This window comes from Strix uralensis, chromosome 4, assembly GCF_047716275.1.
Source record: "Strix uralensis isolate ZFMK-TIS-50842 chromosome 4, bStrUra1, whole genome shotgun sequence".
Taxonomy (NCBI): Eukaryota; Metazoa; Chordata; class Aves; order Strigiformes; family Strigidae; genus Strix; species Strix uralensis.
In genome coordinates, this window is record NC_133975.1 from 117736496 (window position 1) to 118313211 (window position 576716).

The window sequence follows — 576716 nt, forward strand, 5'->3', positions numbered from 1 at the left end:
AACCCTGAACAGTGGCTGGAATGTAGGCATGAAATGATCCTGCAACATTCACTTGACATAGCGACAGAAGGTTTTAACAGATCGTCATCTTGTCTCTCACTGCAGCTCTGGTGTTCAGCTCTGGGAGTGACTTGGGAAATTTGTCCTAGTGATGCTCTTGTCAGTGTTACCTCCTCCTTGCCTAGCTTCCATTTGCCTGGTATTTATTTCTTCATGTTTCAGTGCGATGAAGATGAATTGCGTTAAGATGTGACTCATCAAAGCTAATGCAGGTTCTTAGCAGGCCCATCTCAATGCATAATCAAACCAAGGCTCAGCACTGATTTCTACTGTTGTCCTTGGCTTTGTCCACCATGTGTTTTCCAGTTTGGATTGTTTTATGAGCAAGACAGTTGCTTTACAACTTAATAACATGGACATACCATGACAGGGAGCTGTCAGGCCTTTTTAAGTATTATTAAAATCTTGCCTCAAGGAATATTTTAAATCAGATCATATTATAATCAGCACGGACTTTGTGTTTGTGTACTAACTTCATATGCTCTTGTAATAGTTTATCTGAAAATACTTTTCTTAACTCTTGTGTTTCACTCTAGAAGTCGCTTTATCTACACAAATTCTTCCTGACCTCACACCTTTTCATAGATTTTCATGACCCGGCAATAGGTTTTAGTAACTCTCAGAACTGTGTGATATGTTGTTCTCCCACAGAAATCATTTCATCAGGTGGAGGCGGGAGGATGGTTGCTGTAATAATTCTGAATTCTTAAAGAATGGAAGTCTAGGAGGTACTGTTGTGACAGCTTAGTCTAACATCCTACATAGCACTGGTCACACATAGCACTGGTTGAAAAACTTTCTTGGATGGTTCCTGAGCCAAAGAATATCTTTTAGCACAACTGTCTCATTAATCTTGATTTAAAGATTAAAGGTGATGAGAAAACCTGCCCTGAGGCAAGATATTTCAATATTTAATTGCTTTCAAAATTTGTATCTTATTTCTGCTTTGCATTTGTCAATGTAGCTACACGTTCTGCCATGAATCTGATACCTTTTTTGTCTTCTCATTTAGGATGCTTTCACTATCAGAAGTCTTTTCCCTATATGCATACCTATAATCTCACTGAAGCTCTCTATTACCCTTCTCCTTGTTAAACTCAGTATTCCTCATCTTTCAGTGCTGGCAGTAGCACAGGCTTTCCAGGCTTTGGGGCTTCTTTTCTGGAGCCTTTTAAACTACCAACTTTTAAAAAATCTGGCAACCAAGACACATTAGCAGAACTATTTCTTGTATATTTTAAATCTGTACTCTGTTCTTTTAAAAATGCTATTTCTAATGGTGTGAGGAACTCTCAAAGAGATTTACCAGTGGAGTTTTTGTCTGTTTGTGTTTTGTTTTTGTTTTTGTTTTTGTTTTTTTTTAACTGTGTGGAATTGGTCTAGGGAAAAAGATCTAAGCAATTGTGGAGGACTGTTTTCCTTTTTAATAACCAAAAAACAGGCCTGTGCGTAGCACATGGTCAGCTATGGTAAGTTTTTGGCATTCTGCATATGACAACAACAATTCATCTTTTGCAGAGAAAGAAAATGCAATTAGAGAGGATTTAAACAACAACAGTTTGTACCTCAGAGGTCAGTGCTTTTCATAGTTGTAAAAGATTGCCCTTCTAGTGTAAGGTTTTACACCTTCTCCAAGCACATAGGAGCCTCTGTCAGGTGGACTGAACCTGATTTGGGATGAAAGCCCTTACTGTGTTTGAGGGAGTAAATGTTTAAGCAATTGCAGGAGCTGCTGTTATTTCAGTGCTGTGACGAGGAGACAACAGCATCCAAAGTGCTCTCAGGCCTGTAGTGGAGCTTACAGGCCAATATAAACATATGTTTATGGTTATGTTTTTAATGCCAAAGAGAACAAGGTATTTTAGAAAAAATAATACCTATGCAAAATTCTTTTGGAAGCAAAGCAATAAAGTTTTTATTGCAAGAGGAAACACAGGTGCTGGCTATGGTGTTGATCTTGCCTAGGTAGTGTATTAAATAAGAACCTTGTCCCATGCCTCCCTGAGTTTTGCTGAAGTATGTTAATTGTCTTGTGATAAAATCACATTTTTTTGGCAATGAAAGCAAGCGGGTAGTCTTTGATATCTTCGTAATTGCTGGAAAAAGGGGAAGTGAGGGAGTGCGTGGAACCCCTGGATTGCAGTCCAGGTTGCTTCCCAGCCATCAGAGATGCAGAAGGCATTTGTTCTGCTCTTGCAGAGGCAGCTATTCACTACGGTTTTTAATTTTTCTTTTTCATGCTGCTGGTTATGTCCTTAAATAAAAAATCCCTCTGCCCCAGGCCCATAATCTCCACTTTCTGTAGCGGCATATTATTAAGTTATATAAGAGAGGGTACAGTCTTGTTGAATTATAATTGCCAAATATGGAACTTTGGCCCCATTGTTATCTTCCTTGTTATCATACCAGATGTATTAAAGTCCATGGAGAGGTCTTAAACTCAGTGGGATTGTTAATTTCCCTACAACAACCTTTTAATGCCCAGAACTTTATCCTCAGAGTGTGATGCTAAATGATAGTATAAGGAATTTGGGCAGGGAAACCTACCCTCAATTAAATTGGAAGGGGACATGGCACATGAAAGAAGAGGCCCTTGAAGTATGACACTGAGTTCCTTATACTTCATCTGACAGAATCTGAGTCTGTTGATCTAAAACTCACCCTTTTCCATACACTGTGGAGGATGACAGATGTTCAGAGGGACCTAGCATGATTAGCGTTTTTGCTCTGGGAGGCAGGAGAAGATGTTATGATTTACTTATATTGTTGATTCAGTGTGCTTTGTTCAGAAGTTTGTAGCAAATGCTGCCGTTGCTTTTCTAAACTAATGCCTGAATTCTACCTGATTTTTTTTTTCCCCAGTAGCAGTGGTTTATTTTGGCTGAGTCTGAAGGGTTTCACACCTCAGCTCCAAGGCTGTGCCTCCAGATCATATTGTTACCAGTGGGATTACTTTTTTCACTGTCATTCATCTGTACTTCAGACAGTCATCTAGGACAGGCCTTGTACTTAAAAAAGCTCTGACTTGTTATTTTCTATAATGATGCCAAGGCAGAGAACTTTATGGGGGCAGTAGAAATATAAATATCTTACCAATACAGGGCAGTTAGGTCTTTTGGTTCCATAGTAATTGTCTGAGGAGCAACTTGAATTTCAAGTAGGTTTTGTATTTCATTGTGAATATTTCACATACTTCTAAGAGACAGCCAGAATCCATAAAGGTCATGTACTATTGTTGATTCTGTGTCATTTGTCACAAAACAGCCAGCTGCTAAGATCCCCCTATGACCAACATTACCTGGCAGCTCAGATAGTTTTGGGAGGGCCATGTAAGAAGCAGAGGAGGATCAAGACGGAGATGACACTGATGTTGGCAGAGTGTCAAAAGGCCTGTTCGGAGACATCACTGTTGTCTCTGTTCTCCACAGCACAGGTCCACAGCTCATATAAAGTTAACCATTGCATGATAGGAAAACTCTTGTGCCACAAATCTGCAGCCCGAATACCCCCTACTCTATCAACTTTAATTGTCTGTTAATCCGAAACCTCCAGTTTCCTTTGTCTCCCGTGAAAATTTACTTTTTTTCTCTGCTGGAGAGATTTTAAGTCTGAAGCAATAGAAAGAAAAAAATTATCATCATCGTCAACAACTTATGAACAAATGAAAACACTCAAAAAATGATGGCAAAATAAAAATAAACTGAAACAAATCCAGTAAACTATGCTTAAGGAAGAATATACCGCCAAAAATGCTCTCGACACATTATAATTCCTGTATCTGTTACAATAAGAAGATGCTCTTTACCTTGGAGGCAACATAAATGCAGTGTGTTAATACACAGGCTGCCAAGGCTAACGCTGCTTTTATTTAAATATTGTCCTGAAGACAACATACAGCCACTGTACATTAACGGCATGTAAATCATTGCTGTGCTATAGCTGCCTCAACCTATTTCTTCTTCCTCTTTTCTAACATTGTCAAAGTTTTGTTTCATTTCTCCCCTTCCCTTGAATAAATGCTGTTTTCAGTGCACAGCTCCAAGCTGCCTCTTTATTGCCAGTTCCAGGCCTATGGTACCTGGAGTTAATCGCCCTTCAGCTACATATTGTTAACTGTGATGTGTCTGCTACCTATAAAGGAGGAAAAGGCTTCTTTTTATACTAGAAAATAAGATATATTCTACAGAATTGCTGGGGTGGAGGGAAGCCTTTGTTGAAAGAAGGAGACTACAGCTATTTTTTATTAGTATTATAAAGAAATCCGTACTCCATTGAGAGCACATGCTGCAATGCTAGGGAATGTAACTTTTCCTGTGCTATCAAGACATTATTTTCAGCTTGTTTAATGAACTCAATTTCATTTTTATCTGTACTTTGTATGTAGATAAAGAAACAAATAAAGGAATAAAAATAGATTTCTCCAGCAACATTTTTTGGGGAGGGGGAAAAATGATATAGCAGTCTCGACCACAGATATCTTGGTCACATTGTCAGGATGGACAGCTCAGTCTGTCATTCATTGCCCATGGCGGTGAATTGGGACACGAGTTGTTGATATGACAGTAAACAGAGAATTACATTTTTTTACACTGTATGGAAAACATAGATGTATTCTTGTTCTCTGTGCCTCTGAACAGGAGAACAATGCTGATAGGAGCCCACTACTTTAAGTCGTTGTTGGCTATTCACAGCATTGACAATAGAAGGCAGTTGTGAACTGGCAAAAAAAAAAAGAAAAAATCCTACTGGAAATGACAGTAAACCATTTGGCATACGCTGAACAGAAATCAGGCTGGTTTTATTCAAACGGTGGCTGAATTCTTAAGCAGCTATCAGATTTGTTTTGGGGCTTGGAGTGATTGTGGGGTGTCCCATTCTCTTTCCCTTCAGCCTGATTTCAGTTCTTTAGATACAAGAGTAGTAAATTGAAAACTCCCAGTTATATTTAAAAAAATAATGATTGCTTAGTATTATGTTTCAAGCAGACAGAAACTCCTGACAAAGGCTCTGCCTCTGCACAGGGAATGGATGTCTAGAGATATGTGTGGGGAGGTTGTTTGTTTTTTAGTTCTTTGTTCCAAGTAAACACCTGAGGGTCTTTCTACAGGGGCATGTAACTTCTAGGTATGGAGAGAGGTGATGTTCTACTCCAGTTTGTAAAATGAGTGCAGGTTTTCTGTGTATAGAGTGGCAAAAATGAGTTTTCAAAAGTCCTGGTGTGTGGCTATTTAGAAATACTCATACAGAAATTTAAAAACCCTGGTATATTCAGCTTCCACTCTGTTTCTGTGGACTGTATAGGAGGGTGCTCTGCCTCCTCATTTAAGCCTTAATTTCTTTAAGCTGCTATCCCTTATTTATTTATTTATATTCCCATTAGCTTTTTGAGTATTGCTCCTCTGACCTCTAGCTGTCCAGTATAGAAAACTTGTGGGTAGCTCGGGCGTGTTGGAGCAAGCAATATATTAATGTGGTTGCTGGGTGCAGCAAGGCTCAGCACGACTGAGCATTTATCTGGGTTTCTGTTGCTGTAATTCCACAAGTCCTGTAATATTCCCTGGGCTTTGGAGATGAGGAAGAAAACTCTGAAGGCTACAGCAAGGAAAATTCCCCTTCTGTTTTTAGAGATGGAGGGAAGGCAGGAATGGGGGAAGAACCAGATCTTGTAACCCTTTGGCTATAGCTCCCTAGAGAAATGTCTCAGGAGATGTGGGACACGTATTTGTCATTCAGTAGACTGGAGTGGTTGGAAGTAGCATCCAGTCTGATATCAAGGAGTGTGCGCAGCTAACTGCAACATGGCATGGAGATTTACCACTGTCAGAGAAATGTGGTTTGGTGTGGTGTTGGTGTCCAAGTCTCCCTCCCTACTTAGTAATTTTTATGTTGCATGTAGATATAACTTAAGGAAAGCGTGAAATTTTACAAGGGACTTAATTTTGTTACTGGAGGGATTTTTCAGCTGGGAGTCATGAGGCAGATGTGTGGTGAGAGTTCCCTTCCCTTAGTGACAATAGGTCTTTTTTCTCCCCCATCTGAATTCCTGAGACTTGTTGAGTTCTGGCTTGTTGAGTTTATCACCCTGTCCTGGTGCAACCACACTTGTCCAAACCTCGGAGCTATGTTTGGTTCTAGACACTTTGGTTCCATGGCAATAGAGGAACAGCTGTGCCGACTTTTGTGCAGTAGAAAACCTGTGCATGCTGTGGAGGAGGCTAAGATGGGAGGCCAGGGATGCATTTTCTCAGAGAGTGAGTCAAAGCAAGCTGAAGTATTTGCTGGTGTTGTTAAGTGTGCTGAGTGTCCCTCTGCTTACGGAATATGGGAGAGATCCCTGTGTTCCTCTGCCTGCACTGCTAGTACATATCTTCCCAGCAGTGATTTACTGAAAACTGAGAGACAGTTAGTAAAATTGATGGAGTTTTGCAATTGTTAAAAATCTGGTAAAAGAAAAAGGAACTTCTAGTGATATCTGTGTATAAGCAAAGTAATGTAACATTAAACAAAGTAAAGCTACTGTCTGTTAAAGCTGTGCTGCAAAGCCTGCCCCTGCAATACAGTTGTGTTGCTCAACGTCTGGTCTGTATTATCCAGAGAGCTCCCAGAAAACACTGTGTCCTCAGAGAATGAAACACATGTACATTTTACTTTCCTGCACATCTGACAAGAAACTCTGACTTTTTAGCCTGCTCTTTGGGGGTGCAGAAGTTCTTCTACTGTTCATTTGCAAAGGACAAGCAGTACTCTCTATCACTTTTGAAGTTTTTAACCACCCGTTCCTGAGTCACTGGAGGGTAGCAAAGCTGTTCATGATGTACTTGATATGTTACACCATTACTCCTAATAGTGCTGGGAAGCCTTCAGGGGTTGACTATGCTGTACTGTCATACTAAGGGTTAAACAAATTGTGAGATTTGGAGTCAGGGAGGAGTGTCCTCCTTGAGGATGAGATTGACAGATGTATTGCATATTTCTTTTGCTTACTGTGACATGATCCTTCGCATATTGATCCTATAAAAACTATAGTGAAATTTGTCTAAGTAGGGTTTTCTCTGTGATGGGCCAGTGAGATTCATGTTTTCAGTGTTCATTAGTATTATCATCACAGTTGTGATGCGACTTCAGACAATTTTTGTACTTCTGCAACTACAATGGGAAAAATTTGGAAATCTTGACAGTTGTTGCAGGACATGGAAGCTCATTATTGTGCTGCTGTTCTCCTAACCTGAGGTTCTTGAGCCTCACTACAGTGCTAGAAAGAGAAAGAACAGGCTAGAGAAAATATATTCCCACATAGAGACAGAGTAGAAGTGTCTTAAATACTTTGAGGGTTGGTATAATTTTGGACCTGGGGAGCTGATGAGAGAGGTTTCAATACAGAGATACAGATTATTTTCCTTGACTGGAAAAAACAAATTCTGAACAGTACTGCAAATATTTATTTGAACAAAATGGTGTATGAGATGTGGAAAAGGATTCTGAGGAACTTTTTCCAGTGATTACTTCTAGATATCAGCTTATCATTCATTGTGCAGGTAGTATGGGATTTGAGAGACTTGAGGTAGTTCTACAACTCCTTGTAACTGGTATACATGTTAAATAACTGTTGGTGATATCCGCCCCCCAAGTTTGAATCAAAGCCAAATGCTCTCGTGCTGTTGGGAGCAGCAGTTAGACAGGCAAATTAGGAAGTCACTGTCTGACTTTAAGAAGATTAATTTATTACTTCTTGTTTTACAATAACAATTAGTAGACATGGACAGACATGATGAAAAAAGTTTTGCAAAAAAGCAATCAAAGGACTTTTTCTTTGGGGGAGAGGTGTTGTGGTATAAGCCCAGCTGGCAACCAAGGAAATAAAGGAACGAAATAAAATAACATTTTCAATGGAATTTTTTCCAGTGCAGTCTGTTTTATTAATAATGTTTCATGTTCAATACATTTGTGAATACTCTTGTAAACTTGCAGCTGGTGATGTTACTTTGCTCTGCGTTACTTGCAGGGAGAAAAGGAGTGAGAGAGTAAGCATCTTTGAAAATGAAATCCCATCTTTTATTCAAATATCTTTTGAAAATCAGGACACAGGTAACAATGGCTATATTCAATTACTAGTTTCATAAATTTGGGAATAATCCAAATTGATTAGAAATTTTAACTGCCTGCTTGACTTCTTCACAATTGCATTATTGACATTAACTAGAATTTACCAGTTCTTGTCAGACCTTGGAGCAGCTCCTATAATGAATATAGCTGGAGATAACAGTGAAAAGTTATAATACTTTGAAGGCTGTTCAGCAGGGTTTTGTTCTTTTGTTTGGTGGGGGCTGGAGGGAGCTAGTGCATGTTTGGTTTTTATTTTTTTAATGCACTCTAATTGTGGCATGGTATTAAGACAGTACATCTTTAAGTTTTCATATGAAAGTATGAGCTTTGGTATGACAGAATATCAAAGTGAAAATTAATGTCCGCCACTTGTATATTGCCTAGACGTTACTTTAGAGAGAAAACAACAGGAGCGAGACGAAGCCATACATATGTTAAATTCACATCAGTAATAAAGATTAAGTAGAAGTTAATAGCATCCCAGTCATGCTTGTGGAGGTAATCTCCTTTCTGAAAATTCAAAATTAGATTTGGAGGATCGAAGCAAACAGGGGGTGAGACTTTGGCGTAATATTTTAATCAAATTGTCATGAATGAGTGGATACAATTAAGAATTCTGTCAGTCACAGTGCTGAGCCCCTTTTGTTAGTCAGCTGTTGTGAGGGATGCACTAGGGCATCGTGGGTAGAGATTAAACTTGACCTTTCCCAGGATCTTCATTTTTGACCCTCTGGCTAGGCTTTGCTTGTCAGATGGCTATTTATTTATTTATTTATTTGTTTAAAAGAGAGGGTAGCAGGGATTGGGGACAGACAAAGATGTTCTCTCTGTGTGGTGGTTTTTTTTTTTTTTTTTCCTCTTTTCCTAAATACAGCAGACAAGGCTCAATAACAGCTCTCCATCAGCTGCAAAGTGCCCATCTAAACCTCTTTCCTTCATTACTTCTCTGATGTGTACTGTATGTCATTCCTTGGACAAATTTACAGCTGAAGAACCTGTGCCAAAGGCAATACAACTTAACGTGCAGGGAAATGTTTTCTATTCAATAAGTTGTGCTCTAACACTGCTACAGCAGAGTTGTTTTGCTTTTCAAGTCCTTTAGATAACTTGGACTTCTTTCTAGAAATTTTAACTGTATTTCTCAGGGGGGTTTCTAGGACTGTTTCTGGACAATCTTCTGTTACTGAGAAATTTTGTTCTGTGCACAGTCCTCTTGAGATTATGACAAATTTAACACTGAGATTAAAAATGAAATACTTTTTCTTTTGAGTTAAACCTGATGATACATAATCTATTTGTTGTTTATCTAAAAATGTTCTAAAGTATGGAACTTTGTGCACTGATTCACAATGGAAGTATATTTTATTATTGTTAGAGTTTCTGTGAATTCATATTCTGCAGGACCAGAGTAATAGGTGTTTGTCTAGTAGCCTGTTATAACCATTTGTATTATGGAATGTTTTGTGGCTCCAACTGAGATCAGACTCTGCTGCATTAGTCATTTTATGCATACCATCTGAGACAGTTTCTCTCTTCTCTGCTTTGGAATCTGTGCAACTGTAAGTCCTTAGCTATGGAACTACCAACCCTGAAGCTTGCCTGAGAAGAGATTATTTTAAACAAACAAGCAAACAAAACCCCCAATCTTGAATCAATGAAAATGTATATCCAGAATTCACACTGATGAACACTACTGTTGTTGAAAACCTCTATTGAAAAAGTGTCTTGGAAAAGATAAAATAAGTGATTCAAAAGGCTGATTTCATGTCTCTTCCCAGTGGCTTTACCAGTGTCCAAGCATTGAAATAGTGTGTATCTGTTGTTGGAAAAACTGGGGGAAAAGAAAATAAAAATCATGTTATTTCAACACCATAAATGGCTCCCTGAGGCATTAAAGTACATAAACACAACTACAAGAAATGCAAATATTAGAACCAGGGCTCACCACTCATTTATAAATGAAGATAAATCAGTTGTATGCAATAAACCGAGATTAACTTGATGCCTGAAGCGTATTCTATATTAGAGGTTTCCACATGCTCACACATAGGTAGCTTGTCTTTTTTCTTTTATTTTCTTCTTTTTTATTAAATAAAACTAAATTTATTATTTTAAGCTGATCCCAGATTATTCTTTTATTTTATCTCTCTTTTTTCTTTTCCTTCTCTGCCTTTTTATACAGAGTGTTTGGTAAATAGAAAGAAGTGCTTTCGACATTGGGTGACAGTATGTAATCTACATTCACGCTGTTTGTTTTACCTTTTGTTACAGAAAGAATAAAGTCTGGGCAACTTGTGCTAGTACATCAGTTTCTTTGCACTTCTCTGTACTGTAGGACCTAATTATATTTTAACACTGCATTTACTCCATTTTCCTGGAGAATTATTTCAAATAAACTGACAGACCTATTGTGTTGTGACATCATAGTAACTCTTTTTTTGTTGTTGTTGTTTCAAGTTTTTGTTTGTGGCTTTATTTTTTTTTTTAAAGAAACGGAGAAAACAAGTCCTTCTGTGAATTCAGCAATAGCACAAGAAATTACATTAACAACATTTAAGCAAAGTGTTGAAAACATACTGAAATAAACGCTAGTGCACTTCAGGGGTTGAAAGGAATATGCATCAAAATGCTTGGCATTTAATTTTTTTTTTTCTTCGGGAATTTAGCCAGTGAAATATAGCTGCCAGTGTCTCAGGCCTGCGTGTGTTCTTCTGCAATATGCTCTCGATCAATCAGATTTGCATAACTAAACTGTCGGCAAGCCCGCTCGGCTGCCCAGGTGCAGGGCCATTTGCATATAGAACAGTGAGGAGGTCCCAAGAGTCACTTCAGACTCCAGTGACTGCTGAGCCCGCAGTCCACACCGCACTGGAAATGAAATTGGAATGACAAAAAAATGGTTGTGCTAGTCTGCAAGGGTGAAATATGCACTTGTGTTTCAAAGGTTATGTAGAGATCACAAGACAGCATTCAGGCACGAGAATATGCACAAGCCTACAGGAAATCAAATGCTGTTGTGTGTATTTTGTTTCCCTTCCCCCAACCACAATAATACATATTTATTTGTTTTTATATATATGTGTGTAGATATATATATATAAAAAAATATTTATTTTTTCCTTTAAAGTTGTGTATCACAATTTCACATGTTCTTCAATCCTCAGGTATGGAGAGTCAAGGAGTGCGGGTGTGTTTTAACTATGTATTTCTTTCCAATTAAATCTCCTGGGGGACAAAATATAAATACATGAGACCTTTCCCTCGAGTTATTTCTCTCTGAAATGTGGATCCACTTTTTCAACATGTTTGCCTAGAAGTCTATCTCCTGATTCTTGGACTATTTATTACTCAATTAGAAGAGATAAATGGTGAATAATTACCACAAAGTATCGATACAGCTGGAAATAGAGTAAGAAAAAATGGATTACAATACTGATTACTAAAAGCTCTTTATCTGAGGCTTGCCATAGGTATAGTCATCCCCATTTTACAGGCAGGAAACTGAAATGCAGAGTGCTGAAGTGATTTTCCTCTAGGAAAACAGTGATCCATTGGCACTCTGGAAGAAACAGAAAGATTTAGTGGCACTGTGAGAGATCTAGTACAAGATTCTCTGCTGTAAGCATTAAGAAAGGTGGCCTCCTCTTCCCCTACTATGTCTTGCTAAGCAAAGGATACTACTCTTAGCTCACTTGATTAGGCTGTAGTGTCAGATGCTGTTTTCCCAAGGCAGTTTTTGGGGTGCAGTATGTGGCATGTGGGGCTGGAGCCAACTGCACCTCCTCCTTTCAGCAGAATGTGTCCCAGCCCTGACAAGGAAGAAATACTGCAGATTTGGCCCCCGCTGAAATGCACTGATTTGGTGGGGGAGGGCAGGAGACAAGGTGTCCCTCCTGGTTTGAATGTCAGTTGTTGTCAAGTTGGCATCCTGAGCTGTTTCCATGACAACAGCTTTTTGTGCTGGGGGACGAGGTCATGCACCTGTGATCTCAATGAAAAGGACAATGAGAGAATGTACATTATTTAAAGCTTTTATCTTCCAGTACATGTTTGAGTATAACCTTGAAATTGGGTGAATAAAGGGCAAAGTATATTTCTATGCATAGGAGTGAGCAAACTAAATTGGTTAGGAAGAGGTGTGAGGAAGGCTGTGGGCATTTTACAGCATGGACACTTCTCTAACTTTTCATGGATGGGTCAGGCTGTCTCATCAACTTTCCATCCTGTCAGAAAAAGATTCTCTGGAGTGAAAGGAGTCCATCATTCTTGTGAGACTGAAAAGAAAGGGGAGGAATAGGTAAATGGTTCAGCAACTGGCTTTCAGTTGGTATTTCCCTAAAAGATGCTTGGATTTAGTTGGTCATTGTGGTTGTGCTTTGCATGCCCACCACAGGTACTGTTGTGTGAGGCTCTGGTTGAACACTGAATGAAAAACTTATCGTTGACCCAAAGAGCATTCAGTCAGTGATTATGTATTACTCTCCACCTTGCTTTGTTAAGAATGCCTAAATACCTCCAAAGCTTCAATTAAGGCTTCAGTTAGCTGGGACCTGCTAGAAATAAATATAAATTATCTTCTACAAAAAATAAGCTGGTTACTCCCTACATTTTCCAAAATCAAAAGGAAATCCTGTTAGACAAAAATTAAAACCAGCCAGAGATAGTTGGTTTTTTTGGTAACAGCTTCTTATTCTCTCATTGTTCTTGGTGTTGTCAATTTACTAACATCAAAGCAGGATTGAGTTGGCTATAATTTTCTTCCTTTCAGAAATACTGGAAAACATTGTTGAAATATTTTGTCTCATGAGGAAAGAAGTCTACGGGTAGCTCAGTGTGTCTAAAAAAACCCCCAGAAAGACAATTCTGTAAAAGAATACTTAATAAAATCAAATGAACTAACACAAGAAAATGAAAACCTCAGCTGACTCAAATGCAAACACGAATTGTATTATTACCATTCATAAAATGTCTTTGTATTTTTGTATGTGTGTATGATCTATATAGGTAAATACACACACTGACATTTTTACTTTAAATACTTGTATTTTTTTGGCTGTGAGAGTCATCTCCTGCACAGCATATTGAAAGACAATCCATAGACCACCCCAGTAAAGCAGGACGTGCAATGAGAACAATTGAACAAATTTATCTTTGGCTATAAGTCATAAACTTCAGAGATGATTTGGATTAGAATTTTCACAGCTCATATACATCAACTATTTTTTTAAAATCAGAGCATTCAGAGTGGGTTTCAAATTTCTGCTATTTATGGAAATGAAAGGAACTGCACCAAGGGAGAAGAAATAAAACATCACAAAATGAGAAGACTCATTAGGACAGTAGATAGTCTGAGGAATGACTACAGTTGTTAGAAAAGACCATAAAAGTTAGGTGGTGGAAACAGGGATGACTCCAGCTCAGGTGTATATTTTCTTCCTTGTGCTCTTGGAATGCAAGTGATCCATAAACTGCTGTCCCAACGGATAACAGAGATTTCCTGCAATTACTTCTTCTTGCACTGACCGCCTCTTGCCCAATAAGGAATTGCTAGAATCCATGGGAGGTCAGGAGCAGTATGGTGAGGCTGACACAAGAAAAACAGATCTATACAGATGTATACAGCATTACACTGATCCCCTGTCACCAGGGCTACAAGGTGTGTCCTAGAAGGCACACCAACCTCTACCATGCTAAAAGAGTGTCTCCTCAGTGCTTGCACCAGCACAGGAATGGTTCCAGGCTTTGATAGTTACACATCTATACTATCCTTCTCTCCTGTCCTGATATGCAAGAGGAGACACTCACTGGCTCCCTCCCTTCCACCTCGGCATAGGTCAGCTGCTGTGCTTTGTGCCACTGGGCTCGGAGATAGCTGAGCAGGGGAAGTAACATGTGGTCTCTGTTGCTGGTGATGTATGAGGGAGAGAGAGATCACTGTCACAGTGTATCTGCTATTTTCAATTTAATTAGTAGTCAGAACTTCATTTGTCAACTTAATCATTGCAGGCAGACACCGCAGAGATGGGAAGTGGGGGGAAAAAAATTCAGGAAAACAAACAGAAGAAGGCCCATTTGTGGCTCTGGGCATATTTTATTTGTTTCTCAGCTCAGTTTATTTCAATATTTCATATATGCCAAAGTTTAGATTAAAAAAAATGATGAATGTATGTAATCTTGTCATTAAAAGTATTGGTTGCAGAGGAACTGGTTTCCTCAAGTTCTTTCAGTAAAATTGTGGTGTAGCCTGCAAAACTACTCAGCTTCTCCATATCTCCAGTTTCTTCATGTGTTAAGTAAATAAACATTTATTGTTGCTTTATCTGAGGGAAACAATAGATTTTGTCATTTGGATACTGCTAGCTATGGCCGAACTGAATTAAATTTTGCACAAAATGAGGATACAATCCATTTTGTTCATACAACCCACTAATTGTATTTGCCTACCTTTGGGCAATGCCAAATTTTGAAAGAAAGAGGAAAAGTGGGGAGGGTTTATGCCTCGACTGGACTCTTCTGTGACCAGGATTGATGTGGCAGAGCTTTAATGTGCATAAGTAGTGCTTTCCTTACTCTCTCAGGTGTTTTGAGCTTTCTTTTAAAACCCATTCAGTTTCAGCAAGCAATAGGAAAACCCCATAAAATGGGTCAAGTTTCTGTTCTCTCACTTCAGTTATCTGCTATCACCTGTTGAAAGGCTGTGATCAGAACACAGAGCCTGGAGCAGAAGCTCCTCAGTTAAAATGGCGAACAGGTGCCACAGCAGCTGGCAAGCACACCCAGAAGAGGTTGTTGCATGCTTGGGCTTGCAGTGGTAGTGTGCTGTGTGTGGGATGTTGTGTGTGAACGTCAGTCCTCAGTGACAACAGTGGCACAAAGGATAGGCTCAGGCCTGAGTCACTGGTCACTGCCCCTCTGTTCGTGTCAGCTGCCTCTGCCTCAGCCATGGGAGGGGACAAAATGTCTGCCAGTCCCATTCATGCTCCCCCCAGCTGCCCTGCTGCACCCTGTAGGGGAAATGAAGAGACTGCAGGCCTTGTCCCTCACACTGGTGGCAAGGCAGGAGGTCGTGGCATTACTGTTAAATTAAAACTTTCCTCTAGGTGTCTTCAGAGGAGTTGAATGACTTGTTCTGGCCTCCTCTCATGCAGTGTGATCGTAAGGAAACTCCTGCTGCAGTGTAAAGGTCCTCCTCCTTATTCCTGTTGTCTTGTAACAATCCTCCTTATTCCTGTTGTCTTGTAACAATAATAGTTTAAACTCCCGTAAGTCTATTATCATACTTTTCTCTATTATCTTACTTTTCAAAGTGGATTAACAGTAATATGCTGTTACTTTGAGGAAAACTTTAATGGTAGGTGGCAGTTCCTTACAGGAAGGCAAGGGTTTTTGTACTTACCAGTTTTTAGCTTGCAGCTTGTGTTCGAAAGCTGCTAGTGGCACAGGGACTCTTCAGTCTGGCCCACGGCATGCAGCCCGTCCTCAGGACCCCCGCTACTTCTGTAACATCTGATCCTGCCTGCACTGAACCGAGGACAGGCTGCCATCCTTTGCTGGCCTCTGGGCCAGACCTGACTTACATGGCATATCTGCTGCACTTCCTTACATTTCTGCCCAGAAGTATCTTTAGCAAGGAAAAGAGTAGAAAAGTTTGGGGAGAGGTGGGGAATGGGTAAGGGTCAAGGTCAGTGGGAGCCACTGGATTCTGGGAGGGAGCTGTGGTGTAGCAGGTCCTTTAATGCAGTAAGAAGAGCAGGAGGATCGACATGTAGTTTGGGCTGCAGTCTTGCCCATGACTGAAGTGCCACAGGAAATGGCCCTGTGCAAATTCGCGTCAGAGATGCTGAGTAATGGAAAGTCCTTGAGGAGAAGAAGAGATGGGAAGTCTTACACCCCTGGAATCCTGCTGTCATCTTCTATCACAATGCTATTGCATCTTGGGAGATTTTTGCTGTCATGTACTTGGGTGGAGTTGCTCTTCATCCCATGCACCGGTAGCGAATAGTGGTAGTGGTGACATCAGACCGATGCTCAGAGGTCCCAGTAGACCCTATGGAGTATATAACCTGAATAGATTGCACAGACTCAAAGGCTGGGGAAGAAGTGGTGAGTGTCATGAAGTGATGTGACCAAAGTAATCAGAAAGGCAGGTGGCGGAGTTGGGACTGGAGCTCCTTTCCTGTGCTTTCTTGCCTCAGTGGTAAAACTGCTGTAAAATCCCTACTGTGGCTGCCACCCTCCCAGACAGTGTGTCGTCTCCCTTGTCATCAGCTGCTGAACTCTGGCCTCAAAGGACAAGATTTATCATGTGTTTATGAGGATTTGCTTTGTGAAAACACAATGATCCATGTATTAATTCAGGTCTTACGAAACATGTAAGCCAATGATTTCTGTTTGGACTGTTCTTTTTTCCATAAATGTATAGCTTGTAACTTTTTTTTTTTTTTGGTAGGTATTTTTAGAACTGAATTTTTATTTTGTGAATATCTGTCAAAAATGAATATAAGAGGGGATGCAACCATTGTCAGAGCACATTCTTAAAGGGTGTGTAAATGTGGCCTACTAACCAGATGGGTTGGAAGACCAAACTGCCTGGCTTCTGCTACGGTGTGATCGGTCACGAGCCACTCCAGCTCCCTCTGTGCCTCACCTCACCCTTCCCTTTGTCCACCTCAAATACGTCTCTTTGGCAATGTTTTCTTCACCCTGTATGGTAAGCACAGCACCCAGCCTTGCGTGGCCTGAATCATAGTTACATGCCAAAGAGCTGCTGTAACATAAATAATATGTAAAGTATCACATATGTATTATAATTCATTTAGTAACATGGCCTCTTATGCAGGATTCTTGGAACTTTTAGGTGATATTGTCTTGGTTTCTCAATTTAGCTTTACTGTCATTTGTAAAACTTCTATGAAGCTTCTTTGTTTTGAATATTTCTAATGTGCCTGAAGTATTTTGGTACATGGTATTTAAATACAATAGGAATAATTTTAAAAAGCAGAATAACGATGCTGACAATGTCACTCTCGCTCCCTCTCCTTCAGTTAGTCTTCTAGTCAGTTTTGTAAGAATTTTCTGCTTTTATATCTAAAACAAACCTGCTATTGCAGAAAGCTGTTGGTCAGAACTAATGAAAATGAACCTTAGTCCTGCTTTAATAGTCTCCCACTATGAATCCTTTGTATCTCAAAGGAGCCCTTTGTTAGGACATCTCACAGCTTTTGAAAGAGCAATGAATTTGTATGTCATTTGCAACAGCCTGCTGAATTAAGTGGTTATGATCCCCATTTTGCTGATGAGCAAACTGAGGGACAGAGAGAAGTGACTCGCCTGGGGCTATGTGGTAAATCAGGATTTGAACACACCTGACTTCTGGCTTCAGCCACTTATAGTATTTTCTTTCTTTATTTTTGGTCTTATTTCCCTAACATTTTTATGCTTTCACAAGTCTCTTTGCTTCAAAATTGGTGTAAATAGAACAATCACTCTCATTAGTACTGTCTATTTAAGATTTACTTTTCTTCTTTTTTTATACATATCTTTATGTAGATATACATATATTTTTATATATACACATATATACTCTGTCTCCATATATGATTATATGTAAAGATCCACATTCTAAATGTGGGAGCAACAATGAGAGTGTAGGGACTGAGCCCAAGCTGTTGTTTGCACTAACTTTGCTCATTAGTTAGATGTTGTGGCTCCAGGAAAAGGTGCCTGTTTACTTGGCATGTTCCAGTAATCTAATTGGAAAAGTGGAATTACCACTTAAAAGATGTGCAAGAATGATGGGGAGAGAAGATCTTTAAGTCATGAAGCTAAAATGAACTGAAGTTATATGCTGGAAAGTGCTGCCGTTGCTGCTGTGGAGAGAAGCTTTACTTGAAATTACAAAATGAAAATTACCGATCAATGCAGCCAGAATGGAATGATTGATATTTCAATTGCACTTCTAGAAAATGTAACATAGCATAAAGATACACTATTTACCTTCTTTTCAATTCCAAGTTTTTGCACATTATAATAACATATATAAGTGCATAAATGGGCATTTCCAGACGGTGCAGTTGGGAGCAGAGATGAAAAGAGCTGCAGTATATATTAAACTTCAGGCAAAGCTCAGCTGCAGTAGCATTTTCTTCTAGGAAAATGGTGACAAGAGTGGTCTCCCATGGCTGAAGTTGTGTTTTCCTTCTCCAGGGGAGGCTGTAGAACATAAGGGTCAGGCAAGAACTGCACCTGCTGTTGTCTGCACAGACTCTGTTCCCTCTGCAATGACAGGATGAGGAATGACTGCTCAGAGTGCAGGACTCATTAATGACTTTTATATCCCTTTTCTATCCCAGTTCCTGGGAACTACCTAAAAGTTCACAACTTAGTTCTTCTACCATGAAGAACCTTTATTCATCTGCCCTTGTATCTCTGGATATGTTAATGCAATCCCCGGAAGTAGAATTCCTGCAAATGATGTTCTCCAGCAGTGACTTAAGAGAAGAATTTGTGCTCCACACCTTTTTGGTGGATAAAGTACGGAGTTAGCATCATAGAGATGAAGTCTCGCTTCATTTTGCTTTATGCATGAAATAAGAATGTTTTAGCATTTACACACAGTAAATAAATAGATCACCATTCTAAAGCTTGGCCCGGATCTCCATTCTCAGATTGTGTTCCTGTTAATTATTTATGATTTCCAGCTATGGCTAAGCCACTAAACACATGCTTAAGAAATGGGGAATACTTATTTTCTTACAAATATTCAGCACAAAACTGCACAAAGCTTAAAGAATCCATATGAGTCAAAAATTTATTTTGGCCTTTGGAAAAGCCTTGTTTGTGCAGTGTCTACACCGCTGGCTATATTTGACCTGCTCCTACTTCAAGGGAAGAAGCTTACTGTGAGAATGTGCAAAAATGTGATTTTGAAACTGCCTATTCAGTTTTTCAATTGCTAAAGGTATCTATACAGACAGGTTAAAGCATTATATAAATATTCTTATTTTCAGGAATGTTTAGTTCATTGTATTTCTGTAATCAAAAGAAAAGGTCAAGTCCTGTGTGTGGTTATAGAAAAGTGATAGTACAATTCTGTTTTCTGCTAGAGACTTCTAACAAATTTACACTGCTGTAGTATAATATGGAATTTGGCCCTTTAATACCGTTATGTCCTATTCATTACCCTTCCGAGAAACTCTAATTTTCTATGACATCATAAGTGGTTGCTATGGATATGATTGCTGTGACACAAACATGGTTAGTGATTAGGACATCAGATGAAAAAATGTTATGTGAAGATGAACTCTTCAGGAGCTGCAGTCTGTTTTCATGCAAATGTCCCTAGTATAAAGCGGAGGACGAGGAATGCAGAAAATAGAATAAATAACTAGAATTGCCTCTAAATGAAATGTTTTACCAAGTTTTCCCTGAAGCATCAGCAGCTCTTTAAACATGCTGGTGATGGCCCATCACAAAGCCAGATGTTACCATTTATCAAGTAAAGTAAAGAGCCCCTCCTGCTTCCACAAATATGAACTGAATATGAAATCAAATAGGAAACTGCTGCACTAACACTGGAGAAGATATAATGTAACTTTCAAGCTATCGACAGGCTTGAGAGTAAAAGAAGTGTCTGACAGGAAAGAGTAAGTGTCGGCAGCATTACTTGATTCATCTTTCAAAGGCAAAATTGTAGTCATATGTATAGACTTAAATCACTTGATGGATGTCCTACAGGTTATGATTTCCTTCTCCTCTCTCTGTCATCTTCTCCTCCCATTCCATACGCAGGTCAAGTGCTTCTTAGAGAAAGGACCCATTGTGAAATCTCTGGGCAAGCTTCCTAAAGTCCGGACTAGCAAAATGGGCGTATAGGACACATGGAGAGCAGTTGTAAACAATGGTTACAGTCTTAAACCTGGTGAAAAAAAGGTTGCTCTACATTTAGCTGGGCACAGTTGAGCCAGTCCTGGATGACAGTGATGTGTTAGGAAAGGCTAATGCTGTCAGTCTCTCCACCCCGTTCACCAACAGCATTGATCCTCATGGTTTGCAAAATGATATAAAACATCCAAATTCTGCTTGACTCCAACACTGGCTTATATGGTCAGGCAACATCAGTATAAAAGTATTTTTTTCTCATGGTGTTTTACCTAGAAATTTGTCACTTCCACTCAGATGGGGACCTGGGTATGTAGGACATAGTAGTGATTTTAATGGTGGATTGGTGTAACTCACTGGCTTGGGATTAAATGCAGAATCATTCAAAGACTTCAGATCTTCAAAAAAGGCATGCACAAAATGGCAGAAGCCCAGTGGTGTTGTAGCTGTAATAGTCCTTCAAAATACCTCCAAACAGGTTTGGAGGGAGAGGTGTAGGAAAACTGTTAAAGTTGGAAAAAATAGATATACTTTCATGAAAATAGATATACTTTCATGAATGTAAGTGCTTCTACAGATCTGAAGGTTAAGCAGCAAACTTCAAAATACATATTGAGTGTAATTGTTTGTCTAACTTAATTAGGTTAATTCCGATTAGACAATTTAAAGAAGGGCAGCTGGGACCTGTGGAGCACTAGGAGATATTAGCAAGAGAGAGGTGATGGGATCGTTGGCTGAATGGATTTTTTAATATTTTAATGTGTCAAGTTTTGAGGAATTAGTTGGAATGGCATACAAGAAAAATTATAAAATGTCAGAAAATGACTATTGCTACCAAGCTCATGATTTTTAGCACTGTATTGGGTTATATTTTAAGTTTCCAAGCTCTTCATTTTAGAAGTAATTTTTAGGTTGCCTTTACATACAAAGTCTGAGAGATCAGTGTCTGAAAAGCTGTACTGTGAAAACTGTTCTCTCACTGGAAGTTACTGTTTCTGTCCTTTGTATGTTGTGTTTCAGTGTTCACTCTGGTGCATAGTGATGAAGTGTACTACATCCTGGGTTGAATAAAGGTTAGTTCTGTTGTGCAATGTTGACTCTGGTGGCTACGGAGACACATTTGCATTTCTGGCCGTGCTGTGGTGTGAGCTGGTTCCTTTCAGCATTTGGCTTAATACTTACACATGGACTATCGAGGTCATTTTTGTAACTACACTGTACAGCTGGTTTGTGCTAGGTCAAGTTATGCTGGTGGATAAACTGCTGAAGGGCGTGAAATCAGTTCCCAGTTTACACCTGCAACACAAAAGCGTAGTCAGTGTCAGTCTGTGCTTCTTTTTAGGCAGAGGCCATTCTGTCCCAGTGCTGCCACTAGCAGTACTTTCTCCCCCAGAAAGAGGACTGAGGCAATGTCCACCCCATCTGTAGTGGCTCCAAGAGGTCCCATGTGCAATCTCTGCCTCTCACAGCTTCCCCTCACTTTGGTGCCTGTTGTACAATTTGAGCCCAATATGTTTCAGGAGGGTGGTTGTGGAAGTGGGGGAGGGGGTCGCTAAATTATGGTTGCTGTGGGAACCATAACTTTGAATTTCTTGACATCTGTCCAATGACAATCTCAACATTAACGTTGCATTAACATAGTTTTTTTGCATTTAATTAAAAAAGATGATGGCCTGGAATCTGTTAAGGAATTTAAAGCCAACATTTAAACTGTTTGCTGGGATCAGAGATGTCAGAGCCTGTGCTCTGGAAGTCCTCCTGTGCACTCACTAAACTGTCTGACAATGTACAATAGCCACAGAGATGAGAAGTGAAAGCAAAATGTTTGTAAAACCATTGTTTGCTTGTCTACTTCTGGTGGCTTTGCCCATCTTTCCTGTCTGAAGGAAACTGCTCTGGCTGAGTTTAAAATAACTTGGAAGCTAAATAATTGCTTCCAATTCCTCCATACGCCATCCCCAGTGCTGGCCACTGACTCACTTGTGTCTGCAGGCTGAGTTTTCTGGGGGCTTGTTTCTCTAGCCTATGCTGTTGTCCTGCAGGTTCTTAAGAGATGATGGCAGAAGCTCTTTACATGTATCAAGAGAGAGGCACAAGGCAGTAGTAAATGGCTGACTACAGTATTCATCCTGATATCTGGACTCTTAAAAGTGTGTTTGGGTTTCCCACATAATATTCCAGTGCGGTTGCTAATTGGTTTTGATTTTGAGGTTTATGCAAAAAAGTGTTTACTACTGATAGGTGTTTCACCTCGAAAGGTTTGGAGGCACTGAGCTTTAGAACTCTCTTTTGTAACCTCATGTTATTTCAATAAGTTCAGCTATCAGACAAATAGACATATGGACTATGCTAAAGTTAGGTGCTGTAGATAGAAGAAAGATGTTCATATGGCACCCGTGTTATTTAGCCTTCTCTCATAACAGAATACCATACTGTTAAAAATTGTCTATTTTTATGTAATTCTTCCACTTATATTGAGATAAAAAAATTATTAGTCTAAGGTTGGCTCACATCATCAGAGCTTCTAAATGTTGGCAACTTCCCTACAGTCTGTTGCAGGCAATAACTGCCAGGGAAGTTGCTTGAACACAAGCAAAAAATAGGTCTTCCTGCTGAGCCACCAGCCCAGCAATGTAAGAAAGAATTTAATACCATGGCCTTAAGAAAGTTTCCATGTTCTTCACAGACAGTCGTGCCTTCGGTAAGGTGACGGAGGGAGAACATAAAATCCCAGAGTTACTGCAAGCCTCGAAAAAGTTGTGAAAGAAGACTTGGCAGTTAGTAGCTTTATGTAAAAGATTTTTGCATATAAATTGCATATGCATATGACATTTTAGCTCCAACTTTACATGTGTTTTGGAGGTTGGATGCAATCTTGTCCCTGCCTGTCTGTTTGCTTTTGCCATAGCTGCATCAATATCAATCCTGTTGGTTTTTCCCTCTGGCTTTTTTTCTTAATTTCCTTCTCTTCCAGTTTTGATTTAAAAACTAGTTGGTTCCTTTTATCCTAGAAAAAAAAATATTTAGACATCTCTTTTCTATTTTTTTAATGAGTTATTGTATTTAAAGCATGCATATTTCTTTTCTGTCTTTTGGGGTAGACTCTCCAGTATTCATCTGGTGACAAGAAATGGCTAGAGAGCTGATAAGATGAAGAGATATTCCTTTACTGGGGACCTTTTCTCTTCTTTAAAGGGAAAGAAACATTCTTTAAGTATTGTTGCTATCATATCTCCCCCTGCATCCCACCCACAAAGGTATCATTAGATAAACACAGGCTTTGCCTTACCAAGTGGCTGCACACTGTATTTAAGAAATATCACTATTCTGAGCTCAGAGTTGGATGGACTGTTTAAAATGACTGTTTGTAAATTAGCTGCTCTTTTTGTTTTCAAATTGTCAGTGAACAGCCTAGCTCATTTCCCTCTATTTTTGTCTCTATTAATATCCTCCTGGTGACCACACTTCATTATTTGGGTTTCTCGTAAACTGTTCTGAAAAACAGAATCAGGCTTTGGCTCATCTTTGTACGCCCTGTTTGTAAGATGCAGCGACATGGGGTAGCTGCCCCTCACTGCCTGCATGACTGATATGGTTGTAGGCAGGGATGTCTGAGCAACCTATAGGTCTTCATCCTCATGAAACATAATCAGAGTTAAGAAATTTTAACACTCAGCCCTAGCAGAAATTGAAGTTTCCCCCAATATTAGCTAATGAAATGAGCAATCCCCTTTCCCCTTCAGTTCTAGCAAGTGACTCATTTCAGGTAAGCCAAAGTGACTTACCTTATTATTATAGTGGGAGGGAGGATCAAGGCACTCTAGGATATGGTAGTACATCACCTACATCTGTAGTGGAGGGGAGCTTTTATGTCAGAAGTAGTCTATCAACAAGTGATTTGCAGAACTGCATCTCACTGCAAAAGTACTTTCCCTGTAATATTTTTTGATCATTTGAAACTATGTTTGGATTTCTAGTTTTTGGGGTTTTTTTCCTACTAAAATTTCCCACACTACTGATTTGTTGCAGCTGTTTTAATGAACCAAAGTTCAGAGAGTGTTGAAGAGCTAGGGATTATCTTTAAAGCCTCATCCTTTCCAGCACCAAAAAAGTTTCCCTCAAAGTTTTTAAGTCAAATAGCTGCTTTCTCACAATCATTCTCATTAATTTCCTGAGGTGGACACATGATGTAATTAATACCTTGAACCTGTGGTCCAAAATAAATTAAATTGACAACTCAGTGGTTCAAGTTAGCACAACATTTAATTTGATTCCTAAGCATATAACAGTTGCTTCCAGTTGAATAAGAGAATGTAGCTGAACATGGGTTGTAATGATGCATCAAAAGCTATGACATCCCTACTCTAATCATTTAGAAACAGCAGAAGAATTTTAAAAACTGAATTACTACCTGAACTTCAAAAGAGACCATGTATTTCTATTAATATAAAGAACAATTGCGGGCTGTTAGCCGTTAAGTTATTTGAATTTGAAATTCATCAAAAAGGTGGTGGGGGAGGAATATATCTGCACTCTAATGTGGATAAAGGATCTTCTGTGTGAGGTAAAATTACTTCTGAAATAAGAGAAGTTTAAATAAACTCTAAAGAAGACATGCGACTTTCTCTTCAGAGTGCCTTCCTTCTAGCCTCAGCCCAAAGTCTCAGCTTCTTTCCAACCAGATCCTGAACACCCCTGAGACTAAAATTTCTGTTTCTATAGACTAGGTCCATTCCTGACTATGAATTTTCTGAAATTCCCCAACCTTTAAAAAAAAATTCATTCCTGTACACTGTTCTGATTTTTTTTTTTTTTTTTAAATAAAAATGCTGACTCCATTAGAAGTGCAGAGTACAAGTTTTTCCTTAACATAGGAATTGTTTTGTGGAAAGAGGAGGATGCCATATATGGGGGCTCTGTTCCTCATCACCACAAACCTCCAGCCTGACTCTTTTCACAGATCTCATCTCCCTGCTGTGAAACAGGGGGCTGAAGTTCTTTTTTCTGTAAATAGATATGCTCACAATACAGTACAGTACTATAGCAGAGCTTTCTGGCATCACCTTTTTACCTCTTTTTAGCAGGTGAAAGCTTGTTCAAAATGTGAAGAAGAACCAGTGCTCTGTACTGGAATTTCTTATGTAGTTTTGCTTTCACAGAGTTATAACAAGCAATGGATAAATTTGCTTTGTATATCAATGCCAGTAAGCAGAGCTGGTATTTCAGAGCAACTGATGTCCCTGGGACCTGGGTGGTGATGTTGGGCTAAAAGGATAATTTACTACATGTAATTTGACAACTATTTAAGGGGTAAAATGAGCAAGTTTTAGCATGACTATACACTAGCTTTGTCTTACTAATTACTTTTTGACTGAAAGCTGTTTTTTCAAGGCCCCTAGATCTGCTATGCACAGCAAAGGAAAGCAATAAGGAAAGAAAGCTTGATATTCTGCATATGAGATACAGACTATGTAAATCCAGCCTTCTGATTCTGAGATTAGCTAAGCATGCTCCTGATATTGCCACACATTCAGGATAAAATACAACAAAATGGAGCAGGTAATCGGGAGGCAGTTTGAATAAGACCACTCCTGTTCTGTGTGGGAGACATAATGAAGTTAGCAGTGGTGTCACAAGCAGGATATTCTGAAACAAAATTAATTCAATTTATTTTATAGGCCTTTTCTCTGTACTTTTCAAGCCCTGAGAGATCAAAGGTTTGTTCGCACTTTAATTCTCTGTAAGACCAGCTTGGGATGGGGGAAAAGCTTCCATTAAAGAATAGAGGTATAGGTAGATGGGACATGGTTTAGAAGGAGGGGAAAAAAAAAGCAAACCAACCAACCAAAATTCAAATCAGCTTTGTTTCATTCATTTAGATATCTTCCAGACTGGCAGCTTTGGATGCAGGATGAGATTTGTATAGTGAAACTATGGTCACTAGACTGTAGAAGGAAAACATCAAAATTTATTTCATGTCTGACACAGGACAAGTATCAAGCCAAAATCTTTTATTATACAGAACTAAATCTGAAGTTGCATGTGAAAGGGAAAAGGAAATAGAGAAAGAAGCTTAAAGAAATAAAGAGGAAGTGGGGGGAAAAGGCAGTACTAAAACTGCAGTCTTAGCCTTCTAAACCCTTTTGCTTCTCTGATTGATACTTTTCAATTATACCTTCCCATTTCACTGACATTTGAAATGCTATTTTTTTTCTAGCGATAACTTCAAATGCTTAAGTTCCAACAGCACCAGTAACCCTGTTTAGCTGTAGTAGTAAATTGGTTCCTTGTACAACATAATGGCAGTGACAGCCTTTTGCTAGGGAAATGAGTTCTCCAATGGGACATGCCTATGATAAGACGTCCGGTTTTGAAATTGTATTTCTCTGTATCAGAATTAAATCTGGACTTTATATTTCTTTGCTGCCACTGCTCTGTAGCTGGTCCCTATACAGTACGACCAAAGACTGACAAGTAATGCTTACACAGGAACCCTTTCACTTAAATTGGATTTGTCCTTTTATGTTTCCTCCTATTATTAGCTATTAAAATCTCTCAAACCCTTTTTTAAACAGTGATAGGGTTTGGCAAACCTGAAACTCACTGACTCTGAGGAGGAGAAAAAAGAATTCTAGCATTAAGAGCAGTAATTTCCTTCCCTAGGTAAAATTAACTCGCATTTAGTAAAATACAGTATTGATTCCCTGTGTTATATGGTAAGATACACAGAGTATCTTCATTGTGTTGAGAAAGGTCAGGATTTGAATGTATTATATTGGCACAGCTAAAGGCCTTTTAAAAAGGATACCAAAGAAAATACAAATCGGTGCCACTCCTGGGTACCTTTAGAAAATCCAAGCCTGCTTTCTTCTTGCTGTCATATTGTATTTCTTAGAGCCTTTAATGGTTAAAACAAAAGTAATGTGCCTCCTGTGCTGTTTGATTTGCATTGGTGCCTGACAGTACCATAAGTGTGTGCATTTTGTTAGTGTATTATTACTACATTCTGTAATGGAACAGCACAATGGAGGTCACTAGGAGATCATCAGTATATGTAATTTCATTTTAAACTTAGGTTTACATTATCACTTAAATAACAAAATAATAATCAGTCTGTGGGAAAGGGGAGTTCTTTTTCCATTTCTTGCAGTAAAAAATTAACTCAATGTGATCCCTATATTGGTCTTCTCACTGCTGATACCAATGCCATGTTATTTTTCTTCAAGGAAATGTTCCTGGCAAATTTAGGAGAGAAACTGCTTGGAACTCTAGAGATCTTCAGAAAGAAAAAAGTAGTTTACATTTCAGCAATGGCCTCTGACCCGTTTCTGATTGCATTTAAGCGTGGAATGTATTTACAGTAGAAACTACAGACAAGAATGCTTTCTGACCAAGAGGGGTCTTGAAATATACTTTCTTGAAAAGGCTACTGGACTTGTACATATACAGACTATCTATGTAGCATTTATTTACAATTTAAGAACGCTGCAATTTTTTGCCTTCAGTTGGCATCAGGGATCTCTAACAGTGGACAAGATGATATTTTTTCTTGCTGTGGTAGTGATTCCATTGCACCCATTAAATGATTAGAATTTATTTTATTAAATTTTTAATTTTTTGTGTAATGAGGATTTGGCCCTTTAATTGCTAATCTTTTTACTTTTTAAAACATTGACAAGAATATAACTTTTACAGCCTCTGTCTGTGTTTTCTAAATGTCATTAATAATCAGAAATGTTGAATACAGAAGGGCAAGTTAAATCCTGTCATTGAAACAGCAAACAGCTTTAGTCAAATGTATTGGCACAGGATTAAAAATGCATCAAGCATGTATTTGTCTTCTCAATGGGAAGCCCTTATTAATAGTTTGAAGAGTAGAAAGCTTAGCCTTATACAACAAGCACTGTAGTAGATTTTTTTTTAAAATATATTTTAATGTGTGAAATTGCAGGATGCCAAGGTTGCCATTAGAGCTTCTCTCTCGTTCCAGTAATTTTCCCACTTAGATTCATTCTTTCCTTTCACAAAAAAGCACTTCATAGTGGTCACAGCAGAAATGCAGTGATACCGAGTAGAGTGCAGTACTCTTGCAAGGTTAATTACTACACCACTGTCAAAATATTGGACATAACTGCAAGGACATGAATCGGCTCACTTCTCTGAGAAATCTCTCCCTTTTTCTTTTTCTCTTGTGTGCAGGTCTTTTCTAAGGAAGTGTATATGCTTTATTCAGAATTTTCGCAGAAATGTGGAGTTATAGACAGGCTATTTTAGAGAAACACACTTTTTTCACTCTGACCCCAGCACAACACAGTATCACGAACCCATAAAAAAAAAATTGGATTCTCAATAGACCTCTGGACATGACTCCTACCTTAGGGGTCCTTTTGAAAATAAAACAGGTGAATTTTCTGTATTCAAAATTTTGTTTTGGCTTCTGACTCTAGAAATTTAAAAGCAAGTGTTTGTCTTCAACACTGTCATCCTTCCCTATTCAGCCAAGACATGTGAGAAGTTTGGGGAACTTGAAAAATGGCTTCTTTGTGTTTGGGAGTAAACCATATCTAATTAAATTTTAAAATGAAATTAAGGGAAACCACCAAATCTATGTGTGGCCTGGCAGATGCCACAGTTTGTGTTTTGGCAGGTTGGAGCCCTCTGAAGACCTTACCGGAAACCTACAAAAGAGAATAAAAGCCATTTTGCTACCTCAATCACAAATTTGATCAAACTGCTGTGATGGAGACTGTGTATGAATCTCTCCTTGGCTTACAGTTTCTAGCAGGTTCTCAGGAACGCTTCTTCTACAGATGATGACAGAATAGCCAAAGCAAAATCTGACCGGATATGCTCTGGACCACAGTATCCTATTCCGATCCAGCCCATTGATGCCCCTCAACTGGGTTAAATAACAGTCTTGTTAGGAGGTCAAGATTAGTTCACTCTTATATTTCACCCAGATGTCCCTGGGTTTTCATTTCTGCTTTTTGACAGCCAGCTGCTGTCACTTGACCATATTGTTGTAGTCCTTTTGCTGATGCTTCCTGGATGAGTGTACTCTTTTCTCTAGTTGTCAAGTCCAACACAGCCCGCTACCACCACTTGACATAACCGGCATGGAAGTTTTCCCATGAAGAGCCCAGACCTAGGAAAAAGGATCCTGCACTACCATCCTCCACCAAACAAACCTCTTTGCTCCAGGCGTTGCATGTTTGATCAGGCAATATGAAAATTTTGTATGGGCTATCAGGTCTTCAAAGGCTCCTTTGTATGTTTGCTGAAAAGGAAAGATGATGTGACCCACTAAGGTGTGTCCAGAGTTTATTTTGAACTCCTCATGCAGCTGGAATGAGAAATGGACTGAATAAACAGAAATGAAACTGGAGAGAAAACTGAAATAATAAATGTGCAAAATGTCTTGTGCTCTGCTCTGCTTTCATATGACACACATTTTATTATTTACTCTTCTCAAATTATTTTAAAAATGTGCTTATCACATTATACTGTGAGCAAGAACAAATCACTTTAAGTTAACAATGTAAATAAAAACAATTAGCAAGCTGACCACATGTCTGCTCATAATCTCAAGTGAATTTACAAGCTGCCATTAAAAAAACCCCAAACCAAACCAAAAAATACCCACAACCCAAACCTTCAATCCATTATAACTCGTGATCTTATAAAAACCTAATGAATCTTTTAGCCTGCTTGGAGGCCCTTCAGACAAGTGGAACTACGAGCAATCTCTTCACTGGTGATTCTAATTTGGCAGACAACTGACCTTTAACTCTGGGGGCTTTTACCTTGTGCCCTTTAGCAGAACTTAGCAGTTAGAAAAGTGAGAAGTGTGGTTTTTTTGAATAGTCAGTCTTTAAAGACCCTGGTGAGTTAAAAGTAACACATAAATTACACCCCAAATGAGCATGGCATCCCACTTGTCCCATTCTCTCTGGGATTTAAGTTTTAAAATTCTTCACAGTTTTGCTGTCCCCATAAAATAAGCATTATCTATCACCTTCCTGTTAGTAATGGAGAAACTGAGGCATGGAAACTAAGTCATGTGCCAGTGTCCAGGGCCTGATTTTGTATTTAAACCTGTCTTACCTATCTTAATTGGCAGCTCAGTTTTTGAATAACTGGCTTTCTGAGTCTCTTCCAGTTGTGTACACATGGCATTTTGTTGGTTGAAGCTTATTGTCAACTGGCTTTTTTTCCCTGTAAAAAAATCAATACAATTTGAATTTTTCTACCCAGACTGAATCCTTGGTAAATTGTTGTGGATGGTTATTGATTTCTTATATCTGTGAGATTTTTTTTTAAATAGCATTAAGGTAAACAGAAGTCTTATTGTGTTCATTTTACAGGATAACACTTATCTAGACAAAAGAACACACAAGCCACGGCTTACCTATAGGAAAGATGCAGCAAATCACTTCCAATAACACAAAATAAGAAGAACAAAACCTTTCCGTTGCTGAGCAGAATGGGAAGATTGCTTTCTTGTCACTAATTTTGATTGAATTGAGTGTGTGCTTTTGGAACTGGTTCACTGATACAGCAAGAAGCATAATTTAACTATTCCTTACACTTTCATGCCCACAGAAAACACAGTAAAGGGAGAAAGGGTCTTAAATGAGGATTATGAGTCTTACCTTCCCCCACTGAGTCTGGTGAGGGAAAGGAAGCTTATCTATCTTTTAGATATCAGGTTGATTCTTCCTGCTTGCTCTAGATTGTCTCCAAAATATAAAGGAGACTCTCTCCTGCTTCACTTTGAAGGCAAGTGAAGCAGCCATTTCTGAGTTTATGAAGTCTCCACCCATCTGAAAAAACACAAGTATTTCTAATGATCATGGAGGCTTCCATCCTTTGAGATCAAAATCTTTCAAGAAGGCATTGCAAGATGCAGCTGCAGTGAGCCTGAACCTGACTCTCACCCTCTTTTAACCTTTGATTGGAAATCCAAATCAGACTCCAGCCTGAGTTGGATAAGGTTTCAGATCAGTTTATTTTCACATACTGTGGTAGCATGGTAAAATAGACAAGGCAAAAATTGACATGAGCTGCAATTCCACAGCGAGACATGTAATAATAATAATAACGTTGACAAAGTAGAATGAAGGGAAAGACAATGAATTCCAGCAGATTAATGAATGGCTAATGTGGACTTCTTCGGACAAAGAACAGTTCTAGGGAACATGTGATCCCAGAACTGACTTGAATGTTGTGAACACTGATGCGCAGTGACAAAAAATTATGGACTCCAACATTTCACTTTCAAAAATGCCGATGTTTAGCTTTTTTAAAGTATGACTGATTTAGGGTCATGTCATACACCAGAGTTATTGTGGGGAAAAGTGGAGTTAATTATTGCTGAATGGGATGCCAAATAAAAATAGTAATCCAGAGAAGGATGTTTTGAAATGTTTGGTGTCTCTATTTTTTTGTCTGTTCTTTTTTTTTTTTTAGCTTTCATTCTTTTCTGGTTCCCTGTGGAGCGTTCAGTTCCTAGGGTGGCCTGAGGAGAGATCAGTGATGCTGTGCTTTGTAGTCTATTACAGCACAGCTGTTCATCAATTAGAATGGAGAAAATAATCCTGCTGTTTTAGAATAGTATGATGTGCCTTCTATGTTATCAGGCAAAATGCAAACTGGATACATGAAACCCACGCAGTGAGGCTGCCAGTGTCAGGGGGAACCTCTGACTCAAAAAAGTTCTCCTTTATTTTTCTCCTTTTCTCTGCTAGTTTAAAACTATAATTACAAACTTGAGCACCCACTCTACCTTATGACAGGAAGGAGCAACCATAGTTGCCCTGCAGGAGCCAGTAGAGCTATTAGTGAATCAGAGTTCAAGAATAAAGCTAAGAAATCTGAACCAGTGCTATGCTAATGCAGAGTGTGTCAGTTTGTATACTGCTTTTTTTCTTTTTTTTTTTTTTTTTTCCTCCTTTTCCATCAGGCCTTCTTTTCTTGTAATAGCAGAGGAATGTGTGCTGAAAAGCAGATAGTTAGTGCCACTTTGCCACCATATGCCTTTCTATTTGGAAATTTGCATAAACAGCAAAACATTAAAACAGGATTTATAACCCCCCTCAAAACCAGAAAATATATGCAGAAGTTTCAAAAGGAAGCCATGGGAGTTAAGTTAAAAAGCCCCAACCCTAAATTCTCTTAATTGGAAATGGTGTGTTTTATTTATATTCATAACATATACCTACTATGCAGACTGTGTAGTGTATAGAGTATTGTTTTTATGGGGGTTAAGTAGACCTGCTCATGTGCAATGTTCTGTATTTCTGTTGTAGTTCTTAATGTGTGGAGCAGACACCCAAAGCAGCAACTGCATTAAACACCTGAGAGGCAGAGAGAGAGAGATGGACTGTAGTTAAAGCAGAATCAATCTTCTCTGCTCTTCCACAAACACATTGGCATGTGCTTCAGTCCTGGTTGCGTTTGCACTTGGTCCTTCATGGAAACAAAAAAAATATACTCTGAGATCCAGTAAATCAGTTGGGATCTCAAGGCTTAACGGAGTGATGGAGCTTAAAAATTTCTTTTAAATGTTGTGGTTTTCCACGCTGATCCATGCTTCTGCAGAGCAGATGTGGCCCCAGGTATTACAAAGAGTCTGCTTCACTCCTGAATGAGTGGTGCAGCATGTCTGGCTCAAGGTATTGTCCAACTGCTTTGGAAACCCACTGAGAGCAGTAGCTCCTGGCAGGGGAGCGCTCTGGGGCTGCAAGTAGCAGTAACTGTTGAGGTTCTGCATAGCCCTATGGTTGCTCCTGCCTGCCTTATTTCCTCCTTTCTCTTCATGCTACAGTAGTTATCAGCAGGCCTGGCTCTGCTCTCCAGCCTGTACCCTTCCCTTCCTGTCTAGATACTGACTGAAGTAAGTAAGAACAGCATGGACAAATTAATTAGGGAAGGGGGCCATCTCTGCTTGTCACAAGTGGTTCACAGCTGCAGGATACGCTCCATTCAGTAGATTTTGACCTGGATTTAAGACCCCCACCTCCAGTGCCTGCCTTTAGATTCTGTAAGTGAAAGTGGCCTTCTGCCTGTGGAGAGTGCAAACGGGGAGAGGTGATTTCAGCTCAAGAGCAAGTTTCACTATTTCTGAATTTTACCTAGAAACAAAGTGGAAGATTTTACTGTTTATACCTAAAATAATTTTATTAAGTGGTCTGAACGATTGTTCTGCCTTAACAGTAACCTGAGAAGTGTTTGGAAGTAGGCTTGTGGTGGTCTTCAGTCTTTTAATGGGAAGGTCTCAGAATAGGGCTTTCATCAGAGAATATTCACTTGCCCAAATGCAGATTAAGGGATGTCTTTCTGGCCAGTTTCCCCTCTCTGGGCACTCTAAATTGCTTTGCAAACCTTTATCATCTTGCACTCTTCAGCCTGTGTCAAAGTATCTGAATTTTTCCTTTTCTTCCCCATCAAATTCACATTTTGACTCACCATTTTATTGTTCTCGCTTGTGTAATTAAACCTGTGTATGCATTTATGGTTTTTGTTGTTCCCCTCTTTCTTCCCAATACTCCTGCTGTTGCATCTTTCACAAACATTTGTTTTCATTTTTCCCTCTAGTAAGAGAACACACTCTTTAAAAGCAAGGACACTGGAACAGAAATTGTGCTTTATTCATTTACTTTGACAATTATAATGTAGTAAGTTATTCATTATTCATAATGCCTCATGTACTACTCACTATTGCTGTATAGCTGATAAAAGTAAGGAAGTTGTAATGTGAGACATTAAGTGATATGAGATCTTACTACAGCATTGCTTCTGCTCAGTCTTGGATCAGAAGTAGTTGAAAGGCAACCATTTTGAGTGCAAATTAAAATGCATGTAGATTAATAATGGTCAATGGTAATAATAACAATTAGAGTTGAATGATTAGTCCATGCCAAGTAATTGTCAAACTCTTTCTTTTTTTTTTTCTTTGCCTTTTTATGTTGGGGTCTGTGAACAGAATCCCAAATCCTCGGATGCATTTGTTACCTGCACATGTATACAGGTTTTGTTTAGGTGTAATAATTGTCTTGCAAACTTTTTGTAAACCGCTACTTGAAGAGACATGCACTTCATATATACCAGGTTTTGTGTAATCTATACAAATTTTCAATACTGTAGCTAGATCTTTGGTTTCATCCATCCAAATCTCTGGTGTCCTCACACAGGACAAAGGGTGCTCAGCTGGGCACCATATGCAAATACAGCTCTTCATTTCCAGCCCATGCTTGATATTGAGACAATAAAAAGCCAGTGAAGGATTTTTCAACCACCTCTTGATGTAGTTGGGGCCTGGACTGTATATACAGTAGTTTTACTTATCCTCCCTTCTGAGATGGCTCTTGTGCCACTAACAGTAGTGAGTGATGTATGATGAAAAGGGGTGGAAACGACCACGTATGTACTTAGAGAAAAAGTTAAGTTACACTAATTGTGCTGTGTGTGATATGTGGTAAGGATTTGTTGATTCATTTCATTCACCTTCAGCATCTACAGCATAGTGTGGTGTGGCTTTTTTTATTAGTTTGTTTTTATTTTTGTTACATCTATGCTACTTCCCTAAACTAGTCCTCCTTTTATAATAAGGAAGAAAAACTTTGGGCGAAGATTTCATCTGACCCGTCAGTTCAGGGCTAGTGGTCACTTCCTTTGAAGTGCTCACTGCTTTCCACTGGCCACCAGTAGAACTCAGGGTGCCTGGCTCAAAATAGCATGTTAAACTTAGGGATACCTTTTTTATCCACTCGGCAATGCCCAGATAGATGCCATCAGTATGGGCATAAATCAGTCCATGACCATGGGGGTAACAAACATATTGTGCTAATTTATGCAGTTGTTTGTGAAGTTAGGGCAAGCTGCTCAGTAATTTGTGTTCAAAACTGACCTACTGAACACAAAGTGCCAGTTTGGGAAGTGAATGCACAGTTCCCTACTGGCATGAAATGCAACTCTTTGCACAGAGACAGCAAAAGACCCAGGAACTGTTTAAAGCTCAGGTAAATGCTCAGAGCAGTGCTCAGTAGTATAAACTTGTTTTGGGTTTTGGATGCTGCCCTTCTATCTCTTCCATGACTTATCCTTTTCAGAGCAGTTGATCTGCAAATATAGAATATCATTTCAGAGTTGGAATGTTTTTAGATGCCCAAAATCAGACTTCAGACCACTAAAAGGAATAGGTTTTTTCTGTTTTGTTTTGAGGTTTTTTTGGTCATTATGCCATGCCTAATCAAGTGTCGCCTAGTATTTCTCTAGGATTTTAATCATGGATAGCAGAGGTACAAAAGCATGGCCTTTGTTTATAGTTGTGGCTGTTGTTTGAAGTCATTATGCATTTCCTAGGTTATCCCTAATGGCAGAAGAGGCAAATGATGTATGAGTCAGTTTATGAGTCAAGATGAGGTATCCATTTGTATACCCTGTGTTATAAGATGCAGCTCCTTAGTACAGTAGTATTCAGTAGTTGAGCTGCTTCGTTGTAGTATCACTTTTGCATAGGTCATCATTGTGTTTAAATTGTGCCCCAACCCACAATGTCTTCATAACAGAAACCTTTCAATGACCTAACAGAAATATCTGCGTAGAATTAATTTCCCCATATGCACTGCAAATATGGGACAGCACTGGCTGTGTTTTACGGGAGAAGCAATGGTGGTTCCTTGATTTCAGTTGCCACTGTGACTCTATGCATCACTGATGCGTGGAAACTCTACTTCTGGGCTATTCACTGTGAAACTGCCCAGCAGTTTGAGTGTATGTTCATGCTGATGAAAACACACTTTATTGCTGGTAGTGCTTTTCCAGAAGGCTTTTCCTAAAATTTCCACTTGTTTTCTTTTAAATTCTCAAGTTCTGACTCTTCTCCTTACAGAATTGTGATGTGGAGAGGGTAGATTATTGATCAACAGAAAGAATAAGTGCAGAAAGCCCCCTCCTCTTTCTCTTTTAGAGTGGGGGGTGTGTAATATGCAAAAAATCTGTTTATCTTCAAACTACTGCCTTAACAAGTAAAGGAAATGAATGTGTTTTTCCCTAGACTGTCACTGTATTTGTTATACTAAAGTTTATGAAGAAGAGAGAGGTTTAATTCACAAGTGAAATTAATTTGACAGTCTTCCACTAATTCTAACTCAATGTCTGTCAAAGTTGCAATATAGCAACAGTTCAGCATGACTGGCATTAACTGCTCAGAAGAACCCCTGGATTGGAATAGCACATTGATTGAACTTTGGCATTAAGACACACATCTGAGCAGGATGTGAGAAAAGGGACAACACTGGCCCTTACACATGCCACTGCTCCAGTTTTTTTCAGTAAAAATTTTTTCCCAGTTAAAAAAACCCAAAGTTTTATAAAAGTAAAATAAAAATGTAGTCCAGGCAAAAGTTCATACACATCTGGGCTTTATGGAAGCTAATTATTAAATACACTAACTTATATTGGATAAATTAAACCTATCAAGGAAACATAGGTTACTGAAAATTTATCAGACAAAACTTACCAAAAGATCCAGAATTCTTCAGTTTAAAGGTAGGCTTTAAAAAACACTGCAGACCCTGGGAAATCTATGGACAGCGATCTCTGAAACCAAGGATGACTTCTCATAAATATTTCATGAGTGGAACCCAGCATTTAGAAATGCAAAAGACTGTTGTGTTGCTAGAGAGAATGAACATTTGTAACACCTCTGTAAAGGGCACTGTTGAAATCGTTTTGTTCATAGGTAAGACAAACACTTAAAGTACTTAAATTTCATTGATCTTATGCTTAAAGTTGAGCTTATGCTTAAGCACCTTCTGCAAGCAAGGTGAAGAGCCTGACCACAAGCTCTTTAAATTCAAGGGGAATTAAACCACTCACAGAGATCCAGAAAAATAGCTACCATATTTTTACTCGTATAACATGTACCTCAGTTCATTTGCATCCTCTTAAATGTCCTGAGGCTAGAAAATAAATTCTCAGGCAATATAGACATACTTGGAGACTACTGAGGATGGGACCTGGAGAAGAGATCTGTGGATCTGAGGTAAATGTCCCCTTGCAACATCCATGTACTTTTGCTGTTGTGAAATGAGTTTTCTTAACAGATAACCTGTGGTTTAGATGTTTAAAGATATGGTACGTTAATTAAACAAAGTTTGGGAAGGAAAAAAGGAAAAAAAAAGGTTGAAGATGTGTGTAAGTTTGGAAAAATACATTATTTATTTGTGACTGTGGGAGACCTTAGCTATGTTTTTCATGTCAGTGTGGAAGCATTTTGATCGAAAGCCCAGTGTAACAGAGATAAAGAACTCGCACTACAGATACTTTTTGAAATGGAAATAAAACATGCAGTATTTGTAGCCTGGTAATGTTAAAAAAAAATATGTAAGATTAAAACAAACAAGACAAAGTGTGTTTTTTCAGTAGATAGATATATACATATATACTTAATTTAATGCAGCAGGTTTGGTTGGTCTATTTCTCCTCCCCCCGTCCCCCTTTTTAAAAGCATATAAATTCCAACCATGTTTTGTGTGAAGGGTCTCAGTGCATACTGACATTGTGAGTGTCAGCTCCAGATCACTTTAATCAGAGAGTGGATATGCATGATAAAACGGATAAGGGACTTTAATCAAAAAATCCGCTGGTCTGGAAACGTGACGCACTCCGCCAAACACACTTCATCCCACTTTTCTTGTGCCACTGCCAAGATTTTTATTTCATGAATATGCATTGGACATGATATTACATTAAAATGTGACATTGTTGTGTAGTGGTAGGGATTTAGAATTAGAATAAATAAATAAATAAATAGACTTCTGTAAAGTTTTTGTAATTGAACATTAGTATCATGTTGTGATTTTACATATATTTATTCACCTATCACCCTTTTCCTTTTTTTCCCAAATTCATTTTTGAATTAAATATTGAATTCATCCCTTTCTACTTAATAAGACAAACAATAGTAGCAGATAGATGCTTTATTTAACTTTTACTTATAATCATAATGTATATGTTTCTCAACAAGAATTGTATTTTTGCATACAAAATACATGTCTGTGGCTCTGTGGCTGGGGGCATTTTTGCTTCTACAGCCTGGAATAACTCTATAGCACAGAGCCCACTTCAAAGTCCTTTATTCTCTATGCAAAGGCTGCCTCTGATTTTCACAGGATTTGGGTCATGTACCTAACAAACTGAGAAACCCTTTGTTTCCCCCTGTTTTTGTTATGTTACATTGTTTCTTGGAAATTGGTGAGGATTATAAAACTGATGTATGGAAATTTGCATCATTAAGCCTGTACTAGTCTCAATTTTAGATTTGTATAATTTCATGTACTTGGGCCAATCAGCTTTTAGTCACAACATGTAAGCATTTCTACAGCTGTCTCTTTGTAACTCCCCACACCATGATTCCTGAGAACTGATGTCTCAGACAATATACCTTGAAACACACATCCTAGCATGTGGTGAAGCATTCATCAGATTAAAGATGAACGTGTTTGCTGTCTTACAGTTTCTGTGCCACAAATACATACAGGGTGGTACTTGAGGAAAACAAATTTGTCTAAATGCAATGGTTTGTATTTGAAAAAAAAATATGGGCCAGGTCTAAGTGGGTAGAAAACTATTGTCTTCAATGAAGCTGTGCAGAATTGCACAAAAGATTTACCCTTAAGCAGGCAAATATATGTTACTACTAAAATACCTATGAGTGGCTTTGTGGCATATCTAAGGTAGATAATGACTAGGTATGAATCACAGAACAGAGTTTGTGTTCCTTCTTTTCCCCTGACCTAGATGATTTTGGTTAAATGAGAGAGTGATATTGCCCTCCTTTCACTTGTGATTTGAAATCTGTAAATGAGAAAGTGTTGAACAGTTAGGGAGGCTTTTTTTTTAAGCTGAGGATAAGAATGGACATTCTTTATTTGCTAGCTGAGGACTGTTGTGTATCAGTTGTTCAGTGAGGACCTCTTCTTGTAATGGATGCTTTCTGAGACTAATTTTAATTAAACCTAAACAAACAAATACGATAATTACCTGACTAATGATCTGAAGCACCAATATTTCATTACCTGTGTTATTCAAATGTAGTACAGAGGCTGCATAGAGCTTGCTTGCTTTGTGTAGAATCCAATGGGGTTTTTAAATAATAACCGCACTGAGAGCACAGTCTCACCCAGCCCTTAGCTATGCTCCAAACTTTTGAAAGAGAGAAAAGAGTAGTAACTGTTGGCTGAGCTGTCACTGACAAGGGCAAACAATATTGAAGATAAAAATGCAGAGCTCTTTAAACTACTTCTACACTAAAGTTATGGTCATTTTAAATAGAATTTCCTTTATGAGGCTCAATTTCTCCAGAATTTATACCTGCTATATATATCTTCTGCTAGTGAAAGTGGTGAAAGCTTGACATTCAGTCCCAGATACTAATCAAAAAAGGAAATATGCAAGAAGTTAAGATGTTTTCAGAAATTTTACAGGCACTTAGCATTAGATTTTAGTCCCACCACAGAACTCTGTGAGCTGGCCTGCAGGTACCAGGGAATTAATCACTGTCCCTTTCTACAATGTTCATGTGATAGTGTTGTGAGGACCGAGAAGGATGGCAGTAGTCCCCACCATTTTTCCCATTTTTTGTCAATTTGGGGTAACAAGTGTTTTGTGGAACCAGCTGGCCTCAAACCTAGTCTTGGCACTTTCCCTCTGTTGATCTTGCAAAATTGCCATGGGCAGTATGGTACAAGTTCTTCTGCAGGACTTTACTGCAGTACTCACGTTGTTCTCTGCCACTAGCAAAAGAGCTCCTGTGTATGAGCAGCACTTAGTGCACTTCATATCTTCTTCAGAACTGGACAATCAAACTCTTCCCGAAGAGGCTTATGCCTTCATCCTACTGTCTGAGTGCAGAAGGCTCCATTTAAATGAAAAGATTTCCGGTGCTCTTACAGCTTCAGAGAGGATACTGAGACCTTACTGACAATACTTTTCCTCTCATAATTGATCAACAGTAGGATCTTGTAGCTTTTATGTCTGTCCTTTTCTCTTTCAAATGATGTCTTTCTGAAAACATTTTATACAATGCACAGCTTTGTATGGTTGTAATCATTGACAGAGGAACTCTGCTTATAGTACAGGCACAAACTAGGTTTACTGCAGGTCCTATGATTTCTGAGCTTATACGAACAGAGTTCTACACAGGAAATACCTTTTAAAAGTCTAATTCAAACTCTTTTCAATACTTTTGTCCAGCTCCTAGCATCTACTGCACCCTCAGATAGTAAAACACCATGGTAAAAACAAGTTAAACCCTATAACTTCTCTAGACTGCCCACCTCATGTATATACCATGTGTTATAGCGTAACCAGGCAGCTAGGGATGTGGATGAAGTCCTAGCACAGCAGAGCAGGAGGTGCACACTTCTGTATAGATTTCAAAAAGAAAATCACCGTAATGGAAACAATCAAATAGTCAAACTGTTACTAGATTAGAAACATCTAGTTGAAAGGACAGTGACTTCAATGGAACAACATTCATGGTCTGGAATTCCTGTAGATTATGGACATGTACTTGTAGAAGAGCTTTTAGTGGTTGATAGAGATATCTGCAAAGACAGACATCAGTCAGAACTGCCTAATGTAGAATGAAACATCCCCAAAGGAAATTACCATTACAAAAACTATTATTTAATATTAAAGGTAATTGTAACACAAGGGCATGACTCATAGCCTTGTGTTACAATTACCTTAATATTAAATGATAGTTTTCTGAATGGTAATGAGGGGAAGGTAAACCTGACACTCTGTCCTTAACCCTTGCTACTGTGCCTGAGTATTAATATGACTAAGAGATGTCTGTACAGTCTGTCATTTACTCATGTCACCCATTAGTCATGATGGAGTGTGGAAGGTAGACTTACAATACCAGCTTTTACAATTAATTGGAGAATGCTCACGTTGTGGTCTGTTATAGAGGATAACTGACCTTTACAACCATCAGAGTACAGAGCTGATGCATTGTATTGATAATGAGCACGTTAGTATGTTAGACCATGACAGACTTATAAAGATTCACAGCCTTAACTTTCTGCACTTCATGCTGTCTTCCTAATATTCTTCCTTCAGAGTTTTTTTTCAGAATGGAGTTGCTGCACAGTTCCAGCTGATATCAAAAATGTGTACACGGAAAAATGCAAGCACATTTTATGCCCTGATCACGTGTAAAACCTTTTAACGTCAGGTTTTCTGTTCTGCAGAGCATGCCTGCATAGTTCCCAACACAGAATTGGGGCCTTAGTTTAGACGTAGTCTTAGCATCATTTCAACATGACTTTTATGTTCCTGCTTATCTGTATATCGTATTGCTACTGATACTGCATGGATAGCTCTGTTTCCTGCAGTCCTATATCTGGTCCCTGGATAGAATTAACCAGTTAAAATAAGGTAGAGTGTATGACTTAAGAAAAATAATAAGAAAATTATGAAATGCTTAGTCAGAATGAATCATTTTGCATTTCGTTATGCCATGTTGGGTCATCTTAATGGTTACATCATGTCATGTTTCATAATGTCACCACCCATGACAGATAGTATGTGACATATCAGGACAACTGCATGCAGTTTATAACAAAAAAAAAAAAAAAAGTTTTAAATTAAAAACATATACTGTTTTCTTATCTATTTCTAGCTGTGATTTCAGCTAGAGAACTCCTATTGTGAATTCATGTTATTAATTAGCAGGTTGGGATATCTGCAAAAAGCAGATAATTCTGAGATACCAGCACACAGTGAATGAAAACAGATATATCAGGATGAACTCAGCTCTAAGAATTGGTTCTACATTTGAAGACAAGTTTAAATCAGGAAACAGAACTGAGTATACCATCCTGCTCTGTGATGGACCCTGTTAGGGTATAGTACTACTGCTTTAATTTTTTCCCTTGGAAATATGGGAAGAGGGATTTTGTCCTCCCCATTTGAAAAATCAGACTAGAGCATATGGTTTTACCTATAATCATGTAGGTTGCTCTCTAACACAATACAAAGGGGATTCCACAGGGTAGGAGAGAACTTCACCAAGAAGTCCAAATTTCAGTTCGAATCTACTAGAGATGGGAAAATCCTTGTGACTTCAGCTCAGCTTCAGTGACTTCAGAAGGAAAACAATGCAGCAACAGGATATCTTTCCCTTTGTTGTTAATACTAGCAGATGTAGGTGAAAACAGAAAAGTGTATTTGTTTGCCTGTTAAACTTGAAGTGAGATAATTTTAACTCAAAGTCACACAGTGCAAGAGATCCAGGAGACAAATATTGGTGTGTCAAGTCACAATGTTCTGCCAGGTCCCCCTGAGGTGCACTGGTGTGAGGAAGGACTCATTTTCTCTAGTAGGCAAACTCTGCCAGTCCAAAGCTAGCATTTTCCAGGAGATGCAGTAGCCCTTTCTCCTGAACAAACACTGTTCCATATCAGGAAGGAGCCCTGCCCTGTTTGTTATGCTGCACATGGTTACACATGGGCCCATGTAATGGGAAAATGCAGTAACATCATCCTATGTCTGCACAGCAGCCGGAGCAGTGATGAGATATATGGTAACAGCTCAGGTCAAAGCTTCATATTTTTTAAAGTCCTTAAATATATATTCACATGATAAGGAGCCGTCTGTATGGCAATGATCCAAGCTCTAAAAACCCCGTAAATACATATTTACGTGACAGATTTACATGATTTGCTCTGGAGATCTTGCACAATTTTCAGGCGAGGTCTTCCATATCCTACATAACACTGCAGAGAAATGGTATTTCCACCACAGACAGGGTTCATCCTTCAGGCCAACAAAAGAAGCTTTGGCTGTTCTAGGTCAAGGCAGACTCCAGTGTGGACAGCCTTGGTGGGATCTCTGGTAATTTACTAGCAGCTGGTGAGGATAGAGAAACTAAACAGAAGACCTCTGAGGGCTGAATATAGTTTTAGCAGACCATTTCTGCCCACAGAAATGTTTCTGGTTTTAAAATGGACTGGTGGTGGAATTCATGAGTTATTTTACTATCTCAAGGCATACCAGCACTCACAAGCTGGATGTAAGGACCTCACAGCTTCACTAGTGATACACCTAGATTAAGCTGCTTCTGAGTTAAATGTTAATATGTTAATATGGTTGTACTACGTACAGAAACTGTGTTAATGTAACAGGGCTCACCCAAACAATGGCTCTGCACAGAAATGAATTAAAAATTGCAAGTGAAAATTTGTTTTGTTGTGCTTTTTGTAGAGACACCGAAGCTGAATATTACTTACCTGTTAAAGAATCCAGCTGTATATCTGACATCTCTATTATATATTGTAAAAAATGAGAAAGGAACATCCCTTATTTATTCCTTATTTAATCTTTCCTCAGCCCTTCAGTGGCTTCAGGGCTTAGAGTAGAATTGATGATATATATATTAGACACACCAGAAAGATGCATTTCTGAGCTGGAGGCAGAAGTCAGGTTTCCTCAATGTATGGGTTAGCAGTTACTGTGTCGACACATCAGTAGGGATAATCACACCAGACCAGCAAAGTACTTCAGGATCTGCTTACCTTTGAGCATGTAGGCAGACTAATTGACTTAACTGAGATTACATACAGGCTTAAAGTTAGTCATATGCTTTGCTGGATTTGTCATTAATCCCATGGCCTGAAATCTACAGAAACTTTCTAGTGAACCTGAAGGCCACTGAACTGAGCTTCCTTGAAAGGCCTCTTCTGCAGCAAGGAAACAGTTGTTTGTTGTTTGGTTTTTTGTTTGGGTTTTGTTTGTTTGTTTGTGTTTTTTTTGTGTGTGTGTTTTTTTTTTTTTTTTAATAAAAGCTCCTGAGGGGCTGGAAAGCTTGACAGAGGAACAACTGACCCTTGCTTTTAACTGACACTGACTAATCCCATACTGAGACTTCTTCTTGTTCAGAGTATCCACCAGCTAGTCCCAGGTGGCTTCTTGAATCTTACTCGGCATCTAATTTAAGGCACGTCTTTGTTAATGAAATTATTGCCAGTGGTTTACTGTGAATGCTACTTATTCAGAAGCTGAAATGTACACTGTTGCATTTTGATACCAGTTAACATCTGAAAGAAGGTAGTGCACTGTTAGTATAAGGTTTGCAATTTTATTGCTGAAGTATTATTTCTAATGGATAGCAAAAAACTAGGGTAAGGAAACACTTTAAAAAAAGAAATATTTTCCTTCTTGGACATCACTGTGGACTTGAAATTTTTTATTATTATTATTATTATTATTTAGGATTAAAAGCAGTTTCAGGCATTCCACCTGCTCAAGTACAATGCCAACTTTTGTGGCATAATCATCACATCTTATTTATAGAGAAGAAACAACAAAACTATTTCTTCCATGTTACATATTTCTGAGGAATTTATTACATATAGTTATTTTCCTCTTTGAATATTTTACATTGTCATCTCATTCATGACCCAGAAAACATCTCGCATTTCACTTTGAATAAAAAAAAAGAAAAAACGAATGAAACAGTTACTTCAAAACTTTTATGGTTGTGGAAGTTGTGACAGCATTTCTCCTAGAGGGAACAAACAAAAAGTTTAGTTTTAGTTCAGCATTACTTCTACATCCCTTAATATATTATTATTCTGACCCTACCATTTTAATGTATTATTCTGAGTTTTTCCTGACATACCCACAGTACACCAGCATTATATAAAAGAAATTCAAGTTTTGGGATCCACACAAATATAAGAGAATGGGGCCATGAGATACTTAAAACTACAGCTCTTTTGAGGGACCACAGGATCGCAGATGAGGTGAAGATCACAGCTGACTCACATAAAAAAGTTTAATTTGTTTCAGCAATATGAAGTGCATTGCTCCTAATTATGAATGTTGTAATTTGTTCTGAAGAACAAGTCTGAAACCTTCAGCTCTTCATCCTTTACCAGAATGCTGAAATAGTGTAATTGGTCCCAACATTCATGTTTATCTCACTTTGTTAATTCACCTGTCACAACTTTCAGGATATCTACTTCTTCCTTTACAGAACTTTTCTGATGAGGAGAAGAATCTCCAGAAATCTCCATGGTGTGAAAATCAAACGAATCTTGACGAATGTCTGGTGTTTGTTTACGATAAGGTCTGTGGCAATATAAATGGAACAAGGAACACACCTTCTGTCCTATAAAAATTTGTGCTGTTTCTTCTTAGGTCCACAGCATTCAAAGGGTCCTTATTTTCCCTTTTCCCTTTTTTTCCTTTCATGGTGATACAATTTACCAGTTCACCCAATTCTGGAGAGTTTTACAGATAATTTACTCTTAATTGTGAAGGTATAATTAGAGCAATTGCTTGGAGGATGCTTGAAGTGCTAGATGTGCTTAACTATCTTTTTTTTTCAGTAGAGGAAAGAAGACGCCTGTGTTTTTCCTCTTTGTTTGGTGGATGGAATAGAGAACCCAGCATGCAAGGGATTGTGGGTAACTTCTCAGTTGATACTACATTGAAAATGATACTGAACAAGATGCATATTTTGAGTTTTATAGCACTGTCATGCAAGATTATGTGAAGAATTAAAAAATATAGACCAGCGTGTTAAGAAGTCAGTAGTTACACTTAGAAGTCCCGTTTTTCTTTCTAGCCTGACACACAGCAAATATCTCAGTGATGGTGTTCTGCTTTATCTGCTATCTCGCAATGTTCTTCTTGCTGGCATTCCCATTTAGTCAAGTGATTCCTTTTTGCGTTCTACCTGTTGGTATCCAAGCAACTGGGGAAGTGCCAAAGCACATCCTGGTATGTGTGCAGTCTGCTACTTCATTTGTATTATTCACTGAGCTTTACTAAGAAAAAAATAAAAATCACCTAACTGCAAATTAAGAGCTTCTACTTATTTTAGAACAATCCTTCTGTGGCAATTTGGGAAACCATTGAGATAGATTCAAGCCAGTAAGTGTGATGCAGATTCTATATAGCTCTATGTTTAACTCAATCAGTCTAAGATTTCTCATTTTTAGTTAATAATAACAACCCACCATCATTCCCCCATTTCATTTGTACATCTGCTCAGTGAGACATAGTATCTGGTATTTTCCCCACATGTGGTGTTCTGGCCATCTCTTCTGCATGTCTCATGGGAGGTTCTCTGCGTAACAGTACCAGTCAGTGAGCGGGTTTGGGTGATGAAGTTTTCAGTTGACTGCAATTACCACACTGGAAATGCTGGTGTAATTGTAAAACAACTGTGGGTGACCTGTCTGACCCCTGAGAAATTTTATTTGAATTTGGTATTGAGTCATTTGCAACAGCACTAGTGCAAAGCCAGTATGGATATGGTGAAAAAAATTTATTTAAGTAGCTGTTGTCTCTTTGAAGTCAATAGTATCTGTTTGGCTTTGCTTGTTCACTCCTTGCAGTTCATGGGAGTGCAACTATCTCATAGAGATTACACTGACTGGGAATGATAATAATTTCATCAACACAGAGAAGGTCTGACTGAATGAAGATTTAAGGGTTTTTTTTTGTTTTTGTTTGAAAGGAGATATAGGGCTATATAAAAGGTAAAGTATCCAGCCATCAACCCTAGTGCCACTCTGGCACTTCCTGACATGCTCCTGAGTGTAATTTTATTAAATCATATAGACAGGCAAGAGCATGACCCTTAGCACGATGCCATCTTGTGACTCGACTCTAACACCGGCACAGAGAACAGGGCTTAACTGGGGTGCTGCAGGGAGGCTGCAACTCACTCCACGGCTCCAACAAGGGCAGCCACGTTAAGCGTGAAGCCATGGGAGCCTTGGGGTGGTGGGAGGAGTGCTGGGGGTCTCCAGCCACTCATTGCCTTTGCCTGCTCATTCCTGCCCACCTGTGTGACAAGGAGAGGGGATGCATAAGCTCCTGCAGTGCTGGCAACTAGCACAATATATATTTGTCGTCTGGTGTGAGTGAGCAGAAGGATTCACTGTAAAGTCGAATGAGGCTGTGTGATCTTTGATGCCTGCCAGTGTGAACATTTAAAAGACCTTTAAGTTATAGCACCACTCCAGGCAGCAAACAATATGGAAACATTAGTGACCACTCTCATGAGGGGCTGGTGGAAGGAAAGGTTTGTCCTTCTGTGGTACCACAGAAAACTTCTCCTCTTAGCTAGCTTGCTCATTTATAACTGGGGTTGGAAAGTGCAAACCAAAATGAAACCTGCATTAAAAGAATTTTGTGGGCTGTACAAATCATAAGGGTAACTACTTCACAAAATACTGTCAACTGAGGCATATATTTAAAAGGTTAGATAAAATATCTCCTAGCCATTTTTTTCCAGTTCTTTTTATAGTCCACTGCAAAACAACAATAGATAAAAAGGCTGTATATAATGCATGTATATTTTGTTGTTTTTTTGTGTTTTTTTTTTTTTTTTTACCTTTCCCAAAGGAGTCTCTGTGCTTCCCACACTAATTGTAGGTTTTTCTGAAAATGCAGCATGAATCATTTATAAATAAAGAGACTTTAAAATCCCTAAAAGACTCCCTGAGGTATTCAGTATTTCAGCATAAAATAACTGTTAAATGGAGTTATTCTGAATTAGCTTTTACTGGAAAGTGGTGAAAATAAAGTTTTCTTTTCACTGTGAATGTGCAATAATTCTTTTACACAGCTACCCAGGGTAATTGACAAGCGATTTTCATAATTCAGGTTTTAGCAAAGAAATCATCTGAAGTGGCTAACATTAAATGAACAGAGCTGCTATTAAAACATAGCTTTCAAGAAAAACTGCATGAGATGTTAGAACCAGGGGCTCTGTGTTGAGACCTTAAAACATAATTCGTGCTATAAAATAAAAACACAGACGTTCAAGCTCTATAACAAATTCATACATACACCCTCCTCACACATGCATGCACACACATACACACACTTAAAAATAATAAAGAAGGATTCTTCATCTTTTTCTTAAAATCCTGTGATTATTTTAGTGCATAGATAACCCTAGAAAGACAAGGCACTCAGAAAAGGTAACTGATTTGCATGACTCCTTTGGACTTCATAACCTTGACTGTCCAGACCCACTGTACAATCAGAGGTCACATTTGATCTCTCTGTGTAAAATTATGCAGAGGAAGCTTCCTCAACACTTTGTAGTTGATTGACAAATTGGTCTGTCACTCAAATGCTCCTTCAACTTATCGTGAACAGTAAAGAAAATTATCTGTTCTGTGCATATGTGAGAAAAAGCCTGGTCATTAACCTCTAGTCTGCTGAAGCTGTGGAACATATAATGCTTCAAGGAATACGTATTCTATATGAAAAGTATGCAAAAGATACAGGTGTGTATATATATATTTACATGTATATATATTTGGGTGTGTGTAACATATATGTCCATAGTAGAGCAGTGTTTCATATGTATATATTTCATATGTACATAATACATCAGTTTCTACAGAAAACTTTAGACACTGTTTTTCATAAGTTTTGTACGTGCATGGTAGCTGTAGATAGGTAAACACTTCTGAGATGCTTCCTACAAGTATTTGGTATAGTGTGCTTCGTAATCTAAGATGCCTGTGACTATTATCCCTCAGATATTCTGTCTACACTGTAGCTCTCAGATGCTAGGTTATTTACAAACACTGCTGCATCACAAGTGCAAGGATTTAAAAGCAACTGGCTATAAAGGTAGGGCCTAATTCACTTCAAGTGTTAAGCAGAGGCAACTTGGATAGATTTAGTGGAGCTGTGCCTGTTTATCATCTCAGCAGCAAATTCAGTTTTACATACCATGGAATACTTATCTCGCATACAGTTGCTTCAGCTTGGGCAAATTTTTGCAAGTCATGCATATGTATGTGTCTCTTTTGTACCCCTTGCTAACTACTAGTAGTGTACTTTTATTTATCTATCATCTGATCTAGGTGAAAAAAAATAATTTCTCTAGGTATTTGTCTCTAAATGTTTTACGTGTAGCTGAACCTCAACTATGATACCTACATAAAAATCTGAAGTTACAAGATGATGACACTTGTGTGCCTTGTTTGTTGGTCTTTTTTTTTTTTTCTTCCCACCATACGTCCTGCATACTGGTACCAGAGAGCAGTCCTGAAGCAAACTCTCTCATTTCAAACTTTGTGAAAGTTCTCATCACAGCCCCAGCTTGTCAGCTTCTGACCCACCTCTGACAGTTTGGTAACACTCTAGGTCAAACCTGGAGAGAATGTGTCTCTGCTTTCTTGACAGGATCAGAGAGATTTTGGGTAAGGTATTTGCTTCAAATCTAGGTTGTTAAGTGACATAGACTTAAAAAAACCAAAAGCAATTCATCTCAACATAATTTTTTTCCAATATAAAACTTTTTACTTTTACTATTTGAAATTTTTTCTTTGCCAGTGGCTGAGTAGCTTGAAGTCTTTGAAACACTGAGCTTTCTATAAAATCCAAATAATTCTCTGTAAATCAAAGTACTTGGCATGCTTGCTGCAAAGCCTGAAGCTTTTTTTTTTTTTTTAAGGTAATCTCTAGAAAGTAGTTTGTACTCATGTTTTCACAGTGATTAAATATGCAAAGTAATTTTCATGATTATCACCCCGTTCTGAACCAAATCAGATGCGGCTATGCTTCTCTTTGTACAAAGCCAGTTATTGGATCAGATTCCAAAACAAATCCCCTGAATTTGGCGGATCATCATTTTAAAAGGGGGCTTGTTAAGGTAATGATTAAATTAAACCACCCCTTTAAGAATATTTAGATCTGGTCCGCCAAGCGGAACGGTCTAATGGTTTTTAAATTAGAAGCTGCGAATGCTAGTGAATTTCTTTTGTGGGTCAAGTGGGTATTAACAAATGCTAAGACTGTTCTCTCTTTTGTCATCACCTTGAAATCTGCAAAGAAAAGCAAAGAGTGGGAAAGACACAAGGAGAGAAGCACTGTTAGTATTTAACATCAGTGCTTTTTAACCAAGGGCAGCCTCAGATTTACAAGGTTGGGTAGGAGAAGGTATGAGATGATGTTGCTAGTAATCTCTTTATACCTCGCTCAAGAGAGAGACTGAAGCTTGAATCTTCAAGGAAGTGGGGAACCCAAGTGCATTCAATTCTGGCAGTCTTAAGCTATTGCAGAGGTATAATAGCCTGCTAACCACAGAAGCGTGGATAACAACCCATACCTGTGGCTTCCAGATTTCTTAACCCTGTCAATTTTAAATGCGCTTTTTAGCCTCAGATGCTGCTGGGAGTTTGTGGCTGAGAGAGAGAGTTGTTTGCTTGTGTGGAGAGGATGGCTGGGTTCTTTCCAATACCAAAGACTTCAGCAAATCTTTCAGATACCCTAGGCAAACTCTGTTTGTCACTAGTATTTTTTCATCCCACATTACTAGCTGATACTGGAGTTCTGTGAATATTGGATTTATGGGGCATAACAATCTCCCTGGTGGGAGGAAATCCACATTAAAATATAAATCTGTCAAGTCAGGTCAAGTCACAGCTAACAAAATACCAATGCTATTCTTCTGTGCTTAGTCCCTGTTCCTTTTCAGTCATACAAAAGTTTCCAAAAATAGCACCTCTTGGGCCAAATTTTTCCTATACTGAGATGGTTTAAAAGAAAAATATTGGGGGGCAAAGGGGGCAGAGGTGGAATTTGAGCTACTCTGGGGAAAGTGGGAAGAGAAATAGCTTTCTGTTTATTCAAACAAAATCCTTGTGACTATTTTGTTTATGAATAGCCTTCTAGGCAAAGCGGGTAGTAGTAGAAAGCTGGCTTAGGCTACCGAGACAGCTGTAGCTGGTGAGGTGCACTTCTGCAGGTGAAAAAGTCAGTTTTCAGTTGACTGAATTACGACCCTTTAGAAATTGCATGCTTTGGACATGTGGTTCAGTACAGTTTGTGTAGGGCTTTTTGCTAAGCTTGTAAGATGTGCACTCAAGGAGAGACATGCTCTGTGCATGTGTGTGTATGTGTGAGGGATGGAGAGAGGGTAGGCTAACTTTGCTGTGAAATGAATGATTTTCTGACCTGACAAAGTGGTTAGGGAAGGTGGCTTACTGTGCTGAGTCCTGGGTTCATTCTTTGAAAAGCAAGTAAGCGAAGTGATCAGGTAAAGACTGATTGGTATGATGTAGGATTTTCAGAAAGAAATATCACTCTGATTAATTTTAACATACCGGTTTCACTCTGTTATCTACATCCATCTTACCAAATGGCAAAAGTTCCAGTGAGGTGTTGATAAGTTTTGAGCTATGAAAAAAAATAATTAGGGGAATGTTACTGTTTAACATCTGAGACTTAAAAAAAATCATAATTCAGGCTTGTTGAACAACCTTAACTCTGCTCCCTGTGCATAGACATGCTGATATATTTTCTGATTCACAGTGATGGCTTTAAATATCAGTTTGCATTCTTGGGAACTGTGGACAGTTCTATATCACCTTCCATACACTGTGCAGTAGTTTGCAATAAAGCAAACCAAATGTTTTGAAGCATAACACACTGAAGATGATGCTGAAGGACTAGGAAGCAATTATGATATGTTCTACTGGTTAATTCTCCTCATCTGGAAAGCTATTGTTGATGACGGCCAGATTTCTCTGAAAAAAACCCCCAACGTTCCAAATAAATAGCACTAGAAATAATTAACACTACACAAAAACTGAAGATGTAAAGACTGTAGTTTAGAAAGGAACAAAGAGAAGATTATGATAGATATACACGAAGTATGGTTGCATCTGTTAAGTTGGGCTCTCCTCTTTATCCTTTTAAATAATAGAGGAGCCAGTAAGGCTGATCTGATTCTATTCTGCATGTGAGATTGTATAATACGTAATAAGCCCTTGGTTCACGTTGCCACATGTAATTATTCTGGTCAAGAAACCATTACAGTGCAAAATATTAAATGGAAATTTAAGTTGTTAATAATATTAAATTTCACATACATTTTTTTGGAAGTGAAAAAGTTCTTTCCCTCTCATTTAAAAAGCTTTTTTACTATACTTTCAAAATTGGACTAGGAATAATATTCTTCATAACAATAGAAAGGTTGCCGTGTGTTGGAAGTCTAATCTAACAACATAGTGACCAGGTTATAATGAAATTCCTTCACAAGGAGGCCCAACTCATAATTAATGCAAGATCACAGCAGGCTTTTTTGTCCCTTTCTTGAAAGCACAGGGAATTGATGATTTTATAGTCTGTTTGGACTCTTCCCTTATTCCAACTATATTTTTCCTAAAATGAAAGTTTTATCAAAATTATCTCTCAAAGTGTTTGGTGAATAAAACCCTGAAGCAGTTCTGCTTTGTACAAGATCATCATAGGCTCAGTTAGTTTGAGAGAGAATCTGCAGTGAAGTTCATTTTCAGACAACATTTTTTCCAATGTCCATGCCCACCTTGATCCCCTCTCCTTTTTAACTTGCAGTTTATTGTAGAGACTATCTGCGAGCAATCAGTAAGCCTGGATCCTCATTCCTGCCTTCACCAAACTAAAGGTGTGATTGAATCTTGGATTTTGGTTGGGGCTGACAGTTTAAAATGAACTCATCTGTAGGTCCCTATTTTCTAAGGACAGAGAAGACAGTGTATTTCTTTACCATGACTTGCAAGCTCCCTGGGAAAAGGACTTTGTGTTCTGTCAGATGGAACAGAGTATTTTCAACAGCACAGCTTTAGAAGAGCATGCAAGTATTATCTGTTTCTAGCAAAAGAAAATGAGAATGAATAAGGCATATAGGTCTAAAATACCTTCATCTTCTCTCCAGTGTTCTGGCCTTAAACCTGAGAACCACCCATTCTAGAAGTATACACTGTAAAAGTTCTGCCTCAAAACACCTTTCAGAGCCTGTGGTTTTGAATATGTTGCTGCTGCTTCATGGCAGACATATCCAAAGGGCAACACTTGTTCCCAAAACTGCAGGCATGAAATCTGTGGCCACAATTATTTGCAGGCTGAAACCACTAGCATAAAGATGGAAACCAGGTTGTGAGTCTGTTTTAAATTCACCTTCATTATATCTTAAACAGATTTCCATAATAAAATGAAAATTCCATGATAGCACAAAGAAATTGAAACCCCATGTAAGAATTTTTGGTTTATACTGCATTTTGAACCTTTGTTTGAGGTTTGAATGTGAATATTTTTAGGCCACTGATATCTCACCTGGCATCTAACTTTCTCTGCTGAGCTGTAAGGTCAAAACTCTGCTTTTGGGTTATCTGCAGAGGGGATCTTGACTGCACATTGTGCTCTTGATCCCTGCATAAACCAGTCATTGATGTCAGTATGAGTTTCATGTGCAGATTAGAGCTGTGTAAGCTCTTCACAACAAAATCTGAAGTTATGCAAAAGCCTCTAGTAGTTTGGGGTTTGAACGTGGAAATAAACCCAGAAGAGTTTTATGCTGAATTTTTCTGACTAACAAACATTTCAAAGAAAAACCCAAACTTGTTTCTCAGGATTTTTTAATTTTTATTTTATTTATTTTTTTTTTTAAATTCTCAGTGCCAAGGTTTTGCCCTTTGGTTTCATTTGGTCTCACGGAAGGCAAGTGGATTAAAAAAATCTTGGTTGGTCAGAAGCAGTGCTTGTACTTTTGAATTTCACCAGCAAACCTTACATGTGCAGTAGATAGAACCTGCATGTTTTGGATCCAAATTCTGAACCTCAGGAAATGGGGGAATTAGAACAAGGAATGACATGGAACAAATGATCAATTTGAGTCATGGATTGCAAGCATCCTCCACTCTCATCATAACTGGCTGGAGTCAGATATTTATTTGTCCTGGTCAATCCCTGCTCACAGCAGAACCTGGGGAATATAAAGCATATGATTATAAATTGCAAGCTGGTCTAAGAACTGAAACTGGTAGGAGTTGCATTGCTGAGTCAAAGTCATAAACCTAAAGGTACAGATTTGTTGTGACAGATGAAAAAAGGAGATTTTCCCCTGGAATCTTTGCAAATTAGGGACTCTTTTTGTACAACATTTTTAGTGACTCCTGAGATGTTTAAATTTTGCTTAAAGTGACAAATGCCTGATGTCTGTGGGTGAATTCTCTGAACAGAGAAGGCAAGACTACACATTATGGACTCCTATCAAGGGAGCTGTTCTTCCCTATCACTAAAATAATGTGACCTAATTAAAAATAGTAAAGATATATTTACCTACTCAGACAGAAATGGCTACCTTTAGAATATTTCTAGTCTATTAGTAAATAATGTACATTTTAAAAAGATTTATAAATATGTATTCAACCAAAGCAGTCATTCTGGTCTCTTAGATAATTAATATGCATTGGAGAACTTTCCATTAAAGACTTCTGCCTCTCTTCTTTTCACTTTAGAAAGCAAAGATGTTAAATGCAAAAAAATAATATTAAAAAAAAAATCAACTCACTGAATAATGATAGGCTTGGGACAAAAACCATAAAAAAACAGGACACCGAAACTTCATTAAAACTTAAGGCTGGAGAACTTGTTCTGTGAAGCTGATTTTCTTTTTTCTTCTTCTTCTCCTTGACAGCTAGAATTAAAGGACAAAGTGTCAGCTTAATTTTAAACTTCCTGGCTTTGGTCCATTTGTGTTGCAGCCTTAATCAGGAAGAAATAGTTCTGTTAAGGGTCATATTATTTTTGGCCGATGGGAGGGATGTTCAAGGTGAACAAAAAGTCACAAATCTTCAGGCAGGGTGTTACCAGAAATGAGCTGGGGACCACATCTGTCCCCTCAGAAAAGTTATTGGCATAGGGGTGCTGCCATTGCATAGAGCCAGGGCTGGTCTAAGAGCTGCCATCAGTGCCACCTGAGCTTCTCTGGGGCAACTTGTCTTTGTTTGCCACTAGCCAACTCCTAACTCTCAGTCTGGGCCCAAAATATCGGCCTTGTTTTTCTCAGCTGTGAGCCAGCATTTTCTTAGGCTGTGATCTTAGAGAACAAAAGGAGCAAAGAAGCTGTGATGCTAAATGGCACTTTCCAGTTATTCCACAAATGAATGTTTAGTGACCATGTTTCTTGACAAAGGTGGTGTTTTAAAGTTTGGCATGTTATTTTGAAGAGATATTTCTCAAATGCTTCACTTGAAATATAAATATTTGTGCTTATGTTAAAGAAGAAGTTATAAAAGTAAATAATACAGTAAAAAGAGATTTGGTTTGAGTTACAAATACTAGCATATGTCTTACTTTTCTGTCCTGGATCAGATCTATCCAATTTATTGAGTAAATTATGGGGAGATTTGGAACAACGATAAGTCCATCACAACCAAGTAGAGGTTTATAAAATCTGTAGGATTCTTAGATAAAGTGTTTTAGTGTTTGATAACAAACTGAAGCTAATAGTGAATGATTCACAAACATCTTTCTACCACAGCGCATATTTTACAGTCCTCTGAAATCATTAGACAGGATCCCACTGATTTCAGCAGATTTTGCACCATGTTCTTACTAAATCATAAGATTCACTCAGAATTTACTCTGCATGTTGAAAAAGAGATGCCTTTTTTATTTCCCTGGGCACAGAAAAATAATATGATTTTATTCTGTTATACTACTGAGAGAGTGATATACACACACTGAAAGATGGATTCTGATCTCTTAAAGTAGCATTAAGCCAGGGTGTCTTTCACATTTTCATACTGATATGTGGGGATGTACTTTCTGCTTCATATGAAATGTTACCATGATGGCACTGAAATTTAGAATGAATAGAATTCCTGCTCTACCAGGGTCCTTATGAAAACAAGACTGTTTATCTTGTGAGGCTGTCCTGGTGAACCAAGGCTTAAATACAAGAAATAATTGCTCTTCAGTTTTAAAAGAGCATTGTGTCTCTGAGCTTTGCATTTTTTGTAAAATCCAGTGTAAGAAGAACCAGTAATAGGGAGGTAAGCTTCCATAGCATTATATCAGAGAACAAATGCACACAGCTATTTAATAAAGGGCAAGGACGTTCATTTGACTTTTTAGTTTGTTTTATTATAGGGATGCCATTCATGCTTCTATAATTAAACTTGTTTCAGCGCCTCCATTATAAACTCTTTTTTTTCTTCTGAAGTAAATGCTGGCATGCTCCATCTGTTTCAGTGTCCTGGAGTGCCTTGGTTTTGGCTTTGTTTGGGTTTTTTTGTTGTTGCTTTTTTTTTTTTGTGTGTTTTCTTTTTTGGGGGGGGTGGTGGTGTAGGGTTTTTTTTGTTTTTTTGGGTTTTTTTAGGGGCGGTGGTTGATTTTTTTTTTTTCTTCATTTTGGAAAGGTTTAGGCTTAAGCCTAAGAAAGAAAACTATGTAAACTGCTTGCTACCTCCAAAACTCTGCCTGGTCCTGAGGAATTTTAGATGAATCTCTGGAGGTGTCACCATACATTGTTCTTCTCATTCTTGTAATGGAAAGTCTGGATTTCTAATAGGATCCTGGGTTTGGAGTTATAAAACCCAGCATCTATTTTTAGTTCTGCTAGAGATTGTCTTGCTGCTCTTCAGCACTGTTGAGCTCAGCAGCTGTTTCTTCAGCAACTTCCTTCTGTGTCTTGATGCTGTGACTCATGAAGTCTGGTGATACTTGCTGAGGGGACTGAAGAAGTCCCTGATGCCATAGCAGAGAAAGCTGAATGGGCAGTGTGCCTTCTCCACAAGCACTATAGTTCCCACTCTGTGCGAGTCTCCATAAAACAGAGGCAATAGCTGAAGAATAGACGTTTTGCCTGGTAAGGACAGTAAGCAGGTGGGAACAGTAACCTCTTTGGCACTTGCCATAAATCACCAGAGCTTGTCAGGCAGTGTCCTCAATATCTCAGCCTGTAAAATACTGTTTTGCACATTTCTTTTTGTCTGTCCTCCTTCCCTAGATGTCTCTTCAATTTAAGGAAGGAACTGGAAGTATGTGCACACATGTGTGAATGAGTGGAGAAGGGTTATCTTTAGCTTCCTTGTATTTATTACTGAGGTAAAAGTCAAGCTCGGAGGGACTACATCTGTTCTACAAGTGGTTTACCTGACCCACAAATGTTTAGCATGGACGTCTGTCCCTAAAGCTTTTCAGGTATGTAAACCTTATTGTTAAAAACATAAACACTTTTGAGCTCCTTGCACCAAGCCTGAAAAGTAGTCCTTGGACCACACCAATATATTTTCTTTGTGTCACTCCCCTGAGTCTTTAAGGCTCAGATGCCTGGTATACAGATGCAGGCAGGCACTCCATGTGCATTGGGAAGGATTGATATGCAGACAGTGCCTATTCAAACATGTACACCCACCTGAGGTCCATGTCCAGGAGTCACATCGTATTGTTACATTACTGTGTTCAGTGGTTTGCATTTCACATTTTTAAAATGAGAGAAGAGCAAGGAATAAGAAGTGCAGAGACCAATGTTTCGTTTGTGTGGTTCCCAGAGATTTTACCTATTCAAACAGGTTTAAAAAAAGAAGTCTCACTACTTCAGAGTCATCCTAATGTGTCATTTTATCATAAAACCAGGATCCTTTTGAGAAACTTTTCTTGCATTCAGTGGTTTGGAGCAATGACAATATACAGTATTCCTGTGCAGATAATTATTAGTGGCAAACTGGAATAGATAATTTAACCACAAAACTGATTGCAACTTCTGCTGCAGAAAAACAAAACAAAACAAAATTAACCTTTCATATAGCAGTTATCATTTTTAGATACAATTTGCATTATTGTAGTTTAGATACGATTAAGATTACAGATTATTTTACTTGCATTGAGTAAGCACACTGTTCCACTGCCAGTCTAGGCTAGTTTTCTCTCTATCTTGTTTTTCAGCATTTCATCAGATGCTATTTTTATAGATTTCCCTTTTCAGTAAAAGTCCTTGCTTTCACTAATATAACATTAATTTGTGATTGATCTTTTCTGAGGTGGAGAAATAAGGTCGAAGCATATATTGGCATCCTGATGGCTTGAGATGGTCACTGCCAGCTCTTGATCAGCAGCCAACTTTTCAATTAGGAGGTGAGAGTGAGTGATCTGTGCTGGCTTTACCATTTATCTCATCTCTAAGGAGCGACACATTTTGCCTTTCTGAAAACAGCTCCGAAGACTCTGCAGTTCAAGTGCATTTTGATCAGTGGCTGATCTCCGCCTCGCATCTGAAAAGTTCACTGGGGTTCTCAGCACCATTCAAAATGCTTGGAGGTGAAGGTATGAAACATAGAAAATGATCAGAGCGGTAATGATGATAATACCAGAAAAAGATAGACTGGTGAAGCAGCTAAGATATTATAATCCAAAAAAATGTTATGGGTAATTTTCTTCTCATAACCTGAGGACAAAAACTTTATTACTCTTTAAACTTCAATATTGCACCAATTAAATTCCAGCTTAAGAACTAAGGTTTCCAGTCCACTTTTCATTTGAAAATGTATCTCCTACTCTTGTTCCCAGACGTCCCATAAGAACAACTTTTTTTTCTTCCTTTTTTCATCTTCATATTTCCTATAATTAAAAAGCATGAAGGAATATTAAGTTACAGAAACTTTGCCAATGTGCTTTCAGTTTTGCAAAAGCACATACTTAAAATAATACTATTTTCTCATACAAGAAATAATATATATTGAAAAAGAATGGAAAGAAACTTCAAGCTCTTTTCTTTTTTCCTGCTGCATTTAACTTTTCTACCTCACAGCTCAGATTGCTTTTTTTAATCAAAGCAGTAATGGAAGAACAGTCCTTACACTCAAATGCAATCACATTTAATCATATTTAATATCCTTATTTCTCAGCTGATCAGACTTTAAAAATTTGATTGCTCTAGTTTGATTTAAAACTTAAGGTAAGTCAAACCCAATAAAAAAGTGTATTTTTGTTGTTAGTGTGTTCCAATTGCGTGGTTTCTTAAGGAGCTTGAACTTTCGGCTGTCGTATTGCAGAACAGAGATTTCTGAGCATCCTCTCAATGGAAATAAGCAGAGATTAAAATGATATATTTTTAGCCAAAGATACTACATTTTTTCATAAGAAAAAATGAATTGATTTGATGATACATTTATTTTTGTCCTACAAGAGAGCCTCTGATTCAGTGTGAATATATTGTGTTATTACATTGTCCTCTTCTATTGTCTTCCCTGAACTTGTTTCACAGCAACATTCAGTGGGACGAGATTGAGTTCTTTTACTCCGTGATAAACCCAAAATAATTCCAGTTGACACTGAAGTCTCTCACCTTTGTCTGCAGTCTTCATTTTCAGGCTGTAAACAAAAGACTGTAGCTGAAGCGATGATTCTCATCAAGTCTTTTAACTACATTAAAGTCCATTATATTTGCTGCAATTACAGCAGTTAAGTTCCAGAAGATAATCTAACACACAAAATGCTTGCTTCCTACTTGTATTAATGTAAAGGTAAACTGTGTATGCAACACGTCAGACTTTATTTTGATGAACAGTACCTGGTTTCCTTTATTCTCAAATTGGATTATGCACTTCATATGGGAGCACACTAGATGAAATACCCATCATGACCACCAGTCATGATGGTGAAACACTCCCAAAGACTATATGCTTTAAGAACAAAACTTTAGAGACCCCTTGCCCTGTAGTGAGTGTAGATAAACACTCTCTTGAAATCTCCCAAGTGCTTATGACACTTGTAGTCTTACTTCCATGAGAATTAACAGAACAATTATGCTTTCATATAGACTGAGACTGCAGAATATGTTAAAATTTGATTCTCCCAGTCCAGCAACATGCATAAAATTTGCTAAACCACAGAACTGAATTAAACTAATGAAATGTTCTATTCCTTGTTAATTTGAAGCACGTGTTCCGGGTGGGTGAGAAGAAACAGAGCAGGAAAGGGTAGGCTTGTGCCAAAAATCAGGGTCAAGTCACTATGGAGTTTTAGCACAATCTCAGAGATTGATCTTTGGATTTCTGGAGCTGTTAGACCATGATGGTTTGACATGCATATGTAAACTGTAGGAAAGTTCCTTCTGAGACACAGCTTACCAGCAATGAGAGGTAATAAAAAAAGTCTGCATGTTGTCAATATTGGCATTGTGGGTCAGAATTTTATATGGAAAGACTATAATTTCATTAATTTAGCAGGAAGGTGAATGTATAAAATGATGGACACTGCTTGGGAATCTGGTATGCCTCAGAGTTAAGCTTTGTAATTTCAAGATCACATTAACATAGTTTTATGGTTGCTTTCTTCAGTGCAGATATTACCTTCTGTGAAACTAATTATACATGCAAAAATAAAAAAAAACAGCAAAAAAGAGAGAGTGTAACTCTTCTTGGAAGGGAATACCCTCCTTATAATGTATTCCTGGTTAGTGTTGGTGTATCTCTACCCAGACATGCCACAGCACCTGTGAGACAAGGTGGAAAGTGTAAAATGCAAGACAGGCAAAGCGCATTGTGAGCCTGCAATGTGACTTTCCTGTACTGACTTTCATTAAGTAAGTCCCTTGTGTTCATAGCTTGGCCATTTGTGGGGCATTACAAATAGTGTAATTTTTTAAAAAAATACTAGTACATAACCTTATGTTTTGATTATGTTCCAGTTGGCTACCAGTACTCTGCCTTACATTGTTCAGCTTGTTGTTTCACTCTGTGTTTGAGTTCATTTTAATAGACAAAATTATTGTGGGGGGCTGCTGCATAGTTACTATATGCCACTCAAGAGGTGGATGAGTTTTGAAGGTAATGTGAAATTATTCTCTCATAGCTTGCAATGTAGTTTGGGACAGAAGGCACTGCACTGATATAAGATGATGATTTAAGGTTTGGCAGACGTTGAGTAACAGTTACCATGCATTTTTCCTCTAAATTCTCCTAATTCAACTTAATAGGCAAATCATGTTTTCTCTCTGCTTTCCTGATCATCCTCCATTAACCTGCAGTCTTTGATAAATATGCATTGCCTCATAATGTTGCATAAACATTTTTTAGATGGCAAATAGAGAGTAAACAAAACCCAAGTTAAAATGATATTAAGGACTTTGATGGCTTATTAATCATTTATACAAAGCTTATTAATCAAATGGATACTTTAAAACAAAATGCTTTCTTCCAAAATCAGAGAATAGAGGCAATGCTGGCCTTATCTCTCTTAGGAGGTGAAGGCTGGCAGGAGCCAGTTCTCCATCATCTCTAATTCACTTTTAAAAGTTCAGGCTCCAGGAATGGGAGTACATCCTTGTACTAACTCACTGTCTCTGTCTACATGTGAGTCCTTGATTCAAGGGCTTTGCGTGCTCATGGTGAAAAGGTCACCAAACACAAAAGCCTGTCTGTCTCCTCCATCACACTTTTCTTCCCCTTTCCCTGGCCCTTCATTTACTGCTAACTTTGTCTATCTCTGTTACATCTCTTCAGAGCCTGGTGAATAAATGAATAGTGTTAACTTTGCTTTTAAGTCCAAGAAACAATTGATTTGAAAAACACAAAGAACCTCCCCACCCTGACATTAGCTCTCCTCTGCTAGAAGTTGCAGCACCCCAAGTGAAAGCATAGTAACACAAATGGCTGGTTCAGTACTCAGGACAGTTGAGAAAGTGCCAGGTTGGGACATGAAAATGAGCACTGGAGGCTGGGGAGAAAATGCTGACTGCAGGACTAGTCATGATGGAGAAGACAACTTCTATCCCAGCTGAATGGAAATCTATGGTGAAAGGTGGAAATAAGCAGCCAGGAGTGTAAGGAGAGTAAAACTGGTAGACCTTCTGCAATTAATCGTAATAGGTAAACTGCCTACTTTTTTTTGAAGTGATACTTGACAGGCTGGTTATTGTTTTATTTCTGAGCTTCTGCAGCTACAAGCTCTGGTTCAGTATTGCTGTGCAGCTGGGCCACAGTCATAAAGGAACTGGGTCCCTCAAGATATGGAATCACAGTGTAATTTTTCTGATCTCCTAAATCAGAGGTGTAGCAAGAAATAGGTGCTCTTACTCAAGTTGTTCTGATTAATGTATTCTTCAAGTTATGGGGGAAATTCCAAGTCATTTGAAGTCAATAGCAAATTTATGTTGACTTTGTAAGGGCCAAGATTTTACCTGTAATTTAAGGGAAAGCATCTTCTGGCATGTGCTAAACTTGTCATGTTGAAGCATAATTTCTTCCTAAGTGTTTAACTTGCCTAGCTGAACAAGAGTTAAAGGATATACAGCCTGGTCCACATGTAAACATATTAGCTGGACCATGTTAAAATTCACCCTTTAATTCCTAGTCTAGACAAAGTCACACACTATAAGAGGGAAGAAGCTGTCTACAATCTGGGTGATTAATGGACTGAAAGCAGATGTGAGATATAAAAGAGTTTGTAAGCCTCTCTACTACCTGGAGGTAAAGTTTGGCTGTCACAGGCAAGAGAAAAGGGATAAATTTCAAAGGAAGCTGAAACTGCAGCCAAAATGCATTAAATGATTACACGGCCAGGACTTACTTTGATCACACCTCAAAAGTAAAACAAACACAAGCATGAAGAACAAAGGTTTTTTTCTCCCCAAAATAGCTCAAAAGAATGAATTCATTAAAGAAAAACAAGCACTCCAGGGCAATGGTACCAAACATGACTTGGTGTTTTAAGTCCTTCATCCCCATTGTAAGGGTGAATGTGACTCCTCTTAGGGCACTGGTATAACCCTGCAGTTTCACTTGATCCCCAGGGAGAGAAGGGAGTTGCTGTGAACCTTTGCATACATGTAATCTATCTGGAAGCCTGTGTGGCCTAGCTAGTGCACTTTGTACAGTCTGGTGTGCATGTAACTAACACAGAAGTCATCAAATAACATGAGATCAGTACCAATGGAATAAAGAACCAATGTACCAAGGCAGAAAGTGAAATAATACCAATTTACATGGAGAAACATGAATCACAGAGCTGCAGAACCCAGTGTCATCATCTCCATTTTAAAGACAGAAAACTAGAGAAGGGAGATATGAAATGGTTTCTTCCACTCATCCAGTCCATGAAAGGTAAAAATCCTAGATCTCTGTTTCAATCTACTGCTGTCTTATAAACACCTACTAGAAAAGAAAGAGGGAAAGTATATTCATATTCTAGTTTGGACTCAAAAGAGCAGGCAGCATGATGAACAAAGTTTATTCTTTGTGGTTGGAGTTTAATCAAGATAAATTTACAATTTAGGAAAGCAAAATAGCTTGTCTGCTTGTTCAGGTAGTTTAATTCCTAAGACAGGAGAATGGCCCATCCAGAAACCAAGTCAGATTTTAACATCACTTCAGTTTTAAAATCTTGCTCTCCATACTTTATTATAGGAAGCAGTCAAGCTCCCTGCGTATATATATTTCAGAACAGATGTTTTTGTTCAAGCCCACATCTGATAATATTTGACACTTTACACTTCCAAACCTTTGCAGGTATTAAGTAACTTTATACTGTAATTGTGAGACACGCAAAAGACTACAATCACATTTCTCTGCCCCACTTTTCCTGAGTATGGAAGAAAAAATCCATGTAAAACTCAAAGAAAGGCAGCATCACTGTGTTTTCTTACAGCCTGCATACAAAGGACTGAGCACTTGAATTTGCAGTGTCTTGTATCTTGGGTAGTTTTACCCACCTGTAGACTGAAGAAAAGCCTACCAAGACAGAAGGTGGGATCTCCAGGTTGCTTTGTTCTTCTCTCTGGAGTCTCTACATTATTTGGTGCATCACACACAGTCTCAGAGCCTCAATTTACCCATGTTCAGAAAGGTGGGGTAACATATTTGCTCTTTCTAAAAGTATGAGAGCTAAGGCTGTAAAGTTTGTTTTAAAATGACCAGTATTACTTAAGGCTGATTTATAATTTATAGTAGGTACTCTCATGTGATTGTGTAGGGACAGAGGTTCTCTAAAATCTCAGTAAGAAAAAGTATAAACAAGTTCATCTTATGCCAGTGATTTCCTGGAAAGCTACGCTGGTTAAGATTTTTATTTATTTATTTATTTGTAATATTGTTAGTAAAATCTCTAACAAAATAAAAACACACCAGTAAAAAAATTTCTATCTGGATATTTTAACTGTGTACACACTAGGAGGTTTTTTTCTGGCATGCTAGAACCAGGAAAACTTTTCTGGTGCAGACTAGGTCTACAAACACATTTTAAGTAATTCCACCAGCTGTAAGTGTACCTAATTTGAAAAAGATTGCTCTGATAATATGTTAACAAATAAACATAAATCAAACTGAACCTGGAAAAAAGCCAAACACTTTATTCTTTTTTTTTTTTTTTACTTAAAAGAAAAATTCTAGTCTTAAAAGTATCAGTAGAGAATGGTTTCAATAAGCAATACAAGCATTACTGGCCTTTTTAAATTTTCATTTTTATGTTTTATGTCTTATTTTACACTTTTTAAAAAGGAAAAATACCATATTATTATTGTCACACTTTTATTTGTACCTTCTTCAAGCTACTTTGATGGTAATAAGTAATATGACAGCCTCAGTTCCTCTATCAAGGGAAAGGGTGAAGCCTTCATTTACTTCTAGTGTAATAGATTAAACTGGAGGATCCATTTTAGTCAGGGAAGAGTGGATGTTGGTGAAGTTATGAGCTTACTGCACCTTTTAAAATGAAATATTTAAACAAGTGGAACCTTACGTGGTTGATGCATTAAGCTGACATAGGATGTAAATCAAACAACACCTAAATGTCCTTTAACAAAGTCAATTATATTATATAAGCATAACAGAGATGAAACTCCTTTATCCTGTGCATCTGCCAGTTTCTTCTACTGAGATAAAAACCTTTCCACAGATGCAGAATATCATTTATAACTGCTCAGTATTGTGCTATAAACTTAAAAGAAATTAAACACAAATGTATTCTTTATTAATGTTATTGAAAAATGGTGTTCCATAATCTAAACATCTACTGGAAACATCTACTCAGTTCCTGAAATCATCTCTATTAGATTATGCAGATACCATCTATGAAAATACTTCTAAACTTAATCTGTCAAGACTTCAAAGAGTCTATAAGCAAATACTTAGATTTGCATTAGATTTTTGACTTTGAAATCCATTATTGTAAGTTCCTTGCTGACTTTGATGTGCTGCCTTTACACCTCCTCTCTGAGAAAGGAGGTGTAAAGGCAGCACATTAGTTTATAGATGTTCACAGACTGTTTTTCGGATAAGGCCATTTAAATCTCTTTTGAAGGTCAATCCCAGCTCTTATCATTCAAGAAGTAATAATAACAGAGAGAGTCTGCCTAGAGTAAGGACTGCTTTAAAACACAAAATAGCAGGGGTGGAATGAACTTACTTAACTCTTGACCTAGCACAATATCAGCATTCTAGTGTTTTGCTGTGACAATGCCCTGCTAAGGCATAGTGTGAAATTTCAATATAGGTGTATGGAATTAAATGATTAAGGAGAACAAGAGGTTGCAGCTGTTTACAGCTGTCTTCATTTCTTCTTTGATTTCTCTGATTTCTTTCTTTTTGTTTGTTGCAATTAATGATGTATTGATGAACCATTAAAATACTGCTTGAAACACACAGTAAGATACCCCATGTTCAAACAAAGGACAAGGATTTCCTTTATGCATATGCCAACATTTTTAAACCTGGCTGGCTAAAGTTGGACTTTGAAAATAATCTGGAAGCAACTTTCTTGCTTTTCCTTGGCCTGATTGTTTTCTTTGCTAGATCCCTCTACTTACTATGGAAGTAAGCCCGTTTTGGATGTTTTCTGCCCTTCTGGTATGAATGTAAGTTCACTATAAGTCTTAAAATGAATTTTGAACCCTTTTTGCAATATTATCGTTTTACTTCTTATTGTTGTTTTCCCCTGATTAAGAAAAATGAGAAATATCTATTTTTCTTATTTTAAGAAACAGTCTTATCAAAAGTTTATTTCTAGTCACTTTGTCTAGGTTCATTTTGATTTCAGTGATTATTTGTCATATGTAGCAGTCTTATAAGGACAAAAGATTTTGGAAGCTGTTGCCTCCAAATAAGGGACCTTATTCTCAGAGGATGGAGTCTTTCTTTTGAATGCAAAGTCTGGCAAAGAAAGCAGTAGAAAACACAGAAAAGACTGAAATGATTAAATATGGTAGTGAACAACATTTAGCAGTTTTTCTTTTTTTTTTTTCTTTTGTGGGTTTTGGATGAAGTTTGGTAGTGATCATGGTGTTACATGTTCTGCTAGTTGAGTGCTGACAACTTTAACTTTGCAATAACTAGATTATTTGCATGTGATTTATGAGTAGGAAGAGTTAGTTTTGAAACTGACCTTGCCCAGATGCATTTTTGTGTGGTTTCAGCAGCATTTTCTGTACTGCTAATGAACGAGTAGAGCGGAGTTACAAAACGTCAATGCAGTGCAGTCATTTTGTAGGAAGCCTCGTCTCTGTTATTCTAATGAGACAGAAAAGTTGTGCTCTGAACAACACAGTGCTATCATAAGTACTGCTATGATAAGCCATCCAATAAGTAACAAAAGTGACCAATATCAGAGAAATTTGCAGGGGAATATGCAAATCTGCAGGGGTCCAAACCACACCTATAAAAAGCACAGGGCCAGACTGATTTCAGAAATTTTATGTTGGTATGTTTGCTGTTGTGTTTTGAGATGCTGTGCATGCTTCTGTGTAAGCTTTCCTGTGGTCAGGAAAATACATATTGTGCTTCACAAGGTTTTTGGAGAACGTAACTTTAGAATGGGCTGTTTTATTTGCAAAGTGATCTTCTTGCCCAAATTATTTGCAAAATTTCACAAAGTTTTGTAAGAAAATTGGTCATTTTAAAGCTTATATTTAAATGATGGATAACAGTGAGAAAAGTCAGATATGTCATTCATCAACCCACTTAAATGCAAGCAGCACCAAAAAGTGCTGTTTCATCATATTACATTTGTGCTGCAATCCCTTATGTGTTTTTGCACATAAACAGTTCCCCAGCTTGGCTTCTGTTGATTTTAGGTGCTTATCAAGTCCACATTTTGAATGATTTTTGTGCTTCTCCCCAGATCAGCAGAGGCATGAAAGATTTGTCACCCACTTTTCTGTAGATGGGAAGTGATGCATAGAGATGAAATGATTTTGTGTTTCACAGACACTCTGTCAGAGCAAGTACTTGGGATCACCATTCCTAAGGCCTAGGTAAGTTTGGATCATTGCAGTAGCCTTTCTTTCTGGGTCTAGAACTTACTTCATGACTTTTGCAGGAGGAGGAGGAAAATTCACATGTATGAGCCATTCTTCAGCATGTAGTTGTAAGGACTGTTGAAAAACTTAACACCAGTTATGGATTGTGTTGAAAGAATTTTCTGTAGAGGTACTGCTCTGGTGACTTTTTTGTCAGTACAATAAGTGTATTGCTCTGACTGCTCTAACTTCACAGGCAGGTTGGACCATTTGTGCCACAATCTGTACTGTGGAAGACTGGAGGAAAGCAACAGCTTGTGGGTAGAAAGGCTACTAAGCCCTCTGCACACCGGGAAACGGTTTTTTATCCTGAACTTTCCAATCTGGCCTAGAAATAAAAGCAATCCTAATGTAGGTCAGGAGGAAAAGAAGGAGTTTAGGCCTCTTACCCTAAGCTTACATACTGTAGTAGGGATCATTTGCGTCACTGATGTCAAACACTAGATTTAGATAGTTAAAACTTTAACTGCTGTAGCAATGATGAGGAATATCCAGGATCTACTTAGATAAGTGTAAGCTTATATTTCTTAAATGCAAATTAAAAGAATTCCTCAAATTCTTAAGACACTGGCTGAATCTGCCTCAGAAACTTCAGTGTATATATACACATATATGTATGGATCAAAGTAAAACTTCTTTTACAAATACTTTTCTAAAGATTCATGATTTTAAGACCCCGGGGTTATTTCTTTAAAACCTTCACATGTATCATATCCCTTCCTTTCTTAGTTAAAAAAACCCCAACAACCAAACAACAAAAACCCCACAATAAACCCCAAAACCACACACCAGGATCATTGCAGAGGATCTCAAATTCCATTTGTCTATGATGTAGTTCTGTTTGGGGTCCAGTTTTCCCCTTTTCCTGCTGACCTGACAACAGCAATGTATTTCCTGTCTGCCTGAAGATCACTGGAGAAGTGCCAGTCATAATCTTCCCCTTATTGATTCTGGTCAGCAGCTATTGACAGTTTTAAAAAGATTATGTTTTAATTGGGGATCAGATAGATGGCATTTTAAGGTATTTAATTTCACTTTGTAACTCACTATAGATTATCTGAGTGGTTCCACAACTCAAGGAGGATAAAGATGAATGTGTTGTCCTTTTCTTTGGGTGACCCTGAGTGCAAATGTAGCTGAGGCTAAAGTGACTGAAAATCTTTTTCTATCACTGGGCTGAAAAGGTTGAATGTGAATTCATTAGTGTTATCTTTGTTTAAGGCACAGTATCTACACCTCACCAAGCTCACATCTTAGGTGGTTGCACTTGTTCTCATGTGGTTTAAGAAAAGAATAGACTGGTGAGGTAAATGATGAAAAATCAAGACAAAGAGAATTCACATTGTCTTGAAACTTGTATGTTGACTTACAGCTCTACAAAGTGGGTGTCTAGAAATACCATCAAAAAGATTGGATGGAGGTCCCTAATTTGATGGTGAGTTTTTCTTGCAAAGGAGGTTCAAGGCAGTGCTGGAAAAACAGGTTCCTAAAACTGTTTTCTGCACATTAAAAGGGAATGAAGATACTCTTTTACAATGAAAAGCAATTCAAGAGGCAAGCAATCAAAACCAAATACTGAATTCTGAGACCTACACACCCCCATGTATCTCAACCTGAACAGACAAAGTCCAGTCTTTCATTCCACTTTCAGTACTCAAATTGTCTGGTCAACTGTCTGAAGGTGCCTTCAAGAAATCTAGATCCATCTTACCAGGAGATACTTAATAACACCTACTGATGAAGTTCAGAGCCTAGTGTCTTGTGTATGCCAGATGCACCAAGGATTATAATTTCAGATTTACTGGGACATAAATTGGAGGACATTTCTCGGAGAGATGCCTTTTTTTTTTCTGTCTAGACTTGATTTGAGGACTCTGAAAAATGGATCAGATTTTCTGACATCCATCTAAGTATTGCAGAGAAATTCATCATCTTACATGTGACAGATCTGATGTGTCTCAAAGGTACCACCTTCACTACACAATAATACCTAGGACATTACTGATGATTCTATATATGAATATTGCAGTATTAGTTAAGATAAAAGGTTGAAAGACCCTCTGTTGCTTAATTTCATCATCCAAGAACACGGTAACTGCTGTACATAGCAAACTAGAGCCCACTGAAGAATTGTAAAAGAAAGTTTGTTCTGCATAATGGTTGTGAGACACATTTGTATGCAGGTGACCAACTATTGCATAGAGTTAGTATTCCTGATACATCAGTGCATAAAAAGAAGACCCAGTTTGTGTGATAGGAGGAGGATCTTAAAGATCCCTCTTACAGTGTGAGGTGAATAATTGGAATATAGAGATGAACGTCTGAAATATTTGCTTCCTTGATATTGTTTATATATTTTCAAAATATGTTTAATAGGTGACATACACTCTTTGTGCTTCCTCAACTCACTTATTCCAAGGGACCATATACAAGTCATTAAGTCTCTTCACTGTGTCCCAGACCTTGCAAGTCAACAGAATCCCTTGAGTTGTTTGTGGAAAGAAATAAAGTGCAATATGGATACCTAAAAGAGGCCAAGTGAATAGTAGATGGAAAGTATCTATTCCTTCCTCTGACTATATAGAACCACCTCAGTTCTAGACATCTATAATCGTGAGATGCATCCCAACTTCTTCTATTTGAGGGTGCCTACCATACTTAGACTTTGGCTACAGCAATACAATTCTCTCTGCAATTTTTCTACATGCCCTGCCACCTTTCACCCTATTGCTGTTGCAGAGCCTTAGGACCCTACAGTCAGGAACGTATTCCTCCTCACATGTGAGACAGGGCAGCACAGTTATCCCTATAGCACACTGCTGGAGACTTGAAGCATGGAGTGATAAGCAGTATGTCCAAGCTTATAGTGGAAGTCAGCAGGACAGCAGGGAGTTGAGAGGCAGGATTGCATCCTGACAAGAAAATAATTTATTTTCCTCAGTACAAGTCAAATTATATAGTAAATGTAAGGGAAATCGGAATGAGGCTGACTTCTGTGGACTTTGCAGAAGTGATGAGCCTTTAGAGGAAGTTAAAAATATGGTGTCCTTTACTCTGGGCTCTGGTGCTGGCAGAGTATCAGGTCCTTGTTTTCCTTGTTGTCTCAAGGAGCTGGTTGAATCAGCATGACTTTAGAAAGCCTTACAGAAATATGGCAAAAATAGTATCAGTCCTGTGGCCTCCTGAATGACTCCCTACTCCTGTTTTATTCCATTTTTTTTACATACAAAATTTCCCTCTTCTTGCTGGAACAATAGTCAATTATCTTTCAGAAGGTCTGTGGGCTCTCAGATCAGAAACAGAACACTATTTTGGTCAAAGATGGAAGAGATGAGCCTGGAGGAGCAGGACAAAAATATGAAGCAAGATAATGGATCACTGGGAACTGACTGAGAGATGTAATCAGAAACAGTGAGCTGATGTGAGAGAGGGTGCAGGCCATCTATTTGGCAGCAGTGTTCAGATGGCCTACAGGAGGGTGACAGATATCAGGGAGGGAGAGGGAGGTTGCAGTAATCAAGGGGAGAGATGAATGCACTGCAGAAATTAAACTATCCACTAAGGACAGCCTCTCAGAAATACCAAGAAATCTAGTGTGCAGCAACTACTTTTGTACAGAGGATTTAATTGAAATAACCTCCAAGCCCATGTTGAGAAGGCAGTTTTAATTGGCTCTGCCAAACTTAAATGTTGAGCAGCAATTTGTATTTCATGCACTAACTCTCATATGGGCCAAGAACCAAAGAAAACAGGCTTTCCTGTGGCTAGGGATGAAGATGGTGCTTTTTCTCTTTACATCACATATTATATATCCCAGAGCTATTTCCCTAAATTTGAAAAGAATTTATTTGTGGCTGAGGTCAGACTGAAAGACTCCAGGGAAACAGCATCAAACTATCCCCATAAATTTTATTCTCAGAAAGTGAGTGACTCCATTCCAGGATGGTTTGGCTGGTACTTTTATTGTTGTCAATCCATAAGAACAATTATAAATATCATAATCAAGTGACTGAATTTTAGTCATTGCCCACGGGTTCTGTTCTTACAAAATGGCTCCGAGGAGGAATAACTTTGCTCCATCCTGAACCACTTCTTTGACCTGGGCTGAATTCAGGACAGTCCTTTTCATCTCCACATGGAAGTCAACATTTTGGTCTTTCCCAGCCTCAGTCCCAGCCTGGGTTATATTCATTTACTTTTAGTGGTCAGCAAGCTCAATGAAAATCTATGCTCAGCTGCTCCCTGCTGTTTAATGGGCTGATTCAACATCAGAGAGGAAGAGGTCTCATGCATTTTCCTCAATTTTATCCTTCTTGCTCCTGATTCACTCATTCAACTATGGTAGTGATAGGAACTGTGGGACTCCACATATATAGATGCAATCCCAGCAGACACTGATATTTGAAGCACTGTGTTCTATAGACCTGCTTTGAGCAAGGTTAGTCAACTCAGCGCTTAAAAAGCTGGCAGCCATCTGGAGCCCAGCCTACGCCAGAGTTCAAAATTGTTTCCTTCACTGTTGGTAGCAACAATGGGGAGGGGGGTGCTGGGTTGAAAGCTTTCTTAGAAGCAGAGTTGAAGAGGAGAATTCACTGCAGGCTCAAGTCACAAGGTAACCCCAGATCCTAGAGGTTCATGGACACTGTGCCCTGTAATACAACCTCTGCTTAGAGGCATCATTAAACTCCTGATAATTAGCAAGTCATTAGGTTTTGACTACACTTAAAGGTTAAAAGGAGAATCTTTGGTGATGGGTACTTTGTAATTTTCTTTCTATTGTGTTCTTATGTATTCTCTTTGTGCTAAGTGATTCTGGTGCCCACCTCTTACCCACAAGCTGAAATCAGCTCATATTGAAACTTCTTTGAAAACAACCCAAAAGTTATGTCAGCTTTTCGTAAATTGAGGACACATTTAAAAAATGGTGGGGTTGGAAAAGTTTAACACCAGTGGCTCTTTAATTTTTGATCAGAGCCTTGGAGATGTGTGTTTGATAGCAAGCTACAGAGCTGTGCTATAGCACTGCAACACAGCACTGCAAAACTACAAGATGAATATCTAAGCCTTGATGAGATAATGTGGGGCATGTCATTTCCTGTAGTCAATATTTCCTGTAATGACTCCTCCAATACGATCTTGCTCGATTAAGTGTTGTTTAATGACTTCTATCATGTCCATCTTTCTATCCACACACTACTGGACTTGCTGCATTTGGAACAAATCTTAAACAATATAATTCAGGCTCAAGACAAAGAGTGTCATCCATAGTATACCCAAGGAATTAAGCTAATATTCCTAGGACACTTCTTGTAACAGCTAAAGAGCTGTAGCAGTATAACTATAAAACTAGAAATTATGTGTAACATGTTTTACACTTTGGGGATAATATTCTCATATAGTGAACTCTGTAAAGCACATGCAGGATCTTTTGTCTGTTGCTGACTTTTAAAGCGAGGAAAATTCAGTAACAATTGTCCTTCAGAGTGTTGAATGTCTTTCAGTTCATTCCATGCTTATAGGACAAAGTGAGGATTAAAAATAAAAATTTGAAAAAAAAAAAAGAAAGAGAATGCTACTATGCCATGTAGTGGAATGAGTCGAGTGGAGGATTATGAGGGATGGTCTGTATGGCAGCAGGCTTTCTAGACCTGCTGTGTGAACAGAGGGGCAAATCACAATTTGTCTGTAACTCTTTTGAACTGCCTTTCCTGATATAGTCTACAGACTCCCTGAAAGCTTTGGCATTTGTGGAAGCAGCTCTGTGTCCCATCTACTTGGCAGCCTGTCACAGCTCAGAGGACATCTGAGGGCTACTGAGCATCAGAAGGATGCTCTTACTTCCCAGGAGTTCTTTGCTTCTGCAATACCTAGAGGGTGTCAGAGTTGCCCTGGATGGCCGCGTGAAAGCTTGACCCTACCCATGGTTACCAGCAGACCTTGGTAGCAAAACATGCTAAGAGTGGTGTGCCTACAGCTTATCAAATTAGAGAGAAAATATTCCTCTCAGACCCTTGTGAAGGATCTGTATTTTCATTCACCCTGACTAGACCTGGGATTTTTACATGGAATTGTGTGAAGCTGCAATTAAAATCAGAAGCTAAATGCTTGGCTTACTTTTCAGATTTTTACTCAGTAATAGAATATTTTACCTGCAGATAGCAGCAAACTCCTATGCATTGCAGAATGAGATCTTTGCCATGGGGAAGTACCTATTTACTTTTTAATAAAATAAAAAAAGAAAAGCAGTATTTCTCCACCTAATTGATGAATCATGGCACATTTACTTTGTTAGCAGGTTTTGTTAGACCATATGATATCCCACAACGTGACACAGTGGCATGCACTCGCTGCAATGGCTGCTTCTACTATACTATGTACAGGTAAAAATGAGGAGGAGGAAAGGGCATAAGTCTTGTGACTCACACTTTAACCAAGTCTGAGATAAGAGAAGAGTTTACAAAAAAAGTACTTTCCTATTTGTCAGGGAGTATAAATTGACATCTTAAATTGATACAGAAAAAAAAAATTTGAAATGGGGACCATCTGCAGGTTTCGTCCCTTAGGTATCGATAGAGAATAGTATCTACAATCCAAGATGCTATTGTAGCAAGCGGCTATAGAGGGGGCTGAGTGGTCTTGTACAGTAACCCCCCCCCAAAGTACAGATATCTTTAGCTTTGCTTGCTGTATTGTTGCTTTTGATCACATTTTAATTTTTGTTTTACATTCTTAATTTCATTTTTCTGACAGAAATTGCATTGTTAATATTATACAAAGTGGACATGTTCATGCATATTATGTATTTACTTTGATCTGACTTACTTGATACTGAAAGTTTTCTGAACCCTTGAAGAAATTTAATGTAAAATGAGGGTGAAGGAACAGACTGAAACTGTGTAGCCATGCAATACTTTGGTCCCTGAGGCCTGGGCTCTCCAATATGATAGATACATTTACAGTACAGATTTTTGCTTTTTGTTTCCTCACCTCCAACTGCCTAATAACAATTGCCTTGGATAGTCATGGTGAATAGTGTTTTATAGCACAGTATAGTATTCTCATTCTTATTGGCTGCCAATATTTACAGAATCACAGAATCATCTAGGTTGGAAGGGACCTTGAAGATCATCCAGTCCAACCATTAACCTAACACTGACAGTTCCCAACTACACCATATCCCTCAGCGCTATGTCGACCCGACTCTTAAACACCTCCAGGGATGGGGACTCCACCACCTCCCTGGGCAGCCCATTCCAATGCCTAACAACCCATTTTGTAAAGAAATGCTTCCTAATATCTAGTCTAAATTTAGATTCCAGTCACTCCAGAAAATATATAAGCAGGTGCTGCACAAAGGCATTCCTTCACTCTCTGACATGAGCTTGAATTAGGAAAAGCTGGATGATAGCAGAAATCCCTTCATCTTCTCTGGTGACGGTTCTTTTTAACATTAGAGACATAGGGTAGAGTGATACATTTTCAGAGGGCAGTTCACAGGCACACACTGGAGTTTGGGCATCCAGTTTTAGCCTCCACACAGGAAAAAGGAATTTTCAAAGCTGAAGGTGGGCACGGCTCTGACTCTAAGATTGTGCTGCAAGTCTTGAGTGCTCAAGGGCTCTGGCAGGCAGCAAGTCAAGGAAAGCTTCAGCACAGCTGCGCCATTGAATGAGGTTGGTTTTCAGTAACAATTCTGCTCCCCTTTTTATACTATAGGTGCAGTTTGTATACGAGTCAGAAATGAGAGTTCAGTTTGAGACAGAACTTCATGAGTTTACACATCTCTACTATTTTCTCTTCCTGCTTTTTGGAGCTGTGTATATTAGAAAATCCTGTAGTGAGAAAAGTTACTGAATAAAAGATTTTTCATGTTTGCATTTCCTATGTCCTGCTTTTTATAAATTTAAGAGCTTGCCATTGCATTAAGAAATTATCTTGGGGCACAGATCTTCCGTTGGTAAATTCTCATAGCTCCAGTAAAGTCAGTGGGGCCGAGAACCTGCCTGACTTTGCAATCAAGCAATCAAGTAAGCATTTCCTGTTGTGGATAATCTATTCGGTAAATATGGAGGGTTTTACCTTACCAGAAGTAGTTTCATCCTTTCCCTTTGAATTTTTGTACTTAATACTATATGGCTAATCAATAAATTACTTGATCAGCTGCCCACCCACACAGACATGTCCTTAATGCTTTCTATAAGTTTGTAACAACCCCTTGGCACCAGATGTGGAAGTTCTGGGAACCATCTTAACTGAAAGGACTGAAAATGCAGCCTTAATGATAAATGTACTGCTTCTAAGTGAAATGAACTTGGACCAGTGCACATTGTCAGGTCATGCTTTAAATTCTAGCATTGACAAAGGTGCCTTTTTGGCAAATTTTCTCATTTCATCAATTGTTAATATTTGAAGCCTTCTTTTCAGAGCTGCTGGTCTTGATATCTAGGAATCCTTCTCTGAAGAGTACTTTTTCTTGTTTTTAAAGTAGATTATTACATCTGTTCCTAGTCAGCAGACAGTCTGGACTTGCAGCCAGAGCATGGCTAGAAGAGATGCTCTCAGCCTATATTACTTTGATATGTTGTTGAAAGATTATGTCCCCTGATAGGATAATTTTTATTTTTTCTAACAACTTCCCTTGTTTTTTACCTCAGATACCTTCTTGCGTATATTTTTTTTAATATTATGTTCCCTTCTGTGTCTAAAAATGAGAAGCTTAATATAAATCTCTCTTATACTTTCCACCAGTCTTTTGCAGGTTTTTGGTAATCTGTCTGTCCTTCACTATCATTTTCCTGAAGACCAGACCCTACTGTAAAAAGCTATTGGTCTCATTCATCCATTCATTAAAACCCCCAAACAGAGGGGGGTTTTCCCACAAGAAAAAACCCACAGCAAGCAACCAACAAAAAAGAAAAAAAAAATTGCAGTAGATAATGTCACAGCAGACTTCTACACACAAATATAGCTCTGATTTTGAAATATTTTTTGGAACAGATTTTGTCTCTTTTTGGAGACCTATTTATTTTGTTACCTCATTTATGCTTCTGCAAGCTATTTAAGCCTGGTTTCTTTATACGTTTCTTCTTTCATTTTCAGGGCCTTGCACAGCTTCTCTCCAATCCATACCTACTCCTTTCCCTGTTTCTTACAGCCCCGCTAAGCTGTCCTGGTAGTCACTCGCACTATGAGCAAGCAAATAGTTGACACAATGTCTCCTCTTGCTGTGAGAGTCCAACAACTTCATTGTTGGATCAAGCTTATTGCCTGGTCCACCACTGAGTCTAAACTGTAAACAGCTGTGGATCTTTGAAGTCATTAACAGATTCCTCTTGAGTGGTGCATAAGCCTGAATTCACTAGGGAAATAGAGTTGGCAACGTGCCTAATGGTGATACTTGCAAGTTTTAGAATGGGGGATCTGAAAATGGGCCAGCAACCCTGTTAAGCTTAATTTCATTATTTATTTTCTTCTTAATGCTGTGTATTTCCTGGTTCATTGAGTGCTGCTGGAAAACTGAAGAATCCCAGGTTTTACCCATCACAAGTTACAATCTGCAATGAGACTGTAGGAAGGGTGCTAGCCACAGTGACCCTACCTGAGCAAGGTGTTTTCCTCCTGTTAACTCCTCGGAGATCAATGGCTGTGGGATGCAGGGGGGTGACTCTCTTTTTACAGTGATACTAGTGTTGCCAGAATTGAACTGAAGAATGGTAATTGTTTTGATTTTATACTGTTAGCAGAGGTAAGGTGCAAATGGTTTTGTTTCATTGGAGATGTTGAGCTGTCAGTAGCATGAACTCAAGACCGCTTGAAATTTTTGCAGGAAAGGGAGATGTGATGAACAGACAGATGGTGGAGCAAGAGGTGACTCAGTAATCTGGAATCACCAGTGTGCCCTGGATGAGGCCTTGCAGAGACAAAGACATGGATCTCTTCTATTAGTTTGCAAAGCATCCTGACTGCTGACCTGAAATACCACCCTTGAATAGAGCATGCCCACAAAACATGTCACAGTTGATGAATTGACATTTCTTGTAACCAAAACTTCATCAGAAAATTCCCAACAAGCCTGAGAGTTAGTGACTGTGAATCTTACCCTGGGTTCTTTAAAGAACATATCTGGGATTTAATTTGCTGGAATTTAGAGAGGGAATTTATCCATTAAATGACTCAATGTATAGCCTTACCCTGCAGGATTAATGGTCACAATGGATTTGGTTTTTGGCTGCCTCTGTGTTAAATTCCCTGTTGAGGGGATAAGTATGCCCACTTTCACTGTTGAACAGTGCCACTTTTATCAGAAAGGGGTTTACATCATTGCCCAGAATACATCATAAGCAATATAATTCAATTATTTATTAAAAAACCCCCACAAAACCAAAGCAACACAAACTATGGTCTCTATTTTCTTTCCTTGCTTTTCATTCTTCTGCCTTTCATTCTTTCCTTCTTCCTGAACCTTGTTACACAATGAAAAAAAACCATGAAAATATTATCAATGCACTGTGTTTTTAAATTTATGGACCTCTAAACACCCTTTCATGAGGTCAAGATATCAAAACCCAAGAGATAATCATGTGGTAGCTGCAATAGTTTAATGACTAGTAGTAGTAGTTTTTTCCATTAATATATTCCTGTCTCCTCCTGATCTGCCTGCGTGTTTAATTCCAACATTCCTTGCATCTGTCTTAAATTATCATGTTTAAAGGGCTAAAGAGTATTTCAATAAAATGCTGCACTGAAACTGAAGGACCTGTCCTAGAGCTCTTACAGGTACAGTGCAATGTTGATATACAGTTTAGATAATATCATTGCCCTTCTGAGGTTTTATTTTTTTAAACAAAGTTGGAAATTCAGGCAAGCTTTGTGCACTCTGTAGAAGGACTATCAAATAGTTAATGAAATTTAAAAGTATATCCAATATTTGCATGTTTTTCAGTTTTTAGAGCTCCTCCAAACACACGAGTATTAAGTATTTTATTTTTTTTATTTTTGTGAAGTGATCTTCAAGCATATTACTTATAAGGTGAAGAAAGTTTAGAGGCAGCTTGGGATGATGCATTTTGGATTTGAGTAAGGCTCAGTTAGAAAACCTAAAGAACATGAGATCTGTTCCTGGATCTCTGATTTGCTAAAACCTAATGTAGTTGCATTCTAGGGTCAGGATGATCTGCTTTGAGTCATCCTTTTTCCAAGGAAGCATCTATCTTTACCCATTCTTCCCTTCTGTTCTTTCTGAAAGTCTTTTATTCTTCAGGCTTTTGAATCTTTGGTTTCCCACAGCAAGAAGCCTCAGAGGCCTATGCTGGGGCATTTCCAAAGCAGATGCCTGTCGAGCAAGGAATTGCAGCAGAGAGTGTCTCTTTGCTTCTCTCAGCTACTGAAGAAGAAAGAGGTGAGGGTCCTCAAGAGTGGTTTTAGTTTTGTGTGTTGGGCAGTGACCCATCCTGCAGGGTGTAGAGCCCAAACATAACACATAGGAGGAGATCATGGAGATTGTTAGCAAACCAATAGACTTTTTCTTCCTCAAACTGGGCAACGGCAGTTTGATTTGTTCCAGCTGTGGCAAAAGCACCCAGTGGTTTCAATGGTATAGTGATCAACCCTTTGAGATGGTTATTTCAAACACAATGCTTGTGGCATTGTATTAGTATTGGAGTTTTTTATTGTGGTAATATCAGGAGCTCTGTGTAAGGAACACAGAGGCATTGTCTGAACTTCAGTAGTCTGAGACACTGGCTTTTCCTTTTCTTGCTCAGGGAAACTTTTGAGGGTGGATTTCTGGCTTGCTCTCTCTTCAGAATAAAGCACCTCTGTATTTCTCCAAAGTAAAATAGGGACAGAGCTGCTTGCACAGGGAAATAAAATAGTATTCTCTGCACTTTTTCCTTGGGAGTATGCAAAAATCCCATGTGCATTTTTTTATGAATTGGACCCTTCTGTTTTATAGCTGGTAGTATTCATGCTTATTACAATGCCATATTATGGCCTTAGACACTTTTTATGTTCCTATAACATAGCACCCTAGAGAAAGATGCTTCACTAAGCAAGAACCAGTAAACTTGCTACAGAATCAGCGGAATACTTTTCACAAAAGTGCATAAACTTCTGTTCTTAAACATTGTCATCCTTCACCTTAACAAGCACAGAGAAAGGTTCCACTGGTTTCTATGCCTTGTTAGGTCTATCATCTTTTTAATTAATAGTGTTTTTACGAAGCCGTCTGAACTGTGTCATTTCCATTATCAGAAAACCATTGCCATTAATGAATAATTTTCATTTCTGATCCTTGATATCATGCTAGTTGATCTCCTGTTTCCATGCCGCCGAATGATAGCATCGTTTTCTGCCCACGATCAAATTTAATTTGGACTCTGATTATATTATGCTGTTGCGACTGAAGTGTCAATTTTTGTCAGGCAATTAGGAGCTATAACCTGTGAAGTTAAGTTTGATAGGCATTGTAATTGGATTGTTACAGTAATAGCTTGGAACATTCCCTTTTTTTCTTGCTTCTTTGATTCTTGATGCATACTTTAGTTGTGAGAACAAAGGCATTTTGTTATTATGCAACCATAGGATCTTCAAGACAACAAGATGGAGTTCAGGTTTTTCCACTTTCCCCAGATGGACTTAATTTGGATTTAGTTTTAACCATAAATTATGTCAGGATTTTAAAAGAATTGGGGGGGGGGGGGGGGTGTGTGTGTTAAGGAAACCTTGAAAAAGAACTATGGAACCAGAGCTGCTAGGATTATAATAGGGAGGTAATATTTAAATTAAAAGGTTAAAAGACAAAAAAAAAATCCTCAGATTGGAAATGTGTCAGATTACCCAGGCTACCCTCACTCCTTTTAGTGGCCTGTGAGGTTTATGTACTTTGCAAGTACTTAGGACTATAATTTAAGGTCACACTGTAGCCCAAATTTTCTATTAATGTAGATCAGGGCAGTTGTATTCGGTTAAATTAGTAGATAAGTTCGCCCTGTGGAAAATAATCACAACACAATAGCTAATACATAATGGAGAGCACTTTATTTTTTTTTTTTTTTTATTGGATCCTTACTGTAAGACGAAGTTATCTGCTTTTACTTTTTTTCCCCTTCCCCCCGCCCCCTCTGCAGACACAGTAGTTCACAGCCTGGCTATTTGTCAAAAGAGTTTTGTTCTGAATGTCTTTAGGGTGTGCTCAGCCCCTCCCCTAGCTTCATCTCCTGATCGTTTCTAATGAAAGGCGCAGTGAAGAGACCTTTTAAAAAGGACAGTGGAGAGAAGATAGTTTTTCCAGAGCTCATTTGATTGGACACTTTTCGTAAGTGCTGCTATGTGACAAGCAAATGGTGGAGGAAAACAAAGAAGCTCCAGCTGCTATGATATGTAAGGGAAAATCTCACCCGCCACAAGGTTTATCTGGAGAAAACTGAAAATCAGTACCAGAGCTGTTAGGTAAATGGTAAAGAGAAAATAAACCTTTAAAATCGACTATAGGAGGTTTTCAAAAGTTTCATATGCTGGGTATGGGATAGTTGTACCCTCAGAGTTAGCAAATACTGACCAGGATTCCTTCCTTCTCATCCAGCAGGCATGATACCCACCCGCTTCCTACCATGCCGTGTCAGCCCTTCCTCACTTGTTACATCCTGAGAGACACACTTCTTCTGATAAATTTGTGATACCCAGTCATTTCATCATGTGGCTGACTGGGTCTGCTCCTTCCTACTTCAGGCATATGTTCACTTTTCTGGCATCCTCAGCATGTGGTCAGTGCTTGGTTGAGGAGTAATCTGGTGAGTTTGCAGCATTCTTCATTAACGACCATTTGTGCCTAGCGGATCTGTCCCCTGCTCACCTCCCAACAGCACTCCTCCTCCTTCTGCCTCTTCCCAAACCTACACTAGAGACTTTCTGTCAAGCCTAATGGATTAAGTATTCACATCCCATTGCTTCAGTTGTGTGCTCCCTCAGCAGCTCTGTTCCATCTTGTAATTCCACTTCTCTGCGGTGTAAACTCACTAAGTTTATTTAGAGTTCATACTTCTGTAGTGTTCTGCAAGATTTGACCATGTCCAGTTCTGTTTCCGCAGTTTCTGCAGGGCTTAGATGGATCATGTGTCCTTATGGCTGCCCTCTCCTCTGAGCCTACTTGGGACACCAGGATATGGAGGCACCAGGAAACTCTGGAAAGCAGCAGTTACCAGACTCTGTCATCCAGTGGGGCCCTACTAGTGGGACCATTTCATTTTGTTCATTGTTTGTACTAATGCTAACATTTGCATAACTGCTAAAATCTGGACTGATTTTATTTTTTTTTTTTCAGAACAGAATGACTCTTTTTCTTCTATGTTTTCTTTTCTCTTTACTTGTTGTCTTGTTCTATGAAAGCTATTTCCAATGAATGTTTTCACTTATATTTTCTTGCTAGTCTTATTTATTTGAATATATGGAGTTTAAATAAGGGGGCTAAGCTTCCTGACATTGCCCCCTTTAGTCTCCTGGTATTGAAAACTAATACTGAGAACCTGAAAGGATGCATCAGGACTGTTACTGAGGGAGTGGATTGCTGATGTGACAGAAACAGCTGCATATGAAAAGGTGATATATGGAATGGAAAGTAAGTTAGATGAATTTGAAGGTATTTGTAATCTATTCTTCAGCTGCATCAGAAGAGATGTCCTGAAATATGATAGAAGATAGTGGAGAGAGGTTGAAGGGTGAATGAAAGCTTTTGTTTCCAAAGGTAATAATAATAACTTATCTCCCTGTTTTTTTATTGCTGTACCTTCCTTTTTCTTTTGTTTTTTCTTCCTCCCTGGGACATAAGGATGGGCTGCAGTTATACCTGAAAAAGGAGTGAAAGTCACATACATTTTTCTGTACATATGTTCTGTTTGCAAAAAGACAGGCTGATTAAAAAGAGCAATACTAAGACAAATAGGCATGTAAAAATCCATCCCAGGCAGTAGATGTATGCAACTTTCTGGAATCTAATGGTGACAAGAGTGTGTATTAAATTTCTGCTTTTCAGTTGATCTGATACAGGTGTAGCAATTACCACAGACCGATGTCATTAATTGTAATGTTCTGTAGGAGTAATCAATGAACTCTGTTTTCTGAAAACAGTTTCACCTTTGTGCTATTAGTACTATAATGAAGAGGGTGCAGCATATACTTACATAAGGAACTTAGACTCTATTAGCACCTGTGCTGAACAGTAAAGCTGCTGATACTTTGCATGCAAATTGTAGTCATCATCTGAGAAGAAGCAGAGTTCATAGGTTCAATATTCTCTCACTTTCAGTATCCTATGTCAGCTATGTCTTAACCAGCTGGGGGCAGAATTACATTCTGGAAATTAGTGAGAAAAAAGGTTAAAATTGAAAATCTACTGTTTCTGCATCTAGCCTCACCATTTATATGTTATAAGACAACATGAAAAATCCTAACAAGTATAAATGATGTCTGATTTCACATTATATTTTTAAAGTGTCAGTGCTCAAGTAGGTTTACATTTGACAGGTGATTTAAATACTTCAGTACATTTCTATAGCCATAAGAAAAAGTCTTTATCAGGATAAAAACTTGATGAAAATATTAATTTTTGTACTAATGCAAGACACATTAGTATTCTTTTTGACATGAAGATATATGAGGCACTATATTCATCTTCATAATTTTTCTAAATATTTCATTGTTTGAGGATATTTAAATGACTGGTCATTTATTTTGTTTTTACTATATTTATCTTCTGTACTGATTCTTGAATGCTATACTCTGAGTACATACATGATTATGATTGATACAGTCTTACCATAATGCTGAGATAGACATATCTATATTTCTGTAACTCTTCTAATGAGTTTATTTTTCGTAAAAAATGGTGGGTTTTTTCCTCATACCAAAACAACGCTTTAAGTGCCTACAGCAAGTATATGGCATCAGACATCTCACAAGCTCCGCCACCTTTTCCCTCACTTCTGTCTCAAAAGAAATTGCGGTCTCTATGTTCAGTTTTTGAACACTGTGAAACTGTTCTCTGTGTAATCCTACATGAAATAATATGAAGATGGGCCTGTTGTGAACACTGTGACACAGAAAGGAGGCATAGAAAAATGACAGATGTAGATTGGTAGAGTAAAACAGTATGTTGAGTTAATGAAACAAAACGGAGAAAATCACACAGAGGAAAAAAAATATAGCACTTCTATGGACAACAAGTATTTTGCATCCCTGTCTCACTTTGGCAGTAGGTCCATGATAGCTTTCCTATGGGATGATGCCATGACTGTTTCACATGTTAGATCATTTTCATCCCCAGCTGTGAAGACTAACCAGGTTAAAAAGATGGGAGAAAATTCACCCTCAAGAGTATAATGACATATAAAGATACTGAAATAAGACAGTCAGTACAATAATTAAACTAGATTAAAAGTCTGACTAGATTGAGATGCAGCTTCTTCCAGGTTCTTTGTTTATGAGCATGGACTACCCTATCTTCATGTGAGGTCTTCCGAAACATGAGAATCTGGGCTTTTGCTTTAGATCAGTGAAGATAAGAATGATCACAGAATTTGGATTGTCTTCAAACTTTCTCAAAATTCAGCAATTTTCAAATATATTTGAAAATTCATGAATTTAGGTTTGGGCTTATATTTAGTTAAAGGTGTATCTCTTTACATCTATGAGAAACATAAAATGGAGAAGAATACTTCAAAGATATAATGATCAGTTGTCTCAAACGATTTTCTCTCCTTGAGATTTTCAAATCAAAAATAGACAACAGCACTATGACTGAACCACAGGATTTCTTAACGTGAATGTAGATTGGCTTTACCATATGAGGAAGATTGTCCTGTCAAGATGTTACTCTAGGGAATAAACAAAGGATTATCACTCTGGGCTCTGATTTTCAAGATTGCTCTCAACATTGACCTGACTCTGCCTTAGGGTATGTTGAAGTACATGATCATGAGCACTTCTGGATAGTTCATTATCCACCAGCTACTATCACTGCAATCAGCTGAAAACAAAAAGTCAAAAAATATGGGGTGCATTAGTAATCAAATAAATGGAATATCACAGAAATCATTAATTTTTATTATAGTTGTGGTCATGTGCTTCCTAAAGGCCTGTGCTTTGAGTCAGGAGCAAAGGCAGAGTTTACCTGCACTGACCCAGGAGATGATGATCTGAAGCAGGCCTCTGTAAGTCCAGCAAATTGTCCATTTATTTCTCCGTGCAAGGAAACTGAGCCTATGAAATCTAAAGCAGCCAACCTGTTCTGCAGCTCAGGCATTAGAAATAGTAATCTCACACCAAGTTTTCACTTCTATAACTTTCTCTGTTTTCCGTTAGAGGAAACTAGGGCAGTGATTTAGGTCTTTCTCTCTTATCTCATCAGCTGTCTTCATGAAACCAGTAGGAATATAATTTTTGGAGATTTTTAGCCCTCAAGTTCAAATTGGCTAATGGTTCAGTCTTTTGTTGAAGGGAAAGTAAAGGGGAGAGAAAAGAAAGATGGAGAGACAGACAAAACAGTTACATAAAGCTTATTTCCATAGGAAGCCAAGTAAAACTGTCTTTATCTGTAGGAATTGTAAGGCCTAGTTATGTAACTCTTCAGCTTATTTGAAGAGGTGATTAACTGTTCCTAATTAAGCATTCAGCTACAGTCCCATTATAATGCTTTTTTCCCCTCTCCAGCAGCTCAATAATAAATAAAAAAATTTAAAATGTTAAACCCCCCACCAACAAATGCATAAAAATCCCTGTGCATTCACATTTTTAGGGTTAAGACTTACTGACAGCTAGAGTACTTTATGAAAATTGTGATTAAATTGAGTAAATACTTTTTAAGATTAAAAGACTTGAAATAGCTTATTTCAAAAATATTTGCAACGTCTATTGTTCCTTTTTATCCATCACTCTGTCCAGCAATATCACATAACACCACAGAGCTTGAAACATAAGTAGATTTCAATACTGACTGTGCAAGAGTCAGTTTTAGGGGGACGAACAGTAAAATGTTTAAGAAATATCTCTATTTGAAAAAATTGACTGATTTCTCTACCTGTGAAGATGGCAAGGAAGGAAAAAAAGCCCCAGAAAACAAAATACTTTCATCACCAAGCTCTGAATTGCACCGGAGTGTTTCTGAAGTCTCTTTTTAAAGCTCCCACTTCTCTTTAAAATTCCCTACAGAAAGCCATTTTCCAGACAGAAACCAGAGGAATTAGAGGGCAGCGATTTTCTGATGAGGTGGAAGAGCTGGGGAGGGAACCCAGATCTGTGTGTCCTTCTCACTTGGCTGCTTTTGTTGGCAGCAGCTAAGGAAGCTGAACTACCCGTGTGATTCTCTGCAGACTGCATGCTCTGTGATAGCCAAAACTCATGAATGTTCTTACTTTGCACTGTTTCATTGTGCCTTGTAAAAGCTGTGGTGAGTGGGTACCTCATTAATACTAAGGGATCCTGGGTTTTGTTTTGCAGCAGTTATCAGCTGTGACTTCCATCTAGGTAAGATGCCGATTTCCATGTGGTGCTGTGCTGCCGTGATTTATTAACTTTCATCCAGTCTTGCCTTAGTAATGGGAAAATTAAGCCCTTATGTGTTCTTACATGATATTTTCTTCTGTTCACATTATGCCTTCTGCACTATCTCAATTTAATTTGCCTTGACTTATATTAAGGTTTTCTTCCAAAAGCCCTTTCCTATAGACCAAAGGAATGAATTCAGTGTGAGGAAGGCTAGACATCATCTTTTCACTCAGAGAAATAGATCACAGAAAAGGAAGCCTTTAAAATGCTACTATCCATCTCTTTACCTGATTAGTATATAAAGAACATAGCACAAGAGTAAGGGCTGAAGAGTTAATCTCTTACATTAATCTCCCCCATTACATTATATTAAGTAATCTCTTCCTCAAATGACTATACAATGCAGTACTACTAGTAAAATAAGTTTCACATCGGGATTTTATAAGTATCATAGCCCTTGAATAATTTTCTTTATTTAACTCCATGACAAAATTACATCCCAAATACTATACAGACATCTGCTCTAAAACTTCCTCAAACTGGTGGGATTAGCGACTCTCTTTACAGCCAAAACATTCAACAAAAAGATTCCTCAGTTTTCCCTCATCATGCACAATTATGAGTTTTGACTTCAAATACTTATACTTGTAATTATAGTATTCTGAAAAGATGTCCTAAATATATATGTTTCCCAGCTTGACTGTGACTTCAAGCAAATTCTCTTGTCTGAGGTGCTTGGTAAAGTAAAACTGAATTAGTGAGAGTACAATAAAGCAAGTTACAGTGTTTAGGTACAATAACCAAAAATAAAGTCAATTTAATCTTCCAAAGTAGGACAGCTTTTCAGTGTATTCGTCACTATGGAGATTTAACAGTTGATTCCAACTTGCATTTTAATAGCAAACTTACATAATTGTGAGTCCTGATGTGGTACTGCTGAGTGTATTCAGGTTGGAATTACTAGTTAGACAGAGCCTGCTTAGCCTTGTAGTTAAAACATGCTAATAGTTTACACATGTGCATGACAATTGTTAATAACTGTCTTGATAATCACCTTTGGATTTCTCTTTCCTTCCAAACTCAATGCTATCTAAAAGAGAAAATCAGTATTAGTGGTCAAGGCTGGGGATTAAAAATCAATATTCTTGGGGTTTATTTTTTTATTATTTAGCTAGTTTTGCCAATGAGGATGAACAGATATTTTTGCAACATATATTTTAAATAGACAATTTTAATTTCTTTATTTGTTTCCCTATTTATTTGTTGGTAGACAATTAATTTTCCTGGATGTGTTTAAAGATATTCATGAGGAAAAAAATTCTCAGAAATATTTAAGAGATTGCTGAGTGTTCAAAACTGGGAAAGTGTGCAGGACATTTTTTGTTTTTACTTAAAAATTATTTGGTTTTTGCAGTATTTTTTGCACGTCCTCTTCATTCTTACATGCTTGCTTTGTAACCAATTCTATTTGTTACATAACTTGAGGCAAATGGTTTGTGCCTTAGTTTCTCCAGTTGGGGAGTGGCTGAGAAAAATCATCTACTTCCCACGGTGTTGGGAGGCTTAATTAAGTGTTTATAAAGTACTTTAAGAATTTTGCATGAAATGCATTACGGATGTGTAATGTAACATTATTATTAATGTATATTGCAAATTATTTTTTATCTCTGGCAATTTTCCATTACTTTGGAAAATGAGTCTAATCTAAAATATTGGCCAAATAGACAGAATTGCTGCAATTCCTTTAGTAAAAGTTCAATGATGGAGTCATGTTGACTTTTATCTTCAACAATCTTCCCTTAGAGTCTCCCAAAGACACAGAACTTGAGCCGTGCTTCTAATTGTTGGCTTCAGGCTAAAACTTTTGATCACTTTATTTCTGCTACTTTCTGTTAAACTCACTGAATTAAAAGGCTTGATAACATTTTATACTGTCTAATTCTTTATTTTGGGGAATATGAAAGATGAATTTGACCTTCTGAATTTTTAGTCTAAACTTTGGTAACAGAGAGCATCCTTATTCTTGTTTTCATTCATATTAATACTGCATCTATCTCTTTTGCCCTGTAAAAAGCTATTAATATTGTTCTATTAACCTCTTTCTAAGTAATAATGACCTTTCCCCTGAAAATGCAATTATTGAACTTTTTTCCCATAATAAATCTCATTTATTAGAAAGTTTGGCCTTGTGCACTTTGTTCTCTGCCATTTCCTTACAAAAACCATGCTTTATTTTCAAATAAGTACATTATTTTTATTCAGAAAAATACTGTATAATGCATGCACTTGGTCATAATTTGAGAGGAGGTGATGGCTGTTTGGTTCAACTTTGTCTCTGCCTCTAGAAAGAAAAAGGCTGTAGTGCCAGTGCTCTACGTTGCTTGACTGTGGTCTGGCTGTTTGCAGCTGTAGTAACCTCTATTTTGCAAAGAATTGCCAACCAGGTCAGTTTAGCTCTTGCTAATGTCCAGTCCAAATGGTATCTGCTTGGTTAGACAGAGGTCCTATTCCCTTTCTGCAGTGAGTGGTGATTTTTGAGGTGTTGCCTGACAAGCTTTCTCTATTTTGCGTTTAGCTCCTGAGAGGAGGAAGGAGCAGAAATGCTAGGCACCTCCTGTTGTGTGTGGCAATGCAAACTTCTGGGGAGGTAGGGGAAAAGCTCTTTCTGCTTTCCTGCTCTTTGAGCTGCTGGTTTTGTCAAGGGAGATGATGAAGAAACCTTCCTGGATTCTAAGAAATACAAAAGTAATTAAAGCATTTGTAACCTCTCCACATCCTTGATGAAGCAGTGGCTATAGCAGAGGCACTATAGCAGCCTCATGAGCTGGGAGATGGGGAGAGGAAGCAGATTGAGGTCAGCACAGTTGAAGAGGAGGTGGTCAGAGACCTGCTACACCACTTGGATGCACACAAATCTGTGGGACTGGATGGGTTACACCCAAGGGTGCTGAAAGAGTTGGCAGATGTGCTCGCCAAGCCGCTTTCCATGATTTACCTGAAATCATGGCTAACTGGGGAAGTCCCATTGGACTGGAGGGTGGCAAATGTGACACCCATCTACAAGAAAGGCAGAAAGGACGATCCAGGAAACTATAGACCTGTCAATCTGACCTCGGTGCCAGGGAAGGTCATGGAGCAGGTCATCCTGAGTGCCATTAAAAGTCATATAATGGACAAACAGGGGATCAGGCCCAGTCAGTATGGGTTTATGAAAGGCAGGTCCTGCCTGACAAACCTGATCTGCTTCTATGACAAGATGACCCGCCTATTGGATGAGGGAAAAGCTGTGGATATTGTCTACCTGGATATTCAAAAAGCATTTGACACAGTTCCCCATAGAATTCTCATAGAAAAACTGACTGCTCAGGGCCTGGATGAGTGAAAGGTCTGCTGGGTCAAGCACTGGCTGGATGGACGGTCCCAGAGAGTGGTGGTCAATGGAGCTAAATCCAGCTGCCAGCCAGTCACAAGTGGTGTTCCTCAGGGCTTGGTGTTGGGACCATTTCTGTTCAACATCTTTATTGATGATCTTGATAAGGACATAGAGTGTATCATCAGTAAGTTCACAGATGACATCAAGTTAAGCGGGAATGTCGATCTGCATGAGGATAGGGAGGCTCTACAGAGAGACTTGGATAGATTGGATCAGTGGGCCAACATTAACGGGATGAGCTTCAACAAGGCCAAGTGCCAGGTCCTGCACTTGGGCCAAAACAACCCCATGCATTGCTACAGGCTTGGGGAGGTGTGGCTGGAGAGCTGTGTGGAAGAGAAGGATCTGGGGGTTCTAACTGACAAACAGCTGAACGTGAGCCGGCAGTGTGCCCAGGTGGCCAAGAAAGCCAACGGCATCCTGGCTTGTATTAGAAATAGTGTGACCAGCAGAATTAGGGAGGTGATAGTCCCCCTGTACTCTGCACTGGTGAGGCCACACCTTGAGTATTGTGTCCAGTTTTGGGCACCTCAATACAAGAGCGATATCGAGGTGCTGGAGCGAGTGCAGAGGAGGGCAACGAGGCTCGTGAAGGGCCTGGAGAACAAACCCTGTGAGGAGCGATTGAAGGAGCTGGGACTGTTCAGTTTGAGGAAGAGAAGGCTGAGGGGAGACCTCATCACTCTCTACAACTACCTGAAAGGACATTGTAGAGAGGTTGGTGCTGGTCTCTTCTCACAGGTGATTAGTGACAGAACAAGGGGGAACGGCTTTAAACTGCAACAGGGGAGGTTTAGACTGGACATTAGGAAAAAATTTTTCACAGAAAGAGTGGTCAGACAGTGGAATAGGCTGCCCAGGGAGGTGGTGGAATCACCATCCCTGGATGTTTTTAAGGGTCGTTTGGATGAGATGTTGGGGGATATGGTGTAGGGGAGAACTTTGTAGAGTAGGGCTGATGGTTGGACTTGATGATCCCAAGGGTCTTTTCCAACCTGAATGATTCTATGATTCTATGATTTATCTTCACTCCAGTTAAACAATGCTAAAAAGCTGTGTAGAAGAGCAGCATTATTGTCCTGGTTCTACTCCATTCCCCACCCTCCTCTTGTTGGAGGAGTTTCCAGTTGCTTGAGATCAGAGAAAGAAGAAATGTTGTGGCAACTCCCTTTCCCTGGGCATTTTCTTTTCTAATTATAAAGAATCCTGAAAGAAGAAATGAGAAAATCCACATAGCTTTCCATTCCTATGTAGATAGGAAAAACATCTATAACCACATGTAGGGGAATAATAGTTTTGTGGTTATCGGTCTAAGCTGGAAAAGGGAAGAAGTGGAATCAAAGCCCTGGCGTGTCTGATTTTTTTTTGTTGTTGTAAGCACAGGCAAAAATATGATATTTTTTTTTGTTTTACTGGACTCATCCGATTAGAAAAAAAATTTCTTAAACATGCACTGAAATAAAGGCAGAAGTTACAGATGTTACATTAGAAATTAGAAAGTGAGGCTCAGCTTTTTGAGGGTTCCCAAGAATGACGGAAAATGGGTGTCAAATTTGTAACATGGACAGAAAGACTGTCCTTCAATGTATTCTCCCCATCCATCTCCCAGATTAATCAGACATGCTACCAGGAATGTTAACACTAATGATTTCAAGCAATAGAAAAAGGACTTTGTACCACGTAGGTAGGTAGATGTGAGCTATAACATATACACAATTTTAAGATGAATTATTTTTTTAAACGTTGTTTTTCTAACATTTGTTTGAACTGTACTCTTCAGAAAACTGCATCTTCTTTACATTTCCTGGCTCTGTGACTCATCAAAATGAGCTGTGTTAGTCACATCAAATGATGTGTTTCATAGAATAAGACAGGAAAAGCAGCGCACTGAGTCATCGTCATAGGGAGGGTGGCTGCCAAGCCACTATCAGACAACACAGGGAAAAGCAAGCATGTTAAATGACTGGGGTCACAGAAACACAGCCCAGTGACAGGAAATCACTTACAATCAGGTGAATGTGAGCCTCCTCATCTTTTTAGTCTGTTTTTAAGGAAGTGAGACATGTGCTATCATGATGTTTACCTGTCTGTCAACGTCTGTCCCCCAGTAACTTTGTAAGCCATTTGCTACTCTCAAATTTTCCAAAGTGATAGAGGTTTCAGAAATATGAAGGTCTTAATGCATTTCCTAAAAGTTGTTGCTTTTACCAAGCAGGGACATGTCTTTAGCACCCTCCTGAGAGAAGGGCTGCAATGCTGGCTCAGCTTCACCTGCTCCATGTGCCCTGCTGAGCTGGTCATCACCAAACCTGCACTGGCTGGCCTGGCAGTACTTGTATGGCTCAGCACAGCACATTCTGCTCCTTGCTCTGCAGTCACAGAAGGTTTTGGGGGTGTTATACAGTTGGGTTATCTTTATGAATTTGGGAGAGGAAGTGGAAGAATGAGGTGGCAGCGGAGACTTTATATGTGTGTCACATAAAATGTGTGTCACTTTACAGGTGTGACACAAGACCTGGTGATAGTGCACACTAACAGAAAAAGGTGTGAAATAGGGAATTGCAATATAAAGCCACTGGAACCCAGGATTCACTTCATGGTGTAATTTCTTTATAAAACTAGACTCTGTTAGGTATATTTTGGGAGATTTTTTCCTAGAGAAAATGTTTCAGTTCTGTCTAGGTTCAACAAGTTACTGTAGTTTAACTTATAACCTAATTCTGAGTGCTGAGGTTATGCTCTTTGCTAGAGACACTACAATTTCTGCTTCAGCTCCCTTAGGAATGAAGGTTGATGCAACTCTGCTATCTGTCTGCTGTGCCCAAAGTCAATTAAAAACAAGGCCCAGTTTTGACAAACTTGATTGAGGAGTGGAGGTCCCTATTTAAATTTCTGTAAGTTTAATGAAAATTAGTAAGCGGCTAGAAAAAATAGTTTGTGCTAATTATCCCTCAGCAAGCCAATTAGTAGACATGTACTGGCTAGCCAAAGAGCCTGCTTGTGATTCCTGACTAACTATAGCAAGAATTAACTTTTGCTTGCCTGGGGGATTACACAGGATGGGAAAAGTAGAGGGCTGATAGATGAACTGGGGTTATTCTGACAGGTGAAGTGAAGGATATAGGATAAATATTTGTAAGATGTTGGGGTTTCATTTGTCTTACTTCTGATGAAACAACCTGATTGTTTTTTCAAAGCTTTGACAATATTTTTCATGAAGACTTTAAAATCTGTAAACGGGAAGAATGATGACAAAAATTATCACAACACACAATTGTTTCCTTCCCCCTCACCCCGCCCCCAACTGATTAATCTTTAACATTTGTTAACTGTCCATAATCTCTAGATTATTTTTTAGGCTTATGATTTTCACAGAAGATTACCCTGTTTCTTATTAGGAAAGCAACATATATGCTTCACTTGCTTCTTCTTAATTATTTTTATGTTTTAGCAAACTCATGAACAACAAGCTAAAATCTGGCAATTCCATTATTTTAGCATGTTGAGGTGGATTTGATTTTCTTCTCATTACTGCACATTTGCACATCTCTTCAACAGGGCTGAGGAGAAACAAAGGCACAGGAGCACATAAACACCATAAAAATCTGGACTCAAAAAATACAGAAATGTGAGTTGCTGTGCCGAAGAACCACTTTTGGCATATGAGTCAGTTACCAAATCAAACTGATATTTCTCTTTTTTTCCCCAGTAACTAATTTATTTGGTAGTGATTTTTCTATACTCTTCTTTGCTTTTCATACTGTTGCTGAGACAGACTGGAATTATCATCTGCAGAGTTTGCCACATCAGTTTACATTGGCGTACTGTGTTTTTTTGCTTAATGTCATCTATTATTATAATCTGTCATAATATAGCATCCCATTCATTACACAGCTCATATTTCTAAATTTCATCTGTGACAAAGATTTGCCAAATTGTTTCCTTAATATAGGAATTTGGGGGGGGATACTTTCACTGGGGTTTTGCTACCGGACTTCTGTATTCATAGAGAAATATCCACATTTCATATTTTTGAGGTTAGCACTTATAAATATGAGCAGGTTTATCTTTCATTCTAATAGCACAGAGGATGGGAGGGACAGGTGTTATATTGCAAAGGTCCACAGGAAATGGGTATCTGCAGATCCAGTTTGCAGGCACTGCTCTTTAACTGGTTTCTGTTCTAGGATGTACAGAACAGGATCCAGTAGCAGCTTCTACCTCCCTACACAGAGGTCTGATATTTAGAGATACAAGGACAGGTCTGTGACTACTCTACTTACTTTGCAGACTGGCTTATCTTGCCTGAAGGGTGAAGCATACCCTGGAAGCCTTGATGAGAAATGATAGCTTTCACCTCCTCTGATGAATGTAAGAGTAAATAATGAGTACAAAAGCCCTAAAAATTCTACAGAAGCATATGAGAGGGGCAAAAGTAATGAGCACTGAGCCACATAGTCCCTGAAGGAAGGACCTCCCCATGTTGCTTTTTTTTAGTGAGCTCAGAGAAGGATTGCAAGGACTCTGACTGTCTGAGTGTGAAGGTGGTGTGGTGAGAAGACAACACTGGTGTCCATAACATACTTTGTTTTGAGCATAGTTCAAAGGTGCTTTTTCACTAACTTAACTGGGGGCAGTCAGGCACCCTGAAGTTGTGAGGGAGAAAACACTAGTATCCTATCCTTTATCTTATACTAATATGCAGCTATCATAATTCACTTATTTCTAAAAATTATTGAAACTTTAAAACACACAGAACAAAAAATACAAAACTCCTGTGACTCTCAGTCTTGTTACTTTTTTTGCTTTTAATTTTATGGCAAAGAAGAAGAGACCATTAATTCACACTTCATGAATGTTTGGAGTCAACAATGCCGTGATTGGGTTTTGTTCTTGCCTTTTCTACAGATACTGCCTTGTGTTGGTGGGATTAGCAAGACAGTGTTCAGAACAGTGGTGTTCTCTGAAACACTTTCATTTGGTACAGCTGGCTGCTTTTTCTCATGGGCCTAATTTCATTTGAGCTTTTGGTTGTGTTTGGTTTTAGAAAGTCAGCCTGTGACTCTAGGAAAGATCTGATTTTCAGTAATTTTCAAGAGAGCAGGCTTAATCAGGTTTGATATTGCCCCATTCTGACACACACATATGTGCACACACATCTGCATCATTGATTTCAAAATGCTTCCCGAACCGTTCACTGTGTCTGCAAACCCTACTCATGGTGTCCCCTCTGGATTTTGGTATCAAATTCATATAAAAAGAAGTTACAATGATACCAAGTGTTTCCCTGACAACTCTTGTTTTAAGTGTATGTGCAGTTGCTACAGTAATGTCATTTGGTAACTGCTCTGGAGGGTAACTCCTCCTTCCCACAAATTTCCCTCTGTAATATACTATTGAGCAAGTCCACACAAAACTGGCTGTGATCATCCACCTTAAATATAGTTATTTTATTTCCAGCAGGACAGGTCTGCAACCCTTCTTTCATATGGTACATCCTGGCATGCTTCTTGCCCTTGGAAAGATTATTTCAATACCTGTGAATGTGTGTAGTACGACAGACCTTCTTAGACTTGCTCCTGTCTGTACTGAAAACTGAGCTCTGAATATTTCTCTGGGAACCTTAAACATGGAGAGTCAGAACAGTGAACAGAGAATGTCTTCCTGCCCCTGAACGAAAAAAAGGAGTTGACTGAGGCAGAGCCACTGTGACAGGCTGAGAATCAGCTCTACATGGCTCAGAAGTGAGAGAGAAATGAAACCAAAGCCTTCTCCAGCATATTTTATCCTAACTCTTTTCTCCCTTTTCAGTACCAAACTATATTCTCTTAATCTGGGAATGTGATTTATTTGTGAAATATCTAGTGGGTGGCAGAGGTGGGGAGCAAAGCTGCACAAAGCTCCCCAGAGCTGCTGACCGAGGTAAATAGTGTGTCATAACACATTTATCAAATGATAATGGAAACTGTATAAAACATATAGGAGAGGGAGGGGGAAACCCCATTCACCTCTGGGAAGTTGCTGAATATTTCAGCCAGTTTATAAAAGTATGTGTACATGTGTTTGGAAGGGGGGAGGTTTTCCTAGCTTCACCTCTGCGAATAAATCATTGGTCTGGTATGTCTGAGCAGACAAGTGAAATGGATGAGCACATTATGGATCAAGGAGGTGGTATTCCTGCCTTGGTTAGTTTGAGAGAGACCACCCAAGCACTGTGGGACTAAGATGAGACAACTTATAGTTGTAAGTTGTGACTGTAGAGTTCTGAAAGGCTCAGGCTGCAGCCTCTGACATGGTAGGAAGGTGGGGAATAAAATAAAATTGATGGTATTTCTCAAACAGCAGGCATGACTAGTCATTTATCTGAACTGGCTTTGTTGCTAGTATTTTTTTTGCCTTTGACTAGATTGCCAGCATTGATAAAATGAAAAAAAAGTAAACCCAGCAAAGGTGTAATAGTTATGCCTATTTTGCAAATAAATTTATATTTAGGTGCAATTGAAAAGAGGAAAAAGATATTCATGATTTATGTACATTTTTCACTGTTTGCTGCTAGTGACTTTCAGAATACAGAAACCAAAGTCTGATGATCTCATTGACATTGAGAAGATTCTTGCATCAAAACTGGTCTATTGAAGTCAGTGATAATTACTGATGGAAAGAGGTACCCATTCCACATGAATAAGGCTTGCAGAACACGGATGAGTGTTACCAAAAGATACCAAGTTAAAAGAAGCCTGACAGAGACAGTATCCTTATAAATATATCTATAGTTACAACTTTAGAATTCTTGCAAGGGAGAAGGAGATCTGAGTTTTGGAATTATCATCTTTCACAGAGAAACCTCTTAGAGTGCAACTGATCACCTTTTTTATATTTATACATGGCAATAGTGATTGAAGGCTTATCAGTTTACATATAGTAATGAATTAGATTAATTCCAGGCTGTAAGGAAAGTCAGTAGGAATTAAAAGGCAAAATATGAAAGGTGTCTCTGTAGAAAAATTTCCTCTTTTTAAAGAAAAAGACCAGTCTTGACATTTTTCTATTATATTATAAGATTTTATAATTTTTAAAAATCTTAATTGAAGGAGTGTTGGAACTTTGTATTTACCAAAATTTGTTTTCTCTTATAGTAGACAATCTTAAACTATTTTAAAATGATTTAAAAACTGTTCCTGCAAAAATGCATGTTTTAAAGGAGATGCTGTGTTTTCCATCCATGGAATGATTTTCTTCTTTGCTTGATCACCTGTAACAGCAATCCAACAGCATTCACATTCAGATGTGGGACCCACTGTGCTAGGTCAGCCATTGATATAGGTTGAGGATTGGGCCAGAAGTTGTAACATGAAGCCTTGGAGCAGCTCACCTTTAACACTAGTCAGGGGATACTGTGACTGCAGCAGGGTGATGCTGGCAGTTTGCAGACACTCTGCCTCCCATAACCAATGTCCCAGTGGGGTGTCAGCTATGTTCCTGGCAATGGGATCTTTGGGGTGACAGAGGAGGCTGAGATGCTGAGCACATGTCATCACCAAAGTTCCTGTATCATATTTCTCAGGAATGGAGATGTTAACTCCCCATGTTCAGGCCAGATTTCAGCTTCAGCATTCATATTGTGCTTACCTAAATCTCCCCTGAAGTTTTGATTCGATACAGTATTGTTCATTTGGTGCCTTAAATGGTGCATCATTGCTGGCCGCACTGTTGAACATCTGCTCTGCTTCAGAAGTTGCTGAGTTTTGCCTGTGAGAGAAGAGATCCTTTTTTTTTTTTTTTTTTTTTTTTAGTTTTAAGGGGAACTAACGAACTAACTCAACTGGAGCTCCAACTCTCCCTGGGCAGGGGCTGAACAATTGGTGTTTGTGCTGGAGAACAAGGCTGCAAGAGACTGGAAAGAATCCTTCTCCGCCCAAGGGCTTAAGGTGCCCGAACAACTGATCTACAGCTTGTACTATAAACTGTGGGCTGTAGTCACAGCTGTGATCTCTGCATGAGATTTGCAGCCCATGGATCTGCCCCTGCTGTGTTCCCAGCCTGCTTAAAGCAATTCGCTACATTCCCAGCATGTCCCTGCAGAAAGTGTTGCACATCAGGCCAGGGGCCATCCGGAGGCTGCTCCATGGCCTTATCAATTCATGTAGACTGCCCACAGCCTAGCCACAAGTGGAAAGGCTCTTCCTTGTCTCAAATCCATTCTTGGAGGTAAGTGTTGTGTTATATAGGACTCTAGGTGCTCAGCTACTGTAGTAATTAGTGCTCTAGCTATTAGTAAAGAGCTAAATAAATGCCAGATATTGTTGAAGTACAAGGAAAATTTCTTATGTATAAGAACATTATACAGGTGTTTATAACTACTGGAACTATATGAATGTTACCATAAGATTTCTACTGCTGATATCTGTACATTAGGGCTAATTATGCCCATTCCTTTAGAAGTTTAGCAGTGTAGCAACAGTACAATGTGAGAGAGGACAGCAAAGAGAGCTGCCCTGAATGGGAGCCTGCAAAGCAGCTAGGTGGAGAGGAGTAGGGAGGAGTGCAGAGCTGAGGAGGATCTGTGATTCTGTAATCCTCTTAGCCTTTCTGTTCCTTCATGTAGAGGTTTCTCCAGCAAGGAGTCCTACATAGAGGAGCCTTCTTGCTATATCTGCTGGTGCACTTTCTTTGTGCTTCCTCAGCTCTCTATGTCGTAAGGCAACCTCAGTGCATGAAATGCATGCCTGATAATTCTATAGTTAAATTAATATGTAAGAAATGTAGAGTTAAAAAGGAGCAGAAAAGACTGATCTGTTGTTGAAAGTGCTGTCTAATGCACATCGTTGAAAGGATTCTTGTACGCAGAGAAGAAGATGGGTTTCCTTGACATAAAGAATAGGCCTCAATCCTGTAATTAATTTGGCAGGTGCTTAATTCCCAAAGTGTGAGATATCCTATGAAAATCAATGCACATAGTGAAACAAAGGATTGGGAAGGGAGAAGGAAGGGATTAAAGATGTTGAGAGAAAGGCAAGAGGGGCTCTCTGAACAAACGGGACTGAAAGAGGGATTGAAGGAGGAGAGGAAAGGCGACTGGCAAATGAGACTAGGAAAACAATTCAGATTTGAAGTTGAATCAGCATTTGGTGACATGAATGTGACACTAATGGAAAGGATTTGGGAGTAGAATAGATATAAGCTAATAGATTTGTTCTCTTCAAAACATTCTGTATGCAGGTAATAACATGTAGACTTTGTTTATAATAACTTAAATTGACATCTTTTGGTTTCAAAGAGAATTCACGGTCAGAAACAAGGAATGCCACACTAACCTGTTTTTCTTCTTCCTCTTTTCTTCCTTCTCAAAATTTATTTCTGGAAGTCATTAAAATTCAGATCCCATCATTTGTAACAAATGATGTGAAGTGTTAGGTACAGTACTTGGAGTATATGTTTGTTAAAATGAAGGAAGAGACTCTTCCAACACTTTGGGATTTTATGAATGATTTACATCTGGTGCTAAAGTTCATAAATGAAACGTGGGAGAACCAGATGCTTCATTTCTTGACTGCATCGTGTCTGCACATACTGATGGTGAATTGAAAACAGGAATGTCTCATAAATCAAGAAAATCTATTTTTGTACTCTTGATTTCTATTCTGAACATCCATGTAACACCCAAACAAATGTGGTAAAATTGGTTCCTTGAGAAACCCTTTATGTTTAGTAACAGTGTGGACATGTTAATAAAAAAAAAAAAAAAGAGAAAAGAGAAAAAAAGAAGAAACCAATCTTCAGAATAAAAAATGCTCAGAATAAGCAACTGTTCTTGCAGATCAGCATTGAAGGCAGTTTAACAAGAGAAAGACTGAATGGAACTGCTAGGCAAATTCTGGCAGCTGTACAGAGAGCTGAAGTGTATAATAAAGTGACATTTCAACAACTTTTGGCATTGGGGGGGAAAGAAATTAAAAGCCAAATTCTTCCTTTGGTTACTGACATGATAACTGAAGGCAGAATCTAGCCCACCATTTGAATGAGGAGATTGAGGGTCATGAGCATACATTTGCAAAGAGCTGAGTTAAATTCAGATTTTGCTTCATTTTTCATCAATGCTTTGGAATGATGCTCTTTGCCTACTCTTCATTCTTGCTGACATCTCCTATTGGCCTAAGAACTTCAAGCAATGCTTGTCATTATGTTCAGTAGTCACTAACACTTTTGTAAACAGGTTTTTAAAATATCAGTTATTGAATTATAATGAAAGAACAAGCACAAGTCTATCTGTCTACAGGTTTGGGTCTTTTAATAGAACTAATAGATTTAAGTTATCCTCTCTCACCCTTCCCACTTCCTCGATTTCATAGTATGTGTTTATCCACACATTTTAAATTATTATATTACAATTCCAAAACTACCTGTGAGAAATGGCAGGGTAGTAATAATAAGTTTGGATGAAAAAGTACACAGAAGGGTCACCAAGTACTGGCTGATGTGTGGTAGCTGCCCATGTGTGTCCCCTTAGCCTCCAGCAAATGCATGGTAATTGGAGTGGGTGGGCTTAGCCCACCATAGAGGTGTGTGAGGCTGACTTGACTCACCTTGCATTTGCTGTGGGGGAACAGTGTGCATCTTGGCAGTTCTTGCAGCTCAGCAGAAACTTGTTACCTTGTGGTATCTTGTTTGTGTATCTAAGCCCTGGATGTGCATGCCTTGCTAGTTCTTTTAACAATTGAAAACAAATGTTTATTTAAATTTATTTACACATCCTACACACAGATTGAGTGTAGGTGTGCTGGCAGAAGGGAGACTTTAGGAGGGATTTCATAAAGGTGAAGGAAATGGCTTAGCAGCTAGGTTTCAAGGAGGTATCCCAAATGCAAGGAGCAACATAAGACTGTGGAGGCATTTGTAATAGTATCAAGGTAGGCACTGTTGGCAGAGCAGCGGGAGTTTGTGAGGTAGGGGAGCTGACCTCACTTTCAAAGGTAGGTAGGCAGGCAGATTGTATAAACACACCATTAGCTTATGTATCTGCTACACTGCTGTTTCTCTTGTGGACGCCAGTGGAAGTCTTGCCTTTTATTTCAATTAGAACAAGATCAAGCTTTTCTAGGGGAAATGTTCCTCCATTACATGCTGGGCATTGCACCCACTTTCAGACTGAGGTGGGGTTACTAAAAGTGATAGAATTGCTCTGTACTCCTCTTACTTTACTGCTCAAAATATGTCCCTAACTAATACAATTTGCTATATGTCATAAAACACAAAGGAAATCACTTTTCATGCCAAATATCAGAAAAGCACTCTCTTTTCTCAACTGCAGAAGTAACAGAAATGATGTGTTCATTTTAAATTCCATTCATGTAGACCCTAATAAAAGCTATTATAAAATACAATTGTGTGGAGACAAAAAGAGAGATAATATCACTATAGCTCAATATAAAATTTAAGTAATTAAGACATGAAAACTATTACACAATTTACTATGAATGCAATGTGAATAATAAAATGTTTAACCATTTCACTTCCAGTTTTATTTTTTTTAATAGTGTCTTTTGAAAATATTTGAGGTTGAAATATTGCTAAAGATCTAAATTCCATATTACTTCAGAAAATGAGTAGGACTAAAAAGTAAGCTAGCTGGGTTTTCCAGCTAAGTCTTGTATATATTTTTAGATGTTGATGTAAATATGGCACTCTGCCACATAATGGATTCTACATGAAAAATGTCAGTTTCAGGTGATTTTGATGGTGGTTGTAAATAAAACAGGACACACTGAGTGAACTGTGGAAGTATTTCAGCAGTGCAAGCTAAGCAGCTGCATAATAGTTATGAAATTGTGTAGACAGACTGATGGATCCCAAGATTAAAACAAAAGCATCCATAAAGGTACTGGAAAGAAAAGTATTTTTAAACAGGAGCTGGTTAAGCTCTGTATTTTTCTTTCACATGATTCAGCACTCTGTCCTCCTCTCTGATGGGCTTCAGCAACCCTATTGGTAAATGGTTGAGAGAAAAGCTCAGTCTAGTCTTTCTCTAGTCGAGTGAATATCATAATTCAGTATCTTTAATAGACACATTATTTTCTTGTGCACTGACATACGCATGACAGTCACAGGCATGTACTGGCATTGCCTGGTAACACTTAGCAACATCTGCTTTATGATCCAGCCCTATTTTCTTTTACTTCATTCCAATCTGATTGTGTACATTTGTTTTCTAGCTCAAATTTGTGGCAAACAATTTGCTTCAGACTGTGTCCTGGCTCTCCATGGAACAGCATTCTCCTGAGCTGCAGGAACTGATGATAGCTCGTGTTGGTGGTTCAGTAGGTGGCACTCTTCCCCTTAGATCAGTCCGAGCCAGTGTCCCAGGTGTTACACTATGCATGAAGCAGTAGTTCTGCAGGAAGCTAGAGAAGAGACCCACAGCTTGCACTGCTGGGGTGTCAAGGACTAGTATTTGCCAGTGTCAGAGTTGGAGTACATCCTCCACTGGATGCAGTTTGCATGGTTTGGGGACCGTCCTTGGCTTGTCTGCCCCAGCGGTGTCCTCCACACCTCCCCCGTGCAGAGGACAGAAGCAGGGCCTATGGTGTGGACCATCTTTCACCTCTGGGCAACATTTGCCCTCAGGATACAATTTTGCCCAAAGACCTGCATAGGGAATGAAAACAAAGCTTAGATGTCAGTAAGACACAACTCTGATGTCCAGCATGTTGTTTAGGCTGACACTTTCAAAAAAATCTTAGTGCTCTTGCTTGCTAAATTTGAGGAGAGCTTGTGTGCTAGGCCTTCAGAAGCTGATGATCTGCAGTTTCATTTAAGGTAATTTTGTAGTTCTCAGGCCTCCATCATCCAGACCTCAATTGTCTCAAACTGGGTGCCTTTGTTTATAAAGTGTTAATATTCACTTCACTGTGCCTTAATTTCTTGGCTCTAAAATGGAACTGTTAAGACTCATGTATTGTGGCTTCCGGGCATGTGGTAAGGCATGAAAATGTTTGTGATGTGCTTGGCAAAAAAAAAATGGACTTGAGCATTGTGCTTATATTCATTGTTATGATGAAGAATCTCTTTATGAAGTCCATCTCCTAGACCTTTGGGTTCTCTGTCTTTTCTTGCTGGAATGCCTTGTTTCAAACTGGGCTGAATCATCCCTGAAGCTTCAGACAATTATAAATAGTAAGGAGCAAATATACATACGTACACATGTGTGTAAGTAAGTATGTTTTTGTGTGAGTGTATATATATACACACATATATATAGTGTGCATATATACTATATTATGGTCATATACAAAAAAAAAAAAAAAAAGCTATAAGTAGACCAGATTGGAGAGGCAAAGTCATCACAATCTGTAAGTGAATCAATGATAAAAGGCAGTCCTATGTGATTTTTATTTTCTTTGATTTAGTTTTGTACATCATGGTTTCTTCTTAAAATTGCTAAAAACTTTTACTAATAACATTTTATAAATCATTTAGCTATTTACATGCTTTAAGATCAATCTTTAAAACAACTGAGAAGCAGATGTTACCCAGGTCAAAGCTTAGTACAGATTTTATGGAGAGGAAGAGTTGCAGGTTTATGGTTCCTTACTCTCCTCAGTAACTCATCCCATACATACTTTAATATTTGAGATATAAATTATTCATGAATAGTTTTTAGCAATCAGTGAATTAGCCACTTGCAATTAAAAAAATTGACCTCCTCTTCTTGCATTTAATATGACTAAAGTCAGTGTCATTGCTGTGTGATTGAGTCTCATCTATTTTTATCTGCTGTAGGAGATGTTTTGATCCAAAATTGACAAAACCACCCTAGAAACTTGAAAAAAAAAGAAAAGGTAAGTCATATGTATATATAAAATGTATATGTGATAAGACCAGGACTCGGCCCATTGTGTGAACTACCTTATTTCCACACTGCCTGCCATAGTTAAGAAAAAAACCTGACTCTTCACCCATGGCCAACTTTTTAGAGAATGCCACACAGAAAGAGAATGCAAGCTATCCAAAAGAAGAGCAATCCTTTTGCAAAACTACCAGGAATGTCTAGAAAGTCAGATCATACTGACTGAACATTCTGACACCTCTTTTTGGAAAAGTAATGTCATTTTACAGTAGATGACTCCTCTGTCCCATTACCAAATAGAGCCTGAATGGAACGGTTTGCTTTTAGCATTTGTCACAGAGTCTCTCAAAATAGACAGGGCAGGTACTCAAAATGAGATTTATTCTAATCAAAATTGTTTAGCACTCCAACAAACATCAGTAAACTACAGGTTCAGGTGTCTGTCAAACGGAACTCGTACTACACAGCTGACTTAAGCTTTAGGGATGATGACCCAAAATGCACAACAACTCACCTGATAACGTGAGGGCTCTCAACCTCTAGGACGTACCTTGGGCAGCATCCTAATCCAAGGGGATAGTCCCTGACTGCAGATCTGCTGCTCTGAGGAGGACTGGCTTAATTTGCCCTCCAACAGGACTCGGTTTATATTATAGATGAATCTGACCTGTGATCATATATGGTCAGCGGTCTAGAAACTTCTCTTGACTGAGAAGTCATTTCATTGGCTGAGGGCCTTGTCTGTCGACTGAAGGGCCTTGCCTTTTGTAACCCTCAAGCAAGGTGTGTACGTGACCATAGTCACCACGTGTCTGGGCGGCTCAACAACCAAATTGTGGCTTCTAGTTTTCATAGAATCATAGAATATAAGTTTGGAAGGGACCTCGAGGATCACCTGGTCCAATCTTTCTTGGCAAAAACATGGTCTACACTAGATGGCCCAGCACCATGTCCTAAAGCATTTTAACTCCTTCCTTTCAGTGGTTGAGAAGTTTTGGTCTTTATCAGAGTGGGTGCACCTGCCACACACAGCATTTGACTTAAAAAGAAATGAAAAATACTCTTTGAAGATGTTTATAAGACTTTAACAATGGATCCTGCCAAATATCATGTTCTTCATTTTGCCAAGACTGCTTTGCTTCACTGCCTCGTGTTTTTTTTTCATCAGGCCCAAACTGCTGACAGAATGTCACTCTGATAGGAAAAGACATCATTTGGAACAGTTATTAATATAAAAAAAGACCATGTTAGAAAAGGGTTAGCCATCTAAATGGCCAGGTTCAACAAGACACAATTAAGGTTGCATTATCTCTCTCCCTGGAACTCACAGGTGTGAATTTATGAAGCTTAGAAGCCTCATAATTTAGCCTTATGCATACCTTTTTTCACTTGTTCATTCAAATAGTTATCACTTTTTTTTTTTTTTTTTTAAAGCAGCTATGAAATCTTTATCTACCATAGCTTTGATTTCTTCCTATCTTCATAGCTAATACAGAGTAAATACCTATTTATTCATATATATCACATTGTGGAAAAGATGTTAGTTACAAAAGGCTCTGTTACCTTCTGTATTAGATATGGGTGGGAGATCACACCACACAGTAGTGGATAGAGATGAGGAGTGTGCACTGAGTGAGACATCGAAGGCATTGTTTAGAGGGATAAAAGAACAGAAGGAGAATTTGGAGTAACAAAACCTGATGAGGACAAGATTTCATAGAGAAAGGATGGCCAGTTTTGTGAAAAGCTCTTGAGATGTTCCAGGGAGATGTAAGAAGATTCACACCCTGAAATTTGACTAGGAGAAAAATAGAAAAACCTTTAAGAGAGATTTCAGTGGAGTACAGACTGAAAATCTGCTTGAATAGGTTCAAGAAGTAGGCTACAAGAAATTAATTCAGCAGGAAATTGTAGATGATGTAGACAGATAGAAATTCAATAAGCTTGGCAAGAGAGGGAAAAGCAGGCTGGATCCTAATGGCAGAAGTATATAGGACTAAGCATGGGCATAATAAAGGTAAAAGAGACTTCTGGCCATATACTTCATCATAATTACCATAAATCAGTGCAAGGGATTTTATTAAGAGCTGATTATGCTCCCGTCAAAAGTTCTCATCTTGGGACTCATTTATGCTCTGGCTTCTCCTTTAAAATTTCTCTTCTGGAAATTCTGTAACAAAATTTATCTTCATTTCCTATTTAGGTTATTAAATAAGACAATTTAAAAGTTTGATCTTGCTGCTGGATAAAATAAAATTTTATTTTCCATCTACGCTAATGAATTCTTAAAATGAAAGGAAAATATTTTGTTAATTTCTATTATTTTTTGCTAGGCCTGTAGAGACAAAACTTTTTCCCCTACTCATCATTTTAAAATGGTAAGTAATATGGAATTTAATGTATTTAGAAGATAAAATGAAATTCAAATAAACAACAGCATAAAACATTCATCTCGTTATTCTCAAGCATACATGTCTCGGTTATTAAAAATAGACCATTTCTATTAATATTCTTGTAACCATCCTTTGCCTACTCTTGCCCTGTTGTGCTGCAATGGGAATATATATGATGGTAATCACTGGGTGATTCTGAGAACCTTACTGGGGAGGAAAAATGCACTTTGGGGCAGCAACATTCTAGCTAGCTCCACCTGGACAGCTTGCCCACTTCCAAGCCTGACAAAGTGCCATATTATGTTTTCTGTGTCCAGTTAGCTTAAAATTTGAATCTAGGAGCTTATGCCTTTTGTTTATAAGATAGTGGGCCAGCAATCAAGACAAGAATTCACATTATGCATTCCACAATGTGCTGTGTCAGTGTTAAGAGTCCTGAGCTGGTGCATCCTCTAATTATCTTGGGTTCGTGCAAAAGTCAGTCACAGAAGTGAAACTTGTGCAGACAACCCACTCCTCACTTACTTTGCTCAATCTTATAAATGACACTAACTATCAGCTTTGCTTCCAGAGGTTTTCCAGACCTCTGCTGTTTCTTTTTGGTCTGCCTGTCTTTGTCTGTTATTTTTCTCTAAGTTGACATATTCAAAGCAGAGCCGAAGAATGCAAAGATTATCCACTTCCAAAATCTTCTCTCCATGGACAGACCCATATAGCATCTGCTGATGAATGACAGCTTATTGTTCATTCTCATTACAGTAACATGTAAATCTACTGACTGTGACTAGGGAATCTGGGAGCTTGTTTGCCCTATAAACTTTCTCAAGTGCCTGCTGGAGGCACAGTGTTTCCCCAATCACCGTGCTTCACTAGCAATCTCTGAAAATGCAAAACAAACAAATAATCCTAATGCATGTAGCACATAACAGGCAGGAAGGATATGTTTTAATGTAAATTGAGTTAAAAGTTCTCAGGCTGAATTGCCTGAAGTGGTTAGGAGTTAGCTGATGGTGTGTAATAGCTGCTCAGTCTTTTTCTTGCCTCTTGGTGCAGACAGCATTGATTGACTGGGCTGATTATAGCCCTGCACGTCAAAAAGGTGCAAGTTGTTCTTAACACTAGAAAATCGGCTCTTGCATGAACAGGCTTAATGCATGATAAGCTATATGGTGTAGACATAAATTTTGTGTGCTTGAAATTGAAGTGAACTTTGCTTGTATGACATATCCATGTAGATATGGCCAATAGCTGTTAGAGTCTGTTGCAGCTCATATTTATTGCTTGTAGTTAAAGTAAAAATCAGTACCATGCGATTTTATTCAATTCAGGGGAAAAAACTAATTGTTCTTCTGCCAAAGTTTAAGTGCTACATTTTTTCATTAGAATTTAACAAATGTTCATCTTAAAATAGACTGACAATGGGTCAAACTGTTCCACTTTATCTGTTACGAACTTAAAATTTATCAAAGCTAGTACTCTCTCTTCCCAGAGCAATTTGGATTTTCACTCCTGGATTTAACTATCAAATTCTCATTTAAAACTACTGTTTAGTAGCCACAACATCCTAAAATATTTGAAAAAGATCACTGCAACAGTTTTCCACTTTCACCTGCCACGTACATGTTATGTATATGCTTTGGGGCATTATTATTGTTTATATGTGTTTATCTCTAATGCAGGAGAAATGTAGTCTTTTTAGGGAATATTCTTGAGGAAGATAGCTGCTACCTTGTCCAAGATCTGATATCCCTTTTTATCTTGTTCATCAGTGACCATTCCATGAATGCTTGTGAATCAAAGTCAGTTTGGAGTGTAAGCTAAATCTTCCTTCTCCCTTTAGATTTGTATTCCACTTAATCACTTGCAGGCCCTCATCTTGAACAGGGACTCTTCTTGCTGTCGTAATAAAACTAATGGTAATACTTGAGGAGGTAGGTGAGATCCAGTATGAGAAAGGGTATCTTAATCTTGCCCTCTCGTGGTAAAGTATATTAAATCCAGGATTTAAAAAGTAGACTAAGCATTGATGGGATTAAACATATTACATATCTTTAAGGAAGACACATTTATTCTTTAGTATTTAGTGCTAAGTCCCATGTTGAACTAAATCCAGAAATGAGATGTAGATTCTGGCATACCTAAAGATGTCGAACTGGAACTCTTGGTTCTTGCTTTGATGTGGCAATATTCTTTTAGTGCCTGAATAACATCTTGGGTAGAGGTGAAAATGTAACACAGAGCCTTTTAATTTCATTGTTTTATTTATAACAATTATTTAAGTCAAATTAGAAGTAAATGGCTACTAATCTTTGTGTGTATGTGTATGCCTGCCCAACACTTCCTAAATGCCACTAGGAAATTAGAGTAATTTTGATATTAAAATGATTACTACCACTTTTGTAATAAACTGATGCGACTTTAGAAGTCTGTCCCTGATATCTTTCATGATTTAGACATCACACAAGCTATAATTGTGCTATTAAAGGAAAGAGAGCTAATCTTTTTGCATTTGAAGTAAGCCCTTATCATCAGACCCGACAAAGCCAGACAGATCAAAAAAGAGTAAAAAAGAGCATTTAAGGAAATTAGTACAAGTGTCAGTTAAAAGGTAAAAATTAATGCACTTATTATTGAAATACAGTTGAAACCTACGTTCTTTTCATTTCTTTGATATTGCTAAAGCATAAAACATTCAATTAACTTTCCATTGTGTTTGGGGGGTAGTGGGGAAAGGCAAAGAGTTGTCAGTGAAGTGTTAGGTGTGTAGGTGGTGTGTGCAAGGCAAAAATTATTAGATATGAGCAGAGGCTATAGCAAAGGCTTTTACTCTGCAGTTGACAAAGCCAGTCAACTCCTTTAGTGTGTTCCAGGACAATGTTCTTCATGTACACTCTTTTTCCTAAAGATACAGTACTGAGTCTCTGAGAAGGTAGCATGCGTTCCTTTCATCCTCACCAGGGAGTATTTCTTTCCCTGATTATTATTATCTACATCATTGAAACCTGCATGGTTGTGCACGTCTTTCCTAATAAAAAATGAATACAGATAAATTGATAATATTTTGGACCATTGAATAATAGTACTTTACAACATAAGTGAAACAGATACATTTAATTCGTACTTACCCTCAGCCATAAATATGAATTCCTATGGCTGTATTCTTTTATTCTTTGAAAGCTGTTAATAAGAGTGTTGATTTGTAAAAACTGATTTAGGATGTTTCAAAATATATCCTTGATTTACAACTGTTATATGTTGGCAACACCAAAGCTGCAAATAATTTGTAGTAATGCAGTAGTTTTTCCCATCCTTTGTGCTGTTTAAAGGGAAAGCAGTTTCTTTTTTTTTTCCTTTCTTTTTTTTAATGAGAGCACTGTAATGATGTAAAATGTATAGAGGGAAAATTTTAAAAATCATACAAAACAGGAATCCCTCTGAACCCATTCAGCTGGCTTGTTAACAAAACCTTTCTAATATATTGATGAAGATGTTTTCTCTCTAATTTCACCATCCCTACATTTTATTTGAATTTCAGTAATATCAAGACGATGCGTAATGTTCAAATGCGTTAATTAAAAGAAGTATTTGCTAATTGGCATAAAATATCTGTGTGATTATTTTTCCATATATTTACGATTTTGCAATAAGAGAACAGCTGCTAAATATTTTCTTACATGCTGATTCCACTTAATCAACATTCTTCTTAATGGAGGCGACAAAAGTTAGAAATTGTGGTTTACAAATGTGTTCCATGAAAACATCAGCATGATGACAAAGTCATGCCCTTTGGGGTACAAATGAGCAGGTTTACCGCAAAACACTTCTGTATAGATAGGAGATAAATCTTAGTTTAAAAATCCTTTGCAATATTGAGCACCTTCTAAGCCAAATGTGTACTAGCACTTAAAGAAAATATTACCAGTTTTAACACTCAAACTCACTCGATGTTTTGATTATTATTCCTATTAATATGCACATGATAGAAGTTAATGCCGTACTGACAGATTTAATGCTTTGTAAATGTGCTGAATTAAACTAGAAAGGTAAAAGCAGCCATTACCCTAAGACCTAAAAGAGAGACACTAATCAGCTGGCTTTTTTCCTATCCTTTTTACAGATGGCTGGGAATACAGGTTTTATTTAAAATGCAAGGCTGGAAAAAGCTTAGCCACAGGAAAAAGAAAAGGTCTTGACCCTTAAATATTGATTTCATTCTATTGATTACAAGAGATGGGGGTGGAGAGACTTTTTAAAAATGTACTCCTAAAAAACTCACAAACCAGATTTAGGTAAAAATCAGCCTGAGTTTTGTTATTTACAGGACTAAAGAGTTACAGAATAAAAAGCAAAGTGGAGGGAGATCAGGGCACACACAGACTTCAGAGCTGATGTTCAGGCCTCATTGACTCAGAAGACAAAAGCCCTCGCCTTCCCTGGCAGGAGTGCTCTGTCAGTAGACTGTGCTGTCCGTGGAAGCTGGGATATCCAGCAAGGTCAGGATCTACATTTGATGATAAATTCCCTACTACGGGCAAAGGGGCACATTGCCAAAACTTTCTTTCTCTTCAGCCATGATGAACAGTAGAGCAAGAAGAAAAAGAGCTCCCCCCTCACCCCCGCTACTGATAAGCCAAGAGAAAAGGTAACAAACAAGGTTATAACCTTGCATCTTGAACTGAGCTTTGGGCATGAAGTGGAAAACTGGAAGGTTCAGGGACAAACAGAAAGATTATTTAGCATGATAATATCCAAGAGAGGCTTTATTAAAAGGCCCTCAAAATCCTAGGGCAAGCAACCCTATGTAGTACAGCTTCTCCAAGAAGCATTAAATCTACATGGATCCTGAAGTGCCTGATTTACTTGAGTAAAAGGCTCTGTAATTCGCATTGTCAAAGAACTGAAGCAATTCTGTAGACTAGTGGGAGGAAGAACTGCTCCCTTAAAATGTTCCAAAGCCACAAAGAATTTGCTATAGATACGTTGACAAATGGAAACATAAAATAAACACAGAAAAACTTGTAATCCAAGGCAGTAATATATATTTTAACCTAAACCACTGCTATACTCTCAGCATGTCTACCTAGCTTTTCCACACTGCATAGCCCAGGCTGCTGACAGGACTTTCCCCATTCTTTTGCCAAGAAAGCACTAAATGTGCTAGATTTTTTCTTTGCATAAGTTTCTTATAGACTTGTGGAATTCTGCAGATTGACTCTCTTAAAGACATTTAAATTATACAATATTTGTTGAAGGGCTTCCAATCACTAACTTCTGATTTGCAAAATGGGCAGAAGTTCTAGGACCCAGTCTGGAGAGCTGCTGTTTTCCTCTGCTGCATATATTTCCATTATCTTTCACGATGCTTCTTTCCAGGTATGTTCTCCTCATTGCACAAGCAAACCTTCTGTTCACTGACATCACTGTTACATGTCTCTTCGATCTCTCCAGAGGAGGCCACAAGGTCTGTAGAGTCAGAAAAGTAAGGGTCAAATACTCTATTCAGGTGATAGAGAGGTAAAAATTATGCATATAAAGTATGTTTGAGTTTTAGCAGTCTGTAGTAACTTTTAGAAGTAATCATGAATCTGGACAGTCAGTATATTGAGGATACAACCACACAGGAGCTAGGCATGAGTGATCTGGGACAGCATGGTGCTTTGCATGGGAAGATTAAGTCCTGCTAAAAATATAGAGTAAATTAGTCTCTATAAGGTAACATGGTGTAACATAACTGTATTGCTGTCAGTGACCAACTGTCTTGGATATCTCCACATGGAATTTCAACATACTATATAGAAAAATACCCTAAACTGTCATGCTAGGTAGTCTGTTCTCGTTATGGTGTGCCTTCTACCATTGCTCTTTATTTTGGCTGTCTAAAGACAACTGTGGGTAGTATGTTCTCAAATAAGTATTTAGTTAAGAACAGTCCCTGGATTTTAAAAGCCGCATTTCTTTCCAAATTATTTTCTTCTAGAGTTTTTATTAGATGCTGTATCATCAGCTAATTCTGCAATCAGTGATCCACTTCACAGTGCAGCTTTAGTGCTAACAAATATGCAAAAAAAATCTTGGTAGAGAATCAAAGAAGAAATCAAATTATTTACAGATTTTTTTTTTTTACCTCTGCTTACCTCTGCCATCAAAAGAAATCTATGAAGTTTTAAAAGACTGATAATTTCCTTTGTATAACAATTCAGAATTATGACTTTTTTTGTGTATGCCTACTAAGTTAGAACATCCAGGACAGTTGATTTCATCAATAATAAACTCCCTTTGCAGCAGTTAGTGACAAAAAATGTTTCTCAAGGGAAGTAAATATTTATTTACATATTTATAAACTTTCTCAGTGCTTTTTATGAAACTCCTCAGCAGCTCATGCAAAATAAAGTGGTGTATTAGAAAATGCACTATATAATAACAAATATTACTCTTTTTCTCTGTTTTACCTGCCTTTTGAAGAACACAGATGAGAAAAGTGTAAAAGTCATAATGGAAATTGGGGAGCTCCAGAACTCTTTTGGGCTTTACTTGTTGAGTTTTGGCTGTCATTGTCTTATCCACATGCAGCCTGGTCTCTGCAGGTTACCCGGGAATCACATTTGCTTCAGGTGCAAACCATCCCAGTCTGAAGCTGGGAAGAAACTCTCCTGTCATCAGGTCAGACTGGTTGGGCTGAGGGGCTGGGTCTACCAAATGCAGTCTGTGAAGGGGCACCTCGGGTCTGAGGGACCTGGGCTCTGCTGCCCCTCTGCCCCACAGCTCCCATCTGTCTGGGATGACATGGCTTCCTCGCTTCAGAAGGGTGTCACAAAGATAAAACACATTGAAGACAGCAAGGTACTTAGACACTGCAGCTTTGGAGGGGAACATGGGATCATTTAAGCACCTTAGGAACAGAAATCGATTAATACAGACACAACTTTGCTTTGTTTGACGTAAATGTAGAAGGGGAAAAACGCCTTATCCTTCAAAACAGAAAGGAATATAAGGTAAAAAAATGAAAGGCTGCTACAATGGCAGCAAAGGCTAGCACAGCATTATTGTAACACCAATGATCAAGAATTAGAGGAGGCCCTAAGACTAGTTGTATATTGCAAACAAGTCTGGAGTTGTTAATGAAACCTTTTAATCTTCAGAGACAATTTATGACCTTCTTGCTGCTGGGTGCCCAGCCACCCTCTCCTGACAATCTCCCCTGAAGCTTGGCCATGGCCATGGCTGTCTCCTCGCAACTGTGTGGCACCACGTGTGGGTAGCAGAGCTGTGTCTCAGATCTGATGGCAGTGGGCCCCTCCACCCCTGTCAGCACTGCAGATCACCCCATGTCTTCCTGCTGCCCATGGGGCTGGCTCCTGTGCAGGAGGGAAGTCAGGGCACATGCCCCAGCTTGCCATGTTGTGGTATGGAGGAGGTGGTACGGACCCTTTCTCCACAAACTATCTGGAAACCCCACATGGCTCAACTGGTGTTTCAGAGCAACCCCCATTCCCTCCCAAAGTGTAAACCTTTTTTCTTAGCTTGTTGATGTTCAGAAGGAGAGGGAGTGGCTCAACAAGGGTGTGGGCCCTCTCCTCAGGGGCTCTGGTAATCTGCTGGGAGCAGCCTGGCCGTTCACAGCTGCCATGTTGTGGTGCAGGCAGCCTGTCAAACCTCCACTGCTGCCTGCAGGTTTTGCCTGCCACTGCCCAGTCCTCTGTGACCTGCCCCTTCCCCTTTTCATTTATTTATTTTTTTAATCAGTTGAGGTTGAGGTAGCACTCCGTACTCTGGATATGCACAAGTTTCCACACCTTTGCCTCAAAAAAGTCCCAGCACAGTCATCTGGGCTTCTTTGAGTAAACCCTGGAAGATACAAACTGCATTTAAAAATCAGTAGTGTAAATTGATGTCTGCAAAAGTGTTGTATAAATCTATACCCAATAAAAACAATAAAAAGCTATTAGTTTAGCCATCTAGCCTCCCTTACTGATTTGCCACCATTATGTTAATAATGATGAGTGGAGTGGCAAGAAAAATGGAGCCATTTTCCTATTGAAATGCACTGAAGGAGTTGATGCTTCTGTAGGAATGGAAAGAAAGATGGTGACTTTTTCCTGGGAAAAAATGTGCAGGGAGGGAAGCTGGTATTTACTGTATAAATATATTCTTCTAGTGAGGCTCATTATTTTCTTTCAGTAGGCAGGGAAAGAAGTTCTGTTTGGAGGGAAGACCAGTTCATTGGATATGTTTTTCACCTGCAAAAAGGGGTGGGGTGGCTGCTTTAATGTCAACTCAGATTCTCGCATTTAGGTTAAAAAAAAAAAAGACTTATAACAAAGGAATATCAACTCAATATAAAGTTAATATTAAGTAATCTATTTTTTTTTTTTTAAGAGTTAGAAATGAAGGAAAAGAAAGAAAAGAGAAACTGAAGGGAAACTCATGTTTGGAAAGTTATTTCACAGGAAAGGCAAAACGAGGTGCGTTGAGGTTAAGTTCTGCAAAAGGACTGGGTGTTTCTGAGCTCTTTTCCTTTCCAAGTGCCTTCAGTGTTGTGCACTAAAACCACAAAAGAAGAGGTACATCTCACATTATGATTTTCTTAGACAGTTCTCTGCTAAAAAAAAAAAAAGTCCGCTAGCAGTGGTCCTAGTCTTGCAGTGGCAATAGGATGTCTGTGCCTTTTGTTTGTATTGTTGTTTGAGGATACCGGCCTAAGATTTCATAAATTAGGCTCGGGCCTCTCATGCCACTTACCTGCTAGGGCTAGAAGTTCAGGTTCCAGATATCCATGTGATTACAGGTTGCAGCTAGATCTGTGTAAAGCAGACACTTGCATGCGTCATATATCCTGAAATCATTGTGCTCTACCCATGTACAAGAATTGTGTTTTCTTGTGTCTTGTTACAATTTCAGGATTACAGAATGTATATTTTAAATATTTAAGTGTCACCCAGAGGCTGCTCTATGTTTTCTGCTCACCCATCCTGCCCAGCCTTACAGACACACTAATTTATGTCCTGATCCATGCTCTGGGAATTAGTGTCATGGCACTGAATAAGATTGTAAAGAAGTAAAATTTTTTTTTTTTTTTTAACCTCTGTATGTTGAAGGTACTTATCTTGTTGCATGAATATGGATGATAGTTTCCTATGAATATGGAAAAGACTGGGGAGGGATGGGTCAGTGTTTAACTGCTCTTAACCTTTCCACCAAGTTGACCTCACCACAATATGATGCATAGGAGGGGTCAGGCTTAGCTGATTTTCTGCAGAATGCCATTAGTAATTTTTTGCCACATATGTTTGCCCTAAAGCCTTGTTTGCCACCTATATAATTATTAGAAGACTCTTATAATTGTATTTGAAATTCTAAGTTGACACTTATGTCACAGTACCATGGCACAGTATTATGTTTAATTTCTCTTTTGTTCATCTCATTTAATGTACTGAAGAATTATACTCAAAAGAAGATCCCACACACTTCTTTTCCTTACCATTACCAGCTATGTGTTCCTCCCCTACCTCCCAGAACCATCAATTTAATTAAAAAAAGAAAAGAAGAAAAAAAGCATGTATAGGTTTGCATGCTCAAAATATAAAGTGGGTAAACACCTCATTTCGTATGTTGTTTTCTGAAACTGAAGTAATAGAACATTTGTATTTCCCTGATAGGTAGAACTAATAACTCAGTAGTATTACAGGGTGATGATTCTAAATTAATTGTGACTTTGACATAATGCACAGTCTGAGCTGTTTGGCCCAAATTATGTTCACTTGATCCTTGTACAGAGCAAGCTTTCTTTCAATTAGCTTCCTCCTCCACCCTGGCAGACTTGCTTGGGTGTCTCCTGCAGTATTTTGTTTCATCCCAGAACCCATGGGTGAGGCTCCTTAGTATAAAGACTCATGAGAAGGTGTTAAATAGCAGGTGACACCCAGGCTGCATGTTCATTCTTAATGGGCCTACGTTGGAAAGGAAACTCCTGGTGCAGCCATGAAGTGGTCATCTATGAATGGTTATAATAGGGTTGCACTGTGTGGAAATGGGATAGGATGATCATTTGGGCTCCTCAGGTGATATTGTTGTTCAGTATCTGTATGGTTGTACACGATCTCTTGTGAAATCTTGGAAATTCATAGCAGTGTTCAGTGCCAATGGAGAGTGTAATCAAAATTACTTTCAGATTAGACTGTAGAGTGGAAAACATATTTGGATTTAATGCAGGAGATATGTTGCAGTAGTTTTTTGGTTTTGTGTTGGGTTTTCTTATTTTATCATTTATTTTCAAGTTTTTTAGTGGGTTTTAGAAGCAGAGGAATGTAATACAAAGTCACAAAGAGTAAGCACTATTCAGCTACTATAAAAGGAGTGGAAATGAACCTTTTCTTATTAGTCACTTTCTACTTAGCCACATCTTTTGGAACAGCTGAAAACTTTCATCCACCTGCTGCAGATTACTATCTGAATTAACTGTTCCGGTTTGAAGCAGTTTTACTGTGGCAGCAATCCTGGTTTACCACTGTTCTTCATCTGTCGTTCTCTAACTATTTAAGTTTTGCAACAAATTTGTCCACCAGTAGATATTTTACACTCTTTTTAGTGATTGAAAACTGATGTACCAGGAACGTAAGCTAGTTTTCCAGAGAAGATGAGTAAGCACAGAAAGGTCTGATTGGTTTATTGGGCTCATGTGGTTAAGGTGTGCCAATTTCTGAAGCCAAGAGCAATGCAAAGGAGTGGTTAGCGACAGATGTGTCTCTCTCTGCTTTCTAGCCTAATAGATGAGGTTTTCAGTCGTGTTAAGTAGCAGAATTTTACAGAAGTCTGGACTGCAACTGAAATTTACAGACTGAGATCCACACTAGGATTTTGTTTGCCTGTGAACAACTATAAATACAGTGGACATAAGTGGATACTTTCCTGTAGTAGTGTCTTTGAAGTCAAGCCCACATGTTTGAACAGTTGGCTTTTTGCAGGTTAAGCAGAAGTCCAGTTATATTATACTTTTATTACTTAGCATTGCAGTAGTAGCAAGGTACTTAGCTCAGTATTTTTATTTTTGTTTATGCTATGCACTTCTAAGATAATTCAATTAAGATAATTTTGTCATTGTGTTAATTGCTGTGGATACATATTGCATAATACAGAATATTTTCTCAGTAAATTAGCTCCATGCTGTTGTGACTATCCTCTCACTTAAAGGTTATCAGTTACTACATGGTATGCAGAGTAGACATATCCATAGATGCTATCATGCAGAGTTTATAGTTTAAAGATGCAAAGCAGGTGAAGAGTAGGAAAAGAGAGAGTTTCCCATGATCTAAAATCAGTCAGGGATGATGTGCACAGCCTGCAGGATCTAGTCACTGCTCCATCCATATTGCTGTCCCTTTGGAAGAGCAGTCTAGCATAGATTAAGATACTTACACTCGCACAAAAGGGGTTTTGTAGTTTGGTTTTTTTCTTATTATTATTGTAAAGTAAATGTCAGCTATTCCATCTGCCCCTCAACATAACCGTCATTAATTAGCTGATTTCTTTTAGGCGTTGCAGCAGAGGTGGATTTTTAAGCATAGATTTCAAAGAAGCAAGGACAATCGCCTGACAGCTCAGTTCAGGGAGGGCACTCCGTGTGTGAGGGGCAGGGTGGAGCTGTGTGTGAGAGAAGCTGACAAACAGCAGAGAAGATTGTTATTGTTGGTGGATTAGAAGAAAGTGTGTGTGTGTATGTGTGTGTGAAAGAAAGAGAAATGCAATTAGAGACAAGAACAGACAAATAAAGAAGGGTGGAGTTTTGAAGAGCCTTGAAGCTGAGGACAAGAAGCATGAACTTGCTGTTGTGAAACCAGGAGGGATTGAAAGGGGGATGAGTGATGTGGTCAGAGCAGACAAGGAATATAACCCTCGAGTGGGGAAAAAAAAAAAAAATTAATGATGCGCTATCTCTTGATAAGCTCAGAAAGCACAAATTGGCAGAACAACCTCTGCTTCCAAACCTTTCAGAAGCTGAACAATTTTTGAGGAAGAAAAGAGAAGAGAGATGGCATCCAAAATAGCACATTTAAAAAAAAAAAAAATCTGAGCAAGGGCATTTGCAGTGCTAAAGCAGAATGTTAATTGAAATCCTACTGTGCCAACAGGAACATTGGAAAGAGACCAGTCAGGATTAGACTAATTAAGATGTCTTTAAAAGAAAGCGGAAAAAAAAAATCTACTGAAAAACTGAACAGGTTGGATTGTCTTAAAGAGGAATTTACCAAATACACAGAGAATTCTTAAAGAATTTGTAAAGTGTGTCCATCTTGCAAAACATGAATTGAAGTAGACTGGAATGTTGACACAGATAAAGAAAAGTTTCCTTCTAAGTATCTTTGGGAGCTGATGTCTGGGAATGTGTTGGGAATAGTAGCTCTTTGTCCCCTACACTTTTATTTTCAGGACAGATGCTAATGGCTGCTTTAAGGAAGTTGGTGGCTTCTGTATAACCTGTTGTAGTGGGTTTCTCTGACATAAAATACTTAAGAATTGGCACCCCTTTTCCTTGTCTTCACTCACTCCCATTCAGCTTTGCATGCCTGGCTGTGGAAAGGAGGTTCGTACTTGAGCTGGTGAATGGAATTTCTTCTTTTATTGAGGTGAGGATATTGTCTAAGGTGACCTTGTCACAACTGTGGTAGAGAGGAGATATCCTTCTTTCTGAGCTTTCACTACACAGTGCTCTTGGGCAGCACAAAAGGGCTTATGTGTCACTAGAACATGAGCAGTAAAGACGGATGTAGTGTTTCAACTTGCCTTTGTTAGGACTAGTGCAATGTGGGACACACAAATATGAGTCTGAGATCATTGGCAGAAGCAGTGTTTGCCAGGCAGCTTCCTCAACTGGAGCTGATGACCCACATCCAAGTCTCCTACAGCCCTTGGGAAGATAACCATTGCTCCTGACATTACAGAACAGTAATGGCATTTGACAGAAGAAACCATGAATATTTTAATCCTTTAAAAGGAGTAAGGAGTATGCCTAGTGTTGAGTCAAGCTGTTTGAATTATTCAGTGTGAATAAGTGAGCCAATTTATTGGACCTTTTCCTTGTTCACAGATCACTCACAACCTCATCCTTCTTTCCATGACCAGAGTTGCTTTTCTCAAGTGTTCTGCAAATAGTTTATACAAATGTCAGCCAATGGAACTTGTGATCTCTTTTCTTCAACCATTATTAGCTGTTAGCCTTGCATAATTTTCCAAATTATTGCTTTTCTGTGGTTGGATGGCAGGACTTTTTAAGTGGGAAAAAATGAAATAGTGAATCTTGAATAAATGTAGTTCTGTGCAAATATTGTTTCATACAAAATTTCAAATATGTTTATTTGTGCTAAAAGGAGCTGTTATCTATATAATCATAAGAACAAATAAGCTCTTAGCTGACAGGTGGATTTTAATGGGGCTTGAATTGTGTAATAGCCCAACAGGAGCCTTCTCAGGAGTGAGGGTCTCATGTTGGCCAGATCCACTTGTGCTTAACCCTGAAAATCTCAGCTATTCAGAAAAGCACGACATCTAATGTACACTTACTGTGTTCAGCAATAGTTTTAAAACCTGGTTGCGTATTTTTTTGTATTTTATTGGAGCTGAACAATTACAAATTTGATGAAGAGTGAATATGAAAGGTATTAATATGGTTAAATCAAAGAGAGTGCTAAGGAACGTTTCAGAGGCTTGATTTTATACTGTTCAACTTGCTTGAATTTTGCACTGGTGTATTTATTTATTTACGAAAGCCATGGTCTTTCTACAAAAGTACTCTCTGTAATGACATTCCAGGGAGGTCTGCAGCTTGTCTCACATTGGTACATTTATGAAGTCAACCCAAACAAGTAAGCCTGTCAGTGTAAAATCTACACATTGATATAGTACCTTTCTTAACATCTGATATGCAACTACACACAATTGTAAAGCCAGAATCTTTCTAGAAAATAGCACAGACAGTAAATCCCATTCTAAGCCATTTATCTAAGCAAAATGGAGTGTACAAGGTACTAAACTAGCCTGACAACCTGTATTTAGTGTAATGATTTATTTGCTCTTTGGCAAGCTCTAACCATTTACTATTAACTATTGCAGAGGAAAGGTAAGGTTATTATTACCTCATAAAGTAAATAGTGATACTTAACAAAACAGAACATCTGCCCCCCTTATTAAAATATTTTGACAGATTTAAACTGGTTAACATTTAATCTCATTTGTTAATTATGGGAAGCAATAGTATGTGTTCTGAAGACACAAAAATAAATATTTTTGTGATTAGGAAACTTGTTACACTCCAACAATAATTTTTTTCTCAGGGTTCTTTTCTTAATCTGAAAATAATGTAGACATTACTTTGGCATTCTTGTAAATACTGAGGCTACTTGGAACTAAGCCTACTAGTTTTAGATGGCTTAAAAACCCAACCCTTATTTAGCTTACTGGCATATAAAAAAGGGAAATATAAAAACAATTTTCTGTGCTTAGCAAAACAGGTTGATATATAGGAATCTAAGGGGCTAGGCCACAGTGTTTACCTGTTTTGAGAATATAATCTGAGTGCTTCACTACTGGATATTTAAAGACTTTTTTTAAGAGAGAGCCTGAAAATGTCCTATTTGTATGTTGTGAGAGCTGAGGACAGAAACTGAAAAACTAGCCCAGTAAAAGAAAATAATAAGTTTTCAGCCAGATCTGTTATTTGATCCAGTCCACTACACTGCCACATGACCACAAGTGGGTTACCCCAAGAGCAGAGGCAGGAGCAGGCAGACAAGAATAGCCAGACCTTCTTGGGCTGTGACTCTGTGGATTCACACTCGATTGAAATGACTCTGTAACTGTGGCTTGAGGTGGGGATTCCAGAAACTTGAGTTAGCCTGTGATTTTGTAACTTAAGATGCTGTACTATTTTGGCAAGTAACTCACTGCTCTACACTTGTTCTGCCTTTCTTCCCCCACGCTAAATGTTTTTCTTGTCTATGTAAAAAATTTTTTAGCGGTAGGGTTTTTTCTCTTACTATGTTTGCACAGTATCCAGAACAGTGAGGTCTGTTTCTCAGCTAAAGGCTATCAGTGGAAAACTCAGACTCAAAAAATTTGTATGTGACTTTTTGTAAGTGGAACTAGTCTGCTTTGCACCAGCTTCATTGTTACATGTGGTAGAATGTCCGAAATCTCTATGATCATCAACTTTGTTTTATATAGTACTTTTTCTACAATATGTCAAAAGCATTTTAAAGAACAATAGCTACTGAGTTGAATAATCAATTATAGATAATAATACAGTACAGTACAGATAGCACAAAGTGTATAATTATAGTATTTGATTTGGTTCTGTTAGAAGTCAGTGGCAATTTAATGTTCACATCATCAGTGGAAGCAGGAAGCCCACTGTAGATAAATGCTCAGTGTAGAGTTAGTTGTGAATTCTGTATCAGCTATTCACGAATGTCCCATAAAATTTCAGCTTAAGCTGGATCTTTCTGTGTGGAGTTGTGCCTCAAAGATGATCTAGAGCAGTTTAAGGTAATATTAGTTTATCCTTTTTCAATTTAAGTATTGACTTTCTGGCCTCTCTATGGGCTCTATCTATATTTAAAATGTCATCTAAGGTCTGTTGTTACAATCTGGAGTATAATTTATTCAGTGGACTTCACCAGTTCTTTTATACAAATATTCACAAGCAAATTGCAATTTTCTCAACATTTATTCCATTCTTTGAGACTCATCAAAGTAGCTTTTCCTGAGCAGTCCTCCCCACCCTTTTCTTTTAACCTGAAACTTACAACTAATCCCTCATACAGAGAAATGTAGAATATATAGCTTAGTTGTGACTAGTGATGTGATTTTCATGTCCTTGTTTGTACTTCAGCTGGATAAGTTGAAGACTTTTAATCTGCTTTCTGCTGCAAGGATTTTGGAAAGTGTGGTTTTTAAATTGTATCTCAGTGAATTGTACAACATAGAAGCTGAAGATTCACTGCCTCTGAACATTTGAGCTAATAAATCTTGATTGCATGACTACTGTGAGAAGTCTAGCAAGTGTTTACATTTAAATGAGTATTCATAAGATTTTATTCATTATTCTCTCCATACAATTAATGAGCTTTCAGAGTATCATGTGAGATCCTGTCCTTTCTGTTCTGTGTGTTCTTTTTGCTGTTCTGTTTTTTTTGTCTATTTTTGTTTTACATGTATATCTTTTGTAGTCTATCTTGATTCTGCTCACATGTCCAACATCTCTGTGACCTCTGACAAGATCTTGTGACTAAAAGCAGCAGGACCAATAATCATGGACAGGACTGGACCCAGAAATTGTACATATTCCATGCAATTTGTGTCAATCTCCAGATTAGTCTTCCAAGTCACGATCTCATCTTTGACTGAATGAGGGTTTGAGTATTTCCTTCTTTGTTTTAGCCTGAAGAAGTTGTGACACTCAGGACCCCAAGAGATAATTTTCTAAAATATAAGACTTGATCCTTTTAATTATTTCTGTTTATTCCACATACAGATTTGTTGTTTTTCTTCTGCTAGACCTAGCATAAGCATAGAAGTATATATATTCTGTGAACCTGTTTTCTTATTTGCTTTCATTTTGTGGTTTCTTCACTTCTGAATAAGTTCAAGCTGCTTTCTCTGTGCATGGATTTTTGAAACTGCTTTAAACATCTGCCAAATACATATCGCCTCTACATAAAGTGTGTATATGAGCTCTTATAATGAAGATTTAAGAGAGAGGTAGGTTAAGAACTTACGCTCTGTCAGCCATGTGGGAAGTGGTGGAAGAAGAGAAGCTGGCCACTTAGTACAGCACGTAAAAATGTGTAGCAGTTACTATCTGCATTGTAAGCTTAAGATCTAGCCCTACGGATAACAAAAACTTCAAAATATTAACCCTTCCAATTCTCTTAGGCTGTTACTCAATCTTTTCTTCCATTTTCTTTTATTTTTTAAAAAAAAATTTCCTCCCACACTTTGGTTTTTACAAAAAAATAGACATTCCCATCCTAAGTAATTACCACCCTTCTTTTACAGCCTTACAGCTCCATAAGATGAGCTATTGTGCTAAATAATTAGCACATGCCATTCAGAATATTATAAGAATTATATGCAACATCAAGCAGGAACTATACACTGACACATGACCATATTTTCCATGAAGCTGCACTAAACAGAAATTAGGTATTAGCAACAGGTGCATTTAAAACAAGTTATTAATTGTTAAGAGGAAAAAAAAAGAAAGAGAACAGTGTCATATTCAACCATTAACAGAGTAAAGCATTTTAAAGTTTGCAATGATTTGAACCACGACCTCTTTGAACATATCCTTTGTTCATTTGCATACACAAACATTAATCCTGTGCTTGAACACAAAAATGCATTTACATAAAAACTACATTGTGATTTATAATTTATTAAGTAATTGTGGCTGAGATGTTATTGGAAACAAAGAAAACAACTATGTTTAAATGCCAGGCTCTAAGGGAATATAATATATAGCAACTTTTTAGTAAGAAAGAGGAGATTGTTTCCTTCTAGGATGTCACTAATTAATACAGATTTTCTTTTTGATATATTTATTTTTTCATGAAATTTTGTGCTCTGAGATGAGCTATACTACAATATATTGGAGACCCTGGAGATTATATTCTCTGTTTAAATAGTGGGTAAAAGATTAACACACAATATATCCTTACATTGCCCAGCTAACATGTCCCTATTAGAAGATTTCTGCAGGATGTACCCTACTTATGGATCCCAGTTGAAGATGGGCATTAAGCCATGCAGATTGGAGTAATTTTGGCATTTGAAAACTGAGAACTCAATGCACTGAGTGAAGCTAAGGTGATTGGAAAGGTCTCTGGTGAATTCAGGCAGCAGATGAGCAGTGAGATTTTACATTTCAGTTTTGGGATGAGATGCCTAAAGCACAAGTTTGATGGCATTGGAAATAGTAGTAGGGATTTTTTAATCAAATTAGGCCCTTTGTGTGTGTCCAGATCCTCTAGCCATTCCTGCCTGTACAGAGCATAAGACTTGGCTAAGGTAGTTTCAGCTTCATCCCGGGATCTCTGGAACATCCTTGTAGCAGAAATCCACCTCCTAGTTTCCCTTGGCATTCCAAGCATAAGTTGTTACTGGTTGGTGAGGAATGGCTTCAAAATGTCTCAGGGAAAGACTCTAGGCCTTATTTACTTTGAACTTATTCCTTGTGTTCTTCTTCCTCCTTAGCAGCCTCCAGTCTCAACTTTTGTCTAATGCTGGGTTATTTCTTAGAATCTCTCTTGCTTTTCCGGTAGGTTTGGCATTTGTTCAACCTGTATTTGAATTGACTGTATTTGAATTGTCCTGCAGTCTGAAAGACATACAGTCCATTGGGAACACAGGAGGGAGAGACCTGGAACCAGCTTTGTGTTCAGAGCCACTTCAAAGTTTTTCGGTTCTGTAGGCAAAACTTAGAGGAATACAGTCCCAGCTGGGCTTTTTCTTTTGTCAGGAGGAGTAACAGTAAGAGGTAGAGCTGGGGAGGAGAACTTGGGACAGTCATTCTTGCTGCTGCTGGAGGGGAGAGCTCATCTCAGCAGCAGCCTTTTCTCTTTCCCTGCACTAGTGGTCCTGACCTTGGACACATTTTGAGCCGGTCCTCAGAGGTAACTGGCCTGGATTCCAGGGATCTGGCTAAAACAAAAAAAGGCAGATGCAAGTCTCAATCAGTATCTTTTGTGCTCAGAACTGATTCTTGCAGTCACTTGTAAAGACAAACTTGACCTCAGGGCTGAAATGGTCTTTAGAGGATCTATGATCAAAATATTTAGGGAGCTGCTGAACTCTGAAGAGGTCTTTGTTGAGCATGTAGTTGTATTAAAGGCTTAGTAAATGACCAAACAGAAGAATTTCCAGTGGTACCTTAAGACGTAGCAGTGACCAAAGAAAGCCCCTGCCCTGAATAAATCACTATGTGAAGCAGATGGCAAATAAAGAATATTTCAACCCAAATGGCTAAATTTGACAAGATTTTATAACTAGCTTTGTATGATGTCTTACCCTAAATCACCAACCTCATCTCTAATTGTGGCTATAGGTGGTCTCTGAACTTGGTACTTTATGCATGTCACAGGCTGTGGATTAAGGCAAGATTTGCATCCTCAGCAGCAAACTGCAGGCGTGTAAGTTCTGTGGTGGATCAATATATCTTCTAATAAAGAATATTCTCAAATATTCTTTAAATTATCCTGCTGAGCTATTAAGCTAGAAATGTTTAAATAGTTCTAGGTGTTTGGTGAAGTGAATATTACTTTATAGTTTTCTTCTGATAACACTTTTCTAGGCCTTCCAGAAAGCTGAAATTTGATTGATTATTAAAAGTTCATTTTGGGCATATATTCTCCTTAAATATCTTTGGGGGCTGTGAGGAAACTGTGTAGAAGGCACATGAAACTGAATTATAATTCGTGGTTTGCTGCTCTTACAACATCTCAAGCCCATGAAGTTTGAGATGGATTTATTGATACTTTGAAAAATATGTAAAAATAAATAATCGGCTGCCACTCTCCATATATGTGCTCTGTTTTCTTTAACATTCTTATGTCAGATTCTATAAACTCCAGTGCGAGTCTCTGTATGCTATGTACAGCTTGGCAGCTTTAATGACACACAGTAAGACTTTTGGCAAAAAATGTTTTGAAAGACTTGATATAACAAATTCGTTGGATTTTTTGGAATAAAGTGGTTCAAGGTGGCAAATTCCATGGAAAACATGTTTTCCAGAGGGTTAGGCAAGCAGCTGCAGGCCAGCCTGCTTCTGCTCTGTATAAAACTCCATGTTGAAAACATCTTTCAGTAGTAGGAAGTTAATACAGTAAATCAATTTACTCTGTCTACATATACAGTTATGGTCTTTCACAGCAGTATTTTTTAATGAATTTTTAATATAGAATTACTATTTTCTGGTTTTATTTTCCTCCCCCTCTCCTTGTCTTTAAGCTCAGAAAGGACAATGTTTATCTCTATAATAGAAAACTGGGATTCTGACCATGGTTATGCTTGTGCGAAATTCCATAAATGACAGAAAAGCTTTTCTGGACCATTGGTTTTGTGCTTGAAATCAGAGCTGGACTTGTTAGTCACACAATAAGGATGTTGAAGAAGCCAGGTATATTGAAAATAATCACATTTACAGCTGACTCTTGGCTATGCTTGTTCTTGCTGTGGGGATCTGTGCTAAAGGACTATAGTTTGAAAATTTGAGTGAAAGTTTTTGCTTGTGATTTACATTTATAAGATCAGTTTTTCTCACATACATGTTTACGAATTCCTTTTTAAGTCACAACAGAGAATCCCATTGTGAAATCTATCTTTAATGTTGCATTAATATTAATTATGCTTAGTGTCTGGAAAAAAAATTTGAGTGGGCATACCTTCTAGAACAATCTTTGCATTGTTTGTGACAGCTGAAAGCATAAAAATACTTTTAAAGATGTTAGTCCTTAACTGCAACAGTAGGTCCTGGTGCTGTAATATAACATTAATAATTAAAAGTAAAAATAACAATATAAAATTTTTAAATTCATGTCTGAAATTATGACAAAATTTATGTAAGAGGTTGTCTACCTGACATAGCTACCTGACCTGATATTCAAACAATTCTTTTTATTCTTCCAATGTTCCTTCTATTAAATGAAGTTGGTGGTCTTCAGCATCTTGTTCTGAACATAACTGAGCTGGCTGAAGAGATTACCACCTCTGCCTTTTCTCCATCTCTTTGCCATAGCTCCTGCAACAGAAGTTATCACTACTTCAGTGCATTGCATAAATTTTTTTGTGTATTCCTCCATAATCTACATTAGTCAAATCAGCTGTGTTTGAAAAGCCGTGCTCCCTATCATTTTGACAGGAGAGGAATTAGAGGGCAGCTACACGTGCAGTTACGCTGGCAAATCTGAGGGAGTGCTAATCTCTCTTTATCTCAGCTGCACTGCAATGCAGCCATAACTGTAAAATTGCTAGGCTAGATAGTATTGCCAAGTCCAAGTATTGGCAAAAATCAGGAGTTTGACTCAAAATGAGACTTAAAAAAGCAATACATTTGAAATTCTTTTTATTTGCCTTTTGCTTTTTGGAAAAGGCAGAGTTCCCATCTCTTAACTTTCCTTAGTGATTCTGAGCACTACGAATTAGTTCTGTTTTAAAATAAGCTGAGATGCAACACTCAATGATTGGATTCCAGCCACTCTGGGTCAGACAAAAACATCACCAAAGTCTGAGAGCTGACATTAAATCATTCAGGTGCGCAGCATAAGAGGACAAAGCATTCAAAGTGAAATTCTGAGGTTGCTCTGTCCTGTTAAAAGATCTAGAAAGACCTTATGAGCTCCTAAAATTGCCATTTCTTTGGGAAGAAGGTCTTTCCACAGGAGTCATTATAGAATGAGGACTTCTGAGGACGTCTTTGCAAGCCAGATGGTACCAAAGACAGAAAGAGCCCAGTGAGGGAAACGGTGGAGTATGCAGTGCGATGACGGTTTAGCAGATTATAGTACAGCCTCAAACTGCTTAAGTGGTGCCTCTAAAGTGATCTAGATTAGACTATGGTACAGAAGCAATATACTTCAAATTATCCAGATTCCTTCTGGGCTCCGATTTCCTCAATCTCGGTGCTGGCTCAGCAGAGTTTTTGTGTAGTACTTTAGCAGAATGAGAAAAAAAAAGTAGAAGGGATGAGAGAAAAGCAGCTGTGCTGAAATACTCTTAAATTTTGAGGTTGTTCATCTCTTTTTTTTTTTTTTTTTTAAGGCCAGCATCTCTTTATATATGCATATATAGTTACACTCATGTTCTGAGAGATATGTATGACATAGGCCATCCTGAGGGACGTATTTTCCTCTTAGGAAATTACTCTCCTTCAGAGAAAGAAAAGAAAGCATGGACAGAGGCAGGGAACAGGTAGTTAAAGGCAACAGTGAAACACATTGTGCTAAATTTGTGATTCTTCTCAGAGTTCCAGCAAAACCCATTCTCATATCATGTTCTGCAGCCAAACTGCATCTCACACAAATATGTTTGGCTTTGTTTGTAAACTGCCCTGCTCCAGTGCACTAAGTTAGGGCTGACAATCAAAACCAAGGGAAGTCTTCCTAACCAGGAACTCGTTCACTTCTCTTCTCAAAGGTCAGACTAGCTTTTCTGGGACCATGCTGTTTGAGGAATGAGAATCAATTTAAATTTGATATATTTGGAAAGAACATGTGCCTCTGTAGGCTAGATACACCACAGACCACCTACTTGGATCTTTTGCTAGTAGCTTGCAGCTGCATAGTCCCACTTTTGGCCTGGTATGAAGGGAAGAGGTAAACAAAGATGGGTCAAATTTTAGAAGAAACTGAATTCATGGAGGTACCTGAAATTTAAATGTGTGGGTCTCAGACAAAATTAAGCTAGGGAAAACATTACAACTTCAGCATTTTTAAGAGCTTTGGTGACTGCTGTGTTACTGGGCATACACGGAAGAAGTATTTTTCTCTGTGATTATATGGATTTTGTTTTGCAAAGTTTATATCTGGAATGTAAAAATCTAATGTAAAGGTGCAGGTCCTTAAGTATGGCTGAGTTCTTTTATTCATATACAGTGCAATTTATAACAACCACATTTAAATTCTTACCTTGGACTATGATCTGCAGGAATAAAAAAATCAGAATTAGGAGTTAGAGCTACATTTGTGCCTGGATAATACAGAACAACTGGTGTTACAATTGTGGTAGAGATATTCCTAGCTATGGAAGCTCCTGAAACCAGTGACCAGTATCACAATTCAGACTTTATTTTCACTTATTACTTCTGTCTTTAATGTGGCTGATGGATTTGGTAGTTGGAGAGACCAAGCCAACGTGGAATGATAATGACTACATACATTTGCAGTGCAAACAGGTGAAAACGAAGAGCTTAGCCAAGAGGCAATACCTGCTATTCTGCTAAGATTTACCTAATTATCATTAAGCTTGTAGTGACCATATAAGTTATAATATTTAAACACAGTGCTTTTGATCAGCAGCCTCTTTTAAAGAGCTCTTTAGGAAAAGCAACAATTCCGTGTAACTTGAACTGTATTATTTTTGTTGTTAAATACATATTTTTTGTTTGTGTTACACAGCTCCTGTGAGAATCCTCATAGAAACTGGTGTTCAGAGGTGCTGAGTAGGTGTTTGAAGTGTCAAGCTACCTATGGATATGGCCATCTCATTTTAACTAAAAATTAAAGGTAAGAAAGTCTGTTATATTATGAATGTCATTATGCATTAATGAAAATTTTGGTTCCATGTTTAATATGTGTTGGACAGCTGAAAGTAGATCTTTATAGAGCAACATTTCTTCTCAACTTGAAACTTTGTAGTGGCAGAGGCAAATTTTACATTGTAATTATAAACCTCTGAAAGCAAAGTTTGTAAGGGAAATGTTGACAGACTTTATTTTCATGTCACCAACAGAAACTATATAATACATGCATTTAATTGGATAGTTAATAAATATTGCCTTTTTTTCAAGAGATTCTGAGAGTCATATAAGCAGTGAAGTGACTTTGAACAAGAAAAGATGCAGAGGATGAATAGAGAGTTTTTATTATCCACTGAAAATACAGAGAACGAAGAGAGAAGGCATTAATAATTCTGTTTGTGTATGTGATATATAAACATGATAAGCAGAATGAATGCGATAATAAATATATATTTACTGATACACATTCTTTTCTCTGAAGTGTTAGTCAATATGTAATGAGAGGGTTGGTGCATTTTGTAATAAATTCATTGCTGAAGTTAATTGTGTTGTATTTATAGCCCATAGAGGTGGTTCTCATTTTAGATCAGGACTTTCCTTGTTAATGTACTAATAACCACAGGTTCCAAGAGGCTAAACTGAGACAAATACAGAAGAATTCAAAACAAAACATGCAGGGGGTTCTACATAAAAATCACTGAATGGAACAGACAAACTCCTTAAGATAGAAGAGGCACACACATGTAGGAGGGAGGGATTGTACTTTCAGCTATTTTTACTTTGCTTTATCCTTCTTTACTTCAGAATAGTATATTCTGGGCATTCTGAATTTGCATTTATGTATGTATTATATATTATTAGATCCTGATCCATGGTCCATTTGAATTTCAGGTGAGACAGAAATTGCAAAAGAATGTATTTTCTCTTTGCTAAGAAGAAACATATTTCAGTGTTGGAATTAGTTGGTAATTGGAAGTTAAATGCACTCTCATGAACTTGAGGTATGTCTGTTCTGTGTGTCGTGTTTTAAATTTAATGTCTTCCCCAAATATATTAAAATGGAACTTAGAAACACATATGACCTTGCTTGCAGAACTGACTCTGCCTTGGGCTTCTGCTTTGATTGCCTCTCACAATATGTTTCTTGCTCCATTCTGAAGAAATACAATGGATATTGCCCGACTGGCAGAATTCCAGTAGCTGCATATGTGCTGGGCAGCCTTCTTCTGTCATCCAGAGTACAGTTTTGCTTGTGGTCTGTGGGGAAATATTGCAATAAACTGATACAGTCTCATGGCTGAATTCCTATCATGTTACTCATTTTATTCAGGCAGAATGCCAGTTTACTTGAGTGGGAATTATGCCTGAGTGGGAACTGAGTATAAGGACTTTAAGGTTTTGTGCTTGGAGAGTAGAACAAGGCATTAAGCCATAGAGAAATACTTTGCTGTTCATTAATGGAAGCTTTTTTATTTTATTTTTTCAGTGAAATTCCTCCACTATTCAAAAGGGAATGTAAGCAAATGAGTAATTTTTTCATTTTTAATGATAATTTACATGAATTATGATGGAAAGGAAGATCTCTCAGAGAATGACAGAAAAAAGCCTGAATTGGAGAAAATCCCACTAACAATGTTGATATTGTCTTGAAAAAATTTCCTTTCCTTGAGCAATCTCAATTTTAAATTTATCCCTGTGAGGAAACCCACATATCTAAATTACACGCTGTTTAATTCTGTTTTATGCAAGCATAGTATGGTTTAGACTTTTTAATTTAAATATTTCAAAGAACCAATTTATGGCAGAGGTGTTACTTTCCTTCTTAAGTACATATTATGCATTTTTTATTACAATTTTGCTACAGCCAAATGTCTTAAAAGCCTGATTCACAAACCACTTCACTGCTCTTCAAGAATGAAAAACAAAGAGTATACACTCAGAACGTGACTTACCTTTTAAAATGTTGTAAAGCCTTAGAAATTAGAGTAATTTAGACCTGGCTCTTATTTTTAGGTTTCAGAGTATTTTGGCATTTAGTTTATTTGGTTTTATGACTATCATTTGATGTAGCTGTGGTTATTTAAAAATACTGTCTCCATGACAGCCTTGTAAATGAACCTTTTGACTCATACACATTCTCTTTCTTTTAAAAATAAATCTTATTCACAGAAAAAGCTTACAAGTGAAAATATGTACAATTTCTTTTACTGTGGGAATACCATGTGGCTTAATCCATGGCTACTGTTGAGTAAAAGTGATTCTGACACTGTGTTTCCATGTGATTCAGGGAGAAAATTGATCCATTAAGTGATGGCCCCTAAAACTGATGCACCTTAGGAAATAGAAATGCTTTTGTAGAAGAACTGAGAAGGTTCAGAGAAACAACTCAAACTTGGCTGGTAACAGAAAGAGGGTGGTTTGCTATTAGTGACTGAGCACTCACAGTTAGTTTTCCTAGAAAAAATTGGTCGTGCTGGATGGGACTGGCTTGAATCCTGAACTTCAGCTAAGCAGCTCTTTTTTAGATTTGTTACCCAGGATGCCAGGCTGAGTATTTCTAAGTCTCTCTGGTCCAATATCCTATCTCTAACGGGCAGCAGCTGCATCAGTGAAGGTTATAAGGAACTCCAGACAGCAGTGTAATCCAAAATTTGTTAGGCCTTGTGTAGACAGAAACATAAACTTTGTGTTTAGAGAACAGGAAACCTAAATTGAACTTTTCCTTCAGGACATGCTAAACTAGTTGTGAGCTTGTCTCTGCCAACATGTATAATCTGCTAATTGGCTTCACGTTAACTGAGGCATACTAGCATTATGCTTTAGAAAAGGCCTTCCAGTTGATTCATATCCAGCAGTCTGATGAGGTATACTGATTGTTTTAATTGAATACCGAATATTTTATCTGATATTAAGTATATTTCTATCAATGTACATTTATAATTAACTTATTTTAATCCTGTCAAACTGTTTTCAGGGGAAAGAGTTGGGATTTTGTTCTGACATTGAGTTGCAGTTATCAGTTTAAAATTTGTTTTTGTTTAATTACACTGATTATTTTTTTGCTATTGTGTTATGACAGAGAAATTTGAAACTGTGGAGTCAGAATCACAGAATCACAGAATCGTCTAGGTTGGAAAAGACCTTGAAGATCATCTAGTCCAATCATTAACCTAACACAGACTATTCTCAACTACACCATATCCCTAAAGGCTATGTCAACCCGACTCTTAAACACCTCCAGGGATGGGGACTCCACCACTGCCCTGGGCAGCCCATTCCAACACCCAACAACCCGTTCTGTAAAGAAATACTTCCTAATATCCAGTCTAAACCTTCCCTGGCGCAACTTGAGGCCATTCGTTCTTGTCCTATCACTTATTACTTGGTTAAAGAGACTCATCCTCATCTCTCTGCAACCTCCTTTCAGGTAGTTGTAGAGGGCGATGAGGTCTCCCCTCAGCCTCTTCTTCTCCACACTAAACAACCCCAGTTCCCTCAGCCATTCCTCGTACGACATGTGCTCCAGAGTCAGAGAAAAAACCCCAAAGAAATCTAATTTCTAAGAGAAAAATATTTATAGGGGGTGTATAGGGAAACTTGCTCTTTGGGCAACTCAGTTGCTTTTTTAGTTAGCATGATCTGTTCACCTCTTCTCTTAAAATGTATATACAATCATCCTTGATAGTTGTTTACCTAACCATCAAGATAGTGCTTTGCCTAGGCAACTTCGTTCATTTTTAAGTATTATACATAGAAAGATTTTTAATATCTTGCAAACTTTATTTTTTCTGTGAATTAACAGGTTTCTTTTGTCCTCAGTGGATAAAAAGCAATCTTGCTTACTATTTTTTTTTTTTTTTTTTTTTATGTACAAGAAGGTTTTCATCATTCTCCTTCTTAATTTTTCTCAATTCTAAACATATTCAGTCCCTTCAGATTTTCTTTACAGTAGATGTTTTTCTAAACACACTGGTTTTGACACTTCTGCAGATTTGGTCTACATCTTGGTTAGAATGCCCCAAATGGACACAGTTTATGCTGAGGACACTCCATTCCTAGTTGAGAAGAAAACTCTCTCTTCCTGTTCAGATATTCCTGTTAAGAATTCCAGGATGACATTGACATTTCTTGCAGTACCAGCACTGGTTCATTCTCAGCCTGAGATCTACTATAATCCCCTAAACACTGCATGCAGTACTAGTATAGCCAATTATTGCTCACTGTAGATTTCTGCATGGTTTTTTTTATCCCTGTATGAAGCAGTTCACACTCTTCTCTCTCTGTGTTCAGAACATTCTTCTAATTTACTGAGGTTGTTTTGAATTCTAAGGTCTTGCCATTCCTCCCAGATTTTATAAATTTATTCTTTATTGTATCATCCAAGCTGCTAATGAAAATTTTTAATATTGCTGGATTTGGAAAAAGCTCCTCAGGGACAGCATCCCAAGTATTGAATTGATAGCCTTTTATTCGGTTGTTTCCTTTTCTGTAGTAATTTATTTAGATCATATTTCCATTGGATTTTAGCCACTAATTCTTCAAGCTTTCTGGATTCTTCTTTTGTGAATTCCATTCTTCTACCAATACTGTTTTTCCCTTGTTTTTCAAATGACAGTCTTTTCACAGTAATATTCAAATGACTTTACACATTCAGATTTTCAGTCAGACCAAACTAATCAGAATAAAATCTGAAATAGTCTTCTTGTTAGTTACCATCTCCATCTAAATCTAGAGTTTTTGGTGTTGTGTTTCAAGGAAACGTTGGACAGCTTGTGACCTGCAGCATTGCGAATCCAGTGAATTATATCCTTGTTGCCATTTGGTCCTGGGCTCTTCTCTTTGCTAACTGTTCAAAAAATGTTTCATCTGCCTCTTCCAGATTTAGTGGTCAGAATTAATAATACTGGGCTACTCTGCTGTGCTATTAAATGACTTAATCAGTTTCCTACATTATCAGTCTATCAACTCTCACCAAGCCTAAACTATCATTGTAATCTCTTCCACTCCATGTCTAAATGACTGGTGTGGCTGCCTGTGTTGTACACAAGAAGCCAATGAAAAGATGGCCAGAGCACTTTTTTATATGCTGTCCTTCCCATATAAGGGAAAATCTCACCTATTTTGTATTGCTACATTTGCCATTTACTGTTTTAAAAGTGAAGACAGGTGGGAAGAACCCTGGGGAAGAATCTTGAGAAGCATATGTATTTGATTCTGAAGGGCAGGTGCAGGCAAGCATCTCTCTGGTATGAAATAAGAATGAGGTTCCAGAAATAGTAAACAGATGGTGTGGCTTGAGATCTGCAAGACACTGGGCCATTTTCTCACTGTTGAGACACTGTCCTTCTTTAGGATGGTGTAGCTGACAGCCTCCACAATGAAGTCTTAAAAGCATAGTTAAAGAAATGATATTAGAATGAGCAAACTGATGTAAATCGAGCCCTGGCTTTGGGTGATATTAAAGACACATTTTCAAATCATTGTACTATCATATTGCTGTAGTAAAATGAAAAGAATATTGAAAAGATTGCACTGACTAAAGTTGCTGAATATGGGTTCCAACAAGATAAATTTTCCTCAAAATAATCCAACATTAGACTCTTGGGAGCAAAAAAAAAAAACCCACTCTAAATCCCAAAACACAACCTCACCACCAGAACTATCCAATCTATTTCCCTTCAAGGGTTTGCAAGCAAACAGCGTTATGTTTGTGCTTGAACAATTGCAAGTGAAGTAAGTTATAAACATGCTCTGAACAAAAGTGGACTTGAAAAATTTATTTTCATTGGCCATACAAAAAAAACCCAGACAAGCAAGGTAATTTTTTACTTTAACCTGACTGAACTTCTTTTACTTTATTATACAGAATCACAGAATCATCTAGGTTGGAAGGGACCTTGAAGATCATCCAGTCCAACCATTAACCTATCACTGACAGTTCCCAACTACACCATATCCCTCAGCGCTATGTCAACCCGACTCTTAAACACCTCCAGGGATGGGGACTCCACCACTGCCCTGGGCAGCCCATTCCAACGCCTAACAACCCGTTCTGTAAAGAAATGCTTCCTAATATCTAGTCTAAACCTTCCCTGGCGCAACTTGAGGCCATTCCCTCTTGTCCTATCACTTATTACTTGGTTAAAGAGGCTCATCCCCAGTTCTCTGCAACCTCCTATCAGGTAGTTGTAGAGGGCGATGAGGTCTCCCCTCAGCCTCCTCTTCTCCAGACTAAACAACCCCAGTTCCCTCAGCCATTCCTCGTACGACATGTGCTCCAGAGTCTGCACCAGCTTCGTTGCCCTTCTTTGGACACGCTCGAGTAATTCAATGTCCTTTTTGTAGTGAGGGGCCCAAAACTGAACACAGTAATCGAGGTGTGGCCTCACCAGTGCCGAGTACAGGGGTAAGATCCCTTCCCTGTCCCTGCTGGCCACGCTATTTCTGATACAGGCCAGGATGCCATTGGCCTTCTTGGCCACCTGGGCACACTGCTGGCTCATGTTCAGCCGGCTGTCAGTCAACACCCCCAGGTCCCTCTCTGACTGGCAGCTCTCCAGCCAGTCCTCCCCAAGCCTGTAGCGCTGCTGGGGGTTGTTGTGGTCGAAGTGCAGCACCCGGCATTTGGCCTTACTGAAACTCCTACAGTTGGCCTTAGCCCATCGCTCCAGCATGTCCAGATCTCTCTGCAGAGCCTCCCTACCCTCGAGCCGATCAACACTCCCAAGCAACTTGGTGTCATCTGCAAACTTACTGACGGTGCACTCGATCCCCTCGTCTAGATCATCAATAAAGATGTTAAACAGGAGTGGCCCCAGAACCGAGCCCCGGGGAACACCACTCGTGACCGGCCGCCAACTGGATTTAACTCCGTTCACCACAACTCTTTGGGCCCGGCCATCCAGCCAGTTTTTTACCCAGCAAAGAGTGCCATCATCTAAGCCTCGAGCAGCCAGTTTTGCCAGGAAAATGCTGTGGGAAACGGTGTCAAAGGCCTTACTAACGTCAAGGTAGACAACATCCACAGCCTTTCCCTCACCCAATAAGCAGGTCGCCCTGTCATAGAAGTAGATCAGGTTTGTCAACCAGGACCTGCCTTTCATAAACCCATGCTGACTGGGCCTGATCATCTGGTTGTCCCGCACGTGTTGTGTGATGGTACTCAGGATGAGCTGCTCCATCAGCTTCCTGGGCACCGAAGTCAAGCTGACAGGCCTGTAATTTCCCGGATCATCCTTCCGACCCTTCTTATATATGGGCGTCACATTGGCTGATTTCCAGTCTGTCAGGACCTCCTCGGTCAGCCAGGGCTGCTGGTAAATGATGGAAAGTGGCTTGGCGAGCACCCCAGCCAGCTCCTTCAGCACCCTCGGGTGTATCCCATCTGGTCCCATAGACTTGTGTACGTCTATGTGATGCAGTAGGTCACTGACTATCTCCTCCTGGAATGGGGGGGGTTGTTCTCCCAGTCTCTGTCTTCTGGCTGAGGAGGCTGGATTCCCTCAATACAGCTAGTCTTGCTATTAAAGACTGAGGCAAAGAAGGCATTAAGCACCTCAGCCTTTTCCTCATCACTTGTTGCCATGTTTCCTCCTGCGTCTAGCAGGGGATGGAGGCTCTCCCTGGCCTTTCTTTTGCTGTTGACATACTTATAGAAACATTTCTTGTTGTTCTTGATTGCTGAAGCCAGATTAATTTCCAGCTGGGCTTTAGACCTCGTGATTTCCACCCTGCATAGCGTCACAGCATCTTTGTAATCACTGTGAGTGGCTAGCCCCTTCTTCCAAAGGCTGTAATCTCTCCCTTTCTCCCTGAGTTGCAGCCAAAGTTCTCTGTTTATCCAGGGTGGTCTTCTCTGTCGCTGGCTTCTCTTACAGCACCTGGGGACTGCCTGCTCCTGAGCCATTAACACTTCCTTCTTAAATAGTGCCCAGTCTTCCTGGACCCCTATGCCCTTCAGGACTCTCTCTGTCTGATGTCTATGACCGATACCTTGCTGTATCTTTTTGAAATCTTTAAATTAATGTTTACCTAAGTAGTCTTGTAAGTTTAATATTTTACTGTAACTGTTGTAATAGGAATCTTGACCATTTACTTAATATTAAGAAACTACTGCTTAAATGGTTCTATTATTAAAAATAAATGCATATTTTCAGTAGTTTAGATATCGATTGTCTTCATAGAACAAGTGCATCTTCTTGTACTCCTCACCATTGTTATTTAGTAACAATGTTACTTTGAATCAAACTGGAAAAAAGAATTCCCTAAACTTCTTCCTATTAAAGAATAATGTTAATTGGTTAGTGTATATAGAAGAAGGTTATATGGCCCATTGACTTTATATAGATTGAAATGCTAAGCAGGGCTAAGTAGAATCATCAGTAGGGAATAGAGGGTAAGCGCTCATCAGTTTTATGTTCTCTTTCCTATTTACTGCTTACCCCTTACAGTGTTTTACAATTAGATAAACAAAAGTTTTTTTGGGTGCTTCATAAATAACGTATTTTTGCTTTTGTTGGCTAGCCTGCGAGGTCAGTTGTGAGAGAAATAATGCCTACAAATATGCCTAGGGGCAAACAAAGGAAAGGTATTTGCTAAGAAGAATCACCTGAGAGCTTCCAGGCTAAGAAAGGGTGTTACTATTCAAGACCTTTTCTGACTCTGAGACAGCCATTTCAATGGCAAAAGGATTATAGACATTTGTAATGGAGACAGTATCTCAGGATGTTTGCTAAATGTGTCAGTTCCACTAGAGGAAAATGATGCAAAAATAGAGGCTAAGATCAAGTGACAACAACTATCTCTTGCTTTAATGTAGATAAAGAAGTCTGATTTACTGAAGAGTACAACACGAAAAATGGAGGGCGTGTGTGGTGTGTTACTATGCTTAAAGGAGCTAAGGAGTTACTTCAGTTAATGAGTTATTGATTGCCCACAGAGTAGCATATTAAAAAAAAAAAAAAGAAAACCCAACTTTTCTTTTGCAGTTCGTATAGTTTGGAGTACCCACGTGATGAGTTACCAGAACTCAGCTGGTGGATGATAATATTTGGAACCGTGGTAACTCAGCCTTGTATGCTTTCACACAAGTTTCCACTAGAGTTATTTCTTCTTTACTTGAGCAGAAAATCAGAATTAAGCTTTCTTATCTGTACTTGAAAGACACTAATGATAGTCTAGGGACTGATTCTTGTTCAGATTAAGGTTTTCTCTCACCTTCAGAAGGATAATGAAGCTTTCAGCTGAATATAAATATAACTCATCTAGTCTGGAGTGTGGTTATCTGAGTACAGGACTTTGTCTGTTGACTGTGTCCTACTGCATACATTTTGCAAGACATTCTTAGGCTTCCTAACAATGTCCTACTGAGACCTTCTTTGCAGCGTGTGGGGTCTGAGATTGGCATTTTTTCTGTTATTGTCCCCAGATAAAAAAAAGTTGTAATTAAAGAGCCTCAACTTTTAGGAAATGTCTTTATATGCTTCTTAAAAATAAGGCCTAGTCCTGGTCTCAGTGAAAGTCAATGGTGAAATTATAAAGGCAGATGAAAATGGATTCTAAAATTTTTTATCCTGTTAAAATAGAAAGCCATCCTTTGAAATCCCTCTTATCCTGACATCAGAAAAAAAGCTTCTAATGTTGATTTGTGAGAGCTGGGGAGAATGCAGCAATTCTATCTACCCTACATTCATAGATAGATTTTCTCATTCTGCAGTCAGTCCCCCAAGAAGATGGGTTTCATTCAAGCCTAATACGAAGAAGCTTTCTCACAAAGAGCTGGCATTGGAAGTTGTGAAGGACCTGACACATTATAGCCATTTGCTGTCTCTAAAATGAAAGATACAACTGAATTCAACCAATACTTGCCTTTTTCCTGCAATCACTAGAGAGCGATTGTGTGGTACACACACAGCTGGTACTAATGGCGGATTCCTTTCTCAGTACTCTGTTGGGAATCTAGCGTAGATGAATCCCCTGGAATTATGTGATTTGCTGGTGCAGCATTTTCCTTGCATCTAAGGAAACATTTCCTGAACATGCAAGCACAGATTGAGGGGTGCTGAAAGTTAAAAGAAGTCATGATCAAAGAAGAAGCACTGGCAAATGGAAGTAACTTTCCTAAAATTAGTCTTCTTATTTTAATCTCTGCTTATATTTTTTTTTCTTCTGTCTCTGTCCCTGAAGAAAGACTTCCATCCTTCTTGGAACTCTCCAGAGCCATGTTCAGAAATCAGCCACTGCCTTCCCTAACATTTCCTGCGTGTTTTTCCTCTATTCCTAACTTAAGAAGCTGGTGTTGTGGTTTTGGGCTCTCACTGGAGTATTAAAGTGTACAAAGATAAAGAATCAAGAGAAGAGGTAATTGATGTTCTTGATAAACTCCTATTCTCTTTACTATCAGTGAGAAATGATTTTTTTTTATTATTATACTGTATGTCAAATATATAACATGTCATACCTTGGTGTATAATTGTTGTTTAATTGGTGTTTTATTCCTTTCATTGAAAATGATGTCAGGAATAGAATGTCAATATTCCTCTTGTAATTGACAGCTCATTTCTGTCATGTATTAAGGAGGATTAAAACATCAATTTAATGATGATAGTGTGACATTTTAGATATTTGACCCAAGCTTCAAATGATAGAACAACTCGTGGGCGGAGGAACTCTATTCCTCTTATAGAAATGATGTTAATTAGTTGTAATATTTACATGAGAAGAGGAATGAGAGAGAGGGGGAATTTGCCCTGTCAAAATGTTTGCTATTTAATATCAGTGTTTGGCAATCGGTTATTAAAAAGGCTCAAATACAGAAAAGTTTGAAATAGTGGGAATATATAGATAACCTATGTAACAGTTGGAACCTGGAAATTCTTAGATTTTGTCCACCAATCCTCTGTTGAATCTTCTGTTCTTCCATGTGGCAAAGTTCACAGCTTTTAACCTCTGCTTTCTTCTCAGATGGAGGAGGTTAAGGTAGGCAAGACAAAACACTGCATTCTCTTATGTCCGCACTAGGGATTTAATGATTTATTTCCATGCAAAGCACTCATGGAGGGGGAGCAAACCACCATTTGCGTAGTTGAACCTTCTTGTCCAAGAAGCTAATTTTCTATAAATCATACTCTTTTTCAACTTATCTCTCAAAATGTTTGGCTAGGATTTTTTGGCTTTGAAATGGCTGAAGATAACCAGTGAAGCACTTCCTGATTAGTTTTAGTGCTTGACCAGTATGAAGGTAGATATAGATGAGGCATCATGACAGAGAAAAGGTCATAGTAGACTTCTCATAGAAGACAGAGTAAATCTGTGTTGGAATCTTCTGATGGGTCTGTCCAGCTGTCTGAGAATCACAGCCAAAATACAGCTGCTGCTGTTCATGCAAAGTCCAACGTGATGGAAAGCTGGAGCTAATATACTGATTTCCATTTGCTGTATTTGGAAAACCTGGTAAAACTTCAAAAGACTGAAATTTCTGTCCTGTGTTGTAATGGTTTCTCAGTTCTCTTTTGTCACTTAAACTGCTTGAATTCCAAATATTTCACAAGAGCTTGCTAATGATATTCAGGTGCACCCTGTACTGTCAATATTTTATCTGCCTCTGTATGTGAACTCTTCCTCACTGCCCAGATCTTATATTCTCCCCCTTTCCTTACTCTTCTACCAAAGTTTCATAACCACCTTTATGCCTTTTCCCAGATGGCCTCCTCTGCATGATACTATCTCACTAGGTTCATCCTTGCACATTAAAACCTCTCTTAAGGATATGTTTTTTTGTGCTGCATACATGGAAACTAAATGACCTAGGTATCAACTGCCTATTGTTTTTCCATCTCTTCATCTTCTGTAGTCATCTGGTTTTGAATGAGGAGCATCTTGGAAAAAGGACTACCACTGACAGGGTATTAGAAAAGTAACTGCCCTCTCACAGGTACTGTTATAAACCAGCAGTCAATAACTAATGATAACAGAAAGAATAATTATCTGTTATGTACCTGCCTGATTCTTCAAGTATGTAGTGAGGTAAACTGTCCTTGCTTATGCAAACTGCTCTACAGATCTAAACAGAAAAGAGGAGCTGTGTAGAACGCCATTTTCTCTTAACACGTGATATGCCAACAGCCTGATCCAGAGCTCGCTGGAAACGTTAGGAGACTTTGTGTTGACATAAATTAATTCTACTTTAGACATGAATAAACAAAACATGAAGGGCATTCAAAATTCTGCCTTGATAATTGTTATTGATAAAACCAATCTGATTGCCTATCAGAACCTGAGTCGTAAACAAATGTAAACCATAGGTATGTATTTTTTGGAATCAGACTCCAATGTTCCGGTTACTTGTGACTTGAATCCTTAATTGCAGGCCAGCACTCCACTGAATTATGTGTGTTTCAAGAACCTGTTCCAAAGAGTTTATTGTCACTGCAGGCAGTTTTTCTGTTACCTAAAACCTAGGTTGTAAAGGTTTTGAGGTTCAAACAAGCAAGCACTGAAGTCTCATGACTGTGTATGGTCACCATACACAGGTGGTCAGACTAGCTCCCTGCAGAGATCCTGCTGGTCTCATACTCTTAAGAATCATTCTCTGCTGTATTGCAAATGACACCTTTGTAAGAGTTACAATTTTTCCCCTCATAGAACTTACATTCTGAAGAAAGCTTGTCAAAACATAGTTGTAATTATGTAGCACAATATTTTGTAGATTTAAAGATGTTTTAAAACATTATATTTCTAAAGCTTCCAGATTTGAAACTACACAAAAGTGTAACTACGTTGCTTTTGTCATTTCAGTTCTCAAGGCAATTGTTTAACCTGTTTAGTTTCACACCACCATTTACCCTTTGTTTCTGCTCATGGTGCTAATTCTCAATGAACTCTCGTATTTTAGTAAAGTGTTGTCAGTATAGATATAACTTTGTGAACTCCACTAATAATGTATAGACTAAATCATCCCAGAGTTTAAGAATTACTCCCGTTACGTATCTTGCCTTTTCCGTATGCATACTGAAAACCAACAGTGACTAGATAATAGGAGGCAAAAATGACTAAAAAGAAGAGAGACATATCTCTAGTCTAAACAAAACAGTGTATTTTTAATTGAAATAACATTCAGTAGAACTAAACATCAAAACATTTAACTTTTTCAAAGTTTTCAACATTAAAGAATTAAGATGAAACACAATTAGGAAACAGAAATCTGCAACATTGTAGAGGATGGTCACTTTTTGTATGTCATGTGGCTTTAAAAACAAGTCAGATAAATGATGATGCCATTAAAACTGAACTAATTAAAGAAAGCTTCTTTTAAGAACTCATTAACTGCAACCTCATTTGCATAATGATGCATATTAATTAAGTTTTAATGAATCTGAATTTGCACCAAGCCTATTCATGTTGGCTTTGAAACAAATTGAACAAATTAGTTAAAAGCTTTTTGGAATCTACTTTTCACACCAAACAGGATATGAATGCAATCATCTCCACAAAAAAGAAATATTTTTCTTTTAATTTAATTCAAAGGTATGCAGACCCATCTATTAATTATTTTTAAATGCAATAATTTCCACCTTTTCTTTGCAAAATCAACAGTATTACTCATTCTTGAGCGGCATATATTATAAATGTATGTTGTGGGATAAAATCATTACAGCCAATTTATTGAAAATAAGGTGGAAACATTTGACTTCAGGGTGCATTTAGTTTACTTAATACATGGATTTCAATTTTGTTGGTAACCTTTAGGCATTTTGGCTGTCTGCAGAACAACCACTGAAACTGTATTTTTTGTGTTGCTATCAATTTTTCAAGATATATGTAAAATGCTAAATTGCTCTTATAATACCCATTTCCTAATGTAAGATTTCACAGCATCATAAGTCTTATGAGTATTACAGGAGGAAAATAATTTCTAAGCTTTTAAAACTGCATCTTCTTGCTTTGGTGTTGTTGGATCTTAATTTTTTTTTTTCATACACACAGGCATACACACTCAAGAAGCAGAATCCAATTTTAACAAGTTTGCTTTCAGCTCATAATAAAAACAAGAATTACAGCAGAAACACTATTGATTTCCTTATACTCCGTTGTGTCTTCATCAAGAATGAAGAGATTTATGTAATTACTGCTCCATCTTTTGTTGTTAGAAAGCACTTTTTTGTAAGTCAGCAGATACAAAGACTGGAATGCTTTTATTGTTGAGATTAAAAGATCATTTTTTCTCCTTCCGTTAAACTGTTTTTCTGTGATAGGTTCTTCAGGGAGGTTGACAATTAGGAAGATACTATACACTGAAACCCCACAGTTTTTATCATCGTTTTTCCAGCATTTTATCTTGTCACCTTCTTTTCTTATTAAAGAAACAACCAAAATACATTGACCCCCCCAAACCAAACTCCTCTCTTTAATTCTCTTTTGTTTCATTGTCCGTGGTGGCATCCACTGACACTAAGCTGATATCAATGCAGATTTCCTGCAGCAAAGTACTGTGAATCCTTTTATACTTACTGGTATAAAATAGTAAGATGTTGTATTATCGCCTGCTAATGTTTTTACTTTTTGGTTTTCCTTCCCCTGCCATCAACAGCTTATCTTTCCCATTCATTAATAAAGTTAAACTTGAACATTTGATATTTGACAGATTTGAGGACTATGTTTTAGAATTGTATTTCCAGTGGTGCAAATATCTCCTGAGTGTCCATTCCCTTAGTGGAAATTAGCTGTACTGTAAAAGACAATGAAACTACTGCTAACATTTTAAGGAGTTGCATTACTGGGTTATAGAGGCAAAAAAATGCCTGGTCATATTGTGGATATTTGCCTCATAGTTAGTGAAGTAACTGTGTGGAAAACTTCGGAGTGGAAAAGGAAATATGAGTTAGATCATGACTGTGAAAATGGGAGAGGGTCAGCTTGATTTTCTTCATATTTATTATAAGAATTACTACAACATAACCCCCCTTTTCCCATAGATTTCCATTTGAGAATCACATTGTCTTAAATTGCGTATCATTGTCCAGGGTAAGAATGTCACCAAGGCTAAGGGAATTGTAGACTTGTCTGTGATTTTGAGGGCAATGGTTATATTCTACAGTCACTTTAAAAGAAGACATTTCCCCATTTTTAACCTTTTTTTATTCCTGTACTTTTATAGTGTACTGTAACTTGAAAACAAAATGAAGCTATTAAATATTTTAAGTACCATCTGATTTCCAAATAGGTATAAATTTTTATGAGATCACAACCTGGAATAAAGAAAAAGAATTGCTATAAGTTATAGAGTCATAATTCTTTTGAATTTTAGGATCCTGGATTAACCAGTGAACATTAACACCATTATAATAACCTATAATTAAAAAAATAATAAAGGCAGTTGGGACCTTCCATTATGGTCTCTATTTAAGTAGACAGATATCATTACAGATAATAGTTCCATATTCGCCAGATATGCAGTCACCCTAACCTATAGGCTGTTACTGTAACCTGTCATGTAACCCATTGCTTTGTATGTTACACTTGAATATTCATGTTTCTGGGCTTAAAGATATTAAGCTTCTTGGAGACATAAAGCACAATTTCCAAGGGATGTTTGCTTTTGTTCAAAATTACTTTTAATCTTATTTATCTGATTGCAGGAGGCTTTTCCTTTGGGAAGTGTTTTGTGGGGTTTTTTTTAAAAATACAAATTTATGTGCAGAGCTGGTTTCTTTGGGGGAAATTTTGACAGAAAGTGTCTTCCTTGGGGGAGGTCAAGAGTCATTGGTATTAAACTAGACAAGCTGGTAGTGCAGTGTTAATGGAAATGGAAAGCAGATGTTTGGTAATTAGGGGAGATGTGAATGACAAGGCTTGAGAGGTACGGTACATGCGCTAGCTGGCACAAAGCAGCTGTTGTTACTGGTTTCACTGTCAGAAATGTACACAAGTCAGACCATCCCCTGCGAGTTTGCCATAGCAGTGACAATTAGAAAAAATTGTATTTGATTAAAATAAGTAATATATCATACAAAGTAATTTTTGTAACATTTAGAAATGGCCTAGGTTAAATCCCACGAAAATAAACTAGATGTAAGCAAAGCTTGCTGAATTGACAGTTCTTAAAAGTAGCGAAAGTTAAGATGGATATTGACAATTGATTCTAAGGCTTTCTAGCCTGACAGAAAAGAAAATTATCTGAGCTTCTACAGGGTAGAAAAAAAAATTTGACATGTGAAAATTAAGAAAGACATTAATTTTTCTAATTTTATTTTTAGCAGAGAATATTCTTATTTTATTTTCCTGGTGGTAATAGATTTATTTAACAGAATTCTCATTCATCTTTCATTCATTTTCTATTAACAGAACTTTTGTTCATCTTTTTAATGTGAATTATTTACTATAAATTGTATGGAACAAATTTTTTATTGTTTTACTGTCAGAAAGCAATTCAGTTGAGATGGACTAGCATAAACTGTGTAATAATATATTTGAATTGGCTGATCCTAAGTAGCTGTTCCCTGTTAATTCAAATGAGAATTATACCTCCAGTTTACATTAGATATCTCCAAAAACTTCTGTGGTAGGTGCTGTGTAAATACAAAAAATCATGGTCTCTCCCTGTTTTTACTCATCTCTTATACCATTTGAGAGCATGAGAAATAAAACCTAAGGAAGAGTGTACTTTTTTACCACTGTTGCTTCAGTAATGCATCAAAATGAGTTGGAAAAATGTTCAGTTTGTATGGGGTTCAGTGTGTTTATGCCTGGATGGAGGGCTGTTACCTTAGTCATCAAAAAAGGCTGGGCTCATCTCTAGTTTAACACAGTTTATATTCTTCCTCCATTTGAAGTCCATGGTGTTGCAAGCTGTATTAAAGGATTAAAAAGGTTCCAGCCTTTCAGACATTAAGCTGTTCTCCATTCAGCCCATCAGTGGTGGCTGCCCTAAATAAAGGAAGATTCCTTCTTGTTCATTAGTGTTGAGAGTGAAAGTTGAACTTTCCTCCTGGCAATGTTTTCCCTTTATCACTAAAACAAGCTATAATTTTCAAAGCTAAATTCTGGAGATATTAATTTCCAAAGTCCACATATGCTTAAAATATTGGTTTCTAGAACACTTTGGGGAACACTGAATGTGAAAGATGGTGCAATATAATGCACAACTCTTTATTCATAAATGCTATCTCAAGATTTCATTTGATGATTTCCTTTGTGTTAAAGAAATGTAATGGGCCAAAAATATTAGAGATGATTTCTTGATGCATTGTTGTTAACTTGGTACTTGCATAAGAGATATCTGAATTAGATCTCTCTGTATACTTGCAATTAAATTTAATTATGTCTGAGTATGTGTCTTAATTCATCTATCCATTTATGAATGAAAACTTCTTCCTATCCATAGTAAAGGCTATTAAAAGTATTAGCTTTCATAAATGTGATTTAAAGATTTTAGAGCACTTTTTTATTTGCCTGAGAAAATAATTCCCTCTCCCTGACACATATAGACATGCACCCACATGCACACATACTTTCCATGTAGTAATTTTACCATTTTATTTCAGAGAGCTCCTGGGAAATAACAATAAAAAAAAATCTATGTGAAGAAACAATCTTTTTTCTTTGAGGAAAGGCTCATTTCTGAAGTTTGTTATAACATAAAAGTTTAAGTGACACTAAAATATGTTCCCTGAGTGGAAAATAATCACTTTTCTTTGGACATGTCAAAGAGCATAATATATTTGCAATTGTAGACATTCAAATTCTGATAGAAATTGCAACCTCTACTTTTAAATTACTTAATTCCTTATTTTAGTTTTTCACCTTCTTCTGCTATATTATTTTATATTATCATGTAGGGGCAAATTCTGCCTTTAGATGTTCCCCTGTAGCTTCCATTAACTTGAATGATGTTCTGTACCCTGACAAATTTCGGCTAATGCTATGTAACGTTTTTCCTCTTATATGTTCACCAAAAAGCAAAGTTTAAAAAAAAGGAAAAAAAAAAGTGATTGCAATACAACTGAGTGAAAAACATATAGTTTTAGGCTTGTGGATCATAAGTAAAAGATCAAATGGTTGGTGACTACTTTATCACTGTTCAGTCAATGGCAATTTTGCCTGAGAAAGCCTTTACTATTGGACTTTATATAGCTGCCTTTAATGCATTTGTGCTTTGTTAAGCCAACTGAACAATAGAATCATAGAGATTACATCTAGAAGGGATGTTAGATCATCTAATCTTCCAGTGTGTCCTATAATCCCTTTTTAAATATATCTACAGATGGTGTTTTAACACCTTTTCTTAGTGGTGGTTTAACTGTTGGATTGTTCTTACTGCTGACTGAGCTTATTTCCTTTTAATTTTGAGGTGTTTACTTAAAGAATTATTGGTCAATTTGAAATTAATCTTAAATAATAATGAAATTAAAGTTAGAATATGGCAAATTGGAGCCAAATCCTCCCTCTCTAGTCATGAGAGCAGAAAGCCTGAGATCAGATCTTCATGTAGTGTAAACTGCAGTAGTTGCACTGCATGTGATGAAGCTGTTGTGTGATGAAAGAACTGGAGAAACTGGTTCCATAAAAGCAGCACAGCTGCTGACATCTGGGTTCACAAAGACAGAGCTTGGAGAGCCTGTGCTCTGCTGCAGGACAAAAGACAGGGATTACATAAGAGAGTGTCAGGAAGGTGGGTCCATGATTATGCTTGTCCTGCCTAGAGTGTTATGGATGCTGCTTACAGGTGCTACTGTAGCCAGTAGCTTTTCGTATCAGCTGGCCTCCTCCTCTAGCTTGGGTTAGGAAGAAGGCAACTCAGTTCTTTAATTGTCTAGAAAAATCCTCTGTGACCAAGGTTAATTACTGTTTTGAAGATGTACAGGGTATTTTCTTTTGGCATCAGTGTATAATGTAGTTTTTTGTTATTTATGTTAATGTGAAAATGGGCCATGACACGGCAATTAAAACTGTTTTTTCACCACTGACATTGGTAATTCTTAATAATCTCTCAAATTAGTGTGGATATTTTCTACCTTGATTTCTCCAAGGTTTTTGATATGGTTCTCCACAGCCTCCTCCTAGAAAAACTGATATGTTAAGGTCTGGACAAGGGGTCTGTGCAGTGGATGAGGAACTGGCTGACAGATCACACCCAGAGGGTGGTGGGAAATATCTCTTTTTCAAACAAGTGGGCTCCCCCAGGGATAGATACTGGGCCTAACACTGCTTAATATCTTCATATCTGGATGATGGGATCAAGCATACCCTGATGAAGTTTTCTGCTGATACCAAACTGAGTGGGGAAGTGGACACTTCAGAAAGGAGAGCCACCCTGCAGGAAGACCTGGATAGGCTGGAAGAGTGGATTAACAAGGACCTTATGAAGTTCAGCAAGGACAAATGTAAGGTTTTGCACCTGGGAAGACATAATCCAGGAGTGCAGCACAGGCTGGGATCCACCCAGCTGGGGAACAGCTCTGTGGAAAGGGACCTGGGGGTTGTGGTGTACAACAAGCTTAATACGAGTGAACAGTGTGCTGCTGCGACAGAGAAAGACAACAGGATGCTGGGCTGCATCAACAAAGGCATCATCACAAGAAAGAAAGAAGTCATTATCCCACTCAAGGTTTGTCAGGCCACACCTAGAATACTGTGCTCAGTTTTGGTCCCCGCTATACAAAAAAGAGGTGGACAGGCTGGAGAGGCTCCAGAGAGGAGCCACCAAGATGATCAAAGCACTGGGAAGCCTGCCATGTGAGGAAAGGCTGAGAGAACTGGGTTTGTTCAGCCTTGAGAAGGCTTAGGGGAGTACTTATCACCATGTTCCAGTAATTAAAGGGTGGCTACAAAGAAGACAGAGACTCCCTTCTTACAAGGAGTCACATGAAAAAGACAAGGGGTAATGGGTACCAGTTACTCCTGGGGAGATTCTGGTTGGACACAAGAGGAAAATTTTTCACGATGAGAATAATCAGCCATTGGAATAATCTTCTTAGGGAAGTGGTGGATTCCTCAACATTGGACACTTTTAAGATTCATCTGGACAGGGTGCTGGGCCACCTTGTCTAGATCGTGCTTTTGCCAAGACAGGTTGGACCAGATAATCCTGATGTCCATTCCAACCTGGCATTCTACGGTTCTGTGAAATTAAAGAAGTGCTCAGACTGTGCAGTTAGCTTCTGTATATGACATTATTTCATTACATCTGTTTAATACAAAAATAACTGGGACTTACTCAGAAATACAGTTGACATCATTTCTAGAGGAGGGCCAAAACCAGGGGAATTTATAGCTTCTGTTTTTAGGTCAGTATTATTGTTCTGTAACTAAATGTTCAGTTGGTGCAAAATGAGTGTCAAAGTCACTGGCTGAAGAGCCATTCTTTTTCTTCTTACCTTTATACTATAAACCCAGACTTTGGGTTTACCTTTGAACATTGGAGACATGGATTAGGATCTTAGTGCTGCGGTTTGGAGAGAAGAAAGTTATGAATATGGTTCACAGTGAGAGAGGTGCCAGGAGTCCCTCCACCACACATTGAATAGGTTGACAAAAAATCCTGAAATTAATTATGGGATGTTTTGTTTGAAGGATTTGGATGGAAAGGGGTAAGAGGGCTAAGTAGAATATATGGAGTGACAGGTGCATTACTTTTGAGAGCTTGACTCTGCCCCTGCTTGTATTTGGTGAGTTGGAAAAAGGCCAAAATGAATATACTGAATTTTGAAAACAGTCACTCTGGTCAACTATAATAAGCGATAAATTACTTTCAGTACATTATCTGCATAGCAATGTTCTTTTAATTGTTGCTATGAATTCATTCTATCTACTTTTAACAGTATGTCGATTCAGCTTTTATTGGAACCAAACATACATACATTTTTTGTATTTTGTCTTAGTGTTTTTCTACCCAGTGGGAAACAGAAAAAAACCCTAATGTATTTAAAATGTGATATGTAGAAAGGAAAACATAAAGAAATTATTCTGAGTTGGCTCCTATTGCCATATAAATATAGTATAGTTACTTGAATTCTATAAGAATTAAAATCAGATCTTTTAAAATGCATGCAAATTCTTGCAGAATATATATGAAAAAGTCACTATAACTGTAGAGGCACTTCTGCTCCCTTGATAAATGGGACTTCTAGACCACACTTTATTGAGTCTCTGATTTTTAATAATTTGAATCCTGCAAGATTTAATTCTGCATAATTCTGGCTGAAATCAGCTTTTGATTGAGTTGTAATGGCTGTGTTATTGTAAATATCTCTGCATGCTAATGTTGTGCTGGAATTCAATAATATTTAGATGAAATTTCTAGCCTAAAGCAGTGTGGAAGCTGGATTTAGAAAGCCTGAAAGTTTGTGTCAAAAAGTCATTTATTTTTGGGAACCCATAACATGCAGGGTAATAAATGGTCATCCCAAGTTCCAATTTAAATATATACAGTAGAATAGAAAACAGTTGATACAGTGTATTTTTTACACCCTTGAGCTGCTGGACTGAATAGTATTGATTTAGCAGGGTTTTGTAGCCTTAAATGATTTTGTACTGTAATCATCCACAGTGAGGATAGTCAGTGACACCAGATGAGCAGGAATAAATCATGCTATCAGAATAGGCAGCCCATAGCATACTGTGCTGTACTCTGATGCTATAGCAAAAATAACCTGTCGCTAAAAGAACTTATTCCACATGTGGCTTTTCAGTCACATTTTTTGCTTCTCAGACTGGGAAACACTGCATACATGCAAGGTAAATTTCTGTAGTTCTAGTTTGTATTAATATGTTTTCTTTCTGTGTAATGATGGAAAGCCTGAGCATTTAGTGGGGGCCAAAAAGGTAGAAATTAGATTAAAACAGCAAGTTTAAAAAAAAAAAAAATCTGAACCACAATTATTGAACATTTAAAAAATATTTGTAAGGGGGACAAGAAAGAAGCCTGGAAAATTGGTCAAAAAAAAGAAAAAAGAATGGAGATATAACACGAAATTCAAGAAAACAAGCATATTTCACTCTTATCTGTTTGCACACAGATTAATTAGCACACATACCTGCTTTCGAGCATTGTGTCCCATTATGAACCATGGGGCTCCAGAGGGGCCCAGTTCCCTGGCTGAAAGACAATGGTCCCTCTCTGTAAACTGAGCATGAGGAATAATGATTTTCTACCACAGCCCTAAGTTTTGAGAGTAATAAATATGATGCATGCTGCGTATATAAGAACATTGTGAAATGTCAATATTAATACAAGTAGTGAGTTTACTTAGACTTACAAAGAATATCAACAATCAGATATGTAGGAGTAAAGTATCCTTACAGGTGAAATCCTGGACTGTTGACATTAGTGACAAAGCTCCCACTGATTTCCTCAGAGTCAGATTTTTGTCCCCTATATTCCACTTAGTGTTCTTTAAAGAACAAAATATTCCAATTTAAATGGTTGTGTATCTTAGATTTTTTACAAAAAAAAGTACAGATGTCCTGACACATTTTTGTTGAGTGCTATAGTTCATCATTTCAATTAGGACCATATTTTTTTGTCATCAGTCCTTTCAGAATATATATTGCATATGTCTCAGCACATTCTTGTCTAAGAAGGATTTTGTGGTTTTAACACCTCTCAGCTGTGTTGGTTAGTTCAGATTTTAGGCTCCTCAGTCGAATACAATGCATACACATATATGTCACTGCTTGGCTTGTTACTCAGCAGAGCAGTTCACAACTACTATAAAAAAGAAGTAATTCTCTAAACATAACTTCAGGTTCAGATACACAACCTGATTCAGCAGCAATATTCATACTATCATACCATCAAAGGTGGGCAAAACTTGGACATTTGAGATGCCCTGACATACCCACACATCTTCAAGTTAGATGCTTTGGCTACTGCTGGCTGTATAGCTGCAGCAGTATGCAACTTGGCATGGTCTCTTAAAATCTGCCTTGCAGACCTTCAGGCCATTAGAAGTATTGAGGCTTGGCTAGGTAAAGTAGATCTGTATGAAAGACTGTCAGAACAGTCTGCAGTCCAGATCTGCCCTTCAAATAACATCTGACTTCAGTCCAGGCTTCTCTACTGGATGGAAGACATCTTCTGTGTATAGCTAGTTAAAAGGCAGGGCCTTATGAACTACCAAGTCAGTTGATACTGTTGCCTTAATATTTTGATTGATTTGATTGAAAAGCATAGGAAGAGATGAAATGCAAATGTATCTTCCTTGTAATGGGTACAAATATCTCAGATTAAAACTGTAATTAATATTGCAAAGCATGCCTCATTAAAAAAATGGAACAATTTACCTCTGCATCTAAATACAGGAACAGCAATCAGGAGACAGAGTCTGCTTCTGCAGTGGATCTCAATGGCAGAGAAGAAAAGTCACTTTTATTTGTGTAGTGGTCCTTGCATAGAAAAAAAGAAATTATGCTCAGAACTTCTGTGGACAATGCTTATTTACAAAGATTATCCTCCTTTCCCTGTTTTCCATCCCCTCCTCTTCTCCCTGTAAAACCTGAGGTGAAATGAAATTTAATCACCAGCTTTGGTTGTTGGTTGAGGGTGTTCTGAGCCAGCCAGTATCTAATTTCCTTCTTTTTTGTCTGAAAGCAAAAGGTGAGACTCTTTACAAGACTTATTCTATTTCTCTTATTCCCTCTATCTGTTAGTCAGCCCTTGCTGATTATTTTTGCTGTATCAAGCTACAGTATATTAAAAGTGCTCTCCTCTCAAATGAAATGTCTTACAATTTAAATCTCTCACTAGGAGTGTCAGCATTGCCATGGGACATCTCCATCCTCCCAAAGCAAACAAAATTGACACAGTTGATTTGGTGTATAAATGTCTGCAGCTTTATTAAATATGCATTAAAGTGCAACAGCCATAAATTACATGCACTCAGCCCACTCAGAACATAATGTGTACAGCTAAATAACTTTCTGACTGTACAACCTAAGCAATAAGGCCAGCCTAAAGACTGACTGGAAGCTGAAAGTCGGTTCCCTAAAGTGTCTGCTATTGGAGTATCATTTTATCATGCTGTTAAGCACCTCACCTCTCCTGTGTGGTGTATATATGAGTAGAGGAGGGATGGGAAGGGGAAAGTGAGATTTCTGTATTACTTTAAATTATCCATTTCATTTACTTGTATGTGCATTCCTTGACATGGAAGGGTGGGCAGTTTGGTTCTTGGATCTTTCTGTTTGCTGTATAGAAGGAAAACCCTCTCAAATAAGGAAATATTTGTTGCTGATTATAATAATACTAATTTATATCTTGTATTTGTATGGCAATTTAATCAGTTTAATATCTTTCAAAAGCTGGATATATACAGGGATCACTCCTTTCTTTTAAAAATGTCCCATTTTCCTGTGATATAATACAATATAAATTGTATGCACTTCTGCACCAGAGTGGATTCAATGAAAGAATGAATTCTCAGGGTTAAACAAAAGGGATACCTTATTAGAAAAGACTGAATGTAATTACTTGCATTCCTGACATACCCATTACACAGTGAAGTGTCATGACTTTCTGATGACTGCATGTACCCTAGTCCTTTTTCAAATTTGATCTGAAAGCTGGCTTTAATGGTCTTTGTGCCTCCCAATATCATGATTTTGCAAAGAGGATACAAATTATACTGATAACATTAACCATCACGCTTTGTAGTACTTGGGTTTTTCTGAACTTTCTTCTGATAACTGACCAGTGTCAGCCCAGCTTACATGCTGTTAGCTCTCAATATAATAGAAGCATCAGTTGGCCATGAAGTGAACTATACATTGCAGTCTTCCCATTATCACTCTAGGTTTTGGTGGTTTGTTGTTTTGGTTTTGCTTTGGTGTTTGTTGGTTGGGTCTTTTGTTTTATTGTTTTGGTTTTTTTTTTTTTTTTTTTTTTTTTTTTAAACCCCACTCTATTGAGCAGAGAGAAAATTTATTTGTCTCTTTCTGCTTATTCTGACTAAAGTCCCTTCAACTGTCCTTGGTCAATGCCATTTTTAAAAGAAATACTCCTTTGTAAAGAGAAACTAACTTATATTATGAAAAGCCAGATAGCAAGATACTAACTTTCTGACAGAATCTGTAATTTGTGTTTATTTTATTTCCTGTTGATTTATTGCCATAAATCTCTTGGCTCTCTCCCAAACATCTCTTGGCAACAGAGTCAACCAAATTAATTTTGTACAAGAAAAGATCTACTATAGTAACTTAAAGTCTGTCTTCATCATCTTGCTAATGATCTCTTGTGTGCTGCTCTATACTTGGTTTATTTTCCCTTCCTTGATAAATGTGAAAGGAAAATCTCGGGGTACATGTTATAACTATGACGATGTTTCTCCCTTTAGAGAGAACCTTTAATCTCCTGTGAACTGTCATGTTGGAAAGGATCCTTCCCAAAGAATTTTTATTCTTTATCCTCTATAGATGGGTTCCTCACTATTCTATTTCTGTTTCATAGCTGATCCTTGTTTAGCATTTACAATTTCCCAATGTACGTTGCAGAATATAATTTGTTTCTTGTGACTATTACTAGCTGAATTTAGAGAACTGTTGTGTTCTGAAGTGTGAGTTAATCCTGAAGCTTTAACTATATTTCCTCAGTAGTTTATGTTTGACTTACTGACACTTAAAGATTTGCCTGCTTATTTTTTTTTTTTTTTTAAATCACAAATCAAAAGAAGTGGTCCCCATTCAGACACCAAGTAATAAGTTTTAGCCTTCTGCCTAGTTCTTCTGGCCACTTCTAAAATGAAGGAAACAGCATACATCTCGCACGTCATGCTGGAAATATAGATAGGCTACAGGTTATTTTGAGCTCATGTTGGTTGCTGAATGAATAACCTTACTTCAGACCAAGTCCTTACCACCTACTCAGTGATAATAACTATACTGTTGTAAAATCTTTGTTTGACTTCATCAATGAGATGTCATTTTAGGCATCTCTGCATTATTCTTTACATGGTGTATCAGGCTACCATCTCTGTATCTGTTTTTCCAGACTTAATGAAGCAGAGCTTTATCTTCATCAAACATAATTGATAATAAGTGGGTTTTTTGAATTTTCTGTTACTCCACTAGCACAGATGTTCTCTGCATAGAGGTTGGCAAATTTACCAAAAAAATCCAAAGGCAAGAAAAATATTCTCCGTAGCTTATGACTATTTTCAAATCCTTTTATTGCCAGCATTCTGCTTTACAACTGTTCAGTTCACAAGAGTCTATCTAACTAACCGAAGAATACACCCAAAAGAGGATGGATATTCTCAAAGAGGTGACCCAAGAGATGATCTGCAACCATGATAATTAAAGCTAATCCTGAAATGTGGATCACTAAACTCTTTATAAAAGATATGCTCTGCTGAAGGCCTTGCAGTGGTAGAAAATCTAACACAATGTTTAAGTAATGGACTTTTTCTGAAAAAATGGTGGTTTATGGGTGGTTGTAAGATGTTCTCAAGCCCAATCTAGTGCCTTTTACCAGAAGTCAGACAGTGATACACTAAATATATTCAAATAAGATGTAAAGAATTTGTGACAGACTCTCCACATTTAGACCTCTGCATATAAGTGTTCATATGATAGCCATTACAGTCAGCAGTGACTTGATGTGGCAGGTGCACCCACCCGATGTTTACAAGCCTTCTCAGCTGCTGAAGTGTAGCAGCTATTACTCGCCTTTTTCCATACCCTTGTTCTCGCGGCTTCACGGTAGTTGGGGCCTTTCGCCAATAGGAGCCGCTATTGACCACAGAGCAGATTCATCCTGGGTATAAATGGAGTCGCTTGGTGGAGCCATTTTGCGCTAGTCCCCCCTAGAGCAGCACGCTGTGGTTGAGGACTCTCCCCTTGGGTCAGGACGCTGCCCAAGGAAACTCCTTGAGGTTACTTGGGTCAGGATGCTGCCCTGAGAAATTCCTCGAGATTGAGAGTCCTCACTTGTTAGGTGAGTGATAGAGCATTTTGGGTTGTTGTTAAACCCTAGGAAAGTGGTGTTTTGTTCTCCTCCCACGAGTGTTTGAACCTGCTGTTGAATGGTTGCGGAGGGCTAGTTAATTGTGTTGATAATAAATTTTTTATTTTTGGTTGTTCTTTGTTTATTTGAGAGCCTCTGTAACACCTGACATTAGAAAGTCTATCAAGACATTGACATCCCTTGGGACCAATAAGGCTGGCAGTCTTTTTTTGTTTTGTTGTTGTTTTCAGTGTGTGGCTTGTCATGGGAAGAGGAACATTATTTGACTAAAAGCTGTATCTCCTATATGAACAACTGACTTGACCTTTATATTCTTCCTTGAAAAGTTTTTATCAGGTGACCTCTTCTGAGTTCTGTAACCTTCTGACCAGCCAACCCCTGTTGTCCGAAAAGCCTTGAGAGAGAGGACAAAGGCCATTCTTTGTGTGAAAGAATATATAATGCATGTTGTATCAAATTTTCGAAAATAAAGCACAGCTGCTACACTATTGTTAGGGTTGTCTCCTGGAAATACAAAACTTTTTTTCCCTTCTTTAGTCTTGTAATAATAGCATTAAAACTTACATAATATTTTGCAGACAATCTGTGTGCCCAAACACAGCAGAGTTGAATTATTGTCCTCTTTAAAGAGATAACAAACTAGTTTCATGTATGATGTAGGAGAAAAATAATTCAGGAGGAAGAAATACATGCTGCTATATTCAGGCTATTTAGATAAAGTCTGAATATGATTTGGGGGCCAGGAAAAAGAAAACTAGCTTAGTCCTACATATTGTAAGCTGTTAGTCTGACTGTACCTAGAATGAAAGTAAAGTGTAAAATTTTATAGTTAAGTATTTCAGTTTTGTAAGTGGGATGTACATGAACTACACCCTGCGGAGCGTAGCTGTATACCTAATACCACTTTTAGCATGGTTGTTGATAACGTGGAAGTGAGCAAATCATTCAAACTGGTGAAATTTTCAGAGAATGGCAGGTTACTGATGAAATATGTTTTAGATGGAAAAATAGACAGTTGTAAAAATTAAGTACAGGTTCCTTTTCTATAGCCAAAGGTACTGTTGTGTATCTAGGAACAAGAAGTGTAAGAAAAAATTTTGTGAGAAAGAACTCCAGAAATCTTTTATTGGTGAATATTCAGATGTGTTCATGTTCTTAATGCAGTACCGTGGTCTAACAGGTTAATAGCATCTGTAGGGGCCAATATAGAAGAATTTTTTAGAGAAAAGGGAATAGTTTCATTATATATTTGATACAGAAGGAATAGCTCCTGGAATAATGTGTCCATTCCTGGTGTTCATGATTACAAAGAATACTGAAATATGGAAAGCTTGAGGTAAAAACACTGATTAAAGTAAAGTTTAACTTGTTCACACTATTTTAGGTATTTGTTTGGGGAACATGACAGGAATTTTTGATCTTTCAGGTAGAACTAGAACAAAAACTCTAATTGTTGATAGCTGAAGCTGGACAGAAGACTACAAGGAATTGGATACTCTTCAGCAGCGATAGTAATCACCAAATAATTTTCACTATGAAAGATAATAAATCAAGAGGGAATATTTTTGTCTAAATATGATCTGTGAATCTAGATCAGCAGATAAGTAAAATATTATGGAATATTAAAAATGTATTACTAGAAAAAAAATTTTTGTAAATTGGAAATAATCTGAAGCAAAGGCAATAACCAAAACCAATATCATAGAGTAGCCTTTGAAGCTGATTATTTTCTTTTCTTGGAAGTATTAAACTACAGCCTACAATGCCAAAACAAGTCACATATTGCTACTGAAATACTGAAGCCTATTATAGTGAACACATTGTAGTTTCTTTTTGCATAGACCTTCCACGGCATTGACTTATCAAAAGAGTAAAATACACATAGGGCTCATCAACATCTCGTGTGCTTAATTTCCATGGTATTGGTCTCAAAATACCTGGATAAATGGATGAGTAAAAACTTACTGTGAATAATAAGTATAACTATTTGAAAGGACACAGACAAAGTGAGCAACAAAATTGTTAGATTTGTTTTGACTTTGATAAGGTTCCTGGATCTTAAGTAAGAAGTACCAGATTGTTGAAATCACTTACACTTAACTTCCACAGTTAGGTGTCACAGCACCTAAACTCCTTCACGTTCTTTTCCCGAATCCTATGGAAGCTGATGGAATTTAACAATTTCTTACAATTATTCATCCCTCTAGTTCCTTGCTGAATTAGTGCAAATGCTTTAAAAGCCCAACGGATTTTGGAAGGTTTTTTTCTGATGTGGCATTTTAAATTAAGGATTCATTTTGCCACAACAGATTCTCAGTTTTGAATCCTTTCTCAGCTTGGTTCTCTTAGTCCTTCACATACATTCACTGACTGCTATACTTTTCTGCTTAACAGGGATTAATACAAGTTGGTTTTCTTTTGATCAAAGGCAGTTGGACATTTTTCTGTGCTATTTTTGGGGAAGTGAGTCCTTGGGCTGCATCTCTACAAATAAGATTTCCCATGAAAAAGAATGTTGCCCATTTTTCACTAAGGCTTCCATGTTTGTATTCTTTAAAAACATAATTTAATGTTTGTGTGTTATCTTATGGAATGTGTAATGTTTAGCATCTTGTTTCCACAAAACCCCTGTGGAGACAATAATAAGATATAAAGTTGCAATTCCATGTATTATATGGGATCGATTAGACTAGCTAGGAATACATATCTGCATTTAAAGCAGCTCAACCTCATTTTTAGTGCCCTTGATAATAAAATTTCCATCTATCTTTGGCATTTTTCATCAATTGATTTCAGTGTACTCGATCATTTAGGGTATCATGTTCAAAAGCGTACTAAGAAAATTAGTATCAAAATTATAAAATCCCTGTAGCACAGGGTATTATGAATACTTCTGAAGTTCATGTCAAGGGGATCCTCAGCTGATAGCACAAGTCAAGACCATGAACATACTGCCTCAAAGTCAACTTCTTCACCTATGCAGGAAACAAACTACTGTTGCATTCTGCCTTTATAATATTTTCTCCTCTGTTTGCTCCTTATAGTACTCTTTCCCTCTTTCCAGATTTTTGTGGGTTTGTTTGTACTTCAGTTAGATTCTTGGTTAGAGATCTGAAAGCAGTAGGGACTTGAAATGTAACTGTCCAGAAAATCATAATTCAGTTTTTGGTCAGAAAAAAACAGGACTCTGGAAGAGAGAGAATACATCTATCAGGATTTATTCCCTTGGTTTTTGCTACTCTGAGTAATATTGGAGGAAATGTTCAAAATGTTTGTAATTGGTAATAAGAACAAACAAAAGCATGAGAATATTTTGAGTACTGATTTTCTGAGACACTTGCCTGAGAAAACCAGATACAAGGCCTGATGGTCTGGATCAGAGACGAACCTTCTGCTCCCAGGTCTGTTGCTTATGCGCTAACTGCAAGAGAGTCAAGACTTTGATGTATAGAACATACATTTCTGCCTGCATACCCTTAAAGGACCAAGAATATTCTGTTGATACATTTTCATATGAACTAGAGATACCCATGGAATGGATTGTGAATGAATTCAAAATATCAGTGGACCAGTAAATAATAACAACAACAACAACAATAATAAAAACATATGCACACAAACAACTTAAATTGTACTTTTAATCTAGGCTTCCACAATTTTTATTTCTTATGTCTCAAGGAAGTTTTTTTTAATGCTAAGGCATAAACAAACTGTCAAATAAGTCTGGTAGCAAATACTTTTGCTCTGTTGTTTGCACTTTTTGAAGATGTGCAGCAAGTACACTTTCTTCGTGAGAGAGAATGGGGGATGCTTCTGAGGGAAATTTCAGTCATGCTTATAAAATGAGTGTAATGTGAGTAAGTTAAAAACATGTTGTTGCAGACTAGTAAAAATTTCAGCCAGAACTGGCCCAGGTTTCAGATGAAGTACTAGACTAATCTTGTCTGATTATGCCTTTTAAAAGTTGAAAAGAGGTAATCTGAGTTGGTACACAATGACTGCAAACAGTGTGCCTGCTTGGCATTTGTAATTCACATTGAGCCTGGAATGACCACAGAACATTAAATGTGATAGACATTGGTTGGACTAGATGATCTTCAAGGTCTTTTCTAACATAGATGATTCTGTGAAAACAAACTGTAATTTCTGTGCATAACTGTGATTTTTTTTTTTTTTTTTTTTTTTTTTTAACAAGCCTGCTGTGGAGTCAAGAGTCTGATTAATATCTGGCATTTTTATGGTGTGTCTTATTCTAGCTACTAGTCTTTTGGACATTCTAAGTGTTTTGGTCCTCGTTGCTGTGGTTTCATAAGAAATACAAAGAACCTGCAGGTTTAAAAATAATGTAGAATATTGTAGAATAATGTAGAAAAATAATGTAGAATACATTCTTAGCTTGACAGAATGCAGTAAGAAAAGGCTATTCCTTAACTTGTTGGGGTTTGGTTTGTGGGTTTTTTTTTCTTTTATTGATAACTTTGCTGTAGTTTTTGCATTTTTTTCTGTTTTGGTCAAAATAAGAATCAGGGTCAGTTAATATAAAAGACAGATACAGGGCTGATTTAGCATGGTGTGTATAGCTCTAAAATGGATCTGAAGATGTGTAGATTCTTTCCTGATCATATTGTCACCTGACAGAGTGATACCATGTCATTAAGTTTGGGAAGTTTGGATATTTCATCAATAAAAAATGGCCAGGTATATTTGATTTTATAAAGTGCTTTTTGTGTTACTGGTGTAGTGCTACACAGATATACAAATTGTTATTACTATGATGTGATGTTTAGCATTAGGCTCGTGTTAACATCTTCTTGAAACAAATCCTACGTTTGCCTCAGAATATCTCTCAAGTAGATATTTTGCTTTCTTTTGATTTTCTAGGTACAAGTTGTTGCTGTTTTGTTTTTAATAACTTTGATAAATTATTAAAAATAATAAATTTGTTGGTATCTATGCAAATCATGAGATCAAATTAACAGTGGCAAAAGAAATTATCTTCACTGTGGAAATAGTTTGGAAGTTTCACATACACGAGTTTGCACAATATTTTATTATTTGGAACTTGATTAATGGTCAGATATTAGCAAATAAAACATTCCCCTTTATGGAGAAAATAGTGGAAAATAAATGTTTTATCTGAATGAAATCTTTCCTTTGCACCTACCTTTGTAATATAAATGACACATCAGTTCCAATTTGTGACAAACAACTAAGCTAATCTGGCACAAATATTCAAAAGGTTTTACAGAGCACAGCCTAGAAAATAACATAATTGTCTAAAGTATTACAATTGCAAGGGTAGACTTCAGGTCAGACCATGTGTTTTACAGGAAGACAGTCTTTTTAATTAGCTGCATAGTACACAAAATATGCCATAAAGTTATCTGATCGTTTTACAAGATTGAACAGATACATTTTCACTGGGTAGGTGCTAAAGTGTTTGGTTTCCAATAGTACCATAGAATACTGTTTGAACAAGAAGTTACAGGCATTAGTAACTTATCTGCCACATATAACTGAATCTAGAGCTATTGGTCCAACAGAGAATTACAACAATCTTCGTACTGACTAAACAAATGGAGACATTTGAGTAGCTTGTATAAGGTTGCCCTGGAAAATCAGAATTTTCACTGTAACATGTAGCCTGGAACCATCTGATGGAAGATGAAAATACAGTCTAATAGCCAGGTGAAAATATTTTCTAAGAATTAAGAAGTAAGAATTTAAAAGTCACATACCAGGTAAGAAATGTACTGATGTAGCAATCATTTACTCATTCCTATAGACAATTTTTGCCCTCTCCTAGTAAAGGGCTGAGTTTAATTTATAGAACAGTACTTATTCCCAACCTGCTCATGTAGTGATGTCAGATTGAAATCTCTTGTGCACCTTGTTCTGCTATAGAGAGTATTATGATAAACAAAACATATATTTCTAATTAGAGTCAGTAAAACAAAATGTTCAACCTCTCCCTATATTATTGAATGGCATGTAATTGTTTTTAAAATACTGAGCTTAATCCAGTATTTTAACATGATCTGGGGTTTAATCAAAATCATAATTACAGCATATTTTATGGTAATGTCTCATTTATTCCACATTTGAAAAACAGTAGGATAGTATAGGAGTAAAGGCTACACGACTGCTTCTATCTCTGCCACAGCTTCCCTGTGTCCGGGGAAAGATGTTACTCCTCTGCACCTTATTTTACAGATCTGTGAAATGTGAATAATTATACCCTTCCTTAACAGTTGCTTTGAGTTCTGTCAGTGTGCCACATATTATCATCTACTTCTATTCCGTGATGCTATTCATTATAACTTGGAATGATTAAGAAAACTATTAGGCTATAATTAAGAAAGCTGTATCTGAGCATGCAGAGGTCCAAGGGAAGGCTGATGCAGATAACTAAAGGTATTGTATGTGTTTTTCTAAAGATTTCTAAAGATCATGCTGAAAGTCTCTCCTGAGGCTGAACAAGCTCTGAGAAGATTCCTAGATGGCTCTGCTTTGACTAGAGCAGATAGATGGCTTTGACAGTTATTGAGGGTAATAGCTTGCCTGGCTACTGAAGTAGTTTTTTCCAACCCAGCAACATTACCTGTCTTGCCCAATTTAAGCTGGAGCCTCCTGTTTCTCATTGATAAGTATGTCTGATGTAAGAGACTGAAGATGTGCATGTTAGGTATGTTTTATATGGAGGTATTTAGCAAGCTGTGCCCAACCATTCTTTCAGTGAAAGTTGGTTTTTTCCTCATGTGTGTACTGGGAGAGGTCCACCTACTGTAACATGATCATATATGGAGGGTTGGTTCATAATCATACCATAATATGATTAATCATGTATAGAATATATTGATCATATATGGAAGACATAAGGCGTAATCATATATTGAAGGACAGTTCATCTCTGAACTTCACAGTTGACATATTGTGAACAGCTATCAAACCAGCTGGGCTTTGTTTCTGAGGAGTGGATGAAGTTTTAGCACTGTTATCTGTGCTCTGGTTCTATCCTGTGATCTGCTTTGTTTTAAAGACAGCTGATAGATCCCACAGTGTCAGTGCTGATGTGAATCTCCTTCCCCTGGCCGTAAGGACACCATCCATCAGTGCCATCAAAGCTATCATCCTGCTTCATGTTTGTGAGGGAGCTGTGTGAAGTGTTTACACCTCACAGTTTGCCAGTAAATGACAATAGACATCAGTTTGTATCTATCTCATGAGTTTGAAACTTTCATGAAGATGAATGGAGTGTGTCACATCAAATAAGCTCAGTGCCCTCCACCACTGTATCAGGATCCTTTCAGAGCTCCCCCTTTGTGGAGTGCATTTCACCCATACTAAACATAGCTATTCAAATAACATAGCTATTTCAGTTGAAGCATTCATTGTTAAGAGAACATATTGGTACCATTTACTGCAGGCTGGTGTGCTTTTTATGGATATTTGTAAATTTAATCAAGTGGATTATTAGTAGTTATGTATTCTTTTATATTCCTGTGACTGCAAAGCTCACATTGGTTACCTCTTCAAAAAAATATAAAAGGCTGTATTGAGTTCATTTTCTTCAGCATGTATGATTTCACACATTTTTCTGTCAATGTCACCTGAGCAGATTTGGGTCAATTTTGTTTTACTTTGCTGTATTGGAAGTTTAAATAATGGGGATTGGTTGGAATATATCTACACACACTGAAACCTTTAATACTTTTTTTTAAAACCCTTGACTTCGGTGTAGCTTCAGTTGACCTCTGGTGTAATACAGAGCACCATTTTAGGATGAGGGAAGCAATGTGTGAACAGAAATAATGGTTAAAAAGTAAACACTGTTTTTGACTGACTTGCCTTTTCTACATAAATGTGCACATAGGAAACCTAGGACTATACATGCTGTTTCTAGCCCCATGATCTGTTAAGGCTTTCTGGAACCAGTTTTCAACAAATCCTTATTTTTAAAGCAAAAAAACTAAGGAAGTAAGCAGTGAGTCCTACACTGAAAACTGAAAATCATTTGACTGCTAGTGTAAACTGAACAAAAGTGTTTTCCTCAAGTATTATGGAAAGCTTGCTAGCAACTTCCTTTCATTCAGACTCTATCACCCTTTTTCATAATGGATTCTGAGAATATTTTAAGCACAGATTATATCTGCACATTTTCTATTTCCTTCTGCGGTATATCTTTTCTTCCTCAAAGTACAGCTAAAATCTTGCCCTTCTGGCTCTGCTAACCCTTGTTTTGTCTCACACTTGAAATTATATTACAAATTCTATGTGGCAGGGCCCATTCCTTCTTATGGTAGTCTGAAATGCCTAGTAGAATGTCATGTACTGTAAAGTTAATGGTTAAAGATTTTTAAAAAACTCTTTTGGTTCTACACAATTCTGTGGATGGCTGTGATCCTGATATGCATGGTTTAAATGAATGGGCTGTGTGACACATATTCTTATTTTAACTGATCCCCAAAGTGAGCTTTTAGGCCAGTAAAGCAAGCTGAAAAATAGTAGGAATGTAAAGATGTATTTTTAATATAAGTAGCAAGGAGAGTTTGAAATTATGCGTGATACTTTGCCATGACCAAAGAAGTCTATAGCAGAGTGAGGAACAGACCTCAACTTCTCTAGATTTCAACCCAGTGGTACAAACACCAAGGAACAAACTTTAATGTCTTGTACCTCATTCACTGCTTCTGCGTTTTGTACAAAGGAGCAGAGAGCAGTCTGAGCAGTTTCACTTTTCGAATCCTATGATCTTCTAAATAAGACTCTTCTCCATATTACTTTTATTGCTGTTTTACTGAAAGACAGGATTTTGTATAACATTTTTCATGTCTTTAAATGAGAGAAAACAAAGAAAGAAAACTGCCGTCACAAAAAATTAAGCTAGTGTTCATAGGTTTATCAGCAGTGTCAAGATTTCTTGGTTCAGCTTCTGGCTTTCTGTGGAAATGTGGTTTGGTAACTGCGGAGAGCACAGCCAAACACATAGATTTGAAATGCAGCTTGGCTAAGTGTGTGCAACTTGGGTCTGCTCTGTTAAAAACCTGGGGTTTGATTCCTGCTGCACCACAAATGACAGCTCCTGAGTTAATCCATCTGCAAAATATGGCAAATGATACTTGTCTCTTTCTTAATGAGGCCTTGCTGCATAATAAGGGTTATGTAGTGCACAGAATTACTAACGTCAGATGAAGAGCTGCAACTAGAACTTGTGGCTCACTGCCCATCATATTTTGCTAGGCCAAAGGGTGCTTTACAGATGTAATTTGCTTGTATGCTCTGGAGTTGTATACGAGTTTTTGCAAGGCTTGGAGTATAATGGATGTGATTAGCATTTTGGGAGTGCTGTGGATCTCCGGGCATGCCTAATGCAGTTAGGAGCTCAGTGTGCTGGGAACAAAATCTCAGAGGAGTCGGCATGTCAGGAACTGTGGGGCTCAAGTACTTAGTGCAGATTTAGTTCATTCATGGGAATGACTGACTCCTGCTGAAAATGTAGGGAGGATAGAGAAGAGGTAACTCTGAGGCAGAAAGAGAAAGTGTGGATGATTGTAGACTGAAGTATTAATGTTTGGCAAAATTAAAAGTAGAATGCTATAATTAAAGTTGATGGACATCTACTGAAATGGCTTATCCTGAGGCTTTTTATGTGGCTTCTTTGTAGGCAAAATGTCCATGGATGCCAATGGGATTTTCTTCTGTATAAGGAATGCTGGAATACATTGTAGTTAGTAAGGCATGTTTTGCATCAGGGATTGTTGAGCTGGGCAAGTATAACTTGTAAGGTCACTTGTAAGTAGTACAGGTCCCTGTAAGCAGATCCCTGGTTGATGTTAATTGTCAGAATTTTGTTGAAGCTGATGGAGATACAATGCACATTCCAGCTGAGGAACTATGCTGTGAGAGAGAGATTCAGGCTGAACTCTGCTAACTGAAGTGGAAAGAAAGTGGAGGCATCTTCTCCTTATGTCTCCTTTGCATTACCTCTTCTTGGTTTCCTGACATTGATGGTCTGAAAAAACCTGACTGAAGCTGGATCACTTATCTGTGGAGAGGGCAGGATAAGACTCATTTATACCTGCTCACATTTGTCTTCATGAATCAGCAAGTAACTCCCTAGCCCTTTCTGAAGTAGTATGGTTAAGGGGCATTTAATAGTGAGCATTCAATGTAATTAAATATTTGCAAGTATGTTGCACATATTTTGTTTTCACTGAAGTTATCAGTAAAGCCCCACATTCCATAAGGTATTAATGCAGTATGGCAGGGATAAGTATATCATAGAGGGAGGAGGAAAGCTAAAGTACTGTCATATGTAAGCTATTAGTGTAATTATATTTTTTAAGTGGTGCCTTAAATTGGTTACTTGAACTGCATTTCCAGTTTGTGTAGAAGAAACAGTAGAAAATAATTTATATGAAGGCTTCAACCTTTTGTTTAAGTCAACAGCACATAAAACATTTTAAGTTTGCTTTTTTATTGTTGAAGTCCCATAATCTATGAGGCACACTTGGTCATGAAGTAGCTTGTTATTAAAATATAATATCATGTTCATCTGTGATTATTATTTTAATTCAGTGCTCAGTTGACTTACACAAAGCTGCCTGAACTCTTTCAGTAACCACTCTCCATTTGCCTACATTACATTTAATTTATACCAAGATGATAAAAAATTTGATTTATTTTACAACAGATCAGTAATTGTGCTCTACAAATAAGTCCGTAATGATAATCAACAGCATTTTCAACATAATTTAATTTGTCTTCTCCCGAGAGGTAGTTAAATGCAGTAATAATAACACTACTGTTATGGACTCTGCTGCAGTTAATCATGGCCTGAATATGCAGACAGCCCCAATATTGTATTGACAGAAATTAAATTAACCATCAGCTTGGGCAATCAGTGGCTGTACAGCTATTAAAAGTAATAAAGGCAACAAACCCCAACCATAGCCAATTACATTTTGACATATAAACGAAAAAAAACAGATGCTTTTGATTTAAAATTTTTATTTCATTGGAAGTAAAGAAGACATATCTTTTCATATACATTATTTCCCATGCCTTAATTAACCAATAATACACATCACAGCCTAAGAATCATACTGACATAATGTAATATCACAGGTATATTTTGAGTGCCTCCTAATCCAAACATTTCATTTTCTCCATATACAGTGGCTTGGTATAACATGTTGTTGCAAAAGCTATGTATCAAAATGCATAGACAAGACAAGGTGCAACCAATATTGAAAAACAGTTTCAAAAGATTAAAAAAAGGTATGGGGTTGAGTGTTGCATGCTTTTCTTAAATCCTGCTGAGGTGAGAAGCAAAACTCTCAAATTTTCTAAAAAGGTTAATGACTTGCATTGTGTTTTGGAGGGGAGAAAGGAAGAAAGAGTTATTATTTTCACTATGTAGGTGGTTCACACTTCATAAATTTTTTTTCTTATGTAAAATGAATCATCCATAACTTGGTCGAAGTTACTTTTATGTTGTGTTCACTTTAATATCTATTTTGTGTAGGAAAAATCACACATGTAAATGTATTCAAAAGTGGCTAGTTACATAAATATTAAACTACAAAGTAAAGTTCAAATACTTATATGCACTTGTATATAGAATATTAAATTATAAAATTTATGTATATTTAAGAAGAAATAGAGTAGTTCACACCTAAAGTTTATGGATATTTTATCAGGGAGCAATGTTTTTACTTTAACAAATCAGAGAAGTTAATGGGTAACAAAATCTGAGCATACAGGTTTGTTTAATTTACCTTGTAGCAGTTTCTATAGGTTTACAGCTTGAAAAGTATGTATTTAAGTTTATTGTGATTTATATCTTATGATAAAAACAACATCTCAGGGTGCAAGTGAAATAAAATAGTATAATATGACATTATTCTTAATCAGAATCAAACCCTGCACATATAAGAAGAGTATTTTGAGAATTACAGAAGTATCTGTCACTTCAGACAATGTTTCATAATCTTACATAACAGTTACCTGGTGTACTTTCTGAAGATTTTGAAAAACTTGCCATTTGTACAGTGATGTCATGACTTGACTTTTCAGACTGATGACTAAAGTCACTGTGTTGTAGAAGGATGAAGCTTTATAGATCAGAAATGAATTGGTTACCTAACCCCATAGCAATCTGTAACAAGCTTAGTCCAGATCCACTGAAAAATGTAAAGACCTGCTTAATTTGACACACACACATACTGAATTTATATGATTTTTCCAGTTCCTGAGCACTTTGCTGGATAGGGCCTTAGCCAGGAGACAAGAATAATACTTCACCTCTAAAACCTTTTTGCTTCTTAGACTTATTAAATTCAATATAGTACAGTTACATAGAAAAGGAGAATAATCCTGCAGGAACTACGAGATAAAATTCTGTGGCTTGCGTTATGCAGGTCAAGCTAGGAGCTCAAGGGTTTTAGGAATTCCCTTCTGGCCATAAAACCCATGAATTGAAGTTCTTGAAAATAAGTTTGCCCAAGGCAAAAGCAGATTTTAGAGCAGCCCTGTACAATTAGAGAGACACAGAAGATGTTTTCATTTTTAAAAAATCAAATTGTCTGTGAGCAGCAGAACATACAAGGCCAGGTTTCTTAAGGTGCTTGTTGGGTGTACCAGGCCCTAATGAAGCCCCAGGTACCCCCTTGCAATACCCCTGCAGACTTCAGGTAACCAGTGTGGCAAACTCGCTGTGTGCACGTGCTGGCTGACTGGCTACTGCCAAGAGGAATATGTAATAGCCAAGTTCTCCCTGCTATTCCTAGATGGGATGTCATGAGGGACTTCCTTTCTTCAGCCACTGATTTTCACAAAACATTTAGGAATTTAATTATCTTCAAAAGCTCTACTCATTCAAATGTAGCTGCAGTTGGCTAGTGGTTTGGAAAGGTGCAAAGAGAGACTGACAGGCACGTGAGAGGGATTTCTCTCATTCCATAAGGAAGCAGGCCAAAATTCAATCCTCTCCAGCCATTTTGAAGACAGTCATTCTGTAGTATATGTGACAGATCACAGTGTTATAAAGGCCTTATTTGAGCTCTTGTGCAGTCACCTTTGTAGACAGCATATTCTTGTCTAGCGATAATAAATTTCTTCAAAGATAATATTTTGGTATACCATTTTGGTATATATTCCATGTGTCATGTCCACTTACCTCTAAGTATGAATGCAATAATATGCTGTCACATGTTAATGTAGGGTTGGGTTTCGGTATGCAATGGCAAAATTCAGACTTCCTTAAGTTGTACAGCATTGAAAAACTTCTTTTCTAGTTATGTATCTGGGCTTTAATTTTCTTAGATTTTATAACTTTATTTTCTGAAGAACAACTGTTTTGTAAATAGTACATGAGGGCCACTATCTATTATGACACTTCTTATGAGGAAAGACAGATATATCACTCATGGCTGTTTCAGTGATGAGTTATCTCTCCCCTCTGTAGCCATGAAGATACATGTCATAACAGAGATCAACTATCATTGTAATGTAATTTTTCTCTATACAGCGTGTGTTGTAAGTGGTGTTGATTGCTGACAGAAACTCAGAGGGTGGGAGATATGATTCCTGGTACTCACAGGGCAGGAAATACAACTTAGTGAATATTATATTTGATGCATATTTGCTTCCATCCTATAACTTTCTTCCAGGTTGACTGCAAGTTTCCATAAAGCAATACACTGCATTAAAATGCAATCTGGAAATCCTGTTCCCTCAGACACTAATATATGTTCTCGTATATTTGTTCAGAAGAGCAAGATACAAAACATGGAAATAAGCAGCAGGTTGCAACTGTATTACCTGTAAGTTGCTTCAACAAGATAGGAGTCCTGTTATAATTATGAAGGTCTATGGGAAAATAAAACCCAATCTTAAAATGGAGCACCAAATGAAAAGGTTACTTTTTGCCTACTTCTGCATTAAATTAAACATTAAAGAATTTCAGCCATTACTGTCCCTAAGTTTATAGACAGGGACCAACTTACCTTAAACAAGACAAATCTAGAAAATCTGTGTTTGATACCAGCCACAGCAGCAAATCAATTGTTATTTCTTTCTTCTGGCTCTTAAACCATAGTGATCTAGGCCACCAGAAATATTTTGATAAATAAACAGCAACCAAGAAAACTAAGCCAAAACCATAACTAAACTAAGCCTAGACCAACAAGAATAATTTTTGAAATGACTATGTTTGTATGATTACTATATACATATGTAACATTGCTGTGTTATTAATCATGTTAGAATTAAAAATATTTACTTAAGAGCAATCAAGAGTATACATGTACAGAGAACAGAGAACATAGAGGTTGGTATGGAATGAAATTTATTGCAAGGTAATTGTGAATCAGAACAGAAAACTGCTTAAATGATCTGAAACTTTCACTGAAAAGGCAAACTTATTTCTTCATGTTCCCTCTTTCCTTATTTTTTTCTAATAACTAAGTTATAAATGTTATTTGATTTTGTGACAATGACCCCCAATGAATGTAACTTCAGTGAAAGGAAGAATTTGGCTTTTTGTTAGAAAGGTCTTTAAATGTTCCTATTTTGTAGTTTTAAGATTTTTTTTTTTTTAAAAACAAATTCTTTCTTTTATTCCTCCCATCCTTTCTGGAGTTGAGAAGTATTGACCACATATTTGGATTGTCTGCACTTTTGAACTTTGTCTTATCACAATTCAGTGACATCTCAGCAAGGTACACTCCAGGAGGAGATCTTGCATATCCTGGAAAATTGTAGACTGGAAGAAGCAGTTGCTTCAGGATGTATAGCTTGTTCATGTTGCTATTTCTGTTTAACAATTTATTTTGATCTAACATTAATGAAAGCATGCCCAGACTAGTACATAAAGAAACTCAAAGTCTGTGGACAGAAACTGGTATTGGTATTTCACACTGTACCCTCTCAAATAGATAGGACATAAAACCACATGAGTGGATCTGTAGTGTTGGAGATATCAGTCAATAACTTGGGGATCAATTAACTGTCCACTTTCAGTAAATACAGAATCTTATCATACTTTCCGTAGTAGTGAGACAGGTGCCACAACTGCAGTTTCTGTTATCTAGACTGCATGTTTGAGATATCCAGTTATTTGCATTATTACTAACCTCTACATGAACACGGCTACCTTGTTGCTCACAGGAGATGCCATGGGAATGGGAGCTGGAATTTGAGTGGCTCTGGAGCTGCAAGCTGGCTGCACAAATATATGCATAACTTAATCAGTGGGAAGAAACAGTTCCATTATAAGCAACAGCTGAACACTAAGCATCACCCTTCTTATGCTGGTATTGTCTAGAAACCAGAATGGCAACAGATCAAAACAGAAACCCATAACTTAAAAATCCAAGGTGATATTTTGATAGTGCTTGTTTTAAGAATGCAAGCACATACCTGCTTGATTTTAAGCATGTTGGGTGTTTTTAAGCATGTTGCATGTGTGGATGTTGTTCATTCCCGAAAAGTGCTAAAGGATATATTTCCTTAATATTCTTTTATGGCCAAGTAGTTGCTGGACTGAAACATCTAATACAGGAGTCTGATCCCTTCTCCTGTTTAAATTTTACCAGAATTGCAAAATTGTGTAATTTGACTCAAATGGCACAAACAGTAGACTTGTAATGCAAACTATGTAATCTCCTTGTAAAGAGGGATGAGAGATTAAAATCAAAAATATCAAAGGTAAGATATTCACTATAAGCTCTTAATTAGGGTTTCTGAGTATGAGATTTCACTGGGGAAAAGAAGCAATGCAGAAAATACCACCTCAAACTACTTCATCACCCTTCTTGAAACATTTTTAAAACAGTACATGGGCATATTATAAACTTCTGCTTTATCATTTTCCCTCTCACTCTGGCTTTGCCTTCTATTCCATTGCAGTATTTCCTTTCTGTCCATGACATCATCTTAACCCTCACTAGGGGAAGGGGGAAAGAGAGAGAAAGGAAAAAAAAAAACCACCCAACAAAAAAAAAAACCAACCCCTTCCTTGGCAACAGAAATACCTTTAAGTGTAACATAATTACCATCTCTCTGCCCTTTCTCCCCCCTCTGGGACAATTCAGCAAACCCTACAACATACACTTAAATCTTCAACTTCTCAGAGACACTACACGCAGATGGGAAAGATTTGATTAAAATTACAGTGCTTTAGGTTCAACTTCACCTATTAAGAAAAAAAAAGGATCTGGTGCTGGACTTTTTTCCCTGAGAAATAACTAGGCCACAGTAATTACAGACAGGGCCCTGCTGTGCACCATGAATAGGATCCCTGGGGTGGTATTTTCCTGTTACCTGTCTGTGTAGGGCTGTTGACATCAACATGAATGATAACTATGCCAGGTTTCCTTTTTTTTTTTTTTGTTTTACTTTTTTTATTATTATTCTTTTTATGCCTTAGAAAAAGAAGGGGAGGAGAAAGAAAAGAAAATAAGTTATAAGTGTTGTGATTTACATTTTTTGTGTCAAGGATGCTTTTATGTACTTTTCTATACATCTGTGTGATTATTTTCTTAAATTATTTTTCTTGAAATTGAATTTTGGCCTTCAAGCAATGAAGAGACCAACACAAGGCAAGTAATAGGCACAGAACATTACACACTGTGGAAGTTTAAATATTAGCACTTTTCCTAGTATCCAAATTAGTAGGAGCTTTCATTTTTGAGCACTGACCCACTTTAAGACAATTGACTCATACAACTAGATACTGTCCACTAAATTAATTTTATTTGCATTTCAAGTCATATTAGACATTAAAAGCTATATTTTTTTAATTGTTGATAAAAGTCCTGAACTACCCAGCAAAAGCTTTACTCTGTATTATGTTGCAGTGGTGAAATGGAGACTAGAGTTGTAGCTGATGGCACAGCCCAGGAATTGAACAGAATCAGTGGAAACTGTATTGGAAGAGAATATCTAAATAAGAAAGGTAAGGTAACAGCAATAATCAATATTGTCAGTATGTTAGGATGGGGCTAAAGAAGTGTAGGGGAAGGTTAGATTGAGCTCTGACCATAACTGGAATTGCATGTAGGTATAGGAGGCTCATATGGAATTTAGAAGTAGAGGTATGTCTGGAAGTCTTCCAAAAATGGCAAAAGCTTAAGGAGGAGAAGGAAGAATAGCAGCAGGAGCTGGAATGGAATACATGTAATGTTTGTTGGAAGAAGCAGACAAAAGGCAACAAGGAAAAAGTCCTTCCCTTCTCTCTTATTACTCTGTGCTTGTGAAAGAAATATAAAGCACCAAACTGACCAGCAGAGAGTCTTGCCAAGCTCACATGAAGCTCAGACTCAACTAATAATGGAAAGCTGAGGCACCTTTTACATCATATGCTTAATTTACCTTCTAGAAGATGGCCTTCATGGTTTGGCAGTCTGAGGAAAAGGCAAGATAAGTGAATCTTTGTTCTACTGACTCTTGACTGATATTTGCCTTGAAAGTGTCTACTGCTAGCTGTTGTAAGTAAATGCATCCCTGAAGGAGCCTGTCTCAAAATCAGTTGTTAGAGTCAGTACAGGTAGCTCAGGATAATCTAGGAGACGTAACCTGTTCCCTGACAAAAAAGTCCTCATCCTGTCCCAAGAGGATCCTGCAGCAGAGACATTCAGGACTAATACAGCAACAAAGTTATTGGCTTTTGTAGATACCAAGCAAAAAAAGAGGTTTTAGGTGGGATTTTTGCTCTGAAAACTCTCTGAGAATGCTAATTGGCAACTGGTTCATGTTAGAATACCTGATAAACTTGAGAAGGAAGTTAACATCATGAATTGGTTGGAGGTGAGAGATATCAAGAGATGGGAGTCTGGATATGTTGCTTAGATGAATGGGATACAAAAAGAATCTCAGCAAGACTTAGAGTTTCACTGTGAGGGCATAGACAGGGGGCCCCGAGCTGAAGAGGATTCTGACTTTATGGGCCTGAGTGGCAGACAGGCTGTGGATATTGCCCACAGTGATTGAGAAGAATGGGAGAAACTCTTGTCCATGAGTTGACTAATTTACATCTCCAAAGAGATGTGTGAGAGAGAGGCTTAGATTTTACTTTGGTCAGAGATAGGCTACTAAGGGAAATAGGAATGCATAAGATACCTGAGATCTTAGAGCTCAGCTATGAAGGGATGCTGTTGGCTGGCTGCAAAAATGCAGTGCTATAAATGCAGAGATTCAGTTGCTTTCTTTCTGTTTGCCATAGCCGTGATAAAGATGTGTTTTGCTATTCCAACAACAAGCTAAAACAAAGAGAAGGTGACAGGATTGCTATGGGAGTTGGAGTATCAGGAGATAGAGAATGAAACTTCATGGTGTTTTTTAGAGGTGTTGTGTGAGTCTCTTTAGTGCCTTCCAGGAACACCACTTCAAGGGCGGGTTGAAGAGAAGGAAGGAGTATTTGGATGAGGCTTAGTTCCCTGTATAAATGGAGATTAATGTATATGACATTTTCTCTCTAATTATTGAAAGGGAGGGGGCTGAGAGAGCCATGCTTGGAAGTCTTGTGGGAGGGAGCTCACCTCCAGACATGTTGAGGTGCCCCTGCTTTCTCACTTCGAGCCATTGTTAATCTAACCTGCGTAGTGCTGCGTTATGTTTATGAGTCACATTCTCCATTAGGTGTCTTTTTTCCATTCCCTTTATACTTTCATAGGGTCTTCTGTTACTCATTTTATTTTCTATTTATTGTCATGGGCTTCCATTCCTCTGTAGTACCTTTTTGCCATTTTCTGTCACTCATGAGATTGTTCAACTCCCTTCTCCAATTTCTTGTTTGCCACAATGGCTATTCCTATTGCCGTCTTTGGCAACTGAATGTTGCATTGGGCTCTAAAGTCCCAAGATGGACTTAAACACTGTAAAGTCAGAACAGAGCCCTTTTCTGCCTTTTTGTTAGCTGAGAGAGTGGCTTCTGCTCTTTGAGGCAATTGGCAGATGCAAGGAAACACTTCTTCAGGGCAGGACTACTCCCCTCCCTCACTCTTCTCAGCTCCCCCACCTCTGTCCGTCCCTCCTTCCTTAGTTTCATAGCAGCAATTCAATGTGCCTGGCAGTGAAAAAACGGCTTCTGCAGATCTTAGATATCCTTCTTATTTATTTATTTATTTCACACCTCCTGGCCAAATATGAAATGTAACCCTTCATGTTATAGCCTGCCCTCCTCACTGGTGAAAACTATCTTGGCTCACAATACACCTCCTTTGACAAAAAGTCCTCAGTACAGTTAAGATACCTTTCATCTGCTCACCTTCTCTAGTGGTTTTTGCAAGGAATTTGCTTACCAAGGCTGTTTTTTCCCAAGCACTCTCACAGTTCTAATGATAATAGGTTTGTGTGTACTGTAGAGTGATGCTGACCTGATCCAGTCATATTTAGTTCCCATTAATCACAGCCTTTTACTCAAAACAGTATTGCTCTGATCTAAAACAATTAAGCTAGTGATGTTTAGACAAAGAGATTAATATAGCTCAGAAAAGCATAACCTTTGTCCATAGAAATGTCTTAAGAAAATGGTTTTATTCAGTGGCCTGAATTTGTAGAAAGGTGTGTTTTGGATGTAGACATCTAATTGTACATACTAAATCAACAGGAAAATAAGCTTGTGCAGGCAGACAAGTTTCAGCTGCATACGTGGAGATATAAAGACAAAATGAGATCAGTTTAGAGTTGATGCTTGAGAGTATACCGGGAATTAAGGATAGCACCCACAAAATGAACAGATAAATAGACTAACAGGTAAAGCAGAAAAAATAATCTTTGCTTGTATTTAAAAATAGGCTTTCTTCTTCATGCGTCATGCAGACTAAAAAAAACCCCAAACCTTTCTTTGATTTCTCAAGTTATAATAAAGACACTTATTCTCTTTTTTTATTTGTAATTTTTTAAGTTGCATAACAGCCTCATTATGAACAAATTCCTGAGCTGTCTCTATCTCTAGGATACCATTTTTAGTTCAGGGAACAGATGAACCAGGTGAATTTATTATATTTATGCCGTAATGTACTTGTGATGCCCGACAACAACTGATACTATATCAGCTATCAATTTGTAATTAATTAGAATTTAAGTAATATTGGAAGTAATTAGCTATAAATTAGATATCAATTCACTAAATATTAGATCTACGTTAAAACTCAGCTCAAAGAGAAAAAGTGCTCAGAGTAAGACCTGGTTTCAATGGACCTTCATACAGTGTTAGGTCATTATCATTTGAATTGATCCTTAATATTCCAGAAATTCACTTTAAAGTCAAGCACCTCTGCCCCTAGGACCTAAAGTGATCAACAGGCACAAAACTGGAAAGGCCACCATGCACCAGTACCTGAGCCCCTGGAAAGGGGAAGAACTGGAAGAAATTAGATGATCATGAGAAATTTCAGGAAATTAAACCTACTCCAGGCTGCAGGGAAAGACAGAAAATTCCTGGTATCCCTACCAATTTGAGTTATTCAAGAAAGCTGTATCAATCAGGCATCTATAAATGAAAACTAACCTTAGATATATATTGTCCAGTGTACTTGTCTCCTGTCGTAGACAGTCTGTGCTGATTCAGAATAAGGCAGTTCTCTCCTGCTGCTGAGCACTTGTGCATTTACCAGAAACAAGTATTTCCCGACCAACTGAAGCCCTGAAGTATGGGTTTTGGTATTATTGCTTGTCTGAATGCAGAATTTGTAGTAAATTAATAGAAATCCTTTATGGATCATGCAGCTATACCAGTTGAAACAAAAGTCACCTAACTGCATTCTTCTCTGCATCCCTACTGGGATTTAAGATGTGATCCACGCGCTTTGCTTGGCAATGGTTGTTTCCACTTGAAATCTTCAAGCAGGTGACTCAGAAAATTTTCCCCCATTGCGAGGGGTATGAGATGGGCCTGAACATCCCTGCCCAGCTCCCCTGAGGACTCCCCCACTCTGCCCACAGCCCAGGACCCCGTTTTAGCCGCCTGGGGCCAACAGTCCCTGCCCCAGCGATGCCACAGCAGGGCCGGTCTCCAGCTCCCAACAGCAGCATCCTGTTCTGGCTATGGGTCCCACCAAGCCGCTTGCAGGCCCACATCCCAACCCAACCTCATTCTGTCCCCAGGGAGATGCCCAATGCCATCGATGTGCTCCCCAGCTGCCTTGCTCCTGGCTGGGGCGTTGGAATGGGCCCCTCAACTCCAGGCTCCCTGACCTGAGGGATCAGTGGGTCCATGCTCTACCTCCCACACCCCCCATTTTTGAGGCACTTGCTGTCTTCAAAGAAGCCATGAAATACACAATCAGTATTTTTTTCTGCTGGTCAGATACCACTGAGGGTTTTGCTTGATCTGTCCCCTTGTGATGTGTAAGGGGATATTCCTTATTTCAGGGTTGCTGTGGCTCACATGGAAGACATTCAGAAACTGTTTTCATCTTTCCCACATCAATAGACTGTGGCTGCAGTGGATGAGTGCCCCCATGATCAAAGGCAGGGTGGAAGGATGGCATTATAAGACTTGAAACTGGGCCCTATCCCCAGGTTTCCTCCCACTTCATTTAAGTCCCTCAGTCACTTCTAGCATCATTAGAAACCAACAACCTGAAAGTCTAGGCACTTTCTATTCTGCTCTCTGGTACCACCACATCCAGAAAAAACATGTTCTTCCTGCCTCTTCTCAGGATAAAAAAGATGTTCTGCTCTACCTAGCAGCAGACCCGGTAGCTGCATACTTCCTCTCCAACCTTTTGACATCTTCCCACTGCTCACTCACTAACCTTGGAAAGAAATGCCAACTGAAGGAGGTTAAATGCTTGTAACCTATGATTTATGGTTACATCTACAATATAAGGAGCAAATGTGCATAGTTTCATACATATCAACAAATACCTTGTGCTGCGATGGTTGCATGCCTTGGAAAGCCTCCTCCTAGATTAGTTTTTGGCAGATTTCTGCTCTAAGGGCTGTTCTTTCCCCATAGTCCCTATCAAAAAGACTATCTGCCGTGGAGGACCCATCAGTCCACTCTCGGCCAGCCTGAGCCTGTGGCAGGTCTGGTTAAGTACCTGTCATCTGAATTATATGAACTGTTTAAAGAGCAACTTAGTGAGGAGAGAAAAAAAAAAACCTCAGGCAGTCTTTGCATTTGTCCAATCTGTATATCACATTGTCTTTTTTTGCTGTAATTCTGTGACTTAATGGGAGCTATCTCATTATCATTGCATCTTTTGGGTTCACTGAGCACTGTGCTGTATTCCTCACAAAGTGCTGATCAGTTAGTCTTACAAGTAATTCTCTTTGCTATGCTACAGGTGCTTGATAGAGGTGCTCTTCACCACCAGGGCTAAGTGATACACAGTCTGGCCAATAGCAATCCTTTGCTTTACAAATGAAAATGTGGATTTTTGCAGATCAGAGGTATTTATTGTATCAGCACTGAGAGTGAAGAGTCCTATGAATCCCCACATTTTTTGCAAATGAGGTATAACCTGGTAAATTCGGATCTGATTTGTGTCTATATAATGAGTTTAACTCAAGGGAAAACTAAGTGTATTTGAACCTGGTGCTTCATGACTTTCAGTACTAAGAACTTATGCAGCTGGATTCAGTATAAAAATAGTATGAATCTATTTTACATTAAATGTAGAAGTTTTTGCACAACTTTATGCAAAATAACTTTATTATACTACAGTTCTGTGCAGTTTACTCTGTAATAGTTCTTTCAGGTAGGAGCTTAAAATTGGAGGTCATGTTTGCTCCTCATGAATATTAAATATCCCAGGATTATATTAATAATCATACAGATTCATAGTATGCCCTTGAGCAGAGCTACCTTTCCATCAGTACTGGGTAGTTCTGCACCCCTGCGCAATCAAATGATTGTCTATAAGTTGAGAAAATGCTTTGAAAACAGTCAAATTAGAGGCATGATATAAATGTGCAAGAGTACATCTGAACACTGGAAAATCCACAGCAAAAACACTTGCACAGCATAAATCTCTTGGATTCTGTGAATCCTCTCTTCCCACTGTCTGTATGCGGAGGAGTTCTGTATGCTTGCACACATCCCTACTCGTGAACAGGATATGGAGGTAAACAGCACAATTCCTATCTTCTCTCCCATTCCCAGGAAGCATTTTCTGTGGCCTCTGGGGTTAGATCATAGGGAAAAATCCCAGGATTAAAAACTGTAATTGTACTGGGATATTTTCCCTTTCCTTGATCTGCAAGGAGTTTGGATTTCATTCTGGGGTTGCTTTCCATAGAAGATGGGCTGACAAGGAACCCTGTTCATTCAGTCTATAAACTTTTCCACTAGAAATTTTTTTTTGTTGTAACAGATTTTGACCTGGGAGCTGGCTGAACTTCTGACTTTATATGCAAGTATATAGAGATGACACTGTACTGAAAGGAAAATGGGTTCCCCTTGTTCTATCCTACAGGCATTCCTAAAAAAGAGGGGTGTGACCCCTGTTGCATCTCTTGTTCTTTAAACGTCTTTTCTGTTGTCATTCTTGCTCCTCTTCTTGTCTTAGTGCACTTTAAGGAGAGAGACCTGAGTCACAAGAATTGGGTCTGGACTGGCTCTAGAGCCATGGTCTGAGGAATTCTGAGGGTACTTTTAAATGCAAGTCAAAAACCTCTTCTGGCTCAAATTAAAGCTATTTCTTTACCTTTGTTAGTGAACAGGATAGTAGGGCAAAATGCAGAATTGTTTTCAGTGCAGCAGGAACAAAAAATCCTTTTTTTGTTGCAGAAGGATTTATTTGTAAATTCTGTAGAGACCTATACTATAGTGTTTGGCACTGGTCTATACAGGCTCCAGGCTCCATCTAAGAATGTATCTTAGATGTATTTGTAACTATATCTTAGGTGGCATCTTCTTCAAGTCTCTGCATCTCAGAAAATTTTGTAAAACTGACCTAAAAGCATCTTCTATGATGTATGCATATATTTCTCTCAACCCCTCTCTGCCAACTGAATGTAGTAGTTGCAACATACTAGCATGCATTTTGTTTGTATACAGTCAGCTGCCTATGAACATATATATACACAGAAAGTATTTGATAGCTTTGCGACCTTGAGATATGAGCCATTCATCATTGACTAGCCTAAGAATACACATCCTGGTATGTTTTATTCATAACCCTATATGTGTGTGTAAATATACACATATATGCAAGTAAATATTCATTTTGTACATATTACACATTATAATGAGTGTGACTTATAATTTGAAAAATGAAAGCCAGTGGGAAAAATCCTTACAAGTGACTACTGTTTTCTCCTTTGATACCTTTCCAAATTGATGTTTCCATCTCGTTGTTTTTGTATTTGTTTTTAACTTTAAAAGATTTTAAAATGGGGTATTATTTAACAAAGAAGGAAACTTTACCACTTTCTCATGTAAAGCTAATGTGACAATAAAACTGTCAACAAGGAGGCAAGATCAGTCTCACAAAAATCTTGAAACCTCTAAGTGGAATTTGCATAAAATAGTTCTGGTATTATTATTCACTGTTCTTTCAGTGACAGATATGTCAAGGCCTTAAAACCTAAAAGAACAATTATGCTATTGTATCTCTCGGAGGATTCAAGGGGTGTGTCTTTGGTGAAAAAGTGCTATTAGAGCTTTGAAAAGCAGTAAAAAGACAGCCCAAGGGGCTCTTTAGCTAGTCATTTTAAAAAGAATGCCTGGGCTTTAAGTGTCTTAAAGTACATTTATTCAACTCTTACTTTGTGCTTTAAAAAAACTGCTAATAATTAATGGCTGTAACATTTTTTTTAACATTTGCATTAGCTATAAATAAAAACTCTTGATAAAACCTTTATTGATTAACTTAAACTGTGATTCTCTCCTGAATGCTTCTGTATTTCTGTCAAGCATATTGCAAAGAATTATATATAAGCTTTTTGGTTAAGCTAATATTGAGGAAATCATTGAACAATTATAGACCAAAACAGGAACTAATCAGTAAATCCATTACTTGAACAAGCTAGCTTAACATAACATGTCTGACATTAAAAATGAGGGATTGATAAGTAATGTATCATTACAGCTGGATGTGCTATAAAAGTCAGCAATCCAAATGTAATTTTTTTATTAAGCTTGTTCATGATTTTAGCTTTAGACTTGTTGGAGTTTTGGGAAAAATATGTATTTTGAAGTTCTCACTGGAGAACAAGTTGGAACAAGCCTGTAAAGTACAAAATCACCAAGCAAAAAAAGAAGATGTAAAATAAGTATAAAAAATGGATTGAACTCAAGAATATGGAGCAGAGAGACATAAAAAAGAATTTAGGGAAAATCAAGACCTGAATTAGCAAACTTTAATTGTTGCTGACACTAGCCAGCTAATAAAGGTTCTTTAGAGTAAGAACAAAAATGGCATGAAATTAATTTATTTCATACCCTTCACTGTAGAACAGTGTAATTATGAACTTGGCAGCCAGGTGCTAGATTGGCCAGAGACCAGGTTAATATACAGTATTTGATTATAAAATGATTCATCATAAATATGACAGGTCTATCTCTTTGTTATCAGGATTGTCATATATCAATATAAAGTAAATGAGGAAAAAGTGCTGGCCTTAGCCAGCTATTTTTGTTATAAAAGCATACATTGCTATTACATATAAAGTACACTGAGGTGATATTCAGTCCCCACAGTAATAGACCCTTTACAGCTACTCGAGATACATAGAAACTCTTAGGGCAGTCTGTTTAAAACCGAGAAAACAGGAGAAATTATTATACTTTAAATTTTACAACTGACAGAACTTCCATTAAAATTCTTATAAATAACATTGCAAGTCAGTAAATTAGTCTTAATATTCTTTAGATATTCTATATACTAAGTATAGAAAATACCATAAAAGCCAGAGTAATGCTAGCTATTTGGAAAAATTAAGCTGTAAAGTTCTTAATGGTGACTAATCTAACAGAGTGTGAGTGGTTGGGAAGTCTGAGGTATATATAAAGTTATGTCCATATAATTTCAATTTTGTACCTATTCTAATTAAACTCAGTATGAATCTTGCAGGATGTAACATCCACTTATGCGGGATGCAGCTTTTGCACTATGCAGTTCATTTTGCATTTACATTGCTGGAAGTTTTGTCATCTTACAGACATGTAAAATCAGGGCTTTTGTTTTGTGGTTTTGGCCAGATGTTTGCTGTGTGCGTGCAAATGTGTATTTGTGCATAGATAAATAAGCAGAGCTATGCTTCTATATTAGAACTTAATTTATTGCAACATTCTGATGCTGGCGCTTGGGCCAACATGCATTTTATCACACTATTAGGTGATTTAGGATTCTGCAAAAATATATTCTGCAAGTGTGGATGGATAGCACTTTATAAACATAAGACTGAACCATACCTCTTATCTGTCCTTGAATTTTAGGATTGTCATTGACTTTGAATGAAAAATTCTCCCTAGCTTTCCTCAATGTACAGTAGTGTTGTCTTTTAAAGATTAGGATTTATAAAGCAGAACATAATTGTCAGATTTTAAAATACAGTTAGGCTTTCTTTCCAGCTGCATTCTTTGTTAAAAGCTGCTTAAATTCCCATATATTTAATGATGTCTTTTTAATGACTTTTCCTGATTTAAACCCTTTCTCCATAATTTAATTTTTCTTCTCCTTTTCTTTTTGTCCCCAGCTAATGTAAGAGCATTCTGACAGGACCATATTTAATTAAGGAAACAGGCCAAATTCTGCCCTCAGTTAAAACCCATTCAGCTTCAAAGTTGATGGACAATGTGGAGATGGAGGCTGAGGTGGCATTTGTCCTAGCTGATATATTCTGTAAAGCATCAGGCAACGAGCTCAGTAAGAATGGGGCAGTGGTCAAGCACAGACCTTGCTCCGCAAATCCTAAGTGGACAGACAGGAGGGGAAGCGCTTGCAGTTTTTCAATACTTTAGGCAAAAGTAGTCTCACAATCTTCATTCCTGCCCCAGTGTTCTTACCAGCCTTTGCTGCACTTTTTCATGTAGGCATTTCATCTGTATGAATGTACTGACAAGGTATTTAAAAGAAAAATAGGGCAGTGGCCTTGCTATTTGGCTGAAAAGGGTAGCAAGGAAGAGACCGTTATTAGTCTGACAGAGAAATAGGGAGTCAGCTGTCAAAGCTGGAATTGCTGCCAGGGTGGTGGGAAGGAGGTGCAATAAGGGCCAACTTGAATAAATAAGCAGAGCAAAGCTCTGAAATGGGGGGAAGGAGCTTAAATGTCATAATCAGGGGATTGATGATTTCAAGGTGTGGGAAAGGTACATCGGGTCAGACTGAAAGGCAAGGCAGATGTTCCTTAGTTGTAGAGGATTGTACAGAGAAGAAGGTGATATGAATAGGTGGGAGGCTAGAAAGGAAGAGCTGTAGTGAAGGAGGTAATTAGGGTAAAAGCAGAAGATAAAGGCTTGAACAAGAGTTTTAGAGATATGGTCAGAAAGAAACATTTGACTATTAAAGACACAATTCAGGGAGAAATGGCAGAATTTGGATAGACCCTGCTTATAGGGTAAAAAAATGAGAAGAAAGAAACCAAAGAACCTATCAAAGCTGTGGGCCCGACCAAGAGAAAAGTTTGTGGTTTTATTATACACAGTGAATCATGTCAGCATGAGAGGCACTCACAGTAGCATTTCTGAAATGTGACAGTGCTAATGGGTTGCAGCCGTGTGACTCAGAGAAGTTAGCCCATTTTTTTTCTGAAAGAGGATGGGCTTACCTAGATGACAGAAATATTTATTATTTCCGATACCATCCTTGCTCCCACAAAATTGTTTAGGAATAGCTCTTTTGGGCATAGCATTTCTGTTTTCTAGAAGTCTTCCTTTCTCTAAAAGTCTCTAGAAGTCAACATACATCTTTTGGATAGGTATGTGTAAGCACAGAATTATACCCTGTATGTGTCAGTAGGTTTGTTTACTTCATCATTAGTATGTTTGCCATTTGGTATAACCTTTTGTGTTAGAAATAGAAGTATGTATGCCAGATGCTTCTCTCAGCCCCTGAATGTCCAGTTCTTTTGAACATGGGAGGAAAACTCCAAGAAGAAATAATTAATCTGTTCAGATTACTATGGAAAGTGTATTAAATATTTAAGGTTGTGTGTCAGCTTACTAGTTTTGGAGCTTTGGTGACAGAGACTATTATTTACTGTATATCATGAACAACACCAAGTACCAGAGGGCCCTGACCTGCTAGTCCTCCAGGAGCTGCTGCAATAAATAATAGTAGTTGAGGAACAGTCTGTCACTCTAACACATTGCTGTTACTGTTGTAGTTTAAAGTGAATGGAAGGATCATCTTGACAGTACCTACTTGTTCTGGTTTTTGGTGGTTGATATTGTCCTTATTAAAGTAAATTCCATAAAAGATACTGTGTCAAGATCTGACCCTGGCAGTTGCTGAAAATCCCAAACTTCTAATGAATGCAGGTGTGCTCCAGGTGGTCGGCATCCGTCATGATCAGCCCTTATTCAAATACATTCATACACACATACACATATGCCCCTACAGTAAATTGGGCACAACACTTGATCATCCATGGAAACCAACAGTAATACCTGAACTCTGTGATAATACCATCATTCTAAAGAGGGTCAATGGCTAAATAATACTAAACAGAAGCTAAGAACATTGTGTCACACTAAATGTTGTGCTGTGCGTTTCTATACAATCTTCTGCTCTGTCCTTTGTGGACCAGGTTGGCCCCCTGTTGCATTTCTTGGACTTGCTATGCCTCTGTTCAGATATTCTTTCCAGAATTTGACAGTGCAAGCCTCATGTTTGATAGGAGTGGGAGCTGGAGCTGCTCTCTACCATGCAGCTGAGAGCACTTCTCTTCCTCCCACCAAAATGAAAGAAGAAAACAGTGCTTACCTGCTTATGGGGTCAGATGTGGGTCTAAGGGGAGGTTGTACTGCATTATCAGTGCCTCAGGAGAACACTGGAGTTGGTCCTGTCTCCCAAAAAGGCCAAAGGAGAGGTGAGGAGTTAACAATGAAATGAGAACTGACCCCCAAATTTACCTTCTCCAAATCCAACTGAGTCCTTGCCCAAGAGGTTAGTAGCATATCTTAAGTTGGTGGTATCTTAACACTTTCTGGGTGTCAATATTTTGAATAATTCGGATGGTGTCACCTATCATTAATCTATGCCTCCTCTGCCAGTCAGGATTCTGACATTGTCTGTGGGTGGGTAATAAAGGATCCAGTACCTGAAAAGTTTCATTGTACTCCCTGCTGTTTCAGATCTGAAGAAGGGCTTGCATGCCTGAAAGCTCGACTGTTCTTTTCTAACTATGTAAATTGGCTTAACAAATTCTATTACCTTTCTGTGCTAACCCTGCCCCTAGTCTATTGCTCATTGCACTGTGCTTTTTCCTCAATTACCCTTAAATACAACCCCTTCCTCTTCAGTTTTCTACTTTTTTCCTGTCTTCCTATTTTTCCTTCTATCATCCCTTTTCATATATTTATTTCACATATCTGCTGCCCTGTTTCATTTTAAAAGCCAGAACATAAAACACAAGTTTAAAAATTACACTTTCCGACTATGCTGGGTATACTGTCTTGGCCCGAGTCGCCTTTCACACCTATAAGGCTTTGTCTTTTTCATTCCATTAATCTTTGCTTTTGAAGGCTTCAGCATTCTCTTAATAGCAGCCTGTTTCTATGGATAGCAGCATTGCAGGACAGACTGAAAAAAAGCTAGTTAGAGTAAGATTTGTCTTGACAAAAATGTCAGTCAGAAGAAGTTTGATCTGACAGTATTTTCATCTCAAGATTTGGAGGAAGAAGTACTTCGAAAATTTTCAGAGGAGACCAGAAAATCATTCAGGAAGATAAATATTGAAGTTTATTTGATTTCCCGCCCGCCCCCCCCCCCCCCCCCCCCAGTCATTGAGAGAACATGCCATTACTAACAAAGGAATTCACAGAAATTATCCAGTCCAGAGTGACTTGTCTATTATAATGTTCCAATGCACTGTGCAAATACTTAACTAAAAACATTTTTCAGATGGAATGAAGGAGTATGCAACTGTTTTCATAGTTGGGACCGTTCTGTAACTATGAAAAGATCCATAAAAAATGAAAAATTAGAAGTTTATATTTTAAAATATTTGAAATTGCAGAAAAGCACATTCCAGGAATCTAACCACATTGTTGTCTTTAAACACATTGTCTCTTCTCTCCTGAGCTTCTGGGACAGCAAAGTGAGAGATATATTTTATTATTTTCTCTGAGGGATGGAATTTCTCTCTGTTTCTTACTGGCAATGTTTGTAAGTCTGTGACTTGCTATGTGGCTTTGGAGATGGTGTAAGTAGATTGCAGCTCATCCCAGCTGTTCTGTAAAACTGCAGTATTGATTTTGAGGAATTTTCTTCCCCTTCTTTAGGTGACTGTGCATCCTGCATGTCTCCTGGAGGGTTAGTGTTTGGAAGAACTTGTTTGCAATGCATCAGCTTACATGGTCACTTGAAGTCTTGGTTTCCCTACCTCCTGTGGTTGCAGTGACATCTCTTATTCAAGAACCAGGAAGATGGAGAATCAAGAGCAGGAGCTTACCAAAAGAGTCTTGAGAACAGCCTCTGCAGGTCAGTGTTAGACATATTATTTTAGTGAGGTCTTAATTTCCTGAGAGAGAAATTGATTGAAGAACTAGAAGAGAGTAGGACAAGTTATTTTGTTAACATTTTTGGTGTAGTCACTGAAGAATGACAGCTTTCTGAGAAGACTGTAGGTAGAATGAGCAATTATTACTCTCTCTCTAGTGAGGAATGGGAACAAGGAAAAGAAAGCAGGTATTTGAGTTTACCTATAAAGATACAAAGAAATGGCAAAGAGGGAACTTTAGTTGTAACACATTACATTTTCCTGTTTTCTCCTCAGACTCTGTCTTGCATTATGTTTTGAAGAATGGATAAAGAGGACTTAGAAAGGTAACTTTTATCTATCTTTCATCAAAGTTTACACTCCCACTAGTAATTCAGACATAGTTTTACATACAAGTCAATTGCAAATATTGTGACATTTTCAATACATCCTTGAAAACCTTCCTGATTATTCTGTTTCCCGTCTCAAAATTGTTCTTACCTCCCCAAGACATCACAGAGAAGTTAATGTAGAAATGACCTGTTGAAAGGTTTCTAAGGAGCTGTCAAATCAGGCACATAACTGAAGGCAAATTTTAACTATTACTGTAGCCTAGCACTTCCCCATCATCCTGCAAATATCTTTCAATGAGTGTACTGAAAAAGAGGTATTCAAACCAACTTGTTGCATTAAACAATACTACAGCAAAAACAGTATTATAAAATTTCATGTGACCTTTTGAGGAAAGTGTTAATTTCATGGGGAGTTCTAGGAAAAAGTGCCAATTTCATGCAAATTCAGGGGGAAAAGATAGATTGAAAGGTTTTACTTGGGAAGTATAAAAGCTGTAATGACTGTAAAAGATATACAAGCCTAATAATCATGAAAGCAACACTCTTTTACTAGTGTATATTAATCACCTCATATCATGCTGGTAAAATGCAGAAACATGATGTTTTACTCCATGTATGATGAAATGCAGCTTTACATTAATTTCCAAACAGGTCTAAAAATGGATTCTTAAATCACTGTCTTTTGGAGTTCTCTGTGGGCTCAAATAGTTCTGCCTGCTTGTTATAGCCTGGAAGTATCAAGGTCATCCTGAGTTTAGGTGTCTAGCCCATGTGAATAAACAAGTGTGGTTGATTATTTGAACAGACTATACAACGCTGAGCCTTCTGTTATTGCTCCTTCTTTTTTTAAGCTTTGAGGTTTATGGGGGCATGGATAGAGCACACTGCATGAAAGCAGCACATTCAGCCAGCGGTGGGAACAGTTTACTGTTGAATTTGAAATGAACATAAAATAAAAGACAAGAAAAATAAGAATAAATTTTGGGATTATTTAGATTTTCAGTGATTTACTTATCTGATACAATGTAATTGGTGAGAGAGGTGAAAAATGTAACGTGTCCTTCAGAAGGACAGAAACTGTGGAGTCTGGATGTGTCGGTTCCCCAAATTTCATTCAATCTTTCTCTGGAAGTCTTGTCTGCTTCCAGTGGAGAATACTAATAGCTAGACTGAAACTATCAAAAGAATGTAGATAGCTTAATATAATTTTCACAAGGCAGGTAGTGATAGCTGGTCACATGTGGTATGAGATTTTTGCCACCCTTAGTACTTTAACAACTGAGATTGACTCTGGAGCAGTGGTCATCTTTCAGGTAGATTTAGGTAACTTGGTCCAGATTTGGGAAAGCTGCAAAACTGCTCTGTGGTGTCAGCACCAAACTATAGAAATCTGTAAAGCTAGTCTTATTCATGGTGTTTGTCACCTTGAGATGCAATTGCATGAAAATGAATGATATGGCATGTTTTTTAGCTATGATGAACTAAAAACTGAAACATGTTTTCATAGATTTATACTCAAAAATAGTAGAATTACTGAATGAAAGATGTTTACCATATCTGATCTGGTATCTTTGTTCCTTTGAAATTTTCTGTTAAAGCTCCCTCATCTACATTTTCTGATTATTAATCTCTCTAACTGTGTTATAAGTTGCCTAAAATAGCCACAAGCTAAGAGAATCTTCATGGTACTCCAACAGTTTCTCTGCAGAGTCACAAAAAAAAGAAATATATGTCAAAGTCAAAATGTGTGACCTCAACTATCCCCAAAGTGGTTTGAAAAGCACTTCCAGAAGAATGAGGAGATGGCCTGTAACCTGAGTATAGTGTAGAAAGAAATTGTATAGTGTCCCTCATACAAAATGCTTAATAGAGAGATGACTCTTTATGGAGTTGTAACTTTAAAAGGCAGTTTTATTGACTTATAGAATACCTGTAAGTCCAGCAAAAGATTAAACATTATCTCAGAGAAGTCCACTATAGTTTAGCAAGAGATCAAAGAGTTCCATTAACAGTGCAGTAGGAGGTAAAATATATATATAGCAAAGGTTTATGTAGCTCTGATGAGGCTTCCCTAGGGAACTGGAAGAGACTCAGTAGGTGAGAAGGAGATAGAGGGGGGAGATGGGTGGGCAATTATTGCCAGTCTAGAAGGAGGAGGCAGAACAAATTATTCTAATGGTAATTTTTAGGAATATATCTCGAATGCACAAGCTGATAGCAATAATTGAATGTGATAAAATCATAGACAGTGAACTTTCTTTTAGCACAAACATGTCAAGACAAAAATATCAAGTCACATAAAGACCCTCCAACCCCCTTCCTGACATGGTTCAACATTAGTCATGGTTGGCAAACTTACCCTGAACTTACTGGAACAAAATTTTTTAAACAGTCACAATGGAAAAATGGTGAAAACTGTCTCCTATTTTTCCACTAGTTGTTGTTGGGAGGACTTCTGGAGGTGAATCTTTTTTGTAACTATTTAATGAAAAAGAAGTAAAGAGATAATATTATCACAGTTCTAAAATCCTGGAAATAGTGGAGAATCTAGGTAAAGGGTCTAGCTGAGGCCATAGATCTACACCAAGAACTAGCATGCTAAAACTATGGAAATAATTAAAAAGGCATACTTTTTGGCTTTCATGATTGTTGTTAGTTAAATCTTAAAACACTTCAGAATAGAGCACAGAATATGGTCATTCTCCTCATCTGAACATGAAAGAAAATCAAGAGGGCTGAGCTGCCTAAGAGACTCACCTTGAGTTACACTGAACTTTTGATGGTGCTTGAAAAAGCGTTCTTGCCTTCTTGCTCAAATCTTAGAGCTGGCCTGCCCTCTCTACACACAGCATGCTGTGTACCTTCCTCCAGCATCCCAGAACAAATGGTTTCTGCGCCCAGAACTGAGGCTGCCTGTGGATTTGTACATAAAAGATAGCAGTTGAAGAGCATGATTCTGACCTGATCCCTCAGCTGTGACAAAACTGTTATGAAAAAAAAATACCAGGGAGGGCCCGAAGAGTAACTATTTTAACAAAAAACAACTCCTTTAAAATCTGGGAGTAACAGGTGAGGTCACCAGCCAGGGAGCAAGGACAACCAGGGCCCTGTAAGGGTTTTATAGTCATCTGGGTAATCACATATATACTGTTTGATACAGTGAAACTGGTAGCTACTGGTTACTGCAGACATGACCAAACTGATAGTACTATTACAGCTGATGGGAAGCCAACTCACATCATTGGTACAGGTCAGTGCTGATGAGATCTGGTTAAAGGCAGTGAAAAGGGTGAACACCATCAACCGCATTTAGCTCACAGTAGAAGGGAGTGAACTACACCTACAACACAAGAAGAAAAACATATTTCCATTTAAATCTGCTATTGACATTTTTTCAATGCTCACAATATTATACTGCATGATATTAATTGGCTCAGGATCTATAATTGGTTTCTGAGGGTTTAAAAAGTACATTTTATGGGAAATAATGCTACTTCTGCCTCCTTCTCCCACCTCTCAAAAAAAAAAAAAAAAAAATATCCCTGTAGCTTTCTTTATGCTCTTATGAAGATCTAGAGGGTATAACTTCATATACATTGAGTTTTGTTTATTAGAAAGAATTAGATCCTTTGGCAAATGAATCATCTACCATGCCACATCTTTTCTTCCTTAAGCACATAGAGCCTTAGGCCTTGCATCAAATTGTACAGTACACAATTTTTGAAGTTGAACCAATTTTATTTCTAGTTCACAAATTATTTGATTGAGCCAAGTGCAGTCATGAGGTGGAAAAGTGGTGATAGATGACTATGATAAATGCACTTTAAAGAAAAAGTGCCCCAAGAAAGCTGTGCAGATGTATTCAGCTGCATAATATCAGATTTCCATGAAAAGGGTAGCCATTGATATGCTAGAACTCCAACTAATGGAATGATAATTAGTGCAAGCTACTCGCATCCTGTGCAAAGTCAACTTTCCCTTGTCACATATAAGGACGCAGTAGTATTTTAGTAAAGCTAGATGCTTTGCTACTTTTATTTCCAAATGGACTTTAAATTAAACCCTTTCTCAGACAATAATTGGAGAATGGAATTGACTACTACAGCTGTATTTGGAATTGTGCTTGCTATATATGTAGCTTATGAGATGCTGAAATTAAGTTTTGGTGTGTGATGGCGCGCGTTATTCAAGGACCTTGGGCTGTTACGTGAGCAGCTAGTACCATGGACTGCAGGTGCAACTGCTGTTTCTGTCTGAATTAGCTGTATCAAAGTATCTTGGGTACTTCACACTGAAGTAACTTTTCCATATGCAATCTGGATGTACCCAATGAATAATGAAAGCACTGAGTGAAAGTAAAGAAAACAAGTGAAGTTGATAATTCATCCTGGAAAATTTTTTTTCAGTCATAGGATTTTGGTGTTAGATTTTGGCCCAAGAATTGTCCCTGAAATCTGAGACACTTTTGGTTCTCCAAAAAGCAGAAAGAAAACTGATTAGTTTAGAGTGAGGATATTGTCTCCCACACTACAGCTGCTCTTCTCTGCAGTAGATGTGTGGATGGCTGCATCCCCACTCAGGGCAAGAAATTCTGAACTGCTTGAAGCACTGCTACAATGAGCATTCATTTCTAGAACATCAAAGCAGACCTGGTCGGTCATATGCCTGGAAACATGACATATTTTTTTATGGATATGCACTTAGGTCTTAGCTGTGCTGCTGCTGACTGTAGTCACACTAAAGAATGTATGGGCTACAGTACCAAGGCTGAGAGCCAAAGAGTAGTGGCAATGGATTCAGCAGAGGTCCACGTATAGCTGCCACTTGAGAAATGGGTCCTATTTGTCAATAAAATAGGAAGAATACAAATGAAATCTAGAAAATTGGGTTCTTTAAGTTTGGTGTAATGCCACTGAAAGCAGTGGAGCTTCTCTGATTTATAGACGATGAGCATCTCAACTCTAATATTTTATTATTGCATTTTAGTGGATAATTGAATATGAGAAAACTGTGCACATTGTATAGATTATTTTGTAACAGCAAAACAGGATTTTGCCAAACTTTAAATGAGAAGTCATTCTTAGTGTGTAAATTCCATTATTGTCAGTGGGTGAATGTGTAAAGCATGACTGAATCAATCCCATAGTTTATTTTAAACTGTTCAGTATTAGTTATCAAAGCATTTTCTGTAGTTCACTACCCTGCTCAAATAGCAGGATTTGCAGCAATATTGCTTGGTAAGAAAGGGTTAAGAAGTGAAAGATAAAGAGCTTCAAGTGTCATTGTTTTAGTACCAGTAATGTTATGTCTCTGATACAGCACATAAAGAAGAGAAGAAATGCTGACAAGAAAAAAATACCACACTTTAGGAAACTTTCCTGAGTCTAAGGAAGGTACTTTTAAATTTGTGCCAGTTACAGTAATTAGTAAACTTGTTCTTAATAGTGTTGTTAAAATGTAATTTTTTCACACTTTCTCTGACTTTGACACTGCTGCTTTTTAAACTTCATTTTGCACTTTGTTCCATTGTTCTTTAATCTGCTGCACTTTGCATTTAGTATCACTGAAATTTCGCACTTACTATGTCAATAACATCTGGCAAAATTGCCACCTATTAAGAGTAAGTGTTCTTTTTTCTCCTGTGAGAAATGTGATGGTGTATTATATTGGTTTCCCTTGAGAGGCTAAGGAGACAATTTTAAAGCAGATAAATGCATTAAAGAAATAACCTGAACTACAAAAGAAGGTTAACGAAAGTCAGAAACTTTTTACTTTTTTTTTTTTCCACCCTTTTTTCCTTTGATAAAAGCATCCTGTGCATGCGGGGAGTGAAAAAATAGTTCAGTTATGCAATCTTTTGCACATTTGGATGTACGTTACATTTCATAATGCTGCTGCAGGACACGTTATGTTCTCATAGGCTTTTATCTACATCAGTATTTTTCTGCCCATGTTGGATATGTGTCAGTCTAATGATGTATTGTAGCAAGTGTGCTGGTAAGTTGAGCACTGTCAGATCATTGTGAAAACATGGGAGTGATTTTCCAGAGTTGCTGTAGACAGGAGTAGGCCTGGCTTTGAATTCTCCACCTCTGTGGTCAAGCGCCGTTCCAGTCCACTTGTGCATGGAGCAAGCACCAGGCTTCTTCTCACAGCAGAAATATTGTCATGAAGGAAGATGGGGTGGGTTGGAGTGAAGTCATCACCCTAGATTCCTCTGTCCTTACCAGCCCAGCTAGAAAACTTTCTGACCTTTTGCCATCACCCATAGCTGGAAGATTGACCCACCTTGGGCACAGTGTCTTCAATAGTACCTTCCTGAGTTAGGACATGCACATGCATGCCTCCATATAGTCTGGCCTTTAAAGTGTATAACATTTTCCGGAACTATATAAATATCTTGAGTATGCCTGTGATTCTTATATATACATTGCTAGTAAATGAAACTGAATTTACAGAATGAAGAACAGCCCAAGCGACAGACTTTTCCTTTGCCATGGATAAAATCTGGGTGAATCTGAGCTGCCACCCATGCCATACACATGCTGAAATGATGCTGAGCTTCAAATAGTTGTGCACAAAGCAAGGAAGGAAAAGCATAGAAGGAAATTCTGTAGCACTGTTTACACTATAGGGTCAATTTTCATAATACTGCCTCCCGTGTCATTGCAGGAATGTGAGCTGGGAAGGGGTACGGGAAATACAGTGTGTTCCAGAGACTGTCAGAGACATAGGAAATCTTTCCTTTGAGTTTAGCAGAGCTTTGGCCTGAGCCTGCATTATAAATGCAAACTATATGGCCTGATTGAAAAAACAGGAGGGATGGGAATATAATAAACTGAGACACAGGGAAGTGAGATATTGGTACTTTGGCAGATGGTGGAAGGGCATTCCATGTCTTTAAATCCTCATGTCAGGACTCAGTGTTGAAAACACAGTGATATCTGGCTTTGCATGAGGGATGTGAATTTTGTATCCAGCTACATGCACAGCTCCAGTTAGCATAATGAGAACTGTGCATATATTGAATCACAGAGAGAGTAGACTTGAGCAGAAAAAGATCTGTCCCCATGGAAAAGCAACTTAACAATTAGACTAAAGAAATGGATTGTTCTAAAATTGGTACACTTGATCTTTATTCAGCATATGGTTAAAGAATAAATAGATACATTCTTCATCTTCTCTGTACAGATACATGTATGAGACTTAAACATAAATGGCTTGAATTTGTATGTTTGAATTCAAAAGAAATTTTGCTTGAGTAAAGCAACATAGGGATGAGTTCAATGCCTTAGTGACTTTGATATATAAGATTATTATAGAATACATCTCATCTGAAATAATTTGAACTAACAATATTACAGATTTGCTATATAGCTATAGTACAATGCATCTTGTTATGGTTTTCAATTTGCATGTAATATTTATAATGGCATTTATTAGCTTGTTTCAGTATAAATCTACCCAGGTGATCTGTTACTGCTTAAACTTTGAATGTATGTCTTGAAGGACACAGAAATAGCAAAATAAAGCATGCTTGAACATTTTCACTGTTTTCTTTCTTCCATGTATACAATAAGGCTCAGATATTTGCATCTGAATTGATCCTGTATTATAATATGGAGTTTACATACCACTGGTTACAAATAATGAGGTGGTGAAGAACAGCAATTGTATTTCTCCTCCCAGATTTTCCCTTTTCTTAAATTTCTCTTCTTGACTCTTTATTGGCTGCAATTTAAAAATCTTTTTCCTGACATGAATGCATTTTCTTCTGACAAAGTGACTCTTCTGACACTTTTTATTTTAAAATAATTTTATATCAAAAAAATTACTCTCAACAATACACAAATAATACTAATGAGCACAAACATGAATCAAATGCTCCTGTGTTGTCCAGTGTTATCCAGTGTGATACTGCAGGGCTCATCATTAGCCTTCCTTCCAAAATTAAGTCACCTCTCATTTCTTAATTTAGAAAAGATGACTTGTTTCCTTATTCTGAAAATCCACCAAGAATTTACAGTAGTGGCTCATTAGCTTCCAGCTGGAGACAGAACTGGAGACTCAAGCAAGTTCTTCAGGTGGCTGCATGACTAAATTGGCCCAAATCAGTTATTTTTCTGTTTAAAGACATGTTGTGGTAGATTACATGCAGCTAGCTCACGTGAGCCTTGTTCACACTTTGTAATGCTGTTCTTGGTAGGTAGTTCCCATGATTTCCTGGGGAGGATTCAGAGAGTAAGTCAAGGTTTGGCAACTTTTCAAAGTTGAGGTGCCAGATGGTATTTTTCTTTCCCAAATTAGAAGTTAAGCGTGCTGTTAGAAACTCAGCAAGAGCTGGGAGATACTGCCTTTCACAGAAGCAAGATGCTGCCAATCACCTTATTGGAGGTATCATCTCTCTGCACAAAGCCGTAGTTTCTCAGCTCCTGTTGAGCATGGAAGGTGGGGGAGCCTCTGCCTCTCACAGGTGCCCCTCTAAAGATGCGCTTTGTCTCCCAGCTCCTGAGCCTGTGTGATCCCTGCTGTGTGCTGTTACGAGACTGCCTGTGGACCACCCTGGCCATCCAAGCTGAAGACTGGTGATCCCTAGAAAAAGGATTTTGTGAATAGAGCAGAGATGCCATAATCTAACTCTAGTCAGGGGAATCAGTTTGGATTGTCACAGTGGTATCCCTGTCTGATAATTGTTTCTCTGTGTGCTCTCTATTTTCATTGTTCCTGTGTTCTTTTTGAGGTTGTTTGCTTTTTCCTCCAAATTCAGATTTAAATAGGTGACTAAAAGGTCAGGCCCTCAGCCTATAGGGTGTATCTTTAAGCAGTTACATTCACAGAAGGTGCTTCAGGGAAAACACATTTGTTGTAGGTAGGCAAGTGATTTAGCTGCCAGCACCCATTTTCTGCCACCTGAAAGTTGGCAAAGAGGATAGTCTACTTCTCTGTTCAGCTGCAGTCTGTCAGCTGAAAGCTGCTGCATTTTGCATTTCTGAGTCCCTTTCATATCACCAGAGGTCATGATCCCTTGTCTGGGAATCACTGAACTTGTTCATGAGGGCGATCTTGCAAACTGGCAAGCACTGAATCTCCATAGAGATACCTCATGGCATAAGGTCGTTTAAATCTCCTACTTTGTGAACTAACAGGAGCAAGAAATGTTAGAAAAATGACACCTTTTATAACCTGTGAAGTTAGAGATTGTGTTGCACTGCTAACCAGTGCCTCCACTGAGTGAAAGGGAAACACAAACATGCTAAAAAGAGAGTGAGACTGTCTGAAGCAAGTAAGCACAGATCCATAAAGGTGATCTGGCCTATCCTTCAGACCAAAAGGAGGCTCAGTGCTCCTCGGCTGTTTGAATGAGGTGGGTGTAGCCAAGCTGTGGCTCCTGAGAGGAGTCTCAGTAAGAGCTTACATGGCCCCAGTGACAGAGTCCTCTCATGCGACTAGTAGGAGTCCTGCTGGGTTATCTAAATTCATGGTGGCAGGAAGAGCTTCAGAGGACAACATCACTGGACTGCTTTGACAGCCGGGTACCTGTCAGGTAGCAGAGTGGCTCACTGGTTTCTCGGGCATTTCTCATGAGTGTGGACATCAGCAGATTCAGATCGGACTAGAGGTTGGGACGTGTTGGAGGACTGTCATCAGAGGTCCAGAATCTCATGGCTACTACCAACCGACAGCTCATCTCCTACCATATCAGAAAAAAAAGAGTGCAGAAACCTATGTTGATGCTTTCGCCATCAGCCTACCAACTTAACACTTTAAAACAAAAAGGAATGCAAACCAGCTTGACATTTAGCGAGATTGCTCTGATACAACAAATATGTTTCAAGCCTGAAGACAGGTGTATTACTACTAAGAAGGATTTTGTTATGAATGTTCTCATTACAGTGTGTCATGGATAACTAACAGCATACAGTTTGTGCCTTGAGGTTCAGCTTTGCTGTTGTTACATTGTTGTCACATGTTTTTATGTTAATCTTTTAGATTAAATGGTAAATATAGAAGTCTTTATTTAATTAACAAAGAAGTAGTCATTAAGAGATGGTGATTGAAATACAATGGTGAGAAATGTTGTGTAGCCTCTTAAATATGAAATTACTGCATAAAAGTGAACACATCCAATACAGTAAGTGATGGAATAAAACCAGTAAAGAGCAAAAACAATCCTGAAACCTGCCCCAGCTCTCTGTTCAGTAAGTAAATGTTCAGAATTTACTTAAGCTTTTTTACCCATTCTTCATGATATAGGTAATGTATATTCTAAGTTCTGCATGTGAATATTCACATGCATAATGTTAAGTATTTAGTCTCTCATTGGTTTCAAAAGGACACAGCTTAAAGTTTGCTGCTGACTATAAATCTCTCACTGTAGTTTTTATCTGAAGTAATGGACTCTTTTCCTGTGTTTATCTATCTTCCTTCTAATAAATGACTCAATTGAGGGATGCATTTTAGTCCTGGAATTTTGTTGTAACCTGTTTTCTGATCAGATCTGACTGTAATAATAATAGTAAAAATAACAGCAACAATAATAATCATCATCATTATCATCATTTTTATTATTACTAAAATGATTTCAGTAGACTACTAACAGTAACCTGGAAAAATGTAGCATATGCATGACAGTGCCAGCCAGCAAGGAAGAAGAGAACCTGCCTACGGAGCCAAAAGAGCGAACTGCAACCCACCACTCTACTTATTAGACAGCTAGGAAACGTCTTCTCTGTCCTTATAGCAGGTAGGAAGATATGAAGTGTGGTAATTATCTGTCCCTTATCTTATCAATAATTAATACTTTTCACTTGCATTCTGTTCACTTTTTTCTAGTCACTACACCTTGTTCATCACTATAATCTCTGCTTGTCTTGTTCTGTGCATTTCCACAGCTGTCGTGTTTGTTTTCTTGTACTCTTCTTGGACAGAAAGGCACACAGAAAATTTTGGGTTATTTTTTATAATCTGTAGTTCTCTACATATATATTGTGCTAAATGTTTTGAAAGAAAGCAAGATCATGGTCATTATCATGGTTTTGGGGGGGATGATTTTCTCTGCCTTACTCTGTCACCAGCATGTCAGCTGCAAGTAAAAAACAGTAAGTGCTTGGAGCGTGAGTCCATATTGCTTTGCAGGTGTTTAGGTTATATTGGTATTTTTCTTTTAATAGTCCTTTGACATATCAATTGTCTTATGCATTGCAGCTTCTTTGCACTATGCAGGCATGTGCACTCTTACTGTAAATGCCCAGCAGGGCATTTAACTGCGCATCTTATTTGCCTCATCCTCAGAAGTAATTTTGCTGAGGATCTCTAACTTTATCCTGACTGTGACGGCAGGACCGGGCCTGACAGAGCTCGGATTTTCTCTACCTTTCCATCACAGACAGAAGCTGTTGAGGAACCTATATGACCGGTGTAACTTAGCATAGCTTGGCAACAGCTCAGCGCTGCAGTCAGACAGCCTGTTCTGGCTGCAGATGGTACTCTGATTTCTCCCTGCTTAAGCATCCCCTCAGCTCACACCCAGGCTCCTTCTGAAAGTTACAGCCTCCTCGGGTCTACTGGCATGAGTCAGAGAACGGCTTTCTAGTCCAAAGCAGTCAAACTGATGCAGGTTAAGGAAATAGTTTTTATTGAATTGGGTTAGGGAGCAACTAGGTGAGCAGGCAGTGGCAGCTGTGAGGGAGCAGATAAGGGGTGAGCAGGTGAGGAGGTTTCATCTGCAGTGGGAAGAGGGTGCCTGAGTGCCATGTAAGTGGTGTCAGAACCCCTGCCAGTCTTCTGGGATGAGAAAGAGGAGAGATTTTCTGTGTCCTCCCTTCCTTTTTCCTGAACCAAGTTTAGCTTTCATATAGAAGTGTACCAAACGCAGTGCTAAAACGTATTTATTTATTAATTTAAGGAGTGGAACAGCTCTTACCCTGGTCATGTGCTAGTCACAGATCAAGTATAGGGGGAAGGATAAACTAATTTCTCTCACTAGCTGTGTCTGAGTTCTGTTTTTTTATACTAGGTTAATTGGTTAGATCTTCTTTTTCATTTTCCTCCAGCTGGTTAATACCTAAGGCCTATACATGTTACAGATAATTCGCAAACACTCCATTTTGAGCAGCGATCAGCTCCAAGCTCACATGAAAGCTATACATAGTTCTGGTCAGAACTTCAGCAGTAACAGCTTTAGGAAAACAAATTATTATAGGAAGTGATTGATGTACTGACTAAATAGGTTGCAGCCTTCCCCTGCAGTAGGTGGTGCTCACTGCTTAAATAAAATTAAGTAGTGACACTGATGGGCATACCAGTTTTTTGTTGAGTCCTAAAACCAAGGATGGACAATTTGTGATGAAAAAAAAAAAAATCTAAGAGAGAGCAGAGGCTTGTTTCATAGAGTGCATTCTATCTACCTAACCTTTCCTCTTGCAGTTTTGCTTAAAAATACTTTTTCTAAAACTCCTCTGTATGCCCTCTTGTTGCAGGGACACCTGGTATACTTTATTGCAGAGGTGGCTGCTTTTCAGTGGTTTACAAAATAATCCATGCATTTCAGTACACTTTAGGAAGGTCTCAGAAGCCAGAAATGTTAAATTTTTATGTAAGCAGTGATATTTTTGGTGAGAAAAATTGACTAATAATTTATATAAACACTAACTTCACCTGTTCAATTGCTGTCTCTAGAGCTTCAGAACAAAGTAAAATCAATGAGAATTTGGCCTAAATGCTTTTGAAAACTTCTATAGCTGTCTGTATGTGTTTTAGGCACCAAAAATACCTTCAAAGATGTGTTCTTCAGTCCAGTGTCACTTGTATGGCTCTGTGGAGCTTTAATTTGTTCACAGATCCAACTACCTGCACATACCTCTTCCCAGACACGATGCTGACAGGTGTCCTGCTTGCAGGCTTAACCAACATTGCTGCTGCAGGTGTCCTCATGCGCTGAAGTCTGTACCTTTTCCTCTCCGGCTTTCCCTGTTTCAGCACCAGCTTTCTGGTTTCCTGAGCAAGCCTGGGGCTTTCAGCGGAAGAGCAAGGACATTGCAGATAAGGGGTATGTGCAGGCTCAAGTGTGATGATGAGAAGACTTTTCCAGTCCTAGGTCTTGAACAGAAGTGGTCATAGAAACTAAATGGAGTCCCACATGTTCCTTAGTACTAAAATTTTGGAGTTCGTACTGGAATTTTGGATCCAGGCCATCCTAGAATTTTTAGGAGAGTTTGGATCAAGATCTGAATTTTGTGACTTATTTCTATAATGGTCTTGAACTGGATGCCAAATTTGTGAGGTCTGCCCTGTCTAAGTACTTGGATATTGGCCAGACGCTTGGCTATTATTGCCTTAAGAACTAAAATAATTTTCTCAATAGTGAAAACCTCTGTTTTGAGACTTCTTTCAAAACAGCTGGTCTGGTTACCACAATAGAATAAAAATGGGAATTGCATAAAGAATGCATCTTAGAAATTTTGTGGTTTGATTTACTATTTATAGATTTGCAGGTCATTACTGATGTTCCATAATAATACTTCACCTGGTTATAATACATATTCATTCCTTCATGTTTCTAAAGCCCTTTGAGAACCTAGTAAAGAGCTGCTAGAGAAGTGCAAAGTGTTATTAAATGAGTTTAAAATTCCAGCTGTTTTCTCCGCAATAGATTTTGCCTAAAGTAAGAATGAATATTAAAGAAAAAATAGAACTTTTTCTAAAGTGGATCTTTGCTGACAGCCCGATAAAAGTACATTTCTTGGCATGTTGTCCATCTCTTTTTCTTGAAGATACTTAAATTTAGTGTGGTTTAGTTATTACTTCATTGCTTTAATAATAAAAGTTAACTGAGGCTGACACTTGTCTCACAGGGTAAATCTCCACTCCAGTAAAAATGAAGTAAACCTCTCCTTTCCAGTCAGAAGAATATTCTTCTGTAATGTTTTTTTCATAAATATTGGTATAGTGTTTAATAATGTCTTCTGCATAGAAATCATGCCTCTCTTGAGTAATATGTTGGTCTAAGAGCCTCAGAGATATAAAAATAAAATCCTTAGCTCATTACCTTAAACCTGGCATTTTCTAGATGCAGTGTTCTGCATGGCTTCATTTTGTTTTCTTTGAAACCGTTTCTGTTACTATAGAACCTGTTGAAACACAGGCTGTTAGCGTGCTAATGTAAATGGTAAAAAGAAGATGAATTTGTGCTGTTTTCTTAGGATACAGCCAAGATTATTTTTTTAATTTGAAAAAAAATTATGATGATGTAAAGGTCCATGAGTTAAACTGCAACCCTTTCTGTAACAAGGAAAAAAATCCACCTAAAAATATGTGTAAGATGTGTTTTAGACTGCAACAATGAACTCTTTCAAAACAATGCTGTCACTGTTTCAGTACTTTGAAGTGACACTGTGATTTTCAAGTATTAATAAACATCCAGGGGGAGCTAGGGAGTAGCAATTTTGCTTTTTCTAATGGTATATAAGGACATATGAATACAGAGAAAAGTAGTATAAATGACTAATTCTTATTTTGGGGTTGGGGTTTTTTTACTAGGAACTTTTGATGAGAAACTGGTCAGCCATTCTGAGAGTGGTGGAAAGCCTGTCAAGGTCACTGCCAAGGACAAGAGAGTCAATTAGTATGCAGATCAGAGCCAAGGAGTTCAAAGGTATTGTTCCAATTCAATCACATTAGCCAGGCCAGTAATGAACAAACGGCATGACCTTAATCAGGGAGCCTGAACCACTCACTGAAGGGAAGTATGTGTGTCTGTGTATGTATTTGGGGGGGACAGGAGGAGGGGTTAGGGTGGCAAAAAGGATGTGGTTTCTTTTGTTGTTGTTGTGTGTGGCTTGGGCTTTTTTTTTTTTTTTTTTTTTTTTTTTTAAAGGGACAGCAAGCCCAGTCTGCTTAATTATCCACCAGTAATGGAAACTTATTTCCCTGTGTTATGAAGTACAAAATTGCTTTTATTTTTGGGTGATAACTGAAACAGGCTCAAATGGACAGGTGGCTAGAATATTTTAATAAAATGCATTCAGTGATATGCTAAAGGGTATGCAGGAGGAGGGAGATAACCTTATGTAAAACACCAATCCAAATTTTGTAATTACAGTTTCTCTCACACTGTGCTAATTTTCTTAAAGTCTATACGCAAGGAAAATTCTCGGTGATTTTTTCCCTTAGACATAACATAAAGTAATCCACACTTTAGTTAATAATGGAAAGAATATTTATTTAGAACAAAAAAATATTTTTTTAACACTTTCAGTCTGACAAATATTGTACCATACATAATTATATTTTAGATATCTAAATTGCCAAGTTGTTTCATACGCTCAGCACAATACACACTGAACGTTTCAGTGTACTTGATGTAGTACGGTCAAAAAGCAGCATTCTGTGTTATAGTCACCTTAACAAATGCCCACTCTATTATAAACTCACAAAATCTCTCTCTGCTATTTTTCATGTATACGTATACACGTTCAAATACTTTTACAGAAATGTGTACATGCTGATGACAAAATAATAAAATGACAGGACATATCTGTAGTCATTTATATATTGTAATGTCTGCATGTTTCTCTAAAGTGGTTTTTGAATGCATACTTAGGACTCCATTGAAATTTCTATGTAAATCAGGACTATGCTTCCTTTTTTCTAAACTAACGATTGAATTTGGTAGCCAAATATATTAAAATAACACTTCAAAAGGTATCATTTTTCTGTGTTTGAATAATGGAAATTGTAAACACATACTTTGTGCATGTGGAAAGATTAAAAAAAAAACCCCACAAGAAATCAATATTAACTGTTGAAAATGTGAATGATGCTTAAATTATATTCACATGGTTTACCTACAAGTTATTGTTCTGTGTTTATGTATACAATAACTTATAAGTTTCCTGTACCTCTCTGGGTAACATTTGTTCAACAATTACTTCAACTGGAGCAGATTATCAAAGAAAACTGCAGGCTTCATTGGGGAAACTGCAGAAATCACTTCGTTTCTTTATAAATGAATCATGATAGGCAACTAAGATTTTAGGAATCAAGTGGGGGTTGGTTTTTTTCTTCACTCTCTTCCTCTCTCTTTACTGGGGAGGTAGTTCATCATATCTCACTAAAACGGAAGATGCATAACAGAAAAGAAACTATTCTAGGCTATGAAGCACCCTAGGGGTTCATGAATGTTGGGGGAGGAACACTGATTATACAATGCAATAACATATTGAGACACTATTTCAGTTTTACACTTGGTATCAAGTAAATACAGGATATCTCACCCATGAAGGGTGATTATCTTTCATGAAGGGAGGAAATGAGTTATTAAGGTCTTTCTCAGGAGCAAAACAAGGATAAGAATCTTTATTAATGTAAGAAACAATCTGGGTGGTTTTTTTTTTTTTTTTTTTTCCTACAGTAATATACTTCCTTTTTAGCAAAGATCTGGGGTTTTTTGTCTTTAAATTATCTATATCTCAGAATGGAACACATATCAGTTTTAGCTGACACCACTGCACTGCTTGAGAATATTGTTATAAAACATGTGCTCATTGCCATTTTTATCTAGATCACAATTAATAACATTTTTAAGCATGCAATGTCTATCTAGTCCCATAAAAACACTTGTAAAGTATTTGATATTTTATTCAAGGATATTAAAAGATTGTTTAAAAATAAACATATACCAGCAGAGCAGAATTTTCACACAATTATTCAGATAGTCAATAGGTCTTCTTTGATCATATTATTATGATGCTTCTGCTGGATTTCAGTCTAAGACAGCCGTATTTTTTCCTGTCTCTCTCTCTCTCTCTCTGTGTCTCTCTCTCTCTTTTTTCCCCCCTAAACAAGGTCATAGATTTTTTAAAATGAGGACTAGAAGTTCCAAGTACAAGATTAAGTAAGTTCTAACAGTGTTATAAAAGTAAGTGCTTTTTTCTATAATAAAAGGTGTTTAAAAGGTTCGCTACAGCTTTAAACAGAATTACAATTTACTTCTTTCAAGTGTCCAGGCCATAAATTCTTCTCAATTCCCTCTCTCTCTCCTTGTCGGAATTAATGAGATCAGATTTGATCAGGGCAGTGATGTGTTCAGAGCCAAATCACACAACAGCGCGCGTGCGGTAATGGAATTTGCATCTAATGCATACATAAATCAAACATCTTTCTGGACATTTTCATATGCATAATGTCATTTCATCCAGTTCTCTCTGTGCAGAGGGGGAGATTTTTCTCTCTGAGAGAATGACTTTCTTTAATGCTTTCATTTTATTTTCGCTGACTACAATCCCCGAGAATGCGCTCGGTCGGAGAATCTTTCGGGGCGCGGTTGACAGTTCCTTTTCCAAGAGGGGTCCTTCACATTTATCATGCCTCTTCCTCGGGGGCTTTGTTATGCAAATGTGGCTGAAATTGATAATTCCAAAGTGCTTCATTTCGGTTCCTTGGCGGTTGGAGATGGTAGATAAAAAGAAACTGACAAGACACACTGATTGCCCTCAATGCTTGTAACTCTCTTGCTAACAAGGCTCGATATTGTTAAAAATTCCTATTGTTATCAGGGTGGCAGTTCCATTATGCAGGCCTTGCAAATTTCTCATTTGAATATTAACCCTTTAACCACCCTGCTCCCCTCCCCCCAGCCCCAGATCAGTTGTCATTGAATGGGTCAGAACACAAAACAGTAAATTATTGCCCTATTATTAGTGCAAAGTGTGTGGTGGGGTTTTTGGTGTTTTGTTGTTGTTGTTGTTGTTGTTTTTTTGTTTGGTTTTTTTTTTTTTCTTTTTTTTTTTTAAAACTACCTCTATTAATATTTTTTCAATGAGAATTTTTTACCTTAAAAAAATGTTTTAACAAAACAGGCCTAGCAGAGACAGACAGAACTGGGTTGTTTCAAGTTAGGGTTGGGAGAATATTTACATGGAAATATCTGTTTGCAGAAGCCAAATTCAGTAGCTCCTGGAGAGTGGAGAAGTTTCATTATTTTTAACTTGTATGTACTCGCACTTTATGTTCTAACTTAGATAGGCCTCAGGGAGGGGATAGCGTGTCTTTATATACCACAGTTACACGAGATTTTTAGCTGTCTGTCCTACTGGCTGCAACATCCCTGTCTCAGGCTAGCCAGCAACTCACTTCCAGCCTATAAACAGGTAACTAGAATAAAGGAGTAGAGAAAAAGAACTTTAAAACTGCAGGGATTTCTGGAGCTGTGGTTTTTTAACCTTGAAGGACACGTGCCTATAACTTTACTTCCACAGTTAGGCACTTCCTATATTGACAGATTTCACTTGTATACTTATAAAATACTGTTAATAAGTGAAAGGTAAAATACTGATTCAGGGACCTGATGATGCAGCTGCTGTGGTTCACAGGAGCTTTGCCAGTATCTTTCAGTGACCACTGCATCAGGCCCTGGAAATGACATACAGCTGGGCAATGGCAAGTTCAAGCTAAGGATTAGATCATACTGCAGAAGACCATGACTGGTTGCTAACTGATTTATTCATTGATTAATGAAATTACGATGTCTGGAATTTCAAAATATCCCTCTAACATACCCCCATGTGTGTGTGTCTGTAGAAGGTGAATTCTTTCCCACCAAGCACATGCCTTCAGGCTCATATTACAATTATACGTTAATTTTAGTTTGTCATTTTTCTGGGGACACCTGACATGGTTCCAGTTAAAGTAAATCTTGGTGTGACAAAGGCAAGTACTGCAGATGCTAGAGAGAAGTGGAGAAGGGAGGAATTGGTGCTGTAGAATGAAGCATAGTTCACTGCTAGCACCAGACAGATGCAACAATATAATATTTCTCTACAGTTACGAAGAAGATGCATCTCAACTAGCGCATGTCAAAGGAACGTCAAAGTTTTCCACTTTCTTAGTTCTGAAGTCTTGCAGAGCTGTGTCTGCCAAATTATAGTAAATAAAAAAGACACTTGCAGAACAGTAACCTCTTTTATATTGGACCGAGGATACATCTTCCTCCCTCTATTAAAAAGAAAAAGAAAAAAAGAAAAAAAAAAACCCTCTCATGTTATTGTAGGAACTCTTAGGAAGCTCATACTTTTTTCTTTCATGTATATGTGTGATGGCATATTAAATCCATGGCAGGAAACTGTGATAATGCCCACTGTAGAGCTATGTGAGTTACAACAGCTAAGTTTCCCATGTCGGTGCTTTTTCTTTCAATTATCTGAAAACACCCTGTTAATTTTTAATGTGTTCATACCCTCGTTCTGTTACCAAAACTGCTACCTTTCCCCCCCGTCTTACTTCAGAAATAGATTTCACTAAACCTGGCTGCTGTAAACTCATTATATGATTCTATCATTTATTCTGTCCATTAGACGAACCAGTGTTAGTGCTTTTCCCCCCACTTGAGTCTGTCAAGTACTGTTATTTATGCTCAATAGTATTAATATCTCTGGTTGTATTATGGTTGTGCACTCAAAATCGCTAATACAATCTAAACTTGGCAATAGTGACTGCATCAGCTATCAATAATCAGAAAGTCTTATGCAACTTTTAAGGATTAATAAGAGTCAATAATTACATAAATATAATTAATGACTTCTGCTTGCTATAAAGAGTCATCAGTACTGCTGATGACTTTAAAAAGATCCCCCTTTTCAGAATCAGAGAGAGTGCCTATATTATGAACAAGAGAATTAAAGATTTGACAGTACGATTTTGAATGTTTCTTATTTTCAGTTACCCGTGGCAATGACTCTGTTGTAACCTGGCTATATAATGTTATCTGCTGTCTTTAGGTAGAAGAGGGCTTAAAAGTTGATTTTTCTTTCACTGCTTGATTTCCGTGAGTTAATTTCACCAACAAAAGGATTTTCTGTTTTTCGGTAACAAGAAAACCTGTTAGGTAATTTGTGACCATAGAATTAGAGCAATACAGCTAAACTAATATATATGCAATGGCTTCATTATGCATAAGAGCAGGCACTCTTTACTTTGCAGCCCAAAACACACAAAGCACCCATTAGAATGAAGAGGCCTGTGATGTCTCTTCATGTGCAGAGTGTAAAGGTACATGAATGTCCTTGCTTGTTGGCATTTAATTTACCAGTTGCCTCTGTAGTGGAGCCTTGGCAGATTCAGCTTGAATCTGAAAGACAGGCTGTCATACTGAGAGTCTGCTGCCTACTGCTGAAATTGAGAGGCTTGGCAGATATGCAAACAGTAACTGGGTTTGAGTTGTTTTGATTACAAGTTAAACAGAAAGTCATTGGCAGGGCCAATATAAATCTGCTGAGATTTTTTGGCAAAATCTGTGGAGGTATTTCTATAGATTCTGCAGAATTCTGTAGCACCTTGATTTCACATCAAAGAGTGTCCACCTCTGAACCCATTCTGCGGATAAATGTGTCAGAAACGTGAGTGAACATGTTCAAGTCACTGAGAGCTTCCAGATTCAGAAATATAAAGCACATTAACAACATGCTATACCACACCACCTTTGTACAGTTGTTAAATTCTGGAAGCTAATGTTTCATTCAAGTTCAGGTGGATTTTTAGAGGAGTAAGGCGAGTAAGAAACAGCTGAAACAGGAGGACAAAATAAATTTTAATGAAAGTTCCAGGTGAATAAATGAAAAAAAGGGTTGGGAAAGGTCCCGAACTCAGCTGTTTGTTGAAATGCAGAGATATTTCACCAACACATTTTTTTATAACATTAATTGAGATTTTCTGAAGTTGCTCCCTTCCTGCATGCAGTGCTCTGATAGTGGTTTGGGTTGGTACAATTCAGTCTGCAACTGGCTATTTTCTCCCCTTCTTCAATAACTTCACCTGAAACATCATATTTGACCAAACATCCAGACCTGATAAAATCCAAATGCTCATCCCAAATTTATTTCCTTACAGAGTTCATTTGTCTTCCTGCCTAATCTTCAATTCTGAATTGATAAAATAACCCAAACTGACATTGTATAAGCAAAAAAAGGAGTCTGTACACTTCAATTATGTGCGCTTCTACAATGCAACCTCTGCTTGATTCCAACTTAGTGTTTTGAACACTAACACATCCTTTACTAAAATTGCCTTGCAATTTTAAGGCAAAACCATGTTAATGAGGGAGGGAGGGAAAAGAATACATATAATTGTCGCTCCTATTGTTTCTGTCTGACTGGCTGTAGACAGATTTCTGCAAGGCTGGCTAGCAACAATACATTGATTTACAGAGGCAAGAATATCTCCACAATTGCAAGGGCTAAGACACCTTTATTTGAAAACTGAGAATCTGCAAAATGTGACAAAGTTCTTGGAAAGAACCCAAATGTATGGAATATTTTTTTCATCTTTTTCTGCACTTGTATCTGCTACTTTGCCTATTACAGCTTTCCATGCAGGAAAAAAAAAAAAAAAAACCAAACCAAAACCAAACCAAAAAACAACCCACCCCTGAATTTGCACAAATTGTTGTATAGCTCATGCTAAATTTTACAAGAACCTAATTTGGACAAATTGATTATAATATAAACATTGTTATCTAAATGCTCTTTATTTCCAGATCTGGCAAACTAAAAAAGCACATTGTTTTCCTGAGAGAAGTAAAGGTTTGTTTCCTTTGGAAATTACTTCACTGATTTTCTCTTTCTCATATTGAACATCCCTTTCCCTTGAGCAAATGGAATAAAAGAGTTTATATGAATGGTCCATATTGCACTCTGGATAACGGATAACAATAACATTTTAGGAATTTCATTTTCAGATCCAGGTTGAAAAGATACACTGGCTTTCTGCCTCCTTTTGCTGCCTTTCACTGTTCTATATACTTCTCTTCAAAAAAGTGAATTTAGGAACCTTTAAACAGCATGATCCCCCAATACTGCAACCCGATGCAAATTTTTAGAGAATGCTTACAAATGTCAAATCTCTCTGAAAGTGATATACTTTATTACTGCTCTTTCTTATAATACAAACATTTCAGTGCAGCTCGGATCTTATTTTTCAAAATACACAGGATTTTGATATATGGACAACAGGAGAATATGTATTTTAGATATAATGCCATAAGTGCTTAAAAGTTATTTCTGAGCTGATTTAACATGGAAAATCTCCAGGTAGATTAATTTTATAGGCTGCTTTTATGGGTGTAACATTTCAAGATGAGAAAGCCATGCTTCTGAAATTTAGTTTCAGAAGATTTCATTGGCACCTCCATCTCCATCTTTTATTACCTTAAAGTTGAAATTTAATCTCATTTTTTTTCCTGATTTTTACTTAATTCCTGACTGAAATGGCTGGAGCTGTATTTTTGTGCTCAGGTTCTGTTGCTTCTATTGCTGTCTCATTATTTACATTTCCAAGTTAAAAAATTCATTACAATAGAGGTACTTAAATAGCTGTGCTTAGAAATTACAAGACTTGTGATGTTTAAGATTTTTACTGGGACAGGCAGCTATAGAGGGAGGTTAAGCAGATGTCCCTCAAAAGCCTCTTTCCAAATGGCTGAGTTAATTCACAGTGGTAAGAGCAAGCTGCTCCGAAACCAGTTGCTCTATTGTGGTGAAGGCAGAGCTTGAAACTGCAGTCCCTGCACAGGCAAAACTTCCAACAGAAACACGACTTTTTAAAGAAACACCTATTTCTAACACTGCCAACAGGGGCTGTGTTGTAGTAAAAGGCAAATGTGGGCTATATAGAAGAAGCATGTTTAGTAATGTTTCTGTATGACTCTTAATGTGGATTCAGCACACGCTTCATAGATGTGTATAGCAGATATCTATGAATAACACACATTTGCGTATTATGTAGTTTTGTATTTCTGAAACATACTCCAGAATGCATCGCAACTCCATATGAAAAGTGGCTTTTATGCATGTGTTAAGAATGCTTTATAAATCTCAATATCTTAGCCATTTGGTTGGTAGTTGTTGTCATTTTTTTCTATGACTGTACTGCAGAGATAGTCTGTATTCTGGCCTGATGGCCTGCAAAATTGCTGAAAAGGAGGAATGTGGTTTTTAAATTTCAGGAGTGCAGGTGAAGGGAGAGAAAAAGGAAGCATTTTCAATCAAAAAATGTGTGTGTGGGGGCTGTCTTTGTGAGCGTGTGTGGGTGCATGTTTGGAAATCCACAAACTAACTCAGGCTATGGTCTCAGTTTTTATGACTGAATTAAATACCTTAAAAAATTGATCTCACACAATAAATGCTGAGAAACTCTCAACTATTGTGGTGCCTGCTGTAATAAAGAAATTCTCTGGGAGAGAATGACAGAGATACAAAACACTAAAGAGTGATGATTTCCTCACTACCAATACGATTGCATAATTTAGGTGTGCATAAGTTCCCAATGATTTATAGCACTTGAAACTTACAAAAAATGATTACATTTGATGTTTCCTCAGAAAATACAAAAAACCTGGTGCTTATTCACAGAGTGGATAAAAGAATCAGGAACTAAATTCAGATTATAGCAGCTGTCTTGTAGACACTTTTGTATACCTTTTATATAAATGTTTTTCTGCAAATTTTCCTTGAAGACATATTTCATTAGCCACACTTGCATGTACTATTTGTTAATTCGGAAGAAAAAATCCTTTTAGTTTTTCTTCTCTTGCCCTCCTCACTGTTAGCCTACTAGTGGAAGTGGCATTTTATTGATTAGACATTTAATAACAATATTCTTCTATATTTGCACACATATTTAACTGTTTGCATGGTAACTGGTGTAAAGGTCCCTAAGAATGGTACAGCTGAAAGGGGAGAATGAAGAAATGTATTGGCTATGACAAGAAGAAGTAATTGCTTTTCCTCAAAGGATCAGATGTAGTGTAGTTGTTTGAAAAACAATCTAAACATTTTGTTCACCATTGATTTTAAAAGCATTAAAATTAGTTTTTATGCAGCTATACTCATTAAGCTTTTATGTATACTGTGTAGGGTGAATAGTTAAGAAGCAATAAAGCATTCTGCAGTAAAATATACTTTGCCAGTTGTCAGAAGAAATAAAATACATAGATCCAGAATGTTTGTTTCCTGTAGAATATTGTGATATTTGCCATGTTAATTACAATCCAAATAAAGCTATTTTATTTGTGTATCTTAAACAGCCATGTAGCTGTAGATGACTAATACAACTGTTATTGAAAGTGTTGTGTTTGGATGTTGTGTGTTCATGCTGATGAGAAACAATCATCAGCCACACATAGCCCAACAATTCTTGCATTTTAAAACTTGATCTCCTCTTAGAAATTAGTGTTCCAAAATCTTACTGTAATTTTTAACTTCGATAAGTAGAATGAAAGTGCCATTCTGCAATTTTCTTCTGTACTCCCTTTAGTTTCTCATGTTAATATCTGCATTCATACACAAACTAGTTTCTCTAATTTCACTGAAGTAGTTAATGGTTTATTAAAAACAAATTCTGAAGTACAGCAGCAGACTAGCCCAAGGAAAGGAAACTTATTTGGTTATTACTTATAAGAGCATAACCTTTTATTTTGCATCTAAAAAATGAAGAGAGGGCTATGTGTACAGTACAACAACATGCCATCAGAAAGAATAATGCATATAAAACCAAGTTTCTGTTATTGTGTTCAGGTGTGTTTGTGAATAAAAAATGGAATTTTGAAAAGTCAATTAAAATGCATTTAAATTCTTTAACACCAGAATTCTTTAATGTAAAAAATTTTGCTAGACAGTTTGTCAGTATTGCTGTAAGCACTGTGCTGTGATCATAACTAGTTTCCTCCACCTATGACTGTTAGATGGCTCAGAAATGCATTACAGCTTCTTGTTCCAGAAGAGGAGACTACTCTTGAAAATGTGGAAGTACTTATAAAGTAAATAAACTTTAATTAAATATCATTGTCTAGCATTAATCTTTATAGCTCTGTTCCCTATGGAAATAAAAATGGATATTCAATTTGTTTTGATTATGCATGAATTTTAACAGAAGCATTATTATTTGTATATTGCTGTGTTCTTCAAGATAGAGGCATATTTGTGTTGGCATAAGCCATTAAGAAGAAGGTTCCTCATTAATGTGAAATAAGAGTGACTCATTTCTGTTGTATATAAATAGATTGACGTTTAGAAAAATTGAGTATTATTTTTAAGAATAAACAACAATTCATATGTGGCTGGTGTAACTTTCAGTCTGAAATCCCAGTTATTTTTGGAGTTAAAGTTATTTATGAAGTCAAATACAAAGTGTTTCCACTGTTAAATAGGTATTATTTTTGGTACTCGCTGATTTGAAGGATCTTTGGTCCCACAAGATATACTCTTACCCTAAAACAGGGTCTTCATAGGGGGTCTGTATGTACATGCACAAGAGGGATCAGGGGCACATACTTAAATCCCGTTTTCATAATATCGTGGAAACAGACTCCAGTGAACAAGATATCTTCACCCTCATGGAACTTCACTCAGCTTTACCGGCTTCACATAGGAGAATTTTGTGACAACCAGGTCAGGAAGTCCACCAAAATCTATCTCAGTGCTAGGGCACAATGCCAGGGTGCACCCCACTTCATCAGACTCTTGCAGCACTCATTGACAGATCCTCTGCTTTTGGCAATGGGAAATTGTTTCACTTGGTAAAAATACAGCCTCTAGTGCTGAGCTAATGGTGTCCCCTATGCTAATTATTGTTGAGGGAAAAACAAATAGGAAACGGGTGGTCTTTCCAACTCAGTGTTGAAGAACAGTTTATGCTCTGGCCTCTAGCAGTGTAGTGAGGAAGGCATTTTTAATGATGAACAAGCAGGTAGACCATAATTTCTATAATAATGAAGTTCTGCATGGCATAGTTTGAGGATGCTTGTCCTCAGTGCAGTACTCTTGTTTTTTTTTGTAGCTGTACTGTAAGACACACTTTGCCACTACACTATGGCTACACATTTGCAGGAGATGTCAGAGAGTGTTTAAATGATGTGTAATGGCGTGTTGCTCTTTCATCACCTTGGGAAGTGGCTCTCCCCTGTGACAGTCATTATATGCTTAGTGCTGAACCTTAGAAAACACACTTAATCCTGTCTGTTGTGCCCACACAGCTAGGCCAATGCATACATTCAGCACAGAAGCATTATCCCTATGTATAACACGACATTTAGTGCTGAAGCCTGAACAAGCCACACCAATACAGACCCTGGGAAACATCCATGGCAGAGGCAGAGCTGTGAGCAGCTCCATCAGGGTAGAGAATAGACCCAGGAGCAGAGTTCTCTGAACCCTAGCAGAGACCCTAACAATTCCTCTCACAGCCTGGTTTTCTACTCTGCAAACAATGTGGAGGGAGAGGAATAAACAAGAGAAGTGAAACAACAGGTAAAATGAAGGACACAGAAGAATGTGGGATTTTAAGGAGAAAACAGAAGCAGCATTCCTCTCATTCTTTCACATACAATTTCCATTATGGTTATAGGAAAAGAATAGGGGCTGCAAGACACAATGTTTTTGGATGGCTCTTCATGCCCTCACACCACATATGAACAGGATCCCAGACTTCATATACAGACAACAGAAAGGTGCAGGTTTTTAGTGCCAGTGTTTTGAAATGTACTTCAGAAGCTTTAATGACTGCGTAGGAATCTTTGACGCTGCCAGAAGTTAGACAATAGTCTAAGTAGTGTCTTACTGGGTAGGCATTCAGTGACTACATTCCCTAGATAGTCCCTCCCTTTCTTTCACTTAATGCAAGGTAGAAAGCTGGTGTTGGGGATGTTGGCTATGCAGTGACTAGGTTGGGAGTGCCACAGTCACAAGGCACAAGTGTGCTCTCCACAGGTGTGGGAAGAACTTCAAGAACTATTTTCAGAAGCTGGGGAGACCAAATCTAAAATTTCATCTGCATAACCCAGGCTATAATGCTTTCCTGGATTAATTCTTGCCTCAGATCTAACAGATGTGGTTGGATAAGATATGTATCATCTCTTTCAACTACCCAATCATACTTTTACTAGTTGTAGTGGGGACAATCCACCTTAAACCTCACTGAGCTGTTTCAATGCTGTTAAAACTGTGCATCCAATTTATAGCTTTAGTCTTTCGCTATTGATATTTGCAATAATTTTTTTTTTCTGCTAGATGAAGATTCCCCTAGTATTAAGTTCCTATTATCTCCAGAGACATGCCTAAACCATAATCAAGTTATCTCTTGCATTTCTCTAAACTGAATAAATAGAGTTATTTATGTCTTTCACTCTAAGTCCTGTTCTTCAATCCCTTAGTTGCTCCAAAGTCTTTCCTGCTTCAAAGTCTTTCCAACCCTTCTGGGACTAGTCCCACTGCTATTAAAAACACATGTAACTTTTCTACTTCTACTCTGTATTCCCTTGTTTATTCGTCTAAGGACCAAGCTAGTCCTTTTAGCTTCAGTGTCACACATTAAGCTCATAAGCAGCAGATGAAAGGGATTAATGGATCTAGGAGTCAAATTTTAAAAGTTTACACCAGAATGAATGCTATTATAAAAGCCTTTAATGAGAATGAATCTGTGCAAATAACACTGACGGCACTTCTTCAGCATTTGTTTTACAGTAGAGATGGTTGCACATTAAATGTCTTTTGGCAAGGGACTTAAGGATTCTACTGGGAGCAATATAACATCTACCTTTTGGTACTCTATTCCTTGAGAGATCATATTGTTTCCTACTTGAATAAGTCTATCAAAACCTGCCCTTGTTCTGAAAATGCGTTATTTTGTTAACACTCATTTTCAATCTTTCTAAACTTGACAGTAAAATATATGTCAATGGGCTTGTTCAATGTGGTATGAACACAGACAAGATGATAGTTAGTCGTGGCTGGAAAAAAAAAAGTACAAACAGAAGTTGAGAGTTGCACTGAAAATGTTCTGATCTGAAACTCAAAATGTTAATTATTTGACATAATTTCTTCTCTAAATTATAACCAACTGGTTCTATTACAGATGCTACTTCCCAGTGTAAGTGAAACTCTCTGAGGAGTAGTGATAACCCAGTGAAAGTATATGGAGGACCGGGTGAAAGAAACAGTCAAGAGGATGTGGTGAGAGGAAATGATGAAAGGCCATAATAACATAGCAGGAAACAGCAGAACATGTGGCAAACATACTGAGGACTGCATGCATTTTATGTGTCAAATTACCTCCAAAGAGGTTCTTTGGAATTTAAAGCATAGTAAGAAAGTATATTGCAAAGCTCACAGGACCTAATTATGTTGGACAAATTAGTCTGCAAGACCTTCATAATCTGTCTAAAGATGTGGGTGTAGCAGTAAGTTAACGAGCAGGTTATTATGACTGAGTGTCTGAAATTCCAGTTGTGCCACATGTAAAAGAGCTTATGTGCAATAAACAGAAAACTGCTGGAGGTTTTAATGCTTACCTGAAACAGCATAGTGACATAAGGGAGATAAGACAAGAGGAAAGAGATCACAGTGGTTCATTTGGGCAAAATGGGCTCCAACGTCTTTGAAGCATTACAGAGCTATAGTTTAAGAAAGAATAATCTGCAAATTCTGTATTATCATAATCAAATACATTTTCCATGGCTTAGATGAGTCATCTACTTCCTCTAAATACCTCAAGATATCTAAAAGACCACAGCAGAACTAAGAGCAGTTAAAATAGACATCATACCTGCAATGGTTGCCTTCAGTTGGGAACCAACTGGCAGCAGAAGTGGATGATAAGCAAAAGCAATGGCTTGTGTTTTGTGAGAAACTTCAGATGGATGGGCATAAAAGCATAAACGAGACAGATTTAGCAGGGACCCTCACAACACTGTTTGTCTTCTTGATGTCAAGAAAAGCTGAAGAGAAGTAAAAGCTATAGTATGGTTAATAAGGTTATTTCATGCAGTAGCAGACAAACCTCTGTGGGATGATGGTTGCTTTACAGAGGCAGAGTCAAAGGTCTGCAGCCATCATGCAGAGCCTGGCATGGACTCAACGCTGCCTGAATCACAAGTTTGTACTTGCTGTTTTAAGCAATAATTGTAAAAGTGGTGAAGTGGGTAACAGGTACACTTTGCTGTCCTTCAGTGGCTGATCCCTGTTGATAGTGGTAGATTACCACCAATGTTTATTTCTCAGCTAGTTCAAGTAGTAGGACCCTGTGTAATCCAACCACTCTGAGAAGGCATGCTGGGGAGTGGTTACATTAGTTTTTCAATGTTTATTTAGCCCAAGCTAGCTTAAAGCAGACATTGTTCTGCTTTTCCCACTTAAGCATGACAGGGTATTGTATTGCAAGGGAATACCAAAAATCTGTCTCATGGTACTATATACATGTACATGGGTGAGGGAAGCAGGGAGATGAGGGAATTGTAAAAAAATTCAGAATAAGTATTTTACAGGTTATATGTTAGGAAATCTGATTTTTATCTCAAGCTGAAAAAGTGTTAATAGCAAACTTTGAATCATTAGGCCTTAGACTAGCACTCAAGCCAATCTTCTGCATGGAACTTTTAGTGTGTTTGAAGCTATCTTTGATTGTAAAGACAGTGAAAGATAGTTGAAAATTTCTGTTCTCATTGTGTCTATCTTTTTCTTGTTTTCCACTACCTATTTTTACTGTTTCCTTTAGTTCATGCATCTGGAGACGTGACTGAAATGTGGTCCTTCAATAACTCCAAATAATTTTTATCTGCTGGGTCAAGATGTTTAGCCAGCTTGATCTAAGACATAAATAGTTTGTAATTCAGCCTGACACACTGTTACATCTCCAGAAAACTCAGATGGCATACTCTTTGAAGAAAAAGTTTCAAAAAATACAGAGACTAATCCCCAGCATTAGGCCCTGTCTGGCTGGAAGCATGGTAGTGAATACAGTCCCTTTTATAATTAAGACAATTTCCTCTTGAACAACAAATTATAGGTTTGTGTGAAGCAGTGCTGTCCAAAGAAGAGGATATATCTTGAGAGGTGGACTTAGTAATTTTTTTTACCTATAATTTTTCTTTGTTTTAAATATACAGTCGGTCATAATTGTCTTAGAAACAATTTGTATGGTGTGTAACAACATTCCACTGGTTCAGAAGAATGAGAACAAAATGTTCTTTGTTCAAACAAACAAAGTGTTAATCCTAGTTCTAGCTATTGATCCTCCTCAGTGATAGCACTTTGGTCCATCGCCACAGAACTGGGGAGGCATAATTTTAAACTTTTTAATCTGTTTCTAAAATTAATGTTTATAGGGAGCATACTTGCACTCAAAATGTAAACAGGGAATTTACCAGAGTGTCAATGTAACTGTACACCATTCACCTGTAGTTACAGGTATCAGCCTTTCTGTTGTGAGGCCTTCTACTGAAGAGAGATTTGTTGTAAGATAGACAGCAAGTAATTTTGCGTTGTCATATTATCTCAAAAATTCTAAAATGTGTCTAAAATATTTGGACATTTTTATCATGTGGGAACACACGAATGTATATATATCAAGTTGCTTGTCTTTCATTTCTTAAAGTGTCATTTGATTGGGTGACAATCTAGAAAGATATTACGTGTTGAATTTTTTTAATGTTAAAATAAAAATTACAAATAGCGTGGGATGTAAAAAGATGCATTTAATGATTTTTGTGAAGCTCTACACAGCAGGATTTCCAATAAGTCTGATAGTAAGAATGTACTAACAGACATGCACTTCAAGCAATTGCACAAGAAAGTTAGTAAATAAAAATGGAAGCTGGTTTTATGACTGAATATTGAAAATGATGCTCTCTTGTGTAGAGAGCACTAGTGCATGTGAAACCCTATGTGCTTTTTACATAATATGCCTCTCTAGTTAACATATAACATAAAGTGTCACAGATCTTTTAGAGCTTGATTCACTATGAAAGAAACACAGCCATCTGTAGTGTGAAAGTTTATGACTCAATTGTCCACACCTTACAAAGTGATTCAGCAAAGACATATCTGGGCCGTGGAAACTTTTCCTTCCCTTATTCCATTAGTTCTTGCTTTGAAAGAATAAAAAGATCTTTGAGATGCAGTGTGCATTTTAACTCTCGCATAGTAAGACAGTGTGCAGATTTAAGCATGTGTTTTTAATTATTGTTATTATTTTTGCTTCACAAGGCCATTTCCTGCTTCTGAGTCATATTTTGAATTTTCAAAAGTAGATTAATAAAATGTGAAAAATGGCAAGTCATTTTTAAAGTGATGGGCATCTGAATAGATTAGATTAGACAGAAATCTGGACAGAACGTTGGAGAAATGTTGTTAGACAAAATGGGACTTCTGCAATTACTTCTAGTCCAGTTGTGACCCATTTTGTAGAGGTTATGCAGTGCTATTTTTTAGCTTTCTTTTTCTTACAAATGCAAAATCACTATGTAGAGGCTCTGTTAGTATCCCATCCTTATCTCCTCATACAAACTGTGAAATAGTGTCCAAAATCATTAAGTTTGGTACTGTGGATAACATTCCCTTTCTTTTGTTCTCTCTCTCCCTCTGTATATATAAAATACATAACTTCCCTTTGATGATAGGCCAGCCTAACTCAGCTTTACTTCGTGTTTGTTGCAGGCAAACAGCATTCATGTGGACAGGTCCAGTGGACCAGCTGATACATAGTAACTGCAAGGACTTTTCTATTTGCCCTCTTTACTTAGTGTTCTCACTAAGCTGAGCTGTGTGAAGAGTTCCTTTTAGGACTCCCCGCACTTTTTCCTTCTTCCTATTTCTTTTTTGATTGGGGTGGATCCACACCTGACATTGTGAGCATCTGAGCTTCAGTAACTTTAAGTCCCACTTCAAGTATTACTGAGTTCTAACACTTCCTGACAGATTGGGGCAACCCTGTTATATACCCTCTGGAGAACTGGTAAATCTTTTTGCCCTTCATGATAGCTGCCAAGTAGAAGGAGCTGAATGCACATCTAGCCTCACTTTGGAAATCACCTTGCTTCAGGAACATGCTATTTCTCTCATTTGATATTAAATCTTTGCCAGAATCCAACAGTTTCAGATGAGCCAATTTTCTGAGATAGAAGAGCAAGAAAAAGTCAAAGGTATCCCTCTTTTTTCTTGGTTGTTTTTAATCTTGGCATTCTGTTCATGGAGAGATCTTTGTTGCCAACATGTCTGCTGCTTCTCCATCTCTCACCCTTCAGGTTTCTTAAAATAGCTAAGAACACAGAGTTTCTAAGCCCGAAAAACACACTTACTGGGAAAAAGGGTCTGTATGAAGTTAAAAAATATATATTTATACTGTAAGCCCTGAAGCCTGGCTTTCTGCCCACGTTTGGGCATCTGTGCTGTCTCTGGATACCTCAACTGACACATGCATGCCGATCCAAAGAGGAAGAAATAAAGGGCACTGCTGGTTCAGTGCTGAGCCTGTGAACACAGTGCAGTATCTTTGAGAGGTGGGTTTTGCCACCATTAGTCTGTCCATTATCACAGGCCTCTGGAGGGTAGGGCTCAGTCTTTATTATCTGAAATTAAAACTTCTTTCATAATACATGCTGCCACTTCAAGCAGAATTCATTCATTCTTTTCATTCTCTCACTGTAGATAGTTGGAGTATGTTTTGAGGTGAGCGCATCTTGAAGTGCTAATCGAAAGGAAGGCATGTAGGGAATGTCAAAAGACAGATTTGATGTGTTAAGTTATCATCTAAGTTCAGGTATCTAGAGTTAGTACTGCACTCATGGAAATAGAAACAAAGTTTTGGAAAGGAGCATAGCAATTCCTCAGGTCCAGGGACTGAAAGCAAATTCTCCTCTGAATGAAGGGGATGGGTTTTGAGAAGGAAAAATTCAAACTGGAAGAAAGAATGCTGCCATACAAATGAAGAGGAAAAATAGGAGGAGAAACTCTTGATACATATGATAAGCTTCAGAAAAGCATAGGGATTTTGGAGGGTTGAAGGAAGAGTAACTGAATTCAGGATCCAAGATGCATGCTGTTTCATTACTCTGAAGAACTTCTGTCTTCTCCTTTGAAATTTTCATAGATTTCACAAAGGCTTTTATTTATGGTCAACAGAGATGAATATTCAGCAAGAAGAAAAGATAAGATCTTTCCAGATGGAGGAGTATGACTAACCCTCTTTAATGCTCTAACAGACAGTCCTGAAGCCCCCAACAGCAAATGACACTGTGACAAAAAGATTTCTAATAGTACTGCTTGCCCTTGGCCCATCTCTTACTACTTGGAAACACTTGGCGACCGAGGCTTTTGGACTTCACAGGGTTTATGCAACACAGAACTGTAAAAACATAAAGACTGTCAGCTCCAGAGATATTTTTATCCTCTCTGCAGGATTCAAGGATATGCAAAGAGAAGTTAGCAGATTTATGGTACTGAGTTAGGAACCAGTTCTGCACTGGCTGAAGGCTTGTTGAACTTGTACAATGCAGAGGGTACAGGCTGGGTGGGTTGTGCCATCTGCTTAGAAAGAAAAGGCAAGGGAGAATTTCAACAGCTGTTTGTTGAGTCAGATACTCATTCTTGATTGTTTGTGCCACAGTGGCAGATTACTGCCAAAGAAATGCATCCCCTGTTGCTTAATAGACCTGACCTGGATGTTATAAAGTTACACCTGCTGGAAACAAGCCTTATGATGTACTGCTCATAAAATGCCAGTGATTCTACTAGAGAAATGTCCTGAAATCAGCATGTTGAGTTCATCCTTGTTTCTCTTTGTAGCTAGTAGCAATATAGCAGGAGGCAGCAGGGATATATCCCAGCTGATTCTACAGGGTGATTAGGGCCTGAGCATGATTCTTCATATTATACTCAGGTTTTCCCCAAATATGCTCAGTTTTGTTGGGTATGACATACTGCATGTGAGTCACTCATATTCTGCATGAGTCATATGTTGAAGTGTGAAAGCAGTGCTGTATTTCTGCCGTTGTTATCCGATGCTCAGCTGCTGCCATACGACATAGCTCAAGCCAACAGAGCTCACCTTCACAGTTTGAGCCAGGTCTCACCAGCTGCTTGAGCCCTTTAAATATGATCCAAGGTATTGCCCAACATATAGATAATGTGAATGCCATATGTGTTTGGGTTCGAGCTTTGAGTTAGGAGTCTGTGGATTAGAACCTCTATGCATTCTTCTGAAAGTATTGTAAAGTGCCCAGAAAACCTGTAGGCATCTTTAAAATTTATTTAAAAAAGGAAAATGATTGAAGTAGTCTTTTATAATACACACATCTGTAGCACTAGCTAGCTAAAGTGTATTTGTCTTCCTCATATACCTGACATTGTAAGACTACAACACTGTTGTGTGTTTGGTGGATTGCTTAAAGATCAGGTGAATCAAGAATGGCTCACACCTTCAAAGTTTGAGGAACTCTGGTGCAGTCATAGCGTGGAGGTCATTGTGGATTAACTGAGGTGTTTTTTTTTTCACTGATGAAAAAATACACCTTCAGTTTATAGGTGAGTTTCAAGAAGTTGCAGAATTGATTTTGGCTGCAGCCATCAAGCTGTTCCCTGCTGTGGCTGTGGTCATTACATAGACCCTTAGTTATTTGTGACATAGATATTTTGTTCCAGTTAGTTGGTAATTAATGCTTTTGGATTAAATATTTTTAACAAAGAATACAAAGCAGAGTAGAGTTATATTATACCTGTCATTTGAAAGTGTCCAGTGATCCTCCAACATTGTATGATTCATGGAGCTGAAAAATGATTTGCCTAAAAAATTATTAGTGCTCATTCTGCCTGCAGAACCCCTTAATTCCCATTACACTTGTCAGCATATTATGACTGGGAGCTGTCAACTTCTAATGACTAAAATTTCATTTTTCTGTCTTTTCATGCTGTGTTTGAGAACTATAGGTTGGGAATAATTCCCTAGCTAAATTTCTTCAAATGGTAAACTCAACTGATTCTCTCTCTCTCTCTCTTGCTGTTTCTTTCTAAATTTGTGTTTACATTAGTGCCTTTCTCTTTGCTTGTGTTTCTCTAAGAAAAAAAAAAATGTTTTTCTTCCCAGAACCACTGTCCATTTTAAAGAACATAATCTGAGTTGACAGCAGACAGATTTGATGCAAAAATATTTTTTTACCCACTGATTTGATCAAAACATGGATTATTTAAAAGAAGGAGGAGGAAGAGGCAAGGTTAGTAGGGAACAAAATGCATAAAAACTCTTATCATTTCATGTGGTTAAATAACCTTGACACTGTAAAATATTTTTGCCATCCTCCTTGAAACAGGAATTTGTCGACACAGTGTTCAATAATAGAGATACAGGACTAATGTTAACATACTGCAAATATTGCACCAAATAGTATCTATTGATCCACCTGTTATTATGCTTGTTACTGAAATGCTGTATGTAAAGCAAAGGAAACCAGTTTCCAATTTAAGTCATTAATAGATTGGTTTTGAAATTTATGTTACACATGTCCAACAAATCAAGAATAAAAGCATGTGAAAGGCTGTGTAGTCTGTATTGAATTACTCATTCTTTCCACAGTAAAAGCCTTTAGCTAGAGATTGACCAAAGAATTTAAAATATCTCATTATATATATGTCATTGTTCAAAGTGTCCCTAAATGGGATTAAACAATAGTCACTCAAGAGTTTCCTGCAATGTCTACTCCCTCCCTCGCCCCCCTTCCCCTCTTCACCTTGACTTAAATTAAGGCTAATGATATGTTTTCAGTGTAAGGTAAAAGAAGGATTTTCCTTGAATGACTTTCCAGCATTTTCAAATCTAATTCATTATAAGTACTTCTATAAAATGATTACTTATTTCATCTCATTGTCTTACAGGATTTAATTCTAAAACACACGTTTGATATGGACTTGACCATGTTATAAACTGAAACCAACTGAAGTAGTATTGGCCTACAAATTTCTGTTTGTGCTCAGAATTAAAAATAATGCTAGTATTATTTTTCAAAGAATAATAGATTTTTTTAAACTACTGTTTTTCACCTTGTGTGTACTAGTTGTCTTGGTTGCTGATTCTTCAATAAAAGGTAGAAGATAGCCTCATGGGTTGAAGGTGAGAGGGAAGAAAGGGGACAGCAGAAGGAACAGTGAAGAGAGGTTATTTTTGAATAAATGGCTACTTTTGAGTACCAACTCAATGACACTATAAATTTTTAAACAAAAGCCCTATTTCAAAAAGCATTCCCCTTTCCTAATCCTACCTAAAAATTTTTCTGCAACCATAGGCATAGTAACACTAAATATCTTTATAAGAAGGGAAGAAGCAAATAGTTTTGCTTTCTCACCAAAAAAAAAAAAAAAAAAAAATCGGGATAATTAAGGTAGCGAACATATTGCGCTGCTATATTGGTTCAGTCACCTGATCTGTCTCTCCGATCACTATTTGCACGATATACATGGTTTTGACGGGCTTGTGATAGACTGCTGTCTGAAATTCTTTAATCTGGGTCTCCTGTTTGGCAGTGCAGCAGACTTTGCTATTTTGGGTTTTTGAAACGGAGCCATACTCTGGGAGGATAAGAGATAGCTGTGACTCTGTACTGACTCATCAGTATGAAGGAAAGCCAGGTACACTTAAAACCAACAATTGTCCTGTTTGTGCTGCCACTTGTGCAGATGTGCAGCAGAAGTAACCCCACTGAAATCTGTGGCATTACACCTGCGTGCATGACTGGACAGATCCGAGAAGCAGGCCCAAATAGTTTCAGTTTAAGGAGTTTCAGTTTAAGGATACTATAAGAATAAAATAAGCATTAAAGCCTGCAGGAGGTATATGGGGAAATATGACCTTTCTGACGCTGTTTCAGGAGGTGAAACTTCTGAAGTCCCATTCTGAGGACAGTCTGTGTTGTTGTATCAAGGAATGGCTTTATCACAGGAAGGTAGATGCTGCTAAGTCTGTCTTTGGCCTGTGTAGAAGGACAGAAACTCATTACTCACAAGTCAAGTCTCTCTATGATAAGAAGAAAAACTTTGCCCTCTGCTCCTCGATCACAAAAGATAGCAAGGAAGACTGAGTTTTATTAAATGCAAAAAAAAAAAAAATCAAATTAAAAATCTTCTGATTTTGTACAAGGAATAAGTATGTGAAGAACAGTTAAAATACAGAATACAACCACTTAATCTTACTCAAATCCCCATTTTACTGTAGTTGTTTGCATTCTGACTTTGAGTCAAGTTGAATGTGAATTTCTTCTTAGTGACCCTGGTTATACAGGTTGTGTATAACTCTCCAGAGATCAGATAGGACTGAAGTATGGGAGTGAAAAAAAGGGAAGAACTCAGGGCAGAAGTGCCTTGAACCCATGGTCTTTCTAGCTGGGTCTGTAGACATTTCCTCAAAACCTTTTTTCATATGTGACTTAAGAATGAAAACTGACTAGCTGGCTTTCTATGCCTGGGTTTGAAGAGGTGTATTGCTGAAGGTAGGTAACATTTAGGAAGTGGGAGCTGTCAGTTCCCTATTGCTTTCATTTTCAGGGACTTACCAGGTCTTCCCTCTGTACTGCATGTTTTTTCCATCCAGAGCATTGCAAGAGTGTTTTAAAACCTTAACTTAGATAGGATTTTTTTTAGGAGATGAATAAATACACAGCTAAAAGGGCAAGTGGAGTCTGCAAAGTTTATATGAACATGCTGTGAATAAGAAAGATCTCTAAATCAGTCTGTACATGAAAATCAACTAAATACTGTTTTCTTTACTTTGGTTTGAGTCTGTTAGTTGTGGTTATCTCCTGCTTGTGTGCACAAGGTGTATAAAGTTGTATAAAGAACCTCACTTCTTTTAAGGGGCAGGATACAACTGAAATCCTTGGGGCAGATCCTTTTCTTCAGCACTTACACTGGATCTGTCTCTGATGTTCAGCTGAGGGTGCAACATCTTGAACATTGTTTTGAGGGCAAAATCCATTTCTGACGTTACCCATTCCTGCTCTGTAGTTTGCTGTATTCTAGGTTGAACAAGACCAATTGTGAAGATGCCGTTTGAAGTGACTCTTTGGCATAGCCTGTCTTTAATCCATGTCTGCCACCAAAGAAAAGAACATATTGTCAGGGCCTGCTTCTTGCTCACATCAGAGGAGCCTGTAAGCAATCAAAGTAAGCTTTCTTCCCCCCTCTCTCTCTTAAATAGAAAAACAGAAAACTTGTTGCAGGATTTTTCTGACTGTTGTTACCAAACAAGAATGAAAGTCTTCCAAAGGCCGTTCCTATAAGAGTGGGTTATTCAATACTCCTTTACTCCTATAGACTCTATGGGATTTCCCTTGCAAGTTATGAAAAAAGGTATTAGATCCCAAACCATCTTACACAGATTGGTATCAAAACAAAAACAGTGGAAAAAAAGAAACCCACACAGATTTTATTCTGTATATCCCCCAAATCAACTGTGAATAAAATTGCTGATTTTGTTTTGTAGGAGACACAGTTTGCTAGCTGTGAATGTGCAGGGCAACTGCCTCGTGTTTCTGAAAATGCCTGCAAAAATGGAAAGATTCACAGAGTTTGCAGTGAATGTTTCTCAAAATTTGCATGAGAGTGTGTAATTTGCATGTCGTTAATCGTTATTTTCCTTCTTAAAATATTTCAGTCGAGTAACAGCAATGATAGTATGACGTAGATTAGTTTTACATATTTGTTTACATTTAGTATTTATATTGCAGTCAAGCATAGCAGCTCTCCTCAGGGACTGATCTCTATTCACTGCCTCCAGTGCAAATTGCTGAGTGCTTTTGTCCTGATCTTGTTCTCATTGCAGAGCTACTCTCATGCTTGTGGGTCTCTGCTGGATGGGAGCACAGATGATCAGTGTCTTGTAGCTTCAGGTCTGGGACTCCTTACCTTAAAGACTTTATAGGAGCTGGTCCTCAAAGGCTGCAGTGCAGCAAAGATTTACATGTGTTCTGAACAACCCCTCTGAGTTCAAGCTAATCTTTGCAGGATTAAGATCCTGAAATTTAAGTGACTAACTCATGCAGTATGAATGGCAAATAATCTATATAACCAGTCTGTGAACAACCTAAAGGCTCTTGCTCCTAGCCTGTGAATGAAGTAACAAACACAGAAGACTGGCTTCAGTTCACAAAGAAAGATTCACTAACCATAAACAAAATGGGGGCAAGAGAGGACAGAGTGGTGATGAGGGCAAGGAGAGACAAATTGTTAGTAAATAGTTTAATTTGCTCAAATATTTCTTTGCTGTGAGGGTGTAAATTAACTGCATGGCATTCAAAGTTATAGAAAGGCTGTGCTACAGAAGAAAATGTCCGCATGTGAGCTCCAAGGGCAGTAAGCAAATCTGTGAAGGAATCATAGGCCTAAGGCAAAGTTTATAGGAGTTTAATTCCAGGTAGATAATAGTGTACAAATTCCTCAGGACCAAAGATGACTTAAAGGAAGATGTTATGCAGGAGGACACTGTAGAAAACAACCCATCAGCTGCTACCCCACGTGACAGCCCCAGAGGCAGCTCCAGAGCCATTAACACAACTGCCTGGGGAGTTTGACAAGGAAAAAGATTCTGACACTGGAATAATATCTGCCAGCACTTGGCATCTGTGTCCCGTGACGGCCAACCATTCTCCATGGGTACTGACTACACTGCTGGAAAAAGGAGGAAAAGGAGAGTAGTAGCAGAGAATTATCGTTTCTCATATGAACTGGTAATTTTCACAGAAATTTAGAATTAGAATTGGGACTTGGAAATGCAAACCATTTTGGCTATGTATATTTGCAATTTTTCTTTACAGAAAAAAGTGTCAAAAATATGTATTTGAAAAATATTCTGGGAACATATGTTTATATAGGTATAACATAGTGAGTGACGATAATAATTGGAATGATATTTTTGCAGGTTCTAGTCTTTGCAGAGCATACGTTTCCTGACCCTGTGCTAGCGCTAGCTGCTAATTCCTAGGGTGAAAACTATTCTTATTTAAGCAAAGTGTTTAGTTTTCATGCACATTTTTCCTATTTGCAGTCAGATCAATAATCTGAACATCAAACAAAATGTAGTAGTAAGTAAGAACTAAATCTGGCAGTTCCTATGCAGACATCACTGGTATTTGGGAAACAGGCAGGACTAGAAGTAATTTCCATTTTGAGAAGTGGTTTTTCAGCTGAGATGCTGCAAACAGCTGAAGTTTGGACACTGCCCAATATTCTCTAATGCTTCCCTTACAGGGGATACCACAAACCCATTGGAAATCTGATCACCTGGCAGTTTAAAAATTGCAAACTTTGATTTTAAGTACGTTGGCTATTTGAAATCTTGGTCCAGCACTTAATTCCAATGTCTAATTTTTTCTGGATAGTTTTTCTACTGCTACTGAATCAGGCCCTATGAACTCCCTGAGGGATATGACTGGGTGCTTGTACCCATGGTTTCTGATGCCGGAGTGAAAGACTGGTCTACAGACTTTTGGTTGAGCATGTACTTTCATAAGCTTGTTCTGTTAATATTGTTTATGAAAAACAGCAAAAATGCCTGCATATGCCCTTTAAGCCAATCTGCAGTTTTTATCTGAACTCACATGTGAATGCCTCTGCAGCAGCAACATTTGTCCAGCTCTCATCATCCCAGCAGGATATGGCCTGAAGAAAAAGAACGTGCAGTATTCATCCTCGCTTGAGCCAGTGTCCTCTTCACACCTTATGTTTTGAAAATGACCCCCCCTGCACTCCCAAACCATTTGTCTAATTTGTTGCTCTTGTGATGCTGAAAGATCTCTCAGCTCGTCGTGGCTGCAATTATCGTTATGGCTGAACCACCGGTACTGGAAGTAAGAGTTTGGCCCTTGAGAATAGAAGGCTATAGCCTCTAGCATGTTGTTCCAGTCCACTGGCGTCTTAACTAGACAGCGTTAGTTTTAGCATAAAATCCATATTCCTAACCTTATGGAGGAGTGAGGCAGGTTCTGTTTTCTTTTTCCTTTTACCGAAAACATCAAGCAGCCCGACACAAAGTTCATGAGATTAAAGAATGTTTTTCTGTCGGGTTTTTGCTTCTGCATCTGTGTCATTTACCTGTACCCTGAGAAGGGTGTGGTTCACTCTGTAACAGCAAGAGGTAGTGACAGAATAACCCTATCCTGAGAATAAACTGAATAATTTATTATTTAAATGACATTTTCTGAGATAAAACGATGAATCCACTACAGCCCCCTTCTGAGTTTTAAGCATTGTTTCTTCGAAGGCATAAATTTGCTTTGCAAAGGTTTCTTGATCTACTGTAGACGGTATGCCTACTTATGCTACATGGTGACAAAACCTAAAGAGGGAGTCAGATGTGTGCTCTACAGTACTTGAGAATTTAAGTTAAATCTGTAATTTTTCCCCCTGCATTTCCTCAGAGAAATTAGCTATTCTATTCACTGCATAAATTTTCAGGTTTTGCTAGCACGACACTCAGGGTGTTGAATTTTTTATGACAAAAATGCTGTAATAATTGTTGAACAGATGTAAGTGTTGGAGAGTGGGCTCTGGCAGACCTCATGAAACCTCTATTAGCAATTTAACCCTGTCATTACTTGAATGAAATGGAAGTAGAAAAGGACAGAGTTTTGAACTGTTTCTTTCAGACATGCACAAGGGGGTAAATGACCTTTAATTAGACATATTCCTAATGAAAGCAGAGATAAAAAAAATAACTTAATGAGCACTAACTCCATACTACAGCACTATTAGGACTTTTGACTGTGATGTGTGGAGCTAAGAATAATTCTGGATGGAGATACCCCAGTCCAGTGATCTGTGCTGTCTGAAATGTTCATCCTCCAAATTTAGGTCAGTCTCTGTAATATGCCTCCCCTTCACTGCAGCTGAATTAGCAAATGATGACAAGACAAAAACTTTATGTCCAAGAAACTGGAGAAGCTTTAGATTTTCCACACCTGCCATATTAAATAAATGGCTTTGAAGCTTACAAGGCAACATTTAGAAGTTACACACCCCGCGCCCCCCCCCGCCCCCCCCCCCCAAAAAAAAAAAAAAAGGCAGCATTTTTGGAAACACCCTTGATTCACTGCCTAAAAAGAGAGTTGTCATTAGGGATTGACCAGGAACTCTGTTACAGATTCTTCTGAATCAAAGAAGGGAATTAAAAGAAAATGGCAGCCCATCATCAGCACAGTCACAGAGCAGGGCTTGTGGCTACTCCAGAGTAACTGAGGGAACCGCCTGTGGTACCTATCCTACAGCTAAGTGATGTCAAAAGAAGGTGTTTTTCTGTAGCTTTGTATGTGAAGCAGAAGTCTAGTGTATTTGTGTGTAGAAACACAGACTCACAGACACACAGTCATACAGGCATCCACATAAACATACTCATTCCTAAAAATATGCGTGCAATTGAAGCTAGTATTGGTAAAGAAGTCTTATGTTGAAATAACAACTTATATGTGTAGAAGATGGTAACCAGTAAACTATTGCTTATGGAGTCCTAAGACCAAATTGTCTGTGTGCTTGGTGGGTAGAGCCAGACATACAACTGCACCACACATGGATAATATAAAAGTATAGGATTGTTTTGAGATATATATGCATGTATTCTGAATTTTTCAAGTTAGTGGATAGGTCTGGTATGGTGAATCCCACTTTGTTATAGTAATTCCAGTTAGGAAAGGAATTTATAAAAAGAAATAGTATCTTAAGATCTAGAACAGAGGTCAAGATACAGAAGCCTATCCTGAGTGATGTTATTTATCTCAGGAATTAAGTTACTTTTCTTGTTTTTGACTAAAGTATACAAAAGGCTAAAACTGGGTTTTTGTGTGTGTGTTAACATATATAAAATCTATGTGTGTGCCTGCTCCATCTGCTTTCGTTTTACATGCCCCTGTGGTGCTTAGTGAGGCATGGGGAACTTTAGTGCAGTGGCTCAGAAGTTTTGTGGATAAAAACAGGCAAATTATATTCTGTCTCTAATTTATGGCACACACAATAGCACGCATCTATAGGGCAAGTTACTAAAAAAATAAAAAATACATAAATTTGTCCAAATCTGTATATGTATTAGATGTGCTAACTGCGCGTTGCTGGAATGGTAATGTTTTCAAAGGCTGGAAAGATATTTGAACACCTGTCTATTTCTTTATACACTTTTACACAACCAGTTATGTTAGTGAGTATAAACAGGAGTACTTCTGGTGCATCTCTATTTTCAGGAACATACTCAAACATTTGTAGGTGTACTGCTTCAGAGACATACTTTCACAACCCTTCCCTGTGTGCAGCTTATTTGCAACCTGGCATTTTCTCTGCTTCTTTTTATTGTTCTTTCCTATGCTGTGTTCTCAGACCAGTATAAGTACAACAATCTTAAACAGAAAGCAATGTCCAGTAGAAGTGCAGCAGAGAGCAAGATAATAGTCTAGAGAAAATGTTACTAGTGGATTTGAGTGTTTTCAACTTGCCTATTACCTATATAGATATAGCAACTCAAAAAGTTTGGTTTGAATGATTTATTGGAGAGATATTGTTCTCATCCCCAGAACACAGCATTTTTAGTTACAGATTCATTTCAGATTTAATGAAAGAATTGCTGTACTTTGCAAGGTGTTCAGAGTTGAAAAGGGGACTGTCTGTAGCTAATGTCATATTGTCATAATTTATGAAAGAACGCATGCAAAACTTGCTTCACAGTTGAATTCCCCCTCGCTCAAAACAAAATCCAACCCCCAAAATGTGACTTCTGACATTGCAAGATATCTCACGGCTTTTGGAAATTTGGATGGTCAGATCTTCTTAGAAAAGGCTCATTTGGTTTGTTATCAATTTGTCAGTCAGTACTGAAATCTGGTCTTACTTCTGAAATCTGATCTTATTTCTCAAGCTTTGAAGAAGCTCTTTATCTCACCCAGACTCCTAGAGAGACCCTTTGCACATATTACAGCTATTTACATAATTTGTTTAAACAGGAAGAATACTTAGGAAAGATATTTGAAGAGATGTCTAAAGCTGTCTAGCTTAAAAGAAGTTGGATACCCAAAGAAGGGACTTGCAAGTTTGAATTAATTCTTCTAAATGTGCATTCTACTTCGTCTGATTTCCTGGCCCAGACATAGTTTAGCAACCTGGTGGAAGTGCATTGGGCATTGAGCTAAAAGTACACCATGTCACTTACACGTACATTCCAGTTTTGCAAAAAAAAAAAAAAAAAAAAAGATGTCTTCAGTAATTGTCATGTAAAAATGGCAGCAGGGAGTATTGCCCTTTAGAGGCCTTTATATTTTGTTTTTTTTTAGCTTAGTACCACACTAGAAGAGTTAGCAGGAGTTAACTTTACAGATATATTTTAATTATTCTTGTCAATAATGAGACATATAAAGAATGTACATTAATAGGAAAGAGCTAAAAAAACAATTTGGTAATTATTATCTGTAACATGGTTATCCTAAGAACACAGCTAGAAACTGAAAACTAGAAGGAAGCTGGTGAGCAAATGTACTTGACACTGTGGCAAAGGCTGTATAAAAATACTGGAGGACAGATGCTGCTGTATGAGCTTATGATGTGAGCAGATGAAGAATGACTTGGTTTTGCTCAAACCAACACTACCTTGCAGGTGCAAAGCCAAAGCTCCACCCCATGCATCCTAAAGAGGCTTCCAGGTCATTTCTGTTCCCTTAAGTATGGTACCGCTCTTGGACACCTGGATACCAAAGCAGCTTGTTTGTGCTGGGTTGGTACTCTGGAAATGAACCTTCAGTTAACAGCAGTGTGAAGTGATGGGCATCATACTCTCTGTAAGGAAGGGTGTAGGAATGTGCTACAAGAATAGGGAACGATTTATGAACTGGAGACTTTTTGCCAGTGACACTGAAACCTGAATGCTCATTAAGCAGGTGAGAGAACTGCAGCTATGGGTTGACCATCAAGCACTCTCAGTACCAAAATCCAATACCTTATGTGCTCACAAGCTGGGAACCAAAGTGAAGCAGCCCTTTTCCTTTTCTAAAAAGCCTGTATGCCCCTTTCTCGAGGATTGAAGGAAGGGAAATATAGCATAATATGTTCCTGAGACCAGGTCATTACCAAGCTGTAGATTAGAAATTGTAAAACTAAGAGTCCTAAGGAAATGGCACTTAAGTTAATGAAAACTAGAAGACTCTTGTCATAAGTCAGAGAATTAATCTACAGAAAAAGTTCAAACTTCATTTTAATCATGTCATCTGCTTATAAGGTTTGACTGAGTGGTTAATGCAGAAAAAGAATATATTCCCAGAATTTCAGCTGTAATTCAGTCCAGCCTAACTGGAAAGTGATCTACATGTTGAAAAAGTTTAGTTACTGATTTTCAGTGTTTATCTTTGCCCTACAGGAACCAAATCAATGTGGGATTCTCAAATGTAAAAACCAAGGGGAAAAAGAAAAGAAGTTAAAAACAAAGTCCAGGCCTCAAAGAACATTGCCAGTGAAGTCATACACATGATTGAAGCATGGCATGGGAAAAATCCCAAGATCAAGCCCTTTTTCCTGAGACTTTTGGCTCAGTACTCAGGTATGAGGTCTATTGTCAAACACAGAATGTGCACTGTTGTTTGTACTAGTATGGTCAAAGAAAAGGGCATGTAAGTAAAATTCATGGAATTTTGGTTTGGGAGTCTAGGCTTTACCTCTTTCTTATTCTCAGCTGTGGTGAGTTTACCATTTCTTATTTGCCATAATATGATGGCTTGGTTAATTATGATCTTAAACTTTGTTTGTTCTTCTATCACCATTGCTTCTCACCAGTCATGCACTGACTTTTTCCTTGGACAAAATGCCTCAGTTGGTATGGGCTCAAGGGCGAAAAATGAGCTAATTTTTCTTCAGTGTGTGTGAATCATGCCTTGCCTAAGCTCAGTGTAAACTGGGGTCAGTTGTACTATGTGTAAAGCTCTCTTTATACCGTTGGAGCGTGTCTGCATTAGAAGTTTATGTTGCTGTAGTTACAACAGCGTAACTTCACCAGTGCAGGAGTCAGTGTAATTAACGCTGGGGGCACAACAGTGCTATTGGCTTTATTCATAATGAAGACTAAAGATGGAGCTTTCAAAAGTGCTGAAGTGACTTACAAGCGTGACTTTTGTTGTATCGCAGGTCATGGATTCATTAATCACTCTTAAACCATGTCTACACAAGGAGATTTTATCCCCAGCAGCCAGAGTACTGTAGTCATATGGCTATATTCGTAGTACAGAAGTAGATTCATGGTTTCAGATAAGAAACTCAATCAGAAGTTATTTTTATGGGACTTGTCTAAATAACATATGCATCCATACTGCAGCAGTTGCACCTCTTGAATTGAAAGAGCACAAGCCTCCATGTGAACAAGCACCAGGAGATTCTGATAATTCTGCACCTTAACATTGTTGTTCCTTTTGCTATATAGTCAGGGGTTTAGATCTGGTCACATTTTGTTGGTGATTTTTTCAGAGAGATGAGGGAAGAATCTGTAAACCACTGGTGTCTGAAAGAAGAAAATCTGAAATCACATAGCTTACTGGTTTCCTCTACAGACTAACATGCAGTTGGTCAACTCTGTCCTCATCAGCAAATGTCACTTGAGTTACAGGGAATCCATATTAGGTTTCAAGGAAAGGGAGAGTTTTTGCAAGAAGACCATTTTATTTCTACAGACTGCTGTATTTCTGCTAGCAGTGCTAGAAAAGCAAGATTATGGGGGGGTGGGGGTGTGTGTTTAATACAAAAAGTAGGTTTGCTGATATAACTGTTATTTGCACTGTTTATATTCAAATGTCCTTTAAAAAAAAAGCATCATCAAAATTTACGGATAGTAAGAGTGTGCAAATGAGAACACTTACCTTCTTTTTATAGACTAAAATCAAATTATTCCTCACATTTTTCTCAGTTACAGAATATTAGATTGTGGTGTCTGTAAGTAACTTGCTTTTTTGAGAAAGGTATATTCCAAAACCAAAATCGAATACCACATCAAGACTTTTTAACGTTTTTAAAAATTCTCAGCAATTATTACTTTTCCTACTGTATCAACCTAGTATCGTTCCTAAACCTACCTATGGCAGTGGAGAATAGCTCACATCACAACCAGATTCTTAATTAATTACCTTGTAGCCTGCTATCTTAAAAATACAGGTCGAAAAATAGGATGTTAACCTTTTAATTTTTTTTTAACCTAATAAAATAACCAACTTGTTTTGTGACCTGTAATTCTGAGTCTGATTGAGTTTTCAATATACTGTAATTCACAGATTTTCTCCCCTCTAGCACTAGGTTTGTATCTGTCACATGGTTTTCAGTGTTCCTAATGAGCTGTTAACAAGCTGTCAATTACCTATGCAAATGAGGCAAGCAGAAATGGAGGGGTTGCTATACCTAGAGTTAAAGTGTGCTACCTCAGATTGTTACAAAATAAATCATTTCAGTTTTAATAGCTGTCTGTGCCCATGTGGCTTGTGTCATGTAGGCACTTTTTCATTATATTATTTACCCAGCAATAAAATGCTGCAGGGGACTTTGGGGGTGATTAAAAAGTTGAGGGGGGGGGGAACTTGCACAGGCAACTTCATTCTTTCTTGGTTTGCACCTTCTGCTTTTCTTGGGTCCAGGCTACAAGCTACAAGCTGTCGTGTGCCCTTAGTCCTGTTGAAATCAATGATAATTCAGGAGTTTAGGCCTGATCCTGCCAGAATATTTAATGAACATCCTTGTTGAGGTATATAATGGAGCCTCATGTGTATATAAAGTTAAAGAGAAGAACTAGGAGTTGAAATCTTGAATTTTGGAGAGAAGGGTAGATTTTATATATGTATTCTAAGCCTCCTAAGCTTTCTACAGAAAGGCCTGACAGGAGAAATCTTGCACTTTTATTTGTGTTATCCTATAAGGAATTCTTTCCCTCTTGCTAAAGTCAATGGAATTTTGCCTTTAAATTCTCTTTCCCTTTGCTTTAGCTTGCAATTGATGCTTACTGTAAAACATTTTGTGATACTTTGTATAAAGGATGTTATATAAAATGAAATTGCATTGTATTTATGACCAGCACTATAATAACGGTCTATCAGTGTTCCCATTATAAGCCCCTATTGTTGAGGGCTTTAAAACTCACCCATAAAAATTCACTGAGGACTGAAGCATGGTCTGCAAAAGATAAACAAATCCCTTTGGCCATTTTTGAGTTAGAATAAGTGAAATCAAGAAGGGAAATTAGACTCTTAGAAGTTTCGTCTCATTTTGGTGCATGTATGTATATATATATATATGTACACATTTTAAAAGATGGGTCAGAAGCGTTGTTTCCATTATTTAAGAAAGTGCCTAGAAAAAAGCACCTGGAAAAGTTAATGGATTGCATTGTTTTGCTCCAGCCCCTATCTAATCAAGGATGCTTGTTAAATTTTCTGGCAGGATCAGGTTTAAACTCCTGAACTGTCATTAATTTCAACAGGGTAGGGACACCTGACAGCTGGTAAACCCGAACCCAAGAAGAACAGAAGGTGCAAACCAGGAAAGAATGAAGTTTTGTGAGTTCCCTTCCTCCCTCAACTTTTTAATCACTCCAGAGTCCCCTGCAGCATTTTATTGCTAGGTAAATTTGCACACTCAGCTAACTGAGCTGAAAGGTCATTGACATATGTACTTTTCTTCTGTCCTTATGTCCATTATGTTTAAGGTTCAGGGACCTGAAACTGTGCACACTGAAGCCAGGAAGCCTGGGGTGAAGCAGAGAGAAGTGTTCTGGTAGGAGGCCAGAAGGAGAGGAATTTGAGAGATATAATGACATGAAAACCAGTAAATAGAAATTAATTAAATAAAAATCAAGAATGCCTTTTCAGATGGGAGAGACCCCAGAGAAACAGTCTGTGGGGGAATTCATAGGCTAAATCTTTCACTGATCAATCCTGATGGAAGCTTTCTGGTCAAAATGTCAGTGGTAACTTTATTTTCTGCTGGTATGTACAATAATCCTTTTGTTCCATCTGCAAACACTAGGGGGTAAATTTTTAGCGTGATGCTTAGGGATTTAGCTGTAGGACTCCCATTAACGATAATGGGAATCATGTAGCTTGAGCACTCTGCATCGTGCTGAATGTTTACCCCTCAGTTCAGAGCACTCTCTCGTTGAATTTTTAATTATATTTACAGATAAATTCCATAACCAAATATCATCAGCTCTCAAGCAGATTGTTTTATTAAAAGGTGCAGATTTCCAACTTCATTTTGAGCTGCAACCTACAGTGATTGGTTTAGCAGCTGAGTAATTTTTTTTAAGTGTCTATTTAATAATGCTTGATTTGTCAGCTTCAGAACATTTGGGAGACAATAAATATTAGAAAGCATCCCACCCTGCATGTGTGTGCCAGAGAAATACAAAATGTGAATATTCTACCTTGTAGTGAGCTTTCAAAAGGTGTGTCATGATACAGCTTCTCTACAAGCTCTTTCTGGGAAATACTACTTCTTCATAAATCTATAGTTAAAATCAGTAGTAGTATACAAATATTTAGCACTAACATGACATAGGTGGTATAGTTTTATTTGCATTTGTGAAGATAAATGAAAGGAGTCAAAAAGTTAGGAGATTTGCCCAAGGCCAAAGGGGTTAATGTAGAAGAGGATATCAGGATTCAAGAGTCCAGTGATTCTGTGTTTTATAGCCTATACTTGCACCAAAATCTATCAGTATAAGCAGATACAGAAGAGATGGTACGCATACTGTCTGCTTAGCTCCTCCCTGAGGCACACTTCCACTTGCTTTTGAAGCTCTTAATTCTTGAAGAAGCTACAACCAGCTCTGTTGAAGTGACCTGTGAAATATGAATGATTCTGCTGGTTTAGTTCATGTTTGTTTTAAGACATGGGTGAGGTTAATCCCTCTTTCCAGGTGTCTTGTAAAGGAGACTTAAAGGCTGCTCAGTTAGTCATGGAGGGCTGTGGTGTAGCTGTTTTTCTGGTGCAGCTGTTCTAGGGGCCCCCATGCCAGTCTTCAACTGCTGTCAGCAGAGGTGTTATGAATAAGAGCACAAATTGTAACATGTTTTTAGTGCCACTCATGACTCGTACTTTTCACACATCACTTGGCTTGCACCAGAGGACTGGACTGACACAGAGAAATCCTGAGATCAATAAAGCACAAAGGCATTTTGACTGGGCCTGTTGTCCCCTCCAGTTTCTTCCCATATGATGATTAGTTGTCCCCGGTTGAAACAGCTGTTTCAAAGTGTGTGCCCATAAAATATTGCCTGTATAGGAGGTTGCCTTTGAAGATTTTTTGGTACTCTGTAAATGGACCCAAGAAATCTATAAATGTAAAGTTTCTGCGTCGGTCAATACAAAAGAACTGCCCTTATGTGAAAGTGCATTCCTTGGCTCCTTCAGGAATTGTGATGTTTTCTATGAAGGGGATAACTGCCTTTGAGCAACTGACTTGAGAGCAGAGACCCTCCCAGGGTATGTTTATACTTAATCCATTCACTTCATACTGCAACCACCAGAGTTCAGATAAAACACATACTGCTTCCTCTCCCTTTCCAGTAACCTACAAGTACCTGAAGCAGTGATGCAGTGCCTCCACGTGCTCCCGAAGTTCGGATTTGCAGTCCCACAGTTCCCTCCCCACTGGAACAGGACTGGTGGAGCATCTATTTGACTTTGGTAGAACACAACTGAACACCCATCTCCATTCATGGCAGCAGTCTTGAATCAGGATTGATTCCCTCTCGAGGTCAGTGGAAATCCCCATTATAGTTGATAGCTTGAGATCAAACCAGAATATCCTTTGGAAAAAAATGAATAGTGATCAGTCTCTCTTCCCAGTGCTGGTGATTGACAGTACAAGACAATGGGAGAACCTCCACAATATTTTCCCCAAGAAGACTTATTTTTTGTATGTTAATCTTATATCTGAATATATACCCTAATCCTAGTATTCATATCTTTGCCCTCGGTAATCATCAACCCATCTCTAATGTTTCTTTTGTTCAGAAAAGGTAAACTCTTCTCACTTTTCAGTAGTAGATTGCACAAAGGGAACTTTATGGTATATATTACACTCACAAAGCAGTTTTCTCCATCTTGCAATCACTTTAAGAAAAAAAAAAAAAAGAACTTTCTTCTTATCTCATCTTCCTTCCTGCATGAATGTCTGAGATAATCAATGAAGTTCCTGTGTAGAGAATAAATTGAGCTCGAATGGCTCCTTTTAAACTGTACAATCAAAGAAAGAGGAGGTTTTTGCTGATGATTTTGATATTCAGTTTAACTTTCTTCACCAGGCTGTCAGCTCAGTGAAAGTGAGGTCAATCTGACCACACTCTTCCTAAAGGATCCTCTTCTGTACCGTCTACTTGAGTATACATCTGACAAATCAATGGCAGAATCGAGAGGTATGTACTTTGCCCAGAAACCTGGGGGCTGATTGTCCTTTGCCGTGCATTTTACATAGCTGTTTAGGTGAGTGCAGCATGGGCATAAGACAGTGCCTGATAACAATAGTAATGTTTAACATCTGCATCCCAGTGACGTAAATGCCTGCCTGAAGGTGCAGGACAACAGAGATGTAGACCTCTGTCCTACAGTGTGAAGAGATTCAGATCATGGCAAGTGTGTGGGGATGTGGACAGTCACACTCACACACACACGTGCACACACACACAGAGAAAGTGTTTTTGTGAAAGGGTGGTCAGTGAGTGACAATTTTAAACTAAGATTCTGGGGTCGCTGATTCAGGAATCTGAGCTTTTTTACAGGACAGATATCGGGAGACAAAACACTAAGCAAAATATAGGAACCTACAGGACCAAAAAACCTGCCCTTCCTTCTTTCAGTGTAATTTTGTGTTTCTTGGCCAGGAACACTTGCTGCAAACTCTGGGGAGGGGCTGTCATGCTCCTGTGAAGTTATAGCATGGTGGGGCTGCTGCAGAAGAGCAACACAAGTGTAATGAATGTGACTAAAAACCCCCCAAACATTCTTTTGCTAAATTATCCAGATCCAGCCAAATTTCTCGGGAGTGAACAACAGTTGTGTGAAACGATTCAGATCTGTCTCTAGGGTTACTGCCCTCAGACATTTACCAGTATGGGACTTTCTGGCTCAAGACAAGAAGGGACGTGTAGAGAAGGAACAAAACTCAAAGGTAGATCTGGAATGCTGGAAAAATGGTTAGCTTGAGAGAGTTCCTTAAAATTCACACCTAGTGTCGCTGAATCTGTGCCTTGCGCTTGGGCCTGAGAGGTTTCACTGGTGAATCAGATTCATCTGTTCACAGACAAACCCTCATCCCTCATCCTCCCTCTTTCCTCACACAAGTTCTCTTCTGAGCTTTTCTGCATCCTGATGTGAAATGAAGTGGTATGTATGAGAATAAGGGTATTACATCCTGGGTAATATCCATTATGTTGCTTTCTATTAGCTCTCAATTCTTGGGAGTGCATTACTGCATTATTTCTTTTGTGCCAACGCTATTCCATCAAGGCCAGTGCTGGCTTACTCAGTTGTATCAATGATTTTTTCTAAGGCAGCCTAGACAATATGTTGTAATATATATTATACTATGTGATTTTTAAATCAGCCTTGCAAATGTACTCTAAAAATTTTGCAGCTCTTCAGACAAATCCTATTGTCCATCATTTCTAATGATGATTGCTGATTAGCAGAAAACAAATAAAGAGGTGATTTTTATGCACATAAAAAAGATCAGCTCAGTGAACACAATTCTTTAGCAAGATTAGGAATGAGAACTTTGCTTTGACCCACATTGTACAAAGCTTTTCAGTTGTCTTGTAAAAGAGGAAACAAAATACATTAAATAATTTTGGAATTGTATATGTTACAATACAAAAATGTCAAAAAGTTAAACGTGAATTGAAACATATTTTCACTTACTCTGAATTACAATTGTATTCAGATAATTTTTTCAGCTGAATAAATAAAGTTTATTCCTTCAATTTTAAGAGCATTAAAATAATGCTACTTTTCTGTTTTGTGAACGCAATTTTAGACAGCTAAGTTCATATCTCTATCCTAGAAATGTTACAATATTTTAAAGTAATGTTGATATTTAGAAACATTTTAAATTTTTTTTAAAAAAACCCAGTTTCTTACCATGCTTATGTTTCTCCCAGGAAAAGTCATTGCTTCAGTGCTTTTAAAATTCCTTTGTATCCCATATTAGCATTGAATGATGCTAATGTAGAATTGTTTTTCTTAACAATGTATATTGTATAGTCAAACTTTCTATGAGTGGTGAATGATATTCATTAACCTAAAAAGTCTTAAACCAAATACGAGGAACAGCCTCTTCCAGACCGTGTATGTAGCTGATCTGTCACTTACAAGCAGAGAGGGCAAGGCTGTTGTGTCACTCAGCACAACTTGGAGAGGAGTGTAGCACTCTCAGTTCCGCTTGTGCTGTTTACAGCTGCCTGGGGGTTGCTCTCGTTTGTGCTATATAACCTGGAGTGTATATTGTGGTATCTGGGCAAAGCTGTAGCACATTATACGTTCCTACAGAGAAAAGTGCTGCCAGCACCCCGCGGGGCAGGAGTGCTCTGTCCCAGCTGAGGTTGCCTTCTCTGGGTTGCCTTATGCCTGCTCGGTGCACATAGGCAGTGCAAGGGGCAGGTGTAGGAGAGGCGATGATTTTGAGTGGCCATGTTAAATGTGGCTGAATGGAGGATATGTAGGACACAGGCATGATTCCTTGTTGCCGGTCATGCTCCACCCCTCAAGCTTGAATGGGTGAAGTTTAGGAAGCTCCCTGCGGTCAAAGCATCCTGACCTCTTGCTATGACCACTCGGCCAGCCCAGGTTTTTTTTTGTTTGTGTTGGGGACACCTTTCTACTCAAAGGCAGTGTTCACCTGCCTTCTCACACTAAATTTTCACAACGTTTCATTGTATACTGGCCAAAATGATGTTTCATGTTTATTTGAGAGATGAAGCCTAAGAATAGAAGTGTATGCAAGATAGAAGAGATGGGTGGAAGGAGAGAGGACTGATGCTGGTAGGGATAGTGAAGAGCAGGAGGGATGTTTATCAGAAAAAACAAGCTGAAAGGCATGTAAATCCAGTTAACAGCTTGAAAACAGGTAGCCACATTAAAGGAAGTGGGAATAAAGTCAATTAGTGGCAGGAGACATTAGTTGGGGGGTGTCAGCTGGTGAACAGTGATTAATTTGATATAGTCTAATCACAAAGTTTGGCTATTTGATTACCAAATTGAGATCCAAACACTGCTCCTTCCAGGGCAATCACTTCAGAAAAGAGGGTAGCTGGAATTGTCATGAGATCTGATCCATTCCTTAATTGAAATTCATTTTAAATGGCTGTAATGCATGTGGTGTAAAACCCAAGAAGCAAATAGTTGCTGAGACATGGTGTGAAACATGGCTGTTCAGGGAAGCTGAGGATGCATGAACAGGGACTGGGGTTTGAGCTAACCTGTGAATGTGCACATGGAGGTTCATACGCTTGTGCACCAAGAGCGAGCCTGTAGAGACACTTCCCTGTCTGCTGTGCTCTTACTCTCTTACTCTCTATTGACAGTCACTCCTGTTTGGATGAAATGGGTCAAGAATGCCAGGAATCAGCTCATTTCTGTGACTAGCCGGTGGAGATGAACATATGAAGGTTATATGTACCTTGTACACCTTCATAAGAGTCCAGGCAACCTCTCTAGCGCTGTTTACTATCTAGCATTAACAGGAATGGATGGTTAGGGGAAAAGCTGAGGAAACAGGAGACATATAAAGTGATTTTTTTTTTTTCTGACAATCAATGGTTTAGCAATTTCCTGAATCAGAGGTTATATCCAGACTTAAGAATGTATCCTCCACAAATCTGTCTAATCTTTTGAATTTTATTAGCATTTTGGGCCTCTTATAATCATCTTGCAACAGAAAATTTGCACAATTAATTGCTTTGTGGAAAAAATGGCTTCCTCTGTTGTAAATGTGGTGCTTACTCATTTCATCGGGTGCCCCTTCCTTCTGATGCTGTGGGAAGAGCAGTAATCAATGGCTGCGTGCTTCCACTGGGCCGTTTGTGACTTCACACATCTCTGTCAAGTCCTCCTCAATTATCTATCTTGCTCACTAAAAAATGTGAATTTCTTACATATCCTTTGTCCTCAACCATGCTGTCCTTCCCTCTAACTTTTCTAGCTCTTTTTCATGTTTGATGACTGGATATAGGCATATTGTTTGAGGTTTTCCTCCCTCTGCCTCATTTGCCCATCACGTCATTGTTGGTATATATGCTGCAGGAAGAGGAAGGGTGTCCAGTGGAAAAGGGCTTCTCCAGCAATTTTGCCATCTTATTCCTGAAAGTACTTTGGCCATTTTGGAGCTTAACTCAAGGCCAGACACAGCAAGAGCTCTGCCAATGTCATAGGCAGCATTTCTAGTATCTGTGATCTCTTAAGTGGAACGGGATACTGCAGTGTGTATCTCCTTTAAAGGACCTATTTGATCTTACACTGTGTTTGTAATCATACAGGTCATGATTCAGCATGAAGTTACCCATCTGTGTGCAGAGAAACAGCCTCAGTGAGATTCTTTGAGTTAGGCATGTGCTTAACTATGCAAAATAGTTTTAAACCACTGATGTGAAAGGGGGACATGGGACCAGAGAGATACGAAAGTTTCATTCCTGCTTGCTAGCACATATCATAAGTGAGGACAATTCTGATCTTATGCTTTAGAGAAACAGAAAATCACTCCCCAAATGCCACCATGTATAAGGGAGCTGCTCCAATTTGCACTAGAGCTGAAATGTAATCTAAGTTCTTTTTCTTTGCAGGTAGGGATGACTATCAGCTGGGAACAAAAGAAGAAGTGAAAAAACTATCCTAGGCAATTTTTGCAAAGAATTTATTTTTTTCGTTGGTCTGGGGACCATCAGGATTGGACCTTAGCACCAGCAACCTCTAGCAGACTGCAATGGCACTGCCTTTAATACACTTCCGCCCCTGTGTGTTATACAGCCGTAATACTGAACACACAAGGCAGACAGCTGCCCTGAGGCATTCTCCGTAAAAACTTTCATATCACAATGGAACTGAACATACCATTATAACACCATGTCTCCTCTTCACGGTAAGAATTGTTCTGAAAACCAAGCAATGTCATGGAAATGTTATAATAGACATATCCAGAATATATGGGTGAGTTAGTCGTCCCCAGTGATATATTTAAGCTTTTCCTTCTATTATACATAGAGCAGGTTAAATATAATTAACACTGGTCAAAGGGTCCTTTTACTTTACATACTTTATGAATGTATTACCTCAATTATCAGGAAGGAAGAAGGGAAAGTGTATTTCTTAATATCTGCTGGTACAAACTCCTCTAAGTCATTTCCACTGCAACACTCATTTTTGCTCTCCGAGAAGCATGAATATTTTCTCTCTCCCTAAATCCCATAATTGTTTTATTGCTACATTAAAAAATGTAAATAATCATTCCCCTCCCTATAATAAATTAGACGCAACCTGTCTAGCTCTGAAAATGAACATTTCAATATCTTCAGACACACAATGACATCATATCAATATTTAAAATCATTTTATGCATGTATTCCAGGTTGTCCAACTTCATTAAGGGCATTCATCAGCCCTCCGGCTACAGTGTATTCCCATCGGAGTTGTAGGCCTCAGGCCCTACCAAACAGAAATTTAAACTAACTTGCCTTTTTAATTCATATTATTCTCAAATATTCTCTTTTTTACCCCCTGCCATGACTAAGGCGTTTAGACCTCTCTATGATTTTGTGCACATCAACATTTAGCAGACAGAATCCCCATTTTTGTGACAGAATTTGAGTACATGAAAATAGTAGTCTTTCCCCTTTAATTTCCCTTCTATTTCCCCATCTGTCCCTATTTTCTGGGTGCAATAATAACTGTGCTTCTTTTAATGTTGTATGCTAAGTTAATAATTTGAGCTATAGGTTGATAGGGATATGGGGTTGGGTTTTTATGTTTAAAAATTTACAAACATTTCAAACATATTAAGTTTCATTCTTTTTCTCTGTCTTTCTCTTTCCAAAATAATAAAAAAGCCCCTCTTGATCTATTTTTCATACAGCTGAGGATGCGCAGCATGAATACATATCCCTGCTAGTGGCATCAAACACTGTTATATTAGTATAAAACTTCTCTCCCCCACAAACAAAACAGTCTTTCCATTCTTCTGGTCTATGGGATAACTGCAGAATTGCTTTCCAAGATTTTTAATGACCCTCCGAATTCTCGTGTAGAACTTACACATACTACACAGCACAGGAAAGAAAATTGTGATATCAAAAAACTGTCTTTGCTACTGACCAGACGGTGTAGATTTGGCTGAAGCCTCTGATTTATCCTCCCAGATTTCTGTGGAAAGAGTTTAAATATCCATCATTTGTTACAAAAAAGGATGGAAGCAAGTGGAAGTAACCAAGTTAATATGCATCTGGGAATGGAACAAGCCTGGGAGAGAAATTGGTGACTGAAAACGTAAAAGTTGGTGTAATCTGTGTCAGTCTTATCAGCTCTTCTGTCTAAAATGTTCTGACCATGTCATAATCATGTACATGGTCAAAGACCTGACAAGTGTACACTGATGGGTTATGACTCATTTGACTCCAAAAAGGAAAGGTGAAAGAAGGAGGAATTAAAAGAAGAGAAAAACCCCAGTAACTGCAGGGCCAGCTTTTGGATCTTTTTTCCATAAGTATCATTTTTTTAAACAACTATACTGCTCTCAATTTCCTTCTGTTCTCTGCATCTCTCTTCCCTCTCCCTCCCCGCTTTGTTTCAGTGTTCCTGCAGCCTCTTTTTTCCTTATGTCACTCCAACCCTCTCCTTTTTTTCATTTTGTTCCTCAGGCTTTCACAGCCTTCTGGATTGAAGACCTCTCTTAGTTATGACACACAATGCAGTCTGTCAAAGTAAGGCAAGTTCAACCTGCCTGGTTACCTGGGGTTCCTTTTGTGGTGATACAACTAATCACCATCTATGTTTTATCCTTCTAGAAAGAAGCAGGTGCTGTCTCTTCTGTTGAGGACCTGGATACCATTCCCATCCAGCAAAGCTCTGAGGCTCAGTTGCTCAAAGACATAGAAATCCACAAAAAGATTCAGCCTCGTAAGGCCAAAGTTTGCTGTCTGAAAATGCTATTTAGCTCAAGGCAAGTGGAAGTGAGTTGAGGGTTTCCATAAAACTGTACCTTACCACAGCTAAGAAGCGACTTGATATACTCCCACTGCAGCCCAGAAAGCTCCAAAGTGATTTATTTTTTTGAAAACGTAATTATTATCAGACTCCTTTAAAAGTACTCAGGAAAATGTCTCACTCTCCAGCTGTGAGGTGCTCTGAGTCCTTTTCTCTCCTGTCCCAGTGGAGATTATTGTGGTGGAGTCTACTGTTCCAGGCATGCCCAGATATCTTCACTTACAGTTTTCATCTTGAGGGCAATCCTAGAGAAGAGTACTGCTGGTGACAGCCACCCAGTCAGTGAAGACAGTCTGGAGTCCTCTTGTTTTCTCTCTGCAATCACCTGCCAACCTGATTATGGAAGAGCTGGAGCTGTTGGAAGAGTTTGTGTCCTTTGAAACTACTGGCAGGTACTCTGCAATAAATGAGTTGGCTTTCTTCCTGGAGATCATGTTGTGGTGTGGCCCTTTCTCTACAGACTCCAGGGCAGACTGCCCTTGGAGCCAAAACCTATTCTCCCAACATACTGCAAGGACAAGCTAATCCCAACATTTCAATTGCCAGCCAGGCCCTATTCACGGATGTAAAAAAAAAAAAAAAAGAGCTAGAAAAGATAAGATGTTTGAGACAGGGAATGCCCCTGACTGTTTAAGTAGATCACTGAGAAGGGTGACGGTAGCGGTTGTGAAAGGGCAATCAAGATTAGATCCCTCAACACCATTGCAGTAAGTTATATAAATAAGAATAATAACAACAGGAGAAGAGAAAGGGAATGGGACATGTGAAATGATCACACTAAGGAACAGAATGTGAGAAGAGGACTTTGAAAACAGAGCTGCGAAGGAAAAGAATCACCATCACAGGGGATGAAGAGAGAGACAACAGATAAAGAGGAAGAGATGTAGGGAAAGGGCAAGCAGACAGGCAAAGAATAGAGAGGAGGAGACACAGAAATACAAAGTAATTGAAAGAAGTAGAATATTAGAAAAACTTAAACTGTAAAAGTCTGAAACTGAAGCTAAGTGAGAATAAAGAGGCTGGAAAATAAAAAATAATAATAAAAAAAAAGCGGCCCAGTGAAAAAATACATGTAGAAAATATAATTAAAATGAAAAAAACCAAACCAAACCAAACCAACCAAACAAACAAACAAAAAAAACCCACAGAAAAAAGAAGAGAAAATGATTCTATGAAATGGAGAGAGAATGTGAGTGAAAAACTAGGGGCAGTTTTCTATTTTGTAAAGTACTGGAAAGCTGCCCATAAAAAGGGCTTTATAAAAACTTGTCATTATTGTTGGTTATTTATTGCTCCTTTCTAATCAGGCAAGTTACACTGATGTAGCTATGTCCAGGCCCTGGAAGAGGATGGTGCCACTTTTGATACTAGTTTAGATAAAGAGGTCTATGTTTATGTTTGCAGACAGACTCTTATTTTCCTCTGTGGCTGTGGCATCCTCGTAACTGAGACCTGTGTAGTCCAAATGAAAGGAGTTTGTTGGACTAATGAAACAATGTTTTCCTCTGGGTCTTGGGCTCCACGTCCACTTCCTGCCAGGACCGTTATGTCTCACACATGTCATATGTGTACGTGTTGTTGACAAATCTATCCTCTGTGAGGTCATGGGCATCATGGGGAGTAGCATTTCAGGTCAGGCTTGAGGTACATTGGGACAGCAGGGCGCATGGGAGAGGTTGCAGAGTGCCAGACTGTGCTGTGCCTGGCTACGGCCAAGGCTTTTTGCTCTCTCATTTTCATGAACACATAATTCATTCATAAATTTTTAAAGGGGAAAGAATCATTGTTTAATGAACTTTTGTGAAGAAAACGGAGCAAGGGAGAAAAGAAACATTGTGAATTCCTTACTCCCTAGACTTATGACCTGCATAACTCCAGTCATTGTGTTATTTAGACAGCCTTCCTATTTAGCCGACATTAAATTTATATGCTCCCACATGGTTGAGTTGCTACTTTTTTTTTATCCATGCAGCTGGGATTCTCTGAGGGAACATGATGGGTCAGGGGGAGGAGGGGAGGCGAGGACAGCCATCTCCAAAATGCGATGGATGTGCCTTTCCGGCTCTACGCTGGTTGCACTCAGGCAGGTACAAGCTGACGGGAATCGGCAGCGGCAGCCATGCGAACGAGGTCAGAGTTGGTTCCTCTGTGGCTTTTTTATTCTTCTGAGCACTCTGAAAATGTGGGTCTGCATGTTAAAACTGCCCTATGAGGCAGCTCTGACATGTGGGGCTGCCTGGCACAAACACAGCACATAATAACACAAAGTATTTGGCAGCGTTACAGGGCTAATCTTTACGTAACTGTTCCCGAACAACTTCTCTAGTGCACTGAGCTCAAACAAGCTTTCCATCAGCCTTCGGCTGCATGCAGATTGTCTTGTATCACCTGCTTCTCTGCTGAGCAAATACTGGCTGTGGTCATGGCAAGGAAAAACTTCTTTTGCATTCATAACTGACTCTAAATTGCCTCCTTGTTTTCCAAAGCTATTCATGAACTATAGGCGTGTTTGTCAAGAATGTCCCCTTTTATAGAATTTTTCCTCTTAAGCACAGATGTATGCAGGAAATTATGTGGTGGATTGTTTTTAGGAGAGCAGTGGGAAAACAGGGTCTGATTTTTCAATGGTTGCTCCACTGCTGACTGAAGTCATAGGAGGAGGGATGTCTTTTATAGTTAAGACACTGGTGTGGGACTTTGGGGACCTGAGATTGGAATAATAATAATGTTTTACTCCTTCTACCCTTTGCACTCTTGTCAGATTTCAATGTAAGCTCTTTATGATTATCTCCTATGGTTTTGTTGCCTGGTTCGATGGGACCTGGTCTCCATTAAGGCTTTTGTGCTGCAGACAGCAACACCAGGGCACATACTGACAATAACAAAATCAGGGTAAGAAACTAAATACTAGAGCTTGCCAAGCACCTTTGATCAGTGCTGGTAATGGCTCTCCTGTTCTCGCACAAAGACGATCAGGTGCAAACCTTTTCTTTGGCAGGCTGAAGATGAGTGTTTCTAGTTGTCTCCTCTGACCTCAGGTACCACCATGCACCCAATGCCACCTCCATACCCACAATGCTCCTTGATTTGGGTGCTCTTTTCACTCAGCATTGCGTAGCCACAACACATGTGCTGCTGCACAGCAAAACCATGTGGCAAATATATAAGTATGTACATTTCTGAATGCTGGAAGACAGCCCTAATTTTGTTGGCAGCAAAGCTGACTCTCCTTCTTTCCTCGGAGCAGGGCCCACAGCATTCCTCAGTCCCACAGACATAAACTCTCCCTGGATTTCTCCCGGCGCAGCAGCGGGCTGCCAGCCTGTGTGTTCGCCCTCGGCAGCTGCTCCGGGAGGGGCAACGCCTCTGCCTCGATGCTCAGGGAGGCTGAGCTCCTGGCGTCGGGCTCATCTCACTGCCTCCGACATGGCGTAGGTCAAACCAGGGAGCCTCTCCTGGTTTTTGGTTTAATCTTAGCTCATGAGGAAACATTGCATACCGGGAGGGAGGCAAAGCAAAGGGAGATTGCCAGACCCAAATGTTCCATAGTTGCGAATATGGTTTCTAAATACTGAGCTTTAAAAATAATTTGGTTTGTGTGGGGAGGGGTGAGAAGGGAGAGATTTTTCTATTTGCCTGCTGGGATTTGGAGTCTATAGCTTCCTGGGGACGCATTTCCAAGTTTTTATCATCAGCTATAGGGGCTAGAAAACACACTCTCATGTTAAATGAAAGCTGAAATTCCCCCTAGTCCTACACACAGAAGATGTGGAGCTTTAACCCTGACTAAATCACAACAAAATCTTTAGAATCGGCCCTTGCAAGATGTCTCTCACCAAAGAAAGAAAAATCCATAGGAAAAAAGTTGTTAAGCAGTCCTGGGCAAGTGCAACTGTTAAGGGAGCAGCCACTCAGATACAACCAGGAAGGAGGGGAGGCATTTTCTGTGATGTGAAGGAAGTTCATGTAGCCAAAGGTGAAGAGATAGGGTCACCATGGTCTATTCCCAAGACCACCCTATCGCTCCAGCAGTGTATTGATTTGTGGATCTCTGCAAAGCATACAGACCAGGTCAGAGATGTCCCTACAATTCTTTTTAATCCTTTGAAGATATGGATTTTTTCTTCTCTTGCCTACTTTTGTCTCCATCTTCCTTTCACTTTCAGCGGGTATCAGGGCAGGAGTTTGTTAGTGTTATTATTTTAATTATTCTCCTCTTTTTGTTTTACATAGGGTTCAATTTTTAAATCATTCATGAGTTTGCCTACAATGATAGAATGCTTTTTGATTTTCTTCCAAAAAGAAGTGTGTGTTAAAAAAAAAAAAGAAACTGAAGTGCTCCAGTAATTTTAAATTGTTTTGCGTAGTGCGTGCCCAGAACTCTGATCCTTTCCAAATGCAATGCCTATGCCTCACTTTTTTTTTTTTTTTTTTTTGAAGACCACTTCATTTTGGAAGTGAATAGGGTGTGCTGGGCATGGACACTGCAGACCAATTTAGATTTCCTAGATTGCTTCAATAATCTGAAGAGTACTCCAGTCATTTTTAACTATTCTCCACCACATGCCTGCAAACTCATTCATTTTTTAACTGAAGTGACTATATTTAGGATAAACTCCACTGTTCTTTTGAAATTGTTCCATTCTGCATATCCATAGACTTCAAATTCCAATACAGAAACTTAATACAACATTTTACTGTAAGAATGTGTTAACACTTCATGCCATAACGTTATTGGTCAACATTTTTATACAGTGCTCCTTATTGTCTGAGGCAGGGCCACATAACCACTGCCAGTTTGCCAGTTTGCTGGGACTGTCATAGTTAGGCAAGCCAATGTTTATGGTTTTGTTTTTTTTCCCTTAGTGTTTCTCCTCTATTCAGACCTGAGATTCAATTTCTTTTGTAGCTTTTTAATCCGCAGATCAAAACACTTTTGCAGATAGTTAAAACACCCAGTACCTTTATGGCACACATATTTTATTTTTAGTTTTGGTAGGGAGTGAAGTGCATCACTAAAGATCTGACACAGCATCAGCAGCAGAGTCAGGAAATAGTAAAACACAAGGAATTTTAATCCTTTTCCTCCTTCCTGTAGGACACACTGCACTTATACAGGATACAGCACTTCCTGGTACTTATACTGTTGTATCTAGACTGTTACTTGTTGTTGTTCTTCAGGGAGTACTTCTATTTCAAACACCACCCAGAAGAGAAAGCTCATGAGCTGTCCTGTGAGGATTTCCTGCCCTAATTCCCTCCCATGCCTTTACCTTGCATATAAAAAAAAGTTATTCTTAATTCATATTTCTATAAAACAGTGTCTGCATTTCTAAGAAATATGAGCATCTTGTTCCAGGGAGGCTCTATGCTGCCTTAACTAATTAAAGCTTAACAGTAGGGCAGTGTCATGCTATACTTTGCAGCCCACCTGATGTCTTATTCAATCGTGATCTAGCATTAAAATTATTGGAAGGTGGCAGAGTTTGCATTGATCTGCTGCTGGCATAACTTTTTGCTAAATGAGTGCCCATCTTTCACAAGAAGCATTAAGAGGGCACAGAGGACACATAGACGTGCTCCGGATTATGACCTCTGTGGCAGTCCTGTGCTGCTTCTGGGGAAACAGCTGCCCTAAGCCTGGTTTTGCAGTCTCTTTCCTGCAGGGAGAGGCTTTGGTGATGCTTTAGCTTCATCTGTTGCTGAGACACTATAGCTAAAACCATGCTTTTTTTTTGTCTTACTATATTTTTTTAAGGAGGTGCAGAGTACTAGGTATTTGTAGCCTTAAAGGCCAAATACTTGTGGTACAAATTAAGGACTTTTGGGGATTGCTATGGCATGACCCTAAGAACAAGTCAGAAGTAAGACTCAGGTTTCAGAATATGTCCTAAGTCAGTTTGAACCTGTTTTGCCATATGCTCCAGCTGAATTTTGCAGTTCTCGACTGTTACTGAGAATTTGCATGAGAGAAATGGTCTGTTAGAATATGAATAATTGATGGACAGAGAAAAGTATTGTAAACATAAAAATGCCGTTACCACTTAACTACTTAATTAACTAAACTTAAGTACTGATGCGGTCTGCATAGGAAACTCATGTTTTCAGGAGTCTTGCAGTCATAGGGTTAGTTCTTCTGTACTAGATACTTTTTTTTTCTTGCTTTACAAGATTTCTTTCTAAATTTAGTGTTTCAAGGAAAGAAGGAGCTCTAGGGGCAAGACAGATGGAGAATCCAGAACTTGAACTTGTGTGGTATTAGGATTTCAGCCAATGAGGGCTATTTCCTCTGCGTGGCTGTCTCTGCCTTTTTGGGAAGACTATGCCTTTTGCAGGTAACACCTTTTGAATGAAGCGTTAACTTGGTCCTAGACACTTTCGAAAACTAAAGGTCTCACAGCTGAAAGGGGTATCTTAATCAACTTCTGACTGGATGATTACATTCTTCCTACTTACATACCCTGAAATTTCAGTTGGATACAATCTTTTTCCTCACTTATTTATCTGTTAAGTGCTTGCTCTGTTTCACTTCTGATGGAGCTGATTTTCGGGAGTAACTTTCATTGTCTACACAGAGCTTTGTGCTCTTTTAGGAAGAAATTCTTTAATCTATATATATAAAAGATATGTTGTTGCTGGTTTGCTGTGATATTGTGTCGTGTATAAGAGAGGCAGAAGAATGGTTTCATATAGTTCAATTAATTTTGAAGAGGAAATCAAGAACATTTTTCTTTCTCAAATAATGCTTGTAAAGTTACATTCTGGGTAACACTTAGTCAATTCCTTATATAAATATTAAGATAATGTTATTGTTAAATTATATTTATTACCCTTCTACTTTTAAGATCAAAGACACCATTTCAGAAAGGAAAACACGATATTGTTCCCTTATGCTTAGCTTTGCAGAACTTAATTTTCTTTTAATTTGCCTTTTTTAAAAAAAAACCACCTAATGTAACTCCATGGATATCAGTGAAGTACTATATTTAACTTCAGAGTAAATGAAGCATAGTTATAGGCCAGAGTTTCCTTCAGAAAGTTATATGTGAAGGTAGCATTTGCTAATAAAGTGATGTATTATCATTCATCCTTGCACCTGTCCAGTTACCCATAGATCCATCCAAGCATAAGATATAGTGTAGGAGGATTCCATTCTGCAAGATTAAATCTTCAGTTAAATGAACCTAAAGTGGCTTAGGGTGTGTCTGCAAGCTACCCCATTGAGAATAAGTTAAAGAAAAAGGAGGGAGGAGGGAATAAGCATGTCTTCATAAGACGATGTCTACAACCTAGAGACAACTCTGTGTATTTCACACTGATTTCCTTGTACTTCGAAGCAGTTGATATATTTCTGAATATAATATATAAAATAAGAATAATCTCAGTCTACTCAATACGAATACATGTAAATCTCAAGTGCAAAATAAGAATCCTTGTCCTTTCTGCTAGTCCTGTTCATATCCCCTACAGTATCAGTAGATTCAAACTTATAAGGGGTCAGGTAGCAACCTTGATACAAACAGAGGACACAGTCTTCCAGTTATTCAAGACTACGCAGAAAGATAGAAGAACTACAGGGAATTAATCAGCTTTAACCCCCCAAATGATGCCTGCTTTTAAAATGTCCCTTCTTTTATCAAAATAGCACCTCCAATTTAATTTTTTTCCCGTGCATGTTCTCTATCTGTAATTGTCTCTCTGCCAGTTACAGGGTATTGGAACTAAATGAGAAAAAACCACTGGATTCTGTGCAGACTTTGAGATGTTTTCCATGGGGGAATGGTTTAAATGATAGTGGTTCCGACATGGAGTTTTCCATTGTCTCCTTCACTGGAGATATACCACCTTGACTGGACAAGATCCTGAGCAGCCTCCTCTAGTTGACTCTACTTTGACCATGGACACAGACTGGATGATCTCCAGAGGTCCTCGTCAACCTCAACCATCCCGAGATTCAGTGACTGTCAGTGGTGAGAGTGACAAAACTAAATGGTAACATGGAAAGTCTTTCCTTGCTTTCATTTTGACAGGCTCTGTAACAGTTTGCAGAGGTTTCCCAACCAGTGAGTTCAGCCACTACCGAAGTGCTGGGAGATATAAGGTGACTGTGTCTGAGTGACAGTCTCATAAAGAGTAGCGGACTCATGAGGTGGGAGGGAGACAGGATGGCCACAGAACAAATGCCAGAGACATAGGAAGCAAGAATAGGGACACAAGGTGGAACCAAAAGCCCAATTTGGGGAAAGGGAGCTGGATGCAGGAAGGTGTTACACATTGCCAATTTTCTGAAGCAAGTCTTGAATACAGAAAATTTGGGAGTCATTGGTCCATGATACACAGGCTTTGTTGGCTGAGCTGTACCAGAGGAAAAATATATATTGGCAAAAGGAGTCTTTTTTCTTCAACTACCTTTTTGAGTGACATAAGCCATGCCAGCAGAGGGATTCTTGCATCTATACAGAGGGTGTTGCTGGCGTATCTATATCAATTAAGGGTGTGATTTTTTTCATGCTTGTGACTGAAACAGCTTTGTCAACAACACTTTATAATTTAGACCTGGCTTGAGAGCTGTCCTGGCTCTCAAGCAATTGCAGAATGTTGGGGATTTTAGAATGAACTCCTTTATTGTTGGCAAAGAAATAAAATCACACAAATGCAGCATAGTCATTTTGAATAGATTTTTTTTATTGTTATTCACAACACATGCAGAATTTCTTTTTGTTTGGAAAGGTGGTGACTGAAGAAGCAAAAATAGCACCCTCATAGCAGCTGTGCAGCTTCATGGCAGGGCATCCACTGAAATATAGGCTTTCTTCGTAATCAATAGTCGAAAGGTTCCTGTTATGACCATATCCTAGCTAGAAAGGGCTTGTGATATAGCTAGACTGTCAGACACTTCCACTGAAGGTTAAGTTTACACTGGCACAAAAAGCTGATAAACTGATACAGCTTCCTGAACAAGATAAGTATAGGGCAAAAGTACTCTTTTGTAGATAAAATGGCATACACGTCAGGGGAGTTGCTGCTATAGTAGTGCTGGTTAGGAGAGGAAAGTGTGGTTTGGTTGCTCTTTGTCTTTTTTTTTTTTTTTATTCTTCACAATCTTAATCAACATAGCAATGCCAGCAAAACTCAACTGCTGGTTTATTTCTCTGTGTAATTTATTCCACCCCGAAAAAAACCAGCTGTTTTTGTGCAAGTCTTCTCTTTTGTTCTTACCAGAGAGCCCTGTATTTGGTCAGAACAACAGCTTTAACGTGGCCAAAGTGGTAACTTCAGGTACAGTGACATAACACTCTTTTAAGGGGATGGTTTCCCCAGAGAACAATCCTGAAATCCTGCTGATACTGAGAGGAAACAACCTACTTTCCTCCCTCCTTCTCATGCTAGTTCTGGAGTGTGTTTGATACTCCAGCAAGCTACTTCAGCTCACTATACAGGCAGAAAGTGAACGCAGCAAATAATAATGCACCGTTTTCTGCCAGCTTAGTGAACTAAATTGATTAGTATAGAGATCAGATGAATACCAGTGTTTCTGCAAAGCAAGAAACAGTAGCATACATCTGAGAGCAAGGGATATGAGTGGAAACATAATTTTTTTATCAGCATTAGATTGATTTAACTGTCTTGCAAAACTTCCTAATGCTGGCTTAAATCTGGATCACAACATGAGAATCCAGTGCAAGAATGTCCATCCACACTGAAATGTGCATTTGTTTAGCTGATTCTGAATATTAGAGCTCTTAGGCTTGTCTGCACTTGAAAGTATTTCTTAGTGTGGCTAGACTGGCACTCTCCCATCCCTCTGAAGAGATGCAGTTTATGAGCGTCACTTGCTGAGGCAGCTCAAACCCAATTCCAGGAAAAGGACTTCCTTTTGATATCAGCATTACCAAGTCTGACTTAGGCTCCTTGTTACCACAGCCATTTTGATCAGAAAATGCATTTTTTTTCAGGCTTGTAATCAACAGAAATGGTTATCACACTGGTAAAACAGCGAAATGGAGACCAAGTTAAAAGCAGTGTACTTAGAGTTCTTCTGCTGGATAAGAAAATAAGCGTTTTCTTGATCACACACAAAAGGGACTGTTGTCTTTAAGATGGTGTGCTTAGCATTTAGTAGTGGACGATACAGCAGTTTCTGTTAAAGCAGCAGTTGCAGAAAGTGACACTTCTTTTCCATGCCAGGTATTTTCTTTCTGTAAAGCTATTAGCTTCATTTTTTTCTGTAAACTGATAGACTGTCACCCTTCAGATCAGTGAATACTTAGGGATTTTTTAATTGCGTGCATTACTTTGCTGTTACCTTGTGTGTTATGTATGCAAAATCAACCCTCCTTAAATTTTTAATTGGAGAAAGAAATGTGTTTGGCTAGAAGTCCAAGTGGGGGTAAAAAAAAACCTGAACAAAAACCAGTTCGGAGAGTGAATGTTGGAAGGTTGTTTTTTTTGTGATTCACAGAAAGCTCTTTAGTTGGAAGTATTCAGACAGCTGCCCCATGGCAGGGCAATATTTGTGAATGCTGAAAGTTGCACAGATATTAATACGAATCACTGCACATCTGCAAATTTCTCCCTAAAAATACACAGTCCATTGCTTATTATTAGTTGCTATGTAATATTCATGCATCTGAAATCATCCAGCATGGGAGGAGAAATAATTCCCTGGGTTTGATCAATTTCTCTCTAACAGCAGTGACTAAATTTAGTGGATACTGTGCCTGTCATGGAGCGGAGGTTGGAGTATTTCTTACCTTTACCTGAGGAGCTCTTTCAACAGTACTTTGTGTGTCATAAATACTGTGTGCTTAGCACCAGAATAGGAATGACTAGCGAAAAGCTGAAGCAAACAACCCACAAGCTGAAATGGTTGGGTGAACTATTCAACAAATACCTCTGACAAATAAAAGCAAAATCCATTCACAAATTATTTGTTAATCGAAACGAGCTGAATCCTTAACCGGTATAATTTGTAGCTAACAGTTTGTGAAGCTCTAATGGGCAAACAAACACTTGAAAGAAGTGAAATACCATGGCTGATTTTAATTAGATTTTTTTTTACTATTAACGCACCCAGAGATATTAATTTGCTTCTCATTATGAGTGAATTAACTGAAAAAATATCAGGCCATGAAACAATACATATATATATACATTTTGAATTACAAACATGGGAACAGCCACAGTGAACAGGAACTTCTATTTGTTGTCTAGATACTTCAAAACCTAACAGCCCCATTAGCTGATACAGCAGAGATGTATGGTTCCCAGGCACTCACAGCACTTCCCAAAGTCACTCAGAGGTATTTGTGACCACATTTCTCAAAGCTCTTTTTCCCTATCAGAGCTGGCAGATTGTCACTGAGTCATCTACCAGGCCAAAACCACCTGCTACCCGTCCCTTCTGCCATGCACAGCCTAAACCAGCAGTTTCTGGGCTGTGGTCATTGCCCAGTGGTTTTGCACAAGGGTATAGTGAGAAGTCTGAAGAGGCTGGTTTAAGATTATCAACTTACTACATCTGTGTGGTTACTCTGATGGCTAGAAGGTTGAGTTTACGAGTTTGGGAAACACTAGATAGAGACTTATTTCTCAACCTTCCTGAAATGTGAGGAGTGCTATCTCAACCTCTTAGTATGTGTATACATTTAAATGCTTGTATTGGGACTCTTAGATATGCTAAAAGAGACAAGAATGCCCTTAATAATATTGACTATAGGTACCATTTAAAGAAATATTTATGTGGTTGTCTGGCAACTGAGATCTTTAGAAGTATAATTACCTCTTGGCTGTGAAAGGAGAACTTTTTTTCAGGTTGGGATGTTAGGATCAGAACATGCTCTTTCAAGTTTTATTGAATAGTATGTGATTCACTATTTTCCAGTCTTTAAGATTTGCCCTGAACCACTATTGAAATAGAAACCAAAATGGAGTAAGGTTCATTATAACCTATAAAAATTTTATTTTTCACAGTCTCTTCAGTTTCATTTAATCTGTGTTTGCCTGCTCAGTGTATATACCCCCACTGTCTTTCTCAGACATGGATGCAAACTGCAGATAAGAGTATGCACACTTTTTTTTTTTCTTCTTATGCTGCTGTGAAGTTACAGTCGCAATATAAAGATGACAAGAAGTTCAAGACAAGATAAAGGACCCCAGTGTGATTGGACACTGAGAGGTGCACCAGACTTCCTCCTTTTGCTTGGCACTTCTCTTTTTATTCTTTGATTAAAGTCTTTTTCCTTTACTTACATCCTCCATTAAGATGTCTCAGTGTCATTTAGGGTGTTAATTGAGAGGAGGTTTAAGCTCATCAAGGCGATTATAAGTGATAGTTAAAAATTTCTATATATGGCCTATGCTGGAATCAGCACAGTAGGATGCCATTTTTCTTTTATCTAACTGACATTGGTAATAATAGATGAAATTATTACTAAATCGCAGCTGCAGAGATGATATCATGATTTTTTTGTGTAATCTTTGATGAAAAATTAATTTTTGAGAGGGATAATTTAAAATGATTTAAATAGTATTATACTGAAGTCCTTACTGGTAATTAACACCAATCTTGTCAGAAGTGAATCCACTTTTGCAGCTGTTTCTAAAGATACCTACAGTATTTGTAACTTTTCTGGGAATGAAATTATAGTGTTTGGACTTTATTTTTACTGCATAAGGGCCATTAAGAGAAAAGGATGCTAATAGAGAAGGCTTTGTTCTCCAACAGGGCCAAATTCTATTTTGCATTTGTAGTGTTTCTCTATGTGTGCATTTAATTAGCTATGCTCAGCATGTAAGCAGAGCTTAGTATATGCAAAGTAGACTTTACATGGTATTTATATGTATGTGTTCACATGCCAGTGTACACACAGATATGTATATCTTTATGGGTTAGCTATATACGTATACACAACTTTATTTGCGAGGGCTTTAATTGGTTGAACAGATGGCTGATCAGAAATGCTTCTTCATCTTCATCAGTGACTCGTTTTCCTTTCTTTGCATCGACTTTCATCACAGTGGCAAAAAAGTGCTCTAACGAGAAACAGCTGAAAATAGATTTTTCTTTGGTACTTTCATCATGCTTTAAATGACAGAAGTGGATTTTTTTGTCCTATATATAAAGACCTGCAGGAGAATGTTAAAAAAGGAAATATAGTGAAATCTAAATAGAAAAATTTGAATGAGAATATAGGAGAGCCTCAGATTATTCCTCTTATCTTCATATTTTACTTTCTTCTTTTTTAAAGTACATGCTGATTTTTGACAAGATATATAGTCGTGGTTATTCACGCCAGCTACAGTACCTGCCAATCAGTTTTTCTTTTCCTCGAGTTTGGTGCAGAAAGGGGGAGGGAGGGACAGGAGTTGAAAGATGACACAATGGCTTAGAGGACTGTTACTTTAGGTATTCATTAAAATAGGAGTTACATGTCCAGCTTCTGCTGTTTCTGCAATTTTATTATATTCAAATCAAAGTCTGGCTCCTGTAGGCTTTATAAAGGAAACAATGTGCCTTATAAACAGAGTGCAGGGTTCATGTAGGAGTGATTCACTTACAAGCAGATTCATGGCATAAGTTTATGTATAGATATGTGAATAATCTATCACATTTTTAATTTGAAAGAATAAGTTATCCAATATTTTCTTTTGCCAGCCTTGAAGTCTTTTGTGAATAGTTGCCTTTACTGTCTGCATTCCTGTGGATACATAGCTGTTATTGTATCAGCTTTGCAGATTGGTAAACTGAGGAATGCTTTGACTGAGGGAACTGAGAAAATCATGCAGCTGGCTGGGAGTCAAAAGCGAAAGTAGAACTTGGGGATTCTGGTGTCCTCTCTCTTTTCTCCAGCAGCAGACCAAAACCACTGGAAAAGTATGGTTTGCAATGAAAAAATTACTCTGCATTTTTAGATCTGTTTGAACCGAAAATGGAAGAAAGACCGCGTGGTTTCAGTGTAATAACCTGATTTTTTTCCATGTAAAACCTAGTTTTCATGGGCTTTCTCCTCATAAACTGAGTCAAGAATCTGCCCTCATGCTCAGTGCAGCCGTGGAAGGACCATGGTCCTTGACAAGTGTGTTGGGGGCCTAGAGGAACATTTCTACTGCAAGATGTGGTGAAGCCTGGGGCAGCAAGGAGAAAGTTTTTCAGCAAAGAGGGAATAGCAATGGAAGAAGACTGAAGTTCTTCAGTACTGCTGGGATGGGTCAATCCAATGCAGATACTTTAGATATGAAAGCGAGAAATGTGTAAACAAGAAATTTCTGGAGGTTAAGGATGTGTGGGGAGCAGTAAATATCTCACAAGCATGAGATGCAGGAACAGGTAACTTCTAAATTCTATTATTAAAATAATTTCTGAGAGAGAGAGACTGGGATTCAGATATAAGTATACATGACCACCATCTGGCTCTTTAGTTCAGTTCCTCGGACTGGGACAGTGTGGAGATATAGAAGATATTATTAGGACTGTCACTTCACAGCTTTGATGTGGTTGGTCATGTGCTTAAAACAGCATCCAAAAGTTGTACTTGAATTTTCTTTCCCCCCCAGAAAAATTTTTGCAAGATGAGGATGATATCTGTGTGCTGGAAGGGGAAAGAAAAGATGTTGGGAATAAGAATGGCAGCTTCAGATTTTCTGAGCATTTCTTTTCAGATTGTGACCCCTTGTTTGCAGGCTTTGAAACCCTGATAGAAAGGGTGTGGGTTTAGGAGGAGGTAATCCTGGCTCAGGAGGTCCAGCAGATGGTGTTGGCAAATGGCACTGTGGGCTCCTGCAGCGTGGTGCAACACTCTGGAGGTGGGTAGGGGAGCAACGAGGTTGTGGGAAGCAGCTGGTGGCAAATACACTCAAGACGGCTCCAGTGAGCAACCACAAAATAGCTTGGTAGGGTGGAGAAGGAGCAGAGTACAGCTCAGAGTAAATGAACCAGTGCTGCGTTTATGTCCCTCTTCAGGAGGATGTGTGAAAGGTGAAGGTCGGTAGCTGACAGAGAGGGTAATGCATTGCTGTCTTTTTTACCATTATGCTCTGCAGGGTAAGCCCTTCTTAATGCAAGTCTAAGGTCTTAGAACCCAGAAAGGTTGCCATTAAAAAAAATCTGTCTTCATGTTTGAAGGCTTTCAGTTCTCTTTCATAATGGCATAAATCCATAGGCTTTCCACCCTGATGAACCAAGGATAAGTAAGAGGTGGTCAGAGAACTGAACTACCTTCCTTCTCGCCCTCTCTCTTTCCCTCTCACTCTTTTAATGTTAAAGATAATAAAAATAATTCAGAAAATTTGTATCCATCACTTCTTTCTCCAGAGAGAGTAGTTGCTTGGAAAAAGTAGCAGGCAATTCTTCCTAATCTGTTGATGCTGGTATGAGATCAGGTAGAGAGGTTTTTAGGTGGTACTTGGGGATAAAACAATAGCATGAAACTAAACCAGGCAAGACACATACACTTGTATTCTGATTTGTTCAAAACACTAGGAGAGGTAAGAATAAGGGATCTGCAGCATTTACACATCAGGTAACACCAGCCAGGAGCTAGAATATTACAGGCATGAGTTTATGCAAAACAGCTTCACACAGCTTTGCCAATGCATGTCCATCCAGAGCTGCAGTATTTTTCACAGCTGAAGACCTTTATCTGCAAAGCCTTAAAAAAATTATTAACTTAGTTTTTTATATATTACAAAAGGATTTTCTATGACAGTGAAAACAAGAATGTCACTAGTGTCCTGCATTTCTCAAAGGCTCATGATATCTCTGGATATTATTTACCTTGCCTCCCTATCTCATCATGATTGTCTTTTACTTCATATGTGCATCATCTTAAGTAATGGCCATGAAGTAAATGACTATTAGGTATTCAGGCCAGAAGGCTTCAGGCTCCTGGCTGCAGATATGGGGAAGATAGACAAAAAGCACTCTTGGTTGGCTGAATAGGACATTCTCATTGCAGTCCTTGAACTAGGGCCCATGCCAAACATTCTATGCCATTGCTTCCAAGATGGACAGATGGGGACCTTTTAAAATAAGACAGGATGCTCCTTCCTTGCCAATGTCTAAGCATGTTGCCTCCATACCTGTTCCAGGTGTTGATGTAAAGGAGCAAGGTGACTCTCTTGCACATCATGCATAACATGCTTGGCTAAACAGAATTGAATATGAATTGTCACATCTTTTGCTATTGCAAATCAGTGCCATAATTCTTCAGTCCATCCCTAATTAGAAAGAAGGACTGTTAGTTAAAAAACTTAAAACTGAACTTCTTGAGATCATATCTCTATACGTTAGGTAGTAGATTTGGGTTTTTTTTAAGAGTGTTTTAAATATAAACAAGGAAAAAGTGAATGTGAGTTTAGATTATATTTTTGTTACTTTGTTAAATGTAAAAAGGCTTGACAGTCGTGGGTTGTTTTTTTTTTCCCCTCTCTGTTACTTTTTTTTCCTGTTATATATCCAAATCCATTTACTATGATCTATGCCTGAAATGCTGGTGAAATGATGACATCATAACAGTCAAAAAGATAGAGAGAGGAATGAATCAAGGAAAGTAAAGGTGTTTTAGTGATAATTCATGTTACTTTTTATATTTTTCTTTTGTTAACACCACTGAGCTGTGCTGCAGTATAACCTTTTGGAGAGGGTAAGTTTAAAATCTTTCTTCTTTCCCCATCCTCTTCAACCATGCTGATAAGTATTTTTAAATCACTAATCAGTTCAGTGATTAAAATACAGGAAAACCAAAACTAACATTTAAAAATATCTCAGAGGAAAAATAACCCCAAAACCTAACTCAAGTAACAAGAATAAAATAAGCCTTTTGACATTCTTCATTCATCATGAAGTGTGAGCTATATAAAACTAACTCCTGGTAAATTATTTGCTGGTCACCTTTAAAAAAGCTTCTAAGATGATAATGCGTCCCTTGAAATGAAGAGACAGATTTTCTATTCTTTATATGAGGCATGCTTATACTTTAAAAACATTTTTCTATTGGATTTAATGAATGATAAAGGTATTTCAGTGTTACATGATGTTCAGAGTTCCTCACAGTATTTTCTAATAATCTTAACTACACACACACAAAAGTGCAAAAAAACCCTTGAAAATGCTTTGGCAGACTTCACATGTTAATCACTGCAGAATGGTTTCAAATTAATCAACAGAGTGCAATTGTTCCTATATAAGTACCTCGCTCTGAGATGTAAGTGAAATAGAAATTTGGTGTAGTAGCTTGAAAGACAATGATTAATATTTACATTTATCAGCTGAAAAGCCCCAAAATGTTATAAAAAGGTAACTTTACAAAGTAGAGTACTTGTTTCCCTGCAAATAGGCAGCACTTAGCCATCTAACGTCAGTCTCTCTCTTTCTCTCTCCTTCCTTTCTTACCAGAACAATTGTGATGCTGACTGTAATGCCAAATTCATGTAAGTTTTTCTTCTTGTTATGCCATTAAGATGACTCATTTGCAGTTAGACTATATCGCTTCCTCCTTTTTAAATATATTTTGTTATTTCACAGTTGTACTTTACTTTTTAACATACATTTACTTGATTTGTATATTTTTTAACTCCAGACATAGTGCTAAAAACCTTATTTATTCTAAGCTGTTCATGAAGAGAATTTAAATGCATCACAGGATAGGTAGATGTACCCGAACATTCACCACCAAATACACTCCAAAATATTGTTGTTCATAGTTCCCTTCTACATATTCAAGAGGTATTTGATCCAAATGTATAACAAATATGAAAACATATAAAAGCTTTGAATTTTCTATGAGGAAAAGAAAATACAGAAAAATAGTATGATATTGTACTATACTTAGGGGCACTGGTTAAGGGTATTTATGCTGGAGAAAATAGTAAAATGCACAGAGTATGTCTAGTTTCTTGGAATTTTATGTTTAGTACTTCTTCAGTATGGAAATCATGAAAAATTACTTGAAAATGGCTGTCAAGTGTTTGATCATAGCAGTATAGAATTCTCAAGAAGAAAGAAGAAAAAAAATCCAAGTAAAGTTTTGAGAAGGTTTGAATATCAAGTAACAGACTGGGCTGCTGTCTTCATGCTTCTGGTGCGTTTTTAACTAGGCTACCTTGTGTTCTTTTCTTTCCTTTCCAAACCCAGTATTTAGAAGTCCCATATGGCAATAGATATTGCTGGAATAGAATGCATACTGTTCTGGAATCAATTTGATCTGATTTAACTTTCTATATTTTAAAAGGCAGCTGAAATATTTTGCCTTTCTCTACATTTTCTTTTGACCTGGTCCTTATCCCCTCTCCATCCTTCTCTCATGTGCAGCCTTCCATATGGGTGTTTATGTAAGATACAGAACTTTCTTTTTCAATTCTGTACAGATGTAGAAGGGGGTGGGGGTGTGTGAGGGGAAGAGGATAGTATAGGAGTTCTTCTGCCCAGTGGCATATATGCTTAGATATCAGACAGAGGGAGATTGAAGGTGACATATTCTACATGTGATACTACCAGACCAGATACATTAGGTATGTGCTCTTTATTAATGGGACAAAGATGGGAAAGAATGTGAATAGAAAAAACAGAATTTTACTTGGAACATGATGCCAGAAGCATTATTTAACTTTTGAAGAATGAAGTTGATGTTTAAACTTAATTTTCCCTCGTGATCTGGACTGATGACTCTGCCTTTTACTGGCAGACCCTTATCGTAGTAGTTAACTCATGCTCAAGGTCAATAAAAAATCTGAACGGGGATACTGTTAGGGAATAATCCAAAAACGTGCTTGTTTTACTTCATATCCTGCTTAGCAGAGACTCTACTGCTCGTGACTGACAGGTCTTTTCAACCATCAGAGATTTTGTGTCAATAGGTCAATAGATTTAATATCCTGGGGATATCCCCTTCAGATTGCTGATCGGCACCTTACAACAGCCAAAGGCCTGACCTCGGACCATTTGCAGATTTAAGCTGAACCAATTGGATGTCAAACTAGGACTTTGGGAGCCTAATCAGTACAAGGTGCATAGTCTGGTAGTACAGCCATGATCTGAACTGGGCAGACCCTGGGTTCACCAGGACCTTTTCCTTCTGTAATAAAATTACAGAGAAAAGAAATCATATATTCTCAAGCTGTTCTTTGCTGGGCAAAGGTGTTTACAAATCTGGACTAATATCTACAGCTGTATAAAAGCTACATAAATTTGGAAAACTAATTGTTGGTGGGAAAATGCTTACTTGTTTCTTAATGTGTTTTTAATAGTGTTTTTGATTAGTATTACACATACACCATGTGTATACTCTCTTCTTATACCTGTTGACATACAGAAAGTAAATGTAACATTATTAATGACTAATGAAACACAGAAGATTTCATCAGATATCTAAAATTTCCAATCCTATGCATAGTTATTTCAAAATATTTAAAAGATAATTATACCTTTCAGCTTTCTTGAGGAATCTCTAGTCTAGCCAGATTTCTACTGGAATCAAAGCACAAGTACAGACCTTTCTCAGATTTAACTTCCCCCCCCCCCCCCCCCCCCCCGGGTGGTTTTTGGTTTTCTGGTTTCTTATTATAAGCAAGATGATAGTGATTTTAAGGTCCAGAGACATTGCATTCTCACAAGTTTTAGGAAAAGAAGTGCAAAACCCAAGAAGGGATACCCTATTGAGAAAGATACATCTTTGTAAGCTAAAGTGCATTATCAGTCAACAGAGAGTACACATGGGGTAGAGATGTACCAGTTACAGTAAAGTCTTCAGACTCAGCTTGAACCCCATTAGATACAGATAATACAGTCATGAGTGAGGAAGCCATAAGCTTCATGAGTTGTATATCTCATTGTTTCCTTCCCTGAGTCCAAAGGAAGGTCTTGTGCAGGGTCACCAGAAGCTCAAGGATGTGTCACTGACAGCTTGAGGGGAATTGGAGTTGTTAGCATGAGTAGCACTGTCACAGGAGGATGTTTTTTCTCTGTTCCCAATGGATCTCCAGAGCTTCCATACACTAATTAATGATGGAGGCTGCTGTTGTGGGAAAATAATATAAAGGCCCAGATTTTCTGCTGCAGGCAAGGAGCAAGGAGTGCTAATTGGGAGGGAGGTGTGAGCAAAGATGCCACCTTGCACTGACTGATCATTAGCCAGCTTTTGTCCCTTGCCATGAGTTAGAGCAATCTGAGGGTGGCTGTAAATTATGTGGACTGCTAGTGGCACCAAACGACCATTATGTTAGCTAGGCCTTGCTGGTGTGTGAGATATACTTGCTAGAGTCTATATATTATCTGACAGGAAGCAGAAATGGAGAACATCATACTTTGATTTTGAGAATGGGCTAAGGACTAGTTTGCACAAGTGGGAGGAAGCATTAGGTCAAAACCGAAGCCGTTTATTGGGATTTCTGCATTAACGTAAGTCTTCAAATTGCTCAAGTGTTTAGAAAAAAGGCTCTTTGCAGAAGGTATTGATGAACAGAAAAGGCTCTCTGTCTGAATATATAGCACTGCTTTAACTTCTGCTACTGCCTGAGTGTAGTGGGTACTGCATCTGCTGAACATCCCATGCAGTGCATTAGGTTGTGGCTCCATAGCAAAATGAAACTTCTCAGATGCTCTGCTGTAGAAAATATCTTCTGAGTATCTATACAGTGTCCCTTTGACAAGCTCCTTTATGCCTTGGTCTTCTTTCCCTGCAGTTGTCTCACAGAGGTGACAGGATTTGACCAATATATGTGACCAATCTCTGTAGGTCAAGGATGACATGAAGAGGGAAAAGGCCAGTCAGATATGTAAGTCTTACTCTGAGTAGGGTTTATGAGATCTAGCAGAAACGTGAGCTGTCCTGTCAGCTTTGCATCTGATTTTTTTCTAATCATCTTCTATCACAGAGAGTCAGTGAAGAGACAGTCATTACTGTTCCTGTACGTTATGGTACTTTGGCACTAGGCCATTCTGTGCATACATGCCAAGATGCTTTTATAAAACCATTAAAAAAAGTAGTACTAATTAGATGTTTAGAGGACTAGAAATCCTGAAGGTTAAAATACCAGTGAAGCAGTTATGACCACAAGTGTGTGTTACATAAGTAAGCCCATAAAAGGCTTTCTTCACTCGTGAAAGCAAACGTTATGAACCCTACATTTCTTTTATACTAGAACAGCTCAGACCATTAAATATTTTTATATGTATGCTACTATTCCATGCATTTGTTTTCATTTATTATCTTTTTTTGCAGTCATATTTAAAGGCCCCACTATCATACCTGCTACTTCAAACAAAAATACTGTCTCTACCTCAAATTGTTTGTAACCTCTTAACCTTTCAGTCTACAAACACATTCCAAGGCATATTTTAAGATAGCAGATAAATACTACCAGTGATGTAGCAGAGAATTAATGTAAGCATGATGTGAAAAGTTTTTTATTTAAAATTAAGTTGTTTGTTTTCATGTAACAGTTTCCATATCCTGCAAACTTTGAAGTACACTAGGCTACTTAACTGGGCAAAAAAGGTAACCAAGGAGGGAAAGCCTACCATGTCATGAATGGCTTGAAGAAGGTGGAGATGGAAGAAACATTCAAAGAAGAGGAAGTAGGGGGCAATCAGTGAAAGGACTGGGGAACAATTTAAAAACAAAAAGATGACAGCTGCTTTTACTTTTTCACAAAATTGTGACTGGGTGCTAGAGAATATTGTGGAGGCCAATAGGAAAAATGGCTTCAAAAAAAAGATTAGACAAAGTCATGTATGTCAAACACAAAGTTACTGTGTCCTCCTTTTGGGATTATTAGACATGATGACTTCATTTAACTACCTAAAAGGAATCTGTAAGTTGCCAAATGCTGGAAGCAGGGAGGGTATATTTAGGGAACAACTATTCTATTACGTTTGTTCCCTAAACATCTGACACTATCAACAGTCAAAGACAGTATACATGGACCTTCGATCTGATCCAGTTTAGCAGCATACACAAGACACTGTTCCCTATGTTCAGCTGTGGCTGACAGCTGGTGTGAATAGTGGTGATAAGCTTTAGTCCTTTTTTTTCACTCTGGATACATTTTAGAGACTCTAGTCCAAAGATGAAGAGTGGTCTAAGAACAGAAGCACTAGCCCTTCATTACAACTATGACATACAGCAAACACTCCTGCAACATGACATGAGGTTTCAGTCATGGAGCTGTGCCATCCATTCTCCTCTCCACTTTAAATTGTGGCTGTATCCATCCCTACCTTCTCTGGTTCATAGTAAATATGACTTCCTTCTAAAACATGAAAATCAATCGAGGAACTTGGACAAAGCCTTTCCTTGCAACAACATTTGGCCACCCTCTGTATTAGCCCAGTCTTACACCTTTGTGCAGAATTAATAGGTCCAACAGGTCCAAGACTGGTAGTAGCAGTTCACAGCTTGCTTGGAACATAATCATTATACCTTATTGACTAGTTTGTGCTTTGTTTTCAGAAGGTGATGAAAAGAGAGACTGTTTTTCCAGCTGAGTGCAGAGTACAGCTGAGAAATAAAGGTGAGCATATTTCTGTTACATGTCCTGATTTGCCTCTATGTTGTTTGATATTCTGACCCTGCTGTTCTGTTTCCCAAATAATTTGAGACTCCCCTAAACAGCTGCAGAAGGTGTAACAATCACTGGGGAAAAAAAAAAGATCTAAATATCTGAAATGCAGGGATGTGGTGGTTCAGCCTCGCTGTATTTGCACTTACACACTAGCAAGTCTGTGTGGACACAGACACAGACACACATACAAGCACAGCAATGACAGGGGGAAAGGAGAGAAAATTACACAATTATGAGACTAATGAAAAACAAGACAATGGGGTTGTGGTATTGTACCTACAATGGTGTTTGATTCAGAGACTCCTTGCCTTAAATGATATATATTATCAAAGTTATCCTGTGTGGATCTCTATTTTTGTTCCCTGAATTTTGTAATCCTCTTTCAGCTTGATACCTTGTTTTCCTTAGCTGCAGGGTATAATATAATAAAACGGGTATGCATCCACCTGCAAGTTGCACTTAAGCTGATGTATGCACTGTGTGTACATATACATAATATTTTTAGATAATATATAAATGTGGTACATATATAAGCACATACATATATGCATACACAAATTAATACTTTGATGTATTTAGCATTTTCAACTAATTATACCTTGCAGTCTCATGTTAATTCCCGTTTGAAACATTTGGCACTATTCCTCCTAATTCATTTATATTAATGAGGGGAGGATCCTCTGAGCAATAATCAGTTAAAAATCATGACTAGCTTTGTTAATAAATACCAGATTGGTACATGATACTGTATTGGCTTGTCCTTAATTAGGAAGCATTGGATGGAGTACCAAGAGGGAAATACTCATAAATTTTTCCTTTAAAGTCTAACTGCTCTCTTTCTGGTATTTGCATCTTTGAAACAGAGAGAAAAATGATAACTTTGAAATTTTTTAATTTTCCTGCACTTAAAACAGCTTATCTTTAATTAAGATATACATTTGATATAGAAGTTTTTCCAACCAAGTCCATGTAGGAAAAGAAAAATCAAGAGAAACATAAGCAAGTTTGCTAAGTATTAAGTAATTGAAATACTTAATTTAAATATTAGAAAACTAGAAGTTTTATGAACCATTTGGGGAGGCTGGATGGCTCAGGGAACTAGTAATGAACTAGTGAAGTCTTAATTTCTAGGTGATTGATTGCAGTTGCATCTAGGAAAGGCTAGAAAGTCATTCCCGTAAGCCTGTGTGCAGCAGTGACTGGGCCCTGCTCCTTTAAGCCAGCTCATACTCTCAGCCAAGAGTCCAGGAGTCAGTGGGCATCACAACAGAATTGAAAGATGTTAGCAAGGACAGGCATGCAATATCTTTGGATCCTGAATGGTCTGGAAGGGTAATGGGTAAGTTGCTCATATAGTCATTGACTTTTTCCTGAGTTTTTCAATCTCAGAATCCTTTAAAGTGGCAACTTTTTCTGGCATCACTTACAGTGATTTTTTTCCCCTCATGTCTTCTAAATACTTAACATCACTGTAGGCTTGCCAATGTGCGCTCCACTGGGGCTTGTTTATGCCAAATACCTCCAGCATATGTATGCTTATTTTATCAGTAATCAGTAGTATGAGTTACTCATGCAGGAAAAACTTAATTAACGATGCTTAGTTTTTGAGATCTACTGAACAACAGAATGGCGGGGACTGATGGCCCTGTTTTATACCAAGGTAAAAGTGGAAGTCATCACCTATTCTTATCGAGATCTTTGGAACAGGTTAGTGCTTTGAAGGCTGAATCATGGATGTGCTGATCAGGTGTGCAGCAACACTGAACTCTGCTCCTGCCAGAACAGTGCTGCTAGAGAGTATATGCCAATATAAGCCTGGTTTGTGTTGGTCATATGGACTTGAAGGTGACCTAACAGGGAACCATACAAATGTTGCTTATATGTTCATTTTATCTGAAACTCTTTTTCAGACCTTCTGTAGCATACCCTTGCAGTCCTTCTTTCTTCCACCCATTCTTTTGTATCTGTACTTTCAGAAGAGAAGTCTTTGCACTATGACATTGATGGGAATGGTAAAAATGGGAGGGTTAGCTGTGGGGAGGCACATGACACAGTGCTTAGTCTAGTTAAGCACTTCTGATCTGGAAAGCAAGAGACCAGCCTGAAGCACTGCTGTCAGTTTGTGAAGTTGTGACTCCATTTTCCGCTCCAACGTTTGTTTGTCCAGTCTGTTCATCCTGGAAGCAGCTTGGTAGAGAAACTGCTTCTTACGGTATATGTATACAGCTCCTGGCACAGTGAACTGGACCTCCTTTTGGACCTCAAGGAATTGTTAAAGAACAAAGAGTCCTGCAATGTCAACAAGAGAAGAAGAAAATCAAGAGACAGGGTGTGGAGAGGGGTACTGTGAGAGACAGGACCACGGGACCATCCCATGTGAGTGTGAGGAGTGACTTTCCAGGGCAAACAAGGGGCAAGCCCATTGAGAGGAGTGGGGTGGTGACAATGTTTTCTGATGTAGGTATGCTTAATGGGGATGGACCAAGCCCTTGGTTGGTGGCATGGGAATGTAGGCCCTGGGCACTGTGGGAACAAGTGGAGGGCTGTCATGAGAAGGCAGAATAGAGATACAGTAAAAGTGGATATGTTCTGATAAACTGGTTTCCAGACATTTCCCTGTATCAAAGTTTCTTAGAATATCTCTTAGTCCCCATTACACCTTCTCCTTTTATATCTTTTCAACCCCTACTGTCTTTACTCACCCTTTACTCACCCTTCTTCAGGACTTCATATCTCCTGAATCAATAGCTTTGAAAAGCCCCTGTGTTTAGGATCAGAGAGACCTGAGGGGACTATTAATGAAAGCAGAGGAACCTCTTATGGACTGGGTTTGTCTCCTGATCTAACCAAGTCTGACCTCCTGTTGAGCTCCCCTTTCTCTCGTGCTGAGACATGACATCAGTTTTCTCTTGGGTGGTGAAGCGAGGCTGGGACCAAAGTGCCAAGGGACGAGGGAAAAGAGGGATTCCTGGGGCTGGACAATGTGGGGTGGATGTCCCACTGAGCACTTTCCAGTCTGAGTGTCGTGTCACCTGAATCATCAACAGTGATTATGACTGAAGAAATAAACATCAGTACACTGCCAATTTCAAACTCTGTTTAGCAATCCTGAGGAGAAAGTCTCACTCTTTGTCAAATAAGAGTGAGAAAAAAATAATAATCGGGAAATTAATTAATTTTGACTATCTTTTAATTGCTCATAACAAATGATAAAATATTTCTAAAATAATAACCTGAAAACTGTTGAAAAAAATCACTTCACAGAGTCCTTTTAAATTTACCAGTGACAGAATGATTGCAAATGTATATCAAACAGCTGCTTTCAGATGCAGGTAAGCTGCTATTGAAAAAAGATTTAATCCTAACTGTTTATGCCTGCTTTTGATGATAGTGCAGTTGAGTATTGTGTTATTTAATAATGCATTCAAGCACCTGTTTAGAGAAGGTATATTCCACTACGGTCCAAAATGAAAACAACCCCATTACTTGTTGGGGTTTCATTCATAATTCTTGTATCATGCTCTGATTAGAGTATACATTAAACCTCAGATGAGCATTACCTAAGGCACATTGAGTTAAATGCACTGTATAAACTAGGCACAAACCACAAAGCTACCTTTAACTTGCACAAAACAGCAAGTAGAAATTGATTAAAATATGCATTCTACTAATATAACGGCTGGTCTCAGTATAAAAATTAATTAATGCTAATAGAACACAATCAAAACTGCTTTTAGAAATCTTCTTAGAACATTAACTAAAATGTTCATCTTTTTAATGCATTTGACTGAACCTCTGAGACTAAAAGCTTTGCTTCCTCCATGCAAATGTGAAAAAAAATCACAGCCTGAATTTTCAAGTGGTTATTTTATAGCAACCTCCCCCAGCCATTTGCTTTTGGATTTCTTGTTAACCTGAGCCTGGTCCCAGGCCATGTGTGAGGTTGTACTATTAGCTACTACAGATTAAGGTGGCAGCCCTGGGAATCGAGGCCAATAACATATGCAGATTGAGCCACAGAGCAGAGAAGGAGATAACTAAATGAAAAAGGGGGAAAGGGTATTGTGTTTAAAGAGGCAGCTCAGCGATATTCCAGGCTTTCGGCTCACAGTTATTCTGAGCACAATGTATGAATATTTGTCAAAAAAACCTCCAGGGCACTCTCTTCCTCACAGTCCTGGTTTGTTTGTTTGGTTTTTACATTTGGGCAAGACATTTCATTTTACTGCGATGAATTTTCCTTAGCTGTTTTCATTTCCAAAATATAAAACTTTAAAGAGACACTTCTGTGGGCACAGCAAGGGTCTAGTCCTCTTGCTCCCATGGGATCTTGTGAGGGGTGCCTTGGACTTGCCTTGGACTTTGAGCCTCCAAAGCAAGAATTCCCTTTGGATGGATGAGTGGCTAAGCCACTATCCATCATATTTGAGAAGTTGTGCCATCCCATTAAGTTCCCACTGACTCGAAAAAGGGAAACATAACCCCCGTTTTTAAAAAGGAAAAAAAGGAAGATCCAGGGAACTACAGGCCAGTCAGTCTCACCTCTGTGCCTGACAAGATCAAGGAGCATATGCTTCTGGAAACTATGCTAGGGCACATGGAAAATAAAGAGGTGATTTGTGACAGTCAACATGGCTTCACTAAGGGCAAATCATGCCTGGCAAATTTGGTGGCCTTCTACGACAGGGTTACAGCGTTGGTGGGTAAGGGAAGAGCAACTGACATCATCTACCTGGACTTCTGCAAGGCATTTGACACTGTCCCACATGACATTCTTGTCTCTAAATTGGAGAGACATGGATATGATGGATGAACCACTCAGTGGATAAGGAATTGGCTGGATGGTCACACTCAAAGGATTGTGGTAATGGCTAGTTGTCCAAGTGGAGACCAGTGATGAATGATGTTCCTCAGGGGTCAGTACTGGGACTAGCACTGTTTAACATCTTTGTTGGCAACATGGACAGTGGGATTGAGTGCACCCTCAGCAGTTTCTCTGATGACACCAAGCTATGTGGTGCAGTCGACACTCTGGAGCAAAGGGATGGCATCCAGAGGGACCTTGACAGGCTTGAGAGGTGGGCCTGTGTAAACGTCATGAAGTTCAACAAGGCCAAGTGCAAGGTCCTGCATGTGGGTCGAGGCCATCCCAAGCACAGATACAGGCTGAGCAATGAATGGATTGAGAGCAGCCCTCAGGAGAAGGACTTGGTGGTATTAGTGAATGGAAAACTGACTCTGAGCCAGCAGTGTGTGCTCACAGCCCAGAAAGCCAACCATATTCTGGGCTACATCAAGAGAAGTGTGGCCAGCAGGTCAAGGGAGGTGATTCTCTCCTACTCTGCTCTTGTGAGACCGCACCTGGAATGCTGTGTCCAGCTCTGGGGCCCCCAGCGTAAGAAAGACATGGACCTGCTTGAGCGTGTCCCAAGGAGGGCCACAAAGATGATCTGGGTCTGGAGCACCTCTCCTATGAGGACAGGCTGAAAGAGTTGGGGTTGTTCAGCCCGGAGCAGAGAAGGCTCTGAGGAGACCTTATAGCAGCCTTCCAGTACTTAAAGGGGGCCTGCAGGAAAGATGGGGAGGGACTCTTTATCAGGGAGTGTAGTGATAGGATGAGGGGTAACAATTTTAAACTGAAAGAGGGTAGATTTGGATTAGATATTAGGAGGAAATTCTTCACTGTGAGTGCGGTGAGACACCGGAACAGGTTGTCCAGAGAAGCTGTGACTGCCCCCTCCCTGGCAGTGTTTCAGGCCAGGTTGGACGGGGCTTTGAGCAACCTGGTCTAGTGGAAGGTGTCCCTGCCCATGGGAGGGGGTTTGGAACTGGATGATCTTTAAGGTCCTTTCCAACCCAAATCATTCTGTGTTTCGATGATAGTGTCATATCTGTTAGTATCATTGGTTAATATCTCCAAGAAAAAGATTTCAATCTGGGGAATGAGTTTTTAAATAATATAAGTGCTTTTGATACACGTATTTTATATATATACAGACACAATGGCACACACCTATGTATACATATATATATATATTTAAAAATTTCTCATTATTCACAGGTACTGAGTTATTCCCTTTCTTCTTCTCACTATTTGTCCCCTCTCCTTCCTATTCCATCTGAATTTTCTTTTCCATTTTTCTTCTGTTTCTCAGAATCCACATCAACCCTTTCTGAATTTCAGATTTTTTAAATTTTTTTTTTCATTTCCTGAGATACCTCTGCATCTTTCTAAAAATCCAGAGAGGCTTAAAACCAAAAATGGCTGGCCTCAGAGATGTGCTACCAAAACCTACAGAGACAGCAAGAGTTTACGCTGAAAACCTGGACCTTATCTGTCAAGAGCTCAAACAAGTGTTCTCAGAAACCTGGCACCTTGACATACATGGTTTTTCACACTTCCAGCACCCATCATATATTTTCCCATTTATGTTTTTAGCATTGTGTGGTGATGCAATTTGATGGCATCATTTAGAAAAACAGTCTTTCTTTGAATGATAGAAGCAAAAGCAAACTCCCCACTTTGTTGAAGTGCTCAGCAGTCCTGGAAAACAGAAACACTGGATTCAGTTTCCAGGTCCTGCATGAGTTGGAGATAGTTGCTTGTACTCCTCATGTGTCAGCTTCCTCTCTTCAGAGGAAAAGACCACAACTTGTTTCTCCTTTGCTCCTTCTCAGTTTTGTGGAACTAGTTTTGATTAAGCTCCTTATTTCCCTGAGGAAACAGGGAAGTTTATCCAGAAGAAACCACCTCCTGTCTTCAACACCTGCTCCCCTCTGCTTGTGTGCTAGTATGGTCAGCTTCACAATGGCTAATTTGCCATTTTCTCAGCTTTGCTTTGGGTACATATTTCATTGCCCTGTACTTCCTTTACAGGTACAGCGTATTGCCTTTGTTCTCTTCTAGGATTACAGTGACCTGGGCCATCTCAGCCATGAATATCTGTCACTGCTGTCAGAGAGATCCAAAGTGCTGTTCCTCCACGGAGAGATACTCTCAAGGCAATCCCCGATGCTGTCTGTTCCATGCTTTTTTCCTGTCCTTATACATTTTAATAACCAAAACATTAACATACAGAAACATTTTATCATAAGCCAGGTGAGAGCTAACTAGACCTTTCTTTTTATTTGCATTTGTTCTAAGTTTCAAAGACAATTTAACGGTGCAAAATCTGAACAGATGACTTAAGGAGACATTATTAATGGAAATATTAAACAATTAAAATCAAACCTTTAATGTAATTGAACAAAATGTTCATTCACCGTGCCAAATGGAGTGAGTAGTTATAGGTTTTGAGAGGACAGATGGATGTGTGGTAAGCCATCTAACTTCCTGGGTAGCTAGACATATCAGCAAGCTACCTAGAAAGACACGCATAACTGGACCTGTGGGATACTCAGAGCTAAATGATCCTAAAAGGAAGACAGCTTTCTTTCAAAGGTATTTATTGCCACACATTAGAGAAATTGTTAATCATTAAAGAATTATCTATAAGAAGAAAATACAATATATGGTTACATACTTTACAGTTTCTCTCTGGGGATGATGAATTATTGGTAGTCCTGAGAAAGGCTCTTTCCTTTTCGCTATTACAAAGTAGACAAAGTTGTAGGTGATGAATGCAGCTAAAAGATTGGTGAAATTGCACTGTGAAGGGGGTGATCAGCAAGTCTTCTTGCTTTGGCTTGAACCTATTTGAGAACTGGTAAGAGCCTCACTGGCTATTCCAACTGCATTAAGCAAGATTGCTAAGTACTTCAACTTAAGGAAAAACTCACTGCTTTAAAAGAAGTGCTTAGCACAGCACTGGTCCGATGGAGCAAATGTGATACAGGGAATCCTTGCACAATTTGATTTTATTTGAAAGTTTTCTTTGGTCATATCATAGTAAATTACATAAAATCTAACGTAAGAGTGGATATACTGGGAAAAATCATAGGTCCATCAAATCTAGTCTACTGTCTTTTAAAAATAGCTTGTAATGGATATTTAGAGAGAGAATTTCAGAAGAAAGCAAATATAGATGCTACCTAATATAGTCTCCCAGTTTCTGGCAATACATTGTGCAAGGAGATTCTGAGCTGAATGGGACATCTCATGTCTCTTGAGAGACTTTTCTTTCATGGTTTCCAACTGTTCTCTGAGAGTATTTTTACTTTTAGCATCCAAAACATATTCTGGCAAGGAGTTCCACAGTTACATCAAAAGATACTTCCCTTGGTTTGTTTTAAATCTGATAGTTGATATTTCATTTCAGACTGGCAATCTAAATTACTTTGTCATCTTCTTTTTAACTTATAATAGCTAGTATAGGAACTATCATTAGTTATCTTTACTCTGGACTTTTTTCCTTTGTACAGACTCGCATTTTATTTTACTTGCCATTTCACCACCCAGCTACTCAGCATTGTATTCTTCTCATTTAAACTTAACTCTCCGAATACCAGATACCTAGTCTAAGCTAAATCTGCCCTATTACAGGCATCTAAGAGAAACAGAATGAATCATTAGGTGGCAACATCTTTGCTTTATTCATTGCTTATAGCATCTCCATTAATTCATTTCTCCATAAGCCTGCTAATTCTGTTGTGGGTGGTTTTTTTTTTTTAATACTTCCTACCAATTTGCCCAGTAGAGAAATTAGACTTACTGCTTTACAGATTGCTGGATCTCCCTCCCCACTCCAAAATGCTTTAACAAATTTGTATCATATTTCCCACCTCCATTCCTTTGGTACTGAGACCAATTTAAACACTAGGTTACACACCACAGTGAGTAGTTTGGCAATTTCATATTTGAGTTCCTTTAGAGCTCTTGCATGAATACCATCTGGTCCTGATGATTTGTCACTATTCATTTTATCGATTTGTTCTTAAACCTCTTCTACTGACACATCAATTTAAGACAGTTCCTCAGATTTGTCCCCCCATAAAGAATAGTTCCAGTGTGGAAACCTCCCTAAGCTTCTCTGCAGTGAACACTGATGCAAAGAATTCATTTAGCTTTTCTGACATGGCCTTATCTTCCTTGAGTGTTCTTCTTACACCTGTAGGCCTGATTGACTCCCTGGCAGGTTTCCTGCTTCTGATGTATTTGAAAAAAAAAAAAAAAATTATTTTTATGCCTTTAGCAAGTTATTCTTCAGAATTTTGTATCTCCTACATTCTTTTGGTTTTGTGTTTAGGCTGCTACAGTTTATATTCTTTTCTGTTTTCCTTTGTCAGAAAACATAGCATGAGACACAACAAAAAAAGAAGTAAACAAGTAGGTTATTGGGGACAGGGTAAGAGAGACAAAGTAACAAAAGCACAAGACTGTTAGCTATTCTTAAACAATCAAGAACACCACCAAATGTCATTGCTTGCTTGATCTCATCCAGATACTGTGAAAAAAGAGGAATTCTACTAAAGAGTTAGAATGATTACTAGCCAATATTTGACAGGTTCTTTAAGGATCTTGGGAAAAAAAAATGTTCGTTTCTAATTTAAATATTTTTATCTGATTTGAGAAAAGTTGCGTGATATTTCTAATATCCACCATTCTGTGGAAAAGCTACATCAAAGAGCAGTAACATTTTTTGGCTTCATTTTAACAGAAAATTAAGTGATTTCAGACCAAGAGCTATTATAATGAGCTTCATAATTGTATTAGTAGCAAACTTTTATTGGTTGGCTTCAAATGTTTTCATCCAGCTTTCAGTTCAAATTTACAGTTCCATTTGTATCTCTTTCAGTTCATTGTCATCCTAGATTTTCAAGAAGGCTTCATTAATGTCAGCATCTCTTTGTCTTATCTTTCTCTCTCTTTATGTATTTTATTTGGAGAAACAGAAAATAGCTGAGTGTAAGTGAAATTTTCTCCTCTGTATCCGAATTCCATCAACTGAGCAATAACATACATAAGGGGAAGGACTTCTGCACATAATGCGGTTTTATATTTGCTAATGCAGTGACGTAAAGATTGCAGAAATAGTGAAAAAAAGATATATAAAGGAAGAGGGAAGGTTGAGACACAGCTAACCATGGGTTCCCTACTGATAGATCTTGTTTGCAGTAAATATTTAGGAGCAGACTAGAAATTTGGAGGAGGAAGCGAAAACAAGGAAAAGAAGTAGCTGAAAATAGATGTTTTCCAGCAATTTTGTTCATGCTGCTCACAGAGCTCATTATGAATCCAGGCCAAGGAGAAAGACCCAGGACAAAACAGCAGGGTGCAAAGATAAATCTTTCCCTCATTTTCCTTTACTCAGTGTAGAAAAAATAAAATCAAATAGTCTGAACCATAAACCTGTGAGAGGTGGCCCATGTCATCAACACCAACTATGAAGCAACACAAAAATAAAACTATTTGAGAATTTTGTAAGGAGAAACTCTTTCCTCCACATATTTTCTCCTCCGTGAAGCCCCTTCACACCATGCCCAGTGGCCAGAGTTTTGTCATCTAGAAGATATTTGTGTGAGGCATCAAGGGACTTAAATTTACGTCATGTCTTTAGCTTGAAATTTGCCACATTAGCATTCCTGATGAGAGACAGAAGAATGTTTTTACTTTCTCTTTGCACCTCGGAAGGGCAAAGAGCAATCAAGGCAGCTATTATGGTGCACTATGAACATAGGAGCATCAAAAGTCTTGTGTGGCTGGTTTTCCACTAGTTATTTCTCCAGCAGAGCTTTTAATGGACAGAATTTGTTGTTTGCAGTTATCTGCCATGTTTAAAACTTGAAAGAAGAATAAATCATTCTCTTTTTTTTTTTTTTCCCCTTTACCAGTCCAGCCATAAATAACAATCACAGAAATCTTAATTCTTGTAATAACTTTGCTCATGTAAATTGCTTGATTTTCCTGCTTTCTTTAATTGATTTTAATAGGCCTAATTATGTCAAGAAAGTGTTCTCACTTGTGAAATAGTTTTCAGGATTAGATTTTTGGATAATGCCAGGTAGAAACACCCCATTTTGGACATAAAACTGAGGCAAGACAGAATCACAATTAAGGGTGTAATTATTGTTAACAGACAAGTGCAAAAATGTTTTATTTCTTCTTTCTGTGCATAGCAAAATTTTACTGTGTAAAAGTATTAAAACTGGACTAACATCAGTTCTTTGCTGATTGTGTCTTTCTGAACTCAGAGGAAGTGGTGGTTGCTTCTCTCTTTAAGGAATTTGCCATTTCAAAGTAGTTGCAAGTACATGTAACTGTCATCTCAGAAAACAACAAAAGGAAATATTCACTGTAGACTGACTGTCCTGGGAGGACATAATTTGGTGAAAATATTGCTTCTTTCTAACAAATTAATGAGAATAAAAATGAAAGCTAAAGACACTTTTTATTTACCTATGTTTTCCCAGTTTTTCTTTGAAAAACATGAAACTTCCTGGCATAGGAAGCAAATACCTTTGCATTATAGTGCAGAAAGAGGCACAGATGGTGGAGTGAGGTGCCAGCTAAGGTGACACTCTATCTCACACGACCTGGTCGTGGCCACACAGCTGTGCAGAACTCTCCATCCAGAAGGATCTAGGTCTGAGAAAGACTAAGCAGGATATTAGTATTTTTTCATGATAAGAACAAAAATAGGAGAATTAGTCAGAATTTTCTTCCTATACTGCTTTTAAATTACAAAATTGCACATTCACAGTTAGTGTTCAGATGTTTGAAATACATGTAGATGCTTCTGTACTCACCCGGAATTGTGCGTGTTCTCTGATATGACAAAACAGACCTTTTTCAGTTTAGTACTTGCAGTGTATTTAAGCAATTAAACACTAGATTTCATGTCAACAAACTTTTTGTTTTCATTTTATTAATTTATTTTGCTTGAGAAAGTAAATAATCTGTTGGAAAAACAGAGAATGTAGGTATGTTGTTGCTCTTAGTCCTGTGCTGTCTAAAGCTGTAGAGAACACCTTATTTTTAATTTTATTGCATATGATTCCATATAACAGAGCATTACTAGTGCTGCAGTGTACAACATCTCAGTGGATCATGAGTATACTTTATGTCTCATAGTGAGGGGTAAAAAAGGTTGTGGATTCTGTACCATAATATATTTTGCTTTGAATCTTCATCTCAGACACAATGGAGTGTTTGTGAATACTGTGTATGGTAACATTATAGAGAGTTTGATGAGTTAGACATCTAACTTGACATTCTACAGTGAGCTGTTTTGCGTGTTTACCACCAAGTTATATTAATTTAATGATTCTACAATTACATAAAGAGATTATCAGACCACTTGAAAATCACCTACTAGCATTCTCATTCATATTAGCTTAACATTCTCAATTACAGGGATATATGTCTGATGATTCACTTTACTGCAAAACTTAATCTGGATTTTTTGTTAATCTCCATTGTGTCAGTGTTTAACACCAAATGTAAATAAATGTCTTGGAAATTGATTGTCAGAAATAAAAAATAATGTTAATCAGACTATTTAATAGAATCATTTTTATGTACTAAAGTTTGTTATTTGATTGTTGCAAGCTAGCCTACTTTCAGTAGGCACAGCAACATCTGGTTGACTTTCTGAGAAGGGATGAATACATTTCTCTGAGTTGGTAGGTAACAGTGGTAGTGACAGAGACATCAGGTCCAGACAGTGATCATCTCATTGCAGAGGACTATATGCAAGCACTTTCTAACAGAAGAAAGTAAGTTGCACCGCATTTACAGAACGTTATCTTAGCTGATTTATCAGCTTTCGCTCAGGACAAGCTTTTCATCTGCCCTCATCTATGAAGCCAAGTTACTGTAATGGAGGCCACCAGCAGGCTAAGAAGGGAAGGAATTTAAAAGTTTGGGAGAAATGCATGTCAAAATCTGTTTAAGACAATATGAAAAACTGCTCACGTACATACAAATAGGTGAAAATTCTTTTTCAGCTTTATTTACCTGAGAATGAATTTCAGTTTGAAGAGGCCTTTATGTCGTTTCAGGCAAAGCACCTAAGATATAAGCAATTTTCAACAAGAGTACTACACATTTGTCTTTATAACAATTTGTATGTAACAGCTTTTATGCAAATGACACTAAAGTGGCACCTTTTTTCTAAATTGGACATTTTTATGGTTATAATTTTCTTCTGTAATAACAGCAAAAAAATGGCTGTCCCAGTGGAGTTGAGCATTTCATCTCTAGAGCTGTTTTATGAAGTTGGAATGACAAGTTTCTTTCATTTGCGCAAAGAATGACAAAAAAAGTATTTTTTGTCATTCTTGTCTGACTTGGTTGAGGCAGTTACACTTGGAAGCAGCACTAGTCCCCTGACACCAACCTCTTCTCTGCCAGCAAGAATGGTATCATAAAGTCATAATAAAACTTAAAGTAACTAAAAAATATTGCATTCTCTGTTTCTGCTCTTTGAAGGACATAAATTACTTTGTTAGTTTAAGTAGTTGCTGCTTTGGTTTGGTCTTTGGCATTGATTCCCACTTGTTCTCCAGATGTCAGACAGGTGACTTTTAAAGACCATGGTCTTGGATTTAATTAATTATGATACAAGAGAATTTATGTATTTCATGCAAACATCCCAAGGCATTAGTATAATAAAGCAAGTAAAGTAGGCAGGTTCTTGTTGCTTAATTGACTATGCAGTTCTGCAACAGTGATGTGAGAAATTCTGGGTCTTTAACAATGATTAAACTCTATCCTAGTTACCAATTAATTAGTGATCTGTAACCAGGAAACTTTGTGATGGATGATTTTACCCCATGAAGTGATAAATTGGCAGACTTTAATTGAGGTGTACAATAAGGTTACCAAAGACAAAGTTGAAGCCTGATACTTCATCTCATAAAATATAATTAACTGTATTATTTAATAAAAAGCACACAAATTTTTATTTTAATGTGAACAGTCAATAAATGCTAAAACCCCTTGTGTTTTTCTCTCTAAACAATGTATATAATATCTATATGCTTTCTCTATATAAACTAGTTAAATTTGAAGTCTTGTTTTAACCATTCTTCTGATAGTGCTGATTTTAATTTCTGCTACTCAAACATTACTAGTAGTGCTCCTTAGCACTCTGCACATTGGCTTAGGAAGGCACATACGCATCTGAGTGCAGCACTTCTTCCAGAGAAACTGTGTAGCTGGCTCAGCCTGGGTCCACAAACCATGCTTCACCATACAAAAACCTAGGGCCACATGGGAAAATAATTGTTCAGCTGCACCTTGAATCCCCCAAGCCCAAGCTACACTGTTCCTGCTGCTATCCCCAGCAAAGACCATGCAGGATTCTAGCACCGCATAGAGCATAGAAACCTAGTTACATTCCTTGTCTTGAACACAAACAAAACAGGGTACTTAGTCAAGATGGTATATTTCAGCCATTAGACATCAACACTACATTTTGAGGAACAGAGTTGTCCACTGCCTAGCTCATCCTCCTACACGAATGGGAGAAAATCCCAATACAGGAGAAGAAAGGCCTAGAAAAGCCCTCTGTTTTTCTTTAGCTTGGTCTAAAGACAGGGGAGGTATCCTCACAGACAGAGGATGCTTTAGGGGTAATGGAAGAGCAGCTGTCATTTTCTGAGACAAAATGTAGCCATCCTTTGGAGATGGGAGATCAAAGTTCAGTCTTCCTGTATCCCAATCAAAACAACGTGCTGCTTCTATCTTGCTGTATTTGGCACCTGAAACTTTGATTTTAAAGCTGCTGTGGTTGCTAATCCATTTGTCCTAAAAAGCCAAGACATAGATTTTGATCCTTGCTTCAAAGGGCCAAGCAACTACACAGTTGGTGTTTTCGTTTAGCTTTTTTTGGGTCTGGACATGTAGCATGGATAACTTGCTTCACTTTCATTGCAGCAGGTAGAGTAATATTTGAAACAAATCTTACGTAGTTTGCGATCCATAAGTCACTTGGTACTTGGGGCACGTCATAGAGCTAACCTTAATTATTGTATTAATGAGCTGAAAGGTCAAATCCAGCACTTCTTTTTTTTTAGAATGCTTATAGCCTGAAATGGTTTGCATTAGAAATATACGGTGTTCTCTCTCTGCTCAACAATTTCTGTCTTTGAAGTTCCTGTGTTTTGCACTGTACCTTCCATTTCAGCTATACAATATCTATACATATAATTACTCAACTGTCAGAGTCAAGAGTGACTTAAAACATCTTAGAATTCCAGCCAAGGCAAAGCTTCAAAGCAATTAAAACAATAACTGTGTATGCAAAAGGAATTTACTGAGAATAATAACTGGGGGGAGGAGTTGATTACATTAACAAGTATATTAGAATGTTAACCCTGAAATTTTCCTTCTAAATCCCCAGAAAAACTTTGTCCAGAATCATTAACATTCCCATAGAGAGATACTGGCAACCTCCATCTTCCTATCCCAGGAAAAGGAAACAAAGCATTGGAGATACAGCTGAGTAGGTGAAGTGCTTTGTATGTTTGGGGCACTCTCACAGAAATCATATCTTGTCTTTAATCAGTTGGATTACTTAATTTCTCAGTACGCCATCTAATTTATAAATATCTGCCTATGAAGAAGCACTTCTGGTATTATGGGTGTGTGTGTGTGTGTTAATGCATTATTTACATTTTAGAAGCACAGATGTCTTTTTCTCAGCATAATATTAATTAATAAATACTTTGTGCATTTAATAGCGTCTTTCATCTGAAGACCTCAAAGCATGTCTAGACTTTCACAAGTTGGCAAACTGAGGCAGATAACTACTAGGCTACATTTTCAAGGTCACTCTGCATGTTCCTGGTGGAACTAGCAATGGATACCCTTGTGCGTTGACTATGAATCCTGAAACCAAACCCCCTGGCCCATTGCACTGTGTGAGCAACTCTATGTACACTAATAGATTATTAATGTTCTGACAATCTAATGGTTTACTTAGTTTGACGTACCTTTAGGGCTTTATAATTAAGGAAATGTGTGCTAACATTAGTATTAAAAATACTTTTTTTGTCAAATATTCAGTGGGATCAACTTAACAAATTCTCACCTTGCTGTCCCTGAAAATTAGTGATGAAAACAATTCATCCAGGATATTGAATGAAAGGGCTGATTACACAAAAAAAAAAAAATTACTTTTTTTAAACTATTCTAAATAAAATGATAAAAAGATTTTGAACACAACATCATCACTCAATAAGCAGGTCTAAAAAGAACTCAAGTTTTAAAAAAGAAAATATTTTGTTTTATTTTGAAAGTCCTAATCACCTCAGGCCTAATTAGCATTTGAACCACGGCCTCTTTGCACTTTTCTGGCAACATAAAGGGACCTGGATGTGTGGATATATGTTAATATGCTCTTCCGTAATGGTCTAAAGAAATTTAGTCTGGGAAAAATATGTTGCTTCAATGTTACCTTCTATATTTCTTATTACTTTAACTCAGTAGGAAAGATAAAGTAATATGAGTTCTTCTGATAATGTTTTTAGTTTCATGCACTGTATTTATGTCTGACTAAAAGGCTTTTTGGTGCAACCTCTGCTAACCATAGTGATCACTGCATCATGAATAATCAAATGAGATTAGCCAACTGTGTCCAGGTCCAATTGTCCTATTATAGTCTACAGAAAAAGAATCCTTTGGTTTTAGACTACTTTATAGTCTACTACCATAATCCCTGCTAGCCTATCACCAGAAAACCCCTTGAATTCTGGGGGGTTTTGCTTAAAAAATCGAATGTTCTTTATCCATTCTTGTTTATCTGCTGTCTATCTGTAGTATGCATGACAGTTCACTATCCCTGTCATCCTGGTGTGTTTTGTGCTTCGTTAATTATGAAAATCACATGGTGATTACAAAGCCTTCATGTGCAAATCAGAAAACATGATGCACACAGTTACACATAGCCATTTACTGTGCTCGTCAGTCACTGCAGGATCTCAGAAAGAAGGCTCACAATTCACCTCACAACAATATTTCTATATTTTCTATAGCAAGGTAATAGACTGAGGAAGGGCACAGATCCCCATCTCTCTTACCTTGGTGAAAATTAGGAACAGCTTTTCTGAGATCAACACAGTTGCTCTGAATAAGCAACAGAGATCAGAATCTGGCTCAGGAACTTTGCATATTCGCTATTAAATTTGGAAAAGGGAACCCCTGTCTGTCTCAATTTCTCAAGTGCTATCTGTCTGTTACCAGGCACACGCACATTAATTGTGTGTTTTAAAACTTTGTTTGGTTGAACCTGTCATCCTAGGCTAAAATTGTGTGACCTAACTTGTAGTAGCTTTTGCAGTGAAGGTATCATTTACTGTTGAGTATATTTTACTGTGCTGTTATAGATCTTTTCACTCAACCAGCTGTCTAACATGTTGAATAGTCTTTCATCTTGTCAAACACTTCCATTCCCCTTTCTACAGCTTTCTCAGCCAACATGTACACACCTAATCAATCTAATGCCACTGTCTCCAGACTTTAAAACCAAAAAGCACTGCCCAAACTACTTTTTTAAAGAGACAGTCATCCTTTTCCAGTAAATTCATCATCAAGAGGACTGATAAATTGTTAAATGAGAAGAAACACTTTTCCAAAACTGTTACTCTAGGTCCAGCCTTAGAGCTCCAGTTCATTCGCTGAATCTGTCATTCAATAAAGGCTGTTGGGGACTTCCCTTCACACTGATCGTGTATATGTTAATGTAATTTAATTTAATAAACATCTTACCCGTGGAACTGAGCTTAAATCCTCTTGCTTTTGCTTACATATACTTTTTTTTTTTTTTTTTTCCATTTTTAGTCAAACAAGATTAGTCTGCCTCAATCTGTTCAATGCCATTTTTCTTTTTTTTTTTTCACTTATCCTTCATCAATGGGAACTCCATTAGTAGATTGATATTTACATCATACAGGAGGCAGGTGTAAAAAAAAAACATTGGCATTGCTTTCAGGTGGCCCCTGCTATGTGGTATAATATATACCTTACATGGTATGGAGTATTCATTAGGGCTGCTTTTATTTTTATTACTTTTATTTTTATTAGATATATTACCTCCTGAGACTGTATGAAGTGAACCATGTCACTGGGTTAGATTACTACTCAGTTAATAGCAGTTCTGAAATCAGTCAGTTGGGAATAGACTATGTTGCAAGAACTCTAAAATGTGTGTATGTGCAGAGGGGGACAGTGTAGCTCTCTGAAGGGGAAGGTTTTCCTTCTGTTGCTGGATTCTTCGGTGGAACATTTTTCAATTGCATGCTCATTTCTATGTATGCTTTTAGTTAAAACAGATAACAACACCTGAAACAAACACTTTTATAGCCAGCAGGTATGCATGAAATAGAGAGACCTGAACAAACAGGTAGAGGTGGGTGCTTTGTATTTTCAGTCAGGTTTTGAATTACTAAGGATGGAGGAAGGTAAAGACACTTCAACCTTTAAGCCCCTTTGACATTCACAAAGTGCTAAAAGTCAGCTGGGGTCTCAGCTCTGACAAATTTGCATCTCTTTGAATATGACGCTTGAAAAGCCAAGCCGCTAGATTAAATTTTGCCATGGAGAAAATGAGAAAGGCTTCCATCTCCCAGGTCTACTGGGAGGATCTTTATGGTTGATTTACTTTTTTAAAATAAATGTTTCTTTATGTGTTTTCTCTAGTTTGTGTCCAGCCTTCGTCTATCATGCATGCTGTAACTTCTGCCAGTTATATCAACCCACAGTAAGTCAACCTGGGCAGAGTACAAGGTGAAAGAATATTTCAATCTAAACTGCATATCCCTTCTGTGTTTTCTGATTAAAATTTGCAAGCAAACCTTGGAATAAACCATACCTGACATGACTTCTAAAATAATTTACGCAGTTTATAAACCAGGGCTAAATCCTACAAACCCTCCTTATGCCATTTGTATGCAGAAGTGCTGCAGGTTTGCAGGAGTGGGCCCAGCTATGTAGCTGAAACCTTAGTATAGAGAACAGCAGGCAGAATAATGATTATAGTGAACCTATAAAAATAATAAACTGATTGCCCATTGAACAAAACTACTAAACTATGAATTATCTAATGAGCTGCTGCTGTGGTTCAGGCTGACTTATCCTACATTAAGTCAACAATGACACCACTGACTCCTGTGGACTTGCTGCAAGGGAGGGTGAGGGTAGGATTTGGCACTGGTTTAGGTGTGGAATTGTTTCAGTTAATGATGACTAAAAGGGTGTATGTAGAGGCAACTGTTTCAAGGTTTATAGAAGCTCATAATATGAACTCTATTTATTTGCTAAGTATTTATGGCAACTCCCGAATTTATAACCATCTCAGGAAAAAAACTTCTCACAGATGTTGAATGTAAACATTGTTTTAATGTTCATTGAAGAAATCCCAAGTACACTGCTGTTGTCCTTACATTATTAAAGAAGGCTAGTGCTTGAAAACATACCAGATTTTACAGCAAAACTTAATACCCTTCCCTTGTATCTACATTTGTTACTACAGGAGACTCATTATTTTTGGAATTTCTAAAGCAGAGTAAACATTTTTTTGTGAGCCAGGAAAAGAATCCCTCAATGCTTTACTGTACTCTCTGTTTCGTCAGTGTATGTGAAATGTGTATATAACAGAGATCATACCCAGATCCAGTAGGAGATGTTGTATGTGAAGTTTTTTTTTCCTCTACACAAAAATTGTTTGCAAGTTTTGTGCACAGCATAAGTTATGAAAAATCACATATAGCTAGTTTTTCCTTTTTTTATTTTTATTTTCCTTGCTGGGTTCTTATAATTTTCTGGCAGATCACATTACATTAGAATGAAATGTGATCTGTAGTTAGGACTTAGCGATGCATCCTGCAGTTTTAACTCAGTCACTTGGGTTCCGATTTAGCCCAACATGTGTCTCTTGAAATAACTCAAGAAAGCAGATTGATGATATCCTTAGCAGAGGAATAACAGCGTTGGAGACTGCCAGTACTAAACAATCCAGTTATTAAATATATCTAAGCATCTGAAGAAGTCATCTAACTTTCTGGAGAAAAAAAGGAAAAATATCTAGGAACCCAGCAAAGCTCCTGTTGATGATGATGGGAACAATAAGATGTACAGAACACTTTTTAAAGGACTTGAATATGTGTCCCATTACCGCAAACTGATCCCAAGCATCTTAAACTCAGAATCTTACTGTCACGTCAGGGTCTCATTCAGGTCTGTTTGTTTCAGTTGACACTGTGGCACTTCAGTTGCAGACAGAGAAGTATTCTTTCGTTAGAGGAGGAAGTAACTCCTTTCCAGCAACTAAATGGTTTATAGCTTTTATATAAGCTTTGATTATCCACCCACATTTTCTCACACGTTTCAGTGTCCATTACTTTTGGTAGCTGTGTTTTCCCCTCTCAAATCTAGCTGCTCTCTCAGTGGTCTCAGGCCAGCTCCCACCCGTTCTTACTCTGCTGCTCTGTACTTCGAACCTGCCTGTTTCTTCATGTCATTCCCTGCTTCTGGAGACTGCACCTAAATGTGGCATTGTTATTTCTTGTTGGAGACTGCTATCACCTCCAGAATTGTAGCACGTGAATAGCAGTGGGACCTGTCAAGTGCACCCTTTCTGAAGGAAAAAGAATGTCAGTTCCACCCAGGCGTGCACCTCCACAGAGCAGGAACATTTGGGTGTGCAGCAAACTCCTTTACCCAGGCCCAAACCAGCTATCGTGGGATGGTGACTAAACACAGCCTAGCAGATTCAACACAGCCTAGATATTTTGTTCTGAATTATGCCCCTAACTCCTGGAAAGACACTTCCCAGCTAGGATAATGACTTGGAGGCCTTTTTTTAGAGAAAGAAAAAAGTAAGTGATCTGGGAGCCTCTTAGAAAAGCACTTCAATACCTCATTTGAATAGAGCCTTGTGCTATGTATTGGAGCTTCTAGGACAACTCCCTTACAAATGGATCATTACAGCGGTAAAAGCCAGTTTATTATTTAACCAATTCAGGCTGAGTAGAGACTGGTGAGTATTAGCACTTTCATTGATTGTAAGTAAGAGTCTAGTAATTAATGATCAGAGTTTTCAGCAACAGTCTTGAGGAGAGAGTGCAATGTGCCCAAATAGGTATGACTGAGGAGGTGTTAACTGAATTCAGAATGAGCCTGAAGACAAGGGCAATGAAAAGCAGGACATTCCCATAACTCATTGCCAATATTTTGTCCACACATCACAAGTACTATTAAACAGCGAGTGGATTAAACTAGGCCCTTTTGATCTGGATTGACACAGTAGTTTTCAGCCTTTATATGCTGCCAGTGGATCCCAGAATACTTTACAGAGAAAGGCAGTTGCCTCAAAAGCCTCCTGGGAATTGCTGTGAGTCATCATAAGTCATACTAAGGGGGTGAAAACATGTCTCTGATAGCCAAAGTCTGAAGGAAATACAGAGATATGACTGGAAAAGGACACATTTGCCTCTGCTCTGGCATGGAGCTCTGGGCAGAAATGGTCAGACTGCCGTTGTGCTAATACCACTGCATGTATATAGATATACACAGTGGAAAAGTGTGGCTTGGAAACATCTCTTTAATATACTTTGCTTTGAGGGGATCTGCTAAATTCTACAGCTTCAGGATTTACTGTGGCCACATTTTCATGCTTACAACAGTAGGCATATTTCTTTATTTTAATGAAACCAGAGATGGTTGAAAATTCACATGACTCCAGGACTTCAACATTTAGGAAATCCACCTTTTTCATGCAAAATTATATTTTGAAGGGACACTCACATTTTGGATGCATTTCATTCACGCTGTGACAGTTATACAGCTGTCTTTCCTTATCCAAGACCCCCTAAGTAAATAATGAATAAAATAATAAATATGTAATCCAATTAAACAACACAACAAAAATCCCCCCCTGGTCATTTTTGTGCTTGAGTTCTTAACTATGTTATATATTTTCTGTATTTGTCCTTCAAATGGCATGATCTTCAGAGTACTAGCTTAATTTCTGATTCATTCAGTGGAGAGTACATGGTCAGCATATAGCAAAAGAACACATAATAAGACACAGATTTGTGATAGATGTATCACACATCATGTGCACTTCTTAAATAGCTATAAATCTGAGTGCGTATATGGTTGTTCACACATTTAAAATCATACATGTAAACAAATGAGGACAGACACATGCACATGCTATTTTCATAACCCCCATAAAAACCTTACTATTAGCATGACATCTTAAATCCAAATAGACAAGTTTATGTTCTTTTCTGCCCCTTTCTTTCTCTTTCTCACTCCCTCTCTCTGCCTCTCCCCCTCTCTCACTTTACCTTCCCAACGGCACTATTTTATTTCAGAAGAAAACTTATGAAAATTGTTGAAACACACACTACAAAGCATTTGCTTTTTTTTTTTCCCCTCTCCTTTTTTTTTTTTTTATTTCAGCAGATAGCCCCAAAAAAAGGCAGGAATGTCAAAGGCTTCGAGTCCCCCCTTTGACATTCACGCAGTGCTGAGAGTCAGCCGGGGTCTCAGCTCTGACAAATTTGCATCTCTTTGAATGTGACGCTTGAAAAAAGCCGGAGCTGCTAGATTAAATTTTTTTTTTTTCCGTCGAGAAAATGAGAAAAGCCTCTATCTCTCCGCCGAGTCTACTGGGAAGATCTTTATTCTGATTCTTGTTAGAATTGTTTATCACCCTGACAGACCAGACTCGGACGAGATAAAGGCGCTGCTCCATCACGGGGCCTGACAGTGGTAGGACATGCAGAGAAATGAAAGGAGCAGGGGAAAATATTATTAATAGATGCCGACTTGATTTGCCTCTATGGCACGTCAAGGAAGGAAGGGAGGGGGGAGCCTCGGCTTGATTGCAAGCCTATGAAGTTCTGTCCAAAAAAGAAGCTATTTTTCATTAAGTGATAGAAGGGCTTTTTTCATGTTCTTTCCTGAGGAGCTGATAACTTATGCAGTTTATTCTAACCCTGCTGATTTCTGTCAGGGAAAGAAAACTCCTGAAAGATGGCTCCAGCTCGTCCTTTTCAGAGAAGGAGGCTGTCTTGTCAAAAATGGGAGCAAAGCATTAAAGCCCTGGCCTTGACTTCCGCAAGGTCCCTTGTATCTGATTGGGTGTGCATGTGACGGTGAGCATGGGGGGGTCAGGGAAGGAAGGCATTATGTACCCACTGTGGTCCTCCGAGGGAAAAAAAAAACAAAAATATATGTGCAGAGCAGAGCACGCACCACATACATGGAGGCTTTGTGCATTTGAGCATACATGCAGAAACATTCGTTCTGCTGCCTAATTACTCTGCAGTTAGCAAAGATTTGTCCAATATGAGCATGTGCTGAATTTGATACTGGAGGCTGGGTGTAAAGTTAGAGCAACCTCATTCAAAATGAACATTAAAAATAACCAGCTCCCTGCTACCTCCTGTATGTCAGGTCTCCCATTAAAACATGACCGTCAATACCAGCTCAGGGACCCCTGCAGTGATGCTGACTCTGCTATGACTGTCTTGTGTCTTGGTACAAAATGGCCTCTACATGGTCATTATTTCTCTTAGGTTAGATTTTTTGGATGGGGTAAGTAAGAGTGAGAAATAATGTTTGTGCAAATCATGGCCATGTTACTGTTATTCTTGGATCCTTCACATTTGCGTCTCTGACTATTTGGGGTATTCACTGCAATCTCAGTGTTGCATGAACACAGTTCCTTGTTTGTAATTACCTTATTCTTCTCCAGAAAGGATTGTTTGATTGCTATCCTAACTGAATTTTGAATTCTATATAAATTAACTACTGGAGAAATGCTTGCCTCAGGGCAATAGAGTAGGTCTGTTTCTGTGAACCTGCTCTTCAAGATGGTTTCCTGCTGGATCCATCCTACAATGTGTTGAGCATCTCGAGAGAAGCTATGAATGCTGCTGAGCTCTCTCTGCTTTCAGTAGGATGGGAGTGCTTAGCAGCTCAGGGGAATTACTCAGCACTTTGCTGGTAGGAAGAATGGCTTTTTTTCTGGAAAGCTCATGAACAGTCTGAGAGCTAGGCCGTCCACTTTCTCTTCCTTCTTCAGATTTTTCCTAAAGAGTTCTTCTTTCTAGCAAGACTAATAAATGCTTATAAAATCCTAGATCTTTTCAATTCAGGTTGCAATAAAAGAGGAATTACTGATGTGGTATGTAAAAAGTGAAGAAAGTTAAATACCACTAGGTACCATGTCCCCACAGTGATATATCCATAGAATTTTAGCTTAGGTTAAGCTATTGCCCAGTTTGGGGTTAGGAAAGATTTTTACTGTTTGGGTGATCTTAACCTCTCCTGAAAGCTACTTTTGATACACTGTAGCTTTTCTATTAAAGAGCCTAAGCCTGCCATAAACATCAGGCAGCCTGATATAACTTGTAGGAGGATTATGGACTGCTGCATAGTTATCTGTATGCTGATACGAAACTGGGTTTGAAAACTCAGTTATCCAGCCATCTATTCCTTACTACATTGTGTGAGAATCCTCATGCAAATCAATTGATTTAAAACTAAGGACATTTTAAACTTCTTCTGAATGGTAGTCTAGTTATTGTGGCATAATAGCAATAATTAACTGTAAGGGTGTTGGAAAGCTGGACAAGGGACATAGAGGGAGAGCACAGACTTTGCTCAGAAGATCTCATGGTAATGAAGTAGAGGGCATCTGCGAGCTGGGAAGGGGAAAGCAGCTCTTGTAGGCTGATGTTCTGACATGCAAAGACACTGAAAACCCTCAGCTCATGTCCTTTCTACATATTCTATGTTGTTTATTTACTGGACTGATGCCTGTGAATTCCCAAGAATCTTGTGCATGGTGATTTGTTTTGACTTCAGAGGCTACACAGACATTTTGAGAAATCCAATACTGGCTCTGTATCAGGAGTCTTCTGATAAAATATAATGACCAATTGCAATAGATATCTCTACTGATAGTGAAATGCTAGAAGTATTGTGTGAGTTCAGGATGATGTTATATTTGGTTCTGTACAAAGCAAAAGACAATCTACACACATCAGACAGGATGGGAGAAAAGAAGATGAGTACCTTTTTATAGCTCAGAATCTGAAGTCTAGTAATACTGAGCAGCCCAAGATCACAGAGAAAGTCTGTGGAAGTGTTAAATGCTTGAACTGAGATCTTTAGTCCTAGTTCAGTTTCTTAACCACAGCACAGCCCTTCTTCAGCCCAGTTCAGAGTGGCCCAAGTCTGTTTTGGCTGAGCCACGCTCACCATATCATGTTCCATTGTAATATAGACATGCAAAGCAATTTAGAAAGGCCCCCTTTTTTATGACTACAACTAATTTAACCAAATTCTGTGAGAAAGTATCATGACATAGGTAGGGATTTGCCTCCTTTTTTTAACTACAATTGTTTACATTGCCCCAGTGACAAAGAGGGATATTGTTACTGAAATTTTTAGAAAGGAAGTTGAGTTATGCATCCCCAAAGTCCTCCATTTGCATAGTTTTAGAAAGTGGATATATCTGGCAGGCGTTCTCTTTATTCAGCCATGGGTTTGGCACATGCCAGAGTACAGAGGCTGAGTGAGCATCATGCAGCAATTTAAACTGAGAAAACAGATGTGGTTTTGCATTTTGGTATGTGTGGAGTCTCAGGCTTCCATGGAAATCTCTTTGGGTAATCAGCGCAGTTCACATGTTGATACCTTACAGTTATGCTACAAAGGAAATATTTTTCTAAATCTTTCTTTTTTTTTTTTTTTTTTTAATTTGGTTATGCTGCTCCAAATTAACTCAGCCTTGTGCATAATTATGATTGAATCTATGAGGATTCATTTTATTTCACACAATCATCCAGAAGTTTGGGTCCTTCTATGCATTATCCAGATCCTTGGATCTACAAAATGGGAAGGAAAGAGGGTGACATCACAAGATTTTTTGGTAATAATTCAATTTGAGCAGACTGCAAAAGCCAGAAGAAAGAATTTTTCTTCTGGTATTTCAGCACTTCTAATTCTGAGTGGAAGCCTACACAATGTGCAAAAACTAATGAAACAGTGAGATAGCTAAGCATGTTGAACACAGCAAAAAATATGTGCTTAGAAATCAGTTCAAATATAAACTAAAGAACTGGTGATTGGAGTGCAAATTTAACATAAGGCATTTAAGACCTGGTCCCATATCATTGGCAGAATTCCCTTGATTTAAAGGCATGTCAGTTCAGGTCAATAAAAGGCAATTACTTTTTTGTATGATGATAAGTATGAAACCCTGAATAATGTCTGGAATGTGTTTACTGCTGATTTTTGTCTAAATTAGGTGGGGAAAATAATAATTTTTGCATTTTTATACAATCTCTTACTAGATCTTGTTAAGTGTGATGGTTTCCAGTTGTTAAAGTAGGAAGTTAGGACGATTAAGTCATGATTTCTGTGTAATTAATGAAAACACGCATTTGTACGTTATGATAGTTATTAGTTTGCTAGGTTTTTTACAAGGTTGTTTGGAAATAGTATTACTAACATGTTCATAGCACTAAATTTTCAACTGAAAAAAGCAATTGTAGATCATTTCAGGGCAATCTGCAAACAAGGCTTAAAAAGTAAGAAGGAAAGTAGCTGTAAAGTTACTAAAGTTTACTGTCCAAGTAAAATGCATCCAACCACACCGACTGTCCAGAGTGACTGCTATTGTGAATGTTTCTTTTTTAGTTCCTACTTTAATCAGTCTAATTTGTTCTCCCACAGAAAGTTTTGTGTATATGGTTCTAATTTATAAATGTGGCCCTAAAGGAATTAATTAAGATTGTATTTTTAATATCACCTGTTACTAGAAGGGTGTTAATACTTCATAACCATTTATCTACAAATCTGACCTTTTTTGTCTTCTGAAAAGGTCTGCAATCAGACCTTTGCAAAAAATGGTGTCAGCGAAAATGCTTTAGCAGATTATTTTGTTTATTTTTGACATTTGGAAAGCAGATTTCAGTAGATGTAACAAATATAACTCTCCATCACATCTGGCTACTTCAATTCTGGTGAGGGCCAGGTTTAACAATGCCAGTTCAGGGAAATGTATGTGCAGGTCCATCTATTTCTGCAGAGCCTACAAGAAAGTGCTTCTGGGATGTCCCAGTCACTGACAGGATCTTGTATAAAGGCTTCATTCATCTGTTCTATTTCAAGAACTCATTGAAACTTGATTTAAAGTTTGTTTCTCCCCTCATATCAAAGTATGAAGAGGTCATTCATTTGCTTCCAAAAAGAAATATATTAGGGTAGCTGAAGTAGCTTCTTACCAATAGCCACAATATGCACCCTCCCACTCCAAAAATGGTATGAACAGAAGAACTGTAAAAAAAAAATTCTTAAAACCATTTTTCAGTATCCAAGTAACTCAATTTCTTAAGTCATCAACTTCAAGTGAGGAAAGAAATATGTGTGCTCTTTTTGTGGGGAGCAAAAGAGTAGGGGAAAGCTGTCTTCTGATTTTTGTTCATATTCAGGGAACAGCCTGGCTTAATAATTTAAAGGTAGGAAGTTAATTTATGCATCCCTGAAATCCTTCTTTTGTGCAGTTTTAGAAAATGCATACATGTGACAGGATACCTCATTGTTCTCAGGATGTGTTATCATGTATATGTGGAGTAGCTTTAGTGCGATATGAAATGCAAATTTGCCTCACTTTGTTCTTGCCACTTTTATGAATATTAAAAATATGGATAAAATAATTGTGAACACTTTTGGAAAAGGTCTTTAGCTCCTAATTTCAGTGCTATAAAGTTTTTATATTGGTGCAGTAGAAAAAAAAATGAAAATTTTACCAGCCTATATTGGCATGAATGTAAGGAATTTAATTGAAAATTTGCATTTTGAGTGCATTCTGAGTGTAACTTTATGATGGCATGAAACCCTAGTGCCAATAAATAGCACAACAGCCTCTGAGGTCAAAACAATATAGTTCATTCATGTTAAGTCAAACAAAACATAGTCATTTAGGTGATTTTTAGACCAGCACTAACCTCCTTTAGCACCAAGTTTGTAATAGAGAGGGGGTTAAAGAAGAGGTTATCCTAGACAAATAAGGCAGTTAGCAACACATGAGGTACCACCAGTGCCATCATTCTGAGTGCTATATGACCACATCCCTCATAACACAGTCCATCTTGATCCTCCCTGCTAAGTGGATTGACTTGGTGAGAAACCTTTATGTAACACAGTTTCTGCTCCCACTAGCAGGTTCCTAGTTGCAAGGCCACCACTGTGTGCCTCGTTTAACATTGTTGAATGCTACCTTTGTAAGCTATTCCTAATTATAGATATACGCTGAGTAATGCTCCAGAAATTGAATCTATGTTAAATCAACAAAATAGACTTGTTTAAATTATTGTGGGAGACCAAAAGGCCAAGTCATTGTTTTTGCATATGATTCTTTAATGTAAAAATGAAAAACCAGAGACTTTGCTTCCCCAGCATTCATTGATGTTATACCTGTGCATTAAGTGCAGACTCAAATATTTCATATTGCAAGACAAAGAATTATGGTGTAAGTACTAGAACAGACTATTGCTCTGCAAGACTATGGAACTGGTCCTTTAATAGCGGTGTAGCTGGGAAGCTGTAGGCACAGAATCATTGGTCTTATTTGTTTAGATTATTCAAATGATAGCTTGAGAAATATTCACAGCTTGGGCTGTGATTCTTCTCTACTTTAGTTCTTCTGAAAGCTGGACCTGTTTCAGGAATTAAGCATCTTTTCCTCCATGCAGCTTTTAGACTGCAGTTATAAAGCTCTTCATCAGCATGTAGTGACTTTGCTAATTTCTCTGACAAAAGCCTGATAATCTGCACTAATGGCTTTGGCTGACTCATATGTTTGGTTCCCAACTGACTTTGACTGACACACTGAGGAATATTAGTAATATGGAAATGAAGGTTGATCATGGAAGGAGACGGACAAGCATGTTGGGTGAAATCCTGCATATCTTTACTTCCATTAGAGTTTGGACTCTGAGGTTGGACTGCTTTTATATTACTTTCCCTTTTCTTCTAACATAAATTTTCAGGTCCTAGACTGTGATCCCTGCAGTTAGAAGCTCCTCTCTAGACAGGCAACTCTTTGGATTATGCCTTCTCAGATGTAATGTTTCCCTTGAGTATGAATAAACTCTTATCCCTAAAGAAGAAGGTGTGAAAAATATGAAAAAAATCTTAATTTTCCTTTGAAAATCATTCACATCCAGTACCTGGAATTATAACCACTTGGCTAGTTACCCACTTCATGAGCAAGGGCAGGGCCATTTCCAGCTTGGACTGGGTTTTTTCTTTGGATTTTGGGGTAGTGCTCTCTGGGGTAGTTCAGTTCTGAGCTTCTTTTCCGTCGTAAACACTTGAAAAATCTTGTGCAACCAGAATATCACATCCACACTGACATCAAATCCTGTGCAAAGCAACCATTTTTGATAACAGTAACAACTGCATGTGAACTGCACACCACCTTCTTTTCCATATATCAATATCAGAATACAAATCCTGAGACATAAAGATGGTGGTAAGTTCCATACAGAAGAAATTGCAAATAGTGTAAACCTTTAGGGCTCAAGTGCCCAAGACTAGGATAGGATTAAATGAACAGTGGTGTAAGATGCATCTACACATAAATTCAGAAAGGTAAGCATTGGTTGAATCTAGGCCTAGCACATCAACTGTCCTTGAGCAAAAGGGTTGGAGGTTGAGTGATAGGCTTTACTACTAATCTAGACAACCTTTAATATTAAATTTAACAAAAATAAAACTTAAATATAAAATTAAAAAATAAATTCAAAGTAAAAATTCATCATTTCAAAGTTTGAAAACAAGGTGTTTGATGTTCATGGGCATTTAGAAACGGTTTACAGGAAAAAGGGGCACACATGCAAGTCGGCAAAGGTTTTGTTTTAGTCAAGAGGATTTTACCTGTGCAAAAGTTAAAACTTCTGCTTAAGTACTTTGCTTGAATTAGGCAAATGTATCCCTTCTGTTTCTCAGCAGGATCTCCACAGACACAAGGAGGGAGGCTGGTTTTGCTTTGTAGAGATGGCACAATATAAAACCTTTTTCATAGCCAGGAGAAATGAGTATTAACGTACCTGAATGGAGCTTTTGAAGTTTTGCGTGACAGAGGCCTCCAAAGTATGCACATTTGGTTATTCCAAATCAACACTTAGAAAAGTCACCATGTGAAATATTTATTCCTGTTTTAAACCCAATTTCTTTCCTGGAGAAATCTATATGGTCTTTCACATACATGAGATTCAGGCAGGTGTTTAAGCTTGACTCTAGTTTATTGGCAGGTGATTTTGAGGAACAGTACACTTAATAAAGAAAGAAAACATTAAAGAATTCCCACCTGGAAATACCAACTTATCTTAATAAGATAGCTTTACATAAAAATCTGAAGCCTTTTGAGATTAATGAGGCCCGTTTACTTTCCATTTCAATTTGAGCTCCCTCTACTATGAGTCAAGGGCTCATGAATCAAAAGGCTGAGAACTGCAGTATGGAGAACTGAAAAAGAAATTGATCAAAAAGTAAAAAGCCAGTTATTGAGTTGGATTTGAAGTCTGTCTATCTCGCTGTATTTGCCAGGGGTTGATCAGAAAGACTGGAAGACAACTGTTCTTTTTAATTTAAAAAAAAAATGGAGAAGGAAAGAAAAGCTCTCTGTATCTCTGTGGCTCCAGGGACAATTACACATATACACAGAAGTATAAAATATGTGTGATGTTACATATCGGTTTGCATTGGTGCAGTTGTATTGTATAGACTGAGACATAAACCTGTCAATTCAGGTTTTATTGCTAGGAGTGCCAGATGTACTGCCCAGGAGCTCAAACACACCAGTCTGTGCCACCAGCCCAAGAGGCCACATCAGGGCTTTCCTCTGCTGCTTTCACAGTTTTCGCACTTGATAGACTCATGTTCCCACACTGTAAGTGCCATGGCCTCCCTCTGTGAGTTTTTTGCTTTTGATAAAGGTGGTATTGTGTATAACAACATTCATGTTTCTTAAAGAGTTCCTGTATTGGCTGTAAGAAACTCCTTAGGTGCTGACCTAAAACAGATGCCGTGAGCACTCTTTTTTCCTACCCTTTAAATGTTTTAATGGTTTGTGTATTTTAATTTTACCAGTCACTTAGCCTTCTCATTACATCCTGCTTCTCTCTCAGCTGCCTACAGGGGAGGCATGGAGAGATAACCTTTCCCTTTCTCTCTTTACAAAGGCAAATTAAAAGAAAAGCATAGGAAAATTTACATGCCATGGTGTGATTGTGGTCACTGCTCTGCTTTGTCAGGACCTGTCAGCTCTGTTTCAAACGTCATACAAGAGCATTGTGCTTGGGCTGCCTGCCTCCTCTTTGGGGAGTTGCAGTGATCCCTGGTTCCTTGGGTGTCACCACTGAAATGGCCATGAACAAGGCTGACAGCACAACCTGGGACCCAGAAAGGTGCCTGAATGTGTAAAGAACTCAAGATGAAAATAAAGAGAAGAAAGATTCATCTTCACTATCTTTCAAAAGACAGTTACAGGAAAGAGATCAAATTAGATTGCAACAAGCCTGGAAAGCTGAAAGGCCTGTAGCCTAGATTCCTGACACCATTAAATATTACCCTGTGTTTTCACAGTTTTTATCACCTCTGCGCAATGTTTCCATTCAAACATGGAAAATACAATGAAATAAAAAACACATGGTGGGATTTTAAAAAGCATTCCTGTTTTTTTTTGTGGCTCTCAGCTAAAAGTTACATTGACAACTGGCTGATAAAGTTTGATGTGCCATAGCTCAGACTTTTTGAGTCATGGAAACTCCACAGGAGTTATCCTCCCATCAGAAAAGTGTATTACACCTATTAGAGAAAAGGAGAACAAAACAAAGCCCGTAGACACACTCAAATCTGCCAGGCCATGAGAATTTTGTTTCCCCTCAATGACACTTCACTGCGACTGTGGGCAGCAGATTGTGTTTGGATTGTCAGGGAAACAGTCGGGCCATTATTGTTGTTGTTTAATTTTTGGTGGTTGAGGGTTTTTTTCTCCCTTCTAGCCAAAGTATTAAAAAAAAAAAAAAGAGGGGAAAAAAAAAAAGAAGTTGATTTCTTCAACAAGCAGCTGCAATGACAGATGGCTGATGAATGCACTACCAGCAGTTCCAATGGAACTCGACTCCGTGGGAGTCGGGGCACCGCGCACCTTCCAAAGGGCGCCACGGTAGTCGCTTGGGAAGGGGAGTGAGAGTCGGAATTTCTAACCATGGTGAAAATGTACTGAAGGAAGAGAACATGATGACAAGGGGTGAGAAAAGGAAGGGAGTGATTGAGATCCATCCAGCTGAGTCTTTATCCCCAAGGATGAATTAAGATGAAATAGGGGCCCGGAGCCATAAAAACTTCAGGAGTACTTTAAAAATAATGACTCCTCTGCTAAAACATATCATTTTAGCCACCCACTTGCCATTAGGATTTGTTGATCTTTCTTCCCTAGCCCCCAGATGGACTCCTTCTCTCTTTATTCTTTCTATATGCTTTTTCCCTCTCTTTCCCGTTCCTCCTTTTCCCATAGCTATCTCTTCCTAGCCTCATGAGTGTGTGCGATTGTGAAGGAAATAGCCAGGCTGTTTCTCTTTCAAAGCTGCTTCCTGATGCCTGTCAGATGTCCCCCATGAGTCTTCCTTAGCACCCCAGGGTCTGGCAATCCCTGATCGGCCCTACGAGAGAATCTGCTGCATAGTGTTCTCCCTTGTAGTGCTCAGACTTAAAAAAAAATTATTTGCCCTGGGCAGTTATCATTTCTTTGTCCAAAGGTGCCCCACTGAAATGGGTAGTCAGCAAAATTTATGACCTTCTATTGGGAGCCCTGGGCCAGGTGTGGGAATTTATCCTCTTACTGCCTGTGAGTTTTAGTTCACCATGGAGGCAGAAACATAACAAGGAAGGAACACAAGCCCCACTTTCTGAAAGGAGTCTGGAAGCAAACATAAGTAGGCAAGCAGAATGTCATAACCTGCAAGACCCCCATCCTGTCATGGTCCCCAAGATAGTGCAGCTCCCCCTTTCTTCACCTCCCTGTGTGAAGAATGAGGTAAAAAGAAAAGAACTGGTGGCAGCTGGAAAAGCAGTAGGGGTTTCAACAGGGCAGTGAGTAAACAAGGAACAAAACTCCTTGAGCAGTAAATGTACTGTGTAAACATAAACAATAGCAACAAGAAAGACACATATTCCAAATCTGTCTCCAGTGAGAATCAATTATGTTATAGCCAATGAATCAGGGGAGGGGGCTGGTGAGAGAGAATGGGGACCTATTATTATTTTCAAGTCAAGTCAACCAGCCAAGTCTGCAAACAAAAGCATTTTCTGTCTTTTTCTCTCTGTCTTGTTGATGGCCTCCCCTTGTCTCTCTTCCTTGGCATATTTCCTGCAGTTCCCCCACCCAGCAGTAGTTATATACATCTGAATAACACTGCAGTTCAAACACCAAAAGAATTGTTTTCCTATGGTTTCTAAATGTCTTTTCTATTTCCTTGTATTCATAATCCTGGCATAAGCAATGCTTATCAAGGGGTGTTCTACATCAGAAAACTCAAGCGTGAGACTGTCTACGTGTGTGTGTGTGTGTGTGTGTTTGTGTGTGCTCACACGTACATGAATACATGTGACCAAGGAGACAAGAAAATACTGCTGCAGATCATTAATGAGATAATGATAGGTACTTCTTTTATACCCGTGGTTGTAAAAAGAAAGGATAGGTTTTATTCCTGTATCTGCACATCACTAACTAGTGCTAACACACACACACAGCGGTTTTTTTCTGTATCCCCAAAATCACAAAGCGGGAAAAGGAAAGGGGAGGAGGAGAAAGAGACAATTGTTGAAAATGATTGTCTCTTAGGGTGTTCTCTAATAATGAGAAAGGAGCCCCACTTTGAACTCTTGATTCTTTGCCAGAGAACAAAAACCTTAAAGCATTTTTCTACCTTTAATTGTATTACTCTTCTAGTAATCAATAAAGATAAAAAAGGATCATTCTATGTACAATATGAAATCACACAGAGTCTGACTATGTGGAGATAGATTCCACTTATCTGTCTCTAGGGGTAGCTTCTCTTGTAGTAGAAAACTCGATTTTTATTTGGATTTTAAAAATGTTTCAAATTATCCAGTCAATGTTACATGCATATTAAAAGATTTATTACCAAATATTCTCATCTTGATGTACTGGATCTATGCACCCAATTCCCACTAATGTTAATGGAACTGCATCTGTAAATCCCTGCACATCAAAGCAAGACGGTATCTATAAGTATTGCAAATACATAGGTAGCTGGATAAATAGCATGAAGATTAACCACCTCTGGCATTACTGTTTTTTCCTTCTTTGTGCAAACATTGGTCTCATCTTTCTAAGGACTCAAGATGCGACTTAAGAAACTAAAGGCATCTGGGCCAATATCCCCCACACTTCAGCGTGGGCATTGAAGGGAGATACCTGCTGAGCAGCAGCACCCACTCTAATTGAAGGGGAGAGGGAGAGGGGCGCCTCCACAGGGTGACTCAGATTTAGGTGGGTTGAATCATCCCTGGAGGTGCCTGTTCCTCTCCACTGACTATTAACTGGGGGCGTATAAAGAGCCATTAATTTAAGTACCTGAAGGGAGATAGGTTACATCAGGCCTTAAAGTATTAAACTTCCATTCCTATATCCTCTGGCATGGGGTGATTTGAAGGTTCCTGCTCAGGCAATAGGCTGCTCACCCCATCCTGGGGTGCCTATTAGCCCTTCATGTTAAAGGTGGGAAGAGAGATGGAGAAAGGGTAACCATCCCATCTCTCTCACTCACACTGATATGAAAAAAACACATTTGTACATCAAAGCCAAGATTTTCAAACATGGGTTCCTAGAGTTTAAACCTTGAATCCCTAGGTGAAATACATAAAAAGCAGCTTGTATTTAACTGCTCCAGAACTGGAGTTTGGGTTAATTATTTAACCTTAGGCATCCATGTTTTCTAATGTTTGAATCATGTTTTAAAATTAAGAGAAACCCAGAGTAGTATTATTAATATTATTATTATTAATAGCTCTATTAATTAAAATACCTACATATATGCCAATATAATCTGTAATTAAATTAAATTAAATATACTAACAACAAAGTTATATAAACAGCACATACTGTGTTAGAATTCAAAGCAAACAAATACATGTTTTAAAGTGAAAAAAGGGTGAGGTAGAAAAAGTAATTACTGTGGAGCCAATAGCTGTATTAATTGTTAGAATAAGCTGCTATAAAATCACAAGGAGTGCATACTATACTGAACGATGGGTGGGACGATTAGAGCACAGACAGGATAATTAATAATACCTATTCTGAAACTTCCATTTCTTATCCCTAGATGTGCAAGTGACTTACAAAGGAAGCATCATTATCCCCATTAGGCAGAGGAAGGAGGAAGAGGCATAGAGTAATGAAGTACAGTGGCCAGAGTCACCCAAGGGTATGGCTACACAAACAAGTTACCGCAAGTTAAATTAGAGTATAGATTAACAGAGTCAGCTGCTCTGCTCTAACTTCCTATTTGCTTGTTCTTAACCTGCAGTAAATGAAACCCATCTTACCTCAGGTCTAATGAGAGAACTAAGACTCCTCTCTGGCTGCAGGAGGAAAAAAGCAAGGACCTGGTATCGTAAAGCCATGCTGGCTAACTTGCTCTATTGCCACCTCCATCAAAAACCTGGCTAGACTGTATTTGTGAGATGGCAGCAATCATTTTGTGAGGCTCTGCTAGCATTGGGATGAGTGTGGTATATAAATGGAAAGGGTTGTCGGGAAAGGAACGATATGGGGGGTGAGATACATCGTGCAGTTCAGTGCAGAAAAGTCAAAATCTGGTGCAGATCTGCGATGTCACAGTAGGGTTCCAGGAAAAGCAGGTGGTGTGGGAACGCAGCTCCCCATTAGGACAGGGCTCAGAGAGAAGGGGATCAGTCATAGCCAGAGCCTGCATTATTTAAGGCTTTAAAATCTGAAAGGGCCAACTTAAAATCAATCTGCCACTTCGGAGGCAGGCAGTGTGAAGAATGCAGCGTGGTGTAATGCGTTCCTGCTGGCTCACAGGGCTGAGCACACGTGCTGCCACACTCAGAACGAGCAGCGAGCAGCGCTGAGCAGCCTGGCTCTAAGCTCTGCTAAGAGGATATTACAATAATTGAGTTTTCTGGTAACAAGGTCTGCGTTGCTATATTTGTGATAGGCATGGGATAAACTAAGCGCGCAGCCGGTGCGTGCAGCATAACTGGAGGAGGGGGGGAAAAGAGCCTCTTTGACACCAGAACTGGAAACCTGGCTTCAACTTAAGCAATGGCAAAACTCCATTAACTTTGGTTTGAGCCTGTGCTTGCCAGGTACTTTTCCAGGAGCACTGTGGCCTAACACAGTACCAACATGCACCCAGCTCATGACCTCTGAAACACAATTCAAAGTGTAGGGGAACATAATAGAAATAATTCCAACTAGTACCATCACCCAACACCCGCTTTTACCAGCTCGGAGAAGAAATGTCTCCAGCTGCATGAGGATATCCCTCTCCTCCTCTAGGACTGAAATAGAAATCACGATGCTGATGGCATGGGATTATAATTTCACTAAGGTATTCAATCTTCATTTTATTTTTCATCTGTTTTGGCCTGTCCCAAATTTACTGCATGTCTCACATTGTAAAATCTGTGAGAAGATCTGGCATAGACTGTGTTTTCCCATGTGTATTTTCCTGCTGATCGTTTGCATTCTGAAAACCCTCTTCAACTAAAATCCAAAATCCTTTGTCCAATCACAGATAATAACATGAAGTCTGAGTCAGAAAAATCTTTAATTTTCACAGTGCTTTCCTGTGAGTCTCACATTCCTCCAGGTTCTGAATCGGGCAAATGCCTAAACATTCACTTGGCAGTGGACACTGGCTGTTCCTGGCTCATTTGATCTCTCTGACCCACCTCACTTTCAGCTGTTTTCTGGTTGAGGCTTCATGCAGTAAGTGCATTTAGAGAAATCTGAAGGGCTGTGGATGTACAGAGGAAAGGTATTCTGGGGCTATTCTGGGGGAATGCTATCCTGACAGAGCTGGGTAGGCAGTTCCTCTACCCTGCCAGCACAATGGCCTCCTGGACTTTCTGCCTGGGCAGTCAGTGGGAGGGCCAGGCACTTCCAGAGCCAGGTCAGCATGTTGGAGACCTGCTATGCTCTTTGCCAGTGCCTGCTGTGCTCCCAGGAAGCCCTGGCAGCCCTAATCTTACATCAGGGTTCTCAGCTAACAGATTAACATTAGGTCACAGAAATCGGAAACCCAGATATCTCTTGAGGCTTAAACTAGGTCTCACAGGCTTTAGTCTTGCTAATCTTAGGTGGTAGTGAGCTAGGGATTTGAATATCAAAAATTGAGAGTTAGACAGGATTTAGGTATGTGAGTCCTCTCTGGATTGAGCCCTTCGTCTAACCTTTTTGGCTAACATAATTTACAGCTCAAGAATAGACATCTTGAAATTCTGTGGTCTGCCATGTCAGCCACAAATTAGAAATGGAAAATACATGAAAAGAAATGGGTATATTATATATATAAACTTGTGTGTATATGTGTGTGTTTGTGCACCCTGAGCAAAATGAATGATTTTTGCACAAGTAGAAATGCATTTTTTAAAAATGAATGTATGATGCTCTATGTGAAGTCTACAGTCATAACAGGAAATCATGCAATTTCTGCAGAAAGATTTTATTTAAAAAAGCAGAGTGCATCTCATTGACCTACATTCAGCTTCCCCAGCATACACTGTACCTGCAGAACTTTTCTGCAGAGATACATTGTAGATACAGATCAAAGGGAAATGCTGGTGTCAGAATTGTCTAAATGTCCCTTTTTGGGCCTGAAAACCTAGATCATTGCCATGCATTTGCACTGACTTTGTAACTTTAATCAACCTGTAAACTGTTCCTTGGACTGCTGTCTTTAAAAGCCAGGTAGACTGTTCGTGGAGATAATGAATGTCTGTATCTATAGAGCAGACAAATGAAGCTCTCTGTTGCCTCAGAATGAAAATATCTATTTTTTAAAGAGCTATCTAAGATGCATTGCAGTATATAACAGTAGCAAAATAAAGTTAGCATCTGTTAAAAGAACTATAATCCACAACCAGCTAGATTCATCCTGTTCAACATATACCCTAATTGTTTTGCAGAACATTTGGTCCCCTTTTTAAAAAAGGCCATGGGATGTTAAACATTGCCTGTCAGAGGTGCTGGGTTTTAGTGCATGCACATCTGTCTACTGTGACTTAGACTGAGACCTGTCAACTCATTTCTCACAAGACCACTGTAATAGGCCTGGATTCACAAATGTGTGTGGGTGTGTATGGAGAGCAGTAGCGTGAGAGAAGGGGGCTGCAAGGTGTAACACTGACTGCTGTAGTGCTGAACTTTCAGGCACCATACTTCCTGGTGAGGGTCACACAGGGACATGATCCAGCTCTCTTACGCCGTGCCTAACTGGGTATTAAAGAAATGAAGTTGACAAAGGAAGTATGCAAAGAGGGGAAGAGCCTACATTACCCTTTAGAAAATACAAAGCATGTAAAATACAAGGTATCTACAGACCCACTTGGTGTCTCTCTCCCTGTTGTGCAATCAGGTAGTTGAAGACTGTAGCCTTTTCAAGTGCGAACACTTATAAACAGATAATCCCTGTAAGATTGCCTTTACTGCTAGACAACTTCATTAATATTGGGGGGGTGGTGTTTCCAATTATGACATCCTAAAAATACTAAAAAACCAAATAAACACATAAAATATAATTTCTAGATAAAATTTCTATTAATACAAAATTTTCACTGAGATGGAATATATTTTTTCTGTTTTCAAGATTTTTTTTTTTAATTTTTAAAAAAATAACATGTTATGTGAAAAAGGAAGTTGCAAAATATCTTCCTCCTCCAAAAGTAGATACTTCAGCCTTTATAGAAAATGGTTTAATACATGAAATATTTAGGGGAAGTATATGTCACATCAAAGTATAATTGAGAAATGACTGTATCACAAAATAGTACCATTTCCAATGAACTGTAATTGTTACCAAGTCTCCAAACTTGTAAGGCCCTGGAATGCAAATCCGAACTGATTTGAAAGCATCCTAGAATTTACTCTTAGAACAAATTCTGTTGCTTCAGTGTTGCGTTCCTGTCCTGCTGGCTTTGACAGTCACCAAGGTCTTTCATTAACCCTTAACCCTTCCCCAGAATCTCTTTACTTTTATTATTTACATAATCTCTTTACTTTTTTTAAAGAGTAGGAATTATTTTGTGCTATTTGTGCTTTTAAAAATTTACATGAAAGAAATATCATTAATACTTCTCATTCTACACCGGCTACTACAAATTCCTCCATCTTACCCTTAAATATCTTCTCAAGACAGCTTGCATTTCTCCTGTCTTCCTGGTGGCTAGTCACAAAAGAGATTTTAATCTCGTGAATTCAGCTTTTGAACCTAATCATCAACCTCTTTCTTGAAGATACACTGACAAGTAGGAAACTTCTGCCAGAGCACATGATACCTTTCATGGGATTCTCCTTGGGTCATGCTGGCTACAGATTATAACTGGTTTACACTTTTATGACCTTTGCACAGTCATTTGTTGATCGTTACCCAATATAAAGACTAGCTCATAGGATCTGTACTACCTCATCCAAAGGTAAACCAATTAACAAGTTGGTTGTCCATGTTGATAATGCAGCATGTAGGAACAACACAGACACATCGAGGTGTACCAAGGAATGTAAATTTTCTTTGGTGTGCATAAAGGAAATGCTCCATCATCATTTAAATCCATGTTCTTCAGTTGTATTGAATCAACCTAAAATCAGGTACTGAAGATTTATTTTATGTTAAAAAGGGAGTGGGAAGGATGAAGTTCCAGAAAATAGGGGAATGAGAGGAGAACAGAAGTACTAGCAGCTTTATTTGGGAAGTAACTAAGACAGAAAAACTGGGTAAGAGAACTAGGAAAGGATTTTTCAAAAAGAGAGTCAAGTCAGGAAGGGAAGATTGCATCTGGAAAAAGATCTAAAGGCACCTAGAGAATACATTCATTAGCTTGTAAGACCATCCTTAAGCATTCAATAACATGGCAAAGAGAAATTAGGCTATAAGAAATTAGAGATTGTTTTAAAAATGGCTCAAACTGCATTAATATCAGGTAAAATGGTCCAACTAAGAGTCTAAGATTCTTATCTGTTGAAAAGGAGTGGATCTTTGTCTGTAGAGTTCAGTCCTCCCCTATGTCTCTAATATATTGATGCCTGTTGTCCATAGATTGTGCTGCGGTAACTTCTAGTTTTTTAAGGGTTCATGGAATTCTGAGAGGAATGAGGCAGCATGTTTTTGGATTCATTGTTTCTGCACTGGCTTGTGAGTCAAAAATCCATTGTGGTTTTGGGCCATATTCCCTCTGCTAAGTATTGACAAGGCCATGGGTAATGTTCTTGTAAGTAAAGTATGATTGAGTGTTAATAAAGGTGGCAATATTCTGACCTATTCAGTTGGTAGTTTGGGATAAACTGTGGTAAATTCATTCAAACTACAAATTCCATTACTTGTAATTAAGATTTTTGAATAGGGTCATAATGTAAGGAATTATTTATGGATAACACCTTAAAAGTTTAAATTCTCATGGATTGGAGGACAGAACATCTGCATGTCTCCCTGTCCCAGAACAGCGTGTGTATTATTCAGGAAATGCTAGAAAGTCTTTGTGTTATAAATTAACAAAGAGTTGCCTTTTGAGGAGCAGCATCTCTATTTTTTTTTAAGGTTGTCAACTAATCCCAACCACCTCAATTCTCTTCAGAGAATTATTCTGAAAAAAGAAAATTTAGAAATATTCTGAAAAAGAAAAAAAAAATATTTTTCAGAAATTGTTTAATACTTGCCTTGTGAAAAATGCTCTCCATAAACAACCTTCAGCTTGGACACCCAGTACTGAGGCACCTGAATATCAGCCACACTAAAAATCTTGCTCTTGGGCACTGTCTAGTTAAAGGAAAATGGCCTTTCCAAAACTGGTTGAAGTCAATGGAATATACACAGTGATTTCAAAGGACCTTGGTCCACATGGAGGAGGAGAATTTGGCTGCCAGGAGTCAAATTTCCTTGTTTTGGTGTATTTGGCAAGTGATAAAGTTTGAGAATTAGAGCACTGTCAATATGTGCTATAAAACCACATGTCCTTTAAGAGGATAATGCTCCACTAGACCTTTTGCCACAAATTACTCTATATAATTGGACCTAAGATCACAAAGAGTGCACATTTACAAGATAAATTGAAAATTAATGAACAAATAATATAGTAATTACCAAATCCTTATTATTTGAAGAATATACACACTATGGGGTCTATTTCTTCCTCGATGAGCATGTGTAACCCCCATTAATTTTAATGGGAGTTAAGCGTGCACATCAAGGGAAGAATTAACTCATGATTTTAAAACTGACTACTAAGATTAAGACCTGCACTTTTGGCTTTGAGTTGAAAATGTGGCATATCTTTTGATATTTATCTCTTTTTAATTGTGTATTTGTAGCTGAAGCAATTTGCAAATCATTGTTATCCCTATCAGTACAAGGCAAAGATAAATTGCATTATATACCCTACTTCTTGGACTCCTCGATGTTCTTTTCTGATTAAATTGAACTGTACCAGCAGTATCATAATTAATAATCTATGCTGATCAAGCTGGCAGTGCTATGGCCGTTTGGTATCTGATGGCAATGAAAAATTGTTCAAGCAAGATGTGTCGTTTGTTTATTTTTTTCACTAATGTGAGAAATATACAATTAATAATACTGAGTCATGGATATTGTCAGATAATGTGAAACCTGCAATTTAGGTCTGGACAAGGAAAAAAACATGCAGTTTAATAAGACTTCTGAGGCATGAACTATGATATTAAGCCTATGTAAAAAGGATTTTACTCCTTGGAAAGATATTATAAGACTCTCAGATGGAAGCTTTTGGTCCCAAATGAATTAGATACTGGTGCTAGTTGTTGTTTCTACATCTTAACTCAGGGCAAGGATATTTTCATGTGCCCTTCTGCAGTTGTCCATTAATGAATATTAGTGAAATGGCTTATGCAGTTGTCCATAGCCTTTTTGATACTGATCCAGGTGTCGCTCCCCCTCTTAGAGCAGGAATTGAAAATCTTTTTAAAGTGTAAAACAACATGGATTAGATGTATACAGAGAAATAACTTCTAATGTATTTTAAAAAACATTAAAACCAACTTTTTGCTTTTAAAAATGAATTAACCAGCTGATTTTTTACACTGAAACATAGCATTATGTTAGTGACTGGTATAATATTAATGTTGCAAAAAATAAATAACAAAAGAAGTGGGGGAAACCAAGTTAAAATTTTAAAATTCTTTGCCTTTTATGTAGGCTATTTTTCTTTAGATAATTACAAATCTCACCCTAGTAGCAGTTTGCAGTATATATGTTTCATAATCTATCTGTTGCTCCTTACACCATTGCAAAGTAAAATAATTTTCCATTTGTTTGTCTGTGTGAAAGTGCAACTGAAGCAATGCACTCGCAAAAGCATTTATCCAGAGATATAGCCATTGAATAATCCTTTGAAATTTCCCTTTATTATGTACATCTATTAATTTAATTCTAAATGTTTCAAACTGTTGCAACTTCTAGCTGTCATTTGCACTGCCTCAATCATTCATGACCACAGTTTAGTACCATTTTGAGCTGGAGAACCAGGTTAAGGGCAGGAAGCCCTAGGTCTCAGCAGTGGAAATCAGCTGAAATAATTTAAATCCTATCATCAGCTTTATATTCTCAACAGTAGCTAGTTATAGAAGGTTCCTCCACATTTGTGCACACACTATAAGATACCACAAAAAGACACAATTTACAAAACCTTCAAACATTTGAATGGAGTGCTCAGTATCATTAGTCAGTTATTACAATGCTAAGTGAGAGCCTTGTTTTCCTCTGGTTATAGAGATTGTATCTGAGATAAGTTAGCTTCACTATTTTGCTACATCTGTTGATCAGAGGATGAGAACTTAGAAACTGATCAAAATGAGAGTGTTCTGACATCTGTAGCAACTTTTGAATAGTGAGTAATGTGAAAAAATTTCATCAAGAAGTCTCATGAGTATTTTCATGAGAGAAAAAATATTTATGGACTATAAAAACAAGGGTTAGGTGCAACAATTAAGAAAAAAATCATAAAAGGATAACCAGATAGCCAGAGCAACCAATGAATAGTAATTTTGAAACAGGCAGTTCAAGATGTGTCGTAGTTACAGTAGTGACTTTTGCTTGTGTATTCACTCAAGATGGAGTTGCAAAGGGAAACATATTAAATCTTCAAGCTAGAAGGTACATGTTTTAGGATAGCACTCTTTTGTCCTTTACCCTTAGGTGACATGTGGCTAAAAAAAGTTTTACTGGATGTCAAAAAACTGTTTTATAAAGATCTCCCCTTACTAGGCCTTGAAGCTTAGAAAACAAGTAATCCAAACACAGTCTCTGTTTCTGGGATTATTTTTGTGTTTTTTTGGTTTTCCTTTCTGTATGATGTTAATAGACAGAATTTTAATCTCAGTCAGATATGGCTGTTTTTTTATTTGCCCATGAAAAATAGAACCCTGAACAACACAGCCTTTCAGGAAATACTGGGACCTTCTTGACTTCACTGAAACTGCATGTGCTGTACCCTTGCTGCATTCTCAGAGCAGTTGCTATTGCAGTGTGCATCAAAGCTGAAGGAGGAATCTGTTTGCCATTGTCTACAGAGGCATTCAGCAATGTTTCATTCAAATATTTCTCAGCTAAATGAAATGCTGCCAGTGTTATTGTGAGGGTCCTCTCTTATCTTTTAAAGGTTGTGATGATGTAGGGAGGTCTCTGATGACTAGAAAATGGCAAATGTCATGCCTATCTTCAAAAAAAGGGTAAGAGGAAGAATCTGGGGAACACAGGCTGATCAGCTTCAATTCTAGGTAAGACTATGAAGCAAGTTCTTTATGGAAGACATTTTTAGGTACATGGAAAACAAGAAAGTGTTTGAAACAGTCAGCATGAGTTTACCACAGGCAAGTTGTGTCCAAGAAACGTGACTATCATGAAGTAACCAGTGGCTCTCTGGATGAAGGGAAAGCGGTGTATGCTTCTCACCTTGGCTTCAGAAAAGTTTTAAACACTGTCTCCCATGGCATCCTTGTATCCCAGTTGGGGGTATCTGAACAGGGTAGGTGGGAAGAAAGCTGGGTAGGTGATCAGCCTTAAAGGACAGTGATCAACAGTTTGAATTCTAATTGGTAGCTGATTCCTCAACAGTCAATTCTAGGGACAATTAACAGCTTGGATGATGGGATGAAGTTTGCCTTCATCAGGGTCATGATGACACAAAATTGATGGGCTGTTTGATACAATCAGTGATCTGACAGCCATTCAGAGGGATCTTAGACTAGATAGAGCTGGCAGGAATATAATGAAATTTAATAAAGATATAGATAAAGTCCTACATCTAGTTGAGAACCACTCCAGACTGAAGTATAGATTGACCGAGTAAGAAGCAGGTCTTAAAAAATGCTCTTGAGCGTCTTGGTGGATGACAAGCTGAACACAAGTCAGCCATATGCCCTCATAGTGGAGAAGACAAGCCACAGACTGTGTTAGCAAGATATAGCCAGCAGGTCCATGGAAGTAATTATTCCCCTCTACTCAGTACTTGTGAGGCCACATCTGGGACAGTCCATCTTTTGGGGATCTAGTACAAGAGACAGACTGACAAGAGACCTCTGTGGAGGGTCACTCAGCTGACTAAGGGGGTGGAGCTGAAAATGAATGAAGAGGCTGATTGAGCTTTTTATGTTTAACCTGGAGAAGAAAAGGCTAAAGAAAGAATCCAACTCGAACACACACACAGCTCAGGTGCAGCTAAAGTGAGGTTACAGAGAAGACAGTCTTTTCTCAGAGGGTTACAGCAAAAAGATGAGAGACAAGTAGATGAGAGGTCACAACTTACAGCAAGGGAAAATTCAGTTGAATAAGTTTTCACAAGGAAAGTGGGAACACTGTCTGAGAGAGGCTGTGGGTGTTCCATCCTTGGGGATTTTCACACTTGCCTGGAAAAGGTTCTGAATAACCTGGTCTAACTTGGAAGTTAGCCCTGATTAGTGCTGGTGGTTGAAAAACTTTCAAACATCACCTCCAATCTAAATTACTCTATGATTCATAATTTCACAAGAAAGTAATTTTCTTAATTATTTTATTTTATTAAAGAGAGGAAAAAAGTGTTAAAATGTATAACTCAAGAATTATGGTTTCTAGAACAAAGATTCATTTAATTTGCTATTTTTCTTCTTAGGGGGTTTTGGTTGAGGGTGGAAGGAAAAGAAAAAAGAAGAGAAAAATATATATTAATGACAGGTACTTACAGCTATCTATATAGTTATCCACTTATTAAATACACTAATATTTCCACAAAAATTTTCAAGATAAAGCAAAAATTTTTAAAAAATATTCACAAAAAATCCTGTTAATTAACATCTGGCTTTGTGCACTGGTGAGATCATTACCCACAAATTGTATGATCTTTAGAACACAAAAAGTTATAAATGAAAGCAAGACAGTATAACTTAGAAAGACCTGTGCAAAAATATTATTTTTTTAAATTGACTTCTGCATAATTGCTTATGCAAAATTCATTATCATTAATATTACTTTTCAGTGGAGATGAGAGTACCATTAAATATATCTTTTTCACCTGGATGTGGTTGGTATTTAGTACGAACAGCCGTAAAATCCTAGTGATTGTGAAAGGAAAATAGTGTTCCGTGTCAGAAATCAGAAGTAATTCTTTGTTCCAATTTTTATTGGCTTATGATTCAAATGACCATTTGCTGAGAAGAGTATCTAGTGCCTGGTATTTTTATTTGGAGATCTGGATGAATTAATACCCAAATAGAATGTTTGCTTCCAAAAAAAATCTTGGTGTCCTTTTGTAATATTTATAGTTCTGACTGCCTCTAAGTTTGAAGGGATGCATTGCATGTGTTATGGTGAAAAGAGTACCAAAAGCCACTTGAATTTCCAAACCGGGTCCTTGCAGTGTTTCAGATAATGACTGGAGTTTCTGAACAAAAACATTGAGGCTTCAAAACACCAGACCTCAAAATTTCCTCATCAGTGGCTTGATCTCATGTAGTTGAGAACGGTCAGTGTTAGGGTAATTGTTGGACTGGGTGATCTTCAAGGTCTTTTCCAACCTATATGATTCTGTGATTCTGTAATTCTGTGATTTAGTGCCACTGTAGTCATTTGGCTCTTTGCCATTGTCTTCATTAGGCTCACTATCATGACCCAAAAGATTTCTCTCATTAACAAGAGATATTTAGGAAACCCTCAACTTTTTTCAGCTGTGGTGTATTTTTTTTACAGCACCAGCTTTCTCACTTTTTCCAAGCAGATGGCATTTGTGGGTCTGACACAGCAGGTCTGACATAGCAGGACTGCACTACACAAATATCACGGAAAGCACCGGAAGACAGGCTTTATATAAACTTCCCCCATTTGTCTGAGCCATGAACTTCTTTATTAATGACACTGTCAAAGTTTGTATTGTGCTCACATTGCAAGGGGAAGCTTCATCCTCCCCGAACCAATAAAAGTTAATTACATACATATGAAATCAATGGATTAGGGGCAGGATTCTTGGATCCTTTACAAAGGAAGTGTTAGGTTTCATCTTCTGTAGGGGGGTTTATAGGAATGAGTATGCAAAGCCACAGAACCCCATATAGTCCATTTCAGTAAGGATCATACAGACAGAACCAAGTTCTCTTTAAAGCACAACTGTAGGATTGTAGTTAAGAGGGGAAAAAAAAATCTCTTTTTCTTTTCATCTTCAGTGCCACCTGAAGGTTGTGAACAGAAATTAATGGTTTTGATCAAGGGACAAAACATGGTAGACATTCCTAGTTAATAATAATACATGAATAAATGATATTAGTCCAAGCAATTCAGAAAGGCAGTTTGTGAGGAGAGGGATAGTGCCCGACCTGTGACTGAAGGGCCAAATACTCTAATGAGACCACTTAAACATCAAAATCAAAAGTCAGATTTTCAAAAAAAAATTTATGCTGAATTTGGTAGAAAATCCAGGAAATGTGATTCACGGCACCATAGATATAAGAAACAATATCAGTTTCCTGTGGAAGTGTGGTTCATTTGAAATAAAAAAGCTTTCTGAAAGAAGGTTAATGTACAAGCATTTGGAGTTACATGAAAATAAAAGGGTGGAAATCCCAACAAATAACAGTGTTCTCAGAGCAAAGCATTACTGTTCTTTAATTTCAAAGTGGCATTTCAGAAAAGATTTTTTTATTTTCTTTGTCACAATCCATCACATAATTATAGTATAAAAACATAAAAAAATAAGTGATTTGACCAAGCTGGCATAATTCTTCCTCCTCAGAATCTTATTTTCAGAAAATTTTGAAGTTTGCAGGATTTTGCAATTTGAAGGGTATCCAGTTAAAAAATTTCAGAATCTTTCTCAAGAAAGAAATCTCATTCTTTGTATATTTGAAATTCTCTTCTTCAACCATTTTTGATTACCTAAAAAGATGCAGAGCTTTTTTAACATATTCAAATGTTCAGTTCCAGAATATGTTTCCTAAGTAGACATGCTTTGCAAATACATTGCTATCACTATAGTCTTCCAGATTATCTCTGTGACATTTATACAATGTATTCTCATCACCTCCATCCAATTCCTTTTAAAAATGAAGCTAACTCCAAAGAAAATTAATGAACCCCAGTGAAACAAGAGTGCAGCACCACAGAATAGATTTAAGACATAAAGTCAAACAAAATAGCCTTTCATAATCATAGGAGAGGTTTTGGCATAGGCAGTATGTAATCACCAAAACCATAATGTGAATCAGATTCCAGAGGTTAAAGGAAAACACCTGACATTGTAAAACGTGTAATGAAATATTTTTCACATAAGCATGTATTTCAGAAAGATAGTTAGCTTGATTGTTACATTACCTTAATTGAAGGTAAAAGATGAAATATATATAGTGGTCTGGTAAATTGCTATTGGGCCAGGTTACCTTTATTGAATCCAATAGTACCCTTCTTTCCTCCCATTAACTTGGTGGGAAGGAGTGGCTGGTCTTTAAGCAGTCAGACCATTGGATAGATGGCAAACTACATGCAGAAAAGGGAGAAAACCTCTTTTGCCCCCGAAGTTGTAGGCTGGTGATGCTCTCCATCAAATGTGATGAGTGTTCAGTTGCTCCAATCTATCTCAACAGCCGCAGCATTCCCCTCTAAGATGCTCTAAGACATTCAAGATATTTAGACTTTACAGTTACAGTGACTGTTCATATTTTTTTTCTCTCTGGTTGTCTTGCATGAAATTTATGAAAATGTCTCAGGTATCAAGACTGTGGAAAGTCATGAATGATGCCCATGCTTTTAATGCTGTTAATTATAATTGTATTCTGCGTATACTACCCACAACCTCCAAAGCTTAAAATAAAATAAGTATTCTACATTACTGGGTAGTATACAAATTAGTATACATATGGTGTGGATGCCAGTTCTCAAATGCAGGACCACTAAGTCATATGTCTAGATGCTCTAATGGACCTGTGGCCATGTGAATACTGATGTTCAGCACTTCCACATCAGTCTGGAAGCTTGCTGTGAAGCAGTAAGTCTGTTCTTCTCCTGGGGGAAGGAAAATCATCACATATGTGACTTATAGATACATGTTTGAAAAATAGACCCTGAGAAACTTTAATCTGTTATTTCTAGAAATTTGGTAATACTAGGTTACATCTAGTCAGCTAGTTATGTATAGCAAATGGTCTTTCCTTGGAATACTTTTTTCATACTGGTTTTAAAGGATTTTACTGCTTCTTGAAACGGTACAGTTCTGAAGGTCAGGCCACCAAAGCAAAAAGTTCAAACATCACTACAAAATATGTTTGATGATAAAATATTAAACATTCAGTAATAAAAGCACAGAAATGATTATATAACTGTAGGTTAAATATGACCCACTTAAATAGCTGGGTCTAAAAAGGATAGCCTATAAAATCAGTGTATTTATTCCCAGTTCTCTGAATGACATATGTTTAAATTGATCTCACAATCAACTCACATCTGCTTCAGCACAGTCCTCTGATACTTATTTCAATGAATCTTGTCCAAGAGGTGCAACATCGCTCCTGGGTGACAATTCCATCTCACGGTGGGATGTATGCTAATACAGCTGAACTCAGGGACCAATTCTTGCTGATCCTGATTTCAATGGGAAGAAGAATTTGTTGTGTCTCTAAAATGAGAAAGATCAAACTTTGAAAGAGGAAGCAGTCTTCTGAGATCTTCATGCACCTGGATTTCAAATACAATCCTTGGTTTTCAGGATCCCTTTTAAATAAGATAGGATACTAGAATAGGGGAGTATCTGGACAGTAATCCCAAGTAGTTTTTTCAAGGGGGAAAGAATGAGGGAAAGAGATAAACAATGAGGGAGCAGAGGGACTTGTGACTTAATTGGATATTTAAAATATAATTAAAATACAGTAAAATATGATGAAATAATTCCCTATATGTAAATATAATATATCAAGCAAGCTGTATATATTGGCCCTATTTCAAGGGCACATTCCTGTTTATTACTGTGCATAAGCTTCTGCTTAAGTGCTTTTCTTAGAGGGAATGGTCTTAAGTTCTTATTTAAGTGCTCTCTTGAAACAGGGCCAACATATAACTCCATGCCATTTTCACTCAGACACTCTGTCTTTGCTCACTACAGTCACTTATTCCATCTTGACTCTAGTGCAACAAACTCTTCCAGGTAGAAACCATGGCTCTACATTTATTGATAGAGTACAGTCTTGCCAGCACTAAGTCCTGAATGGGGTTTTCTGGGTTTTCTGGTGTTTCTTCACTGAGCTGTTAATATTAGTAATACAAATAACAGTTAATAAATCAATCTGTTTCTTCCAGGAATTTTGCTAGGAGGCATTAACCCCTTCTCACCATCTCCCAGGCCACACCCCTGCACTCTTTACAATGAGTGCAGCATATTTTTTATTTCTTCAACTGGCATTTGCAATCTGTCCTGACATAATTTACACATTTACACATTTTACAGAGCAAAGCACAGTCATGCAATTTAATTCCAAAAAACATAAGCATAGGAGACTCGGCACACTCGATTAGCAAAGCATATGATCGAGTTTTGCCAGTATGATATCAAAGGCACACGTTTGATTTGAATTTGTGTCAAAATGTACCTGCTGCTCTTCATTTCAAAACAGACATGTGCTGATGTGTTAGCCCATATTCACACACAGGGGGCTTTTATATGCTGCAAACTGCACGTGTAGACCAGTGTCCTTTATAAATGCACTTTCTTTCCCTTCCTTTTCTCTTATCTCAAGGCAGCTGGTCTCCACATCCTTAGGGAGAGGGAAGGCCTGTCACAGCCTGAGAGAAAGAGAAGGGGAAAGCAAGAAATCACTATTCAACCTAATGAAATAAAGTTCTGACCCAGATAAAGTCATCTGGGTTCTTCCACTGATCATTGCCCTATTGAGCCACCATTCCAGTTCTATTATTTCTTTTAAATAGGGATTTAATGCTCATGAATGGAAGGTGAATGCTTGAAAATGAAAGGTGATCACTGCAGTAAAGGACAAATCAATACAGAACCAAAGTGCTCTATGTATCCACAGGGCAAACTAAAGTGAAAGGAAATGTCTTCAAGACCCTCTCAAGCAGTTGTACTAATAGAAACGATGATTAAATTCCCATACTATTACACTTGGACTTAAAAAAAAATCAGTGATTAAACACTTACTAGAAAAGGAATTGGCAGCTACCTGGACTGTGGGCATTTTGTTGTTCACTTTCCTTTAGCTTCATTTAAAGGAAAAGAATTTGATTGAATTTTTGGATTTTTAATTAATAAAGATTAATAGCTGCAAAGAGCAGTCTCAGAAGGACTAGAAAAAAATTATTCCCCTGCAAGTTATTTAAAGTTCAGTTTCTAGGAAAGCAAGGAATTGGGTACTTTTCTTGGGTTCTGGGTCACATAAATACAAATGAGTATATTTGGGAAAATAGCTGAAAAGTTAGTTTGTTCAGCAGGTGTGATTTTTTTTTTTTTTTAACCTCTAAATGTGGTTAATATTGGAGGCTCCAAATAACATGATAGCAAGAGACGTGCCCATATTCATAGGTAAAATATTTTTGAATTTCATGGAAATTATAAAAAATGAAAATACAATTTGGGCCAGGAAATTTCTGTCAAGAGATTTTGGTTTTGGATCATTTTCGGCAGTAGATGAAACAATGAAGGATTCACTTTCTTTGATCCTCCAGCAAACCCTGATTGGCTGGAAGCAGGGAGAGACAGTTAACTTCACAAAGTCAATAAATGTGGCCATCTGGGAGAATGCAAATTTAGACAAATGTGATATATGTGGGATGACACTTTTTGCTTAGAACATGCCACACCATAAAAGCATTAAAAATACATTCATATGACCCAGAGCATTTGATTAAAGCCTTCAATATACAATAAATTTAGCCCCAAGCAAACTAAAGGGGACAACTTGTACAAATTCCAGACCCAGATTCATTCAGTTTAAACCATTTAGTTTTCTGCCTCCTCAGTCTCTTCTCTTCAAGCATCTCGGTCTGTCTTTCAATTTAACTGAGTGGAATTGGTGTAAAAAACCACAATCCATTGTGCTACAACTCCTCTTTTATGTGGAAAATTGTTTTTTCTCTTTCAGCTCTTTACATTTCATCCTTCTGAGCCCAGCTTGAGAAAAAGTTAAGTATCTTTGCACATGGGTAACTTCTTCTGGGAAGAGTCCCAGTCTGTCTAAAATAAGTAAAGCTGACCTAATCAGGACCTGATCCCCATAGCTACTGCTAAGAATACTTTATGTTCTGCATCATGTCCTTCTCCATCTGCAGGGACATCACTGGGGTTCAACTAGTTCCCCAGCAGGAAGAAATCCAAATCTGCCAAATTGTGTGGTGGCCAAATACCTACATTGGCTGTTCCATGGCAGGCCATGGGTAAAATGAGGCATCACCTTTTCCCTACAATGTGCACAGCTGTAGGAACATATGGGACATTATGATGATTTGCTGCTGATATAAATACCTACTGTATCAAGGACAGCATAGAAGTTGGGAAAAAGTGTGTATCAGAACACTTGTATCTGTGACACAGCACACCCTGGAGATACAGATTATTTGGTACAGTATATTTAGCACTTCTCTTTAGGTGAAAATTGAAGGCTCAGCCCAGCCCTTACCTAAAAATTTGTTGGTTTTTTTTTGTTTTTTTTTTTTGTATAGAAGACAGAGTATTTCTACTTAAAACAAACACAGAGGACTTGCTAGCTTCCATTTCTTGTGAAATGTCATTTTTGGCAAATTATCTGACTGATTGTATTGAACAAAATAATTGAAGGGATGAGCTTGCACCCTTTATGTATATGAAATAGTTCTTCTAACTATAGAGGAACTAGCTACAGGAGTAAAACTTGTCTAACTAAACATTTATTTTGTGTGGTAGAAGATATAAGATAAGGAAACAGATCAAGCATCCCAAAGTGTGGATCAAGACTGCTGCAGAAGAAAAGCTGTAGTTATTTAAGGCTACTTTTTCTTCCAAAACAAAACACATCTCTGTGTGCCTAGTCCTCAGATGGTGTAACCTGTCATGGATTCACTGCCATCCATAAAACTGCTCCTGTCACCTGACTTTGGAATAGGTGATAAGGCTATCACACCATGAACATAGCTGTAATACCAAAATGAGACTGCAGGCTGAGTGACATTTACATATGATGGGGAGACCTACTGGAAACTAGGGTGTTAAGCAGAAAGCAAAGGACATGCCTGCTAATATCTGTGTTTTACAAGGTGAAACAGATACAGAAAAAAGTGAACATTTCTGAGAAGGAGAAAGGAAGGGGTGGGGGACTCTGACTTTGAAAGAGCAAGAGTCCAATGCCCAGTTTCCTGTAAAGTCTCTTGTGATCACATCTACTTGTGGTTAGAGAATTAAATATTCCACAGGGCCAACTGTGCACTCATTTGTTCATGCTTTCTGTTCACACTGGTCCTTTAATGGCTCTGTGCAATAAAGTACACAGTGCTAACCACCACAGCCTACTTCATCTGCACTTCATCAGATTAGCATTAAGCTGAAACCTCCAAGACTATATAAATGAGATCAATAAATAGTGCAATCAATCTCAGGTAGTTTTAAATGTCCAGAGAGAGATTCAAACAGAACTCCTGTAGACTGACATTATTTTACCAGCAGAGAGAACACCAAACACATTGTATTGATGTTAACATGTGTGTTGCCCATTATGATGCTTCTTGCACTTAAACAGCAGAGCCAACAGTACTCTATTGATTTATGGATGCTTTGGAAGAAGTATTTAAAACATTGTTTGAATTTGCAGTGATAGAAAAAATGCATCTATACAGTTTTTCATTTTCTTTGGTTTTCCAAAGGGGTTGAGGTTTATCTTGTTTTGCACCTCTTTTTACATTTCCCACATGTTTGAGCATGGACTGAATAATCTTTGTCCAGCTCTGAGTGCATTGTCAGTGACTAAGGAATAATGCATATTTCCAGGATTTGCAAAGGAAAAAGAATAACCCAAAATACTCCAAATGAAGAAAATAAACACAACATCCTGATTCCGGTTATTTAAAGGAACAGTGATAACAAACTTAAAAAAGCCAAAGAAACATAGCACAGTCACAAGTTCTACAGATCTAAAGGATGGAATTAGTTGAAATCCATATGCTGAAAAAAGTATAGAACTGGGGGGAAAAAAATTCTCTGTATGGTACAGGTTTGGGGCTATTCTTCATCACTTCATCTTTACACTGAAATCGAAGCTGTTGCAGCAGCTTCAGTCTGGAACAATGACTCAAGCCCATACATACGTTCCTGAGCAAAACAGGGCAAGACAATCCAGAACATTCCAGGTTTTGTTATTATTGCAGTTTCCCCAAAATGGCAGCACCTGTTTCACTGGGCTGAAAGAATCTTCCTTTGCTTGACAAAACTCATAAAGAGAGCTTTTTTTTTGAAAAGCGGCAAAGCAGGTAGGACATTTCTTATAGCCTTCCTTTCTTTTTACCTTTCTGTGACCCCTAAGAAGTCACAGTCTAATCAGCATGGGGAATTGCAGAATGAATGGGCTGGAAAATTCCTTTGAAAGGCAATAATAATATTTTTTCATATATGAATTCCAGCTTGGTTCTTATGAGCTCAACAAAGTGGATTCACATTTTTTTTTAATTTTTTTGCTCCTTCATAGAGCTTTTCAAAGGCACTTGCTTTTGCATAAGTTGTAAGTTTATGTTAAAGTCCTATGCTAGTCTGTGTTACATGTTTTAGTGCGTTCTGTACTGCCCTGGGAGCTAACCCCCCCCCAAAGAACTCTTTCTCAGCCCCTTCATCTGTAACCTTTCTGCAAGTAAATGCTAATTGAAAAAGAAAGAACACCACTAATCTTGGAATTTAAATGCATTTAACAAAACCAATCTCAATCTAAATTGTTGTTTCACCATTCCCTTTTCCCCAACAGATGTCGAGAAACTGCAATTCCTATTAAGAACACTTGACTGTTTACTCAGCAAGAGAACTTCAGGCTCAGGCTGCATCAATCTAAATGCGTTTCAGGACGTCAGTCTTTTGAAAAGTGCAGACTGTTAGTTGGGTATTTTTAAATGTAATCTTCACATAAAAGAGTTGTTGCATTTTTTTTTCTTTTCACTTTGTCATCCCTTTCTCCCTCCTCCCTCTTTTTATTTATTTTTTTTTAATGATGGCATCAAACATAGATGTCCTGAATTTTTATGTCCCATTCCATTTAAGTTTCTCTCCATGGTGCTTTATTTAATTTTTTTTTCTCCCTTCTTTTCAGCTTTGACCAAAAGGAATATTAGTGAAGACTGTGAACATTATTGCAGGAAAAAAAAAAAAAAAAGATTCCAGAAATGCTATGTAGTAAGAATGTTAGACATCAAAAACATGAATGTTTTCTTACTGAGCTTTACAGTAAAGCCCCTGTGGGCTTTGACCACAGACCTACGTAAAGTTATCTGTGCAGATAAAGGCGACTCTGTGTGGTTTTGTTATTTTGTACCCTGGGCGTCACTAGTTAACCATGATCAGGAAAGTAGACATGTATCTTGGCTTTTTTCCCATTTTTTCTCTTATCTCTTCACACGATACTTCAGTTAGCAAATGCAATATTAGTATTTGCAAATATATCCTTGAGTGATAATCACAGAAATGTTGCTTAGGCCTCAATTCTGCAATTAAAGTCTGACTGTAAACATACATAGTTACACTGGTATGAACCTCTGTTTAGCATGAGTTCTTCAAGCATGTTTTACTGTAGAATACATTTCAATTGATTTAGTCATCAGATTTTGAAATAAGGTGGGCCAAGTCCTTCACTTGTTAGGGGGCAGCTGGCAAGGCTGAGCCCTGCAGACTGAGTTTTGCACCTGCATTGTCACAGGCAGGTCTGTGGTGGCTGGGGCAGCCTCAACTCGAGCTGTGTGTTGCTTGAATGGGGGATGCTGCTTTTCTGAAATCTTTTGAGCATCCTCCATTTTCTCTGACAAAAGCAGGTGGGGAGAATGCTCTGGACCACACAAGGTCAGGCTTAGCCACATGGCTCTAAACCCCACTGTTCTTAAGTATTGCAATGCAGAGAAAAACAGCAAAAGCATGAAAAAACGGCATGTAGATGAAAAAAAGTAGCTTAAATTGTGAATGTCAACATGCAATAGATTAATTGGGTGCATGGGTGTGTGTGTGGGCCAATGTCTGAAACTGAACTTTTGAACTCTCAAGTAGAATCCTGCTACTTGCTGGTCGCAATTTGTATGGGCTGGCTGTAAATTCTGGTAACACCTGGACTAAATAAAAGTGGTGCATCTTGAATCCTTCAGTTAATAAACAGGAATTAAACACAACTACAAATATGGGGCTGCTCATCTATTGAGCTTCTTGCACACAGACTATCTAGATAGTGAAAATGGGGGACCTGGGTTCCAGAAAGAAGACCTGGTACCAAAACGAAGGGTTCCTGAAAATAAGTGGTCTCAGAAAGAAGAAGGTGGTGAAGAAAGAAGACTGGAGGAAAGATTCTAGAAGTGGGGAAGATCTGCGGGATCAAGAAGATTAAAAAAAATGACAAGGGATGCCCAGTGGCAAGCACTGAGCAACATGACCTTCTCCTAGCCCTCCCAGGCCAACAGTGATCCCTGACTGGAAGGGAAGTCAAAATTTAGCAAACGTAATGCTGGGGAGGGTAATATATAAGTGCCTGTGTGAGATAATAAAGTTGGCTAAAAGCTCTGATCCTGTTGGTTCTTAAATAAACCCAGAGTCGAGATCCACCATAGGCTGTTGTTTACTCTGTCTCACTTGTGACAGAAGGGCAAAGAATGCTGAGCCAAGCGTTAAAGGGTGATACTCAAGTATCATGAGCATTGAATATTGTTTTTAAAATAGAATAGACGTTTCTTTAAGATTTCTAGGAAAAATGCAAATATACAAGTAGGAAATCAAATAAACAATGGACTTTGATTAAGATTCCAGTAAGGATTGCAATACTCCAAGAAAACCTGAAAACGGAGTTATAAGGAAAAATGAAATGAAGGGAAATGAATCGCAATACACAATGGCAATCTAATGGATAATTTTTCAGTCTTTATCCCAGTTACATATCCAGAAATCCACTGAAACCAATTACTAGTGGGTAGAGCAGGCAGGAAACCATGTCCCATCCACAACATGTCAAGATACCAGAAATAATTCCATTGTGCAGCTTGAAAAAGAGAAAAATAAAACCTTGAGAAGTTTTTTATGTGGTTTTCAAGTCTTTTTCATGGAATAACGGGCCTTCCCAAGAGTTCATTTGATTTCTGAAAGCTCCAGAGCAAAGTCAAGAAAGCTGAACTGAAGTTTATTCTTTTCTGATGCAAATTGCAGTTGAAACAATAGATTATTTTATAGCCCAAAAATCTATTTTTTAAAAACTTGTCACCATTGACAGTCTTTAGAACTTAGGAAACAATACAGGCATCATAGCATTAACATGCTCATCGCTATGGGTGCAATCCTTCCCTCTCCGCTGAGTCCCCTCACAGCAATCAAAAAGACTACAGATAGGTTGATGGCCCATGGAGCTGCTGGATATTTCTGTCTACAAATTCACAATCCTGATGTGGACACTCAGTACCTTGAGTCATGCCCCAATATGTATTCAGAAGTCAATTTAAATGCAGTCTTAGTTGGACCTAACATTGATATCCTGTTGCAAACTGTGGGAAGACTTTTTCAATGTGATTAAGTTCTGTTTTCAAACATGATGAGAGAAGTGAAGGCCAGAGTCTGAAAAGAATTTGAGATCTCCCAGATGAAATCATTGGGAGTGAGATAAAGAACTGATTCTCTAAATCTAGCCTAAATATAAGACAGTAATCAGTTTTTGTTTTATAGGGTATCTATTGTGAAACAAATATGTGCCTTACTCAGTGGACCCTACAGCACATCCATCTGTAACAGGTCGTGATGTAATCTGTCACCCAGCTAACAATGTTGGATAACCATACGCCATTACAATGCCATTTCACTTTTTAACCCTTTTTTAATGGAAAGGAGACTGAGACAGAATTGTTTTATACTTTTTCCCCACTAGTGACTTGAAGACCAATGAAGAGCAACATGTGTACAATGTGGATAAAGAAACAGGGCTTGAGTATCAAATGCCTACAAAAAAACTCCCTGCATTTTAGGGAGTCATGAAAAGGAAGTCAGATAAGTCTGGCAGGTATGTATTAAAAGTTTGTGATCCCATAATCAAATAAACTGTGTGAGATAATAAAGTTGGCTAAAAGCTCTGATCCTGTTGGTTCTTAAACCCAGTGTCTGCACCAACAAGGTATCTGCATGGGTGCAAAGTCTGAATTATATATACAGTTTCTCAGAACAGCCTACACCATACAGTAAGTTTGTTAAACCAAAGTTCTCCGGTTTCTTTGGGTAGCTTTCTAAATTACAGTAACACAACTGATCATCCTAGCAGTCATGGGAAACACAAATGCCTGTGCAATAAGGGCAATCTAATTTTGAGACACTACTGTTTTGATTATATAGTTTAAAATTCAAAACCAATATATAGAATCACCAACATTTTCAGTATATATAAAAATGTTTCTGTAAATCAGATTTCTATTTTTGGTCCAAAAGTAGTCTTGGAAACAAAAGTCATTTTTTGAGGAGACTGAATTATAACTGAACAATTTTTCCTTACAAACTGTTAGAAGCAAAGGAGTTCAGGTTTGTAGTTATGTTTTGCTTTTCCTTCAATGTCAGGAGTGCAGGTGTTTGCTCTCTGCTTATATTTGGTTTAGCGAACACATTCATTGTGGTCACTGCAAGCGAAATTCCCTTCTATGTGAGTGTATGGCTCTCCTGGGTTCCCCTCTGACCCTCTTTCATAGCATTACAATCTATCAAGAGAGTAGAAAATCTTGTACATTCTTGTTTTGCGTGAAGGATCATCATCCTCTTTCAAGTTCCTGATCTTGAAAGTCAGCTTGTAGTATTTAGTTTTCTTCTCCAATATAATTTTATCTTAGGTTTGTGCTTTTTTATAGGGTATGTGGTTGATGTCTTCCTTCATTCTGAAGTGAGACGACCCTCAAATTCCCGTTATCTGCTCCAGCAGTGGTCTGCGGGAAAGAAACAGCATCTGCAGAGGGGCAGTAACAGGACAGGAGAACGGCTGGGTCCCTAAATAAACACCCAGCTCCTGAATACCAGGCTGCACTCACTGACACTGTGAGGAAACACGAGAGCCTCTCTGACCTGTGTGGCAACACATCAAAAGCTGGAGCCTGCCTCAGTGTACTACAACTGCTCTTTTTGCTACATGGTGCAGAGGATAAACAATCTAGTCTTCCAGCTCTGGAGGCAAAGCATCCAGCCTGAGACTCAGGCACAGCTGCCTCACCCTCTAGAAGAAGGATCTCCCAACAACATTGCAAAAAACCTTTTGTGTTGAGACAAAAATGTTGCAACTTGAACCTGGAGCCCATTCAGAGCTGTATTCTCCTTCCTGCTGACACAATGGGCTCACTTAGCACTCAACCCAGCTATATTCTAAAGTTAATTCAAATAGGAAATTTGCCCCAGCCACAGTGTAGCACATCCCTTTACATATAAAAGTACTGATTTCCTTCACTGTCAAGGGCCAAACCCGAACTTTTTGCTGTCACCTATTAGTTGCCATGTGAGTTACATGACTATTTATCTTTTGGTCTCAAGACACTCACAAAAGATCTGAGGAAAATTGTTATTGCTGTTCACAGACTGAGTGATGTCCCACTGATAGAGCCCAATTAAAGTGCTACTTGAACTTCTTCTCTACTGAGGTTTTCTATCCAGAGTGAACTGATGTTTTTTTTCAAGATTAGTTTGTAGTATGTTTGCAAACTGCAACTAGATAGAAGAAAATTTTCACTTCAGCAACTAAATTTATTCTCAGACACAACAGTAGAGGGCTAATAGGTAATTGGTAAGAAAGTAATGCTGAAATTTTTAGGAAATTCACTTTAAAATATTCGTTGGTTCAGTTAAGAATAAATACCCATAACCTAGATAATTATTCCAACTGCCCCAAATTCATCATGCTGCAACTTGGGAACAGCCATTTTTGTATGGCATTCTTCATACCCTGTGCCATGAAAAGGTCAGAAAAGTTGGAAAATGACTTCTCAAAGACAATAAAGTCTTTTACTTCTGGGCCTTGGTTCAACAATTATGTATGTTTATGTTTCACTTTTATTCTGCATGGCTTTAAATATGTACTTAAATGTTTGAATTAAGACTTTGATAGACAAAGCAACAAAAAGAAAAATAAAATACTTTTTTTAGCTGCTTAATTCACCTTTGAGAGTAAAGAGTCAGAGTAGTTTGGACCCCAACTGATATTTCCTATCAGTGGTAGCACTAATACAATGCAATAATAATTCTAATTAATTCATTCTAATTACAATTAATCAATTATAATAATTATTTAATAGTGACGTTTTAAAAGCACCCTGTACAGTAATTTACAGATGACTCTTGCAAGGCATATTGTCATTACTGTCCTCATTTAAGGTGACAGTAAGAAAGGTAGATGTTTGCCTGGTGTTACAGGATGAACTACTCTGGCTGGAATGAGAAATTGTGACTCTTGTGCCATGATTAAAACCCACGAGAGACTTTAAAGACAACGAACTGTTTATTGGCCAGTGTTGTTCGATAGGTAATTATATTATTCTTGCCTTAGTCACTGATTAGCCCAGAACTTTCTGGAAAGTCATTTTAGATTGTTGAAAGTAAAGGTTACCTGCTTGGTGAATCAAAATAGAACCAAAAAAGAATTGTAAATAAATATGATGAACTTTCACAAAAGATGAACCATTTGTAAAAAATGACATGCTTTCAAGAAGCAATTGATTTCATTTAAAAAACAGGTCAAATTAATACTCTTCTCATTTTTTTAAAAAACGCAACCAGATCTACAAGGTATTTATCCTTTTTATCCCTCACCCTCCCCTGTAAGAGTTAGTAATACGCACCCCTCACAGAAAAATACTGGAGCGCTCATGTTTTATGCCAAATGAGGACCCTATATTTCATGTTAGGGAGTACTTAGTCAAAGGAATGCCTACATTTTTTACGGATGAACTATTCAGACACTCGTGTGAATAAAATATTCAGGGGGTCAGAATTCATAACCTGTTTCTTTAAGGTACTGTGCAATTGTGGATAAAAGATGACATTGCAGTGAAAAACACTGCTAATTACCATTTATTATTATCCATTATTATTTCCATTTATATCTCACTATTTTTAACTTGCTCATAAAAATTTCTCTTCCCACAACTTAGTCCAGATTGTATGATAAGTGAATAAATAATGCTAGTGCTTTCCTATCCTTTTTTCCTTTTTTATGAAACCAGATTTCTAGATGTGAATCGTCACTTTGTATTTCCCACCCCTCCCGAAAACACAGCTATAATTTTGTAGACATTGCTAAGTATCTGAGGTGAATGTTTGGTTGAATTCTGCCAGCATGTGACAAACAAATACATAAACAGAGTAAATAAAAATACAATACATTCTGCAGATTTTGCCAGGATTCTGGGAACACTTTTTACTGACCTGAAAAAGGATTTTCTTTTTTTTTTTTTTTTCCCCTCATGTGTTGTTTTCTGTATGTTGTGTCACAGAAAGCATATTCTGTACAATCTGTGAAGCCTCACATTAAAAAGAGTGAAAGTTAAGTGAATTTTAGGAGGATTATTTATTATATTGCAAATCACAGCCTGGCATAGTGCATTTCTTCACTGAAATATGTTTTTAGCACTTTTGAAATCCCTTTGTATGCATCTGAGTCGATTAATTTCTCTGTGAGCATACGTGCTACTCAATATACTTGTTATGTGTTTGTAGCTCTCGGTGTGTAATGAGACATTTTTGCTGTTGCTGATAATTCTGTAGATTCCATTGTACCCAGACATATGGTGTCAGTTGTTTGAAGGCTTTAGAAACCCTCGGATTGGCTGTGATGTATAAATGCAATAATCCCCATAGAAAACTTCGGACTTCTAGAACCAGAGTTTAAAATCTGCATGCTCACTTGCAGACTGGGGAGTTTTAAAAACAAACGGGTCCTTGTAGATAATTTAACATTAATGGCCCGAGTCAACAAGAAGTGCAAAACATTCAGCCCCCAGGAAGAGCAATACAAAGTCTGAGCTGTTCTTCCACAGGGCATGAGCCAGATGGAAATATGTATAACCAGCATTTTATCAGTATTCAGTGTGTATTAAATTAGTGTTATTAAAGGACAACTTTTAAATACTTTAATAAGGAAGAATGATGATCTACCTTCTCTCCAGAGTCCTAATCCAAAACCAGCGGCAGCCAATTGAAAGACCCTATTGATTTTGATGGGTTTTCTATTGAGCCTCATGTCCGCAAGCTGGATGAAAGGCAGATGCAGGGAATCACAGAATCACAGAATCACAGAATCAACTAGGTTGGAAAGGACCTTGAAGATCATCTAGTCCAACCATAAATCACAGGGCCCTGGTTTAGCAGATGCTCCTGGCTTCCCCTAAAGCCACACAAGCCACCACAGGTCCTTCATAGCCCATGTGTCTGAGGTGAAATCATGACTACATTGCAGTCAGTAGGAGTTTTAGCATGGACTATGGGTGGACCTCAAATTTTACTCCTGGTGTGAGTAGGTCAGTTTATTTTTATTTGCTGTTCTAGATATTAAATATCCCTGACAAGGGTGTTCTGGTTGGATTGTCTCAGTGGGCCTGTAAGCATCAGAGTTGGCTATTATGTGTCTATAGCCCTGTTACGTGACTTGGGGCACAAATACATACATTCTATGCTTAGAACCTTGGTCTGAAGTTGTTGTTATTGTAGCTGCCTAGTAAAACAGATATTGGTCAAAGGGCAAAACTTAAGTGAATAAGGACCATTTTCCCTTGCAATATCATGGTCTTAAACAGTGTTTCACCAAGGCTAAGTTGGGCTACAATATGATTTGTTGACTACATACGGTGTTTGAACAGAGTAGCAATAACATTTTCTCCATCCTTCTAATCCATTTACTTTCATGCACTGTGGTAAAGATTTTTTTATTTATTTATTTTTTTTTAGGGAAAACAAGTACATTAGTGGGGTCTTCCATACAATTTAATGAACCACTGGGCCTCCACTTATTTTTATTTGTTGCTTACACAGCTCTTGTGTTTAGGGTAGCAGTGCTCTGAAGTCCAGGTTGTAGCTAGATCTGATTGTTCTGGATGCAATACAAACACAGAGTTAATCAACTGAACAATCCATAACGATTTGTAACCATTGTTGTTGTATATTGCAGGAATACCAGAATGGATGCAGTCCAGCATTGTGTGACCAGCTAGAAATTATTTCCATCTTTTTCCCTCTCTGAGAAGGCTACTTAAAACTCTTGGGATGAGCATTGGCCAGCTGATGACCGATGAACAGAAGTCAAATATGCAGCACAGGAGGAAAAATTAGCCTGGCTGTACAGCCTATCTGTAGGTGGGCAAAGAAGGGTAAGTGAAATGGGAAAGCAAAAAAGGTTTTAGTCCTTAACTTCCCTTGAATTGCTTAAGGCTAAATGGATCTTTTAGGTTATGCCAAGAATAATATCTTTAGTGATGAACAGACACTTTTTTCTTGTAACCCTTTCCACTTGCAGTCCCCCCTAGCATTACTGCCAGGGGAATTTCCAGATGAGATGTTTGCATGCTTTTTGTTTTCTGTGTGCTGCTGGATCAGCATTAAGGGGAGTTACTTGTGCTGGAGGATTGGCCTCCATTCATGTCTATATTGTTTCTCCCCTCATGACTTTGTGGAAGATGTCCAAATGAACAAGTTCCATCCAGAGTTTCCCAAAAACACAAAATGAGAATGCTCCCTCCTTTGAAGTTGGGATGAAGGAAGTGGAACTGAGCCTTTTGGTTTCTTTTCTGAAGACATCTTCTCTATCTCTCAGCCAAAGTTCAAAAGATTATTAGGAGTATCTGGGTAAAGCACTCAGACAACTAAAAGATAGTTTATTCAAGGGGAAATTTTTACCCAAATTTAATTTTACTTTCAAAGGACTGTTTCTAGATGACCAAACCCAAAAATGCTAATTCCATTGGCATTATCTAGGTGAGACAAATATAATTCCATGATTCCCTCAGACACAGAGGTCAAAGATTGCTTGCAAGGTGCAATTCTCCCTCTCTTTGGATCATCAGAAGAACCAGTTGCTACCCCCACCCCAAGTTGCCACTACTGCACTCTCTTGTGTTTGTGTCAATATTGTTGCTGTCTGAAAGGGAAGAAAATGGCATATTTGACAATGGGGAGCTGCCTCTCTAGAGCCCAAAACAATCTCATTTGGGTATATACTCTATCCTTTCCCTCACATATGTAGGCAAAAGACCATAGCTGATATCAGAGGAGTTGCACATGATGAGTTTTATTCTGTGAATAACAAATATTGGTATTCAGAATGCTAGTTACTTTTTGCATGCAAATGCCCTGTTTCTCTAACATAAAGGGCTCTATAAGTTGCAGATAAGTGTTTTGTGAATCAAGCCCTAAATCCTCTCTTTATTTTAACTGGAGACTTTAGCCAGTGGATAAGCACCATCAGACGTTATTCAAACATTTTACTGCTTGCAAAGGAATTATTCTTTTTTTTATTTTTTTTTTTTTTAAAAAGAACACTTTAAATAAGAGAAAACAAACAGCTTCGTTGAAAGTGGCCTGGTTATGGATATCTGCTTTCCACCCCAGTGGCTTGATGTGACTGTTAACCGGCATTTGGCTGTTTTATAACTGGTGCAATTATTTTGTCAAAGGTTGTAGGGTTTTTTCCTCCTTTAAAAAAAAGTTAGTTTACAGTTTATTAACTTAGATTACTGCTAATAGCTCCCATGGGTCTTTCTAGTGAAACAAGGACCAGGATAACTGATTTCTTAAGACCAATCTGGAAGACTTTAAAACGCATTAATAGCTATCACTGAAACAGCAGGAGGAAGAATAGTCTGTCATTTGGGTTTTTTTTTCTTTTTTCTTCCTGTTCTCTGCATAAACTTTTTCTCCAACTTTATTTATCTGTTATCCTGTCTCTCTCTTTCTCTCCCTTTTTTCTTTTTCCTTCTTTTTACAGCTATTAATAGGCTAAGTTTTCAGTGAGTGCAAATAATCAGCAACGGCTCTTTTTGACTGTTCAGGGAGCACATTAGCACATAAATAGGAAACAAAGATTGGTTCTAAGATGGTTGAGGGAAAAAGTAAAATGATACTTTAAAGTGTGGAGTCCTGAAGTCAAAATTCCCCATTTTCAAAAAAAGTCTAGAACCAATGCAAAATATCATTCATGCTTAACATTTTATTTTTTTTAACATTTTGCTTTTTTTTCATGCATAAATACTTATAAAATCAACACACACACATTAAACATTTAGGGATGAAAGTTTGTGGTTTACATGTCTTTGAAGAAGGCAATCATTTATTACATGGCTTTACCAGAAGGAAAGGTATTTCCCTTCTTCCACTGTTTTGGCATGGCTCCTCCAGTCATACATTTACGTCCTATTCCTCACCTTACTGGCCAAAAAAGGAATGTGTGGACAAAGACTGAGCAGAAGTGCTTACTCAGTGTGTCTGAACTAGTGTCTGGGAAGTCTAGTGAAGAGTATGACAGAAAAAATTTTCTTACTTTTATATCCTTGTTGCAGTTGTTATAGTGAATAATGGAGGAAATTTGATTTGCTGTGGAAGGACTGTAAGCAGTTAAAACAGCTGGGGTGTTTGTTATCCAGGTACTAACATTGGAATACTCAGTGCCAAACATCATGAGGAAGTGATAATATGAGTCCATATTTGCAGGAATAAGTGTAGATATAACCAGGGATATTATAATATTCTGCATGTTCTCATCTTTTCTATGACTTGCAGTTGTGGTCTTCGTCATCCAGCTGAGATGATGAATGAAATTTCATTTCTTCCTCTGTTTCTTTCCTGAGTGGAGGGATCCATGCACTAGTTACATGTATTGATTTTCATGGTTTTCCTGAACTGTTTGATCTGAGAAGGAACCTTTACTATGTTAGGTGCTGTACAAATCAAAGTAAGAAACAATTAATAATTACCCTTTCCTCAAAGATTTTATAATTAAAACACTCTTATTTCTATTATCTGAAATAAAGAGGAAATGGGGTGGAGATGGGAAGAAAGGATGCTCCTCTGATACCATATCTAACAGGAAGATGCAGATAACTCAGAAATAGTGGCTTTGAGACCTGAAAAGATCAAGCAAGTCCAGCTTAGATGTTTCAGTACTGTTCTTCCCACTGCTTTGCAGGGGGGTTTTGATCAGATACAGCATTGCACACATGTATGAAGTGAACTGAGACAGTTACTAAACCCCTCTGCCCCTGCCCTTCAAAACCAGGAACTGGTGTTTGTCACAGCAACATACTTTGAATTGTCCATGATATTATTAATCATCATGCAGCACATGAAGAAAAGATCTAATCTACTTCCAGCAGAGGTGTCTTTATTTATAAAACAAGAAATAAAGAGAGATCATGGAGCTGCTTCTTAAGAATAATTTCTGAAAATGTTGCTTGGGAAATAGATTAAATTATGCAGGACTCAGTTATTGGCATCATCAGGTACTATAAATTAGCATAACTTCTTCAAAGTTGGTTTTACCATATTTTTTAAAATGGTGCTGTGGTCTGTATTTTGCTTAGCTGAAAAGGTTTTTGAGACATATTTTCATTAAAAGTTGCTTCCAGGAGTTTATTTCTAAGTTATTCATTGATTCAGTAGAAAATGTTTCATTTTCAGTCCTGAAAGAGGGTCATACCATTCTCCTCTCTCTTCAGTACTTTATGCTTTTATTCTTTATTGATTTACAAATGTATATTGAAAGAACCAATGTTATCAGATAGGCAAGTTACAGCATAATCCTATTTTCCTGGAATGAGTTTTGCATATAGTTCTGCAGTGTGCTAAAAAAAAAAAAAAAAGGTCCACTTCGGTGAGAAAATCAAAATGTTAAAAAAATTTGACCAGTGAATTAATTGGGAAAATACACATGTCATTTTCTACTACCAGTTCTTTTTGACACTCAGCTGTTGATGTTCAAGCACTCCTGTAGTAAAAGTGACTACAGTGTATGACAGATAGTATGGTAATGAAATGGCATACTTTTCTGTTACACTGAAATTTCAATAAGGGCGGAATTTTGCCTCAAAAGGAGGGCAGTGATCTTCTCACAAACACTGTCCTTTGTCCTGAGGCACACAAAATCCCCAAATCCCTAAAATATTTTATCTAAAGATAAGATAATTTTGCACCAGCCTGGGCATGAAAAATAAAAGTATATCAGATGCAGCTGGAAAAGTCCTGTTGCTCAGGGAGAAGGTAAATTAAAGCTTTCTATCTTATCTGTATTTCAATTACAATTTTATTTTTGGTCCCTGGCAGTGCAGACAGTTGAAGTCTTGGGAAGTAGAAACAGTCGCAGGTGTATGAAAAAGGAATCTTTAATGGTGGAGATGTATATATTTGAACTATGTTGCTTTTCATGTGGGGTATACATGACATTTAAATAAAAATGTGGACTCTTATGGAGGGGCCCATCTGTTTGAGTTCACTTGAAGATTCCCTTTTTTTGTCTTTTTTTCCTTAGCAATAATGACCTAGTTTAAGAGTCTGCAGCTCTGTCTGATTCATTCTAGGGGTCAGTCCTAATGAAACCAGTTGTGAAAGGACAAAATAGTTAATCATAAAGGGGCTGATCTGACTTCCATTGGTGCCCATGATGCGTATTTGTATCCAGTTTTCTGGGAACTGGATGACAAAGTCTTGAGATAAATACCTCTTAGCTTTTGGGCACCTGGGTCTGTGGGTGAAGACCTGAGAAGACTTCAACCTCCTCTGTTGGGCTTTTCAATGATGGTATAATTCTAGTTCTTGCTGAAGGTGTTGCCATTTCATCAGGTGCCTTTGTGGTTGGCACTGTGTTTTTGCTAACTGCCTTACCAAAGACATCCAAGACTAAGTTCTCTCAGGTATAATATCAGTCTCCATTGGTATCAAGAGTGCAAAAATGGCCAGCTGACACTACCACTGGTACTGAGTGTGCAAATACCTAAAGTTTGTCTTCAGTGACAAGAGATTTATTCCTGTAAACAGAGAACCTCACAGTTATAATCTGGAGCTGATTTATTAATATATTCTGGTCACTTAACAGGTAACAACCATAAACCTGGTTTCATGGGCCAGGATATGCAAGTGAATCTTGTTCTTCAGAATGATCCTGGCTCAACAGGAGGATGATAAAACATCCTTCCTTTGACAAAATTTCTCTTATGAACACCACAGATGGGCAGCTTTTTGTGACTTTATTATTATCAGGTGACTCTGGGAGACTGGGAGTGACTGGTGGTGGGAGCAGCACTGTCTCTAATGAGCTAACCCCACGCAAGCACTGAAGTTTAGTTCCTTCAGCTGAAGAAGAGTTCAAAAGCACACAATGCCACTGCCTTGGAAAAGCAGGGAAGTCCTTCATATCAGTACAGACAAAAGATAGGTGAATGAAATGAAGCTTACCTTTATGGATCCAGCAAGCTAAGAAGGACTGTTAAAATCCCTTAATAGATTTGGGGTAAATATGAATCTGAACTGGGTTGGGATAGCTAAGACTAATATCTATTTGCAGCTTTAATGCAGACAATTCTGGTCCTTTCTGTTTTCTCCCAGATAAGAAATGCTCTGAAAATGATCCCGTTGACTGAGATTTCAGTACCTTCTGATTTCAGCAGTACCAATGATATTTTAAAGTAGAGGGTTAACATCGCTGTAAAACTAGCAACAGAAAGAAGCTAGGGAAGGTGAGAGAAAAAAGCTAGAAAAATGCAGAAAATTTTAATAGTGAAAACAATGTCAAAACCCAAAATCTTTTTAAGTCTCATAATTATTCACTTGCTTTAAAGAGTTAGGCATGAACAAATCCAAACCTTCTAAAATAGGATGATCTAGTGAGTAAATCTCTTAATGTCTTAACATACACACACTTTTATGCTGTCTATTTATAAAAATACAGGATATTCGTATATTTGTGTCTGTGTGTATCAATATAGAGTCCATACATACGCATAGGGTTATTTGCTATCTTCCTGTTTGTGAAAGGAAGACAGAGAAGAATTCTCTGTCTTCTACCATTCCTCTTGGCAATATTTTCTTGTTTCTGTCTCAGATTTACACACAAATATTTGCCAAGGCATTTTCCAATCAACACAAGATTTGAACAATTCCATGACTCGTTGCATCCTATATTTCATTATCTCCAGCAAAATGTGTATTTCCTCACTGGTATCACGGAAACACATCAGGGTTTTCATGTGACATGGTTAAAATTCACAGTGCGTTCTCAGGAAGTGTACCAGGCAAACATTTTAGGGTCTGGTGGTGTCCTGTGGAGAAAGACCTGCAGAAATCACCAGGATAGAATGATGAATGGATTCTGGGTTATATTGCAGTTGAAAAGTAGCAGAAAGCTATCTAATAGATCTTCTACTGTTTAGTGAACAGGACTCACATTAGGTAATGGCAGCAGAAAACATTAAAGACAATTGTATATGATGTAGTATTCGGTCAGATTCGATAGCAGTGTATAGTCATTTCCAAATGGCATTTTGCTGTTCTTTGTTCTGTAGCAGTGTCTAATATTTCTAAACATTTTTAGGCTCTGTGACACCTTAATGGTATACAATAACAGTATGCCTCCCTCTTAGAAAAATGGATACTCTCATTTTTCTAAACATTGTGCCTTTACCTTTAACCATTTCCATTTAAATGCAAATTTCAATCATGTCCACCTCTCTGTATTCCAGCAGAAACCCAGGGAAAAGTCTATACCTTAAATCCTCATTTCTCCATAAAGGGAGCTGTTTCCTTCAGGTGTGTCACTCTATGTTATCTATCTTCCTTCTTATTTTACACATCATCATTGTAGCAAGTTTACCTTGCAGAATTCACAAATAAAGAGTCTTCTTTTTGCTTGAAAACTCTGCTGGTTTTATGTACTAAAAGAAAATGGGCATTTGTAGCTATCTTTATTTCCTGTTAAATTTATCTGACATAACTTACTGAAAAGGAATTTTCCCATTCACCAGTCTTTGAATTATTACCAGCATTTACAACTGCTTATACACTTGAAAGTTTATAATTTCCTAAATAACTGCAGATAAATTAAGTGAATTTGTATCATAGGCATGTATTAATCTCATAATTATTGTTCCCGTTTACAGGAAATAATGGAATTTCGGGGTTAAGGATAAACTGTGATGCTATGAAACATATGTGATACTGGTGTCGGTTTCCTGAATGTCTGTTCTTCGTATGCAGCTTAGCAACACATTTGAGCAATTCATTAAGGTGTCTCTGCTTAGTGAGTCTTTGGAGAGAAAGTTACATTTGAATCTGGCGTGCAAAAAACACTCAGAAAACAGCCAACCAAAACAAAACATCTCCCTCCCCCTCCCCCCTCACAAAAAAAATAAATCCCACACCCTTTATATGTTGTTAGTCCCTCTTGATTTGCTTTTGACAAGAGAGGGCACTGTGATAACATTCTGAAGAGTGGACATATTTGTATACACTTGCCTCTGAGACAGAAAGGAAGCCAGGGATTAACCCCTGAACCAATTACTTTACAATATAGCAACTACTTCAACACAAAGAGGAGGGGGAAAGAAACAATTTAACTAATTAGGGCAAGTCACAATGTTCTTTATGGGAATTACTCTGTTGGAAGAAAAATTGTGGAGTGGGCTCATAGGCAAGAGGATGTCTGCTTTGGAGTGTATTTATTAATTCTCACTTTGAGTCAGCTTCTACTGGCCAAGAAATTTAGCTGAAGATACTTAATGGCTGCAGTCCTTCAGGATAATTATACATATACACAGGTATACTCTTTCAGCAAAAGTTTATTTTTAACCCTTTATTAAATACAGTCATATGCATTTCTAACTCTCCAGTATATATCTTGTATGGGGGGATCTAACCCACTTTATGGAGGTCAGAAATATCTTATACCTGTCATTTTAAAATTAAGTGTTAAATGGTGTAGCTGTGATATACAACTTGCCTTGCAAATAACTTGCTTTCCATATTAATTGGATGACAGTGATTTTGAGCACAAGTTTTAATGTAGACAATAAGTTAGGGGCACTTCAGTTCTGAAGTGGCCAGGGTTGGAGGAAGAAGGCAATCTAAGACTTTGAGCACCTGCACTTTGAAAATCATATTCTTTTTAAGTGTCACAAGTTGGGTACCTGGAACTGCTTGCTATTTTTAGAAAATCTTGCCTATGTGTGGTTTATGAATGTAAAACTGTAGTTTTGGTAGGGGCAGGACATTTTTCTTCTGCCTTGGTCCATATGTCTAGTGCATTCTTGGTGAGATATTATTGTTGGTAAGACTAAGTGTCATCTTAAGGAAAACAAAAGTTAGAGGATGTTATCTGCATTTGGAAAACAAAAGTTAGAGGATGTTATCTGCATTTTAAATTGTAATAAAAGTCTTGTGGACCCTTCATTTGTTTTTGTTGTTTTGTTTTGGTTTTTTTCTTTTTCCAAATTGCAAAAACTACTGCAAGCATTCAGACACATAGGGGTTTTCATAAATATTATAGTTTTGGACTTTATGTGAGATATGTGCCTAATCCACAAAATATGTCCATATTTCACTGTACTTTCAGATAGCAGAGGACAAACTTTTCCCATGAGCAGAGATGACAGATCTGGTATTAATTTGATTATGCAGGTCTTTGGGCCTTTAGCTTCCTTTAAAGCTTTAGCTTTGGGACTTTAGCTTCCAGGTTGACACCAATGACTCACAAGAGATGCTTGGGAATGATTGTTAAAGAAATTTTACTTATACCTTTTGCTTGTAATACTGGGTTGAGGAAAAATCCTTGTGGCAGGTTGGGGAGTTCTGTGACTACTTTAGTTTTCTTATTTGTTCATGTAACCTCCACAACAGACATCTTGAAAATAGGGGCAAAGCTCCTTTCCTTTTCATAACAAAAACTCTGAGGTTATTCCCCTTAAATTTTAGTTCTTTCTCCAAACTGGGAATCATCCTTCTCCTATAGAAAAGTTGGAGGAAAATGAAGAAGAAATAAATACTCTGAAGGCTTCAACTTTCTGAATCTTTGTTGGAATAAACAGGAGTCTCTTGTTTTCCTAGTTTATAATTATGTTTGTTTCTTTCTAATTCATGCAAGCTGGAGCAAATGACTACATGATACACCGTGATTACCAGAGACTACTATCTCCCACAGAAATGAGAAAACCTCAGCTGAGTCTATTTCTCCCTTGTATTTTGTTCTTCAGCTTTTGAGCTTGAAGGATATATTAGCTAATAGGGAGTTCCCTGCTCTCTATCTTGATCCAGAAACAGGCAGATAAAATTAACAGACATCGCTCGAAGATTATCTATCATTAACTCTAGCTTTGACATATGTGGCTAATTGAAGGAATACCAGGTACAACAGGAAATGAAGAATAATGGATAAAACTTACTTAGAAAAGACTTGTTTCATGTTGAATCCAATACGAGTGTGATAGTGCTTAGATAAACTTAAGGGAGTTAAGATCATACAGACTTGATTACTGTTAAAAACTGTATATCCCAGATGGTAATTCTTTAACAAATTTTTTTTTAAGTGACAACTGATAGACCTTGCTGTTAATGAAATTATAATCCTTTTCTTTAGCCTGCTGCAAAAACTTGCTTCTTGGATACTTTTTGTTTATTTTTGCATTTTGGCTTCCCTTGACTTACTTAAAAGGTAGGACACTGCAGATATGGATCTGAGTGTTTTAATAGTTTGTGTTTCCACATGGGCCACTGTAGAAACAGGATGGAGTCATGGAGAGTTGAATTATTGCAAAACTGAAGCAGAAAAGGAAAGGGATTATAGATCCAGACTTTGCTTATGTCTCATCTGTGTTTTCATCTCTCCAACAGTCATTACACAGGTGTGCATGACAGCCAAACCTATCTTACCAAAGTGCAAGGCACACACATTGGTTTCCAGAACCTTGTGAGGATTAATGCAAAAAAGGGGTTATAGCATTACAGTAAAAAACCGTATCATTCAACTTGGAATTTGGTTTGATATTTGTTATTTGCACAGCTTCCAGAAAAGTGTAATTAAGTGAATAATACATGATCTAAAACCAGATTCTAATCAAGAACAAGTGGAAACTTCAGAAAACATTTGAGAACTTAATTTGGAATACAGTGGAGAACACTCAGGATTAATTACTGGTTTTTATGAAATAAGTCCATTTTCTTCAGGCAAATACATAGGGATTCATTCTTGTTTTCTGCTTACCCCTATGGTATGATAATGATGTATGCAGCAGTGTGTGTGTGTGTGTGCGTGTGTGTGTGTGTCTAGGTGTGAACGTGGGTGGTGAACGTATTTAAGCAAACAGTCACTCTATTATATATTTATACTGAGAGCATGTCCATAGTTTTAGCACCAAAAAACCCCTAAATACCAAACCAACCAAACAAAAAAACCCCAACAAAAAGCCTGTGCAAACCCTAGGCTTTAATTTCACCTGCACTGTGGTATGTGGTTGGCTGACAGGCTGAATTTTGTCATGGATAATATTTAAAAGGCACTGTCTTTCTTCCATAAACAATACATAACTTTTCAGATCCACATGTAGGGAGACAAGTATGTAAACTAGTCACTTAGAACCTAATTATTTTTGTATGGTTATTTTCAGACTTCCTATTTTCAAGTGTCATTGTCTAAAAATGTGTCAGAGTTTGTAGTTACCTATGAACATGCTATAATGTTGATGAGCTTTGGTTTGCTGCTTGATCTAAGGGGTAAAAGGAGGCAAACCTATTACATGGGTGAAAGATGAGCAGCCAGGTCAGCAGCTATCCAAATTGCCACAGCCACTCCCCAGTCAGTGGGGCTCTGTGAGTTCATTCCAATAGAGACATTGCACCACACAGAGTTCATGATCCACAGTACGGTATGTCACACACAAGAGGCTATCACAACTTTTATGACGTCTTAGAACAGAATTTGACTTTTCAAAAAATTAACCTGTTTTAAGACCATAAATTGTGCCAACCATTCATCTGCATGGGGGAATCACATCTGAAAATTAAATCCTGAAGTGCGATCCATCTGTTTTTGCTGTCAGGCTCAGCCCCAGGAACTCCTAAGCAGTTGTTGTTGTTACTGCTTTTTAATAGGGTAGGACAGTAATGCACAGCCCTCCAGATGTGTCTTGATCTTGTTTTGAGATTCACACACTTGACCTCAGGTTGACGTTGAAAACCCATCTGAGGCCCAACAGAATTACAGTGCCCTTCATAAAGAGGAGAAAAAAATTCTAAAGCTGAAGTGCTGGAAAGTGTTCAGTAACCAGTGGATGGCTCTGGTATAAACTTTAGTAGCCTAGAGAGAGTTGAGGGGGAAAGGAGGGAGCTTTTTTGACTTCTAATGTAGCACAGTACTTGTTCTTGTCTCCTGAAGTCTAGTTATTGAGTGCTGAATCATGTGACAAGGAGGCCTGTGTTGCATTATATCAGAAATATAAAGATAGATCATTTTCTTTCCCCAAAAGATTGGTAATTATTAACTCAATAAAAAGCAGGGCTTTTTGCCATCACCTATGGGTAGGAGTGAGCAGCAGATAATCCACTGTCAGAGCATTTCTAATTTTAACTAGTGTGGGTATTTCTCAGATAAGTGAAGAAAGGTAGTGAAACTGTGCATTGATACAACCCAGACAATGAGCCTCTGGACCTACTGTAAGTGCTGATAATACAGACCCAATGCCATTCAATGTCTAAGTCATTTCAAACAACCATATTTAATGAGATTTGAGTCTAGACTGCCCTGAGCAGAACACTAATATAACATGAGGCACTGAACTACTCTCACGTCCTATTCACATTATACAAAGCAATGCGAGGGTGGCTCCAGATGACAAGTTGGCACTATGATTCCTTTTCTATTCCTTAGAAATACCAGGTGCTGTGCTGGTAAAGCAACCAGCTTTACCTTTTGGAAACAAGAAGGTTTGATTTCTTACTGGCTGCAGTGGACCTCTAGGGATAGTTCTGTAAACCACCCAGATAAAGCTGATTTTTATTAGAAAGGTGCACAGTACAAATAAAGGGGAAAATATTTCACATTGGAATATTTCTGATAACTGCAACTTTAAGAAGAAAGATGACATGAAGTGCTGCCTTCATCATTAGAGAACTGCATGGTACAAGCTGCCCTGCCTTAATCACAGCTGTCATGAGAAAAGGAAATAGATTTTTAGGGTCCAGATAGGATTTCTCCTTGGAAATGTCAGGAGTGATTGATGTAAGACACAAGTAAAAAACTACTCACTAAACGTGTGTTGTCTACACTTTTGAATCCTGCTCCCCCCCACCCGATATGGTGTTGTCATGATTTTAACAAGTCATAGGAAGAGTTAAGCTGTGCTTTCTGAATAAATTAGTACAGTCAAAAAATGACACTTCCCTGACCTTTGCAAAAGGTGGAGAGTATAACGGTAAGACGTACAGGGCTGTTAAACAATGTTGGGGTTTTTTTTAACCACTCTGACAAAAGGTGCAAGCTCTTTAAAACAGTTTCCTAATGCTCTTCAGCAAGAGAGCTAACTGACTGTCATAAGATGACATGCGTAACACAGAGATCTTGCTACACATTTTGATGCAAAGGAACACCCTGTTGAAAATCATTGCTAACTGGATTCAGATGTTAGAGATGAAGTACATGGAGGACTGTACATTTGGTAAAGCTTAAAGATGCTTTTAAAAAAAAGATCATAAATCTTTAGCTGTGGCCTTTTATCAGCTCTTAATTTGCCATGGTATTTTAATTACTTTCAGTGTAAAAATTTTAATCCATATGTTAAGGGAGATGATACTTATTTCTTGCTCCTTCTCTTGAAATATATTTTTAAAAAGTTAGCAATTGTGTGTGCACATGGATGCTTTAAAAGCTTGCAATGGACCATTTGAAAGTTCTCTTAGCTCTATGTTACGCACACATTCAGAAAGTTGTACCCATGATGACTTTGGAACTTAAAAATTCAAACTTTAAAAATGGCATAAATTTGTTTGGGTGGCTCCAGTTTGGATGGGACCTGATTTTCAGAGGGCTCGTGCTCAGCATTGCTGTAAGAAGTTCCATTTTAATTGTTACAAGAGAGGTATCCAAAAAGATAAGTATATTATTTGTGGGTTTTGAAAACAAAGAGTAAACCTGATCTCTTATGTCTCTTACGTGGTAAGAGACTGCCTTCCTTCTCTTTTTTTTTTTTTTTTTTTTGTGGTTGTTGTCCTTTTAATCACCTTATATTCAGGACTTACATGTGTGACTGCTGAGACATACACAAAATATGATCAAATTGGTACATGAAGCTAAGGGAAGCAATAAGGTATTCTCAGTACTGCATGACTGCAGTTAAGTCATTTTGAAATCAATAATCCCCTCGCAATTCACTGTGCCACTTGACTGGACATACAGATGCAGATGCCCTTGTAAATGAGTTTACATCGCACTGTGCTTGTAGCCATATAATCTTTCTTCCCTTCTCAAGTCTGTCCCATTTTTCCTTGCTTCCGTTATGCATATGAAACTCAAATTAAGATTGCATGTAAAGTTGACTAGCTATTCCAGGTTATTTATTGGAAATGAAACTATATAAGCATACAATATATGGTTTGCTTAAAATTGATTTACCTAACTCTTTCCATAGTCCCAGGCAAATACAATTGCTATACAGCAGAGAATCACATTGCAGGGGGAAGAAATAGAAGAAAAAGAAAGTATCAATAGATAATTTGCAGCTAGTTTATGGGGGACCTCAATCTGGTAATAAAGAGGATAATTCATCAAATAGAAAAATTACACACATCAGACACTAAATTTAAAATTGTCATTAGTTACAATAAGTAAAGGTTTTAGGATGAAGACCATGTGCATTTTGAATGTGATCTCAACATTGTTTGGACACAAGCTTAGACTGAAGTACGGGTGATGGGTGATGAATGTCTTCGGTGGTTTTTGTTATCACCTTGCATTGCTCCAGACATGCTTTTCACTCCCCCTGCACTGTCCACCTATCTCTACCCTACCTGCCCCAGGTGGTGACATCAGTGCACTCTATATTAGCCAGAAAGAAATCTGTAGTGTCTTAGCATCAGTGGTCCCAGAGTCACAGGCTGCAAGGGAACACGGTCTACAGAGAGCCTGAGGTTCAGCTGTGCTACGGCTGCTTGGCACTGCATTACATTCACCCTATGGCCTGTGTAGTGAAAGTGTGAAGCATGAGCTATGAAGTCTGGCATGGTTTAGCGAGCTTTCCTAAACTGATCTCTAAGGCTATGATATCACCATCATCGGTGTGCATTAGAACACCATGAAGGATTCAGGGCTCTGACAAACCAGATGTGATTTGGCCCGGCCCAGAAGTCTCTATGACTGGTTTTTGCTATCATAAGTTGCAAGTTTGAATTTTTTCACTTTTACCAGGAATGGTAGCTAAAGCTGATGGATGTAGCATGGTAAGTTTATCTTCAAGACCTAGGGTTCTTGCATTGAAGTCTGAGAACTTGCCTTTTGCTGAGAGCTTTTAGGAGATAGCATACAGGGTCACGCATGTGAAATGCTCTTCTTCAATAGCTGGTGCAGGCTGCTTTAGAGCTAAAAAGCACAACAGGGCAGCTGAGAATAATGAATCTCAATGAAGTGCCTTCCTTAGTCTCAATACAGATTGGTTTCAATTCTGAATCATGCCTTACTTTTCACATACTTCTTTTATGTATATATATACATTTGTAAGTATACGTGTATGTATTTAAAGTACATGTGCACACACATGTGGAATAATATCTCCTGGCATATTTGTTCACCCTGAAAATGTCCAGCCTTTTTTGGATCCTGCCCAGCCCCTAGGCCACAGTGACCTTATGGTAATCAGTTCCTCAGGCAAAGAGCATGCTGTGTTCACAATCTATCATTTTTGCTGAATGTTCCCCTGGTTCTTTATCAGTGTTAGGAATTATATCCTTAGCATAAGACTGGGTCAATCTCCATATAATCCTCATGGAAACCAAGATGTAGAGAGGACAGATAACCGGCATAGATGGAAAGAGTAAATAGGAAAAAAGGTTATGGCTCATCATAGCTGCTAACCCACTCTAAGCAGGATAAAACTTATGAAATAGGTTTCCCTTGGGCCCATCTATGCCAAAAGTGCAGAAGCTTTGAGTTTCCACATTTACTTTATGTAGCACAACATAACTGCTCTGCTTCAAGGAAGTGGAAAAAACAGACTACAGTAGGGTTTTGCAACACCCTGTACATATGCTCATGTAAATGACCCAAAACATGGCAGTGGGCATTCTCAGTTGAAGATGCATTTATTTTATTGTTAGATACCATTTTCTGTAGAAACAATAAATTCTTGTTACTCAAAATTGGCATGACATAGTTTGAAAAATCAGATGCTTCTTCATCCAGGCTGAGAGAGTCACACACATTTTCACTCTGTCTAAATCTTTCGTAAGAGCTTCAGTTTGCAGAGAGATCTACCAAACATCTTGTTTCCTTGTGCATTAAAGAATGCCTCTCATTATTTATTTGACAAAAGACAAAGGGAATGAGATCTACTGTCTGTATTGGGAAACCACATGTTTTTCTCCACCTGCAGAGATTTACCTGTTCACCTCATAGTCTAACACTAAATACCCCACTGTTGATTTGGGATATCTTCATGTTGCTTAGAAAAAACATTCCTAGACATCACCTCAAATCCTATTATCCAATCCTAAGGCTCGAACAATTTTTTTTCCTGCGACATACTGATAAAAAATTACTGTCCCTGCTGTAACTTGTTCTAGATATCTCTTATGGTCAATCTAACTCATGTGTTGTCTGGTGGCATGGGCATTGTTGACTCTGGCACAATGCAAGAAATCCCACATTCCATGGAGAATTTGAAAGAATGAACACAGAGGAACCAGAAATTCTGAACTTCAATAAGAAAATACTGAAGCAAACCTAGGGAGAAAAATCCAATTTCATGCCTGTATTTCAACATTCTGGAATTTACTTCTTCCTCTCTCATCCATTTGCCCAGAAGTGTGCCAAAATTCTTTTTCCTACATGAAAGTGCACATGCATCCTTCTCTCTTCCTCTGGTTTTCTTCCCCTCCATCTGCTTTTATCTTTTACTCTCCCTAATCAGAATTAGCAAGAGAGACCTCAAAAAGTTTTTAGCCAAAAAAATTTCAAATTACTCTGTTTCAATGAAATGACTTTGCTCTGAAAATATAGTGGGTTTTTTGGATGAAAGTATTTTTGTTACTATCAACTCCAGTAAAAAAATGTAATCATGAGAAACCCAAAGTGAAGCAGAAAGTTCAAATGGTATCATTATCAGTGCCCTCTTAGAGAAAACCTATCTTAACTGTAACATACCTGAAACTTTCAGCTAGAGTTTTTGTGCTTAAATACTACAAAGCAATGATTTTTTTTAAACATTTATTTGTTTCTGCTGACCTACTAAAAACGTACATGACAGTGCTTTATTTTTCTCTTCAGAGAGTTTAAAATCTATGTATATATCTCTGCTGGTGCATATGTGTCTGTATATATGCCTGAAATTAGCAGATTTGCTTGACTTTATGAACTAGATGCCAGACCACATCTGAAGAACTGCTAAGCTTGCAAAGTGCAGTACCACACTCCTCCTTCCATTCTCTCTCACTCTCTCTCTCAGTGCTGATAGTTCTGGCCCTTCAATATTTTTAACCATTTCATGGTTAGAAGTTTAGAGAACAAAATGGATTTTCTTTATGTATAAGTAGTGTGTGCTTCATGACTGGGGTTTACTTACTAGACTCCAAAGCAGAGCTACATAACATTCTTGACTGAGTAAGTTACATTATACGGTCAACATTTCAGAAATGTTCAGACTGAGACTCAGGCCTGCAAATGTTCTCAACATCGGGAAATAGAGATGTCTGGAAAATCTGGTTACAGACAAAGCCATTACAGAAGGTTTTGAATGCTTAGCATGCTTGAAAATACTTATCTTTTTATAAGTGCTTAAATGGGTTCCTGCAAAATATGACCTTCACTGTACGTGTTGAGAAATTTGAATTATGACCCTGCATTACTCTTTGCCTACACCTCAGACACATTTCTGCTGTCACTGGTGTTGCTATCAGTTAGATAGTGTTAGGATTTAGTTACCATGATTAAAATTAGGATGCTCTTGTTTTGGAGGTATTTTTCCTGATAACTCACATAAGTAGTAAAAGTATTGATTTTTTCCAGATTTGCACAGTGATTGTCAGTCAGTCTCTGCCTTACTGGTCCAAGACAGCATCCTGATTTTCTGAATGTGTCATCTGGCAGCGCTGGTTGATGTCTTTGTGTGAATCAGAAGGAAGAATATGCTTGTTCAAAGGAAGACTTTGGCTCTGTCAGAAGCAGGCTATGTGCTAAAGATTTGTTACTCCATAACAAAGGGGGGCCACTGATTTGCAGACACAGCTCACAATGATGTCAAAGAAAGCTGTACATAGAGTTCAAGTGTGCAGTGAGGCCCTTTGCCTCTAATTCATCTTGGGGCTTGCCTTATTTCAATATACAGCTTTGAGCTGAATGAGATTGGGATGGATTTTTAAAGATATTGGCTGCAGATCCACGCTGATGAGAGGTGAGAAAATCCTTGCAGTTCCACGGACAAGTCGAAAACCTGCCTGAGCAAACTGCCAGTTCAACTGCTTGTAAAGCGGCCACAGACCAGGGAATTGCTGTACACAACTGAGTGTCAGATACTCTCCTGGCGTGTTTTGGCATAATTTCATTTGCCTCAGTGGAAGCATGCTGATTTTCATTAGCTAAAGATCTGGTTTTAAAGTGAACATAGCTATTTTGAATCCCCATCCTCAAAATTCAGATGTTTGGGTTTGTTTTTTTAATTCTGTTTTCTCTGGGGTAACAGTTTAATTTCACTGGGCTGTTCCTATATTGTTTTTCTTTGTCTTGAAGAATATAGACATGATGAAAATCGTAGGGCTGGGGCAAAGAACACTATGTTAAAGTGTAATTTCAGAAGAAATGCACCACAATTCTGCACTGGACAGTACAAACAAAGTTTTATTAAAATAGCCATTTTACATACTAAAAAAAAGTATGATCTTTTCTGCCTTTAAACGTGTTTTCTTTTTTATACTTATACTTACTTCATTGCAGAGTGGTAAATAGTGGTCACAGAGTCATATTGCTGTTAAATCAAATAAGGAAAACTGGAAATGTCCTCAAGAAGGCACACGGCAAGGAGAGCGGGTAAAAGGTAAATCAGAGTGTAACCAGCTCTCGAGGTCTTTAGAGACCAGAGTAGAATTTACCTTGATCCAAAAATAATGCAAGTGAGTGTATGCCTCTACAATAGTTCCCTAGATAGACAGGAATAAGCATGCTGTGCAGTAGAGGACACTCTACCTTCTTGGCCAAAGATGCTGAGGCACTGTAGGTGGAAATCTAGCAATTTGTAGCTATATTTCATTATTGTTATTTTGATCATCCTAGAGCAAAGTGGAAAGAGATCAGGAATCTTGGTCTCATACAGATCCTTGAGGGATTTCTGAAGTTTCCTACAAAACTCCATTATCACCAGATATTTGTAGCCATGAGTTGGCAATATCAGCAGAGGTGACCAGATCTGAAAAGACACTTATCCATCAACTCACATTCAGAGAGGATTCCTCCATCATGGCTCTGAACTATATCCAGAGTGGGCACCACGCATCTGGCAGGACTATACCACCTAACTTCTAGGCTGGAGACAGCACAGCCTTTTCACCACAGGGGTCTGTGCACATTAGTTAAGTGCTCAGCCAAGCCTCCTTCCCTGAGAGACTGTTGTCTCCTTCCTGTGAGCTACTCCTAGAGTTCCCCTCAGCTTGGCTTTCTAAATATGCAGTATACTTCTAAAAAGGATTTAGGTGTGTGGCTTGTAGGGTCTGGAAAGTCTGAATATTCTCCACTGTCACAAACCACTCACAAACACTGCATTCTCACTTAGGATTGTTAAAAACCAGAGCAGTCACCATAATTGAAAACAGTATCTGTTAGGCATTCAGTCTGAGCTGAGGGTCTGTTTTCCATGTTAATCACTGCTAAATTAGTTGTGTTGTTACTGAGTGGGGAATTAAGACCAAGGTTTTCAAAGTCTCCAGCATTAAGTTACCAGTCACTGTCCCTCACTGTCATTTTGGTTATGGAATTAGTCTCTGTAAGAGCATTTAAAAAGAAACCAGAGTGTGAGTCTCCACAAAGCACTTCAGATCCATTCTTTTTTACAGAAGGCTGAAGAAAAAGTTAATTTTGGTAAAATGTTAAGATCAGTGTTTCGGATTGTACTACGACACAGAGCATGAGAAAAGTTGTGTGGCCAGTATGCCCACATACATTAAAACGGAACTTGTTTAAGCTGTACAGTGGAGCCTGAAATGAGCACCCATTGGCATCACAACTCCCAGTCTGTATACTTTCAGGATGAATTCTGTTGTGAGCAATTCCATTCCATCTTTAATTTTCCCTGGCGGTTGCAAATGGGAGGATCATTCACCTTCTTGACATAAACTGTTACGTTTTTGTGTGTTTTTCAATAGCTGCCATATTAACGGAAATGGATGTATTCTAGCAGGAGGTAGAATTATTCAGCCACATACGTGTGTTCATTTTGCTCATACACTATATTACATTCTGATTTTAAGTGATCGTCATTAATTTACTAGCAAATTATTTTTCTTATTTCAGACTGAGAGCAAAGATGCTATTTTATAAGCACTGAAACCAGCCAGGCATCCTGAATATTTCTTTGACATGTTTTTCTGTATTTCTAAGTTGCTTTATCAGTCATTAGAGCTCAGCTTGCAGTACTTAACAGTCTTGGCCTTGATCCTATAAGCATGCATATGCCTTGCTTTATGCATATAAGCACTCCCATTGAAATCAATATTCATCCACATTACATTAAGTACACGTATAAGTGTTTGCAGGATTGAGGCTGCCATTTTTTTTTTTTTTTCTGTATTTATACTATTTTCTTCCTGGTGTCTATTGTAGTTTTTTGAGTAAATTATTTATAGATTGGTTAGGGCTCTTCAAATCTCATTCCTCACTGAATCATACAATTCCTCATGTAGTGCCAGGACCCACTCAAGGCTTTTCAGTTGTGGAAGCAACATCCATTTCTACTTCTCCAAGGCTTCCCCCAAGAGCAAAATTGAATTCTGTGATAATGACACAGAATATTCAAGGAGTGCATGCAGAGAGGTGTTGAGGACTGAGGGAGGCCAGTAAAGGCAAGGTGGATGAGGAGTCAGAAAGGCCAGGACAGGTTTTGGACAGCAGTGTGTGAGTAGGAGTGGTCCGTGAGGTCTCAGTGGAGCTCTGCATTGTGGAGGGAACCAAAGAGAAGCCATGCAGATTTTAGGGGAGGGAGGGAGTACGGCTGTTCTTGGTGGCTGTATATCTTGTCTGATCCCAAGTTGTCTGTGGATAATTTATTTGCACAATCAGTTAAAAACAGGGACGCCTCCTCCTGGAGATGTGCAATTCATTGTTCTCATGGCTCTCCATTCTGCCTTTCTGAGGGAAAGGAAGGATTATTGAGAGTTTGAATCTTGGAAAGTTTCAATACAAGTCGTCTGTTTTAAATATTAGACCCTTCCAGAACAAATCTCTTCCTATTAATATTTTGTATTAGGATCATGATGGATGACTTAAAAGTTGGATAGAATACGGGACTTTATGCTTTTTATTAGATCTTGTTTGTCAGGCTATTTAATCTGTCATTTTTCAAGGGCTTTGATTTTTTAAGAAGCACTTTTATGTTAACTCATAGAAATTATGAAAATTCTTTGTTTTGAAAAAAGAATTAAAAAAATCAAATCTGTTTTCTTCAATTTTTGTGCTGGCTATTTGTTTCTTAAGTTTTTATGTATCAACACTGTAATCTTTGGCTTATGATTGTGGTAAGACAGTTTTGTCTCTTATTTAACTTTTTGTAGCTACACTTAAAAGTAAAATACAGAAGCATTTTTTGTTTGTGGTGTTAAAATTATATTTATAAAACCGAGATACTATGATTTACTTTTACCTGAAAATGTTTCTGTAATCCTGAAGCTATGACATTTTATGGTTGTTCAGCAACTTAGGACTTGGCTCATCATTCATTATTTTTCCACTTTTTTTATAGCATGGTAATCTTTAGTTAAAGATTGAGTTTGAATTTAGTTCTACAGTTTATTAAGTACATGAGTACAGATATTCATTGATTATGCCCTACTTCATCTGTACACATTTCAGTGCCACCTGTGCCAGTTTTTCTAAAAGAAAGAAATTACATCTGCCTAAAAACTTTGTTTCTCTTAAATCCTAGGCCTGTGTGGCTACGAGGCTACTGTCTTAGACAGGAAGGCATTGATCATATCTGACAGATTTTTCCTTTCTATAATAAGCAACATTTCTCATAATAAGACATAAAAATAGGACATGAATTAACATGACACACCACAGAATATCAGCAAGTACAAACTTAGATTTAAATTTCCAAGCCTTTAGGGGCTATGTTAATTTTTTGCACCATTAAGTAGTTTCCAGTTTTAATCCCCATTTGTTCTTAGGCAAAACCACAACAGAAACATACAATTCATTACAGCCTGCACTGGCGGAAGGGGTCCAGCAGCACAGCAACACTCTCCTCCAGAGGGCAGTGGATATTGCAGGCACTCCTCCATCCCCTGAATTACTGCCACCAACATCTGGCCTTTCCAGAGATTCCCAACAATGGGGCAGTGGGGGTGGGGAATTTCTGATGGTTAAAACTGGAATTTGGCTTCAATTAAAACAAGAGAGAGAGACAGGAGTGGGACATTGGGTTTATGAGTTACACACTCTTTAATTTACAGGCTTGTATAATACTTATGACCACTAAATGCCTGGAGTGAGCTCCAGCTCCAGGATTCTCTCTTTTCCACTCTCATGTAACCACCAATACTATTTTAGTTCAACTGAAAATGTATAGTGTTGGGGTTTTTTTCAATTTTCCTTGGGGGGGTGGGGGGTGGGGGGTGTGTCTGTGTAAAAGAGACAGGGGAGTGTGGTGGGAAAGTATTAATTTCTCCTGTGTAGTGGCCTCCAAATGCATTATAAACTTTTATTGCCTTGGAAAGTGTTACAGAGTCAAATTGATTTGCATTTGCAAAAGATAGATAGATGGGAACTTCTAAGGGGAAGCTGTGATGGTCAGAAGATTCCATATGGTCGCAAGCAGCCTTCTCCCTGGTCTCAAGAAACCTGTTTTTGAGAGTAAATAACTGAATGAAAACAGATTTCTTGGAAAACTGTTGTAATTTAATGCATGTAAACAAAAGCTTTTATAATAGCCCTAGTCACACTGGGATTTCTGAAAGAATTACTTCAAACAAATACCAGTTTTTAATTGAGAGGCACCCAAGAGGGTGGTGATGGTGCGATCTTTTTTTTTCTTTTTGTTTATTTTTTTCATTTTTCTTTCCCTTTCCCCCCTGAAGTGGAAAATATTAAAGTTCACAGTGCTTTAATTTAAAATTCCTATCAGACTTTCTAGTACTAAAACTTCCTAGGGGGTATCACAGAATCACACAACAGTCGAGGTTGGAAAGGACCTCTGGAGATCATTTAGTCCAACCCCTGTTCTGAGTAGGGTCAACCAGAACAGGTTTCCCAGGGCTGTGTCTAGTCAGGTTTTAAATATCTCCAAAGATAGAGACATCTCAGCCTTCCTTGGAACATGTTCAAACACCCTCAGAGAAAAGTTTTTTTCTTATGATAAAATGTCATTTCCTATATTTCAGTTTGTGCCCATTGTCTCTTGTCCTTTCACTGGGCACCACTAGGCACCACTGAGTCCAGCTTTCTCTTCACTCCCCACCTGAAATCAAGTATTTATGCGTACTGATAAGACTGCCCCCAAGTCTCTTCTTCTTGAGGCTGAACAGTCCTCGCTCTTTCAGTCTTTTTCATATGAAGCATACTCCAAACCCTTAATAAACTTTGCATCCCTTCAGTGAACTTGCTCCAGTAAGTCCATGTCTTTCTTGCACTAGGGGACCCAGAACTGGACCCAGCACTCCAGATGTCTCACATGCGCTGAGCACAGGTGTCCTCTGTCAACCTGATAGCAACGCTCTTCCTACTACAGCTCAGGAGGCTGTGTTAGTAGATGTTGAACAGTACTGGCCCCAGTGCTGACTCCTGGGGTACACCACTAGTGATTGTCCCCCACCTGGACTTTCTGCTGCTGATCACAACCCTTCAAGTCCAGCAGTTCAGACAATTTTCAGTCAACCTCACTGCACACTTACCTAGCCAATACTTAGAATCATAGAATTATTTAGGTTGGAAAAGACCTTTAAGATCATCAAGTCCAACCCTAAATCTAACACTGCCAAGTCTACAACTAAACCATGTCCCTAAGTGCCACATCTACATGTCTTTAAAATACATCCCTCCAGGGATGGTGACTCAACCACTTCCCTGGGCAGTCTGTCAAACATTGCCCTTTCAGTGAAGAAATTTTTCCTAATATCCAGTGTGCAACTTGAAGTAATCTCCTCTTGTCTTATTGCTTGTTACTTGGGAGAAGAGACTGACACCCACCTTGCTACAACCTCCTTTCAGGTACTCATAGAGAGTGAGAAGGTCTCCTCTCAACCTCCTTTTCTCCAGGGTAAAGAACCCCAGTTCCCTCAGCCACTCTGCATACGACTTGTGCTCTAGACCCTTCACCAACTTCCTTGCTCTTCTTTGGACATGCTCAAGAACCTCAATGTCTGTCTTATAGCGAGGCCCAAAATTGAACACAGTATTTGAGGCGTGGCCTCACCAGTGCTGAGTACAAGGGGACAATCACTTCCTTAGTCCTGCTGTCCACACCATTCCTGATACAGGCCAGGATGCTATTGGCCTTCTTGACCACCTGGGCACACTGCTGGCTTATATTCAGTCGGCTGTCGACCAACACCCCCAGGTTCTTTTCTGCTGGGCAGCCTTCCAGCCACTCTTCCTCAAGCCTGTAGTGTTGCGTGGGGTTGTGTGACCCAGATGTAGGACCTGGTTCTGAGACTTGTTGAACCTCATACAAATGACCTTGTCTCATTTATCCAGCCTGTCCAGATCCCTCTGTAGACCCTTCCTACCCTCAAACAGATCAACACTCCCTCCCAACTTGGTGTCATCTGCAAACTTACTGAGGGTGCACTTGCTCCCGTCATCTGGATCATTGATAAAGATAATAAAGAGAACTGGCCCCAGTACTGAGCCCTGGGGAACACCACTTGTGACTGGATGTCAACTGGATTTAATTCTATTCACCACCACTCTTTGAGCCGGCCATCCAGTCAGTTTTTTACCTCTCCAAGCCATGAGGAGCCAGTTTCTGCAGTAGAATGTTGTGGGAAATGGTATCTAGGTAGGCAACATCCACAGCCTTTCCCTCATCCATTAAGCAGGTCATATTGTCAAAGAAGAACAGGCTAGTCAAGGAGGACTTCTTCATAGTTTGTCTATGAGGATATTATGAGAGACTTGGAGGTCAAGATAAATAACATCTACTGTTCTCCCCTCAGCCATCAAGCTAGAGATTGGATCATAGAAGGCTATCAGGTTGGTCAGGCATTATTTCCCCTTTGTAAATGCACGCTGATGACTTCTAAGAACCTCCTTTTCCTTAATCTGTTTTTCTTTTCCTTAATATGTTTGGAAATTGCTTCCAGAATTTTTTGTGCCATAAGACTGAGGTGAGGTTGACAGGCCAATAGTTTCTCAGTTCCTTCTGCTTGCCTTTCTGCAAGAGGAGTGACATTTATTTTCCTCCAGTTCACAGGGACCTTTCCTCATCACCCTGACCTTTCAATGATAATAGAGAGCAGCCTTACAATGGCATCTGCCAGCTCCCTCAGCACTTGTGGCTGCATACTAGCAAATCCCACAGACTTGTGTATGTCCAGTTTGTTTAAACATTGCCTAACTTGATCGTCTTCCTCTGAGGGTAAGTTTTCCTTGCTCCAGACTTTCCCACTGTTCTCAGGACTCTGGGAGTCCTGAAGGCAAGTCTTATTGATGAAAAATGCACTGAATACCTTGGGTTTTTTTCTGTGGCCTTCCTCACCAACTCCTTTGTCCCATTCAGCAGTGGACTTACACTTTTCCTGGGCTTCCTTTTGCTGGTGATATACTTGTAGAAGCCCTTCTTGTTGCCCCTCATATGCCTTGCTAGATTCAACTGCAGATGGGCTTTGGTTTTCTTAATCCTTTCCCTGCACACTGAGACAGTGTTTCTATCTTCCTTCTGGGTCACCAGTTCCTGCTTCCACCTCTTATATTCTTCCTTTTTATGTCTGAAGTGTTTTTTTCTGGAGCTTTCTGTTCATCCAGCTCCCTATCACCTCCTGTACATAGGGATGGACCATTCCTAAAGTTGGAGGAGGTGATCCTTGAAAATCAACCAGCTCTTCTTGATGTCTTTTCTCACTAGGACTGCAACTCATAAGATTCTCCAAAGTAGGTCTCTGATGAGGCCAAAGTCTTTTCTCCTGAAGTCCAGGGCTGTGATCCTGATTTTCCTTGTTCTCTCTTCTCAGGATCCAGAAGTCCATCATCTCATGGCCAGTGCAGCCTCCAGCTTTCACAACCCCATCCATTTCTTCCGTGTAAAAAAACCCAAATTAATGAAATAACGCTCTCAGGAAATTATCTGAATTAGATATATTTAGGTGATTCAGACTAGAACATATATATACAAGGAATCAAAATCGCTGGCTTCTTATAAAAAAAGCATGTAGCTTTTTTAAAAAATTATAATCTTAAGAATCTTATTTTGTATTTCAGCAACACATGGTACAATACATTCTCTACTCAAATCTCCAAATATTGCCTCAGTTAATAAGATAATGATAACACTGGTTATTTTGTTTGATATAGTGACTGGGATAACATGGGGGTACGATGATGACAGCTTTCTTTGTTTGCTTTTTATGACTCAGAAATTTGGACAAAGTAAACCTAGTATAACTAGGTCACACCCCATATTCCCAGTATTTCTTCCTGGCCTATTTCTCTGAAAAATTCCAGAACTTTTAAAATAGTTTCAAAGCTAGAGGTCTAAAATTGAACCAATATTTAATTAAAAGGACAAACCTCTTTAAAACGAACCATGATTATAATATAATAATTTTATAATAGCACCAACCAGTAACATACTGAGGTGGAAAGAAAGTGTTTATATAGGCTGCCAAATTCCTCTCTTTTAGAAGTGAATAATCCTGTATTAGCTATTTGAGAGATGAACTGCTTTTGTAGGGTGTAGTAAAAATAATGATTTACTCAAGAAATTCTGATAAAAAATAAGATAACTGGGAATAAAATTTGTTCAGTCTATGTTAACAAAAGAGTCTTAATAAATATTTATTTACATAAATATTTGCCTATCTTTCCCTGTTTTGAGTGTTCAGTGAAGACAAAGATTTCAGAGGGAATGGATGGGTCCTGGATCACACTTACAAGGAATTTCATACTCTCCAGCCTGACTCAACAGATCGATGAGAGCTCTCAACTAGTGCTGACCTCACCATGCAAGAGTCACACACTCAGGGGCTATTTGCCCTTTATTTATATATCCTGAAGAGAAGAGTGTACTCCTGAGCAAAAGTCTGATCTTTGGAAGAAACAAGATTAAAGGGAGAGAAACAAATTACATAATCCCCTCCTGCTTACTCAAAGTTCTCAACCCATGTCATACCAAGAAATGAGGGATGCATTTTAGAAAGCAGCATGTCCATATTACTAGAGAAAAATGGATGTGTCTAGTGTTTCATATTGTGGGGTGCTCCAAGTTTTCTTAAACAAGTTTTCAATGGAGGGCACATGGATATTAAAATTAAAGAAACCTGTTTCAAAACTTCAGATTTTGCTTTTTTTAAACTGAGAAAACAAAACCTTATTTTTTAAAGATCTTGATCAAAAAATATTGTGGTTTGATTTCATGACAAGCTAAAATTTTCTAAAGGGGGGAAAATAATTTTCCAGGAAGATCTTATTGAGGTATTACTAAGCATGTATTGCTGCACTGAGGGTGCTGCATGAGCTGATAGAACTGCTGAGTAGTCAATGAGGTAATCTGCATCTAAATAACAGCTACATAGTTTCTGACATGACACTAAAAGTAGATTTTAAAAACACGAATCAAAACGGTGGTGTGTGAATGTATAGGAATCAAATGATGATTTAATCTCCCTAAAATTTATGCATCACAGCAAAAGAAAATAACGTGAAAACAAAATGGAAATAATTTACATTTTCTTTTTATTCAGTTTTTAACTCTTTAAAGTAATAAACTCAGCACATAAAGGTGAAGAATCTTTCTTAAAAACAGCATGAAAAGTTAAGGCATTCGGTACATTGTAAGCTAATTCCTGAAAAAAAAATCTGAAAACAACATGTCCCTCCACTTTCAGATTGTGGGATTTTCAGCTTTGACTATGTATGAGGCCCAGGTGACACCACTATTCTTAATTACCAAACCGTGGAATGTGCTTTGTTCAAGTATTGGTTTGTGGTTTGTTACTGGTTCAGGAAATGACATAATGAATAATGCCATTATCTTAACTTCAGTTGTGGATAACATTGATAAGGGATAAGGTTTCAACACATGATGCCAAGAGGCTTATGTGTAGGTCCTTCAAGTTACAGTTCTAGAATAATTTTTACACTGTGTATATCATCAATACATTTCTGTGTGGTAGACCAGCTAAGAGTATATACATTGGATAGGATTCATTTAATTCTTTAAACTAGCATTTAAGTGGGCCTAGAATAGGGTAGAGTCCTTGGCCTCCAGGCCAGCATAGTTGGCCTTCTTCACAACTGGAATGCAGCCCTGTAGCCAGGTTGCAGGCTTTTACACTCAGACTCTCTCAGTGAGAGTACATGCCCTTACATCCAGCTTGACCTTTATGAACAACAAAATTATTGTGTCGCCTCTCCCTAACCCATACCCTTCAAAAGTCTTTCAAAGTCTTCAGACAGGGGTAATTTGGTAAGAATGCTCTGAGTACAAGCTCTCTGCATGCTTCCCTGTTGAAGCTATGTAAAGGTTCATAAGGTCACTGAAGAGTAAGGAAGAAGGAGCATGACTCCTCTCTTGGAAGATGGGAACACAAACGTAGGACAGAGGCAGAACACAAGGGAAGATGGGAACACAAACCTAGGACAGAGGCAGACCTTTTGCAAGGCTTACATCTTCAGAAACCAGCCCAGAGACTGCAGCTCAAAATAAAACATAGCAAAGGCATTATGTAATAGTCACAAACTGAACCTTTTTTGAGAGATGTGAACTTCAACGGTTAAGAGACAGATAGGTTTGATAGCAGAGACAAGGATGCCTACAAAACCTAGACACTGGTAAATTTGAAGCCCATGATATCACCATCTTGATTGTTACACGTATAATGAAAATTAGATAGAAATAGGTGAATATTAGGATGTGTACACTGTTTGGAAGCAAAGATTGTTCAGGCATATTGTTTGATAGCTGGAAGAGAGTTCAGTGACACAATTTTGGCTATCATATTGTAAAGAAAGAACTCTTTTGATATTTAAAGGAGACAAAGTCCCCATGAAATGGACATTTGTTTGGATCTTCTGTGTATGGCAGCAAGAGTGATTCAGGTTACAGGTAAGACAAAAAACTTAAAGGAAAAATTATTCTGATTTGTACTTAGATTCATAGAAGGAAAATAAATTAAGTAGTTGGCCCTTTACAGTGATGAGCTCTCTTAACCCCTCTTGGGTTATGGAAAACAGAAATAGTCTCTGCATATCTCCCTAATTTAGCCATAAGGGACAATGGGAAATCCCACAGCAAATTGCCAGAAAAAGAAAAAAAGAAGCCCAAAGAAGAATTCATTGTTTAAGACAGTCACTAATTCTATAATAGGAAGCCACTATGAACTGAAATTGAGTACAGGGCAAAAATACTGAAGCAATTGAGACTTTTCCTGAGCACCTAATGTGAACTTGCAATGCCAGCTACTGCATGACCTGGTGGTATTGCTGTCTCTTAGATTTACCATGAAATGCCAGAATGGATCAAGATATTTTCCTTGGACGCTTTACATTGCAAACTTCTCACTGGATCCCCTGTGAGGCTAACACTGAATCGTGTGGTTGACTTGGCTGACTTGTTGAGAATGCTGTCTCTTGATTTGCTGTCCTCCTGAAAAGGTTTTTATACTCTCTGTTGGAGAGTAATGTTCTGCAGAAATCTGACACAGGATCCAAATATTAAACTCTTACTTGCTGTCTAATGACAGCATAATATTTATCTGCTATATAAATCTATATATAGCCTTTATGGATCATTGACATCCCAGCATGTACTGTTGGTTGCTTTTAGTTTCCAAAGATTTTATTCTTGTGGCTTAGGAATGCACAATCTCATTGCCAGTTCAAGTGGAAAATGTAACTTGAGTAATATTATATTTCTTGCTTATTTTAATACAGGGATACTTCGATCTTAGTAGCATCACAAGCAGTGTAGTAAAATCCTCATTATAATAATACTGAAAATGTTTGAATTTTCAGTCAGAAAAAATCAGAAAATAACCCCATGGCTACTATATAATCATATTCAAAAGCACATGAGTAAAATTTCTTTGTAGCTTTTTTACAGAATACAGTTGATAAACCCCTGTTATTTGGTCATGTTTGCTTGTACTGTCATACACAACCTTATCCCAGATGCAATGAACTTTTTTGTTTGAAAATTTATATGGACTTGTGATCTGCAAAATGATGAGAGGATAAGTTTGCCTGCTCATCCTGAAATATCTTTTTCTTTTTAACAATTGTGTTTGTTAGATACTTGCTAAATGGTTGTAGCCTGACTAGTAATTTTATGAGTTTAACATTTAGTTCCTTTCCAGAGGCCTATTTGGACAAACTGGAATATCTGAGGACAATCTCTGACAGCTCTTTTAAACCAGATGTAACATGTACATATGTATTTGCAGACTTGCCTGTAGGTCTGGACAAGAAAGCATTTTTGAGGTAATATCACCCCGAGGTAAATTAAAATATTGTCCTCACCTAATTATACGCATTAAAAGTTAGGCAGCTGATCTAATTTAGTCCTGTTAGGCTTCTTCAAATGAGTGTTTATCCCACATGTTAGAGACATAACAACAGGCAGAGATGCTATATTCTTTGGAGGTGTCTATCTCTAAATTAGGTTAGATATTTTACCTGCAGATAGAGTGAGCTGTACATTTGATATTTCTGCGACTGTCCTGGAAGAAGTAAATGCTGAACAGCACATCTACACCAAGAAAGCATACAAGCAAACAAAACAACTTTCTCTGTAATTTGAACATTAGTTGTCAGAAACAGTGGGCATGTACCTGCAAGAAATAAATGGCTGGCAAAGCACGGAAGTATTTGCTCTGACACAGTAGGTTCTACTGTAGATGGTTACATATATTGGTATTCTCTAACTCTACTTTCTCCTTTTCACAATGAGGTTTTGCTAACTCTTCCTTAGCAGCCAAGAAACTAGCAGTGTTTGAAGAAATTATTTTTTTAATAGTAACAACTTTTTCCTTGTAAGCCATCTAGGGACAGCACTTCGTACATATTTTTGTATTGGTGGGTGTCTCAAACCCGCACAATCATCATTTCTTTAAGACTTCTGGCACCCAGGCATGGATTAGTCTCTGCTTTTAGATGGGTAGGAATAGGAATTCCTGTATTGGAATGAAATGTGAGTGAGAGTCTGGAGTCAAATATGTGTGTCCTGACTTTCACAGTCATGCTGGAACCCCAGCCACGGTGGGGCTTAAACATAACACCAGTCACAAGGGACCCAGGCTCCCTTGCTGTCTTAATCAAGACACCAAGCAAAGAAGGCTGTGGACTCTGAGGAAGAGAAACTGAATTGGCTTAGAGCTGAAATATAATGAGCAGGCATAGCCTCTGTAATTCTTTTAGCTGAAAACCTCACTGTCTTATGAATCAGATTGGTGTATTAGGTTCTATTAAAACTAATTGTCTACAAGATTCGTAGAGTAACATAATATTATTTTAACATTTTTGGCTCTAAAACTGTCCTTATACCTTTAAATATAAAGATTATTTCTTGGAAAAGTGATTAGAATATTAAAACTCTATAAAAGTAGGCATTAGCTGATGATCCTGTCATTATGTTGAGTACCCATGGATTCACCTCAGCACACCTAGTGATTTCACAAAGGCTATTATCTCATGGCTATATCCTCTTTTTCTGAGCTTATTACTTTAAATAAAAAATGTTAATGGTTTCTGAGAAACTCATGATGAGAAATGGAGGATTTCTTACACAGAGAAACATGCTTTCCAAATTTCAAAGCTTGCATTAAACTTTCCAGCAAATGCCTGAAATTCTCGGTTGGCCAATAATATTGCAAGGTGAATTCAGCCTTCTTTTATACTGAGGTGCCATTTGGATATACTTTATTATTATTTATTAAATTACACAGTACCACATGTTATGCATAGCTATTACTTAAGAATGTCCATTATGCTTTCTCATACAGAATGGGATGAAATTATAATGTCGGAATCATAAAGATCAGACTGGATGATCTAAAAGCTCCTTCTGGCCTTAAAATCTGAGGTCACACATTGATCTCAGAATAATGGGTACACGGGTATAGGAAGTGATGGACATTTTAAAATTTGAAAAGCATGCAGAATGACATGTAAATATTTGGCTCTATTCCATGTATGACCCTGTGCTGGGGTAGTGAAGAGAGCTAAATATTTTTGAGTGATTCAGAAGGCACAAGCAAAGCAAGAAGCCACAGTAGGAAGCAGTGGGTGTTTAGATGGAGTTTAGGCCTTTGCAATAAGACCTCAGTCTGAGCAGACAGTTAGCACTCACAGCAGAGGCTTTGGGTGCCTGTGCAAAACAGTTTTCAGCAGCAATCTGCCTGTTTTCAACCAGAGATACTCCAAGACCCTCCTCTCTTCCTCTTTAATCTCTTAGGTCAGTGGAAGTTGGGATTCTTTACTCTCAGACCATACCTTTTGACTTGCATCTTTCTTCTCAATTTCCAAATCCTTTCAGGGCTACCCTCTTCTGGGTTCTTTACATGTAGTAAAAGCTACAGGAAACCCATAAGATTTGGCAGCATGTTTTGCTTAGTGAAAAGCAATGCCAAACATTATCATAATCTAGAACCATCACGACAGATGGAAACCAGAGGTCACACAAAGAGAGGGTCATGAATGCTAGTGATATGTTCAGCTAGTCCAGGTAATAACCAGCCTTGAAGAAACCATGCGCAAGGTACCTGGCAATCAATTAAAACATTTTGAGAGGAGAAGGAGTAATTAGACTGTAACTTTTGCGGGAAGATAGTGTAATGAGGATAAAACTGGTAGTGATGAGGAGATCTCACTGTTGACAGCATGGCCAATTCTGCGAATTTTGTTCTTCTTAGTTGCAAAACAAACAAAAAAAAAAGAGCCAAACCAAACCAAAACAACCCACCTGGACATATGACGAAGAAATGTCGATGCAAACTTTACTGCTACAGAGAAATGCACCATTAAAAATTAGGTCCCTAGTTGAGCTCATGGGTGCTGATATATTATTATTTACTAGAGCTAATAAAGGAGGGAGGGAAGTCAGAGGTATTATATTTTGCAGGTAATAAGCCTACGCAGGCAAGCAAGCATATCAGCCAGGGAGGTAGAGGAGAACTAGCATAAACTGTGCGCTAAGAAAGATGCTGGCAAAGGTCTAACTGAGTGAAAGCCAGAGTGGTTCAATGTGCTGGATTTCTGTGCTGCAAATAAAAAAATCTGTAGAAAAAAGTCATTAGAGAACTTCAGGGAATTTGTCAATAAGATTTTCTGCTAGAACATTGAAAGATGGTTATGTTTCACTGAAGAAAGAAGAAATTAATAGCATTCATTATGCATAAGGAAAAAACAGCTTAACATAAAGAAATGTTTCATATCCATGAGTAATGGTTCTTGTTTTCGTACTTCTGAGAAGTTGTCTTTCTCTGAAAAGGGAGGTGAGCTGAGTATAACATATCTTCCTGAGAAATACAGCCCTTTTCCAGCTGACCTCTTTACAAAACTTGTGTGTATCAATTTCTTTCCATTTACCTTGCCAAGATCATCCTGGATATATGAGAAATATGGACTATGCTGACTAATCTTTTGGCAAGTCTCCTCAAATAGAGAATCAATAAATTAATAAAATGGAGGGAAAAAAAAAAAAAAAAAGAAACTTGTCTTAAGCAAACATATATCTCAGCAACATTTAATAAGACACTAAGATTTTTAGCAAGTAAGTGAATGATCCCTGCACTTGAGTGTGACTTCTGCATGTGTGGGTGGAGTAACACTGCTCTCCATTTCAACACAGATCTCTCTACTCTCAGGATACAATTATAGCACCATAACCTGCAGTTTATGGACATTCAAGACATGACTTTGGTGATGCAATGACTGCAACATCCAGCTCCCCTCTGTAGGTTTCTCCTCTGTGTCCTTTTGTCCTTCTCCAGTGTTATTTCCTCTCTTCACATCCAGAGATCTTGTAGCACCCTCTGTTCAACCATGCAGTTTGGTACTCTAACATGTTTCCCTGTACATAGACTACTCACAAATCAGGAACTGAAATGTAGTTTTCCATTGTCTATGATGAGCTGATCTCACGATCTGAGAAGGGTAAGGGTGTCTTAGTCAGTTGGGACAACAGTCTGAAACAAGGCCAGAAAAGATGGGCACTACAGTGCCAGTGCAACACAAAAGAGAGGGACTGGGAATACTGTTTTATCTATTTCTCTCACTTTTGTCTGAGTTTTTGAGTCCTACTGGTACAAATGTGCAGCCAGTCAGGACAAGGACTAGAGGGTTAGGATGTGATGAAATATTTGATCTCTCCTTCACTTCTGAAAAATGAAGTAGCTGGACAGCAGCACATGCCAGGCTCACTTTGGATTCATTAGTAAAGACTTTTTTGACATATAGCTTGTGATCGTTACCCACTATAAGCACATTAAAGGCATATCAGCATGGTATAACACTATACCCTAAAGCAATACTCTAGGCATCTATTCACAGAGCTCTAGTGTTAAGTTTTACAGTTAAAATCTAGATTAAAGAGGGAGTTAGGCTGTGGAGAAATAGGCTTGCAATCCCCCCAACATTCACCACAGTATTTTGGAACAACAGCCTAAAGAGCTGAGGATACAAGGGGAAGAAAGTGTTAGGTCCACTCACTAAATTCATCCAGTTCTTGGAAAGGTATGACTTGCATAGATTTCTGTTCAGGGAAGTTTTAACCAAGGGCATGCCTAAGACACTAACAGAGATGAAGTGACAGATGCTGGTTAAACACCGATCAGACATAAGGAGAGTGCAGAAAATCTTTTCACACATTTCCTGCATGCCATGTGAAATGTTAACCTGGATTCAGAAGCATAGGAAATAAATCACAGCTGTGGTAGACATAGGAGCATTATTTGTGCACCTTTTCCCCTCAAGCCAGGACACAATTATTTTTGTCATATTTGTCTAAATGTGGAGTGTCAAGCCTGAGTCCTGTGCAAACTTCCTTGTGTTTATATTCTGACAGAGAGACAACAGAATGCTCTGAAAGATTTCCTGGTGCAGTCTTTTCAATGTCTGTCTTCATCAAGGACTTTTTAAAACGTACCAATGAAGTCCGTACCACTGGGTTGCTAAGAATACATGCAAACATGCTGTCCTTAAGCAGTAAGCATTGCCACAAGACTTTATCACACATTTATGTAGGCCTATAAGTCTCTGCTCTGAAGGAGGTGGTGTTGTAAGGTTAGAAAAGGGCAGGGAGGGCTGGTAAGCAGTGAGAAACTGTTGTGGCTGAGCTACTAGTTTAAAGATATCCAGACTTCCCTGTAGAGGGTTAACTTTTCAACTTCTTAAATTTCTCAGTCCATCCATCAACACATGTTTTTGTATACAGATGACACAAACTCCTGCTGTACCCAGATGCAGAAATAGTCTGGCAAATCTGCAAGCACTGCAGTAAACTACTCAAAACGTTCTCTGCTTCGGTGAGGCGAAGGAAGATGTTACTCTTCAGTCAGAAATGTAGACCAGCTCTGTAAATTCAAACTCTCCACTTAAGTTCCTGCTGGGACTTCACAGAGTAGTTGCTTTCTTTCATGCTAGATTTATTTGAATGACCTTATTATGGAAAATGGGATTTTATACCTCAATGTCCATTACATTTTTTTTTTTATTTGTTACAATGAAAACATTTCATTAAAGCCCTTATTGAATAGCTAAGTGTGAATCTTGGGAGTGAATAAAAGTCATTTATTGAATCAGCCTGCACTGGAACTAAGAAAGCTTGTAGAGCTGAAGAACTATAAAATGCTCAGTGCACTTGGAGTTTCACAGCAAAATGATACAAGACACAGCTCAAGTTCACTGCTAAAGTAAATAAACAAAGGAAGGGCCCAAGTTGTTCCATTTAAGGACAACACAGTTTCAGGGCCAGCCTTTATCCCTTTCTTGGGGAAAACTACCTCCTAGATGGAGGGGAAGTGAAGTCACTGCTGCATCCCCTCTGTGACTGTAAGTTGCCATCCTCACTCTTCCAGTCATGCTTGCAAGGCTGAAGGGAGTGGGTTTCTCAACTCCTGGACCTGGTTTTCCCTTGGGGGAGCCAGGAAGGCATCAGGATCTGTTTTCCCCAGAAGAGGGGATGGAGCCACTGGGGCTTGTGCTGTCTGTACCACAGAAGCTCAAAGCATAATCTCCCTCCCTCCAATTAATTAGATCATTAAAATAATTCTGAAACTTTAACTTAACTCATAATTCAGTTCTTTCCTCTTTTTAAACTATTTAAAGCCAAATGAAGATGTAGGAAATTCAAATCTACTTAAAGACCAGGTATTTTAATTCGGGGTCCTTATTCATGTACACACCGTGGTTGTATTTCAGCATCTAAGAGGGAACAGATTCTGCTCCCTGCTACCCCACTGCAAGTCCAGAGAAACTCCACTGATTCCAGTGACATTTATTCTTGAATTACCCTGTCCTAGCTGACAGCAGAGTGTGGCTGGCTGTGACTCCATAGTTATATAGACTGTTTATATGTTGAGTCTATTGTTGATTAAATATGCACACAAATGCAACAAGCCATCAATAAAAGAAATCACATTTGCTCTGCTGCCAGGATATAAACTAAAATAATGTAAAGAAATGCATTCCTCTGATATATTGAATGATACAATTTCAATAGAAAGCATTGCTCCATATTACTTTAATGTGATTAGTGCCTGTGAAAGGAACTGAATTAAAAGATTGGAAACGGGTGTCCTCTGTTTACCGATTAAAAAACCAACAAAACTCAACAGCTGGTATCCTCTATCCTGTTCTACTAGTCTTCCTTGAGTCTGATCTGGAGGGTCTCCTCTGACAAACAGATTTCCTTTGCCACAGCTACTTATTCTGAGGAGCATACCAACAGGAAAACATCTTTAGCTGCAATGGCTTTCCTGAGACATGAACGTTGGCCCATTACATTCCTCATGATTTGGGTTGCTGTAGCAGCATTCAGGTGCTCTCAAATCATTTCAGGTCTGAGCTTGGGATCAAGAATTGGAAACCCCACCAAGTACCATTAAAAAAAGGTCCACTACTTAAATACCCAGTTACCACCTATGTATCAAAAGTCTACTTCCTACTAACAGGAATAACTCTCTTGGATGTCCATATGCTTTCTTGCTTCCCAAATGGAAAGCCAATGCTTAAAACATTTTATAAAAGACTTATCACACAGAATTTATAAATAGATATGGTTAGATTGATCCTATCTCTTCTGCCCAGTTCTTATTACTAGATTCACAGTCTCCTGTGCATCTTTGGCATCTTGTAACATTTTGGTTTTAGAGATGTTGCTGTAAAGTCTAACTGAAAATATTCATAATAAAAAAGTCAGATGAATAGTCAAATATCTTTCCATCTCTGAGCACCCCAGTAATCCATATTTTTCTGAGAACAGTTGAATACGTTGCATTTAGGTGTACATTAATAATGACAATGATGTAGCACTTGGATGTAGCACTGATTTATTGTGTGTTTCTTGGTTATTCACAAGTTTATTGATTTTGCATCGTTTTGAGCACTCATACAAGGTACTTGGAATTCATACTCAGCTGAATCTTTAAGTTTGTACAAGTCTGGTCCTTTGTGGTATTGGGTGCAAATGTCAGCATGTTCCTCCTCTATGTCCTGGGGTTGTCTAGGGTAGGGTTAATTTTCACAAGAAAGTTGGGAGGGGGCACAGCCAGGACAGATGACCTGAACTAACAAAGGGGACATGTTGATGTCATGCTCAATATATAACTAGAGGAGATGACTGGGAGTGGGGAGGTGATCGCATTTCGGAGAGGGGTTGGAGTGGTGAGCAATTGCATTGTGCATCACTTGCTTTATATATTTGTTTTATTAGTGTTGTTGTTGTTATTACTGTTTTTTTTCCTTCTCTTGTGTTGTTCTATTAAACTGTCCTCATCCCATGAGGTTTTACTTTTATTTTTCTTCTGATTCTCCTCCCCCTCCCACCCTGGGGAGGAGTGAGCAAGCGGCCACGTGGTGCTTTGTTGCCCATTGGGCCTAAATCACGACAGTCACTTTTGGTGCCCAACGTGGGGCATGAAGGGTTGAGATAATGGCAAAAATCCAACCAGAGCACGTTAAGACAACTTGTTGTACTCATTTCTTATTCAAATAATTGCTGATCATAATGTTGGTTCATTTGTTCTATGTCCTTACATAGACTATGTATTACCTGCAGTGATGTTTATCATCCCTGGGAGAGGGATCAGGACAATCATTTTGCTGTACTGTGTAATGTCGACTTATGATATGATTACATCATTGATCAGGAGGTTAAACTGGTATTCGCATGCAGCATTGCTGTCGTTCCCATATCTCAGGCGCCTTCTCTCAGAATTTCTTAGTAATTACCCCCAATCTATGGGGAAGACAGTGGGGATGCTATCTCCTTCAAGCTGATTACAGCAGTTTTTGAGTATTTTGAACATCCTTGGGATGTTCAAACCAGCATGCTGTTATTGTTGTGTATCCTGAAGGTGTCTCATGTCTTGTTTAGGGTTACACAAAAATTTTTTAAGCATCCCATCCAGAGATCTGCCTCAAGGCTGGATAGTCACGGGTGGCATGGCACGTGGGACAATATGGGCAGGTATCTAGAGAACTTCTCCTGAACTACAGGACCCTGATAAAGTGATAGAATATTTGAAAGGAAAATGCTGTGGCTGTTCCAAAGAGGCACAACCTACTGCACTGTGCTGGGCCTTAGCCACTATCTATCAAATACTCCTCAATAATATGCAGCACCCTCAGGGGGAAGGGAAGGAAGACAGACCAATAAGCACTGCAGCTACCCCAACCAGCACAGCAGCTGAACCAGAAAACCAACGTCTGCCTGTATCAGTTGCCCCTATACAGAAGAAATTTAAAAAAAATCAGTTCACTCAGTGAGGGATGAAAGTGAACCAGGGTCATCAGGACAAAAGGAGGAAGAGACAGAACCAGAGATAATCACCTGATCCCTATCCCTGAGTGAGCTGCGAGATATGCAAAAGGATTTTGGCCGCTATCCAGGTGAACGCATTGTTACCTGGCTGCTCTGATGCTGGGATAGTGGGGCTGGTAGTGTGAAATTAAAGAGTAGAGAAGCCAGCCAGGTGGGATCCCTGTCTAGGGAAAGGGGCAGTGACAAGGCAGTTAGAAGAAAGACACAAACCCTCAGCCTCTGGAGGCAACTTCTGTCAAGTGTGAAGGAAAGGTACCCTTTCAAGGAAGATGTTACATGTCATGCAGGCAAGTGGACCACCATGGAGAGAGGTATTCAGTATCTGAGGGAGTTAGCTGTGCTAGAGGTGATCTATAATGATCTGGATAATGAGCAGTTACCCACAGATCTAGATGAAGTCCAATGCACACAATCCATGTGATGTAAGTTTCTACGAAGAGCACCACCATTGTATGCCAACTCATTGGCGGTAATGTCCTGCAAAGAAGGTGAGGGACAAACAGTGAATGAATTGGCTGTCCAACTCCGGCAATATGAAGGAAGTCTTTCTTCCTGCCTATGGGCCTGCATCTCTGCTGTGGAGAAACTGTCCCGGGAGTTCCAACTATTCAAAGAGGATACGTGCTACTCCCCACTTGTATGTGCCCATATCTCAGCCATTAGTAGGTGTTTCTCTGATCCAGAGAGAGAATATAGAAGGTATACACCATGGGGTACCCTGTGGTTTTACCTGCAAGACCATGGGGAGGACATGAGGAAGTGGGATGGAAAACCTACCTTGACCCTAGATGCCCAGGTACATGAGTTGAAAGAAAAAACAATCACAAAAAGGGATTTTTCCAGATGCTGCTCCAGTTTCCAGCAGGCAGATCTCCAAACAGAGTAGAAGGGCTGATCTCGTTTCTGATCCTCTTGAAGGGACTTCTGATTCTTTACAAAAGTGAGTAACTAATACTATAACCAGGATTAGAGGGGCCCTGCCTCCAGTCAGGTGGAGGAGGGGGACAACCAGGTTTATTGGACGGTGTGGATTCGATGACCTGGCACATCAGATCCACAGGAGTATACAGCTTTGGTGGACACCGGTGCAAAGTGTACCCTAATACCATGAAGCTATAAGGGAGCAGAACCCATCTGTATTTCTGCAGAGACAGGGGGATCCCAACCGCTAACTCTATTGGAAGTTGAAGAGAGCTTAACTGGGAATGAGTGGCATAAACACCCCATTGTGACTGGCCCAGAGGCCCTGTGCATCCTTGGCATAGACTAAGTCAGGAGAGGGTATTTCAAGGACCCAAAGGTGGGCCTTTGGTATAGCTACCTTGGAGATGGAGGAATTTGAACAGTTGTCCACCTTGTCTGGTCTCTCAGAGGACCCTTCTGTTGTGGGATTGCTGAAGGTTGAAGAACAGCAGGTGCCAATCACTACCATAACAGTGCACCAGCAGTAATATTGCATGAGCCAGGACTCTCTGATTGCTATCCATAAGCTGATTGGTCAACTGGAGAGACAAGGGGTGATCAGCAAAACTTGCTCATGCTTTAATAGTCCCATATGACCAGTGCGAAAATCTAATGGAGAGTGGAGGTTAACAGTAGATTATCATGGCCTGAATGAAGTCATGCCACTGCTGAGTGCTGCTGTACTGGACATGGTAGAGCTTCAATATGAACTGGAGTCAAAAGCAGCCAAGTGGTACTCCACAACTGATATTGCCAACACGTTTTTCTCAATTCCTTTGGCAGAAGAGTGCAGGCCACAGTTTGCTTTCACTTGAAGGGTCATCCAGTATACTTGGAATCTACTGATCCAGGGGTGGAAACACAGCTCCACCATTTGCCATGGGTTGATCCAGACTGCACTGGAACAGGATGAAGCTCCAGAACACCTGCTGTACATTGATGATATCATCATGTGGGGCAACACAGCAGTAGAATTTGTTGAGAAAGGGAAGAAAATGGTCCAAATCCTGAAAACTATTTTTGCCATAAAATGAAGTCAAAGGACCTGTACAAAACATTCAGGTTTTAGGAATAAAATGGTAAGATGGATGTAATCAGATGCCAATGGATGTGATCAACAAAATACCAGCTATGTTTCAACCAACTAGTAAAAAGGAAACACAAGCTTTCCTAGTTGTTGTGGGGTTTTGGAAAATGCATACCCAAAATTACAGTCTGATTGTAAGCCCTGTCTATCAAGTGACTCAGAAGAAAACATTATTTCAAATGGGGCCCTGAGCAACAAGACTTTGAACAAATTAAATGGGAGATTGTTCACACAGTAGCCCTTGGGCCAGACTGGGCAGGACAAGATGTTAAAAGTGTGGTCTACACTGCAGCTGGGGACAATGGTCCTACCTGGAGTCTCTGGCAGAAAACACCAGGGGAGACCTGAGGTCACCCTCTGGGGTTTTGGAGTTGGGGATATAGAGGATCAGAGACTGCTATACTCCAACTGAGGAGGACATATTGGCAGCATGTGAAGGGCTTTGAGCTGCTTCAGAAGTGGTTGGTATGGAAGCACAGCTCCTCTTAGCACCCTGACTGCTGGTGCTGGGCTGGATGTTCAAAGGGAGTGTCCCCTCTACACACAATGCAACTGATGCCATGTGGAGTAGATGGGTCACACTGATCACACAGTAGGCTCGAATAGGAAACCCCAGTTGCCCAGGAATTCTGGAAGTAATCATGGACTGGCCAGAAGGCAAAGATTTTGGAATATTGCCAGAGGAGGAGGTCATGCATGCTGAAGAGGCCCCATTGTATAATAAACTGCCAGAAAATGAGAGGCAATATGTCCTGTTTACTGATGGATCCTGTTGCATTGTGAGAAGACATCGTAGGTGGAAGGCTGCTATATGGAGTCCTGTACAACAAGTCACAGAAACCACTGAAGGAGAGAGTGAATCAAGCCAGTTTGTGGAAGTGAAAGCCATCCAGCTGGCTTTAGATATTGCTGAGCAAGAAAAATGACCAGTGCTCTATCTCTATAACAACCTATGGATGGTGGCAAATGCCCTGTAGGGGTGGTTGTAGCAATGGAAGCAGAGCAACCAGCAGTGCAGAGGTAAACCCATCTGGGCTGCCGCATTGTGACAAGATGTTGCTGCCTGGTTAGAGAAGCTGGTTGTAAAAGTGCATCACATAGATGCCCACACACTCAAGAGTCAGGCCACTGAAGAACATAAAAACAACCATCAGATGGATCAGGCTGCTAAGATTGAAGCAGCCAGGTGGATTTGGACTGGAAACATAAAGGTGAATTATTTATAGCTCAGCGGGCCCATGACACCTCAGGCCATCAAGGAAGAGATGCAACATCTAGATGGGCTCTTGATCAAGGGGTTGACTTGACCATAGACACTATTGCACAGGTTATCCATGAACGGGAAACGTGTGCTGCAATCAAGCAAGCCAAGCGGTTAAAGCCTCTGTGGTATGGAAGACAATGGCTGAAAAATAAATATGGGGAGGCCTGGCAGATTGACTATATCACACTCCCACAAACTTACCAAGGCAAGCACCATGTGCTTACAATGGTGGAAGCAACCACCAGATGGCTAGAGACATATCTTGCCTGGAATAGTATCCTGAGCCTTGAAAGACAAGTCCTATGGCAACATGGCACCCCAGAAAGAATTGAGTCAGACAACAGGACTCATAGACATCTGGGCCAAAGACCAAGGTATTGAGTAGATACATCACATCCTACCATGCACCAGCCTCTGGAAAAACTGAATGATACAATGGACTGCTAAAAACTACACTGAGAACCACGTGGGGTGGGACCTTCAAACATTGGGATACACATTTAACAAAATCCACCTGGTTAGTTAACAGCAGAGGATCTATCAATCGAGCTGGCCCTGCCCAATCAAAACTTCCATGTACTGTAGAAGGGGATAAAGTCCCCATAGTGCACATGAATAATATGTTAGGGAAGACAGTGTGGGTTAGTCCTGCCTCAGGCAAAGGCAAACCCATTTGCAGGATTGTTCTGGCTCAAGGACCTGGGTGCACTTGGTGGGTGATGCGGGAGGATGGGGAATTTCAATGTTTGCCTCAAAGGGATTTGATTTTGGGTGAGAATAGCCAGTGAATTAAATCCTATACTGTTAATTGCAAAAAAGAAAAAAAAAAAACAAAACCTTGCCACTGTATGTCATCACTGCTGCAGTTGCTGTGTGTCATGTAAATAGTATTACAATAAGAATCACCCAAATCAATGAAGGATGGACTTTGATGAAACCAAGCTCTGTGCAGCAGTGATGAAACTTGAACTGGCTTCAGCAACTGGCGCCCAGCAACTTCCTCAAGATCAAGATCTCCAACCCGCAGACTGTGGGTATAGGTTGCACCAAATACACCAGCACGAGCTGGATGGAGCATATTCTCATAAAGATCTGTCTCATCTCTCTTTTTTGTACCTGATTGGTACCTTGATTTTATTAGTTAATTTTTCTGTTCTTAGGGATGTGTAATATTTATGAATAACTGCATTGACTCAGTAGAACTCTTTGGGAAATGAGCTATCACATGCCACTTTTAAAGATGATAAAATCCAGCCACACACCAAGTTTAATACTCTAACTGGCAATGAATGAACACTAGTACAGTCCTTCAGTGTCCTCAGGTCTTAGCCAGAATGTTTTGCACAGAGTAAAAATATTTTGCTACTGACTGCACTAATAATAATATGAAGTATTCATTTTATTATTTAAAAAAAATAAAAAAGGGAAAGAAAAAGTGCCTGAGATTCACTTCCCTACCTGTGCATTCCCTGGTCTGCTGGCACACAAAGGTTGACGAAACCTGGAAACGAAGTAGTAAGTGATGTCAGCAGATAGCACATTATCATTTTCTTTCATCTATTCATCTAAAGTGCAGAGCAGATAACTTCTAACTATTATCCTCAGCACAAAAAAATGAGAGTTCAAGGCATTGTCAAGGAGCTGTTCAGCTTTGGCTCTTAATTAAAGTAAACATAGTTAAAAACATTTCCATTAAAAGAGAAAGCTTTAACCTCTCATAACATTCTGACCACATTCAAATGAGGGTGGAATCCATGCTACCTCATTGAGATAGCTTGCAGTGTAAAATTTTGCCAGTATAGTGGCTGCCAATAAAAAATACTGTGATTTTCATTATATCGTGCTCATTCATCACTGAAAAAATGCAAGGATGAGATCTTCCATACAAGTTCAGACATATGCCCTTGAGAGCTAAAGAATGACTTTTCAATGCAATTCCGAAAGTTAATATCCCCACAGGAATGCAGATCCAACAGAGGAACCTACTATGCTATACAGCCATCATATTCACCTCAGTGAGTGAACATCGTGCATCAGTATGGCTTGATACTGTGATTTGCTACTTTGGGGCTCTGCTGCATAATCAGCAGCATTGGCAGTTCTTCCTTAGGCTCCTGTCCAACTGGATTTGCCATGGGAAGAATCTCCTTGATTCTTTAATTTTTTTTTTAATATATACACCAGAAAACATGCTAACACAGAACTTACTTGAATATTCTCCTGATTTATTTTTAAACAATTTCTATTTTAAGTTATAACAAGGACTAAGTGAGAGTGAAAAAGAGGGAGTAGAGGGAACTTCATCGCCACAGAATAATAAGCAGAAGAGTGGGCAGTAATATGTTCTCCTTACACAGTTCTAGCATGCCACATTCAAATTATTGGGCTGGCTTCTGGCAAACTTCTTACTAAATAGATATTGGCAATTTTGGAAGGACTATTGCTTCAAGAGACCAACAGTACTGGATAGAAAAACAGTGAAAATAATTTATGGGATGAAAGATTAGAAGAATTAAAGTTTCAAGGTCTGGCTTGAATTTAGGAGGCATGGTAACATCCTATAGACTTTCTGAAAGGAGGCTATTCCAGCAAATGATAGTACATTTATAAAACAAAAACAAAAACAAAAACAATGTAGAAAGGAAGAATCAAGAAAAAACAAATATCAGGAAAAAACAAACAAAACAAAACAACCCCACCTTACCTGAGACTGAATTCTTCTCCCTTGAAATAGTCACCTACATGGAGAGAAAAAGAACGTTGAGTTACTCATTTCAAAGCAGCTGGAGTGAAGTGTTACTAGCATATGAACTGTGAGGGGACAGAGCTGCTGTGTCCCCACAGAGGTATCTTAAAGTTCTATGATAAATGTTTAGATAAGGACAAAGATATGAAAGAATCTGGATGCTATTTATATTTACTCATTTATCTTGCTTTCAGCAAGAAAGCAACAAAATTAACCAACTGATGATAATGGGGGCAAAAGTGCTAAACACAAGAAAGCTGCATAGCTGATGATGTCTCTACTCATGCTAGGTAAGTCAGGGACATATTTGCCAGGACGGTTCAGGAAATCCAGATCTCCCAAATGGGGATGCACCTCCTAACCCACCAGCAGCAGTAGGAAAGCTTTATGATTCTGGACCAGCATTATAGCTGCTTTCCAGTTTTTTTGACCACCTTCTCCAGATAGAGCAAGTTGGTGCACAGTTACGATGTCAAATAGGCAAAAAGTCCCTCATCTACTCAGCAACTCTGTCTCACATGCATGATGGTGTATAAGTAAGAACAAGGAATAGAGCTCCCTGTTTTCATCCAGGCTCTATCCTGCTCTGAGGGGGTGCAGCTGTGCTGGATCACCCACTTCCTCACCATCACATTCCTCTGCTATAATACGAGTCGGCATCTGATGGTGATCAGGGTGAAGTGCACAATGAATCTTGACACAAACAGCAGTCTGCTTGGGGTGAAGTTGAGCCCACAGCACCTATTTACTCTGTTACCTAATGGTCTGATCCTTCAAATGTTTATGCTTGAATTAATGACAGACTGACAATCACACTGAGTCCATGGGATTATCTGCCACTGAATACCAGCATGAGTGTTTGCAGGACTGGGTCCTAAATCCCTTTGTGATGGTCAATATCTTTCAAACTGAATGATACTAAACTAATACTCATTCAAAGACAGATTTCAACCTGGTGTTTTTCAGAAACAGAAAACTAACATGGTTTGGGCCTGATTCCTTCTGACTTGAAACCTTCCTGTATTCTCAGTGCCCATTCTCTGATTTTTTAGAAGTGTCACTAGAAGGAAGGTCTAAGAAGTAAAACAGAACACTCAGGATTTTCTGCATTTTAATTTCATGTCTCAGGAAAGTTTTCTCTGTAATCTGATTTATTCATCATAGAGATAGAACTGGACGGGATGCGAGAAATTGTTTAATTTTTAACAATAACTGGGACCCCAGTCACAGACCAAAATGTTATTATGACAGGCGTGTGTATAAATCAGAGGAAGAAGACTGCTCTTAACTTTAAAACCAGGAAAGGTATATAGAGAATGTGGTAATGTTAAGAGACTTCTGTAGATCTTCAGTATGCCTGATGATGTTCTATACCTTCAGTATTTATGCTATGGCCAAAAAGAAATGTCAAGGAAAGATGAATTAAAGGAAATGGTCATAGACAAGAGACTGTAGAAAGAATTAACTTTTCACCTCCACAGCTAGAACTGACCACAGACTAAGAGCAGACTGGTTTAGGCAGCCACAGGATATAAAACTCAGGCTAAAGGTTAGACCTAGTCTGCCCAAAGACAGGATGACAAGTTAAGTACATCTACTTGCCATAATTAGATAACAATAAGAAAGCTTCACTTCAGACTGATGTTCTTCTTGCTTTGAACCTATGTTCACATTGAGATTCCCACCTGCAGATGTGAGGAGACCTGTGCTTCCAATAAATGCAACAAATGAAGTCTGGGCAAAATTTAGCTCTAATATACTGCCACCAAATAGTCTTTCCTAGCAGCTTAAGAAATGTTGCTAAGTTTATAAATGTCACCAGTATTTTTTTAAATATATTTACGTTTATAAAATTATATTCTATGTATACTTAATAAATTGTTTGCACTAGACTTTAAAATTAATTCACTGTATTATTTGATTAATAGTTTCAGTATTTTAAATTCAATTCTTTGAAATACTTCAGCTTCTACTTTAAAGGTCTATTGAAGTCTTTTGGTTCCTAGTTCATGCTGGGGCATTAACAGCTCTCTCAAAGAAGAGTAAATTGCACCTATATGATTCTTGGGAGATGTTTGTTTAATTCATTCTAGAACTCTCACTGCTGTTCAGTGAACTTCTCTGATCATCAAAATGTACTTTTTCCACCTCAGTTGTATCACAGCTTATGTTTCATCTGTTCACACTCACACACATTAAACTCCTCTCAATTTAGGACAATTTCCAAAGTTCACTGAGGTCAATGGAATCACTTGCACTTACTTTAATAGAATCAGGCCCTCAGAGATGAAAACTTATTTTATGCATTTTCACTGATCTTTGCAAGGTCATTCCATTTAAAAAAGAAACTTTCCTAAGCAAACATCACAATCTGTGGGTGGGCAATGATGTTTACCTTAAAATGGATTTGTGAACTGAAGGAAAACCTTTTTTCCCCACAGGTAGAATCTGGTCATGGTAAAGTGCAGAATATGGCTGAAGCTGTAACAACAGTTTTACTGGAAATGAAGAAAATCAACTTGCTTTAGAAACAAAGAGGTAACAGTAAAAATTATAGGTTTTTCATATATATTAAAAACTTCATGTAAGCATAAACGAGAATTGAATGTATTTTAACAAATTGCTCACTGAATGACTTTTGTCTGTGTGAATTGTTTGGGATTAGGTTGTGATTTTCTTGAATGCATTTGCTCTTATTGCTTTACTGACAATAAATCATGGAGAAGTCTTGATCTGCAGTTCATTTTTGAGCTCTGTTTGCTGGAAATATAATTGCATACTACATTTCTTTTGTCTGACTGGGGGAGTGGTGTAACAGTTAGACACAGGTTTCCAGTGTCAAAACTATGATTAGGATTTTAAATTCAGCTGGGGGCAAGTTACTGTGTAATCCAAATCACATTGCAAGCCATTGACTCCAGCAGCACCGGTTTGTAATCCCGTTGCTCAGTGGTAACCCAGAACTTGCAACCTTGATCATAAACATGTTCTGTGCGCTGAAAGCACTGAGCGAACAAACAAAGCTCTGCAACCCTTAGTTATTGACTTGTGTTCTGGAATAATTACCATATTTTATTTTGCAACTTTTTTTTTTTTTTTTTTTTTTTAATAAGGAGGATTATAGGCACAATCTAAACTCTGTGTCCGGGGAAATGGATTTTTAGATCCATGTTAATAATCACCATTATTTTACTTATTAGTAATTAAACATTACATTAATAATGCTATTATCATGGGATCAGAATCCAAGTTGTGAAGATGAGACTTTAAAGATATTTATCTTTTTTTATTATTTATGTTCCATGCTATTTTAATAAGGTTTCCCCTTCACCTTCCTTTACATAATTGCTATATATTTACAACATTAATTCAAAATTAATGGACGTTTATTTATGGGAATTAATTTTGTTTCTATAATAAAGCTGCTAATGAAACATATTGGTAGGTTTGTACTGTGGAACCAATTATTTCCTACCATATCTGTAAGTAACATTACAGACCAGATTACAGTTATGTTCCTGAACATAAATGTTGCTAGATTCTGTGCAAGTTTCCTCAAAACTGCATCTACACATTAGCAGCTTTCATTCTAGGTAGTTCACCTAAAAACTTTAAAGAAACCATTAGGATGCCCTTTGGACTTCTGAGAAATAGTTTTTGGCCATTTAAGAGTTCACACTGAAGACTGTGTATTGAAACTATTCACAGAACCTTCCCAAAAATACACAAATAAGGGACTTTTCAGGGATGGAAAAAAGTGAAAAAAGTACAGTTTTAAAATTGCTTTGATAAATCAAGTTTAGCTGACTAATAAGAACCATCCCCACTTGTTTCCCTATCAACTGACCTCTCAAATAATCTTGTGGCACTGAACAGTGAGAAGTACTTTTTAAGAAGTCTGATGTGATCAAAAGTCAACAGGACAGAAAGATAAAATGGCAAATTATTGTTCATAGAAGAGTGCATTATGGTGGTCTATTCAGGTAACTATCATCACATGATTCATAACATTTCATTCTATAATTCTTAAACCAGAGGAAATTACTCTTCCTTTTTCTCTAAGTAAGCAACATAATGTGCAATCACCTCTAGCTCAATTGAATTATTTACTTTAGGAAGTTGTCTATCTGCTACAGTGACTCTACATGGAATTTTCTTTGATAGACACCATACAGATTTCAGTGGCAGACCTTCTTGAGTGATGTGAATCTGAGCTATATCTGGTCTGTTGTATCCTCAAAGCTACAGAGAATTATAATAGTATAGTACCTGACTCATGATGCACTCAGTAGTCCAGTTTTCAGGTGTCTCTGCACTAGAGTGGACAGTCTCCCTCCTTAGGGATGGCATTCAATGAATGTCTCAAACAGTACTGACTGAATCAGAAAATATCCTTTGACAGCTGTGCCATTTGGGACAAGTCTGGGGTGGATAGTGAATGAGGTAGAATGAATTTCTTCCTAGTAATAGTCTTATGCCTGGCCATGTGAATGTTAATGATCCCTATTTTAGCAAACATAAATACCATTGTTCATAAAATTATCATCTTGGTCATAAAATTACCTTCCCCTCTTTAAAATTCAGCTGAAGTATTTGACTTGGTGACCCTCCATGACAGAAATCCCACAGGCTGATTACATGCTGTGTGAAGCATTATTCTCTCTCTTTTGTTTTACATTTACCTGTCATTAACTTTAAGTGACCCTCCTGTTGTTCTGGTGTTCTGAGACACTGTTAAAAATATGGACCAGCTAGTTTTTGACGCTACCCTTCATAATCTTAAATGCTTTAATTAAATCCTTTCTAGTGTTTCTTTTTCACTACTAAATCACCCTAGGTCTTGCAACCTTCATAGGCAAATCTTGCTATATCCCTAACTCTTTATTCTCTGGACTTCCACAATTTTAAAATTCTCTTACTGTTCACATCCCAAACTGAATTCTGTATTTCATATCAAGACCTCTTTTGTCCACTACTCCAGAAGAGAATATTTTTTATTTGTAACATGGAACATGTTCAGTTTCAATTACTTGATGCATAATCTGAGAATGATTTAATGTTCCTTGACACTGATCACCTCTTGTATGATACGATTGTTCCTCAACTCAGTCATGGACATAGAGAATAAGAAGGTATACAAGGAACCAAGCATAGCTGGCTTGCCTCTTCTCAGGATCTATCAGCTCATGTCTTCTGGAAAGCTGAGCAAGATAGCTGGCTTGCTCTGTTGTGCCCCGGGGAGTATGGTGTCTTCCTTTTTCTGAGAATTGTCCACTTTCTCTTCCCCACTTCCATTTACTACATGGGTGCAGTTAAGAAAATATTACACTTAAATTTGTTTTCCTTAATCTTCCTGAAATGATGGGAGTCTCTCTGAGTCTCTCACTTGCACGCTTTTCCTTTCAAACCACACAGGACTCTGCCTGAATCACTGAATCATTAAGCTGGACTCTGTGACAAAAGCAGAAACTCATTATGATCATTAATTTTCAGATTTAGCATTTATGCCCTTGGCTAGAGACTACATGGATTTTAAGACCAAGACCAGGTTTTCAAAGGCATTAAAGTGCCTCAGAAGGCATATAAACTAGTAGTGAGAGTTGTTTTCAAATTCAGAAAGACCCCACAAATGCACAGCTATTATTCACAATTTCTGTTGATATGTAACTTCATGATAGCACAGTTCTGCAGCAGTAACATTTTTTTAAAGTGTGTAATAAACATTGAAAATATGCCAAAGTGATGCCTACCACAGGATTTAAAAGCAATTGTTTATGTTATTCTGCTTGATTTCGGATTTTTTGCTTCAAGCTTTACTTCATGTCTACAGTAAGTCCTCCAGAGCTTACAGAGCAACACGGCTGTGATCTTTGTTGCAGAGAGCTGACATGCTTAACTGCACACCTGTAGCATGTGGAAAGCTCTTACCAGTCAGGCAGTGCATTCCTACCCAAGTGGTGAAAGCCCTCCGATCCCTTGGCATTCAAACAAATCATAGCATAGACATTCACCCAGTGCAGCAACAAAGCTTTTGCATTCTGGTAGTTAAAATCAGGAGCACTTTTCATGCATCAACATTGTATTGTAGGAAACAGTGGGACATTTTCTCTCTTACTCTTCAAGAACACCAAATGTAAACTGTCTGAACCACAACAGTCATCTTTGTGCATATGAAATGAGCAGGGCAAAGAAAGACCCTATGAAATAGCTGTGGTTAGTGGCTTGTTGAGAGGGGGTAGGGTGAGGCAAGAAACTCACTTTTAATCAATGTGATAATCGATGACATATAGCATCATACTCTTGCCTGACTCCATTCTCTCCCTGAACACTGCAGACCTCAGTGGCTTCCTCATTTCCCCCCCTGACCACCCTTAGTAGGCCAACTAGAAATCTGTCTATTGTTTCTTTAATACATGTATATTTGAAAACCAGACGTAAGTCTTCAAAGGAGCCTGCAGTTTAACTGGGTAAGGATTTCTTAACAGCTGCAGTTTGTTGAGGCGGCTGTGATAAAACGCACATGCCCTCACTGTCTTTTTCCATATCGAGGTCACTCCATGCACAGCTCCATGATGCCACCAGCCAACGGTAGCAAAAAGCTGAGTCAGCGAATCATATGCTATGCTTTATATTCATATTTGCACGAACTTCAATGCAAGCAATATGAGTGAAAATCATAGTGTGTTCTTCTGATCCTATGGTCCTTTTTCATCTATTAACTTTGGATTCATGAAGCAAAGGCTGTGCTGCATATCCTTTGAGTGGAATTGGTGTTTGCTTCTAAGAACAGATTTTACATCTCACATTCTGGCTCTTACTGGTGGCACAGACAACACAAGGTGTTTGCTCACAAGGCAAGCTTAAAGACTTGCATTTTCTGCAGAAAGTCCCGCAGATCTGTGACTTTGTTGGTCTTTTTTGGAAGTGAGCACTGAAAGCTATTGTTACAGCTCTTTTTCTCCTTCACACTTGACTGGGTTTAGAGTTGCCTTGTACTCACCCAACATAATTTTTGGGAAACTTCTCTGTAAATGAAAAGTACAGTCTGTGATGTTACAGGGATTCTTAAAGTTTTACTTTGAAGCCCAGATTTTCATAACCAAGGAAAAACAATTTCCTCATATTCTTTCATTTTTGTTGAAATGCTGTTTTATTTCCCCAAATTTTTGTTACTATTTTTGTCACAGTTCTACAGCTAGGCAACTTGAGACATATGAATTCAGTCAAAGATTGTCTAAGGTAATTGAGCTATACAGAATCTTAGGTAGATACTGGAAACAGACAACTGCTGAGCTGTTGATTGTCTTGAGTTTGTAATGGTGTTTTAGGCAGGGTGACTTGGTGAACAGGCCATGATGCATGACTCTTGGGATTGGAGTTTAATTTGAGTTCTTCACATTGTTAAATGACTTATTCTATATTATTCCCTCTCTGTAATCCCATTTTTCCATCTGTGAAGTAAGGGAGTAATGACCCTGACTTTCATTGTGTTGATAATGATGAACATTCTATATATTTCTAGTCAACTTTCTACAGGCACTGCCCAATGGTTTGGTGAGATGGACTCTCTAAGAGAATCATCCTGAAAGCTATGCTGACAGGTGTTTAAACTCCAGGTGGATAGGGAAGGATTTTCCTTTATTTTGGAAGAATTTTTCCTGTATTTCCACCAGGAAGATAGAGAAGATGAGGTGAAGTTTTCTTCCCAGCATGCATCATCAAAATGTAAGGAGACAAATGAAGGCTGAGATGGTATTGTAAAACTCCTTCCAGTGCTATGATCTATGGTTCTATCTATGGTTTATTACATATTTATAGTTTGTTTGGATCTTAATTTATGATAATAAGACATTAATATAGTTTACAGACAATCCAAACAGCTCCCATGTATTGCAGCAGCACAGAATATTATCTGAACTCTGCAGGGAGACTGCCACGTATTCCTTTCAGCATTTTTCTTGATCTTGTTCATTAGTAATGCCATCTATATTTCACCTGTCTCTTATTTTGTATTTAAGGATAGCCTTCCTTTCACATTCTGCTAACTGCAGCTTGTTTTCTCTAGTTGGTTGTATTTGCATTTGTTTGGTTCCTACTATTTCCCCAAGCAGCTTCCTAGGGTTGTTTCTAGACCAGACATGTTATTTTATTCCCTTGTGTATGTGACAGTGCCCAGTGACATAAGACTGCCCAGGCTACCCCTGGGCTATCTATCCTTCATGACTCTCTTTCCTTCCTCTGCTTTCTACTTACCACAGAGATTTTGCCTTGGCAAGCATTAAGAAGTTTACTAGCTGAAGCTAGGTTTCCTTTGCTTGGAGCTGAGGTCTATGTGCAGATAAATTGAGATGTTTAATTCAATAATACAATTACTTTGCAAAGTTGTATCTAGAACACATAAGATTATATAATATTGAAATTAATCAAATGTTATTAACATGCTTAAACTAAAACCCTGGCAAATACTTATATATACTCCTCATGTGTTCATAAAATACATCAACAGTTTCTGCAAGTCATCAGCCTTTAAGTAATTTAGACCCTGGATAGTTTTCTTACCAATGTTCTCTAGGAATTGGGCCACCTAAGCCAGAGGTGTTAAAGACTAGAAACCATATGAGAAATAGTCAAGAGTGTGTATTCATGAAGGTAGGCAATTATAGAAATGTACAAGGTAACCATGTCCAGAAAAGAGTTGCGCTTCATTCTGGTCAGATGATAGCATGAGAATGACTGAGTCTTTAATGAATAGTTCTTATTTTAATAGTCATATAATGATTGAACCTTTTCTCATAAACATGACACTGCTCTTACCTATCATTCAAGATAATGTTTTTTGTGAATACCAAAATCAACGCAAACTTGTTCAAATAGAGACTATACTAGTCTTTACATCGTTTTTGTGCCCTTCATAACAGGAAGCTATGAAGGTTTATTTACTATTGACCACATAATGAGGTATTTAGAGAGGCAGTGCTGTTGCTGTTCTAGTGTCTTGCCTCTGTAAAGCCAGCAGAAACTAATCTCATTAGTACTGCTGAAACTAGATATCTGGGATTTGATAGTGACTTGCTGAACTCATTCAGCTTTTCTTTGTTTCTTTCTTTTGTTTCAACTTAAACCTTCCAAGGTATGTGCAATAGTCACCAGTTGTAATGTTCGTGTGTTTACATGTGTGTTTATGCATCTATATAGCACACATATACTTTTCATCTTTAATAATAAAAAGTATATGTGATAAGAGCAAGCCAATCTATTGTATATCATTACTACAAATAACCTCCACTAGAGAGAAAGTGGTTCATAAGTCATGAAAGGCAGAACCTCAGGTGAGTTAGGAAGGTAATTTGCTTTTATTTATCATCACCGTGCTCAAACAAGCTTTTGATATATTGAATCCTTTGGGGTTTTTATTAAATAACGTCAAGTGAGGCACTTCAAGTCTTTGGCCTTCTTCTCAAGACACATCATGTCAAGGGTTAATCTGAATTTCAGTATGTTATGGATTGCATTATGTTTGCATGGAAGTTTTTTGTGTTAAGGCAATAAGCCTGACTTTGTGGCTTTCTAGCAGGGATAGAAATGTTGTGTCTTGGAGTTTACACTAGTGCAAATAAAGGTGTCTCTTTGGAAAGCAACAAGATTACACTGAAGAAATATTCGTACAAGTGAGGAATTGTATTTATTTTACTGCTTTTTTTCAACAAAGACACTTTTGCCTGCCCAGCTCTGTGCAATACACAAGCAATAACACAACAGTAAATGTGACTGACACTTTGAATAATAAAACATCTAGTACACCTCTGGCCAGTAGTAAGGTAAATGAATCTTCTTGTATATAAGCATGAGGCATGATATCGTTAGTGTAACAAGACGTAAATATGAAGATTGGGGAAGGTGTCATAGAGTAAGGACACTGTGCTAGAATTGTTACACAAGTTAGAGTATATTACATGTTTTTAGATTTCTTCTTTTATACCAAATACTCCTACATACATGTATGTGACAGATATTAAAAAAACCCCTTTTTCAAATATTAACTGCCTGTTATGTTGATCGCCTCATGTGACGCCCAGATGACACACAAATTTATTAACAGTAATCTCTAAACAGGTATGCAAAAGTTTGCTGAGTCGTTTTTGGGGGAAGGTGGGAATAAGTAATACAAAATGTTATGACACTGCTCTTTAACTTAACAGGGAAATTCCATAGTAAATGACTAGGCATTAATTCCCATGGCAAGTGCATATTTTTATTTTATTTCTACAGTGGCATACACAAAGGAAGTGGGTTACTGCTGGTCCAGCAGTGATAGCTACTCCTTAGGTGGTGTTACCATAGCCATTCTGACAATTTTCTGAATAATATTTTTATTTGAAAATGATGTGTACCTTTTTTTTCCAAAACTTGTAATATGTTTAGTAAGATATCATTCTCTTCATCCATTGAACATATACAATTATACTGTTTGAACATTTCTCAAAATACCACTATATCAAAAGCGAATTTTCTGAACTAAGTTCAGTATCATATATCCTGCTCTAGGATATGTCATATATCCTGCTCTAGTTTTAATTCATTTCAGTGTGTGCCTATTCCCACAAGGTAGCTTTACCGTATGACATTCTCACCTATACTAATGACTCATTGATTTTAAACCAAGTTCATGATCCATTCAGACTCACAGGAATTTTTCCTTTTGACTTGAAAGGATTTCAGAGCACACTAAATCTTGACACAATTTTTAACATTTTGTTTGCTGTTCTGTTAGTAGATAAGCTGCTTCCAAGCAATTTGTTTGAGAAGATTGTGATTGGTCATTTAACAGCATTCTTCATCTTGCATTCTGGGTCAGCCACATCATGGCACAGAAAGACAACAGTTGCCCTATTTCTGTGTCTATCTGACACACCATTACCTTATTTAGACATATATGAAACCTTTGATCTTCTATATTCTTGAATGAAACTCAAATAATTGACATGAAAAGGAATAACTGATGATTAAAAAAATATATAAATAATAGAAGTTTCAAAACAGCCGAAATTAGGAAATTACTTGTCTGCCAGGTGTTTTGTTTGTGGGAAAGATTTGGCACATACATTTGGTGAGTAATTCAGAAGACATTTGGATAGACCTCACAACCCTCTGCAACTTTTCCAGACCTGTCTGAACTTCTGATGAGAGGTGCCTAGATTGCAGATTTTAGATCTATCCACTCAGCAGTATCTTATTTTTTTTGTCTAGATTATTGTGTAATTCCACATCTGTTCCAAAGGTTAGTGCTAAAATGAAGCCTCAGAGAGAAACTCCGTGTACATGAATCTAAGACTATTCTCTTGTTATTATAGGTGGCTGGGGCAGAGAACATACAGATGTCTTACCAAGCGAGATACAACTTTTGGCAGTGTGAAGGATTTGGGGTCATTTTTGATCTTTGTTTTCATTTAATCTAGTTGCTCGCATTCTCATCGCCTTGGTAACAAAGCTGGGTTGGACCTGTTTTTTTTCTCTCTGTTTCAGTATGAGCAGCCTTGCTGCTTCATTATGTCAGCATTCCCAACATGAGTTTGCACTCACATGCTCAAACAATATTTGTCTTTCTCATTCTCTTCCTAACCTCTCCCCTCCCTTCATTTTATCACTCCTCTCTTGAATCTCAGGAAGGACAGTTAGATCAGGCACAGTGCAGGACTAACATGGTTATAGAGCTTCTGGGTTGAGAATGGTCTATGTACAACAGTTCGGAATGTGGATAAATGCAGATAAATGCTCAGCACTTCTGCATCTAGTCTTGTAACTTGGCCCACTAGAAGTGTCACACAAGGAAATTGGGATTTGGATTGGAATTTTTGCCTTTTGTGCAGAAAAGGTACAAACTTGTTTGTCCATGGGATGATTTGTAGCAAAGTGGGTATGAATGTTAGCTATTTGCCTGCTGTTATAATGAAAAGACATAGTGCTCTGAAGTAATTATTAAAACAGTAAACACCTCAGGTCTGAATTCAGTCTTGGAAATTGAAAAAAAAAAATGTCAAGAGAAGGGTAAAAATAAAGTCTGGCTGTATCCTTCTGATATGGAAATTATCTGAATTATTTTCTTCATCTTGTAGAGTGAGACGTCTGGAGTTCTGTCTTTATGGTATGATTTCTCCCAGTAATTCAGTGACTTGCATTTTTTGTTTGTATTGTCTCACTCAAAAACAATGACTAAAGAGTAAAAACAATCAAAAGGTGTTTTCATTTAGCTTCACCTATCCAGATTTACCTCAGAAAAATGTTCTGTCCTTACATGGTGGGGTTTTTTTTCTCCAGCTGGCATTCAGTTTTGAAGCTTAGTTTAGTTCTGACATTATTATTTTCAGGTGAAGTCAAGAGATCACCCAAGCTGCAGCCTTGCTTGGATGCATTAGCACCATCCATGACCCAGACTTCCTGGACCGCTACCCTCAGGCCTGAAAAGCCGCCCAGCAGAATTGGTTATGGTTGTGGTCAGCTAAGCTGGAGTATAGCCATGCTCTGTTTCTTCCATATGAGCGGATGGCAGTAATCCACCCTGTTCGCACTGGTGAAATGCCTCAGGCTCATTGCTTCACCTTCTCAGCTCAGCTTCCTTTCTTCTCTCCAAAGTGGCCCAGCTGTTCATAGAGACACATTCTTTACAGGTGGTGTTTCTGCTAGATCACAGCTATGGTCACCAATAAAAGCAAAATCTTTGAATACAGCAGAAAAAGACAGGGAAACAGTATAAATTATTTTACCATTTCATAACAATGATTGGAACACAATGTGCAATTTCAATTCACTTGACCCAGGGCATATACCATTGAAACAAGTGAGAGATTTACCATTGAGTTTGATGGAAGAAGAGGCAGGCTCTACATTTTAAAGCTAAAATCCTATTAAGATAAATGAGAAACACAATCAAAGCTTCCCTGCTGCCATTGTCTCATTGTGTTTGAACATGGCCTCCGCATGGCATTGTTTTAACAGAGTGAAGGCCAGGTTTGCATTTATAAAGATGTTTCAGGTGATTTTTATTTTCAGACAAAGAAAATAGTATGGACAATATGAAAAAATGCTAGAAAAATATAGTCCTAAACTTTGGTGTCTTTTAGATTTTTTTCTGGTCATTAGATTCCCTCAGTAGTATCATCTAATAACAACAGTAATAATAATAATGCTTAAAAAGTATATCTGTGTTGTACAGATTAAAACCCCTAGAAGCTATGCAAAAATTTCTAAAAGCGTTTGTGTTTTTGGAATATGTAAGGAGGAGCTCTGCCAAGATACTTATATCTGAAATTTCCCCTATTATACACTGGGATTTCAGAATATTCTTCACACGTTAGCTTATAAAACACTTGGAAGCCTTTTCTGAGAGCAGGTGCTTTAGGATGATGTTTTTGTTTAGCATGTTAAATTATTTTTAAGACAAGATCAGATATGACTTTTTTCTTTATTGAAATCAAAAATCTGCATGATTCAGTGAATAGACACCGATAGACTGACTTTTACTAATCTTGGATGTTTTTGCAATTTGTCTTAATCTTTTAAGCAAAATATGGTCTCATTCAATCATTCTCCAACATTTGTTCCTACTAGATACTGCAAGGGAACCTCTGATTTGGGGATTCTGTTTTTGAAATACAGATTTTAAAAGTACCCAGTAGAATACATAAACAGTTCTTGGAGCACCACACAACTTTTCTTCCTCAGAGATATGCCTAGAGTACTGGGCTATAGCTTTGCTCCTCTCTCCAGGGAATTTAAATGTTGTTCTGTGGATCCCAAAGGAAGCTGAGCATGAGGAGGCAGGGGTTACTCAGCCATGCCTGGATGGACAGAGGTCTGCAGGTCTGAACATCAGGGCAGAGCTCTTCTGACTTGGGCAGTGTGGCTTAAATTAAGCATATGTTTTTGTGCTTGGACAGCTGGGAGCCTACATTTTTATGGGAGAAGCTCTGATCTATATCTTTGTTCAGGGCTCTGTGAAGCAGAAATCTATGTAGAGAGATGGTGCTTATGCAAATCTTGCCCAAATTAGTCAATTCACAGGGAGGTAAGTAAGTTAAAATGTAGACAGCTTCAGTCAAATAAAATGGAGTGTGTTTATGGCAAAGAAATAGACAAGACCTAATATCAGTGGCCTGTAGTCAACATAATATTTTGAGGAGTAATCAGAAGTTGGGTCTCGGAGAAGGTGAGCTGAGAACTTAGAATTTCCACTGAAGCTAGCATGGAGTTGGAGGTGTTCAAAAACTCCTGGGACCAGATCCATTGTTTATGTTACTTTTCTCATGCTTCTCATTTAAAGGAAGATCTGGAATAAATTAAGGCTTAGAGAGTTTTGAAAAAAACTAGATTGGCAAGCTGGTAGTGCATTAAAAGTGGGGATCTGCAATGAGACAAAGACCTGCAGTCTGGCACTACAGGGAGATGGAGGATGTGTGGAAGAGGTCCAGTAAAAAGAATCAACTCCAATATGTACATTTTCAACAGAGAATGTGTGTTCTAATGAATAGAAGGATATCTATGGGGATTTCTCTGATCTGTGGTTCATTACTCATATTCCCTCCTCAGATTTCACCCATATTGACAATAAATTTAGTAAGAAGACCAAAGAATCTCGTATTTGTTAAAGTTTCATGCCATCATCAACATATTCTGCTCTAAGACTTAAGTTACTTCTCCCCACTGCAAATAATAGTTTCCATACTTTCAATACCTCGAGGGAGTTTGAAAATTACTAATTGATGGTTTTTCCCTGCTTTAAATCATTACTGTATTTCGGACTTAGAAATGTGTGGCTAAGTCAGCTAGTCATCAAGTGAGGAATTAGTCTCCCCAGTGCCAACAGTAAATTCTCCAGTTCACTCAGCAACCAGTTGAACAAGCTCCTCAATATTTAACCACGTCAATTGTAAACAGGCAGATTCTTTGCCTATGTTGTATTCTCAGGAGAACCTAAACTTTCCGTGGCAAAATATATGTGTTACAATGGACATTCAGCTGCCTCCCTTTTGATGATGAGCTTTTCCACATTGTGTAAGACAATGCCTGCTGTTGTCATTCATCCATTAAAACCCCATCCATCGAGCCATGTATAGAACAGGGTGGCTGGTTGGGAGTTGCAAACTTCCAAAGAACTTGTTTGTTGTGATTTTTTTTTTCTCTCTCTTGAGTGTTGGATGCATAATATTTTCAGGTAACTCTGACTACTGTGTGATATTTAATCACCTCCACTGCTCCCAGTAATCACTTTTATTGCATTATGCTAGTCAGCATATTCTGTGCACTTTAATATACATGAGGTTGAGGGAGGAATATTTTTTACTGAAGGCTTTATGGAAAATTTTGCATTTATTGATTTCTGTTAAAAAAAAACCCCTGTTATTCTTAGAAAAATCGATGAAAATGATTGCTGTGGCCATATTTGTTCAAACAAACAAATAATACAGTATAATGACAACGCTATCTCTCATTTCCACATTTCACCTGGAGAAGGAAAACATTTGATCTGGAAAGCCTGTGTACTACATCAGTCCACAGGAATATCTTTTATTCATGTGTATTAAAAAAATATGCAAAGAGTTTGTACAAGTTGGATAGAAAAAAAAAGTTTAACAAAAATAAAACAAACTCATCCAAACAAGCATTGCAGAATCGGGACTTCTGGGGCCAAACTGTCAGAGGCAGTCTTACTATCCTTTGGAAATATGCTGGAAATTTTATATGTGTAATTTTTCACAAGTAAATTTTTGCATTCCAAACAAAGCTTTTCATGGGAAAACTATGCCATGCATATAGAGCAAGCCTTACAGAGCTGATGATTGCAAATCATCCATTCTCAGTGTTTATCTATTAAAAACTATGGAAAAAAGGAAAAAAAGGAACTTATGAATTCAAATCAGGTAGCTCCTCTAGCTTCCTATAATACTGTGCATGCCTTTTCCAAGCTTTGTGAACACAAGAATTGCTCATTCAAAACTATGTTTGCAAAATGAAAATCACAATCAAAATGTAATTGTTGATGTAAAAACAAGAATCTGCTGCATTACAACACATTTTCTTATCTGAGAATGTACATGTCTCACGATACATTGCATCACAGCACAACTAGCTCAACATGTCAGTGTTACATGGCCACCAATTAAGAAGGATTCTTGGCATGTATGATGTTCTGCCCGAGGCCAGGTCACTGTCTGATGTAAAAGATTGGAGCTTCGGGGCACTGGCGGTTCTGATCCTCTGTTCTGTACAAACTGAACAAGCTGATCATTACAGAAACCTTGTGAGCCAAGGCGCTGTTATCATCTCCATTTTACATATGGGGATTGAGGTGCAGTCAAAAGATGTCTTTGAATGTTCACAATCAAAAATCTAGAGTCTGATTTTTTTCAGAGGGCTTACAATTTTACACAACTTTACACATTCCTAACACAGTTCCCATTGAGTTTAACTTGGCTTACCTGCAGTTACACTGAAATCAACAATTCAGAATTATCAGCAAGCCCATTTGGGGTATCAACAGAGTGTTATAACAGCAACACACCCCTGATCATAAATCACAGGTGAAGGAATAAGCTTGCTTTCTCCTTGGGGGAAAAAAAATCTTCTATTTTTAAACAATATAATGATTTTGATACATCTTTTAACTAACCAAAAGTAGCATCTTGATAATTTTAATGGACTAATTATACACTGATGGTCATCTAGAAATGTGCTCATTTTCAGAGCTTTATGTACTGACAACTCTAAGAGTTATCAGCTGGAAAATTGGCATCCAAACATAGAATTTCAATCATTAAAACCCTGCAGGACTGGATTTGACTATCCTGAGATTCTGCTTTCAGTGTCAAGGGAGATAAAAGGTTTTTGATTCTCTAGGTGTAGGATCCAGTCAGTGTCCTGATTAGTTCTGCAAAAGCAAAAACCTTTCCAATATATTAAAATGCACAATCAGAGCTCTGAGAATCTCAGAGATTAACAGTAGTTCACAAGGGTTCGCACTGACCTTTGTTTCAGTCTCAATTTGCATGAGTTTGCAACGTCTGCATTTTGCTCTTCATTTCTGGTTGGAAACCTTGAATCCCCTTGCCAGAGACTGGAGATGGTGAGAGTGCTCATCTTAACCCCAGTGTGGCATTCACAGCGTAGCTGCCAGTATCACTTATGCATGAAACCAGTCCTGACAAACAACATTCCTTTAAGCCTCTTGACAGTGCTCTTCCCATGAAATACTCTACCTGTGAGGGCTCAAGACAATCCTCCCGGCTTGGTGTCTGCCTATTAGTGCGGTGCAAGGATGGCTCCTAACAGGTTCAAATGCAGCTGCTGGATCATAACACCTTGATGGTTCTACCCACAATATCCCTTTCTACTGCACCACCATGTCTTCACCACCTTCAGGTTGAAAAATGAACTTGCAGAGATAACTCGTGCCACACAGACATATTCACTCATGTTCTTCTATTCATGCATCTCCTCAAATGGTGACGTACCAAGGCCTGCAGGTGTTAAGGTGTTTTCCAGTTTACTATAGCACATGCAGACGGCAGCGGTGGGCTCCCATATATCCTAACTGTTGTGGGGCTTTGCATCTCTCTCCTGATTCTGTCACTGTGGAGCATCATTTCATGGGAGCCCATGTCCCATTCAGACAATGCCATGGAGTTTGACAGCCTGGGTATTTGATACCCTACAAATCACGATGCTTTCACCAGATGGGAAACAGGACACAAGGGAAAGTCCCAGCCAGTCTCCACAGTGAGTTTGGGACTCACAAGGCTGTCCTGTGTCAGCCTCTCTCAGTAGTTTGGTCTGTGACTAACAAATGTTCATGGCCTTTGTCTCACGCGAAGATCTGCAGGCCAACAAACTGTGTGTACATAGGTCATAAAGTGAGAGGAAGATTGTGGCAGTTGCTGAGAGGAGTGTCATTATGTGGCACACTTTTCAGCAGAAATCTTGAGAAATTAGGGAGAAGGGGGAACAGGTTGAGAAGAAAGGCAGTAAAGGGAAGGAGCATCAGTAATAAGGAATAAAATAGGATTGCACAGGTTGGAAGGGGAAACAGTAAAGGAAGTACATGAGAAGTGGGCAGAAAAGCCCTTCATTTCTATATGTTGCTAGGCCCCTTTTTCTCCTGTTAACTGCCTGTCTCCATAGGGTCACAAGGTAGGGTCACTACAAAAGCTGCAATAGAATGAGAAATCATCTAAATCTCTTCAAGTCTGTTAATCGTATAACATAGGTCACAGTAGCCAGACATGAAATGTTGATTTAGATGTTTGCAAAATAAAACATTTGAGTTTTTTCATCCACAACTCTTAGAATGATCTTCAATAATATTGCTCCAGTTAAGTCACCTCATGTGTTCTAGTTCACTCTTGAGCACATCATGAAACCATCCCTTGCGTTGACATCATTCAGTAAAACCAACCTTCTCCATGAGTCACTGTCCAATGTGGAGTGGAAGTGGGGAGCAGCATGTGTAGCTCTGTGAAGGGGCAAATAAGACATGGTGGCAGAGAATTTGGAGATGCCTTTTCAGTTTCTGCCTACAGCCTACTTGGTCCCTAGAAGTACCCTGACTCTCATACACATTAAAATTCACCCACAAATTTGGAAAGGGGGAAAAAAAAGAATGCAAAAAGTAATCTAATATAGTCCGATATTCTTTTTCATGTTACATTATCCTGCCAACAGATACCATCAATCATAGTTTTTAAGAAGCATGGTGACATTCTAAATGGTCTATGAATATTACTTTGAAATTGAGACTAATTCCTTGGATGAATTTTAACTTTACTTTCCCCCACCCCCACTTTTCCTTTTAGAGAGCTCTGTGTGTCTCTCTCTCTTTGTCTCTCTCCCGCCTTGTTCTCTTTCTCAGGATTTCCATGGCCACTGACATCTCAGACTACTGTAATTAAACTAGTGAAATAACGGGTAGAAGTAGTATAAGAAAGTTTCTGTAAGGTATTTTAAAGCTTTCTTGGGAAACATTTTAGGCTGAATGAAATATATAAGTGACCACAAAGCTACCTGGCAATATTTGTAACCACTCTTCAGTAATTTTGAACCATGAATTTACATAATGTTTCTGAACACAACATTTTAATTAAACTATGTATATGACCGCACTCTAAATAAATCCCAAAACAAAACCCAACATATGAAACATTCACCTAGTCCTTTTCAAATATTTATTATGACACTTTGGACCAAATTCTCTGTTTGCATTGGCTCATTGCACAGAAGTGAACTACTAGTGAACTGTTGTTTATGGCTTTCAAAATTATCATCTCCTCCACTGGCCTTACATAGGATACTGCAGCCTGGGGCAAACTATTAGGCAGATGTTGTTTATTGACAACAGTTCCAGAGGAGTGCCCAGGACCTGGCCTTAAATGCAGTCCATGGCATTATGACTTAAACCTCCCCACAGTTATCGGATCTCTTTGCAGGAGTGTCCTGGAATACTTGAGGACTGTGTGGAAGGTGACTGTAACTTGATAACTGTTTTTTAAGGACTGACTAATGGCAAAAGAATTTGAAGATGCAAAGTTTTAACCAGGTTTTGTCTTTGCATCCCAGTATTTTTTCTGCTTTTCCTCTTTCTGTTTATAGCTGCCTATTGTCCACTTCTTAGAGTGTAAGGAAAAAGGCCTATCTGTCTTTTGTGACTGCTAACAGGAATCCCCTCAAACTCAACAAATTAGTCTTTGCTCAGGCTACCCTGTATGCTCAGAACCTCGGGTTGTATCTGTTCTGGGCTAAATTGCTCCCAGTCCAGAAGGAAGGACTTGCCTGTCAGCTTCTGCAAGTCCTGTGCCTTCCCATAAACTAAATATAGATGCTGAGATGGTTTGGTCATGCACATTTGTCTATACATATGTACAAGATAGACACACAGGTTTATAGGTATGATTTTAAGAAAGGTGGACTATTTCAATAATCAATCTTTGATTTTTAATGCCTTGAAGATAACTCACTGGCTGAATAGACTTTTCATATGAGCAAGAAATGACAGGACAGAGTTTGTAAATTTTGTGTGCAGGATCTACAAATTGTTCGAAGCACAAAGGATCTTACTGAGCATGTAGTCTAATGGCTGGGTTGCTTTCTAAGGACAAGTATGCATGAGGAATTTTCCTCTTTTAACATTGAGAAAATATAGAACTATGTTACATACCTTATTTCAAGCCATGGTCAGAGAGGGTTTTATAGTATTTGCAGTCTGTCAGGGTGAGTGATAAGATAACCCATTTCATAATTTCAAGCCTCACCTTTCTTCAGTGTGATCAATCCTTCCCTGCTCAGGCAGGCTGCCAGGCAGCACAATTTTTCGGACGTGAACTCTGCAGGTACACATTCCTATAGCAGTCCCACTTTGCCCCTTATCACTCTTCTTTGTATGTGGAGTCATTAGTTTTGATGGAAGGCAGGATTTTGTCCCATGGATGTTGATGGACAGTCCATGCACTTGCATGTATTTTTTACAGGCAAATATTTGAAATATGCTGTCCTTCCCAATCACTAGTCAACTTTCAAAGATGCCTATCTTTATTAAATCTACATCCATTTTGTCTGAGTGTACTCTCTGATACCAACTATTTGAAGCTGATGGATAGGAATTCATTAACATTCAGTTTTGAGTTGACTTTTGTAACCTGTGCTTAGACATCTTAAGATGGTGAATCTAAATTTGTAAATGCTTATTTGGAAACAATACAGAGTATATTACTTCAGGGCCTCAGTCCTGTAGTAATTATTTGCACTGCCTTAAGTACTGAGTGAAATTTTTATTTGGAGGTCAGAGTATATATTTAGAGAGTACATGATCCTTCTGGTATTCACTATCCCTTTAGAGGGTGTAAACTGACATAGATCCACTGAAAGCATTGAATTGTTATTATTTACTTAATAGCTGAGCCATGAAGTTCCAAGTGAAGTTGAAAGCTAGCTTTATTACAGACTGTAAGTACCATGAGGCAGTTGCTGTCCAAAGAATCTCCCTGTTGAAATATATGAGGAAAAAAAAATGGTAGAAGAATAGACAGACACAGAAGATAAAAGAGCCTTTCTCAGGGGATGCCTAGATTTTCTAAGGCCTAACACAGTGTTTTATTCCCTGGGTAATGCTGCCTCTTTAGTAACTTTATATGAGTACAAGACCTGATGTCATGAAGCTGTTTCTAGTCTCTCTTCATAGTAATGCTGAGAAACTGCCGTTTCCGAGGAAGTCAGTGGGAGTAGAGGGAATTGAATGTTCTGGGATCACAGGATAATCCAGGATGGCATGGACCTCAGGAGGCCTCTAATCCAACCTACTGCTCAGAGTAGGGTCATCCATGAGACCAAGTTGCTCAGGGCTTTGTCGAGTTGTATCTTGAAAACCTCCAAGAACAGAGGTTGCACAACCTCTCTAGTCAACCTGTCCCACCACCTGACTGTCCTCATAGAGACATTTTTCCCAATATTCAGCTGGAGCTGGTGTTTGCATATAAATTTCATGAGTACTTAGCCACAAAGAAAAAAGGATAAAGTGCCAGAAACATTGAAAGTAGTTTCCTTTAGTATTTCTTAATTTGAGTCTTTTCAAGGTTAACTTCACAAGTGAACAGAAGACATGACCTGGGACAGGCCTAACTGCAGTGGGAAAGGAGATTGTATGTGTCCATATGCATGTGTCTGGAGAAAGTGGGGACAGGCCTAGTGCTTAACTACTATACTACTTAACTACTATATACCAACCACAGCTCAGCATGGTACAGTAGTACCAGAGCTAGGCTGGACTAAACTAGTAATAGGATGAAAGTTTCGGTGGTAGCAACCCACCATCACACCTGTGAGGCAGAACTCACTAGCTCAAATGCACCTTGAGGGCAGTGTGATCATGCTGCTTTTAGATCCTGAGAAAACATCACTGAATTTAAGATTGTACCTGCCAGATTATACCTGTCACTGGGCTCTGCTCCACTGTACAAAATACTCCTTTCTTTTACGGCACATCTGAATGGCAAGAATCAGGAATACAAGCATCCATAAGAGAAAATGCAGAAAATGCCTACCCAAAGGTAGCTCAAGGAATATTTAAATTAGGCAGAAGTAACAACCAGAACCCTCAAGAACTCAAAGCCCTGTGCTGAAACATGCAAATAAAGGTTTGAAACCTGGCTTTCCCACACCACAGAATAGCCCCTCAGGATTTGTCTCATTGGCAGAAGTATAGTCACTTCTGGGTTTTGTGAGTAGTACTTGAATCTCACTATGAGGGTAGTCTTTAATTGCCTAAGTTCTTTTAATTTAATTAAAAATACCCCAAATTTAATAGAAAGATTTTGTTCCAGACTGAGGAAACCTTTTGTTTCAACCAGAAATACTATTATGGAAACCAAAAGGAATCTTGAAAAATTACAATTTCAGGATGACCCAAAACAACATAGCATGTATATGTGAGCTGTGATAGATTTTTTTGGCACAACCAAGGAACTGAAAAATCAGTTAGTTTCACAGATTTTAGCCTCTGTCTCCTTGAAACATAAATTAACTGTAGATCAAAGAACAATGTTGAAATGTTTTAGTCCCAAAATAAGCTTTCAGGAATATATGATATTGCCAAAAACATTAGCTATAGTGGGCATTACTTAGCCCACACTGTAAATGAAATATATGCAAGCATACCAGATAGCTGTAAAATATAGAAACATGAAGACAAGATTAGTATTAATGAGAGGTCCAACCTTTTAATTCTTTATTTCTCTAGTTAACCACTCTGTGCATTAGTGACAATGGAATATTTTATGAGTCATCTTCTACTATCTATGTTCGCTTAATGCACTCATCATTCTTTCATCTAAAGGTAATTGTTTTCATACATGTATAGTTTGATAAGTGTTGAAATAGCAGTCAAGCAACACTGGCCTCCCCCTCCCTGATTTTATTCCCCTTCATGAAATTAAAAATCAGAACCTTGGCTGTTGTTTCAGCATGAATCCAAAGCATTACATTTTGTGACAGCTTCCATCATATTACTTGCACACCAGGACCCGACCAGGACTAGGACCAGAGCCTATACAGCCTGGTGAGGTGTCTACTGTGGAACTAGAGTTGCTCTTTGGTTGGTCTAGAGTGGCACTTTGCATGCAAGGGTAGGGATGAAGCTTGACATCCTCCCTCTCAAAAGGAGAGGATTTTTTAGGGTGCACAGTTTGAATAGCAGACATCAGTTTTTGACTTCACTGGAGTGTATTCAGAATCTCTTCTCCCATTCTCATCTTCCTTATTGCCTGAATGAGGGTCTTGTACTGGCCCCTTTCAGCTGGTCCCCAGCCCCCTGAGCCATGTCTGCAACCTGCCTTGTGTTTTGCACCAGGAGGTGCAGGTATGTTATGCAAGAAAGGAACCCAGATCCTGTGACAGATAATTAAAATGCTATTTATTAGAGCTAACACTACAAGATGAGAATAGCATAGATAACTGCACAGCCCTTTTGACACTGGGAGGCCTGAGTGGTGTAGCATCGAACAGGACTCTGATGCACGTGTGTCATGCCATGCAGACCCCATCCATATCTGAGATTCTCCGCTTTCAGTCTTTCAAGCTATTACTGGATTTTCTTACAAGGAAGCGACTCAATTTGTCATTTCTACAGTCAAAAGAAAGGATGTTATCACAAGAACTTCTTGCTGCACTGTTAGATCAAGGCAAAGCCATGCAGCGGCTGGTACAGAGCGGAAGCTGCCCGTGGGCTCCTTGGTCTTGGCACTCTGGCTGCACCTGTCCCACAGCACAGAGACTGGTGGCAGCAAGCCCAAGCCTGCAGACCTGCAAGCCACACACCCGGGCCTGGGTCCCTGCAGGCTCGCCGTGCTGTGGACTGCTGACTCCTCGATGTACAGTGGTCCTCCACTCAGGATCGCCACACCCTGCTGTCTGTGTCCCTCAGGCTGGGGAAAGCTGCAGTGCCCAAATGCTATTCCCTATATAACTCAATTCTCCGCCTTCCTTTTTTCTTCTTTTTTTTTCTTTTAATCCACTGAAACCAGTCCTTACACACACACCTTCTCGTTAAACCGTAATATCTGCCCTCTCCCCCACTGACTGCATTCCTAGGCAGCACTAGAAAAGATAGGGCCATTTTCACAGATTTTGGGAGACTTGCTCTCCACTGCATTTAGAAAAAGCTGCAAGCACTCTGGACTTCTGCTAACACAAACCCCAGAAGGGCTGTTACAGGAGCAACATAGAGCTGCTCAGTAAACTTTAGATTAAGAGCCTAAATGCTGTTATGCATTTACCAAGACCCTCCTATTCTTCATGAAAACAAGTTAAAGCACACTGGGCAGGAAAGAATAGTGGACTTTATGGTTGCTGAGTATCACTGACTGGTAATATAGCTGTTAACTGTTGCACTGCTTTCTGGTTCTAACCAATTTTGCGATACCCTAGAAGTGCCTCATAATAGCGCTTCTAGCAGTTTGTCCTACTTTTGAGGTTAACGACCAGTGAGATGGTAGGAAGTGATAAAAGTACAAGTATGTAAGAACAGCAGCACTGAATATCCTTCCTTTACCAGACTGTGTGCAGCCCTGCTCATACCTTTCCCACAAACTTCTTGAGAAGAGTTTGTTATGCAAAGCTGCAAGATGTGGTTCACACGGTAATGGATGAAGTCAGTTATACTTCAGGGTGTCTCTTATTCTTACAGTTGGTTACAAAGCAAACTCCTCTCTTTTTTATTTTTTTTTAATAGCACACCATACATAAACATAACCAATTAAAGTGCAGTGGAAAAATAAAAGGCTAAATTGCAGAAAAAGTTGTTATTCACAGAAGAGCTACTTTCAGGTATCATTGTCCAAATTATTTATCATAGACCAAAAAAAGAAAACAATTTAATATTTTACTTTCAGAGCTTGAACTCTGAAATATACTGGTAACATTTCCTTAAAGCAAGTAGAAAAGACCATTCAAGAACCTTTTCTTAGGACAACATAGTTAACAGTGCACAAATATTTGACTGACATGTTTGTCTTAGAGCTTTGGTCAAAGGTCTAAGAAAGAGAGAAAAAAAAAAGAGAAAAAGAAAGAAGAAGAAGGAAAGGGGAGAAAGAAAGAAGAAATGAGAGAAAGATGAATTAGATTTGCTGTATTTAGAGTCCCATCAAGAAAAAATACATAGCATATATATTTATATACTCAGTGTATTTCTTGAAATTTAGGAGCCAAATTCCAAAACTAAGGAAGCAAAAATATCCAGGCATAAGGTAAAACACAAAGTATGTAAAATTTGCAATGATTTTAATAACAACAACAAATTATCAGGCATTCATCATGGACATTTTGCACACATGGCACTTGTTTTGTCCTTATTTTTGCTTACTGTAGGGTATAGGTACCTTCCGTTAATGAAGAATTTGTAATAAGCTCCAAAGAGCAGAGGCATATAAAGGAATGCAAGGAACAGCCCTGTATTGCAGCCAAGATCCGAGCTCAAAACTAGTCAGTAATAGGTTAGGAGGGATTATTTGGATAATGCTGGGTAGTTCTGGGACACTACTATCATTCAAACACAATACACCTAGTCTTTCAAGGCATTCAGGAAAGAATCTTATGAACTTCTCCAAGTTAATTAAATTATGCAGGTATGCCTGCCTACTATCTTCTGAGGTATTTATACATTTGTTATTACAAATGCACTTTGCTGTGTGTTGCAACAACTTACATTTCAGAGAGCAAATTATGGAATCCTGCTGGTAAGCCTCCACCAGCTCCTGCAACCAGGGCATTTCCAGGATAGTCAAAAAAACAAATGAAAATTGTCCTGATTTCCATCAGTCTGAAGAAAACAATGTCAGTCTCACACTTGGGTGTTTCTCTGGCTATTACACTTCCATCAGGATGAGATTGTTAAAATGTGAAAGGTCTCTCTATGTCTGTATTAGCAGTTTCACTAGAGCAAAAGTTTGCTTTTATAATATTTGCTTTTGCTTCACAACCTACTATAACAAATAAAAATATTTTATTCAAACGTCTTAATGGGAGATTAAAAAGCATAGGGTTTTTTCAGGTCACTGGTAGAAATTAACTTCTTAGCCTTCTGATTTGCTGGATCTATTTAGCAAGTCACAGTTTCTACCATGGTTAATAAAGGGATAGCAAGTCCATTCACTCAGAAAATAATTCTGTGTGCTATTGCTTGTTATGCCTTTATCTTTGAAATAAATGTTTCCACTTACTGGGAGGGAGGGGGGAAGGGAGAGATTGGAAGAAGGGAGAGAGAGAATTAAAGGGGGGGAAAAAATAAAGAGAGAAATGATGAGGAAATAGAAAGAGAGAAAGTGAAAAGGAAATAAATACAGAAAATAAACAGTCAGCCTTTTTGCTGCAATCCCTTTTCTTCAACGTGTTTGCCAAAGTTGCCAAGTGATGCATTTCATGGTGACATGTCACATGTTGTGTCAGTCATACTGTATTACATTAGCAGATATGACTGACAAACCCCAAAGTGACAGCACAATGCAACACATCATCGAGGAAATTGGAATAAAAAAGTTTCCCCAAAGTACAATGAAAAGGATGCTTTTAAAGATTCCTCCTAATTGTTCTCTCTTTGCCTGCTAAATTCTGTAGGACTGGTGAGCCTTTTGTGAATCATGCGCAGGAAGCACTATAGTTTTATTTAAATCTGAGTGTCTGGGAAGTGGGTAAAAAAAGTATGAGTGTGTGTGTGTGTCAGGGGTAGATTAGATCTTTAGTTTTCACATAAGTTATACTGGTGGCTGGCTTTACATGCACAGGTGAGTTGTATATTCTTCTACAAATTTGTCATACTTCATGGTTTCCTCTTACCATTTCACTCAAGATAAGCTGTCCTTACGTACTGTAGACAGATGTGAACTCACACTGTCCTAGCTTTAAACTGCCCAAAAGCTGGTTAGCATGGGAACCCGTGGAGAGACACAGTGTTGTAACATGGCCTCTGTTTTCTTCAACGTAGCTAAATAGCTGCACAGCTATGAGCACAGGAAAACCGAGCCTGTGCTTTTATTCTGTTATCTCAGTTAAATTCATCTCTGTGACAAAAACTTCACTCCTTTTGTCTGTATTACTTGAATAACATGCCCAGTTGCAACCTTAAACAGACCTATCAAAAAGACCTGCGTTAGCTAAAGCATTTCTGGTAGAAGAGTGTTGATTTTTGCTAAGCCAGACCACGTTTCTGAAACTGTATTTGTGGTCAACAAAACATTCTGTTATTCTGCCACCTCTGTGTCAGTGGGTGGTAACATCCCCAGTCCCTGTACTCTTGTGCCAGCTCTCTGGACACATATCCTTGCACAGGACTCTACCTGACTGTTGTAGCACATGTGGTCAAGGAGGTAAGCATGTCAGTGTAATGTTAACCGAAAGATGACATCTCTCTCAAGAAAAGTCCAAGTTAGAAACGATGTAGCTAAGCAGTACCAAAACCAGGATGGACACTTTTCCCCTTGATTGAAGTCTGATGATTGTTGACAGAGCTTAAATCTTTAATTTAACAGGGTTAATTTAAATTGACAAATGTGATCTTTAAACTGAAATAACAAGGATCTTTCACTGTCTGAATGCAATCAGCTAAAGGAACACCATTTAAATTGAGACTTAGACTCACTAACATATTTCTACTATGTAACAAATTACTGCATAAACTGAATGGTCATAACTACCCTTGGACACAGCTAGAGCACACTAAATGCAAGTGAATGAGATATTCACTCAAGATGTAATAGTGTCTAAGTCCATATCCATATCTAGATGCTGACATCATGTACATGGCTCAGCTGAACGGACACATGTTAACATGTTAAGCTATGACTACTTAACCACATGTCTGAGGTTTCAAAAGAAGAATTTTTGTGTATGGAGATATGATTTATATCATATTTAAGATACGTAAACTGCACCAGTAGGGTTTACTAGAGAGTGATATAGTAGATCACATCAATGAGAATTTCAGATGGTCACTTTTGAACAAGTTTGACGGTCTGCCAACCAGCTCTTGAACAATTACAAAAGATCATAAGGTCCAGACAAAGCATAACCTGCAGTCAAACTTGATACATAGTATAGGTACAAGGATGACTTTACCTTACCTTTATGCTTGTTTGAGCTCCTTGCTGCTTTGTGTTGGGCTAGACTCTTAGAGTGTAATTTATTTTAGCTGCTGGAGTATTATGGGGCAGGCAAAACACAGAGGATTTAGGAAGCTGTAGAAAAAACTCAGCCATGCTCCAAGCCAGCCAGGAATAAAACAATGCCTGAAAGTTCCTTCTGTTTTGGCATCATTATCTGCTGATTTACTGAGCTGGGGCATCGTACATATATACGTATGTAGTCTGATCCCTTTAGACACATCTACTAATCTTTTTGATGCACATTGTAAGTAATGGGTGGGATATTGAAGGATTAAGCCTTGGATGTAACATTCAGCTGCCTGAAACTGATGTGGGCAGATGCCCCTTCTTAATTCTCCATGCCCTACTTAATCTGTGTGGATATGTGAAAAGCCATTCTTTCAGTTCTTGCTCAGGTTTCAGTTGGAGAAATTATTATTGATGACTTTGCTTGCAAACATCTGGCCAAAAATGTTATGTAATAGGTGTGTTTTATTATGAAAATGTGATGTCCTCTGGTTTATAACAGGAACTAATAACCACTGGACATAGCACATGCCTCCTAAGCAAGTCAGGTTCTTTTTTTGGCATACACAGCCTCTCCCTTCCAACAGTGTGTTAAACACTGAGAGTTTGCACACTTTCATTTATTGTATTGGACAAAGCCCACACAGGCTAAAGTACCACTGAAGTCGTTAAGGGGTGCATGAATTCAGGGGGAAAAAAGGGACAGAAGAAAAGAAAAGCTGCTTCAGAAGACCTTTTCTTTTAAGTAGTCCCTGTTCCTTGTCAAAAGCTTTTGGATGTATGGCCTGTTCCAAAATCTTTTTGTGGGTTTTGCATACAAATTCTGCAGAGAGCAGAGGGAGAGGGGAGGGTCAACACAGCAGGGCCTAAGATGTTAGGATGAATATAAAGTTCCATTGAAACATTCTGCCTGTCTAAAATAGGATTATTATTTTTTCAAACTACAGAGGAATAGATGGGTAATAAAAAAATACCTACTGCTTCCTTTTTCTTGTGGCTGGCTGCAAAGAACCTGCATGGCTGTAGGTTGAGATGTGACAGATTAATTAGTGTTGGGCAGACTTCAAAATGTTTGCAATGAGTCTAAAAAGTTTGTGTGTTTATCTAAACTTCTTTGGTCTAGAAACAGGGCTGACAGACAAGATTTTTTCTTAGGAGATTCTTGCCACTGCCTGATTGTCAAAGAGTCTGAAATGTTGCAAGAATAAACTCTTGTGTCATGTTTCAGTAATTAGGCTTTTGAGTTTTGTTTGGATTGGGGTTGTGCACATCAGCATAGCTCTAATGACGTCAGCTCAGGATCTGCCTCATAAAATTCAAAGGGAAGTTAAAATAAATCAGCATCAGTGTAGTTCAGTCCTTTTTTATCTTCAAGGAGCAATCAGTCTAATTTGGGTTTAGTTTGAGGTTTCAGCTGCTTGGGCCAGTCATAGAACAAGCATGAAATGAAACCCCTTGTTCCAAGTACCTCACAGCTTCAGGAAAGTGTTAATCTATATCAGCAAATATTGCCTGAGCCACATATGTACCATGGACTTAACCACATTGGGACTGTGCAAATGTCCATTGTGACTGTTTTAGCAGAGGTTTAAATTCTGTCAATTTTGTCTCTTTTTTTTTTTTTTTTCTTTTTTTTTTTTTTCCTGTTGCTTTGTTAGATAAACCATTCCAGGTTTTGTTTTACACAATTTCTGCAATTCAAACAATAATTAATTTCAAAAGAAAAACTTTCCTCCATCTTAAACTATCCTCTGAATGCCATGACTATGACCTTATACTGACTCTGAGATCCTAATTTATTCTCCAGGCTGCTTGACTGTTTGGGAACACCACTGAGGAGAGGTGCTGGGGCTCCTTTGGAAGAAGCCTATATACACCCACTGTTAGCCAGATGTAGAGAAGATATACTCTAGACCACTAGCATCTTAACTGAAGGTGATGGATGTACATTGCAGCCAAATATGAACACCGTGAAAACAGAGAAAGATATGAGAGTAATGATGGTCTGATGAAGAGTAAGGTTTTTGAATTTGAAATAAAAGCCTTTGCAACTGTTAATAATAATGAAAAAAAGGACACCTTTCTCCCTTGTCATGTCAACAGTGCTTCTGCAAGCATATCTATAGCCCCAAAGCCCAGCTTTACTGGAAAATGAAGAAGAGATAAAAGCATGACTTTCTATGCCCAAAGAACACAGGCTGCAGAACTGTCAGGGAATGCCACCTTGGTCTTTCTGTTGACTGTCCTCCTACTCGAGGATGTGAGCGCAGAACTGAGAGCATCACAATGACCACAGTGTGACTAAATCTGGCTGGAAATCAAGAAAATCTAAGTTTATCTTGCTTCCACATTGCTCCCTGGGAATTTGGCTCAGCCGCATGCACCTAAGTGATCCTGGGACTGATTTCAAATTTGCAGCTGTTTTACTATCTGATTTTGCTTTCTTTTCTAAAAGCTTCCCATGTTTCAGCTGCTAATGTTCTTGCTTGGTGACAACATAGCCACATATGAAGGCTACCTGGTTTGCTACTGAAATGAAACACAAAAACTATTACCTTCATTATATGTGTTACATAACAGGGTAGAGGTATCATCTGGGTAGGGTTCAGTTTAAATATAATTTAAAGTGGTCTATAAAAGGAACTAACTCCACTATGCAGCACTTTTATAGCACCAGGGAATCCTCATTTTGTGACCACTATGTTCGATGGGTGTGAATGTTCAGGTCAGTATTCACAGAAAGCCAAATTCAGAGCTTTGAAAAGAAGCTATATCTTTAGTTTATTATTTAATCAGTGGGCCAGTCTCAGGCTTGGTTTTATACTCATGACTGACTGTTGAAAGCCTGAAAGACAATGTTCAGGGATAGTATAAAGGGAAGCAGTCTGTCATTTCTCCTATGTATTCCCCTGACCCACCACATGCTCAGACGAGGATGTGATAGGCTTATCTGCATTTTGATTCTATTCAGTAGTCATTGTCTCTGAAAATGTGCAAATAAAATAATGAAGACCATGATAAAACAGAGCAGGAAAAATCTCTCTCTATTTAAAGCAGCTGTTTGGGTGCCAGCTGCTTAGTAACAAATACATCTTTAATGAAATCAAACAATCCAGCAGGATTTATTGATTGCTAACAATTGTTTTAAATACAGTCTGGTAGGCTGGGCTGTTTGCATCCTTTTTTGTCCAATTAGTTCAGTTGGTTTGAATTAGAGATACTTTGCTATTATCTTTAAAAAAATGCAGCTCTCTATACAGTGTATTATTTTCCTTCAGAATAAAGTGTGGGAGAGATGCATAGAATAAAAGATTTTGATGCTATTCCAGCTGTTTAGGGGAAGGCAGCAGTGTACCTTGTCAAGCCCTTTCACCTCAGCAACTGCAGTTCAAATCCATCCTGAGATCTTGAGTGAAGAGGATGTGGTGTTCTCTCCTTGGAGCCTGTTGAACAGTGGAAAGGACAAGGACCCCTGTGTTTTCGTGGCACTTCAGAGCCAATTTCTGCAAGAAGGATAAGAGAGTCCTGTGGAAACTTAAATCTTAGGGCTGACCTCTATCTGCCTGTAGTTCTACTCTTGCTAACATCGAGGGGAAATAAATCAGCACTATTGCAAGCTGATGGACTAGATGGCACAAGAAGTCCTTTCAGCCCTGTTTTCTATGAACTTAGGAAAAGCTGCCATTGACTTCAAGATTGAAGTTCTATTCCCAGAAAAGCTCTGGCTTTTCACAGAATTACATATCACTCATATCAGTACTAGTCAGAAATCCCTAAGCTCCTAACTATTTTCAGTACACCTGCACAGCCATTAAAGTATTCATTAAGAGACTGATCCTACAGGGCTTTTAGATTCAGCAAAGACTGTGTCTGATTTCCTGGGAATTTTTAATATGAAAGGATTGAAAGCTCAGACCCAAACATGCATGCTGTATACAGCAGAACTAGGTGAAGTTCATTGCTGCTGATTTCAACTATTTTTTCTCTGCTTCAGTGAGCATGAGAAATTTTGTATTCTAAGTGTAGGACACACCTCACAGGACCACAGTACCAAGCTGAGATAACCATTCAAAAGCACATGCAGCTAAGAAAACAAATGGAGTAGATAATTGACTAAAAACACTAATGTGTTTTCTTGAATGATGTGTTTAGACAAACAAGTGCTGGCACATGATATATTGAAACTAAATGGTAGTTTGAAACTGTAGATGCTCGGGCCCCACACTGTGGGGTAACTCTATCAAAATGTTCACAGATAAACGACTTTGTTAAGCCTTTGCACATATAACAACTATCCACAGAAGCAGACCTGTTGTCATTATGGTTATTCAAGTGCATAAGAACTGCTGACACCAAGTGTGCAGAATGGAACTTATATATATTTTTGAACTAAATGGCTCACATGAAACATACCAGTTTATCTGAGACTTACAATCCTTTTTGAGTGCATTGTGCATCATTCTGCACCCCTATAGTATGTTAAGCATTTTGACCAGTATGTGAGGATAGCAGCAGTGCAGTGACCCACTGCATCACTGTAAAACTTGTAGTATCTTTGTACTAACTCCAGATCTGACCTATCCAGTGCAGACCCATGTCTTAATCTGCCTGTGTAATCAAATCTAAAACATATTTTCTTCATGTAATACACAAATCCCTGCTTCTTCCAGGCATTTTAACCTAACAGATAACATGGTTCAGGTTTTTGTGTCTGTCTTAAAATGAGTGGTAATCTCTGTTCACTCCTGCACTTCTGGTCAGGTGATTGTGGTGGTAGGGTGTGATCATTACATGGACAAATAAGGTATACTTCCTACTGCACAACACCTTAAACCCAAACCTGTCACTACCACAGTGAGGTTGGAAGATGGTGGCACCCTGATATTCCTCCTTCTATTGCCTCTTAACAAAGTTTCAGCCTTAACAAAGTTTCAGCAGATTAGCTGTGGTGTGAAAACAGCCCACTTACCAGGTACAGCTTTTGCTTAACAGTCAGCTGACACTGCAAATCAGTAAAACCACTAAAACCACCACCCTAGATCAGCACCTGATAAAAGATCATTGGCTATTGGTTTTGATATACTTTTAAAGGCTATGCAGAGGATAAAAACATCTATTAAAATATATGCTATCAGCGAGGAAAGCTTTTTGACACTGTGAGCTCATATTCAGAAGGAGGAATAGCTTACCCTGGAATGGCTGCAGAGGTTCCTACACTTGGTTGTGCCTCTTCTTTCTTTCAGAGGTGGTTGCCCCTGAAAGATGCCTCACAGATGTTTTTTTTTTAAAGATGTATCCTTGACCCGGGCTCCACTCTATGGAGGTAACAGCTGCTATGAGAACAGCTGGCACATCACTGCAGCAGTAGCAGGATCCTCTGAGAAGGCTAGTGTGATCAGCTGTGGGTGAAAACCACTTTGGCCATCTCCCGTTATAGCAGGAAAAGAGGATCTTTGCAGCTAGTGCTTGGTAGAACTGCATTTTATATTCCAACAATTGAATTCCAGTTATTGCAGGACTTGTAAGAATATACAGTACAATATGGTTTAATATTCACTGATACTTCATTCAGTGACAGGTACTTTGATAGATCTTTAGAAACAATTACTACTACAGTAGAGGCCATGAATCAGGGTTCAGGCCTTCTTGTGCCAGGCACTATATAAACACTTATCATAGACAATCCTTGAGCTCCAGTTTTTACACATTAGCTAGATGAAAGTTGGGGAGGGAACCAAAGACAAAAGGAGACTAAATTTCCTTTCACACTCATGCCTGGAAAGGATGCAAACTCTTTTGAGCCTCAGAACTAGTAGCTCAAAGGCATCTCTGAGGATGAGCTATAAATTTTATACACCACCTTATATTCAGTTGTTGCCTTATTGCAAATCCCAGGATATTATCCCTGTAGATTACAGAGCCTTTTCTAAATTCTTTAGAAGAGTAGGAGAACTATTCTTATGCAGACACACCAGAACAAAACCATATAGTAAAAGTAAGGCTTTCACTATTTTAAAGACTGAATGGAATGATTGATTTAATATTTCAGATTCCATTGATACAGAAATATATACTAGTAACAGCAGACCTACATGTCTTACAGTAATATTTATATTCCATGACCTAAAGAACTGAACCACAGTTGAGTCCCTGTGGTGCTATATGTTGGACATAAATATATTCTTACTCCTACACAAGCCAAAATCAGAAAATATCTATTTTCCAGTCTTCCAATCTATTTGAAGTTGAACACAAATTAAAATCTTTGCTGAGTTGCAGGTAGTACATTTGTTACTTCCTCCCCAGTTGAATATAAAAACCAACTAACTTCACCTGTGCAAACCAGTTGCATCTTGGTAGCACTCAAAAACACACACTTTTTTTGTCTGTTGTGAAGAGAATCTAAATAGCAAAGTCAGGTAAAGCATGGAAAAATGTCCAGATACAAGAAGGATCCAGGGATGGATGCACTCTGATCAAGTGCAGACCTGTAACATATATAACGTATAAAACATATCTTCTCCTAAAGCAGAAACTCAGCTAGATCAGACAAATTGTTCCCTAAGGATGCCTGTTTCTCTCAATTGACACTAAAAGGTACAGGAGCAAATGGCTCAGGTGTACACTGCAGGTCTTTAAAGTTAGGTAAGATCTATCCCATGTGATATGACCTGTCTCAGGTCACAACACAGCTCTCTGGTGGGTTTAAGAACAGAGATAGATCTGTAGAGATAGATCTGTAGGTCAGCTGCTTGCCAGGAAGCATGAGATTGTCCATCTTGGCTCTTAGGAACATAATTTTGTATTATCTGCAGCACTTGAAGAAGGGTCTAAACTGAGCTCAAAGTTGCTTGACTTTCAACATAGAGATTCTGGCTTGTTCCTTTCATGAGAGACAAGACCAGAAGCAACTCCCTTTACCCTTTCCTGGATGTTGCCTTCAATGATAATTTGAAAAACAGTGATGAAAAAAAGAAGATTGACCTGGAGAAAGGTAAATGTTTTAAAAAGTGCCCTTGACACCACAGTCGTAAAGAGATTTTCTATATCAAGAGTGTGTAGGGATAGATTTTAAGCAGAGAGGTTTCACATTCTTTAAGCATATGACTCAGAGTGAAGCCATCTTATACTAGAAGTGTTTTTGTCACTTTTGGATTGATTAGTGGGAAATCCCCTGCTCCAAATTTCCTACACTTTTTTTGTTTTTTTCTTATTTCTCAGCAAAGGTCATTTCCACCAAGCACTTTTGTTTCATAGAATGACAGAATGGTTTGGTTTTTAAAAGACCTTTAAAGATCATCCAGTTCAAACCCTCCTGAAGGGACAGCTCTCCTGGAGAGCTGTGTGGAAGAAAAGGATCTGGGGATTCTAATTGACAAGCAGCTGAACATGAGCCAGCAGGGTGCCCAGGTGGCCAAGAAAGCCAACGGCATCCTGGCTCGTATTAGAAATAGTGTGACCAGCAGAAGTAGGGAGGTGATAGTCCCCCTATACTCTGCACTGGTGAGGCCACACCTGGAGTGTTGTGTCCAGTTTTGGGCACCTCAATATGAGAGGGATATCGAGATGCTGGAGCGAGTGCAGAGGAGGGCAACGAAGCTGGTGAAGGGCCTGGAGAACAAACCCTGTGAGGAGAGATTGAGGGAGCTGGGACTGTTCAGTTTGAGGAAGAGAAGGCTGAGGGGAGACCTCATCGCTCTCTACACCTACCTGAAAGGACATTGTAGAGAGGTTGGTGCTGGTCTCTTCTCACAGGTGATTAGTGACAGAACAAGGGGGAACGGCTTTAAACTGCAACAGGGGAGGTTTAGACTGGACATTAGGAAAAAAAATTTTCACAGAAAGAGTGGTCAGACAGTGGAATAGGCTGCCCAGGGAGGTGGTGGAGTCACCATCCCTGGATGTGTTTAAGGGTCATTTGGATGAGATGTTGGGGGATATGGTGTAGGGGAGAACTTTGTAGAGTAGGGCTGATGGTTGGACTCGATGATCCCAAGGGTCTTTTCCAACCTGAATGATTCTATGATTCTATGATTCTATGACATCTTGCAACTAGATCAGGTTGCTCAAAACTCTGTCCAGCCTGACTTTGACCCTTATCTTCCACTGAGATGCCCTTATAATTTCCATGGCACAAATATCTCCCCAAAACAGGCTGACATGGCAATAGTGAGTCTCCAGATAAATGGGGATTGAGCACATGCAACTTCAGCATTTCTTTCAGCTCACAGCCCTCAGTTGCCTGTGGGACATCATCAGATTAGGAGGTGTTTGAACAATTTTTTTTTTTCTTTCAGTTTTAATGAGATATCTAGAAACTGCTGCAGCAACTTTTTGCCATATCCCATGAGTGCAATGGACATACAACAGAGTATTTGTTCCTATTTTTTATCACTCTCTAAAATGACTTAAAAGTACTGCCAAGTAGTTTCACATGGATTGGTTTATAGTACACTGATCCAGGCTAGAAAGTGATAGAGGGTTTAAGTCCTTCCTATCCTCACTCTTTTGACTGTTCTTTTAAACATGTGATATGGCCTAGAAACAAGCATGTTTCGTTTTTCATGTTCAGGCCTGTAACAGCCAGTTATGCACATGCGATTTGGCATCCATAAAACCAGATGTCATTTGTAAAAATCAGGTTCAAGTATTTAAACCAAATTCTTATGGAATTCTCTCATTTTGTCTACTTAAGAACACTTAGCATTGCAAATTTACAGGAGTAAAATTCAGCCTAGCTTCAAAACCTTCCAATGTAATTAACTGAGAGTTTATAAGAAAACATAATTTGCAAGCCAGCACACTATTAACATATTAATACTCTGACCCTTTCTGTATAAGGCTCATGAATTCAGTTGTGCTACACCTATAGGACGCTATGACAGAAGTAGAAAAGTGAGGTAATGTAGCTCAATTACACCAGTCAAAAGGTTTCTGTGTTCAAAGACAAGGATTAGTGTTAATAATTTTTCTCCAGGGAAGAAAATGCTCGATCCAGGTTCCTTTAGGGCCTGTAGATCCTTGTCAGGATGCAGAAAGGAAAGGATTCATGTAACTAGGTCATTTCAGCTTCTTTTGTTTGGCAAGAATGGCCTATGAGATAAAACATTAGGAGGTACTTTCCTACATAATTGTTATTTTATAATCATTGACTACATTTACTAGGGTTATATAAATACATTTGTAAATAGAAATTGCTTAAACCTTTAAAAACTCTCATAAAAACACAGAACCATTCTTCAGTATTGGTTCAAGACTCTAAAATTGCATTTATTGTTATTATACAATGAAATAATAATTATAGACAGTGCATATAATGCACAGGTATTATTGAATTTCTCTTTGTATATGTACATACTATTTTTAAATTTTTTGCTACATTGCAGTAACACAAAGTAGCCCAAGCTGAGACAATATATCTTAGAAATACTATTCACATGTGAAATAGGAAATAAATCTGTCTGCAGTCAATTTATAACAAGAGTTTACCTCCCTTCTTCATCATTATAGTAATATTCTTATAGTTGACAGAGGTGCAAGCAGAATATGAGATACATGAGCAGCACTTACAGCTCCAGCAGATGAACGGCTTCTATAAGTTTGATGTCACTGATGAGTTTTAAGGAGGCTAATAAAGGCAAAAATCAGAGATGAATGTATCCAAGGCTGATTAAGCTTAATCGAGCTGCTGTCAAAGATAGCAAAGACTCTTGTCAGTGACCCTCTAGCTCCTGCCACAAGACCAGGAGAGTGGTACCCCAATTTGTCCACCTCCGAATATTTTTTCTCATCTGGTATCATTAAAAAAATGTACTGGTACTATTGTGATGGCTTTGCTGTTTATCACTGGAATCTCACTCTTTACATAAGGCAAGTATTTGAATTAGGGCAAAATATGGTGGTACATAATGGAAAGCAGGAAGGTGGAGGTAACGGCTGTTTAGCCTATTTATATTCTGATATATTATTAACACTTGTCTTGGATTTCTTTGAAATTTCAGGACTGAAATTCAGTCCATGATAAGTCAATGACAAAACTGTTTCCGTGTTGCTAAGATCTTCCTCTGATAACAAGCTACAGGAAGGGGAGTGCAAAACAGATTCCTGCGCTTTTGTATTCACCGTGTGCCTGGCAATTCTTAACTCCATTTATATAGGGCTAGGTCAGATTCAAAGCTTGTAAATACATGGAAATATTTCCATTCTTAAGTTTTCTGCCATTTCAGTTATTTTGAATTCTTCAGGTGAATAAAGATGCCTCTATGACTTTGAAAGATATTGCCAAAATATATTTTGTGCTATTTCCCCATTAACAACATGCAATTATTTGGGAAGAAATTTTTGTGTACTAGTATATGTATAAAGGTAAAATAAATAATTCATAAAAAACATACTGTGCATATTGTGGTTTTCTCCAGTTATTGCATGAATATGTTATTAACATGCTCAGGCTTCTGTACAGGTTTCATTTTTCATGTCTTTTCTACATACTTCTTGTTTCCCTGTCCTTATGAAGTTTCTAGCATCTAAATAAATTATGTCACATTGAAATGTTTTGTGGGAATTAGAGCCATAAAAATTAGGTCTTGGGGGGGAAGGGTTTAAATGACTTCCTTGTTTCCTAGGTATGTGATTTTTCTCTCATTCACTATAGGTTTGTGTTATTAACAAGGTAGAAAGGAAACTGAATTTTTTGTTGTTTAAAGAGTAAGAATTGTGGTTTCTTCTCTTATACAAAACAAGCAAAATCAATGCTTTCCAATTTTATGTAATACAAAGCTCATAAAATGTTCATGATTAATTCTTCTGGTTTGACTAAATCATATTGCTTTTTTCCTATTAACTTATTTTTAATCACAGGACAATAGTACTTCTAGATGATAACTAGATGTTCTGTTCTGTTCTGAAGAGGTCAAAATGGAATTTTCCAACTTTATTGTAATGTATCATTACATTTTTTTAAGTGACACATCCTCATATAAGACATGTTTGCGGGCATTTGTCTCCTATGAATTCTCATTTCCTAGAAGAAATATGTAACATCAAGTAATTTACAACAGTTCTAACAATGGTTTATCTTTCCTCAAAGTATTGTGTTACTATTGATTTACAACAATGAAAGGGAGAGAAAATTCAAGTAATACTAATTGCTTATATGAAGCAGAGTGTGGAAATACTCAAAGGAAGAGTGGCCAGCAGTGTGACAAGTATATTTTTTTGTCTCTCTTTGTGTTTTCAGTGGATTTTGTTCCATTTCAGAGTTTTGCAGCTCAGTTTTCAGAAATGCAAATTTTAATGCTCTGTTAGCTGATATAGATTTTATGGTTTATGTATTTATTAGTATACCAAGTGTCTTAAATGTCTGATTTCATGTATCCATTTCCTCAGAATAAGAGGTTGCAGGCACCTAGAATTGAATGGCTAGATTTAAATCTTATTTCAGTCTTGGTCTTTACGCAACTGTGGGGAAGGTATTCGGTCTGGTTTGCCTCTTAAAGAGAACTCTGTCACTGGTATGAAAGGAAGCCAAAAGGAGACTTGATCAAAAGTCTACACTCCTATTCCTAAAAATAAAATAAAATAAAACCTCTCAGACTTCAGGAGAAAGCACTTTAACAATTTTAAATGTCTCAGAAAAGAAAGATAACTTCCAGATGGCTTTTAGATCTTAAACCAGGATTAATTTGGTTCTGCATTACCTTCAAATAGGTGATTGTATTTATTTACAGTAAGTCATTTAGTAGGGGTTTTTTTGGTCCCTTACAGAGAAGACCCTTATTTTCCAGTCTTTTCAAGCGACATTCATCTAGCCAAACATGGATGTCTAAAATGTATTTCTGAGTTAATTGATATAAACTTCCTTTATAGTCAACAGAAAGAAACAGGTATTTTTCCAAGAAGTGTATCTCATTAAAAAGTAGATGTCTGAAATGCCTTAGAAGTTCTTCTATCTCTCTAGTGACTGTAAATGGACTCTATACTGCTAGGTCAGAGATAAACATCTACTCAGTTCATCCCTGAAGTTGGGTGTGATGAATCCTGCACTCTTCATCTACCCACAAGAATTCAGAACTTCTTGACTTACAAAAAATGTGCTGACATATCCTGCTCATTTAAGAAATTGAGTGATGTTTCTCTAGGTTTGTCAAAAACTATTAATACACATCATCAAAGAGAGATGGTTTGTGTTTAGTTGCATTAGCACAGATTCATTTTGTGCTTGAAGTATCTCTGGATGTTTCTGTTCAGGGCTACACAATGACGTCATGAGAAGGGGAGAAAGCAAACCCTGAATCCATTTCCCCTTGTGCATCTTGAATAGGGTGTGAAATTGTGTTAATGTGATTCCAATAATATCAATCATTTTTAGTATTCACAACCTAGGAAACAATTTTGTCATTTGCCTCCATGTAACACTGCATCTCTCAGCTTATTACCAGCAGTGTGAAAAAGACACAGATGCAAACTTATCAAAGAGTAACCAAGACAGGATATCTCTGATCCTTTGATTCCCTTAGGGGAACTCCTTCCACTTAATGCTGTGCAAGCTAGTTATTTTCTCAAGCTCTCTGGAGGCTTCTGAAATTTATTTCCAAAGGTGTCTATTCATAATACGTTGCTTTTTTATACTGCTTTGCATTTATTTATAAAGTAGAATATATAATCTTGTGTTCATGAGATATTTCTTTCCCCTTAATATTCCCCTACTTTGAGATAACCTCTTATGAGGGGTGAAAGATGCACTCATTTTGCTGTTTCTCATGGAGGATAAATGTGTGCTCACTCATTTAGCACAAAATTCAGGTAAAATTTTCTGATTTCTGAAGTATATAACCATGCCTCCATCTCAAAGGAAATCTGGTTTCAAGAGAGCCTTTTTCAGCCATTAGTTCCATAGAAGCATAGTTTTCAAGCGTGCTAACTCTTATTGATTAAAAAAAATTTGCAGAACCACATAGTAACACATCAATAGCTAAGCCAATAAAAACAAATAGCATTGTAACTGATCACACACAAAGGCTGATCCTCAATGGGTGTATATCATCTTTGGTTCATTAACCTCAATGCAACTAAATGGATTTTACATCAGCCCTAGATCTAACTTTAATGTGTGAATCTGTTAAAAAAAAAGGAAACATTTATTGAGAGATCAGAATTTGTAAGATTTTTCTGATGCCTGTTTTGCAGAGGCTCAGTACTTCCGTATGAAGCAATTCTGCCTTTTCTAAAATATTTCTGACATTTTTAACACCCTAAGTCTTTCGGGAGAAAAAAAAATGTTCTTCGCTTTTCTTATCAGACTTCCATGGATAGGTCTTCATTTTGGTTTAAAATTCTTTTAGCGCTTGTGAAAGTTGCTAGGCCTGGAGACTGAAATGATGTTTTGTTGAATCAGAGCATAGTAACTACTCATGGTGTGAGTTTCCTCTTCTAAACTGCCATTTCTGAAACCAACAACCACAAAATAAGGGGAGAACACAGCATAAAATCTGGGCTGTAAATTAGTATAAGGGGAATGGAGTTTGGTCCTTCATTTTTTCTCCTAGACACCTCAGTGCCTTACTTCAACATTGAGCCCTTGTCAAATCTTCTGATTATCACAGAAGCATAGACTCTACCACAAATCTCATTGCTACTTCTGATGACAAAACTATTATATACACTCTAGGTTTTGAAGTGGTATAATTTGGCAGATGTCCACTAAAACCAGACACTCACACTGAGCGGCTAACCTTGTGTTTCTTTCTTTCTTTATAGTGATACACCACAGAGGTAGAAATCCCAATAAGTTGCTCCTTCTTACAGTGTCTTTCCCCCAGAAGCTGTGACTGCCTAAAATTTCTGACGTGGTGTTTTGGTGTTGAATGTAAAATAAAAGAATAAATAAATATTCAAACAAAACCAATGAAAATAACATGCAAACAGGCTTTGGACTGGAGAAGTAAATCTTGGTACTTAGCTGAAACCTTAACAGCCCTTAAAACTGTTCAAAAAATAACGTTGTGGTGAGTTGGACACAGCTCAAAATAAACTGACAAAAATATTGCGTGATACTTCTTGAAAATGTTCCTTCTATTTCCTGGCCTTGGTTAAATTATCAATGACACAAACAACTGTATAAATTAGGAGGGAAATTGTCTTTTGTAGCTAGTCTGCTCAGGAAGAAATAATGTATTTAATCTTTTGCTTCACAGGTGGCTAATACCAGGACAGTATTTCTGTGATAAGACTGCCTTTAATAGTATGTGCCCCAGTTTGTATTTTATACCTGTGGTATTAATAGTGTAGTTTTTGTAACTGTGTATCGATTACACCAGTATATACGCAATGTCAACATACATGGTGTTAGTAAAGTGGGGCACAAGGTGCTTACAGATATGTAATATGTTCACTGGGTAACGTTTCAATACTTGTGTTTCATATCAATGTCCAAGGCAATATACTTGACAATTTTTGTTTGTTCTTTATATGTACTCACCCCAAAGAATTATGAATCTTGCAGTTAAAAATTTTATGCATTTTCTGCTTGCTCTTATTTATGTAAAGTAAGGTCTAAGAGTTACTTAACTTATCCTTCAGACAGGAAATGTTCTTTTCTGTCTCAGGGTACATCTGAAATTGTCTTGCTCAGGTCCAGAAACTGTCTTGCCATGGAAGTATAGTAAGTTAGATGAAAAGCAGGATAATTGTATGACACAGAACTACAAACTACTCTTATCAGACAGTTTCCAGTAATCAAGCTACCTTGATATCCCTGCTGTATCCTGTACTGTATAATATTCCCATGCATAGACATTATTAACAATTAAGCAGTTCAGATTAAACAGGGAAATACTCAAACCTGTGTTCTGGCACTGTTTAGTTTATGTAGAGAGATGCAAACATTGTAAGCTGGGCCAGTTTTCCCTTTACAGAGTGGGGTAGTTTCAGAAAGACTAGAAAGACTGCACTTTCTTATGGGTCTAGGATGACTAGCTAAAGGTGAGAGCTGTAGGATGTAGAAGGCTACATTTCAAGGCATATGCAACAGAAAGGTCCTACTTAGCTTAGTGAAGAACTTCCCCAGGTGAGTAAGGACACCTACAGCTCTCTTCTCACATTTGACTCCTTCCTATGTTTCATTTTCTGATGGAGTATGGACTCCTTTGTCATCATGACCGAATAGACTTCCACTCAAGCTTGGATTAGTGGCCCAAATGGAGGAAGAAAGTTAAAAGGTCTCATATAGAGAAAATGGAAAAGATTCAAGATAGCATCAATATGTAGCTTTAATTAAAAGTATTTACAAGCTTTCAAATTTTTTTTTAAAAAAGAAAAATAAGCTCCAAACTTTTTGCCTTGGAAGTAACCTAAGTTACAACATGTTGAAAGGATAAGAAGACACAGAGTACCAGCTCGATCAGCTATTGCCCTCTACTACTTTTGTCTGGACACCAGCATGATGAGAACAGAAGTGGACTTCAGTTGCTTCCAGAGATTGACTAGTAAGTGCAGCTGGGAAGCATCATGGGAGCTCCCCACTGGACACACACTGGAGGCCTAGACGTCTCCTTCAGGTCAGCCTAAACGGTCACTTCCAGGGCAACAAGGACAGGCAGTTATGATTTCAGAGTGAGTCTGTCATTTTCAGGTGAAACAACTTCTCACTTTAAAATAACCTAAGAAAGGTTGGATGGTCAATGGGAGTAGACCAGCAGTCCATAAGGCACTATTTACAAGTTAAGTTATATGAGGGGGTTTTTTGCAGTACTCGGGAAGATTTGCCTAGGTCACCATCTCTCTTGCATGATGGACACTGCCAGCTGATTCAAAGGGAAGTACATGAAATCTTGCTGTAGACAATGCTCTGCTGCTTTCATTTTCTGATTATTTATTATTGTGTTTTGTTAAGGGGTGGCATTAGCAGATGACTCGAGTGTGGCAAAGCCATATGGTCTTGTGCTTGTGTTGAAACTGAGGACAGATACTCAAGGGGTCACGTGCTCTTCTATGCCTGAGAATGAAAAATGTGCTCTGTGAGCACTTAAGTGTCCTGGTCAGCTACATCAGTCCTTGCAGCATCTGTGAAAATCTAGAAAAGTTTCAGTATTTCCTCACATGGTTAAATCATAAAAGATCCAGGAAGAGAACAGAGCTGACCCATAGAAAGGACTGAAAAGAAACTTTTTCACTTTCTGTACAATTTTCCTAGCACTGAAAATCACATATCTTGATATAAAATAATATATTGCTTTATCCACAGGAAAAAAATGTTCTGTAGGTTGAATTGGAGGTGAAAAGCACATATAGGTAGGCACTGAGAATAATAGGTAGCTGCAATTAAGTTATGACATATGAACAGTCACTCTAGAGAACACAGTGGGATGAATGGCAGAGGATACCCAAGGACTAATCACATCCTCTTCAAAAGATGTCACCTCCCACACTAGAAGTCTTTAACACCATGCTAGGATATTATTAACTCAGGTGAGTGTCAGTTAATAACAACAGTTTAAAGGGCTTTTCTTTGGCTTTGTCTAATACACCAGTTGATCAGACCTATCTGATGAGGAACCTGTGTTCTGACAACAGCTCAGCCTTGGTATGATGGACCTTGGAGAAAAATATGTCACAGGGAAGAAATCCTAAAGGATTCCTCTTACCTAAAACATCCCATGTAAATCATTGTTAGAAACCATTGGCACACACATTTCTATTTTTGTTTTGCATTTTTTGTTAGGTTCACCTACCAACATGCTGGCCTGTCCAACACACAGGGATCATTTTCTATAGTGAGTACACATTGTCTTTTGCCTGTTGGCATCAAATACATGCTAACCACTGAATATATTGAAAGATATTTTCTTGAACCTCTAGCTTACCTCAGTTGTAGAAATGAAGGTGCTAGACCCATAGCAATAATCTTCCTCCCACTACAGACTCAGATTTGAACCAGTATGATGATGAGACTTTCCTCTCTGTTTCTGACTCATTGTCAAATAGTTTCTCCACCTACAGTATGAAGTAAGAAACTGTATGAGTGAGGTCTAGACTGCTATCAAAATGTATGGAGTTTTCAAGTCCACAACTTTCAATTCTCTTTTGTGTCTGCAACCCACCTTAAGTTTTAGTACCCTACCTGGAAGAGGCAGAAAAAGTAAAAAGAAGGAGGCAGTTTTCTGAATCAGTGGTTTCTGTTAGCACCATTTTATTGCTACTCATTTGTAGTGGTAGAGTGAAAATGTGAGTTGGAGCCTTATCTTGATTTCTCCAACTTCTTGGTAAACTGGAGGAAAGGGCTATGAAGAAGTTGCGATAGTTGCAACGACTGAAATGCAAAACACCAGAAAAAAAAAATGAAAACATTTGCTCTGTAGCATGAAATGTAGCTGTATTCTGGCTGGTGTGTGCTACAATGCATACTACAGGCATGCAAATTTTATTAGGAACAAATGAAGTCTAAAATATTTACAGCTGAAGAAGTCTGAGTATTAAGGGAAGAAAATGGAGCTCTAGCTCTTGATTTAGGTTGTATTTAGATTTGGCTGCCTACTATGTGCAAAAATCTTGATTTTTCCTTTTTTCAGCCAAATGTTCTTCCGGGGTTTTTTTAAGCTTTGTGAATATGGTCAGTTTGTTCTCTTTCCTGCTTACTTACAGAATGGAGGAACTGCCCCAGCAAGAATCTTTCATGCCCTTACGGTACTAGGGAAATAACTCTCCCCCAACACAGAAATTTCCACTTGACCTTTCATTTTCAAGATATGTGGAAATCCTGCCCTGCTGGCAAGTTAGGAAGGGCAAGCATAGATTGCAAAACATTTCCACTAGGAAGCTTTACTAAAATCATCTTTAACTCATTGCCTCATGTCTGACACCAACCTCAGATTCTTGAACACAGGACTTAGTGAGGGACAAAAAACTACAGCCAAAGTGGTTCTATCTGAACCAATTCTAGGTGCCAAAGCTGTTTCTCCCATCCTAAGATCCTGATCAGTCCAAGTACTTGTCTACATTGAAAGTCTAGAGGTTGCCACACACATGCATTCACACACTTACACATATCAAATGTGTTACTGGATAAAATTACCAACCAACAGAGACCAGAGCTATAAAGAAGATGTGGGCTCAGAAGCAACCTGGGAATTCATAGTCCTCCCCTCCACAGCTTGAGCAGAGAGACCAGATGTTTTCAGCCTCTGATGTGAGCCAGGGGAAGCTCGGTGGCCCACCCCCTTCAGCAAGGGTGAGGTCTCTATGACAGGGCTGTGAGAGTGAAAAGGAAGAAAATGGAATAATTGGCTGGGGAGGAATGGATGGGAGAAGCTGCTTAATGCAGGGACAAGCAGGCCAGTGTTTTTGAAAGTCTTTCAGTGTGAGCCACTTGTCCGTGCCTGTTAATGAATAAATAAACTGTGACTTTTCTTTTTAAAGGGTAACTAACCAAAACTGAGAATCTAAAAGCTACTTAAAATTTAAACTTTAATGATCACTTTAAAAATGTATCTTTATGATATGAAAACTAATATACATGTCTTTTAAGGGAAAAAAATTATAAGATGATGTTCTTTATATTTATGCTGCCACTCATGCTTTGACTCTGATCACTTATCTGGATAATTAAGCAGTATCACTGAGGAAGCAGATACCAGAAATCTGATATTAATCCATCCCTCTTAATAGTAACGCAAAGCCACTGGGGTGGAAAGCAGCCTAGTCTTCTTAATCCCCTTTTACCAACATTTCGGCATCAGCATATCTCATTTATTTTCAAAAGTGGTTCAAGACACACTGTGGCTGGCTTAAGTCTAATTTAGGCTTTAAATCAAAATATATTAAGAAATTCAAAAATAGTTAAGATTACCAAGATTTCTTCAGGGAATGATTCACAACGAGCTCATGTCCCTCCAACAGGAACAGGGAACAGCTAAATGATTGTTGCATGTCTGCATTGCTTTAAGGTACAACATTTTCCTTTGAATTAAAAGGAGAAGGCAGGATTACAGTGGAGACCTTGAGATCCCACTGCCATACTTATCAGGTATATGTTAATGATAGGCTGAGCAACTTCTACAGACATTAATTCACCTGCCAGTACTGAAGAGTCCAAGGCTATTCTGTTCTCTCCCTTGTGTGCATGTGTCAGTGTTTATGTGAGCCTTGTTGTCCCCTTCAGTGCTTGTCAGAGTATTTTTGGTTTTAATTTCTAGACTGTCCTATAGCCCTCATTAGCCACTGATGCTCCCATAATCCCCTTGTTATTTTGAGGTGGCTGGACTGGGACCCCACATGCATTTAACTTGACACATACTCCAACAGTAATAGTGGTGGATAATTGCCGAAATGGGAAAGCAATACTCTTTCTCCCTTCTCCCTTCCCTGCCTCCTCAATGCAAACTAACCTGAACCAGACAAACAACACACACACAGACTGAGCATCAACCTCAGGTTGTGCTCATGAGTGCAAAAGCACTTGCACATTGCTAACTTGATGGCATGACTTTGGGCTCTGCTCTTGGCTTGTAGTGTGAGGCAGGTCCAGTTGTCACACTTTCTATGGGAACCTCATCACCTCAGCTGCAGTCTCAAGTGGCTGGAGTTGATGTTAGGCACATTGCTCCTTAAGGCCCACTAGATACAGAGATTGGCACATTTGAATCATGAATGGCAACTTTGATTCTGATATTTATTTGACTGCAGTTTGCGCACTGTTTACTGTCACTTCATTGCATTAGTTACTGTTGACATTCACTGGTGCATACTGAATCTGCAATACTTTGGGCTCATAGCTGAAAGACTAAATCCATATGACAAAAACAACAGAAACCAAGTTTAGCCATCTGCTTTAGCCCCAAGGTGATGCCTTCTAGTTGCTAAGAGTCTTGAGGAGCACCTGAGAAGACATACAAGTCCATAAACTTTACCTACCACTAACAAAGTTTTCAGAGTATATAATGGGGACCATGTGTATATAATGAGGCCATGTGTAGTCATAGTAAAAGTATGAGGCACTTCACCTTGTTTTTGTGGCTCTGCCATGGGAGCCAGACACACATTTCGGCCCAGGAACCTTCAGGAGATTGCTATTTTCCCATGTATATTTTATTAAGTGTTAGTGCCACCAAGCACTGTACAGATGGGGGAATCTATCACTTTATAAAATAATTAGCCTGCTATTTCAATGACAAGAAGGAATGTCAGTGTGTAGGCAGCAAACTGAGGTGCTGCCTTTACCTTCCTCTTCATTTTTATATTTGTACAAAAACAGGAAAATGTTTTTACAAGATAGGCCAATAGTGCCACAGGAATTGAATTAGAACATCCTTAATTAATATGTCAGAATATAAGAAATGATGAAAATATATATAATTAAATTCTTGCACTAAAAACAGGATTATAAAGTGTGACTAAAATAGATCAGGGCAGCTTTTTTTGTTGTTGTTGTTCTTTTTATTTTTTCCCTTATATTTTTCTTTTAATTAAAAATTGTGGGTTCTGGTATCTTTGCACTATATCTTGATTAGCTCTTACATGCCTGGGCTAACAGATGGGTCACCCCAAAAATTACATGCTATTTGTGAATATGAAAAGAATTTTCCCAGTTCTATGAGTACAGTGTTATTTTCAGGCTAATATACAGTAGTAATAGCTTGGCACTGTGGCAACCTACGTTGTCAATAATAAGAAGCTGCTTGAGACAGGTGCTTGAAAGAGCAAATATCTTACATAAATTAAATACCTATTTTCAACTACATGGCTTCAGTTTTCAAAAGCAGTGAGTGATTCTGAGTATTCCAGTTTTCCAGGGCTCAAAACCAGACATATGCAGAGGGTCTGATTTTCCAATTTTCAGGTGTTTATCGAAGATCCAACTTCATTAAAATGTCTGAGCATCTCTTTTCTTCCCCTGCTGCTCAGAAGTTCAATCAAACAGGTCATTTTGAATGTTAGGTCACACCTATGCAGCAAGTAACCTCATAGACTATTTTACGTTTGACATTTTTTCTCTGTTAATCCGTTGGTTTAGTGTATGTGCTGTACTTTTTTTAGCTTAAGGGAAAATATTTTAAACTGAAAATTTATTTTTGTCCTTTCTTTATGGAAGATCTTAATTCTCAAACTGTGGTATAGAAATGTACTGTAGACTAAAACTGATGTAAAAACATAAACAATGCAACTGGTCTGTATAAAACAAAGAGGATAGCTTCCTTATAAAATCCCACCCAGTGTTGAATCATGTTAAATGTTATTTATTCAATTATTCAGTATATCAGTCATATAATACTCACTTCTTTCATGATTTGTCTTAACAAAAGTCATCAGCCCACATCCCACCCCTACTGCTCAGATCCTCAAAAGATTTCAAGATCCTGAACCCAGCCTGGATAGAAACACTATAAGGGGAAACATCCAGATGCTTACAGTGGCAAAAGAAAATCCATAAATAGCATGTAATGAAGAAGTGATTGTAGGAAATGGAGTTTTCTGTTCTCATGCTTTTCTAGCATTCAGCTCTTCAAAGAGAGCAAATATTCTATTGGTTAACATTTAACCCAAACTAATAGGTCCAATCTCACATACTCAAATAAATCATAATGTCTTTTCAATTAGTTTGCACTTTCACTCGCTGCTGTCCTGAATAATTAGGAAAACAATTCACATTTCACTAGGAGATGATATGAAGTGTTATTCCTGTGATAATTACCAAGCTGCAGTTCAGTTTCCCTGGCTCCCACCAGGTCATCAGGGCACAAAAAAGGACACCATGAGAGCATTAATGAGCTCTCATTGAAGATGTTAAAAAGCTTGTATTGATCTGTTTGTCCAAGAAGGAGATATTTAAGCCTTTCTGCTGAGGGCAGGAGAGACAGAGATTCATATCACAAAGCCTTTTATCCAACCCCTTCTGTTTCTGGATTCAATATTGCCCAGTCTCAGCATGTCTGGTTCTGGAGGTCATACTTTTAAACTTTCACAACATTTTTTTTCTTTTTCTCTTTCTTCTTTTTGTTTGAAAAAAAAAAAAAAGAAGGAAAGAGAGAGAGAAGATAATATACAGTGTACACTTAACCTTTACTACAGGGATCCCTTTACACAGCTAGGTATTTCTGAGAACAGGCTTCAGTGCAGTAAGATCTCCCTTCTCACTATACACCACTCACACACATCTCAATTAAATTAAGAGCAATCCAGACAATGCAAAAACTGACTGCAAAATTTTGTTCATATTTTGAAAGTAGATCCCATCAAATAACTTTTTGGGGAGTTCGATCAGACTTTTCTCTCTAACATCACTGCCTTTTTTTGTGAACTCCTGCGCTTACTATTTCTAGCTGGGAGCAGAAGTGGAAGAACTGTAAGGTTGCAAAATCACCAGTTCTTGTGGTATTTTCAGAGGAGGTTTCTTTCTTCAGGCAGGGGAGGCAAATCCTGTCCTGCTTTCAACCCTCTGCATTGTTATGATATATTACAGCTGTAAACTAGCTCTGGGTACACTTTCCTACTCATCAATTTTGTCTGCTCTCTTTTAAATGCCACAATGAACTGTCAGTGAGTATTCCCAGCCTGTCTGGGATAGAGTTTGGGATAAAAAATCATGTAACTGTTAAAGCTGTATTTTCTTTGTTTATATTTGTCACTTGAGCCAGCTATTGTCTGGTTCAGCAAGGTTATATCTCTCTTTTCACTATATCTCATTCACATTCATCTTATTATAAGCAATTCAGTGAGGCCATTTGTGTGGGCTTATTGTAAATGGTTACTGACGAGAAACATTGGGATCTCTCATGGATATTGTTAAGGAGATGTTCAAGATGTGTTACTTTCTTAACATACAACAAAGTCCATTATGGCTGAAAATATCTCAGTTTTAGTTTTAAGTGTCTAGATCAATGCAATGAGAGGAACCTCAGTATACAAATTTGTTTTTTCATGGTCTGTCTCACCTGCCAAAGAGGGTTGGTGCATGTGACTCAAAACTAAGCCCAGGAGTCCTGCAGTTTGCCTCTCCTTACATTGGATCAACTATTTACTCCACTGAAAAGAATAATCTGAATGACTGCGATTTCATCAACTTCACTAATTTGTGAAATAGCATTTGTTAGTAAACAAGATACATTTAATGCTAACAGGTAGAAAGGCTGGTAAGGAAGAACTTCCCAGGATATCACACAAGGTCACTGTGTCTCAAGTTTGTAGTTAGGGTGTAACATCAGAGCTCCATCCTTCCAGACTCATTATTTCTCTTCAGTCTTGGGTCACTTGTATATCAACTCCTTTGTTTTTCTCTGCATAAGGATGTAACATAGATTTGAAATATTTTATAAACAAAGCCATAAAAAGAAGGAAAAAAAAAAAAAAAAGACAGTAAAAAAATGCCCGGTAAAAGACCTGGAAATTATAAGTTGATAAAAGAGACAATGGCAACATCATGGGGGGTTGGGAGGTAGGGAGGAAGAAAAAGAGAGAAACTTTTGTACCAAACCATGCCTACGATCGGGTCTAACAATGGTCTGACTGGCAGTCTTGCTCTCATAATCACATGTTACTGATATGGGAATTTTTGTATTAATAAGCATGTCATGGAAATATTTAGTGACGGTTTGTTGTTCGAGAAAAATTAAAAACAAAAGAGAAAGAGATTGCACACATAGCACAGATAATGCCATGCTTATCATTCAGTTGCAAACTGAGGCCCTGGCTGATCATTGATTTCATATTGTGTTTCACACATGAAACAAATGGCTATTCAAGGGCATGTCAATGGCTTCTGCAACCATGGAGGTGAAGTGACCAATGGCCTGTTGGTGTTGAAGGAAACTCTGATGGGAAAATCTGTGTGGGGTTCTAGGCAAATTTATGGTCTGAAAAGATTAGTAGATAAGGAAAGAAGGTTTGTGCTCTGTGGTCTTTGGCAACAGAAGGACTGCTAATAGTCATCATTGCCATATCGCTTCCGTGCAAGTGCAATGATTCAGCTGGAAGGTGGGTAATTAAGGAGTTAATGTTGGAGGATATAACTTTTGTGGGTGTTTAACAAATTGGGGGTTAAAACTCTTTGGGTGTAGCTGCCATTTTGCTGTCTGTAAGAAGTGTACCACTTTGCCCTGAACTAGCCTTTTCCTCAAGCTTTTGCAGCATTAATTTATGCTCCTAGTGCTGCTTTAATAACTGCCTATGCACTACTAACCTAGTGGCTGCTCTAATGAACTTGCACTACTCTCTCTGTCCCCAAAGATGCTTTAACTAGAGAAGAGCTAGTCTCAATCATGTAGAGTCAGCAGAGTCAAGCATCTTTGCAGGTTTGGAAGGACAGGCATTTTGTTATTTTGATATCCTTTTATCTGATTTCTTAATGAAAATGGTCTAATGTCTATAAAGTGTTCTTGTGCAAAACTTCTCTTGTAAGATTGGGAATTCTGGTCTGGTTTTCTGGAAACAGTTGTATCCTGCTAAACCAGAAAAACAGTCTGTAAACCCAACAGACTGAGTCAGTTCTCTCCGTTGACCTAATTTTCCAGAATTCCCTTTCCAAAGAGCCATAAGGAGAGTGAGGCAACAGAAAGGCTGCCACACGTGGTACGTAAATGTTCACTGAAAGTTTTAAGATGTGGGTTTTCTGCAAATAGATTTCATATCCTATCATTGCAGAATGAATGTACACACAAATCACATTCCCAGTGACCCAGCACAGTAATCTCCAATTTGGGGACTGAGCTGGCAAAAGAGACCATGTGTATCTCTGCCACATGTGGTGACTACCTAATAAAGATATGAGGGAAAGATTCAGGAACAAATAAAGCTGGACATGGATAGGAAGTAATGACCCTTGGTGAGTGACAACTGAGGTTATATGGATGAATATTAAATGTGAAGGGCCTGAATTATTCATTCAAGGTTCAAGGTAAAAGGGTTAACCTGATAACATCCTCTTACTGACACCTTGCTCAGGGAAGAAATCCCAGCTCTGTAGTGTTCCTCAAACTGAGACTCCCTCTGTGCACAAAGAAGTATGCTGGTGATCCCTCTCCTTCCCACTATGGGCAACTCTTAGGGGACAAAAGACGTGTTTTGAGTGCTGGTAACTTTGCTGTAAACTGTGCAGTTGCAGTAACATACAACCTTTGGGCTGTCATGCTGACAGGCTGGAAAATGATTTCTAGAAAGAAGTAGGTTCTCTGGTCCTCCAGATGTTATGGCACATGTCTCCATGCCTGGCACTATGCATGTCCTCTGCTCACCTGTCTGACATGAAGAGGTTCCCCCATTGCCCATCCTACTCCATTTACCATGTCACATCAGGGGGAGATACAGTGGTTTCCTGCTGTTGCTGCCCTCTCTGTGTTGCTCCCAGGAGGACAGTGTGCACACACACCACAAGGTCCTGTGTACTCAGCCACCCTGATGACCCCTGAAAACAAGGCAGGTAGGCATAAGGGTGGAGGAGCACTCAGGAAGAGATCTGCTCTGGGAAATGAGCACAGAAACGTCAATACTGGAACATTATGAAGTAAAAGGGGGCTGTGCAGTGTTTGCATTGACAGCACCTTACCCAACAAACCAGAGATTGCAAGGGACACAAATGTGATATGAGACTGTCATTTGAGAGGTGACTAGAAAATTCCTCCTCACCTTTCTGCTCTGTGTGTTTGACAGGATTTCTTCCAAGAAGGTCTGAGCAAAGAAACCCCAGGAGAATGGTTTGGAAGATGAGTTTCTGGCCATTAGGCCAGGCATTAGACAAAGACTCCCCACTCACAGACACTCAACAGCTGAGTGGAAAATAGAACTGGCAACATAAATGGAGGTCCCTTAGGCATGGGATTGCTAAAATCTAACCTCTCACATCTGCCTTATGTTGCTACTGGCCACATCAAACACAAAACTTATGTCTACATTCAGAGTGTGGTTCCTGAACCCCATTGATCCCATTGTCTGGGAGCTGGAATGAGTAAATATTGCTCCCAGTAAACAAAGGTATGAAGCTTTGGTAGTGCATTCTGGAAGTATTAAAAAATTCACACTGAAACAGGAGGTAATGGGGAAGCCACTTCTTATAACTGTGTAACAGTGTTAAGGTAAATGCACTTTGATCAGGAAATGTAGGCAGGAGAGAAAGAAACAGTAGAGAAGAGGAGTAGAACTGGAAGGAGGAGGAGGCAGAACAGGGAGGTAGCCAGAAGAAGAGTTTTTGTAGTGCATATCTCTTTCACAGAAAATAAAGTTTAAGTGACTAGAAAGCTTGTTCCTGCAAGAAAAAGGCTTTCTTCAAAAAAAAAAACAAAACACCAAAACAACCAAAACCAAAACAACAAAACAAAACAAAAACAAAAACAAACATAAAAACCAAACATAGGAAAATATATTTTTTGTAGTCTACACCACAGTCAGCACAAGTGAGAGACCAGTTTTAGCATAAGCAAAGTGACTCTGGGAACATGAACAACTCTGTATCAGTCTAGATCTCCAGATTTTACAATGTCAAATTATTGTTAGTCAAGACCTGTACAGAACTTTGAAATGCTCCCAGTTATCCCCCTGATATTTACTGTTTCTTCAAGAATATCTAGACAGCTGGTGCATTGTACAAAGACCTTTGAGTAAAGTAGCATAGCTTCAGGATGAAGCTGAGGCAAACGCAGACTGCTTCAGAATAAAAGCGTCCATAGAGTCTAACAGATTAAACTAATGTGTTCTTACTTAAGCCTTTTAGTGATTTACCTTAACTTCCTTGGCAAGCCCTTAACAAGAAGAGAGTAGGATCTGCACCACCATGGAGAACTGAAGTGTACTTCTCCAGTTCTAGCTACTGCAAACATTAACTTTAATGTGTTGACTGTTAAATACAAATCTTTCCCTTTCTCTGGCAGGTATCATTTTAATAACTCCTTTACTGCCTTTCCTCAAAAAAGATACTCACTTTCATCACCATAGTTTTAAATTTCTGACTGAAACAAGGAGAGCTGATCAAAAGTACATTCCTGTTAAGTGGGGAAGGTCAGACCTCTGTGATGGTTCAGCTGGCGTATTAGTGGCTCTAAGTTACTGCAGTGAGATATTACCAACAGCCTCCTACAGAAGTCTTGGAACGTAGAGATCTCACAGCTATTAAGAACTAGGAGAAAAAAAAAATCATGGATATGGAGAAGGAAATCAAAAATAAAAGAAGTCTGAGCGGCGCTAGAAGAAAATAGTGAAAATATGCTTAGATACTACATAATGAGAGTGCTATAAACTGGTAGATGCACAGAAAGAGAAAGACACTGACCTTGGAGACCTGTACAGATAAATACATACCGTGGGAAAGTTAATCAAACTAACTGATCCTTCACCCACCAAAGTCAAAGCTTTCTGCTGACTTCAGTGGGATTTAGATTTGTCCCAAAGCGCTTAAGGTTGCTCCCACAGAAAGCACTAGTGCAGAATCAGTGAAAAATTTGCTATCAGTTTTCGCCCTCCTATTAACAGTTATTTATAAAAAAAGAGGAAAGAGTCAAAACAACTGTGGAAATAACTGCAGTAGTGCCAGAAATCCCTTAGTCCCCTCAGTTTTAGCGTCTGTCTACCGGTCTGTTTTTTACATGACACCTCTCTTTAAATGAATCCTTCTGTACACTTAGAGCATCAAACAGACCAAGAAGACTGCAAGGTGCCTGACATGCTTTTCTCAGGATTCAAATTAAAACACTGACTTGAGATTTTATTTTAAATAGTGCCCTACTTGCTTATTTTGCTGAAATCAGATGGTTAGGAACTTGCAAGCTATACATACTCTTGCTTAATGCAAATTGTGCATTCTTATAATAAAGGTTAACAGAGAGGCAGGCATTTCTGATTCTAAGTTCTCATTTAAGTTTGAAATTAAAAGGCTTCCCACTCTCCTTCACTTTACAGGAGCTACACACAGCACCACCTCCACTCTTCAAGCTGCAAAATTAGTACTTTTGGGAACTGGGCTCTCTGCCTGACCTTAATCAGTGTATGTTTGGATTTAACCGTCCTTTCAAAGGATGATTCTTGCAGTTGTAGAAGCCTAGGTTATACTTGACAGCTCTCCTTCTGCAAAACAGCCGTAGACAAATCCAACAGGCCAAGCGCTGTTTAGTACCCCTGATTAGTTGAATAAAATCGGTTCTCTGCTGTGGCACAAGGAGCAAAAATATTTCCTTTAAACCCAATTACTCTTTGCTTAGTGGAAGGCTGTTTGGGGCACTTTAAATAAGGTCCATCCCATCACATGCTGTCTGCCAAAGCTGCAATTAGCCACTGTACATGGAAAAAAGTTTTTTTTTAAAAAAAAAGAAAGAGCAGATGCATTTTTTTTGCTTTCTCTCACTAACATTCTTCCTGATGTAAAACAAGTGGTATCCTTCCAACTTGCCAACTACAGACAACTTCTTGCAATGCCAGAAAGGTTGAGACTGCATCATTCAGAGGAAACAGGAAAAAAAAGATTACCATGCAAGTATGTATAATCACATTGTTACTATCAGTTATTAAAATCACAGCATGCTACACTTAACTTGCTTCTGAAATTTGGAGACATGAGAAAAAGAGAAGGGAGAGAAACATAAGAACTCTGAGTATCGTCTTTGTCCAAAGCTACCATGATGCAATTCACGTGCCTTGACTGAGGCTAGCTCCTTCTAATCTCCCGTTCACTGTGATCTGGAAGAAAAGGCCATAAAACCAATCTGAAAAGCATCAGGTTATCTCTTGTTTGTATTGAAAATAAGAAAATCAGGAATGATGTTTAAATAAGAGCAAAAATCTATTAATTGAGTCAAAATATAGTCAGAGTCACATACCTGAACACTGGTTATGTGTTATATTTTAAGTTTTCTTTTTCCTGTTCAGTGACTCTTAACAGAACAGAAAAGGAGGGAAAGTGTTTAAAAAACACACAGATCTAGGTTTTAAATATAGAGGTCTAAGGGTTCAACCACAGAGTGTTTGTTGTTGCTTTTTTTTTTTTTCTATACTCCATGATTTCAGTGATTATCCTTTGATTTTTAGGTGTGAATGGTGTTATGTTTGGAGGTCTTTTTTTTTAATCTTCTCAAACTTTGAAAGTGGAGCTGGTCAGGATTTTTTCAAAAGTCTTTCCTCTGCTGCCTCCCAAAATACTGATTGGCCAAAAAGGTTTCTCTCCTCTGAGATAGAATTTGTGGGAGGAAGATTTCAGAGATTTGCCCTACAATAACCTGTACCTCAGTGGTTATTCACCAAAGTGGAAGAGACTTAGATTAAAATCAGTGCATCATATCAGGCACTAAGGAGATCTGAACATGAATCTTCAGTATCTAGAGTGAGTTCTGTAATGGAAGAATATTCTGGATAGGGAGGGACCATGTAAAGGAGTGTGGCAATCTCTTCTTTTGATGAAAAATATCTAGAAATTTTGGCTAATTCTGATGCAGATGTTTTTCACAGCTATTTGTTTTTAATGAAACTATTTTCTACCCTTCCCTAACTTTCCTTCATAGTTTGGGATGGTGTCTTCCCAGAATATTTATATTTGGGACACACACAGCTGTGTGTCACACACTGATGACCCACTTTTAGGTGGGAAGTTTAAAATGAAAAAATTTTTTGGTTCTGTCTGGTCCACGCGGTGGGATACAAGGGGGGTGAATCTTTCGAATTCGCTGAGAGCCTGTGTACTGGTGGAAGAGACGGTTTCTGCTCGGCAGAGCCACAGGACAGACAAATCACCACAATGACTCAGAGGAACAATTGTGCTGGTGACTTTATTAACTAACCATTTTAGTAAGTGAATGGAGACAATTTGGCAACAATCAACTGATAGCCATCAGGAGAACACACAGAATCACAGAATCATCTAGGTTGGAAAAGACCTTGAGGATCATCCAGTCCAACCATTAACTTAACACTGACAGTTCCCAACTACATGATATCCCTAAGCGCTATGTCAACCTGAATCTTAAACACCTCCAGGGATGAGGACTCCACCACCTCCCTGGGCAGCCCATTCCAACACCTAACAACCCATTCTGTAAAGAAATGCTTCCTAATATCCAGTCTAAACCTTCCCTGGCGCAACTTGAGGCCTTTACCTCTTGTCCTGTCACTTGTTACTCTGTTAAAGAGACTCATTACCAGTTCTCTTCAACCTCCTTTCAGGTAGTTGTAAAGGGTGATGAGGTCTCCCCTCAGCCTCCTCTTGTCCAGACTAAACAACCCCAGTTCCCTCAGCCGCTCCTCGTATGACATGTGCTCCAGACCCTTCACCAGCTTCGTTGCCCTTCTCTGGACACGCTTGAGTAATTCAGTGTCCTTTTTGTAGTGAGGGGCCCAAAACTGAACACAGTAATCGAGGTGCGGCCTCACCAGTGCCGAGTACAGGGGCAAGATCCCTTCCCTGTCCCTGCTGGCCACGCTATTTCTGATACAAGCCAGGATGCCATTGGCCTTCTTGGCCACCTGGGCACACTGCTGGCTCATGTTCAGCCGGCTGTCAATCAACACCCCCAGGTCCCTCTCTGACTGGCAGCTCTCCAGCCACTCCTCCCCAAGCCTGTAGCGCTGCTGGGGGTTGTTGTGGCCAAAGTGCAGCACCCGGCATTTGGGCTTATTGAAACTCCTACAGTTGGCCTTAGCCCATCGCTCCAGCCTGTCCAGATCTCTCTGCAGAGCCTCCCTACCCTCGAGCAGATCAACACTTCCACCCAACTTGGTGTCATCTACAAATTTACTGAGGGTGCACTCGATCCCCTCGTCTAGATCATCAATAAAGATGTTAAACAGGAGTGGCCTCAAAACCGAGCCCTGGGGGACACCATTCCTGACCGGCCGCCAACCGGATTTAACTCCATTCACTACAACTCTTTGGGCCCGGCCATTCAACCAGCTTTTTACCCAGGGAAACGTGTGCCCATCCAAGCCACAAGCAGCCAGTTTTGCCAGGACAATGCTGTGGGAAACGGTGTCAAAGGCCTTACTAAAGTCAACGTAGACAACATCCACAACCTTTCCCTCACCCAATAAGCAGGTCGCCCTGTCGTAGAAGGAGATCAGCTTTGTCAACCAAGGATCTGCCTTTCATAAACCCGTGCTGACTGGGTCTGATCATCTGGTTGTCCCGCATGTGTTGTGTGATGGTACTCAGGATGAGCTGCTCCATCAGCTTCCTGGGCACCAAAGTCAAGCTGACAGGCCTGTAATTTCCCAGATCATCCTTTTGACCCTTCTTATATATGGGCATCTCATTGGCTGTTTTCCAATCTGTTGGGACCTCCCCGGTCAGCCAGGACTGCTGGTAAATGATGGAAAGTGGTTTGGCGAGCACCCCAGCCAGATCCTTCAGCACCCTCGGATGTATCTCATCCGGTCCTGTAGACTTGTGTACGTCTATGTGATGCAGTAGGTCACTGACTATCTCCTCCTGGAATGGGGGGGGGGGGGGTTGTTCTCCCAGTCTCTGTCTTCTGGCTGAGGAGGCTGGATTCCCTCAATACAGCTAGTCTTGCTATTAAAGACTGAGGCAAAGAAGGCATTAAGCACCTCAGCCTTTTCCTCATCACTTGTGGCCATGTTTCCTCCTGTGTCTAGCAGGGGATGGAGGCTCTCCCTGGTCTTTCTTTTGCTGTTGACATACTTATAGAAACATTTCTTGTTGTCCTTGATTGCTGAAGTCAGATTAATTTCTAGCTGGGCTTTAGACCTCCTGATTTTTGCCCTTCATAACGTCACAGTGTCTTTGTAATCATTGTGAGTGGCTAGCCCCTTCTTCCAAAGGCTGTAAACTCTCATTTTCTCCCTGACTTGCAGCCAAAGCTCCCTGTTCAGCCAGGGTGGCCTTCTTTGCTGCCAGCTTCTCTTTACAGCACCTGGGGACAGCCTGTTCCTGTGCCATTAAGATTTTCTTCTTAAATAGTGTCCAGCCTTCCTGGACCCCTATACCCTTCAGGACCGTCTCCTGAAGGATCCTGTCAAGCAGTTGACTAAACAAGTCAAAGTCAGCCCTTTGGAAGTCCAAGATGGCAGTTCTACTGCCCCCTCTCCTGGCCTCTCTTAGAACAGAGACCTCTATTATTTCATGATCGCTGTGCCCTAGTTGGCCTCCAACCACCACATCCACCAGTCCTTCTCTTTTCACAAAGAAGAGATCCAGCAGGACAATTTCTCTAGTTGGTTCACTGACCAGCTGTGTCAGGAAGTTATCTCCCACACATTTCAGGAATCTCTGGGACCGGTCCTGCTCTGCTGTGTTGTATTTCCAGCAGATGTCTGGGAAGTTAAAGTCTCCCACAAGAACAAGGGCAAGCGATTGTGAGATTTCTCCTAAGCTCCTATAGAATATTTCATCCACTTCTCTGTCCTGGTTGGGTGGCCTATAGTAGTCTCCCACTATGACATCTGCCCTGTTGGCCTTCCCCCTGATTCTAACACAAAGACACTCCACCCTGTCTTCACTAAACTTGTGTTTGAAGCAATCATAATAGTCCCTAACATACAGCAGCACCCCACCACCGCTCCTTCCTTGTCTATCCCTCCTAAAGAGCTTGTAGCCATCAATTGGCCCACTCCAGTCATGGGGGACATCCCACCATGTTTCTGTGATAGCCACAACACCATAATTTTCCTGCTGCATCATGGCTTCAAGCTCCTCCTGTTTGTTACCCATGCTGTGTGCATTGGTACAGATGCACTTCAGATGGGCTGGTGACCCCAACACCCTTTTTCATTTAGAGGTCCTAATTCCAGCCTGACCTTTCACAGGTGTTACCACTGTTAGTGATCCATCAATATCTCTTGCATCTTTGTTGTGCTTCATGTCTCCATCCCTTGCCTCCACTGAGATTGCAGGGTGAGGGTCATCCCTGGGACACCATCCCACAAATTAATTAAGTCACTTTGGTGATAAGACCCATCAATGATCAACCGATTGCAATTCAACTGCTACAAAACTTATACACATGAATATATGTAAGAGAGAGAGAAAGCAGAAAGAGGAAAGAGAAAAGAGAGGAGGAGGGGGTAGGAAAAGGGGAAATCACCACCCTTGGATCCCGCTTTGTTGACGAGTAGCCAGTGTGGTCTGTAGGTGGCGGGTTGACAAAGACACAAGTGGAGTATTCTTACGCATGCGCAGTAGGTTGTTCCAGAAGGTTCTCATTTTCTCTGGCTTGTACCTGCGCAGTTAGGCAAGTTCTGTCTCTGGGCAACAACAAGAGGGAGGTGGAGAGAAACGGCCCACTGCCCCAACTCCACAGAGCTTGCTCCGCTTCCCCCCCACAGGATGTCCCACTTGAGTTGTTTGAGACATCCTCTTTACGAACAGCTTGTGGCAGGTTCACCCTTTACTCATCAGAGCACAAGAGTCCCCATCACTACCAGGTCTCTTGCTCCACTAAAATAATGCAAGCACTGTGGCATAACAGGGGTCAGAAGTCAGTCCTCTATATGCAAAAAAAGGAATAACGGTGACTATTCCAGGGTGCGTGGGGAACACAATTTAATTTGCAATTGTGAGGTTATCAGCCTCGAACAGGAAATCCTCAAACAAAAGATATTGTAAACCGTAAGTGGAAAATATACTAAGTCTTTACATAGAACTGAACTGAGTGTGTTCAGATACCTGATGACGTGTCTGCCCTGTAAAGAACGTAGTGTGTGTGTATATGTTACTTTAAGACAACATTTTTCCTCTTATTAGGACTAGTGATCTCAGGAATACCATTTCCTCTGTGCCACATGGTGCACGGATATTGCGGTTTCCAGTATTTGTTGTAATCTGGGTGTCTGATTCAATTGTCTGGCTATCTTTGGAGGGTGAATGTGATAAACAGTAGGACCATAACCCAATCTTAAAAGCAATGGGAAATAAAGAACAGGCCCTGTTATAATATATTTCTGGACAGCTTTGGATGATTATTTCATAGGAAACTAGCCTCCTAACCTCCACTTTTACTCTGTCAGCCTAGGTATGGTATGGGTGACACTGTGGGTCTCTGTTTCTGTATCTACTGAGGTGGAAAAGAGCACAAGAACAGATGTAGAAACACTAACCCATCTCTTCCTCTCCCCACGTCTGTAGCCCAGCTCAAAGCATCTCTTCCCTACTCAGGAGGAGCTCAGGCCTGGCCAAGTCTCCTAGACTGCATGGATGAAATGTTATTGCCACCTGGAAGCTGCATGCTTCCCTTCCATGTCTGTATGCGATATGTCTTGTGGATACCTCTGGTCTTGAGCACAGATTTCACCCAACACTTGGCAAGCAGTGGCTAACTCCAAGGTATGAAGCAAGGAGAGCACAGCGTGCTCCCTGTTGTCCCCACCATCCTCACTTGTGCTCACTGAGGGTCCCCCTGTGCACCTGAGCTGCTCTTGGCTGGAGGGCAGTCAAAGCTGTGGAGGGAAACATGGGTGTATTCTGTACAGCATGTTCCTAAATTTCTCTCTGGAAACTTATACAGAATGTTCCTGATATACCTGAGACCAACTGTTAAACACGTTTCAGAGAGGGATTGCATGCACCCAATAGATCTAATGGGTCAAGGACATGATGCATTGTACACAGGCCATCTGCACTATTGAGATTATCTGCACTTGCTCAGGTAGCCATCAGCAGGGAATTTCCAAGGACAAAAAAGAACGACATCTAGCAAAAAAGGACATGTAGTAGCCAAATGATGAACATTGCTTTGATTGCAAAACATGGCAGCATCAAATTCTTTCTCACAGGCTTTTTCCAACATTGTCTTGGCAACTACTAATAATATTTTCTACCATTTTTCCCTTTCTTAAAGAAGAAAAAAAATCACCAGGGAAAATATGGTAGAAGCCGAGGGACAATCTTCTGATGTTATCCACTTAAGAGAGAAAAAAATATTTTTGCTGCCCTCAGTTAAAAACAGGGAAAGAAAGAGAGGTGACAGACATGTTCTCAGCAAGGCATAAATGGAGGGTTTCAGGCCAGTCAGAGGCTGGGTTCACACGATTCTGTCAAGGTCCCAGATTTATGCTTGATAGCATTAGTGCCAGGACCACTATTTATGTTGCTTTAATCAGTCACACTTAAAATCACCTATGCTCAGCATATATATCAATGAGGTGATAATATTGCTGTCAGGCACCAATATCGATAGTTGTGTCATAATCTAAACTCTTTTAATCTTTTCCTATGCTTGCATTAATGACTCTGCAAGACAACAGCTACTACTACAACAGCAAAAAAATAAGGATGGTTCTGATTATGACGAGTGGCCATAGAGGAGAAAAAACCCAGCCCTATTTTTGCTCTTTGCAAACCATTTTAATTTGCCTTTAGCCTTCCCTTTTTCTGTCTGACTTTGAAGACATTGTCAGCACATCCTACTGATTTTCTCACAGGCTACTTACATCTCTGAAAATATTTTTTAGGCTCTATGGAAGTGTGAGGCAGGTAACCTCTTCGCTAAGTGGTTGGGGAGAGGGAGAAAGGGAGAAAGAGAGAGAGAAAAGAAACCTCGGTCTGATTCTGGTGTGGGGAGGCATCATTGTGCTTTTTCTTTATACTTTTTTTTTTTTTTTTTTCCTGAGCCCACCCTTACAGCTGTCAGACTCCATTCTTTTTCTATTGTAAATAAAGTCTTTCTTGGGTTATAGCTTTAAGCAATTTTTTTTAATTAAAATTCAATTCAAATATGAAAGTCAAAGAAACTTTCAAAGCAAAATCTACAAACTGATTCACTCAAAGGGTCTGTTTTCATTGCCATAGTTACAGATTACTATAAAGAAACTTGAACCAGACCTTTGACACCCAGGAAGGTCAAAAGTCCTTTCTGCCTGTGCTAGGACTCTTTTGACAACTTCCTGTATAATTTGACTGTTATTTGCGTGTCTGGTCACCGTCTGACCCTGAAGTCTGGAAAAAATTGGGAGGCAGCATATATCTCTGTTTCATATGGACCTCAAAAAGGGCACTTTTAATTGCATTTTGGTGAGAAACCTACGCATACAGGCTGGTGCAGGCAGCAGCTGGGGAAGCTCCTAGACTTGTAGGTTAAGGATCAGCTTGCCTTACACTACCATAGTTTGGTGCATATGAGCTGCTCTGTGCTGTTATTTCCACAGCAAAAATGGATGTGTTTCACAGGTTACACAGATTTCAAAATTTACAGCACTTGCCCCAGTGCTACAAGCTAAAATTGGAAATACACTGCTCTGCCTTGAAATCTGTGCCTTTCATATGCTTCCAATTTAAAGCCGATTGTGCTTATGGGGTCTTATTGTGCATGAGATATTTTAAAGTTCTAACCCTAGCTCTTGGTTATACCTATCCATGACCTCCCCAGGAAGAAAGGCTAAATTAATAAAACAAAGGGGTCCATGGCAATCTTGTCAGGTTTCCATATTGGATATTTGGGGTTTGGGGCATGTTGCAAGGCAAATGTGCTACACAGCTTAGAGTCAGCTGGCAGTTTAATGCAGCAAGATCAGGCACTGTCAGGTTGTACCTCCTTCCTCTTCTGTCCAGCACTGAACATCACCTTAGCACATCTGATGAGAAAACTGGAAGCCTCCAACACCTGAACCACAATGTGCTGCAACCATTCCTTTCCTGACAGGGTAACATCAGCTGTCCTGCACTCTGCTTCCTGAGATGGGACTTGTCACAAGGAATCAAAAGGAATCAAACACTGGTCTATCATGCTTAGCATGGTGTTTCCAGGGGTGCTTCATACCTCAGGAGTTACAGGTAGCTGAGCCGTGGCACTGATGTTGGTTGTGCCAGTTTTGAGCAGCACATGGGCTGCCTCTTCTCACGTGCAGGCAGTGCCATGTGAGCACGAGGAAGGAACAGTTACCCATGAATATGGTGAGTGCCATGTAGGTAACCAAACAGTGCAGATGACATGTTTCTTGTGGAGTGTTCTGGTTTTGGCTGGGATAGAGCTAATTATTCTTCTTAGTAGCTAGAATAGTCCTGTATTTTGGATTCAGTATGGGATTTGATATGAGAATAATGTTGAGAACACAGTTATGTTTTCATTTGTTGCTAAGAAATCCAAGATTTTTCAACTTCCCATGTCCTGCTAGTGTGCAGGTACACAAGAAGCTTGGAAGGAGCACAGACAGAGCAATAGACCCAAATTGGCCAATGGAATATTCCATATCGTATAATGTCATGCTCAGTATATAGATGAGGCTTGACTGGGAAGCTTGTTCTCTTGTTTCCAGGATTGTGGTTTCGGGATCTTCTCTTCTCTGGGAATGCTAGCTGGGAACGGGATGGGCATCTGCTGGCAGGTGGTGAGCAATCACATTGTGCATTACTCGTTTGTATTTTCTATTATTACTATTATCATTATTAATTGTATTGTTTTATTTTATTTTATTTCAATTATTAAATTATTTTTATCTCAACCTATGAGTCTCCTTACCTTTACCCCTCCAATTGTCTCCCCATGCTCCAGGCAGGGGAGGGTGAGTGAGCAGCTGCATGGTGTTTGGATGCCGACCAGGTTTAAACTGCAACACAGGGATGTGAAAAGTTCGGCAAAATAACAACAGGTAAACACTCAAAATACTTTCAAGTTTAGGAATGTGCTGTACCACTTTGAGGAAAATGATTTATTCTCTCATCATGTGAAGAGACAGTGCTGACCCTTGTCTTTTACCTCAAGAGGGCTGTTTCTCACTATATTTGAAGTTTTGGAGCCTAAAGCTGTGAAAGACACGACATAACAGACAAACCCGTTTTCGTGAATAATGGCCTTTCCCATGTAATCGTCTGACCCCTTCCCTTTCCATAGGGAAAGCTACTTTTTGTGCCAGAAAGCTATGCAAATTGGATGCTGAGATTTGCCGTGTCGAGCCCCTAATGTGGCTCCTTATGGACGATATACGTGTCCATAGAGGAGAGCAGTGTTTAAACATGCAGCTATTGGACAAAAGGAACAGCCTCATCTTCTGTTGCTGGCACTGACACATCAAGCACCCCTGGAAACATTGTGAGGGGCATGACAGATCAACTGTTTGATTCCTTGTGTCAAATCCCATCTCAGGATGCAGAGTGCAAGAGAGGCAACATAACCAGCCTTCTGCTCAAAAGATAGCTAAGGATAGAAAGATATGTGTGCATAAATTAAAGAGGGAGGGAGATGGAGAAAAAATCCAAAGTAGTACTTCTGTTCACTAGTATTAGCTACAAACTATTGTGCTTAAAGCTGGTAAAATTACACAGGAAAAAACAAAAAAAGCTGTGCTTTTATGTATTATTTTTTCATTCAGTTAATGATGCACTTCAGTTCACTCAGAAATAAAAGACATGCTTCAATCAATAAACAAGGACTAACTGAACACAGTTTATCCAAAAGGCACTGTCTGTGCATCAGTCCTAAGCATGATGGCACAGAGAGCTCTGCTTCTCAACGTTGGGGTGAGGAGTCCAGGACATTGCAGTTATTTATTGATATGTGACCTCCTCAGAGTCATACGGCTGCTGGCGGCTTTGCAGAGAGCAGGAAGGACCCATACAGAGGAGCCAAACCTACAGTTCACTGCAGCAGAGGAATGGCTGTACAAAACAGGGCCAGGGTGGGCATGAGGCCCTCACTTTGTGGGAAGCATCATGGGATAATGTGGGGGACCAGTTGTTAGAGAAGCCCAAGAAATCTGGCTGTGCTCTGAACGATGAGATAAAGACAGGACAAAGAGGGGAGAACTGCTGCATGTTGAGGTACTTACCGCCTCTACCAGGTGGGCTGAGATCCTGGCTGTGTGCATTGAGCTTGTATTGGTAAAGGGTGGTGACATTTCTATTGTGAAAGGTGAAAAGTTGTTTTTATTTTAGTTAACTTTGAATGGAATAAAACTATCAGAGCAACTTTTGAGTGCAGCCCAGTGGGAGTGCCCCTCTATCCAGACTATGTATTGGTGGGGACATGAAGGTGTTTGTAGCTCTGATTCCCTGCCTGACCATTCCTTTGGGTGCAACTGGCCTCGAGCAATAAGAAAAAGGAGAAAAATTAGAGAAATGTAAATAAGGAAGGTAACTTGCCATTTGTCACTTGAAAGTCCTTATTTCATGGCCTGTTCCCTGTTCTCCTGGAATTTTGTGTCATTATCTCCTGTTAAAAGGATTCAAATGACATTATTTGCATGGAAACTCGCATACAAATGATGTCGTCTGTGCCACAAAGTTGCATTACAATGAAGGGAATGATGACTGTGTCACATGTACGTGACATTCTTTGTGTCATTAAATTTAAAGTCAATGCTGGCAGTTATAAACCACTCACGTCTCAAGCAAATACATCACTTCTGATCTGAAATGAATATTTTAAAACGCCAACTCCAACTGCATCAAACAGCAATAACCTGCAATGTCATCTAAAAAAAAAAAAAAAAAAAGGCAAAGATTCTAAACAAAGGTGGACTTATGGGATTGTATGATATACCGCAAAGGAAAATATTTTAATAAGCTGTAATAATCTCCAGACAAACAGAATTCATTCCTTGATGGTTAGGTCCTAGAGACATTTTTAAAGCCTATTCAATAGCATGTGTATTTTCAGAAATGCTTATGCTCCTAGATAGATTCAGGATTGTTAATTTTCAGGCAGAGTAGGTGAATTAATTGTAAAGCAAGTTCCATAGCACAGACCTTTCTGTATGTTGTTACCATCCATTTCTTTGCCACAGTCTGACGCTGACAACAGGCCAAGCCTTTGAAAGATCTCCAAACTCTTCCACAGAGTCAAGGGCAAATGATGACAGGAAAGGCTCAAGCAGTTATCACTGTCAAAATGAATGAGAAAAGAGGAGGGACAGTAGGTGGATTAGGAAAGGTTTCATACTACTGCGATGATCAGAGCCATGCAGCAATGAGAGCCAGACAAGTAAGTACATAGACGGATCTGCTTTCTGATTGATGCATTGTTTGTGCAGGTCAGTTGTAAGGTAAGGGACAGATTGCCGTGTTTTTCAGGAGCAGTGGTAATTGTGCCCGCAGTCATCTGCACCAACCCTGCTGGTTGGAAGCCAGCTACTAGCATTTTTTCACTGATACAAAGAAAGGCACTGTAATACTTTCTTTAGAAAGTTATTGTTTTAACCGTAAAACATGATGTGACACCTCCAAAAAGTTAGGTGTGTAATTTTAAAAAGTCATTTAAATAGAGAAGATCAATCATCTAAATATCTCAAAGGAGCTCAGTCTCTGGCTAAGCTGCTGTGCAGTTTAACCTCTCCCTCCTCACCCCCAGCCACATGCACACACACAAACCCCTCTGAAAAAATAAAGTTTCTCTGGGGTGTGTAACTGCATAGGCTCAGCAAGGGATCAGGCAGAGAGGAAAATCTCTGTGCATGGGTCATTTCTTTTCTCTTATTGATACCACTTCAAATCTAATTGAAAGGTTCTTTGGAGAAAGCTGTGCTACCCACCCCTTCAGCTTTGATATGGCTTTTTAATCAGAGGACATTGTTATATCACAATGAACATGGAAAGCATTTAAAACATTTTCTAAATGGAGTGCATTGCTTCTGACCCCAGCCAAAAGACCACATTAAAAGGAGTTCAGTGTAATTCACTCTTTACAGTCTTCTGGGTTTGAAACATTGGTGCACATATGGAATATGCTAAGACATAGGTCTACTGGTTACAAAGGTTTAAGCAATGAGCAGACTTAAAAACCAAGCAAGGTCAGCACTGGCTGGTGAGTCTCTGCTATGCTCCAGGGAGGTTTGTTATTCCTGTGTTATTCCTGTCCCGGGGTGACAATCTGGGTGCTGCCGCCCCATCAGGTTGAGACTGGGCAGAGCTTGCACAGCTCTCATGGAAGCCAGATAGGAGTGAGCACAGCAATCTGATCCCAGCAGGGAGGTAAAGTGTGGCAACCAGATTAATACTCCATAGTCTTGGTTTAGGACTTGAGCAGTGGGGTGGGGGAGGTGGACCCAGAGCTCTTCCACTGCCTGCCTTTTCTCCATTCCTCCAAAGCAGTGACTGATCTCACCCCCCACTGCCATCCTGCAAGCTGTCGCGATGCTAGTAAGCCACACATGGGAAGAAGGGCAAGTTTGCTCCTCTGTTGTTTGTGCATTGGGGATTGTAAATGAGCCCTTAATGCCTACCTCATTTTATACTTTAGGATATATTTCTTGCTTGTAAGAGTATAGAAGAAAAGATTAGAGGTGGGATATGACTGAAATGATGCATTGGGTCAAAGTCCTTTCATCCTTTTGCCCTAGTCTGTCTAACATTTTTTAAAATACCTTTCTACCCAGGTACATTCAATTACAAAAGTGACCAGAAATAAATCAAACTTAATTAGTTTAAGAGATATATATATAAAAAAACCACAAAAAAACCCAAACAAAACAAAGCACAAACACAAACCACAGAATTGATTAGATTAAGATGATTGGATCTAAGAGAGGCTGAAGCCCAAATTAGATGTATCAGTATTTTAGAGGAGTTCAATGCAATCTTAATTGCTTACTTTATACAAGCACACATTGGTGAAATACAGTGCCTGTGAAGTGACAGAAGAAATGTTTTGGCTGCTCTTTGATGTAGAGTTCAGCTGTTCTGGTTTGTAAATATAACAGAACGAAAGGATATTGTACTCAACCCACTTCAATCAAGCAAGACACGGTGGCGTCTAAACTGCCGTTCTTCCATTGCTGAAGCTGCTGCTCAGAACAAAGACATAAAGAAAGTGAGAGAGACAGAGGGAGCGACAGGGTGGGAGAGAGAAAGGTTTTTGCATCTTTAATAATTAGCAAAGAACTGCAGTTGTTTAGCCAGGAAATTATGGTACATATGCTGTCCACTTGTTCAGGACCCTTGTATCGTGAGAACAAGCAAATATTCATCATCCACAGATGTCTGCCAGGCCCAGGTGACTGAAAATTCAATGCACAGGCTTCTCACAATGGGTCGAATGCTAATTGGGTGGCTTGGGGAGATTAGAGTAGCCCTGGAGCTATTCTCTATCTGCAAAAGTCTCACAGGCAATAGGGAAGTCAACAGTGTCTTTGTAAAGCACTGATTAACTGATGCTTATGAGAAAAATTAGGACAAATAAATAAATAAATAAATACCACCAGTTCCTCTTTTTGTTTTCCTTTCTCAGTTGTGAGGTAGCTGGTTACTGTCTTTTCCTTTCCCTTCCTGCATAACTTCCTATAAATAGGAAATGAGAGTAGGGGAGGGGAGTCTGAGAGTGGGTGGGAGAAGAAAAATTGTATATGAACTATATCAGGAAATCAGAATGGGTGATGAGAAGCATATTTAGCCTACTGAATATTTCAGAAATGGAAGTAAGTTTTCTTAGTAAAATCCCTAAAAAAAAAAAAAAAAAAAAAAAAGAGAGAGAGAGAAGTATTTATTTAAAGTTAAGAGAGAGAGAAGTATTTATTTAAAGTTAAATGAGAATCAGGGCAGTTTGAGAGATGGACTTGAAGCCCATGCAAGTGGATTTTCCTCCCATGCTTGCTTTTGCCTTGTGGGTCCTTAGAAAATTGTTGTTTCTGCAAGTATGAAACAGGTCAGATTTTCCTGATTCAGGCTCTGAGCTCTGTGGACATGTTTTCCCTTCCCCAGAACAAAGAGCTGCATCACTGGAAACCTGCTGTTAGGTGGTGGGGTGCACCAGATTTGAATTCTTTCACATTACTCAGTTCTGACAGATCTTGAGTTTATTCCCTAATGCTGAATGCTGGACCTATAAAACTGCGCTTGCCAGCGTTATGCAGACACGGGTAGCACATGGAACATAATATACACCTGTTCTGCTTGATACACCTTTGGAGTTTCAGGTTCAAATAAACACCAAATCTCAGAGTGAAACTCAGCTGAAACCTCCATCTTTGACAGGGTTTTGATAAGGACAGTCTGTATTTCCAGAAGTGTACTACCACAATGGTGCATCAGGCTTGAGGAATTTACTATTGATTTCACTGGGATGGTACCTGTGTGTAATTCTGAGATGAGTAAGGATGTACTGACTCCAGCCTTTTTACATTCATCTTCAGCATGTGTTTAGGGAGAAGTCTGTGTGTGCTAAGTGAGGCTGTGAATCGCTATCTAGCTATTCTGTGAGTGCTTCATGAGGACACTTCCAGCACGCATTGAATGTGAGGTAGCTTGTCCTACTTTCAAAGATAAACACAAAGCACCTTTTTGCTCAAGCACCTTTGTCTGCCCTTCAGTGTGGGGGATACTGAAGACAAGAAAATATAGTATAAGTCTTTACTCAGTCATACAGTTTTTTCTTTAGGGAGGCAAGCCTTACACTTTTATGGGTTTCACCCAAGTATCACCCAGGTTGAAACTTTGAAACTTAGTAAAGATGCCTTGAAACTCTGATTAGGTTAGCTGAAAAGTCTGCCAGCATCAGCTAATCTTTTTGTGGAATCTGGACCAGTTTCCAGTATGAAAAACAAAACAAAAAAAAACCCCAAACAAATGGGGTGAATTCCCCTTGCCTTCAGGCTTCATTATGAAAGTTTTGCAGAGCTTGAGGAACTATGTATTTTATTGTTCTCTCAAATCTGCCCTTTCTAAATCACCTTATTCTGATCTAACTGCAAAAGGCATTACTATTTTGGGCTCTTCCTATGTTAAAACTGAAGCAGTAAGCTAGGGACTTTCATAAGAGACTGTACTGAAATGTCAACAGATGGCTTGCTAATCATGTTAAAAAAATACTCATTCCTTTTCTAAAATGGCATTTTTTTTCAGTAAGTAAATCAGAAAGGAATGTTTATGATATAAAACATATTACTCACAACGTCTTTTAATTATCATACTTAATCATCAAGGTCAGGATGATAATTGTTTCTAAAAATTAACACCTCATTTTTCTGAGATGCTTACCAAAATACATGGTCAGAAATATGAATTACTAGTGTGGAACCCAGTTAGGAAAATGCATCTTCTGTTCACTAAACCAAATGTATACTTAAATACCATGAAGCCCTTTAAAACTAAATACCTATTTAAGGCACAGTCTAATTAGTCCACTCACTGCCTAGTAAAAGCATACAGTACCATATGCCCTAGAATAGGGTGCCATGTGGGTGTTCAGCAATGACACATATTTGCAAGTACTTTATTATGAGATAACGCAGTGCCATTAATATATCTTAAACATGAATGTTTTTTGTAACCTATTGGAGACAACTATGGTTGGCAGTTAACACAAACTACCATGATATCTTGGCAGCAACTGCACTTTATTTGTAGAGGGATGAGCAATTCATATGGACCACCACCTTATATCATTCATGCTACCACACAGCAGCATTTTAAACATGTTCAGATTGTTGAAGCCTTATCTTCTGCTTACAGACATGTTCTCTCTTTATTTCTTTCTCTTTTTCTTGGTCCCAGACCAGTCCTGTTCTGGACGTAGCTTTGCAGTGATGATAGCCTATATTATAAATAGCAGGGTGCAATGAAACTATTTATTTCCTTTTAATTAAATCCTTTACTAGGATCTCCAAACAGCAAATAATAGATAGACCAAGGCTCTGAGATTCATTGCTCTTAAATCCAGAAATATGACGATCTTGCTCTGTGGTCACCCAAATGTGGTTCTCTGGTTAAATGTTGCATACAGAGCCTTCTACCAATATTTGTGTCTACAAGAAGCTGCTGCTGCTTTGGGTTACACATAGCATAATATCTGTTGAGTTGTTCACAATCCAGAACAACACAGGCCTTAGAACCACAGCAGAGAATTTCTGTAAAATGCCTATAGCTTGTGTATAACCTACAGTGTATCTTTTAAATTGATAAACAGTTTTGATTCAAAGACTCCAAGCTGTGGAAATTCCAGAATTTTCCAGGTAAAAAGTAGCAGTTGAATAAGATAGTAGGTTTGGACATTAGGAAAATGTTCTTCACTGAGATGGTAGTTGGTCATTGGAACAGGCTTCCTAGGGAAGTGGTCACAGCACCAAACCTGTCAGAGTTCAAGGAGCATCTGGATGATGCTCTTAGTCATATGGTTTAGTTTTAGGTAGTCCTGTGAGGAGCAGGTCCCTTCCAATTTGAGATATTCTATGATTCTACATTTTGTGTGAGAGTTGGCATAATAAAAGTTTATTTTCATTGATTTGTGAATTATTATTAACCTGTGTTCATTTTTCTTTTTTTTTTTTTTTTTTTTTTTTTTTTCCCAGAGGCTTGCAGCCTTCTGTGTGTTCTGATTTAGTTTTGAAAAACTCTTCTCCCACATGTTCTCTAGACAACCTGCAACCTAAGTGCAGATTCACTTGTGGGCTGAGACCCCACATTGAAAACCACTGTTTTATCATTTTTCCTACCATTGACATTGTTTTCCAGTAGATTCTGTTCAATTAAAAAGATGTAGTACCGCAAATAAAACCAAGCCAGCATATACATTTTTACAGATAATCACACAGCACAGCACAAAATGAAACAAAAAAAAATCTTTATATGAAACAGATGCTTACAGGAAACACTATGTATAATCTTTGGCCATATCAAAATTTCAACTTAAGTTAGATTCACTAAAGGAGCGAGCGTGTGGGAGAGAGAGATGACAGAGAGAGACTCTACACTTCCAGTGCTCATTTACCACAGAAATGAATGTAGTGTAAGACTCTGTGCAGCTACAAAAAATATTAATGAAGAGTAGGAACATGGTCTTAAAGCCCGATGCACATACTATTTTCAAACTGAAGAGTAATAGTAGAGGAACAACACTAGAACCCACTGATGTGCTAAAATAACATGTTTTTTTGGTGAATAAGTAAGCTTATATTAGTGAAAAGCCTCGTGCTACACAAAGAGTGAAGTAGAAGCTGATCTGGAGAATGCTGATGTCAGTGCAAGACTTTGCATGTATTCCCATGGGTTTGTGATCCAGGTAAAATCACAAAGAAATCACAGATAAAATCTTAGTTCAGTTTTCACATTTTCTAACTGTGAGTATGGACTTCAGTGAAGTGACTCTTGATTTATATATAAGTGGGGACAAATGCTAATCTATGATGGAGCAATCACAAAAGGAAGAAGCTTCCAGCTGAGGAAGATGGATGTCTCCAGGACCAGGAAGGGCTGCCAGTAACTGGCCAGTTGGTCGTGCAGCCACAGATAACCATGCAGACCAGCCTCTTATGGTGAAATTTGCTTCACACTTTTCTGCAGTGCTTGAAAGGATGTCACTGAAGACACAAACCTCTGTGGCTTGTTTCTAAAATGTGAATAGCAAAACTCAGTGATGAAATACCTTACTCCTTTCAATTATGCTACCTTCTATCCTGGTGGGTATTGTACAAGTCCTAGATTTTAGGATATACAAAAATAAACAACCAGTGACAGCTAGTGAGTGTGGTTTAGCTGATAGGGCAACTGGAAAAGTGGGTTTTATTCCAAGCTCTTTCACCAACACACTTGAGTGGAATAAACCACTCATTTTTTTAATGCAAATAACAGTCTATAAGATAAAATCTCTTGCAAGAAAGGACTATCTTTTGCAAAGTATGTGGATAGCACCTCTCACACCAGAGTTGTGATTTCAGTCAGGGTGTCTGTGTGCTCTGCTGACTGAAAACTAATTAATAGTATTGAGCTTGATATTTTCACATTGTTTAAAGGTTAGAAACTGTCTACCCTTAGCACACAGTTGAGCATTTTAGTGTCATTTTTTTTAATAGAAGTTCAGCAACAATCCTCAGGCTTTTCTCTCCTTATTTCTTAAAAAAAGATTTAAAAATTGATGTAGAAAATTATAACTCAATCTTAAAAATATTCCATTGTGACAGGAGGACAGATATCAGTGTCTTTTTGTTATGTGAGTTATTGAAGTTTGACATCCTTTGAGGAATATTTTTCATAACCCACTGTTTGCTACCCTGTCTATCCAATTATTTAGAACAAGCAATCTGTCATTTTATTGTTTCCTTCCAATTATATAACTTTGGTGACAGTCATGGCAGAGTATCCTCTGTAAGTAAAATCAAATCTCATTGTGGATTCCAAGGGCTGCAGAGTGTGTGTACGTGTGTACATGTGCATGCATTGTGTGGAAATGGAGGTGGAAATATTAAAAGAGGACAGATGAGTGTCATATAAAAAATAACTGCTTGTATACGCTGCAGAAGATCCAAAAGGGAAGCAAAATGTATTTCCCTGATTTTCAGTTTTCAGAAGTAGAATAGGTATAACCTATTCAGGTTGTGGGTGCTCTACTGAAAACACTGAAGTGATGACCACACTCTCTCTCCCACATAAGTATACAGCAGTTTCATGTATTTAGCCTGAAAAATGCCCATAGTGCTGTGAAGAGAAACAGTTCAGTTTTCAGGGTGGCCATTCTGTCTCTCTGTCCATATGAGACATTCATCTACTGATAAGGTCAGAAAGAGTGAGTCCCTTGGAGCTGGTATCAGTTCAGACACATTTATTAAACAGTGAGGGACAAACAGGGTCTTCAGTTACAGCACATTGCTCCCTTCAACTTCAAAAACAGTTGCACAAGGTGCCAGGAATGAAGTTCACTCTATCATTTCATTTAGTGACTGGTAGAGTCAGACTGGAATTTTTCAGGCTTATATACTAAATTTGAAACTGGAAGCAAGTTGCTAGGCTGTGCCGTCTTTATTGCCTGTGGAGGGAAGGGAAAAGCATTCGAGTGGCAGTTGGGTCCAACACCAGTTAGCTAGTCAGAAAGCAGAGAACAGCAGTGAAGCTGGGAAGAAACAGCATGCAAACAGCTGCAGTGTGAGATAGGATAAGCGAGTGTCAGTGGTGTTAGATGGTAGAGCTGTATGAACACTTTCACACTCAAAGCAGAATTGTCAAGTTATCGTGTCCAATTGGGCATGGATTTCTTATTCTATCACTGCAGTACCACAAGCTGTACTGGTTGTTGAGTCACAGAACCCTTAATTAAAGAAGCAGGGGAGAAAAAGCAAAAATTAATAAAATTGTTGTTCTTACTTGAGATCTTTGAAGAAGAATATTACACTGTACTGTAAACCTATGCTGAATAAAACCACGTAAGCATATGCTTATACCCCAGTGAAGTCATGCTTAAGTGCTTTGTTGAACTTGGGCTTGAAAGTTTCAATCATTTAAACTAAAGCTGCTTTGATATATTATCATTTTTTTTCTTTTCCTTTTGTCTGAGCATTTAATGTGTTTCAGAGTCAGCACTGGCCAACCCAGTTCTTCTGTGTATCACACGTACATATAATTTGTGAAGATGTTCAGGCTTTTGGGGACACTTCAGCAGGAGCTGATAGCATGATCAGAGAAAGATCTAATGATTACAGACACTATTAGGGAGCCAACCTTTATCAAATTCACAGGGATTTTTTCAGTACTTTATCTAAACTTTATTAAAAATCTGAATCATTTATCTACTCTTTGGAGATGTTTTCCCTAACTTGACAGTATTTCTACTAGATGTTCTTGCTTGGTCTGTCTACATGAGACATTTTCTAACAGAGTGAGATAAACTTACTTGCAAACTGTTTACAATTTTCTTTACACCAAATTTCAAAAAGATTGTGAGGTAGCTTTAAAAATGGTTCAGTGAAATTTTATGACTCTGTTTTCATTGTCAGTTCAGTTAAATCGCCTTTCAAGGTGTGACCATCTCTGGATCTATTCTCCATGAAGACTCCTATGTTTTAAGGTTTGTTCTCTCCCAGACCTTCACTTCAATTTCAGCATATTCAGTGGTCCCCTTTCTTCTTGCAGCTGAGAAGACCAGCTGGGGTCTGAAGACCAGATGTTGCCGTCCTGCTTTGCAGATGAACAGACATTTTATACGAACAAACGTAGTGGCCCATTGGTATGGACCTCTAGGTCAGCATGTCCACAACTTGTTGCAGATATTTATGTCACTTTACAAAATAATTAAAGCCAGCAAATAAATCATAGCTATCAAAACAAATAGAACCCAGGAGACTCCTGTGCCCATGATGGTGTCAAGACCACTAAACATTACCTTGAATGAGATGTGAGGAATACAAAGGCAAGGGAAGTTTGGGAACATAAGTCATGCTTACAAAAGACACCAGGGGAGTGATCAATAGTTGCAGTAGTCTGTAAGAAGTACCATCAGGAAAGACACTGTGGGTATTACTATGCAAATGAGCACACTGTGCAGTCCAGTGGTTTCACAAATTGCCAGGAATTCTGGTATTGCTTCTCCAGCTTTTTATGCTGAAATAGAGTCCTGCACCATTAATACTAAAATGACCTCAGACAAATTCCAAACTGAGTCTAAGTCCTTTGAAGCCAATGTGGTTGTGACAAGAACTGGTGATTTCTTTGCTAATTTATTTCTAATACTGATAGTTCTGCTTTTGAATTTGGTAGTAAGTATGGAAACATACTTACCATGTTAAAAATGGGACTAATTTATATCTAACCCAACATACAAGTCATGGCTATTACAGAAAAGCTTAATACTGGCTACAGTGAACTTGAGCCACAGATAACTACAGAACAGAACATTTCTCATATCACCTGAGTACTCAGATCAAAACATAATGCAAGTCTCACTCTATTTAAAAGAACTCTGACTGGAAATTCTCCATACAACACAGATTTTCATGCTGGTTGTAAATTTTCTAGGATATTTTTCCAGAAATCTGCATTTAGATAGAAGTATGTTTACAAAGTCTAAACCCTAAGATTTTGTATGTATCCTCGTCTTTACTTTCCATTTTAATTTATTTGTGTGTGCTGCAGACAGGTAAAAAGAAGGAAAGTGGGTTTTATCTGACAGTTTTGGATACAGAGAATCCAGAACAAATTCCAGTGGATTAGGAAGACTGTAAAAAAAATCCTTCAAATCCTGAGCCCAAATGAACTAAACTTTTGTGATCTGTCAGCCAAATAGTTGACAAACCTTCTTGAGGACCCCACGCACTGAGCCTCAAACAATTTAAACTTGGCTTTTTCTTTCATCCTTAAAAAACCCCCCAAACCCAACAATTTGGGACATGCTTAGTTAATACATTTGTCTTTTATATTCAAACTCCTACTATTTGTTGCTTACACTTTTACACACATTTAGAAAGCTACATACCCCTTTGCATAACTAAGCAGCAACACAGTTTTGAATTCAGGAAAGAAAAATTAACCTTGGCAGATATATTAAGGTACTAACTCAAATCCTTTACATTAGATTTTCCATGATATTATAAATATTTATCTTGCATTTTTATTCCAGGCCATTCTCCTTCTCCATACACTGTATGGCTCTAGCCTGTTCCACTCAAGTTTCCTGTTGCCAAAGAAGCCTCAGAATTTATTTTTAATTCTGGAACTCTTTCTGTCCTCTTGCATATCTTGCTATCAATCTTCTTAGGCTCTGTGTATCTTATGATAGAACAGTGATTTTGAACCCAGTTAGTGGCACAACTGATTTGTATCGCATCTTATATCTACACACAGTGCGATCAATAGCAGCGCGTAAAGTATGGGTGCAGATCATGCCTTGTGTTGTGTCACAGAAAAGACTGACAAACAGTCTTTAATGAACAAAATTTGGCATGCTTATTTCAGAAATAAATACCTTGAGCTGTCTATAAAACTGGTGGGTTAGGTCTAGACTAGCAGCTATGTTCCCTGACCTCCACATATAAAGAACCTTCTTGGAGACATCTGTCACTTCCTTGCAAAGCAAAAGACAACTTCTTCATAGAGGAGGTGGATATTCTGTAGCTTCCCTCAGGAAAAAAAACAAAACAACCTGTGAGTCATTTTCTAGGTAACAAATAAGGAACTCCTCTCTAAATGATTCATACATTTCTTCTTGGAAATTGATATTCCCTTCTTGTCTTCTGACATGCATGATTTCATAAAATAATCCACTGATATCTCTGAGCATATAAGAACTATCTGACCACTCAAAAGACACTGTTTACATGTTAAAGGTGAGGGCCCTGGGTGGGAAGCAGTGTTTAGAGGTCAGTTATGCCTTTGGTTTTGCCATAATCTCCCTCTCCAACCTCACTCACTGACATGGGTTTTGTAATTCAGGTCGAAGAGGTTAATTTATTCATTATAAATCACTGTAAATCTGTACTGAATATTTTCCTGGAAAGTCTAAGATTGGTTAAAGAACACATATTCCTGTATGTATGGCAAGTGAAAACATTTTTAATAGAATTAAAGGCTCTAACCTGGAAGGTGCTAAGTATTTTCAGCAATGTGTTTCGAACCCTCAGTTTTGAGGATGATTGACATCTTTTAGGATCAGGCCCTCATTTTTCACCTAAGAAATGAAATAACACGTCAGTTTAATTTGAAGTGACTTTGCCATAAAACTATTTCTCTTTCAGAATAGGTTGGATATCAGTAGGATTAAATGTTCTGACTATAGAAAGAAATTCCCCCAAATGTAAGCTTTTAAATGCCCCTTCAAACAATGATCAGATGTGGAAAGTTGAGATCTGTTTTCTGTGTGTGGCAGACTGGCAGCGACTGGACCTAGGCTTAGAGTTTCTGCCTTCACTAACAGAATTTTGTTAGTAAGTCTGCCAAAACCAGGAAATTGCTGGCAGCTTTGGTGGAAAGTGGAGAATTCAGTGGGTTTTTGTCATCCCAAAAGGTTTGCACTTATGAAGCACTCTCTTGTATAATAAAGTCCATTTGTCTGATGTAAGAGATTTCAACAGCTTGTCAGTGTTCCACAAGAAGCAAGAAGAAATGTTTCAGTTGATGCTGTATGTAGAGGTAACAAAGATGCCGAAATGTCATGCTCTGTGTTCTGTTTGTTTGGTGTATCAGGGAAATGTAAGCAGAGTGAGAATGTAATTTAATTCGAGGTCAGCCACAGACATTATGTGAGGCCTCATAGCATGAACAAATGAATAATAAACAAAATTAAAAACATCTATTGCTGTCTTTATAGTCTGTCTGTTTGTCTGGCAAACTGTATTGTGGAAAGTGCTATAAATTACAATTTTGGAAGGTTAGATTCTTCGTATGTTATTTTGTTTATTGATACTACTTGGGGGTGGGGAGAGAAGAGATGAACCTGAGAATAAGAAGGTCTAGAATTAGTATCAGGAAACCTTTTTAGTAGAAAAGTCTGTTCAACTCTTTTGAAAATGCTCCCATAGGAGGAGACAGAAGTCTGGTTGCTTGCTTCAAGTTAAATTTGAAGTGAACAAAACACTCCAATGTATAACACTGGGACATCCTGTGCTGTTGAGTCTTTTCCAGCTCTAATTTTTATAGGCTATCAGTTTTGAGTCGTTGCCACTCATGTACTAAGGAGGGTAGAATTTAACCTGACAGTTGTATGCAAACCTTTAAACAGAAACCATTAAATCATTTTGCAAAGAATGATACTGGTGTGTCGTAGAAAATGAGAAACCTACAAAAAGAGTCCAGGTAATAGGACATATATTTATTTTTCATTTGGAAGTCATGTTGAATGTCTCACTAAAGTTTCTGAAGAGTTCTGTGGGCTGCTGTGCCTCATGTACACAAATATTATCAGACAAAGCTCATGTGTATAAATATTCCCAGACTTGGACTCATTGCCAATTCAAATCCCTTTATATTGCTCTTTTCCTTATGTAGATCCAATATTCCCACTGCACTATAGCAAAGCAGCAATTTCTATTTATAGTTTCTCTATTCTATATTTGTTATAATGAATATGGATAATATATGCTTACAGAAGTTATTAATACTATCGCTATTACATGCATAGCAATTGCATGGTCCTGCTCTCCCAGGCATTCAGATGGAAAAAAACAGGAGGAAACTATTTATGTTTCTCTACTTCATGAAAATATACCAGCATCAGGGCACCCACAGTGATGATGCCTGGATTGCTCTGAGTCGCATGTGAAAAAACCTCTCTTTTTTTCCATTGGTACACACTGTGCATCACTAGTGTTCCCATTATGTATCAGGGACTTCTCGAACATTTCATGTTACACCTATGAATATTGACTAACAGCACTATATCAACATTGTCAAAAGCCAATTCTAATATTTGACAACATCAAAGGGAGATAGGATGTGTTTACTCTGATGGAGCTTGGACATGAGGGATGATGTATAGAAAAAAGGAGTGGAAGAAAAGAAGCCCTTGATATCAAAAGGCTAACATTTAGTGTTCTTAAAACAATATCGAACATTAACTGTTAGTGAAGTTGATTTAAGTAAAGCTGAATGTTCAATGTAGCACATTTTTAATGTGTCTGCTTAACAAAACCAGTTTGTGATATTGTTGAGCTACTGTATGCAAAGAACAAATAAGGGTGGTTTGTTTTGGGTTTTTTTTTTCCTTCTTTTTTTATTCTCCTGAAAGAGTTGCAGAAAGCTGGGCTGGATGGTCTTTCTTAATGTAAGCCACTGATTAATAAAATGTGTTATAATAGGTGTGACATGCACTTTAAGACTTTCAAAGCTATGTAGTCTCCCATTAATTCAAGTGCAAATTGGAATATGGTTACATTCTGTTGAAATAAAGTGACTGAGACTTCAAGGGTCCCATTTTACTTACATTTATGAAGTTTGTGATAATTCACCACAGCAGCAAAAACTGGCAAGTACAGAGAGATTCAATTTGGTCTCTCTTTCTCTCTCTCTCTCTCTCCCCCCACCAATGCTTAATAAATTTTCCAGAAGAGAGATACACATACTATATTCTCAGGACTGTTAGTTTAAGAAATGTACTGCTTGCTTTTTTCTTTTATAAATTAATTACAGTTGAACCTTCTTCTAAATCCAGAGAAAATATTTCTGTTTGTAAAAAGGTTCTTCATACATTATGGTCTAATCCTGTATGATTTAACTGTGGTCATGATCTGTTTCTCACACTGTGGAAAACATGATTTCACTACAAAAACTTTTTTTTTTTTTTTTCTGATATGCTGTCTTTCTGGCATTATACAAGTCATTGGAGTTGTTTACTTTTTGCCATTGTTTTTCTTGGTCAGATAATACTTGTGTGGGGAGAGTTATGAGGAAGGTCTCAGATTAGTCCTACTGAGCCTAAGAGCCTTTAATCCATCCATTCTAGGTAATGAGTTTGTGCCACTTACTTGGGTTTTGTTTGTCTCTAGTTGTATCTTTTCATCATGCTTTTCTGGGTGCAATCCAATCAATGTTTAATTTCCCAAACTGGCCCAGTGAGAAGATTTATTTCATTGTGTTTGTCCTGCAAACAATATCCATTCTGAAGTTTCAGGAAAGGTTATTGAAACATTTCAGGGGAAAAAAAGAGAAGAGAAGAGGTTTTCTTGAGTATTCATCTGAATATGCATGCTAACAGTCTCTTCAGGTCCTGGGACAGACTGAGATTTCAAAGTGCAGAAGAGTATTAACTGACCTGATGCCATGGCTGAATAAGATAGCTGTTGTTTATAGCACAGTTGACTCACAAAGAAGAAAGAAAAATATTTAGGAGGAGACATGTTCACAAGCCAGTGACCAGCTGTGGCTGTCATCATTCCCTGAAATCAGAAAGCAAGGTAAATCCACCCATACTTAGAGAGGATAGTGCCTAAAATAAGTGAAGGCTTTAAAAATTGTTCCAGAGACTGACCTTCCATAACCTTGTGCATATGTTGAGCTCATTACACTGTACCTGTCATACCTGGTATCTGTGGATCAGGGAAGTAAAAAAGGTGGTTTAAAAAAAATGGTCAAGCCATTTAATAAAAAATAATTTTAAAAAAGCCTCAAAGTCCTATTTTGCTTTTTTATTCATGTCCTTGCTAAAAATGCATTGCACTTGCATAACACTTTCCAGAGGAGAATCTCTGACGCTTCACAGATTTGAACATAGCCTCCCGGAGTACTGGTGAAATAGCAGGCAATACTCTGCCCATGTCTGCTTTGAGTAAATGAAAGCAAAGTAAGTTGCCTGTCTTTTGACAACAGAAAGCTTGTGAAATGAAGCATGAAGAAGCCCACCGAAGAGGAATTCCTTTATAATTTTAGTCAAAGTTTGGAATATTAAAGAAGTCCTCATATTTTTAGAAATCAAAATATTTAGACCTGGACATGTGAAATTTTACTAACTTTTTACAGTTGACAAAATTAATGGAAGATCTGTGAGACCGGGAGCGGCACTCCAGGCTCTCACTCTCTTGCTCCAAAGGATGTGTAATCCTGCCTTTATATCAAATGTGTAAGAGAAATGAGGAGAACAAGGAGATCCTGCTGGGCTATATCGTACTGCTTTGCAGTGTATATGGAAGGTACAGCAGAGGCCACACAGAGGTTATGCCACTGTTAGATAAATCTGTTTTCACAAAGGGCTGTGTTTCATAATGAGACAGTAGACTGGAACAGAGCAAAATGTCAATGCCTTCTTCATTTAGCTGGAAATACTTTAAGCAGCCTGTAAGCAATTATTTTATTTGGTGGGTAGATATGTAATTGCAGTATATAGTTTTTAATTATGAAGTCTAAATAACCCCACATGAAAAGAAAAAAGTCCTTTTTAGCGGCTACGAAAATAAACTGTTAGACACCCAGCAGTGAAAGGGTCAAAATGGCTGTATTAACTGAACTCTCCTGAGGACATATGTTGTTTACAGTATACGTTTAAAATAATATTCCTGGCTAGTCAGGCTTTCCCTTGGGATAATGCAATTACAACAGTAACAGAGGATTAATTAAAGACTCTCCCATAGGTGTTGCTAGAGATCTCGAATCGACCAAAGGGGGATACATTACCAACTCAGCACAGAGGTGAACAGACCAGGGTTGTTCAAAATAATTAGTTAGGCACAAGGGCAGGATTGAGCTTTTTGCCTCATTTATCTGATTTTGATTAATACTATAATTTCTTCTTTTTTATGCAGAAGAGGCATGTTGGTTCCCATTTATGTATGAGAAATGACTAAGGAAGATCAAGCTTCTGAATAAAGAAATCAATAGCAAAAGAATTTATTCTGGTCCAGTGTCAATTAGGATATAATTTTCTTTTTTTCTTCTTTTGTTTTTCTTTGACACCTGGTTTAAATGCTTTGCACCAAGGGTTAATTTTTCTGCCCCAAAGGGAACAACAGTCCTGCTCATGCACAATGCATGGAGTGATGCAGATGCATATCAAGGAACAACTGCAACATGAGAGAGTATTAGAGCTGGAGGTTCACCTCCCCATGCTTTGCCTTAGAATCATCGCTGCATGTACTTGCGAGGCCTTGATAGAAGCTGCGTCCTAGTTCTCAAATTGTCAAGACCATTACTTTGGAATTACAATTATAAAGTTGAAAAAATAAAGGTACCTGCTATCTCTAAATGCCTTTTTAAGACATAAAAATTATAGCAATTCAGAATGTATTAATTTCATATGTCTCTGTCTCAAGGTTCCTGTTCTGGATGGACATATCATTCAACAGAAAAGATAGTGTGCAAAATTTGGATGAAGTGCTCAAAAGTCTGCATTAGAAATGAGTGAACACCTATCTAACATGAGGTGTACTGGGGAGATTTTGGTTAGATTCCTTATGCATTATAACCTTTCAGCATACTGCTTGTGGGCTGTAAAGCTAATCTTGAAGTTTCTGGTGCCTGTTCTGAGCATATATGACCTGAAGTGTGTTAGGGAAGCCTTCCATTCAGATGTTATATATTTATCACATTTTTTCCATATAAAAACTGAAAAATAATCTCAAAGGAGAAGATTGAAATAAATCACATAATGATTTATTTAGAACCTGCATGAAAAAAAAAAAAATCTCATGAAGAAAGTGATGATCTCTTCATAATGAATGTTTTATTCTCAAATCAAGGAACTTGAAGTCAGATTCTCATACAGGGCATATTATGTCAGTTAACCCTATCTGAGGATCTGACCAATTTTAAAGATGTGGGCAAGCTCTTTTGTCTGACTGGATTTACTTTGTCATAAGCAATGAATTTGTCTGAAAGGTGGTAGAGTAAGAAGAAATGAAAATTAATTTATATAATGTACATATTAGCTGTTTATTAAGTTTTGTTTCAGATATTGTAAATATGAAGCTTACAATAATAGAATGTATTTCACTTACGTAGCCATAAATGTGAAGAAAACTCTACGATGTTCCAAAATTTCTTAATGAGTGGGGACACTGTGCCTTTTAATTCCTGAGAGAAATAATAGAATTCTAAGATGATATAAGGATATTTTTCAAATAAACTCAACATTTCAGAAGAGTTGCATCAGTTTAACAGAGAGAAGTTAGACTTATTTGTGAAGGAAGTCCTATGAAAGTGTTGCCCATTTCACCACATGAAAAAACTCCTCTTTACTGATATCATGGCGGGTTTAGCCAAGAGTGTCCAGGAAAATACTACAAGGAGAAGATAAAGAACTTGGCAAGAAAACCATTAACTCAATATCTACTGTATCTATAATTTTCAAAAGCAACAGTTAGTAATATGACCCTGCTAGATTGTTATATGACATCACATTCCACAATTGCCGCTTGATAAAAGAGACACTCTTCACTGAGAATCAGAAATCATGTGTTCATATAAATATACTTTTTAACTGATCTAGGAGAGTACAGTATCCTAAAAGGACACAGTTGCGTCACACTGATGGAGTACTGTTTTGTGTACATTTCTGGACCTGTGCAAATGGCAGATTTGCATGCCATAGTGTCTGTGCCTCAGAGGTTTTCTTATGGCTGTTTCAAATCTTTTCTTTGTACTGTACATTTTCACATACCTATCAGTGCCTCCAGGACTGATTGCACCGCTCAATATGTGAGCAGTGTGCATTGCAATTTTGACCTGTCTGCCAATATTGAAAGCATGCGGCAGCTGTGTGTTTGTGGGGAGGCTTCATTGGTCACATATGAACCATATGACTGTAGAAAACGTGCATAAAGCTGTGCATGTTTTGATACAACTAAGACAGTGCAGGCAGATAAAAACTTCCTCTTCTTCTTTTCCATAAACTTTTGCATTTCTCTTAGTTCCATAAATAGCCTCTTAGGGATACCATAGGTTCTGTTATAGATTACTGGAGGTCCCTTTAGTAGCTGTCACTAGATGGTGCTAGCTGTATAAGAGAGGTGTCCCCTTCTTTTCCACCTCCAATTCAGACCTCATTCTGCCAAGAACCTCAAGTGCTTTGGCTCAATGCAAGAGATGTGTTTCCACTGAGTGCTGGGAATCCAGAGCAGCTGCTTTGACCCTAAAGGTTAATAGGTCATTAGGGATTAATTAGGGAATTGCCAGAGGTTTGGATTTACCTTACATGTGTGTACAGATTTCTTATGAACACAAAGGAGATCTCTTGTTCTGGCAGTATTTTCAAGGGAGTTTAAGATAAGCAGATGAGCACTAGTCTTATTTTGGCATTCTCTCACCTTTGCCCAGAAGGAGGGTTGTCCTTTATCAAGTCTGCTAGCAACTAATCTTCTTTCTCACCAATACAGGGATATCCTATATACTTCTTCAAAAGCCAACTTGGCAGAGGACTGTGGGGACTGAGAGTGACTGGCTGTAGGAGAAGTGAAAAAGGCAGCACCGCATCTCAGAGGAGTGGGCTTTGCCCCATCCTTGGAGCCGATTTGGATAGTTCCTTTGAGTCCTAGCAAATATGAAAGCAGTCTTAAAAAAAAAAAAAAAAAAAAAAGGTCTTTTCCTCTTTTCCTCAGAAAGTATGTGGAGTAAACTCTAGATTAAGGATTGTGGAAAATATATGGAGGGTGGGAGAGGAAAATGAGTGGAAGGACTAGTTAGGAAACAGCACAAATTGTGTTCTCCCCACTGGGAGTTTTCTTCATATTTTTAATGGTACCCCACTGAAACACAAAACCTTCTTTAGACCAAAGCTTCATGTCCTTGGCTTCAGGAAGAGTTTATGTGAAGAAGGCACCAGTCAAAGAAATCAGGTGTTCACTCTTAGCAATAAAAGCCTTTCCCTTCTGGTGAAAGCAGGGCACATTGCTCTCAAATGCAAGAGATGCTAAGTGCAGTGACAATTGTTTCCCAGGGAGAATGATTCGGCAGGAGGCCAGTATTTAATCACATAGCCACATCACATCATTACAGAGCGTCACTCAGTGCAACCACTTGATGCAGCGCACCGCACCTCTGTAGCATAATGCTGGCTCCCTGCCAACAATTTAGAGAAAACTGCTATCAGCTTCTATAATTGCTTCCCTCGATGAAACAACCCAGTGAAATGGCAGGGGTAGAATAGGGACGAAAGGGAGTTATGAGACCACAAAGTTCCCAGACTTCCAGGTTGCACCTATTAGCCAGCAATTAAATTACTGGCCAACTTCAAAAGTCCACCACAATTGGCACTAATTGTCAGCCTTGCTGGCAGCCTCCTCAGAGAGGCCAAGGACTAAATATATGTAAAGATGGAGCCACTCACTGTACCCCTAAAATGATGCCCCCGGGCAATATTTGACTATTCTACACAAATCCTGTATCTGAGTTGACGTCTTAGCATAGCACAGCACTGTATATATATGTTTGTATTATCACTACAAAAACACTGTTGGTCATACAGGGAAACGAAAAGCCTACTAGAAAGTTTAACACAATGTATAGTCTCCTACATGGTATCTACATCATTTGACACATGAGCTGGCAATGTGCCCTTGCTGCAAAGAAGGCTAAAGGTACCCTGGGCTGCATGAGACAAAGTATTTCCAGCAGGTCGAGGGAGGTGATCCTTCTTCTCTATTCAGCACTGGTGAGGCCACACCTGGAGCACTGTGTTCAGTTCTGGGCTCCCCAGTATGAAAGAGATATCCCTGATAAAAGAGAGACATAGAGCTACTGGAGGAAGTCCAGTAAAGGGCCATGGAGATGATTAAGGGACTGGAGCATCTCTCATGAGGAAAGGCTGAGAGAGCTGGGGCTGTTCAGCCTGGAGAAGAGAAGGCTCAGAGGAGATTGTATCAATGCGTACAAGTATCTGAAAGAGGGTTTAAAGAAGATGGAGCCAGGCTCTTTTCAGTGGTTCCCAGTGACAGGACCAGAGGTAATGGGCTCAGACTGAAACACAGGAGTTTCCATCTGAACATCAGGAAATGTTTTTTTCACTGTGAGGGTGACCAAGCATTGCCACAGGTTGCACAGTTTCTATCCTTGGAGATATTAAAAAACTGTCTGGACATGGTCCTGAGCAGCTGGCTCTAGATGGCCCTACTTGAGCAGGAGGATTGGACAAGGTGACCTCCAGAGGTTCCTTCCAAACTCACCTGTTCTACTATTCTGTGATTCTGTGACAGCCATGGTACAATAATTACAAGTATGAAAACAAAAAGACCAAGATCATGGCTGAAATAGGCAAATAATCCAGTTTTAAAACCACAACTCTGTTTCTTGGTCCTATCCAACTAAATCTTAAGTGTATGAAGTTAAGTATATGAGCACATATTGATTCAGGCTAAAGTCTGAACATTAGTGTACAAGGGTTGCTGTGAGTAAAGGATATGTAGGAAAAAAAAAAAAAATAACAGGGTTTATACAAAGGGATCCTCCCACAGGTATTCCTGTCTACTTTCTCACCAACGTAATCTGAAGAACTTCATGAGCCTGGGCTTGCATCTGCTCCACTGAGCTTAATAGACACCAATGGTCCTATCATCCATAAATTTGTCTAATCTGTTCTTAACTGCCTTTTTACTTTTAGCTGTCTTTACTTGATATGACAATGAGTTTCACGATTTAATTATTTTGTTGTGTGAAAACAAACTTTCCCTTTTGTGCATTTTAGGCCTGCAGGCTGAGAGATTCCTTGGTTCATTGTAGCATTCTCATTCACATGAAGAGGAATGAAAATGACTCAGGTCCACATGGTTTTGGATCTATATGTGTTTTAATCACCTACATATAATGTCACTGTTGTCAGCCTTGGTGTCAACAGAGATAATGCCACAGTAGCTGCCCAGGTAGCCTAACACTGTACCCCACTGTCCTTGTCCTGGGCAATATGCAAACACGGAAGTCAGATTTTCCAACCCTACCTCTCCCCCTAAATCTTGCAGTCTAAATATAAGACGCAGTAAAACAGACTGATAGAGGGAAGTGTGGAAAACAACAGCCAAGGGTGAGTCAGCATGACTGACAGCGTGCCCACCTATTTTTTCTGAATGTTGCTGGTTGTTTCAGGACAAGACCAGAACCATGAATGCAAATCCTCTGAGATAAAATAATTTCTGCTCAACTTTCAATATTCCTATGAAGAAAAAAAATCCAAAAATCTCACCTTGCATTCCTGAAATATTGCCTCTGGGCTCACACTTCTCTGGTGCCAGATTTGGAGGGAATCAGCAATTTCACTGTTGTTGTGGCCAAAGAGGAATAATAGTATAATCCTAAGGAATCCTGGTCTGGATTCAAGCAGGCATCCACATGGCCAGGAAGATGTGCACCACCACCTTGTGCTCCCTAAAGACTGACATGTTAATTTGAAAAGTACAACAGAGTTTGAGCCAGACACAAAAGAGATCATCTCCTTTGCCAATGCAATAAAATGACCTCTCTCAAGTCTGGACACCCACAACTGTGTCTTATTTTAGATTACATAAGCAGTTTGTAGAAATGGGCATGAGCACCTACAACTCAGACTTTTCCAGACTTCAATTTATTGGCATATATTAACTGGGCTTTAATTCAGTCCTGCCCTCATATAAGATAATGTTTAGTTTTGCAGCACAGTGAATTGCATGGACTGACTATGCCTGAAAGAATAATACAGACAAAAAACTTCCATCAGTTCAATATCCTTTTTCATAGAATCATAGAATAGTTAGGATTGAAAGGGACCTTAAATATCATCTAGTTCCAACCTCCCTGTCATGGGCAGGGACACCTTCCACTAGATCAGGTTGCTCAAAGGTCTGTCCAACCTGGCCTGGAACACTGCCAGGGAGGACATCCACAACATCTCTGGGCAACCTGTTCCAGTGTCTCACCGCACTCACAGTAAAGAATTTCTTCCTGATAGGTAATCTAAATCTACTCTCTTTCTGTTTAAAACCATTACCCCTCATCCTATCACTACACTCCCTGATAAAGAGTCCCTCCCCATCTTTCCTGCAGGCCTTCTTTAAATACTGGAGGGCTGCTATAAGGTCTCCCCAGAGCTTTCTCTTCCGCAGGCTGAACAACCCCAACTCTCTCAGCCTATCCTCATAAGGGAGGTGCTCCAGCCCCCTGATCATCTTCATGGCCCTCCTCTGGACCAGCTCGAGAAGGTCAATGTCCTTCTTATGTTGGGGGCCCCAGAGCTGGACACAGTATTCCAGGTGGGGTCTCACAAGAGCAGAGTAGAAGGGGAGAATCACCTCCCTCGACCTGCTGGCCACACTTCTCTTCATGTAGCCCAAGATACGGTTGTCTTTCTGGGCTGTGAGCACACACTACTGGCTCAGAGTTAGTCTTTCGTCCACTAATATCACCAAGTCTTTCTCCACAGGGCTGCTCTCAATCCACTCATAGCCCAGACTGTATTAGTGCTTGGGATTGCCTTGACCTACGTGCAGGACCTTTCATTTGGCCTTGTTGAACTTCATGAGGTTTACACGGGCCCACCTCTCAAGCCTGTCAAGGTCCCTCTGGATGCCATCCCTTCTCTCTAGTGTGTCAACTGCACCATATAACTTGGTGTCATCAGAGAAATTGCTGAGGGTGCACTCAATCCCATTGTCCATGTTGCCAACAAAGATGTTAAACAGCACTGGTGCCAGTACTGACCCCTGAGGAATGTCACCCATCACTGCTGACTACTTGCACATCGAGTTGTTGACCGCAACATGAGTGTGACCATTGAGCCAATTCCTTATCCACCGAGTGGTCTATCAAATCTATGTCTCTCCAATTTAAAGACAAAGATGTCATGCAGGACAGTGTCAAAAGCTTTTTTTGTTCCTTTTCTTCAAAGTATAAAAATGCAATTGCTTGAAGACAGAAAGAAGCAGTCTTGACAAAAGAGTGTTTATGTCTTAATGTTAGTCTTGATTAAAATAAAGCCTACAATATTGTTTTATGACTGTGTTTATATAACATATGACTTTACATAGGAGACAGTCCTAACCATTACCTGTTTATCTATTTAAAGCAGGGTACTCTGTTATTCATTACACGCAAACAATGTGAATACACTGACATATTTATTGTTAAGGTCAATACAATGATAGGATTTGATCCTCTTTTCTTCGTTGCTTAGGAAAGAAAATCAAATACTTACAAACCCTGGGTTAATTTTTTTTTCTTTGCTTCTGACACCAGCAGGATATGCTTTAAGTATGTATTCCCTAGTGGGCCAGGCCATCAAATACATAAATTACATTAGGGCAAGGAAGACAGTATCAGGGTCTGATTTCATACAGATCTCAACATGATTCTCAATTTGTAAAGCTAATCAACCACTTTCCTCAGATATCTTTACTACAGAAATGCTTGTCTAACCAGCAACTTTCAAACCTAATTAGACAGTGTGCCCTTTCAGTTACCATTCAGCGATAACCTGTGAGATGTTTTTGGTGTCTTTAGAAACATATATGTATTATATAGACATTCTGTTCCATGTTTATAGGGTGTTTCCTAGGAAAATATCTAAGATTCATTCTTAAGCAAATGCTTTAATTTATGTAGATGTCTATATTTTTACATCAGTGTGGATGAATGTGAACTTATGGGTGTGTGCCTTCCTGATACAGTCCGATGCTTTCATATTTTGTATAGCCTTTGTGAAGCAAGGTATGCTGACGACCCTATAGTGCATAAATGATGATCTTAAGTACCCATATTACAACTCTTCAACTTCTTAATTGCTACCACTTAAAATAAAATGTATATGCCCACGGGATAGATGTAATATCATAAATTATCAGGACAGTCAAGCTGGTTGGATTCTCCTTCCTAATGGTTTGAAAAGATCATATCCTGATTTGATCAGCCTCTGAAAGGCCCTGTTAGAATACATCTCAGTCCATGCCTCAGTGGCCCTTTTCTCCTACGTTCTGAGCCCGCACAACTTCCCCCTAATGTCAATTGGAATTAGAGCATTTGCTATCTGGCAGCAAGAGCTAACCACCACTGTTGAATTAGATGGGAATAAAAAGTGCACCAGTACTTATATTTCTGGAAAACTCTGACATCATGTGCTGGCATCCTGCTCCTACAGTTAGCAATGATGAGATGAGGGAAGTGAATGAGCTCACAAGAAGTAATAGCCTGTAGGAACCCTTCAGTAGCTTCTTGTGCAGCCACATGTGGAACAACCTTATTGCCATCAGGATGAAGGATTTCTGCCGATATACTAAGGGAGGCCAGAGTTACAGATTTCTCAGGGAAATCCAAAGTAATTTGATTCGGTAAAATATATTTGGCCTGCCCCAGACAGACTTTATGCATACTCTTTATTGCCTGCTATAAATATCTGTCTTCCACCCTGCCCCAGGGGAACTGTGAGTTAGAAAGAACAAAAGCTTCCTCTCTGTAAGGGCTTTGTCTTCTACCAGCAGGTGCTGTTGCTGTGCTAAGCAGGGATAACAAAGAGGGGAGCCCAGTGAAATCTCATCCCAGTGCCTGCTGCTTCTACCACAGACTCGTCTGTCTTCCAAATTTTTTTATCACCATGGAAGGCAATGATGTAAATCTAGAGAAGACACCCATACATACCTACCTATAGTTGACTGGGATTTGGCTTAAAATGACGAGCATACAGAAGACATACATGAAGCCATGCGTCTGGTACAACCTCATTTGACTTTTTCTGTTCTCATTATTAGTCTTTGCAATTATTGTTAGTTTTGCTTAATGTCTTCCATCTGTACTCCTTTTAGCACTTTCTTCTGAATTATTGCATTGCACTTACCACTAATAGTTATCAGGCAGACCTTCATCCTTTGCAGCATTTCATACAGTCCCTTCTGTATCTGAGGCTTGGCCATTTGTTGAGCTGTACTGGTGTCAATTAAAAATCTGACTTTAAATTCATTTTGTTAAGATAGTACAGAAGGCTCTGTGTGGACACTCATATTTTGGATTATTTGTAAGTCACTTAAAATAGGCTTAAACTAAACCAACTAAAACAGAAGGATGTCCAAATGGAGGTTGGCACCAGTTTAATTAAACTGCAGCAACTATGTATATAAACAAGGCTTAAATCTACAGACTGTAAATTACTTTTGACTGTAACATTAGTCATTTCATTTTACAGCATCACAGGAGAAGTTCAGTTACTGTTGTATTCAGCCAAAATGTGGATCAGACACTCCACAGTAGATTTTGATGAGCCCCATATGGATGTACATAGAACCTGCACTAACCAGAGGAAATACTAGAGCACTGTCATTAAGTAACCTTGAATATATGACAGTATAGTTTCTTATGCAAAGCACTGGTGAAAATTCAATTGCTTCTAGCCACTCAAGTACACTATTTTGCAGAATGAATATGTACTGAATCTATCCTGTCATCTTTAATGTTGATTGATTATTCATGAAAACTTAGTGTTAATAAAAATATTGCAAATATGTTTTGGTAAGCATATTTTATACTCATCTGATCAAATATTTGTTTTATCTCTTGAGTCTGTGACTATTATGTGAACTCATTGCCAGCTAAGTATTCCCTGTAGCAGTGGTCAGGTGTCATATGAAAGTTAAGCAAAAAGGTTATAATTTTCATTCTTAACTTTAGTAATATGATATTCTATTAATTAAAGACACCATGGCCTTGCAATGTGAGATTAATGACAGCCTGATGTGCCAGGCAAACCTGAATTTCAATACATTTCTTTCTTACAGTGCATCACAAATTGAAGTTGTGGAAATGAGCTGTCTTATTCAGCTGACTGTATTGAATTTAATAGAAACACATATGTAGTTAAAGTTAAACAAGTGCTTAAGTATCTCACTGAAACAGTGCTTCTGGACTAGGGAACAGAATAATTTTCTTTCTTTCTTCCTTCCCTCTTTCCTTCCTCCCTTCCTTCCAGTAGCTTTTCCATGAAGCTTCCCATATTAATTTTAAAGAATATCAGAAGCATCTTTACTGATGTCATCTTCTCCACTATAATATGTATGGAAATAAATGTATGGAAAATAGAGCCCATTGTCTAATTCAGATTTCAGATACAGCACTAAACAATGCCCTGGATTTTGTCTGGTACTGTTCTATACCACTTAACTGATAGAATTGGTACTTACAACCTCTTTTTGTTAAGATTGACCTTGCCTTATCTATTCAAAGACGTGCCTTATACAAATTCTGTCCTTTATGCACAGAAGTGTTAGTGCACATAAAAGCGAAGGGGAAAGTAATTTGACTCTGTAAGATTTTATCAATGATTTTTTTACTAAAGGATCCTATTCCTACAATTCTGTTTCCCAAGAAAATGGATCTGAAGGATGAAAAAGGCCTATTGCACCTTGACCATGGAAGAATTTGATTTAGTTTCAATCCTTTCATGCCTAAAGGCAAATTCTTTTTTCCAAAAGAAAGGAAAAAGACTCTTAATGAAAATTCTTAGCCAACCTTAAAGCTGTACGTTAAAATCAGGGTTTCACTGCGTTCCTTTGCATTTTTGTCATCTTCTTTCTTTTTTTTTGGTTTCCCTGTTTTTGCTGCTGCTTGTTACTCGGACTCAATTTAGCACGATATTTAATTGGTGGGAGTATTCATAAGTTCAAGGCCAGGCATTTGCTGAAGTAGTTGGTTCCACTGGGATTAGATCACCTTAGTTTATTGTAGGGAAGCCAGGCACTGTACTAGACACAGCTAAAGACTATGAAATCTTCTGTAGGGGCAAGCACTCCTGTAAGATCCATTGCTGGAAAATTATTAAGCTTCTTTGTGTGTATGTTGTTTTCATATTTTTTCCCCAGGAATACTAGTCTTATTAAGGGTGTCTTGATTTGCTCTCTACTGACACAATACTTAACCATGTATATTTTTTTATACTTCTCTAACAGAATCCTACACCATTCTTTGCTAATGTTTTGCCCCTTAAGAAGGCCTCATCATAAGGTCATAAAGCACTCAGGCAAGTATTTGGCATATGCTGCTGTTTCCTAAAAATATCTTGATGTATTCTCAATCCTGGAAAAATAACTGTCAGAAGAAAGCATAAATAGTCATTCTCTAAAGAAGGTTCATCTCTATCTTGAATCAAGGGGGATCCATTTTCCCTGTATGTCTTCAAGACTGAATGGAACTTTAAAAACTCACAGAGCTCTGGAAAAGGAAGCAAATTGCTCTGGAAGAGAAGGCAGTGCAATATGTTATATGCCAGGTTATGTCTCATTGGAGAAAAACTACTTGGTTCCTACTGACTCACCCGCTTAGAGATTTATCTGTACTTCATCAAGAGCAATAAACTACTTCTCGTTGATTATGAGGCGCCTGGTTGAATTCTTGGGCAGGGGCAGTTGTAGGTTACAGCTAGTCCTGGAGTCGTCTTGTGGTTATGGAACTTGACTGGGATTCAGAAATTCTGGGTTCAGTTCCCAGCAATGCCACAGACTCCCTAGGGCAAGCCATTGAAGCTGTTCGTGCCTCCATTCTTAGTTCAGAATTAGCCTTTAACCTTCGAAGTTACTATCTTTCCCAAGTAATGATGCCCTGAGACTCTTTTCACAGGGCTCACTAATACTGTGTTCCTACATGAAGTTTTCACAGTTTCCTCCCCACTACCAATTCTAAAGGAAATTTTAGCTGAGGAAGAAACATCAAAAAGTAGATACCAGAAGGAAGTTAAAATATTATCCGTACTTACAGAACTGTTTGAGTGAATGGTATCCTGCATATTTGGAGTCAGTCCTGCATGTCTGATTGGGACTGATTCCAATCAGTAGAGATTTCTTCAGTGGCTATGGGTGAATCACTTTATTTAATTTTCACCACCTGCAAAATAGGGCTACTAATGCACTTAAGAGAGAGGTGTTTAGAGGATTAATTAGCTAGGGTCATTTATGGCATTAACTCGGAAGTCCACATAACTGGGAACTGAACAGGAAGGGGAGGTAGGAGGAGGAGAAGCAGAGTAGCAAGACCTCCTGCAACCACAATGGTTGTGGCAGGCATGATGCACTGATACTCTGCAAGGGCACAGCTGCCACACCACTGTTGCAAGCACGATTGAGCTTGTGCCAGCTCTGCTGATCAAGACCCATTCCTGCTTCCAGAATGGGCTACCATTGGCAGCCAGGCAAAAATAGCAGGTTTTCATGTCCCATCTAACTGGTCTGCCTGGTCCTCCCTGTGTTCACAAGGTGAAAAAGACTTACATTGGCCCCCTGCCCTACTGTCTTGCAGACAAACCTCTGCTCTTTAGAAAAGCAATGAAGAGGAAGTCATCATCACCACTGGCTTTATATATTTTGTGGTTGGTAGGAGGAAGGAGAATAGATCTCTGATTTCTCTTTAACTTTGTTTATTTAGATTGGGTACACAATAAACCATTCTGCTCATGTCAGGATGTTATTTTTCTCTATGGGGGCTGTCTTACAGTGCAGCCCTGCTTAGATAAGTCACTCACATAATAATAGGTGATGAACTGGCAATGCAATGACATTCACTAACCAAAGCTCTCTCATTTCAGTTCTCCAAGGGGTAGCCAATTCTAAGAACAGCCCTGCCTGTCAAATGTCCATTCCTTGGAATTGCTACTTTTTTAAAAACATATGCCCAGAATGAACCAAGTTAAATACAAACATATAGCAGGGAGTCCAATTTTACTGTGGGAAGACATCCTTGTTATACCGTTATTTATATAGCATTTTCCATGCTAGCTACACATATGCTGGTGCAGCACTAAAAAACAAGGCTATTGTGCTAGTCATCGTAAAAAAGAGAAAAGTTAAAGCATTAAACAAGCAGACTAGAGTACTTTTATCTGGTTTGTAAAAAAATTCTTCTATGGGCTTTTCATAGATCTCACTTGAGGATGCAACATTTATCTACCAAACAAGTATTTAATAAACAGGGCATGTTATACTTATCTCTATTCCTATCTATAGAACTACGTTTAATTTGTGACCTTGTATGTCTTTTGATGCACAGATATCTGATTGCCTGCACAGACAATTGTTCTAGCTGTTTTTGAAAATATGTCCTTTATGTATAAGTAGTCAATTGTACATACTGTTACCTCAACACAACTACAAAGTGTAAGTGGATTCTCTTAATAGTTATAATAAATAATGGATCACATTCATTTTTTCATTTGCTGCTATATGTGAGGTACCCATTTTCACCTTTTTTCTTGGCTATTTAAATAAATGTTGAGATAAATAATAGTAATACTAAATTAAAAAAAATATAAGTTGCTTTAAGGCTGGAGATTCTTGTGAAATTTCTGGTAGGGTTGGGTATTATATTGTATTTGTGAGACAGTATTGTATTTCAGGAGTTTTGTTAAGATAGCTTGTTCCTGGGATGGGTGCTATCTTCAGCAACTGGCAGAATTCTCAATGAACACATCTGTGTATGAATTATATTATACTACACTAAGTTTCCTCTAGAAGTGTGATCCAGCACCATTTACAGCTAATGGGAAGGTTTAATCTTTTAACTATAAAAGATTTAGGCATCCGAGGAAAAGAAAAAGACAAGAAAAAAGAACAGCACATGACCAATCATACACCAAAAGTTGCTAAACCCAAATGGTGAGTAGTTATAGAATAGCCATTGCTAGTACAGTGGGAAGATTATTCATCCAAGCTACTAGCGGAAACAAACTGAAGAAAGATCCCACTGGTAGAAATTAGAGTTGTTCAATGAGATGTTACAAAAGGTCTATTTTATCAAATCTTTTATTTGATAATACTACAAAATAATTTTGGCTATGCTCTCACAGGAAATGCAGTTGCCTTTAATCAAGTAACAGAAAATCCTACCTGTTAAACATTGAATGAATAAAGCAAAACAAAGCATGAATCATTTAGTAATTTTTAATTATTTAATAATAATACAACAACTCTGAGTCCCCTCAAAAGAATATTGATCTCCCTCCTCTCTCATGTCATAGTGACCTCAATAAATATATTCATTTTTGTGCTTGTAATTACTTACAGATCTGCTTAACTCCTTGCAGAATGAGAAACTGTATTAAAGACAATCCACTAAAGGCAATGGGACAAATAATACTCATCAAGTCAAGCATAAATCTAAGCTTTTCCAGTTTCAGAGCCTAAAACTGTGCTTAGTTCTGATCTGGCATTGGATGGGTGGGAGTGAAGAGACTATAATACTGTCAGCTTTATTTAATTAAAAACAAAGACTATATGTTGACTGAATAATAAAAAAGAAGCAGATCAGCAATATTTACATGCTTTGCTTTCTTTCTCAAAGACTAATACATCTGAACACTTTAAAAATGTAAGTGCACAATTTGAATTAACTGTTTCTTTAAAAGGAAGGGCCAGATTTATTCAGCTTGGGTTTTGTTCTTTTTTTTTTTTCCCTTCATACATCAGGAATCCATACCTATAGAAAACCAAAACTATGGGCCTGATTTTTACTTATAATAAGGCATTTTATTCCACTCTCACAGTACATAAAGAGACTTCTAGTGGATATGAATGTATTTTTTACCAGCTAAATACTATAAAATGGGTTTTCTGAAAATAAAAACTTATTTTAATTTAGTCTCATCGGCCCTTTTTAACTGATGAACTTTGCTCACTTTGAACAAATCCTGTCCTCTGCAGTGTGATCCAATTTACATTTTTCTTGGCAAGTTTACAAAGTGGTGGATTTATGATCTAGGGAAAATAATGAAAAAAAGAATTTAAATGGCTAATATGAGCTGTGTTTTCCTCTGCTGTCTGCTTCAGTAGCCAAAGTACTTCAGTTTACACATCTTAATACCAACCTTAAGGATGAGATAACTCTAAGGCCTGGAAACCTGTACTTCTGACACATAATTGACTTACAAGCCATGCATTGCCATTGAAGGTTTTGGTTTGGTTTCTGGTTATCTCTTTTGGTTCTCATTTTCATTTTAATCTCTTTCTGGAGGGAAAATGAAAATGCAGTCTGGGTTTTGGGGACTGTGCTGAAATCAATTGGAAGAGATTCTTATACGAAACTTGCTGAGAAATCCAGGTGCTTTCTTTATACAAAGAAACAGAAAAATGGGCCCCAGGCCCACCCTACATAGGAAAGCCCAACAGCAGCAATGCAAACTTCATTTTCTTAGGGATAGGGAATACAGCAAGAGGGTTCAGTCTGCATATGCTGTCTAATATATGAGAAATCTTGGAGTCCTGATAGCCTTAAACCCCACCACAGAAGTGTATAAAATTTCACAGCTAAGCTGCCAGAAAAGCCAAGACCACACCAGGAAAGCCGTCTGCTTACAAGAAGATACCTGCCAGGTCTTGTCTGCCAAAGCCTGGACTAATGAATGAATACACAATATCCCAATCAATCAAACTGGATTTGTCTTTGCCCCAGGTCTAGGTGAGGTCTGGTATGAGGTGACCATATCTGTCAAGCATGCAGTATTTGTGGCCAAGAAACTGTCTGTACATTTATACATTTATCGAGGCAGATATGAATAGAAGTCTTTATTTTTTAACTAAATGTAGTATATACACACACTGACTGCATGTATCTAAATGTATAGTCATACAAAGGGAGAGCAGGACACATCTACAAACATACACTGCCCAATTTAGGTATGACTGTATGCAGATACATATACACACATACACACATAGTCCTGTTCTTTTTCTCCTCAACTGGTTTTTGTTCAAAAAGATTTCAGTCTTGCATATATTTTCAGTACAAGCACTAGGACTGTGATTACATGAAACACTGAAAAGCTCCAAACCACAGATTTCTTTTTTTAACTGTAGTGGAAATTCTTCTTTCTAGAGTTTTAATCCTCCATCACAGTCATTGCTCTCTGTCAGGTAAATACACTGCGTTTTCACAGATATGTGTATTTGCATAAGAAAAGGTAAAGGTATAGTGTGACAATGAGGTAACAATTTATGTAGTCCTCACAGCCATGTTAGAGATTGTAGAGACTAAAATTTTAATGTGTAGGGGTTTAGCCTGACAATGGTAGCAGACTTTGTGGCTCTCACGCACAGAGGCTACTCCAAGCAGTAAGAGGATCTCACCCAGGGGTGTTAACTGTTTCTTTGAACCTAGGTGTGCTGAAGCTGATGACTAGTCCTCGCTTCCTGGGAACATGCTTCTAGGCACAGAACATGGTAGGGTGAGTCAGAGAATGGTCTGATAAAAGATAAAATGGTCATACGGTAATCACAGATAAGTTGTTGCCCGAGGGCTGGGAAGATACTTAAATGAAGTGAGAGCAGCCAGATATGCTGGTGAGGTAAGGAGAAGGCATGACAGTAGAGTATCTTCCCATTCTGTCATCCTTCACTAATTCAAATATATCCTTGGGTCTGACCTAGCTCCAAGGTGGTCTAATGACACAATATACAGTGGTTCGTCGCCAGCCTAGGTGTTAGCAGAAAAGACCTGTAGCATAAAGCCATGGGGATGCAGGACTTGTTGACTCACTCATGGAGATTTAAAAGTGCCTTTTTTGATGCATGCCTTCATAAGGCCCTCCTCTAGCCACAGTTAGAGATATGATCCATATCTCCTTTCCAAATTTAAAGTGACTTTGATCACTTTTTTATCAAGTAAAAAGCCAAAGGTAACAGCATGAATACTTTAGAAATTTAAGTTGAGTGTTTCCACTGTGAAGTGACAGCTGTTAGGGTCCTGAGTGCATTGCCCCATTCCTGCCTGGGAGTTTGGCTCCCTGGTCTCAGGACCAGTGTAGATATGGTGCCGATATCTGTCCTGCAGTCTTAGTAGAGGCCTGTCCCTCCTTGCTTGAGAGCTGCCTTTAAGCTCAGACCCTCACTTTTGGCCCCTTCCTGAGCTACACTGACTTGACTGTCTAAGGAACCTGAAAGTGCACAAGTCCCTAGAACCTGATGAGACACATCTGCAGGTATTGAGGGAACTGGAGGATGAAGTTGGCTAAGCCACTATCCATCATATTTGAGAAGATGTGGCAGTCTGGTGAAGTTTCCGCTGACTGGAAAAGGGGAAACATAACCCCCATTTTTAAAAAGGAAAAAAAGGAAGACCCAGGGAACTACAGGTCAGTCAGTCTCACCTCTGTACTCAGCAAGATGATGGAGCAGATCCTCCTCCAAACTCTGCACATGGAAAATAAGGAGGTGACAGCTAACATGGTTTCACTAAAGGCAAATCATGCCTGACAAATTTGGTGGTCTTCTAGGACAGAGTTACAGCATTGCTGGATGTCATCTACCTGGACTTGTGCAAAGCATTTGACACTGTCCTGCAGAACATCCTTGTCTCTAATTTAGAGAGACATGGATTTGATGGATGGAACACTGGGTGGGTAAGGAATTGGCTGGATGGTCACACTCAGAGTTGTGGTCAACGGCTCAATGTCCAAGTGGAGGGTAGTGATGAGTGATGTTCCTCAGGGGTCAGTACTGGGACTGGCAATGTTTAACAGCTTTGTTGGTGACATGGACAGTGGGATTGAGTGCACCCTCAGCAAGTTTGCTGACAACTCCAAGCTGGGACCTTGTGGTATTAATCAATGGAAAACTGACTGAGGCAGCAATGTGTGCTCACAGCCCAGAAAGCCAACCGTATCCTGGGCTACATGAAGAGAAGTGTGGCCAGCAGGTCGAGGGAGGTGATTCTCCCCTTCTACTCTGCTCTTGTGAGACCCCACCTGGAATACTGTGTCCAGCTCTGGGGCCCCCAACATAAGAAGGACATTGACCTTCTCGAGCTGGTCCAGAGGAGGGCCATGAAGATGATCAGGGGGCCGGAGCACCTCCCTTATGAGGACAGGCTGAGAGAGTTGGGGTTGTTCAGCCTGCGGAAGAGAAAGCTCTGGGGAGACCTTATAGCAGCCCTCCAGTACTTAAAGAAGGCCTGCAGGAAAGATGGGGAGGGACTCTTTATCAGGGAGTGTAGTGATAGGATGAGGGGTAATGGTTTTAAACAGAAAGAGAGTAGATTTAGATTACCTATCAGGAAGAAATTCTTTACTGTGAGTGCGGTGAGACACTGGAACAGGTTGCCCAGAGATGTTGTGGATGTCCTCCCTGGCAGTGTTCCAGGCCAGGTTGGACGGGGCTTTGAGCAACATGGTCAAGTGGACAGTGTCCCTGCCCATGACAGGGAGGTTGGAACTAGATGATCTTTAATGTCCCTTCCAATTCAAACCATTCTATGATTTTATGATTCTATGATTCTATGACTTTGGACCTGTCTCACCTATATGGACTTTAGGATGATCACTGGATTTTGTTTGAACCCAGTAACCATCCCTGGAGCTGCTCTTTTCTTCTTGCTTGGATGCTGTGGGACTGCACCCACATTGATGAGGCTACTGCCCCCACCTGCCCTGCCCTGGCTCCCAGCTCCGGGCTCCCCTCAGCTATCAGAGTGGCCTGCTCTTGCTGCTCCTTGGCAGTCAAAGAATATCTGCCCAGGGGTTTCAGTGGGATCCTTTAAGCCAGTGCTGAGAACTTCTAGAGTTTTAGCATTATACTCTTGAATTAAAAAAATCTAAAACATTACTTCATAGTATACCTACAGAGAATGATTATATCCCTACATGTGCCAGGCAGTGTCTCTGAAGCTATGCCTACAGCTGCACAGAGAATATGCTGCTCTCCAGAGAAAACAGGCTAAATATATCACAGAGGTTATTTTAATGCAAAGATTACATTTTCAAAGACAGGAAGATTTCCAGGGATCTAGAGTCATTGTCAAGGAAGAAAAGCAGTATGGTGGCTAGAGCAGTTGGGCTGACTCTTGAAAACCAAGTTTCAAGAACTCATACAGCTACATAAATATTGTATGACCCCGAGGTGGCTGCAGTCACCTATGTAATGTGAGTCAGCTAAGTCTACAATTCCTGTGCAGTCAGCAGAGGGAAATTTGCACCCCTAAAGGATGAATCATCTTGTCAAAACACACTAGAATCTGTTACCCACTTTAGGTGGCTTATGATCCCTGTGAATCATAAACAGAATCTAGAAAAGTAGATTAAACTGATCTTTACACTATGAAAGTTAGGTGAGATCTTTTCTTGTCTGTAAAATGGGGATAATTTCCTGAGCCTATTATATAATAAGAAGGTATGAACAGGTTTGGCTTAGGTCACCTCCATTTTAAAATATACCATAGGTGGTTTCTGGGGACATTTGGAGGAGGAGAGCATTTTGTGCCCAATGCATTTGGGTATACAGTGTGGACTGTGCACAAGGTCCCATTGATTTCACTTGGTGCTCACCTATTGATTTGTAGTAGCTTCACTGACATTGTTTTGGATCCCAAAGCTCCTGTGGAATCACCTCCAAGTACACTCATATTAAACAGAGGGTCTGGTCTCCCCTAACTATTCAGATGTAACTTCTATTAACATTAATGAGAGTTATACATATGCATTGAAGGGAGAATAGACCCTGAGGGCATCGTATGGATGGCCCTTCAATATTCTGTGGCTCTCAGTGGGACTTTGTACAGTATGTCACACAACGTAATGGGTCCATTGACTTTGTATCACTCTAGGTCACTAGCCCTAATATGATGTTAATAGAAAGCTTCTCATTAAGATCCTAATTATGTGTGTGGTAACAAGACACACACTATATCTTCCATATTGCTACTTCCAAACCACTACAATGCATTCTCTCACAGGAACAATATAGGAGTGACCATATCAGGTGACCTCTGCTACATGTTAGCAGTACTCATAAATCCTAATCTGTCAAATTCAATCTCTTTTGGCACCAGAAGGACATTTTAAATCTAGATGCTTCAATCCTGAATTTGAGAGAGAAGTGTATTAAAGTAGTGCTGATACAGCTATCAGATCAAATACATTTTCCATGATTCTGCCTAGGATGGATTAAAATGTAGGTCCCTGTGATCAAAGGGCAGTGAATGAAAGCATAAGACTTGTCTCTGTCCTCTAGTTGCATAAACTCAGTGTGTTTGCTTCTTTTTTATTCAGTCTGCCGTGCCTAACACACTATATTTGGGGCTGCAGGTGATGTTTCCCAAACTACCTGTATTATGTAAATGAACTGCTAAAACAACTGAAGCGTCTGATCATTATCAGTCTGAAAGTGGAACAATCAAAACTATAGAAGCTGAGAAGCAGAGCAGTTCCCCGCAATTATCTGTTTTGAAGGAATACATTGATTTGACATTCCTAAGAAGTCAGAGACGTCTGATTTCATAATATAATTTGTAGAAGTAAAAAAGGCAAGTTAAACATTTGCCTGCACACATCATGTTTACATGTGTTCAAAGAACTTCCCCAAAACTTTGCAGTCTCACCTAACTATTTTTTTTTTTGAGACTTGTTCACTGTCGCAGGTTTGCAAACAAATTCAGAAACGTGTTCCAACTCAGCTTGCTTTGCTTTTGGGGATTTCTTCATATTTCAGTGCTTCTGTGTGTGTGTGTTTAATGAATACACAGATGCAGAAAAAGAACAAAAAAAAATAGTTTTTCTCCCATAGGATGCATGAATATGGCATTAAGCAAAGCTGTTTTGCCATGTATCCTCAAAGCTACAAGAAGGTGAAATAGATGTAATATGGATTTCTGCAGCGTATCAATTCATTCTGCAGTGAGCTGAGCAAATAATTTGAAATGCATAAATCATCCAATGAATGTATCTTCTTTTCTTGCTCATGAAAAATCCACAAGCAAAACTCACTTGCAACAAAGGGTTTGGGCATTAAAAGTATATTAAACTGTGACTTCTTTCAAAATTATTCTATGTGCTTTCTATTCGTGTGTGACTTCTGCCACATTTCTAAGGACCAGCACTGATCCATGAACAGGTCACACCACTCCACTTCCAGACCAAGTAAAACATCTTGGTTATTGCTCACACTGTGCTTTGTTAACATGCTCTGCTATTTATTTGCTTAGTTACACATATGCCTTCATATCTTGCTGAATGAGGGCCACAAGTAAGAACGTAAATATTTTAAAACCTTTCTGGGTTAATCATGAACAGCTGTCTCCAAATATTCCATATACAATATTCAAGATGTGCAACTGAGTTACAAGTGCTTCCGTAAGTCACGTGGCCCTTTTTCACTCCCTGATGAATGAGCAATCTCCTATGCAACTACTCATGCATGTGAATGCCTACATGTGACTTTGAAATTTGCTGGCCATGAACTTTCAAGAGAATTAAGCTCCACCATGTGAGTGTTTACTGAATTTGCGAATGAAAGTAAGAATGAACGTGGTCCAAGAGGTCGTGCTGATGAGTGCCAAGGAACCTCCGCAAGAGGCCTTTTAGCAAAATCCTCAATCTGTGTTTGCCCCCAGCCCATGTAGAGCTGGCCACATGTTGGGACTTCAGCTTCCAGAGTACAGATGTCTCATATGGTATAAGCTGTTGTTTCAAAATGCAACTAGAGCAGAGTGAGGGCTTTGCGTGAGTAGTTTTATTTGCCAGTAACGCAACTTCAGATAAATCAAGTACTGAGGAGTGGGTGCCTCAGAGGGTTTAGGCATTCCTCAGTTTATTTTCTGAAACCAGCCTGGGTTTATGAAACCTAGGTACAAAAGCTTATATAGTAGTAGATGTGGTTTTTGAGGCAGGAAGAGAATTCTTCTTTTCAGATAATTATTCCTAAGATTAATTTATTTCAATAACCTGATCGGGACATTTGAGTGATGGGTAGGTGGGCAGTAAAATATTCCTCCCACACTTGAGAAGTGAGAAGTGTCCACACATTCAGAAATATTCACATTTTTCCAAACTGATTCAGCCTTTCTCTTCTTCCAATGTCCTGGGGAACATGCTGAGAAAAGAGTGCGACTGAAAATGAAATAGAGAACTGTTGCAATTAAATGTAATTTTAAGTGGCATGAAATTAAGCAAACACAGAATAGGAAAATAAACAGAGTGGCCCCAGATTTTCCTTAGTGTAAGTTCCCTGACTTCAGTAGAGTTCCATGAAAAATATATTTTACTCACTCCCTCTCTCTCTCTCTCTGTCTGAATTCTTGATGTCAGCTTAAAAAGAAGAGTAAGTGAGTGGGAAAGAGAAAAAGAGAGAGGAGTGTATGGAAATTAACGTTTCAGCTTTCAGAAATGTACATTTAATGAAAAGTTTGAAAATAACCAACCTTTCATGCCCCAAAGAATTACTGAAAAAGATCTTCTGTGTTTGCAACCTTGTTGGCAGTCAGACTGTCTTGGGCAGCAGTAATTTTCAGTCAGAGGATTGCCATAAAAGCCTGAAAACCCACAGAGCTAATAGAAAACAGGCAGAGAAAGTGAAGTCTAAACCAGGAATTCATAGGCAGAGGCTTCCAAGCTCAGTTCAGCTGTGTGAGGTCTGGCTGAGTCACGCACTGCCACAGATTGGACTGGTACATCTAGAATAGCACCAGACTGAAGAACTTGGCATGTGAAGTCTAGGGTTAGGCTCCAAACACTTTCCTAGGGAGATTTCATCCAAGGGAGTATATTAGCCAGCAGTCTCCCTGCCTGCTAGGGAGCATCCCTGTTTTTAATTCTCTGCCCTTCTATGTTTAAGTTCCCATAAATATCATGGGAATTAATTTGTGCATGTCCCTGCTCTAAACTGTGGCAGTGCTATGCATGATGCATCTTTATGCTTTCAGAGACTTTCTAGTGTGTAAATCAGTCACTGTGGACTGATACAGGCAAACCTTTGGGGAGTGCTACAAGAAGAGTAGTGAAAGAAGACATGCTGGGAAATGAGGGGAAGGACATAGGTATGATTGCATTAACATATAAACACGGACTAAGAATATCAGTATGAGTCACTTACTAGAAGAAAACAGGTTTGGACATTTGTTTCTACATTTGTTTTCCTTGTAAGCTGTTGAGAAATATTTTAAATTAAACACAGTTCCCCCACTGTTAAGTAAGAAACAAAAGAAAACTGAAAGTTGTTGATATCATTTAGTAAAGGACCAGACAACCCCTTTTTATTAAATCCTTTGTTGCTAGATGACACTATATATGGGGTTTTTTTGAGATACATTTTCCCTCCCTAATGAGGAAATGGGAGTAATCCTTTATGATTGTACAGATCATGTAATAACCTTACTTCTAGCCACCACATCATGGCCCTAATTCTGTGCTTATTCCTCTAGCCGCAACCCCTGACTGCTGCACAGCTCTCAAGCCCGTTTGCATGCTTTAGGACTCTGAGATCACTGCAGTAAAAGCAAGAGGAATTGGGCAAGCACAAAAAAGAAAAAAAAGAAAAGTAAATATAGGTGTTTATGAGCTAAAGCCAACTGCTTAACAAAAGCGTGGTGGAAAGATTATTAAAACAAAGGGTGTTTTAAAATAGAGATGAAGTAGAAGAGAAAAACAAAAAAAATAAAGATCAGCTTTACCTGGAGGCACCTGCAGATGCTGACAATGAGTGCACTGTAATGGCCTGGCTGCTGCCTTGGAAATGAAAACACAAATGGGAAAGGGTCACGGCCGGGAACAGTGACTTCAGGGCACTCTTACTCCCCCAAGCAGACAGCATTCAGATCTGAGGTATCTGGCTGGCTCCTACATCTATACCGTGCTGGGATAAACCTCAGACACAGACCAGCTCCAATTTTGAGAAAGTTCAGATCCCCATTTGCCTCCCTGGCTTCAAACCATCTGTAGTAGCAGAGACTGTCATGACGAAAACTGTTTTAGTGCAGTCTAGCTACAGGAAAGATAGTTATTTTAGCATATTATATGTGTACAACGATTTACAGAGCCTCAGAAAGATCTGAAAGTGGAAGTGAATATGAAGACTTCTAGGTGTGTTATTTATTGATAATGAGCAAATCTAGTAGCACCTAAAAACCATTGAAGGGTGGACCTCTAAAACTGCGGAGGTTTCAGAAATTCAGTTTGGATACTGCTCCAGGAGTTCGGCTCATGTGAATGGAAGCTCTAAAGTACCTGTGTCATCCTGGAATGGTAGATGTTTGAAGGACAGAATTTTTTTAGGAATCTGGGATAGCAGCAAAATTAGAGGAGCTTTTTTATGCCTGAACAATACTTTACATGGATAAGGTAGGGGGTGTTTATCTGAGCTCTCACAAAAGTTTTGGGCTTAGTTTGTTATTTGGGTTAGTTCTTATTTTATCTGGCTTCCCTTATGAAAAATACATTTACAATTTGTTCTCTACATTACAGAACTATGTGGCTTCCCTGGGGAGCCTGGTAGCCTGATAGTCTATCTCTGGGTACACTTAATTTGTTTGAAGAGATTTTCAGGACAACTGGCAATTGAGGGCACTTTTCATGGACAACAAAATCCTGAAATCAATAGTGAATATCACCTCTTCAAGACTGGTGCCTTCTTCCACTATATGTTGTCCTTTCTTTAGCAGGTTTTTATTTTAGTTTGGGGTTGCAGAGATGCTAGTGTTTGAGCTAAGCTGGCTGTCACCCTGGTAAGACTAACAGTTGTGGATGGTTTGCTGTTGGTGATTCTTGCTTTAACCATGGGGTAGGAGGGTCATCTTGTTATGATTTAGGGTTGTTTTGATGTGTGTTGGTCACTTCAGCAGCAAAAAATTTCATAAGTATACCGTGAGTGCTGTGTAAACTGCAGCTCTGGACAGTAAAATATTTCTAGACAGAATTAATACTGTGTCAACCTATGGCTCAAGCTGGAACCTGTCCTGTGTGCTGAATGACTTTTAATCAGCTTTTACCATCCAGTCTTGTGACAGTGTAATATGTATCATTATTTGCAGTTTGCTAATACAAAGGTGGGAAGGTTGAATTTACCCTCCCATAACTTTCTTCTAATTTCCCTTCTTGGAGACATTAGCCCGATGAAGCTTTGTATCTACAGGAATAGTGACTGAAGCTGTACCAAGGCCTGGGTAAAATTAGTGGAAAATTGTAGAAGAGTTCCCTTTTGTCTTCCCACTCCCTATATACATAGGCTGGACACAAACTTGAGATGTATTTTTACCTATTAACAAGAGTCCACCATGAAGGAAAATGCCTGGAATGGCTTATTCTGTCCACCTTAAAAAAGACAAAGCTAGATCAGCTGGGCTCAGGATTTTTCTCTCCTCAGGAAGTTCCATGGTTAAAAAAAGAAAATAAAAAACTGCTTAGTCCCTCAAACCTGAAAGCCAAGATATTCACAGACAGCATGGGCCAAATCTTGAAGGGCTTTATGATATGTTTCTGCTGTACGGGGGACGCCAAACACAGGAGGAATCTCCACACATGTACTGCAGAGAAAATCTCTGTGGCAGCTGTTCGTATTGCCGTGGAGGGAAGGGGGAGGAAGTGGGTATTTTGGGGCCCGAAACAGTAGCTTTGAACAGCACACAAAAGCACCGGAGCCAGTGGTGGAGCAGGGAGTGATGGGTAGTGTCCACTAGTCCTCAGCCAACAGCCGGCGGCAGCCCAGCCACAGGCCAGGTCTGTGGTTTGGAGGCCCCCGAGCTCTTGGGACCAAGGATTCCTTTCCCTCAGGCTTGCGGTTCTTCAGACAACAGTCTTTTTCAAACAGTCTCTACCCCATTTCTCAGGATTTGATTATGAACTAATTAGAAGACAATTTTCTCTAAGACAGCGTCCTTTGATTACATTGAGAAAACACACTCCGATGTTGGGGATTTTTCCCCCACTTTATGCACAGTTTTTATCTTCAAATGTATGAAATATCTGTTTGGGGTTTTTCTTGGACTTGCATTTCAGTGGCATGACAGTAAAGCTGCCTGCAGAAGTCCAGTAACTTTCTTACACTCTGCAGCCTAAGTGGAAGCCTCAGTTGGGCAAGTTTAAAATGAAAAGTTCTGGTGCTCGTTACAATAGCAAAACCTTTTAATAGCACCAGAGAGGCAGGGGAACTTCACCAGATAACTAAATCCATTGATCTCTAATCCTTTGGGCCATACTTACTGTGGAAGACTTGCATGCATGGCTTCAATCCAGAACCGCACGCTGCCAAAAAACGCTTAGTACGTTAGCAGCCAACAAAAATGTAAGAGGTCTGCTCTGCATGTGGGAAACAACATAAAAAGAAGTGGCTTTTTAGCTTAGTCTGACAAACGCTAGCATATAACACTGATATTAAAATGAAATGGCAGAAATTCTCAATCCTATCTTGGATGTAGGGGGACTTATATGTGCTAATTAAAAGGGACTGGGTGGCACTGTAGGCTGCTCTGTTGTAAGTTTCTTCTCAAGTACTCCAGTTCAAAACCTTCCTCAGGGAAGAAGCTGCTATTAATGTGCATTTCTTGCAGGCTGAAACATTAAAAAGGGAGATCTACTGAAGGCAGATGCATTTCCTCCTCTATTTAGACACAAATACAGATGTTATTCATATCAAACATATATTGTTCTCTGTCTCTGGTGACTGATCTTAAGGAACTATAAAAACTAGCTAAAACTAGCTATTTATGGCTTTATAGTAGTACCCATACCCAGATAACTCTTAATGCACTTCTCTATAAATATCAATTAATAATGCACATCAGACATAGGTCTGTGTTAAATAAAAGTTCATGTTATGCCTTCCAGGTACCAGTGACAGTCTCTGAGACTCTGTAAATGCAGAGACAGGTTGTTTTTTTAAAATAATATCACTAAGTCATATTGGCCCTTGTGGTTTTCACTGCATACTTGGTACCTTCCACTTTTCAGCTTACTGATATTTTATTTCTGTGTGTGTACACACACAAGTACACATCGCATATACAGTATATAGACTCTGTATAAATAACCTTTCAGAGTGCTTTTCAGAAACATTCTCCGTGTGTGTGAAAGGACTTACAAATGCAGTTCCTTTGGAGCAGGGAACAGCAAGAGTTTTATGAACTGACAAATACCCCAAACAAGACAAGCATTGATTTTTGTTTGTATGGGGGTAACATAAAAATCACATGGATTCCCCCAGTTCTCTGACTACAACATTCAGAGATATTTCTTATAGGCAATTTCTAGCTTTCTGAGGGCTGGTGCAACTCCTGTGCCTGTTGGGACCTTCTTCAAATAATCAGAACTTCAGATGAGGATGGCCACTGTTGAGGTGGGGTCATGGGCACATCTACGATCTTCCAGAGATACCACTTAATCTGGCACCTGTTCCCATTTGTACCAGAGTGACCTAGCAAAGCCAGATACAATTGTTCTTCAGCAAGTATCTCTTAGAAGTCTAGACTAAATTGGCTACATCATAATACCTAGGATTTGTAAAAGATTTGGTCTAGAATTTGTATGAGCAAGTAAGACTTGTGTGTTTGTACGTGCAAACTGGGCATGTCTAAACCATATTCTGAGCAAATATTTTTCACTCACATTCCGGCCTATGTTCTTGTTCTCTTTCTAATTCTATCACATGGACAAAAGCCTTTGACCAGGCATAAGGCTTGAGTCATACACAGGAGAAAGCGTGGCCTGGGTTACTTCCCGGTGTGGGCCCAAGGCACACAACAGCCTGCTCTACAAATGGGCAGAGCTCACTCACACAGTACACACAATCCGTGGTTTGCATCAGCTATGTCCGCTCTGGTGCCCTTCCAGAAATGGTTTGGAAATTGCAGGCGGCAAGGCATGTAGGATTTATGGGTCACCTGAGCTTGGATCACCCTATGATAGAGTGGTTACACCATGCTGTGATAGAAGTGTCCAGCATCCACTGATGGGAATGCACAGAGCTGAGCCAGGGAATCATAGAATTGTAAAATTGTTTGGATTGGAAGGGACCTTAAAAATCACCTAGTTCCAACCCCCCCTGCCATGGGCAGGGACACCTTCCACTAGACCACGTTGCTCAAAGCCCCATTCAACCTGGCCTTGAACACTTCCAGGGAGGGGGTATCCGCAACCTCTCTGGGCAACCTGTTCCAGTGCCTCACCACCCTCACAGTGAAGAACTTCTTTCTTACATCTAAACTAAATCTACCCTTTTCCAGTTTAAAGCCATTACCCTAGCCATTGCCTACCTCTACATGTCCTTGTAAAAAGTCCCTATCCAGCTTTCTTGTAGGCCCCCTTTAGGTACTGGAAGGCCACTATAAAACACCAGGCTTTACGCTGTTGCTTAAGCAAAGTCCTCTTGGTGCTTTGTAAGGTCTGTTTCAGATACCTCACTTCCCAAATCCAACACAACACACCAGCTTTGTAGAGTCAGTGAAATCAGGGAGAGGTAAATCACTTGGATCCTCACAGGAGACAATCAACAACTTCCAACCTGGGCCTTTTTAGTCAGACTTTTGGTAATGTATCCATAAGTTAGAATGGAGCCACTAGGCACCACTGAGAAACACGTCATCTGCCTCAACTTGCTGGAAATTGAAGACAGTTCACAGAGCAAATGTAATCTATTAATATCCTGTATTCATAATGGCTACATTTCTTTGCTTTTTTTGTACTACTGAAAAACCCTACAATAATCTCCAGTCCTAATTCTACCAGATCCCTTTCTTCTAGTTTACAATAATGAGATATTACAATATCCTCTGGAAGTCGGAGGCAATGACAGAATGCAATCCAGCACTGCATGTTCTACCATACCACAGCACAATGGGACGCCATTACTGGGAACCAAGTCTGTTCAATCTTGTTATGTCCTTCCAGAGCCAAATCCTGCTTGATTTACTCATGAAAAAATCCTATTGAATTCAGTGGGCATTTTGCCTGAGAGGGGAGCAGTGAAGAGCCCTCCCTCATATTCTTCAGGCATTTCCCTGAAGAGGGGCTTGAGCATGCAAGACATCAAGTTCCTGCTGGGCAGCACAGGACCATATATCTTCTCAGGAGAGCTCCTGAAAGCCCTAGGAAAAATTAATCAGGTGATTAAGAAACTGTGATTTCTGATGAGCTTTGTATTTTCAGTTTCGTTTTGTCAATCCATTAAAGCAGAGCTTCAACCAAATGTTTCCATTTGTGAAGTGTTTTGATTTTCAGCAAGGTTTTTACTGACTTTGGATACATAATACAAGCAGAGCATCTAGAAACAACAGAGAAACATTTCTTTTGCTCACCCAAAAGTTGTAAGCTGACCCGAGGGCTTTCTTGACACAGCAGCATGTTTGTGCTACAGTCCTTCAGACCAGTTTCCCCTCCCCATTTTATGATGAGATTTTAGTCCAAATAAGGCAGGAGATAGCTTAGGTGGGAATTTTTTTATTTTTAAATTTTTTTTAAAAAGTCTGGAAAAAGCATCAGTAGCTGAGGAATATTCAAACTGACCTGCTGAAAATTCAGGGCATTTTCAGTTTCTGCTGGCTATTTAATCTAACAAGTTCACATGACTTGTTTAATCAGTTACTACTGTCCTGATAAAATACTAATGCATGAATTGTACCTAGATAATGATCCATTAGCTCTTCCTTTTTGAACCCCAAGATCTGGTCTGTTGAATATACATTGATTTTGTGTGATAGAATGATTTATCAGATTTCTGGCAGAGCCCCAGAGATTAAGCTCTAGATTAGACTATGGACTTGACATACCTGAGTGAACAACTAATGACAATCCCTCAAGAACTTTTGGATGCTTTCACATGTGAGTTTTAGCAAAATTAGTCATAAGACCGTATCTCTGATTCTTTCTCCCACCAGACTTAACCTGGGGACTAAAATGGCAGATTTGCCACTTAACTACACTTGTTGCAGCCTATATCTTTTCTGTTTTTACAATGATTCCCAAGCCTTTGATGCCTTTTACTCACCCAAGAATGTAAACAGTAGCAGCCAACCATAAATCTGTTTCTTTTCCCAATAGCCACAAGAGTTTAAAACTAGGAAATCCTCCTTTTTAATGACTCTTTCAGAAGGTCAAGTCACCATCCATAGACATATTATTATTGATGTATTTTCCAGTTCATGTTACCTAAGAAATTGTGAGTGGTTCTTGCCACTTAATTATTCTCCCTACCCCCTGCAATATAAAACAATATAAATATATATTGGTTTTGAGGGAGATTTTTGTCAGAATTTTCTGTAGCAGATCAGTTCCTTAGGCTGTAGAGATGTGAGTCCACCCTTTCCTCAGACTAAATATCCTCCAGCCGGTTCTGTAGAGCGTTGTGACACATGTAGAGTCAACAGGAGTACCCTGCTTGGAATGTTAACAAATAAACTATATTCCTCCTCTCTATTCATCTCTTCTGATTGAGTGAATAGTTGCCGCAGTAATAATTACTTAGCAGTACCATACCTGAATGCATATAAAGTGCCCCAGTTTTATGGCAAAGAAGGTACTATTGCCAAAGATACTCATAAACAAGGAAACTAAGGGGAGGATGTCTTCTTCACTCAGATTCCTCATATTAACTCCATGTCACTCAAATTCCACAAATAACAGTATAGCAACTCACAAAAGCTTTTTTTTTGTTGTTGATTTGGATCCCATTTTGCTTAAGTAACTATATGAGGGGGAGATATTTACATCTGAATTACTGAGCAGGGTTTCAGAGTTTCAAGAACATACAAGTTCTTGGCATTCAATTTATTTAAGTTGTTTCTGTATTGTCTATCTAACCTGAAGGTAGTATCTTTCATCACATTATTGGGAACAACTGTATTTCTTATGGACTGCTGGAAGCCATGGACAATTTCTGACTATAGGTTGGATTGGCTTTTGAGAGTGATCTCAGGCATTGATCAGCATGGCTACCTTATGAGTAACCATTACTGGTAAGAGGACCAACTCCTGAATACAATTAGACTGACTAAAATACACTTGGCTGGCATGCTTATTACGTAGCTAATAGGGAATTAAGCTGCTGAAGCGTTCAATACACCTCCAACACAAAATGTAGGTGTTACCATAGGATACATTCACAGAATTTTGCTTACGTTAGCTAGCTAGGACAGCAAGGTGTGGTGATACATGCCTTAGTCCTGGTTGTGTTGTCCTATACTTGCAAGCGCAACTTCACTGTTGTTGCTGAATGGAAAAAGGTCAGGTATGCTGGAAAACATGCCCTGATTTTGCTGGGTAGACACTCCCTCACAAGCTTTGCAGTGGGAACACTATCTGCACCAGGCCATTTCCATAACCATTTCTATAGCTCTGTATGATGCAGTTCTTGATTCTAACTGGCCTAAACAGCTCACTGAAATGAGGGGAAAAAAGTAACTTTGTCTTCATTTTTTTAAAGCATTTACAGTAGCGATGCAGTTGAATGTTGTGTATTGGTAGAGCTCTTAAATATGCTTTAGTTTAATATCACAACACCAGCTGTATGTACAACTCTTCTGTTAAACAGTCAAGTAAAGCCTAACCCCAGGTCGGTATCCTTAATTTCCACCAGGGAGTATAATAATAAGCTCTTCTTTTTTTTCTTTTTTCTTTTCTTTTTTTTTCTTTTTTTTTTTCTTTTTTTTTTTTTTTTCTTTAAACTGGTGAACTGTGACAGAGTTATTTTGCAACTTAACAAGTCTGCAAATTATTCTCATTTCCACTTTGGCATTACTCCTCACTGATCTGATTTAACTAGTGTTAAGTACAAAACACTTTAGCAAGGTAAGGTTTGTATATTCACAAAGCTAGATTAATGCACAAGAGTAATTTCTGGCATTGGTTAAACATCTCTACCACTAAACTTTGTGAAAGTAGGATTGATGAGTTGAACTATTAGGTGCTGAAGTGTAGAGCAAGAAGAGTCGACGTCTTTCGTGTGATAATTGAAATCATTTCAATTCATTTCCTTCTTGGTTGGACAGAAACATGTTTTCAATAGTGAAGAAATCTTGAGGGAATCCATTGACCTAACCAGCCATATAATGCAAGAAGTTAATGGACAAAAATGATATTCATCTTCAGTTTATAATAGCATTTTCTTTTCACAGAACCAAAACCATACAAAGGCACAGTATATTATAAGAGCAACTGCTACTCTGGTAGATACATGACCTTTGTTTTATGTGACAACTATTGGGTTGGTGGAAAAATAAAATTAAATAAAAACCACAAATTTTTATGCTAAGATAATAAATTATAAATTATGAAAGTCTAAGGCACTAAGCAACTTGTAAGCAACAGTCTTGTCTCTTAGCAACGAGCCAGGGAAAGCAGCTTGTTGATAGGAATAGAGCAGACAGGATTGTTTTGCAATGATTACCACCAAGGAACTAAGAACAACATTTTAACACCTGCCTCAGGGCACTTCTGCACCTAGCTATCCATCTCTCCAGTGGCCCACAAAGGCTGGGCTGGATGCCAAGCGGCTTCTGAGTCCTGCCTCCTTCCCAGAGCTGGCCCACTGCAGCAAAAAGGACCCGAGAGGAAAGATCAAAGAGGTGGAGTTCAGGTGTGTTGCACACTTGTGCCTGCTTCTATTTCTTTAAATGCCTTTTTACAAAAAAAAAATGTTATCATTAGTGTAAATGTTTATTTTTTTTTCTCTCTCTCTGCCCCTTTAGTGCCGTGTGTCTAATCTATAGTTAGCATTATGAATGAATGCAGACAAGTATTTGATATGAAGCCAACATTTTTTTACTGTAGTTTTATTCTTAAATACCGAACATTAAGAGTTGGAGCAACAGTGCAATCAGAAGCACCTAGTTGTTATTTTGCCATTGTGCTGGTTTCAGAAACATACAAAGAAAATATTTCCAGAAATAAAGTGCAACTGAATTGGTCTGCTAAGTCTCTGGTCTAACATTAGAGGCGGCTCATTCATTCTCCCAGGTAGAACGTTACGACAGTGAAGGAAAGCTGTAGAGAAGGATAGTAAAAGTTAAGGAAAAAAGGTTGATGTGAAATCCAGGCAGATGAGGCAAAACTCTTAGGAGAGGAGTGAAAATGAAAGATGGGAAGGAAAGGAAATAAAATGCTGTGAAGATGAGAAGAGCATGAAAACAAAAGATAGAAATGGGACAGTGGAGAAATAGAAGGGAGAAAGAAAATATCAGGAAGATACACACCGCCTTGCTGTTAGCAGAAGTAATTTCCCTTGCAGAAAAGAGTGCAGGGAGAACAGCTAAAAGGAGAATTTAATTCTGATCTGCTGGAAATCCATCATTGACTCAAGAGACCTGGCAATTCTTCCAGTCCACTCTAAGCCCTAAGTGAGTTGGAGCGCTGATCAAAGCCTACAGGCCAGCTTAGCCTATAACCCTATCTATCTCCACGTTATACCTGAATTTATTAAGCAATGCAACTGTGCTAAGCACATTTCTATCAACACAGATTTCCTGCTGCTGGCTGGAATGCACATATGCCAAACTTTCTTTAAATCTGGACAAAACTGCCCTATACTTGCTAAGGATACCTGGAGTTGAGTCGGAATGTATTTATTTAGCACAAGGAGTTGGCTTGGAGGCCAGACTCCCATTGCAGAAAGCCAGGTTTTTGTTATTTCTTTTTCTAATCCTGCACTCAGAGCATACTGATTTAAACTAAATTTGCTAAATATAACTACTGCCATTGCTGCATTGGCACATTAAACAAATGCATGGGTTGATCCACCTCAAGAAACTATTTGTTTTCCCTGATGCAAAATCCTGAAGGAATTGGTCATTGTGTCTTATACGATGTTGAGACTCACCAGGCAAAAGTGGGCTTTCTCCTTCACTTTTCTTTTGGGTGATTGAATATGAAGTCCAGCTCACTGCACATCCTTATGTGAGATAGTTTAACACAGTACCTTGAGGCTCTATGGTCCCAGAATGCAGTGCTGCTCACTGGCAGTAGTTCAGCTGAAGACTAAACATTTGGCTCAGTGACAGCAGAGCTGCCAAGAGTTGGCAACAAGAGACTCACAGGGAAGCAGCAGGCTGCTAAACCCTTTCACATTTTTAATTAGATCCACACACCCATGTCTTTGAGCTATCATAAATATACAGATGACATAGAGAGCATTATTTGGGGTAAGGAAAAAAAAAGAAAGAAAAGAAAACTGTACTGTGGTATCTCTTACCTTATTAAAATAATTTACCTACAGCTAGTCTTTGGAACTGAGGGGGGAAAAAAAGGGGGTTGTGACATTTAACTTAGATAAAAGTCTCTCCCTGACTACAGTTGAATTCACCCCGCACATTGAAAATGCAGGGTCCTGAGATGACTGACATGCCGACTTAGTTGCAATAGCATCGCCAGAAGAGGGCATTATTGGCAGTAACTCCAGTGTGTAATTTCCCAGAAGAGCTATACATTCAAGCTCTAAGTATTCTTAAGTGTGTATCTTGCTATGATGTTGTTGTTAAAACTATTTGGTTTTTTTCCCCTTGCACTGTTGTTACTATTTTCTAAGCACACCTTGATATAGTCAAAACACTTTTATTTATTTTTTATTAATTTCTGGAAAGACATTTTCCCAGTTCAGTTCTTCCTAAACTTTCTTTCTTCCTGACTCTCCTGTTCTGCTCCCTCCATCAAAATAATGATGAGACTTGGTTGTTTAATTTAATTCCTTTTTTTATTAACTATTACACAGAACAATTCCTCTGCCACTCATCACTTTTTTCATCTGTTGAGATCTACAGCAATAAAGACATGTATCAAATACATTTTATATTGGCAATTGACATCATCATATAGGACAGTCCAATGCACAGGGTTAAAAGATCTCTTCTTCTGTCCAGGGCAGTGACACTCAGAGTATTGTCTCTTGTCTCCTTTGTTATAAAGTCTTAACATTTTATTTAGAATAGAAACTGTAGCTGTATCATCAACCTGCAGCATAAAAGCATGCACAAAGGATCTCTGCAACTGGCCCTGAAGGGCTAGGGTTTTCTTCTTGTATTTCTCCTAATTTTAAAGAAAATCTAATAAGGAAACAAAATCCTTGAAATGCTGTAGGGGGGAAAAGAATCACATATTGTCCCGCCTGCAAGCACAAATTTTATAAATAGACACTACAGCAAACATCAAAGAAATTGCTGTGCAGAGAAACTAACAGATCATGTATATTTTACATTACCCATTTATTCCAAACTGTGTTAGCCACACACTGCCAGTTAACTCTGAATGTGCAAACCACAGTCTCTCCATTCTGGATATTCAGAAAATTGTTCATGTCATTCTCACTGTTTTCTTCTGTATAAGTTAAACGTGGCCTCATCTTATTTCTCCTGGTTTCCTCTCCTACTTCACCACAAACTGAGAAGCACAGAGTGACCCAGTCCTTTTGTAAGCTCATGAGCTCATGTCAGGTCCATGGTACACATTTCAACACACAAGATCTATGACCTTTAGCAGCAAAACTGCTCTAAACTGTCATGTCCCCGGCAGCTTTATATCTCCCTTACCATGGATTCTGCTCTGCACCAAAGAGCTGAACATATAGGAAATACCCCTTAGAAACAGACACAGCGCAGGGTCTAAGGAGTAGATTGGCCCTTGGGCTATGCAGAAGCAGGTCTACTTGAGATAGTTCCCTCCTCAGAATATAGGGGAAATATTTGGCTTTGACATTTCTTGGCCTTGCCTTTTCTTTACTCCTTATGTCCGCTGGAGTGTTCTTGCAAAATGATTTGATGCTCCACAGGGCAGCCAAAGGGAAAGAAAGCATCCCAAAGTCTTGCCAGAAATTCAAAGCCTCAGTTGCTAAGAGGCATTTCATTGACAAATTTAATTTGAGGTGGACTGGGCCACTACAGACCTTCACATCATAAGGTCATAAGGTTGTTAAGTAAGACATAAGTCAAGGCTGTTAAATCATTGTGTGGGGGATTTTTTTAATGTTTGTAAAATGTTTAGCAGAATAAGACTGCTGTTTTGCTTTGGGCTACCAGCATACAAGTGAATGAATGAAAATAATAAATATATGAATAAAGACAAAAATAATTGATCCTCTTATCAGTGTTGCTGTTGTTAGTCATAAGGCACCCTTCTTAGGAGCAGCTTCTATAAGAACTATTTATGTTGAAGTGAAAAAGAAAGAAAAAGCAAAAAAAAATTTACAAAAAATGACTAAAGAACCTGCCTAGCAAATTAACCCCATTTTTTCGCCAAACTACCCCATGCCAGAAGATCAAGAATGAATATTTAACAGGTACAGACACAGAAATAACATCTGCTAATAATGATACTAATAATACTGTTTCTCATTGTTAGCTATGGTATAAAACATAGTCTTCTTTGATAGCAAAACCATACTGTTAATAACTTTGTGTGAGTTGTATCAGGATTAGGTATGTGAGTTTCAATGTAATTAATACAAGTGATCTTGTAACTCAGTTACATGTATCTTATCTGGAAGAAGAAATTTTAACTGAGATGTATTCTTTAAGGAAGTTTGGGCTTTAATTTATCAGAGATTCAAAAGAAGGAGTGGTGCTTCTCTTGTTCCCTCTCACTCTCTCACTTTCTTCCTTATTCTCCTCTGGAAGGTACCTATCTTGATACTAACCAGCCCCAAGCATGTTTAGTATAACTGTCCAATGGTGGTAAATACCTGTGCTGATTCATTAAAATTCTTGTTCGGATCTGATCAAAACCTGGATGTCAAATCTGCGGTCTGCCCATGCAGGCTTACCCACACCAGCTTCTTTCAGACCTGCCAAGTTACCAGGCCTCTGGCTATTAACAGTTTGGTTTACAGGTTTCAGCAGAAAAAATGGACAAGTGGAAATCAAGGATGGAAAATCCTGTTTAAAACATCTACTCCATCTCCATGTCACTGCTGGAAACTTTGCTAAATTTACAGACTTTGCTGTCATCAGTGCTAAAAGAGATTTCTGTGTACAGCCTTTCATGCATCAGATACATGCAGCAAGCTGTTAAGAAAGATGGGGTAGATGAGTTTGATTTTGACCTTTCCAGGCAATTCATGCCTCTGTGAATATACAAAGACCTAAACCAGAGTTCATGCACATTGGTGAGAATATTTCCATCAACTCCAGTGAGCCTTGGGTCAGCCCTAAGGGGAAGAGAACCAAGAGTGAGGGCTTGTGTTTGTCCCCACCACCAACTTCCCATACTTACATACCCACAGAGTGAAGTAAGATCATGTAGACCTGGCCTTTGACTGTTCTTTTGTAGGCAGTTGGGAGAGAGGTTACTGTGCTGATGTTTTGAACCAGCTAGGCACGAAATATCACTCAAAACTGAAGCTGGATAGTGTAGCACAGTGCCTCTCAATACCTTTCCCCACAGAGATCATTCGCCTGAGTAAAACTTCAAGCACGTAACATTTGGTTCAGAGCTGGTTATACCTATGAGGCTTGGAAAATGGCCAGGGTGAGTGCATGTCTGCCTGTAAAACTCTGTCAGCAAACTGTAACTGAAACATGACTTTCCAGTGCCCAAGCACAACCCAGTTTCAGTGTTTCCCCTTTCTGACACCAAAAATGAAAGGTGGGAGAAAACAAAGCAAAAACATGTTTGTGCCTTTGTGCCACCATAAATCTTGTTTAGAGATGCTCTGCTTTGACTCAGCCACAAATCAGTCCTTCTCGGATTTCTTTACTTACAAAACCAGCTGAAGGACGGGTAGGTTTGGCACATCCTCCCCTTGTTCCAGTCCACCCTCCTTACACCCCAGCCAGGAAGGCAGCCTATATGCCAGACCTTATGATGGCGGTACTCAGCAGGAAGCATAGCACAGAGAACCTGCCTGAAAGCTCATTACCAGGAACTGCTTGGTCCAGTTTCACATGAGAGTTCAGATTTGTGATCTGACAAACTGCAATTACAAGTGTAACTCATACCTGTCCCCAGAATTTTCATGGTTGGACTTACCCATTGCGATACAATGCTAAATTGCAGGAAAGAATTTTTGGCTCTGAAAAACTCATTTTAATCATGTTTATTTCCCTGTGTTGCTCCACCTAAAGAGGCATGTCCAGGAAGTATTTATTTTAAAGTAAAGAGGCAGCTTTCATAGTCTTTTTCATCTTTTAATGAGACACAAAAATACACTACTTTAAATCAACAGCACTGAATCCAATTAAAATATATGAGAAATGATATCTGTTTTACTGTCAGACTTTGCAGATGCCTTGTGTCTTACAGACAGAAAAAATCCACTTTCTCATCAAAATACAATAATTTAAATATTAACTTTTTTCTGGTTTGTTATTTAAAAAAATCATGCTTTTTAATTGCTAACGTATATTCATATTGTCCTCATTTCTGTCAGCAAAATAGCTCTAAACAACCCCATTTTAGCTAGCAAATTTACTACAGTTATAAATAAAGTGATTATGTTAGCAGCTGTAAAGTGTTCCAATATACACTGCTACTATTTCTCCAGTAAAGGTTTAAAACACACCATTTAGTGCATTACATGCTATGAGCACGTGGTAGTCCAGGGTTAGGAAGACTACTTTTCCTCAAACCAGCTTTAACCAAGTCAAAAGCTAAACTTGCTCCCACAGAAATCACAATAACACTCCATTTACTTCAGTCTTGTAGGACTGGACTTGCAGTAATAAATTCCTAAACAAATAAAATGGACAAAAGCAACTTGCTTCTTGATGCATGCAAGCAACCCCCCATCTCATCCTCCCCCAACAACCCTCTCATCCCTAACTGACTGAAAATCAGGAAAAAGTTCAAGGACTTTCCTGCTATAGGGCTATCATTTTGAAAATACAATCTATGTGGTGGATTTTTTTCCATTCAGAAGTACTGCAAAGGATATATTTACTTGGCCTTTATTTGAGTATAACTAGGAATATCTGATTTTAGACTTCCCCTCTATTCTATCCTGAAGATCGTATTGGTGCACGGGAGGCTGAGAGAGAAAAACCCCAAATTCTGTTGCAGTCATTGCAATTTTTGTCTCTGACTTCAGAGAGGCCAAGATTTCTCTCTCAATAGTCACTTGTTTATAGATCACAGTATCACCTTAGACCTTTTGGTCACAACATTGCACTGGAAACTCTTATTTAGATTTCTTCCCTTTCTTCTCCCCTTGCCCTCCTTCATGCCCTTCTTTTAATCTGAGTTTAGAAGAGTGTAAGAGAGGTGTCAGTCACCAAGGACAGGGATTGGGGGTTCAGAGATCGGAGCACTGCCCTTTACCACAAATACATCTGTGGACAAAATCTATCAGGGTTCAAAGGAAGTCTGGCAGGACAAATTTAGTTCCGCCTGCCTCAGCCTTTTCTCCACTAGAAAAGTTTCTTACAGATACCTCAGATGCCAGTTACAGATAGGCTATAAAATTAAATAGGTGCCGAGCACACACCAATGTTACCATACAGACACCACTGACTGAAGCATGTAACTCATTGCCAAAACGTAGGAGCAGAAGCGTGCAAACCAATCCTTGCAACAACTATGTATTTCAAATTTAGCCTGTTTTCCACTAACGAGCAGAAATAACATCCCATCCCACTTCCATCCTGGAGGTACTAATTCTGCCAGCTAAACTTCCTAAGATTTCCCTTCAGCCATGAACCACAACATGCTGAAACCAACCGGAACCTTTTCTTTTCCAAACGCTGTTTCACAAAGGGCAACTGCAAGTCTTCTCCCAGCCACACCCAGAGCAAGGTTCCCTCATTTATGAAATGCCCAAAACAAGGAAAGATGTTTTCATTCCTTCCTTCCCTGGCAAAGTCCCAGGTGCAAGCAGCAACAAGCACAGGAAGGCTGATACATAATCTGCCTAGCCTGACTCCAGCATTCTTAGCTCCTCACATGACAGATCAGATACTTTGTCAAAACATCTACAGCAACACTGCAGTCCCTCCAGTATCAAAGTAGACTGTTTTTGCAGGGAAAAGCTTGATCTATTTGTTACTGCCTCATCTATTTGCCCTGAATAGCCTCTAGACATTTACTGTATTAATCACCTCTCTTTTTTGCTTCATTTCTACTCAACATTGTCATCTTTAAATACAGAAAATTTGTCATTTACAGGCACTTTCTCAGAACAAAGTTAACATGATTTTTCTGCTAAAATTAAGCATGATGTGTGCAGTTTTCCTAGAAATTGTGCTCTGGCTGCATCTAAGGCAAGAAACATTAAGAATCCTCCAGTGATCCAAGCTGATTCTGAGATGATAACAAAATCTGAGGTGAGACCAGGACTGTGCAGTTTGAGAGTTTCAGCATGGGCATTTTGCCTAACTCAGACCTGTCGTATTTACCTGTGTCACCTTCTTAAGAAACCACATGCACAGTTATATACTCTCATTTGAATTTGAAAATACCATGCACTATGTTTTCTTTCTCACCTTCCATTCTCATTTTCTGCGTCTCTCTCAGGTGCCGGTCTGACCCCTTCGTTTTGCTTTATTATACAAGACAGTAACCTGGCCAAGAAAAGACCTGGACTCTAGTCCCAGCTTTCCACTGACCTTCTTGGTGTCCTTAGGAAATCACTTCATCTCTCTGACTCTGCTTCCAGTCTCACTCCTTACTTGCAAACAGACAAGACCATACCTTTCACTCCATGTTTGCCTGATGCATCTGAATGGGATGTTGGTGGAGAAAAACAGCTGCTGTTATAGTCACAATAAATTATTATAACACACCTAATCCATAAGCAGTGCCATTAATGTTAAGGGGAATATAGAGTAAGGCAATGCCCTATTTGTGTCAATGTCCTAATGAGGAGGAACCATTTTCATCTCTCTCATCTAGTTCACATGCATGAAACTTAAAGAAAAGAAAAAAACTAGACATACTGTTACTTCAGTGTGGAAAACTCAGCCAGGAAATTCATTAGGTCCTTCTCCAGAGAAAGGAAGTCACTGGGAATATATAATACATCATGAAGTCATACAAACAACCCATCAAGGCCTCTTCCTCTCATTTCTTCCCCAAGGGTCAATAATTACTTCACAGACCATTTCAATGTCTGTTTGTGTTGGAAAAAGTGCGCATACCTGTGGCCTAGATGAATAGCAGTGGTATTACTTTAACCCCAAATGAGATGCAGCATTGAAAATGTCTGTTGTGAGGCAGATGCATAATGCTGATGCCACCACTGCAGCTGTGGGGGCAGAAGGGCTGCTCTTTTCATTATTTAGCCAATTCATTAGCAATTAAGGGACAGAGCCACTAGTGAACACCTTGTATGGTCACCTCCATGGTGAATTCTCATAAACATATATTTGATCAGCCTGGTGGCTTTCAGCACTGCAAAGCCATGCCACCAGAATGTGCCAGCTTCTGGCATGACTTCAGTATTATTGCCTACTGACACAGAGATGCTTCTGAGACAAGGGTGACTGGGAAGTGAGGGATAATGACAGTGACCTGTTTCAAGGGATCTTTTCAGGACCTGTACCAGTTTCATGGGAAGTTTCTCCCAGGACAAAAGCTACTGCTGCATTAGCTAATAGAAGGAGGAGTATTACATGATGATGGATGTGTGAAAATGACACACCAGAACAAAACAGCACACCCCATTTTTCCCCCAGGGAAAAGAATGGAAGAACAAACCAAATGTGACAATGTCAGTCATGTCACTTAATGCACTGCTCTGGGACTTTCAGATACTACAGTGATGTGGACAACGTAAGAACCTGCTTGGGGTTGCAAAGCATGGTGGTAAAATGGCGAAAACTTGAAGGCCATGGTCTAGACTTTTAGAAAACAGCCCAGAAAAGCTCTATGTCATCTTTTTGGCATGATAATTTTTACCTGCATGCTGGTTTAAGAGTATCTAGAGGAGCCCTCTATGTGGTTTCTATAGAAAATTTGTAGAAAATGAAGGGATTTGTGAAGAAATATTCTTGAATTATTTCAGCCTCAAAGTTAGAAAAAAAGTACAATTATTGTCAAAATGTTCCATTTCTATATTTTCTAAATGAAAACTTAGGTGGGCTATTTAGTTGTTGGGTTTTTTTTTGTTTGTTTGTTTGTTTTTTTTATTTTGGGATCTTAATAATTTTAGTATTAGAAGAATAAAGAATTTTAAAAAATCAAACTAAAATTATTCTTGAATTGTTGAAGGAAAAGTTTTCATTGACACATCCAAATTTTTTTTTTCATTGAAATTATTTTAAAACACTTTCTATATTTCTGTTCTTATTCCTTATTTAATTTTATTTTGATATTAAAAGTTTTCATATATTAGGAAAATTATTTCTCATTCTACTTGGCTTCAGAGTCTCCATTCCTATGTCTATGTGAGATAATATAGAAGGCCACCATAAAGATGACTATATGGGGTCTAAGGTATTTGAGGTCTTTTCTACAGAAAGGCAGTCCTCCACCAGCATCCTTTGATCTGTTACGGCAGTGTGCTGCATTTAAAAGTCACCTGAATATCTAACAATTCATTTGGATGAGGCTTTGGACAGTAGACCACAGAAGAAAAGGACTGAAAACCTCATGTTCTGGGTCCTTTACAATCACAAGAAGAATTATCTAAACAGTACTTTTGCTTTTAATGAGGAAAATATGTACACATGTATGTACTGTATTTTTACAATGACATTTAAAATTTGGGGAAGTGTTATCATAAAACAGAAGAGATACACAACCTCTGACATAAAAACCTCAACATTTCTCAAGTAGAAAAATCACAAAAGAAAACTCAGCCAAGGTTCAGATCATATGTAAAGTCAATGGCAAATAGGTTTGTAACAATTTCATATTGTTCTGTCATCTTGTTCTTCTACTCTTCAAACTCTAACCATGGATGATAAATAAGGGACAAGAATGCAAACTTCCAAATGGTAAAAAATTTCAATAAATAACAGAATACACACATGCAGGTGCCTATGTGGTTTAAGCTCTCTTGAATAAGTCTTTTAAAGGGAAACAAAGTTCTTCTGGAATACCATGGTTCATGAGTTTCTGGGTACAAAACATAGAAGAAAGTGAAGGAAAAGATGGATATTTGCTGTAAAGCATTAACCACATTCCTTTCAATACAAATAATCCAAAGGAAAATATGTAAGGAACCACGTTCAGAGACATAACTTGCCTTGAAATTGTAAAGGCCAACTCTCAGACCAGACATTATCTATTTAAAATACACTGATGTTACCCACCACCCCAACAGTATTTATAAACCCTTTCTTCCCTTTTCTCTGTTATTTTAGTTTGGACCCATGGCTTTTCCCAGTCTTAAGTCTTCCACTAAGGGAAAATAAAAAAAACCCTTAGAAAGCCAAAAATGCCTATTTAGCCACCTTCAGCCTTATATGAACCTTTCAGCAATTTTCTGGAAGAATAAAGAGCCAGGCAATCTTTAAAGCATCTTAATTGTTCTCTGAGTGTAACAGAGCCCTTGGGAGACATGACCCTAAGTTGGCTGTAAATCACATTTGATTTCATGGACTATGCTGTTCCTCCCAATCTATGGAACATATATGACGTTAAAGTAGATTATTAAATCACACACATGCTTCTTTTTCAGACAGACTTTATAAGTTTCTTTACTTTTTCTTTTTCTTTTCTTTTCCAAAAGAAGGGTAGGAAGTGGATAGGAAAATGGCAGGGGAACAAATGATAAAGGGTGTGAGAAAACAGAAATTAATCTTCCATGGCTCCTACCATTTTTTTCTAAGAAGCCATAGTCAATCAGTCCTCTTCCAATCTGTCTACTATTGCCCTTTTACCACCAGCATATCATCTATTCACCCACAAACTCATTTACCAGTTGTCTCCATTCCTTTCCTGAATTAAAACACTGCCAATCTGAAACAGTTCAAAATCTCCCTCCAAGTTATGCCAAACAGCTTCTCAGAAACCTTCAGCACACACCTATCCTCTAGGCTGAGAACCATTTCTCTCCTTATTTAACCTTGCCAGAGCTCAGCACCACACCCTTGGCTCTGATCCTGCACAGTAACTACCTCCTCAGCCTCTAACACAAAAGCACACAGCATACTGTCCTCTAATACAAATAATCAACTCTTGGACTCAGACTTTTTTTTTTTCCTTTTATGAGACAGCTCTCACTGAATATAGAAGAATTCATGCACTGTCAGCCCATAATGGTCCTGTTTGTTGTTGGCATTGAAAAATCAGGAGCACACAGAATAGGAAGAAAGAACTGAGGATCTTAACCTTTGCTTCGATAGGGAAGAAAGAAAGGTACCCTACCAAAGCTTGTCTCTCCTCCATTTTATGTTTATAACTATAAGGGAAGGGGTTTTCTTGACAGAAGATCAGATCCTTCAAGGGTTGAATCAACTCCAGACCTGAGAGTATCTGCTGGTGGTAGTACCCCCAAAAATATACTAGCAAGGTGATAGCTGTGAGTTAGTTTATTAAATCTACAGTAATCAGCTGCTCCTCTTCCCTTCTGCACACAATGCACATACTCTGTCCACATCACTAACTTAAATGGGATAGCAAGCCACCAACCAAGACCCAGAACAATTAACCAGTCCCAGTCAAAAGAATTGTGTTTATAAAGCTGTATATAAATGGACTTATGGACAAACATGGGTCTAAATTCATTCTTCATGTGTATTATTGCCTGTAGAAACATCTTAAGGGAAATTGAGTTGGGGTAATATGGTGAAAATCGTAGGCACAATTTACAATTCAAGAAATTACATTTAGACCTACGAAGCAGTTTTTCTACCTAGAGTGTGGTCAAACACTGGAACAAGTTACACAGAGGGGTGGTGTAGTCTCCATCCTTGGAGATATTCAAACCTCAAATGGACATAGTCTTAGGCAACCTGTTCTAGTTGACCCTGCTCTGAGATGAGGTTTGGACTAGCAGGTCTCTAGAGGTCCTTGTCAACCTCAACCACTCTGTTATGTCTGATTCTGTGGATGACCTTTGTGCTTTAGTACTTTCTCAAGGGCAAATATGTCTGCCGTGAGGACAGACCATAGCACTATGTATAGCCTCTGTCTCTCCCACTGTTACTGTGGTGGTCAAAAGTGACCAGTGTAAGACAAAGGCAGCAGAGTTGCTTCTGTAAACACCCTTGATGTTGAATGCTGAAAGGGCAGAGGGAGGTTGAAGGAGGCAGGAAAATGTAAATGTGCACATGATCTGTAGAGCTGCAAGGGTACTGTTGGTTCCTGAAACTGAGCAGCTTATGACCAGTTTTGAGATCTACACTACAGCAAGCCCTGGAAGTAAGCTGTGATTCCCTGTTTGGTGCACAGCTGAAGCACTGAGGCACTGCAGCACGTTAAGCAGGGTAAGGACATCCAGAGGTCTGACCACCTTCTAAGGTGTCTTACTCTCTCACCAACTCCAAAGGGAATCTAAGGTAAATGGATTCAATCCTTAAAATAGTTGCCTTCCTGAAGAGCCTAAAGGCATTTGTGCAATGTGGACTGATAGGTGGCACAAATCCTCCTAAAGATGCCTTAGGGTGCTAAACCGCCACACCATGCCAATTCAGAGCTTTCTTTAATGCTGCAGTTCTGGCATCCCATTTGAGGAAAACAGTATTCCCATTACAGACTCACAAACCAGGTGGGTTATACAGCATTAAAAAGTTTTTCTGCAAGGAAAGCAGAAGGGTGGGAGATGCAAAATAAGTACTGAAGAAACATAAAGCACCCACCTGGGTTTCCTTAGCAAAGATTAAATGCCAGAGATTCAGCCAACACTTAGAACAACTACGGAGCAGTATGTCTGCAGTTCCCTTGAAAGCTCAGTACAGTCTGTTAGCGCTTTAATATTAGAATTAATCGAAGAAAATTGAGAAACTAACTGAGATTTGACCTCTGGGTATTCTGCTCAGTAAGTCCAGTTTAACCCAGAGGCACATAAACTAAGGAAAAACATTAACCCACTCGGTGCTGGCTTAACATATGCCAGCTACAAAACATCCTACAATTTCAATGCAGTTTATTTTGGTCCTAAGAAGTCATGTATCTTGCTTCCCAGGAAGACAATGGAGTTCTGTGACATGCAGTTACAGTACAGATGGAGTGCTGGTAGATTGCATAATGGTCTGGCTTTGGAGAATTCAAATATGAGCTGTCTTCATAGATTGGAAGCGCCTTTCTTGCACCATTTCCAGGTTTATTGTCACTCATAATATTTGACGGAATGTTTCATGAACCAATAATGCAGCTGCCCTGAAAATGTTCCACAAGAGCTGTCAACTATCCTATTAGCACACTTACTGACACTGGCCACAGCTAAGTCTCTTTAAACACACCAGTCTTAAAGTAATAAATAGTTTTATTGAAGGATGTACTTGGCATTTTTCAATATTAAAATAATAAATAAATAATGGCATGTTTTCCTTTAAAATTTTAAATGCAACTGTATCTATCTGGACTCGCTTTGCAGACATGCATTAATTCATTTAGACACAGCATCTGTAAATCTGGCTCTCTACTTGTCAGTAATGTACATCTCCTAGTGAATAGGAAATTATCACGTTCCATATTTTCAGTTGTTAATGACCATTAAAGGTACCATAAATTCATATTCCATATAAAATTTAAAATCAGGTGGATTCTTTTTCCCCTAACTTTGGGCTTGTTTCTACCTTGTCAGACTTTCTCCAGAATACGGAGTACCATAGTGTCCAAGACACACTGTTCTGCTTCTAAGCGGACTAAACGTATATAAATTTATCCTCCACTTTAAGAAATTCAGCTTCCTGAGGACCTTTTGAAATTATCATGGTTCCCTACTGTAATCTATGTCCCTTTCCTGGAGCTGTGTTATCTCAAGTATTATCTAAAAATAATATCGTTTCGCTGTCTTTATTAGTAAGTCACTGGGAAGAGAACAGACTTCCATTTTGAAAATGATGTGGTTTGTGACCAGTCTTAGAAGAGAGGGAACTCACAGGACACTCACCAAGTGATCTCTGTTTCCTGAACTCATCAGTCTTACCCTTGATATTCCTCGTCCATTATGCCAAAGGTGCAATTCTGTCATGGAAGGTCACGCTCAGTGCAGGAATATCTGTATTTAGTCAAACTTATGTTCTGCCAGCTGAAAGCTTCAGACCGAAGTTGTGTAGGAAATTATTTTTCATTCCTGAATATTCTTATGGTATTAAGAATTGTTTTCTATACAAAAAATTAATAATGTGATGCCACTGCAAACAGATCATTTTCTGGGGTGTCTACCCTGTGTAAGGCACAGAAGGTAATTCTTTGATTATACTTGGGATTGGTGGTGCTTCTCAAGCTTTGGGAGTACACTGCAGTATGTAGACTACTGGAGTGCACAGGCAGACTGAAAAGATTTTACCCATGAAAAAAGTTTGAAGGAAACAAGTTTGTTTAGGTAAGAGAGGGCAGAGGGGGAACATAATACATTTGTTCTATTCCTTAATTCAGTTTATATTTAGTTCCTAGTTTAAAGCAATCACAAGGCATTGTGTTTTATGGGGCATGTCCCACCTAAGACAAACCCCCACCCCAGCATCTGGAAGCACCAGCTGTTAGATTGTCCTTTTCCTGGGCTTCAGCAGCAGCAATGGTAGCAGAATCCTTGCTGTTAATTTGACCCTCTCTCAACCTACATTAGCTGTAGTTCCAGAGCTAGGGATGGGAAAGAAGCAAGCACCTCCTTTTGCAACCACAGAGATGGGGTTTGGACATTAGGAGAAAACCCCAAACCCAACAAACTTCAGTCTGATGGTATGCCATAACAGGTCATATATTCATGGTTTACAAACTTCCTTACTGGAAGTCCGACTAAATCACAGTTAGGGATAGTATAGGCATAGCTGACTGTACATCAGCTATGACCTTGGACAGCGCAAAATCTTGTGACTCACTAGTGTTTCAACTTTGGATTTCAGTGGTGATTTTGTAATCTTCACTCCAGATGAAAGCTGAAAATCATTATGATTTTTGTTTAAAAATATCTGGAAAAAAGAATTTGTTCAGAAAAACTGGTTTGTCTTCAAGATCTAACATGATCAATCAATCTTGATGTAAAAAAATTCCATAATTCTTATTATTCTAAGCACACATTCAGGAAACCTACAATTTTTCTCTTAGAAAATATGGAACGTGGTCAATTTCAAAATCTTGTCCCAAAATATTTTCAAGCCAAATTGTTTATCAAAACTGCTTCTTTCCCAGGAACAACATTTAATACAATCAAATGTTATGGACTAAAGTGTGTAATTAGTAAATTAACAATCAGTACTAATCATCGCATAATATAGAATTTCAATGGATTCAGTGACAAGGCAGTAGGGTTTCTTCACCTAGGATTTATACAACCTACTCCTAGGTATGGCACACACATGGAGGTCCCGAGCTCATAGGTTACTGAGGCCTCTAAGAATTTGAAGTAGAACCTTTAACTGACTAGAATGATGTGGTTTTTGGCAAGTATATCTTTTTTTCCATCAGCATCACTAACATCTTGCCTAGATTTAGCTTGAGCCAGAGACTATTCATGTGAGCACTGGTCTCATTCAGGCCCTGGGACGGTGAGGAGATAATGATGTTATTGTAAGCATTAAGCATCCTTGCATACACCAAATACTCTTCTGACTGTAGTAGATATTCAAATATATACTTTAAATAATACTTTTCCTCCCAGTGCTCCCAAACTATTCTGAAAACTATGTATATCATACCACTGAGATGAAGCCCCCTTTTCAGATTTGGAGAGCTTATGAAATGTCTCCTGAAATCTTGTCTTCATCTTTGACAGAGGGGATGATCTTTGTAAGGCCTTCTCTGTCTCGAGAGGATTAAGAACTGATTTGGTCCCACTGGCACTTAGAGCAGATATGACCTATTCCCAGCTCACTAAGCATCCCCTTGAGAATTCCAAATATTTACAGATGATCTACGGCTCCCCTCAGCCCGACCTCCCTGCATCCTGAGCAATGGTGGAAACTGAGACTCCTGTCACACCAGCATTTTCTAATGCCTCTTTATATTAAGCCAGGTCAGATGGTGTCACTGGTCTTTGATCTACTGTATTTCTTCATTCTTGTTTGAAACTACCCAACCTTTCTCACATTCCAATAATTCATGACAATGAAAGCAGCAGCTGTCTGCTCCAGTTCCTAACTAATAACTTCTGTTCAGAGTGGGAGGGAAAAACAGCTTTATAATAATGCAGGATTTTCTGTTGGAAAACCAACCACTAATAACTTCATGTTGTGCCCTTGTCTCCTCTCTTACTTCAGGAATACCTACAGACCACCTCTATTTTCCCTTTGCCTGTTTCTACCCCTCTTCTTTTCTGTGCAAGAGTGAGAAGCAGAACTTTGTTACCTTTGTGATTATTAGCAGCCGTGGGTTCATACTGATTAGTCCCAGTGGCACAGGGTTAATGAGTTAAGTGTGCTTATTCAATTAAGCCACCTCTTCGTTTTAGCTTACATAAATTTTAACCTGATCATTTCAAAATTACCTTTGGCACTATTCAGTAATAGAATAAATTGAATCAAAAGAAAAATTAATGCCTTCTTAGTTCTTAAGTATAGGTGTGCTTGATTTACCCTCAGTAAAATAAACAGATGGAAAGCTTAGTAGAGTCATTGTGATAAGTTGATATACAGTTTACATCATGGAATATGAGCAAACTGGAATCCTCTTGGGTCCTAGACTAATGCTTGGAGGTATTTGGCACTGTTACGAATTTTATTTTCAGTGAATTTTGCTCACTTATCTATTTTCCTCAAAATGCCCTTGGATTACACCTTTCTTACAGCAACCTCTTCAGTGCATTAACTTGAACAGAGGATGAATGAGCCATTTCACTCATAATACTGGAGTACCTTTTCTAACACAGCTGAAGAATATAGCAATTTACTTTCCTCAGAGTTGAGTTTTTGGTGGGAGACCAGCTGATAGCTATGGTTAAGGCACTGCAGGATGAAGAGGAACATAAGAATCTTTTCATCTGTAAATAAGATGTTGAAAGAAAAGCCACTGGATCCCAGTCCATACTTCTCTGCAATGAGTATTTGGCATACTAAAAAGGTATTTGATTTTGAACGCTGATTACCATTGAAAAGCATCACAGTTGAATCTCTCTGATTAAATAGAGGACTTTCATAATGGCATTACTAATTACATTTGTATACACACTGACTGCCCTTAAAAACACTCTCTTAAGGTAAGATTCACCTCATCTAACATTAATCATTTAAAAATTAGACATCTAGACTAAGTCAATTATCTCAGCTGCCTCTGTATTCAGTGAAGAGAGTCAAACACCTCCAGAGCATGATTCATCCCACCAGTCTTAGAAGGGGATGAATCTCTTGTTGATTTGTTCCACTTATATCATGATGTCATCAAACACAGTTAGATGAAATTACTTATGTCCTGAATACAAATGAGAATCTGGATGAAGCAAAAGGCAACAAACGTAAACCACAAAAAAAAAAAAAAAAAAAAAAAATCACCAAATGAATGAACAAAATCTTTCCAGTAATGCCATATGAGGTGTTTTAATGAAAATTAATGTGTTATTTATCCACTGGGGTTTCTTCACATAACAATGATATTGTCCTCAAAGATTATGACCTTCTGCTTATATTCAATTGTATACAGAATGCCCCAGACGTGAAGCAAAAGTGAAGTTACTGCACTAAGAAACTTTTAGCAGGCAAACAACTTAAATCTCCCTGCTTCAGAATGATTTGAATCCATTCTCTTGGGGATGATTGATACCAAGATTCTTATTGGACTACAGTGACTACACCTCTGAAAATGTCTGACATATTTTGTCATTTCCTCTAACATCTGTAGGTAAATTTCCATCTGGAGCATACTCATTTTATTTAGAAACTTTAGGAAACCTTGCTCTTTGGTCTCTTTCTGCTATTGGTGATGTCACGTAATAGGACATTTACCTGATTCACTCTCTACACTGCACATAACTAGCCTTTCTTCTGGGCTGTGTTCCCCTTAATCATATGTCTTTAAATCAACCTGTAACTTGCCCTAGGGGACATTCAGAAAAACAATCTTTCACAGTAAGTGTTTCAAGGGGCAAAAGAGAGCTTGTGTGTCCTGTAAAAACATAAATTGTTTTTACACATAAAAACATAAATTGAATTGCATTAAGGTCCTGCACAGAATAAACTCAAATTAAAATAGTCCTAGAGATCACTTACTTATTTGGCAGTTTAATCTGGCCTAGAATCCAGAACTGATTGCTGAACTATCTCCTAGAAACGTGATCTTCAAACTTCATCTTATTCACAGAGACCTTGGCAGCACAAACAGGCAGTACATCACTCCAGCTCGCTCTCTGCTGCATTGGCCTCTGGTTCTGAATTACAGCATCTATCACATTCTGGCTTTTGCTTGCCAAGCTTTTAAAGGTGTGCTCTTGCTCACTGTACCTTAAGAACAGCTTTCCCTTCCATCATTGGGCCTGCTTTTGAAGTTTACTGATATCGACTTATAAAATATTCTCTCTCTGCATGCCTACCCCCTCTGACTACTGTGTAACTGAGACATACATGCATATCACAAGTGTCAAGTCCCAGTTTGAAAGTGCTTTGTCTTGCTCACGCAGACTGTGGAAACTTCTGCCCATAAATATCTGAACCTCATATGCTTTTAAAACTAGACACAACGTACATCCTTTGGTTAAGATCTATTTATAATTAATAACATGGCATGCACTGGCAGATTCTTCACTGAAAAGGCTATACATATAAACTCTCTCTCTCTCTCTCTGTATATATGTATACATATATATCTGGAGATGCGTTCTATGCCTCTTTTCAATTTTAATACTATCATATATCATATTTGTTTTTAAATTATGCTTTGCTCTGAATTTTTATTTTAGAATAAAAAGATTAATTTTGCATGTTGATGAAAACTGGCCTCAAAAATCACATTCTCACTCTTTAACAGCCTAATCATGAAGACAGTCCTGTAGCTTTCACTACCCTGTCCCTGGTTTTGTTGCATGTTACCCAAAAAGCTGAAAATCACTGAAATTAAATAATCTGTTGATTACTCAAAAATTGTCCTTTTTTTCAAGACTATAATGCTGTTGCAATACAGTGCTTTATATGTACTAGGCGTTAAACTTAAATGAGAGTAATTGGGAAGGGCTAAGCTCCATGCCTGAGAGAAAATGGTGTAGTCAATGATCCACTATATTCTTGTCCATTGATATACAGCTATATGCCGTGAGAGGCTCTGGCATCATTACTGTGTCTGGGCATGCTGCTCAGTTCCTTCTTCCATGGTGTGCCTTGGGGCTCCGTAACTGGGAAATACTCAGAAGGACAAACCGTATTCCTCATCCTCCCTGCAAAGGAAACACATGGATGTACCCCACATGGGAACCACACCATTGTCTGCAGAGGTGCGAGTCTAGATGGTGGGGAGCCCTAGACTGCACATTGCCTTACATCAGATGGTCTCTTGAGACACAACCCTCAATGTAATTGTCTGGTTAATAAGGTTGACAGGGTGTTCTTATTTACCTTGAGTATTTATGAACAATGGACAAAACCGGACTAAATCACGAGGCTTATGGTCTAGTATACAGAAAGAAAAAAGTGGAGATATGGTATACCATAAATATTAAACCATGTGTGTGCTGTGTATAAGTTTAAGTATGAAGGCTTACTATTTGATATCTGTATATGCATTTAATCTGCATTAAACTAGGCTGGCTATTTTCCGCCTCCCACAGCCTTTAATGGGATTTTGAGAAAGTACAAATACTAGACCCACTGTATGAGGCAAGAGTTATTGGAGCAAGCTGTTGGGAACCCACTTAAAGCAAAAGTGAATGGATTAGTCAAGATCTGAATAGAAAAGGTGTTGAGACTCCACTAGATCTTTTCTTTTAACCAGTTAAAATATAAATCTTTGAGAACACATTTCAGAAAAGGACTCATTTGTGAGATAGGCATATAGCTCTACGCTTCAAAAAAGAAAAAAACCACCATGCCTTTGTGCAAGTGCTGTCTTTGTCTTTCATTATTAACTAATTGATTATGTATTCAGACGATATTTTTAATATCAATTCCTGACTGTTTTCAATATAAGGTGATTATTTAAAGAAATTAAAAAGGTATTGCTATCAGTAGTTGGAGAAATGTCTTTGGAGCATGGAAGACAGGAAATCTACAGAACAGATTCTGAGGTCTAAGCAGAAGTAGACAGAAATACACCTACAGGTTCTGACCCAAACTGTAAACATCTTCGAGAGACTTCTTTAAAAGAGAAAGAATGGAGGAAATAACTTTGGACTTTTCAATGAGACAGACAAAGGAGCATGTTTACTATGATTGTCCTCTTTCAGAAGCCCACAGACAGGCATCTGTGGGAGAACAGGAGATCTGAGATCTTTAACAGCTGACCCTTCTCCAGAGAGGTGACAAAAGAGGGAGTCTGGATCAATGAAATGTTTCATGAAGAAAACATCCACAAAGCAAATGGAATTGCAGGCTGCTTGACCATTCAGCTAAGTAAGGTGTATGACTTAATTTATTCATTCATTAGATGCAAAAAGATTAAATCTTGAAATTACACCAGTTGGTGAGATGGATTGTTGATAAACTGTCAGTTCATAGACAAAACCACTGGGACTTTATTCTGTACTTTTGAAATCACAAAGCCTTTGAAGTAAAGGGTTAAATTCAGTCCCTGGAGAATGGAAGGTGAGCTAGAGAAACATATGCAAGCTGATATACATCCAGTTAAAACCACATTTATACACACAGATTAGTTGCAGAGAACTAGGGGAAAGTCTACTTCAACAATGGAAAGAGATGTTGCATTTTTATATTGAAAGAAATCATTGAATTGCAGTGACTTGCAAAGCTGGAAGATGTCACAGAAGTTCTGCTTTCTCATACAGGTCTTTGTTATATGCTTTGGGAATGGGGAAACTTTTGGCATCATTATTTTTATTATAAGCATCATTACTGCCACTTTTCCTTTTTGACAGGACATTATGATACATTACCTCACTTTATTGCAGTTTATGTTATTGCATAAATGTACAAATGACAAAGTTTGGAGAGCACAGGTATTCCTAGAAAGTGCCAAGGAAACCGTAAACCATATTAAGGTAATCTGGGGACTTGAAAAGAATAGTGAGTTGAATAGCTTTGTGTGGCTCAAACATATAATGGTGTTTTTAGATCATTCACTTGGCTGCAGCATCAAGCATTGGAAAGGAAATAACATCTAAGGCAATGTGTAAAAGAGACCTCACACCTAATTTTCTCCTCTATTATTACATACTTATATATTATTGTTTATTTATACCTTAGTAAGAGTAAGAGGTTCCAGGAAGAGATCAAGCCTGCATTTCAGTACAAAGATTCCTGTCTCCCTTAATGCAAATATAAAGTGAAAGACAACAGCTAGATACAACATGAGAGGAGGAGAAGGAAGGTGACAGTGATGATTATTGCAGTAAACAGCAGTCACTGATTACCTAGTCATTGTTTAGCCTTTTTTGTAAAACACAGTACATCTGAAAGGCTGGTAATCATTATCTTTAGATTTGTCTTTAGTTTCTGTAAACTAGCAATGTCCTTTACAGCTACTTGGAAAATGTTTTTCCCCAATGGAGAAACATAGAAAACTTCATATTTTGTCTGTAGGAAAAAATATAAAAATAATTCACATATTTCAACATATTAGGGCCTGAAAGGGTGAAGTAGATCATCTAGCCTGACCTTGCATACATCTCAGGAAATTTATTTTCTTTTAATTATCTTTGTATTATTCCAGGTAACTCATTTTAATTAATGTAGATAGTCATCCTGCCTTGATCCAGAAAATTTGGTACATGAACAAGATCCTTTCTGCTAGCATCCTTTCCACCAATGTGTTATGCAGACACATAACCACCCCCCATGCCATGCTCTGTCCCTAGCTTGTTGCTTATATACCAAGGAATGCCTTAGTCGTTTTTGCCATGGCATCCTATATGCAATTTAACTTGCTTCCCCACTCTGACTCTTAAATCTCTTCCTGAGAAACTAGACTCAGGATACACTGTGCATTTTTCAGTGTGATGTTCCTTGTTCTAGATTACAGCACACTTTACTATGTTAAAATCCACATTACTCAAATGAACCTCAATTGCTTTGTCCTCTCTGGATCATTATGGCAAATGCAGCCACTTTTCTCAGCAGTAATTATTTTTCTTTATTTCCAGGTCATTGATAAAAACTATTAATAGCTTTAGGCCTATAGACATTGCCTTGAATTCATATTAGAAATCTTTTGATGTTTCACATTAACATCAATGTGCTGTTCTTAGTATGTTCAATATATTCTCAATTTGCAATGTGTTGTGCTGTTTTAAAGAGTGTCTTCTAGTACTATGGTGTTTATCAGGTGCCCAAATATGCTATGGCAATCACATTATTACACATGTCAGTCCAATCTTTAATTTCACAAAGAGGATATCCAAGTCATATTGGGCAAGAGTTGTAGACACTTTCCCTTGGGTTTTCTTATTCAAACATTAAGAAAACATACAAACAACAAGGATAAAAATAAGGTCTCCATGATGATATACACACAGTATGTCCCTTTGACAGTGAACACAATTTAGCTTGTTTATGTAGACAACAGTCTTTATATATTTGAAGCTCAAATGCACAAAAAACAAAGAGATAATGATTATGTGGCTAAACACACCACAGTTGTCTGGGGAAGATGTCAGGAACTTCCTAGTGAGAGGGGAAGAGCTGAAGCTGAAAACCTCAGAAGCTGATTTTTCTGATTTTCTGTAAATAGAAATGTTCTGTACTGTGTTTAAACATCTCAGATTAGTTGCCACAGTTCTCTGACTTCTGCATTTATTTGTCTGAGGAAGGTAGGTGCTGGAAAAGCAGAGAGGTTGAATATAACTGTTTCTGCTGGTTTTTGTACTCTGTACTGAGGTCCTGCCATGAACAGATTCCAGCAGGGAACTAACATTACAGTATCAAGACTTAGGACCTGATTCAAGTTACAGTCCAGTCTACTACAGAATGAAATCAGTTGCACTTCACACTTCGGCAATCTCCTCTCATCTGTAGAGATCACAACCCTATCCTCTTTCATTCCTTTTTTGGGGTGAGAGGAGGAATAACGGAGCTTTTCCAGGCCCCCTATCTATCTGTAGCTCCAGCATATATCTCTTGCTTTCCCTGTTTTCCTCTGAACCAGAAGGAAAAGTCTTTCTATTGAAATGCTAATAGAGGAATAAACTGTATAATAAGACTGCATCCCCTTTGGGTCTACATGTAATTTACACATAAAATGAAATTGCACATGGCCTTGTTTCATAGCATATTTGTTTAATTATCTTTCTTAAAAAGCTTTTTTCAATTAATTTTCAATATTTAAAAAAGGAATGAAAATGGTGATTTATCTGTGTACCTGATAATTAAGTATAGTTTGGGGAATAATTACATTATCTAATAGCAGAAATTTGTCCAGCTCTAATAACTGGCAGTTCTCAACAGTTTTGCTTGCTTTCTTGTTCTCCAACTGCTCTAATTCAAAAGAAGTTTACATTCTGCATGTATCAGTCAGTCCTCACTCATCACACCAGACCCTGAGCAATTGACCAAAAAGGCCCTTCCTTCCCTGACAATGAGTCAGGAAAGAGTGGTCAGATCCAGGCTAGCTTATAACTCTCCAAGAGGACCATTTGTACAGTTCTGGTATATACCAGGAAAAATATAATCAATAGAGCTAAGAAAGTATTAAGTTTTTCATGAGCTCTCATTGCCTTTGAGAAACCTCAGTCTGACATACTGTATTGAATTCTGATGATCTTTTTCCAAGAATGCTGGAACATACTTGTTCAATTTGAATTGGAACAGAGGTGGAGGAGAACTATTCAAGAGCTAATCACATGACAGGATTTTGAAAAAAAAAAAAAAAATAGAAAAAAAAAGTTGTTTAGCATAGTCAAGTAAGGACCAAGAAAGATTGAATTATTGTCTGAAGATGCATGTAGCTGGAATTAGTACTAAAGAGGGAAAACTCTAAGTCCAAATAGCAACTTCTGGGTCAAAACCAGCCTGCCGATTTTACCACTGAGGAGGTAAGGAACAGCTGTTTGAGCAATAAGTCCTGACTGGACAGCCATTTCCCTCCTTCTCCATATGGCTGGCCTAAAAGTGGCCATTACAGTTTATTACAGTGCTGTGAAGAGGCTGAGGAGGTGTCCTCCTGCAGGTAAGGTACCTGGTCCTGTGTGGTCCCAAGCTGCTGCCACTGATGCATCGAGTCACTATAAATGGGGAAGCCCCAATTCTGAGATCCAGTTTACTAATCTGTAAGATCTGGAGCAATCTGCTTTGAACACAGAAAATTCCACCTAACTTTGTTTAAGGAAAAGGTTTTCTACCTATATGAGCTGTGATGCTCTGTTTCTACCTCTGAGATAGAGGCAGTAAGATGCAAAGCAGTCATGTCATGCATTTCACCAACCACAGGGCTAAGCGAAGGCTGATTTGTGCAATCAGAATGGTAGGGAAACAGAGAATGAGAAAGCATTAATGAAAATTCTTCTCAGTAGGTTTTTCCAATGCGATTATTGTTAGTTGCCCATCTCTGTTGCTGACTCATGCTAGGAATGCAAGTGGGACAATGGAGTTTCAGGTCAAGTACTTGTCAGCTGCCTGACAAGGTAAGGATCAGATTTTCTTCAAACTGTCAAACATCTTAAGGCAAAGCTTGGTTCCGCAGCTAATGCTGTCCACTCCCTAAGAATACAGTGTTTCTCTCAGCCTGCACCTCTGATAGAGGAAATAGCAAAAAAAAAAAAAAAGTTGAGAAACAACCTTACCAGCCTTATTTAAACCTTCCTTTACACTTTCTTCTGCTTTTTTCTTTGCTTCTGGTTTATATCACCTCACCTTGTAGTGAATCAGTAATTAAGCTTGTTAACAGTCTCCTTTCAGAAGGCTTGCTCTCCAAGTGGGCCGCCTGCCACATTCCAGGCAGCCAGAAGATAACTTTTCAGAAAAGTCACAGAAGTGACTGTTTCCTGTGTTTAGTCCGAACAGAATCTGCAGGGACACCTGGCAGCCAATGGTAGAGCTTTTAAGCCCTGAACTGTCCAGGCACTTAAGCACACTGGACAATAAAGCAGCTCAAGTTGTAATTAAAACAGGAACATTTTAAAAATCTCTTTCTTTCTTTTTTTGTTTGTTTGGTTGGTTGGGTTTTTTTTTATTTTGTTTGTTTGTTTTAAAAGGAATTAAAGATCCAACTAAATACCTTGTAGGAGTCACAAAAGTGCCTGTTTAAAGTTTAGTGTGTTGCATGTATTCAGTGGATGTTAAATACCTAAACAGCTTAGGCATCTAACTACAAATTTAGGTACTTACATATGTGGAAAATTTAGCCTGGAATGGTTTCTGTGAAACCGGACGCTCGTTATCTATGTTCAGTTGCTGGACCTGAAAGACCAGTTACATTTATTTCTTAAAGACCTAGATGTTCTTTGTTATATATAAGGTATTAGTCAACATTAGAAGTTTCTATTGCACTCAGAAAAATATCCAAATCTGGGATCCTTTTTCTGTACCAGGAGCCATCACTTGTTATTTTATGTTTTAGAGAATGCCATTATAAACTACAGAAGCAGTAACCACAAGAGGTTGAAAGAGATGATTCCCTATATATTATGCTACTTCCCTTTCTGGTCCTGGAATGGAAGCTTTGCATGATTAAGGTTGCAGTACAGATAAACTGTAATACTATCTTGACATATGTCATACATGCAATTCCATTACAAACCATTTGCTGCCTTTGCTTTGCAAACTGACTAAGGTCTTAATTCTGATTGCAGCTGTTCTCCATGCAGTCAACAACTGATTTACCCTCATGAGCTTGCACTGTGTTGTCTCTGTGCTGATTGCTGTCAGTTAATTTGACATATTCATTCTGGCTTGCTTCAGTATAGTACCATAAAGTATATAATGATGATCTAGACCTGAGGCAGAAATAGTTGTGAAAGTATCAGCAGCAGTCATGAGATATAGTGAAGCATTATGGGTTTTGGGCTGTGAGTGGAGACCATGATTCTCAGAGAAGTGTTTCATAGCCAGTGGGTGGTGACATTTTAGTGGGGGCATAGAATATGCCTAGACTGGGGCTGTGGCACCAAAACTGCTCTAAGTGGCATACTGTACATCACATGGCTTCATTTTCAGGCGATAACCTGTTCATTTCTATTTAGCCATATTAATAATAATAGTCAATGGAAAGATGTCCATGGATGCTGAGGGCATAAAAGTGGATCTGTAGACTGAGTGGTCATGAAGAGTGACTGAAGTTTTCATTATAGCACTACAGTCTATAGTTTGTCAGTGAAATGGTTAGATGTCAAATGATACCTGTCAAACACAGAATTGTTTAACTTCATTCTTGTGCTAGTATCTGTACTAACAAGTTAACAAGACCACTCCTCCTGCTGAAGATCAAGCCTCTGACAAAGTATAGCCTTATTAAAAATAAAATAAATTCTGAAAAACAAACACCTATAAAAATTGGTATTCTTCAAATCAGTCAAAGTTTAGCAATGTTTATTTTGTGCTTTACCATACTTCCCTCATGCTATGTGTCTGGGAGCCATTTATTAGGAAATTGTTTACAGAAGCTATTGATAACACTAATGTACAAACATCAGCTGTTTTCCATGCTGCTGGAGACTTTATAGTTCACTTTCATAAAGACTTAATTGAAGAGCACTGCTGAGGAAGCCGAAGTAGACACTCTTTAGCTTGGTTTGATGAGTTGAAGCTTCAGTGATTCTTTTGTGGAATATTAACAATAGCAACAATACCATTTTCAACAAATTATAATTTAAGAACAGCTACTCTACTGTCTCCCAGTGGGTTAGCTCCTAGTTATGTTTCATTGAAAATGATGTTATAATCTTGACTTTTGTTAAAAGTAAAATATTAAGGACTGTTTTGACTCTTACAGCTATGCAGTGTTAAATGTCCATCTAAACGATGTTGGCTTCATTCTCCTGGAAAATTTACATTTCCTCCAAAGTTGACTCTACCTATCATAACACAACCTCTGTAAACCAGCTTTATTCTTTAGGAATTGAAACACTGCCAACAGGTTTCAGTGGACTTTGTTTGTATGCAGCTTTTGACTTTGATAACACATAGCTAATATAGCATAGAGAAAAATAGGCATATACCTCCAGGCATCAAGGAAGAATATATGACCCTTCTCTTTTTCAGACAGCCATTCCTACCCAACTCCACTGCAGAGTGGCAGATCAATGCAGAGAGGACAGCACAGAAAAGTAGTGGATGCAGGGATGATAGAGTTGCCGAAGAATGTGACAAAATGCAGAGAATACCAAGGGTATTGTAGATGTTTAAAGCAAGGGAAGGAACACTGAGGTAGGGAGATGTGGAAAGAGTATTTTGTAGAGCTGGTCAAAGATGTCATGCTCAAATATCTTTTTCCTGAGACAATGTTGTTTTTGACAGAACACCAATTTTTGTGAGAAGATTTGTCATTTGGGGGAACATTTTAGATTGCTGACATGTTTCAACAAAACAAACTACAGAGATTTTGGTAGCTGAAAATTCGAGCAAATTTTTTTCCTGTGTGACAGTTTTAAGGAGATAATGTAATTCTTAGAGGGATCTTTTTCATGGGAATAAAAGATTATTCTCTCCAAAATATTTTCTTTACTATTAGGATAAAAAGAGAAATGGGAAGGGTGCTAAAAAGATTAACAAAAAGGACAGAACTGGAAAAGAGAAGTGAGATGGAATATGTCTGGGCAATTTTCGTGGACAGGAAAGTGATCAATGAAAAGAGAAAGCCTAAATGCAGATATATTGTGAATAAACAATAAGAAGGCAAGAAAGGCAAATAAATGAAAAAAAGATGGTGCAAAAACATATGAGCAAAAAGTCACCTTTCTTGTGCCTCCTGGTAAAGACAGTAGAAGTTTTGTTTTCAACATTGAAGTCCTCCAAGAAACTCATAGAGTTTCACCTAATCCTGTTCATTGTTTTGCTTCAATTTATGCTTTTCTTAATGGAGCCATCTTTGAAATCGGTAGGAAGAGTTAATGGCTGCAAATACAATGGCAAGAAGAAAGCAGGTGCCGTTCTGTCAGTAGAGCTGAGGTACAGTTGGGGTGCAGTGTATGCCCGCCCTCCTGGGAGATGTGGGTTTTATCATGACTTTATCATGACAGTTTTAGACTGTACTGCAAGAGGAGGCACGGGAAGACAGTTACAGAGCAGTTGCAAGCCTAGGGGAAATCCCAAAGCTGAGGATTTTTTACTCAAAGTTGTAACCACATGCCCAAACTTCCCCAACTTCACTGTGCTTTGCCCCACAGTTTTTATGGTGCTGCCACTCTTCTGTGCCTTTCCCTTTTGTTTTCCCTGAGAACCCCACAGCTATCTCATATATAACTCGTGCCCCTTTCAGCTCTCCTTTCTCTGTGCCAGCTTTCTTTTGCTTAGTCCAGTTCTGATCCCACCTTTGTGCTTTTCTGCAGCACTCAAACTCCTCAAAGCCAGAGATCAAAAGAAAGTCCACAGAAGAAAGGCTACCCAGGGCTATGCTTTTTCAGGCTTAAACCCACTTTTTAGTTCTGATCAAGATTTATTTTATCATGTCAATGTGTTACAGCAACACAATCCTTTCTATAGTCTCCTGACTAAAACAACTCAGAGTAGTTTAAAAGTACAAGCCTACACTCTGTGTTTATAGGGAGTCCTGTAAGAGACTTGCTTGTGCTCTAAAAATAAGAGAAATGATGTTGTTAACAGCTACAACTAAACAACTAAAATGAAAGAGGAGGCTAAGCACTTCTCCTAGCTGGAAACTTTTGCTGTACACAGCAGCAAAACAGAGACTACTACACAAGGGAGGAGCCACTGTAATTGCCTTTTGCTGTGATCTCTAGATTTTTGATTGAAAGGATCATGTCTAGGGTTCTATGCTCGTGCTTTTCTCATAAGCTCTCAGTACTTAGAAGTCTTTTCTTCCACTCTTAATTTGCCTGGAGCAAGGCTTTTATCTAGACTTTTAGCCAAGAGGCACCTGCTGAAATATTCATTGGCAGAAATTGTGCCATGGGTGTTTTTCCCCATTTGTCCAGTTCTATGTCATTAAAATAAGGTTGAGTGCAATGAAAATAGGATTTGACACAGAAGAATGGCATTCTCTCAAAAACTTTATATAATAGGCAATTAACCCTTTTCAGTGCAAGAATTTAAATGCTAAAGACTGCTGAATAGTATCCTTTGTCAATGGCCCTTTTGCGCCACATCAAAATGGAATTGAATATTATAACTTCACTTTGTAGGAGAATCGAATTATAATCTGCAATCTTTTATGACGATAATTTAAAGATTTTTATATTTGATTTTTATACTGATCTCTACCTAAATGTGATGGTTATTTGAGAAAATGTAAATTTGAGAAAATGCAAAAAACCTGAGCCTTTAAAATCTTATAATGTGTACCTAAAGTCCATTCTTCCTTCCTTTCTTTTGTCCTGCCTTCCTTCCTGCCTGCCTTCTCATAATACTCAGATGATCATATGAAGTGATTAAAACAACATTTTTTTGTTTTGATTTTGGTCTGGGAATGAAAATAACAGTTTTCAAAAATCTCAAAGGATAAAAATTAAATTCAATCAAAGAGGACCACAGGTATACACAACTAAATGTGGTAAATTTCTGACTTTATACAAAGTTGGCCTCAAAGCTCATCAGTTAGCCTTGCTTTGGACAAGGATTGGGTGAACTCTGACGGTCCCTTCTGATCCATATTTTTCTGTGTTTCTATTTTATGATTCTAATAGGAGAAGATACTCAATGTACAAAGAGGAGGGTTTTTCTAAAAAATAAAGTTTTAAATGTAATCAGTTTTGCAACAACAGGAGGTAATACAAAAGTCTTCAGTATATTATTTCACCCTGTGTTTGAGGGGCTAATCCTAGGCCTGATCTGAGAGTCTTCACAAGAATGTAAATCCAATGACATACAAGACATTTCCCTGTAGACATACTGGAAATTTCCTTGCATGGTTCCTGTCAGATTTTGTTATTTGATAACACAGACACATAATACTTTAACAATCTTTCTCTAAAGATCTCAAAGTACATGAAGAGTGGTCACAAATTAAACTGTGTAAAGCTCTTTTAAAAGGGGAAAATATTTCATTGTCTCACATGTATCAGCATAAAAACAGACATAAAGAAATTGAGCAGTTTTCTCAGGATTTTGCAACAAAAATAATGGGTAATTACTGTCGTGAATCTAAATGGCATAACATAGGGCTTGCAGCCTGTGGGTAGCAAAAGATGGAACAGTTTAACATGACGTCTCTCTGCCTCTTTGGTTATCACAATTCTGGACTCTTGAGAAAACAGCATTATTTGCTTAAGTAAGTTGTAGAAAAACTTCTACAACAACTGCAGTGAAATGTCTGTCAACACCATTCTGAATATTCCTCTCTGTTACCCTCCCTTGCATCTGACAGACTGCCTGCAGGTAGGACTGAAGAGAGCATGGAGTCTTTCTGGGCTGTTTAATGGCAGTTCTCTATTATTTTTGCACGTGAATACTTCTCCCATGAGTTACTCCCTTTTCATGCTTCTTTACGTAAAAGTAAGGGTCCAACCAGTTCAGATATAAAGATCTGACAGTACTGTGTTCCATGAGTAAGATCATCAATCTCTTTAAATATATCTTTGTATCTAGTGAATGCTTTTGTTAGATGTATAGATTATGAGGGGAGTTACAAACATTGATCTGTACTTTTTTTTTTTTTTTAAAAAAGAAGAGAAGGTTCAAAATAAGTAGCCAAAGTAATTAACATGTAAAGTATGTATATATTTATCATAGGACAAAAGGAGAGAGTAATTTCTGGAACACCAATTTGAAATCTGGACTTTCTCCACATCTTGAAATGGTATTGCATTGGATAGGTACTGGTGCGACTGAAAACAGAACATGGCTTTCAACTCACTCATTACACTACAATGATAACCTGTGGCTTGAAGTGTGATTTTTGCTTATCAGCCTCTACTCACCCACAGCTAATGGAAGCCATTTGACCCACAAATTATATTTAAGAAGATTCTGACATTTTTGCAGTGTCAGTGTATTGCTGCATACAGCAATACTCCATCCAGTACCGGTGCTCCTGTTTTAAGTTTCTTGGTGGAAATACAACACACAAACCTACCAAACAAAATCATAGTACAAGCTCTTCTAACTGTAGCAGGAATTTTGGTGGTCTAATTATTCTCATATAGAATAAAAGGAGTTTCACAGGGAAACTGAAGGTAGAATATTTTGCATGAAACCCACTCAGTGAAAGGAAATTTTCTTCTGTTAGAAGTGCTCATTTGTTTAGGTTGCAGTTTATGAAGTTTTAGATGTGTACTTCTGTTTATCCTTATTCAGCAAACATTCTGAATGAAGAGCTTTGAGGTCTATATACAGATGTAGACCTCACGGTAGCTCTGCAGAGTGGGCTCTGTGCTGTTAGACACTGACGCTGTCCGTGCTCTGTCCTTCCAGAAGGAAGTACACAAAAGATCCAAAAGCCAGGGTCCAAAAGCTTTGATTCTTTTTTAACCTTTACCAACCTAGAAATGACAAATTTGGCATGAAGACTCTAGCCTTTTGGACCACCAATTACAGAGAAAAAAATTCCAACAACTTCAGTTGCTTCAGATTTTTCCTAACAGGCATGAGAGAAGAACTTGGCACTCTAGGAGTAATGTGCTGAGTTTACTGCTTTTGATAATGATTATATTCCCATTTTTCTGAAGTAAAAATCTTCAGAAAAGGTCCTGTCAGCAGGACCTTGTGTCCTATCACAGTGTTGTGCATATATCACCAAATTCTGCTCTCAGGTACCTTGGTGTAAATTTGGAGATACTTTATTGGAGTCAATGGATGTGATTCGATTTACAGCAGCATCACTAGCAGCAGATTTTGGCCTTTGGCTGCTTTTTTGCAGACTTTTCTCAGTGCATAGTAGCATATGTACTATTTCAAAAGAAAAAAAGTCATAATGTTGCCATGATAGAAGCACAAGTGCAGCCAAGGGTGTTAGAGAACAGTTCCTGACTACATCAAAATTGCTTAAGAGAAGACTGACTACTTCATTGACTTAACACAGCTGTAGGATCTGAAAGATTCTGATGGAAACAGCACTGATGCTCTCCACAACCTCCTTTAGACCCAGCCTCCTATATTAAAAAAAAAAAAAAAAAACCCAGACTCAAAGGAAACAAGGATATGAGAAACTGCAGTAAATGAGAAGCAGAATTTTAATGGATAAATGTAAAAATATTTTTCTAAAGCAAAGCAAATAACCTGATAACTGCTTAACATCACCGAACAGCAGTCAGAAGATTATAATCTAATAAAAAGGCAGTTGGCATCATTGGTAAATAAACTTTCACCACTACTCAACTGTACTCTGTCCAACCTGACCTGTTAGTAGGAGAATAAGCTTCACTTAACCTTTAGACTGGAAGGATTAGAAGTTAAATACAGCAATTCTGATTATGATAAATAAAAAGAGACGGAGAGTAGCAATAAACTACTTTGCATCCCAAGGGTATGAAAACATTTAAAGTTTATGGATCTGGCACAGGAAAGAATGATCATGATTACAGCTGGATTGCATTTCAGTATTTAAATTGTGATCTTTGATTGGACATAGTTTTTCTGATTAGAAGAGCAAATGCATTCCAACTTTCCTGTGTTAATTCACTTATTAACCAATTCAGCAGTTACTTTTCCAAATATGTTCCCAATATTCAGCATGAATTTGCTGGTTTTGGTCAATTATCCTGACAGTGCATGTGAATATGCAGACACGGGATATACAGACCTTCAGAATGAATTAATTTAAAACTCCACGTGAATATTTGTGGAGCTGTTCTGCAATAACCTCCAGGAATGACTCATACTGAAGATACAGATCACATTTGGACAGTTGTAGGAATCCCAGTGTTGTAAGGGTATGCTTAGGACAAAAGAGAGATCTTTTCCTGCCCCTACACCTCAGCCTCTAAAATGGCCTCTTGGGAGCACAAGCATATGCAGGTACGTCCCACACAATCTTTCTGAGATTTTTACCCCATGCTTTCTATCCCGGACTGAGAAATTCACCTGAAAAAAAACTACTTGTTAATGGTTTCTAATGTCCTTTAATTTTTACTCCTGACAAACAATGAATGACAGTGAGGAGAAAAGCTGCTTCTATACTGTTGTTATTTATTTATCATATCTGTTATAACAAACTCTAAAGACCAATTAGATAAAACCCACGCTATTACTGTTAGTATAGTTGTGGACACAATATTCAGTATTACACCCCAAATTTAAGCACAGACCACACTAACTTAAAAACCACCAAATAATTTTGGTCTTGAAAACTGAACTAGAAATGGCCTTTAGCAGACTACTTCCAACACTTTAATTAGGTTGAAGAAGCTTCTGCTAAATTTTTAGTACATCTCTTTCCAGAGAGATCTTAAATATTGTAAAAACAATGATTGTTTTAAAAAATTGGCATCACATGAAATTTGATTTAATTGTTCAATGGTGTTCAACGAGCTGTTTTTCTGATATAGATCAAATCTTGCACTCACAGTTCTGTCATGTTTATTATTTCCAAGTACTAGAGTGATTTCTTATGACAGATACAGTTTGTCCTCCCTGCAGGCAGACAGAATGTAGGAGAAATATAGTACCTACACTTACCTCTGAAATTAGAAATAACTTGCTATGGACATGGGTTTTCACATGAGAGGACAGAATTGCAACAGAACCATCATATGCCACTTCCTTTACATAAAGACAAATAAAATATAACAATCAGTCCTAATCCAAATCAGAATAGGAGGATAGTGTTAGTGTTAGTGTCTGCCTTTGAGGATCCATCCAGAAAATGAACATAAAGAAGAATAATAGCACACCTGAAAACTCCTTGAGATCACAGAGTCTTTAGGTGATTACTTGGCATGGTTGGGTTCTTCAAGAACTTACATCTTAAAGATTTTACTCCACAGAGAGGATAACAGTTGACCTTTGTACTGAGAGAGTTATTTGCGGAAAACCTGGGCTCATTTCTATCTTGCTGAACAGCTCCTGGAAGTGCAAGGCCTTCACTTTCACTGAGTTAAACTAGGCTAAAAAGGTACTCAAGATCATTATCAGGTTCATGGAGAAAGACATCTCATGATATTACTCTCCATTCACCATTCTCTTCTCCAGGGATGGAAAAATCTGTACAAATGCTTTTGTTGTATAGAAGTGGCCACAGAAAATTGCAAATATTCACCTAATTCCTTTTACTGAAAATCTCTGTAGAATTTGCTCTATTCATTTGAATTCATAGATAGTACTTCTCTAAAGTAGCATGGATTTATCCAACTATTTTGTGTTTAAATATGGAGCTCAAAACCCTAATCGCAATTTAATTTGGCTAAATACTTACATACTTTATGGTCAATCATCCAGATCTTTTACAAGGTCCCTTGGCTTTGGAATTGCTAATCTCAAATGGTACTATATATGAGCCTTGTCTGACATGACATATATTGAAACAGACTGTGGAACGACAGCTTAGAGATGAGAACCTTGCTACAGTTTTAGTGAACCAAAACTAAGAGGCAAATTATTCAATTATAGTAAATTTACAGTAGCTTAATATTTGATAGAAGTGGTTCTTCTATCATCAGAGCATCATATTGAAAACCCTTGAGCAGCAAAATAGCTCCGGAAATGCTGAGGATGTTTTAGTCACTTATTAAGAAAATTCATCTATCTTGATTTTTTTATGAACACTTTGGCTTTTTCTATAATAATGGCTGCTGAGACATTTGGGGTTTGTGAGTTGATGATCCAATTTACCTTGAATAGCAGTGCACTAGAGAGAGTGAGAGAGCACTATTAGTGCAGGTAGGCTGTAGTAGGAGTTGTGGCTCCATAACTAACCCAAGGGCAGTAATTGCTCTGGGTGGCATCTGTAGAAGCATCTAATTCAAGAAGTCTGCTCTCCTCTTTCAGTATAATATATTGAGAAATCTGCAGTGGGGGAATGGTGTCAGTCCAAAGTTTTTCCCCAGACTACACCGCAGGTCACTGTAATTTGTTCCACTGAATATTATCCACTGCTGTTGCTTCACATGGGCACCAATGATACAGCCAGGAGCAGTCTGAGGAGTATCAAGAAGGATTACAGAGCCCTGGAAGCGGCAGTAAGGGACTCTGGAGAGCAAGTACTTTTTTCATCAATCCTCCCAAGTCAAAGGGATTTGAAAGGGCCAGTTGAATCTGGCAAATCAACAATTGGTTACAGGACTGGTGCCACAGCCAGTGGTTTGGCTACTTAGACCATGGGACTCACTTTGAGAAACCTGGTCTACTGGGGGATGATGGGTCTATATGTCAGAGAAGGGGAAGAGCATCTTCAGTCTTTGGCTTGCCAAGCTGGTGAAGAGGCTTTTGAACTAAGTTGCCTGGGAAGGGGAATCTCAATTCATCCCACTCCTACCAGCTTGATGCCAGTGCCAGCAAGAGATGCCCAGAGCCTGGAGAGGGATCACAGGTCAGCCTGAGAGCACCTGAAGAGCAGCACAAAGTAATTCCAGTCAGTAAGTCAGCTTCATCAGGGGTCTGACTTAAATGCCTTTATGCAAATGCATGTAGCATGGAGAATAAAGAAGAGGAACTAGAGACATATGCATGCCTGCAGGGCTACAATCTTATTGATAAGAGATGTGGTGGCATGGCTCCTATGACTGGAGTGTTGGAATGGAAGGATACAGGCTCTTCAGGAAGAACAGGCAGGGGAGATGAGGTGGGGGTGTCATCCTCTATATCAATGACCAGCTGGAGTGCATGGAGCTCTGCCTGGGGATGGATGAAGAGCTTATGGGTCAGGATTAAAGGGAGGGCAGGGATGGGAGATATTATAATGGGAGTCTGCTACAGGCCACCTGACTAGGAAGACTGATTGAATGAGGTCCTTTATAAACAGATAGGAGCAGCCTCACGTTCACAAGCCCTGGTCTTTATGGGGGACCTCAACCACCCTGATATCTGTTGGAGGGACAACACAGCAGTGCATAAGCAATCCATGGTTCCTGGAACAGACTGATGATAACTTCCTTCTCCAAGTGATAGAGGAGCCAAGGAGAGGTGCTATGCTGGACCTTGTTCTCACAAAAAAGGAGGGGCTGGTGGGAAGTGTGAAGCTCAAGGGCAGCCTTGGCTGTGGTGACCATGAAATGGTGGAGTTCAAGATCCTTAGGGCAGTGAGGAGAGTGCACAGCAAGCTTGCTACTCTGGACATCAGAAGAGCAGATTTTGGCCTCTTCAGGGGTCTGCTTGACAGAGTAACATGGGATAAAGCCCTTGGGGAAAGAGGGGCCCAAGAAAGCTGGTTGATATTCAAGGATCACCTCCTCCCAGATCAGGAGCGATGCATCCTGACAAAGAGGAAGTCAGATAAGTCCACCAGGAGGCCTGCATGGATGAACAAGGAGCTCCTGGACAAGCTCAACCATTAAAAAAAAAGCCTACAGAGGGTGGAAGCAAGGACAGACAGCCTAGGAGGAATACAGAAAAACTGTCTGAGTAACCAGGGATCAGGTTAGGAAGGCTGAAGCCCTGACAGAATTAAATCTGGCCAGGGACATCAAGAAAAGCTTCTATAAGTACATCAGTGATAAAAAGAAGACTAGGGAAAACATGGTCCCTCTTTGGAAGGAAATGGGAGACTGGGTTACTCGGGATATAGAGAAGGCTGAGCTACTCAATTACTTTTTTGCCTCAGTCTTCACCAGCAAGGGCTCCAGCCACACCACCCAAGATGCGGAAGGCAAAGGTGGGGACTGGAAGAATGAAAAACAGCCCACTGTAGGAGAAGATCAGATTCAAGACCATCTAAGGCACCTGAAGGTGCATAAGTCCATGGGACCTGGTGAAATGCATTCACAGATCCTGAGGGAACTGGTGGATGAAATGGCTAAGACACTATCCATCATATTTCAGAAGTCATGGCAGTCCAGTGAAGTTCCCAATGACTGGAAAGGGGAAACATATCCCTCATTTTTAAAAAGGGAAAAAAGGAAGACCTGGGGAACTACAGACCAGTCAGTCTCACCTCTGTGCCTGGCAGGATCATGGAGCAGATAGTCCTGAAAACTATACTAAGGAACATGAAAAATAAAGCTGTGAATGGTGACAGCTAACATGGCTTCACTAAGGGCAAATCATGCCTGACAAATTTGGTAGCCTTCTATAACAGGGTTAAAGCACTGGTGGGTGAAGAGCAACTGACGTCATCTACCTGGACTTGTGCAAAGAATTTGACACTGTCCTACATGACATCCTTGTCTCTGAATTGGGGAGACATGGATTTGATGGATGGAACACTCGGTGGATAAGGAATTGGCTGGATGGTCACACTCAGAGTTGCGGTCAATGGCTAGTTGTCCAAGTGGAGATCAGTGATGAGTAACATTCTTCAGGGGTCAGTACTGGGACCAGTGCTGTTTAACATCTTTGTTGGTGACATGGACAGTGGGATTGAGTGCACCCTCAGCGATTTCTCTGATGACACCAACCTGTGTGGTACCGTTGACACACTAGAGAGAAAAGGGATGGCATCCAGAGGGACCTTAACAGGCTTGAGAGGTGGGCTTGTGTAAACGTCATGAAGTTCAACAAGGCCAAGTGAAAGGTCCTACACATGGGTCAAGGCAATCCCAAGCACTAATACAGTCTGGGCGATGAGTGGATTGAGAGCAGCCCTGTGGAGAAGCACTTGGGTGTACTAGTGGATGGAAAACTGACTCTGAGCCAGCGATGTGTGCTCACAGCCCAGAAATGTATCCTGGGCTGTATCAAGAGAATTGTGGTCAGCAGGTCGAGGGAGGTGATTCTCCCCCTCTACTCCACTCTTGTGAGACCCCACCTGCAGTGCTGTGTCCAGCTCTGGGGCCCCCAACATAAGAAGGACATGGACCTGCTCAAGCGGGTCCAGAGGAGGACCATGAAGATGATCTGTGGCTGGAGCACGTCCCCTATGGGCAGGCTGAGAAAATTGGGGTTTTTCAGCCTGGAGAAGAGAAGGCTCCAGGGAGACCTTATAGTGGCTTTCCAATACCTAAAGGGAGCCTACAGGAAAGATGGGGAGGGACTCTTTACCAGGGAGTGTAGTGATAGGACAAGGCGTAACGGTTTTAAACTGAAAGAGGGTAGATTTAAATCAGCTGTAAGGAAGAAATTCGTTACTGTGAGGATGGTGAGACACTGGAACAGGTTGCCCAGAGATGTTGTGGCTGCCCCCTCCCTGGCAGTGTTCAAGGCCAGGTTGGACAGGGCTTTAGGCAACCTTATCTAGTGGAAGGTGTCCCTGCCCATGGCAGGGAGGTTTGAACTAGATGATCTTTAAGGTCCCTTCCAACCCAAACCAATCTATGATTCTATGATAAGTCTCCCCCTATAGGTCTGTCCAAGTGAGATAGGACTCTGATGGTGAAGTCAATCAAGAGAAATAGTTTTGTAGGGCAGGCAGTACAAGTTCATGAATTTGAGAACAATGAAGCTTACAGCAAGATTTCAAACACCCGTATTTTAAAAATCAATAGTTTGTTCATCCTCTTCTGAAGTTATATATTAAGCTTATATTCAGCAGTTGCATTATTTTGATTTATTGCTTGTATAAATACAACAGTAACAGATTGCAGTGTGTTTCAGTGCACCAATTTGTTCTGTATTCAGCAATCCAGATGCTCACTTTTCAAAATGGAGGATGTCATTGTGTAAAATCTCAGTGGTGATACAGTTATAACACATATATCCCAGAAAACCCTGTAAGGGGTAACTACACCTGCTGGAGACAAAGTTGTGAACATCAATTCCTTCTAAGGATCACCTCCCAAGTCACCTGCTGTTTTCACTCTGGAAATGACAGAAGTTCTATGTATGGCCAGGAAAATATAAGATCCTGGGCTTGAAAGAAAACATTTATTTACCAATAGCAATTCCTGCTCACTCTCAAACTTCTTAGCATTGCTGTGGACAAATAGTCACGCCTTTGTTCCTCTCCATTTGCGTGAGTATTGCAAGCAGTAAAGGTTCAGCAAAGGTTCACATAAACCAGTACTCTATGTTCAGTACTTTAAGTGAAAGGATAGTTCTGTACAGAGCAATGCATAAGTGACTATAATAAAAATTGCTCTTTTCATAATATGTGCACAAAGCTATTCTTTGGGAAATTATTTGTAGTTAGGAGTGTACAAAGATTGCTAAAAGGTAACTACAAAACTCCTAATTTTCATTGTTTTTTATTCTACTTTGGATTCCTAAATTACTCTTGATTCATATAAGCAGCAACCTACTAGATTAAATGATGATATGCTTAGAGTGCTCAGTCATTTATTGTGGAATTAACTCTGTGTTATATTTGCTTCTGTGACATTTATAGTAAGTAGCATTGCAGTTTCATTTGATTTAGCTACTTATTTATTTTTAAGTCTGAATATAGCAGACTATAATTTTGCTATAGTGCAAAAGATATGCTGTTATTGTTACTACTATCATCACTTACTAAGATAACCCTTCACCTTTCTATTTTTCTTATTGTAATAGGCAATTTAAGCCTGACTAAGCAAAAGACACTATCTGTAAAGTGGAGAAGATAGAGCATTTTTCTTGCCTTTTAACCCAAGAATTGTCAATTTCTATCAGCAGTAGCAGGGCCTGACACTTAGGGTAGCTTGAACCTGCTTTGCATACTGTGAATTCTTACAACAGCAGCATGAATTGTGACAGGGGCTAATTAGCATTTCCACCCCCTCTATTTGACTCTTTTAACAACAAGTGCCAGAAGCAGTAGAGGAAGTTTAACTAAACCCAGGTTAAGGAATTAGTCTCCAATTCTGGAAATTAAGGAAGAAGATAGATCAACATTTGTGGCAGGTACTTCCAAATGTGTGTGTATGTGAATGTGAGATAGATATATATATATATATTTACACCTTTATTCCTTTGTGTTGGATGCAGAACTGTTTGTGACTGTGACATCTGAGAGCAATACATGCAGTGACTTCCAACTACCCCTTCAAGGTACACGTCCAGATCTCAGTGAAGCTAGTGACAGTCTTTCTGGTAGCTTCATTTGATATTAAGTTCTAGTTTATGTACCTAAGGTGCAAGCTGATATTTCTGCAATATGGAAATAGGGTATGACACTTAATTAACCTCTGCCCAGTGTAACCAGCTCCTTTTGATCTTTCTCACATGATATGTAAGCCTTTCTGAAATCAGGTGAAATCCCATGGGCCAAGGATGCATACATATACTGGGGTAGACTCTGATTAAATAGATTCCAGTGCAGAGATATGAGCATACAACCTACATTTGTTATTATTATACCCACTAAGTATTTATATCACAGCAGGCTGTAAGAACCTCACTCAAAATCTTTGCCTGCTACCTGCCACTCTACTTCCAAATAAGTCAAAGACTATTGCAGCATATAGCCTCACACAAAGGTGCAGTGGCATTCATCAGCTGTATGGCTGAACTAAGAAGTGAACAGGTCTTTTTAGTGCCCGTCTGGTGTCCTTATCACTGGATATGCTGCCTGACATGTTTATATACTATATTTCTAAATACAGTACAATCCAGGAACCAAGTAGGAAGAACATAACTTTGCAGTCTAATATAATAAACCACCCTGTCATGTACCATTGGGTCCTCTGACTGAAACATTATATTGCTCTTAAGATAGTTATTGTGCATTTTCTCATTGTTGCCCTGTGCTCATAATCTGTCTATAACCATGTACTGCATTTAGATTGAACCTCCCTGCAACGCAACTTTTTTATTCTGTGTTTGTACAGCACCTAATATGGGATGAGTCCCTGATCCCTGAGTAGGGGTCCTAGCACTAGTGCACTATGAATGAGTGTTTAAAAATACAAGAGCAAGAACACTAATGACAATGGGGGTGGGGGTGGGGGTGGGAAGCAAATGAAAATATTCTGCAAATAAGTTTTAAGTAATGATGATAAATAGTTAAAAAAAACTCATATAAAAGAGCCCATGCTTCTGTTCATTACAGCACTTATGCATGTGCTTAACATTATGTATATGAAGAGTCCCAAGATTTCAAGGATACTACTCATATACTTAAAAATTAAGCTTCAAGTTAGTGGAATACAGCCTTAATGAGGATAATTTGGATAGTCTAATATGCACAATGAATTAATCACCTGGCAGACTAATTATACCTTATTGAAATGTTGATCCTGACTGTAATCATACCAAACTTGCCAAGCTGTTCACAACCAAGGCGACTTGTAGGGTTGTCCGTGCAGTATGCATGCAGAGATTCAGCCAGAGATCAGTCTGCCTCAAAGTTAGCAAAGTTCCATGAATCCTTTGTGTCCACTGGCGGGGGAGGAGGGGGAAGTTTTTTATCTAGTAGGCTCAAAAGATGAAGGCTTCTACTTTAGGAGGAAGGAGAGCATAAGTCCAAGGGAATCAAGTCAAACTGAGGGTGGGAAAAACTGCTGAAAACAGTAGTCTGAAGAATTCTCTCACACGACCACCTTATGAGGCACCTATCAAAAAAGACAATTCCTGCATTATTATTTTCATATCAATATATCAGGACAGTGGATGCTATCTCTGGTATGCTTCTCTGAGCAGGGCGCTTATTTTAGGAGAGACGTTAGGAAGATGACTTGATGGTTGGTTCTTCCAGGGCTTGTAGGTGTTGAAGGAGGTCACTTAAGGACTTCCAAAGCTATTCGCTTTACATCTCACTTTTGCATGCCTCATTTATTGTTTCGGTCAGCACATTCTATCTATGAATGAGGGAGCCATTTGCTCCAGGTTGTTCTGGGAAAAAACCAAACATTCATTGCAAACCTGAAAAGCTAAACTTGTAACCTGAAGTCCCGTAAATCACTGCACATGGAGAGAGTATGAGATTTCTTTTGCTGTCTCAATTTAGGCTGTTTCCTTCATGGGGAATAACACTGGGGAGTTTTCAGTCTTTTTTTTTCTTTCCTTCCTGTTTTTTGATGTTGGTTTTTACACTTAATATAAGAGTTGTGGAAGGCAGGACTTCTGCTTTTAGCAAGCAACATCACAAATACTGCTTTGGTTTCTACCTGACTTGTTCTTTAATTACAGAAAACTAAATAAAAGAACTTCCCCCCACTCTAAGTGTGTTTGGGAAATGTTCAGACACTCTTTTAAAAGTGCAGAACTTTAGTGCCTTTAGGATATAACAATACTTTATTTGGATTCAAGTGATTAAAGAGCTAATTTTCTTAGTGGGAGGTTAGTACATTTATACAGAGAAACTGCATTACAGGAATATGGATACATTTGAGTTCCACGGGGGCCCAGGGAATTCCAAATTCCCATCTCTCTGCTTGTAGCAGTGCAGACCATAAAAAAAGAGAAGAAAAAAAACCCTCAATGTTTCGTATCTTCTGAGTCTGGTGTCTTCTATATAGCTGGAGACAGTTACATTCATTTTTCCCTAGGGGACTAACTTTTTCTGAAGTTGTCTGGTCCTTTTAATTGTAAAGTCATATAGCTAATTTCCTCTGCACTGATTTTCAAACGATGCTGTAAATGTGAGGTTCAGATTCTGTTTCTGTCTAACTGATTTGGTTGTTTAGTTCTATCAAAGAAGTTTGATTTCATCCAGGTTAATAATATAAATACAGGAAAGCAAAGATCAGAGCATAAATTCTGGACAATACTGCACAGTTTTTTATTGTGCCATAGAATTGTTTCTAGTGAAAAAAAGGGCTTTCTAACTGTAATATTTTCCATTCTATGTACAGAACAAGATTGCAGCAAGTATTTGGAAGAAGTATTTCTCTCTTTTTTTTTTATGCCCTACCTATTTGCTGAATTCAGTCTGCTGATAATGTTCTTTGTCCTTATAAATAAGCTGTCTGAATGTTTTTCCTCAATGTTACTTGGAATGGAGTGCCAAGATTTAGATGATGAAGGGTACGGTCTCCAGTTGAAAGCCAGGCAGGCATTTCACCCAAGAGGAATGGAAATAATCAACATGGAATTTGGCCTGGATCCAGGAATTAGCACATTTAGGCTTGCAGCAATGTCATCTTCAATGACTATGTGTCATTGGATTTGATTCATCTGAATGAAGACATCTCTAACAGAACTGGTGGTTCATGTTGGATTACCACAATACTGAATTAGAGTGAAATGAGTTGTTTGCATGGACACCTTTAAGCACATGTGTTTTAATCTAATTTTGTCATCCAAGCACTAACCAAACCCAACACTAACCAAACCAAATAATATTTATAGTGTGTACATGGACACAATAACTCTCCAACTGAAGTGAAGCATCTCTGGTCAGACTCTGGGAAGTGTCATGGAACCACCTGTGAAGGAGTGTGCATGCTCTGCACAGTCCTTCAGCTCATAGGCTGGTGACTCCTTTGGGTTATCCATAACAGTGGAACTGCATTATGGAGAAGAATTTATCCCCCTGCGGTGCAGGTGGATGACTGCACAGGAGGCCAAAAAATGAAGAACTGGAAGAAGATTCCCTCAACAATGGCTTCTTTTTACTTTTTCTCCACCTGTCACTGAAAAGTAGCTTTTTTCCTGATAGAAGTTCCATTCGTTCATGCTTAGGTGTTTGTGCATTCCTCAAAGCACCGACATTGGAAGTGACTTATGATAAGTAGGTTTTAGAATGCATTCTCAAGCAATAAACATCCAGTCTTTAATTTTCCATCTAACTGAGTGCTGGACAGGCAAAGCTTGGCTAATTACTGACTAGGATTTAAAGAGCTAACCAATGGTGGGTACAATATCCAGGCAAATCAATTGTTTCAATCCCAGTCTGAGCTCTCCCCTGGTTTTATAAGGATTGATGTATGAAATAAACTCCATTACCTGGGGAAGAGACTAGCAAATACTGTAGATGTTTTATATTGTTGTTTAAAAGATGAGAGATTAATGCTAGATCCTTCATTTTAGTGACACAGCACAGTAATCTGGGTTCAGACAGTTGGTTTATTGAAGGGAAACCCTTTTTTGTCTGCATTCCAGGATTTGAAAGAAAAAATAGAAGCTGGGATTATAGCCAGACTGAGGAGAACTGATGCAGTCTGTCAGCAAGCCCTCAGGTAACAATATCATAATTTATAAATTCTACCAACAATAGGATAGTAATTAAAGATGTAGGTTTCCCTTTTCCTGTCCCTATTTTCAGCAAAGCAGATATCAGAATGTGAAACTGTTTGTGTGTGTGTGTGTGTGTCCCAAAGCAAGGATTTAAACCAAACCCAAAAAAACCTCTCCAAAAAAACAAAGAATCAAACCATACACAAGAAAAAGGCTTCATTTTTGCTTGTTATGACTTGCTGTTCTCATTGCTTTTGCTATAGCAGGCTGGTGGCATGTTGGACTTCTTGATGTGCATTGCTTCATGATTGAGAATTACTTTCTTATAAAGTCAGGTTGGAGCTTTTTGTGATTTGTTTTTGTTTTTATTTAAAATGGGAAGGAGCACGCTGGACCAGATCTTGTGATGGGGAAAATCCTCAGAGTTCCTTGGAGCTTGTGAATTTGACCCAGTGAAGTCCATCCTTGCTGTATCTAGCATTTGGCCCATTAATTCAAATAACTTGGGCTGACTGAACTAAGAATGGGGCTATATGTGGAGAACAGAAATAGCTGGCTGGTATAACAGGACCTGCTTCCCCAAATTACAGCAATCCTAATACTTTCATACTGTAAGAACAGTGTAGGATGGTGTTGAATAATACAGTGAGATTATTGTTGGCAAATGCTCACATTTTAGTGGCAAACAAGGATGCAGATAACAGTTACTATACCATATCATTTTTGTTGGCACAAATTAGAGTATTTTCAATGCCTATCTAATTTCTGTTTATTTCATTTGTAATGCCCTTGAGTTATGGACATTATTTTATGTAATGATTCTACAATGTCCAGGAAAATGGGGCTCTATTTGTGGTTGGGAATGGAGGGTGGTAGAGTAATAATAATAACAATAATATTAATAAATTCATTATATCACTTTATACTGTGATCTTGTCAGCAGTCATGAGTTAAGCAGTGTTGGACTAGTCCAATAGTTAAATGGCAGGCTGTCAGGGAACACTTCTGTTTAACAGATGGTACTGAACAAGTGCCCAGGCATGGTGTTAGGACATTGTGTTGTACCAGGTTCCACCAGACATAAAATTGAGGTCTTGACCACTTACAGCCATGAAAATTAAATGTCATAAAAAATAAATATACTAACCACAAGGCCTGACTGCAGTGCTGGCTATAATCTGCAAAAAGATTTCTTCTGACTGGTGGTCACTGAATCTGATCGATATTGGCCAAGTCAATCTTTGAGAGTGTCTCTGCCAGGTCTGCTTCTCTAGTGTCCCTGGATAAGGTTCCTTTTCACCTTGCACATTACACCATTTAGCAATGTTGCCCTGTAGTGTCCCTAAACAGATCCTGCATGTCACCCTGTTTTTTTTAATAGTGAATGCTGTTGTCTTCCTATGCACAGATCTGACAGTTAAGCTAAATGGTACAATGTTCTTCTGGCCTCTATATCTAGGAATTGGTCTTCTGGCTTTCCTTGAGAGAATGCTGAATGGCAGATATAAAGGTATTTGAAACGGATCTGTGACTCAAAAGTGTGTATCCTGCCAAGAAGGAAGTGATGTATTTGATTTTTACTTTTCCATTTTGATTCTTGACTTGCATAAATCTTGATAGTAATTTCAAAGACTTCATCTGCTTTATGCCTCTTCTCTTTTACTGAATGTCTCACAGAAAAAGGATGAGTGAGGATAAAAAGGAGAACAGTCTTTCCAAAAGTATCTATCTCCTTTTAGGAAATCCTTCTTTTCTTTCTCTTTCACACCAAAGGAAAAAAATCTGATTTTAAGTTCAGTTTGCTTGTCTTTAGGCCTTGACAAACAGTTCAGGAAAGAATTCAGATCTACCCAAATTTATATCCTAGTCAAGTAGCCTGAGTTGAATCTAAGCAGATGAGTAAGGGCTGTTTAGATTTACTATGCTTTTCTTTGGTGGTTCTCTTAACTTGATGACCTGGAGTGTGACTGGTAAGTCCCCAATTTAGGAACTGGGTGCATATAGCCACTAGGATTGTCTCTGCCCTGCACATCCTGCAAAAATTTTGTGCAGTGCAAATCACTCACACAATAAACAGGTAAGTATCAAAATGTTGCTAATATTTCCTTGTCCATATGATTGTCTTTTCTGATTTCATAGCCTCCAGGCAATGTCCTTCAGAACTCATATATACATCTTTTCCTGGGCTAAAGAAGAAAACACTAATGATTATACTGGACAGTCCTTGCAGTCATTACTGTATTGATGGTACAAAAAGATTTATGAAAACTGTGACATTCTCTCAGATCCACTTGTTTTGTTAATCTCACTTAGCCCAGCTGCTTAGCCTGTATATAATACCAAATATTTATGAAAAATTAAGAATAAATAAGAATGTGTGTTGGTTAACGAAACAAAATTCTGAACAAATAATGTCACAGGTTGTAATTATTTAAAGCTCAGAAAGATTTCTGGGAAGGCAATGAAATAAAAAATAATAGGTGAATTCATGAGGGCTGCCATCACCATGAATACCACCATGACCTCATCGACCTTCTCTCCAAACAGTGCTACTTACTCACTTCGGGATTCAGTTCACAGTCGCTCTTCTGGCCTTTAATGGAAGTCAGTGACTTTGGGGTATAAGCAGGGCATAATTATAATACCATAATGAACTACCTCCTGCATGTGTATCCCCTACCTTGTACTAGAGGGAATTAGAATGACCTCAGCTGTATGTCATAGGCTGTTAGCAGTGAGCCCAGGTACGTGAGGATGAGCTTAGTCTTAACATGGGAATATGTAGTGAACTGGGAGCTGGATCCCTAAAAGGACCTGGGTCATGCAACATGTAATTTTTAGGTGTCTAGCAGTTTAGTGAAATTCACAGGCCCATGAGAAGTGTCACAGGCAACATATGAAATGCAAGGAATGAGGAACCTAGAGACTGGAGCCTCAAAAACCAGGAAGCTTTAGGCAACTCATAAAGCACAGACCAGACAAGAAGAGGCTGATTTCCTCTCTCAGGGACCAGGGCCTCTTGAGATTCCTAATCTGAGGGGAGCTAGGCACCTAGCTCTGGCTTAGGCTCTTCTTGTGAGGAGTTATGTGTGTAGAAACGAATACACCTGCAACCTAAGCACTTGTGTTCAGACCACTCTCCAGAGAGTCAGGGAGCAGTTTTTAAATCCTTATCTTATTTGATCTGGAGCAGGGACTGAAGTCTTTTTTTCTTTGTCTTTTTTTTTTTTCCTTCCCCATCCAAGAACAGTGCCCAAACCACCTGGATATCTGGCATTCTGGATGGAGTTTTCAATTGCTCCTAGTGAAGTTAAACACTGTACATATAATTAAAGATTTAAAATTTGGCAGCAGATGAGTAGGAGGTTAAAGATCTCGGCAAATGCTTAAAAATTGGATTGATTTGCTCAAAATCTCTCTGTGGACCTAACCCTTAGAAAGCGCAACATTTGGAGTCTGAAACTAGTGGGATTTAAGGTCTGTAGTGGCTGTAACAGTGAACCTCTTTGAGCTGTGCAGTGTAGCAATGAAATCTTAGAAGACAACTGAATTTAGTGTACTTACCTAATTACCGAAGCCTCACTCTTGATATAATACTGTAGATGTCAGTAACTTAAACTTTCTAGCTGGGTAAACTGAGGCACAGGAAAATTCTGACTTACACAAAATCACATGAAACTTTCAGAAAATGATGTATACATACCAGTCCCCTTTAATTTGCATCTCTCTGTTCATTTATATTAACTCACATTCTTTGCTATGTACATGTCTCCAGGAAGAAACGTCTCTGAGACAATGGTTATTCGGTGTCCCATAAATTTCTAAGAGCTTCTCTCTCCAAAGGTCAGGTCCTCATGGAAATAAAGTCAAATTATTTAGTGTTTTAAATGAAGGTTAGTTAGCTTATGAAAACAGGAGTGTTTGCAGGATACCTGGTCCTGTCTAATTTCTTCCTTTCAGGCACACACTCATTCCTAGAAATGTGTTCTCTCATGTTAGGAGCTCTGGTCTAGCCATCCCGATATATAAAGTTATGAAAAGATTTGCTTAAGACATTTTTATTTTTATCAAAGCAAACAGTCAGGAGAAGAGGGAGGCAGTAAGAGGGGAACAAAATGATCTTGGATTTAACATGGATGAGAAATGTGAAAAGGTGTAACTCTCAAATGTTTGTGCTTTGGGAGACAGTACTGCTTCAGTTTAAGAATGAATGAAAGAGAAAGAGACAAGTGATGTGTAGTTTATTGTTCAGAATGAATTAGTACAAGAAGAAAGGTTTGGGTAAGGAATTAGACAAATAAATTTGAGAATAATCTATTCACAGTGGACTGGACAGACCATAAAGCAAGATGGCACGTGCTCATCTTTTCTAATAAGGGGGGAAAAAACAGAGTGAAGATAAGATGAAACAAATGTATCTGTTGAAGGAAGGTTTCTGCCCAAAACACTGGGCCAACAAATTTTGAATCTGAATCTCAAAAAGTCAACACAAAGGAGAACACAAGGGCAAGCATTTTTCCAGCTTCCATTTCAGCTATCTGGGCAGGCAGCATGATATGTTAAAACTTTTATTTTCAGTCAGTATTAAGTGAATGTGCAGCTAGAGATGTACCAAAATGATGATATTAAAGTAAAAAAAAAAATCCCTTGAGAGCATGCCTCTGTACTTCATCCCCTCAGCATAGTTAGAACTTCTTCTGGCCAACAAAGCCAATCTATAGCTATTATATCTCTTTGTCTCTTTTCATATCTCCTAATAGAAGCACTGTTGTAGCTGCTGGCTAGAAAATTAGCCAAGTGAACTCTCTCTGTCTGCCTCTCTCTCTTCTCATCAGATTACTGGGAAAATTTAACAGTCTCTTGCTTTCTCGTTTTTTCTTTGCAGGCTGGTAGCACACTGGAGGGACTTAGAGTGAACCAGTTTAACTCACACATATCTCATATAGTCTTCACTATAGTTGGTGGACACATCCTTATTCTCAACCTTTAGGGGGAAAGATGGATAGAGTGTGTAGTTAATTCCAGATGGTGATTCAGGAATGTGGTTCATTAAGAGAAAAATAAAACCTAAACCAGCAAAACTGAGAGGAAACCAGGGGACAAAACAGTGATCTATGGGCCTATGAGCCTTTCATTTCAGTTCGGGGGGTTGAGGAAAAGTAGCTGTCGCTGTCAGTTTCTGAAACCCAACAGCTGCCAAACACTTGATGGGACATCCGTGTGCACTCAGGAATGTAGTCACCCACTCATCTGAGAGGTGAGGATTGCTACTGCTTGTGACTGGCCAGAGGTGTCCATCACCTCTCAACATGCCCTTAGACGGTTTCTGGTCCAAAGCCTTAAGGAAAAGCGTGGGAGCAGGCAGTTTCTCAAGAACTCGTTCATCTCTTACTGAAGTAGAACTTGATGGACATTTTTTTGTGAAATTGCAATTTTATTGACAGTGTTCATATGTTGGCCTCGAAACATTTATGTCCAAATTGCAGTGGGTTTTTTTTGGAATTTCCAATATATTAAAAGCAAGATTCCCTCAGGCCTCCTTGGCCTGAAGAATGTTGTATGGCACGGTGACAAAAGAATGGTTGAAAATAACTAAGTTGAAGTGTTGAAAGGCATGAACAAGTCTGCCATTATTCTTTGCTCACTGCATTCACTGGCTTGATATCTCAGGTTGGACAAGGCAGACCCAGTTTACTCATACAAAAGGTGGCACTGATAATAGTACCTCAAGCAAAATGTTGAGAGAATTATTTAATTAACGTTACCAAAAGACTTCAAAATCCTTAGCTAGATAATATTCTAAAAGTATCGCATTTCTTTCAATAAAGATTGCTTGCCAGCTGGGAGTACCCATTTGGGATTCAGCATTTCCAGTGTTGCACAATGAAGAAGGTATAAAAAAGGAAAAAGAAGAAAAATCTTTATAAAGAACATAGTTGTTTTTTAAAGATTACATTATACTTGTGACTGTGTAGATCTACTGCACCACTGAGGAATCATGGCAATAATTGTAATACTTTAAAGCAAGGGGCAAACTCAGCATTTAGACTCTTAAATAGGAATGGTGAGAATAATATTTTTTCCTCCTGTGCTTTAGAAACAGTACTCTGAACTATCTTCCTAATATAAAACAAATCCTTTTCCTTTTCTCCCTTTATCTCCTGTTACAAATTACAGTTGATCTAAATAATGAATGAATGGAGCTGATGTTTCCGATAACAAAAGGAAGCTGGTGAGGTGATAATTGCTTTTGTTTTTGAAGCAGCTCTCACTCAGGATCGTGGGCTGAAGGAGTCACACTGAATTGAGAATATAGGTAAAAGCTGGGGAATGCACTGAAACACAGGCCAAAAAGCTTTGCATCCAAAGATAAAGCATCACAGGAAAATCAGCTTCATTACGGTCTTAGTTTTGAATTGGTGTTAGGAAGAGAGCAGGGATGTGAGGAATGGTGGCTTAATCTGGGCTTTGTCCTCTGGTGTAACCTTCAGCCCTAGCCTTTATCTAAACGGCTTGACTCTTCCTTATCCCTCAAGTCTCACTTCTTTTCTTAATTATTGTCTGGGAGCTTATCTCCCCTTCCTGGTCTTTCTGTTTTGCCTTGTTTTTCCACTCTCAAGGCCATTTGGTGCACCTCCTCTCTCCATGGTGTCAAGAGGGCTAAAACATTATCCAGCTGTAGTTGAATCTTCCACTCATCCACAAGAAATATCCTACACTACCATGTCAAAAAAGTTTAACTGACATAACCTAATCCTACAGTTTTTCACCATCAGCCACCCACCTGGCAGCTGGTATTACTACTTCAGAGACAAACATGTAACTGCCATATGAAATGACTTCCTAAGGGCCAAATCCTGCTTGCATTAGTAATGCAAACAGTGCCATTAACTTCACTCTGAATTGATGCTGTTAATTAACATGGTGTTATTTTTCTGTTATTAGTTGTTCTTTTCAAAAGTCATTAAAAATCAGAACACAAACCCAATGTAATAATATTTAATACATGCTACAAATTACTTTAATTATGGAATAGCATTAAAAAGTGGCTAAAAATACATTAAATATTTTCCTCATGTTATTTTTACAGGTATGCAATGTTGTGGTTGCCAGAGGGTATTTATACTATTGCAATGGAAGGACAAGGCTTCATGACACTGTCATACTCTTAAATTGTTCTTGACCTTTTTAAACTTTAAAATAAACTTTAAAAAACAATGACAAAACACAACAAAAACCCAACTCCCCCCAAACAGATATTTAACTGAATTTTTAAAATGTTGATAAGGTGCTCAATTACAGTTTTTTACCATGTGCTTAAATTTGTTTGTTTGTTTGTTTTTTAAATTTTATGGTCACCTTAAACTCTGAAGAGGATTAGGACCTTGTTTTGGTGGGTAAATGATGTTTACTTGTTCCTGCCACAAGGATCTGGTAATCTGGTAATCCATCTATCTATAAAAATTCACTTTATCTTCAAGGGTCTCAAAGATATTTGAAAATCCTAATGGACTTTAGACTTGCTTCTGTGAGCAGATAATTAATTGTATTAATATGTTACACAGAAAGCATTGAAATGTTCGTAAAGAAGTTTAGTGACTTGCTTAAACTGTGACAGAAAAAGAGTGAAGCACAGCTCACTTACTGAGGTACATCCATTGGCTATTTTACCTCTTTTACTGATGTCTGTTGTATTTTGAATACATCAATCTTATGCTGATCTTCATGCAAAAAACACTTCAAAAAACTAAAGATGATATTCATCTATCCATCAGAACACCTGAGTGGGGTTAGCATCTGATGTCAAGTGTATATACATGTTTGTGTGTCTCAGTATTGTACCCAAGCCACAAAATGAAGTCACAAATTAAATGAGATCTGAGTAAGATATCAGGCTTCTTCTGTCTAAAGATAGTTAAAAAAAGTAAGAACTAAAAGCTAACCCTATTGAAAGGAAAGCATCTAGTATTGTTCTTAAAATGACACTTGGAAAAAAATATCACAAATCTAATAAGCTTGAGAATTAAAGTCAGTGTAAAATAAATGACAAAGGCCATCAAAAGATAAGTCACACAGAACAGAAAAGCCCTAAAACAAGATAATGTTTTTTTCCTCTCTCCTAAATTATTCAAAAATCTCTGAAATTAGAAGGTTTAATAAGATAATCTGTTGAGAAGCATCCTCTTTCAGGTCATGTACAAGAACACTTTTCAGTATTTCATAATTTCCTCCTTGAATCCTATATAAAAATAAACCTCATGCCATCTAAAATTATCAAGAGGAAGAAAGTTGATTTTGGTCCAGTTAGGAGTTTCTGCAATCAGGCAAAAACCATGCATACTGAGGAGGAAGTTTAGGAAATCTGTTGCAGAAAACCAGAGAACCTTTGCTGGGACCCTCTGGACTTCTGAAAAGACAATGACTTATGCAGGACAGGTGGCCAAACAACAGAATCAGATTCATTGACCAACTTCTATGGTGCTGAGCTTAGAGCAGATTTTGAGAAAAATCTCAGGAGCTGAACTGCAGACCCTCTGTGCATTCTGTTTCTATCTTTAGTGTAACCTGTAGTTCAGGCCCAGCTCTGTGACAGCTTTATCCCAGAAGATCATTTTTTTCATATGTATAATATGCTGAAGGATGGATATCAGCTTCTTACAGAAGGTCTCAGAAGGTCCCTGCAGATATTGTGGTGCTCATGCTACGATGCAGAAAATAATGCAATTGTACAGGAGAATACCTGTCTCCCTGGCCCAAGACCTCCTCTCTAAGACTTGGAGCCTGATCTGGGCCACAGCCTAAAATGGCAGAGTACCTAGACAGGTAAGTCTGTGGGGCTAGGCGCACCAGATGTTTCAAAGCCCTTCCACTCATGACAAACTCACAGATGCCAGTGTTGCAGAACAATGGACACATGCCTATTTTTCACCATTTCATTTTTATTCTTAATTCTGTTTGAACATAAGATTTCAAATCAAAACTTCAAAAATTTTAACTGAAAGAGAAAGAATCAAAAAGCTGTGAGAAACCAATTTTCCACTGGAAATTGTTTTACAACCTGAACTAGAGCTGTCAGTACCATGAACATACCGCTATAAGATCATGCAGCTCTCTTGTCACATCCCAGAGTATTTGCATGCTCTGATCTCTGCCATATCTGAAATCCTTATTCTTGATCTGGTTTTATTTCACTTCTGTTCTGTAAGAACCACATTTTCTTTTAGCAAAGTAGAAGATATTTGTTAGAACATTTTCTAATTCTTTATTTAAAATGGTAAGATATTCAATTCCTCCTTGGATATTAAACATTATCCTCATGGTTACAGATGAGAGATGCACGTCTCAAATTTAAGATTAATCCTTTCCTCAGGTGATATATAAAGAGAAATTTCCAAGGTTAACTGTACATCCCATGCATTTTTAGCTGATTACAGTTTTATGAATACAATTTTAAGAGGTGCTTAATTCCCACTGAAACCATCAAAAATTTCCATCTACTGTGCACACCTCACCGTTAAAAAGACTGTTTTTCAGATGGACTCTGCAATAAGAAACAGTAGTTCTCCTATAGTGAATCTATGAGAAAACTCCAGCTTTATAAATTTCCTCCCTTCTTTTCCTCCTGAACCCAGATAAAAATGGGGGGTTGTCCTATAAATAAGCAAGTGGAGGTTAGAACACCACTAGAAAGCAACAGTGAGAGATTTGGTTGATGGTTCTGGTTCACTAAAGTTATACAGACAACAATAGATAAAACCCATGTAACTACTGTCAGACTCTGCTCTTCCAGCTTCATTTCCTACAGAATATCCCCTCTCAGGTAGGTCAGCCAGCAGTCTTTACTTTAGGCATTACAGAGACATTTCCAGGGTGGGAGGTGGAAAATTACACCTTACTCGGAGTGGACAGCCACCGTCTGGCAGCATCCTTTCAGTTTGAGAGGGGGTAGGTGTCTAACTCATCAAGAGAGAATATATTTGGGCAGATTAGGATTTTGTCTACCCAAAAAAAAACAGCCAGAGGATGTGCTGAGGGGATTTCAAGCTACATCTTTATCACGGGTTACTAAAGTGCCTAAGGTAAGTGTAATCTACCTCATGACTCAACAGAGGAATTACTTGGATGAGACAGACTGTAAAGGGGATTTTTTTCTTTGAGGGCTCCCACACAGGACCCTATGGTTCTTCCAGACTCATGTCCTCTCCACCATGAAGTGAATAGTGCTTCCAACAACTAGAATCTTTCCCACAAAAATTGCATGTTATTTCCTGTTTTCTTTAAGCCCCAATTCTGTGAGTGCTTATATGAAGTTACAACCTGTTTCTGGCTGGGATGGCAGCACAGAAGGTTATTTTGGGTAAGACTGCTGACAGCAGAAACTCTCAGTGGTGCTATCTCCCCCACAAGTAATTTCCTCTTCCCCATTCAAACATTCTTGCCTGCTTGCTCCAATTCTTCCTCCAGTCCTTCTATTTCCCAGGCTGACGTCTGCCCTGAAATCCATGTATAAAGTTCCTGAACTGTATGTAAAGTTATGACATTATAATATAAGAACTTTTGACATTCACAGCACTCATTTACATTTACAAGAATGAACGAGAGAATCCCACAAAGGCCACTGAGCTTCCCTGGAGAAGTAAGTGTTTATCAGTCTAGCCTGTATTACAGGTGAAGAAACTGGGACAGAAGCTTTCCCAAACCTGATGGAAAGCTTTGTCCAAGACCAACCAGTGAGTCAGAGATGGAATGAAGAGGATAACCCAGGAGTTACTGACTCCAGCCATGTGGTCACTGCACCAGTCAACTCTGTCTCAAAATGAATAACCTTTTTGGGTGTGGAATTTGAAATACACATTCAACAACCATGTTCTCTAGTGCTTTCAAGAGGCAGAGATTTCTGACGTTTTCCAGCCTTCAGTAAGTGAAAACATCTCAGGGCTCCCATTTACCTGTACAGTGACATTTTTTTCCTCCTTGCCAGCAGGTAGAAGCAGTAACAGAGCCAAGAAAGAGCTATTCCTTGTTGAAGTAATTGAGGGCAGCAGGTACAAGAGCCCAGGAGTGTTCAAATGCTAACAAGAATGTATCAGGAATACATAGAACACATAGCAATTCACAGAAATGTGAGGGTGTCGAGTTCTTGTGAGTATTGTAATATATTATGGGTAACCTAATGACCTAAATTAAACAATTCTTTCTCTGCATTTATTAGTTCTGATGAATCACCTTTTTCCAAATTCCAAGAATACACTGGCTTGCAATTGAGATTCATAAGTGGTGCATTCCACAGGCAGTGGGTGACTAGAATTCAGTTCCTATATAACTTCTCTTTTTACTAACGATGTATGGAAGAGATAGTACACAGATCCAGTGTAGGACATCTAGCTTCCCTTATAGCTTTGAGGCCATCTAATTTTCTAAGTCAGCAGTACCAGAATCTAATGTTTCTGAGGTTATTCAGGGCTTGAAAGTTATGGAGATATGCTGGGATCCATTTTCCTTGCACAAACTCTGCCACTTGAAATGGTAGATTCCCAACAATGTGTAGATTTATTCTTGTATTTTATTCATCATAGGTCTAGAATATAATTTTAATTATATGACAGTGACATCAATTTTTTTTTTTTTTTTTTTTTGCTGGTGCACAGAAAAAGAATTTTTAGGTGTTACTCTGAATTCAACCAGCAGTTTATTGTGTTGCCTAGAGAAAGTTTTGCATGGTTTAATTTCCTGTAAAATGGGATGACATAGTACTATTTATACACTGCAAAGGAAAATCATGAATCCTAAGTGATATTTCCTTCCAGAATGTATAGTAATAATATTGTCATATAATTTAACAAGGATTTCAAGAAAACTCCTAACCTTTTTACATTCTGTGCCTCTTAACAAACAACACGTCCTTGTCGCTGTCATCGCCACCTCACACTTCCTTATTCTCCTCTTCCAGTCTGCAGTGTTTTATATATACTAAAACCCATATGTTGGCATTAAAGACCTGAAAAGCACAAACCTGATGCTTCTGATGTGGAAGGTTCTAAGTGAAAGAAAGGCTTGAGAAAGAGAAAAAAAATGAATGGAGGAGCCAGCCAAGAACAACTTCTCTAAATGATTGCGGAGAACAGAGAACCTGGCTTTGGGGTGGCTGTTTTCCACCACCCCTGTATAGAGCCTCTGATGAGCCATGGGACTTCACAGATTTTCTGGCAAAGGTTATTTCTCACTAGATGGAGGCAAAGTAGTCAGCCCCAATGCCTATGGCAACCATTAACTCCTGCTGGCCACAAGACAGGCACTAAGCAGACAAGGAAGCTGACACATGCAGAAGATACATAAGCCTCATTAGAAGCATTGGGCCATATTCTACCTCATGTTTCTCTTCCTCTGCCCTCTCTGCAACAAAGTCCCATTTACATCCCAGATGGAGAATTTCATCCTGAGGATTGTTAATGGCTGTAATAATAGAAGAGAAATGCTCATCTCACTTCCCAAAATCCCACATCTTGTTCATCTTCAGTGAACTACACCTCACTCAGCTTTCCCATCAACGCTACAGCACTGCATGTACAAACAACCCACTCGGCTGAGTAGCAGCTAGCAAACCCAAGGGTGTTCTGCACATAGCCCACATCTCACTGCTTCTGCTTCCAACAAGTAAGGAGAAGAAAATCACAGGAAGAAGCCGAAGCAATAGCCAGATCTGGTTTTCCGTGGTTTTGTTTATGAGGCAATATTAATATTTGGAAATACACCATTGGCTCATAACAGGCTGAAGAAAATTCAATAGAACTATGTTCTTTTGAAATCTGCTATTTTGTCAAAAATTAAAGGTTTTGCGAAATTGGGTGGGTTTTTCAGTAATTTCATTTAGGGAAAAAAAACGGGAAACTGTACTGATGATGTCAAAACACTCCATTCCAACATTTTTAGAATGAAGCACTCAGACTTTTCCCTTGAAAAAAAAAAATATTTTTAATTCAGATATTAAATGTATCAATATTAAAAATTATTATTAAGGAAACCTAATATTTTGAATGCCCTGAAATTATTACTTTTTAATGATTTCACTTCACAGAGAACTTGAAAACACCTAATTTTTACTCAGTCAAAACTAAATTTTGGATTCTTAAAGTCCTTTGTGAAATAGAATATATTTTTGTCTATATAGTGCTAGTGTTACGAAATGTCAAAACCTGATGAATAGGAGAACAGAGCAATTGTGTCTCTGAAGTTTTATCGGTGGAGAACCATTCAAACAGGGCTATCAGACCCGCCATAACTTGTTTTCCAGGATAATGAGATGCACAGAAGGGAAGTTAAATTTGTCTCAGTGAAAAAATTTATGAATCTGGTCACATTTTATGGCAAACTCAGCCTGAGATTTCGATTCCTCATGAAAGCTTATTGGAAGTTTATGTGAAAGCAAGTTTTGCATTATATACCATGTCCATCCAAATGCTTTGGTTTCTAACCCCAGAGGTGAATATTTGTTTTCACTGGGTGGAATTTAATCAGGTCTGAATGAATTCTTGTCCCTGTTTTTTCACTTGTCCCTTCATCTTTCTCTAGGTCTCTTTTCTGGTAGTGGTATCTGATACTGGTGCATTTCTTCTACTACTACCTGCAGACATTGGAACAGACTCTCCCATTTCTCTGTCTATCTGACTCTCCATCTTTTTCCATATGTAACCTAAAAATAAAAAATGAAAAAGTATTTTGACTTTCTCAATTTCCTCTCCATTCTGCTATTAGTATTTTTTTCCTCTGTAAATACATTATTTAACACAGTAAAGCCTTTTGGGATAGCCTTTATGTGACAGATATTATAAAAATGAAGTTACATTGTGTTGTGAACGATGATACTTAAAAAGACTCATTTGCCTACATTCTTCCTCTCAACCTCTGTTCCTTTATAAGCAGAGAATGGAGCGTGCCTAAGGAAAACAAGATTCATTGCCTTAAAAACCTCTAAGCTAATGCATTGTTATGTTTGCTACTGTGGTTTCTGTGAGAGGAGAGGCAGATGGATAACAATGTGGGCACTCCTAAACCAAAGCACTTCCAATGCAATACTGAGATCAGTGGCTGTTTTCTGCACAAACTCTTCCTCTTTCTGCCCAATTTATGAAAAAATGTGTGAGACCCTCCACAGCAGGAAAAAAATAATTTTCCCACACGGCAAAATTTCGCTGGTCTCCGAGTGTGATTAGATATGGATACACTATGTATTAAACATGCCTTGAAGCCCATGGTAAAATCCAGACTTAACAACCATCTGCATGGTGTGAACACAAAGCAATACTGACTATTGATATTGTTTATCACATGGACAACTGAGAGCTGTAAACAGTGTACATTGGGGTTGCACAGTACAGCAAGAACCACATCTTTCAGGCAACAACATGGATATGCAAAGCCAAGTACAAAGTCCAAGTACACTGTCTTACAGTTCTCTGCCTGGCCCTGGCCCTCAAAGTCATTCATACAGCAATGGAAACTGATGTGAGCATTGCATATGGGACCATGGTTTTCTACCCCATCTCATCCAGAACAAAGAAAGGTGAAGCAATACAATGGCAATAGTTTTGACTGTCCCTTCATCAGCTTGCACAAAGAGTGGGAGTATCTCCAGGCCAGAGTTAGCTTGGTGTGGGTCACAGCTTGTGTGTAGATGAACAGAGAAAGCAGCTGTATATATGGTATTATTTACACCAGTATGTTGTGTCTCTGTGTAGGTCTTCCAGAAACCAGACAACTATTCTGAAACAGATGTAAATTCTGATGCTAAAAATCTACCATCCAAAAATCTGAGTCTTTTAATAACTTAAAAAATAAGAGACTCTTCCTTTTTAAAAACATGATCACCAACGTGCGTTAACTAAACCAGTCTCCAAGATCTTGTCACTAGCCAGACTAATAATCCAATATTCTTTCAACAGTCTTCACAATAATGGACATATTTTCAGCTTTCTCAGGTCGGGCAACTTATCAAAGAGAACTGTGTGGCTCCATGCAGAGCTGCAAGTGATTCTTAGCAGCTTACCCTACAGTACATCATGCAGGGACTTGTGCTACATTCCCCTGGATTATGGACTTCATCAGAGTCTTTGAAATGAAGTAGCTATCCAATATATGCAGGGATCTCACAGACAGCTAAAACTTTATTGACATTGGAGAAGTGCATGCATTTATTTATTAAATAAGAAAATGTCTTATACACATGCACATGGACACATGCACACACACATGCCATCAGAGTACACGGGGATATAGAAATCTGCGACATTATCACCTGAGATAGAAGAGGCGAGGGAAAGAGACTTCTGTGCACCACACTTATTTTACCCCTGTTTTTCATTACGTGGATAACCTTAGAGCAGTTCTTGTTAGCATTTAGAAAAAGGGAAAAATCTAGCCTCCTGCAGGGGAGCTATTATTGCTAGAATGTACTAGCATTATCTTGCTTATGGGGGGGCATATTGTTTATGCAGTCTATTTATCAGTGTAGGAATATATCTACCAATATAGCAATATCTCTGCAGTAATGGCATACAAGAATAAAAGAGTTTTCATGAACAGAGAGTTCCTGCCTGTAGCATGTACATCTGAGATACTAAAGGATTATTTACCTATCATTAAGATATGGATTTTTTTTATCTAGTCCAGTTTTTCTTGCAGCAGAAATCATATTAAACTCTCTAGCTATTATATCTAACATCCATTGGGCAGCTTTCTGGGTAACCTAATATAAATGAAGAAAATAAATCCACGACAATTTGTTGAGCCGCCTTTTCCCCCCTCCCCACTCCTCCTTTTCCTGAATTAAATTCACATAAAAAAATCCAAGGGTTGCATTTCACTCACATCCACTTCAATTAATGTGCATGACATTGTATGAAATTTTTAATGGAAGAAAAAAGCTAAAACATAACATTTTTAAACTGTTGTGTAGGGTAAAAATGATGCATACAACACAATGTGCTTATATGTCACACAACAGTCAGATGGGCTTTAAAATTCAGTGTGAGCCTTCCCAGCGTTCCCTTTCTCTCATATTTTCCCATTATAGTATGTCTTTTAAGAGATTTTAGTGATTTTCATTTAATGAAATATTGTTCTATAATATTGTTTTAGAAGTGTTTTCTTGTTTGAAACAACCAACAACCAGGACTAATAATAACAAAAGCATTAATAATAATAGTCATATAATGGCTGAAGACTGCAGCCAGTCAACAGATTCTAAAGCAGAATTTTTCTTCTCTCAGATAATGGATTTCCATTGAATGTTTTTTTGTGGTTTTTGTTTTGTTTTGTTTTTAAGATTGCTTTTTGTTTAAAATTTCCCATTTCTGCTAAAAGACTAAGGATAGTTTTGATACTGATGGAAGAATTTCAAAGGAAAACTGTAAACAATGAAAAAAGTCAGTTTACTAATATTTTTCACTATGGAGAAAAATGTTTTCTGACAGTATTATGTGAGAAGCAGGTGTAAAAATTGATTGCATGAATCCATTAACTCTTTGTGTGAAGCAACTCATTTACATAGCCTTTCTGGTACTCCAGTTTAATGTATCCCCACCTATCCAATGTTGCATACATTTTTTTTTTCACTCTATTGGGTCAAAAAGGCCATGATGACACGAAGCCATCGTACCTGGTTATATGTCACATTCTGCCTCCCTTCTGAAACTCATGGTGTTTGGCGATGGGGGGCAGAGGGAGATTCATTCTGCTCACATCTTGCTGCACCCAACACATTTATAGCTAGAAAAAAATAAATTAGGTTGACTGAAAAATTGTCCTAGGCCATATAAAGCTGCTATGCTTTTATGCCACTGGAGTAAGAAAGGGTTGTAATTATAGTCAGAGTTACAGTCAGAGTTTTTTCAGGTGAAGAAGATGGAAGAAGGTATCTTGTTTGCTGAATGGATTAATCTGCTAAACCATGGGCTTTCCCAGCTAGGTATCTCACATGCTTGTTTCACTCCACCTGAAGTAATTCAAAAGGGTATAACTTTGTATGTAATTTTGTCTGTGTCCCGTTGGGTGCTTTGCCCTTTAATTCAGCCATACAAGGATCTCAGCCCAGGTCCTTCTCAGACTGCCCTTTTGGCTTCTTCTGGAGAAGCAGTGCCAGTGCCCTAGGTGGTAGAGGAAGAAGCATTGACCTGAGAGGCAGCAAATTAACTCTACGCAGGTCACAGGAGAAAAAGTGGACTGGACAACACAGGGTCAAAGCAGAGTGGTAATGACCTTTTTTCATCCTAATCTCTTTTTCTTTTGTAATATATTTAAGAGAATGAAGTGCTCCTAATAAGGCTGAATTGAGAACATTAATGACTCCACTGACTTATTTAAGGGCATATGTTAACCTAAAGATTATGTTATCCCAAAGCTTTCCTGCAATGCAGTCATATCTCTTATAGTAACTAAACACCGCTGAAATACTACAGTCAAGTCTTGTGTTCTACTTTTATAGACATAATACACATACAATGATACTATGTTTATTCATTCTGTTTATTGGTTTGAACATGATTTTTAATGTGTAACATAAAAAGAGGTTTTCAAGTTTAATTAGAGTGTCAACCCCATCATGCTCATTTTTATCTCTGGCCGCTTTTATTTCCAGACTAGCATTTTTTATAGGATATCCACACATAATAAAGCATCCAAACAACTTTTTCACGTCATCTTCAGTGAATTCAGAGGATGCAACAGTTTGCACACTCCTCTGCACACATTTTATTACTCCCACTTTCATTCTACAAGGCTGAAGCGAATCATGTCATAAATATCTGTCTTGCACTCATGAGCTTGATATACTATTTTATTCTAAGATCCTCTCTCTACTCATAACTTAAAATCTGGCAAAAAGTATTCCATGTTCTATTTTCTCACTTTAGTAAAATTTCAAAATGTTACAGAAAATCCTGTTCCAAACTGACAACATCTCTCAATCATAAGGCGGTATTTTTAGATAATCAGGGAATATGATTGTGTACAATAAATATATAAGGCCAGGCTCAAAGCTGGTATAAAATAGACACTGAAATAAATGGATCTATACCAGTTTATACCTATTGAAGTTCTGATCCAGAGAACATGGTGCCAAAAGACTTTTATAGCATTTTCAGACCCACCTAACTGTGACTGATTCATTTAATGTCAACTACATGTCAGGTACCTTACTTATGAATATAGATGTAAATATTCACATGGTTCAAACTGGATTCATATGTAACTGTGTGCATGGCATTGTGTATGCGTAAATTAAGTGGCATTTGTTAACTCTTCCAGCCTTTACTGACCACAAAACTGAAGGTAGTGGTATTCTGAGTTGGCCAAAGTTGCTGTTTAAAATCAGCTCCACCACACTATATCTCTACAATCAAAATGTCTTCTTAGGCCCTCTTCCTTCCCCAGACATCTTGTCACAATAAAGATCTGAGTACTTCATATCATCATTTGTAATTTGATAAAGCCATTGGGATATGAAAATGTACTTGTCACTTTGTAACGAGATGCTCCTTTTGCCATATTCTTCATTCAAATGCTTATTTTTCAGCCATTATATCATTGACAATAGATGTGAGAGTTAATCAGAGGAGATCATACCCATCTTGTGGTCAGATTTGGGTTTAGACTTTAAGTTTGAAACTAAAAGACCTCTGGAATTTTTATTTTTTGTTCAACAACCCAACATTTCTGTAGATTGTTCTCAGCAGATTTTTGGCCCTAAGTAGTGGCATGTGGCACAAACTGACTTGTGAGATTTTTTTGTGCTTTGGATGTCGGAGGTCTTGTGAGATCATCTGTTTTTTCCTAAAATCCATGCCATTTTGGGCCAAAACCTCATAAGAATAGTTGTTCTTGGAACATTTTTTTCAAAGTGAAACCCAGCATGAGAAAAATAGTCCTCTCTTGGTTTTGGATCTACCCCACAACAAAACCTAATACTTTGTTTAAGTACACATACTCTGATCTCAAGCCTTCTTGCTATCCCCCCTCTGTTAACATTTAAAAAGGGGTTCTAATTTCAAGATAAATTCTAAGGTTCTTCTTGCAAAAGATTCTCAATGACATCGTATTTCATGCTTACTTTCTAGGCCCCATGAGTTCTTTTTACTGTTTGGGGTTTTTTTAAATTAAGAGCTAAATGTTGCATAGGAATTAACACAACACCTGTGAATGCTTGTGTAACATAGTACTGTTAGCTATTATTTGTTAGTTATTATTTCTTACAAGAAAATGAGAAAGACATTCAAAGCTATTGAGGAGTGACAATAGAAAACTGACAGTAGATCATTCTTGATCAGACATCAGAAGCTAATGCCATAAGAGATATAATTGGCCAAGAATTTAAATGTTTTTTAAAGGATTATGCAATGTGCATAGCTAACAAGACTATTCTGATGTAATCTTACTCTAAAATACAGATTTTGGAGGAAAAGTAGAAATCAGGCCAGTGTCTGAGTATTTAAGAGAGGAGGAAATGTTTATTTCTGGGAGATACTTTTTTCTGTAACTGCTAGCTATTTATTACAGAGATTTTCTCTTTAAATTAGCTCCTGTATACAAATGTATTGAATTAGCTAGGCATTCACCTGATCCACAAGTTCATTATTCAGATTCCTGCATAATAAACAGGGAAATCCTCATAAAATAACCAACTGAGAATAACAGTTACTTTTCTAGCCAAACTGCCTAGGACATCCATACTGAAGATGGCCAATTTGCCTTTTGAGCCTCATTTGGATTCCAGGCAATTCAGGCACGCCTTCAGTGTTGGGTCCAGATCTTCTGACCACTGGTAGATGCCTACTGACACGGAGGGTCTTCTATATGTAAAATCCCCAGCTACAGCTGACAGCATCCTGAGTGACCAGACCCTGCTAAGTGGAGGAACGGGACTGGTGTCAGTGTCAGTTCTGCTCTCTAATCAGTTCCCAGAACTTCCCCACCCTTTGGCTCTTCATCAATTGCAGCTTGGGCCGTGAAAAAAACCATGAGAGAGCTTTCCATGTCGAGAGTGTTAAAATCTTTCTTCTAAGCCGTAATTACCAACAATCTCAGCCATTGTTCTGTAATGAGGTTTGATGTTTTAAACTACAAAGAAGCACATTTAAGATATAGAACAGTGTTGCTGGGGTTTTTGTGTTTTTCTTTTAAATCTAGAATTATTTTTTTTCTTTAGTTGATATAAATCTGAAGGCAGGAACTCATTCTAGATACACAAGCAGTATGGACACATCAAAAGAAATTAATCTATACAGGTATAGATAAAAGAAGCAGGAATAATTGTATATAGGCAATGGATAAGAGAGAGAAGACAAAAGGCAAGGAAGAAGTCAAATACGAATAAAAGAGAATATGAAAAGACTATTGTATTATGTTAATACTATGTGAAATTAAAGTACTTTAAGATCCTCAGATGTAAGATACTATGTAAGTTTAAAGCTTTTTTTTTTTTTTTTTTTTCTACAATTTGAATTGAGTCGATGCAGTCTGAAAGCAGCTTCTAAATATGAGACTATGGACACAATTTCTGCCAGGTAGCATGAATTTCAATGTATTGCTGTGTTATTAAAAGCAACCAGCAGTGTGAACCTGCTGTATTATTAACATGTTACATTAGCCTTAATAGTTAATCCAGTATTCATATTCATATTGTGGGCTCTTCTTCTAAGAAAGAGTAACAGCTTTCTAAATGCTTTTAAGACTTCCAGGAATAAAATTAAAGCATGTTTAAGTACTTGTTGGAAATTGTGTGCAGAATTCTGAATAAGGGAGTTATTGCATTGTATCAGGACCCTTAAGAGATTCAGCTGAGAAATAAATTATGTAAACAATGCAATATGTGTGTGTGTCTACAGCTGTATATCAATATCACCTATATCTATGTATACAAATATTCTTATCCTTTTCTGTCAGTCTGGAATGTGTTATACTGGAGATGCTGAACCTTTCAAAAGAGATGCAAGACATGTTTTTAATGTTGCTTCAGAATTCAAATGCAAAACAAAAACTGGCCATACTTCATTACATTTTATAAACAATCTGCTTTCTGATAAATTATTATGGAACAACTTTTCATTCTTTTTTTTTTTATGAAGTTTGACTCTCAATGCATATGTGGGAAATTAATTTTGGTGAAATATGTCAGTTCAGAGTAACATGTCCTAAATGGGATTTGTTGAAATCCATGTGGTGCCTGCAGTTACAGTGAGAGGGTCCAGCACCGATGGAGGAGAGGACAGAAGCCAGCTGCAGGCAGTGAGGACAGCCTGCCTCTGCCCCTCAGTTCTGAAGGGCGCTGTACTGGAGCTACACAAAGGTCTCATATTCAGCTCGGCTGCAGGTTCAGATTGGATTTCCTCACTGCAGCTGCTCCACACTCCACTTGCATGAAGTCCAAACATCTGGGTTTAATGTGACTGGAGTGGATTTCAAGCTTAATTCTTCTGTTTGTCTCCCTGTGTGTATGTCTGTGTGTGAAATAATCTTTCTAGAATACTTTATTTCTTTCCTAAATCTTTCATTAATTTTGCATCCTTACTATTTATTGTGGTATAAGGTACACGATCAGTAAAGATCCTTGTGTCCTGTCCTATCTCTTGCTCTGAGTTCAGAATACACTGTTATTTGTATTGTCCAGAAAACAGATTGAAGACTTAACTGAAATACTGCTAACCATCAACATTATTTTACAACATATTCTAATGTAGGTGTTTCAGGTGCAGAAATGACTGCTGCTAACATTTATTTTCTCAAAACAGAAGTAGTAAGTAGGAAAAAAAATCATTTATTGCACCATAAAGATTGATTTTTGAACTCTGTCTCTTGGCAGTGCTATATCTTCTCTTCCATTTATGATGTCCTATGTCTTGTATAGATTGGGAAAAATATTGAATTTCATATGGGAGAATGGAAGAAAAAAAAATAAAGAAGAAAACCCAGAAAGTAAATAGCTGGTTTGCTTATCATGCCTCCCAGTTTGATTATGGTAGATTCCAGAGACCACAGGTGGAGGATACTGAATTATAGCAAATAAAAGACTAAAACATAACAAAGCTACCTGAGGGTTTGGCTGAAGTCCCTGTGCAAACTGTGATTAACTGAATACCTGCCCTGGAATGCTGGTTTGGCAAGAGGTTATACACACATGAATGAATCTGTCTGCATACTTAGACACTGCAGTTAAACTTCTTTCTCATAAAAAAAAATGGGTGCTATTTCCAAGCTGTTGAATATGGTTTGACTCTGCCTGTTTTGATTTAGGCTCCCCATCCTCAGAAGAAAAGTGAGGCAACAAGTGTCGTTCACATGTAAGAAAGAAAGAGTGGGAAGAAGGGGAGAAGGTGTAGCCAAGGACAAGTTTAGCTGCATGGGGACATCTAGGCAGACTTTCTCCCTAAAAATCAGCGTCACTCTGGGAAATGGAGGCAGATCTTCTTGATGTAAAGTGGTGAAGGTCTTATTGATGTAATTTTACCTTAGATGATGCCCCAAAACCGACAAGACTAGTAGTAGAGAACTGGCTATATATCAATGGCATTTAACATATAATATACTGAATATAATACATACAGTGGATTAAACATAATCCCAAAATTTTCAAAAGAGCCTAAGGGAGCTGAAAGTTGGTGGTTTGTGAGCACCTGAGAGTTTGTCTATGTGGAAAAATAGACCAGCACACTGACAAAAGACTGCTTCTGCTGTAGTTACGCAATCGATGCAGACACACCCTTACACTCACAGGTCCCTTTTAAAATCCTAGATATAAATTACATTTCAGAGTAATGTAAATTAATCCTGGGAGATAGTCGATGGGTTTAGGAAGGCTAGACAATGATTATGTGTTAGTGTCTATTACAGTGGTGTCTATATGATCTAAAGCTGCATATGACTGTGTGGGGCACAGTACAGTCAGAGGGGAAAAGTCACTGCTTGCTATGAAAGAGCTTATGTTCTGAATATATTTCCTGGATTTTTACTTTATTTTTTGTTACTTTCCATGTATATTCCATATGCTACTAACAATTTGGATACTGAACTTAGCCCTACTTCTACAGGGTAAGCCTAAAGCCATTTTACTCTATTTCCCTGCTTCCAGCAGAGAGGGCCAGATCATATCTGAACATTTTTGTTTGGCTACATTTCCAGCTAAGAACACGATAGCAAGTGTGTCATGCACAGAAAAGCACACTATGGTCCTAGCTGTCTCTGGCTCATGTGATGTGAGACGGCTAGAAGCTTCCTCTGCTTTTCCTTATGCATGATGCTGGGATGCCATGCATGAACTTGCAGTGGAGAGGGACCTCGCCCTTGATTTACAGTCAAGTCATGAGCTCATCTATGCTCTAAAAGAGTCTATTGTCCAAATCTTGTTGGTATTTCTCCAGGAAAGTTTTGCCAGTGTGTGGAGAACTGGTCCCAAACAAACAGTTTTCCCTCTCCTACATTTACTTTATTTCTGACCATTCCCCGATTTGAATCTTTTTATTCCACACCTTTTTCTCCTACTTTCCCTGGAAATTCAAGTCTCTCAGCAACAATTATTTCTGCCCATGCTAGCATGGCAAGGCGTCTGGTACCTGCCGCTATCAGGGAGGTGAGAGGAAACATTTCCCCAAATCTGCTGCATCAGATAACCTGATTTTTTTTTTTTTTTCCATGTGTAGTTGAATTAACATCAAGTACGCTTTTTTTTGGTCTATGGTGGGGACAGTGGTTGTGTGACAGTTTAGTGAGTCCAGCAGTCTGCTCCTCTTGGCAGTTATGCTTAAAATCAGCCTCACTAGGAGGTCACTGGGTTCATGTGACAGCTACTGGGGAATCATTTCCTTCTGTATATCCCACAGAGTAACATCCCAAACCCTGTGCACCATTCTGATTATTTTTTTTATTACAAGATTTTTCTAAAGATTTCTGGACATCCTTCAATTTTCATTACAATGGGCAATGAAATCCCCCCATATAGGTGGATACCATCCACTGTCTCCGCATACAGTTACAATAAACACTCATAGAGCAATTAAATTCAGACACTTGGTGGAAAATGGCCAGTTCGCTTTGCTTCTACCTGTTTTTAGAAAAACACTCCCCCCTCCTTCATCTGAATAGGCAAGATTGACATAAAAAAGTACTTCAAGAGCTGAACTCATCTACTGAACACAAATACAGTGAATTTCTGTATATCTTTAAATGTTTTATATGTCCTAGTCATATATAATTTATTGTGTTGTGAAGCTGAGCCCTTCTTTGAATGAAAATTTTACTGTCAGAGCCTGGGGTACTTTAGTTTGATGATTTAAAACTCCCAATGCGCTCGTAGCAAATAGCACTTTTTATTACAGCGTGTTTGTCCAAGAGGTCAAATTTCAGCACAGCAGGATTTCTTCCCACTGTAGAATTATTTCTGATGGCAAGACATCTCCCATCTTAATTCATCTGGTGCTGAATGCAGTAGCCAGCACTGTCTTAGAGGCTCATTAGACTGGACCTGCCATGCACAAGAAAAGGGTAGAAGCTTCACCTTTTCTTATGCAAGCATCCTTGCTAGCAGATTATACAGCATGTTAAATGCTATATGCCTGCTTATACCCCTTTGGTTTTAAGATTCCCATTTATAGTTTTGCTCCAGTATTTCATTTCCTCAGAGATGATATTGAATTTAAGCTGCCTTGTGATGATGCTAAATTCATTTCTGAGATGAGTAAAAGTGACTAAAATTATGTGCATGTTTCCTGTGAAATATTGTATTTATTATCTAGGACCGAGCAGGTCCTAGATTAAAAGACAAGCTTGACTTTAAAGGTAATGTGATTAATTTCCTCAGCCAAAACCAGCTAGATAGTTTTCATGCTTATGTTGATACAGTTTAGATGCCCTATTACACCCATTTACAGTCTCCATCCCTGTGCCGTTAGCCCCTGCTGAGCCTATTAAGTTGGTATAAAGTCAACTTGTCCCTTAGTGATAGTACACAAACTCTCAGAGTGCTGCAGAATTCTGCATCTGTCCTCTTACCTGTCACTTCAGCCTCCTTTTACTGATGTTAAAAGAAATCTTTACTGTCAGTCATATAACCAATTCACTTTGTTCACAGGCTGTGACAACCTTGTTGTGTTTCTCCCACCACAGAACCAACTTCTGTGAATTAGTATTCTCAAAATTTAGACTAGCTCATTAGTCTGAATAAATCTGAAAGGTTTCTTTTCACATTTTTTATTTTTTTTAATGTAGCTTGGCTTTCCTTGGATATAATTTAGGCATCTTTAGGGAAAAAAAAAAAAAAAAAAAACATAAACCAAAAAAACCCCCATCCCAGCTCCCAAGCGTTCAATTTATGATTTCAGAGCTAAAGGGTCTTTCAGTGGCTTCATTTGTGATAAATTAAATAAAATCTTTCAAGTTTTTTGCAACCCCCCTCTTTTTTTTTTTTCCTCTTTATTTTGGTATAATTGAAAAATTGGTTACTCTTCCAGAAAATAAAAGAAAACAGAAGTTCAAGTGCCAATCTCAATCATCTTTATGGTTGACTGTGTCCACAAGACCAGCTTGTTTCCACATTATCACCAAAAATTTAGAATAACCTTTCTTCCTCAACTAATCAAATCTTACCCCATCTTCCCTTACTCTATATGTGACTGTCGCTGCACCGGTCTGATGAAATGAAGGAAATCTTTTCCCTAAAAAATTGCTTAGGATTAAGCAAAGAAACCACCACTTTTGCTCTTATTTTCAAAGTCGTCCCAGCTAGAGCACTTAATTCTCTACTTTCATGAAATCATGAAGTATTTTCACTTCATCATGTCATGCTACAGTTAATAAACGTAAGGCAATGTTATTCATTTTTCATTTCTTTGTAAGGGTTGAAGATTGGCTACTGGTGGACAAAGGGGCATGACAGAAGATGAATCTGGCCTGCCCCAGCAGGGATCTCATATGATGCAGTAATATGTAATCACAGAGTACCGAAGAGTTCAATGTATTGAGTGCATTGCTGTCATTCTGCCCTCTGTCTGAGCATTGTCCTTAAGGAAATGCTTAGGCACTGGTGGTAAGATGGTATCAGGACACCATTTTGAATTGTGCTGTCTTTCCAGGGGATTATTATTAGGAAACCATAAGGGGGCATGGAAGTGGCTTTCCAGAAACAATAAGCTATATAGCAATTTATATCCGTAGAGTACTTTTCACAGGAGGATTTCAGTGTTTTATAAACAAATTAAACATGGAAGGAAACAATGATGACTTCTGCTTTAGGCATGAAAAATGAAGTACAGGGGAGCAAGCCTCTCCCATTCAAATTTCTTTCTTGCTGCTGAAATTCCACAGATTTCACTGAAGTCCCTTCTGAGTTACCCTGGCAATATAAAAATCCAGCCTAGAATCCAAAGAGGTTAAATAATTTACCCAAGGTCACATCACTAGCACCTGAGTCTCAGAGTGGAGAACAGAAGTCCTCAGAGTTTCACGTAAAAGGGGCTAATAATGACTTTGCTATTAGCTGTAAAATAAAAATATAAAAATGTCTTTGCATTAACATCAGCACCTTAAAACTAAAAATGAGAGAGCTTGGCCAAAGAGGTCTGATATAACTGACATCTGAGTCAGGATGGGAAAATATAAATCAGTTGGATGAAATGATCCTTTGCTACAGACTAGAGAAGAAGTTTGGCTGTGTCTCAAGGAAATGGAGAATTACACTAGACATTAAGGGAACCAGAGATACTCCTAAGAGTTCAGGGTGGATATAACTGTGCAATGGAGCAGAACAGATTAAAAATCCCAACCTAAGGAAGCATTAATATATAAAACTGCAGGAGAAAGGCATGATGTGATAGAAATAATGTGATGGTGCTCTAAGTATGTATGTGTTATATTCAGTCTTCTTCTCTTGCTTTTGCAGTTGCTTTCTCAATTCTTCCTCCAGAGTGTGACAATATTGTTGCTTCTTCTTTCAATATCAATGGCTTCTTCTGACACCAACGATTCATTGTGCCAGGAGCCACAGATATCCAGCGATTTCTAACTTGGCTTCATAGTGCGGAAGAGATCAGTCACGTGGAATACAAATGTTTTCATATTTATAACTTGGTTTGCTTACACAGACCTACAGTAAGTCCTGCCCTGGAAGAGAGACAGCCAGAAACAACACAAGGTGATACATTCTTTTGGGCATTGCAGTGCAACAACTCTGCCCTTTCAGGAGATTTTTGTTGAAGATTAAGGCACTGTTTGCTTTCTTCAGAATATTGCATAGAAAAGTAGCTGACACTCATTGTTCAATCCCATGAATGATTGTCTTCCTTTAAAAAATTACAGATCCTCTTTTCACCTGCTCTTGACATCACATCTAACATTTTCTTCCTCTTTGCCCTTCCTTTTCTCCCACATACTCTTAAGCATTTGCTTCTCCAGATCTCAAGTGCACTGTCCTTCACATATTAGGTATCCGATCCTTTGATCTAGTCAGAATAGATGGCATAAAATCTAACAGGGAAATTGTTGGAAATCACTGGAAAACAGCTATTTAACCATAGTTTTCCTGTCTTCTCTCATCCTAGAGCACCATTAGAGAGCCAGGTAGAAAAGTATATGTGTGCACACACACACACAGTGTCTGTACACGAGAGTACAGGCACATTTATGTATGGGTTTGAGAAAGATGATACGGAATTGGCTATAACAACTATTTTCTCCTTTTTTAAAATTTTTTTTGTTGTTATTTTCACTTCTTAGTTAATGGCAATTAGGTTCTCTTTCTCTTCTTTCTCTCTTTTCTATCCCTTCTTTCCTTTCTGGCTAACAATCTCTTCATCCCTGGCTGCCATCCCCCAGTAAATTCTGGACATCATTACAACAGCTGCTCGGGAGTGGATGGGATTTGTCTCTGCAAATCAAGGCCAAAACCATCTACAGATTTCTTTGTTGTGGATGCAATGCCAAAAGATGCTGGGAAACACCTCTTCTTTTGGATTTGCCTCATATAGTCTTCCCTGGTTTATTTATTTTTTTCTCCTTTTTTCTCCTTAGTTTTTTCTCTTTCCTTCTTCCTTTCTCTTCCCATTTTCTCTTTCTGTATTTCATGCTCAATTACTCTGTTTCTCTCCAACACACACACTTTTATAGGAAGGAAGGTTCATGCAAAGAACTTTCAGAAGAAAACTGAGCCAATTTCCCTGGTAACTACCAAAAGCAAGTGAAAATGACACATAGATTGACTACAGTGGATTGATTGATACTGATTTATAGCTGAAAGTTGGATCAAGTGCGTCCACATGCACTTTCTCCAGGGACTAAAACAGAGGCAGACTGCCTCTGTCAGCATTCCTACACAATGAAGCTAACTCTCCTCATGTCACCTCATCTCACCCTTTCTAGCCCTGTCTTCTGTCTTCTGCTTAAATAAAGATAGCTATTAAAATACAGGTGCTTGCTGCATTATCCCAGGCAGGCACATAACAGGATTTTGAGAACACAAATGGCTTATGCTTTATCATGCAATAGTGGCCAATTTTCTATACTTTCTGGGGTCACTGCTCAACTGTGCACACCTGCACCTCCCCCTTCACATCCCTGTGTCTGCCAGGTATCCTCAGGTGGCTTTGCAAATCAGCTTCCTCCTACTTATATCTTTGATCTTACTGTTAACTACCGCTGAGTGGCAAAGAAGAACTATCAGCATCTATTTATCCAAAATCTGATCTGGAAATATTTATTTATGATAGTAACTGTTATTCACACATGTGTACATGTTCCTGTTGCCCTTTTTACGACACTTGAATGAGTGAAGTTTGTAGGACAGTGCTCCTGCTTAAATATACTACCTTAGTCAATTCATTCCTGAGCTAAGCTGAGTAATAGTTAGAAGCATCAGCATGTCCTAACCCAGCTTGTCTGCCAGAGGAAAAAAGAAGGACCGTAAGATATCCACAGAAAATAGGGAGAAATATACAAAACCTGCTGTTACAAGTTTCAAAACTTAGAGACAATAGGAAAGAGAGAGGTTAAGTACTGTAGTATTCAGCTGCTTATAGCACATTACAGCTTGATTTAGTGAAGCACTATATTTGTACTATGAAAAAAACCCAAAACACTGGGGAGCCATTTACATGATACCAGCAGATGAGAAGACCCCTGTGTTAGCAGGACTTTTATGAATTCTGTTTCTGGAAGGAACTCACGCTTCCTGGAGAGTCAGGGTGCTGCCACTGTCTCCAGTCCATGGCAGGGGCTGTTTCTGTGCTGTCTGCAGTAAGCAGCCTCCGTGGCCACCTGACTTCTGCAGTTGTCAAAGCCAGTGCTGCATTAACTCAAATTGCTCTCCTAAGGGAAAAGGGCAGGAAAGTCCTGCATTTGAATACACACTTTCCCTTATGCCACTTTATTTTGGGTCTGATCTGACAACTTCCAGCTGTGACTTTTGTTCTTGCTGTGTGGTTATGGGACTGAAGATGAGCAGACAACAGAGTCCTCCTTACAGTGCTTCCCATGGTCCTTCACAGTGAGGTCTAGGTGTTGCTTACTGATTGTGCAGCTGGATTTTGTAGTCAAACTGGGTTGGAGTAAGCTGAGGCTACCTTCAGTGAACATGTGACACTGAGGAGCAAAGTCTGGGGAGGACATTAGGGCTCACTCCAGGAGTCACCTCACTCAAGGTAAGTGGTATCGTGCAGCCGATTGCTTGCTCAAAGTAATGCAAATAAGCTCTGGCAGGATAAAAAGCTAAACTCAAATGTCTCAAATTCTAGATTAAAAGTTGTAAACATAAGATAGTTCTTTCTCCTTTAGTCTAATCACATTTTTGAGATACCAGGGTTGATAGAAAGGCAAAAGCTTATTACTGTTAGCAAGTGGGCATTTTCTGTGAGCTCTTGAGTGGTCACAAAGTCCACAGAAATTTAGATGCAATCTTCATCAAACAGGATTGAGCCCTAAATATGGTCTTAATTTATTTTAAGTATCCAAGTTCAAGGACTTTCTAGTTCTACAACATTTAGTTCCATTGAGTAACAGCAATCATTGGACAAGTAGATTTTGTATCATACCAGAAAGTAATTTGTGGTGGGTTGACCATGGCTAGATGCCAGGTGCCCACCAAAGCCACTCCTGTCCTCAGCTGGGCAGGGAAGAGAAAATACAATAAAAGGCTCGTGGGTTGACATAAGGACAGGGAGAGATCACTTACCATTACCATCATGGGCAAAACAGACTCAACTTGGGAAATCAGTTTAATTTAGTAGCAATCAAATGAGGGGAAGATAATGAGAAATAAAACCAAATCTTAAAAACACTTTCCCCACACCCCTCCCTTCTTCACAGGCTCAACTTTACTCCTGATTTTCTTTACCTCCTCCCTCGCAGCAGCACAAGGGGACAGGGAATGAAGATTGCGGTCAGTTTATTACACATTGTTTCTGCTGCTCTTTCCTCCACAGATGGAGGACTCCTCTCACTCTTCCCATGCTCCAGTCCAGCTTGGGGTCCCTCCCAAAGGACGCAGTTCTCCACGAACTTCTCCAATATGAGTCATTCCCATGGGCTGCAGTTCTTCACAAACTTCCCCAGCATGGGTCCCTCCCACAGGTTGCAGTTCTTCAGGAACTCACTGCTCCAGCGTGGGTCCCCTACAGGGTCACAAGTCCTGCCAGCAAACCTGCTCCAGCATGGGGTCCTCTCTCCATGGGTCTACAGATCCTGCCAGGAGCCTGCTCCAGCATGGGTTTCCCATGGGGTCACAGCCTCCTTTGGGCACATCCACTTGCCCTGGCATGAGGTCGTCTCCAGACTGCAGGTGGAGATCTGACTCACTGTTAACGTCCACGGGCTGAGGGGCACAGCTGCCTCACCATGGGCTGCACCACAGGCTGCAGGGGAATCTCTGCTCCGACAGCTGGAGCACCTCCTCCCCCTCCTTCTTCACTGACCTTGGTGTCTGCAAAGTTGTTTCTCTCACATATACTCACTCATCTGTCTGGCTGCAGTTCTACAGGGGTTTTTTTCTGCTTCTTAAATACGTTATCACAGAGGTGCTACTACTGTCTCTGATGGACTTGGCCTTGGCCAGCAGTGGGTCCATCTTGCAGCCAGGTGGCATTGGCTTTATTGGACATGGGGGAAGCTTCTAGCAGTTTCTCACAGAAACCACCCCCATAGCCCCTCCACTACCAAAACCTTGCCATGCAAACTCAATACACAATTCCCCTCAGGAGTAACAAAGTGACAAACTTTAAAAGGGCAGATTTTAAAACTATGAGGAAAATGGTTAACAGCAGGCTGAAGGGCAAAGTAAAAAACTTTAAAACCACAGAAACAGCCTGGAGGCTATTCAAGAACATTGTGTTAGAGGCACAGATGGTTTGTGTATCATTGAGAACAAAAACAAAGTAAAATGGTGAGAATAAAACTATGGTTAAGCAGAGAAGTACAGGGCTTTATTGAGGCTAAAAAGGCATCCTTTAAAAGCAGAAGGGCTTCCTGAACAACCTAACCAGATCAGGCCGTCACTTATGTTGGTGAAATGCAAGTCAGTAATGATAAGAGTAGTAAGGAAGTAGTCAGCTAAAGGTAACGAGGACCTGGTGAGTAGAGACATATGTACTTGTACCACGTGATTCTGGCACATTAAAGTTTGCAACAGAAATGTCTCATTGCCCGCTTGAGATTCCCTTGAATTCGCACTCTTCTTTTAAGAAAAGAGTCTGTTATCCAATCAGAGAGACGAAACCAGGCAGAAAACAAAACAAAATTATTCTGCAAAGATGCTAGTGTAGCCTCAAGCTTCTTGCCCTGGCTATCTCCTATCTCCTTCTTACTCTCCAGGCAGGCTCCCTTTGGCTGCTTACATTTCACCTGTTCTGTCCTAGCCAGAAGGCAGAACCTTTTGCTGTAATATATTCTGGGTTTGATTATTCACTGAGAGGTCCAAATTCACCTAGTAACAAACATTTTGGAACAAACTCTACTCTGATATGCTAAATTAATTATTTGCTAAGAATGGTCCCAATCAAAACAAGTGTGTTACCTGAATGTGTCTTTATGCAAGAACTAAATAGCTGAGTATCATAAGGACCTTCAAGGATGCAGAGAAACAATAAAATATAAATATCAGTAGCAACTTTTTTTCCCATAGAAGACAATAAAGGATGCTTTCTGTGTCCGGTTAAAGGACTGAGAGAAATGGAAGCTACCAAAGCAGACACTCAGCATTAAATCAAGAAATTCAAGTTTAGCAGTTATTTATGGTTTCTCAATGTAGCAACATAGACATTATGAGATATAATGACAATTCACTAACATCCCAAAGTAAATACAACAAGATAAAATCTGTGGGTAGCAATGCCTGCATAGAATCAAATGTGAGAAAAGAAAGTTTAATCTGTAGGCATTTTAGTAATTTGGTTTAATGATTTCAGAAGAGATGGTTTGTTTGAAATGAGCTGGAGATGGGAGAAAAATGAGAAAAGGGAGAAAAAGATTATTCCGTAACCATGTCACAGAACACCTCCTGAGATTGTGTTTGTCCTTTCCCAGCACAGTTTTTGAGAGGATATGTTGAGTACTCCCCACTGCTTCAGTCAACAAAGTGTCTTCCAGAGAGGTGGGAACAGTATCTGGAAGGACGGAGCACAGACTGTGGGTAGGGAAAGAGGGAACTGGGGAGCAAGGCAGTTGGAGGTACAGATCAGCTAAGGAGGGGCTGTGAGAAAGGTTTGGTTTATATGGGCAGACTTTGGATAAACTTTTAACACTGTTGACCTCCAAAACCCCTGTGTACTTCATTAATCATCCTGTACACAGATGAGAACTTTCAGAACATCTGGTGCCTTCCGGAAGATCTCTGGTGTATAGGAACTTCAGCCTTTAATTTCAAATCACTGTGAACTTTAGAACAAAAGTTGAGACTGAGATTCTGCGTCACTTGCAAAAAGAGAAATTTTACGTCTCCAGTCCTTAGCAAAGGATCTTTTTGGGTTTTGTTTTTTGTTTTCCTAGTTTAAAGGAGAAACTGCATGTCACTAATCAGACATGGCACATGCACACTCAGACACTATTATATGTGAATACTTCTCCAATGCTACTTTATAAGAACCTTGGACACTTCAGTTTGATTAACACTTTGATAAGACATACATTTTCCTTGAAGAAAGCAAGGCCATGGGGATTTGTTAAAAATTCAGAAAAGGAAGATACTGTGAAAAGATTTAATTCAGTTATAGTAAGCAATACATTCTACTAATGTAATATGGACACAAAAAATGTTAGGCCCCTTGAGAAATTAGGATAATTTTGTTTGATCCTTTATGAATGTATATAATTATATTTATGTATGTGTCTGTATGTATATCTATATTTATGAAAATATTGTTATGCATGTCCCTGTGTATGAATACATTTATGCAACAAACCCATGACCATAAATCAGCTCAACAGAAACAGTATAAAGTGGACTACTGTACATCTTTATTTAAAATACGTAGGATGCCAAGACAGAAAAACACTAAAAAAGAAATACATATAGTTTTTGAAGCTGAAGCATCAATATGGTTGTAATTTTAATGTTTCTTGCTGGAAAAAGGTCATCTTTGGCGAGGTCGGGTTTTTCTTAAGGTCATTTCACATTGAGATATCTGCCTGCTTTTGACATTTCATCTAGAAGAGGCACAACTATTCTGACACATGAAATGGGTTCTTTACAAACCCAATGGCTATTTCTATCAGCATCTGTTATTCTTACACAAAAGGGGAATATGCATTGATTGCAAACAAGGCTTCCCATTTTTTGGAGAATATTAATATATATATTTTTTGTACTTAAAGGTACAGCCATCTGAAATAGAAACAGAAGAAAACATGATCTATAAAAGACTGAAAAAAATAACACCATGGATGGCATCTTTTACTCATAAACAGAATTAAATAAATTTAAGGATGTTAATTGTTGTTGGTAAATTGTCACACTGTTTTCTGTAAAGCAGCAGAGCAGTGAAATTCACTAAGCATTTGTGTAATTACTTTGTGATATTGGCACAGAAAAAGCACAATAAAAATATTTTTCTTTACATTTTGTGTGAGATTTTTAATTACATATTCTTTTTCTAAATTTCAGTTCCCTCTAGCATTGAGTAAGATAGGAAAAATCTGTTGCCATATGAATCCCTCATCATGTACCCCCATATTTTCAAACCCCAGAATTGTTATGTGTTTGTGGCATGACATCTATGTAATTAAAATAAACCCTCTCAAAGTAATTCAGACTCACAGGGACAATTTTATTTTTCTATAAGACAACCCAGGACTCCACTGACTGAACCCTGGTCTAGTTCAAGAGTGTTTCACAGAATTCCTTTCCTGAGGAACAGCACAGGGAAGACCATAACTGCATTCTTGCTCCTTGTTTGCAGACAGCTCAATTAAGCCTTGGACAAGCCAAAGCAGAAGAATTTAGTTGATCATTCCGTAGTTAGGATTCGCTAGCTGAGTGTTGTGACCAGTCACATGGTGTTATATCTGTTCCCATATTGATGGTCTGTTCTTTACAATCTATTGCTTTCTCCCCAGATGAATGTCATTTTATCAGAAAACAGGTTTTGTTTTCTGGTTATATTCATCTGGCAAGTGCTCAAATCTGCTGTTTGTGGATGTTTGTAGGAACATAGCTTTGCTCACATAAGTATTTGAGAACAGCGAATAATAAAGGACATGAACAGACTGAATCCAAACCCTGTTCTCTAATCTAGCAAGCTGTGAGTGAACAATTTTTGTACTATCTACTGGCTCACTGATCTTGCAGCACCAGTAAACTCTGCATGTTTGGAGTCAATGTGTTTCCCTACTTTCTAAATGTGTCACATTTAATTTCTCTGCAACACAAGGATGTATGGCAGACATTCACAGAGAACTACAGGTGCTGCTTTTCTGGACTGAAGCCATATGTCCATAGGGCATTGAAGAGGTTAACATCCAGGTGTAGGAGCTTTGTTGTTGGAACATGTTCTGTGTTGCTTCCAGACTTTGGCCTCAAATAAATGCCTTTAACATATTTTATTAAAGTGTCATAATTAGATTTATTTAATGCACTGGGATCCAGAGCATGTCAGCTCTGTGGATGACTGAAAAATACTTCATCAGCTTTTGATGGCTTCACAGGACAGCAGGGCAATCAGCTCCTATTTCCCACTAATGCATCACCATTTGAAAACCGGACTTGAATGTTCTCAGTTTGTGCATTGACTTATAAAAGGAAAGTGCAAACACTCTCATGTTTTGCAGTGTTGCATTTGATTAGAAAATAATGCTTGGGGTCTGAATGTGCTGAAGTAATGTTAAGGAAACATTAACGCATCCTTAACTCTGCCATTTTGTGCCTAGGGCATTGCAGTTATCATATGAAACGTGTGGCCTTTTCTTAAAATGGTTCCACAAGACTAGCAACTGCTGCATAATGTACAAATAAAAATAATACTGTGGTGTAAGTAGTGACTCTGATAGTTGTACTTATTCCCATATAAAGCTTGAAATGGCAAAATACGTAGTTTTCCAAGTTTCATTAACATCGTTAGTACACTGTGGTTGGCCAGACCATGGACCAGAGAAGTAAAGAAGCACAAAAATTAGCAGCTTGGATTGTGTTAATGTGTATACAAATATAAATTTCAAGTATCTCTATTTAAGTAAGTGGTACACATAGAATTTAAAATAAGTAGGAGCAAGATGATAGTATGGTCTATAATGGAAAAGCAAAGTCAAATTCATGCCCTGCAATGATTTATCACATAGGACAGCCTGAAGCTACTTTCAGCAATCAGACTGTGGCTACATATAGATAAAAGGGGATTTTGGAGAGCTGTCAGTTGATAGCTAATGAGACTTTCAACTCTGGGCTAACAAATATGGTGAGTCTTTATTACGCTGGTAGGCAACCTAGAAAGCATTAAAGGAAAATTGTGTGACAGGGGCCTACACACGTTTTGCTTAATGGGAACTAGAAACTACTTCACACCAGAACAGACCAAGCTTTCTACAGGTCCAGTTTAACATCTCCTCCACACTAGTTTACACAATTGCCTTCTCTGGCAATAATCCCCACAGCTCCTGTACTGGAAGCAACTTAAGGGTTCTCGGCCTTCTTTGCACTGTAATAGGATCAGATTGAATGATGAATGTCTGCCCCATCTGAGAAATCCAGCTTTATTTTTTAAGGATGAGCCCAATAATGGATCATACTTTTTCAAGCAGAAATAAAGACCATTCAATATATATGGATGTCATTTTCTTCCAAAGAGTTGATTAGATGTTTCACTGGGCAGAAGATGCACATACAAGTTCATTACTGAGGCAGCTGATCTCACTTTGAAGGGCAATGGGCCCAGTGCTACTTGCTTGTCTTTATTCTCCTGCCCCAACCAGCTAAGACCAAAATGTGAGAAAACAAAGGAAAAAGGGTATGTATCTACTTGCATTGATTTGAATAGCAGGATGATAGTTATCTTCAGTCACTGAGGTGAGTGGGAGACTGACACTGAAAGAATTTGAGGAGGAAGTGCTGACTGAGAAAATCACTGCCTAAGAGAAGGATTGCTTACTCAGCACATGGAAAATATGCACTCTGTAGGTGGGTATTTAGTACACTAAGGTAGAGGAAGGAAGATGCAGGAGAATAATTGTAGAAAGATTACATGGAGAAGAGGAAAGAGAGGTATCTGAAGCGAACTTCTCCCGGGAAGAGAACATGATCATTTCTGCCATTGCTGATGTCCCTGAATATTGACCTCTGTCTTGCTGGGGCACCACATTGGGGTTTTAAGCTTTCCTTACAACCTCCTATTGACAGGAAGGAACAAAGGAATCATTCTGAACATCTTTCTCATCAGAAGACAGTGATTCAGATTTCTTCTTCCATTTTCATCCTTTGTTGATAGAGTTGTCAAGCACCCAACCTTGGCAATAGAAGCTGAAATAAGCAATGTCTTCATAGCTTTGCCATGCTGTGTCAGTACTGAATAACCGAGCCTTATCGACTACATGCTGGGTCCGACATTCAGCTGAGTTCCTTTGGAATTTTTATCACTAGTTTTTATGTGGAACACAGAAAGGCCTTACCCAAAAGATGAATTGTAAACTATTGAATTCTGCTTTTTCTAGGGACTCCTGGAAAGCACCCACATCTGGAAGAGTTCTGCCTATAGCAACAAATATGTGTGATAAGCTGAGGCTGTTCTCAAGGACCATGGTCTACAAGTTGCACTATAATATGTCATAATTCCTTGGAGTCTCACTGATGATTTACTGGACTAGCACAATCTAGCACTATTGCTCTGTTATAAACACTTATTGATACTCCTGCTAATGGCATTAGAAATAGTAGTAAAAGTATTTTGGTATCCAAAAGCCTATGTCAATATTGGATAGTGGTATGAGATCATTCATGCTGTAAAGGCAGCATATACATTGATAGTTCTAGTTCCAGCAGTGGATATAAGAAAGCTGTTTCTGCCATCTCCAACTTACTTGCAGGACACTGAGACACAAAAACAATTTACTTGGAACTGAATTCTAGAGGCAATGCATTCCCTAGTATAGTGGTAGGTTATGGGCTAATTTTGTCTGTTGTCAGCTCCTGATAAACTGATAAAGTTGATAAGGTCGGAATTTTAGTCTTTTTGGACTGAATAGAATTCGCTTCTATGATTCCTCAGTTACTGATGCCTCAATTCACTGAGATAACAACATACAATAGGAAAATCTCAACAAACAATCCCTTGATTCATTTTGCATGGGTGGGGGAAGAAAGGCTTGGAGGAGAGAGGGGAAGGAATCCCATTTCACTTGGCTGTCATTGATCTTAGATGCTTCTGGATCTGATGCCTCCAATATGTTTCCCATCACAACTGTTTGATATTTCATATTATAAAAGCGTATTTCCACTACTGCTCAAAAAAACCCCAAGGCTGTTTTTGGAAAAACATAAAATATATTTACATGAAGCATTTAGATGATGTCATAGTTTTGAAGTCATTCTAGTATGGAGACACACTGTAGGGTCATAGATGCCTAATTTTTGCCATCCTTCTAATCCCATATGTTTTTACAGTCCCTGTGAATGTATTAAACACACACCTGAGGGCACAAAGGTTTTGCATATAATTTTACCTAGACAACATTTTAGTAACTTATCAAAATCTAGCCTCTTTTAGGGAAAACAGAGACTATCTATTATACCTCTTAGGTCAATCACCTCTCCTTAATTTATGTATTCTGGTGGTTGCTCCTACTAATGTATATATATTTTTACCTCTCTCTTTCATTACAGCTATGAGAGCACCATAACAAACCACCTCTGGCACCTCATCTTCAAGCAGAAGAGGAATGACTATTGTTGAGAGTCCACAGCTCCACATTATTAACATTCTGCACCTAACCTTACCTTATTTCTTGTTTATGTGAAGGATTCTTTCATCTTTCCATAATTTTTTTTAAAAGGGAAAGAAGAATTAGAAAAAAAATACTCTACCATATCGCTGATTTTACCTCAGAAGTAGAAAGAGTAACTGTATATTTCCCCCTTTTTAATGGCTACTTTTAAAGCTATTAAAGTATTCTCCATGGATTAGGCCAAACTATCCTCTGGAGTAAACTTTCTGAGTTCAAGAGAGTTGCATGATTTTACAGCATGAACATCTACAATCAATTTGTATGCTATGTACCTGAAAGTATTTTCTTTTCTGAATCTATGCTTCAATATCCTAACACTAAATTGTGGGTACAGGAAGAACAATGAATAATGACCATGACTGTTTAGTGTTATTTATCACTACCAGCACTACTTATTTTTATCCAGCTACACATCATGCATGAGTGAAAGAAAAAGTACGAACTTACTCCTAAGCTGCAGTTATGCTTTATTCAAAATGTTATTCACAGGTCATTGATAAACAGTGTGAAAATTCAACATGAAAACAGGACTAAACCCCAAAATCTTAACACAGACAAAAATATGTGTTTAATCGCATCACAAATACAAAGCTAGGTCATGTCTATTAAAGAATTTGCACTTGTTTTTAATGTGTCCTTTTCATCAGTGTTTTAGACTAAAGCCCTCTGAAAACTACTCTGAGAAATAAAGTCATGTTGTTGAAAGAAATACATATCAGACTGAATTTTAAGGTAAAGTACCAATTTCCAATTGTTACAAAAACATTTTTCTGGGTACCCTGCCATCATGCCTAATGGCCCTGAATTTCCTCAAGCTTTCTTCATTTTAAAATTCATAGATGTAAACCCTATTAAAATACACGGTGGAGGTGAGCTTGAAGTTTTTTTTCCAGATATTATTTTCACTGCAATGAATGTATAATAAAATTGTTTATAAGTGTTTTCAGTAACTTTACATATATTCACAGAAACAATGTAAAAGACTATGCTTTCATCTTAAGGCTTTCTTTAGAGGGGTTTTAAAGTTTAGGCTATCGGATCATCAGAAGACAGGTCCCACAGCAAGAGGTCCAGACACTTTCTTTTCATATCGTATATGTTTTCATTATGGGTGAAAGACAGGCACCTTTATGTTAGGTAGGGTGCATTTTACCTGCTGATAAGTCCCTTGAAGTTCGTGGCCAGAGGCTGGTTGATTCATTTTACCAGTAATGATGGCTTATTTGTGGTTACTGAATCATGCAAAAAAAGTAATTCTTGCTATTTTTAACATATTGTTTTGCATGCATGGCATTACCACTGAATTGCATAAACTGTGCTAGTGAATCTACATACACAAGAAGCCTGCCTTTTTGCAGCTGTAACAGAGGAAATTGTTATGCTATAACTGGATTTGTACTTGTTTGTGGGCCTTCTACGAAGGAGAATTGGGTCTGTGTACATTCCATAAATAATCCACACTTATTTTCATTGTATTAATTCAATTTTTTACATACAAAACCAGATTTTGAGAGAATAATTAAATAAGAGCTATTACTCATTCTTTAATTTTTATCATATCACAAAATCTCTGACAAAAGTAGCTTGCTTTCTTGCACACTTCCTTACTTACAAAATGAGTAGACCTTATTCGTAATTTTACAAGGTGTGTGTTTGATTTCATTCCCAGAAAACAGTTGAAATATACATATAATCTGTCCCTTTCTTGGTTTCCTCAGCTAATGAACAGAATATGACAGAATAACAAGAAGAAAAATATTTTCTCAAATTTTTTCTTCCAAGATAAAGTTAGGGTAAAGAGCATTTCTTCAGAACAAAGGTATGATGTACAGAAAGATCTTTTTCAGCAGGGACAAACACAGTATCTCGTCATTAGATATAGGATGTATTTAGACAGTTTCAGGGCAAAATGTCCAATATGAATCAGTATTGTTATTCTTGGATAAATGGATTTGTAGAGATATTGGACATGAACCATGAAGCGTAGTTTGTGGGGCTTTTTGTTTGTTTATTTGTCACCTTTGTTTCCTTTCTGCATAAAGGTAAATTTCCTGCATTTTTTTTTTCCTGTGGATGAGAGACTAATGGTCAGCCACTCAGTCCTGAATCTATTTTCAGAGAAAGCAGAATATTAAGATAAATATTTTCTATTAAGATAAAAAGTTTCTGGAAGCAGTTGGAGACTCTTTTGATTTAATAATATATCACATAACCCTGGGAGAATCAGCATCAGGAAAAGGATTGTGTTAGAATTATGACAAAACATTATGGCATTGATTGTAAATTCAATAGAATGGTCAAGATGATTAACTGAAAATTTTGGTTTTGTTAATAATATTTTTCTCTCTTTCTGTTTTTAACTTGAAAGTTAATTATCTTCTTCTTCCTTTTAATGTCTCTATTTACTTACTTTTATTGTAAAGTAACAAAGCAGTAAGAAAACTGCAAAGAAAATCCCAGCAACAATTTTTTCTTTCTCTTCTTTTCCCATGGAAGAAATAAGGAAGAAAAAAAAAAATCACAAAT